We start from the raw sequence: 548,114 nt of genomic DNA, 5'->3' as shown, positions 1-548,114 counted from the left end.
ACTTAACTTTGGAAAGGCTTGGAAAGTTACTTGATGCAAGTCTTTACGTATTTCCATATGGCAATTTTTAACCTTTGAATTCAGTGGAAAGGGCTTTTTCCCAGGTGACCATGCGATTAACTCCATTAACAATGGAATTATTAAAACTGAAACCATTACCCCTTCATCTTTCCCTACATGCCCTTGTAAATAATCTCTCTCCATTAAAGTATTAAATATTAAAAAATTAAAGTATTTGTCCAGAATTAAAGTATTTGTCCAGATTTACCTTAGACTGCAAGTTACCCAAAACAACTTCCTGCCACCTGTGCCAACTTAGTACTGTCTGCTCTTTTAGAAGGCAAGTTATGCAGTCTAACAAGAAATCTTCCTTTTGTCTTGGGACTTGAAGTAATCTGTTAGTATCACTTTCACTGGGCTTGTGTATTTTTTAAAGCAATATGTATCCCATAGATCTATTTCACTTAATCTGTCAAAGCACTTCTTGGTGGAATTGAACAGAATTTTTTCTCCCTTTGTATCAGGGCCAGTATAGAGCTGGTTAGCTGGACCCAAGTCAAGGTGGGGACAAAGAAGATCCTCTGACACACAGAGGGCAGATCAAAGCACTCTCAACAAATCTGCAGATCACACTAAGCTGGATGGTGTTGTTGACACACTTGAAGAACAGGATGTCATCCAGAGAGACTTGCACAAACTCAAGTAGAGGGCACATGGGAATCTCAGGCATTTTAACAAGACCAAGTGCAAGGTCCTGCACATGCATCAGGATAACACCTGGTTTCAATCCAAACTGGGGGCTGAATAGATTGAAAATAGCCCTGCAGAGAAGGACTTGGGGGTGCTGGTGAATGAGAGACCAGACTTCAGCTGGTAATGTGAGCTCACAGTCTGGAAACCCAACCATATCCTGGGCTGCACCAAAACCAGCCTGACCAGCAGGTTGAGGGACGTGATTCTGCCTTTCTGCTCTGTTCTGGTCCCCACCTGGAGTGCTGCATCCAGCTCTGGGGTCCCCAGCACAAGAAGGCCATTGACCTTGGAGCAAGTCCAGAGGAGACCACCAAAATGATTAGGGGGATGGAGCACCTCTCCTGTGAGGAAAGGCTGAGAGAGTTTGGTTTGTTCAGCCTGGAAAAGAAAGGGCTTCAGGGTGACCTATTTGAAGATTGAGGCCTTCCAGTACCTGAAAGAAGCCTGCAAGAAAGATGGAGAGAGATTATTTACAAGGGCATGTAGGGAAAGGACAAGGGGGAATGGTTTCAGACTGAAAGAGAGTAGGTTTAGGCTAGATATTAGAGAAAAGTTCTTTACTGTGGGAGTGGTAAGGCACTGGAACAGGTTTCCCAGAGAAGTTCTGAATACTTCATCCCTGGAAGTGTTCAAGGCCAAGCTGGAAGGTGTCCCTGCCCACAGCAATTGGTTGGAACAAAATGATCTTTAAGGTGCCTTTCAATCCAAACCATTCTGTGATTCTATAATTCACTGATGGCAGCAAACAGCACCAGTGTGCTGGGGATTGCTGGAGAGGGGCATAGAGAGAGAAGCCTCGTTATTGTACATTTGAATTTATTTCCCATCCTTGCTGCATTTTTTTATTTTGCTTGATGAAAGTTTTGTCTCTTCCAGTACTTCCATATTCTATTTCAAATCACTTTGCACAGCTCAAAATATTTTTATCAGCCTTTTATGTTTGCCCGAAACTGCTTCTAATAACAATGAGAAAGTACCACAGGAGTGATTTGCACCAATGTACTACCAGCATCCCTGTCCTGCTGCTAAAGTTCAACAAATTATTTTCCCTCTTTGGCACAAGTAATTCTGATTTAAATATTTGTAATAAGCTGGAAATTTCAGGGAGTTGTGTGCTTACTCACTGAACTATGTGTCTTGCTCATTTCTTACAGAGCTTACTTCTTTACCGGGTCATTTGAAGTTCAAAGCAGTTGAAGATCTTTGCAGCATGTTCTTTAAGACATTGCTATTTTCTGTGTAAGAAAATCCTTACCAAAAGCAACTGAGAAACAACTGTTGGATGTGGAATTTGAGCAAAGTTTCTTCCAAACCATTTGAATAAAAGGGACCTTGGGACTGTCAGGGCACCAGCCTGTACCAGCATTCCTGCCACTTCCCAGTTCTCATGCAGCAAGCAGTGGGCCTGCTTAAACCATGTGCCCCCATGACTGAACTGCCACTGTGAGCAGAGGTTAGAAAAGCAAGGCAGAGTGACATGTTGGGACATCACATACACATATATTTAAAAGGGGTATATTTTCTTTTTCAGTATTTTTTATTTAATCCCCTTTGTGGGTCATCTGATGTCTGTGGCAATACAGATGGTAATGAAAAAGCCCTAAGTAATCAGAGCAGTCTGTCTTGTCACGGCCAGCTTTCTCTCTGCCCAAGCCTGCCTCTTCCCTTCTTCCTCTCAGGTGGTTTGTTTTCTTCAAAGTCCAACTGGTGTTATGAGGTACAGAATGGTGGAGTGTGGATGAGCTGGAATTGCCAGAACTGGGGTGTGAGGAAACAACTGTGTCTGGGCTAAGTAGGTGAATTTTTACAGGCTAAAGGGACCATCCTTGCACTCAGGCTGGTCCTTTCCATGTTTCTCTTCCAAAGAATGTAAGTACTAGAAACTCCCAGGGAAATGACTCTACAGACACATATATGTTCTAATTACAGGCACACACAAATATCTGTTTCAGCTGAGTACAACAGTACACATTGCAAACTAAGGTAAGACTATGTCCATTACAGAAAATTTCTGTCCAAATTATTTGCTTGTCTAAACTGTAAACTTCAAAAATAAAAATTTTTATAAGGGACAGTTCTGGACAAACTATTTGGGGGATGGGATGTTGCCACTAGCTCTAGTAAAGAATAATGTATGGAGAGTTAATTGATGCACAGCTGAAATGTACTACTTGCTCTCCAACATGTTAACTGGTGGTGGGAGACAGGAGCAGGAGTAAGAGCCTCCATCTGTGATCAAGTTACCCGTGTACTTCCAATGAACAGGTAACTAAAGATGTTCCTGAAAACAGGAAAACTGATAAATAAATTTCAATTATTTGATACTCTGGTTGTACTTGAAGTGTATATAGACTTTGTATAATGTGTGTGCATATATCACATACATGCACACAATGGTAATGTGGTACTGGTGGCCAATAAACAGCACTCAATGGTCACAAATTTTTTCTCTTCATACCTGTTGCATATTCCATTAAAATACAGTGGATTTTATATATGTATGTTTGTGCAAGTAGGTAAAATCAGATATTACCATATATGTGTAGTAATAGGGGTTTTTTTAATTCAAAGCACTGGTTACTAATTGGATTTTCAGTTCACTGACCTTGTCACATCTCTGCTGAGTTCAAGATGTTAAGAATATTTTCCAAATGGCCAAATCTCATATTTAAAATTCTAATGTATTTTACATAACATAAGAGGTTTTTAGTACCAGAAAAATTCCATTTTCTTCAGTCCAGTTTCAGGTTCCTAACCTGATTTTCTGGGCTTAATCCTCTTCCTGTTGAAATCAATAAGTACATTGTAATATAATGATTCACGTTCAAGGTTCAACCATAGAAAATTAAGGCTACATGCTGATTTTACTGCCATTGTTGAAAGATGATCTCTTAAAATGTGTAAAAGCACAATAAACTCTTTAACTCTTTCAGCCCTATTTTTTTTTCTTCAGACAGTCTAAACACTTAAAAAATGGGTCTTTCTTTTAGACCTCATGATAACAAGGAGATAAAAGCTGAGAGATGCTATCATGCTACTTAGATAGGAATATCTTTTGTGGTTTTAAATGCTCTGTAGTGGATCAGTCACTGGACAATGTGAAGCTTGATGTAAGATGCCAGGAAAACTATAGTCTATTCTGTCCACCTTTCTTAATGTTTAACTGTCATTTTTTATTTGCCACACGAAAAATAAGGATGCTTTAGAAAAATCCCAGCAGTTCCTCTTATATCCGTTGGTGAAAAGACATCCAAATTGGGATGGATTTGTTCCATTTTTGTATACAAACTGCAGTCACTCAGTTCAGTAACACTTATCTTTCCTTAACTAATGCATGTTAAGCAAGACTGAAAGGACATAAAAAGCAAGTGAAGTATATTTTATTGTTTTAACATAAAACAACGTAATTAGCACTATAGAAGTATGGGCTTTGATTTGTTTAACTCTTTGAGGACTGAGAAAAGCAGGCCTAGTCATTCTGTCTTGCTGAAATGTACTGGATGTGCTGTGAAACAAACTGTGAAAATTTGGGTTGCCCTGTTATTAAGGCACAGCCTGGCAGCATCCTCACTAAGGCCCTCTGGTTAGGAGGTGACTGCCTAGTGCTTGAAGCAGGGGTAGGCCAGCATCAGAAGGTAAATATTTCAAAATGGGCTTTGGGATATGATTCAGGCTGTCTTCAAATGGCCTTCTGGAAGTTTCAAGTGCTACTTTCTCTGCTTTGCTGCATCACACAGATGCAACAATCACGGAGATATCAGGAGGGTGAATTCTGCCTTTGGCTGCCTCACCTGTAGGGTGGGGGGCTCCCCTGCAGGGCTCTGCTCCCTGTGGAGGTGCATGTGAAGTCTCTACCACTGCTTTCCACTAGAGCTGTCTGTGAAGGTCATAAACATCCTATGCCGTGTGACTCCTTCCTGGGAATAAAAGTCAATATACATTCTATAGCTTCTGCTTCCTAAATATGAAACTGCCTGTTAATGGAATAAATGCACCTAAAGCACACACTTCAGGCTCTTTGGCATCCCAGTTGAACAACTCTTTCCTTCTTAATTCCCTAGTTTCTAGGAAAGAAAAAAAAGTCAATATCCATCTCTTTCCAATCCTTTCCCCAGAAGATTTTTTAGGAAGCAAAACCCTTTCTATTAGGTGTTCAGTCTCATTCAGGCACAGGGATTTCCTCACAGCTGCTGAAGTCTCATTTTGCTTTCTAGCTTGGAGGAAATGTTTTGTTCCTTGCTGAAGTTTTCCGATCCTGCAGGAGCATGAGGGCATTCTGTCCCTCTTTTTGCTTTTGGGGCCCTGTATGGAAACTCAGTTACCTGGAAATGGGAGCCTGTGCCAGCTGTTTGGGGAGCCCTTTATTGTACGGAAGAACAGGTAAACTGAGACTGTCACAGAATGAGAGATGTGGGGTTTTCCTACCACTCAGGCTTGTGGAAAACTGTGAAATGATCAAGGAATATTTCTAGCATGACTGTAAAGATGTATTTTCATGAGTGCTGTATCCAGAAAAGCTTAGTCTGAAAATACATGGTACAAAGTACACTATTTATTCCCTATTTATTCCAGTTCATATGTACCCATTATAGGAAACTACTTTTCTTCTTTCTTGAATCATTTGATCTACCAGGAAAGGATCAGAAAATTGCAACTCTCTCTTCCATACACCCAGGTGCTGGTTTGTATTAAATCAGTTAGGAATAGACTTGAGCTTTTTTTTGGTGGTTTTTTGATGGTTGGCTTGGTTTGGTGATTTGAGTTTTTTTGTTGCTGTTGGGGGGTTTTTGTTTGTGTTTTTTATTTGTTTGAGGATTTTTTTTGAAAAACAGTGGCTGATCCATGTTAGACCAATGAGAAGAAAAAGGCTTAAAATGGTAAAAGGCAGAATAAATTTAGCTCAGTCTTGGTCTCCTTGTAGATGTGTTCTGCTCTGGAGGTAGACGAATAGACTTGGCAGTTTTGGCAGAAGTGGTGGGTGTGTGCGCTCCAGGTCAGGAGTCACTGATGTTCCATACTTCCCAGTAAAAAGAAAACTATTACAAGGAAAATGTTAACAGGGCTGGCAGCTTCCTGTGTCTTGGACTTCTCCAAATGCCGTAGTGGAAGCAGTGATGAGACAAATTGGGAGATTTTTCTCTACCTTATATGGATACAAAGGAATACTTGTACAATTGTGGTTTGTTTTGGTTGTCTTAGTTTGAGGGAAAACCCAAAACATTCAGGTTCGTAAGTTACTACTATAGCAAAGAGCAAAGAGTAGTTTGTGCTTCCTTCTTTGACAGATAGTGATTCTGGCTTCTTTGGTGACAGTGGAAGGAAGATTGTTGCAAGGAGCTGATGTTGGTACTTTGCTTTCTGAACCAGAGCAAATTGACTTATTTTTAGACTGGTCTTGATGTGGTGTGGGCTGCCAGTACACTTCAGGAATTTGTGCTGCATAGTTTTCCCAGCAATATCTAACCTTTGACTTCTAGAAATGTAATACAATATACATCCTAGACAAAAGCATCACAGTGATAATGCCACTTGGAATCAGAGCGAAAGTTTTGGAACAAATGGAAACACTTCTTAGAAAGATGCTAGAACTTGTACTTGCAAAAGCTTTGTTGAATTATTATGTAGTGATATCCTTACTTTTATTAGACACGATTTTGAAACTATGAGTTGTATGTAAATAAATCAAAGTTGTTCCTACCAAGTATTCGGAATGGAGGAGTGGCCTAAAAACTAAATACAGGATTATTTCGATGTATAAAGTACTTGGCTCTACACAGAACAGTCAACATTGCCAAATAACATCATGCCATTGAACATGGAGGGTCATGAGTACTTTTATCAGGGCAGCTTATGATTAAGAATGGTGAAATGCACTTTGGAGGGCTTTTTTTCCATTGGTAAGAAGCTACATAGGTTTGGTTTTGTTGTTTGTTTTTTTTTTTAATGGAAACTTTTGTCTTGATAGCTGGAATCTGATTTTGAAGTCTGATGAGAATATTTCTAGTGTGCTTTCTACATGTAAAAAATATATTCCGAAACATATCCTGTATTTAGCTTTCTGTCGGTATCTACTTATGAGATTCTAGCTGTCTTTAAAAAAATCTGACTAATATGCATGGTAAGAGGGATGCCTCAAATATGAACTTATGTTCAATTTTTCAGTTTATAGATATTTTGGAAGACAATTTTGGATCAACTTGGGAGAAAGCTCTAAAAATGTCCAGAATTGCCATCAAACCAGCATTGCCAGATGGAGTCAGGACCTCTGTGTTCATGGTGCCTTCTGCCATTTTGACAGTTCCCCTGCCTGGTGCAAATTGCTTTAGTGCCTTGGAACTGCAGTGAAATGTAACACTGCACCTTGTGTCCTCAGCTACGTGATGAAGCCACGAGGTAGATGGTTAACTACCCAGGGACCGCGAACATCAGGCCTGTTAAACTTGCTGAATGGTGTCATTGCTGGAGCATCATGGCAGGTGGACAGCTGTGCTTAATGAAGCAATAGTTCTTAAAAATCATTTTGAGGAAACAGTTACTGGTCACAGTGTTTTTTAGTTTGTGGTTTTTTATTTACATTATCTCTTATGGTCCAGGTTTTTGATTCATGTGTGTTTACAAGCCTCTTAATTGACATCCAGTAACAAACAAAAAGCTGGAGAATGCATGAAATTTTCACTAAAGTCCTGTTTGGAGTTAGATTGAGAATACATTTTTTAGTTTCACAAATGTTTGCATCATTGATGTTAAAACAGAGAACTCTCTATGGCGATCCCATTAAGCTCCCTTTCTATTGTTTTAATTCTTGGTTTAGCTTCCTTACTTGTAGATAGATGTTTTGTTAAACAAGTATGTTTGTGCATATGTTAAATATGTTAACTTCTTATCTATTATGATGCTTTAAATAGAGAGAAGAACTTTGAGGGGAGTGAACCAGGGTCTCTGCTACTGAAAATGGATAGGGATATTTGCAGTCAAAGTGAAGGAATTTGGTTTAGGGAAGGAGTGAAAAGGTAGTAAGGGGATCTCAATCAGAGAGAGGCTGAACAGTTTTACATGAAGCAAATGGAAAAAGCCTCTTTACATTGAAAATGTTTGCATTAATGAAAAACATAAAAAGAGAAAAATAGAAGTCTAAAGACCTTGATTTGAAATAGCCAGAATACAGAAAAGTTTTGAAGGTCCGTATAGCTATGGGTTCATTATTACTTAGATTTGTGAAAAATTGGTAGTCTTACTGGACCTGTATCAACATCTTTGTCTTTTCCTTGACTGGTTCTTCATCGGATGCTGAACAGCAAGTAGGCAGCTGAAATGTAGTGCTTGCTGCCTACATTTAGATTTATTTCTGTAGTTGTAGTGTTGCTGGAGTGATGCCTACAAATTGAGAGATGGAAATGTTTCTTTGGATTATGATTGGCTTTAATGATGCTCCTCCAGCTCCTGTAAATTCCAAGATAAGTATGCTGAGAGCCAAGATTGATGCTTGGCATAATTAGTATGGAGATTGCTCAATAAGGGTGGTGGAAGACCTCAGAGATCTTACAGTAGCAGAATCTAAAAAGGGGAATGTGGCAAAAAGGGGCTGGAGTCCTCAGTCTCCTGTGCCACAGCTCCAAGAGGTATGCTGTCCCCTAAGGACAGGTAGCTAGTAGCAGATGTAATTCATGAAGAAAACTACAAAAGAAGTAGTCAAGGAAACCTGCTCGTGAGTGTAAAGGGATGGACCTTCCAAAAAATTACCAGAAAGAAGTGGCCAATGATATCAAAATTGTCTCTGGTACTCAGTTTATAAACACTTTCAGTAAATAAGAGGTTAATAACTCTGTTTATGGTAAGAAAAGACCCCTGCCCTAGGATACACACACTTCACTATACCCAGATAATCCCTGGAGCAAGGAGGTTTAAGGTAATTTGTGGTGCAGCTGTCCTTTCCTGGAACATGAGCAAATTCTCCTGCACATGGTCAGCTGCAAGAACAAATGTCTATAGCAAATGAAAAAACAAGATGTTCAACCGTGGCCTTCTGCACTTCCAAGAGGGGCACGTGAGCCGGGCTGTTCCTCCTGCCTGAATCAGACTCCAGAGCACGAAAGGGTTTAGTGTGCGGCTTATGGCCAAGTGGAAGCAACATGTCAGTGGTGAGGGAGGAATGCTGCTGATGGAGACCCAAATGATTGACATACAGTGGCCATAAAGTCATAGTAAATCTATTGTTTTGCCAGAAGGAAGCCGGATTAGAAAATGTATAATCATTACAATCCCTGCACTATGCAGCATCAAGTGACGGTTGCTCTCCCATTGCTGGTGTGGCTTATACTTGGCTTAATCCCAGTGAAATCTGTACTTGGGTGAAATCTTCATATGCTCTGTATTGTTCAAGCCATACTCATTCATATGTTTTAGCCAAGAAACATCTCCATGGCACTGCAGAATTTAGCTCAGTGGTTTTAAGGAGATACTTTTTCTGTTGTGTTGCTGACACCCACCACAATGCAAGTGGCAACTTTAAAAATTATGATCTGGGAATTTACTCTCAATAAAACTATATACAAAAATCTAGCTAATCAAGAGAAGAATCCAGTTCTCTGGAACAGATACCTTTTATCTACGAAGAAGTAAAAGTAAAAATAGAAAAGAATGTCATTAACAAACAGAGGCCAAACTTGCTCCTAGTCTAATCGAGCTGAAGGAAAGAGTTGCATTTCACAGAAGTCCGAGTAGCCTGAAGAAGTTTGAGGGATAAATAGTATATGCAAACACACCTTCAAAACAAAATAAAGCAATGGAGATACCCAAGCTTGCTACATCTAACACCTCTTCAGAGATGCAAAACTTCTGTATTTGCATTACATGTTGCCCTGAATGTAGTATTTTAAATCTCTGTCATTTAACTTGACTTGCAGGATGAACTGAATCTGTTTGACTTTCTTTGCACAGGATGCCCAAATGTCATACAGAGGTCTACATCTGCACAAATCACATTTCTTCCTTCCAAGCAGACACAATAGAGAGAAGCCCTCAAAGAATTTCCTATCAAATCTCTAAAGCAGTTTCAGAGGTTTTCCCAGGAGATGAATTAAAAATTTTGGTGAAATATTGTAGTAGATACAGGGTGGATATAACACAAGTCAATTCTTCTGACTGTAGTGCATGCTCTCTACGTTGTCATACAGGGCCTGATGTGACTGCTGCCATCCCACATGACCTCTTGCTGCTGTATCTGCTGAAGTTGCCTTGATGATGGGTTTATATTGTAACAGTGTCTTTTGTGAATAAACCATGGCACATTTTCTTTCTGAGTGCTGATAGCATTAGGAGGCTAGAATACGCCCCTGCATGCACTGTTGCTAAGAGAGGAGACTGCCTGTGTTATCTGTGCCCAAGAATAGGAATGGAAAGTCCATACAGGCGAGTGTTTGGGCTTTACTTTTGATGCTCAAGAACAGCTTCTTTGTTTCTAGGGAGATACAGACTTTATGAGACGATATGACATGGTTTGTCTATGAGTGTTCATAGCAGAGGCAAAAGGAACTTCCTAACTCCTTTCTGGTGTACTTTATATTCAGAGCTGAGGTAACTGTGAAATGGCATTGGCTAAGTAAAGAGTGCACCTACCTACTACTGTACTAGCTGAGGTGGGATTGGGAACGTGCTACTGGAATACAGCCTGCATCTGCTCAGAGAATGACTAAAAAAGGTTATTCAATCTTTCTTTGCTAAAAAAGGTGGAGACGTTTGATAAACCACAGACTTTAGACTAAAAAAAGTGACATATTATATATGTGGTGAAATTAGTTCATAGCTGCTTCTTAATTTTTTTTAATTTAGCAGAAACATTTTCAACTGCAGGCCAAATCTGTAATTCTCTGGTGCATGTTTATGGCTACTGTGAGCTGTGCGTAGGAGGTCTTTCTGTTTAATGTGGCAATTACTCACCCTTCACATAGGCAAGTTAGTGCTGTCACAGATCTTGTGAAGAGTGGAAATATTGGGGATAGCATTTTAAGAGTTTGGAAAATCGCTCTTTCAGTTTAGAGTGAAAAAAAAGAAATTAAACTTTTTGTTAAGGAAAGTTTTTAAACCCTTTTATTTTAGCAGAAAACTTCCCAAGTATTTGAGTTGACCTTTTTCTATTCATTCTGTCTGCATCAGTAACAATGGGAGCTCCCATATGCTTTAAAAGTAAAATTAGATATTCCTCCCTCTTAGAAAGTTAAAACAAGATATTTTTATGTGAATTAAGTTTAAGCATCTTAACCCCACTCTGTATTGTCAGATTTACCTTTTTTCCAGAAGCCTTGACTGTAAAATATCCTTGAGTTCAAATGGGAGATAGACAAGATGGAGGGTTTTGAATCAATTTTAGCAACTGTTGGGTTTTTTTCTTGGAGTGACAACATGAGCAGTGCATGACCAGTACTTCAGGAAGTGATGTATGTGTTTCAGTTTTTTGTGGGGTGGGAACATACACGTCTTGAAGATAAAGCTGCAATATCTCAGTCACTTGATTTAGGATAGAGCTTGCTTTTGCATTAAATGGTTGTGCTTCATGTATCTTCGTTCTGAAGTTCATCTTTCAGTTTTTCTTTGTTTTTCAGTCTGGCATTCATAGTTTAGGATAAGGAACTTCTCTTAATATTTACCTTGAGGGTACACAGAGCAATTCCTTTGTTTAAAATGGGTTATGTTGGATGTATACCGGCATAAGTCTGGACCTGAGCTTTTGAAGGTCACTAAACTTCTCTCCTACTCTTTGACCTCTCTTTAAAATGGAGTCAGGGTTATCTGCTCCAATAAGAAATTCCAAAACAGCAGGGGCAATTGAGATCCTTGACTGAAAGATAGAAGGAAAGAATCAGGCTTTAAATTAATTTTTCTGATAGACACAAAAGCCCTGAAATGAGTGAAATGGCAGGTAAGCAGAGAAGGGGAACTAGAAATAGCCATGATTCATCCCTGGGTTTTTACAAGCAGCTAAACACTACTGAGGGGATGCCAGGAAGGGTTAACTCAGCAGCAGCTGGCCACCAGCGCTTGGTCCTTATCTCACTGTTATCCTCTGCTATTAACTGGCCACAATTACAGACCGTATCGGTTACTGCCATCTGTTTTTTCATGAGGCGTTGGTCGGATTGCAGCCAGCAAAGGGGATTAGGGGGAGAAAGGCAGAAATGACAAAACGCCTCTGCGGCGCTGGGGCGCTGCGCTGGGGTCCCGCGTGGGGCTGGTGCCTACCACCAGCCCCGACAGCTGCGCAGAATTAAGCGGAAAGATAAACTGTGAAGGCAGTTTCAAAGCTGCTGCAAAGGAAATGCATTTCTGCCTGCAGTTGTAATGCAGGAGTTCTGCAGAGAGAATTAAAGTGAGACGTGAAGGTGGTCTGCGCTGGAGTGTGTTTTGGGTGACTTTTAGCTTCCAGTGTGGATTGTTAGTGGTGGGGTCAAAGTGCATCAGCCACAAGCAAACGGCAAAAAAAAGATGAATATTGGGTATGTTGAATAGGAGGGGAAAACAACCTCAGAGTGTTGATTGAAATACCTCTTCAACGCTTAATTTTGCAGTATAAAATTGCCATCTGGGCTCTTGCTAAAAGAAAAGGCGTGCAAATTGGAGAGCACTTGCCAGAGAGTGTGACTGGGGAGGCAGCATAATTCAGTCCTGAGGACCAATACTATAAGAAGAAATAAGACTTTTGACAAATATTAATTGAGTGACATGCTGTTTTCCTAAACTTCCCTAATGTTAGACCATCCTGCGGTAATGTGAGAAAGGAAAATTTTTCAGCATGATACCGAGGATTCAAGAATCATTATGGCTCAACAGCTGGACTTTGATTCCAAATTGTACTAAAACCAGATTAATTAAATTATTCTAAAGCATGATATACTGCCAAAATAAGGCTCTGTGGTTTTTATTATTTCTGGTAAATTAAATTAAGGTTAATACAGATTTTTATGTTGGAAAATTAATACTTAACTAATATTTAATGTACTTTCTTAATTTTTAATTAATACACGATAGTCAATATTAAAAGGATTAACATCAATAGAGGAACAAATCTAATTCTTTATGACACACAAGTCAGAGAAATAACTAGAGGTGCCCTGTACTTGGAAAGCTACTCCTTTCCCTCTATCTGTTCCTGATAAACCTGAGCAACAAATGAAGAGTGGGAAATCATATTGCTATACTTTTTGGCTTTTTCATTTTTTCAGGTCAGATGAAGCTTCCTGGATCAGGGACTGATGAGGCACTGATGCCCTTAATGTTATCTGTGCTCGAGATCTGGGGAGAGGGGAATAAGTTTTGGTTGTGGGGTTTAATTTTCCCCTGTAAATACCTACAGTTTCACTTACTATTGGAAATAAGATATACATATATGAGAAGTAAATTTAAGCTGATGTCAGTAGTGCCAGTAGCGATAACTTGAGAGGTAACTACCTTCTTGTTCTGTATTTAAGTAAGGACAGATCCCTATTTTAATACTGTGTATTAGCAAATATTGAGACTTGCCTGCCTGAAATATTTTAAACTGAAGGATGTAATAATCTTCCAGGCCTTCACATCAACTTTCCTTTTTGTTTCTTTACTAGTTCAGGTAATTGCTGAAATAATGTGTTTATTCTTATGTTGTTCAATTACATTGTTACTATTTCTATGCCCAAATGGAATGTAAAGCAGCTAAACATTCATATAAACATGTTCAGGTAGATTGAGAGTAACCTTTTACACCTTTGTGCACAAGTGAAAGTGATGTTGTTGAACTCTCTGGTCCCTTGAGACTCAAGGTTAATCTGTCAACAGAAGTCATAATGTAATGATAATATTTTCCACCTGTTGAAATCAATTTATTAATTTTAAAACTTTGTACTTTCTCTTCTTGACTAATTATGTAGAAATATTAGTATGCCATTCACTTACTAAAACGCACACAGAGGAATATTCGCACCATATGCCTTTAGCTCCTGGAATGTATGTGTCTCAGTCAGAACTCTTTCCAGCATGATTAAAAGATGTGACCAGTTATGCACAGGAAGTTATACTATGTACACAAGTGCATGTTTCAAGCTTCTATTGTATCCAAGACTGAAATTCAAACTCTTCATTGTTTTATTTTCACCTATTTGATCATTGCTCTCTTTATATGCCTCCAGCTATGCGAGAACTTGCATTCCAGAGCTACTGTACAGTGGAAATATCAAACTCATGTATGCAAGAGAACGTAACTGTGTGATTGTTCCCGGTCTGCCTGACAGTAATAAAAAAAAAAAAAGCTGTCTACTTCTTCAGTTCTTTACCAGAACTTTCACTTGGAAATGGCAGAAATGAAAAAAAATTAGTCTGTGGAATGCAATAAGCCTTTACGTAGTTGATTCAGATCTAAAAAGTACAGTGGAAAAAATTATGTTGAATAATTTGTGCTAAATGAAATTTTTCAGGAATTTAGAGATGAAAAATATCAATGACTTTTGCCTGAAACTTGTGATTCTCTCTGTTCATTTTATAAATGTGTCCTAAATGCCATGGATTTTGCTCCTGCTTAATTTATTCTTTCCTATGAAAAAACCCACTGGTTTTAACTTCTGTGGAATCTTCTACATTATACAGAGAGCTCATCCCGAAAACGTTTATATACTCACACCAGGGCAAAGATCTATTATGTAGAAATTTCTTGACCTTCGCTTTGATCCAGTAAAAATGACAACTCAGAGAGAAGAATCAGAAAATGCCAATAGTTGGTTTCAGTGCAGATTGTCAGATCTGCTTGGTTTGGGTTTTTGGAAGATGTTTGCTGTTGGAAGGACTTGGTTACGTTTGTGGTATGTTTCTGAGGGACAGGAGTGACCGCCTCGGCTGCAGCACAGCTGTCTTTGTGGGGTGTAGGAGTGGCCTTCCTTGGCAGATGATGCCCTGAAGTGTTCAGGGTTTACATGGGGTCATGTGTGGAGTGGGAGAATGGAAATCAAGTCACCACAGACTGGGTGTAGCTGTCAGGGAGCATGTTATGCGCTCCCCACAAGGGAAGAACAGGGTGGATATGAAGATCCAGCATTGCCCAGCGAATGCCTGATGATCAGGGAATAAAAAACAGCTGCTGGTCCCCATCGCAGGGAGTCAGGCTGAGCTATTGGTGCTCCCTGGCCATGGGGCAGAACTAATTAATGCCCGCGCTGCTCCGTGGGTGGTAGCGTCTCACAGTCAGGGGCTTACAGGTGGCGTGGCGGGGTGGGAATGATTTGTGAATGACTGGAGAGTTCATGGGTGAAAATGATTTGTGAGTGACTAGAGAGGTCACAGCTATCACCACTCTCCCTAACAAGATGTCTTGTAACTTCGTGTTGCAGATCCTCCAGTGACTCTGACCAGAGAGAGTGACAGCAACATGCAGTGGAAATCGATGGTGGTGAATGTCTGGTATGGTCTCATTCATTTATTATTTATCTGTTGTGTTCCATCTCCCTGGTCCTGTAGCAAGAGAGGAATAAATTTTCTTGCGGTGAAATCAAATCATGAAAGGTGCTATGGACCTGAACATACTCAGTACTGTGATAGCTCATGTGAGTGGTGTGGAGAGGTATATTTGAGGGGGTAAAAGGGGAGCTGGAATAATGTTCTTGAATTGCTTTTGCTGGGAAGGTGTGTAGGGCAGCACTGGCCACAGGTAAAACTGACATCAGCCTGGTGCAGGATCTGCGGCCTTGGAGCAGACATAAAGCTGGGTGACTGCTGCAGGTTCATGTGGGTCAGGGAGAAAACATCATTGTTAGCCAGCATCCTTCAGCTGTAAGGACAGAGCAGTACTTTCACAAATCATGGACCATGAAACAGGATCTCTCCTTGCCCCAGTGAAGATATCAGGTTACTTCTTCAGAAGATGGCATGGACTGGTATTGCACTTTGCTAGATAGACAGTGCTGAGCCTCACTCTCTCTCCCCACCTCCATAAGTGTTTAATGCCTCTTGACCACAGGGAGTCAATTCTAAAATACAGATGTATGGTTTTAGGCTGAAACCAATGGATTTATTTTCAATTTATCCAGTAGGCATGGAGGCACTCCAGACTGTGTTTTGCAGTGGTAGGCAAAAGAAATCCCATTTATTTTCCTATCCTGTCTTTTGAAACATTTTTTCATTATCCTTTAGATATTTAAAGCAATCTTTGTTTCAAAAAAGTACATTCAATTTGTTTATAAATATTACTGCATTGCTAAGGACATCAGATTGCAACATATTTAAAATCTCTCAGTACTGGAAAAATTAAGGTACACTTGTGAAACTTAATGGTAATAATATGGTGTAACAGGATAACTTTACCTTAAGTTTCTCTTTTAAAGGTCTTCTCAAATGTTTATAAATTATATTAAACAACAGAAGCAGCAGTTTGAATTCAACTGGGTTTCAAACTGAGTCTAACTCAGATTCCTTTTTAATCTTCTCTCATAATTGACTTTCCACTTAAGGAAGAAAGTTAATGTTTCTTTATCTTAATTTTTGATTTTTTTTCTCAGATACTAATACCAACCAAAATGATGAATTTATTTCATAAAACTGATCTCAGCTGGAGATGCAGAAATTATGTGGTTTGAATAAATCCCTGCTCAGGTTAGGTAATTTCTTTTGTTAGAAGATAGTTTTTCTGTTTTGTGGTGTGTTTTGCTTTGGGGTTGTTTTTTGCTATCATAGTGAGCAATGTTTGAGGTCATATGTTAATTACATTGTAATAGTAGGCAGTTTCTTCAGCAAGGAATTCAGAGCCAAATGCAGGGGTTCCAGAGGGGGACTAATTGGAGACAGTGTGGAGTCTGCCCTGGACACAGTATTTCCATGAATCTGGTTGGGCAGGTGAGTGTAAGGATGGAGTGGATGCACATGTAATTGAAGCATGTTATTCACCCCATTTTACAGCTAAGTACATAGTCGAGTTGCTATACAGAAAGAAAAGTGAATCCTTGCTGAAATAAAAGTAACTCTTAATAGTGAAGCCTGAAAAAGAAACTTTTTCAATGAGTGTTGACAACGTCAAGACTTTGAAGTATAAGTTTATCTCATCCAGAACAGAGAAGAGAGTTTAAATTAGACTAATCAAATCTAGTGCACCTTGTTCTGTGGAAAAATTAGCAACTGAAGACTTCTAATACCAAAGGGCTTAGCTAAATCAAAGCTTAACTCAAAAGAAATAAATGTTTATAAAAAAGACAAGTGCTCTTAGAACCATTGACTTTCAATAGGGCAAAAGGCTTCACTTGTATATTCCTAGTAAATATTGCTAATCAAGTAAAAGTAGGCTATGGTTTCTATTCTAGTTGCCAGTGAGGTCTTGCATTATTTTTTGTGGTAAGAGTACCTCAAATTTTGTGATTTCTCCTGTTTTCTCATGCTTATTTTCTGCCTTATGCCATATGGCTGCAGCATGGGCAACCTGTGCGTGCCTAGCACAGATCCTGATCATATAGGCTGTATTAAACATTGCTTTTGAGACTACCAGCCTCTAATAATATAGTAAATGGTATTTCTATGTTGTTTATGAGAAATTACAATATTTGTTGCCATGATGATGGTTTTTGCATGAATCAACTCACTGCATGCTCTTGGTTTGATGTGCTGGGAAGAAGCGATAATGTTAAGGAGAAGGGTAAGGAGTAATGATTTTAAACTGAAAGAGAGTACCTTCAGACTAGATATAAGGAAGATTTTTTTTTTTTTGCTGAGAGTGATGAAACACTGGAACAGGTTGCCCAGAGATGTGGTAGATGCCCCAACCCTGGAAACATTCAAGGTTGGGTTGGACGGGGCTCTAAGAACCTTATCTAATTGAAAATGTCCCTGCTTACTGCAGTAGTGTTGGGCTAGATGATCTTTAGTAGTCCCTTCCAACCAAAATGACTCTATGAGATAGCAGGTCCAGCATGCAAATGAGAAGAATTCCCTTCACATGCTTCATTCTATCTTCAAATATTTCTAGGCATTAAAGAGAAAACAGACAATGGTATGAACACAGAAACAGTTCCTAACAGCTGCCATATTTGTTAGATCCTTAAAAATCCCCTCTGTGCTTGCATACTACATGCTTCATGAAGTGCTACTTCCAGACAATGGTACAGACCAAGACATTTCTGAAGGTCTGAGCAAAATGAATGTGGCAGTGGTGCTTCTAGAGGAGGAGATGACTGAGAGGATGAAGTTTTTGCCCTGGAGCAAGGCTTCACAATGAAACCTCGTGTGTAAGGATGGGGCTGAAAAAATTCATGGCAACCTTCACCCCTTGAAGGCAAGTTACAAAACAAGAATGAGAAGTTGCTATTTTTTCTTGAATTAATTAAAACTTTGGATGGTGAAGTTTTCATTAGTCCTTCTGAACAGATCTCAAAGGCTATTGTTCCAGATTTAGCAATTCAAGGAGCAGTTAACACACAAGGGTGGGGGGGAAATGTGTGTTTGGGTTTGTGTGTTTTGTTGTAGTTTTTGATTAAAGCAGTGGCTTATCTAATTCAGCTCCTTGGCATGGTAATGTTGAATATAAGCTAAGCAGGACACGTTTAAAGCCTTTGTTATCGTTCCATTACCACAGAACTGGCAAACAACAGAGAGAGATTCTAAAATGAGTTTTTCAGTATTTCTTGGGTTTCTAGACTTTGACCTGATTTGGTCACAGTGACAAGCCTCTAGAGTCTTTCTTATTATGGAGTTGACATAGTAGATTATTTCTACCTATTATCCAGTTGCAAGCATGATATGAAACAAAACACAAGTAAAAAGCTGTCATGTAGCCTTCAGAAGGACAAGGAAATAGTTAAAGAAACCCTACCTCTTAAAGGAGATTGCACTTCCCTGTGCATTCTTGAAAAGCAGAAACTCTTAAAAGTTAATAAATGACAAAGTAAAAGCCCTGAACCAAACACAGTCCAAAAGTATTAGTGTAAGATTTAGTGGGGCCAACAGTTGCCCTTTTAAAGGATGTGTGAAGTGGAAGCATTTGCTTGCCCAGACAAGTAAAGTGCTGGGGATCTACTAGTATTAGATAAGTTGCCAGTAATACCATTATTTATAGTGTGGCACAAGCAAAGTGACTTACTCCAACAGACACTGCATAGGTGGGTAATATTTTTACACTCTGATGTTTCAGTGGCAAGTAACCAAAGAGGACTCGCATTAGTCATGGTGTACGCAGTTAAAAAACGTCCTTCATCTCTTTCCTCTATTTCATCGCTTCTATAACCAATACATTTCTGTGGATAGAGTTATAGTTTTTTCTTCTAAAGATGTCACATAACTTTCAAAGAGCCCAGTGTTCAGCTTAACAGCTGCTTTTGCTTTCTTAAAACAGGGCTTCTTCATTCATGCAAAATGTAAGGGAAGTGTGTCTGTATAGCATCTGTCAAAGCGGTCCACCGACCTCTTATTGGATAAGGTAGGTGCCACCAGTATTTAGGTATATTTTGGATCTTGTTTTATGCTTTCAAGAAGGGTTTTCTCCTTTGTGTTCTTTTTGAAGAACACCTACTCGCTGTTCCTCCATTAAGCATTGGAAGTCTGAGAATCCAAAAAAATATCACACATAGCACATGGACAAAAAAATGACCAGTTACTACTGTGCTGAAAATTTGCCATTGGAGCTGTGCACTCAGCTTTCTGCTGGCAGGATTTTTGCTTTTGCCTTTGACACTTGGATGTGGTGTGGAGGGCAAACACTGGGCATGAAAGAAATGATCTGCTTGCAGGTTCAGGCTTTGGGCACTTACAAGAGAGAAATGGGAGGAAATGGCAAGCAACGTAAAAAGTTTTAAAAACTCAGCGTAGTGTGTCACTGCCCTAAACTTGGCTTTAAGTTATGACTTGTCTGTAGTCAGTAATAGCAACACATGCTGCTATTTTCATGGGTGGGATAGCAAAATGCCTCAACTCATTACAGTAATATTTAGAAAAATCCTTTGCCATTGGTTATTGCTTGTATTTCTGCATTTCTGAATTATCTCCAAGAGGAATACAAGTTTTCAACAGAGATATTTTGGATTTGAGCAAGACAGACTGTGTTACATGTGTGTAACAACTTTTTTCACATCTTCATCTCAGTGTGCAAGTGTTTTAGCAATGTGGAGTTACAAAAGTGCTTTTGTCCTCTGCCACTGCATTTGGGAACAGGTCTCCTGACTCCCTTCAGAGTGTTGGACATCATCTAAGCTTTTCAAAAGAGGAACAAGCATCCCAGGAAGTGATGTTCCTGAATTCTGAAGTGGTTGTATAATTTTCAGGTCTCTTCTTCCAGTAGTTCACAACAGATTCTGAATGGGAGTGAAAGTCTTCTCTGTAGTGATATATGTGACCAGGTTTCCCTCTTATTCTGAATTGTACTTGAACATCCTTGCCAAATCCCTGTTGAACCATGGTGATGTTACTGCTTCTCGACGATGTGCCAAAATTTGCCTGGTATACCCTTTTTGGGGGTTTTGTATTATTATTTTTAAGATGTAGAATGTTGCCATGCAAAGATACAATTCATCAAAACAAGTTTGGCATCTTATAGCTAGGGTTGTGCTTAAGAGCAAATGTTCACCTGGTGTCTTGCTACAGTTCTGCATTTTTCAGTGAATTTCTGAAAACTTACCCAAGTGAAGGGCCTGCTCTTTCCTTCACAACTATCAAGTTACATTGACCAAGCATTCTGCTTGCAACAGGAAAGTGCAGCATATTATGCTTAGTAACATGATGAATACCAGCTCTGAAAAAAGGTTCAATTATATTTTTATATTACTTATTTACAGTGAATTAGAAATACATTTAATCAGGTATTTTAATATACTCATCAGGAAAACTAGTAGGCTAGTGTTAGCTCAGTTGGTTAAAACTTGGTTGTAACAATGCCAAGTTCATGGGTTCCATTCCCTATGTGGGCCATTGACTTAAGAGTTGGACTTGATGATCCTTGTGGGTCCCTTTCAACTCAGAATAGTCTGTGATCTGCAGAAAGACTGCTTACACTATTAAGCAAGGGTTGAGTGTACCAACAACTCATGATACAGGGAGCTAAAACTGTGTGTTAAATCAGGAAGAATGATCCAAGAAGCTGGAGAAAAGGACCAGGTGTAAAAACAAACAAACAAACAAACAAAAACCCCACAAAACCAAGCAAACAATGAAAACCCCAAAAAACCACCCAACCTGATTTTGTGCCTGCTGGGCTTGAGGTAGTGTCTTCCTAAAGCTTATGACAGAGATAAAGCACACAGGAGCTTAGGGCATACGTGCCCCTCTGGCTTTGCACCAGAGAAAAGAGGTCTTTTGGGTGTCTGGACCTTGATCACCTCCTTTTTGGCTGACTATCTCTGCCTTCAGACACACTCCACTCTGCAGACTCTGTGGAAACTCTACTGATGAAGGCGTTAAAAGTTGCTTTGGGCACTTGGGAAGCAAATCACTTTTTCCTTCTTGGTTCTGGTGTGCTTAGCCTGAACTGCTCTTGACTACACTGTCTGTGGTTTTTTTGGGGAGGGCAAAACTATTTGTGGGGAACTCAGCAAACAAAAGCTTTAAGCATTTCATGGTGCATGATTTTTCACTGCTTATGTGCAGGGATGAACATAATACAAACAACAATTAGGGATCTTATTCTTCCTTTCTCTATGTTTTTAGTGGAATTTAACTTTTCTAAATCCCTTTCTCTATGTTTTTAATGGAGTTTACCTTCTCTAGATGGAATCCTGTATGTTTTACCGTTTGACTAAAGCCACATCAGTGGAACTCCTTGATCCTAGTTTTTGTATTAGAAAGGGAAGAGCTGTTTGCCTACAGCTATTTGTGACAGTGCATTTTCTCTTTAGTGTCTTCTCTGCCTTCTATAAACTGTCTGTCAGTGCTGCCAATTGCATGTTGCTGTTGTGGGGGCTATTCTTGTACGCACAATAACAGGTCTTAGAATATCGGCAAGAAAACTCATTTCTACAACTCAGCCTTTGAGCAACAGATAAAACTGTGTGTGACTGTTGCTGTGGTAGATGTACTTTGTTTAATTTTTTTAAAGGCAAAGTGAAAGATACAGAATTTTTACTGGCTTGCAACTTGAGAAGAATTTCCAGAGTGTACTTTATAAGCCTCTGGAAGGGTTTTGCAATAGCTCCTTTTTTTTTTTTCCTTTTTTTTTTTAGGGAGCCTTAAGTATTTCAGCTATGATAGGACTGCATTTCATGCTCCTCTAGTATCAGAAAGTATTACTTAAAATAGTTCCAACCCACTGTGGACTGAGCCAGCTTGCCTTATGCTGCAGTGGACAGCAGCTCACCAGGAGAAGGGCAGTGCAAAGACATGCCTGAGCTGCTCAGGAAAAATCCACTCAAACAGCCATCTGCACATGAAAGTTAGGGATTACTCACCGGAAAGATCAGTTGTTTAACCTTTAATAACACCACTGATAGGGTCTTTGACAGTGAAAGTCTCATGCTTTCTGCTAACCTTTCCTGACTGTTTATTTCTAGCCAAAGAAGAGTGATAAGAATATGAGTTATTCATTCTAGATTTTTCCTTAAGTACTTCACAGTCATCATAGAATGGATTGAGTTGGAAGGGACCTTAAAGATAGTCTCATTCCAACCCCCATGCCATGGACAGGGACACCTTTCTCTAGATCAGGTTGCTCAGAGCCCCATTCAACCTGATCTTGAACACTTCCAGGATCGAGCATCCACAACTTCCCTGGGCAAACTGTTCCAGTGCCTCATAATACCCAAATTCTTAACCTTCACAGTAAAGAACTTCTTCCTAACATCTAATCTAAACATAGCCTGTTTCAATTTCAAACCATTCCCCCCTTGTCCTGTCACTACATGCTCTTGTAAAAAGTCCATCTCCATCTTTCCTTACTAGAATTATTTACAAATGGCAGACAAAAGGCTTTACAGGCAGATACAAAACTTGCTCTCTCTGTATCTCTAGAATTATCAGGGAAGGCTAAAGGAGCACATCCACGTTTATAAACTGAGGAAAACTCCACCACTTTGCCTCTTGCAGTAAACATAATATACAAACACTGTTAGATGTCTGCAAGATGGTCATGCATTGTGGAACAAAGTGCCTCAAGCACTGTTTGGTATTTCAATATCTTTTGGTATTGAAAAGAAAATAAATAGTCCCAGTCCAAGATAACTTTTAGGCATGGAGGAAGTTTTGGAACATTAAAGCATATGAATTTAAAAATCCTTCTTAAGAAGGATTATCATACAAACTTACTTTCTGTAGAAGTTAGATAAAGGCAGAGGTTTTGCATTTGGCAAAGGTTATACAGGCTCAGAGTAGTGTGTGGCAAACAGTTAAAAGGAACCAACCTGCTTCTACTGATTTCAACATGACCACTAGCTCAGTGTTGCACATGATGTGTCATCCATCTCTGGGTGGATATATCGTCCTCCTCAGTAGGTATTTTCCCCCTAAAATAGACACAACCCCATCTTATTGTCAAATGAAGACTGGAAAGGATGATAAGTGCTGCCCCAAATCTAATGCATTCAAGGCTGATTCAGGAGTACGGGCTGGAGCTGGGATAACACCAGGGTTTGTGGCTGGGCATGGTCAGGAGTGTGCAGGGACCTCCTGGCAGTGGCAGCTGGTGCATACCCAAGGAGTGCACAAGGACAGATATGACCATTAAAAGGAATGCAGCTATAAACCCACACTGTGAAGAAATAATTGTAGAAAGAGTGTATCTGATTTAATTATATTTACTTGGTTGGATGAAAAGGTCTTAAAAATACATAAATCTCAATACTGTTGAGAGTCTAACTGCAAATATGAATATATTCATCACTGTAGACAGCTACATCTATACTTTTTGCATATTAATGACCCAACTAAAGTTCCGGGTCTGAATATGCTACAGATTTTTTCTGCACAAATGTATAAAAGGGTTTCATTTGCTCTTACATAGAATTTAGCTAGTTTTCAATCTAACATACATGATTTTTGCTGCTGTAGTCTCTATCAAAAATGAAGGCACCATTCCTGTAGGTGCTAAAGAGGTTGTTAAGAAGAATATTATTGCAGAGGCCTTTTAGTGTCAAGGTGGTGGTTACAAATGAAAGACAACCCACTCTTTCCACCTCCCCACTAAAACCGCAGCCAAGACAATGTACTACTGATAGGTAACTTAAGAGGAGTAAACCAATTTCCTGCTTCACCTGTGCCAGTGCTGATGCCTTAGCTGCTGTGAAAGGGAGGGGAAAAATAATTTATTTAGTTTCAAATATGACTTAGGTGATGGTTTCAAATCCCTGGTTCATGGTGGAGTATTGGAGGTTTCACACTGATTTTCCATATCACACTCTTTGTGTTGTGCTCACCAAGTTTTGTTAAATAAATCTGCCTCTTGTCTTTGAGAGTCTTGAGTGAGTTTTTAATTTGATACAAAGGCTGTGAGTTCTGTGGTGGTGTTAAAGGACTTGGTTTTGGAGTATTTGGCCAAACTCAAGTAGAACTAAAATAAGAATTGTGGTGACAGAGTTGGTCTCTTAAGCACAGTGTGGCTGGCACCAAGAATACCAGCTACGACACTGTTTCTAATTCTTCACACTGCCCCTTTGACATGTAACTTTTTCTGTACCAGTCTTTGAAGATGTTAAAACAAAGCTTTGTTGTGAAGGTGACTGCACAACTACACAGAGTAGTGGTTTCAGTGTGCTGCTGGCTGGCTCGGTGAAGGGAGAAAACCTTCAAGTAATGTTTGCTGCTGTGGTTGGTGACATTATCAAATTTCCCAGTGCAAATACCTTTGAGAGGAGCAAGCCTTCAGTTTTTCTTCTTAGGATCATTTAATGAGTCATTATTTACTTTTGTCACATAGCAATGTGGGACTTGATTTCTGGGAAAAAAATGTAACTCTGCCAAGGTTGTTGCTAAACAGAAGCAGGATATTTACCATAACAAAGTTTCAGCTCATCACATGGGAAGTCTCCAGATATATATTTAATTGTGATTTCATATTTTCCACTGCATTCCTGAGGGACAGCAGCTCCTTTTTGATAAGGTTTGCTCATTAATGAATTTGAAAGCTGTTCCTTCTTGGAAAAGTAAATCCATTAACAGCACAAGAGAAGTACCCTAAAAAGTCAGGACATAAAGCTAGGAGCAATTCAGTTTGGGTTATGACATAAGGAATTTTAGCATGCTCAGATGTGCAGTTTGTGCATTGGTGCCCTCCTGCCACAGGGTGGGACACGGTGTGCTCTCAGATTGTGACTTTGGGTTTTAATTTCACTACAACCCTTTAAGCCAAGTACTTTCAAAGGTCTGTGTTGCTACTGTCCTGATGGGGTTTGGAGAGTCACGGGGAAAGAAATTTGCTTTTGCTTGCTTGAGTCTTCAGTAGTCTCTTTCCACACAGGGTGTGTTTTGTTTAGGGGTTTTGATTTCTGTTTTTTTCAAGTTGAATGACAAAGCTCATGGGCTAAGCAAGTTTATAGGCTGTTTTCCAGCTTAATGAAAGTAGGGTGGGTCACACTGTGCCCAGTCAAGCCCTGGAGTGATAGGGGCCAAACCTTCCTGTTGTCCTGGTCACACCATGCATCAGAAGAAAAGGAGACCCACCTATCATCCCAGGCAAGAGAAATTTCTAACCATAGAAGGTGTGCTTGCAGGCCTGCGATGCCAGAGCTGTAGGAGAAATAGACAAAGGAAGAAGTGATAGGTTTTCTCCAGATTAGCCTGGTTAGTTTACTACAGTGATTTAGGAAGAAGTAGGGAATGATTTTTGACACCGGGCTGGTACGTGGGGTTTGCCTCTGCACTCTTGGCCATGAACTTTGTTGGAGCTGCACAAATACAAATCAGCTATTTTGCACGGCTGCAGTGCCAGGTCCCCATCAGTCATAAAGACAGGCAGCTTCAGCAAAGCAACTGTAATTTATGCCAGTTGGGGACTTGGACAAAGTGTCACGCTAAAACACTGACAGGAGAAAGTCTCTCTGACTTTCCTTTCAAAAACTCTAATTTCAGCAGTTCTGCATCCATGTTAGGGCTGCCTCTTTCTCTTTCCCTCTCCCTCCTCTCCTGCTGGTCTTGTACATTTTTGTTTGTCCTTTGCAATTGTATCAAATTGGATCACAGCAGAGGTGTTGGGATTTGGTTTGGTTTTGTGTGTTTTATTGATGTTTGTTTGTTCAGAGTTTGTTGGTGGTGGTTGGGTTTTTTCCCCTGACTTTCTTTTCCTTTTGAATGTCTACTGCTGTGGACATATAAGAAGTTTTGGCTTGACTCCTCAGATGTGAACTGACAGTAGCCTGTTCTTGGATGCCTTTCTCTAAATCAAAATATGTAATAGATACCTTGCAGATCTTGTCAAGCAGTCAGCAATCTCGTATGTATTTCTCCCCAGTTCTCAGACTGCTTGGTTGCAAGCTGTGGGTCACCCTTGGCATCAGCTCTATTAGCCATTATCATTAGGGCTGTACAAAGGCTTACACTGAAAATATGAATCCCTTTTCGTGAAGTGAGATAGCTAAAATTTGCAAACAGAAAAGGGAAGATGGAACTTTGATTCTTGCTGTGCTTAAAGGGATGCTTCTCAGTCAAAGACTACAATTCACAAAAGTCATCATGAAATCTTGACTATTTGCCCAAACCCCGTTTTCACTCAGGAAGTTTGTGAGGAGTAGATTTAAGCTCTAATCATGCAAAGCATAGGAAAGTGTGTGAGAATACCCACCTTTTATGGCATGGCATTTGTTGGCACTATCAGCTTGGTTGTAGCAGACAAGATTAAAGGATTAGTAAGTAAGCCAGATACTGAACTGCTGCTGCTAAAGTTGTAATTTGCCAGTATATTGATTACAGAGGATTTTTAAAGCCTTCAGAACAATGTCCTGTATCCTTATTTCTATGTTAGCTTGTAACTGTATATCTTTAATAAAGTGGAGAGCTTATTTCATAGGGGCTATGAGGTGTCCTATTGCAAAGATGTAATCAGTTTGGTCCATTTCTTTAGCTGTCTATGTGGATTTGGTTATTTTTCTTTTTTTTTTTTTTTTTTGCTAGGAAGTTTGCTGTGAAGATTTCACAACATTTCACAATGTTGATACAAGTAGGGAAACCCATGCCAAAGTCTGGTCTTATACTGGGATGAGCAAACTTCAGTCTCCTTTGGAGGATGCTGGCCAGATGATACTGCCTGCCAGCCACCCAATGTCTTTCCTGGAAGACATTCCAGAACAAAACCCTAGAGCTTGTTTTCCAAATCCATGCTTAATGTATTTTTTCTCCTGTTGTCAGAATATATTGTAATGACTCTGTTTAAACAACAGAGGAATTCAGCATTTTTTTGAAAATTAGCAATATGAATGTAAGGAATTGAATGTTAAGCTCCTGACTTTTCTTTTTGTCCATGGTTGCACTCAGTAGGATGCTTTTCCACAAGACTCTCTTTCTGGGCTGGTTTTGTTCATAGCACCAAGCTGGTAGGAAATGCTCCTGATGGATTGAGGTAGTGTGAAGGTAGATTGGAGCGGGACTCAAGCAAAACAGAAATCCAGGGAAACTGCTCCATCAAGTGTCGAAAGGTAAAACTGGCACTGCAGTAGGTTAAAAATACAGGTCTTCCTTGGGCCAGAAGCAAGGTGCTCTACACGTGTCTTTTACAGATGAAACATGCAAAATCCCTACTGATCTTCACAGCGACAGATTCCGCTTCAAGCTGCATAACATTTTATGGGATGACCTTCACTTTAGTTTGATGTTTACTCCCTTAAATGTATCCACTGCAGTGGCCAGTTAAACAGTTCCAATAAAACAAAATATTTTGTATATATGCAAATCACATTCAAATGCATGCTTTAAAACTAAAGCTTTAATTACTTTCCTTTAAAATGTAACAATAAGTGTTGTAAGATTTGTAGGGAGAGGAAAGTAAGGATTCATTTAATTTTGAATTTTAGGAATGTATTTAATTATTCTGTTAACAAATGTAAAGGCTGGTCTGCATGTGCAAATGTCATTGAAATAATTTTTAGGCTAAGATATTTCAGGCTTTCTTGCTTTCACCATGGAAATCTGAATCCCCTGACCTGAACCTACAAATTGCTTATTCATTTAGTTTATCTGGATTGCTCACTGCTTAGAAAAAGTTTATCCTCTACATGAAAACATTGATTTTTATTTTTTCCCAGAATGAGTCCACTCTTACATAGGTACTTGAATCAAAAGTAGATTTTACCAAAAGTTCTTGGCTTCCAGTGCTTTCTGTTGAGAAACTATGCTGAAAAGTTATTGAAATCTTGTAAGTGAATAAAAAATTTATAAAAATCTTAGTTGAAAAGCCAACTAGGTAACACACAGGAATAATGCAATATGACCTGATTTTCATGCAAATGCAGTGCTATGAATAATTGCATTTTTGAAAAAGGAGATAAGAGCTTTTAAATGTCAAGTCTTCAAAATATCATTACTGTTTAGATTTAAAAGCCATTGCTAACAGAATTGGTTTTGGGGACTTTTTGGATGAGTGACAGAAAATATGTAAATGGTTTCTTCTAGTATTTTTACTTAAAGCCATTGAGTTTTCACCTGCTTCTGCCCCTTTTTCAGGAACTATCCAGGGACATGTTTTATCACATCCTCACTGGTACCTTCAGGAACTCAAAAACTTTGTACAATCATGGAGTCATTTAGAGTGGAAAAGACCTTAAAGATCATAGAGTACAACCGTAACTCTACAGATATATTGCCTCTCTCCCCAAATGCTGAAGAAGGCTTGGGGAGTGTATGAAAGCTAAACATTTTCTTCTAAGCCTCAGAAACAGGTGCCTAATAGTCACATTGCTGATCTGCCCAGCAGAGGTTGGAGCTGAGCAGCCCTCTGGCCATGTCCAGTAGCTGCTGCTCATCATTGCTTTGTCTTGTGGGGTAATGACAGAGCTTGGAGAAATTTGCAATTGAGGAAAGAACCTTCAATTCTGAACTTAGTTTGGATTATTTAATTTAAATATTGTAGGTTCTTAAGCTTTCTAATTGACTTAGATGCTGGAGCATGACATTTGTCTTGCCTAACATTAGACACCTACAAACTGCATCTAAGCTAGCTTATGGTCAGAGGAGAGAAAAAGCTTTTTAAGTGGGATTCAGATGGCATGTGTTAGTTGCCTGCCTTAGATGTTGCTGGGGGCCTGTCCTATGCTGAATAAAAAGCAGGAACAGATATCTCCCTCTTGTGAATATACATTAATTTGTAAAGGTACAGCTCCAGGACAGGCACTTTTGGCCATGTTGTGCTAAGAGGATGTGCTCCCTCCTCACTCTTGTATCCTATATGCAAATAATTATGAATAACATATTCTATAAATAATAGAATTTTTATGAAAATGTTGTCAAATCCAACCTTTTTTATAAATGTGAGTTAAAACCAGTGTATGAGAGCAGCCCAATATGAGAAACACTGTACATTTCTGTAGATGTTAAAAAGCCTGTGTGTTTACCAGCACAAAAAATCTTCCCTGAAATTTGAGTTATGAGAAAATAACCATTTTATAGAGAAATAAATAACAACCAACCCTCTCTTGTGTCAGAAAAGGTGTGGAGGGTAACTTTCCACCTTAGGACTGACTGATTTCAATGAGGTGCAGAAAATGTGCATTGGGTGGCTTCAAGTGCCTCCCTGAACTGTTTGGGGTTTTGTTGAATTTGCCAACATGGCTGAAAACCAACCTGAAAGAGAAAGTAGTAATTTCAGGGATACCTGTCAGCAGAGAGTAAAGAAAAGGAGGGTGACTCAGTGCAGAGTGATACTGTTTTCCATCTAAAATCCCCAAAACCTCCTCCACTACTGTGCAGTTGAACAGGTGTAACCACAAGCCTTCCCGACTCCCTTCCCCAGCCCAAGCTAATTTAGGTTTCTAAGCCTATGGAATGAGTACAACATGAGCAAGCCAAAATTTATGAAAAAATACCCATGTTAATATAGGCGGTAAAATAAATGCAAACGAAAGCTGAAGTAAAACATCTTTTATTCACATGAAAAAATAAACTTGTTAGCTCTGATAATCAATTAAAATATTATAGAATCAAGCAATCACAGATGTAGAAGCTTATCCTACTTAAAGTCATTATAAATCACATCCTTTCCTAAATCTCTCTATTCCCTCTTATTGCTTACATTATAATCCCTGTCCGGGTATCATTTTCATTGCTAAACATACTGTTTGCCAGTCAGTTTATTAAGGTTTGTCTTGTTAGTGCCAAAACAAATGCCTTTTTCAAAGATAAAAGGCAGGCTAATATTAAAATAATAACTTCACCTCTTGGCTAGCCAAGACTAATTATTGAAGAAATTGGCACATGAAATCTCTGAGGTGATAGGGAATTAGTGTGTCAATAGGAGCCTGCTTTGAAGTTGACCCACACGGTTCTTGGTGGTGTTTGGTATACCCTTTCTCTTGCAATAGGATGTGGGGAAAGAAAACCATTTGGGGTGGGAAACAGCTAACAATAAAACTCTTCTTTGTCACTGTTGTTAATTAATTAAATGCTGTAGTAAAAAAAGATGGGACACAGAGGAGGCACAAAAAGTAAAATCAGAGAAAAAAATTACAGACTTGACACTGTAGTGACAGGACAAGGGGTAATGGCTTTAAACTGAGAGTAGGTTAGATTAGATATTAGAAAGAAATTCTCTACTGTGAGGGTGGTGAGACACTGGAACAAGTTGCCCAGGAACGTTGTGGATGCCCTGTCCTGGAAGTGTTCAAGACCAGGTTGGATGGAGCTTTGAGCACCCTGGTCTAGTGGAAGCTGTCCCTGTCCATGCAACAGGGGTTGGAACGAGATGATCTTTAATGCCTCTTCCAGCCTAAGCCATTCTATGATTCTATCGTGATTGATAAGAGCAAAGAGGCTTTAAAGAGCCTGGGACACTTAAAGGAAATGTTTAACTATTGGTTTTGTACAGGATGGGTTGTTTGCTGACATCAGGCTTGCAGCAATGATGTCAGTAAAGTGGTCTGAGCGCTGAGAGTGCCAGAGGTCTGAGAAGCATTATTTGATATAGTGAGGAGTGCTGCAAGCTACTGCTACAAAAGCAAACACTTGTATTATGCCTGAAACTGTTTTCAGTTGACTTGAAGCCTGGGGGAAGCTTGAGCCTAACAGCTTAACAGCCCTACAGATTTGTATGCAAAAGCTACTATGAACAAGAAGCAGGGCTACCAAGACATGACCTAAACACAAGCCTGAGAACAAAGGTAATGTAAATGAAATGAGTTTTGTTTTTCTATGGTTTAGTTGGTGGCAGACAAACCCAGAGCCAAGGAAAGCTGACAAGGACATAATTGTGCTAGTGTTTAGTGGTCAGAGCATTGTGAGACCTAAGCTGCTAGTAAGTGGGAAGGCTTTTAAATCCTGAACACTCTGTACTATTTCAGCTTGAAATTCTCAAGTTTCCAAATGTAATATATCATCCAAATATCGACTTTATATACATAAGTGTACAAAACTTTACTGCAACAAGAACAAGGCAAGCAATGTCCCCCTCTTTGAAATAGAAATGGCTTCAGTTCATGTCAAACAGATGGTGGACCACTATGGCTGGACATGTGTAGGCATCAGAAAAAATGGAAGTCTAGACTCTAGCAGACCAAAAGATTCGGAGTAACCGTACTTGAGATAAAGAAATAGGTTGAGATGTGGTAGCATGAAGGAAACATGTAAAAGGTAAGAAAAGTAACTGTCTGTTAAGAGCAGCCAAGTGTCTTCCTATGGAATTGTGTTTAGCTTCACAAAAAATGTGAAACTGTACATTCTGTGATGTTCACAACTTCCTTTAAAGCTAGAAGAAATGATTGATGGTTCATGGATTTGGTCCTGGAATTGTAAAAGTGACTTCAGTGGTGTTATATCAGTTGATACAAGCTGGCAGTCTGGAGATGGAGAGATGGGTCTCCATAGCTCCATAAAAATCTCCAGTAGCTCAGAGAAAGACAAATATTACAAGCACAGTGGAAAGTTAATTATGGTTGAGCTTAGTGTTTGCACTTACATATCTTTTCCCCCCCCTATAAATTAAATATAAGAGTTATTATCAGATTTGAAATCTTGGGTTTGCATTATAGGACTTAGAAGCATGCATGATCCTGGACATCAGGAGGATTTTCTTCACTTAAAGGTTTGTCTGGCATTGGAATGGCCTGTTCAGAAACACAGTGGAGTCATCATCCCTGGAGGTGTTTGAGAAACTACTTACTTCCGAGGTCATGATCAGTCAAAGGTTTGACTTGATGATCTCAGAGGTCTTTTCTAACCTAGTTGATTCTGCTGTTCTGTGATCCCTGGGGTGCTTATCCCACTGTCCTAAGTCTTTCTTCTGCTTTGGAAATGTCACCCAGAAGTGATGGGGCACTCTAAACTCAGTGTAGAAGGGTGAGATCCTTATCTTTTTGAGTATTTTATGCAAACCCCTAATTTTTAGAGAAATGTGACTGGTGGGAAGAATTGTTTTCAGATTTAACATCAGATAATTGATGCAGAACTATATTTTGTGACTGCTGCTGCTGAGTTAAGACACACTAGAGTTTCCCTGACATACTCGTTAGGTATTTCTGGCAGTTCTCTTGATAAAACTGTTTTTATTAAATTCCTGGTCTCTGAATGTAACAAATTCCTATGTGAAAGTTGATGGGACTCTAACAACTCCTAACTACAACCCTGCCTTGAGGCAGTAAGTGAGCTATAAATCTTCAGCTACTTCAGGACCAAGATGAATTGGCTGTAAAGCTTTGTATGAAAAGACATCTGAAGTTAGTCCATTTTTAGTCACAGTTCTTCCTGCCTATGTGAAGCCACAAGCATCTTGGTGTTCCATGCATTTAATGGAGTCATTGGACAGTGATACTGAAAGCTGTTTCCAAAACGCTTCAGTATTAAAGTCACAGAGACACAGAATATTCTGAGCTGGAAGAGACCCATAAGGATCATAGAGTCTAACTTTTAAGTGAATGGCCCATATGGGGATCGAATAAGTCTTTCACAGAATATAAGTAGACACAACAAAGAGATAAGTGAGCTACCAGTTCTTTCTTGAAAATATTAAGAATGAGCTTGCTTACTTGAATGTCTGGAGAAATTAGAAATTAAATTTTTAACATTATCTTGACCAGAGAAGACCATGTTAAGATGGATTTAAAGTTTGGGTTACATTTTTAATGTATCTTGATTCAAATGAAGTGGTACTCTTGTGTGTGTGTGTGTGTCTAAGTATACACCTACTATGATAAGCTTTCTGCTTTTAAAATCATCACTCTGCTGTAGAGGCAAGGATGTCTGAGTTGATAACTCAGGTTGAGATGCTCATGGCAGAGAAGAGTTGGTCCAGTGATGAGCACTATGTGCTCAACATGGAAAATGCTGCTCTGACCTTTTCCTGGAATGCACGCTCTGGACAGAGAGATATTTTGACGTTTTTAATGTGATATGAAAGGATATGAATATCCTCTTGTGAAATACAATGAACCTATGTGTTTTATGTCACTCTGCTTTGAGACAGCTGGAGCTGAAAATGGGCTGTAACTATAAACCATTTGTCTTTTTTTCCAACCGTATGGAGCACAGCTATCCCTCCTCCTGTGCTTTTAGATTCATAAGAATGCCAGTCTACCTTCCCCACCTGCACTCCATAGCGACATTGAAAGGTGCAGGTAAACTGAGACACTGGTAGCTAGAATTTCTTGTGCTAATACTTTTTGGCCATGCAAAGGAAAGGAGTGTAATTACTTCTTACACCTCAAGATTTTTATGAAAATGTAAGAGCTCCTTCACGTTATTAAAAAAAAAAAAAGAAAGGGTAAGAAAAAGTAAGACCTATTTGCTCTCCCTATTGACATGCTCTAGATATAACATAAACTGTTTCATGAAAGCTTTGAGGAAAGTCTGTAGGCATTTCTGGGTCCAGTTGGTGCTGTCTGGTCCTAACAATAGTTTAACTTCTAGTAATTAACCTCTGTTGAGTGAAGATAAATTTCGATTTCTAGTAAGAGCAGTACAGTGGAGTGGTTTTGTCTTTTAAAAATCTGTTGTAACATTAGCTGATATGTAAAGGGATAAAGGGTATCCCCAGGGCAGTGAGGAGATGTGACCTAAAGAGCATGAGCATCAGGTGAAGTCGGGGGCATGGGGACCATGTTGTGGCCAGGGCTGTGGGAAGTGGGATGATGAGTAGGTTGAGGGGTCCAAGGTATACACATGCAGAGTGATGGAGTAGTTTCCTGGCTCTCATCACATCAGCACTGAAGGTTCTTTCTTTAATTTGGCCTTGATCTGCAAAGCCAGCATTGTAGAGTGTGTGTACCAACATTGCTGGTGACCAGTGGGAAGCTGCTGCAACCTTTCCAGCTGGATTTTGTGAGCTGTGAGGAGACTCAATCGCTGGTGAAGGGTATTCAACATGACTGCGCTGAATCCAAATGAGCCTCCAGCACAACAGCTATTTAAAACACTACCCAAACTCCTCCAATGAAGGGCAGGGCTCACCCATAGGCAGCATCTAATAGCCTTTAGCAGTCATTAGTGCTGTCCCCTGTGCTGCAAGCTGCCTGCAATGAGCATGTCGACATCTCTGTGATGTGCTCAGATTTCAAAGGCAGTCCTCCTAACCAGCTGCATCTCAAGAAATCGAGCAATATTTTTTCTTTTTTTTCTTTTTTTTTTCTTTCCTTTTTTTTTTTTTTGAGATACCATGCCAAGTCTTTTGAAATGAAAGCTGGGGCAAGCCTAGTGGAGATTAATGTAGGAAAAATGCTTCTGGCTTGATAAGTCACAGATGTCTCTGAGACTGTTGACAGCTTGTGATGGTTTGCAGCTTGCGAGGTCCCCCAGCCCCAGGAGCGATGTGCTGGATACATGGCTGGTGGTGTGGGACAGGGTTTGGCCCAGTTGTGGTAGTTGGGTGAAGGGTTTGAGAAGACTTGGGGGAAAACCCAATCTGCACCTACACTGTCATTGCAGAGTTTTCTTACATGCTGCAACTATTTATGCAAAAGAGTGATCTTTTCTTCAATAATGTCACTATTGGCAACTGTTTTTATAACACTGTAATGAGGAGACATAAGCTGGTGTAATTCTGTGAAAGCACAAGATGGTGGTGGAAGCTTAGTGTTGCACCAATCTTGGAAGACTGAAAAGCTGACTTATGCTGGTGGAATCATTCTTAGTGGATAGATAGAAGGTGTGCTTCTGGTAATTCTACATACTTAATAAGAACTATGCAACTTTTTTTAGATAAGACCTTCACTGAGTCCTGCTAGGTAGTACAAGTAACACTAAAGTTAGACAGAAACTTGTTGTTCACTCTTCTTTAATTTATGACCATCCTCTCATCAAACACGGTCACAGAAGAAATGCAGAGGGTGACAGAGGGACCCTCTGCACCTGTTAGGAAATGGTGTGGTCTGAGTGCTTATATAAAAATAAAACAAAGTTCATAATTTCTTGACATTGTCCACACATATAGACTACTTTTTTTATGAGATGCTGCCAATTGGACCATTTGTGCATCAAGCTCTGTTGTCTTCATGGTATCAAGGCTGAATACTTCACTGGCTTGTGGAGACAATGTACACGTGAAGTTATCCCTCTCATGCTGTCAGAGACTCTTCATGCAGAAATCTCCTGGGAGTCATCCTCTGTTTGGACTAAGGTTATTCTGAAGCTGCATTCTTGCATTCCCAGATATTGTATAGTCAGATTTATTTTAAACAGAAAATTAAATTAAATATGTTGTTAGTTTTAATTTTGAAGTGATGCTTTTTTCATCAGCTTAAAACATCTTTACATGCCCTGGTGTTTATATGCAACTTGTTTGTACCAACATTTCCACATCTGGATAACAGACTTGAATTGGTACAACCCCAGTGCCCAGCAAATCTTGGGCAAATGCAGAAAATTGCTCTGCAGAAAGTTGCTTTGCCAAAATATTTTGAAAATAATTTGAATCAAAATAGCTCTTGATTTATTTTTTTCCCTCAGAAGAACAGGAAGGATTTTATAAAATCATGATAAACACTAGGTAAGAAAGTAAATCATTAAGTAGTGACTTAAACACAAATTTACCTGTAATATGAATATATGCATGTGCTTGTAAATGAATTAGGAAACATTTAGGCCTCTCTTGTCATCTTTGGAATACTGTCTATTTCTCCTTGTGGAGCCCCTATTGCTTACCCAGGCTGGTACAATTTGCCTTGTGTGTAATCAACACCTCTTGGTACAATTCAAAGGCAACTGATATTTAGCATATATACTTTTGTTGAAAAAATTTGTACATTGATAGCTCACAAAAACTGATAAAGGTAGCTTAGGAATAACTTCCATAAATTATAGGAAAACTTTTGATAGGAAGAGTTTTATTCCCTGAATCCTCAAAAGTAGCAATAGTCTTAGGGAATTTGAAAGGAAAATCACAGAAGGGTATGGTGTGGAAGGGACCTTGAAAATCATCTATTTCCAAACCCCATGGACAGAGACACCTTCCACTAGACCAGGTTTCTCAACACCCCTTCTGACCTGGCCTTGAACATTCCAGGGATGGGGTATCCACAGCTTTTCTGTGCAACCTGTTTCAGCGCGTCACCACTCTCACAGTAAAGAATTTCTTCGTAATATCTAACCTAAACCTACTCTCTTTCAGTTTAAAAGCGTATTCTCTTGTCCTATCACAATCTGTCTATGTAAAAAGCTGAACTTCCTCTCTTTTTATAAGTTCCCTTTAAGTACTGGAAGGCCACAATGAGGTCTCCCTTGAACTGTTTGTTCTCCAGGCTGATCCTCTCTCAGCCTGTCTTCATAAGAGAGAAGCTCTAGCCCCCTAATCATCTTGGTGGCCCTTCTGTGGGCCTGGTCTAACAGGTCCACATCTTTCTTGTGCAGATGGCTCTAGAGCTGCATGCAATGTTCCAGGCAGGGTCTCACAAGAGTGGAGTAGAAGGGCAGAATCATCTCTCTTGACCTGCTGGCCATGCTGTTTTTGATATAGCCCAGGGTGCTGCTGGCTTTCTGAGCTACAAACACACACTGTTGGCTCAAGTGCCGTCCTTCTTTGACAGGCTGCTCTCAATGAGTTCTTCTCCCAGTCTGTACTGGAGTCTGAGATTGCCCCGATCCACGTGCAGCACCTTGCATTTTGCTTGTTGAACTTCAGATTCTCATGAGCCCACTCCTCAAATTTGTCCAGGTCTGCCAAGATGGCACCCCTTTCTTCTGCTGTGTCAGGTGCACTGCTCATGTCATTTGCAAATGTGCTGAGAGTACACTTGATCTCACTGTCTGTGTCACTGGTAAAGACATTGAAGAGCAATGGTCCAAAGACAGAGCCCTCAGGGACACCGCTCATCATCATCCTCCACCTGGACATAGAGCAATTAATCACAACTCTTTAGTTGCATCCATCCAGCCAATTCCTTATCCACTGAATAGTCCATCTATCAAATACATCTGACTCAAATCTGGACATAAGGATGTCATGTGGGACCATCAAAGACCTTACAGAAGTCTTGGTAGGTGTCATCAGTCCGTCTTCCCTTGTCAACTTCATCACAGAAGACCACCAGGTTGGTCAGGCACATATTTGCCTTAGTGTAGCCATGCTGTCTGTCTCAGATCATCTCCTTGTCTTCCATGTCTCAACATTTCTTTCATGAGGATCTGTTCCATGATCTTCCCAGGTCAGAGATGATGCTCACTGGTCTGAAGTTCCCTGGGTGTTTCTTTTGCCCCTTTCTAGAAATAGGAGTGATGTTTACCTTTTTTTCACTCACTGAGGAATTCTGACTACACAACTTTTCAAGTATGATAGAGAGTGGCTTGGCAACAACATCAGCCATTTCCCTCAGGACCCCAGGCTACATCTCATCTGATCCCATAGACTTGCGGCTATTCAGTTTAATTGGGTCATTTCAAACCTGCTCTTCACTTCCAGTGGGAGAGATTTTACTCCCCCAACCCCCTCCTAGAGGTTCAGGGACTTGAGAGACATGGGAAGCCTGACTGCCAGTGAAGCCTGAAGCAAGGAACTTATTGAGTACCTCTGCAATCTCCACATCTGTTGTCACCAGTTCTCCCTTCTCATATCCATCCTGTACACTCTCTTTGGCCTTTCTTTTCTGACCTATGTACTTATAAAATCCTTTTTTGTTATTCTTTGCATTCCTTGGCAAGTCCTATTCCATCTCTACCTTAGCTTTTCTGATCTTGTACCTACACATCCAAATGACTACTTCAATTACCAAAAATATTTGGGTATTTGAAAAAGAAAATTGAAAATTGTTTCATTTCAATTTCTTCATTAAATAGTTTCAAACATTTTCTTTGGGGTAGGTGACAAGGATGGAGACTGGCTATGTTATACAGCATACTATATATAAAATCAGCTTGAGCCCCTAGATCTTTACAATATTTTGTGTTCACAATTTGGAAGCAGGAGAGGAGGGTGCATAAAAAGTGCTATAGATCATGCTCATCTGATTCTCGTTGCTCATGACCACCCAAGAGACTGGTATAGCAATACTCACTCTTTAGTGCCATCTAGTACCATCATGATATTAACAAAGGAAACACTGATATCTGCATTTGCAAAGGGTGAACAGAGACAATGCTCAAGTGAGCCCCAAAGAATCACTTTTTTGTCATCTGTCCTCTTTGTGTCACATTAGTGCAAAGACATCTTCTGCTCTTGTTCAGTTTGTGGCTTCTGTGGGGCTCTCAGTAAAGTTCCCATGCATGACCATCTAAAGTCCAGTATCTTTTGGGTAGCAATTAGGCCTTCAGTATTCAGAATATTAGTTTTCTTTACCCAGAGGAATAAAAGATTAGTTTGTCCACTGTAGATTGGTGTGGGCCTCTGCAGGGAAATCCAACACTAGTGATGCAAATTCAGCTCTAGGAATTTTGTGATGTGCTCTAGGGCAAAAATGCCCCCCACTTGGGATAGGAATGTGCCTCCCTATCACCTTTATTATGTGAGTTTGTAGGGTAAGACATAAGCACAGTTAAATGAGGTTCTGAGTTTTGAGTAACGTGCATTCACTGAGTTTTCAACACACTGCTGTGCTGTAGCTGAACTGTGACTTCTAAGTAGTTCTTAGTGCCTTGAATTTTATTTTCATGCTCTTAATGGCTATGTTATTTAGATCCATTATTTTCTAAGTGGAATGGGTCTATAATCTGAAAATGTCTTAAAGCAGCAGCTATCTGAATAAAATAATTTGTGAAAATAAGATTATAGAAATGGCAGTGCTACATAAAACCCATGCAGGGATTTGGGGGGTGGGGGAGTGTGTGGTGCATGTGTTTGGGGTTTGCTTGGGTGTTTTTAAGAATAAAGGAAAATTGTAATTTATGCCTGGATAATTAGTGGCAATTTACCCCTGAAATAAACACCACTTGGAGGAACAGTCACTGAAGCCTTTCACACCTGCACAGGGTATGAAATTCCAAGCAATTAAACAATTAATGTTTGCTATTGAAAGGAAATCTATCGAGCCTTAGCAAAAAGCATATTGCAGGAGAGAAAACAAAGGTAATAAAGTAGAATATGTGATAAATGGCAAATGTACTCTTAAAGATTTTCTGACGCATCTTTTCATTCCCCAAAATGAAATATGGAATACTTTTGTGGGAAAGTGGAACCTGCAAAGATGAATTTATTGTATTACTCCTTGTGAAAGGCTTTTGCTTTTCAAGAATGGTAGGAGGGAATTGTGTGGTTTTGCTTGTTTTTTTTTTAAACTGAAAGTACGGTGCAATTTGTCTTTTGGTTTAGAATCAAACCCGAGTAATATGGAGTTAAAAGTAATCTTAAAAGTGAACAATGTGTCTGTATTCCTACTTACCTTCTATCTAAAATGAAGTCTAGAAGAGAGGATACCACACAAGTTTTTATATTAAGTATTAGTCCATTTTGTCCCAGCCTTGCTGTGTAGGTGTTCACTCTCTATTTCTTCAAAGCAAGGGGAAGACTGCAGTGTATTATCAGTCTCTTCATTTCTACACTTGTGTACTCCATGAACATCATTAGACTTTTAGTTGTGACATTGAAAAATATTTATATGTAGCTTGAGAAAGTGAATACCTGAAGAGACTTCTAGCTGACAGCTCCAAATGTCATTCCTGTTTGTGAAAATATTTTAAATATTTCTTTAGAAGAGAAAAAGAGGTAAATTGTTTAACAGGAAAAAACGCCCCTGACTTCCATTAATTAGTGTGTTCATGGTCATCTTTGTAGAGAAAAGTGAAAAAGCATTTAAGAAAATGAAAGCATCCCTGGTGCAAAGCAGGAAATGCTGCCAGCACTCCATCAGTGCTTGGTGCCATCCCTCTCCTGCCTCCCTATTTTTGGAAGGCTCTGTGGAAAGTCAGTAGGAAACATAACTCCTGGCTCCTAAGGCTAAAGCAGCCTGGATTATCATTCATGTGAAACTAAAGACGGGGTGCTAGTAGAGAGCAAATAGTTACTCCTGTTAGTATTTCCTAGATGAATGTACGCAGCTTAAATTTCAGTTGTTCTAAATTAGTTCCTGAATTAAAAAATATTTAGCTCTATTTTGTTTCCCCTTTGTCAATTATTCATTATTTCCATATAATGCTTGAAATCTAATCGCTGTTGCTGAGAAAATATTTCAGGAAATTATCTCAACAAAGAACTTTGATATAAATATTAAGAGAAGAGAATTTGGTAAGAATAAATCATATATCATACATTCATAATCATATGATTTGTTCACTTTTCATGTGCAATTGCTACATTTATATTAGGAAGCAACAAATACTAATATTGATACTTTGAGTAGAAGAGAATTTGGTAAGAATAAATCATATATCATACATTCATAATCATATGATTTGTTCACTTTTCATGTGCAATTGCTACATTTATATTAGGAAGCAACAAATACTAATATTGATACTTTGAGTAGAAGTAGCAATTGAAGGAAAAACATAGTAAACCACAAGAGAGGTGTGTTGGAAAATTCCTCATTTCCCTGATGGTTGTCTTGTATTGAGACTTTTTGTCTCCAGGCTCTGTGGTCAGACAGGGATGCAGTGGAAACAAGAGGTTGCTTCCCATATGTGTAAGCTCTGCTGGGGTTTGGTCTCAAAGAAACAAACAAGCAAACTAAAACAAACAAACAAACAAACAAACAAAAACAAACAAAACCCAAAACAAACCAGAATTGATATGTGGAGGATTGTCAGAGTGAGATACATGGAGGCTTTGACTTGGGGTTTTAGACCAGTACACCTGTGCCCAATCTACTCTTTAGCTCCAGCTCTCCAACAAGGGTGTTTTCATGAGTGCAACCGGAGCAGGGAAGGGTTTTGGCTGTCATGGCCAAGGTTGTGGTCTCCAGTGCATCCTTCATTGGGATATGTGGCTTTGGCCCTCTTGTGCCTTTCTTGAGGAAATCCTAGTACATGCCTTCTCCAAGAAAAGTTGGATTTGTGTTGTCTCTTAAATAATTTTTTAAATGCTAACTAAAATAATTAGAAGTATATTCAGAAGCTGCATTTGAAATTCTAGTCCTTAGTGAGTGGAGAAACCACCAGTTTCACCATTTGATGAATACCAAACTTCTTTTGACACCTGGTCACATGTGGCAGAGGCAGAGCAGCAGCTGGTAATGCAACCAGTAAAAGTCAAAGAGGAGGAAATGCTCTATTACAGCAACAGAGGGATATTATTAGCTCCTGCACCCTGCTAGAGATGATGCTTGGGATAATGGAATGAAGGAAGCTCTTTAGGAGGCCAGAGAAATTTCCCTGAGACTTTCATGACTGGTGTTTCCCAGTGGGAGTTGGTCTGGACCAGACTGTGCCCCACAGAGATGAAGGGCCAGAGATGCAGAGAGGTGCTGGACAATTGCATAACTGAATCCAATCCTTACAGTGTATTCTTGCTAAGAGGGATCTCTTCAGTGCAATTAAGTGTGTTGGAGAAGAGATAAAAACCTCAAGAGCTTATGCAGCTTGGAGAATTAAAACTGAAATTCTTTCTGTGGGTTGCATGACCAAATTGGGCAGGACCAAGGCGACACTTCATTTCACAGAAGGCAAAGTACAGACCTGCTGGGCAGACATTGCCAACAGCACCTGGATTGCAATACTCAGAGGATGCTATGTCAGTAACACAGGGAAAATCATCGTTCCTGTCCTATAGAGTTCTGTCATGGGAAATGTGGGACTGTCCCTCTCCTAACCTTACCATGCTCACCTTTAGAGCCTCGAGTCTTTCTTACACATCTTTCCAAGAGAAACCGCTCCAGACATCGATCACTCTGACAGTGCAACCTCCTCCTCATATCTCGCCACCCACATCAGAGAGACGAGCCATCTCTGAGCTCAGTAGGCTGGCAAAGTGTGACATGCTGTATTGTGTACAAATTTAAAATTTTACAAGTGAAAAGCGAAGAAAAATGCACATTAACAATATCTAACTTTAAAAAAACCCAAACCCAAATAAAATAACACCCCCAAGATATTCCATCCCAACTTTCTTAAAACAGAAAGAAGGGTCATTTAGAAAAGCAAATAAAGAAGAATTCAAACCCTGGAAAATGAACATTTGATACCAAATGAGGCCAGGTCTGACTCAAGATGGTTTTCTCTGCCCCTTCCCTGCACAGATTCCAGAATGAAAATCTCCTTTCTTAAGTACTGAGTTGAAACATACCTACTGCAGGAGACAGTGCTGACACTTGTGTAGTGTCATGGATACTCCCCCATGTCTGCTGAGGGCTCCTCTTGTTATACAGTGCAAGATCACACTCACTGTTTTCAAGTGGTGTATGTTATACACTTGCCTTCCCCTTTGTCTCATCCAGCTTCTCTCTGTTTTCCTTCAACATTTCTTCAAAAGAATTAAATACTTGTATCTAATTATTTTGAGTAATTTCTCTGTGCTCTATTTTTAAATATTGACACTGCATTCTTTTTTTTTTTTTTTAATCAGCTGGAAGCATATGTGAACTGGAAAACTTTTATCATTAGCAATTAATGTAGCTTCTTCTACGTTTCACATTTATGTCTACCAATGTGGATATATTAAATTTCTTGAGCTTTACTTCCATCTTACTGTTAATCATCTCATATCCCATTGCCATTATTTATATTGCCTTGATCCATCTTGCAAACTGAGATCAAGTTCTTATTTAAAGCTATACCTATATTATCCATGATCTGCCCTACCTCTATCATGTAACACTTTTTTTTTTTTTGGTTCCTTGCTCTTCTCTTATTTCTAACCAACAGCCTTGTTGCTGGTTGTTCTGAATTACAACTCTTCTGATTTGCAAAATGGCATTTGTTCAAGCTATATTAAAAATCAAAATCTCTTTTTAATAGACAGATATTTTTCATATATCCTAAACTCTTCTAAATCCATTTTTACATTTTAAAATCAGGTGAGTAAGAAAATGAGGTATGTTTTATTTATAAAAAAAACCAAACAACACCCCAAAAAACAACTGAAGAGGAAAAGTAACAGCTCCCAAACTGCAGATTGAAAATTAGCTTGTCCTTAGCAAGTGAGATGGTTTTGGCAGCAATCACACTAAACAGGGATTTTCCAATCTTGGCTGCTAACATGAGATTCCTTGTTTAGGATCACATTGCTTTTAGATTACAGAATTGGCCACAGAATAGACACACTACTCAAATGACAGATTTGTCCAACCTGTGCTGTGTTACAGGAAACAGGGCCATGTTTTGTAAACCAGAGCTAATATTTTCCATCTGTAACCAAGTACACGACTGATGAAGGACATAAAGAATATTCTGTAATGGAGAACGACTGGAAGAAGAAATCCCTATTCTTAAAAAAAAAAAAAAGGCATTTTTGTTTATTTCTCTTTGTTATGATCTTGCAGCCTGAAAATGTAACACATGAATACCCATCCCAAGGGAAGAGCCCTGTATTACAGACTGGGTTGAGAGGAGATAGATGGACCTGTTCATCAGTGCTCCCAGACTAAACCTCATGGGTCCTACTGCCCTTGGTCCCTGTATGATGTGTTGCAGAGCCCGTAAGTGGATTAGTGGTAGATGAACGTATGTCTTTGGATAGCTGTTGGGTTGTGGGCCATTTAGTGTGTTCCTTGTTCCCTTTGAACAAAAAACGAATGGTGCCAGTTTGAGATGTTTTTATGATTGTCCTTGCTTAGCAGATGTTGTTGCCTTTTCAAAATTGGTTTAGAGAGAAGGGGAGGCTCTGATTTGAAAGCAGGGTGGTCCTCTGTCAAAAATTCCTGCTGAACTCAACATGGTGTACCAAGTCTGTATGGATAGGAATTTCCATTTTCAAGGTTCATTTTAGAAGATGGGGCCAAAAGTACCAGTGTGAAAGTGAGAGCCGTGTAAAGATTGAAAGAAAAAAATATCATAATGGCTCTCAGTGGATGATAGCAAAGTGCAAAAGGGAAGATGCTCACCAAGGTGGGACTTCCAGGTTGCTGAGGCAAAGTACTCAGCAAATAATGCTGGGTTTTTGCAGAACAGATGGCCACAAAAGTTTCACAGTTATGGAAGGGGATTTCTAAGAGGACAGAATTTGGCTCTAAGTATTTTTCTGAGCTGTGGTACCTGCAGCAGTCATGGGGTTGTGTTTTAACCACAGTGTGAAAAACACTGCATGTGTAAAGGAAATATTCTTCTGCCCAGTTGTATTCAATAGCAATGACTGCACAAAGTCCATGAGTGGCTAATTTTGATGTGAGTTGGTTTTTTGGGTTTTTTCCATAAAGCCTGTCACTTCTGTAAACCACACACACTTCTACCCTAATTTCCATCTGCTCAGAGTAGCACTTGGCAGTTCTAGGACTGTGGTAGAAGTGCACAAATATTTTAAAGTGCTCCTAGAAAGTAGGTTTTATGTATAGAGAGTAGCAAATTGGTGGTGGGAAAAGCAACTCAGTTACGTATTTCAAGGCAAATAAAGTAGCAGAAGTGACTGTTTTTGTGCCAGACAGTGGACCCAGTTGTATTTTTTAATATTTATAATACATATAAATATTTATATATTTTATATATATTTATGATATATAGAAAGACAACTTATTTAACTTCTCAGTCCTTCTAAAACACAAATATACTGTCCTTGAAAGTTTACTATCAAACAAAATGGTTTTCTCATAGTGAGAAACAAACTTTTCCAAGAGAAAACAGACTGCCGTAATGTTACAGGCCCAAGGTTTAGTAAGCTATATAAGAGAAATATTGCTACCTTCTCAAATGGAAACATTATCCTGTTTTTTTTAACTTCAAAGACTCTGTTATGATACCTTAGGTAGTCAGTGTTTATTAAAATAGTGATGAAAAATTCCAGAGACTGCAATTAGAAGGTGGTTCATCAGGGAAAACGGGTGCCCACTTGAGATGACTACTGTTCCAAAATGGGAGTCTGTGCTGGTCTCACTGTAAATTAAGCCTTTGAGCAATGCTCTGGGACATATTGTGATATTTGTAACCATAATTTTAGTGAGTGAATGCTAATAATTCAAATTAATTTTAAAGAGAAAGTTTGAGGTGTCTAGTGAAAAGTATGAACACTGGTATTGTTTTAACATAATACCTTCTTCACCTTATGAAGCAATATTCATTGATGCTTAGTATTGTTTTTGCCAAGGTTAAGTGTAGAGCTCATATTTTGTTTAAGTCTGATTTGAGAAACAGAGAAGCCTCATTATTAACAGCTCACATTAATCACAGGGAGATGAGTCAGCAGAGCTGAGTATCATTTCCCATATCTTCATCCAGGAGGAATTGAAAGAGCAACACTTTGTGGCTGCAGTGTGGGGTTGAAATTAAGTTTGGAATTGGAGAGCTTGTTTGACCTAGACAACAGAGACACAGTAAAGCAAATCCTCCCAAAGTGAGACCTAAAAATGTCATGGACAATTGTCCATCTCTATTCACTGGGTCAGGGCTCAGGGCACTGTTTTTTTTCTGGTTGGTCTGGAGGGAGGCTGGCTATAAGTCTATCTCATGCCGGTTTTGGTCTTTCAATTTAAGGCCAGACATTGGCTGTCCCATGCACAGGCTTGTCTGGTAGGATGCTGCTGATTTTAAGATTAGTACCAAAGCTGGGAAACAGAGTTGTTTCAGAAAAATAGAGGTAGTTGAGCCTATGTAACTAGCAGACCCTTCAATATCTGCAGCTACAAAATAAAACATCTTTAGCTGACACATTTCTGATCATCATTTGCCAGAAATACCCATGCTGATTTTGACTAGTTCTGCAGATCCTAGCTTTGCTTATGGGTAGAATTGGAACTAAATTTACAGCTGCCAACAAAGAGGGTTTGAACATACATTTATTGCGGGAACAGTCCTGCATGGGTAGGATGAAAGCTGACACTTTCAGGAACCTGCTCCTCTTTTGAGCAGAGTTAAGGTTTTCTTAAACTGAACTAAACAGTTCTCTAAGGTTTAAGGCAGTAGTTAGTGCTAAAGTGAAGATTCCAGTTCAGGAAAGGTGAGGTTGTTCATTCAGTTCTTGGATCCTTGCATTTAAGTCAAAGTTGGATGAAGAAAAGGATCATATCCAGTGTCGGTCAGTGATAAAGCATTTTGCTAGACAGAGCCAGTCTTGCAGCTCCCACTACCAAGACCCCAGCCAGCATCTATAACTGGTTTCATACACTCATAGAATATCCTGAGTTGCAAGGGACCCACAAGGACCATCAAGTTCAATTTCTTGCAGGACACCCTAAGAATCACATCATGTGCCCTAGAGTGTTTTCAAACGGTTCCCAAACTCTGTGACGACTTCCCTGGGGAGCCTGTTCAAGTGTTCAACTACCCTTTGGATGAAGAATCTTTTCCTTATATCCAGCCTAAACCTCCCTTGACTCAGCTTTATACTGTTTCCTCCAGTCTTGTCACTGGTAATGAGAATTAATACCTCAGTGCCTGCCCCTCCACTTACCCTTGTGAGGATGTCGAAAACCACAAAGAGGTCTTCTCAGTCTCCTCTACTCCAGGCTGACACTGAGTGTCCTCAGCTGCTCCTCGTGTTTCCCCTCCAGAACCTCCAGCATTCTCATGGCCCTTTTTGGACACTCCCTAAAAAGCTTAATGTCTTTTTTATATTGTGGTGCCCAAAACTGCACACAGTACTCAAGGTGAGGCCACACCAGTGCAGAGAGTGATTCAAGAGGAAGTTACCAAAAGCTTGATCCACTGGCAACTAAGAATGGGGATTAGCAGTGGGATTGCACACTTGGTTCTGCTCTTCACCAGGTGTGTGATCGTCTAGGGAGTCATCCTGCAGCAGTGCTTGCAGGTGGGATTAATATATGGGAACAGAGGTAATTAAAGACCTTATTTTTTTCCAGTTTTTCCCATTTGGGGAAATATATTTTTCAGCCTGTGTCTAACTCACTCAGAAGCTCCTTTTGTGCATGATATATGAATCTCTGAGTACAGCTCTGACCCTTTACATTTCTTTTCAATGGTAAACTGTTATTTATAGAAAGGAGTTTGAGAGAGGCTGTGGAATTATTGGCTGTATGTTTTATAAAGCAAGCCAAATGAGGAACAAAAATAATTTGGATTCAAATTCCTGTAAGTTCAAGCTCTGAATTAACTCTGCTGCTATTCATGGGATCCATAAAAAAACCTGCATTAAAGCCTTTCAGATTTGTTCAGTTCTTTTTATCTTTCAAAAATTTGGACCTTTAAATTAATTGAATCCTGGAAAAATAAAAATTTGGTGTAGCTGGAAATTTGACAGCAGATCTAGAGAAGCTGGTACATAAACTGTTAAATTGCTGCCATGTGAGGACATAGACAGGAGGAATATATGGAGCAAAGGGGGACTGTGGTGTTACTGTTTGTGAAAAGCTGCTGTGTTTCACAAAATGTTTCTCCAGCCTGGGGTATAACCTGGGATGCCCTGGAGACATACCTGGGCACCAAGTCAGAGTCATGCAGGAACACATGGTGAGGGACTGACTTGCACTTGGCCCTGACTGTTTGCCTTTCCATTTGCACAGCAAGATAGGTCAGCCACCATGCAGGCTGCCATCTCCCTGTGGCACAACAATGAGCTCCTGAGGCTAGGAAAGTCATTATGAGGGCAGTAAGAAAAGCTGTAGCCAGATGGGATGCAAGCTGCTGAGAAAACGCTAGGAAAGCATGGGGGAAATTTTGTAATATTTGTAAATATTATTATCTGCACCAAACCTTACGTCCCCTGGTGTCGTGAAAAGCTTTGGCAGTGTTTTGCAAGGAATTACGTCTGCAGTGAAATGTGAGGAGATGAAAACTGGAAGCAATCATGCTAAACACTTGCAAGGCTTTACCCTTCCAAATGTTTCTGTTTACATGGTCCCTGTTTTGATCATCTGCTTGCTGCCAAGTATCTTCCCTGTCCTCCCTGGACTTTAGGGGAGCAGCAGACTAGTAAAGGACTGGATTTCTCTTCCTCTTCTGTTCTGCTAATACCCTGTTAGGAAGAGGAGTTAAATGTCCTGGCAAGCAGATCTGAAGTGTGTTCTGAGCTTTCCAGAGACCTAATGAGGGTCACTATGTTGTGTCCAGCAATCGCATCAGGCCTGTCAAACTAGAAATGGGAGTTTTGATGTTGCTATTATGTGAAAAAAATCAATATTCATTTCCTCTCTTCATAACCATCAAACTTGCTCAGCCCTTCATGTTATGGTGATGTGTACTCAGGTTCTTGGTGTGACTGGGCTTTCCCAGTCTATCCCCTATCCCTCAACATATTCACTGTGCAGTTGAGCAGCCTGGAACTTCATGTGTTGAACCAGAAGTTGCTGGGGTGCCATTCTTCCCCCTGGGAAACATCGTTCACACTTTCTTCACCACAGGGGATACTTCTTGAGGCTGATATTTTATATCACCACGTTTCTATGACCCTCTATGACAAGGAGAAAATTTTAGTCACTTGCCCCATTGGGTTGCAAACCTTTAGGAATACCACAACTAACAGCCCGGGTAAGTGGAAGATTAATTTCTATACCACCTGGCGGCAAGCTGTGGATTAGGCTGCTGTCCCTCGTGTGGGTTTAATGTTGGAGGAATGGAGCACTTGAGTATCCAGACAATCAGCCTCTTGTTTAAACAATGAGCTTCTTGGTCTTGTTAGCCAACGCTCTTAAATTTTCATTTTATTCTGGTATGCAGGCTTGTGTGATGTGGAGAATTGCTTCAACACAGAAAGACTGCAAACCTGTTCAATTAAAGGAAATGCTCAGATCCAGCTGTTGGAGTCCCATGAATGCCAGGACTCCTCACAGAGTTACTAAGACTGACACACTCTGCCCTTGGAAGAGATACAATGATTTGCGCCTTAATTCTCCTGAAAAAAGAGCATTTGTTGGGGAAGGATGGTTGGGGAAAAGAGGAGGAATGCAAAGCGTGGTGCTGAAAATGTCCAGTGAGACCAAGTTTTCTGCAGATAACAGTGAGGTCTCTATAGCATGAGCCTAGTAACAAGGCGCCATAAGAAACACGTACAGTACAAGCTCCCGTTACAGCTATAGAATGGTCTTGTAAATTTTGTAAATGCTTTCCTCTCATGAAGAAAGCATATGTTGTGGAGTAACTTACTTCTTTCACTTCCAAGAAATAGGCTAACAAGCGTAGCCATGGTGTGCATACACTCACTGTGGGGGTGTGACCATCCGCTGCACTGTTGGCACCTGGTTTTTCAGTTGCCTTGGTTTGGTGACATGTTTCTGCACCCCTTTGTGGGGGACATAGGTGTTGGGGTAGTCCTGGATGGTCAGCTAGATATGTCAGATATCTTTCTGCAGATCTTTTATAAAACATCTTGTATATTTTTAATGTATTTTTGGTATATCTACACATATCAATATATATATAACATATTATTATTTATCTATAAATATAGTATTATATATATTATATATAATGGGCTGTAGCAGTTTCAGTAGGTGCTGAATACACTTCAACTATAAATGCACAGCAGCTGACCTAGTGCTCAAAGAGGAGCTGAGTACCTAGGATGGGGCCAGGGAAAGGCAGACATTGGAATGGGACAAACCAGAGAAAGAAATAATGAGCCATTGACCCAGGCTATAGCTGAGTGGCAGAAGCCATCTCCACAGAGGTAAAGGAGCTAGAATTCTCACCCCAGAGCAGGGGTGGGTAACCTCTTGTTTGACACCAGGTACCACTGTATCTCTGAAAAAGCAGCTTTCCCCACTCCTGCTATCTCTTTCCTCTCAACCTCATTTTGTTCCCTGCTTTAAAAAGATACTAGGCACAGTTTCAGCTGCTGAGGTAGAAATGGGTCTCTGGTCCTCAGTGCCAGGTTAGCTGCTGCTGGTCCTTAAGGTGCACACTCATGTCATTTGTCACACAGGCTAAAAGAGAAAAAGTTGAATTTTAATTTACTAGCTGGGCTTATGAGGTGCACAGGATTGCAGTCCAGTGAGAACTGGATAATGAAGTACTTAGTTGTTAATTAGCCACTGTAAGTGTCTTTTTTAGTCAAGTAGATGCCCATCTTCACCTGTCTGTCTACTCATATATATACACACACATGTAAATATATATATGTACTCCTGTGTGGCTCTGTGTTAATATCTATAGATATATAATTTATGTACATGTTAAAAAAAATCAATAAATGCCTGACTTTCTTGCCAGGTTGACGAAGGGCTCCAGGGCTTCAAATCCCTGCAGAAGATGCAGCAGCTGTTGAGTCAAATCTTTGCAGCTTTTCTAATGTGTGATGCCTGTTTCGGGCAGCAGCTGAGCCCACAGGCTCTCTGCAAGAAATTTTGTTATAGAAATCCTCTCTGCACGTGCCTAGCAGCCCAAAACAGCCTTTTCTGGTAGATGGCGAAACAGTGGAAGACCTTTGAAGGAAATCATTACCATGTCATTTGTCTTGCTGTGAGTTATATAAAGCACCCCTTGCCCCTGCTTCATTTATTTAAGTATTTTTAAATACACATTGCTAGTACAAAATTGAAAGAGTTTCTTTGTAAATAAAAAATAAATATTTATAACACTCAGCATGATATGATGTGTATATATATGGTTTTCATTCACGTAAGTTAAAATACAAAACCAGAGAAGAGCTGTGGTCCTGCTGAAAAGGTGCTATAAATCAAGAGGTGGAACACTAGTGTTGGCTGAAAACAAGCACTTAATGCCTCCCTGCTCTGTTCCTCTGTGTTTGGGGCAACAGAACACAGGACAAATAGTGAAAAGCAGCTCTGGAGCCCAAGCCCCACTGAGTTTTTGGCTCACTGACTAGTGTATGTGTTTGCAGGACTTCTACCCCAGCAGGCTAGCACATTGACACCTCCCTTAGACAGAGTTACAAAGCCAGAGAAAATGAGAAATGTCTCTAACCATTAACCTTGCTTTGGATTTAAGTTTTTGCAGTTATGCTTCCTTGAGGATGAAAAGCAGAAGACTTGGCTCCAAGATCTTCAGTTCTGTCCCACCACACCTGAACATGTTCCAGCACACTCAGCATCACTCCTGGTCCAACGGAGGTGCTTGCATGAGAGAGCAGTCTGCCATGCCTGCACCTTCACCTTCAGGACCATGTCTGATGGGATGTGCCTTGCAATCACAGAAACTTGCTCCTATGCACTGAGGCAGTGTTAGGCCACCACCTCCTTTGACAGGGCTTCAGCTTTCTCTTCAGAGCTAGGGTTGTGCTGTGAGGGGAGGTGGGACACTCAAATAACCCTTCCAGTCTTAAACACCAGCAGGGCTGCCGGCAGAATCCTGTTGCACAGCAGCCAGACTGGCTGGCACCCCAACAGTGCACTTCATCCCCAGACAGCTGCAGCTGGCCATGACTACACCCATGCTGGGCAGGAGGGGGATACAATGTGTTGGAGCAGGCTGGAGGGCAGTGGTGGGGGGAACCTCAGTGACACCCAGGAGTGTTGCTTCTTGCACTGCACGATCCACTCACGCTGTAGCTGTGAGAGACTATCCATTGTGCATGCCCCATGTGCACACCACACTTGAGACAAAAAATCCACTCCTGCAACACATAACATCTGCTGGAGACCAAACCACTAGTGCACAGCATTATACACTACACACATGAAAAGCAGAGTAGGTGCATGCTGCAGACATAAGTTACAAACCACGCTAGCGGCACTTGGAAGAGACATGGCCTGGATGCTACTCATGCTTTTCCAGTTCAAATTTCCGAGCTACTTCCTTTTTTACACTGGTGGGATTGATAGAAAGCAAAAGCAAAGCACAGCATATCCCCCCTTAGTAGTAGAGCAGAGAAGGCAGCATTCATCATCTCCTCTCAGATGTAGTTCTTTCCTCTGCCCATCACCTTTAACTAAATGGCAAATAACTGCCTTAATATTTCTTAGACCATTTCAGCCTCTACTTTCCCAAGGCCTCAACAATATCAGGATGCGTTCAAGCCTTGCTTGAGGCAATGCTGTAGCTGGTGGTACACCAGTAAGGCATGCACAGTGCTAAATGTATAGTTGGATAGCACAGGAACAGAAGACTGTTGAAAGTTGGAGACTGACACTCATTCCCTCCTAACTATTTAATAACAGTGGTTCATTTCAATGTCCATGACCTATGTGAGTCACTCATGGCTTTGTGAATGAAGATTTTGGGAGGGGCTCTACCCACACAGGTGTATCCTTTGAGCCTGTGCAATGGATTTTTAGGTGAGGCACAGCATGCGCAGAACTGGCCCCACCCTTTAACTCCTGAGGTTCATCTGCCACGGCCGAGCAAGCTTGGAAGGTGACAGTGAAGTCCTCAGGGCTAGAACCTACAGTCCCTGGTATTCCCAGGAGATCTCCCATCCAAGTACTAACCAGGGCTAACCCTGTTTAGTTTCTGAGATTGTGAGTCACTAGTTTGAAGCCAAATAACCAAAACCAATAACAACCAAAAAAAGGTTTCATACCTTATCATTATGGTACAGCAACCATCCCTCTGCAGTGTGAACTTCAAGTTGGTTGACTTAATTCATAACTTTCTGGTCAAAGCTTCATTTTATTTGTCAAGTATATGTACACTTCCCCAAGTAAGGCATTTCATCTAAGCAAGATGGTTATTGACACATCCTCTCTCCCCTTTCAGTAGAACCAGATGCACACTCCTACACCCTCAGCAAACATTACCTCCACAGAAGCAAATCAGAGGTAGCCCGCAAGCAACTCTGATTTTGCTTCTGCTGTGCTATGCTCAGCAGATGCTCAGCTATGAAAGAGTCAGCTTGCTTCCCTGCGTAACCCAACTCCCCAGCGCCACAGCTTGAGTGTTTCAGCTGTGAGTGTGCCTTAGCAGGAATGCTTCAGGACAGTGCTCCTGGCTGCTAAGCATAGTTTTGATGGTCACACATCATCTTCCTTCTCCCTGTGGGGACATGCATGCCTAGAAGGCAGATACCTGGCTTTCTCACATAACCTCTCCTGGTGCTGTTAACAAACCAAGCCTTGAGCAAGAGCTGTATTTTTACTGATCCTGGATAGAGTGACTCACCAGGATTGCTATAGTGGAAGACTGCACCTTAAAAACAAAAACAAACAAACAAAAGAGTGCCATTAAGCACTATAAGCTGCTGCATATGCTACCTTAGCATGCAGCCCTAAACACTGCTGTGCTGTGGCTGAGGAGAACAAAATCCACTCTGTCTTTGCAACTCTGTACTGTATGTTGCCAGGTACTCTCAGAGCTGCCTCTCCCAGTCAGGCTGGACTCCTGGACTCATCACTGGACTCCTCTAAGAATGGCAGACCTGAATGCTTCCCTCCCTTTGTGCTCAGCCAGTTTCTTCCTCCAGCATTCCTTTCTGAGACCCACATTGTGAAAGATTCATGAAACCATTACATTTGCTTATCTAGAATGAGTTTCAGTTACAATACTTTTTTTAAAGTTTCAAGATAAGGTACCCATTTGTGTCTTGACAGTTAATACCTATGCAGCACCAGGGAGTACTACCATAAGATGCCACTCAAGTCCATCACAGCCATTCTGGTCCATAAAGCTTATGTTAAGACCACTGGTTTCCAAATAAGCTGTCACATTAGTTATTAGGATCATTCATCAGGTTACTCATTGTCCCATACAAGCAACTAGTCTCTTGGTTTGGGTTGTTTTAAAATGCATTGACTCAGAAACAAGTGAGTGTGCTTTCCTCCCTTCTGGAGTCCTTTGGCATCTGAGTGCCACTCACTCTGTCCACCAACAGCCATTCATCAAAAGCCACTCACTCCCAGCCTGAGGCCACCAGCAGCACAAGTACATGAGAACTCACTGGGGGAGAAGACAACAACTTTACCTGCACAATTTATGAAATCTGGATGCATTGAACAGCTCAGAATTGCCATATGAGGAGTGGTTCCACTCACTGTTATTGTGTAGTGCGAATACATCTACAACAGGCCCACTAGATTTATGTGCATCCATACCTAAACCATGCTTTCCAGCTACATGATGCACTCTATACAGCCCCTTGTGAAGTCTGTAGATAAAGCAGTTATGGACAATCTTACTTCTTGGGACATCTGTTGTATTGTTTAACCTTACTCCTTTTCTTTGGCAGTTGTATTTCATCTTTCCTTTTCCTATGATTGAGGCCAAACAGATAATTTCCTTTATCGCCCTCCTCCCCAGCCTCAGGTGTCACGTTTGCTACACCCCATTGTGGATTTGACTCCAGTGATCCAGAAGAAGGAGCAGCCTACTCCTTCTTAGTTTAACGGACAAAGGAGTAAAGCAGCAAATCCCACTGTGGAGTCAGTAATTTTTATCCTGTGACCTAGGAGACATCATTCATGTTGCAACTTAGATGATACTTCTGGAGTGAGATGTGAATTAATTACCGGAGGCTGGGCCCAGGGAAACCATTCCTGTTTGTCACTGACTCCCACCAAGACCAATGGGGGCTCTATGCAAATATCTTGAACACAGCCACATAAGACTGATCAAGTCTAAACTGACAATTGCACAGAGCATTAGACGTGCCTTTGTGCATCCTGCAGGAAGATGATGGGCATCATCCAATAAAGCCTAAGGTGCATGCAGTAGACAAGTATGCCTTTGCATACTTCACAGGTTAAATATTAAATTGTAGATTTTTAGGAAACTAGAAGGATTTCCTGCTGCTTAACATGTTTCTGTGATATTTTAATCAGTTGCTTACCTGTCACAACACAGTCTGGCTGTATTGCTCTAACCATCTAGATTAACACAGATTCTAGATTCTAGATTCTCCTTCTATGTGGCACACAATCACTTGTCCCCAACCTCAAAAACAGTGAGGCCAAAAAGAAACTGACCCATTGGCCCCATCACCATGTCAGTCATTCTCAAACAATGATGCTTATATGCCAATTCCCGCACACATATACAACCTGCCATCAGGGTTTAACATACAACTTTGTTTTTCAGAGGTTTAAAGAAGCTTTGTCAGTCACATTACAGAAGTACCGCTTACTTGGGCCCACTGCCTAAGACCACCTTTAGTCCACACAGGATGGTTAATAAAAGTGCTTTTTCAAACCTAGGAATAACTTTGGACCAGATGCCTTCACTAAAAGAAAGGTCAGAAAGACTTACTTTGCTCTTTTCGTCCCCAGTATGTAGCTACATAACATGTTCTGGAGACCGAATATTTGAAACAAGAGATAGTAATTTGTCTTTATGGGCTGCATCAAATGGTGGATTTAAAACAGTTGGAAGTATAGAGAGTAAGGGTAGGAATGAGAAAATTTGGTTTGCTTCCTTGGTAACAAAATCTACAGCACAGCAGGAGAACTGAGCATGATAATTAGGGAATTACAGCTGTTAGTCACAGAAAATATGCTGCAGTTGCAGGTCAGGGACCTAAGGTTGTGGCACAGGAAGGAAAACTGTAATTTAGAGCCTGCAAGGAACTCATTGCATGCATTAGACTTCTTGCTACTTATAGCAACTCTACACCTGTTTTCCAGGGCGGAAGTCAAACAGACAAGAACAGAGATCAGCAACAAGCCACCAAGGAAATAGAGTTTCTCAACAAGAGTCAGGAAAAGAACTATTTTCATAAGAACTATTTTTAATAAGAAATGGATATTCCACCAACTCTTGTTCATTTCCCCTGATTCTCAGTTTGCAACCTTCTTTCTGAGCAGGACAATCAAAAGTGTAAACCGTAAGATGAAGGTGATAACAAAACTTGATCCACACAATTATTCTGGGAGCAAGCAGCTTCCCTAAGAAGCACCAGTTGTTGCAAGGGATGTATAATGTGAGTCCCACTGAATTAGGATTTGTCTTGGAGACTTCTGTGTGTTAACCCAGAGCCTGTATTAATTTCCTACAAGGGGTTTCTGTTTCTGAAGGGAACTGAAGGATACAAAAGGAAATACAAGCCTCAGAATGAAAACAATACCACTTAATTTTTCCAGCCTTCACCTTAAAAATATCAAGTTCTAATCAAATGCACAAGAGCAAGCCCAACAGACACTCACAATGACATCATTAAAGCCACTCTGATCATAGTTTGCCTACAAGCCATTAAAATGAGATGACCTCTTGGTATAGTCTGTGACTAGGACACTCACCAAGAACCTTGTGTGCAGTGCTATGCCCCGTCCTCTTTTTCGGATGGGAGATGGTCCCGTCGCTAAGGACCAGGTTGTGCTATAGCTACTGCACATCAAAAACTTTTACCTGACTTCAGCTGTCCCCAAAACTGGGCACAAGGCTGTCATGACCACACACTTTCAGAGGTGGATTTTTATCTGAACAAAGATCTTATGGCACTTTCATACCCCATGTGAAGTTGTATCCAAACAGTCTCCAAAGTGACCTGAAAATGGGACTCCCATTTTAGTTGAAAAAAATGGTTTTCCCCAGACCTTCAAGGGTGTAACTTTTAATATTCTTTCAGCCAGTTAAGCAAATTCATAGAATACAGACACATTCTTACAGCACTGGTATGCCTGATGCACGGAAAAGCTAATCTATTACTCATGTACTTTACTGTAACCTTTGAAACAGCTATATCCCTATAAGAAAATCGTCATTGCCATTCCACTCAAGAGGAGAATTATTATTTACTTCACCAAATCTCCTCCACCTTTCTTCCATACTCATCATGTTTGGGTTTAGCTTTTATACAATTTTCCTTTCCAAAAATTTTAGTGTGTGGAAAAGCATTTTTCATACTTCTGTGTCCTTAAATTAAGTTGCGTCAGAAACAGACATCTGACTCCTACAGATGATGACTGGAGCATAAGGGAACTTGAGGGAACTTAAACTTGATGAGGAATAGAAGAAACGTCCACCACCAACCAAGAGCTGACAGCCTCTTTTCTTCCGACTCTCACCTGTGCTGCCTGACCACACAGCTCAGATTCAGAGGCCAATACCAGTAGACCTCAGGCCATAAGGCTCAAAGCTCTCCATAAGGCATAACAGGCTCATTCCAGTGTTAATAAACATGACTTCCACCATTTGCTTGCTGTACCAGCTAGCAGCTTCGCATCACATCTAAGCCAAACTCATTATTTCCACGGAAGAACAGCTATTAATAACTTCCTACCACCCAGTCCAGCCTGTTGACCAGTAGCCAGGCCTTTCCAGTTCTCCCTGAAGGCTGACAACATGCCATGCAGATCAACAAATTCAAACTATTTTGGACAGGAAGCTGTTTCAGTGTCCTAGACCCTCAAAGTGTCCTAAGTTAGCCTCTGTTTCAAGGTGATACCACAAGTACTCACTCACTGCTCTCCCTTGAGGGAGGTGTCACAGCAAGAACCCAGAGGTGAGCAAAGCTCCTGGGCTCTGGGGCAAAACCCTTCCCTCAGTAGTCTGTCTGGATGTCATGTTTTTGTGACCTTTTAAGCTCTGAGAACCAGTGGAAAGCACCTACCCTCAACCAAATGGATAAAATACTTTTAATACTCTTGGTGAGCTGCCCAGCCTAGAATATGTACCTCACTCAGACTCAGCTGCCAGCCAGATGGTTTATGCACTTGGAGGCTGGGGCAGTCACGCCAAATGCTTGATGGAGCTTTTCTTCTTGCCCTGTTTCTGGTTATTAACAGACTGGCAAAGGCAAGATGGCTCCCAATCCCTAGTCAGAGGACAAATTGTATTCTCTACCTTATTGAGACACAACCCTTCAGAGAAGAGGCTGCTGCCATTTGGGACAGAATTTCTTTACATTAAGAAGAAATAGTAGCCGAAATGAACTTCAGTCCTTTAGTCTTTTCACCAGAGCCACTTAACCATAATAATGTCATATTTGGTTTTAAAACCTTCCAGAAGAAGATTGTAATTTGCATTTTGGAGCCCCATGCACTGACTGGCCCAAGATGGACCTCTGCCCACTTGCTGGTATTTGTGCATTCATTTCTATAGGGGAGAAAAAGATTCACCAGGTCTTGGTGCAATGCGCCCAGTTCATCTCAGTAAAGTTTTAAGTCCAATCCTGATAATGCCAAGTCCTTAATGCCATTTTTAGAAAGCAAAATAACTAAGTATTTAAGGACAGATCCTTCCCCAAATAGACAAGAAGAGCCAATCAGCAGCTGTTTCTCTGGAAAGATTTTGCCAGCATTACAAATGCTCCAAATAGAAGCAGAAAGGCGCTACTTCTGAGCATAAATGCATGTTAGATGACACTGCCACTAAATATATCAGGTTAGTGTTAGCACAATTGGTCTGATTCCAGTCTGGTTCTGGTTCCCCTCTGATGTGGGCAGCAAGTGCATCTTAAATGGAACTGCCTCAAGATGAATTTAGTTTAATCACTGAATGTGAAGAGCAGGGGGTAGGGAAGAAGGAAAGAGAACTAATATTAAGCACGGAAACTAATAAAAAAGCTTTGGGGATATTAATAGTATGCTTAACTAATAAGATGCAGTCAAAGCTATGAAGTTTCTGGAACACCACAGCAGCTGCTACTGTGAAGTAAGAGACTAGAGTGGATCTGTGTATTTACAGCAGTTATCAAAAAGCCTGGGCATGTAATTCCACTCAGAAACCCCATCAACACAAATACATTAAAAGCAGACTGAAAAAGCTCCTGTAAACCCACTAAGCACAATAGCTAAAGTTTCCACAAGAAATAATTCATAGCTTTACAGTTGTGCTCACAGAGATGGGCTAAGACCCTCTCTGGACTGAACACAGAGCAGAAGGTCTGGCTGAGAGCAGGCTATATTGTAGGATACCAACTCTTGATTGCTTAAAAAGCCTTCTGGGACAGGAACCTGTGACATAAAGAAGTCTGTCCCATAGAAGCTGTGCTAGACAGTGACTATTTAAAAACCTTAGATCCACATTGGGGTTTGTTTGTTTGTTTGGTGTTTGTTTTTCCTTGAGTTTTGGGGCTTTTTTTGCATGCATCTGCAGACAAAGGAGATCTGTCCATGAAGAGATGAGATGAGGCATCCATTTCCTTCCAGAGCTTGAGAACAGGCCCAGTCAAAGATAAATCCCCATGGAGCAAGGGCAAAGCTCACAACACCCACCACACCAGGTGGGAACTCCTTAGGTGGGCTGATAGATGGCAGCAACTTACAGATCATGAACGGCTCTGTGTGCCTTCTGTACATATTACTCCAGCCTTGCCAAAGGCTGAATAAGGCTACCTGACTGAGAACCCTCACAAGGCATGGTATTCAGTTAACTCTGAATTACAGAAGAGGGAGGGAGAACAATTCAACATACCGTCCAGGTAGCACCCATCATTCTTGGGACACACTAGGAAAAGCTGCAACCACAAAACCAGAATAAGTGCTGTTATTGAACAGAAACACTATAGCGCTGGGCATGGAGCAGAATCCCGACATGGAATGAGTAGGTAAGCACGTAACATTAATTTACTATGGATTTGAAAGTAGATGAACATAGTCTCTACAAAAGAAGATCCTGCAGTCAAACAAACAGCATCACCAAGATCCCCTTGGACTTCTCAAGATAAACACTAGGCCTAGAGTATCTAAAACACTTGCCATGGTTAACTATTCCAGTCAGAGGTCACTGAAGGCTAAACAGCAGCCTAATGTTAGATAGCAAGATATTACAAGAGGAATAAATGCCATTTTGTTGAGGAAGCTTTAGAGAAAACTTACAGATTTGAAGACTCATTTTAAGCTTTCACCACTGGCAGGAAATAGGAGAAGTCAAGTTAATTAACTGCTGTTATGACAATTATCAAATGGAAGAGACCAGTGACTTGAAGAGAACATTGCAGTTCATAGCAAAATTCCACTATGCTTTTCATTAGGTGTGTCCAATTACTTCCAGTATAAATTAGCTAGACTGTTGAAAGCAGGTTTGCAGAAAATGAGTTTAATGTTGTTATCAAGTGGAAAAAAAAAAAAGAAAAAAAAAGAAAACAAGGAAGGATTTGTTTCCTGTGAAATAGTCACAAAAGTCTAAAGCTACTTTGGAGATCTCTCAGATCCTGCAAAATCTTTCAGACTTCCTATCTGCTTCACTGAAAAGATCCAGGACTTCAAGATAGCACTTGATGTTAACTTAGTGCAACAGTTCTAGGAATGGAAAGCAAGAACTCACTTGGGTTAGCTTTAGTAGAGCTGACTTCAAAGTGTACTTTCAGACTGCTGAGTAACTGCAGATGTAGGCAGATGGCCCACGACTATTCTACCAACTTACTCATTCAAATTGTTGCTATTAGAGTCATGCTAGCAATACTACAAATACCCAATTCCCAGTCGTGATGGGCTCAGTGGCCATTCATGTTGCAGTCTAACAAGTCAGCTTCAGCACTTTCAATTAGGCGAGAAGACAAGTAGGTAACACAGGAATGATACCATGTAACTCTACCATTGGTAGTGCGGGTTGCAGTTCTCTCTGAAAGTCTGAGCAATCCTGCTGACAAGTTTCTTCTAGAAAAACTTAATTTTCTATTGTATTGACATGCAGAAAGAAAGCCTCATCCTATTTATGATACCCACCCCCAACAAAAGCAGAGGTACATAACCCTATTAGCAACAGGCGACTTCAAAAGTAGAACACCCAAAGATGTTGTCGAAAGGGTGCTTTAACCACTTCACACGTCAAAACTGCAAAGGCAGTTTATCTGCACTTGAAAACAGAAGTAGGGAGAGTGCAAGCACAAACCCAAAACTAGAAAACTTGGAAAGGCCTGTTAACCCCAGGATAGCTCCTCCTTGGGCACCCTGAGCCTGAAAAGCACTGCCACCCAAGCCCAGTGCCTGCTTACCCCAGCCTTTCCTGCCCTCATTGACCAGAAAAGGCCAGCCCTGACCAAGGCAACTCTTGGGAGTGTTTAGCAGGATTACATACACGAGGTAACAAGAGCAGCAGCTCTCTGTTGTAAGGAGACAGGCACAGCACTGGCTTCAGGGCATACTGCTCTCCAGTGACCTGCAGGTCTCCCAGAGGCAGTTTATCCACTAAGGGTTGCCCATGGTCCAAATTTGACGATTAGCTGCCTGAGCACTATCCAGGCAAGTAGGGACTATTCTCTAGAAGCAGACCAACTGGGACCTGTTCTTTCACTGTCAGAAAGAGAAGGGGAAGGACCTACATGGAGGGCAAATGAAAGCAGAAAGCAAAGCCATCTCTAGTTCCTCTACTGCCTGCATCATCTTCTTTCTGAGGGGGATTAAGTCTGGGAAAAATTTGATTATTTGGAACAGTGCTGTGAAGCTACACTTTGCCTTTGGCAGTTGGGTGGAACCAGACTGGGTGCACAGCAGTGAAGGGTAAGCCATGCACATATGACTGAGATAGGAAGAGGCACTAATGAAACCTTCAGGGTGTTCTCAGACCACCCTGTCATTCAGTATAAGAATCACAGAGGAAACAACTCCTCCTTACCTGAGCTGGGTATTGAAAATAGTAAAGTTCCAACATTCAGTGAACACACACTTGCTCAAGCACAAGTTAGTAGTACAGAAGTAGGCTAAGTGGTTTTTATATTAGCACCCAGTTTCAACTAGAAAACATTAGATGACCAAGAAGAGACAGTCGTGTTTTACAGTGATCAAGATAGATTTTAAGAACAATTTACTATGGTACTCCTTTGTTCAAGGCAGAGTTTCACCTGAGAGGCACCAAAAAGAAGTTTTTCAGGGCAGAAAGTTTGTTCTCTAAAGTAACATCTGTTGCCAGTTATGAAAGCCACATGAATATTCTGAGCCCTTACTACAGCATACTAATAATACAGAGCTAAATGTTCTAATATCTGGAAAATTGAATATGGTAGTTGATGGCATTCTCAGAAATATGAGTGAGTGCACAGGATGCCTGCAATGAAACTCATGAAAACACTTTCAGTGATACTATCCTGACTATGCAGGAATCAGGTAACATTTCAGAGACTTTTAAAGAAATCACTTTCCACATGCATTCAAGGAAAACCCTGCTCACAATGCCAGGATCCAGATGCTGCTGCAGCAGATCAAGAGAGTCTCTGCCATTCCAAAGAAGAGAATTTCCACTGCTATTCTTTGCAACCACCACAGCAAACACCACAGTGTCTTGTGGTCACACTTGCTCAGCAAGGGCAGTGGAGGTTAACATCCTTTCATTCAAAGGCTACTACAATCCAGCCTTTCCATCCATTCAGCTTTGTAGCCTAGTTGAAGTTCAGATATGTAATTCTGGACAATAAATATTTGTTTTACTCATCAAATCATTATTCCTTTGATATATTTGCCTTCATTCACAGGTAGATTTCAGTATGGACAAAACCTGTAAGCTTTTCCCATGCTGTGTCTGGACCAGCCACAGATCAAACATCAGAATCCAATTACAGAAGGCATTAAAACTACCTAGGAAAAACAGGTCATGAATTTAAGCCCTATCTATGACAAACTTCACTTGTGGGTCAGGAACTAAAATAGGTGTTGAAAGTACAAGTAAAACAAAACAATATTCACAAGGAAATGAGCAGAATGACTAGGCAGAGAAACCAAGACAAGCAGGTCAGAAAAGTGATATTAGCAGAATAATTTGCAATATTGGGACCTCATCTACAAACACTAAAATCAGAAATTTACCCATTCTACACAGAGGTCAGATACAACATTTTCATTTACTTCCACCTAATCCCCCAAGTATCGATTGGAGTTGGACTAGATGATCGTCACATGTTCCTTCTTACTGAAATACTCTATTCTAATTCTCTTCCACCACGATGATCTCCAGACAAGGAAACCTATTCAGTGTTACAAGACTGCATAGCAGCAAAGGGCAATTTTCTTTCCTTCCAGCATTATGGGTTTTTGAGCATTTTGGTTTCCCATCACCCAGCAGGAGACTTCTAAGTGGTCACAACTGCCCCAATCTAGTAGAAAGCTACTGTATTGCTTTAAGGTCTGCACAGTATGGAAGTCGCATGAGCAGAATTGTGCATGCAAAAAAAAGTCTTAGGAATAACAGATTTGAGCATTAAAGTTCACACAAGAAACATGGGCTCAGAGACAAAGGCGCCATCAAGATGAAGTTTACTATTACACTCTCCCAGATCTGCCTCACCTGACCAAACTTGGTGACAAGCAAGAGCAGCCATTAGGCTCTAGGGAAGGCCATGTCAGGTTCAGTGTTCTCTGCACAGCTGGAGGTCTACCCCAATTGCTTTAGGAGTCTTAGACTGAAAGTACTTGAAACTTGGGGGATTTATTATTCCAAATACATACAACAGAAGTAGAGCTCAAGAAAAGATGAGACTATACAAATAGAGTAAATATTCCTAGGTTTCTGTACAGAAAGTTAACCATGATGAAACCTTAAAGGCTCTTATTACAGAGACCTGCTGTTCACTGTCCAACTCTAACCTTTTGTCTCACCATCCCTAGATGGCCAGGACTTCTTGAATAATTTTATATTCCTCTAACTTCAGAAGTATTCTCCAGACTTCCTTTCTGTACTTATCTTTTGATTCCTGTAGCATCTTTCACTTGATCATCTCATGATGAGTCAGAGAAAACAATGAAAGAAATTTCAGTCAAAGAGCAAGCAGCAATTTACTGGAACCAAGCTGAGCCTAAGTGGGAAAACCAAAGGACTTTCACTACGAAAGTGATCATACAGTCAAGTCTTGCATGCAGACCTCCTTTATATATTGCTGGGAAATGACTGCCAAAGACACAGTTGCAAGGCAGATGTGATGAGCACAAAAGCTCCATTTCCTTTTCCTGTGTACCAGGTGGTTGCAGGCCTGGGAACCCTACCTGATAGGGTTACTCTCAGGTCTCAGCTAGAGCTTGTTTTTGCCCCGATCATTGTACTCAAAATGTGTTGGTGTTTCACTCGGGGCTGACTATCACGACCTATCCACTCTAGAGGCTTGAGTCTGTGATGGAAGGAGCTTGGTTAGGAGAAAAACATGGTTGGCACGTGAGCTCAGTAGCCCTGTTTCTGGCAGGCACACAGAAAGTGGCAATTAGCTGTCCACTAGCAGTGAAGGCAGCAAACATGCTTGTTGCAGAAGCAGGTGATCAGAGTGCTAGTCTGCCCCCTTCCTCAACTCCACAGCTCCCCCCAGCTTCAAAGGGCTCACCCATGAAGACTTTACCACTTGCTCCCTCTGCACATTTTTGCCAATGAGGGAAAAGCAAGGAGACAGAGGGGCTGTTCATTTGGTATTTTTGCTAACTGCTTCCATGGTGCAGTGATATCCTAAACAATACCAACCAAGCTCTACCAGATTTTTGGAAATCTTAATTCAAGAGACCTTGCAACACCCTCGTGTGGTTAAAAAAAGGATATTGGCTCATGCCACCCACCACTGAAACAGACACCCTTAGGCTGGGACAAAGCAGCTGTATGACACCACGCAGCAACACTTCACAGCATTTTAGGGTAGAAAGCAATTAACCTTTGGCTGAATCCCCTTAGCTCCAAGCTACAAAAAGAGTGTTTGTTCTGTTTTCTTCTGTACCTCCCACCTTCCCCAAATCTGCACAGCTCTGGTGTTCTCATTAGCTCACTGCCCAGGCTGCTCTCTGGACCCTGAAATGGAGAATAACAGTTGTCATCAAATTAATGGGTTGTTTATCCAGATATTAATTTTGTTTTTTCTTGCTGCTGCTCCAGGGTAGTGGCAGCTGATTTCAATAAAATTTGGGTGAGGTTGTAGTGCTTTGTCTGTGTTCAGACAGTAAATACACTAGAGGTGAAATCTACTTGAGATCTCAGATGTACTTTAAAGCTAGTTCAGAGAGTTTGGGCAAGAACCTCTTTACAGGTCTGAAGAGAGTAACTGCTGCAGCTGAGGGAAGACATCCTTCTGCTCACTTTCATTTCTTTCCAGATCTGACTGAAATCTATTACTACTTTCTGTACTTACACAGAACCTTCATCTTCAGGTCCTAAGACAGAGCTTCCCAGGATCCAAGTCTGCCAGTGACATCATGAAAGCTTAGAAATCCCAGCAGTCAGAGGGCCCTTAGATTCTTAACTCCTGAATTAAAATCCTGTATAGTATAGGCAAAGAGTGAATGATTTAAAAAAATCTGAAGGCAGCTAAGTGAAGACTTGGGAATATAATCTGTGTCTGATGCTTCAAGTGGGATTCTCCCAGTTCACCCTGAGCACATATTTCCAACTTCATTTGCCCTATAGGCAGAGCATGGGATCATCTCAAAGGCTACTATCAATTTAAGACATGTCTGTTGAGTCCTCTCCTTGCAGGGCCTTTATTTCCATCATCTAGGCTCACTCTAGTCAACTCCCATGCCACACCAGCATGCATGTGCACCTTTATGCAGTCAGCAGAGCCCCCTGCTTCTGCTGAAGTAAAAATTGGGTTTGTGTTGTCTCAAAAAATGCATCAAACTCTCCATAGCCACATTCCAGCTCGGCATTTAAGTCAGAGTAGTTTCCAGTCAACATCAAGAAGATGTATTAAATGACCTTATGAGTCACATTCCATAGAGAAAAACAGTACAAGCAACTTTATCTTTCTAGGTGCTGCTTATCACCTTCATCCTAAAAAAGCATGTTCCTAAACAGACACAGCTTGTAACTGCACCATTTCAAGCAGTTAAAGAGACTACTTTGACCCCTTCATTTTGCTGCATGAAGTTTCCCAGAGATGCCCTGCTCTTAGCCATCAGAAATGGGTGGGAAGCTATGGCAGAGTCTGTGGTCACCTGCAGAAGAACTGAGCAAGGACAGACAGACCAGCAACAGTCTGTGAACAGCAGGAGGAGGGCACAAAGACAGCATGAACCACGGGCAACACACTTGGTGCTCTGAAAAGCACCCTCAGCAGTGGTCTTTCCAGCAGCCTTCAGGCACCACTAAGACCAGCTTGGTCATAGGACCTGCAAGCGCACACCTCTTCTAAGTAGGTGGAAGGAACGAGCCCACTGCAGTTCCTCAGCCCCAGGCCAAAACCTATTCTGCTACCTTTTGTTTCCATCATCTAAATGACATAAGACCTGACACCAGCACTTCCCAAACAAGTGCTCCCAGCTAAGGAGTGAGCCATATTTGAGACACATAGAGCTACCTGTCAGGCCTGTCAGTCACAAAATCCAGTCACAGGTGGTGGGAGTCCCTGGGCTGGGCTGTGCCTGGCCATTGCACCCCCCTTGGACTGCAAAACACCACAGGCTGTACCTGCACCACAGCAGGTGTGGTGCCCAGCCAGAACAGCAAGAGGAGTGCCATTGAACTGCTGACAGCATGTACTACCTTCCTTGGTGCTATAACAGTAGATTTGAGCATAACCTGACACCTCCCACTTCTATTGTGGATCTGGTATCATATTCAAATGAAGTGTTACATTCATCTTTTCCAAAGCCTGAAGTCCCTTTTGCCTCAGTCATCTACAGAAAAGGTTCCTTAGGTGTTCCTTCTGCAGGTAAACAAGAAGTCAGAAAATAAAATGAAGAGTCAAAACAAAGCAGTACTTTCCCTTAAGTCAGCCTCACTAGAGTGATGCAGGCAGGAAAAAAGCCTGCATTAGCAGATACTCTGTTAGTAAGCTTAAAGGGGAAGGAATCCATAAAACCTCCAGGCATTCCAGCAGGCTGGGTACCAGGGATCACTTTCACAGCTTAGGAAACAGTTTCATCTCAACCTCCACAAATTGACCTCGGCAGAACATGGAAAGTTTGCACATAACAGCCATGTCTGTGCTATGAGTAATCCAGTCCTCTAAGCTAATGTTCCATTTTGTTGGTGGAACAAAATACTAGTTATCATGTGAATGAGACATTAAAGGAAAAAAAGAACTAAACCACATTAAAATTATATTTATGACAATTTCCTAAGTCTATTTAACAAGATCCTTCTACCCATGTAATTTCACCATTTTGTGCATCTTCATGTCTTTCCCAGATAATTTTCAGTTTTACACATACTGCATTTTTCCAATACACTAAAAGCAAAGTACACATACTCAGGCTGAAACAACAAGGTACTCTGGGCATTAAATGGGGGAGGATCTTCTTCAGAAATAACCTAATATGCATTTTTTGATTACTCACAATTCAGTGAAAGAAGAGAAGGTGACTGACTACATTTACAGACAACATAGATAGCCTCATAGTAATATCCTCCTTTTGTTTTTCCATTTGTCAAGCTTATTGCACATGCTCAGAGCTAATCCCATTGATTAGCAGTTCAGGTTAGAGACCCACTGTGCACCCGAACGTGACAGGACACTATTGCCTGCTGCTGGCCAGCAGGGGAAGGAACAGCACACAGGGATAGCCAGAAGTGGGAAGTATTGCTTACACATGTGCAGTTTTATCCAGTCAGCTAGGTCAAAAAGTGAGACTACTGAACTTAGAGGTTTGTAGCTAAATTGCATTTCTGTTTTTCATTCATTTTGTATTCCAACGTAACTAGCTACATTCAGTTAAGCGTGCAAAGAGAAAATTCAGGAGTCTCATCTGTGTCCTGTAAATGTTCCAAGATGGCACATAATGCTCTGCAAATCTTACTTCAGCAAGTAATCTATGCCAATTACATGAAATTTAGGTCAGGTGCCTTACCTGTATTAGTCACCTTGTAATCACTTCAGAATCATTCTCAGATACAGCCATTTCTGGAAATAAGAACTAATGAATTTGTCCAAAAAAGCTCTAACTTGGGGAGTGGGAGCAGTGTGAAATATTTAAAAGCTAGTAAGGAGTTTGAGTCCAGTGGAAGAGAGAGGCCTGCTTTTTTAATGAGACAAGGTGCCTATTTCTAGCTCAGCTGGCCCAAGTAACATCAACTGTTATAATTTGCTTATATTTATAAGTCTGAATCTAGGGCCAGTGACAAGCTGGCTTTGCCACAGCAAGATGTTGAAGGAACCGAAAGCATGAAGGACAGATTTAAATTGTGGTATGTCTTTGAAGTTCTTAGGCCATTTGGCATTATAAGGATCTACAGACAAAAGGAGAAATAATGCATTAAGGAGTGTGGGACAGCCAAGTTCATATAGCTCCTGGCTTTGCAGATTCTCACAGAATTAAGCACATTCACATGCATTAAGGGGTGGGTGTATAACTAGACCATACATTTGGCTGCATAAATACCATGCTGATTTGTACTGGTAATATTCCTAGGCAGCCCTTCTGCCTTTTTCATACAGACACTGTAGTGTACTGAACCGTATTAAGTAGCTCATGGATAAATGCTTCCAACAGTAGCTGAAGCTTTGCTTTCCAAAACCTCATTTGCTGTGTTGTGAATTCAGAAGTGCAGGACCACCTTGCAAAGGGTGAGTGCTCTGCCTGACAAGGAATTTGGGGACACAAAGACAGGAGCTGATGTGGTGATGAGGAAGTTAAAGGCGACTGATGTTTTTCCAACATCTGAAACACACCAGGTAAGGACAAGGTCACCAGTCCTTAGGCAGCGGACACAGTCTAAAACTGTAGCACAGTTTATGCCTGACTGATGCAGATAGATGAGCAGGTTGTGCTCAGAGAGCTAAGTGGCTGAACATACCACTCTTGCTACCATCTGAGGTTCTGCAACTCTTAGGTCGATGTCGTGCAACTGCAGCTTTTCAGTATGGAAACAGGACGGCTTCCTATGATTACTCATACCTCCACATCAACAAAAGGAAAAGAATAAATGTACTCTCTTCTAGTTGGCCCTGTCCAAAAAGTGAGCACAGGCATGGATACAATCCTGAAAGCCAGGGGCCAAATAGCAGCCCATTCAGACTCTCTGCACACCAACTAGAACAAGTAGCACAGAAAGAAGATGAGCCACTCCACAGAAAAGGATGTAGAGGCAATTAACTGCTCTGGAGCAGAAAGACAAGACACAGCTCTGAGCTGGCTGCACACAGGTTCTCCACAGACCAGTCCCATAACAGTGCAGCAGACATTATGCTCTACCTTTGCTCCCTGCACACACAAAGGGGTTTTGAAGCAGCATTCCACAAGATGGGGGTGAAAGTTTATTCCCAGCTCCCATGCTGATGCTCTCAGGTCCTTCCAGTCAGTGAATCCCACTGTGTCAGGCACACACAGAACACACAGGTTTATCCAGCTCTCCCCTCCCATGTACATACATGATTTTTGCTTATTGCAAAGAGAAAGAGGGAAGCAAATTCAGAAGAAATGCACTCAGCCCAGTGTTATCTGGCAATGCTGAGTGAAAGAAGTATTAAGCAGTTAGTGCAAACTCACTGTGCAATAACTAACTGACAAACTCCTGGAAGCTCCATAAAGTGTCCTTTCATTCTTGCCTGCCCTCAGATAGGCAGGTGCAGGCAGTAACGCAGGAGTGTAAAAGGAAACTCTTAGCCCTCCAGACAGTATAGTCTCCAAAGCTGATATTATGGTCAAACAGCACAACTCATAAGCCAGCCCTTCCCTGTCTGTCATCGTTCTTGCCTTATTGTCCTGGGCTTTGCTTTGTTCACTGGGAGCAGGCATGCTCCAGTTCTCAGCCACATGCCAGTAAAAGTGCTGGCGTGCTGCCCATCCTAAGTACTGTGTAGGCAGGATGGCGCCTCCGATATTTAAAACAATATTTAATGTTTTACATCATTTTGGGCCTGTAGATTGTTTTCTAAACCCATGAAGCAACAGTGGATCAGGCATGTGGTGTGTTAATGCTGTGCAGGGAAATAATGTATGAGGGGAAGAGATTAATGGGGAGCACTTGCAATTACAGTTGGTATTAGCTATAGGATAATGCATAGCTTGGGATGATCTACTCTTCTCAGGCTCCACAGTGCCTCTAACTGTGGACTCCAAGAAAAGTACATATAGAAGGAAGCCTGCCCTAGTACCAGACAGTTTCACTTTGAAGTTTTACCAACTCAAATCTTTGAAGAAAAGCTTCTTTAGGAACTGCTTAGGGAATAGAAATGCTAAATATCAGTAGGTATATTGTTTTCAGAAAAGAGGACACAGATCTAAAGTAAAACAAGCCTCCTTCTCATGTACAAGGAAAAAAACAACATGGCAGGCAGGGAATGACAAACTCTGGTTGATGACACATACCACAGACCTCAAGATTATACTTACAAAGCATCAACGAATCATTCTTTCTGCCACTAGTGCTAAAAGTCACCTTAAGGACCCAAGCAAACATTGAAGTGTTTAAGATAGTAGTATAAAATGCAAGAGTTCAAGAATGGTATCATAAAGAAAATATTTGGCATTCATTAATAGGGGAAAGTTGGCTCAAACCACATGAGCATGTCTTACCACTGTCTTCCCAGCTATATTTGTCTGTTCAGTGATCAACTTTTTTAGGAAATTAATTTTGCAGAATTAGTGCTAAGTCCTTTTTCTTTGCCTTATATTTGTCACTCATGAGGAGACAGCAAGGAAAACTTGCTGTATAACTTCACTTTCAGAACAGAAACCTAACAACATAAAAAGAATTTGTCCAAGATGAATGGTGAGGCCCATTGACCGCAAAGTGAGGTAACATTTAAAACTCAAATATTGCAGTTCAAAAAGCCACCCATACATCTGCCTACTAACTCCTTAGTAGGTACTTAGAGCTAAAACACAAAGATGAGGAGATGACAAAAAGAGGGGCACACAAGCAGCCACCTCCAAAATCCAAGTGTCTCAGTCCCATTCAGACCCTAATACAAGTGCATGGTGTTCTAGTCATGGTGACTATCCCTGTGCTTTTCAGCAGAGTTGCTTCAACAAGATGCTGAAGATTTAGCACTGGCTATTGGGTTGCAGTCATTGACCAGAAGTGACCAAGCATGCCAAGGACACAAAGATCCAGCAGAACATAGCACACAGTCCTTCCCTGGAAGGGGACACTGGCTGCAGAGCGGCTTATCTTTGTTTTGGTACAATAAACCTTTAGAACCTGGCTTCAAAGAAAGTATAAGCAAACTTACATGCATTTAAATGCAACTTAATTCAGTTTCTTAATTACGATTTAATTTACTCAGCATTCAATTACTTGCACGATCTGACCCTAAACTCAAGTAATGTTGGGCAAGGTTTAACTAGGAGAACCTTCCCAGCAGAGTTGGGGATGTCCATCCTGCCTCAACCCTCAACCCTCTCCCTCAGTGTAAGAAATCAGAAATATTTTTAAGCTGCATATACAGGTACTGTTCACTATGGTCATTCTTGCCAGCTTTTCAACTTCATATCCTTCATTCAGTGGTCAGAACCATTTTTGGATAAAGAAGCTTGAATTCAGACCCTCTTTCCACTCTTCCAGACTCACAGGAGAGAGCAGAGCCTGAACAGTTTTGTAACTTTATTGCTAACCGTACTGGTTGTATGTAAAGAGGTAGAGATGACCACATTCCCTCCCACAGTTATCTTGGAGCTGGACATTACTTCTGAATTCTACCCTGTTAATTAAGAACAAAACAAAACAAAACAAAAAAAGCAACAAATAAACCAACCAACCAACGAACCAAGAACCCAGATTTCTTACTGTTATTTGGGGGGGATCTTTAAAATACCTGACATTGAAGCAGTGTCTTGTCCTTGGAATACATCAATGCTTTCTTCATTTTCTAAAAAGTTTGTCTGACCCCAAACGATTTTTTCTTTCCTGTACAACCATGAAACTGAAGAAAAATAACCAATTATTCACACATCTCATGTTTGCAGCAGGAGTCTGCAGAAAGGAAGTTTCCCCACATACACTTCTCAACACTGTTCCTCTTCAAAGAGTATTGCAGTCATGTTCTCTGCTTTTTTACAGTACTGCAGCAAAACACCTGTATCCTAGTAAGTGCCATTACCTTACATACAGTGCATACTTAATGGTATTTTTGCATTATTTCTCTTTGGGACTCCCCAAATGCATTTAAAACAGTTGTGCTCCACAGACATATGCGCCCTGCTATGACTCCAAGATCATTTCCTCTAAAATTTGATAGGGAGATGTGTACTACTTTGTAGTATGATCCATTTCAACTGTGTTGCAGCAAGGTAGGTAATCCTACACGGTCCTGGTTTTATAAGAATCCAGGCAATTTGAATTAATAGCATAAAAGTACAGCACTTGCCATAAACATGGAACAGTTGCTTTATTGCACTTGTCAAATGCATTCCTCTCTTTGGTCACAGTTATGGTCAAAGAATTTAACAAAAAATTAACAAGCCATTCACAATAAAAAGGAACTTAAAAAAAGTCAGAGCTGGAGAAAGCATCACATACCCTACATATTTGAACTCTTACGGTTTTTCCAGTCTGGTTCTAACTCTTAGTTCCACAAGTTTCTTATAAGCACCATCCCTAGTTCAATACAAATTCGAGTAGAAAGGAGAGATGTTCACTCTGAGAGAAGTGAGTAGATGCCGTACACAGGGTAAAGATCTGCCCTATTTGCAAAACAGAAACAGAAGCCGTAGCTATGCACAGAATGGCTGACAGCATTGCCCAGTCATTAACCCAGATGGCTCATCCTGTGCACAGCCATCTGTCCACAGCTTAGCTCTACATCGCAGGTATCCGAGGGGAGCCTGCAGGCTGCCGTGCCCACACACAGCATGGCTGGAGCAGACAAATCCTGCTGGCCCCACACCCTCACCTTGCTGCCAACCCCTCAAAGCCTGACCACCAAGCAAACACTTAAAAGTCTAAAAACATCTATTTTATAGCAGCAACCAAAGAACAACAGATCACCAAATAAATCTCTAACATGATATATAGAAAACAAACCTCTTTATTTTTAAAGGGCTACAACTGATCTGAAAAATTCATGTCTGCTACAGTGGAAGTAAAAAGCTTCACAGACCCACTATAAAACAAACAAGGTACCATTTTGATGTGGCATGGTGGTGGTGGAAAGCATAATTTTATCTGCTTTTACTGCACTGACCTCTGAACCTTTGCATTATAATTTGAGAAGCAGCTGTGTATTTAGAGTTCCAACACCCTGCTCCACTCCTGTCTGCCAGGCATGGTGAGCATCACTCTTAGTGATTAGCACAGCCACTGAGGAGGCTGCCACAGGGGAAGACCCAGTGCCCCCTGCCCGAGACAGGTGCACACCCCTGTCACATCCCAAACATGTGTCCTTTGGGCTCATTACCGCTGCTGTCATCAAAGCAGACTATCATCAACAAGTGCAACATCACACAAGGGACTGCCAGTAGTTTGAATTTAACATCTTAGTAGTGCCAGTCAAGGGCTTATTTTCTTCCAGAAACATGTCAGGAAGAGTTTAAAGATAAGGGGTCAGAGAGAAAGGTGCTGGAGGAATCTTTTTTTTTGTTTTTGAATAGAAAAATAAAATACCCTCTTAGACAAAACTAATTTGAAGTCAGCAAATAGGAGTTCTTTCCAAGTCTGCCACAGGCCTAGTCAAGAACCATTCTTTTTATGCAAAGTATAATAGTCATAATATTGCAACATCTTATGAAGCTTTTGCTGAAAATGAAAAGTTTAAGAACTAAAGTGTCCAGTACTTGACAGTCATGGGTGTATTTCAGTAAACCTGCAGGCCCAGTCATCCACATGGAGATCCTGAACGCTGCAGTTAGTTGAGAAAGGGAACCTCCATCACATTAGCATTTTGGCCCTGATCCAAGAAAGCACTTAAGCACGTGCTTAACTTTAAGCACATGAGTGCTCCCACCCACATAAAAGGACCACTTATTCACTGAAAACTAAGCATCTGCAGAAATGCTTTACTGTATCAGCTTCTTTGCTGAGTATCTTACAGGATTATACCCTATCAAGTGACTCTCTGGAAAAAAAAAACAACTACCACCTAAACAGAAGTTGACTTCAGGCAGGGTTGCCACTTGCCAAGGGCTGCCTAAGCACATGTGGCACTTGGTTATGGAGGCCCATGTCCTTCCCAGCTCTCCGAACAGCTGCACAACAGCACGGAGCCTCTCCAAGGGCAGCACACGTTCAGAGCTGCTGTCTCAGCCTTTGCCTTCTGGTTCTAAAAAATGTCATGCAGAAGCTATCTCCTCTGAGCAAAAGCTTGCCTGCTTCACTCAAGGCTGCAATGTAAAAGCACAGACCTGCCACAAGGCACTACACTGCCTAGGCAGGCTAAGAGTTGCTGCCAGTTAACATCAACAAGATGTTAGGATGAAAACAGCAACCTACTAAAGGCTGGTTTCTTTGGAACAGCCCCTAAAGACCTTAAGTTACATACAGAAGAAGGTGGTGAGGGAATAAAAGCAGCACAGGAATTAATGTATACAGGCAGAGGATAAGGCAGTAAACCCCAATTCAGCAGGCAGTGGAAAAAGCAGGCAGTGTCCTGTCTCCCACAGGCATTTTTGGAAGGTCATCACAATCACAAATGCTAACTGTGGTTCAGGCTCATACTACAGAGTAATACTCATCAATCACCATCATTAATTGAACTTAGAAAACAGCAATTACTCACAGAGATAGATTAGATATCCTTAAGTAAAGTCCATGTCCAAACACCCTCAAGCTCTTCTGGGATGAAGCTCCTCTTGCATGATGGATCTCCCTCCTTGGGAAAGAAACATAGGTGCTGAATGTCCAGCCCCAGTAGGAGTACTTGGGGAACTGGAGGCTCAGTTTTCTGTTTCACAAAAGCCTCTTGCCTTAACACTACAACTTAAATTTAAGGTTATTATGACAGTTATAGAGTGTAGAATTCAACCTACCCTGAAGTCAGCATGTAAGCAGTAATCAGCCCACTTTAACTAAAAGAAAGTGTTTCTAATTCTGCACCAAGTTGTACAACAGGCTTCCCCTGAGCAGAGAATATGAGTCATTTGTACAGCAGTCACAGGCTGGCCACCCACCACGCAGGTTTCCTACCTGCTGCTCCACACCAAGGCACACCCTGCACAGGACACCAGCACAGGCACCTGTCAGCCCCATGATTTGTGACCCATCTGACAAGGGTGGCCACAGACACTGTTTACAGCCCAGTGTCACTTTTGGCTGTGTGTGTTCCAGCTGCAGTTGTTGGGAGTATTTTCCTTACATTCCAATCAAAGGCTGCACCAACACAAACACATGAGTTTTACAAGTCATCAGCTGTGCACTGTGACAAAGGTGTGCCTGGGATGCTCCTTAACATTTCCCTTACCATGTCCAAAATTGGCATCAGCTCGTGTGAGGACTAAGATCAGGCAGGCAAGGACACTACCAGCCACAATGTTGATACCCAGTGACCAGGTGACTTTAAACAAGACTTGTTTTGGATGCACATACAAGACCGAGCCATAGTTCTTACTCAGCTTTCTATAGCGGACCAAATGCAAATCAAATTTTTTTATTACTTAATCAGTTAACAGACTACTGTGTTATCTGATGCATGAGGCATGGGATAAAGTCATTGATCAGGCTGAGGTGAGTACAACAGAAGTCAAAGTACCTTGCATCATTATTTTCTTGTGGCTCCTAGCTTCGAAGTTCTACAGGAAACAAGACAACCATTTCCACATCTGATTATTTCACTTTGAAAAAAAAAATATGCTAGGCTTGGCTATTTTCTTTCCATATGTGTCTGGTAGATATATTTATCATCATGAGATTTTTCTCCTCCTCTTCCCCCCACTTAACAACTCTTGACTTGTGTGGCCCCTCTATACCAGCATATTGTTTGTGCTTTGTGCAAGACCCGACTTTAAAGTATGACATGTTTATGTAAGAGGCATTGATGGCTAACACAGGCTTCAGCTCAGTAGGGCATTTGGGATGGTGTCAGCGAGGAATGCTCTCCCCTGATTTATGAGCATGTTATAGTTATTCAGGTGGAGTGGCAGGACCTAGCACTAAGCACCATCATACAGATCAAATGTGTTTTAAGTTCATAGATCAGGCTGAAGCACTGCCAGTCGCCACAGGGTTGTGGCAGTGGAAACTAAGCCCTCTGTTTTTAAAAAGAAAGCAGTCTTTGAAGACAAGGAACTGCCCTGCTCCTTAAGCCTTACTAACCAAAATCTCGCTCTGTTCTTATGAATTCTGTTCTGCAATTTGATGATGGCATGCGTGCAGATTCAGAGACAGATGCTTATGCTAGCCTACAAGTCTGACTTACTACACCATTCCTTTTCTAAGGCAAGTCTGATTCACTTGGCTGTTTCCAAATACATCTTTAGCTTCTTAAAGAAAGCTCTTCAACTCTTTCCCTTTTAATTTGCTTTATTTATAATAGATACAAGCTGAAGAGGTGTTCTTATGAGGCATGTGACTGAAGTGCTCTTGTGTATAAGCCCATTCACTCCACACTGTGCCACCCTACAAAAAACTAGCTTTGGAGCACCACCTGCTTCCCCATCAGCCAAACCACATCCCCAGTGTTTGCCTGCATCCTTTCCACACAAGGTGTTTATTTAACTTCTTTAGCTCTCTATGAAATAAGTTCCTCTCATTTCCTTCAGTATGAACAGCTTTGCAGTTTGCTCACATCTGTAGTTTGCACCCTTAATTAAGAGGTGTTCAACTTCATTTTTCCCTTGTGCTGTTACACCTTCGTCTGATATTATCAATTTGGCAACACAATTATGTAAACATGTTCTTATATAAAAGCCTATGCTGAATTATTATGTCTCCCATGAAGTAACATGGAGTGCTTTGTTTTGTAAGGAACAGGGGAAGAAAAGCAGGAAAACACATTCTCCTCAGTATGTCTCATACTAAAGAAATTTGACAGGCTGAGAGAGTTGGGGCTGTTCAGCCTGGAGAAGAGTGGGCTCCAAGGAGACCTCTTAGCATCTTTCAGTTCCTAAAGGTGTCTTACAAGAGAGCTGGAGAGGCACTATTGACAAGGACATGTAGTGACAAGACAAGGGGGAATGGCTTTAAAATGAAAAGGGGAAGGTTTAGATTAGATATTAGGAAGAAGTACTTCACTGTGAGGGTGGTGAGGCACTGGAACAGGTTGCCCCCAGAAGTTGTGGATGCCCCATCCCTGGACATGTTCAAGGCCAGGCTGGAAGGGTCTCTGAACAACCCTGGTCTAGTGGAAGGTGCCTCTCTTTATGGCAGGGGGGTTGGAATGAGGTGATCTTTAAGGTCCCTTCCAAGCCAGGCCATTCTGTGAAACTAAAACTCCCAGAGCTGCTGAAGTGAAACCATTTAGGATACTACTTCTTTCTACAAGAAAGGTATGTATAGAGATTTTACTCCTAAAAATCAATTTAATAATTATGTGTATTTTTTGCTGCTGTTCTCACAACACTAGTGAAGGTAACTTGGCACACATTATTTCAAGTTAGGGAGTTATTTGTCTCTACAGGGAGCACAGATGTGATATAACACATCACAGGGAAGTCTTTGATAGTTTTTGCTGTCTTGACCAATTCAAAAGTATTAGTCTCTTTCATCAAAGGAAGAAAATACACACACATTAGGGTCAATAAACAGGCTCAGAATTCAGCTTAAACCTAAAAGACCCAGTCAGAAATAGCTTGATACACAATTCTGTACATAGCATTCATATACCCTAACACGCAGCCCATGGCTTCAACCATTCCACGCAGGTTTCCAGACAAGCAGCTCCTGTTTACACAAATACAGGATGATTATCTTCCAGACAGACACTACTCCGGCAACAGAGGGAAATACTAACACAATCAAAAGCTGTCAGAAATGAACTATTTAAAACAGACTCATAATGCAAGAGAAGATCCAAATTGTGATGCATTGGAACATACCTGACTGCTTTTCTTTCTGCAAGATCTTCATCTGTTGTAGAACAGGTTTTGGAAATTACTTTTAACTTTCTTTTCACCAGCTACAAATCCAGAATAAGAAATCAGACTTCAAGAGTCAGTTGCATACATTATAAGCATAATAAAAGGTACCAGAATCTGTTACCATATTTCCTTACACTCAAAGAAACTCAAACCCACAACCCTCCAAAATAACACCCACCTCAGCCATACTGTCATTTTATCCTTCAGAAATGACCTTGCACTCATTGACTATTACTTCAAGATGAAGGCATCTTTTAAAGGCTCATTGCTGCTCTGTGAAAAACTCAACATCATGGAGATCACTTAAACTAGTGCACCTTCACTGAACATCAGTCTCCCCTAATGTGCTTACCAGAAAGCTGCCGTACCTCTCCTTTTCCCCCACCACTGTTTTCCTTGGCTGCAGCAAACCTGCTCAAGAGTCTCCCACCCAATTTGGCCAGGGATGCACTCATGTGCAGTGCTCTCATACTGCAAAAAAAACACAACTTAAGGAGCACCTCTCTCATCTGTTTGCAAAGAGCACTGAAACAAATTTCTCTTTTACAGTTATAGTGCCAGTCTTACAACTGACTGAGATATGAAACACCCAACCAGGGAATGCCTGGTTTCCAGGTGGAAAAGGTTCAGGTGAACCTAATCTGGGAGAGGAGAATAAAAGAGTAATCTGCAGCTGAGTTAACTGTAAGGAACATCCCCTGCTATGGGACAGGACTTGACTAATTGACTGTTTCTGACAGCTTTGCTCAGTGCATAATGACCATAGACAATGGAAAAGCCAACAACATAGCTTGCTGGAATTGAGGTTTTTTTGTTCTGCCTAGAACTCAGCACATGAGCTCAGAAAACATGAATCTACACAAAGTTGCTCCTCATTTTTTGAGGCAATAAAGTCAAAAGTAACAATTCTCCAGTTTTGCTACTAGTGTCCTTCGACATTGTGACCTTTTTAGAGCCAGTACTAACTGTGGTACAAACGTTATTTGAATTAGCAGTTATAAAAATATAAATAACAACAGTTATTTGACTGTGAAAATACAAGATTGACAATTACGCCAAAATATTCTACTGGGAATGAGAGATTAACTGTTAAAGGAAAATTCCCCTTTTTCCCCAACCCCAAAAGAAAAGTGTCAAGAGAGGCAAAATCCAGAAATATATTGGGTTGCAGGGTCTATCCTGCACTGATTGTGTTGGGATGAGTGAAGGCTTCCCCAGCTTCATTCTGCTTTTGTTTGATCTGCTGAGATTTGAAATGCAAATGAAAAGTCAAGCTTCAGTCCCTGCAATTGAAGTCTTCTAAATATTATTTACCAACAGAATGAAAGAGTAATCAAATATTAAAAATTAATAAGAATCTATTTTCTTGAAGAAATACAGAATTCCACTGTTACCTTAATTTTAAAGCTCTTCAGAATAGTCATGTATGGTTACACATTATTTTCCTTGAAAATTTTGTCATAATTGTAGAAGTCTGAGCTACTGGGAAGAACAACATGAACTGTTTTAGTTAGCTACTATTAAAGAAAATCCTTAAAACCAGGCAAACAATTTAACTTCAGTTATGATGACATTGCAAAATTAATATGAAAGATGGTAGTAGGTCAGATAAGCTTAAAAATTGAAAGTATTGTTAACTACACCTATTTATTGGCATTGCAATTGTTATTTCATGCCAGTGCATGCCCACAACTACTCTATGCCAGGTCAACTGCTTACAAAGTAAGCTCAATTAGAAAATTCTCCATTCACATGGAGTTCAAGGCACTATAAATTACACAGAAAAAATGCCCTCTGGAAATAGTTTCATTTATCTTTTTAATTGAGAACTATTACTGCAGTGATAGTCAATAGTACAGTCAAATTCTGAGCATCTCCACAGACAGAGATCCCACCTCCTCTCTGGGCCCCTGTTCCAAAACCTAGCATGTTCTTTGGGAATATTTTTTCCAGCACTTTCTTTGAATTGCCCTCGCTCTGACTTGGGCCTCTTGCCTGTCATCCTGTCCAAGACAAATGTGACTCTACCTTCCATGCACTCTTCCAGCAGGTTGCTGTTGACAGAGAGCGAGCACCTCTCCAGGCTGAACAAACCCAGTTCTCCACTGGTGTATCACAGGCTACGGCTTGTTACTTTGGTGGCCTATTCCAGCATGACAATGTCTTTCTTGTACAAGGGAGACCAAAACTGGATGCAATGCTTCGGATGCCATCTCTTAGGGTGCTGTGCAGAGGGGAACAACCACACTCCATGACCTGCTGCTCCTGCTAGTCACACTCAGGATGCTGCACTGAAGAAAGCTGACCTGAAACTACTCGTATGGGCAACGCTATTTGTAAAAGTCACCAGAGAAAATAAAGTCTGTACAAATCATTGTGTTTGATTATTGGGCTATGTAATTGGAGAGTTCATCTACAATATTACACGGATGTTTACATTTATTTCTAATAATTATTGGGTGTGAAAAATTAATGTTTTTTTAAATGAAATTGTGTCACCAGACCTGAGGTTCATGGAATGAAACACTCGCCTTCCCTTTCAGAAAACATAAGTAGTGATACACAATTTTTTTCTTACTATGAAAAAGAAGGAAACATGACTGCTACCTGTGTGGCACATCAGACAGCAGTCATTATCAAAATGCCCCTGGGCCACAAGGCATTTCTTGGCTAAACATTCTCAGTGTATTAGTCAGGTTACATTACACTAGCATTTAAAGAGATCTAGAAGCTGAACAATTTGGAGAGGCCTGGTGAGCTGGTTCCTCTTCCACTCACATTCACCAGCTGGTGATTTTGTGGTACACGGCCAGGGCATGTAAGCCTGGCTGGCAATCCCATTTTGGGTCCAGGCTGTGGGAAAGGAAATAAAAGTTTTCTTCTTTGATCTACTGAAATGCTTTTAGCTCCTTACAGATTTGTCATAACAACAATACACTTAAGGAATAATCTAATGCAGGCTTAAACCTGCATTCAGTACAGACAGCTAAAAATGCCTTTTTCAATTTGATATACTACACTGACATATTGGACTTTTCTGTACCTGTTTCATTCCCTTATGGTGGATGAAATTCAAAGGTATTACACAAAGTAATAGCTAGCCCCAAGTGAGGCAGTTAAACCCACAAATCTGGATGTGCAAAGAATATGATGTAGTCAAAGCTAATTAATTGTTCCATATCCATCATCATTCTGCCATTACAAAGTTCCTTTCCCTTTCTCTCAAGGGCTTTTCTCCTTCTCTTTCTATCATATCTAACTTCTTTCCACTGATGTACAAAGCTCTAAGGCTCTCTTACATTAACCTAGGCTTCTTCCCCAGGCCTACTGGCATCATTTCCATGCATTTTTGTCTCAGTTTCTTGCTGTTTTCTTCCCAAGGATATGTATCTTGAATTTAGTCCTGAATATCTGAACTGAACCAAAGTCCTCAGTACCTCCTGGACATGGCTCTGCAGATGTCTGCTGCTCCTGCTTCACTCTCTGAGTCCTGTTCTGAAGTCAGCAGAGAGAGGAGCAGGAGCTGCAACTACCTTCTCTCAGTACCTCCTCTCCTCCTGTTTCAGTGGAGGGAGCAGACTTGAGCCTTCATCATGCCCCTTCCTTTCTGAGTAGAAGCCCAGGGACACCCGCAGAGGCACCACACTAAGTGGCAGCTGGCACTGTCTGTCTCCCAGCAGCAGGGCATTAAAAACCATTAACAAAATGCTATACAGTTCCAACATGATGTCAGTAGTATTAACCTCTGTCATTCCTGTATCAGCACTCTTGAATGACTGGTTTTCCTTTTTTACCTTTAAAACTTATCTTTGAAATACTCCATAGTGTTAAAACCAACAGTGACTACTTACAATAGCTCTTATTTTCCAATTTTGAAAACAAATTCTCAGTTATCAGTAGGGACTATCTTGAGCAACAGGTGAATTTCTCTCATTCATATTTTTTTACCGAGCTTTACGAAAAATAAAGCAAAGCAAAGTCTTCATATCCTACAGACTTGTGAACATTTTTGAGAAGTGTGAAGGATTTGCCACCTATTAGAGGTGCAAGAGATTTGGGAGTTTACTGGAACTTATGACCAGATTACTCTGAACGGGGATGTTACAGCAAATTTGCTATTGCTTTCAGGAGTAAGAAATACAAGTATCTTTTCTAAATTCAAAATAGTAAATGGAGCAGAAGAAATTGTTTTTAAATAGTATATTCAAGTCTCTTACAACCTTACAGTATTTAAGTACGCATTATTTCTTAGCTCAAAACAAAATAAATGCCAACACTATAAACAGATGAGATAAAGTCTGTAGAGAGTTGGTATTATTTATTACAGTAACAAAGACAACTGGAACAAGATACAGCTTTGCATGTATTCAACCATATCTATATTCCTAGAGCACTAATAGGAAAACTCCTGCTGAATTTACCTGTGATGATTCAGGGTCAATATGCCTTAAGATGATTTGAAAGACAATGGATCTGCAAGACTGTCCTTTTCTTTTACAGATTAAGGACACATTTCCATTACTCACATACATTGCTATTTACTGGCATACTCCAAGACATGATAATGCCTAATACAAACTCAGTTTAAGTGAAGTTACATTCCCCTATCCCCAACAATAATTTAAATGTCCACTTTATCACAGTGAAATCTTTAGTTCTAGCAATTAGCTAGGGGCCACCACATAAATGTTCACATGGCAAATTAGTCCTGCCCATGTTTGTTTCTACACTCATGGCTAACAGCTATTAATAGGCACAGGGAGTGGATGTGCAAGACCAGAGTGAGAATGCTTTGTACTCCCATGCACTGTATCAGTCACACGCAGCAGCTGTTTCTCCAACTTGGGTAATGTGTGGATTTTTTTTTTTGGTAGGTTTTGGCTTTGTTGGTTTTAGGTTGGTCTCTGATTTGTGGTTTCAGGTTTTTGTTGTTTTTGTTTCTATAAACTAAAAAAGCTTTACCTCTCAAAAAAACCCAAGAAGTTCATGTGATGTAGACCTTCAACAGAAAATTGAAAGAGGTTATGGCCTATTTGCCACATTTGATTCCTGTGTGTAGAGCAGCTGGTCCCAGTGGAATAAAGGCAAGGATGAAGCCATCTTCTCTATGAATAACACAGGAACAAGGGAAACTGCTACCAAATGCAAAGGCTGCTCTATAGCAGCTCAGTACACACTATCACAAGGAGTGTTTCAGGGTGAGTGAGCTGAGAGCACAGCACAGGCACTGCAGTCATGTGGAACCAGATGACAGGAGGGAAAGGATATAACATTTGCAGTTCTCCTGCTGCAGACCTCCTGAGAAAGTGCATGCTTCAGGTTAAATCAGGTCTTAGAGACACCCTCTACCAGGCAGTGCACCAGCCAGCAGCACCTCGGTGAGAGCCAAATCTGCATCCCTGTGGAAATGGCAGAGGATTAATTAATTTAATCCCATGCCCTTCCTAAGAAAAGGGAGGAGGAGATAGTGGGGAGAAAAATTTGTACAAATGTACCAGTGTCTTCTTCCTTCTTTGACAGAGAAAAGGAGGATCAGATTCCATATGTCCATCCCTCCCCTGACCACAGCAGTTAGAAGGGGGGAGAAGGAGTTTTTGCAAAGCCTGTGCCTTTGAGGCAGCACAAGGGCAAGAGTTCAGTTTTACGACTCTTGGCCCCAACACAATTTACCATTTACAAATTAATCCTCCTCTGTTTGAGAGCACAACGCCTGCTAAAGCTCTCATGTCCACTTCTCTGATTCTCCATTGTCCACACCGACAGGGAGAAGCCGAAGACCTAATCGGTGTGTAATTCAATCGCTGTCCAGGCTGTGTCCCAGCACAATGCTCTGCTTGTAGTGCCACGGGGTAAGTCAGCCAGCTACTGTTATGCACCACAGCAGGTGTGAAGAATGTCACTTGGTCTGACTGTGTGTTGCTCCTCTGTCAAGTCCATTTCTGACACTACACATTCACTCACCACTTAGAGACTATTTTTCCCTCTGGCAGCAACCTAATTGCCAGCTCTACAGTAAAAGGGCACTTCCAGTACTTTTGACCCTGAATTAGGAATTTCTAAACAGCATAACATGGGTCTTATACAAAGTAAATCCCTCTGCTCTTCAGATCCTCAAAACATGGAGGCCTGTTAACAAGTTCTTTATCTCCTTAGTCTTAATCCAGCAATTAATAAATTATGACTTACTACACCCAAACTGCTTCACTTTGTTGTTCCTCACCAGACAAGACACTGGATGTTGCCACACACCTTTTGGGAATGATTTCAATCCTAAAGCTCCTTGGTACTTAATTATATTTTCATCAGCGAGAGACAGATGCTTCAAAAAACCTTATCCACATGCAGGTGGTTAAAAATATCTGGAAAACCAAATTAAATATGCTGCTATACTTAAATACGATTTTGGGCCACTCTGAGAATGGCATTTGGGGGGGGGGCGGGGGGGCGGTTAGCAAAAATTTACAACTCCCCAGAGAGTAGAAAGTTGCATTTTCATTATTCTTAAGTCATACCACAGTGCAAGAAAGCTGAAGTAGAGGAGCACAGAGAAAGGAGGCAGGGCAACACCTGCCACTTCCTCACCAGTGAAGCAGCGGTGGGTGTGGGTATCACCCAGATGCACTACTGGGTAGATAAGGAGGCAGTGGCAAACTACTGCTGATACACCCACAGCAGCACCAGTGAACTGTCATTTACTGGAAGTGGCAAACGTATGATAGTAACCAGGAGCATGCCAGAGGTGGTCTGCGCCTCACATAGAGACACATCACACACTTCTAGTAGTTATGTGGGATGTTTCTTTCCATGCATAACAGTGACTTGGCCAAGGGATGTCAGAACAGTATGAGCACAGAAACACCCTATTTCTAATATATCTATAGCCTTGAGAAATTAATTCATGTAGAGTTTTGGTGCTATTTCTCCAATTCCTTAATTTCCATGCAGAACCAAAACAAATAGCAGGAATGCCTGATGGAAGAACTACATTGGGACAGAAATTGTACAGGCCTGTACCAGCAGTACTTTTTCATCCAAAAGAATGAACCCTTGAAGTCAGCTGGATAACCTGACCAATCCAAGAAGTGGATAAACCAAAATGGAAACAATTTCCCTGCCACTACATAGATAAACTTAAATTAATATATTTGGCTGTGTAGAGTATTTCTCTGTAACTCTATACAAGAGTTATGGTTACCAATCTTACCTAATCCTGTAAAGGGATGAAATACATTGTCACACTTTCAAATTCTGTGAAGACAGTGAGCAGATGAAGCAAGATGATCCAGCTTCTTACCACTTGCTACAGAAAAGTTCATAATATTCATTATTCAAAATATGAATTGGACATCTGTATTTACAACATTTAACAAGTCTTGCTTAGTGCTGAAGCCAAGCTGTTCATTTCAGCCATACTCGCCCACTGTCATCATCGACGGCTGACTTCCAAACATGGCCAGACACCAGTTTTCATGGCAGGGGTCATGAAACATTCTTGCATCCTGAACCAGGATTCAGCAATGCCATGTGCCAAGCTTTATAAGCATGCAGAGTATTTGCAACTGAGCACCTGCAGAAACCCCATTTCCTGCCAAAGAGAGGCCTCCAATATTCATGTTTTTCTCCTGCTCTTAGGTCATGCTGTAATCAAATATGGTCTGAATAATCCTTTTATAGCTATACAGAGAAATGTCCTTGCTTAGTATTTACCCCACTTTATGGAAGTTCAATGAAAACTTGGTTGAGCAATCAGCAAAGACACACAGAATTAAAAGTCTGGCTGATGGGATATGACCAAAAGTATGCACACAGCATGTTCACAAAGTGGACATGGAGGTTATCAGTGAAAGTGGATGGACTCTAGTAGCTTTAACGAATATAGGTAAGAGGACAGAACTCTAAGGATTCACATTAAATCTGCTTTTAATGCTGACAATGACATATGCAGACACAGCCAAAGAGTGCACACTCATGGACAGGGAGGCCAAGGAGTGCTCTTGCCACCAGTACGTGAATAGCCAGAAAGTGCAGGACTGCACAGGAACTGCTGCTGAGTCAGTGACAACAGTGAAAGGGGAGTAAGTTGGAAGCTTGGAAGGGAATTTGGAAGGGGTTGCTTGTGATGCCAGCGATGGAAACAACCTTAAACGCCTTCTACTGTGAGATTCCCTGCTCTGCAAGGCACTCTCCCACCTCCTGCTGCAGGTCTGGGTTGCCCTTACTCTGAACTGCCTTTGTCCCTTTGAAGGCAGTGATTCCCTTACTTCAAGAAACCTTCATCCTTGTCCTGTCCCCTTCCTCTAATCCTGGTTGCTGCTGCTTTACCTCTGACATGAGCTATCTGTGCCTCCTCCTCAAACTCTGGCTGCTACCTCCCCACCATCACATCTCTATATGCCCCCAGGTCATCCTCTCATCCTCCATTTTTCTGACACTGTCTGCTGTTGCTGTTTTGTACTCCAGATTATCTCTGCTTTTGTTTTCTTCCCTCTGGCAGTGGGAAACTGTTACATGTAGAAGACCATTAGCCTGTACACTGTCCTGTGCCCAATCGCACTTTTGCCGGGCCACTCACTTAAGTTTTAAACCAGTAACCACAAATGCTGTACAACTGTGAAACACTACTAGCCCCCCATATTTCTCACACACCATCACATACCTGTATCACTCCTTCAGCTGACAATACAGGTTTGGCAGTTTAGAAATCAATCATTTGTCAAGGCCCTGCTGGTTTCTTGTGGTCCCTCAGCCTCATTTTGGGAACCATAATCCATCATGGTACTGGGCAGGTTCAGTGGATGCAGAGTGACAGTCACAATTCCCTATTTCCACAAGGAAGTGCTAGAACAACTTTTGTCTGCTGGGTATAAAAATCAGGTCTCCATGGCACAGGCCCTTTTTCTTCCTGCTGATCAGTCTTTCCTCTGGATACTTCAAGGGACCTATCCCCTACTCTTGGCCATGACAACATACATTCAAACAGCTGCTAGGGCTGGATGAACCACCTGCTCTGGCCAACAGCAGCTGGAGTTCATTTTGGGTCCAAAGGGCTGAGGCCAAGCAGGCTGACTGCATGTGCACTAATCCAGTATCATCACCAACTCCACCAACAACAGGTGTCTCTTTGAAGAGGGAGGGAAAAACTATTTGGGGAGGAATCAGAGCTTTATAAAGGACATTATGGGCCAAGTCCTCAGCTGGTACATGCACAGTTAAAGCATGTACTGTCTTGAAGTTACACAAGTAATGCTCACATATACAAGTAAAAGATTTGGCCCACTACCAGTGTGCTTCTCTTTTTAGTTTTCCTAAGGATTTTTCACCTCCTCTCTTTGCTCTCCAGTGATCTTCCATCAATAAAGAAAAGAAATTATCCTGTCCCTTGGTTCAGACCAAGCAGTCAAAAGTCACAGGTTACATATATCAGATTTAAACATCCTCCTCTGCATGGGAAACACAATCTTACTGTTGCCTGACAAGATGTGTTCCTCAGTCTTGCTTGAGTCCCAGGGTCTAGATCATGAACACACATCAACAGGAACAAAGATCATGCCATTCTGGAACAAATCAAGGTCCATTAGGAGAAGCCTTTCAGCACAGGTGTCATAAGAATTGCCATGCACTTGCTCAGGCCAGTGGTCCCTATAGGCCAGTGGTCCCTATAGGCCAGTGAATAATTTCAATATATGAACACTACACAATGACATGGGAAGAGTGCAAAAAAAAAATCCATCAGAAGCAGCTATTGGCCAAACTGAATCCAAGGATAGTTTTACTCTTATCTTATTTTGCTGGAAATTTTTTTACCACCCGATACATACAAATCTTTTTTAAGTCCCTCTTAGCGCATTTCTTAAAAAATGCCTGTATTAAAGATAGCCTCTATGTTTTCTTCTTTTTCTGAGTCCTGCCATTTAGAGCTCCAAAGGTCAGTTCTGTAAATCTGGTGTCACTCCTTGAAGTTACTCTTGTGCCTGTTCCTAGAGAACCTGGAAGCATTCTGGAGCCTGAGAATGGAGCTGGATTCACAAAGGTGACACCACAGAGCACTGCCAAGAGCAACATGAGTCAAAACAGCCTTCCCAGACTCCTGTTGATGCATTATTAGCAGAAAACATAGCCTAACTGCAAGTTGCTCATGTGAACTAGTCACATCCTTTATATCTTTGTGTTCCAAAATTTATTTTCCTGAACTGTGTATCTTTTAATTCAATAAGATTCACACTTAAGTCACTTTCCCCCTGGGACCATGTCTCAGCTGGATTATATTACAAAAAGAAGCCAAGTGGAGACAGTTGGATGAACAGGGTTGGTGGTGAGAACAGTACAGGGCAGAAAAAATTCTCCAATGCATAACAGTCCCTGGCATCTCATCCACAAGTACATACAAGTGTAAACTGTACTGCATTGACTTGACTGTTTAAATAAGTCTCCAAAAATTTCCTTTGAACACCGTAGTGCAGGCTGGAAAACGCAGTTTCCTCACCAATGACGGGATGACACACCACCACACAAGAACATCCAGTGCTAGAAATGTATTCTCACCTGCTGCAGACCCACAGATTCCCTGTGAGGCTTTAACCACAATTCCAAAGTCGGAAAACACCAAAGCATGTACAAACACACACAGAAGACAATAGTGCACACTTGTGCATCAGTTTTGTCCACACATATGCCTGAGGGAACCACAGGGCAATCACTCTGCATGTTTAACATGAGCAGTCAGGATACCTACACATTACTGCCTTTCCCAGTCAAAGCAATAAAACACTGCTAGCATGTGACAGCACAGAGCTCTCCCTAACCCTCTGAATCCTCGCTGCGGTTGCTGTCACTGGACACATTTCACACAGGCCAGCTGCACAGGATTTATTCAACCAGTTTTGGAGTATCAAAGCTAGCTTTTTTTTTTGTCTTTGCCCCAGGCAGGCACTTGCTATCCAGGATTTAAATCAGAGAACAAAATGTTCTGTGAAATCAGTAAATACTAGACATAGTAATTTCTAAATTCTAAAAAAAGATAGCAACTGGAGCGGTTTAAAAATCAAAAAGTAAAGCATTTCACTACATCACTGTGAGTCATGTCACTGTGTCCTAAAGAGCAGTAAAAGTAACTTTCCAAGATTACCAATTAATGGCGCTGACTGCCTTAAGTGATAGGAGCCAAACATGCTCTGAGTTTTATCCCACAATTTCAGTGAAATCAGGAGAATGCCCAATTCAGCAATTCAAAGATATTGAACTTGAAATTGTTTGATCCCTGCAAGTTGACACAAAAGACTTTGCCTGAGACATAGTGTCACAAGCAGACTACAATCTAACACCTGTTGTTATAAGATTTTTATAACGGATTCAAAGCCACTAAAATGGAATTAGGCAGAAAATTATAGGGAAAGAGATACCCTAGGGAATCACAAAACTTACACACTGGAAATGGCCTAAAAGAGATCCTCTGAGCAGAAAGCAATAATAAAGGCTCATTTGTGACTGGAACTAGAAGAAGAATGACTTCACTGGAATTTAGCATTGCCTTTAAGGTCTATGAGGGTTGAGTGAAATTATCCACTTCGGCTTTGCCTGATTCACCACCACTGGCTCCGTATTAATACAAAATTTGAAACAATCATTTAGCTAATGAATGTTCACATTAAAGTTTCAAATAAAAAACCTTTTGATATTTTTTTCTCAAGCAGTTTCCCTTAAACTTTGAAAGAATTCTTTTTCTAACAAAAATAGTGAAAAGGGTTCATTCATTATTTTTTTGTGACTATGAAAGCCAAAACATTTAGAATCATTTCCTCTTCACCTGCAAACATTTCACACTCCTCTCACCACATCTGTTGCTTTAATTTCTTCTCTCTCAAGCCAAGTAACAAGTGGCATCAGCCAAAGCAGCTAACTCCCAGGAGTACCTGAACTTTAGAAGCAGGTACTCCTGGTACTAGCAGGGACTCTATGAACATTGATTATCAGTAGCATACAGCAGCAAGGCACTAAGTGATTTCTGGATGGTCACCCCTTGCCCACAGTTTATTTCAGTGAATATTTAGAGTTGGAAGGGACCCACAAGGATCATCGAGTCCAACTCTTAAGTGAATGGCCCATACAGGGATTAAACCCACAGACTTTGCAAACGCAGATTTGGGAAGGGCTCTCCCCAGGTGGGTGTGCCCTTCCAGCCTGCACAGTGGATTTTTTAGGTGAGGCACAGCGTGCACAGAACTGGCCTCACCATTTAAGTCCTAAGGGTCCATTTGCCATGGCTGAGCGAGCTTGGACAGTGACAGTGAAGTTCCCGGGACTGTCTACAGCACCTGGTACTAACCGGGGCTGACCTTGCTCAGCATCTGAGATCTGACGGGATCAGATGGCAGGGAGGCATTGAACTGCCAGAGGACAGTCCCCACTGAGACTCAAACTCAGGACCTTGGGATTCAGGACCCACAACCTTGGTTTTATTAGCACCATGCTCTAACCCACTGAGCTAATAAACTTCTGCTGTTAGCCCAGATATTCTGAGTATGTGGAAATTGCACTAGTGCATGCTTACCTCAAAGAGGTAGGCCTGATATGCCCTCAAGGGACCCTGGAGCATAGAATGCAGCTACTGAAGTTTACTGCCTGGAAGGCATTACTTGCAGTCACTGATTTCAGATGGCACAGGCTGCACAGAAAAAAAAAAAAAAAAAAAAAAAGCCATTGCCTTTTTCAACATGTCAAGCCTCATTTTCTCATTTTTCCAGAAGTACAGAACCTTGCCCACAGTTGTGGAATGGAAGGTAGAATAGAAAGGCAAGGTATACAAATTATGACAGAATTTAGGCAGTTTGGCGTTTCACAACTCCCTTATGCAACACATTGCCTGAGGCAAGCCACATGTTTTCATGAATTCCACAGAACCCCTTAAATATGAGGCTTAGTGCCTTCAACCTGCAGTTAGAAACTGGACTTATGATACACCATGAAAGATTGCATGGATGAGCCTGAAGTTTGCTGGCCTATGCTTTTTTAAATGTGACTTGAAATAATAATTTCAGAATCTCAGAAGCAGATGAACTCTGACATTTATTCAAACTTACTCCTAAGCATAGCCCTTTTATGGGTAGTATCAGCCAATACCACTTGAAATTAATAGTCCACTTACAGGTGAAGTCTATTTATGAGAGCAGAAGTGGAGACTGAAGGGTTAATGTTGCTGGCCAGGCTGGAGCTTACTCAGCCAGGCTGCCAGTCCTCTGCAGGCCCCAGGCTGGGAGCATAGACAGTCCCTGGGTTCCAGCTCTCCCTACTGCCTCTGCCAAAGACAAACCATGGGCTTCCTGAGTGCTGGCAAAGACTGGGCTCCAAAAGACAAAGGTGAGCTGAGAAGCTGAGTCTGCACATCTAATGATATTGTAAATACAAGGAGAAAAGACAATTCGGTGTAAATGATTTGTCAACATTTAAAGTTGCACAGGATAGAGCAATATGTGCTTAAGAGAAATAGTGACATACAGCCTCTAGACATGAGTTAAATAATGGCCACAGTTCAGTTTGACCTGCAGCCCCAGCATTAAGAAACCTACACACATTTAGGCAGTCATACAAACATGGCCAAGTGCAACTGGACTTGAGATGAAACATGAAAGCTGAAGGTGTGAAACACAAAGCAGGTCAGAGCAGGACAACAGTCACAACCAGGAGTCTGGCAATGCAGATTGCTGAGATACAGTCACCTCTTCCAGACTTGACTGACCACACACACAGATCCCAAACCTCCTGTTGACATGGAGCTTTCTCAGTGGTCCCAAGATGGAAGAGTGGGAGCAAAGGGAGAGGACAAGTCTGCCTGACCACTGTTGTGACATGAGGTTAAAGATAAGCTTTGCTTGTATTTCAGAAATTCTTACAAGCTTGTCTCCTGTTAGCTTTAGGCATGGCATAGATATGCCAGTGGGCTATGGGCATATTCTATTTGAAGGACAGACTTCAGTCAGTACAGTTTCATATATATCACAGTGGTTTATATTATTCAGCATTTGTAAAGTTCCTTAAGGAAGAACTTCATTGCAAAAGAAAAAAAGGCAATGAGCCAACTTTTCAATATCTGTGCCATGCAGACTTGTGCCAAGGAAGCCTTTGGAAAGGAACTGCCCAAGATAAAAGTAGTATCAAAAGTGCAAAGTGTTGCATCTTTATCAGGCTTCTGATGCAAAGAGGGAAAACTCAATAAAGGCAAAAAAGACATGGCTCTTTCCAGTCATAAGAACATTCTCAAACATCTCGCTTCAAACACTGTAGTACTGGATGTTTTGCAAACAAAAATGCCAATTAGAGGAAGAAAATCTTTGACTCTAGAAAAGGAAAGCAATTGAAAACTAAGGTTTGGAGTATTTGAGGTGAGTGCCAAAAAAGACATTTAAAAAATTACTTCCAAAATTAAAGTTAATCCAAGTATTCTTCAAACAGGATTTCATTGTGGTACCTCATTTTATTAAACTGGCACTACATAGTAATTTTCAGTACCTATAACACAAAAAAATATGCATCTGTCTGCTCTGTTTGATACGAAGACAACTCTGCTTCAAAAGGTCTATGCTTTTACTTTTGGGAAATCCTTTTCTTGTATCACTAAAACATGCTGATTTCACAACACTACAACAAACTGGACCTTTCTATTTGCTCACTGACATAGAGACAAAAAGCATTTTCCAGAATGTCCACCTCACAGCCTTGTCACAACTCTGTTGCATCCCAGGGCTATCTCATGTTTTGCTGATGACTACTTTTACTGAGGGACAGTGAAAAGAAGTTATTTTGCTATGCTTACTTAAGTACTAAACTCCCAAATTTTAGGCTACTTTTTTAACTGTATGAGTCACACAGTGCAAAAAGGCAACAAAACAACTCAGAAGTCTTGCTGGCCTTTCCTCTGTGAAAAAAAAGAAAATAAAAAAGAGTGAGACTGGATAAAATGGTGAGATGAGGCACCTGTTTGAGAAGAGCAAAACAAGAAAAATGGGTTAACTCACTTCAAGTTCAATAAAGGCAATTCCAAATTCATGGGTGTTCTTATGAATAATTTTTAATTTCCTGACAGAGAGCTTTCGTTTCACTTAATTACAAAACAAAATTATGAATGAAGAAGGCTAATTCACAGGTATAGGTATCATACGTTTATTTGTTTACTACTTTTTCCTTACATAGCCTTCTGTTTCCATCTATGGGCACTGATGATGGGCACTGAATGATCACATGAGAGAAAAGTCTGGCAACATTAGAAAGACTATTTGCAAAGCACATGAAAAATCCATCACAGAAAGAAGCTAACAGATGGTAGCTGGATACAAGCAACAGTGACAACTCTTACTACCTGTGGTGAAAGAATAAACAATATCAATTTCAGATTACAAAGCACAGCCTTAAGTGTCTAGCTTTAAATGAGAGAATCAAGGTAGAAAATGACCAGAAAAAATTAAGTGGCTCAGGAGAAAGAATTACTGAGTTCCACTGACATTAACAGCCCCCTCTGCAGCACTCTGCCAAAGAATAAAAAGGAGAGGGAGTGAGAGGGGTGGGGAAGGTGTGAGTGTGTGTGTGTGTGTGTGTGTGTGTGTGTGTGTGTGTGTGTGTGTGTGTGTGTGAGAGAGAGAGTTAATTTTGCTGGAGTTTAATTGCAGTTCTGTATACTATGCTGTGGTGGTTTGGCTTCCCACTCTGTCATACACTTTCAACATATTTTAAAATTCATTGTACCAAAATCATGCCAAATAATAAAAAAAGACATCTTTCATCAAGGCATTGTGCCTGTCACCAACTCTGTTTACATATGTCACCAACCCTTTCTCCAATGACCTGCACATAACTATTTGTTCTTGCTTTCCCTTGGTCCAGATCACTCAGTGCCCAACATTAGTTCACTGGAGAAATACATAAAGTACCTCCATACTTCAGGACTTAGTGGGAATAAGGCTCTAACCCAGATGCACTTGTATCACGCTCACATACAGACAGTGTTACCCCAAGTGGGTAATAACTTCTCTGCAGCACACAGTGTGGGAGAGAGACACTAAGACTTTCCCTTCATTATAGGGCAGGTGAGAAAAAAAGCAAGCTATCTTAAAGGCAGTTTCATCTGATAGCAGGCAGCTCTGCTGTGCTGAAATGTTGTAACTAAAAAATCTGAACAAAGCAGTTGTTCCCTGGGACACAGCATTTCTTGAAAATCAAGACTTGAGATCAGAAGTTTTTTGGAAGCAATGATACTTTCCCTAGTCCAGATATAATCAGCATTTGACATCACTTCATCCTACATAGCAAGAATCCCTATATTACTTTGTAACCTATCTTTTCCATAATACATTTGATAACAACACAAATTACATGCATTTCCTTTAGTTCTACAAAGCACAAAGAAAAACAGATTGTAAGGTGTTCTCATAAAAGGAGGGGTTAAGGAATATATGGAGATTAAGGAATTTGAGAGTCAGTTTTCAGATAGGCTCCATACGTCACAGATAGCCTTAAGAAATGCCTTTGTGTCTTAGTTCTCCATCACTGTAATAGGAGAACTTCTTATTGTTTTCCAAAGGACCTAAGTCCACTAAAACAGATACAAGCCTCTATGAGCTGATACACTCAGAAATTATTGCATTGAACAACCACTTAGCAAAATACAACTACAAACTTTTCCATGGGGATGAGTTAACTTGCTTTCTACTGGAATTTCACACTTCAAATGACTGGAACTGGACAAGGAAAGGAGGTCATCAAGTATTTATTTCACTTGGGATGTCAGTGCATGCAGAGGCACCACACTTGCTCTTCTTCTTCTGAGGAATTATTCTGGAATAATAAAACAGTAGCAACTATTTTACTGGCTAAAACAAGGACAGTTAGAATGCAAAAAGCTACTGTTAGAAGGACATCATCCCAGAAAAATTCCCTAGGGCTCCAGTGAAAAAGGGGACCCTTACTGAGAATAAGGTCTTATGCTGTTCAAGTGTCTTGTCAATGTATATGTTGAAACTGAATGAAACTGAATGAATTCAGGTACTTATTTTAGCCTTGCAAACATTGCAGGTATACTTTATTCACATACAATTTTACCCAAATGCTTAAAGGAAGCAAATGCTTAAACATGGTTAGTTTTTAAGGGGAACTTCTAATTTAACTACAGCATGGAGAATCAGAATCAAAAAATGGATAATTACAGTAAACAAAGAAGGCTGAATAGCACATAAGATGGAGGCACCGAACTAGAATTACTTAAGTTTCTTATGAGCAAAGTTCTCACATTTTTACATGACTGCTCTCAGATGATGCGTGTTCTGCTCTAGGTAGTCAGGTCCAATAACAATTAAAACAGGCATTGGAATAATGATTCTGCCCTTAGCATCCTGGGGTTGTGGAGGAGTGGAATGATCTGCTAAAAAAATATTCCACAGAGCAGCACATAACATTGAGCTTACTAAACAAAGTCACAGAACAGAATATTAGCAATTTTGAAGGGTGTTGAAATTACTCATATTTCTGCTCCACTGTTTTGAATCTACTAAAGGTAAATAAATGCTCAAGCAGTAACATGCCAAGCTCCATCCATGCAGTAAAGCAATTTAAAAAGTCAGTAACCTATATTTTGAAGTTACTGTACAAATCCAGGATTATTAGTTATTAAAATACTAGAAGGTGGTTTACAATGCCTACGTAGGACCAGGTCAACATCAGCATTTTTAGTGTTAAACCAAAAAGCTAAAGAATTTACCCCTGTGGACCAGACATAGACATACCACTAAGACCCCAGGATTTCTCACAGCTTGCTCCTTTCCCTGAAGTGTATCTGCCTGTGTGCTCCCACCAGCCTCTCCAGCCTTGGTCCAGCCTCGCTGCACACTCACACACAGCAGCTGGTACTGAAGGTGCTGAACATGACTGCCTGCAAACGGGCTCAGCACTTACACTAGAAGAGTTTTACCCATGGCATTGCTGTCCCAGGTGTTAGAGAATGTATTAGAGATCAGGAGCGAAGGACAGCCACTGCGTTACACTGGTTTGAACACTGGCTCTGCACATCCTCCCACGGTGAACAGAATGAGAAGCAGAGGCTGCACCTATGCCAAGAACCAAACTGAGGGACCTACAGCATCTTCATCTGGTGGTTCCCTAAACATGTGTGTGCAACGCAGCACAGCTTTTGTCTCCTGGACACAGCTCTGCACTGGACTACGCCTAACTGTATATCATGCAGTTGGCTTGCAGCCTGCTATGAGGGGTAAGGAAAAAGGATGTGCATTTCTTAAGTTCTTCTGCTTGTAACTGTCTTCCCTGCTTTCATCTATTATCCTGCTTAAATATGAAATACATTCATTTCAGTTATGTTGCTCTGTTTAGAAAAAAATAGGAAGAAATGTTAAACACACAAGTTTATGGTTTTCTCTTCTACTTTTATGGTATCTTGAGACACCCCAAACCTGTGACACATGTACATGTGTGTGACCATAAACCATTCAAAAGAAACTGGAATATTTTACTAAGATCATTCATTGCAAGATTTGCATAATCCTTCTTTTTCCTGAAGTCAAGATTCAGTTTTATAACCAGTTCCTCAGTGCGTGTGGCACTTCAAGTGGAGCACAAGTTCATTTCATGTTGCTGTTTAGAAAAAAAACAAACAAGGAAAGAAATGTTAGACACACAAGTTTATGTTTTTCTATTTTTATGGCCATCTTAGGATATCCCAAACCTGTGACACAAGTACACATGTGATTATAAACCATATAAAATTGGAATGTTTTATTAAAAATATTCCTCGCAAGATTTGCATAATCCTTGTTTCCCGAAGTCATTCACTGATGTTTCTGTTGGCAGGAAAGTCAAGATTCAGTGTTTTATAACCGGTTCCTCAGTGCAAGTATGCAAGTTCAAGTGTTCAAGTGCACACACACCTGTACTTTACAATTAAGGTAAGTGCTTTATGTCGATCATTAACTAGTTAGGATATTCACAAACGGGCCGTGCAGCGACACGGGGTGCCAGCACCTGCCCCGCGCCTCTCCCGCCCCGGCGCGCGCAGGAAATGGCAGCGCCCGCCCGGTTCCCCCCCACCCCCACCCCGCGCCCGCATCCGCATCCTCCTCCTCCCCCGGCGAGGGCGGTGTGCGCCGGCAGCGCGGCGAGGTGTGTCCCAGGTGCCCGGGCTATATCAGGCGGCGCGGCGGGGCGGCCCGGTGGTCCCATGGCGGCGCCGGCCATGGCCGAGCCGCGCTCGAAGCGGCCCCGCGTCACGCTGCCCGCCTGCCCCGCGCACCGCCCGCTGCCCGCCAGCCGCGTCCGCCACGGCTTCCCCGCCGCCGTGGAGGAGGCGCTCTGCGGCGTCACCGGCGCCCAGCTGGAGCTGCACTACTGCCTGCAGGCGCTGGTAAGGCGGCGGGGGGCGGCCGAGGGCGCGGGGAGGAAGGTCTCGGAGCCGGGCAGGGACGGCAGAGCGGTGTCCGTGCCCTGACCCCAGGGCATGTGGGGGATCGCCGTGCCCCCGACCCTGCGGACAGCAGCGCTCCGGCCAGAGCCGAGCCTGCCCCCTCCCCGACACGGCAAAAACAACAATTAAAAAGCTGGGACACGCCGGCGATGAAACAAGCGCTCGTGTATTTTCGGTAATTCGGGGGAGAGTTTTGGCTGTGAAAAGAGGGACAGGAACAGGGAATCCTAACAGCTTTGGAGTGTAACTGTTGAGTGGGGTTTTTTACCGAACTTTTTACAAAACATAGTTGTGCGTGGTTAACTGGAGTTGGTCAATGTCACTGCTGCCTTAGGGTTTTTTGCTTCACAGGCATGAACTTTGCATATGACATAAAAAGAGTTTCTCTGATACTATGTAACATGCATGCGAAAATAGCATGTGACAACCTAAGAAATGTTAACACAGCCATTAAAATAAAAAGATCAAAATTATGAATGGCATACCTTCTGATGCCAAGCATCCATTGGAAAGCAACACAAACTATATTGAATATATCCCCAAGATCCTTCAATTGAGCTTGGTGTCAAGTATTAGTTCAATAAAAATTTAAGAATGCAGTAAAACCTTTACCTGTTGAGCCTGTGGATGAAAAAAATCTAGTGATTGGCAGAAGGATGGGATGGGAAAAGCTCAATTAATTATTTAGGATATTCACATTTCTAGATTTGATTTATCCACAGTCAATTTCTAATGATTGACATAAAAGGTTTACCTTATCAGTTAAGCAGATGTGTTAACTTGTGCTCCACTTGAAGTGCCACACACTTGCAGTGAGGAACTGGTTATAAAACACCGAATCTTGACTTTCCTGTCAACAGAAACATCAGTGAATGACTTCAGAAAAGAAGGATTATGCAAATCTTGCAATGAATGATCTTAGTAAAATATTCCAGTTTCTCTTGAATGGTTTATGGCCACACACGTGTACACGTGTCACAGGTTTGGGGTGTCTCAAGATACCATAAAAGTAGAAGAGAAAACCATAAACTTGTGTGTTTAACATTTCTTCCATTTTTTTCTAAACAGAGCAACATAACTGAAATGAATGTATATTTAAGCAGGATAATAGATGAAAGCAGGGAAGACAGTTACAAGCAGAAGAACTTAAGAAATGCACATCCTTTTTCCTTACCCCTCATAGCAGGCTGCAAGCCAACTGCATGATATACAGTTAGGCGTAGTCCAGTGCAGAGCTGTGTCCAGGAGACAAAAGCTGTGCTGCGTTGCACACACATGTTTAGGGAACCACCAGATGAAGATGCTGTAGGTCCCTCAGTTTGGTTCTTGCATAGTTGCAGCTGCTGCTTCTCATTCTGTTCACCGTGGGAGGATGTGCAGTGGTTCCAGTGTAGAGCCAGTGTTCAAACCAGTGTAACGTGGTGGTTGTCCTTCGCTCCTTGTCTCTAATACCTGGGACAGCAATGCCATGGATAAAACTCTTCCAGTGTAAGAACTGATAGATCTGTTAGCATAGTTAAATATGGCAATGGTTAAAGTTGTTTTTTTCCCATACAGAACAGAATGAGGTCTGCAGTGGGTTTAGGGTTGTAATACTTCTCAAATCATACAATCACCCAGGTCAGAAAGGACCTCAAAGGTCATCTAGTTTCATCCCCTGTGCCATGGCCAGGGACACTTTCTACTAGACCAGATTGCTCAGAGCTCCAGTTTGACCTTGGACCCTTCAGGGTTGGGGCATCCATAGCTTTCCTGGGCACTCAGTTCCAGTGTCTCACCACCTTCACAGTAAAGAATTTCTTCCTAATATGTAATCTAAAGCTGCCCTTTTTCAGTTTGAAGCCATTTCCTCTTGTCCTGTCACTACCTGCTCTCTCCATCTTTCCTGTAGGCCCCTTCAGGCACCGGAGGCCCACAATTAGGTCACCCTGAAGCCTTCTCTTCTCCAGGCTGAACAATTCCAGTTCTCTCAGCCTTTTGTCATAGGAGAGGTGCTCCCTCCTTTTAGTCACCTTGATGGCCCTCTTCTGGACTTGCTCCAACAGGTTGACATGCCTTCCTAGGCCTGAGTTACATACAGTGAAGGTGTATACAGAATAGTTCAGTACTGGTATTTGTTATCTTGGAATAACATCCATAATGAAGCTGATAAATAGATATGAAGTGATGCTTGTTCTCTTTTTGGTATTTGGCTCATCTTTCTCATACCTTTGAAAGCCAACTATTGCCTGAAATGCTGACCGGCAGGGATAAATTTTATGCTCCCTGAGCTGGGAGTATGTTTAAAAAACAAACAAAAAACTTAGACAAAACACAATTACGAAATGCACACCTGCTAACCAGTCATAAATAAAATATTCTGAGGATAACTGACAGCTACAGAGAGTAACATCAGTACTACAGTTGCCTGTTCAGTATTAAAGGACAGGCATTCTAGTAGAAGTATAGAGATTTTTCATTTTAGGCCATAACTACTTCCTTCATCTATTGTAGAAATTTTCATGAAGGTCTCCAAAGTGATTGTGCTTTGTGAACAGCTTCCACTGGAAGGGTCTCACAAGTTCTGATAAAGTCATATTCTGCTGCAAGTGAGTCCAGTCTCCAGCAAATCTTAACACTTATGTTTTGTGTGCTTAGGGTCAATATTTTGAGCAGTCGCATGTGGCTCTACCAAATATTTCAAAGTTCTTCCTACATCAAGCTCTGGAAGAGAGAAAAGCTGCAGAGGCATTGATGAAGTATCAGCAAGAAAGAGGAGGTCATTACTGTTGTAAAACTATCCAGGTGAGTAGTAGATACCAAGCTTTCAAGCAGCTACAATCCATTTACACCTTACTGAATTATGGTGTTGGTACTTCAGATCTCTGCATTCATCCATTATGAGATTTCCGGATATAGTTTACCTGACAGCGTACGTGGTTTTATTCTTGCTTGTGATGCCTAGAAACTGTCACACATACAGTTCTAACTCGACATTGTTGCTTTTTATCCCAAAAGAATATGAACAGTGTTCCCCTTCTCTTTCACTCAGCTGGACAGTGCTGCTTCCAGTGTGCTGTAGTGGATTATAAGACTCCTTAAACTGTGCTGAAACAGCCCACTTGTCTCCTTCACACTGAAACTGAGTAGAAGCCTAGACATGATTAGTACCTATGAAAGATGGTAAGGAAGGAGGTAGGAGAAACATCCAGCTTGGGGCAGTAGTTGATTTGCTCAAGCACAGCTCATGACATAATTTGAACTACAGATCTAACTTGGGCTTGCACAGGTGCAAAGGAATAACTCAAAGTTTTCAGGGAAAACTATAACCCTCCTCATTTGTTTAAGATCAAGGGGCTGATTCTCCTCTACCAAGTTAGTTTTCTGTAAATAGTTAATAAAAATGCTCTTCTTTGGCCCATTGTAGCAGTTGATAAGCTGTAGAAAGTAAGAAGGCCCTTGTGAAAATCTTTCTAAATACTTATTTTGAATCAGGGAAGACCTTAGGGTGAGCTTTCAGTACTTAAAGGGGTCTACAGAAAAGATAGAGGGACTCTCTATTAGGGAATGCAGTGATAAAATGGGGGATAAAAATTTTTAACTGAAAGAAGGTGGATTTAGATTAGATATTAGGAAAAACCTTTTTACTGTGAGGGTGGTGAGGCACTGGAACAAGTTGCCCAAAGTAGTGGTGGATGCTCCATTGCTGAGAGTGTTCAAGGCCAGGTTGGATGGGGCTTTGAGCAGCCTGGCCTAGTGAAAGGTGTTCCTGCCCATGACAGGGGATTGGAACGAGATGATTTTTAAGGTGCTTTCCAACCCCAGCCATTCTCCGATTGGGTTTCCTGGTGTAAGAATGCTCCTTAGGCATTGCTGGTGCTATCTAAATCCATTCCTTGAAAAAGTGCTTAAGTCCTGCCACTTGTGTGTGTTTACAGCCGTGGCACTCTGCAAAAAACAACAGATGCTCCAAACTAGAAGGAATTGTTTCATAACCCTAGTATAACTTGTTTGGAGCACTAGATTAAGTTGCAGGAAACCATTGATGAATACAGGAAGATCAGCTGTTCTGAATAAATATAATTCTGTCTTTGTTTTTAGAAACCAAACTGTGATTATGCAGTCGGTCTGATGAAAGCCCTGGAATTAGCAATGGTACAGTGGAAAACTATGCTACGATACTTTGAAGAGCTTTATGCCCTAAGTATTGAAAATGCAGACCCTCACAGTGCAAGCACTATGAAGAAGCAATTTATTGGACCCAAAGTCCAGAAGATCAAGCTAATGGGAGATCTGCTGACCAATGCTCGCAGGCTTGACTGTTCCCAAGATGGCAGAAATAGTCTTGGGGATTACTTTATGGACCGGTTGCAGAAAGAGTTCAGAACAAGCATAGAACCAGAGTGTAGTGATCACTGCAGCCCCTGCCCACCTCTGCAGCAGTGTACAGGAGCTGCAGAAGGTCTGAAGAGACCCCAGAGAGAATCCTCCCAGCACAGAAATGGCATAGGGCCAATATATGCAACTATACACTGTACTACGATGCTGCCACAGTGTAACAATGGGACAGGAGCAAAAGTGAAGCAGGGCAGGGAGGGCCTTTAACGCTATGGCTGCTACAGGGCAGCTCCTAAGGCAAACCTGTACAGAAGGTGGAGTTGGGACCAGAACTCAGGAGACATGATGCTGTATCACTCCTCCTGCTTTACCCCCTGTCCCCTCATCCTCTGTTGAGTCACAGCTCAAAATCTAGCCTATAACATTATTTAGTTTAAATGATGGCAAGGTTGTCAGTTACCTAGATTGTCAGCACTAGTCACACTTATCTATGCAATTCTGCCTAGAAGCCAAAAGCTTTAAGCTTCTTTTCTGTTTTAAATGATCAAGAGTAGTTAGTGCAAATTATTTTTAACAGCATATATAATTTTTATTAAAAAAACCCAAACCACTGTACCTTTAATACAAGAAAACTTTTATGTGGCAGAAAATCCAAATATTTAGTTTTATAATAAATATTTTACATTACTAACAAGTATAGTAACATAATTAAATGCTTTTAAAATGTTTTAAACCAAGGTTTTCTTACTTCTATTGTAGTAACAATTTAAATAAGTAGTCAAATTAATTTACTTACCCGCTATTTCTAGTGGAATATTTCTTCAGGATGAAGGATGCAAACATTTCCTCAACAGTGGGAATAAGAAAACATGCTGGTTTTCTCTACAGTTACGTGCCTAGTTGGCTTTTCTCATTGTCAGAAAGCAGATGAGAGATAAATTAGGAACTCTTATTAGATGAGGTCTTTACAGATTCTACTGCATATTTTGCAAGTGGCACTGAAGACAATAGCTCTAGAGCTCTGTCCAGACTTAACTGAGCATAGTTGCTTTAATTATAATACAGACCCCTGTTTCAGCTAGCTCAGTTACAGTATTACAATGGTGCTCCTGCTAATTCTTGTATTCCCTATTTGGTCCCAAGTAGAAGCATAAGATCCTAGTGAAAATGCAGCACACTTAACCAGAATTGTCTCAGAGAGAGTGGCCACTCATTAGTTTTGCCTTTCAAGTGGGACATTGTATTAGCCAGCTTAAAGTTCAGAAGTGTCCAGATTCCTTTCCTTCATTTCCTACAGGAGTGCCTCTCTTTCCATACCCTGGCTCCCAGAGTCATCTAAGAGCAACTGGCTAGATAGCTGCCTGCAGCTAGGGGTTTGGGAGGTTTTGGCATTATACACAACATCTTTTATGCAATTGGGGTTTGACTCACTGAAAGATTCTCTCACACTGATATGTAATACTGTAAGTGATACTCCTATTATGCTTGAAAAATAAATTCAGTTCAATGTTGCAAGTAGTTCTTTGCATCTCCATTTTATTCCTCAATTCACCACCTAGGCATGCTGGCATTCTCAAAGAGATTTTGTGTATGTATACAAAACTGCACCAGTATTTTTATTCATCTAAGAAAGCTGGCTAGAAAAGTATGCTACAGAGTGAAAATAAATGCCACAAAACTTGATTACTACAAAACCACTGCACAATGAAAAATTTTCAGTAAACTCTGCTGTTTATATACAGCTGCAGTTAAGTACCAATTTCTGCAAAACCCACCTGTTTTCTGTTGGTGATGTAACATGGAGCAGACAGTTACAAGGTAAATGCTTTCCCAGTCCTTCTGTTAATGTAATTCAACCTTGAGGGCTGGGGGAACACACACAACCACTTTAAAATGATTTCTGTATTGATCTATAAAATTACTGCAATGTGCCAAAAGAATGGCTCGAAGGACTTTTAGCAACATGCTAGATTTGCCTATATTGAGATGGCTTCTCTCTAATACAGCAGCAGTTTAAAAGATACTTCCATCTGGGCTAGATTCCATCCCATCCTCATGCTGAGTATACCTTATTCAGCAATTAGTTCCACTGACTGCAGCTCAACATGAATAAAGAGCAATGGAATCTGTCCCTCTCAGTATTACAATACAGTTTGCTAAGTGTGAACAGAGAAAAGCTACTAACTGATTTATAAACTAGGGCCATATAAAACCCCTTCAAATGCTACTGCTAATGTTTGACCTACTTTTACAACAACCCTCTCTGTTAAGAGTTGGTGACCTTCTGAAACACAGGTACAGCCTCCTCCATGGTTTCCAGCACTTGAGACTGTTTTTACTTTAAGCGAATTCTAATCTAGAAACCCAACATTTAAATTTTTCAAAGCAAGACTTACTTGCCTCTCACTTTTCTGTGAAATACTGCCATGTCTCTCAGACTTCTCATCTTCTAGCCAAATGTATCCACAGATTCTTAGAATGTAGGTCTTTCTCCTTCTTTCAAAAACAAGTTCTGGGCCCTCTGCCTGAAAAGACAATTCTGTTAATTTTAGATAAATTCACAATCAGCTGTTTTCCCGGCCTCTATCATCTGAAAAACAAAAGAGAAATCAATCAGTTACTGTAGATAATAAGCTCTTCTTGTCCACATTCTGCTTCTGCTGAGAGGGCACATGTGCTTGAGAATATGGTCTCAGATGCGTTAACAATACCTACCTGTTGTGTTTAGGGTGAGTCTGTCCATGCTTCTCAGCATAAGTACAATCTGCCTCTGACTTCCCAGCTTCCTTTTAAATCACATACTGAAAAAGTGGAGATGAAGAATGAATATGGAAGAGGTATAAGGGCAACATTGCTTACAGAAATTTTATAAATTATCCTCTGCTGAATGCTTGTTCATATGCACTTTTAGTATCTGTATTTCCAAAGCAGTGCCCAAACCATCCAAACACACAATCTAAGGCAGCTCTGAATAGCTAGAGCAGCACCAGTACCCTAAACACAGCATCCAAACTGGAATCTCTGGAGAGACCTAATCTTTACAAATATTACAAGTTACAGCCACAGAGGCTTCCAAAGAGGTTTAACAATGGAATACTTGGAATGCTTGCCATAAGCTCTAGTTATGTTTGCTGACTCTCAGTGAGGAATGCACTTAAAGTCTCCAAGTGGAGATCATACTGTCCTTCATCTTCTCCACTATGGCCACATAAAATTGAGAAGAGCCTTTTTTCTTTGCAAGGACTGGGTTTTTTTTTAGGCCCCACTGTACAAGGCAACATCTTTCTTGAGAAACCTGTCTTTGGGAATAATACTGGAAAGTGGATGTCAGTTCCAGTGGCAGCAGCAGGGAATCACAGAATTATTAGGGTTGAAGGGACCTCTGGAGCTCATCTCATCCAGCCCCAGAGGAAGGTGTCCTCAAGGGCACCTTTACTTGTAGATCACTGCACAGAATTCACCGTCTGGTCATGGCCTTCTCTCGACCTTTGCACTTGGGTAAATTCATGCACTTTAGCACATTCATGGACAAATACTGGTGAACTCCTCATTGTGCTTGTCAAAGTCCCACCATTTGTTACCAGACTGCTCAAGGAAACCACTAAGTGCTCAAGTCCCAGAGTAGCTTTTCCTGGGCTCACACATAAGCTAGAAATGTTCAGTGTCAGAATAGGCTGCACTACTGACTAAATATTAGGTAAAATTACCTTTTCCACAAATTAAACCAATGGTCTGAAAAGATTTTAAGTGTCTGGAGTGCCCTCACCAAGCTTTGATATCCCAATTTACATGTTCAGTTGTTACAATATGTTACAGGATACAATTATTTCTCATTTATACTTCCTTTGCATTACTGTATATCTTGAACTACTTTGAATACAAATTATTTTTGCTTTATTAACTGTTCAATAAAGATTTAAAAATAAATCCGTTTATTCTTTCTGGATCAAAGAACCTCTGTAATAACAGTGAAGTGTTTCCACAAGTTTGCCACTCTGCTCTCAGAAACAGCTGGGAGATACATTTCTAAGTGTGTAAGGGTGGTCAATAGCTGATCTCCTGGGGACATATCGCTTTTCAGCACTGGATACAGTGAAAGAACGAATTTGTACAGAGTCCAAAACATAGTTTTATCTTTAAATAAAACTTTTACCTTTAGGAGATAATGATAGAAGGTGACTCAATTCTTATCTTTGTCTGTATTTGAAGATGTTTAAGTGAGTAGCAAATGGGGACTGCAGATGAGGAATTTTTGCAAAAAACCAAATCATATAACAACAAAAAGAATCCACCATCTTGACAGCCCCTCTGAGAAGTCAGGGACACAGGGACCATTGATGGATGTCTTTTACCTTCTCAGATTCTGTCAGTCAGCCCCTTGCCCCGCTGAAGACAGAGTTTTGTTATTGATTTTGAAAGAGTTGATATTTCACCAATATTTATAATGGCAGAACAGATTAATTTTAGCTTGTGGTACATTAAAAATAAGCATAACTTTTAATCATGAAGTCAATGAAATCATACAGTTGAATTAACTAAGTGCCTCTGAAAAGAACCTAATATCCCATCTCAAGTGATATTTCAAGAACAGTGTAAAAACTCTAGCACCCTTGAGAGGCACTACCAAACCCCATCCTATTTCTCTAAGCTCCAAACTCTGCCACTGCTAGAAATAAATCCTTAATACACAAGCAATCCAGCTGCAGTGTAACCACTGCAAAACGCCACTGCACGGGGTGGACTCCACCTCTTCAAAGGCTTCAGAACAAAGGTGAACAGAGATTCGAGCTGAAACAGGAACCTGAAATGCAAATTCACACGGGGACACCCGATTCCCGAGGGAAAGGCTGGCGCACCCCACGGCTCCCGGGCACGCGGCCTTTCCCGATGGGAAAATCCGACACCGCCCCCTACAGGCGGCCCGGGCGCAGCGACACCGGGCGGCACCGCCGTGCGGGTCCAGTGGCCGCGACCCGCAGCTCCCGCACGTTCCCGGGTTTCCGCCGTGTCCCACTGCCCCAGGGGCCGCACGGCGTTCCTGGCCCTGGTACCGCCCGCTCTCGCGAACGTCCCCGCAGTAGTTACCCTTGTGGCCGCAGAGCCGCGGCCGGCGTGGAGAGACCTGTCCCGGCGCTGGAGGATTCTCCCCTGGGAGAAACCAGTGGAGCCGCTCCCGGTGTGCGCCCCGCCAGGACGTGCGGGGACAGCGGTGCTCGGCGCTGTGCCCCCGGGCAGGCGGCCGGCGCTCTCGGCACCTCCGGGCATCGGCACCTCCGGGCATCGGCGCGCCCCGCTACCCCTGCCGCGCCGACACCGCGGGCTGCTTACAGCGCAAACAAATTGTGGGGAAAGAGCCCTCCGCGTAGCCGAGCGCCCGGGGCTGCCGGGCTTGGGGATGCCCCAGTGCCCGCGGGACACCGCGCCCCCCCGCCCCTGCCGCCCCCGCCCCGACCCGCCCGGCCGCGCCCCCCGACCCGCCCCGCCGCGCCGGGGGGCTCAGCCATAAATACGGCCCCGAGCGGCGCTCCCGGACCGGCGCGACTGGGGAGGGGGTCGGGGCGGCACACAGCGCTGGTGGCCTCGCCTGGGAGAGGCTGCGAGGGTGTCTGCTCCGCGCACCCGCCCGGCCACAGACCCACCCGGGCAAAGTCCCCTCCCTTCTAAGCCCCTCGCTCTCCTCTCTGGCCCAGCCACTGTCGCCTCCACTGCTCCCATGGACTTACTGGGGCCTATGGAGATGACGGAGGGCTCCCTCTGCTCCTTCACAACTGCTGATGACTTCTACGATGACCCGTGCTTCAACACGTCGGACATGCACTTCTTCGAGGACCTAGACCCCCGGCTGGTGCACGTGGGGGGTCTGCTGAAGCCCGAGGAGCACCCACACCACCATGGGCATCACCACGGGCACGAGGAGGAGCATGTCAGGGCACCCAGTGGGCACCACCAGGCTGGCCGCTGCCTGCTGTGGGCGTGCAAGGCATGCAAGAGGAAGACCACCAATGCTGACCGCCGCAAGGCCGCCACCATGAGGGAGCGGCGGCGGCTCAGCAAAGTCAACGAGGCCTTCGAGACCCTCAAGCGCTGCACCTCCACCAACCCCAACCAGCGCCTGCCTAAGGTGGAGATCCTGCGCAATGCCATCCGCTACATCGAGAGCTTGCAGGCCCTGTTGCGGGAGCAGGAGGACACTTACTACCCTGTGCTGGAGCATTACAGTGGGGAATCAGATGCCTCCAGCCCTCGCTCCAGCTGCTCCGACGGCATGGTGAGTGCCCCGGGGAGGACTCCCTGCCACCAAGGTGCCCTGAATGCTGTCGGTCCAAACCCGAGCAGGGCGAGTCGTCTCTTCCTGTCCTTCCTATAGCAGTTGACTTCTGTACCTCCCTAGGCAGAAGACAAAGTCCTTTCTTGTGCCTTGAACTCCCATAGCAAAGGGAGGTGGGGTCCCCACATTCCAGGATCTCAGGGAAAGAAGAAAAATCTCTTACACACTGTTTTTCCTGGGATGAGAAGTTAAGCAGGTCCTCCTGTATCCTGGGACTTTGGGAAGCTGCCAGGGATGGGTACCTGGGGGCATGGTGAGGTCTGAGCCCTGTGCTCCTGTAGCTCCTGAGGCAGCTCTTGTTTCCATCTTCTGCTGTATCATTAGCTTTAAGTCCTCTAAGAATTCAAAGCAAAGAGGAAGGGCTCTCTTGGACATAGTAGTTATATGGGAATTTTGTTTTCTGCCATTCAGCGGGATAGAAGGAGGAGAGTCTAAGCAACAATTGTTTGTCTTGACCTGTAAAGAAAAATGTCCTCTATCCTCTCATTTCATCCCCACTGTAGACATTTACCAGCAATAGGAGGGAGAATCCAGGCTTTCAGTGCTGTTTGTACATTATGGGGATGGGAGAAGAAGGGTGGGGGCAGAGAGGGTATCTCATCACACCTTTTGACTGGGACTATAAGTTCAGACTCTGGACAGAGTTTGGGGTGTGGGACATGGTGACTGGAGTGCAGGACAGTTGTCTGGATGGGATATCAACAGCATTTTAAAACTGGAGATTGTTTTCTGTGCCTTGGTGTAAATAATAATTACTGAGTTGAATATCTATGATTATGACATAGTCGACAGACTGGAGAAAAGATTTACACAAGTGATCCCTCTTCAAAATACAGCCTTTTTTAATAGAAAGACCAATTTCATTGTGGATTAAAGTATTGGGAACAAATATATTGGTCAATGTTTTGCAGCTTTTTCTGTACAAAATAGAAATGGGGAAAGAAACTAAAGGAAATACAAAAGGGGAAAGGTAGACAGAACCTTTTTAAGAGGCACCCATGTTTCAAAAAATCTTCAAAAACTAATTAGAAAACTCATTCCCCTTTCAGTCTCCCTGTTGTAAACTGAAAATACATGTAGGGCTGTATCTGAGCAGAATTCTGAAAAGCCTCATATCAGCTGTAAAGCTGCAGCATTTGATGCAGTAGTGGTAACTTACCTGTGGAACCCCTGGTGCCACATAAAGGATTCTGGGGTGCATCCCCTTCTAGCCAAGTCATGTTTTTCCTCATTTTAAGAAATGACAACTTGATGGCATTTCAGCCCGGACTGGAATAATGGCCAGACTAGAGCTTGAAATATGAAATTAGATGGCTACTGGGATTTCTGTAAGTGCAGTGGCCTCACTCAGATTTCTCTCCTTTCCAGATGGAGTACAGCGGGCCTCCTTGCAGCTCTCGCCGAAGAAACAGCTATGACAGCAGCTACTATACAGAATCACCAAATGGTGAGTACGTGCCATAATGGCCGTGTGGAACACGGAGATGGAGGTAGGCAGCGCAGCAAATTGCCCTGTGCCTGCTCTGTCTCCAGCTGGGCTGAAAGAGGAACCTGCCTTCCCAGCCAGCAAGCTGTTGCTGCTAGTAGAGGCATTGAATTTCCTCTACATGTATTTGCAAATACAAGAATATATTGTAGCTGCATTTCCTATTTTGCAAATATAACATTTGGATAAAAGTATATTCCTCTCTGCAACTAAGTTTCTGTGCTTAACCATGTTTTGCATGAAGACTATTCTTACTTTATCTGTCATTGATCCAAACTGGAAAAACTGATGATTGATTTCAAATCTTCTCTTCCTCTTCTATGGACTAAGTGAAGCCATGGATCCTCCCTGCGCCCAGGGCAGCACAGTGTCTTTAGGCCTCTCTTCCATTTTGCCATGACAGTCTCTGTTTTCTGATAATTGGTGTCCTTCACCAAAATTATTTTTTGTCTGAATCTTCACATGCTTGCAAATGTGTAACTGCTTACTGATGTTAAAGTACCCTCTGGATAATCTGAGCACCATTTTGTCTGTTTCTTAGATCCAAAGCATGGGAAGAGTTCTGTTGTTTCCAGTCTTGATTGCCTCTCAAGCATTGTAGAGAGGATTTCCACAGATAATTCCACATGTCCTATACTGCCTCCAGTGGAAACTGTTGCTGAAGGGAGTCCCTGTTCCCCTCCCGAAGGAGCGAGTCTGAATGATAGCGGAACCCAAATTCCTTCCCCCACCAACTGCAACCCACTTCCCCAGGATAACAGCAGCAGCAACCCCATCTACCAAGTGCTGTAAGGGCTGGTCCAGCTGGACTGCACTGAAAACAAGTTGCTCCATTTGGCCATGCTTGAGACCTGCCTTCTAAGATTGAAAAGACTTCTTAAGACTTGTTCCAGTTTTAAAATATCACTGAAAATTCCTTCAAATATATAACTTTTCAAACCTGTATCACTTCAAAATACATAGAGTTATTTATTGGTTGTTAAAGTTATTTAATATGTCTAGAGGTAAAATTGTATACTATGAAATGGCCAATGTTTGATCTGGGCTGTGGGGAATAGTAACATGGCTCTTGAATGTGGAGGAAAATAGAAATCTACAACAGTAATGGCATGACAGACCCTTCCTATTACTCCTGTTCTGGCCAAAATAAGGTTGTGGACCATTTTTTTAAAAAACTTTTTGTATAATTGTAAATAAGAGTTGCTTTGCAAAAAAAAAAAAAAGGGGGGGGGGAGGGACAAGAGAAGAAGAAAGAAGAAACAAAAGCAAAAATTAAAATAAAAAGGGGAAAAATTTAAAAATATTTAATATTGCTTGGTTTGTTGTGTCAGACTTTAACTTTATATATTTATACGATGTGGTTGCCAAGAATGTTTTCAGCAGTATTCTAAATAAAGACTCTTATTTATAAAATCTGTGGTGCTATCTTGACTTTCATTAGGGCTTCTAGAATTACTAGTGGTATTAGATTGCAGCCTTGGCAGGAAGAAGATACAGGCTCTGATTCAGCAAAGAAATCCAGAACATGCTTCAGTTGCACTACCTTCAACTACTTTGCATAAATATGTTGCTGAAAAGGAATGTACTTTCTCCCTATTCTATCTTGGTGATTTCTAAACCAAGACCTGTGCAACACAGGTCATTATTAAAGGGACAGTAAATAAGCATGTTTCTCCTCCTGCCCCCAAAATTTACAATTATATTATAGACATGTATTACAACAAATTATATTACATTTATAATATATTATTCAACTATATTGATCTTACAAAAATGTGTTGAATTGAGGGATCACAAAAAATTAAAATCTCCAAATTCCAGTGCAGCTACTGAAACTTAGTCATACAACAGTATCTCACAAGACCAAGTGCTACATTTTTTGATGAATGTTCACATTTTTCATTCAAGTTCTAATTTTCAAGTGTTTATACCACATTCATGTATTCTCAGGTATTAGAAACTAATTGCAAACTTTTGTCATTAAGTTCAAGTTATAGATCACAGCTTTTCTCAAGTTCATGTTGGAATTTAGGCCAAAGATAGGCAGTTTTAATTTGGATTTGAACTTTATGCATCTCTGGCAACACTACTGCAGAGATTTACTTCTTGTTTGGAGCCTCTCTAAAAATAACCAGTGGGCTGCGTTTCATTCCGTATGTATGTGTAACCTTGAAAGCTTTCCATGGAACCAATGTTAAACCCTGAGCAGGTTGTCATTGGCAAGAAACCATCAGGTCACTTCCGTGCATCTGGATAAGAATATCCAGCATCTACAACCAGTGTGAAACAACCTGTTTCTTACCACATCCTTTAATTTATGGCTTTTGTATAAACATAACAGTAAAATAAAAACCAAATCCACACTGAAAACCAATCTAGATGTCGTCATAAGCTCAAATACTTTGATGACAGATTAGTCATTGTATTCTCTGTTAGATGACTATTCAAGGGGGAATTTGTGCAGCTCTTACCTTTTAAACAGGAGAAAGAGAGAACAGCTAATTCCAGGGAATGTCTCTGACCACTTTAACCACATATGGCCTTGAAGATCAATGTTCTGAGGAGAGGAGCAAGCTTTCCTGTGTTGAGCAGAGCAGTACAGTTTCTTCTCCTTTTTGGGGCAGAGTCGTGCTCAAAGGTTGGTGATTTTCCCTGTCCCACAGCCACAGGGAAGTTAGCAGCCATGGGGATTCCTTCCACATCCAGGCACTTGTGATGATGGGTGAGGTGCAGGACCATTCTGTAGAGCAGGCCAAGGTTCCATGGATCGGAGGGGATTCCAAGGCAGGACTGCCTCCTCAGCATCTTCAAAGTCCAACTTCATAAAGGTCTGCCATTGATTTCACTCCAGTCCGTAAACACTCAGCTTACTACTTTCATTTTTTATTAAAAATAAAAATCAAATGAACTTGAGAATGTGTTATATTAATTCATACTAACATGAAACAGGAGGGTCTGAACTAAGGTCACAAAAATGGCCCAGGTTAGTTGGATGCCTGTATCACAAACTTACAAACACTAAAAAGAGACAGTTGCCTCACAAATCAGTGCCTTGCATCACCAATAATAAAATTTTCCTTGCCTTCAGCAAACACTTGATCAGGCCCACAATGCAATAGATCAAACAATGCTTTTGTGAAATATTAAAGATCTTATCATTCCCGTATAATTTGAGGCTAATAAAAATGTCAATTTTACTGTCATTAAATGGCAACCAAAAATATTTTGCCAGCTCAAGAAGTACAGAGGATCTATGCTTACTGGCAGCACACAGTTCATGCCTGCCTTGCCACAGCACCCCACTTTTGTGGGGCACAGCAGGATGTACCTGGCTGTGCATGGCAGAGCAGGCACAGGGCACAACAATGTACACGCAGTTCTATGTGAAGTCATGTATATTGCATTTCACTGATTTATTTTAGCCACCCAAGTTTCCACATGCTGATTTTAATGTTACAACAGAGAACAGGCATTTAGCGCATCCCAAAATAGAAAGATAGATGATGAAGAAAAAATACTCATAGATTTCCTATGCAGAGCCCACCCTTCTCCCACTGATGTCAGTGAGACAAGTCCACTGGAGTAAGGCTAAAGGGCATCAGTGCTAATAACCAGATGTTTAGGCTACAGATATATATATATTTTTTGGACTTAAATAAGAAAAACTGTTCCCTATACAGTTTCTTCCTGTTTATTTCTGAGGTAACATATTTAAAACAAATGCCTGGAGCTTCTCTACTCCCCTGTGCATCAAGAGGACAGCATGTTACTGATGGAAGTATATCCCAGTCTATGAGTAAATATTTTGAAGCTAGCAATATTTGATTCAGAACTTTAGTTTAGTTCTGACAGACCTGAAAAGCAAATGTAAGACTGATCCAAAATTTACAAACTGGTTCTTAAACTGGGCTCTTGAAAACGTACTTAAGCATTTAGGGCTGATCCTACAAGATGAAGTCCAGACTGCCTTGGTTCTACAAAAGCACTATAGCATCAGCTACAAAAACACAACAATAGTCCGAAATCCTCAGTTTATACCACACAGGTTCAATACTCTGCAGGACAGAGAATCTAAAGAAAGACCATCTGATTTTAAAAGATACGAATCCCATAGATTGTATGGACATACAAAGCCTGGGACAAACTGGGGGTGACAGCAAACCAAATCATTCCTTACCCTGAGCTGCCTTGGCAGAACAGCATAGAGCCCGTCTGAATGGGGGTTTTGGAGGCCTTTGTGAAAGATAATAGAATTATCTGATGTTTCCTATGGAACACTACTGCCAAAGGGAAAGTCATCCTGATACAAACAGTTAAAAAACAGTAGCTGTCTTTAAACATAACTGTAAGTGTGTATTTTCAGAATGATTTGATTTGGTAACTTAAGAAAGTGCTGCATGACAAACCTTGTATTACTGGTTTATCTTATTCAAACTATTGCTATGGAAAAAGTCAAGAGGAATACATTTATACTTCAATTATATATGCTAAATGGTCTGATTTTAGATTTTATCAGGTCATTTGCATGTAGGAGAATGAAGATGATCCTTTTTCTACTTTATTTCACAACAAAGTGCAATAAAGTTGCTGGCTTTTCAAATAGCAACGTTAAACACCATTTCCCGTATTACCACTGAAGCTGCTACAGAAATTTTTCACATGCTGAACATTCAATTTTAGGTAAAAGATAAATGAACTATTCCTGATATTTTTTCTTTTTAAAAGTATTTTACCATCTCTATCCAAAAATGTTAAAGAAATAATAAGTTGGTGTTTGCTTTGTACCATATGCTGCCCTTCTAAAATGACTTGTCTTTTTCAGCTTAAGAAAAAGACCTTACAAAACGCTCTGAATGCGGAAGGAAAAACAGTTTTTCTTTTACATCTTGTATGTTGCAGACATATTTTAAAGGTTCAAATTCTGCAAAGGGCAAAAACTGCTCATTTTACTCATGAAACCAGTATTATCATCTTCAGAAAAGGAAAAAATTTACCTCAAATTCCATAAATTTTAATGAGAAGACACTGATATTTCTTTTTTGTTTAAAAAAATTTGAATTATTTCCCTGAAATCAGTAGCAAAACTTCCAAGTTCAGTAGGATTAATTTAAAACTACTGCGCATAATACTGTCTGGAGTAGTGTTCACGTAGCAGTGCAAAGCCACGACAAACTCCTTGCTGTGCCCCTTTCCTCATGCTCTGGCACTGACCTGTCTGTATCACAAGGCGTTCAGACACGCAGACCCCCCTGAGCACAACCTTCTGAACACACTGCCTGGCTTTAGTGCTCACCTGATCTTGAAAATACAAACCAGAAACTATCTCCATTACAGCACTGAAAGCCTACAACAGTTCCAAAATATGTGGCTGACAGGGAGCCTGTGATAGCAGGAGATGGTATGAAGGTCATTGCACACAACTTGCATGTGGCAATCTTGGCTTCACAAGCAGTAGATAAAATGGTTTTTGTACAGTCAGAGGGCAGATCTCTGACAACGTGTCCTAGAATTCATCCTGTGAGGCATATCCAAGTACCTCATTAGGCACTATTTACTAATGCTTCTAATCCCACTCTCCCTCAGTCTTTCAAACCACTGGTTTTCCAATAAAACTGTTGAACAGTCATGGACTTCCTCTCCCTTGATCAATGCAGCATGCTCCTTTCTCAACAGGTTTGTTGCACAACTGGGAATGTCATTGAGACCTTTCACTATTTGAGATTTCAGGGCTAATGAGGGAGAGAATGGTCTCTAGCATAATACAGAAGAGCCTCCAGATAGTCCTTTCCCTCTCAGGTCCCATCAGGAATTAGGAACATGTCTGGCATAGAGCCACTTGAGCCAGTAGAAGCAATGCAGAAATTTCCCTGTGGACCCAGGAATCTACTTATTGCATGCACAGACACTTTTGAATAAAGACTTTAACATTGTAAGTTAATGGTGAAAACTGACCTATTCTGTAATCACTGGATTATAGAAACCCTCATGATTTGCCCAATAATACAGTCAGCATAGCACTGTACTCACATTTTCTTTCTAAAACATTAATAACTTTTATCTTCTACAAGCATCTTAACATCAAAATGGGTGCTATTTTATATAATACTTCATCATTAACCTCATATTTATCAACAGGGTGACAAATACTGCAAGTATTTATAAAAAAATTACTAAAAGCTCTGACAGACAATAACCCAGAAGACTGAGGGAAGTTTTGATTTTGGTTGGAGTGGTTTTGTTTCTTTTGTTTGCAGTCAGATTCACTCAGCGCTCTGTGTCTCAGCACAGTTACCCAGTGCTGCATGTCCATGGCAGTAAAAGGGGGTCTCCCAGTCTCCACAATCCTCCCCAACCCACCTGAATTGACATTGAACCTTTTTTGGTTCAAGAGCCACATCTGCTGGGCAAGATGTAAACTGCATTTCTCCCTGAAATCATCACTTGGTGAATTTCATGTTCTGTCATCTTTCTATAATGCAAAATTTGTTGGTGCAGAAACAGCACGAATATTTATAGTCTTCAGCTGCACCCAGAGCCCCGTACAATAGGAAAATCAGGAGAAATATATTGGAAAAGCCAAACTCTTCCCTAATAAGCACCTTCTACAGAGAGAAAAAAAAACGTAGGAATAGTATAGTTGGATTTTTTTTTAATACTGCACAATTTTGGGGGTAACACTCTGTTTTATTTTGTTTTAAGTAAAAAAGAAAGACAAAAGGGAGAGAGGAAATGGAAGGTATTTGGAGGTGTTATATGGCCTTTGCTGTGAGCAATGGTCCTGGGGGAGGCAGTTTGCTTACCAGGAGGCAGGTGTGGCAGATGTACAGGAAGAGGAGATGACAGTGAGACCATGATGCAACTCTCTGGTGACCAAGTCCCTCAGCAGGTCACAAATCACGGCTAACACATGGAGAGAGGTGATTGTCCCACGCTGCTCTGGTGCGACACCACCTGGAGTGCTGCATCCAGCTCTGGGGTCCCCGGCACAGGATAAACCTTGACCAGTTGGAGTGAGTCCAGAGGAGGGTCATCAAGATGATTAGAGGGATGGATGGGGCTCTGACCAACCTGGTCTAGTGAAAGGTGTCGCTGCCCATGGCAGAGGGATTGGAACTATATGATCTTTTAAGGTCCTTTCCAACCCCAACCATTCTATGATTAATTTTAACTCACATCTAGCACACAAATATAGAATAGCAAAGAGCCCTCCCATTTGGAAAGATCATTTGAAGCCATGCAAGGGAAAGGTAAGCAAGTGTAGAGGGGACTACATAAAGATCATCTACCTTATGCTTTGGCCATATAACATTCCTTTCTTTCACATTGATACTTTACTTCTGAATACTAAACCAAATAAAGAAATACCTTTCTGCTACGAATGTCTTTACTTTTTTATGCCACCTGTGGGTTTCCTGAGGCTGGAGCCAACACAATCCATGTGCCTGTGGTACTAAGAGGTACTTGTGATTGCTGCTCCTTGCTGCAGTGTAAAAGGGAAGTACATTACAAACTAGCAGTGTGTAGGCCCTCTAGGCCACCGGAGGGCAGCATTTCCACGAAAAAGAGGCCTAGGACATCTTTAGCGCATTTTCATTTTTCCTAAACTTTCATATCTAATTCTTCCTCAATTCAGGTACAGAGTATCATTGCACACCAAGACAACTGAAGTTAAGCCAAATTCCTACCCAGTGTAAATTCATCAGTCTTATTGGCAGTTGACACAGTATTGGTACCCTTATATGTTGGAATTATCACAGTAAGCCCAAACTCGTGGTTTGAGTATGGATGCTCAAAAATGCACTTTTATGTGAAAACCCACGGGCTTTTTGTGTCTATATGGCAAGGTATTCCTATGTGTTGCCTAAAGGTTGCTGGGATGAAGACTGTCATTCAGAAAAGCATTCATAAGCCAGCTTGTAAAGGGAGACCTGTTCTTCAAACGGCATGTGAAGCTCTCATTACAGATCTAATACCATAGAAATACAAATGTATCCAGGGTGGTACAAGAGTCACACATGTTCCTCTGTCTGGAACAGGCCATACTTACATCTCTTTGTTCCTTTTGCAAAGGAAGCATGGTATGTGCTAGGCACATATGCCCTACACTCTGAAAGGCTGTCCTCTACAGAACTACAGCTTCAAACAGCTTGCAGTTGAAAGCCAGCTGCATAAAAAGTAGTCCCAAACACGCTTTTCAAAAGCTTCTCAAATGCCAGTTACATTAAGCAGTATGAAAAAAAGCAACAAAGTAATGTGCCTAATTAACAAAGCTAGAGATAGAGCCAGCCATTTAGTTTGAAGTACTTCCAAGAGAGATGTTAAACGCAATGGTCAGCGCAACTCTGGAAGAAATAAATTAACATGCTGGGTTAATACTTCAAGCTCTGTGGGAGTAAAAAGTGTGTGTGGTGAGGGGAAACAAAGGTAAAAATATCACAGGGTGCTGTTTTGTTTGTTTGATTGCCAAGGACACTTTAGCTTTTGCCATTTATTATCCTTTATGGTATGATAGAAATTATGCAAGAAGACATAAAAGTATCAGCATTGCATCACTAGATTTCCTAAATTTATCTTTTTCCCACCTGTTAATTCTTAGCTCAAGGTCAAGAGAAACAACCATCTCAAATGAAGGAATTATGAAGCAAGACACGTTCACGAAAAATACATTAGTGGTGTTCTTTTATCTTTAGTACTATCCACAACCACAGCTTAAAAGATTCCTCTCGCCGTAGGACTTCTCTGGGCAATAAGCTCTGGTGGCTTGTTCAGAGAATACACTGTATGTGTCTTTTTTACCACAATGGTGTTTTCTTTCTAGTCCTTATAGCTAAGAACTGACTGATTTTAAATCTTACATACATGTGATTGGGTAAGCTCAGGCCATCACAAACTCTCAAGTTCCAGCAAGTAGCGTGGCTTGAATCCATTCCAGCACTCATCTGTTGGCAGCTGTTTCCATCTGCTCTTTCTTGAACCATTCTGTTCAGTCCCTAGGGAAGTGCAGAAAGATTGTCACGCAATGAACTTGCTTGTTGTGAGTTGGCTGCTCATGTTTTACCCGAATCTGTCATTTCACCTCGTCTGCTCTCTGGCCTTTTTTTGCCGTAAGAATTCTAAGTTCTGCTGTGGATCAAAGGAAAAAAAATCCCAAACAACAGAAAAGCTATTCCTCAGATGTGGATGACAAAATGTTATTCCTTCTTTTAAGAACAAATAATTATTATTAAAAAGAGACACAGAAAAGATTGATCAGATCACTTAATCCTCACAGCTGTTAGGTACATAGTGATGCCTGCAGGTATGTTTTGTAGCTAAACACATCTGACCTATCTTCGCTTTGTGATAAGGGCAGACATATGCCCTTCAAGCACTCCATGACCATTATCCATGGCCTTTTTTTTGTTTGTTTCTGTGATAAAACACAAAGTGTAGAAAGAGAAAAAAAAATTACATTTTCTAATTTAGACACCAGTGGTTGTGTTTCCAGACTTGCAGCTGAGCCTTCAGGAATGATTGACTGAGTAAATATCTGTGGACATAAGGTTCCTCTATTAATTTATCCTATTGCTATTTACGTACTTGTTAGCTTGATATCTACAGACGAACCTTAATTGGCCAGAATGAAGCAAAACATCCTTTTTTTTTTCTTCCAAACTACCTGAAAGTACATATCTAAATATAAGCAGCATTCTGCATATCCTACTCAGTCAGACTGGGTGGACAGAAATACTCAATATGACAGGAGTACAACATAACTTGGAAACAAAGCTGAAGAAGGTTTCATTAGTAACCCAAATACACTCATCTGGATTTTGCCCTAACTCAAAGTATACTTGTGGATATATAGGCGAAAACACCTCCTAAGGGCTGTATAAGCATACACTCATGAAAACTGATAGTAATTTCATTAACTTCCCACATCACCTTGTCTGTGGTGCATTGTCCTTCAGAGCATACACCCCTCTGCTTGGATTATGCAGTGGTCAAACTGGGCCACAGAAACACCATTGTAGTACTTTTGCATGAAGACCTTTCCATATAATGAAGAGTTCTTCAGGGTTTGGCATAATAAAGCAAATAAGAAGTACCACTGCCCACATCTTGAATTATTACAGCACATGCAATCTTTTTCTCCACGTTTTTAATGGGCAGGATGACTATAGCTGGAGAACAATTTTAAAAGAAACTGTAGACATCTACTTTTATTATAGTTGAAAAGTTTCAAAGATAAAAAAAAGGCTTTTATTGTGGATTTAAGAACTGGATGCCACTTTCTCCTCATTCCTTCATGGAAAAGCCAGTAAACACGCTATTGTGGGCTCTCTTATGGTATGAGAATCCATCCTAGAAGAACAGAAAGGTCCAATTCTGCATAAGAGCAGAGCATAACTGAAGGAAGACCCACTTCTGAGTTCTTGTTGGCCAACTCTGAATATCTTCTCCCACTGTGATCTTTCTCTGCTCACTCATTATTCCCTAATCCCTTCTACTGCCAGTTTACCTAGAGGCAAAGACTAGAACTGCACAATGTGACAGAATCCACAAATGAATCAGACTGAATCAGTCAACAATGACTAAAATGCAGTGTCATAGGTACAAACTTAAGCTAAACCATTTAAATACAAACCTACTGCAAATTTTATATGCTACTTGGAATCCCAGCCACAATCTGGAGGCCTGGTACAACCCTTCTGCACTGAGATTCCTACAGAAGGCTTTCCCAAGTCCTGAAAACTCCGGATAGAGCATGCCCTGCTTCCTGGAGCACAGAGACCATTCGTTACAGTAAATCCCAAAAAGGAAAGGCTGAGGACTAGCTAATAGAGGCTACCCCTTTGCTATTTGCTTTGATCTAGCTCTCAACACCTCATTTAACTGGAACAAAAGGCTGCTGCCAATGCTGAGCCACAGATCTAGGCATGAGACAGGATCAGGAAACCTGGATTCCCAGCAGTTGGCCCAAGATTTGTGACAGAAGGTGGATTTTGCTTTCCATTCACTCACACTTATATTGTACAAATCCTGGTTATTGACAAAAGAAATGCAGCAGATTTCATCCTTAGTGCCTGTTATTTAACTAGCATCACTAGAACTATTATACTTTATATCTCTTCATATGCAGCACACAAATAATTACTTCAATAGGATTAAATTTCACATTTCATGGGATGGCTGCGTAAGTATTTACAAAGCTGAAGAACAGCAAAGACATCTCAGAGTTATTGATTCATGTCAAATATTGAGAAGCTGGGTTAATCAAGAGATTTAAGGAATGCTTTAAACCTTTGAGTCAGCATTGTTAAGATTTATTTAAACTACTCTTACCTTTCAACATCTAAAGTTTTACAAATCGTTTATAACAATAAAGATTTACAGACCATTTTCCCATCTGCTTGTCTGAGAACATTTCAGTTACTATTGTGAACTCAGAGTAGGCTGAAGAAGTAATAACAGCTGTGAAAAGTGAATCATTCCACAAATATAAAGTTCTCATTTCAGTTAAAAAACAAAAACAGAAGAAAGAAATGTTCTAATTATTTTGATGTATTAGAGAAATTGTCAGGTGATGGGCAAGCACATACATTGTATAAAATGGAGCATGTTCTATATTCCTCAGTCAGAAACAGATCCTAATTTTTCTTTTTTTTTTTTGGTGGTTAAATGAAAAATATACACTTTCAAGAAAAGACTAGCACCTCCTGTTCTGTATTCTGTATATAGTAGATGTGAAATACATATGTCTGTATCTATGTGTTTGTGTCTGTTGTTATGTTCATGTACCTGCAAATTGGCTGAGCTTTTAAAAACATAGTAGCAGCATTAGCAGAGGTTGGGGGTTTTTTTCAGAAAAAGCTGCCTAGACCAGTCTAAAGCAGTCAGGGACCTTTTAGGACTCCCCAAACCATATCATCTAATATGATAAATCCCTTTCTGCAATTCTAGTCATAGTATGTGATAGGAGTCAAATAGTTCAGACCTATGTGTATTCTTTTAGAAATGTAGATCTGAGCCCTCAGGATGACTGCTCTCAGCTCATAGTAACACATGTTTACCAGCTTCTATGAGCATGTTTTTGTTACGAACTGACATGAAATTTCCAACTCTGTAAGCTGAATTTGCCTGATCACCAGCTGCTTTTTTTGCTGGATCACACCTAGATCGGCAGAACAAGGCAAGAGACAAACCTATACCCTTCCTAAAATTCTGCTTTGTAACAAAGAGGCACATTGGCCAAGCTGTATGCCTAATTTCAGATACTTAAAGCAGATTTTGCTGTGATTTAGACCCATGGTTTCTTGAGGAACAATTATTTCTGTTTGGTGAATGCCTCACCAAAGACAAATCCTGACACTTCTACTACAGTCTTGACTAGAGGATGTGCTCCAAGAGAACCGCGGTGCCTGACCCATTCCAGCTACATGCTGGATTCAAGCAGGTGCTGGGGGTGCGACAGAAAACTCAACAGTTGTTTGCAGTGCTTATTGCCCTTTTTGCCAGGAAGGAGCAGTCTTCCCTTTCTCTACAAGAAAAAAACAGTTTGGAGACACCCATAGTCCTTTAGCAAGCAGCAGAACACTCCTTCCACCACCTTCCCTTGCTCATGTGCACCATCTCCATCTTGTATCTGCTCAGTTCTGTCTCCCACAAATTTTCAGCAAAACCAAATGGATTCAGGTAGGAGTTTCTCTTAGTTAATGGAGTGTGTAAAGACCAATGGTGATCTCTAACATGTCACAATATTACTTCCATTTTTTTCCAGAGCAACTTGCATTTACCTCACAGTTTGATATGCACTTTCTGAAGGATCCCAAAGGAATTTGCTAATCAAGAAAAACCTTCACTCACAAATGCCAGCCCAGCACAAGTGGCTGAAAAATAAATGCAACTCAGCAGGCAGAGAACAGTAAATACTTCTCAGCTCAAAGCAAAGCCAAGCAACAGTTGAAAAACATGAATGAAAATTAGGTACATATTCAAGCAAAACTGAGGTAATTAAGAATGACAAAATCTAGATATAAAAGTACAGGAACTAGCATTTAGTCATAACTTCTGCTGCTCTGGTTACTGTCTTTAAAAGCATCATGACTTCTTTGGGCTACAGAGCTCTTCAGACATGCAGCATCTCTATGACTCCCTCAGTCAACAACAAGCACCAACCCACAATTTCCTCCTCCATTCTCTTTCATTCTATGGAAGGCTTTCAACCAATGACAATTCTAAAGGCTAAATGTAACCTTTCATGAAAGTAATATCATCTATACAATTGCAGTTGCTTTATTTCAAAATTATTTTCAAGGTCAAAGAGAGTACATTGCATGCTGAAGTGCATCAGAGCTTTCCATTTGAAGACCTCAAACTAAATGATTTACAATGATCAATGTTAATAGACAGAGCAATTCACAGCATGATGTAATCTAAAAGTGATAAAGACCTGCACAAAAATACTGTTGAGTTGTCATGAGTTTAATGCAAGAGAGCACAGGCTGAATTACAGCCCTGGCTGCCTTTTGTTTTGAGCTTATAATTATAAAGCTTCCTCCAGCTTTAAAGCATTTTGAATGTGTTCTTCACTTACATTCATAGTTGTGCACAAAGTCACAGCTTCTCTCAACACCCCTTTTCCCTCTTCATATTGTTACTACTTGTCAACATTTTTCTTTGAAGATAAACTGATAAACTCAGAGCTAGGCTTACATTTCAATAGTGAGAGCTTTGTTAGCCGTCACCATTGTTGGTCTCCTCCTTGGGAACCTCAGTGAAGGAAGAGGCTAAAGAGGTGTATAGAATCAGGTCCTCTTGATACACTAGTAGAGCATCAAAGCATAAAGCTCCTTATGTGCTTTTCTGTGTGTATACAATTTTGTCAATCCAGCATCTTCTGTAAGTGGTAAAAATGTCTTCATACAAAAATAAAAATAATTTTAAAATATAGTTAAAATTTCACTTCAAATTTATCAGTTACTAAGTTTAGGAATATTAGGGAATATATGCTCAGTCATTTCCCACATTGAGAAGAAAGCTCCTTTAGAGTTAGACAAAAATCACTGCAGTTCTCAGCTAAAGCAGTAAGTAGAGAACAGAGAGATTAACAAGAGTGAACCCGTATTAGCTGCTTTTTCATTTGTAGACAGAATTTAGACAATCTGCCTTTCACTGTATATGATTACCCTGCAGATATTGAAGTATAGGGCAGCAAAGGTGATCGCAGTACACCAGATACAGAGGTGAAAGAAGGACTTAGTCTTCCTGTGTCATCAGAATACAGGAGACAGTAAGGTGACCTAACACAAGTGATAAAATTAGTAAGGGGACTCCCTCTCTTTTTCTGCTACACAGTGGTTTAAAACCCAAAATTTATCTATGACTTAAAGATATTCTTCCACTGTCACCATTAAAAACGTTGATTTATAAGAACAGCTAAGGTTGTAAGCAGGCCAAATGACTAAGGACTGCTCAAAGAGCATATATACTCTCCTGGGTAGTAGTTGTACAGCTTACTTTCCGCACTTACGCCAGGTTTTGCTCAGACCCAGATCAACAAAGATGATCATCAAAATCTCTCACCAGTTATTAGAATGAACTCAGGAAACAAAATGCATTTCCAAGGCTAATGGCTTTTAATGCATTTTTAAAAATTCTGACACCACCACCTGCTGCTGCTACACTAGAATCCTTTTTCAAACAGACTGTGAACTATTGGGATAACCTACCAACTCCATGCCTCCTATAGAGATTTCCCAGCACTATTAAATCTGGCTTAGGTCTTTTTAACATGTAAAACTTAGTAAGGTTAATTACTAAGTTAAATTAAAATGACAGGCAGTATCACAGTAAAACTAGTTAATCCCTGGACTTGCACATCCACCTTCACGTTAAGTCCTCCTTGAAGATGTCAAATATAAACCAGATGTTTTAAGATTTAAAGATGTCAAATATAAACCAGAATAAAAAGCAATTGTAATATTGTTATTTTTCAGTGGGACGAGGAGAACAGAAATGCCACTGTACAGTTTGGGATTGACCAAAATTCTATGGAAATTTTCTGTCTGCAAATTAGATCTTGGAAAATTAGTTGATTTGTTTTGTCCATCATAGTCCAAACATTTCTAATCATAGAAAATTATTTTTTAAAATTAAACTAGAACTTTATGTAACTACATGGCAAGCTTAAAGCAACACTTTGCTAGACTGTATTAAAACTTTCATTTCATGCAAACCAACAACCACCTATGTGATGGTATCAGCTATCACTAATCAAATAAATGCAAACCCTGCTATAATCTACCACGCAAAGCAAAGCCTTTGTGTCTTAATATGCAGTTATTTTGTGCCATGATCCTTATTAAATAATTATTTTCTAAACTCTCCCTCTCAAGGCTCAATATAAGCCTCAAATGTGATGTTATCTTTCTTTTTCCACATCAAAATAAACTTCATATTCTAATTTATATTTCTACTGAAAGACCTTCCATTTCAGTAGCTAACTTGCTCCAGATCTCACAAGCTCCCACTTGCCCATGAATCTGATCTGGGGCCCTCAACCATGTCCTGTGAAATATCCAACTCTTCTGTCTCTACAAACACTCCTTTTTCAATTACAGTTTTAGTACCTTCAAAGAAACCCTTGCATGTCACTTAAGCATGGCCTCCTCACCTGAGTCCACAAAAACTACCTTTAAACAAGCTTTCTAGTTTTTAACATATACTTCCAGATGACTTCTAAAATCCTGTACCACTCTCCTTTAGTTCCTCAGATATCCCTTTCATGCCCACAGTCACGTTAGTTCCTAACACAGAAATTTCTGAAGAGGAATCATTTATGGGTCCGTAAGGTAACATGGAAGGCAGGAGCTACCATGCTGGGAAAGAGCCTCTAGAGTTGGGATGTGACCAGAAGGACTCACTAGCCTAGGATTAAGAGGCCCTTAACTTCTTTCCTGGGTTATGTGCCTTCCTCAGCCTTCATAACTCAGAACCTACTCTACAGTGCTTTTCCATTGATCCTTAGATCTAATATTCTTAATAGTAGTGACTTACTATGATTACAAAATAATTTTCATATGTATTATTTCTGTCAGTGAGTCAAAACCCTCCTTTCCTTTCTTAAGGACAGGCTTGGGTTCACAGGCCTGCCCTCTTCTTCGCCTGTGCCCTTTGGCTGGCAGCTCTCAAGGACTTTAGAAAGCATTTCTGTACTTGTGATTCTCATATTCTCCCTCTGTCATCAACCTTTCTGCCTCTGTTCAGTCCCAATTCTCAAGTGGCTGTCTGGCATCTCTTCCTGGAGATTTTGTCATCAGTTTTTGCTAGCCAGAATGCAGAGTTGCCTTGGTTTAGCCTCGCTTTCCCTTTTCACTTTCAAAGCTGCTGACACCAGGAACATACTCCAATTCCTACTGTCTTCTGTTCCTTTTCCCAAGAGTCATGTGCAAATAGCACTAGGTCCCAGGCCTTCCTTCTAACCCACCAGCTTCAAGACCAGTCTGTTACCATTTCCACAGACAAATCTGCTGTTTAGACCACTTTGGAACTTCCTACCACAGCTAATGCAAAGTTTTCTTCTCTGCATCCCAAACACGTAACACTTCTTTGCAACTCAGAGAAGCTGTGGGTGGCCAAACACCTCCTCTCACAAACCTGACCACACCACTTGCTCCTTGACAGCCTTCCACTTGTTCCTCACCTGCTGTTCCTACATCAAAGCTCAATCTATCTGCATTCCCCTAGTCTACACTCTTCTGTTAAGCATCGTGTTGTTCCTATAACACCTGCTCTCCAGCACCATTCCCTAACCATGTACTCTTCAATCATATCTTTCTCTGCCCTATCCAGTCATCATGACGTGACCTCCCATGATCAATCCACAATGGGTCAGCTCTCCATGCTCTCCCGTAAGCCCATTCCTCCTGAGATGCTGACAGCAAATAAAACAAAACACAGAATGTGTCTACATACCTCTGTTATTTCCCTTCCACACAACCATATTCCTGCTACTCTTCCCAAAGTAGGAACTGAATTTTTTTTGAAAACTTTCCTTGGCATTGTGAATGAATGAGAACAAAAAAGAATAAACTACACAAACCCAAGCCACAACTTCTTACCAACACAGGTGTTAGGAAAGAAATAAGTGAACAGTAGGAAAAACAGAAGAAAAGATGGAGAAGTGGAACAGGTGTGTAGGACCATGTAAAAGCGCGACATGACAACCCTGCTCTTAATGTGAGAAATTTATGCCTGCGGAGATCTTCAGTTTTGCCTTTCGGCGAGTCCAGGTCACGCAGGACAAGCACAGCCATGACTCACTTCAGTGCTGCTTGAGAGGGTTGCTCAGAGCCGAGCGCGGGGCTGCGCCGGGCACCCACCGCCTCCCGAAGAGGACCCCGCAGTGGGGACTTCCCTCTGCGGGCGATGCGAGAGGTGAGCGGGGGGGAAGAGGCGCTCTCCTTCCAACCCTGTGTACCGTAGCAGACATCCTTGTGCCGGCAGCCGTGGGGAAGCACAGGACGCGGTGGCCGAGGGGCGGCGGGGCCGGGGGGGGGGCGCGGCCGGCGCTAGGACCCGGGCAGGAGCAGCGCCTGCGCGGCGGTGCCCGGCGGGTTGCACCGAGCTCGGCGGCAGCAGCGGCGGCGGCGGCAGCAGGAGGAGAGGCGGGAGGAGCAGCGGCAGCGCCGCGGGTCCCGCCGCCCGCACCGGCAGCGCTCGACCCGGGCCGGCCGGGCGCAGGGGCGGAGGCGGCGCGGCGGGAGCGCGGCGCTGTCCCTTCAGCACCGGCGGCGCCCCAGCCCCGCAGCGCCGGGAGGGGCGCGGGCACAGCCCCGCCGACCCCGCGGGGGCTGCAGCCAGCACCAGCGCTCTACAGCCCCGCGCACCTGTGGGCAGCGCCGCGATTTTCCGCCCCCCACCCCCCTTTTTTCTCTCTGTTTTTTTTTTTTTTGATAGCCTGTGCTTTTGGCCACGTCCAACCAGGGAAGGGCCCTCCCCCTCCGGCACCGCAGCGCCCGCGCTCCCGGAGCATGGCCCCCCCTGCCCCTGCCCCTCCGCCGCGGCTGCAGCTGCCGCGGACCCCGAGCGTCTGACTCCAGACGGAGGCGGCGCAGCGCCGGGAGCCACCGCCACCGGCAGCGCCTCGGAGCGGCCCCGGGGGAGCGGGGCTGGCCGGAGCCCCTCGCCCCCGCGGGCCCGGAGCGGGGCTCGGGTTAGGCACCGACTGCCGCCCAGCAGCCTTACGGGCTTGCTGCCTGCCGTGCTTGCTTGGATGAGTCTGCGACATGCCTAATAAGAGACGAGATGGGCCAGGGCGACGAGAGCGACCGCATTGTGATCAACGTGGGAGGGACTAGGCACCAGACTTACCGCAGCACCCTGCGCACCCTGCCCGGCACGCGGCTGGCCTGGATCGCTGAGCCCGATGCCCACAGCCACTTCGACTATGACCCCCGCACGGATGAGTTTTTCTTTGACCGGCACCCGGGCGTCTTCGCCCACATCCTGAATTACTACCGCACTGGCAAGCTGCACTGCCCCGCCGACGTGTGCGGGCCCCTGTATGAGGAGGAGCTGGCCTTCTGGGGCATCGATGAGACCGATGTGGAGCCCTGCTGTTGGATGACCTACCGGCAGCACCGCGACGCTGAAGAGGCTCTGGACAGCTTTGGTGGGGCGCCCCTGGATAGCAGTGCTGAGGACGGAGACATAGATGGCACCGGAGACTCTGGTGATGGTGAAGATGAGCTGGAGATGACAAAACGCCTAGCACTTAGTGACTCCCCAGATGGCAGGTCTGGGGGCTTCTGGAGACGGTGGCAGCCCCGCATCTGGGCACTCTTTGAGGATCCCTACTCCTCCAGATATGCAAGGGTAAGCTATGCCATCAGCACCCTCATCAAAACACTCGAACCTCCCTGCAGTCCCACTTCCTTCCAGCATCATCAGGTTTATCTCCACTGTCAGAGCAGAGCAGCCATCCATGTGTGTGGCCATACAAAAGTCATGCAGGGGCTACAGGGCTGTAACCCACGCTCTCAAGCAGGCCTCATGTATGGAGCATGAGTGGACACCAAGGCATGAGTTTGTGTACTCATATGTGGGCTTCCAGAGACCCTTATTTTCTAACAGGCTCCTAAAACTTCACAGCTTGGGTCAGGGTCCCATTCATGGGCCAGGGAGATCTCCATTGTACCAGGTAATTTCCCTCTATGCATAGATTTTTACAGTCAGTCATGCCCCAGTAAAGAGAGACGCCTTGTCCAGCTCTCTTTTGAGGGCTCTCTTCCCTTTACGAGACGGAGAAATGATCATGGGAGCAGGCAGTCCCTGGAGGACATGGTGATTTGGAGAGTTTCTCAGCCTGGACTGGAAAGGAAGTCTGTTCCTTCTCTTTTCTCATACATACCAAGTTAAATATTTATGATCTTTCTTCTCTGAGAATGGATAATGCAGTTGCCCATTTAGCTCCTCACTCTGTCTTTTTCCCTTGTGGAAAATGCAAAAGTATTAATCAGAGGAGAAGGTTTCATTGATGTTGAAGGAACACACTGTTTGACAGGTTTCTTGCTTGGTACTGAAGGACAACTCCTCCCCGCGTGGTCCCTGCAGTTGTTTTGGAAAAAGGATGCACACTGGTGCAGTTCACAGCATAGCTGTGGATAAAGGTGGTCTCTAACAGTCAGCCGACTCCTTTAAGTAGGCACCGTTCGTGCTATGAAATACGAGGGTAATTACATTATTGAAGGCCTGATTCTGCTCCTGAAATCAAAAGTAATGAAAACATTTACTTTAGGAAAAAGCAGCAGAATTAACCTCAAGATACCCATACTGATTAAGCAGGAAAACAGATGAAGGATAGTGCCTTCACAAAGACATTGCTATGCATAGGTTTTATTCCTCTCTTAAATGTACCTTTGTTACAGCTTAATTGTTGCCAGCCCTCAGTAGGGATGATTGGTGCTTTGCTGAGGAAGAATGATCCATGTTTCTAAGGAGGATCAAAGAAGTGAGACCAGATTAGGGAGAAAATTGGATGGATGGAGAAAAGAGAAGTGGAAATGCAGTGAGCTGGTCATGTATGAATGGGTGATGGAATAGCAGCTCCTGGAGACTTTCGGTCTGAGCAGAGATCTCCAGCAGGGAGATGCCAGGTATGCAAACTGAATGAATGGGGAAAGCTGGAGCAGAGCCTGGAGTTACATCTTGCTGCATTTCTAAAGATTCTTGTTTGTATACCCTTTGGAGACTTCCTCCCTGAACAAAGGAGCTCATATTTTAAATGAATTTCTTTAAATAGCATAGGGGATAAAGGAATAATAAAATATTTACCAGAATATGAAAAGATGTTGTGTTGAACTGCAGCTTTCAAATCCCTGATTTCTGACAAAGGAACATGGAAACAGAGAGGGGAAGGCTTGGTTTCCATTAATCAAGTGTTAGCAGGCATTGGTTTGAATAGTAGATCTCTCTAGTACACAGGAATCTGTTGGTAAAACACATTTCAAGTCAAAGCAGCGTGCTTGTCCAAGATTTTGTGAAGTGGTTCAAAAGCCAGAGGGATAATGTTGTCCCAGTGAAAAGGACACAGAGGCTAAAACACCCTTCTGCCTGGAGGCATTATGATATTTAGTGGAAGGACAAAAATCTGTAACCAATATTAAGAGGTTTTGTGATGCACAAACTGAAATTCTAGGAGGATATAGAGTCCATTTTCTAATTCTCTAAGGTACTTTCATTTAGCAGTAGGTGTTTTTAAAAGTGATTTGGGTTTTTTTCTGTTTGTTTTTTTTTTGCAGTGGATTATATACCACTTATTCACAATCACCTGTTAGAATTCAAGTCCTGATTTACCTCTAATTTGTTCTTTCCTTAAAGAATTGTTAAGCTAGATAAATATGAATTTGGGCAAGGTGTACACTGAATATTTTGTGGGTTAAATATGATTAGCTTGTATCTATGGAGACAGAGGCCGTATGGATTAATATTTTGCATGAAGGAAGATGGCTTTCATCATCAACACATGCACACACTGTCCATTAAGAAGACATTGTAAGACACTTAACATTTTCTAATAAAGCCATACGTTATAGTTATGGATGTTAAAAGAGATGGGAGTTTGATTTATTCTCCCGTAACCTAACACAGACATTGCAAAAAAACCTCAAGCTCACAATAGCTAATTTACAGTAAACAATTGATAGCGTCATTAACAAGTGAATGGTATACTAAAGCAATTATTATTAGAGTCAGGCGACAAATCTGCTGTTACCTCTCTTTTAATTATGTATGCTACTTTCAATTACAAACTGTATTTCAGTGTATTTCTAAATTCACATTGCCATTTTGTCAAAAAAAAATCACAAACATTTCTCTTCTTAAGGGGAACTGAGACCTGTACTAAGGATGGTTGTTATATATGTTTGGTGTTTAGTTATGGCACCAAAATGCATGTCAAAATAACATCTTAATGTAAGCACCAGTTTACATAACCATTATATTGTTACACTTGGGCAAGTAAAAGGAATACAGTCTCTGAACATTAAGATTTAATGAAAACCTGCATATCAGTATAAAGCAAGATTCCTCTGGTCTCTTACCTGGTATGCTAAGTCAGTGAATGTTTAGGAACTGTCTATGAACAGCTCAGCATTTACTCAAATCTAGCCGTTCTTGGAGGATTTTGATGGGCACTGCTTGCAAATACAAGTATATTTGACTGTTTTGCCTCACCTGCACCTGACTCATACTAAATTACATCTGATCTCATTGTAGACAGCCAGGGAAGACTGGAAGTGCACTTGTGTATGTCAGGCAAAATCAGCTAACTCGGCAAATTTTGTTTATTTCGAAACTGACTTTGATAAAGCAAAGCTCCCAGTCACTAATCTTTTGTGTTTAGGTGCAACATAGTCCCAGTTTCTTGTTAAAACAATAGTGGCTGATTTTAATTAAATTCTAGTTTTCTATACACTAATTTTTAACTAATGTACTTCTTTCTAAAAAGATGAAACACTTCCAAAAATTGCATCATCACCTATATCTGTAATAAAAAAGGTAGTTTGTTTCAAATCACAGATTACTTTAGTAATATAAACAGGTAGTGTACTTCTCCTAAACTTAAAGAATCCACACTTGGATAGAGGCAAACTCTGGGACTTGGAGGTCTGAACAGAGTAACAGACAAGGTGATGGAAAAGATCTGATTTGCAGAGATACTGGGAGTGTATGTAGATAGACAACATCCAGGAGGATTGTCAAAAGCATCTGGTCAGGCAGCTAAATATCACTACATATCAATGGATATTGTGCCCCTAAATTGGCGAGACATTTCTTTAAAGCTCATTAGAACTGTCTTTTTTGCATTATCAGACAACTTCGTGTATATATTTTTCATAAGTAGGTTCAAAGGGGGAAATAGGGTCCCAAAGAAAGCTACAGAGGTACTCTAAAGCAGCATATCTGAGAGTTCCTGCCCTCTGCACTTACTAGACTTCATAAGTTCTCAGTACACAAATGTGTGAAAAATACTTTTCTTGGCATCCTTTCTCCTTTATATTTATGTCTGGTCATGCTATTCTTCCACTAGTGAAGCTCCCACTGACTTCCTGGGGAGCTTGGCAGGCAGGTATCTAACATATTTGTCCCCCTTCCTCCTCCTCCTCCCCAGCAGGATAAGGTTGTGTTTGTGTTAATTCATATTCCTCGCGTTACTCAGTGTTTGGGAATGAGGAGCTTTCAGCTGAGATTCTGTGCTAGTGCTCAGATTGAAATTGGACAGTGAAACTTCATTAATGGCCCCATAGGAAAGCTTTTGTAGTCCTTCCAAATGAAAATGTTTACTGTTTTTAAATAAAAGCTGGTGGGGGTCCTATGGAAAGTCCTCAATAGCTTGACTTGCTATCCTGGCATATGCTATACCGCTTTGATCTGTAAGAGGAAAGGCAAAACTCACTCACCCTTCCCTCATTTTCCCTTCACATGCTGCAGAAAAATCTGCTTTCCTCAGTGGGTGATTTTTGAAGGACAAGTTTCTGACATTGAGAAGGAGACAGGAAAAAGGACAGTGGTAAAGATATGAGAAAAAGGTGTTTTCCATGGGTTTCTTCCAGCCTTCTTTTATACATTCAAGAGCATTTCAACCTTGCTATGTTCATTTAAACTGAATTTTCTCTCTATAAACTACAACCCATAGGTATGAGAATGTTTATGGGATCCTAGTTCCTGAATAACCATACTATCTTGAGGATTAGAGGCTGGGGCAATTCTGCTGATTCTTTACCACTACCCAGTACAACTAAGCTCAGGAACTGAGACAAGTATCACCTTCACAAGGGGAGCTTACTCCACAACTGTCTGATGCAGGACACACTTCACACGGGAGCATTCCACAGACAGTGGTCTGGGGGCTCCCACTGAGCATAAGCAGAGAGGAAAAGGATGAGACCTGCCCCATACGCCCTCCTCTGCCCCCAGGACCCCACTCCTCAGGGACAGATTGCATCCAAGGCGCCCTGGTGGAGCTGCTCTCCCACCTTGGGCCTTTCTGGAAGGTCTCTCCTGCAGAGGCATATCTAATCCTGCACTGAAGCTGGCTGCAGGAATTCTCACCATATACTTTGACAATTAACGAGGCAGCCTAATTTTAACTGCATGCTGCATTACAGCTCTGGAAAAATGAGCCTCTTTCCACATTAAATGAAGTTTCCCTTGCACTTGTAGTATAATGGAATTACAGACATCTATTAACTATCATTCCATCATTCATTATTAATACAGTTCCTAAAATTCCATTTTATTCCTATTTTTTTTGACTGCAAATCCTTACATAACCCATTAGTGAGCATGGTAGTCTTCCCTGCATCCTGACTAAAGAAGCCTTTTCAGTGCCAGTTAGTAAGTGCTCACTGCTCACACCAAGTTCCCCATTCAGTTCCTATCAAATTGGTCACAGCGGGGGCAGGCACACAATAGATCCTGGGAATTGTCCCTCTGACTTCAGAAGTAATACATTTTTAGACCAACACACACACAAAAAACAAAATACAAAAATATCAAACCAGCCATGCAGAATCATGACTTCACCAGTTTGAGTTAATCAGAAACACCTAGGAAGATATGATGTCTGCCCAGAACATCTTAAAATCTCTTTGAAGTCACAGTCTCACAGGCAGATGAGAGGGATGATGTTATCCACCTGACAAATCCATGGCTGCCTAGTACAGACCTGGCAGTTTTAATTCAAGAACTTTTTTTTAACCCATTTGCTTATTTCAAATTTTATTTCTATTATTCTAAAATCTTAAAAAAGAACAGCGTCTGTTGCCATTTTAATTTAAATTTTTTTAATCTTACTTAATTTTAATGTTTCTAGGTTACAAAATTTACTTGATTTAGCCAAGGCTGTGATTGTATGGATCATACCATCATATGCATGCACATATATATGCCTTCCTAACACTGCCACCTCCTACGATGCTGAGTGGGATTTCCATATGAGGAAGGACTTCAAAATTAAACCATCCCAAAATATTTCGGCAAATGTAACTGTGGTGCCACTGAAATCGATATGAATTTAGTGACTGGGTTCAGAATCATATTTGGTCCCTTCTATCTTTAATCCATCCCTATGTGCCTTCAATTATTTTCTTTGCCCTTCTCCTGACATTTGCTATTTTGGTTAGGGTAAAAAAAGGCAACAAAATACTGGTATTCTCTGTTGGCATATCAGGAAACAAAGGATAAAAAGATCCATGGATCATTTATAACATTTCAGTTGTAGAACTGCTCACAAAAATATGATATATTACGCTATAACTAGGAAAACTATTTTTCCTTCTTGTTTTTCCCTTCTGTTGTGCAGTCTAGTATTTAAAGTATTCATCCTTTTTATTTGTAAAAATACGTGACTGGTCCATGTATATTTATAGTAGTACTTTAGGAAAGTCTGTACATATTGCCTTTTAACATAAGGAGAGATGTTAGCAAATCAGCAACAGAGGGCCCAGCCTTACTGTTACTGAAACTCAGTGCCAAAATTGCCACCAACTTCAAGGATAGAATTGAATTTTCCTGCAGTATGGTTCAGGATAACAAATTAATTGCAGTGTACTGCTTTTTTAATAGATGCATTTCATATTTCCCTTCCAAAGCATTGAAATGCAATAGATCTTAGCAATTTATAAGGAGCACACACATTCAAATATATATTTTCATAATCTTTTAAAGACATGAACATCTTTAGCACACTGCATCAAAACACAGAACTCTAATATTGACAAAGCTCATCATGATCTTGCTGGTATTTTTTACTGCAAAGGGCTATAGAATACATCCCATCAAGCCACATGACTTCAATTAATGTTCAACTAAATCATATCCAAGTGCTGTGTTTCATAATAAAAAGGGTAAGCAGGGGTATTCAAATTGAAAAATCGGTCCCTAATTAATAATCAAGTGCATAATTCTTTCTTGTGCAAATACAGATGGCAAAACTGAGTTTCCATTTTGTATAGGCTTGATTTAATGAAATTTCTGTGCATTCTTGGGAGATAAGACTAATAAAACAGCCATTTTGAGATCTTTGCAATTGTCTTACAATTAGCTTCTCAGTTACTATATGCTGTATTTGATCTGAGGAGAGAACAGTTTTGAAGGCTGACTTGGCTTTCTCTGCTGAATATTGCATTACATAAATATGTGATTCACTCCAAATGGTACACAGAAGTGTTAGCATCGGATGAAATCAGAGAAATCTATGAATCTATGGAGAACCACCCCCTCCCCCAGGAATATAAACTAAATGCTGTAATTTCTAGAATAGTTTTTACATCTCTCTCCTGTGTTCTGTAAGTACCCAGATTTTGCTATCTTCACTCCCACTCCTGTAGCAATAGCTTACTCCAGGAATATCCTCATTTCCTGCAGACTGAGAACAAGGTACCACCCAGCATGAGTAAAGGTGAAAGGACCAGGACCTAATTGATTTTCATTTCTTTCAGATAAGATTTATAAGATATAACAGGGGTGCTAATAAATCATGCTATAAAAATTATGAATAAATCTCAGTCCAAGGGCTTTTGCAGTGATTGCTTATGATGTAAGACCTTTAATGACAGTAAGTTAAAATTGCATTGTAATGGCCTTTTGTAAATGCAATAAATCTCGGGTTTCAGTGCACTGCAGACAGCCAGCAATGTGTGTGCTGCACATGAGCTTCCAACACAGGCACACACCGCTGGCACACACTTACGTAATTATGTTGATACTTCAGGAGCAGCAGTAAATCTCAGCACTGCTAGATTTGAGAAAATCTTGGGACAAGACCACTGTGGTGTTGTGACTACATGAAATGGCTTAAAATATCATACTGACTTTTTACTTGAAACCCTGGGAAAGAATGTGCCTTTTAAGAAGCAATTATATGGATTATTTGGGTTTAAATAATAAAGACAAAATGTATTGCTACTGAGTCTTGTAATTTTCAGTTAAAACGTACATTTTCTTCTGCACAACCACACTGAATCTACCTTCTTTAAAATAATTAAAAATGTACACGGAAATACAACAGTGTAATAGCTGCTTGTTTCCACTGAACCAGAATTCCTATTCCTGCCCACCTTTGCCCTCAAAAAGCACATTCTCAAATACAGAAAGGTCTGGTCAGTTCTGGTCCCTTATAATTTGAAATATATCAGAAATTTAGCTGCAGATTTCACTTTGCAAATTCATTCCAATAACCCTGTTCTATTTTTCAGTTCAGCCAGCTTTTTTATTTATCCAATTATTAATTAAATGAAAACCTTCAGTCAGAACGCTTCAAATTTGATAACAGACTTCAAAACAAAATGAATAGGGAGAACTCTCTAAAATGCTGAGCACCTACAACCTCCAGTGGAAGGGAGGTCATGTCTTATGGCAGAAAAGGATGTGGGCAGGAAGTTAAGATACTCAGTAAAATCCCACCCCCCACTGCCCCAGCCATCACTGATTTTAGCCAGATGCAGCCAGACCTATATCAGGTAAAATTTTTCAGGACAAGGACAATTGTGTAATTGCTACAACACGCAATGCAAAAGGGCTTACCTTTACAGCAGCCTTTGATCCCTACTCTAAAAACATGACAACATAATATCAGCCACATTGTGCTATTCCTGTTTCTTTTTTTAGCATGGATCTCCCCATCACTTCTAGTGTGGAGTTCTGCAAGAAATCTAGTGACAGTACGTCTTAGCACTTCTTGGGAACGTGTCCTGCATAATGCAGAACTGATTTTAACTCAGGGTTTTTCAGTAAAGCCCTTGTAAGGACAAACCAGGAACAACCTAACCATGCTAGAATGGCTCAAACAATATCTGAGGCAATTGCTGTGGGGCGGTGTTTGGTTTTCTGGTTTTGGGGCAGTAACAGATCAACTTAGATCTGAGTTTGACTTAAGCAATATTGAAGAAATTGAGTATTTTGTTGTTTAGTGCTCAGCTAGTAGGAGTTCACTGTCTATCCTATCAAGAAGTCCCTAAGGCACTAGTGATTTTATTAGAAGACCTAATGTAAATTTCAAAACTGTATAGATTACTTGAAATGTTAGTTATGTCTAAGCAGCAGGAAATCAATAGTGCAAAAGTGCATTCACTGTTCTAAAGAAAGTATCTTTTCAAGAACCTGCTCTACTAAGCAAAGAAGCTCAGTTTTCATTGTGTCAGTGGCATGGACTAAGGGCAAATTAAAAGTTTGAAATTCAGTAACAATTCTATAGCGTCTTCCACTCCAAACCACAAATTCATCTTCATATGCTTACTGTGATCATCTATAGCAACTCCTAAACTGCACATTTACTGTTCTCAAAGGATGACTTGGCGAGGGCAGCAGCGTACACTTTTTTCTTACTAGGTGATTTTTAACATTCATTCAGAACAGTTCATACATGTCCTCAAGACATATACACAGACCTACAAATATGTTCTATGAATTTTACTGTGTTTGAAATAATACAAGACATTTAATCTTAGCATGCCATTTTCGAAAATGGAAAACAATTCTCAGGTTACTTACTTTGCATTTTTTCCTCTCTCCCTTACTGTATGTTCATTATAGTAACTAGCACAATAGGGTTTAGAGGTGTCACAGAAATTAAAACCCTACTGTGCTAGTTATTGTAATAAACATATAAAACCAGCAAGTTGATGGCATCTAAGGGAAGACTTTACTACACTATGCTCAGATATAGTGTTTCCCAAACCAACCTGGACTGGAGCAGAAGATCACCAAAAGCTATGATTTTTCAAAAGGTGCAGTATGTTTAGGAGCTGTGACGTCCAGTGCACAGACAGCAGGGCTTCTCCACCACCATCTTCTCCATCCTGTGTCATAGGCATTGAGCAGTCACTTTCTACATCTTCACTTCTGAGGGCAGAGTCATGAAATGGTGTCACTACATGAGTTCAAAATTACAATTCCCAAAACACGAACCCTGCAGATGTAATTTTTTTAAATGCATATTAAAATTTCCCAGTGCTTGTGGTGTTGTTTCTGCCCAGAACTGCCTCAGTACTGTTGGCAACTACCTTACAACAAAGCCTTGTTAATGCTCATAATTTTTCTTCAATAACAGGAAAAGTCCTTTAAAGGTTCTTGTCAAATACACACTGAATCTAAGCTACTTTCAAAAACATGCTCAAACGAAAACAGGAGATACTTGTAGCATGAAACAGTGCCCTGGACACAATAATCCAGTGGCTATAGAGTTTCTTTGCTTAGAATGGGAAATTTCAAGTTTAATGTTTTCCTACAACTGCAGAATTTCAAGTTTTTATCTGTCTCTGCTCAAGAGACTTCCCCCCTTCAGACAGCTGCATAATCTAGGCAGTTAGTGAAGTGGATTCAGTTTGCACAGCAGGAGGAATTTACAAACCAATACACTGGTTAAATGGCAAAGCAGAATTTCCCAATAATGTGGAAGTAAGAAGCTTTTCCTGTGTGGTAATTCTGGACCACTAAATTTAGCAAGATTAGTAGCAGAAAAGAGATACACAATCCAACATTGTCAGAGACAATGTAATGTTAGTGCATGACAACTGGTCCTTTATTTTCAATTACTCAGTAGTTGAAAGCCAGTTCCTATTAGGAAATAACCATATGTCATCCTCATGCAGTTGAGTCCAGGGTGAGCCATGTACAGTGATTTAAGGATCTCTGTGCAGCCCCTATGGAAAACGAATGGACAAAATGCCCTGAAAAGTATGAGCTGATATGCAGAAGTAGATGATATGCAGAATTAGAACTTCTTCACCTCAGAGTCTGAGCAGTTCTGCCATCCTGCAAAGGGAACTCCCAAGACAGTGTGAGGACACATCACATAATTTGTTTTGAAAAGACCTACGTTTCCCAGGGCTATCAATCTGTCACCCCTCAGTCGTGCCATGTAAAAAGAAGCATTCTTAAAATCTCTGAAGGCTGCCTTTTCATCAGTATTTTAACATAAATACTCTTTTAATTTAAATGGAAATTGATCACTTACATTTTATTACTTTTTAATAAAAATGTGTTATCACCATTAAAGGAAAGTGATCTCAATTAAACTACTGGCAGAATAAATTTAACCTGGAAAAGCACAAGAACAAATCTTTGCTAAATTAAAGCCTTTTACAGCACATATACTTTAGTTCTGGTATTAACCAACACAGAAGTGATCAATAGACATTCTAGAGACTACATTCACTGCCTTCATGATACACATAAAACTAGTTCAAAATCTTACTGGAAACTGTGAAGGGTATATTGTTAAATATCCCTCTCTGCTGTAATTTACCTTATATAGGAGACTTGCCAGGGGCTCTAATGAAGCAGAGACGGTTTTGCAGTTTCACCATCTGTTATCAAATCTACTTCTGCTATAACAGAAACACAATTTTGGTGGAATTTAGAAGTGATAAACATTAAAAAAATATTTTCTTTCATTGTTTAAATAGCTTTGCTGTGTAGTACAAAGAACAAAACTTTTGGACAATAATAAAGATTTCAAGACTGATTTAATTAAAAAAGAGATGTAGCAAAAGAATAGTGATAGAGTTGATCTACATAACCCCAGGACAAATAAAAAAGAAATCACGTTATTCCACAACCTTCACATTTAGAGTTTAATTTAGGATATCACATCCTATTTTTATATCCTACAGAAAAGGAAAAAAAGACAAAAAATCAACAAACCCCACACATTTGAAACATGAACGTCTGAAAATTTAAAAAATGTTACATCTACACTACATAATATATGACTATAGAACCAAATTGTAGAATACTTAGGAATTGAATCCTCTTAACCCTCTTTCCATCCTAAGCAAGGCCCTTCAGGGTAAAAACTCCAAAGAACACTACAGTTTAGCTTCACTTTTGTGCAATGGACTAAAAATGAATACTTAATATTTATGTGAATCATTGTCAGTGTCAAGTAAGATGAAGCTTATAAAAATAGATCCAAATCTGGGAATGAGTTTTAAGACTCAGTGGGTAAATGCCTCTTTACGTACAGTATTATTTATAGAAATTTTTTAATCTGTTCTGTCATCTTGTCTCTTAAATTATTAGAAAGGAAGAAAGAAGGAACCACAGCAAATGTAGATTAAAGACGAGTCTTTCTGGAAACTGTGGCAGGAATATGAACAAAAGCCAAGAAGTTTAAAACTTGTATTCCCAGTCCCCTTGCTTTCTGTATGTTCTGCACGAAAAAAGTACCAGCCTATTTTGCAATTAAATACGTACTTTTTAAATTTTAAGAATGGTGTTTTCAAGCTTCTTGTGTTGGGCATTCAAAAGACCTGGTGTCGCATCTGCAAACAGCTAATCACAAGCCAGTTTCAGGCATTGGGCTGAGTTTCAGGCATGGTCCCATGAAGCGTTGGACATCCTGCAGTACCCAAAGTCCCCTTTAGATATAAGTGTTGAGCTCACGAAGAAGGCCTCAACAGAAATTTCAGCATCAGATCCTAGTTTTCATAGCTCCCTTAGAAGTCAACGGCAGCTGCAGATGGTCTCTTCAAATTGATACCCAAAGATCCTAAGTATTAAAACTAAAAATGTCAGCTGTAGCTTTGTGCATCTATTTGTCACCATCTGATAAGGAAACTGCCAGTACTAATATCTCCCTGCGTCAACAAGGCCCTGTGAGTCTCGACCATTTACGAAAATACTTAATGAACTTCTACAAAAAGAACAATATATAACAAAAATATTATTATAATTTGAAATAAGTATTCAATATTGAAAGGTAAAATACTCAAGACAATTAGGATGAAGGTCACCTTGTAAGAAAATTCAAAAGAAGGGAACACAACCACAAAACTGCTGGCTTCTTGTAAACAGCAGGGGGAAATTGTTTCACATGTAGGAATCTGGGAAGGTCATCCTTATTTTCATTCTGCAAGCAGGTGGAGAACTCTCCTTTGAAGCAATTAAAGCCATTTCTTCCTTTATATGGAGACTTCCATTATGCAGCTTCTATCAGACAGGAATTAAAACGGGATAAAGCAGGCAGCTACTCTGTTCGCTGGATGTATATAGTTACGGAATACTGCATACGGAAACCATGTATCCATAGGGGATTTTTTGACCATTCAAGTATCGTCTTTATAAGAACCAGCGTGAAGTGCTTTTTGTACTCTTCATCCACGTAGGATTTCAAAGTAACTGTATGTCTGCTGAGAACAGCACAGAGAGCTGCTCTTTGATATGAAGGCATTTCTTGCAAATACAGTCTTATCTTGCTCTTGACTTCAGCAGCAAGCTCTAATTCAGACCAGTGAGAAATTATAGCTAATATTTTTGTCCTAATTGTACTAAATCTGTTTCAGAAGTGAGATATATGTGTTTATAGGTGCACGCATTGTGGTAAGTTTTAAGCAGAGATCCTAGACATGAATGTTAGAAACAAAGGTGCATTTTTTTTATTGTGATAAGAATATCTGAGCATATTTGTTCATCCCAGTAGTCAACCACGTTTTATTTAGCAATCTCAGTCTAACAGATGCAATTTCCACTTATGATAACTGTGGGCACTTCATTAATTTCAGCAACTGAACAACTCATAGTAGAAATACTTTCCTGTGACATCCCTTGCTCTTCACTTTGACAACTGCGGTGGGGGGGGGGGGGAGGATTTCTACTATGAGCTTGTACATGACTGTCCAGATACAGCAATAGTCTAGTGCAAAAACCTTCTTACAATAGCAGTAATATACACAGATGAAAAAGAATTCAGAAATACATCTAGAAATTATGTGTGAAAACTACATTCACAAGCCTCGCACCAAATTTATTGAGAGATCACAAGCTGTATTTTGAGAGGAATGTCAATATACACTTAGATACAAATGGAAAAAATACTTTCTAATTTACTATCTGTGCTGCATATGGTACTAGCTGTAATCTAGAAAAATTTCAGGATAACATGAAGCTCTCAAGCTGCATAATTCCTGCTAGAACTCGCTGCAGTCCTGCTATTAAAATGCCCGCAGGCCACAAAAATGCTCTTAAGCCAACTCAGTAGCCCAAATTATGAGTTATTCTAGTTAACAAAACTCACCACAGGCTTGGCAGCTTAGGGGAGAGTACTTTTTGTTTAATTAAATACATTTGCCTTCATCAAAATGCTGAATGGTCACTCATGGTTTTCAATCTCCTGCTGTGCTGAGGCAATGGTTTTACTTTTTTAAACACACTCACAGAAAGATATGAGCCAAAAGTAAGTCACCATGCATGTCACCAGCCCCTCTAACACTTATTGCACAGGCTTAGTTGTCTTTCAAATCCAGATACTCATGAAGGTGGCAAGGAAGGGAAAAGATCAATGAAGTGATCTGTCTGGGTTTTTGTGTTTTTGGAGGCTTTGCAGATGATGTTCAGGAAGCCTTCTCACAATACACAGTCTTTTTGGCTAAGAAACAGGTTTCAGAGTATCAATAGTATTGTATGTATTCCACAGTTTCAGATCTAAAGCTAGAAAAATAAATGTGGATACATTTTGGCAAGAAAAGATTTGTTTTCCTCCCATTTCTCCCTCTCCTCTAAAGTAACATTTATTCCAAATTTCTCCCTTCATGAGAAAACATCCAACATTTTCCCCCTGCCTGGTAAAATTTTCTCTTTCTCCCCTCACACTGACTCAATAAAGAGAAAATGAAAATGATAACCAGAGAATGAAAAGAAACCAGCAAAGTTTAAGAGGGAATGATCAGGAGATAAAAAGGAAACAACTTTCCGCACAATATTGTGCTGAAATGTTTGGATAAGCAAAAAAGCCTTGCCAGTTTGAAGTCTCAAGGACAAATATGACAAACTTTATAGAATGTTTTCAGGGAAAAAATAATCTCTTTTGATTTTTTTCCCAGACTGCACTTACAATTTCCATTGAGCTATTTAAAAATACACACCGTCTGCTTGCAGTCCTTTTGCTTCTGTGAGGTGAGGGGGTTTTGTTTGTTTTTAAATTAGTTGAGAATAAAAACAAGTTTCCATATAGATCAGAAAAAAATTTCTTCTAATGATTCTCAACTTGGTATTCTGTTTTTTAGCCCTTTCTGGACACGAAACCATTTTACCTTTTAGAAACATCAGGACCACCTTTTCTGTCTGATGGTTCCTCTTTCACGTAGAGGCAGTGGCACCAAGTTGGGGTTTAAGATGAAACTTTAATTGTTGTTAAATAACTGCTCTCCTGCTCACAGAGCATGGAATGCTGTGCAGGGAAGGATCTGCAATCATCACCAAGCATAAGAAGGACACTGTCCTAATGTGGAATTGCAGAAAACGGTAATTGCAATGTAAGCAATGAGGAAGAAAATGCCTGTTAGTAGGATGTATCTCCTAGAAATAGGAGATGGAAGGAAGCTTCAGAGCTAGAAAAGCAAATCACTGTAGGGAGAGGGAAGTCTCATCCCTCAATGTTCACTGGATGTTGAGGAGCAAGTAGGATTAGGATTCTGGAAAGGGAAGATAGAATGACAAATCATCAGCTTACTTCTAGAGAAACAAGACTGTCAAGGGTTTGAAAAGTCAGACTGTGGCCACTTAAACCAAATCCTTTTCCAGCAAGCTGAGAACAACCTAGTCAGAATGATTCAAATGAGTTAGCAATGTGCACTGCCTTCTGCATGAGAGCCCAGGAAGAAGGGAATTTGCAGTAAGAGATTTTGTGGTCAAAAGAGCACATTTTGCTGTTGCAAGCTTGCCAAAGAATTAAAAAAAAAAAAAAGGTTAGGCTCCACAGTGAAAAGCTTCATATCTTGTCACCAGTGCTGACACTGGAAAAGGCTTTGCTGCAAGGACATGTGGGGATTTTGAACAGTGTGTTCTGATGCACTTGTTTTTTTCTGTGGCCTGTGAAGGTCAAACACCTTGATGGCTGGCACAAGAGCTGGGCACTAAGAAAAAAAACAGAAGAGAGAGAAAGAGGCCAAGTTCATCTCTTTAAGAGCTCTAGAGCAGAAACTTTGGCCTTACAACCTGGCCAAACCAACTTCTCCTCTTAAGAGTCCTGCACAAGAATTATTCTCTTCACCACATACAGAGACTTTGCAGCTGTGATCCAAGATTAAATGAAATTTCAGAAAAAAACCCAACTGGCTTAAATATATAGGGCACTTGTGGAAGTGTGAGAGCATGCCATAGGCTCTTGCTCTGTCAGACTAAAAGATGCCATACTAATATCAGCAGCAGTCCACGTAGGTATTGTTCCGAGGGTGATTCTCACTCACCATTTTGCCCTTGTTTGATTGCATTATTTTAAAAAAAAAAGAGGTGTAGAATAAATGACCAGTGTTTAATTGAGAATATTTTCTGTCTGATGAAAAGATGTGGCTTTTTAATGCATTCTGTTCACTGAGGGCTCCAATGTGAGTATATGTGCAAGATTCATTGCCAGATACAGTGAGGAAGCTGAAGCAACAGGGAGATAAGGCAGCAGGCAGAAGTGTTATGATCTTATGTGGGAAACCCAGAAACACCCTAACTCTTCTGACTTCAAATGTGACCGCTGGCAAACCACAGCTACTTGGTAGTGATTTATTATCAGGATAATAGAAGTATTTATGTGGGTATTGTGAAGACAATTATGGAGACTAACAGCTGCAGAGAAATTTGGAGATAAATTAGAGATACTGAATGAATTTACAGTATCATGTTTGCTCTACGCAGGTGAAGTGAGGACACCTCAACACAGAAAGAACTAAAGTTTTCTCAAAATAAGTCAGAGAGATCAGAAGGCAATCTTACCTTTGCTTCATTCTGATTATTCAGCATTCCTCAGTAAGATTGACAGGAAATGAGACAACAAGCTTTCGTGGATCAGGAAAGAAAAATCTAATAACATGTAATACTGCATTTACAAAACAACAGTTAGAAATTCACAAAATTATTTTTACTCCTTCAGACAAAAAATTAATACAAGACACGCCAACCAGAATGTGCCTAAGGGATTATTTACAGATATAATTAATAACTTCGAATTAAATAATTAAAAAATTTAAACATATATCTCCTCAAATAGACATTTTAAAACAAAAACATACACAATTAAAGCACTAACAGACTTAACTATAACTTGTATTTTAACTGGCCCCAGTTTGCAGCAATCTCCAAAATCCAGAAAATAGTTTAAGTAATTAACTCATCCCCATAATCTGTATATTCTGACTAGAGGTTTTGAACTGAAGGAACAAGTTGTATATCAGCGCTGAAGTGCCAATAGAATGAACCCTTGATTTTCATCTTGGCTGTTGTCAGAAAACACGTTGCCTTCCCAGAACAGGCAGACTTAGCATGAGCTGAGAGCTGTGTCTAGCAAAGCGAGTTTCCTCCAAGAAGACCAACACTCTACAGAATAAGATGCCAGAGCAGATGCTGTATGTGCTGAAGCCTGACATACGCTGAAGCTCCTTGAGAAACCACACAAAGGCAGAAAGCATTGTGGGAGCAGTCACCTTTTTCTCAGCCAGATTGGCTCTGTTTCCTGGATCATCCTTATACTACAAGACCTCTGACACAAAGGCACCAGGCAGATATTGAAGATGAGCTAATTGCTTCCCAAGGAAACATTCAGCCAGAAGTGGCAGAGATATTACAGATCAGGACGGGAGGCAGAGAAGTCAGGAGAGTCATGGCAGAATGACACTTCTATCACTGGCAGCGTGTTGGGACAGGGAGTAGCCTAGTTATTCCCACGCAGACTCAAGGAGCAAGGCAGATAAAGCAGTTGCACATCTGCTTTGTAGATGTCAATCTCTCTGAAAATACCCTTTGACTAAGATGCAGACCACAGAGTGAGCTGGAGATACAAGAACACCACAAGACTGACTCACTAGTGCCTCTTTCCACTGTAATAGTCTAGTAATTCTTGCTCTGTATAAACAAAGTGGCTAGGTGCCTTGGGCATTGCCCAGTGGCCATTATGTTCCTCCAAAAAGTGTACTGCTTTTGAAGGATTAATTTGAGCTCATATTTACCATGGACTTTTTTTTTTTTGGCATATAGAGATGGCCTGAAATTGCTTATATCCTTATTGTATAATTCAGGAGATTCTAAGTGTCAAATTTGTCCTCTCTGTTTTTGTTTTTTTCCTTGAGTAGATCCTGAAGGGATTTTCAAGTTGAAGAACAAGGAAAAGCTGCTAGAATTTTAACAAAACTAAACAAAAACCCAAGCCATCCCTTTTCTTCCTAAATGATCACTGATTATAATTAATGTGAAGTTAATCAAAACTCAAACCCCAAAAAAAGGTCAAAAAGTAATTATATTAGAAATATGTTCCCCAGTCAATTGTCTGCTTTTGAGGCTTTAGCAGTGTTGTAATTTCAGTACTTATGCAAGCACCATAGAATTTTCTAGGTCTGAATCTTACTTCAGAAGCAGAAACTTCTCACCAACCATCCCCTTCCCGTCCAATCCCAAGAACTTTTTTCTCATGGAGGTGGGGTGGGGGGGAAGGAATGAGCTTCCTTCACACTCTCAGCCCCCTCAGATGCCACCACTGCATCACAGAAGAAGTTATCACACACCTTCCTGCTCACTGCAGATCCAATCAAGGACACTTGGAATCATGCGGGTGACACTGCCTCATAGCCCACAGCCCTTGCAGATAGAAATCCTCCAGGGAAATCAGGTTATGGCAGATTTCATATCACGCAAGGTTAACAGCATATGTATCCCTGTCCTTTTAGCACAGGCTGGAAGAAATGGTATTTGCTAAAGCTTCACAGCCAAAAAGCGTACTTGAAAAATACACGCTGTAGTCAGATGTCTGTTTGTACATTTATGACTTGGCAGATAGACTTGCACATCAGGTACACATTTGATGGTTAATTTTGAGCCCTAATGCAGCAGAGCAGTCTTCTACCTGGCTAGTGTCTATCCTTTTCAAAAGGCAAAGGAGTGCATAAATTATGCTTAAAAAGAGGTAGGCATTTTCCACCCACAGTGTGGAGTCACTGTAGGTGGATTATTATCCAGGAATACCAGAGGCAAGAAGTCTGTGATTTAACCCATTCTTTGTAGTCTCCTTGACTGCTACTGTTTTTACTGCCAACAGTCTGAAATTATCCATACGATAGAATTTTTAGGTAGTTCAGCAGCACAGCAGCCTCATTTTAGACAGCCAGCAGGAGTTAAAGCTCTAATGAAAGAATCTGACTCTGAAATAATACCAGGTAAGCCCTGCAGTAGCATCCAGTTGTCTCTGCTGATGTTGGCTACTATGAGGTTGTTCCAGTTTATTCCCTCACCAGACCCTGCACTACGAATGTCATGTATTAGTAAAATAGGATGAACTCTAAACCACCTTACAGATGAGCAGCAGGATTTCTAAACCTATTTCCTCTGCAGCATCTTTATTACTGGGAAAATAGAAAGCAATAGCTTTCACACTGCAAACTGAGGCATTTGTATGTCAGGACACAGGCATGACCTTTAGCTAATACAAATAGGCATAGAGATGCTCAGCTGAACACAGCTACCTGCACTTACTCCAGCTGAGAATCTTATCTTCAACACTGAGCTTGTGAATTGTGATGAAGAAAAAATACCCAGGATCAGAGCTGAGCATCCTTAAATTCCAGTAACTCGCCTACAAATTGCTGAGAGTGAGCATCTTCAGAAATAGGAACTATAGGAATAGCCAAAAAAGAGGATGATTTCTAAGTGTATGAGTTTTAGATTATCTTATGTGTCTCTCTTCTACATTTAATATTTATGCAAAGAAAATAATATTTTGCTTCAAGTATTCGTTCAATTTTCTCACAAAATCTGCGATCTGAGGCAGAAAAACATACCATATTTTTCTTAAGTTACTCAAAAGAAATCATTAACAAAAAATAAGAAAGAAATCCTACCTCCTGCTGCTTAAAAAAAATCACCAAACTTACCATTGTAGAAAGGTCTAAACAGGTCAAAAGCAGTAATACTAAATCCAGGAGTATCTCTGCTGTTTAGTTCCGATGGATGCTGCTCTAAAACTAGAGATTCCTCTCCCTGAGAAGGGTAGCAAAGGGTCAGCATTTTCTGGGCAGATTGGCATCTATTATACCATCTTGGTCTTTTTCCCTGCATACACATTCTTGTACACTAGAAAAATGTGCAAATGTCTTAGACTCACTGAGTGCCACTAAGGTGCAGGCAGGGACATGGACTTGTCCCCATTGCCTCCTGACCACATACAGGGAGGAGGCCAAGAGCTGCTGGCCAGTGCAGCCTCCAAGAGAAAGAACAGGAAAGGTGATCCAGACCCACCTTTTGAGAGAAGAGATATTTGCTATGAAAAGAAAAGCTGTACCATGTTAGTCGACTTAGGTGTTCATGCCTGAGGATACAAAAGAGAGAGGAAATCCCTTAAAGAAGAAAGAGAAGTACAGCAACACTTCACTCTTGACAGCAATATAGCACCTGCCCTTCCCACCTTCCTCCTTGCCATCCTCTGCAGATGCTTCCCTCAGTGACTTGGCCATACTTGCTTGCAAGGTGCTGGGTTTAAAACTACTGCCAATACACTGAAATTCTTTTTTCTATTCTGCACCATGGGGACATTGGGCGGAATTTCCATCAGACATGTCATACTCCATAACAAAGAATACTAAAAGTACCAGAACTCCTTCACCTTCTTTCAGCAGCCTGTGCATGGGTTTGCCTAAGGGTCCCATTTTAAATTGCAAACATGTGGGATCCCTTCACACTCATGTTTTCTTATAGCAATACTTCAGTTAATTAGTTGAGCTTGGCCATCACACATTAAAGTTCAGGCTCCTTGCTAAACAGAAACGTAGACAGTTGCTTTCTGACTGCTTTAAACTCGAGGCAGGTCTCTTAAACAGAGGACTGCTCAGCTCTTTTCTTGGAGTTCTCTAGTTGTGTTTTGCTTGATAGTTGACCCCCGTACTTACTGGTATAGCTAATCTGAAATTCTTATCCGTGATCTTGTCAGGGCTGAAATTTTTATTTTGCAACTATTTCCACTTTCCACCCACAAAACAAAAAAACAAACAAACAAAAAAGTGTGAATATAAGGGAAAAAACCCTATATTTTCCCAATCTTTTGTAACACAAGTTGTAGGGAATAATTTTAAGGTAACATAGGAATTAAGACCATCATCAGCATAAATCTAGATTCTGTTCCAAGATGGCCAAATGCTGCTGCTCAGGAACAGACAGAATTCCAAAAATAACATTTCTAAAATGAAAAATTCACACAAAATTCCCACAATCTCCCCCAAAATTATTTTGAAAGCATACTACATCCTTTGTTACTGTATCATCCTGAATGTTATTTAGTGTTTTCTTGGAGGAACACTCGAGGCTCCAGTACAGAACAAGGCCATATCTCATTCACGTAGGAAAACTGAGATGGTTTTCAATGATAATTAATATGAGCAAAAAGAACCTCACTTTATACAGATACATACGTCCACATATAAATTTAAACTCTGAGAAATATTTCCTTATTTTCTACAAATTTGGAGTCCAGCTGGAGACAGAAAAGACATCTTGCTACTGAAAATAGAAGAGATCCTGTCCCAGAATTAACCTCTGGGATTGTAAATCATTACATTTTTAAATGTAGAAAAGTTGCTGTGGTTTTTTAATAAGTTTTCATACTCTTCTTGATCCCTGAAAATATGAACCGATAGCAATCTGTTTTATAGGTGTGACTTATGAATAATTAAATAATCCCTACATATTTGTGAATACTGCCGGAGCATTCATAAAATAGTTTCTAACATACTCCAGAGACAGCCATATGCAACAAGGCCTTTGGCCTCCTGTATCAGAATCCACCAATTCACCCCGTTTTCCCTTGCATATTCCTCAGGTTGTGCCCCCTCTGTGAGAAAAGAGTAACATCAGTGGAAACAAGAATTTAAATGCTATCTCTCAATATCTGTAGCTTTTTCTCAGCAGAATAATTTCCTACCATAAGAAGACAGAAACTAAGGCATTATGTTAGCACCCATGCATCCAATTTTAAATCCCATGCTACTCCAACACATTAAAATCAGTTTTCCCAAGGAGAAGGATACTTTCCCCAAGGATGGCTCATGTTGGATCTCATCGGCTTTCACATCTCTTAGCTGACCATTTTTTAATAATACCATAATTATTACTTTTTAAAATCAGCTTTGGTCAAGAACCACCACAAAGAAAAGCAGACTGAGAAGCTACTAATTTGGGAAACTGAAACAGAAGGAGTTTGAACTTGCTAAGGCATCTGATGAATTCAGGCACGTGCAGCAATGTACTACACTATTTGTACAGAGGAATTAGATGCCACATTGCTTATACAGTGCACGCAGATATTGTGACTTTCTCAGGAGACTGACTTGACACAGCCCTCATTTGCACATCCTCTGTTAAGGGAAGCAAATGAGGAAGTGTATCTTTAGGTTTTTATGTGACTGGAGCAGGACACATTGGTGACTGCAATACTGGGAGATCCAGCACGGCAGCCTGGATGTTATCCTTCTAATTTCAGTATCTAATCTCTCTAGACAGTTACCATCTGACACTCACCGGTGTGCTCCATCTTAGCTGATAGTGAAATCATTTAATACAAGTGGGTAGCGAGGTAGGTGACAAGCTGATTGATGGCAATATCTTCATTTAGAGCTATACAACACCACCAGACAGAGGTCTAGAGCAGCTCAGGAGTTCTGCCTAAATTTGTTGGTGTCCATGCAAGTTTATCGTGCCCAAGTGTGGCTTATGCAGTCTACTAAATCATTTTCCTGGAAAGAACTTGAGCTACCTCAAGCCCATTTCTTAAAGCAGAGAGTGTCACCATCTTACAGGATACTCAGCAGCGAGATTACAGTGAGAATCATCATTTCTCCCTCTTGACAGTGAGAATCTGCTTTTCCACTACCTTACACTAACCAAAAGGAATACTGGCTCCTTGAATCTACCTCAGCTTCAGCCATGACCAGCAAAGCTGGTGCTGTCTTTAACAACAAGCACATACAGGCGCCAGCACTGCTCGTGTTCAGGGTCACAACTCTGTACTGCACATCACATGAGTGGGAATCAGACAGACCCTTTGAACCAAATCCAATGTCCACTATTTGCTACAAATAGATGAGGGAAATCAGCCAAGCACCAACAGCACAGATGAAAATGCAGCGGTATTCCTGCATGTAGAGTGGTTCCTGCATATTCATACACATAATTAAAGCATGGGAAAACCTTTGTCTCCCTATTTCTTCTGTTTCTATTTCTGCTTGGAGAGCCCAGAAGGGTAGTCTGGATCCTACAGGAAATGACATAAAAAGTACGATCTTGATGAATCTCCCCTCAAAGTCTAAAAACAGGGAGGGTCATGTAAAGGGAAAAAGTGGCTGTACAGAGTTTAGAGAGCAGGAAGGTCTGTTCCTTTCCTTTCTTAAGGGTCTTGAGCATGTTGGGTAAATAATCTGCGTCTACTTCTCTCCATTTCTTCCCCAGCTGCTTCTTGGGAAAGCAATGGCAAAAGAGCTCCTGTCCACCCTTATGTTACCATGGAGACACAACTAACTACAACCTCTGCAGCTGCGAATTCCCTCAAGTCCAATGAGTTTTTAGTCTGTAGTCAACTTTTTGTTCTGCCTTAAGGAAAAAGATTAGGGCAAATAGGCTGTTTTTCACCTCCACCAGAACTCTCAAGGCAGCCGAGTCCAAACAGTATCAAACTCACTGTTCAGACCTGTAAATGATCTTCTGAATGCATCTTTATCTAGGTCCTGTGGGAAAAAAATTCTAAATATATTTCTCTTAATTCACTAAAGAATAGTAGAGATAGTGGCTAATTCTGCCCAAAATTCTTCCATGTTCCATTCAAGGTCTACATCATGAGGCTGTTTCCAATCCAACAGCAGCATGAATATGAGCTTTCAGTAAAATCTGCATTGCCCAAGGTGTTCAAATGGGCATAACAAAGAGCATTTCCCTATGAAAGGCTGAATTTACATTATTTTCATGAGACTGACACACACCAGTGTTTTACACCCTTTGAACAGCAGGGATAGGATGAAGAGAATTTTTATGCTAGCGATTGTCTTTCTTAATGAAGGAGCTTTGTCTCTCCCAGTACCATGTGTTGTTGCAGTTTCTGTGGTAACAACTGATTACACAAAGAAAGAAGTGGCCTACAGAAGTCAGTGTAAATTGCTGGGATGTAAACAACAGCTACCTTGGGGTCTGTTTTACATGTACTTTTTCTGACTCAGTTTATGTAAAGTAATTGTTAATGTCTACAATATTTATTACTTGTATTTTGGAAGCCATTGAGTAAATGTTCTATATGCTATACTTTGTATGCCATAGTTTGCCGATACATAAAGGCAGCTTCTAATTTAGGCTAAAACCCATTTGATTTTTGTCCACATAGACAAAATTCATTCTGTAGTCCACCTAAAAAATCAGGTGTGAACTCCCTTAATGAAAATCACAAAACAGAAAACATAAAATTATACAAATATACACATATATACAAACAAACCAAAGCAAATAGAAGATTACATAGTATGAAAGAAAAGACCAGGTAAAGCTTTTTTCTATTCTGTTTTCATGGAAGAAAGTTGTTGTGTGTTAATCTCAGGGCAAAGCATTTCAAGTGACTGAAATGAAGCAAGAAAAAGGTCCAGGCTTAATAGTTTTCATTTTAAAAAGCAGTTCATATTCAGAGTTAAGGTTTCAGTAATCATATGTAAAACCTTTAAAATAACTCAGGAAAATGCCTTCAGAAATCAAGACTGCAATGGCTGGTGCCATTTCTTTCACTACCCACATCTACTCACACCCTACTTCTCTAGAAACACATTCTCAAAATGGAAGCATCTTCTCAAGCACCAAGTTGTGTTTCTGGTTTACTGAATTCCCACAGAGTACTGAAGTTTCATTGAGTAGAAAGTAAGGCACCCAGACAAATTTGTTTAGTCATGAAAGTAACAGAAGAATGGAAGACAAGTTGCAAGAATGGAAACTCCTGAACTAGTTTTCTACCAGCTTCTCACAATCCACATATGTTTTATGAAATGTGTTTGTGTTGACTAGGATACAGGACTAGGTCCTTAAAAAAAATGGGGCACAGTCATTCATTTCCCTCAGTCCAGATCTGAAGAACGCTCCTTAACACAAAGGTTTCAGGCCACCATAATCACATCATTCTCAACTAAATTACTTTCTTATCTGAAGGGTAAAAGCAATACCAAATATTCCATAGCAATATGTGACATATACCAATCACTTTGCAGCCCAAATCCTACTGCAATCAACAGCAGATTTATACTAGCAGAAGCAAGATGGAGCTATTTCTGGAAGTCGTTTGATGTACTGGTTACATAGCTGAAAATAAACAGCCCCAGAACGATATATTGTGCTTGCAACCCCCAGTTGTTCTGCTGTTAGATTTGACCATGGCAAAGCTGATTGCACTTGGCTGTGGTACCCATGAGCCAGCTCATCCTGGAACACTCACATTCAGCAGAGCTACAGCTGCATTTCCAGCTGTTACAGCACAATCTTTAATATTATATTACTTCAGCTTTTGAGTGGAGGTGGACCTCGAGTTGCTCCCCACAGGGGAGTTCTCCTGGGCAGTGCTGCTCTTTGGCTTTTAGCATTTCCTTTCCCAACAGGCAAGAGCTGTTCCCGTCATGTCCTGGCTGTTAGTCATTGCTCTCCAGCATCACATCAGGCTGTCACACCAGGACAGCTACAAAGCTGCAGGCATATTGAGTCAGCATGGCTTCACAGTGATGGGGTGGCCCTGGAAAGGCAGACGGATGCCCTTCCCCTCCTGGTACAACAGCTGCTCTGATGGGGACAGCCTTGGGTTACCCAGAGCAGCTCTCACACCAGAGGCTCCAAGACTGCCCAGTATAATCGCATAGGCAAGAAGAAAAAAGCCAAATCCCAAAGGCCACACTAAAGATGTCCCCCATGGATTAGCTTTGTTTTAATCGATTAAAATGACACATCTGCCATGTGTCAACAGAGCCTTCATTTCTCCTCGCTGTAGCTTCTCCATTGCTCAGTACTATCACATGATCTCAGTCAGTTCAGATGGTCAAATCTGGATGCAGTCCACTTTCAGTTTGGACCTGTTCCTACCCAGGATTTTTAGATAACCCCCTTTCTGAAGGCAACTGGGATCCAATCCATGTCCTTGGAAAAGGGTGGTTAGCAGCTTGTCTATCCAGAGGTCTGATTCTGAATGAAGAATTGAGTGCTCAGTTCAGGCACCCATTTCCATGACATGTTATTATGTAGTGGATGCTGAAAGGCAACACTTAAGGCACCTGATGGATACCAAAGGAGAGTTTTAAACCATTCTATAAGTACTCTAAGCTTAACTTTCCTAAATGTAAGCAATAAAGAATTATTTCAAGAGGAATTGGTACCTAAATTAACAAATCCCATTACAGATTTTTCCTTTATGAGAAAGTATCCCTTGCTATTTTTTTTAATTGAAGTACAACTTCACAAGCTGATATTTTCTAAACAAAGATATGAACATTCATTATTTTACAAATGGCTACCTCTGATTCTACTGAAATTAACAGCTGTTAAAAAAATTAATGTAATTTGCAGGTTAACTACAAATTTGCTAATTATTTAGCCAGTATTTCACTTTGTCAAGAGAAACACCACTCCCTGTTTTTTCCCAGTTACAAGGGAAATATATCTCATTGCTTGAGTACATAAACCATCACCTACCCTTTGATTTAGGAGATAAATGTTTTTTAAATTATGATTGGCTAATATTTATCTTAGAATTAAAACAGTGATATTATCTATTCCATTCCTCTGACTTTAATAATCAGACCACTAGCCCAGTGCAAGCAGAAAGGAGAAGCAACGTATGTGCAAAGCAATCAAACATGATACTAATTAATATTTCAAGATGCCCTGCGCTTAAACATTTCCCCAGATATTAATTACAATGCCCTTGGAGATTGGCAAGCATTTCATGATTGACTGAAATGGGAAGAGAACCTCACCTGTTTTCTGTTCTCCATACTTAACCAAACAATTCATCTGGTATTGACAGATGCGTGAGACAGCAGGACTTTTATGCTGCACTGATGCTAAATACAGCAATTGGCAGCATTGTCTCTGGACAAATGAATTTAGGCCATCAGAGAAAGTGTTCCGTAACTACTTCTGACAAGAAGAATTATTTTTTAATTATTTTCCCCAGGATTTTAAAACCTGTCCTAATATAAATTTGTGTGTGTCTAAACTGAATGATAAGCTGGTGTCAATGCTTACTTATGGCCCTGTCAAAATCCCTTAGCAGTCTAACTTCCTTAAAACGTAGATGTTCTTCACAGTTTCCTGTCATGTTCATAACATCCCCAAAGTCTTTCAGCTGGTCTCCCCTCCTTCATATGATCAGAGTACTGTAAGGAAGAAAGGTCCACAGACCTGTGCTGTCTCAAGTACCATAATCTGTTTAGCTGACCATCCATTTCTCATATGCTCAGAAAGTCACCACCAGAAAAGGAGATTGCTTCAGGCTGCTGCTGACCACACCCCATCCTGGAGCAATGTCAGGGCACACTGGACATCTCACATTCTTATGGGCAGATCAATAATAAACAAACACCTCAGGTGTACTAGAGACATGCAATCTACGTTTTCTGCCTGTGTGGATGGACACTGATCATGGCACAGTCTTACCCTGTGCTTCTGGCTTAGGCAACTAATTCTTTCTGAGAACAAAGAACAGTGCATTAATGACCAAGGTTTCCCGTTTCTGTTTATATGGGAGGGTTCTGCCTACAAACAAGCCTTGGATGCCAAGGGATCTATATAAAGAAACTGGCCTTACTGAATAGATCCTACAATATGGCATGCAAAACAAAGCCAACCAAATAAGAGCAACAAAGATGTAGATTTATGATCCAAATGAAGAAGCCAAGAGTACTTGTGGAGATTCCCATAGCAAAAGAAGAGGGAATGAGTGAGAACACAAAGTACTACAAAAACTGTCAGTTATTTAAGGCTGAACTGGTAAAAATGAATTGGAAACTTTCCAAAGAATGCCTTCTTGCTTTATTATTTATAATGACAACTGCTTTGTATAAACTACCTTACACAATTGTTTTTGCCTTCACCCTGATTTATCTTACTTTCCTTGACAGATTCTGCCAGAACGGTTTAAATAATAATTTGATGAGCTACATGCAGATTTTCCCGTCTACCCTCCACCCTCACACGCACACAACCCAGCAGTCTCACTTCAAGCAGCTTAGGGATCCACCTTGCAGTTTCTCTACATAAGAGATGTTGCCTTGCTTTTAGAAGAAGAGGTTTGACTTGCTTGAATGTCATCCAGGGACACAAGAAAATAAGGGGAAAAAAATACATTACCACTATGATGCTTAAAGACAATTTGTCTCCTTAGGGATACTCTGCATTCCCTTTGCATATTCTCTGCTTCATCTACAAGCAGAGCTTTCAGAGACACCAGAAGAAGAGCCAGACAGGAAGAATAGGACTGAGAAATGGAAAACTGGTAAAACAAAGGTTTCTTTGCTTTTGGACCACATTGTCCAGTTGAGGAAAAAAATAGATTTCATAGACTCATTTGTTAATGTTTTCTAAAATGCTTTGCAGTGTTTGAAAAATATTAAAAACCAAAGAGACTGAGAAGGAATACAAAGATATATAAATTCAATTGAAATATTAGTGTGAACTCTGTCTGGAATCAGAAACTGGAAAAGTAAATATACAGAAGAGGATACAAATGACAGAAGCTGCAGGAGCTGATGGCAAAGAATGGTGTGGAACAGCTGAGACTTCAGTCCATTTTAGGACAAGAAGAACAAGCATAGCCATAGACTTTGCTGAACAGGTTACAGTAAGACATGAGACAATCTGCAATATGCCAGATATAAGAAAAGACCATAAGTGAATTTGTTTGTTATTTTGCTGCAGTTGACAGTAATAGGAAACCACAAGCTTGTTCTTTCAAACAGGGTGGGCACAAAAGGGCATGCCTGAATGTTACATGCAACTTTTTCAGTTTTCTGTTGAAGTCACACATGCTTGCGCTCCCAATTAACTGAACTGAATTGGTTGGTCAGGGTTTTAATTTGCCCAGAGAATAACTCCCAGGCTAGGCGTGTGATTTTTGGGGTTTGGTTTGTTTTTCTTTCTAATACACTTTGAATTCAGATTTTCTAGGATGAAAGGTGGTAAAAGAGATGCCAGATCTTGATGTGGCACTAACTCAAGTAGGACAACAATAGGACTCTTGTATACACCACTGTTAACTAAAGTCACTCAAACTTAAGAGTTAGCTGCTTGACTGTTAACTTGTGTGGTCCTTTACCACAGAAAGCTTTCTTCCCTGTGTCCCCTCTGTGAAGCCAAGGCTTGCAAACACCTGTAAAGCTCATCCAACCAAAGGCTAAGAGCTTTAAGTATACTCGAGACCACAGCACACTTGAAAGGTCGTTATTTATCACCCTTCATAAAACAGGGAGCAATTAATTTTTAATGGAAAAATTAAGTCAATACATCAAGGGGGTTTTTTCTGACATGCCACAGCTTTATGAACTGCTGGGAGAAAATGAGGTAGCCTGTAGCGAAGCAGGAAACCTTTTATTACTGTGAGGAGAATACTAACAGGTCTCTCTTGTGTTGTGGTATGGAAAGTGCAACACAGTCAGATACTACAGCAACATTTAAAAATCACATAGCTCAAATATTTCCCTTTCTCATGCAACCTGATTTCCTTCCTCCCAAATATTTGCACCAAGAGTTCATTTTCCCTCCTGCTCACCCTCTCACTGATAAAAATAATGCTAGTAAAAACACTGCACAAAACCAAAATGGAAAAACAGCTAACAAATATAAAGCAGCCAGAATGAACCAGGCTGGTTTAATCTCATTTGGATTTAATAAGGTTTGGGTTTTTTTAACAATTACTCTACTTCCTTTGGAAAAAGCAAAACCAGAGAGAAGCAGTGCAACCATGCTGCTTCTAAGAAGTCATTAATTTACAAAAATCTCCTTTGAATAATGTGAGAGGAAGAGACGTGAAGTCTCTGCCCTCTTAGGACATTCCTTTCTAGACCGAGTGCTTTCAGAGGGATGCTAACCTGGAACATAGCCACAGTCCTCAGGCCTCGAAGTCATTAATGCCTCCAGAGGCATTAATGACTCTCCAGAAAGACTGTGTTTGTATCAGCTTCACTTCAGATAGCCCCTGCAACTCACTGGGGGTACAGGGAGAGGAGAAGGAAAATCCTTTTGTGTATTGGGATATCACAGCTGTTGTTGCTGAGGGACTGCCTGATGCAGAGGTTGGCACTTACCCAGCACATGCTCACTGAAGGAGACGGACCGTCAAATGTTCCACAAATGCTGGAGATACTCCAAACTCTGGATACTCCCCCAAGACAATGTGAAAACCACATTCCTACAAAATGGAAATCACATCCCTGATTCCTCTTGGCTGGGCAAGGAAGGAAATACTGCACACAGAGTAAGGTAGTTTTCTTAGGTGCTCTTGCAACATCTCCAAAATCTTCTGTCTCCTCAGAAGAAGTACTTATTGCTGGGACAGTTTGGAAAAAACATGATAATATATTTTCTAACCACAAGGATAAAAAAGATGCAGAACTTAAATTAATTCTCACAAGGATCACAGCAGCAACAAAACATTTCTTAGTCCTGCATGTGTTGCAGAGAAGATCTAAATTGGTGGCTGTGCTAACTGGACTTAGGTTTGACTATTTTGCCATAGATACCATAGAACATTTTTTTTTCAGAAGTTGCTTTGGGAAGGGGCAAAATCCTGAAAATATATTAGTGATGATTTTTGACACAAAAGGAAAGGAAATTAATTAGGAGCAAGACTTCCCTTCATTTAAATCTAACAGGAAGTAATGTTTCGGGAATAAAAAAGTAGAAAGCAATTCCACTGCCACCAGCATATTGTCTTTATTTTACAATTGTCACTCTGCAGTATTACATGGATCCTCTGAATACTTAAAGCAGGTGGAAAGACAGGTAGGCAGACAAATACAGAGTGAGTACTAATGGTGTTGGCTGGACCAGCTGGGTATGAACCATGACTGAAAATGCATTTCACAGTGTTTTAAGCAAACTCTACGGTCTCAGCCCTTCTGTAGTGACTGGAATTTGGAGTTAATGGATCTGAGTATGTTCTCACACCACTATTACCATGGTCACTACATTAATTTTAGATTATTGCCTTACTGATTTACAGTGAGTCCCAAGAGATCAAAACCAAACCACTGATCTCCCTGCTACCTCCCTTTTTATATCTTACTGCCGGAGAATCTATAACAGCTAGTCAGATATAGCTCTTCCATAATTCTACTAAATTCTACCTGAAAGCTCTAATGTAACATTCAATACAGTAAACAAGACCAAATTTCAAGTTCTAAAGAGATTATTCCAAGCTTAGTATAAATCACTGTGGAAAAAAAAGTCTGCACCCAACAGTAGGGGTTTACAGGCCACTTAATGACTTATCTGTACTCTCTCTTTCATTCTAATGAAATAACTGAAGCTCTCTGACCCTATGAAATGTCTTCAGTACCAACAGATCATTATTAAAGATACATAACTCTGATGTTACAAAAAACCCAACCCTATGTCCCTTATCTTGCAGTCCTAAAACTAACTTCAGTTTAATGTAGTCCATAAGCATCACAAAATATTGAAAGTCTGCCAACATCCATAGGAAGATTAGTGCTAATTGGTGGTGATCTTTGAAAAGAAATCCATTCAGAAATGTTCAAAGAAAAATATAAACTGACGACTTAGCACTAAGACATGGGAAATATCTTTGCTAAGCAGTTGCACTAATTAGAGAGAGGAGAACAAAAAAATTATGACCCCAATCTAGCAAAGGGCTCAAATAACTTAAACCTATATGCACTGGGCATCCAAGTTATTCACTCTTCAGAATTAAAGATGTAGCTCTTGCTTAGCTGGACTAGGGACCAGAAATAAGAGAACACATCTCTCCCTTTCCTCTTGAAAACAGCTCTTTGGAATCAGCCTTCATTTTTGAAGTTCTCAGTTTTCCCACTTTTAGACCCATAGTAAAAAACATTATGCCTGGTACTTGCTGGCATGGATGGCCCAGGTTCCAAGTGCAGCATGGCATGGCCTTGCAAACTCTTGGCTTCTGACTCCTCCCTCGCAAAAGCTGAGTGGTTCAAGACATCAGCCTATCCCTCACCCTCACTGGCAGTCAAACAAAACTTTGAAGTCTTCTAGCCCAGCTCTGGAAGGAGCACACCTCATCTAGTGTGGAGTATATGTCCTCCCACCTGCACCCCTCAGCTGGGTCTGCCCAACTGTGCCCATCTGCCTTGGCAGTCTCACAGGAATCCAGCCTATTTCCTGTAATCCTCTTGTCTTACATCTAACCTTTTTTTTTCTAGCTTCTTCAAGATTTGACTGTTCTTGGGCACCATTACATCAGCTAAAGGGCAAAGGGATGGGCCCCTTCTCCCAATAAAGACACAGTGACAGGCCTTGACTAAGATTTTCTGATCCCAGTAAGAAGGGAAGATACTCAACAGTTTTGAAAAACTGGTCCATTCTCAACACGATACCAGTTTGTGTCCCAAAGAGCCCTAAAAGCCAAATTAAAGGAAATGTTCCCTAAAGTGGCATCCTATTCTGCACTCTTGACTTTAAAGGAAGATGTTCAGGATCCTATAGTTCACTGTATCCCTTTGTCATCTCGTAGTTAAGGGAGGATTTTTTCCCACTATGTTAATTTTATCAACTATTTTTCCCCTTTCAGAAGGCAGGTTTCACTGAAGTCAATGACAGCACTCAGTGATTTGAAGCTGGGTCAGTATTGCAATTCACCTCTTGTCTTGGAATTAATTTCTAAATTAACACAAGGAATGTGTAAGGATTACATGATGGTGTGGCTCCTTTATAACATTGTGAAAATTCTATGCCAGCGTTAGGCCTGAAACTCTGGTTGTGCCCTGGTAAATATTTCCATTCAAAATGCACACTTCATTCTCATCTCTATCACAGAACCATGGCCACCACCACTTATCTGCTTATTTTTAAGCACACAAATATTGGTGTTCTTGGGTGTGCCTACAAGAAGATTCAATGTACTGTAACACTGTAAAAATCACTGAAATGCAGTAACATTGTTGCACATTTATTGCTTTCAACCAACTATAAAAACTAAAATGTAGGCTCTGTTTCCCTGCAATGGTTTTGGGAGAAAGCCAATCCTCACTCCACAAAGTGTTATTTGCAAAATGCTCCTACCTTGCCAAACCAATAGATGTAAACCTTTTTAAACAGTGTATAGGATATCATAAAACAGTCTTTGAATGACTCTAGATCTCCATTCTTTCCCTTTGGAGTCATACAAGTGCTATTTAAACATGATACATGTTTTAATACATTATCATTACTTCACATCTTTAGTCAATTAGTTCCCAAGCACAACCAAAGTGATCCCTTTCACTTAGCATTAAGGACTTGGAGACAAGGCTGTTACAAAGAAAGAACTACCTTAAGAATAGCCCAAGATTTTCTAGATACCCCCAAGGAGAGATTAGGTGAGGAGTGAGGTCTACAAGTCAATTAAACCACTTGAAATCCACAACATTACATTAATTCTAACATTCTATTACTGTGCATGAACTGGATTGGCCCAAGCAATCCTCTTTTCCTTATGAGGCATTTTTACTTCATCACTTTAATCAAAAGAAAGAAAAAGGAAGAAAACCTCAAGTCCAAATGATTTAACTTTTAAAGAAACTTGACATTTAGTTCCAAATTCAAATCCATAACCAATATAATCTTGCTTCCAGGTCCCACATTTAAAGCTGCAAGGAAGCACACCTACTTTCATTGAAGAATCTGAGATTTATGCTTATTTATGCAAAGCCCTCACACACAAAACAAAGCTGGCAGGATTTTAATTTCTGTCATATTCCAGTCACAAAAAGTCCTTCCACCCTGATCAGTACTGAGACCTACTTTGAACCCAATTGGGACTGTAAAATTAACAAAAGTGTCTGGTAGGAAAAAACCTGCTATTCTAAAGGTAAGAAAAACCCCATTCAATTTCAAAAAGATTAGGAGAAACATCAGTAACATCTTCTGGCTTTCAGAAAGAATACTCTTCCTGCTTGAAATCCATTCACTTGGCAGACAAGAATTGCCTAGATGAAGTTCTCTACTGCATAAACTTTACATTTTTATTCTCTTTTAATTACTTTGATTTAGACAAAATGAAGTCACTTAAGGCCTGGCAGAAAATAACCCAATTAATATTTCCCCTCTCATCAAGTCAAAAGATTAATTATGCATTCTAATAAAGGCTTAAGGATTTGTTTCTAACAGCTGCTGACCATTTTCATCTTAAACCAAGGCTGCCTTTAAATATATGCTTAACTTAATTGCCTAAAATATCCTTTCAGAGTAAATACTTCTATTGATAGTCCTAAGAAACAAAGTTAAAAAAAAGGAGATAAAATTATCTAACTGAATAACTTAATAAGGCAGGCAATAATTCATGTTTCTCAATACATTATAGTAAAAAACCCTACAAAATCAGCAAATTAACATGGCTTGTGTTGCTACCTAGAGTAAAATAAATTAGTTGGTGTAAATTAGGGTAACAACAGCCCAATCAATGCCAGAAAGTATTGATAAAGATATAAGCAAAAGGCCTAGATAAATTAAAATGCAAAAAAGTCTCAATTGTATAACCATCAGTTAGCGAGACTGACACTTTGTTTAATCTTAATGGCAGCTACGTGTCAGTCACAAAATTATATGCAGTCTTCCTTCTAATTTCAACAGAATGGGCAAGACAAGCATATCATGTCCTGCTCAGCAAAGAATTCAGAGACTGTATTCCAAGTCCAGAGATTAAATACTCTTATATGCTTTTACAAAAGAATTAACTGGTTAAAAATAAAAATACCAAACAAAAACAACCAAAAAAAACCCAAAACAAAACAAAAAACCGAAACAAAAACAAACAAACAAAAAAAAACAAAGACCCAAACACCAATACCCAAAAAAAACAACACAAACCCCTCAACGCCCGGCAAATGTAGTTTTGCATGAGCTTTTGGTAGGTTGGTAGCAGGTGTAATACTGACTGTGACTGCCTTCAAGTCTCTTCAGCAAATTGTTTAGAAGTGATCCAAATCAGAATTAAGGGGCATTTTCATTTTTGTCCTTTGATTTCAATGCTACAAAACAAGGATAACAAATCCCTGTAACTTCACCATTATTAGAGAAGCTAAGGCTTTTAAACACTTCAAATATTAGAAAATTTTGGTGTATTTAAGCGATGGCAAGACTTTACCAGTGCAGTTCTGTGGCATCCTTAGCCAAGTATGAGAAGGCAGCAGTCTCACAGTGCTATAAGCAACACCACAATAAGGTGTCCTCTGCCTCTTCCTGTCCCCCCAGATAAAGACAGCAAAAACCTTGTGTGTTTTTAAGAAAAAAAATAAGGAAAGCAGAAACAAGATTATCAGCTGTGTCATTTCACAGAGTTGTTGGTCTGATTTAACTGCCTTCAGGAATTGATATGAACGTTCATGAAATCAAGGGCAGTCTTTAAGCCAAGCATTATGATAGCTCTGCTCAGGCATGTGCATTGGTGACAGTTATTTCCAGGAAGAATGCTGCACCTTTGTTTGCTGAAGGTATCTGAAAAAGATCTACTCCTAGAAAGCATGACACAGTGAACACTCAAAACAAAACAACACCCCACCCCCCCAAAAAAAAAACCAACAAAAACCCCCTATGCAAAAAAAGACCCCAAAAGACAACCAAGCCACTTAAACCCCCAACTAGAAGCCTCAACTTCTATTTTCAGTTTTCAAGTTGAGAAATAGCTGGTTATTGCTCAGAGAGGTCTTGGTAGGAGCCCAGGATTATCTAATAACTGCTCATTACAAGCTCCAGTACAGCTAATACCTTGATAAAGCCAGAAAAAAAACAAAGCGGCTTGGAATTTGATTTTCAAACCCTGCCAATGTAATTAAACAAAAGCCATTATTCAAGAAATATTTTGTAGTTTCTCGATCTGGCCTTGTGCTCTCAGTGTTTGCGATGCATTTCTTTTTAATTAGTAAGAAAACAGATTTTCTTCCTCACTCTCCTACTCTAGATTAACAACTCACTGCGGTTCAACGTGGCATGAGCTAAAACAAGGCTCTTAGTTTATGCCCTGGTATTTCCATTTGGTAAGAAGCCACTGCTGTTGGGTCATTACTTGTTTCTTCATTGTGTTCCAAATACTGCTCATGGGATACAACCTAAATGGAAAACAGCAGGAGCCTGAGATATAATAGTGGAAGTTCACATCAACACAAAGGGAAAAAAGCATTCTGCACTGCTCTTGGTAGTTGTTCTTTGAGGATCATAAAACTGATAGGAACCCTTTTGGTTTATGCTAAGGCAATATACCATCCACTGCTCTTAGCAATAGCTGAAGATCTGTTAAAATTCTTCAGGAGAGTGTTACCAGAGAAGAGTTTCTGTCAGAAAGCTCAGCTCCAGTGTGGAACTGCTGAAATTCAGCAGGATTCAGATATGAAGGCTTAACTTAGGACCCATATGAAAAGCAGGTGGGGGTCACAATATCCAGATTTCCCTTTCCTAATGATCTAATTGGAAATAATGGCAAATCAGACTTGGCATCTCCACATCCATCTCTAACTAGAAAAGTTTTCACATGGATAAAATTATTCTGTCACATGACTGGATGTGATCTAAACTACTTTCTTGGGTTATAGAAAATGAAATATGTGTAGGAAAGGAAAATCATCTGAATTCACTGAAGTGACTGAGTCTGGGCTGAGTTCCAGTCTCATTAAAATCTGAAAATCATGTTGGCAGAGACACATCAGCAATAGAGACATTCCTCCCTACTCTCCTCATCTTGACATTCACCTATGAGGGGAAGGACAAGTGTCAGTATTGCCCCACATAAAAACTTAGTGAGAAGGACAGTACAAATAAGTTGGCATAACAATTTGTAATCGATGGTCAAAGAAAGCAGCAGCAAGTAGCTCTTCTGCAGGGGTATGTAGACAAAAAGTTGCATTGACATGGTGATTTGCTATTCTGGAACCACAATGAATGCAGCTTCAGCCTTTTAGAAACTGGGGGTAGGAGCTGAGTTCTGGTGGGTTTTGTTGTTTTGGTTTTTTTGTTTTGCTTTTGTTGTGGGTTTTTTTTGGTATTTTTTTTTCATTTAGTGAAGTAGAATACAGTGGGGGAACTTGGTCAGAGTGTGACTTTGTGGAAAACACGGGGCTCTAAGGAGGCTTTGTTTCTCAGCTCTGCTCAGGGAGATGCAGCCCCCCAGCCTCTGTGCTATTTCAAAATAATAGTATTTATAGCATGGAGGACATTCACCCCCCCATTTTTATGATAATAAATGAACTTTGAATTAATGTGATCAAGCAATCAATAGCTACGTTTCCCACCACAAATGCCACCAATCTTAAAAGACAATTGCTTCCTTCGTGCCCTACACTGAGAAAAGGTATCAGCATAAGAAAGTTGGATATGTTTTGTGCTGTTCTTATCATTGCTCCTCTCTGAGTCAAGGTTTCTGTTGAATTAGAGCTAGTGATTTCTGAGAGAGAGATCAATGCTACTGTGACTTGTCTGGTTGAGAAGTTGCTATGGAATATCATCATTTCAAAGAATGTAATACAATTACTATTGCTATCCTAATTCACTTTCTTATGACGCAGATTTGTAATGGAGAAGTGCTTTTGATAATTGATTCTTAACTAATGTCAAGGAAAAACTCGTTTGCTTTGTCCTTCAAGCAGCTCCTCCTTTCATCTAACATTCAGAGCTATTCTCCAACTGGAAACAATTCTTTATAAAAAAATAAAATTAAGATGTCAAAAACAGTTTCTGATACAAGTGAAAAGATCCTTTGAAAGACGATCCTTACAGATTGTCTGTGCTCTACCCTGAACAGAGCACTTGTCATTAATAACATCATAAACTTGCAGCTGAAATTAGAAGCAGTTTTAACATGCAAAAGGAATCCATAGATCAAACACTACAAAGGAGAAGAACATAATGTAGCTTTCAAACAGATGTAGATGAAATTGACAGGGGAAAGGTTATCTTGGGTTAGAAACACAAACTGAGGGGAAGAAAGATCAGGCCACACAGCTCCTGGGTTTTTTGTTTCTTTATTTACCTAGGCCTTAAGTGATTCTTTTCATTTAGATACTTCCACTGTGACTTTCCTGTCCTCTAAAATGCTAGTGTAAAAGGAGAGGAGAGCGGGAGAGGGGAGAGCATTAGTTGTATAAATGCAATCTTTGATAAAACTCAATATATGTAAAATTATTCAGCTGAAATTTCAAAATTGTTTTCAAACATTTAAATAAGTGATTAGAACCTGTGAGCTTAATAAGAGATTTTGAACCATTTTTACTAGAGGGAGTATACAGCCTGGTTGAAACTCATTGGCAGGGTTGAGATTAGAGAAACAACCTGTCTTTGGAACAGGGGAGCTAGTAAAAATCACTGGTTTGTCAACAACATTTGGCTTTAATCTTCCTTAGGGAAAAGAGAAATGTCTGAGTGCTATTCTCAGTCTGCTCTCCAGATCAGATAAATTTCTAAATTGTGCTGCAATTTCTACCTTTAAGGTCTTAGAAATTATACCCCCAATTCTCATTTTCTCCAGAGATATCTCTCATGGGAACTACAAAACTTTGGCCTAAAAGTTCCAAAGTGCTCTTTTCATTCTGGAGTGGAACTTTTACCATGTTACAGGATCTTGATACCACCAAACCCCCAAACACTCTCCATGTTGTCAAGATTTGCCTTTGACTAATCCTATAATCAAGAAGCAGCTTTAGCAGTTGGAGGGTGGGAACCCATCTTGATCCACACCAATTGCAAAATTTTTCCATGCAGAAAAGCAAGAACAGGGGCTAGAGCATCAAGGTGGAAAAGAACAGTAAGGCGAGAAACAGTTATAAACTTACACAAGGGGAAAAAAAAAAAGGCAAGACTTATAGGGGAAATAGATACATTCTCTATTCCTGTAAAATGGCTTAAATCCTGAATTTACAGCAACACTTCTGCAGCTCAACTTCTGCGTTGTTAGCTCCATAAGAAAGCTGAAACTGCTATACTTGCGTGACATTAATGGAACTTCTAACCCAGTAAAATGCAGCTATTTCTGAGGATTTTAGGAGGCACACTTTACTGGGAAGCTGTGGAATATATTGCACACTTTTAAGTTTAACACTGGGTTTTAACTGAATTTCCTTGATGCCAGCTGAGTGAGTCAAATTCATTCGCAATGCCTTGTGCAATATTCACTTTGTAGCTCAAGCTGGGAACAAAGAGCCAAACAAAGCAGAGACAAGTGAAAAAATGGTGTACAATTAATGAATAACTGCAAATTAAAAGTAACATTAAAATACTACAGAAATAACTGTACAGCTCTTTTTAATAAAACTTGCTCACTAATTACCCACTTCTCCAAAGTTTTCAATGGTATCTTTTTTCCTGAACAGCTGTACAGAATCTCACCCTCCCCCTATTTGCAGGCTGGTTGTTGGCTATGTCGTAACTCATGGCAGCAAACCCACTTGCCATGTGCCAACAGCTGTGGTTTGTGTGCTGCCATGGCCAGTCCATCTGCCATCAACCCATGCCAGTACAAAGGGCATCATTATACAGCATGGAGTAAAAAGCCAGAGGAAGGAAATACCTCTGGCAGCAAAACATTCCTGCTTTCAGTGCTCCTCTTTGCTTCCTCCTTTTCTTCTGTCCTCAGTTCTCCATCTGCTCTCCAGGGGTGCTATGGCAAACACCAGTAAAATGAACACAGTGCAACATAAGGGAAATTACCATCAAAAAGGTATTCTTGGATCATTTCTACTCTTGGCCTGAGAGAGGAAGGTGAAGAGATGTATCATTAGTCCACTGCTTGATGTCTAAATGAAGGTACACTGCAAGAAACATGGGGGTTGTTGATGCAAGTCCTAAACTACAAAAATCGGAAGAAGGGAAGGTTTACCAAAGCTGGAACACAGCAATTTTTCTCTGCCCCAGACTGAGAGAGACAGGGTACTAATATGGATTACATCAACTCATGGAACAGCTTGGTTAAAGAAGGGCTGTTATGTTATGTGGCAGACAGCACAAGCTCTCTAAGTAGACTGCACAACCAAGAGTCAAACAAAACACCAACAGAATTCCCACCAAGAACTGAACTACCATATAAGGTCTTATTAATTTTGAACAGATTAGAAGTACTAGACTTCAACTGTTTGTTTAAGAGACAATTAAAATATTTCAACAGGATAGAAATTTTCAGGGGTAATTCATGGGGCAATAAAAATCAGGTTTTCCACCAGAATATGCAAAATTAATTAACTGAGCTGTAATTCCATGGAAAATTCCTGAATGTTGCCACTCAGGCTGGAACAATAGACAGAAATCCTCCACTGCTTCCACTACTGAGCTCCTGCCAACAACATTTTGTGCATGGGGGTACAGGAAGCAAGGGTCCTTGTCAAACTCTGCCTTCCACTTTCCAGGGCTGTCTCCAGGGCTCAGAGGTAGAGAGCCAAATCTTTCTTCCCCTCTCCCATGTCACACCTCAGTATAGGACTGGGGAGCAGGAAATGGAAAGAAATTGTCATCTGGCTCTCAGCTGACTGTCCTGAGCAACAACAAATCCCTACTTCTAAGTCTGCTAATCCATATTCTCCCTACCAAAAATACTATTTTTACTTCTTCGTTAGTAGGACTGAGTCAACAGACAATGCATTCTCTTGTTAAGAAAGGCGTGACAAATGTAATTTCACCTTTATGTTGCAGATTGCCTCATTTCATGAAACCAGCTTTGTTTTTAAGCTAACTGAAATGAAACATCAACATTCCCCTTGGAAACCAAGCCTCCTTTGCCATTGTGGGAGTGGAGCAAATAGGGATTGAGATACAAGCTTAAAGCGTCACAAATCACTTCAGTACCTGGCAGTTAAGATATCTGGAGCTGAGGTCAATAGAGCATGGCCAGCTGAAAATTGAAAAACTAGAAAACTATTGCAGTTTACAATGATTAAGCATCTGACTCATTGATTCCAGTTCTTTTCCTCTCACTAATGGAAAGTCATAAGTGTCTTACGAAAACAAAGATAGGCATGCAAGCATAACTGAAGAAATGGGCCCCTAGTTTTTGGTAAATACCAATTCCTTCTTCTCTACATGCATTGGTTAAGGTACTGCAAGTTGGCAGTCACGAAATGAACTCTTTCTGCAGTTACAGCTGGATAAATTCAATGCTTGGGATGAATTGGCCTCAAGCAAAATTTTTTAAAAAATACTTCCTTGCTAAGTGATCTCAGGAGACATGTCTCTATAAAAAAAGTTAAAGGGAAGCTGCTAACTTGCACAGAATGGGCTCAACAATTTGAAAATAATTAATTTTGTCTTAAATCTTACAGGCACACTTACATAACAGACAGTAAGGAAAGAATTTTAATTCTCACTGTGTTGCTTTGAAAGTGCACTCTGTCTTCCAGAGACTGAACTTCACAGTCAGCCTTGAGCTCCAGTTCATTCAGTTTGGAGCTTGTCTCTATAAGGTGCTCCGTTTTGGAACTGCTGAGAGAGGGAACAGTCATTTCCCACGGAAAAAGACCTCATGGTAGCTTTCCCAGGGCAGCCCTCCTGCAGTCACAGCCACGCAAGTCTGCCCTTAGAAGCTCCTGCAGCATGAAGTGAGATCTACAGCAGGCTTCCTATGTAGACAGAGAACTGGCATCACATGCACTCTCACTCTCCTCCACACAGAAAAGCAGTGGGACAGCTAGTGCAGCAAACAGCTCCAACAGCTCCATGCCAGCACATGGCTTCCTTTTGCCAACTGAATTCCCAGATGGCCATTAGCACCCAGATATTTGACTTGTATACTTTCAACGTATACAGAGAGCCATGTCTGCACTCAGGCCAGATCCCTACAGGGAAACTGCAACCATACAATGATCACTTCGGCTCCTCCATCAGATTTGTTCAGATGTAGAGAAAACTTAAGAATTTTCAGTCCTTAATTACAGTGGATAAACATATGCCATGTCCATTCCATCTGAAGAAAAAACTCAGTTGGGGATGTATTTTTATACATACACATGTATATGTATGTATACACATGCATACTTTTTATGTATTTTTATACTTATGTATGTTGTACATGGTTTTTATATTTATTAAATAAGGATTCTCAGTTGAGATAATCCAGAGTAGGTTTAGAGATACTCTGAATTATGGCAAACAAATTCTTGCAGATAAAGGCTTTAGGATAAAATGTGGCAGAGTAGAGACAGGCATTCTGCTTTGTCTCCAGTTTAGCCAGAAGTAAAAGAAAATTATGTGGAAGCAATTCAGAAGAAAACACTGCTTTAATAGTAAAGGCTAGAGATTAAGCACACTATAAACTATAAATTCTCTGCATGTTCTTTCAGCACCTACTGTGCTACTTGTAGTCACTCTGTCTATTTAGGACAAAGCTCTCCCTGAAGAATTCACCCTAAAGTAAATAGAGTTATTTCAAGAATTAACATAAACTGCTGGAGGTATATCACACTTCAAGAGAATTGCAATTTTGCCTCAGGTATGAATCAGAGAGACAAAGCCAAGGGCAGAAACAGGATGGGCTGAAAAGGGACTGACCACTGAGCAGGTAGGATACCAAAAACATTATATGGAGAAGTTTCTCCAAAGCTTCATCTCTGGGGCTCCTGGACTGAGCATCAGTACAAGTGGATGTCTAGGGCTCAAAGTGAGATAGAGACAAATCTGAAAGCTGATTTTAGAAAGGGGGCTGCCAACCCTGCTATTAAATATTGGATTTAGTTAAGATAACTTGAATGGAAGGATAAAAAAGTGCATACTCCCTCTTTGGGCATTCCAGAAATAAACCTGAAGAAAGGAAATGGAGATGATTTGATCTAGAAGCAGAGCTGAGGAAATTCATGTACTCTTCCTGGATTTGGGGGAGTGAAGAAAAATGGCCTGTTATATTAATAAGGAAAGGCAGGTAACCGAAGGACTTAGAGAATCACACCTACTCACCTGTAAGGAAGGGCAATTTCATACTAAAGCAGGAACTAAACACAATTGTTGTTGACCTTCATAAGAGCTGGAAATAGAATAAGTCAAGTGGATCTGATTGTAGCCTTACAATCTATATAGAGAAGCCAATTTTTCTTTGAATAACTTGCTTATATTTAGGACCCTAAATCTGTATTTGGAAACCTAAGGAACTGACCTGGTTTTCTGAAGTGTTCAGCACTTGGTGAATGAGTGGAAACATTTAAGTGGCTTCTGTAGGAACTGCTGGATTCCAGAGCTTTGGATGGGGAAAAAGAAATCAAAAATTTTATTCCATTTCTTAATTTTGGGCTTACAAATCTAAGACTTGCATTTTCAGAATTCATCACACTGCAGCAATGTCTGGTTTTGCTTTAGCTAGTGTACTGCTAGAACTACTAAGTGTGTGTATTTTTAAAAAGCTTTCAGACTCTTTCACTATGATTTAAATAAGGATATATAACACAGAGTAAACACAGACCCACTTTGCTGCCATGCTAGTTTGAAATCGAATAAAATAATCCTTACAGCTAAGGAAAGCTGTATGAAAAAAAACCATGGCAAAGCCATATGAAAACCAGGAGCAAACTACAATTGGAAATGCTCACGTAATATAAAAGGTAAATTTCTAGTATCTCAATTGAGGAAAAAAATAACTCTAGCAATTTACTAAAAGTGGAGGCCTACATTTCCCTGAAAATGGCCTTTCCTCAGCAGATGCTATACTTTTTTGAGGTCATTCTCTTTAGTATCTTCAAAGGGCATCGGTATCAGTCTCCCTTCCACTCCAAAATTTTCTCATATCCACTCAAAGCCAAAAGACTGTGTAAACCTACTTGGAAAAGAGATTGCATAAACCTATGGCCTAATCAATCCATATCAAAACACAAGGACACATCATGAATTGCTGCTGTAGTATTTCCTCTAATGGCATGATAGCATAAAAATCTCAGAGTTCACTCTACGCAATATTCACAAGTACAAATATTTTTTAAGTGTTACTGCCTTTCTTTAGAAGTTCTGAAAATTGGGAGAAGAAAAACATATATTCTCACTGCATTCTTATCTTTACTTCACCATGACCATTTCAAAGTGTCAGTGTAATTCATATTTTAATTAAGATTTGGGTGGAACCCCAACAAGAAATTCTGAATACGGTCCTCTCTGCTTTCCTTTCTTAAAAGCACACACTCTAAATTAGGCACCTTTCTGCAGAGATATATTTTACAGTCTATTGTACTTTTCATAATATAAAATCCTCATACACACAAGATACAATTCTCATCAGTCATGAAGCAAAACTCATTTTAAAAAAAGACAACTGAAGTCTTATTTTTCTCAATGCATAAATGCATAGAACAAGAAAAATGTTAGGACTGACTTTCAGCATAGAAATATCTACAGGCCCCAGAAGCAATGCTGGCAACCCTTTATGAGGCTCTGCACAAATACCACCTGGAGGTGGTCATTACCAGCAGTCACTCCATTTGTAAACAGACAGACAAAAGGCAAAAAGTAAAGCAGAATAGAAATGGCCCATCAGATGAGACCACGAGGAATTAAACAGAACCCCCAGTCACCCTTTCGGCAACACCAGCAATTTTTAACAGGCCAGATTTAGCTCCCAAATATGTTTGTGTCCTTTTTCAAATTCCCTATTGACCATGGATTGCCACTATGCCCAAGCAAACAATTTTCCAGACTCTTCTATAATTCAGTGGCATATGGATAGCGAATTTAGGCTCTCTGCTGTCTGAAAGCTTTTCTGTCACTCTGGAGCTGAACTTCAAGGCAAGATTTTCAAAGCACTGCAAAGTATATAATCACTTTGTTATTTTCAGTGGAAAGCACATGAATCAAAGCATGAGACCCCTCAAATAGCTCAGGACAGGCTTTCCTTCTAATCCTGACCAATGCTTATTTGTACAGAGTCTTTGAGAAAACTTGTTAAACCCAAATCTATACCAGATTTACTGTTCATAAAAATGTGCATAAAAAAGATGACTTGTAAAAATAATAAATTTTTTTTATTTAGTCAACACAGTTTCCTCTTAAAACAGCACTAGAAGAAATACACGATCATGGTATGTTCAGATCAGTTGTTATAAGACCAGTTGTTCACAGAGCACTAGAACAAAAACACACTTTCTAGGGCAAGTGATATCCCAAACACACAAAGCTGCCTGGACATCACAATTATCTTGCAACTGTAAAGCTGCTTAAGAGTGTGATACTTCCAGTATTATAATCTTCAGGCAGTGTAAAGCAGGGATTTAATAGAAAAGCTGGCTATTAATAAACTTTACAGTCTTAAGACAGACACCAAGTTTTCCAGCTGGAACTGAAAGTTTTTTCCCTGGGAACCATTCAACTCATATTTCAGCAGTGACTGCAGTTTATACAAGCAGGCAAATACTAAACAGGCCCACACTAGTGCTTCCTGCTCCTCACAGCAGAGGAGAGCTCTCCAGCAGTCCCACAGAGAGCAAAATGCCTTGTCCATCCCTAAAACTGGTGCAGAAGTGAGCACTCCTTAGCAGACCACATTGACTCTCAGGGGCTGATGCATCTCCAAATGTCAAAACACTAGAGGAGAGCCTTGAAAGAAAGGGAAGGAACCATAAATTCCTTGATTTAAAGGTGTTTCCTAATGCCATCCCATCAAAGTATGATACAGCTCAAACCAGTTCTGTCTCCAGGATTAACAGAATGTGCTGCAGAAAAGAAGTGGTCTTGTGGAAGACACTAAGTCACACACTCAAAGCCCAAAGGAAATGCATCAGAAATAGCCTGCTGCTTACAGAGCCTATGCAGTACTGATTTGCCCACTGAAACATAGCACAATTTCCTATTAAATTATTGACTGATCTAGAGAGGAAGTAGATTTTGCTGTTCAAAGATGCAAAAGCTAAATGACAACACTGCTTAACTGCAGAAACAAAAGCATTAGAGTCCACACAGCAATGCCCATAGATAACCATCTTTCGTTCCATCTCTCATACAAAATACAAAGTCAAAGGTATGGAAATAACCACCTTATAATCAGAAACTCAGCAAAACAATAATGATCCAGGTTTCAAGTGTCAGCTGCCTGTAATTGTCCTTCATATTGTATAACTATTTCCAACTATTTCTGAGCTCAAGACTGCAGCTTTCAGTACAGAAAGAGGACCAGCATGATTTCCAGAGACAAAGTTCCCCACAGCTGGTAACAAGCCATAGAGCTTAATATTCTCTACAATGCAAAGGGTACTTTGTGGTGCTTAAAATGGTTCATTAAGTCACAGTGTTTCAGACTGAATGTCTGAATCAAAGAGAACTTCTCTCAGGCAAAAATTCCATGGGATTAAGATCTGCCTGACTGAAGCAACAGCCTTGCTTCTCTCTTGGTAGCACAGAATTCTGGTGTAAGGAGAACAAGGTATCACACACAGTAATTTCCTCCTAAAGAGACTCCAATACCATGAAAGAGAAGTCGCAAAATAGGCAGTCAAGTTCTGTTTTCTGCTGGGGTGTGTCTGCTCAGCTAGTCCTTTAGGGTACAAATATGATTGGCAAAGTCTATGGAGGAACAGCTGACAACAAGACATTACTCAGGGGAATGTACAGATGTTACAAACATGCTTTATTCCCAAATTAACTTTTTATTAGCAAACATTTGATGGTCTCAGGTCTGCCTTAGAACAACAGTCTGCTCTTGAATACTCATCAGGAAAATGTTACCTATTAGTTCAGGTAATTTGATCTTGGAAGATGCACATATAATATTAACTGAAACCAATGGGCAGAGGAGAAAAGAAAACAGTATTTAGCCACGTACTCAGCACCACTAATTGCTTCTCCCTTGCTTACTACCACTGATCGCAGTCATTTACTGCACAAGGTATTGTGCCCTGGATGGTTCAGATATATAATTATGGCAATAAAGCCATTTGATGAAATCATGAAGGCAACTTTCCTGCCAGATTTAGCATTCACTTTTGATCCCAAGGTTTAGGTTTTTCTATACTGATCTTCCATATGCATTGCACTGTCTTCCGGGACATTTGGTCAGACTCTCATCTGATGTAAGTGAACCTGGCAGCACTGTGGGGAAGGGAATGATTTCCTTTTCCACCAGCTGAGTGTCTGGCACATACTTTCTTCTAATTAGTATTCATCTTTAGGTCTGTTGAATTTATGGGAGGGAATTAGCTGTCCATGGAAGTCCTAATTCTTTAGAAGCTCAATTCCTGTTGTAGTCTGCAACTCTCACTGAGAGCACCTTAATTATTAACAAAAAAGGAATTATTATATCAATTGCCCTCACTAAACTGACACTCATTATACAAACTAATATTGATCTAAACACATTTGTGGTGCCCTTCACCATCTCACCTCACACAGTTTAACACCTAAAGGAAAAAAAAAAGCAAAACATTTTGACATCATACTCAAATGTGCATATATTTTAGGTGACTCAGTTTGAGTAACAGAGGTGCCACACATGTTTTGGTCCTGTTGATTCCAGGTAGAGTCATCAGCACTTCCGAACAAACATGGTTATGCAAACAGCTCTCTAGACTGTACCAACCGGAAAATGTTACATGCACCAAACATGACACATGAAAACTCACATTAAGAGGAAAAAGTTGAACATAATCCTCCAAGAAAATAGAGATCTAGATAGCATATGGGGTTAGATAATCCTCTGCACATATAGGTGCTAAGTTACTGTGTGATGGCTCAAAGGAGTTTATCAAGCTAGATGTATGGCTTCCTCCACGCAGGAAAGGGAAAGAAATTGTTAAGAAATCACTGAGATTCTTCTCAATTATGGTTTTACACTCCGGAGGTCTAAACAAATTGCCAAAGTAGTAACAGAGTAGTAGAAATGATGCCTCAAAACATTTCTGAATGAAAACAGAAACATCTAAATAAAACATAACTTCTGCATAATCCAGTAATTTCCAGGTCCTAGAAAATCCCAATCAAATTTGGAGAAAATCTTTATTTCATTTACCAAAAGAAATTTGTGGTGAAATTATGGCAACTTGGTAAACGGAAAAGTAAACAGTTCTGTAAAGATTTAGAATGTTTTCTAAAAGCACTGAAATAATGGAAGAGTCAAAGTCCAGTTATTAGAGAGTGATAGACCTCTAATCCCACAGATGTTCAGAGAAATATCGCCTCATCTTTAAATTACTCTTGGATTACTGAGTCACTTAGGCACATTTTCAAACCAGATAAACACACGCAAAATACTGTAAACTTTCAAAATCACAGCGGGAAACTGTTCATGAATGAATAAGAACTACAGAAACACTCAGAAATTCTGATTGCTCTCTCCCACCTCCTGTCAACATTGTCATGTAGTACCTGATCTACAAAAATATTCTGCATTTTCATTCTTTATTCCATAGGCCATTTATTTATCTTCCTAGGGAAATACTTGTCTTAACTTTAATTTCTTTTAAATCAATATTTTCCCTGCATTATCTTTTTCAATTTCTTTTCTCATTTTTCTCCTTTTAGCTCCTCCCATTGGAAGAAAATTAATTTCAAAGTCCAATGAGAAGGTCAGGCCTTGTATAACTTGGATGACTTGCACAGGTACCAAGCACAAGCACTGACTCCAATAAACTGGTCAGAGTCAACAGAGGTGGAATTGCTACCAGTTTCTTGAGGCTTGGTACTAGATTGTAGACACTCAGCTGTGACTTTGCTCTCTTTCCCTTTCCCAACATTTTATCTACTGTCAAATTTGGACAAGACCTTTATTTCCAATTATCCTTCCAAAGGAAGCCACTGAGTCAACAGGGTACAAATTTTAAAAGGAAGTTCCACCGAATGAACTGCCAACATAATTTCCAGCACTAAGGCCCACCTACATATAATTAAAGAATCTTTATTTTATATAAGAGTGGTTTAGAGGCCAACCAGACTTTCAAAATGACAGATTTGCAGCTCAGTGCTGAAAGCAAAATAGCACTAATTTTCAAACTCTGAAAAAAATTCACTTGCTTTCAGTCAAGGAGCTCAAGATACATGCAACGTAAGTCCCACCCCTATGCCAAACCTCAGATGCATCTTTAATCTTGGATACAATCACATACAGCTTCACATAAAAAAGAGAGGCTGTAATTTAAATGCACATACACTATTACAAAATACTAAGTCTGTGAAAAAAGTTGGAAGGTAGTAGCTTCCATCAAGGATGACCTTCATAAAAATCATGCAGAAAAACTGCAGTGATTTGTGTGAACTTTTCTTCTGTGTATGACAACTGAACTCCAATGTATACTTCTTCTGGGAGAAATAATTGCTGCACCTTATAGTTACAACTAATTTAAGGATTTTCATTCTGGGTATCTCCAAATAGAGTGCTGTATAGTTTTACACTGAAAAAATCAAGTGCTGTGCTTTTATAAACATAGTTCCAGGCGTGGCAAAGCTCCTGTCCTGGTACAGGATGCTGATCTGATCCAACAGCCCTGCTGAGGCAGGGTCACCTAAAGCCAGTTCCCCAGGAACAACCTGGGGAACAACTTTTGAGTATCTCCAAGGTGGGAGACTCCACAGCCTCTATCAGCAACCTGATCCAGTACTCAGTAACCCTCTCAGTAGAGAAGCCTTTCCTGATGTACAAGGGAAAGCTCTTCTGTGTTCCAGTGTGTGCCCATTTCCTTTTGTCCTGTCACTGTGCACCATTGTCAAGAGCCTGGCTCCATCTTTTTTGTATCCTCCCTTCAGTTATTCATGTACAATAATAACATTCTCCTCAAGTCTTCTCTTAGCAAGGCTACACAGTCCCAGTTCTCTCAGCCTTTACTCACATTAGAGAGACCTATTCCCTTAATCACTTTTCAGATGAGACATGCCTCAACATAACATTTCCTTTTATTTTCTTTTTTTTTTCCCTCCCAGTAAAGCTACTTAAAAAGCTCACCTGAACTACCTAAGCATTTAATTCAAAATGACAGCAGAATATTTCCTCGAAATGATATGTAGCCTGCACTACTTCAGGGATGGCAAAGAAAACAAATTCTCCAGAAAATAGTTCCTTCAAAGAACTGTATAATAAATAATCACATTTTGCATCTGTTTGTTCCTACATACACACACACTCACACTTAAAAGAAAACTTTTAAGCAGAAGTTATATGCAATTTTTTAAATCTATGTTTTGGATATTTGCAATTAAACTGTGAGGATGTATATTTTCATCAGAGAAAAATTATTTTAATAGCCATAATCAACACAATCAAATATAATCAGTCTGTCAAGATAATAACATTTTAGAATCATTTAAAATAATTTTCTACCTTGCCAGCTCACATCTATATGAAGATAATTACACACAGAAAAGATATGCATCTTTTAAGGTTCCTACCTCTGTTTCAATACTGAGTTATGTGATCTATTTTCACTTGTGTTCTTCTGTATCTTCACCTCCCTCTCCCACTCCATTTTAACTTTGAGAGTTGTATTCTTGGTGTTTTCCTCCACTTCCTGTGTTTTTCTCCTTTTCATGGAAATCTATACCTTTATGCAAATGATTCGGATAATACATGGAAATTTCCCATGAATCTTAAGCACCATAAACCTCATAAAAAGTGACAGAAACAAGTTTGGTCCCCATTATTTTAGATTTCCCCCAAAATTTGTCCACCAGCATTCCCCATTTATCTCCAGCCATGCCCAAGACATATTTTGCTGTGTTGGCCAACTGTCATCATTGTAGCAGACAAAGGACACAGGGCCACAGGTGTCACAAACAAAACTAATTTTACTAATCTACAGGTAACATGCTCAAAAAAAAAGGAGGAGAAGAATACTTCAATCTACAAGTTACTCACTATATATTCTAAATCTCTCTCATGGTCACTTTTCATAGGTGTATGACAGTGTCCATATACTCTCCCACAACTTCTAATTGGGTGTTACAGTCTCTAGATGTAAATTTAGTTTCATGAGAAATTGTCAGCACACATTCCATTCTTACACCTTGCTCCTTTCTCAGTTTATCTTATGTTGTTCTAGCTACTTTACTAGTTTTCTCAGTCTATCATCTCTTGCTGCTACAGCTATTCAGAGAGACCGTATTTCATCCAGATCCAATCGCAGTCTCAATCCCCACAGCCAACTTATCTTTTTTGATTTTATTCCAAACACCCCTCCAGTGCTCTTACTCTGAATCTGTTACAATATGGATATCTTCTCCTACTTCCAGCCCTTCATCTCCTCAGTCTCCCACTGAATTCTGCTCCTCTGTCCTGCTGTCACTCACTGCACTCTTTTAGTCTTGATTCTAATTTCCTCAAGAAGTCCTTTTCTACTGCTTCAGTCCCCTTACTCCTGCCATGCACATAAGGCTGCCTTTGTTTTCCACTGGGAAGTAGCAATACTAAATTCAAGCTTACTTTTCTCAAGTCTCTTATTTTGAGCCTGTTTACACTCTGCAGAGGCTTTCCTGGCTGTGGTTCAGACTTTTGCCTGTCCTCAGTTCCTACTAAGCTACTCATCTTCACTCCTGACAGTCCATAAGTCTTTATTTCCTACCTTTGCCTTACTCTTCCTTTTTTTTCTTTAATTAGAACAGCGCTTATATTTCCTAGGTCAAGAAGCACTCCCTCTTTCTTCTTCAAACCATTTTTTAGAAGATGCTCTCAGAAACCTTTCCTTTGCTTTTTAACATAAAGAGTGCTCTTAAAGGCAAAATATTCCAAGGAGGCACAATTTCTTATCACCTCACATACACAGGGCATTTCCCAGACTCAGATAAGTTTGCATGAACAGATGGTTTTTCTTAGCAAAAATGGAACTCTAAAGTTCATTTTTAGCAGTGTGCTGGAACCCCTCTACGTCAGGACAGAATCCTGGTTGCTCCTGTTGCCAAAAATCTATGTTTTACACTCCTTTCTTTAATAACATGGTTAATTTATGATGATCCTAGTATAGCTTATAAAATAGTGATTTAATTATCTGTGTACAAAAATTATCAGTGTACAGTGATCGCTGAAGAAGAAAGACTAAGACATGACAAAAGACAAGATACATTTCCACCTCCTTGGAACAATTAGATTTACTTCAGGAACAAAATATGGCGCTTAATCTTCAGGCCAGCAGTGTATCTGAGTACTCAGTAGCTTTCCTAACAGAAAGCTAAGGAGAAAAAGCCACTTGCTCTCATTTAAATGGTTGTGATTTCTGAAGAAAGCGAAGTAGGGTGATTTATAACCTGCAGGAAGCTGGTCAGACATCTTCACTGCGGGCTGCAGATACTCAGCAAAATATGGAGCTGTTTGCCTCACCTTCTAAAGAAAACAATTCTATTCAAAACCAATAGATGCAAAGCCATGGTGAGGCAGTTTCACACTAAGATCACAAGCACTATAGAAAAGGGAAGAGAGGAAGAAGGCAAGAGTATTCCAAGACTATGCTGAAGACCACTGTAGTTGTTCTTCAGGGTAACACCACCATGTTTGTGACTTACCTGTTGGATCTCCTTCTTATGGACATATAATTTCATTAAACTGTTAGACTTACAGAAAAGTCACAGGTCACTCTCAGACCCATATTGTGCTATCCTTTTTTATTTAAAAAAAAAACCCAAAACAACACAGATTTCGTAGAAGCAGTTCAAGAAACATAGACAGTTTCACTGGGACATTTGTTATTGTTATAACAACCTTTTTTCCTAGGCATTCAATATGCAAAAACCCCTTAAAATGCTTGCAAACACTAACATATATTGACTATTATTGATTCTCCCTTAAAGTGAATGGGAAGAGTATCACAGAAACTGTCTGGATATAAAAACTGATGACAGCAGTTTTAAGTTCTGGCTTTAGTTCTCTTTTTGCTAGGAGTGTTCCTTATGAAATCCCATTGCCAAGAGCAAACCTTGCAAGAGCATTGTACTAAAAGCTCAAAATATTGAAAGCTAGAAAGGTCTGACTGTGATTTTGAGGGCTGTTGCAAATGCATCATGGAAGTGTAGCAAAAAGCTTCAGATGTAAAAAACTTCTCAGTATGTAAATCACTTTCATCTATAGCTCCTTGCCTGCAACCTCCTCCTTTGCCATCAACCCTGTTTATGACATGAACCTGTTCCTCTGCCAACATGACTTTATTGCAATTACCTGATACATTTATTACAGTGTCTTCTCCAGACAGATAATCAATGCAGTTATAACTACAGCAAGATATAGTGAGATATGGACTGTCTGGAGTTTAAGGTCTGGTTAGGTCTGTCAAAAAGTATGAAAAACAAAAGTAGTATGAATCACATTTTACCAGTAAGTACTGAAAAAGACCAAGACACTGACAGAAAAATTTTGTTGCAGAACTTTGGAAAAGCTTTTCCATCATTGGAGTCTTGGCCCAGCACTTTGACTCCGTGTATTTCCTTCATTAGAGGCTTTTGTGAGGAGGAGGGAGGCATGGAAGAGGATATTTTGCATTGCTTCTTGGCCTCTAAACTAAGGTAATTTACAACAGCATTACCCTTAATCAGTTTTTCAGGATTTTTTTTTATTTAGTTGTTTGGTTTTTTCTTATTTGTTTGGGGTCCTTTTTTAAGAGAAACAAAAACTAAGGAGAAAGTATTACAGCACTCAAGGACACTCAAACTTATGTAGTGGCCAGTCATTGCCCAAAGAGTTCCTTTGAACAGGACAGAACAGTAACAGACTGGGCTGTATTCTTTGTAAAATAATTCTGTTTCATGTGTAGGAAGGGATGAAGAGATTTATTATTTTAAAGCCACAGGGATCTGGGCACCTCAGACATTTTTCAAACTCAAGACAACCTCAGCAAGTAGCAGAGATTCACATTCCACACGTGGTCACATTTGGAAAGTATCTTTGTTTCTAAGGTTTTAGAAGCAGATGTGCTGACAGAAATATAAATACATCTCTACCTACTTTGAGAAAGCAAGATCTTCTCCTTATGAGTACAAAACCAAGCATCAAAAAAATCTGTCTTTACTTCCCCTTCATTCATTTCGGTTGAGTTCCAGTGTTTAAAAAACAGCTTCTGGAAACAGCACTTTCCTTGTGCCTCAGTTTCTTCCTTGAGCCAAGTAATTACAGGAAGAAGGGTGAGGTATGGCCTAAGTTTGTTTCCATGTTTAAAGAACTCATTTCCATTATTCTAGGGATGTTGATGACCAAGGTCATTGCAGTCATCCTGAAGACAAAACAAGTAATTAACTTTCTCTCCTCAGCCAGGCCAAATGGCTTGACATAAATAACTTGTCAAAGCACAGCCTACCTCTAAGTATATTAGCAGTGACATCCATGTAAGGACTTAGAAATATATTCTGAGCCATAAGATTTAAACCTGCCAGTTAAGATGAAAATTATCAATACTAGCTTGAATTCTTAATATTGCTCTAGAATACAAGACAGCAATCATCTATAATTTGAAAGTTACGTGTTTATTTTCAAGCTCATTCTCTGGTGTCACCTAGACTGCCCAGGGTAGCACCTGGCTTCTAATTAGACATTTTGGCATGGCCAGCACCAGTTTTACATTACATGTTCTGAAACGTTTAGCAGAGTATTAACTAGGTGTTGAAAGCCAGGTACAATCACAGCAGTACTAAACCTCATATTGTGCAGCAGTACTTTCTCAAAGCAGGTGCGAGGCAGGAAAGTCTTTCTGGGAACAGAGAGGAAAAGCAATGCTGTGATCAGCAGACCCACGGGACTGGCATAAAAAAAACAGAGGGAACCCAAGAAAGCGTAAGGAAGGAAAGATGATGACAAATACAGGGTAAGATATGCTGACCACTATATATTATCAAAGTCCAAAATTGTACAATAAAAAGAGGCTGCAGCGAGGAACAATCATTTCCATCCTACTCACTGGACATTGCAAAAATAGGAAAGCTCAAGCCAGGATGAGATTTTACCAGAAGTCTTCATTGTACTGAATCAGATCATCAGCCAGCATAAGTCAATGCAATAGAGCTTCACTCACACACGCCAAACCACCACAAATAATGGACTCCCTTCACACTCCACCTCCAGCTTAGACTATGAACTGCTCAAATCCATTTCAAAATCTTTGCTCTCTGAGCAATTTCATTATGAAGGTGCACTAGTGTCAATTAGAGATGCTCCATGACTCCATCAATATTAAAATTGCCATCTAAGACAGCTTAAAAATTAGGGAACCTGACTAAGAACAATAACTTTGGTCAGAAAAGGAGTAAATGTTGAATTTCATGTATTTAGTTTTATAGCAAAAGAACCATCCTAATTTTCTGTGTGAGTAACATGCTTTTCAGTAAAACCTTCAACGTATGTTTCAATTTTTAAAAAGCTAAAAAAACCCATGCTTTCTAAAGTTAAAAAAGAGCTTAGAATTTTCAAAATGGAACCTGCTTTATAAGAAAACCAACCTATTCTTGGTTTAACACTCTAGAACATATCTGTGCATTTATTAAAATCATGATGTTAGACACCCCATTGCCAGAGAGGATGGCTTCACAATATGAATCATGAATTTAAAGCAGCACTAAAATGTAGTTATATCTAGAAATACTTGCACTGGTCTCTAATTTGCATACTGAAGTACAATGTTTCTGCCTTATTAACAGCAAAGACATTTTGGCCAAAAGCTGCAAAATTTCTTAGATGTGTATGCCCAGCATGACAAAGCAAGGCGAAGCTGGAATTTTTGAAAGTACCATACATATTCTTCTCTCAGTTGGGTACCTCATCCTGCTGTATGTAAAATCCAGTTCACAGGTCTTGGTCTTATACCACAGCAGTTTTATAAATAGGTTTCTACTTCATTTTGTTGGAAGTGGAAGGGGCTGTGTCCAACACTACTCGTCAATTTTCAATGAAGCCTCTATGGTTGGCAACAATGTCTTTTGAAGAGAAAAATTAAGGTTTGGGCCCTTAGCTCTAATGTGTCTTTATTAAAGTTTTATTACACCAGACTTATTTTTTCTTATAAAAATAGTGTCTGTGCTTGCTTGGGAGCTGAGAATGCAAAAGGATAGCTAAACATTTAAGTCCTTGGATTGCCTGAGCAGACATTGGTTTTTGGAAAGCAACCGAATGTTCATAGTACCCTGCAAGAGTTTTAGGCAACTGAATATGAAAATCTGCTCCTAAAATGAAACAGATCAATAATTTTGTGAAAAGAGTTACTATAAATACTGGAAAGAAGAAGAGTCTAAGTCCAAAATGTGTGCAGTAGATAAGCAATTGCTGAGTTCTGCCCTTTATCAATCTAAGGAAGCTTTTAATAGTGAGATGGAATATCAGAGGAGATTAGGTAGAAGAGAGATAAAACTTGAAGCTAATTAGAAATCATGCTTCACATCATTCTTCTAGTAAGAGCTGTTTTGAAATATTGCTATACGGATGATCCCATTGCAATACTGACTTTTGAAAGCCTTCCAAATCCTGTAAAATGTATTAATCTCGGACATTCATATGAATAGCACAGACAAACGAAAGCAATTACTTTCTCCTCTTTGTTCTGATTCTTTGTTATCTTGGTTTGATGTGGCTAGCCTATGCCAAAAATCTGTGATAATTCTATTATTTGGTTTAAGATTTATTTATTTTAAATTATATGAGCTCTTTTGGGACTTCAGCCAATGGAAAATTGAAGACAACTGAACAATTTTCTACATAGGAAGCAAATATAACTTTCTTCCTTCAATCATCCTTCAGGAACCCCGGATTTGGAGGTCTTTGTTAAGCTAGTTGTTGGAGTAAACAAATAATGGGATGGGAAAGTAAAGGGGGAAAAGATGTTTTTCTGAAGCAATGCAAAAATCTGCTACCATAGGCAATTGTACAAAATTCAGAGGAGAAGGAGAAAATGCTACATATTATAATTAGGATAGGTTCATAGAAGTGGGCAGGAGAACTGCAGCAGAGCCTGGCTGCAGAATTCCTGAGCCAATCTAGAGGATATCCCACCTGCTTAATTTTTTCTTACATTGATTAAACATAACAAAGAAGAAAGAGATTCTTCTTTCTATCCTGCAGATGCAACACAAACAGTAGCAATGTTTGGATGTGGGGGGGTAGAAGGGGAGTGTCACCACAGACAGCTTCTGCTGCTCTATAGCAGGAGAATGCTCTCAGATTATAAAACCACAGCCAACATCAGGCTGCTTGACAACTCACACTCCTACAGCTCTGCTAAAGCTTATAGGGGATGCTTGAAATCCCAAGGATCCCTGCTAATGTAACTCTGTTCCCTAAGGATATTAGCAAGCTCTGCCATGCCATCCCATCAGGGCTGAGGAGGAGACAGAAATTAAGCCCCGCTTCCCAGTGACAAGGACATGCAGGCTGTCCTGGAGGCTTCTAACCTGAGATCTGAGTTTGGCTTCCCATACCATAGCAACGAGACCTCTCTTTCCTTTTGGGAAGCACCCAGAAAAGTCTGGGAAAGGTCACTGGCTATATTTTGAAATAATAGAAACAAGAACCAATTCCTAATAGGCAAAAGTGTAAGGAGTTGAGAAAAAAGGACTGCAATAAAAAAGAACCTAGGAGTTGTCACAGGAAAAGCAAGCTCTGAGTTAGCTGTCAGAGGTCTCAGAACCTAAAGGCTCCTGACTCTTGCTCCTTATTTTCTTCTTCCTTCTAAAGCAGATGCATTGACCTGGCTGTAATTTGGAGGCTAATTTTTTTTTCTCTCAACATACAATTTATTAAGAAAGAGGAAGAAAAGGGACAAAATGTTTTGTTTCAAAAGCCTTCTGCCTCAATTCTCCTTGAGAAAGCCAACATGCCTGAGAGATTACTGTCATCACAGTTACATGGACTAGTACTTCATGAATACAAATAAATCAGTGACCTGAAGCCACACTTGCTCAGCAGAGTCCCAAGCCTTGCTGCCAGTTTTTAAAACAGAAAGACTCGATCCAAAAGCCCAAATGGCTTTGGATCATACCCTAAGCCTGCAGCATACTTCTGTCCCTGGCACTTTGAAACGACATGTGAGAGGCAAGGCTTCCAACTGCCCTGGATCAAAACTCAAACAAATGGCAGAAAGGGAAGGGGCAGTCCAGGACAGGAAAATCTGACAGATGCGAGCCAGTTGGGAGTGCTATTCTCCATGGACACAGCCAAGAGGACAGGAAAGGAGGAGGCATGAGCAGGGAGGAAAGGGAGAGTGCATGCAGGCATAAAAAATAAATAGTTGTCTCACATATTGTGTACAAGGCTTAAAGAGAAATGTTTGCTGCTGACAGGGGTTTTATGGAGGTTTTTTGTTGTGGCTTCCCCCCCCCCCCCCCCCCCTTTTAATGCATGCATCACATTACTCCAAAGTGACAACTCGAGTTAACCATTCTGCCAGAGCAGCAACCCTGCAGGTCCCCTTCTGTGTATTCGGCTTGCCTGGGCACCCTTACACTTCCTTTGTGACAGCTCTGGAGACCTTAGGACATGCTCCTTCTCTAATGCATGCACAAACTCCAAGTGATGCTGATCGTCAGCTACCCAGGCAAGTCAAGTTTCCCCCACACCCTCCTTTTTTTTCCTGTATGTGTGTCCACAGCAGGTATCCTTTATGGGAAATTGGATCCCGTGTTGCTAAGTCACTCAGTCTTTCACTACATGCTGGAGAGGACGTCTGATGTTTCTGTTTTATGGTGCTATTCCCGGCCCAGTTTTCTCACAGAACCTTTAGAAAATAACATCCAGGAAGTAGCTGTTCATAGTCTGCCACAGAAGGCAAGAGCAGATATAGAGGAATGAAATGCATGACTGGATCCTCACATTAGATTCCAGTTTTCCATTATTTCAAAACACCTGAATGCATCTATTTGCATTTTGCAAAAGAGTCAGATTTTGCAAGGAATCCTCAAAAATCACATGCCCTATCCCATTTACCTGTGAGGAGTGCCGGGTTCCTAATCCATTTAGATTCACTTACAAAAACCCCAGCTAACACCCTCCAATCTTTTAATCTATTTCTAGGGCTGTCATCACCTGTAAATTTGGACAAAACGAGAATTTTCTGAATGACTCATCCCTAACAACAGGGAGCAACAAAAACTCAGCTTCCATTGCAAGAGAAAAGCTAAGAGTACCCCCTAGTGTTCTGGATGCAACCTGAAAGTTTGGCCAGAATCTGAAACCAGAGACAAGCTCATTTGGGAATAGCCTTGAGTTGCTTGGCATCCCTCTGGAAAAAGACACTTGTTTCAGTGTGGCTATCTGAACGTGCCTCCAAAGCATCATGTTGCCACAGCCTGGTGTGTCACCACTGGCAAGCAGTGTAATTAACAACCATCTTTATGACTTAAATATACTCAAGCGGATTGACACCAATGAAGCCTTCTTTGCACTTGCAATGGGTTAAGGGTGCTCCCAGTCACCTAGAACTGCTCAGATGATATGCAAAAGTCACTAAGGTTTTGGTAACTCAACAGCTTTTAATGCTCTTTGGATCTCCTGTGAGAGTCGTGTGTCTTAATTAATCTGTCAAGTGCTTCAATATCCACAGAGAGAAGGTGCAGTATAACGCAAGAAAAGGTTATTTATAACTCTCCCTCCTTTCTGCACACAAAGCCATATTACCTTACATTAAATCCTATTTTAATGACAGCAAAGTTTAAAAAAATAGTGCAACTTCTGTTAACTGAATCCATTCCAGAAACCTGTTTCTTGCCCTGCCAGGTCAGGAGACCAGCAGATTCTGCCATTAACCTCCTGCTGGGGGAGCACAGCAAATGTTTTTATTTTTCTGGGCTTCTCTTTCGACTCATCTCTCTAGAGATGTTTTTTCTGTCAGAGTGTAACACCATGTGCATTTACTAAGTAGTAGTAATTATTTTGTCAATAACAAAAATCTGCTGTTAATCATGACAACGGTCTTAATATACTTTGCCTTCCTTGCTTTTCTGGAATAACAACTACTGGAAGGCAACTTTAATTTAATTTAAATCCAGGGAGATCACGTGTGGAGTGCAGTACCCAGCAGTATGCAGATAACATTCTTGAGCAGCCTGGCCAATACAGTACTCACAGTAGCCCATCCATCAAAACTTAAGTTATAGCAGATGATGCAAATTTAATGATTAACTATAAAAGCTTAAAATTCAGCTAGTAGCAGCAGCTTACAGGGGGAGGAGGGGGTCATCATGAAAGCCTGTCACCTAAACTTCATCTTACACTGAAAAAGTATCTTCCTGGAGAAAGGCAAGCACATTAATAATGCAGCAGTGCCAGCTGAGGGAAACGGCTGGTTTGTAAAAGCAATTCTGACTGTAAGGGTCCAGGAAATGGAATCTCAACAGGATAAGCCACACTTACAAGCTCCTGCTAAGGCAGCTCCTTTAGCAAGCCAGAAAATAACTTAGAAACAGGTCACAGTTTGCACTTTGGCAGCACATTTAATACACACTGAAAGTGCCCAGTCTGGAGGGAAATACACTGTAATTATAGAGACAGTGTAAACTCACGCAGGCCTGGCCACCAAACGCCCCCTGTGAGTCCTTCAGAGCTTCTCGTTATGCATGCCATGACTTTAGCACAGAGCTGAGTGGTTTTATTCTGGACCCTGTAAGGCACACATTCAGCACTTGCGGTGATTTTTGTGATTTCTGATTTCTGGGATGTTTACTTTTTCCAAGAGATCGCTTTGCAATTTTTTGTGACTTTAATTGGTCCAAAATGCTTTGCTATTAAGTTATCTGGTTGCCTGTACTTGGACTCTGTGGTGTTAAAACCAGCAACCGAAATTATATACAAGGCTGTCTGAAGCAACAGAAGATGAGCTGGATACTCTTGGTTTTTCTTTAATCCAGGGTTCAGTGTTGCCCCTAACCTGCTCCCTTTTCCTGGTCTGTCACATAAAGTAACAGGTGTTACCCAGCAATCTCAGAAGTAAATTGTAAGGATGAGTTTGTCAACACTCAAATCCACACAAAGTGTTTTGAGCATAGGAAGCAGTAAAATGCTGAGCAGCTTCACTGCTGCAATACCTAATCGGACCCCTACAATGTCTTGCTATTCTATAGAGATGCAGTCAAGATGAAAGCGCTACTGTTTTGTTGTTTGTCTGATGAGTTTTTTTAAATACAACACACGGCTCCACAGTACATAAATGGTCTGCGGAGGGTGCTCCCCATTAAAGTCAAACACAGGAAAGTGAGGAGGAAGGGAAAAATCAATACAGACAGAGAAGATCTCTCTCCAGATTTAACAGGTGGCAATGTTGTTACTGTAGATTTCTGTGGAAAGCTGGATAATTTTTTCATTACTCCACTATTTTGTGAGCTTAATTCCCATTTTAACTGACCTATTCCCAGCTTTAATATATGTGAAGAGGGTTGGGTGGTTTGTATCATTGCACATGCTCTAGTTTAGCAGCACAGAACAGCTCTTCAAGGAATAATGCAAGGGTGCTGCATGGGCCTCCAGGTGCACATACCACGGTGCTTGAATGTGTATGTCACTGTTCTGAATTACACAGCCCCGAGCAAAACACAATCCAGCCACGGGGTTTTTTCCTGTTGGGAAGCTGAAATGAGAACAAACAAGAGACTCACATAAAAAGGTAATTCACCTTTTCTAGCCATAATAAAAACAAACAAACAAATGGAATATGTCCCATCACTTATTTACACTCCAATTCCCTTGTGTATGCCCACTGCTCCAGAGAACATTCACAGATAGCCCACCCTTCTCTGCTGCTATCCCACCACACAACGCACAGAAAGCACCACTTCAATTCCACACTGAGCCCCTCTGGCTCTCAGTGACTCCCATGCCAAACTCCACACTGCTGGAAATTCTGCTGTGGCTTCAAGGAACATAAAGGAAAGAATAAACAAAGTCGCACAACAATTTATCCAGTGCAGAACTTCTCAGATCACTGTGTGACTTTAGTTTGCTGTGACAATATCTGCAAATATGCAGGATGCTGGGAGGAGGGGGATGGTGTCAGGCAGAAGGCATTTGAAATGCAAAGTTGTGGATCAGAGGTGGTTGGTTGAACCTCTGTGTTGAGAGATGGAGTTCAGGAGGTCTGAGGACTTCTGAAGGATTGCTGCTTCCATTGTCAAATATTCACTTTTGTGCACAGAATTGCAGCAGATCTAGTACCATTTCAATGACCCATCCTCTCCACACCATCACCAATTCCAATTTAACATGTATCAACAAGGGTACTGCAGGCTGGGAAAACACAGGACTTCTCCAGGTAACAACTAGGAGGGTTGACTTACCTCAGACTCAGGGGAAGATCAGTGAGGATTGCTCTGCTGATGCTTCATTAATGAAAAGGGACATATGAGATCAGGAAAAGCTGTTAAGCTTAGATATTTCTCCAAGTTTATCAAAATGATTGGTACACAGACAAAACATTAACTATGAAGTTTCAGCCTTCTGATATCTGCTGTCAAATGCCCTAGTTTGGCTAGTGTAAAGCCAATGCTAGCTGTAACCTAATAAAGAAAAAGCCTTGGACTTGACATGCATAACGAAAACCTGAATGACACTATAAACCTGCTGTTGTGGCATTTGGCCACTCAAGGATATTATAGTTCAGCATAAAATGAAGGACAAGAGAGGAAGATACAGGTATCTTTTTTTCACAGACCTGCAAACACCTGACGTATTTTGAAGAAGAAGCCAACAATGCCAATTAGCTATATGAATTGTGAAGTGGGAATTGGTCAGCTAGTATTGCATATGTATCTTTGCTTTAACTCTGCCTTCCTCTTCCCCTGCAAAAAAAAAAAAAAAATCAGTAACTGCCAACTTTGTGCCTCCTTCCCACCAGGAACTGGCTGCTTTCCTCCATCACTGGCATTACCCAGCCCTGAGTGTGCCCAGGAATTGCATTGCCTGCCTCACTGATGGTATTTCTTGGCAGTCACTCATAAATATGGGACATCATGTTCTGCCGTCATGAGACCCACAGCACATGAGCCAGGAATCTAGTTTAAAAGGATAAATATTCCCTGACCATGAAGGGCCCATATTTCTGGCTGTATGAATTTGACTGCACATTCCCTGGCAAAATAAGAAAGTGGACAGGGAATGAAACCAGGACTTATATGATATTCCAGTTCTCAGGCCTGGTAAAACCAAATATTTGACACCTACTCTTCAGAAGCAAGTAAACTAACCAAGCTGCTAAGTTTGGATAGGAGTTTAGAAGGATTCCTCTGTAGTCTTTTCTACCCTGCCAAAAAGAATGACAATTGGCAACCACTAGTTCTGCTCTCATGAATTTCCATTTCAACAGATAAATGTGGGGTCTCCAGAGGTCCCTGCCACACTTGCAGATGCAAGAGCTTTGTCTTTATTGCTGAGTACAGGTTTAACCCAGATGAATTGCTCATGTTTTCACTCATCACCAGCGTGTCCCCAATGCATTATACAAAGCTGTATCTCCATCTCCCCAGCAAAAGTGATCTCATTTTTGGGATCACTTCAACAGCTGCTTCAAAATGTAGTTAATCGATTACTCGTAAAAAGGATAAATTGTCCATGCACTGCAAACTAAATATCAAGCACATCATAAGAAACGGAGTAAAGGAAAAGCTATAGACTGAGGGTTTATGAGTGAGTCTGGCTCAATAATGAAAGGTTCGCAACTGTTCTAATGATTGCAAACAGCTTTGGACAGATCACACAGTTCGCTGCTCCACAGACATCATCAGAAGTTGAATTTTCTTCCCACTGAAACAAGCCACAAATTATCTATCCATTTCAAAAGCAGCATGATTGCAGTCTAGATAGATGTTTTCTCTGAAAAGGGGGAAATATGACAGGAATAATAGTCTTGCAGCTAAAGCACTGAACTCCAAGGACTTGCATGTCATTCCTGAGTCTTCGAGATATTTCTTATTTCACTTGGGCAAGTCACTTCAGAGTAAAGCCATCTTCCCTAGGATGTGACTAAAAAAATATGTACTAATGAACAGCAAAAGTCATTTAATACTTGGGTTTCTTAATCTTTCATGTGAATAGGAATAAACTGACCACAAAAGAAAGCATTCCTTAAATTGTTTTTGTATGCATCTAATCACATAGTCCTGTGCAATCAGCAGACAAACTCCATGCTGTTTTTATTTTGGCCACTTTAGAAGGAACACCAGGTTTCCCAGGTTAAAAATAAGAAAGCATGCACACTGCTTTGTAAATATAACCCTCTATGACAAAGAAGTCTATTATAAATGTCTTGATGCTCAAGTTAAAAGGACAGCCTGACAAGAAAATTGTGACCATCCAGTTTGCAGTCTTTAGCAATTTCCAAAAGTTCTATTCTACAGAGCAGGAAAACTTGCTTTTTTCCAGAATAAAGCCAGTGAGCAGACTTGCAAACATAACACATGCACTTACAGTTTGTCCTTGCCCTCCCACCAGTCTTGCCACTCATTTTTAACTACTTGGAAATTTATTTCCTATGGGGCTAAATTACCTTGTGTTGTGATATTCCTGTTATCTTACCACCTCCTTTGTCACCATAATTTGGTCTGATATGGACATCAGAAAGATAAAACATAAAAATACATAATTTTAAGGCCACAGTTGAGAGTTGTGCCCTGAAGGTGGCCTTAAACATGAAGTGCATTCCTGAATTCTGCTAGTTGTGGGATCATAATGAGAATTAAAAAAACAATTATGGCTTGACCCATTTCACTGGACAACTCTCCGCTTTCAAATAAGTTACAAGCCTACATACGAAATTATGAAATTAAGCCTGTATCTTTTGCCAGTATCACTAGTTCTTTAAATAATGAGTCAAGGAAAAATAAGGCAGCAAGCCCTAACCTTTTTTTAGAGATACGACATCCTTGGAGGTGCATAAGGGTGTTCTTGTTCTAATTTAAACCAGTATGAAATAGACTACAGAACTTCATTTTCTGAACGACCCTAGACTCAAAACATGTCTAACAAGCTACTAAAGACTGACGTTTGCATTTTCTTTCACTGTTCCATTAAGCTGTACCATTAATGCAGCAAATGAATAGAGGCGTCATAAGCCACAGTGCTCCACTATTTGGAAGCTGGCTGGCTCCTGACCCATTTACTAGTTCTATCTTAACAGAATTTTCCAAGAAACAGACTTTAATGAATCGTGTTTAGTCATGCCTGAATGATCACTGACATTGCAGCTTAAAAGCAATACCTGCTCACAAGGGACATTTTTGCCATATCTACATTCCACACTACGTTCTAGATTGTATTTATTTGTTTCCTAGAAACACATACACTTCACTAGTGAACACATACAATTTCATCTCTGCTACACAGTCCTCTCCATTCACAACTGGGGAATTAATGCTAGTCTATCTCTTTGTAAATCATTTTGAGATATGCTTATGGGAAAAGCTGTTTAACACAAAAATATTAATCTCTGCCACTGATTTCTAGGGACAAAGGAGCAGAACAATGTCTTTTTCTCCTCCCCTCCAACTAACTGCCATTTTCCCCTGTAAATTAGGTGAAAAACCTAGAAGTAGTCAAGTACAAAATATTATTAGTTGAAACTGAAAGCACAGTTCCACAATTTGACTCAACACTGTAGAAATAAGTTTCACTGGACCGAGGTTCATGTGAGCAGGTCAGAACCTACCTAATAGTGGGCAAGATGAGAGACAAAGTAATCAGCCTCAGTTATATAACTCAATACGTAATACTGTGGAACTTTCAGATACAGGGTCTCAAGCTGGGCTTTTATTCAGGAATCCCACTGCCTCATTACACTTTGCTCCAGGCACAGAACCCAACAGCAAGAGTGTCACCTACAATGCCAGCAGGACAAGGGTCTAGAAGCATCAAACCCAGCAGAGCTCCTTCAACTACATATACTGCCAATACGGCCTTACAACTGTAAAACTGATCTCCAGAGAAGAACACAATGCCAGAACCTAACACTGGTCTACAAATCATTCAGGAATTCTTTGTTTTCCTCACTAATGCATTGTATTCCAACCCCAAAGAGTTTCTTTAACTTAGTGTAGTTTGGTTGCATTTGGTGTTCTTTGTACACAATCGTACCCCTAATCGTGCACATTTTTTTCTTTTCATTAGAGCAACAAAACCCATCATAATGGTCAAAAGAAGTCACTAGCTTCTGACAGGCAACCTCACACATCTGGTCATTTCTAACTTTACCTTGCTGATTTTAGGGAAAAGAAATATGACAGATTTTCCTCTTTTAGACTTAACTGAAAGCTCTGCAAACATCTTTCCTGATCAAGGTGCATAAGAATATAGATTTGCCTAACTAATTTTAATGGAAAAATGAAAATAAAACAAGGAAACAAATAAGGTTGGGTATCCAAAACAAGCAAAATTATCATGCTAATGAATCTCGAGATCTCCATCATTCTGGAAAGGAAAATCACATCTCATGACACTTTCACCTTGTGTTCAATGCACAGGACTTAGTGTACTATGAGCATATACTATTTGGAAGATATATGTTATCAAAGAAAATGTGCCAGGATAGGGAGAAATCTCACTCAGATCCTTATTGTTCCAAGGAAAAAGTTAAAAAAAAAAGACTAAGGAGCAGAGGATAGATTTTAGAAAAAAATTTTTTCAAAGCCTAACTCAGTTCAGCTACCTGCTTTTCCTTTCAGTCTTACTCCTGTTGCTCCCAAGTAGTATTTAGCTGTTGCCAAGCAGCAGAGACCTAATCAGTGCAATGTCATGTTTCCTTGTTTTCATCTGTTGCTTCCCACTTACATGCACCCTGCTCCCCAACTTAGTTGTACAGGATGAATTCCCAGAATAAAGGGAAAGTGACTTCAAGAAACAAGAGAATTGAAAGCATAGTTTTGTACTCTACCTATAGAAATACCACCTCCCTCAAAGCACTTGCTCATACTGGTAAAAATCAGCCTGTAAGCTTTGGACATAGAACACCCTAAGATTAGCTCAGTTGGTTAAAACTTGGTTGCATAATGCCAAGGTCATGAGTTCAATCCCCTATGTGGGCCATTGACTTAAGAGTTGGACTCGATGATCCTTGTGGGTCCCTTCCAACTCAGAATAGTCTGTGAACACATATTAACATCTCTAGCCAAGCAGCTAGCAAGCTTCAGCTATGCTGCCAACCTACCCCCACACCAGCCAGCCGAAATGCAGCAGGTATTCCCACAGGAGATACGGTCACTGCAGTACTGGTGAAGCTCCTGTTGAGGGCAGTTTAGAGAATTTAGTATTTGTGCTGCAGTGCACATCCAAAAAAAAAAAAAAAAGCTGTAGGAAAAACTTAACAGCTTCTGTGAGTTCATTTGCTAGGATAAGAGACGCCTCATTTGAAAGCTACCCACAGTAAAACATTTAGGCACACCACCTTTTGTTTGTTCTGTATTTCTCTGCCTCCTCACAATAGTAATCTTTTTCCAAGTGCTGGAGACCAAAAAACTTCTGTCTTCCAAGCTACAAACTGGCCTTGCATCAGCGCTCTTTTTCAAAGCCCTATGTCCCTACATGTCCCTAATAGCTTAAGGAGAACTTACCCCTTTCTCAGAAGAGCACATCAAGTAAGGGGGTATTCCAGCTCTCACAGCCACCATTCTTCACCATTAGCCAAAACACTTTAGTTCTCCACATTGTTTTCTACCTCCAGAACTTTTGCTGAATGATAGAAGGTTATGATAAACCAGAGGCTTTATCTGAATTTCTGCTTACAAGATCGTGGCTCAAGAGTAAGACCAACAGCTATTGATAACTTAGAAAACTCCACAGTTAGGAAATCCATTGTGTCCATTGTGAAAGCAGACTCCAGCATTGCCTTTCAGCAGGAGATCAGCAGTGAGCCTCTCTCTTCTATAACTGCTGACATACCACCTTCCCCTACATGAGGGGTTTTTTGAAAAATACAAAGGCAGGTGTAACAAAATAATGCTTCTCTGCTTCCCCATCTTTGACCCAATGGCCTTCTATTTTAGCTCTAGCCGTAATGGCCATGTCACATCCAGGGCCCCCCGTCCATGGGGTTAATGAAACCAGGCCACTCTCCAAACATCTTCTGAGGGAAGTTCAGCCACATGGCTACCATTAAACCTATGTGAGAGCTGGGAGGAGAAACTCTTGTCAGTGTTGAAAATATTTAATCCCAGAGAGCCAGAGATTCAAGTCCGCTTATAAGAGCATGACACTGTAATAAATGCATTGCATTATGCTGCTTGCATTTGTGAGCAACTGAGTCAGTCTAGATATCTTTTCTGTTCAGGCACCTCAACTATCTTGATACAGTTCTCTGTCTGGCAGGCAAGGGGAGGGCTGAGTAAGTGCAGTGTATCTGTCAGTTGCAGCAGACAAGAACATCTTGTACTTGAGCTGCTTGTTGAGTAGGTTTGAAAGGCAGACAAACTGGCAGACTAATTAGATTTTTTTTTAACTGTGGTATTGAGAAGTCAAATCCTTATAACTTGCCATCAATTTAAACAGGTCTAGCATGATACCTAATTATCCCCATCAATAAGAACAATAACATTTAAGGTTTAATATGCAAAACAAAACATTTTAGTCTAAACTGAGTTTTGAGAAGATCTGAGCATTCCCCATCCTTAGTTTTTAGGTAATTATCACTAAATCCAAAAGATACTTCTGCAGGCTAGAACAACTGAAACTAAGATGACTTAATATACCCATCTCTGCTAAGCAACTGACTAAAGAGGCAAAAAAGTAGTTTGCAACAGTCTGAAGGGCACTTTGACCAAGGAGGAAAAGGTCAAGCAAAACAAAGCAACATTTAAATAGGAATAATGGAATGAAAGCGTGACAAGGTTAAATAAATAAGTAAATAAACATAAGTTATTCCATTCTAGAATCCTTTATAATACCCTGAATAACCCTGGAAGGGCCTCCCAGTTGCAATACAATGTACAAAAATACGCCTTTTAGCATTTCTCACTTCCAAGATTTGTAAGAATGATGTCACATCTGATATTCTAAAAACCTAGGGATTAAACAGCACTGTTAACTCTGATTTGCTCATCTTTAATACTCATGGGAGCTGTGTATGCATGTGAAGAACTAACAGGATTTTCTGAGCAAGTAGCAAGGAGAATGACTCATACTAATGGTCATTACAGTCGAACACAGAGAACACCGTAACATCAGGCTCATGAGCAAGCATATATTGTTCAGGGAAAATAAGCACTTTAAGAATCCAATGGCTGTGTTAAATCCCGTGACATCTGCCTAAGTCTCTACCAGCTTTTAAAGGCAGCTTCTTAACCTTGCCAATCTTACAGCATTGTTGACACCCCTACTCAAACAGATCCGAGAGAACTTTCTACAACTCAGCTTTTGAGTAACTCAGAATCGGTTTCAAACTGCAAGCTGTGCACAACTATTGAAAAATCCTGGCTATAGACACAATAAATAAATGCAGCAGGCACTGCATATTTCTGAAGAGCTAGATTTTGCTCCCCTCCCAGTGATTTGCCTGCCACACGCCTCTGAATGAGTCATCTGTGTAGGGGAAACACCACCGAATTAGCAGATTGGGAATGGCAGCTCATACAGAGTTGAGCAGAGTGTCACAGCTATGCTCCTTCCAGATCCAAGCTCTCTGCACCTTGGACTGCATGGCCCATCCATACAGCCTCCTTCCAGTGTCAGGCAGCGCAGTCTCAGCACAGTGCTCCAACCGGACAAAAAAGCATTCTCCTACAAGGGTCTGCTTTTCCTTGGGCACACAAGGCAGTGGCAAAGGGGGGCACACAGACAAGGAGGAGGACAACAAAGGCACATAGTGCTGGTGCTCCCACCCAAGAGGCAGGTCCTGGCCTTCATGGACATCCATACCAGGACATGAGTGTAAACCTATCACATAGCTTACACTGAATTATACAATCTTTAATTGTTCATTCACAAGCAGAGGCTACCACAAATTACTAGTGAAAACAATCTAATAAAGGGAAATCCTGAATAAACATGACCAGGCTTTGGGGCCAAGAAATAAAGCATATTATCCCAGGAATAAAAGTTACTGAGCTATAAAAAGTAACAGGTCCGCTACTAGTATTAGAAAAGACAAAACTAGGAATACTCTTGTTTACATAAGTTGCAGCTGATCTTATTTGGTAAGACTGTAAGTGTCCTAATTTGGTTTTAAAAGTAAAATCAATTGTAAATTTATTTAGACCAATTTACCTGCCTGCCTGTTGTACATCACTAGGCTTGTATTGATTGTTTGAGAACTCATTCCAAATTGTATTGATTTAATTCATTAGCAAATTTTTAGCAAAGCATATTTTGTATTTTCAGTGCAGAAGTGCATAAAGCTCCATTTAGAAGCTGCAGGACTGGAGCAGGGGTGGGATGGAAGGGAGGAGACTAAAGGTGGTCCAATGAATAAGATTTACAACCAGCAGTAACATGAATCATCTGTTTCAGCTAGAACCACCATTTTCTAAACAATAAATGAGAAAAACTAGGAGTGGAAAAAGCCTAGATACGTTGATGGGGGGGAAAAAAACAGTTGGTGAAGTAAGAATACGGTGAATAATTCATAAATAGTAGTGTATTGGTGGTTTTAACAGACATTTTGATTTATAGATTTAAGTGCCTAAAATAGCTCAACAATTTATAAATAATCTCAAAATCAACAGATCATGAGTAGATTTGTCTGGCTTTACAGCAAGGCAGTCGAGCTGCATTTGTTACCTTGGCAACTGAAGGTACCTCAGTTACCATGGCTACAGCTCCTCTAAAATATGGTTGGAAATTCCTCCCTCCCCAACTTTTGGGACTATTTTGAAAAGGAATTTAAAAAATAAAATAAAATCCTAGTATTTTGTTAACACTTGCATTGAGACAAAAGGTCTGCAAAATGCAAATTCTCAACCCACAAGGTCAGGATAAGCTAATTTTTTCTGTTGCAAATCTTTAACTGACTGAGAGACTGTTATGAAGAACTTGGATCTGGGAATCCTTGGATCTGGGAATCCATAACCTTGGATTATGAAGAGCTTCATCATCACATACTCAGCACAACACTTCACATCAAAACCCGCTCTGCTGCTCACTGGAAGAAGTGGTACAGAAATGGACTCTTACCACTCTATGTATCAAAGTTCCCCACAGCCAGGCAGCTGCCTGGATTGCTTAATGAGACTTGGGAAAAAAAGTCAGTAATCCTGGATTCTTCTTTCTGAGCCAAATGAGGTGGCAGCAGTGAGTGCATTTACCTTCCTCAACTCCAGTCACACCCGAGATGAGTTTCCTATACAGTCCAGAAAGGACAGCTTTATGGAGGAAACCACTTACTGCCCTCAAATCAGTGTCCTCTGAATTATCCTGAGGTTACAGGGGCATTTATGTTACTAAGCTGCAAGTAGTCTGTTTAGGGAAGTGGCTTGCACCAAATTCATCAAGATGAGAAAAGGTTTTTCCGGCTTTCCAGATAATTGTGCACCTTAATCTGAAGCGCAGGGTGTTCAAGGAAGAGGTCACAATGGGAAGCTGTCTCTTTCAGCTCATTGAGATTATACTGTGAGTTAAATATAAAACACATCAAGCTCTGATTGAGAAATAAATAATGTTTGGGGTTTTTTAAATAAGCACAAACTGATGTTGTCACCTTTTAATTCCCAACTAGCTCTATTGTTTAAAAACACCTTTAACCTTTCCTGCCTGGGAGACCGTTTCTTGTGCTCTCCTACACCATTTATTTGCACATAGTTCATGCACTAAGCAGGCTTATGGCAGCACATTATTGCCAGAAATCACTCAAGAATTAGAAGTGGAGTGAGTGAAAAGAATCCTTCCAAGGTGAATACTATTTTTCATCCCCGTTATCTAACAGAACATATGTCCTGCCTTTCTTCTCTGCTCTCCAATTTCATCCCCAGGCCCTTCTTCCCCATCTCACTGTTTTCTGTAGCTGGCTGTATTCACCTTACTATCCACAAGTCTATGAATGCCTTTTTCAACCAAGTCAGCATTATGGACCACTCCTTATTTTCAAAGGCCTTATTTCTGAATAGACTTTGAGAAGTAACCATTTTCAGAAGGTCTTCTTTAAGCCCGAAGGGCATGCTGCAGAAAGGATGTGGCACAGGAAAGAAAATACAGTTTATCCAGATATTCTCAGACAAAAATTGTATTCTTGAAATCAATGCACATCTGATGGCCGTTCATTTCACTCAGTTACCCTTTATTTTTTATGCAGTTTTGTGCCTATTATTTGTATACCTGCTAAGGAAGATTTCCAGAATTGATTAGTGATTTCTGGTGATTCACAGTTAATAAGTCTCCAAACCAAAATCTCATTAAGGGGCAGATTTTAATAAACCAGCAGTCTGATAATGTTAAAATATCTGATAAGAAATCTTAGTGTTGAGGACTTCAGAGTTTCATGACGAAGTATTGAAGATACCAGAAAGGGCAGTGGAAACGTTTTCACCCTTGTCTAACCCAGAAGTTCTGGGGGACTTATCTTGGCCAACAGAGACTGTACACTAACAACAGCCCAGTACTCTGAATTTCACAGTTTATCCATCCCTATGAAGGTTTGGATATTAAGACACAGGTTTTGAACCATATTCCCTAATTATATCCCAATCTAAGATCTCAATACTGGTAGTTGTGTAGTCTAAGCTAAAAGAATGTACTTGAGAAATACAAGCTCTAACCTTTGAGCCTCACTATCCCCTTGTCTACGGGATAGAAGTAGTACCTACTTGTTTAGCCTTACAAAACAGTTGCAGAGATTGATACATATATAAACATTTCAACAGCTCTTCTAAGGTATAGAATTCTATACTGTTAAATGCTATGCAATAGTTTAGGTTCTTTGTACTGCAGATGCATAACATGCATCTTTGTAGATGCATAATATTCAAAGCTATTTCAAATGAAAGATATTTCCTTTAAGTTGGAGGTTAGAATTCAGAAACTGAGCTGGTTCTTCAACCATAGTTCACATTGTACCTGACATGTGCTTGAATAAACCTAAGAAATGAAAGTGCACCACAAACGACACAGACAGAATACAGCAAGCAATAATAAAAGAGGATCCTATTATCCCACAAGATGTTGAGCACACTGCAGGACATACACTAAACACAGTTGCATAATAACGCTAACAAACCTCTTAAAATACTGTAAGTTCCTTTCTTCTTATGCAAAAAACAAACGTTCTCTAGGTTCAGGTTATGACTTACCTTGTGATCCTTTCCTAATACTTCCATCTTTCTTTTAACCTTGACTTTATAAGAGGTTGGGTTTAGAAGTGTTTTCTTGTTGATTATGCAATACACCTCCCAGTAAGTCATTAAAAGGGCTCTCCCCAAGCCTTTTGTAACCCTGACTAGAAGGGGTTGACAGAGGGAGGTTCTTAGTGCATGTCTCCAGCACCAAATGAGATATTGAATCTCACAGTAGCCACCTGCAAAGGGCTGTTGGGAGCTGTTCCGACAATTCCAACCAATCAGCCCTGCAGCAATACACCTGGAAATCCTCTCTCTATGAGAGTTCCACAGCTGCTTACACTTGAGGTGGCTTATGGGAGGAGTGGTCACTACATGTAACCAATAGCAGGTTTAGCAGCATGGTGGTATATGTGCCTATATGATGGCTATAATTTAGCCTTAAAACCATAACGGTGAGGACAAATGTTTTTTCATTGCTCTCCTCCATATAAGCAGAGGTTTTGCGTATCTGTAGGTATGTACAAATGTAGCTAGACTTGGTACAGAGAATATACACAATGAGAAAAAATATTTCAGGAGGAAGAAAGGATGATATAACCCTCTCATTTAAACCAGAATAGTGCTATCAGCAAGTGGGTGAAAATGTGCACTAACTGTCCTGTACTACATACCATGGTGGGTGCTCCTGTAATGGCCGGTGCCCTCATGAGTTTGGGTTGTAGCTTTCAAAGAATCACAGACTATTCTGAGTTGGAAGGGACTCACACAAGGATCATCGAGTCCAGCTCTTAAGTCAGTGGCCCACATAGGGGATTGAACCCATGACCTTGGCATTATTACAACCAAGTTTTAACCAACTGAGCTAATCTCAGCTTGTCCTATCTTTTTGTGGAATTTTCTGTGGTCAGTTTGCCTTGTAATGACTGAAAGTCCTAGACAGGCCCATGATCAGAGGTACCTTCAGGGACAAAAGAAGAACTAACCAGAGTTTCTGTGCAAAGTTCTATGTGATTTCTTTTACATAGGCAAAATCAAACTCTGGAAGGTGTCTTTGAAATGTAAAGTGGTGACTAAGTTTAAAGGAGTTACTAAAGCATCCTAGAGAATAGGATCCCTAACTAGTGTTATCAAGCTCCACAGCAAATGGATGTTTTCCTTGTTTTCACACACGGGAGCTATAATTTCTTCAGTCAAAAATATAGACAGCATTGAAAGAGTTTAAGGAGACACCCTAAGATACTTACCACAAAGGTGCTCACTACTGAGAAAAAAATAGCTTTCCATAAATATATGTACTTGCCCAGAAAACAGCAGAATCTCACCACAAAGAAAATGGGCCATTTCCCAGGAGATGTAAGAAGAAAAGAATTATCAGAGAAGTGAAGTGCATGACCACCTGAGCAGGAGCACAAGTGACCACCTTATGATTCCAGTTGCTTACTGCTGACACATTTAAGAGAGAAGCCATAAAGACACAGGAATAAATATTTTCATCTTCAGAAAGACAGTAGAAGTGATTTTGGAAAAAGAGGGTGATGAAATACCAGATAATGCCACCATAGCCCCTTCATTCACTGGTATGCTAATTTTGGAAACACAGCAGAGAAGGGATCTGTGGGTAGGAGACTATACAATTATACATCTTGTACCTGTGAACAAGTGAAGCAGAACTCCATAAAGGGAAATTATTAGCATTAAAAGCTGAGGCAAGAATTTGTGCTGCAGAGGGCTTGTGTTTGGTTTTTGGAACAGGAATCAGTGGATCTTGTGCAGCAGTACCACACAGTAGATCAGCCTGCATTCAGACAGTAGAAGCAAACCTCCTGCCCATGGCATGGTTACTCTACAGAGCAAAACACCTGGAAGTCCACACTACGGTAGGGCATGTGATCCTTTTGGCTGGCTATGAAGTCTGGCCTCCTGTTAAAGCCTCCTTGCAGAGATTGGTGCCCCCAGCATGATGCCTCTCTGCCTGGGAGAGGCAGTCCTGGCACACCTGGAAGACAGGACAGGGTTGGTGGCTCGCAGAAGAAAAGGCAACACAGGACGAGAGTCAAGGGCTAGGAAAAATCCTTTGTCTCCCTGCTTATGAGGAGAAAAGACTTGGAAATAATGCTGTGCAAAGAGCTACAGGGGGGATTTGAGGCTGCAGAAATGCTATGACACTGAGGCTATTATTGTAAGGCATCTGATCCCAAAAGCAGCCTCTATCTTCCTCTGGGTGGCAAGTTACTCCCATTCAGGAGGCAGCCACTCTGTCACATTAAATGAATTTTGAAACTCTTCAGCTGCTTGTGAGTCTAGCACTGGGAAAGAATTACCATGAGTATATGGATTACCATTCCTGGATCAAGAGATCCTGTGTTGTAAGCAGCATAACACCTTACTGAGAACTTGGCTCTTGAAAAAACTCACTGAGTCCAACACCCTCAATCTTTTTGGTCTGAGTCAACAGAGTCATAGAATCTAAAACTTCTTCCTTATATCTAAATCTAAATCAACCCTCTTTTAGTTCAAACCCATTACCTCTTTTGCAATTGCAATTGCTCAAGCATCTGTCCCCATCTTTCTTATATGACAAAGGCTATTTTGGAAGTTGACTAAAAAGCTACCAACACAGTTTAATAAGTTATTTGCCACTAATTTGGATATCTAAAATGGCTCACAGCCAGTGAAAATCTAGTACTGACAAAGAGTGCTGTCAGTGGAAATTTTGTATGCTCCCATCCTGTGCATTATTCTTGCACTAATTAAGCTGTGCAATAGACTGCCTAACTAGGGAATAAAAACATTCTTTGCTTTTCAAAATAATTTCTCATTTGTTTAAAGTTGTTGAAGTTTCGTAATGTTTTATAATAGTTATAAACTATTTGGATATAATTTCATATTGATATTTGATATTTAGGTCAAAGAGATCTCAATAGTCTGCAACATATATAGGCCATCTAGGATCTTAGGAAGGCTTTTGTGCTATGTGCTGCACAATGGTAGAGAAGAACAGCATCCATAAAGCTTTAAAAGCACAAACTGGTAGCTATGGCTTAAACTAATCAAACAGTATGGGAGGAAAAGTGTCTACAACACACTGCTAGTCATAACCTGGAAAACAAAAAAGTTAATGAAGAAAAAATGATTTCCCTTAATAATGTGAAATTATCTAAAATGAAGCAGTCATTGAAATACCCAGGGCATAGTTTTAGCCACCTTGTTAAGAACTCTGGCTTTTCAGGGACTACATCATCTGTGACATCCATCCACATAAACTGCAGTGAAAACAGGAAATCCTGGGCTCAACATTTACTGGCACCAAAGGGATTCCAGGGCTCCCAGTTTTTCACAGTGATGAGTTATTTTGAGTGCCTCAGTTCTTAGGCACTCAGCTCAGCTGTCAGAGGGTAAACATTCAGCTGCTCCCAGAATTTAAAGCTTTTTGGAACATCTCCCACGGAATCAGAAACTGAGGTGTCAAAATCCATGGTCAAACATGAAGTAAGTTGGTCTGTAACTCCAAAGAGGAATTACTTTTGCTATAATATTCCTCTGGGAGAGAAACTGGATTAAGGACTCCACCATCACAGGCACTGCAGACCCAAACTGCTCACCTCTGGGGGCTGATCTTCCCTTTTGTCCTATGAAGGAGCTGCTAGGATCCTATTCCCTGACACACCTCAACAGCTATACCTGTCTGAAGCTGGTTATGTAGCAAGCCTACCCACATTTGAAACTACTAAGGATTTGAGAAATACTTATTTTAATTTGTCTTGAAGCAGAAGCATTACTGTCTTAATACAAACATGATCTGGAACACACTCCAAGTATCTTGGCTTAAAAAACATATGGATGAAAACCAGCCTTGTATATTAGGTTAGGGAGTTCTACATTCAAGACACAGCCTTCCTGTGTTCCAGATGTTTCCTTATGGAGTTTTGCACTCAATACTTCCACACATTGGAGGGTTTCCTCTTCCAAAAACAAAAGATGAACAAGCAGGGAATAAGGTTGCTGGAGACACACCAAGCACCCTCTGCCTCCTTCATAAATGTAACAATTTCATTCCTCAGAGGCTGGTGTGGAGCTGAGGTTGGTAAATCAAACCTTACAGCAGGTGGACTTTGAATGGCTGCAGAAATTTGTCTCCTGCTCTGTGAAGGGCTTCTAGCACCAGTCTTTAAAAGGTTTGAGAGAGGCTATACACTATATAAGCATAATCATGTAAATTAAGCCACCTTTGGGCAAGTCACAGTGCAGAAGCTGTAACAAGAAGGGAAAAAAGCAGACTGGCAGCAAGTTAGAGAGGATGGAAGTGTGATTTTCTCAGGAGATAAAATAGCATCCAGGACAAAGGTGGTGAGGTGAGATCCTGAAAATCAACACATGACACTACACCCAGTCATTGCTACAAAACTCTCCTTTTCAGTTTAGAACAGAAACTGCAGAGTCTAAAAAATGTTATCTATGGTCTAACAGAAAAAGACTGAAAACCATAGCATTAATGGGCAATTGAAGTTCCCTGGTTTAATTTGTCAAGTGTTAATTTATGTTCTGCGTTTGAGATATTACATGAATTCATAAATTTCTCAGTTTCTTTGATTCTAGAGCATTTGACAAAACTGACATCATAAAAGCATGTGGCATCATCTGCAAATGGGATTAATAGTTATATAGAGTTTATGCAGTAAAAGCATGAGCATATGAAAACAGGAGTCTAGGGCTCATGGAACATTTGAATGTTTAGTGATTGTTAGCTTATAAGAGAAGGAAAACATCTTCAAATTTCTAAATGTTCAGCTGTCTGTGATGGATATGACCAAAGAGAGCAAGCTTAAGATGTTACAAAGATTATTTAGGTTAGCTATTAGTAACCGAAAATACAGATAAAATATGAAGAAGTACTGGGATAAATTTCCTGTAGAATTTCTAGCATACTCACCATTGGAGGTCCTTCACAACAGTCTTTCAGGAGCAAGCAGAGACTGTGCTTTGGGACAGGGAAATGACATTTTGGAGGTCCCTACCAAATGTTCATTTCTGCAGTCCCTCAAAGAGATGGAAGGTTAACTGTCACACTTACAGCTCCTATACATTGTCATATACCTGCAGTTTTGAGGGTTTTTTTGACTCAGGAATCTACGTATGTTGAGAATTTCCCACTGAGATTTTCTGAGCAATACGAAATATTTCTTAGTCCCACCATACTGTCTCCCTATAGTTCTTACTACCAGACTAGGGAGCAGCAAGGAAGGTTGCAAAACAAATTCACTTCTCTTCTGTGTCAGTGTTCCTATTAAATCACAAGACTGAATCTGGCATAGATGAAACTGAAAAATTTGCCTGCAACCTACAACCAACCATTCCAGCCTTTTCTTGGTGACCACCTGGCTGGCCATGTGGCCACAGTTCTGTACATACCGCAGTTCTGATGCAGTCTTGCTTATCCCAGTAACTTGTCAAAGCACACGGCTGCCTGCTAGGACTAACATTTGAGAGATCAGCTTCTAATTTATTTATTGCGATGTCAACACCGAATAACTTAAGCGTATTTTCCACAGATGACTGCACATTTTTTTAACACGCTGTTTCATGTCTGCGTGCCACTGAGCATTCCAAGATTTTTTTGCAAGCTGTCATGTATTTTTTGGCATTACATAATCATTTTATCCATAAGCTGCTAGTGGACTTTTTATCTGACTCCAGACCAAGCTCTCTCTATCTGCAAGCCTCCTTCTTCCATTTGTCTCAGCTACGAAACATGAATTTCAATAATCTTGCAAGTGAACCAGCATGTTTGCTGATGTGAGGTTATCACTTGTCTTATCTTCTCACTGAAAAGACCTTGGTAGTAACATCTGATTATGCTTTCATATACTTAAATCACGTCTGCAAAAGAAGAACTGGATTTTTTACCCGTTGCAAATAATTTCATCTTCCTAATCATTACTCAAAAGATCTCAAAATATATTCCATTAGGATTCTTAATGAAATATTGCAGACGTTGTTTTCTGACAGAGTCCTGCCTTTTGCTCACTTCCACAGTATTATCTCATTGTTACTATCATGTGCCTACATTTAGTCATCTGATCAGTCATACAGATTCAGTATTACTTTCAAAAATCCAGCAGAATTACTTGTACAGTAAAAATGAGTCATTTGTTTGAATCAGCGTCCATCTCTCTATACAAACGGCTGGAAAATCAGTCTTGACATAAACCAGCTTTCATTTAACCCATGCTTTGGCTGAGTTTCAGCAAGATTTATCTCTTTAAATATTTTAGTGATACATGGACTAAATTAAATTAATTTTAAATTATGAGTGGTTAAAGTACTGTTTGCAGATTAAAATGAAAACTAGGCAAGGCTTTGTGATTCAAGTAACAGATAAGCAAATGTCATTTTCTTGTAGGTGTAAGATCTTTCAATAGTTTTCACCTAGCAAATGAACTATTGTAAAAGAAAGTTGGTAAAGTATTTGAAGAGATACCTTGTTAATGAAAATCATGAGACTTTATGCGGGTCTAGCAAAATGCACAGGTCTGTGGGTGTGTTTGAATTACTGATGCTTTGTAGAAAACCAACTCATGTGTTGACAGCAGTGATGTGAAACTCTTCTAACTTATTCCTGCAAATATTTAGCAGTTAACAGACTTAGTGAAAAATTACTAGACTTGGGATTTTTTTATTATTCTGCCCACCCACACCTCCAGTCCTCTCCCACTCACCCAAAACAAACAAACAACAAAACCCCAAAACAAGCTAACCCCAGCACAGTGGATCTCACTAGAGTCGCAACATACTTTTCTGGAAGCTCCACAGCACTAATAGCTCCACCATTTCTCCTTCAGAGACAAAGTTGTGTGGTGAGATGTATGTTCTCATCTCCCATTTCAGTCTTGGCAAGCCCTGGGTTTGCCTATGAGAGAAGCAGCGAACCTCCTGCTGCTCAGAGGCCCTGCTCATACAGACTGAGATGACAACTGCTGAGCTCCTGTTCATTGCTGGTTCAACAGGACCAGGAGGGTTATCCTGTAGTGATTTAAATATTTTGGTCATCAAAACCTAAACTCACTCGAATAGATCAGTAGGAAGAGAGGGTGCCATTTATATAGAAAATCTTCTGATGCTTCAGCAGAGGTAGTTTAATCAAAATGCCACCTTCCTCTGGTTTTTCTCCAGAGGTTCAGGAAAGGGTAGAATTTCCTGTATTTCCCTGTAAAAGGATAGGTAGTAAAAATCACTTTTTAAAATATTTCTGATAGCAGCTGGAAAGAGAAAGACTGGCAAACCTTCTGTGAGTGTGATGTATTTCTTTTCTCCCATCTAGCTTGAGTCAAGACTGTTAAATGACTCTGAGCAGTAACAAAGGAGGAGAGCACACACCTGTGGTGTGCAGTTGCTACTAACTCACTCAGAATGTGTGATCTGCAATGAATTATGAATAGCATGTCATGTAGACCTCTGTTTCCTAGAAAATGAACTCTGAAGTTACTGAAACTTGACTTCCAAAAGCCCTGCTGCTTCCAATGCCACCACCCACTTTTCTTGTTTGTCTGTGGTCCAAGAGTGCTGTCTCTCTTAGCAAAGACTCAGCCAAGGTCTCCCTTCCCAGGTTCCCACTCCAGACACACATTGATCTGGATAGTGAGCAGACGTAAATTGGCACATAGTCTCAAGCCCCAAAGAATTTACTATCTCAATTAAATAATAAAAAAATAGGCAAAGAATGTTGCAAAAGATGCAGACACACATGCTTGAAGACTGTGTCGATGGTGGAGGTTGGAAAAGAGCCTCAGTATCTGACTTCTGTCCCAGTACTTTCATCACCAGCCTTCACTGCCCATCTGCACTGAAGTCTGGATATTCCAGGCACCATATGAATGAATTGTAGCAGATTACACAGTGTATCTGTTTAAAACCAAGCACTAGAAAGTTTCTTATCTCCAAGACCAGAACTATCTCAGAAATGCAAGGTAAAGTACTGTTTTAAAAACTGATTCCCAGAGGTAAACAGCAAAACGTTTGTTTTTAATGCTTTTGGTCCAATTCTCAGACCTTTTTTCTAAGTGAACATATCTTTCTAATCCTCACTTATTTGCTTTTTAAGGCCATTGGACTTTTGTTTTCCTTCCAGACTAAGTGGATAGATGCTGGCTAATTATTCATGAGTGGCTACATCTGATTCCATTACCTTGCTCTTTTTACAGTTATGCAAAGCTGATGTGAAATATTACTATTCTGAATTAATTGGTACTTCATATTCCCACTGCACTGACAAAAGTGGCTGAGTTAGACATAGGGCAGGGGAGAAATAGGGAGAAGCAGGTACTTTGAAAGATAGATAGATAGATAGATAGATAGATAGATAGATAGATAGATAGATACATACATACATACATACATACATACATACATACATACATACATACATCCTTACATACATACATACATACATACACAGATTTAATCAGAGCCAATATAAATTAGGTTATGAAATTCTCCACTTAGGGACATGACATCTTTTAGAGTCTTTAAAAATAAACTTATTAAAATATATCCACTATTAACAGAAATTATGCAGAATTTCTTCTCTCTCCAGAATGAAGACATTTTAATGTAAACTACATTGTAATCAAAATCTCCTTTCCATTCCTTCAAAATCTCATCTCTGCCTTCTCTTATGGCCTCTGCAGTTTTGGACGACCAGATTTTTCTTTGTTGGTAGCAGAGCCAGAAAAAAAAAGCGATTGCAGCAGCATTTCTAGTGAAATAGAAATCATTCACATGTCCAAGAAGATAAAAGAACTTTGATCACTTCAAGCACTTTAGCTAGGTCTTTTCTTTAATTATATAAAATTTTAGATGCCATTACATAACTCAATTGCACATAATATCACTTCCTAAAATCCTCACTCCTTTCCCCCAATCCATTCAGAACCTGGGAAGAAGAGAAATTCTGCTGTAACATGTAAGTAGAAACAAGTTTAAGAACCACTAAATTATACAAGAGGAATCCATTGGTTTGATTAGTTTTCATACCATTATTAGTGAAATAAAAAGAGACAGATGTATTTATAATGACAGTAGACTTATGTGAGTCTCATAATCTTCACTAGATTTTATCAGCTAAGCCCATCTCTGGATCTGACGAGTTCTCATATTAGGCATGACAGATGATCTCTGTTGGCCTCTGATGGTGGGCCAGAGAAAACTCTTTTTTTTTTTTGTGCCTTTGGCAAGAATTAATTCTTGTCTACCTAGAAAAGCATATTTGTTGATTTTTGTGCTATTAGACTTTGCTTACAGTTTGCTAAATCTCATATCAGATAATTAATAAAGAAAAATATTCAGAAGAAAAAAGGAATGGGGGCAATATGAACTGGGGATCACCAATATAAATCTACACCAATGATATATTAGACATTCATTTACAGTAAACTGCTAGATTTCTGTGTCCCAAGCAGCTGCTGGTGATAAATTTTATCAGAGATGGGTGTCAGTAAATGAATCATCAGTCCTGATTCTTAGGCATTTCTGCACTTCTTTGGATCAGCCAAGAGATTGGAGAACTGTAATGGGACCTTTATTAAAAGGCCACTCTCCACAGTCTTCTCCTTTCAGCCTGTGCAGTCATTCTTCTAAAACCAAAACCAAGAGCCTTTCAGTATTGAAGCATGGGATGATTAAGCAGCATTTATTCTTCCAAAATAGTACATAGGTTTTAGGAGTAGATAGTAATTAAACAGAGACAAATAAATTGGAGAAGAAATACAGTCATTTTTCCTATCAATACCATTACTCAGACATAATTTTTTGAAATCTTGAAAGCAGACTCACACTTTCAAAGCTGCAAAGCATACAAGAACATACCCATTCCTGGGAAAGGGCTCTGAATGTTGTTATATACCAAAGGAAGCAAAGGTTTCACATTCACTTAGGAGGTGCTTCCTGCTCTGCTGAACTGGGGACTAAAAGCTCTCAATCTCCCTCTGAAGCCAAGGTGTGCATACACAAGGGCTAACAAGAGATCATGGATGTGATGTTCTCTGCTGATAACACTGCCAAGAACTTTGCCTTGTCAGAACTGGTTATTTGTTCCCTTTAATACAGCAAAACATCACGTTTCAAGATACTTGTTGTGCAAGGTCAGCCTGAAGGTTGTCCTAAGCAGGGAAAACTCGCTCAGGAGATATATTCAGATACACCAAGAGGAGGATTGCATTTTTAGTCAGCATAAAGAAAGGGGCCATCTTACAGATCCCTTACAATACAAAATGGTTTTATTCCCTTCTCTGCTTCTCATGTGTGTGTTACCTGACTTAACAAAGTGTCAGCATTTCCTTCTTCAGGTTAAATTCTCAGGGTGTTTTTTTTAAATCTGTGACAGTGGTTCCGATCTCTTTGACAACAAAGCTGTGTTTGAAAAGCAGAAGAGTCTGTTTGCTTCTGTATCCTTCCAAGCCTATTTGCTCTTACTGGCCTAACACTGGCACAGACTGCCCAGGAAGGCCGTGGGATCTCCAGCCTTTGAAACACGCAAACCTGGACCAGGCAAGAGCAACCTCACCCAAATTTGAAGTTGTACCAAATGACGCCCAGAGGGCCCTTCCAAACTAAATGGTTTTGTGATTTTATTCTTTTCCAGTTTCTCTGTATTCTATTAAATGGTTCGCCTCAAACTGTGACAAATCCATGCTTTTGACTTTGTGGGCTAATGTAGAAGGTCAAGTGTAATTCTGCACTAGGTCTACCCAGGAAAGCAGATGGAACTTCTTGATTGCAGGAGAGCTTAGGCAACTTGAAGCATAGGTTATTTTTATCAGGTCTGTTCCTTTGCCAGCAATTTTATTTAGATTATTGCACTGCATTCACTGGCAACAAAAAATTAGAAGAAACTAGTTCTTTATAACCCCTCTTTTGGCTGCACTGCTGGAAAAGGGACATTATGAATAACAGGACACTAGAAGAATACTTGAATAATATTTTAATTATCACAGTTGCTCATGCTTGTATAGATAGTGAAATATATGACATCTCTTGTCAAGGTGACACACAATACAAACAAAAAGGTAACAGTTTCAGGGAGTGAAATGGAAAGAGGTATTACCACTACAGTACACAAAAAGAGACTTAGATATATGCAAATTACTTGATTAAAGAGGATTGAGCAGATGAGTTGTGGTCACAAGACTTGTGAATTTTGTCCTGATTGTACCAACTGTACCTCTCAATTATTGTGGAATACAACCAAGAGATATCCTTTAGGCTGAGGAAAGACTGAGAAAAGCTAAGAAAGCTGGAATTGTTCAGCTTGGAGAAGAGAAGGCTCCAGACACTTTACTGTGGGCTGTCAATAAGGAAGCTTATAAGAAAGATGGGAACAGACTGTTTAGTAGTGCCCACTGTAATAGGACCAAAGGTAATGGTTTTAAGCTGAAAGAGGGAAGATTCATACTAGATGTGAGGAAGAGGGTTTTTTGCAATGAAGGTGGTGAAACACATGAACAGGTTGCCCAGAGAGGTGGAAGATGCCCCATCCTTGGAAACATTCAAGGCCAGGTTGGATGGGGCTCTGAGCAACCTGGTCTAGTTGAAGATGGTCCTGCTTATGGCGGTGGGGTTGAACTAGATCACCTTTAAAGGTTTCTTCCAATACAAGCCATGCTATGATTCTCTAAATCTGAACTGAAAAAGAAGAGGCAAATGCTCATAAGATAAATACTCACTCACTTTGGGGGCTGCTACCACCTTCACTGTAACATCATGAACCAAATTATAATCCAGCATCCTTAAAAATATGATTCATCTAGTTCTGGTACAAGTCTTACAATGTAATGAGAATCTTCTCAAGAAAACCATGCCTGAAAAAGCCAATAGATCTGTCTGCTTTGAGATCAGCTGATAGGCTTACCTTAAACCTCTTTCTTACCTTCTCTGTCCCCTACTCCCAAAAGATTTGGAGAAGGGAACAGAGAACAGAGGTGCCTACTTTAGGAGAGCTCAGTTTGACATGTGACTGTTCTCAACCTGTCCCTGGGATTTGGCAAGAAAGTCTGATGATGGCAAATGGGATTCTACTCCTTGCTGTAGAGCCCACCTGAGACTCCTCCTAGTATTTACTAGCAATCTTGCTGAGATCTGAAATACCATAACTGTCACTAAGCTGGTAGCAGGAGGCAGCCACCATACCACTGACACAATGGTGGGAAACGCCTTGCACGGCAATTGTCCCAGAAACTGTACTCTGTCTTTAAGACAAGGAAGTAAAAGAAGTTTAGGAAGGTAGAATTTCAATATGTCCTCAACCTTAAATCCCACAGAAAGCTCTGAGATGTGAATGCTTGCTTCAATTTACACTCACACTAAGGCGCTATCTGTATAGGGAGTGATTTTAAGCATGAACTTATATAATTCTCTCCCTCACAGTTTGAATGTCTTTGCAGGTGAGACTTGGCATTGTAACCCCACAGGCTTGGCCTTATTTTTAGTTTTAGTACAGCCCTTGTCTTCCCCTGATGTTTCAGAATCAAAGCCCTACTATTTAACATTTCTCTCATATCTTTCTTTCCACAGTATGTGGCATTTGCCTCCTTGTTCTTCATTCTGGTCTCCATCACCACCTTCTGCCTCGAGACCCACGAGAGATTTAACCCCATTGTGAACAAGACAGAAACTGAATTCATCGGGAATGACACCCAGGTGCGGCACTACAGGGAAGCAGAGACTGAAGCCTTTCTCACCTACATCGAAGGTGTCTGTGTGGTCTGGTTTACGTTTGAGTTCTTGATGAGAGTCACTTTCTGCCCAAACAAGGTGGAATTTATCAAAAACTCTTTGAACATCATTGACTTTGTGGCCATACTGCCTTTCTATCTAGAGGTTGGACTCAGTGGCCTGTCTTCCAAAGCTGCTAAGGATGTCCTGGGCTTCCTCCGTGTAGTCCGTTTTGTGCGAATCCTGCGAATTTTCAAGCTGACCCGCCACTTCGTTGGGTTGCGGGTCTTGGGACACACCCTCCGTGCCAGCACAAATGAATTCTTGCTGCTCATCATATTTTTGGCATTGGGCGTCTTAATCTTTGCCACGATGATCTATTATGCCGAGAGAATAGGTGCTAAACCAAATGACCCTAGTGCCAGTGAACACACACACTTTAAAAATATCCCCATCGGCTTTTGGTGGGCTGTTGTCACCATGACGACCCTGGGCTACGGAGACATGTATCCTCAGACTTGGTCAGGCATGCTGGTGGGGGCCCTCTGTGCTCTCGCTGGTGTGCTGACCATTGCCATGCCTGTCCCTGTCATTGTGAACAATTTCGGAATGTATTACTCCTTAGCTATGGCTAAGCAGAAGCTACCAAAGAAAAAAAAGAAGCATATCCCGAGGCCACCCCAGCTGGGATCCCCCAATTATTGTAAATCTGTCGTAAACTCTCCACATCACAGTACTCAGAGCGACACTTGTCCACTGGCCCAAGAAGAAATTTTAGAAATTAACAGAGCAGGTAGGAAACCTCTTAGAGGAATGTCCATCTGACCGTTAACCTTCATCCCGTGTAGTGATTTAAGATTCAGCCAGACTGCTTTCTTAGAGCAATGGGTAGCACATTTATCCATTCTAGTCCCACCATCACACAATGAATAATATGTGTGAAGTCTAGGTTGCAGGGACAAATGGTACAGTGGAGGCTGATCAGCAAAACTAAGGATGAGAGCACGCTCTAGAAGCCCAAACTTTGGTCCTGGTTAAGGGCATACAAGTCTCAAGATATTTTGAAAAGCTGTTACATCTAGTGGAAGAATTTTGAGAGTTCTACAGCTATGTTGCTTGACTGTGTAATGCATCTCAGAGGCTTCTGAGAGCTGAATGCTTCATAGAGCAGAGTAGGAGCCAAGTACTCAGCAATTAAAGAGTTTTCTGACAAAACACGGCTGGAATTCAAAACAGCCAGATGCTTTCTCATTTGTTCCCATTTGGGATCTTTCAGCTGTTTTAAATGGCAGATATTGTACATCTCATTACAGAAACTAGGTGCCTAGTAAGTTGAAGGGACAACCATACCATCATGCATATTCATGAGACAATCCCGTCTCTTTCTGATGATTAACTGCAAAGTAGAACAACAGCTCAAATTCTTGACACTAAGGCAAAATGACTCACTCTGAGACAAGACTAGATGTAAGGATGTTTTTTCCATGGCATGCAAATCAATCTATTCTATAATATTCCACTAGAATTTAGCATTTAGAACTATGAAGAGTTTTGAACCACATTTGTTAAAACACGCTCCTTTTGCAAGTATGGGTTGATGAGTTACAGCTCTTTCAACCTTCTAGCAGCAAGAGACAACTGGAAAAGGTCTGACTGGTCATTGCTGGCTGGTTTGGCCTAAACAGTGATCGTCTCATGATAAGATATTCTTATTTTTAATTATACAGATTCATGTTAGCAATAGGTGAAACCAGAGCAAAATTAACCATACTAATTCTACTGGGAGGGGGGAGGGAAATGGAAAAAATACTAGTCACCATGGAATATATTATAATATCCCATGGCTAGTGGTTAATTATGGGAATATCTCAGTTTTATGAGACTCCTCCTATAGCACACAAAATTATGGGGCTCCAATTTGATTCTTTAAACCCCATAATCTACCTCTACCCATGGAATATCACTATTTATTCTATGGAGTAATTTGAAAGTAGATAACCATGTTGAAAACAAAGCTAACTTCATTTTTGGAAGATGTTCCAGCCACGTAGACATTCTTCAGCCTATTCAGAGTATCCCCTGTGTTGTATTAGATGGGTCAGATCGCCAGCCAAGTGATCTTAACTGACATGTAGTTCAAAAGAGGTATTTTGAAAGAGTTAGCATATACCTATGATGGTCTTGTGTTATCATTTTTTTTGCTTTGAAGAAAATTTTAATTTGTTACTCATTGTGAGTGAGGTATTCTCTTGTCATCTCATAGCCATGCATGTTGATGTCATTGTGAGAAGCACAAAGAAAGTGAGACTTTCCTTTGTGTGTAACCACCAATGCCAATGCTGATTTTGGAGGGGAAGAGCTGGTGGGAATCTTTCTCTTCTCTTCTCTTTTCTTTTGGTATTCCTTTTCTCTTTTGTGCAACTATGTAAAATCCATTCAGATGGTAAATAGCTTTCATTTTGTTTTTGTTAAAGGCTATTCCATTGCAACAGGCCAATCACAATTCACGTGACTGATAGACTGTACCAATTGCATCGTTGGTGTGTAAGTGATGGTTTTATCATCCATTTGCCTCAGGTTGCAAACGCTTATCACAAAACACGTTCAAGCAGCAAACTTCCACATAAGTCGATGTCTTTGTGGCATCACGTATGAAGAGGGAAAGAGGACACAACACTATAGCATGTCTCCTACTGTGAGCAATATGCCAGCTACCCAATTGTAGTGTGCAAGAGATGCCAGACTCCGGAGTATTTTAGCAGTCAGCTACAGAGTGACTCTGCTCAGAAATCCCTTACTTTATAAAGTTCTTTCCATTACCCATCCTGGTCCTCTCTGGGAACTAGAGGACTAAGAACTCTATGAGTTCACTGCAACTCCACACTGGTATCCTGAGAATTCTGTAATTCTGGTTTAATGTGGAACTGTTTTGCCACCATTAGTGCTCTAAAATCAGCTGTTACCACAATATCCATGAAGTATTGATAGTAACAGCAACTTGTCTATTTCTGCAATAATTAAGAGAGACTATTTTTATATACATATACAAGTATATATATTTTAAGAAGTAATGAAGCACACTTATACTTCGGCTAACAAAATAGTTACACTGTAGCTGGAGTTGTTTCTGGTAATTATTATGCACCACTAGCAGCAAAAAATACTGCCTGCATCTTTCAGCTTCCTAATAGGAAAAGATCAGGAGAGAAGTGAAGTAAGTAAGATCAGAACCAATCTGTTAAAACAAGATCTGCATTGCCTTGGATGTTGAGTTTCATTTCTGTGATACGAAGCATTCATAGACACTGACTTGTTCCTGAAACCATCACCTGCACATTATATGAAAACAGAGACTTGCAAGCAGTGAATGTTTCCCATACTGTAAAATATCTGGATTGGTTAATAGCACCTAACTGTAAGCAACCAGTTAATTTGCACTGAAAACACAGAACAGGTGCCTAACATTTCTAAAATAATGCCTGTGTTGTCCAAGATATTTCTTGTAATTTTTAACTGTAAAGCCTCAGTATGACAGTGTCTAGGTCACATAAGATCATATGATTAGTATCTACTTAAAAAAAAAGTCATGTAAGATCATGTGATTAGTATCTACTTAAAAAAAAAAGCCTGCTTAGCTGCACAGGTGTAAGGCACATCCCATGAAGTTATTAATTCCATATATTATTTTTGGTGGAGTGATAAAACACTCACAAAAGAGGGACAAGTACAAAGTAGTTCCACATAAGACTATCCTTCAGTAGCCCTCTAATGCACCGAGTCAGCAGTTCACATCTGTTCTCAGTCCATGCATGCAGGGCCAAGGGGCCTCAGCAGCGAGCTCTGCACAACCACAGCAGTGCCTCCTCCTAGGCTAAGGAGCACTTTCCTGGCACAGACACACAAACAGCAAAATTGTGCCTACAGGCTGCACAGCTGCTGCCAACAATGCTGCCATTTGCAGGCAAAGCAAAGATGCTTTGAATTTAAATTCTGGTAGGTTTGAATTAATTATTTTTATTGTTCCCAACACTCTCAGTAGCTCAGTCCTGGGCTAATCTACAGCTGGCAGGAGAGTGTCTTTAATTAACAGCACTTGATTTTAATTTGACATAAAGGATCTCAGAATTTCTTTCTACCATACCTCCCCTTCCTGCAGCAATCCTTCCTGCTTTGCATCCCATCTGATCCCACCAATGGGTGGCTGAGAAAGCTGCAGAAGGGAGGAAAGGTGCAGAGCTCCTGCTGCAGGCCTTCATAAGCAGCACTAAGAAAGTAGAGATTTCCTCTATACAAAACATTGTCATCAAGGCAGTTTCTATGCCCATAATTCTTAAGATACTGCTTATATGGTGCCTGGAAAAACTAAGTCTGTTACAAAGGAGCAGATTTCTCCCAACCAACCTGACTAAAACTTCTTGTCCTGGGGATACCTCAGACTACAGAGGACGTGTCCCCTCCCTTAACACAGACACACCAAGTTCTAGCATCTCCATGTCAAACTATTCATTTTGTCATGTTGCAGTGTTGTTTACGGGCCCTGTTCAAGATCAGGGCTTCATTTTGGCAGCACTTTATACTTGTCAATTACTACACTGCAATCAAATACCCAACAGGCCAAGTAGACAGCAAAGAGAAAATGGAAGTATTCTCCAGTATTGTCATTTTACACTGGGCTTAATATACCTGACCAAAATTACTTGAAAGGTCTGTGGCAAGGCCACTTGTTGAATATAACCAAAAAAGCATCAGTCTGCTATGCTGGGTATATTTTATCTAAATGCTTCTGAGTTTTCTAAACTGTCAGTATCATAATAGAAGAAAAACAAATCCAAACAAACAAACAAAACCAAACCAATAAACAAAAAACCCCACCCAACCTCCCCAAAAACCCAGCAAAATTTGCTTCAAATAGAAGCAAGACAGAAAAATATAGTTTCAAATTCTCAAACTTGGCTGATTTCTGGCCCAAACTCCACACTGTCCTACAGGAATAAGTAATTTAATTCAGTACATAGTGAAATATATTAAGGTGCAATGCTGTAAGACAACCTCAAAACATGCAAAACAAATATTGAAAGTACTCAGTTTTGTTTTAAAAGTGTTGCTCAGCTCCTCAGTCACTCTACTGTGAGTTGTGTGCTTATGTACTTACCTGCAGGATAGGTTAACTGCAGGTTACATTTTAAAGTCATTGGATGAAGCAGTGAATGTCATTTTCCAACACTGTAAAAGAAATTTAGAATATGAATGGAATTTATAACTTCATTTGATGCCTACAGTACTGTCTGGTGCCACAGAGCAATGGTTTTAAGAATACATCCATATACGCAAGCACAGGTGATTGGTTATTTGGGGTTTGTTCAGAGATCTATCCCAACCTTTTATTCTTTGCATGTATATATATTTACAACACCAGCACACATTGTTTATATAGACTTTAATATGGTCAAAATAACATTTTCTCACCTCCCTGATCCCCTCTGCATGCAGCTTCACTTGAGCTATGCTCCAAGGATTTTGTATCTGCATACAAATAGATTGTGCAGCCTCTTTCACAGTCCATTATTCATTGCATAACTGCAAAATATGAGAAAAAATTACCAGGATTCAGGCACCTAAGAGGAGAGGGAAAATGTCTGTCATTACTAATACAGACTTTAGCTTCAGAAAAACAATCTGTGGTTGTTTTACTTTGTCTGCCCCAAGCCCAATTTTCAATAACCCACTCCTAGACTATCCCTATGTCTGAATAGTAAAAGTAATCCAAGTCTATCACTGACAGAGGTAAAATACATAGTTGCAGTGACTCCAGTGTACTCCATGGGCAGATGAACTGGAACAAGCTGGAATGTTAGGAACCTATTATTTCAATGCAATTTCCTGAGAGAGAGCTGATCTCCTTTTAAAGAAATAGTGTGGAATTACCCATTCCAGCTTATCACTCATGGTTTCTGAAGGAGCTGCTCTTTTCTCAGGGCTTCATTTTTTCATCCCTTCTGTCACTATAACCTAAATAACCTGTATTTCTTGTGCAACACACCGGTTCTAACGTCAGAAGTATGCTTGAACACTGTAATTCTAGTGCCAGTGCTCAGTGGGAGCTGGGAACTCTTGGCAGTTCTTATCAGAGGCCCATTATGCTGCCTAACATTTCCCTGTCATTTACGAACCTCAGTGGCTTTTATAGATAGCAAAGAATTGTTAAAGCCTTAGGTATGTAGTCACTGTGGTGGTCCTCCAAGCCACAGGGAAGCAAATCCTCTGATCAAATGTCTTTGAACATGATAAAAAACCTCATCTAATTTTAGTGTCATGAAACCTTTGACCCTCTTGTAAGATGAACAGTAGACAGCAAGGTAACTGCTAAGAGTTTAGGTCTGTTTCAGCTCAAAAACCTCTGATGTTTAAATGTGTTGGACATAAAAAATACAAAAAAGGCAGTGGAAAAGGTAATAGGGAGATGTTTTTTCTTTCCTCACTATACTTAGCCTTCCTAACCTTTAAAAATCCAAAACGTCTCAGTCCAAAATAGTGAACAAGGCAATGATCACATCTTGATATCACTGATGATGGAGTCCTTGGGATCTAACGGAGAAATTGTTAATAGCTCAAAATAAAAGGAATAACTCTCAGTTCCTTTCATCTAACTTAAGTTACATTTGCCTGAGGTCCTCCTTATATTGGAAGAAGAATCAGGCAGGCTCGGAGCTGCCTGATTCACTAATTCACTCATTTATGATCTGAATTGTCCTATGGGGGTATCTTTCTCCACAGGAGATCGCAGGTGACTGCAGCTCTAACTCAACATCCTCAGTTAAGTGCCTACAGTGATGTGGAAGCACTTGGATCTACTTCTTGCCCCCTGCACCATGTGGCACTTCTGCAATCTCATAGCTGTGGGTCACATGCAAAGCAGACTTTACAACTAACGTAACACTTTGTTGTGCAATTATTCATCTGTCATTTCCTGTAGAGATACAACTGGTGGGTGTCATTTGTACTACGGTGCTTGTTTTCCTTAGGGTTTGAGTAAAAAATAACATCCTCTATACCAAGTACTTTGAAAGCAAAAAGGAGGAGTTATGAATTCAAGGACAGTGATTTGTGTTTCCTGCTTTTCTCTAGCACTGAGACATAAAAAAAAAAAGAAATTAGAAAAACTCCCCACACAGACCCTGTGGGCCAGAGCCAGGGCTGAGTGTGTGTAGGGACAGGACTGCACTAAGCTTATAAACAATTGCTGAACTAAATAATAAAATTTAGGACTTTTCATGCCTTAATAACTTAATGAGCATGAGGCACTTTTAGTCATGGGAAAACATAGATACAAGCACTTCAGCCAAATAAGGCCAACCTATGCCAATTCTTCAGCATAAAGCAGATGTAAATATGGTAAATCCTTTTTCTCAAGCATATGCCTGCCACTGCAGCTCCCATGCCATCCAGTGTAGAATGAATTCCTGGAACACAAAAGAGGTACTCTTGGCATCTATTCCTTCTATACGATTGGTATTTGCAGGACAGATACAAGAAAAGGCACCTATGTGCAACAAGTACATCACTTCTGCAGTAAAATTAAACAGATTAACTGCTTACCTGTTACTACTTGCCAGGGGCAAAAAGGTGTAGGGTGTAGGGTATGAGGTCCCAGTTCTGTGCCCGGTCCACTTAGTTATATCCCTCTTAGACTGTACTTGCTGGAAATTTTCTTCAAGCCATTTGGCTACTTGCTTATCTGTTTATAAGCACAAAGCCAAAATAACAAGCCATGTGCCATTCCTGCTGTCATTGTTCTTTGTGCTCATCCATATTCCATGTCTCAGACACCTTCCATACTGTACAGATCATCATACCTTATTCCTCAGAGCAGTAATATAAAATTTTTACATGACTCACCTGACTGCATTTTTCTGCAACCTGTACCTGACTCAGTGACCCTCTGCACTCTACAACATGGTAGCGAGACTCCCAGAAGTTCAAGATAGGTATAAGTGAAACCCCAGAAGGGCCAGGATAAAACTAGGAATGATCTTCCAGAGCTCTTTGCAATGCATCGTTTCCAGGAGCAACAGTTTTCAGCGCCGCATTAAGCACATATCCTATAATGCCTGTAACAGCAAGATACACTGGATCTACTTTACTAGAGCTCCTATATTTCTCTAGTAGTACCAATAGATAGGCAGCCAACATATTGTCACCTCACTTCAAGAAGTAGTACCTCTTAAAGGGGATAATCTCTGGGAGTGATGTTACTATGTTGGCCAAGTTAGTACTGGGAGAGACGGTCACCACCGTCACTGGAGTGCCTTTCCTGGGGGACACGACTTCCTGGAGGGACCCAGGTCAACACGGTGGTGAGTAACTATTGAAGAGGTAGGTTGGGATGGAAGGATTCTTTGTTCTTCATGTAGCATACTAAATTCTGCTCTCATGCCAATGTAAAGTCCATCCATGTGATAACTACCCAGAAGAGCTTCATAGTAACTTTCAAAATATGCAGTAATTTATAAAAATCAGGAAACTAATAAAGATACCTAGATAAAGGTATTAATTTTAATGGCCTTAGAATATTGGGGTAACTAAAACTGAGTTGTTATATAGGAATCTTAATTCTTTTACATGTTCTTCACATTTTCTCTCTTTTTTCTCTTTCTCTCTTTCACTCTGTTTGTTAACATTTACTTGTTATTACTGTACGTTGCTTGCGACTTGTGTATGTTACAGACTGTCACATTTTATTCTGTGAAGTTTTTCTCCAATTCCCATCAACCTGATCTCCATGTTGGGCATCCGAGGAGATTACAATACAGTTCTTTAATGCAAACGAACAAGGAATGTCACAGACTATAGGTAACTTCACTGAGGTTGTGACACAAAACCTGATACGAGGTATTAATGCAAAGAGTAAGTACTTGGTATGAAAATAGAGTTACTTAGTTAAATTACTTTCTTTTTTTCAGATAGTCTGCATGAGAAAAATTGATTTTCATTACTCTCCAGTAGAAAAAAACTCTCAAACCTACCAATTCAGGATTTTTGTCACTGCCATTTTGAAAACCAGTGGTGCCCATGCCAATACATCATTGCTCATTTTCAAAGACTTAAACCCACATATTCTATGCTGTTCTTCTCTATGCTGTACTTCCTTTCCTACAATCCAAGTCATAATTTCATCATTTCATCATCCTTTGTCTGTGGTTTAATATATCTTCTCCATATTTCTTTTTCTAATTTAATATAGTTATATCCCTTTCACTCTCAGGACATGATTTAACAGCAACAAAAATGAACCCCTACCCATGGGATTCACATTTCTTAATCCTGCATGAGGCTCTGGAGCCTATAAAAATTGATTTCTGTAGCCAAAGATGGTCTGGCACAGAAATATAATTTTTGCTTTGCTGACTGATGTCCTGAGCAAAGCATTTGGTTTACAACCTCTCCCATTTGCTCCCAAATCTATGTTAAAATAACAATAAAAAATAGCTGATAGATATTGATCATTTTCTAGAGAGACATCGTGGAGTTTATTGCTTATTCTTAATTGTCAGAAAAGTCTGTATTAACTCAGAAATCACTATAGCCATGTACCAATTCAAGAAAAGCATATTTTTCTCAGTGTGAAGTTCCTTTACTAGCTGATTCGCTGCTATGCTCTGACCCTTTCTTAGTCAGTGAAGAAGCACAGCAGAGTTTAGGTGGAGTCTAACACAAAAAAATAGAGTGACTTAAATTAATGCAATTGATGAGTAGCCAATATTAATGGACAGCAAACACTGTCAAGGAAGATGACAGAAGTGAAATTTGAATTAAAGAGACTCAAGAGGACTGGAAATTTAACAGTAAATATTCCCTTTCCAAGGAACATCTTGGTGAGAAATCATTGAATCATAGAGTCATTTAGGTTGGAAAAGACCTTTAAGATCCCCCAGTCTAATCATTAACCTAGCACAGTCAAGTCCACCATTAAACCATGGCTCTAAGTGCCACATCTACATGACTTTTAAATATCCCAGGGATGGAGATTCAACTACTTCCCTGGGCAGCCTGTTCAATATTAGACAACCCTTTCACTGAAGAAGTGTTTCCCAGTATCTAATCTAAACCTCTGCTGTCACAAATTGTGGCCATTTCCTTGAGTTCTGTCACTTGTTACCTGTCTACAACCTCGTACCAAGTGCTTTTAGAGAGCAACAAGGTCACCCCTGAGCCTCCTTTTCTCCAGACTAAACATCCCCAGTTCCCTCAGCCGCTCCTCATCAGACTTGTGCTCCAGACTCTTTCCCAGCTCTGTTGCCCTTCTCTGGACTTGCTCCAGCATCTCAGTATCTTTCTTGTTATGAGGTGCCCAGAACTGGATACAGGACTCAAGGTGTGGCCTCGCTAGTGCTGAGTACAGTGGGATGATCACTGCCCTGGTCCTGCTGGCCACACTCTTCCTGATACAGGCCAGGATGTCATTGGTCTTGGCCACCTGGGCTCACTGCTGGCTCATGTTCAGTCAGCTGTCAAACAGCATGCGCAAGTCCTTTTCTGCTAGGCAGCTTTCCATCCACTCTTCCCTCAGCCTGTAGTACTGCCTGGGGTTGTTGTGACCCAACAGCAGGACCCAGCAGACCTTGTTGAACCTCATCCAACTGGCCTTGGCCCATCAATCTGGCCTGTTCAGATCCCTCTGTAGAGCCTTCCTACCCTCCAGCAGATCAGCACTCCAAATTGATATTGCCTGCAAACTGACTGAGGATGCCCTTGATCCCTCATCTGATCATTGATAAAGATACTGAACAGGATTGACCCCAATACTGAACCCTGAAGAAACACCACTGGTGACCAGCCACCAACTGGATTTAACTCCATTAACCACCACTCTCTGGGCCCAGCCATTCAGCCTGATTTTTACCAAGAAAAGAATGCATCTGTCCAAGTCATAAGCAGTCAATTTCTCTAGGAGAACACTGTGGAAAACCTCTCCCCTATCCACTTAGTCATCTTGTCACAGAAGGAGATGAGGTTGGTCAAGCAGGATCTGCCCTCCCTAAACCCGTGCTGGCTGGGCCTGATCCCCTGGTTGTCCTGCATGTGCCATATAATAGCACCCAAGATGATCTGCTCCATGACCTTCCCGGGCACTGAGGTCAGGCTGACAGGGTTGTAGTTCCCCAGATCTTTCTTCCAGCTAGTCTTGTAGCTGAACATCACATTTGCCAACCTCCAGTGAGCCAGGACTGATGATAAATGATGGAAAGTGGCTCAGTGAGTACTTCCACAAGCTTCCTCAGTACCCTTGACTGGGTCCCACCCAGCTCCATAGACCTGTGTGTGTCTAAGTGGCATAGCAGGTCACTGACCATTTGCCCTTGGATTATGGGGCTTCATTCTGCTCCCTGTCTTCCAGCTCAGCAGACTGGTACCCAGAGAATAACTGGTCTTACTGTTAAAGACTGTGGCAAAGAAGGCATTATGTAGCTCAGCCTTTTTCTCATCTTTTTTCACTATATTTGTCCCCACAGCCAATAAAGTATAGAGAGTTTCCTTAGCTCTCCTTTGTTGCTAATGTATTTATGGAAACCTTTTTTACTGTCTTTTATGGCACTGGCCAGATTAAGTTCTAGTTGGCCTTAGGCTCTTCTATTTTATTCCCTGCATAATCTCATGACATCTCTGTTCTCCTGAGTTGCCTGCCCCTTCTTGCAATGGTAATAAACTCCCTTTTTTTTTCCCAAGTTCCAGCCAAAGCTCTCTGTTCAGCCAGGCTGGGCTTCTTTCACTGGCTCGTCTTTTGGCACATGGGGACAGCCTACTCCTGCATCTTTAGGACTTCCTTCTTGACTTCTTTGCCCTTCAAGTCTACCTCCTAAGGGACTCTGTCAACCAGTCTCCCAAACAGGCCAAAGTCTGGCCCCATAAGTCCAAGGCAGCACCAAGGCAGCACCAAGTTCTGCTGACACCCCTCCTTGGTCTCTGAGAACCAAAAAGTATATAATTTAACGATGACTATGCCCAAGATGGCCTCCTGCCATCACATCACCCACAAGCTGTTCTCTGTTCATAAACAACAGATCCAGTGGGGTATCTTCCCCAGCTTGCTGACTAGGAAGGTGAAACCTAGGGATAAAGTCAATGGGTATTTTCAGATGACAAGCTGCACTTAACTCCTCCACAAATCAAAGTAAATATCTTTGAATACTTGGATTCATACTCTTTACTTCATCATAATCACTTGCTTAGCACAAGAAGTATCAGGCAAAAGTGATGCTTCAAAATTAGGATGGAAAAAGGAATGTAAAATCTTTGCACATTTTTTGAATAAAAGCAGATGAAAAATCTGTGGTCCAGCAGCTTCACTGCCACTCTTCTTCCCACTTCCAGCTAATAGGCTTGTAGCTAAGAGGAGCTAGAGCACAGCAGTTCTCCATGCTCACTTTAGCTGTGACACCTCTGTTCCTGTACCTTTCTGACAGTAGCCCTAGAGCCAGGGCTTCATACAAAGAAGAGTTTCCCATTGCCAGCATAATATGTCACAGCTAATGTTTGCCACAGTACCAGTTCTTTTACTGAAAAACAGAAGAGCAATTAACTCAGTGGACAACACACCAATTCTTTCTTCAGGGTTCCAGTTGGATTAAAGGTCTCTGCTGTTAGGGGCCTCATGGAAATCCTTCTTCATAGGACACTTCAGGAAGCTACTGTGTATGTTAGGGTTAGCAACAGGTTTAAAATGAGCAAATAAAAATGACACTCAAGTTCTCATTGAGAACGAAAGAACACTCTCAATTGACCAGGAGTGGGACGAGGCATAGACAGTAATCCTAAATTTGGGGTCTTATATATAGGACTATAAGAGGATGGTTGAGATCCAGAAAAGCTGTAGATTAATTTTCAGTTATACATGGAGTGGTGGTGTGGAATGTAACTTTACTCAGACAAGGTTTCCCCAGTAACAAGATCTTCATCTTTCAAGCAACTTCCTTTCTCAGTTCTGGCCCTGCTTTGCACTCAACTGCTCCTGCCTCCTTCCTGCCTGTCAACCCCTTCTCTTGTAACAGGGCTGTAGAGTCTTGAAGTCACCCAAACCTTTGCAGAATGGCAAATGGCTGCTCAGGCAAGTTGTAGGTACTCAAGCTGTGTCCTTGTCTCTCTCTGCCCTTCTGGAGGAGATTGTCAGTGACCTCATGTGACCAAAAAAACAGCACTATGTCTCTTAATTGCTGTTTCTGATCTAGGACTGAGAAGGCCCCATCTTCTTTAGCACAATGTGAAAGATCTGTCCATGTAGTCAGATATTTACTCAGGGGTAACTAACTATACATAGGTACATGCTATGAATTGTGTTTCTCTCAGCTCTGTTTTAGTCAAAGTGGTTATAACCTAAAGAAGTTTCTATGAGGACTGGAAAAGGCACTGGATTTCCAATGGCGTAAACACAGAAAATGGTCCACCCTGAGACTGCCTTTCGGCTCATTCAGTTTGTGGGTTAAGTGACCACTGCACAGGTCTGTAGACACATGGAGCTAACGAGGTGGAGAGATTAAGGGGGCACAGTTACATCAAGAAAAAGTGGTGTGGATGAATTGTGGTCATTCCTGGCCAACACGTAATTTCTGAAGATATCTAAAATAAGAAGGGACACCAGGAACTTGTTTCTTGGCAGCTATTGGAGAGCAGCGGTGTTATGGGAAGAGGACTGGGGTGACTTCTCCAATGCAGGAACCATTTCAGTACCAGTGCCGCATTTCCAAGCATAGATTGAGGTCAATAAATGTATCATTGATAGTCTGAACATAAGATGCATTTCCAATAACTGGAGATTCAGTGTCAGACTCTGGCTTATAATCAAAACCAGCACCACTGGTAAAGCCACTATGACAGTTTGCAACCATTGGCTGTGGCAAAAGAGATGAGCCATGCAGGAGCAGTACATGGGCAGTCTCTACTGTGCTTCTCCACAATTAGCAGAGTATACTAATGCAAAATCCAGCAGTTCCCCTGTTTGCTTGGAAACACCCAAAACATTTGGGTGTGGAGATGGATGAGATAGGAAAAAAACAAGCAGAAATCACATAAACAAACTACTTACCTGGGAAATATGCTGAATACTTTTCTTTAGCCTCTCAGACAAATCTTCACAGGAGAATGTTTAAAGTTGGTGCCGTTACATAGCAGTAGGCAAGTCATTTCACTGTATGCTAGTTTTACCTATCTGTAAAACAGAGATGATAGTATTGACTTTTCTTCATGGAACAGAAGCTAAACAACAAAAAATGCTGTACAAGCCTAATTCAGATTCAGCTAGCAGGGATGGAAAGGCTCATGTGAATTTGATAGGCCAGAATCAAGCCTTAGAATTTTCATGTACCTAGAAATAGTTGTTATTAGTATAACCAGACTGGTAGTCACCAGACAGCAACTGTTGCAGAAGTTTTGTTTCATCTGGAGTACTCTCAAACACAAGATCAGTCTTGGAAAAAGCAAACATGCAAATGAAAACTTGAGAAATCAACCTAAAATACCATCATTTCATTCCATCTTTATATCTTATTCCTAAATTGTTCAGCATGTAGATCTGCTAAGGAAAACTATGAGAATTTCTAACTCGATTGATGACATCAGAGATGTTTTCTTTATTCCCATGACAGACTAATCACATAGTAAGTACCAAGTGATTGTTGAGTCCTGCCTCCAGAGAATTAGGTGTTGCAGCCAGTGGTTCTGAACAAAACTATTCTACTTAACAAAACTATTTTACTTAGTTATATTCACCAGCAACTGATGCAGTCTTCTGTGCTGGTAATTTCTCTGCTTCCTAAATATTTAGCTAAATTGTCGCTGTGGATTAGCATTGCTATCCAGAATGTGAACCCAAAGGCATGGCCCATGCACATAATGTTCAAGGGATATTAGTAGAATAGTTCAGTAATTTATCCACATCTCCAGCTAGTCTGTTCTCTACCTCTTGAGCAGAAATAAAATAACAAGGCTGTTCATCAGTGTGAAGGAACCCTGAGGGGGCTGCAAGTTCCAGCTCAAGTTGCTAGGGATTTGTAATGCAATTTAAGAAATTAATTCAGAGAAGGTTAATATTCTTGCCATTTAAGAACAACAGAGCCTGCAAGCTGCTTCCAAAAGGATCAACAGTTGTTACCAATGAGCAGCCTGACCCATAACCTCTCTGCTTGGAGATGTTTTGTGCTCCTGAAACGGACCAATTCCCACTCCATCACTAACAATTTAGTTTGCAACTCTGAGCTCAGGAGTAGCAGTGAGTGTCTCAGAGATTTCAGTGTAGAGCTCTGCTGACACAGCTGCCTCCTTCATTTCAGGATTAGAGTCATCAGCTTGTAGTAGAGGCTTATGAAGCAGCCCAGTTCTTTGTTCATCCCCAAGAGGACTGCAGCTCTCCCCAAACATAGTTAAGTGATCTTTAAATCAACAGCTCAGTACCTGCAATGTCATGGTTACTATGGCAGCCATGCCAAGTTTTTGTGCAGAGTGGCACTAAATAGCAGTGAGTATTACGAACAGAAAGGAATTGCAAGTCAGAGGAACCTTAAAGCTTTAGAACCCTATTGAAATTAGCACCCACAAGTATTAAAATGCACCTATAGCTTTTGCCATTTTTAAAAAATGTGTTGAGAGATCTAATTATTTCTTTGCTCACTAAATATTACTACCCCTATCTCTGGGGAAATAACTGCCTGATTCTTCTGCAAAGAGAAAAAAAGAGACAGAGGTGATAAAAGACTGTTTATGTTGTGACAAGCCAGTGACATTTAAATAGAAGAAAAACAAAGGCATAGAATGCAATTACTGGTGCATGATAGGTATGTCTTATACATGTGTGTGTTTGTGTGTTTGTGTGTGTGTGTGTGTGTGTGTGTGTGTGCGCATAGAAACAAATATAACTTGAAAACTCTTTTGCCTTGTACTTATCTGTGTTGTTCATCAGAGGATCAGAGTCATCTCTCCAAACCCTACCTAATGTATTATTTTTTCTTTTGAGTTTGTTTTATTACTTGGCTTCAAAATAATTGAAAAATAAATGACAGTATTATGTAGCACTCAGAAAAAGCTAGTATGTGAATCTAGAAGAGGGACTGAAGTTAAGTCTATCTATTGAGTTTGTCTTTTCTTAAAGACTTGCAGGATCACCCATTGCCTTACCGTGTCTAGGTAATAAGCATTGTGCAACTGAGGTATAGGATGTTGTTAGTACCACTCAGTTAACATTTGTGGAGCTTCAGAAAGCGCATATTGACTGTTTTTTCCTCCCTTCAACCAAAATACTCATATTGAGCTGTGCCATATTTCGAGTATATTCTCAATACACTAATTTGCACTTTAAAACTCTAAAACAAATACTACACTAAATAGCACTTTAAATTGTTTTATAAATGTAAAACCAGTCACACAGAGAAAGCATATGATTCTCAGTCTATCCTCATGGGAATGTGTGTAGCAAAATGGGCAAATTTGAGAGCCTATTTTCATTATTTACAGCCAAGAGTAAATTTTGCTCTCTTTCATTTCCAAATTTGTGGCCTGCTGTAGTGTTTTCTGTATGTAGTGTCCTGTGTTGGCATTGCAAATACTGTATGTGTGTCAGAGGAGAACATCAGAAAATGGATTGTTTTTTTCAAATCCACGTTCTGCTGTTGTATTTCCATACGCAACATACTCTGTGTGTCTAAAATGTGTACAGCCATTCTGCATGACTGATACTGGAAATGCTATAGGAGCATCTTGGTTCATTTTGGGAAGGGGAAGAGCAGGAATTTCCCCCTCAGTGATATTGCACATGGGTATAAATCAGCACAAATAGAATATGCTCAAATACTAAAACACAACTCACAGTCCACTGCCTCTCCAGAGCTCTGAGTGACAGCAGGCTCCACGACAAACAGGTCATTCATGCACCATCTGACGTCATGCAAAAACATAATCTGATTTCTAACCGCGGTCTTCTGCTCGCAGGACTAGGAACCAATGCACGCCTGTTTCTGAAAGTGCCCCTCTGTGCCGATGTACAGGTGGCTGCTGTTACACCTAACGTGATCATGTTTTGTTTCTCCTCCCACTTAACAGAATTTATTTTATTTTGGTGCAGTGCACATGAACGCAGTGTCTAGGACAGATGTGCTACCTTTTATAGTGTCACTATAGACGTCTTTAGCTGTGAACCCTTAATTTGCAGCTGGAACTCTAATAAACAGTGCATAGTGTTTCAATAGCCTTCTGCTTATATGTTTGAAGATTCGAAACTGAATGGTGAGGTGGCCAAGGCGGCGCTGGCAAACGAAGACTGTCCCCACATAGACCAGGCTATTACGCCTGATGAGGGCCTGCCCTTTACCCGCTCTGGCACTCGGGAGAGATATGGACCCTGCTTCCTCTTATCAACCGGGGAATATCCCTGCCCGCCTGATGGAGGAATAAGAAAGGGTATGTAGCTGGGGTCCTGTAACCACGTAGTTAGCAACCGTTTTAAATAAGTAAGAGAAAGTCAGCTGTAGCTGTAGCACGTGATAGTGCGCTTGCTGTAGAGATGCACGTTTGGGCTGGAAACCACCACCTGATGTCTGCATTTGGAGTTTCTAACCTATTTCTTTCAGAAAGATAAGCCTGAGGAGCTGTAACTACCCCTTGCAGCTGTGCTAGGCAGTTGTCTTCCACCCCAGCTGGTGCAGTAAGCTTTAGTGGAGGATGCTCGACTATGTCCTTAAATTAGCCCATCCTCTAAGGAGATACCAATTAACATTTCATAGCAGTGAAGGTTTGTGACATGTAAAGTTCCCAGATCTTACCAAACTCTGAGGAGCACAGACTTGGAGGTGGTAGACAGAAGAGATAAATCACAAAAGCAAAACATTTTCAAGAAATATGAAATGATTATTCAGCTACTTTTACAGAGCACTAAAACAAATTATTTGGATATTCATAGCTGCTTAGCTCAACAGAGAAAGAAAAGCATGAACATCTGTTGGCACAGGTGTCTTACAATCGGAAAATAATCCATCTAAAGTACTTCCATAAATAAATCATTATTAGTTAGTTTCTCAGACTTCTGACAGATACGAATATCTCAGAAGTAATTTCATTTTAGTTTGCTAATGGTCAGAGTAATCTATTTAGCAACAAAAGTCAAATCTTGTGAAAAAAAATTCCCTTCTTAAAAATAGGCTGTTTTATTTAAATAATTTAATGTGAGGAAACCATACAAGCTAAAATTAGTTACACCTATATGCATCAAAGTTGATAAGGAATGGGAAAACTGGAAAAGAAATCTCTCTCTTCAAATCAGTGTTTACCACTGGTGTACTGTATATAGCATACAATATAGTCAATATTTTAAAACTGCAAAGATTGTATGATGTAACCATACACTGAGTATGGAGTATGGAATTCCCATGTGCCATTGTATGATGGGCAATAGTTATAGTAAATGCCAGTCAAAGATAGTGTATGTATTTATAAGTTTAAAGCTTATCATCAACAGATATAGTAGGACCACAAGACTTTCATATGAAAGTATATCCTCTAAAATTTACCTTTGTAGCAAAGCATTTTACTTGATTCTGTATTGGATAAGCATTGGCCGTGTTCATTCAGCCTGGGCGAGTTCAGGTGGTTCCAGTGGATCAGGGGAACACTCCAAATGGCACATCCTTTGGGATGGGGAATGTATGGTTTTCACGATGCACTGCAACCGCCTCTCATTACTGAATGAAACAGAGGCTGGTTGGCTAAAGAGTAATATACGTCAGCATATTGTTGGCCTGTTTGAAACATGTTGAGAGCATCTTAATTGTTGTTCCAACAGAATTTCATCCATAGTTTGTGCAACTCTCTGTACACTTGCTGAGCTGTTTACGTGCATGTCTGAAAAAGAAGGGGGTGGGGGAGGGAGGGAAAGGGAATGCATGCAATTTTGTTTTCTTTTTCCCTTTTTTTTTTTAAGCTGAGAACAAAGGAGTAGTATCTCTATAGCAACTAAATAAATTCTATGCTGCCTTTTCCCCCTCCTGCCCCCAAAGATACCAGAAACCTTAATTTTGCCTGAGGTCAAAATGCATGAAGTGGAAGGGAGAGGTATGCATGAGTGTACAATGGAGACATAGGAAAATCCCTCCCACTGATTCTTTTTTTTTTCAGGGTAAAACCATGTTGCTTCCTGTAGGATCAATTACATAGCCTCACCATCCTTTAGAAATGATTTTTTTTAATGTCTATATTTTAAACTTGTTCTGTATTTCAACGGCCTTCTGAGTCATGTTGCAAGTGATACTACTCTTGGCATGTCCATGCATGCAGATGCTATTGAACTGGCTACAATGTTGACCTCATTCTTAGTCCATTCTGTCATTGATCCAATGCTGTACTTTGCATTTTTCTTTTAAATGAAGGTTACGAAATGTCACGGAGCCTTAACAGCATAGCTGGCATAAGTGGAAAAGCGATAGGATTATCCTCAGTCTCTGCGCCCTACAGCTCTCCTAGTCCAGTGAGACGTTCTTGGTCTCCCATCCCATCTATTTTGTAGCATGGATCAGTAGCAGAGAATGGTCTAAAAAGCTTTATTTTCAATTAGCCTATGCTATGTTGCATTTAGTCCTGGTGACTAAGTCTGAAGATGCAATGTCTCACAGTAGCACCTGCTGGAAACGGTGTTACTACTACTGATGCTAGGTGACAACACTCCTAAATAGCACTCAGATGACATAGGCAGGCACTGGCGTAGTACTGGTGGGCCATACATGCTGCATGGTATCAGTACATAGGATGAAGGGTAGATGCACCAGATTCCTTCCTGGTGCATCCTGCTAGTATATGCTTATTGTGGCTAATGGTGGATCTACTGGCTCTGTATGGAATGGGTTAGGCATTTGGTCAATGCTGAAACTTGCCAACGATGGAAGATTTTGCTTTTCTCAGGATATTTTTGAGCCATAGGAACCCTGCAGGAGTTTGAGCAAACAAGCACAGTAGGATGAAACTTTGCATGGGCACCTATTTTAAGCTGAAAGCAATACTCAGACACACTGTAGAGAGGTCTCAGTCTGGCTGACTGCATGGAAAAAAAAATCCTGTTGAAGAAGAATATGGCTGCCTCTGCATGTAGCTATTTCACCTTTTCCTCCTTCCTTTAAAACTAAGATGCCGAGCTTGATGTGAAAAGCACAGGGAAGAAGCTCAAGTACTGATTGTATTCTTTACATGCAGATCTTTGCAAAGAAAGTCCAGTCATTGCTAAATATATGCCAACAGAGGCAGTCAGAGTGACCTGACAAGGCAAGATGGAGATGAACATTGATGGCTAATTAACATCTGTGTGGAACTGTGCAGGCATAGAAGACCTTCTCATTTGGACAAAAGCTAACTCGCTCCATGCAGGTTTTGTGGATGATTCTTCGTGGTTCTGGAGTTGTACTAGAGATGCAGGCTTTTTCTACGGCCAAAATGTAACAAAACTGTAGAAGATCTTTTTTTTTAAATCTATTTTTTTGTTTCATAGCATGAATTGCATGAAGACAAAAATGAAAACAAAACAAAAAAAAAGCAACATACACACAAGAAACACTGCAAATGTATGACTAAGGAGAAAAAAAAAGCAAAGTTATATATTTTCTCTCAAAGCTCTTTACTTTTACATACATTGTTGTAGCCAAAATGTAAAACATTATGAAACTGTACATTTCTTTGCTATGGATCGCTTCTTTTTGTATACGAGATACAGAGTAATGGTTTTAAAAAGTGCAATCGGGCAGTCATCGGTCATATTGACCACGCCTTCACAGTTCATCACACCAACATGGAAATCAAGAACTTTTAATCCAACTAGAAGTGTATAAAAATAAGAAAAACTTTTTCCTGTCTGTTTTTGTTGGCATGCTTGTGACACATGGGACCTTCCTTCCGACCTGACAGTAACAGCTGGTTAATTTTCCAGCTCTGGTTATGTTGTATTTTATTGATGTATAGATCCAACGTAAAGACCCTTCATAAATTGTTCATATTAAGTAATCGGTATGAATTTTAAACAAAAGAGGTGTTATTTTAAAACTGGGACTTAATAGTAAAAAATCAGGAAAATACTCAAGTATAAATGGTCTCAAAGTTTAAGAAACAAGACAACAGCATTGTATGCAATTTAGTACTGAGTAAATGCATGCACAATGTTATGCAAATCAATTCTAGCATGAAAATAAATTTTGTATCATGGTTTCAGTGCCTGCTGTATAGTGTAAAGGGGAATCCTTTTCTGAAGCAATCAGGGGTTTCCAGAGACTTGCTTCTAAAATCTTGAATAAATACAGTGTTCTCAACAGAAATGTAGGAGAAAAGCTTGGTATTGGTTTGGTTCTACAGTGCTAATTTTGGTTAGTAGATAATAAATGAAGCCTGCAAACACTTGATACAACCGATGTCTAAAGAATTCGCACCATTAGTAATTTTACAAGGGAAGATTAAAAAACCCTATAATTATCTAGGTATCTCCCTTTTCCCTCCCCAACAATAATAAATGTTTGTCTTTTTATCTGATTAAATGAATTCAGTTTTTCTTACTTCTTTGGGCCCCGTCCTTCACTTGTTCTCCATTGAGCCACAACAGTTCACCTGACATGAAACCAAAAGAAATCCAGATGTCTGAGTCGCACTTGATTTGCCACACAAAACATGCACCAATAAGAACTGAGAAACAGTGGGATTAAATTTCATTTTAGATGCTACAAATGACAGCTATGGACTATGTGTCAACAGCATTCTGGTTGCTTGAGCATTTTTGGTAAAGTACTTCCATAAAGGAAGGATACACAACTTTATCCTCACATGAGGAACTTCAGAAGAGCTGGCAACCTTCAAGGCAAGCCATGGCATCTGTGACTGCTGATGAGAATGGAAATGTAAAGGAATAGTATCCCTACAGTCTGGAGCAAGTAGAGATTAAACCCAAAAAAACCCAGAAGAAACGCTCATGGCTCTGGTAAGTGCTAAATTATAAAGAAAAAACCAACTGCAGCTGGACCTTATCTTCACAAAACTATACTCCAAAAGGAAAAACAAGGAAGACCTCAAGGTGTGTTTTAGGAATAGAAGAAAGGCTGAGAATCTGAAGTTGTACATAATTAGAACAGTCCTTTTTAGTCCTTGAAATAGCATTATGCACTTGATTTCTACTTTCTTGATTTCTATTTTCTCCCAAGAAATATTTTTCTCACACTGTTTCTATGCTGTCATTCTCAAAAGATGAATTTCTTACCTCCAGAGATAAGATCCAGATTCATCCTGGATTTGCCTAATGAATGACTTTTTCTCTTATATTGTATTAAGAATCCAGAAATAGATTTATTTCCCCCATTTTTTATTTAACACTAACCCAAGGGCCCACTGTGAAGGTGGCTCAAGTTCTCCATTACCATAAGGAATAGTAACAATTCAGTCCTGTAAATCCCATGAAGGTCTTCAACTTCTACTGTACTTTGCCTATATGTGAGCCTTAGCTAATAACTGTGAGTCTGTGCTGCTTTTTACATTTACCAGTCCTGTTTTCATTTAGGTCCTCTCTGCTCATTCTGATTTGAGGTAACTGTGTCTTTTGGATGATTTTTATAAACCTTTCACAAACAGAACAGCATCTCTGTCCTTCCAGAGATGCCCTAAAGCTTAATGTTCGCCTGACCACAGAGTTCCCTTGTACAACAGTGGCAGCTCTGACAACACAGGGAAAGAAGCAGACAAGAAAACTGAAAAATCTCAGAGGCTGTTGCATTGAATTCTGACACTAAACCCTAAGAGAAATTTGCCACATCATTCCAACTGCAGTTAAGGAGCTTTTGCTGGGGTATTATTAAAATATTCATTCCTTCAGTCCTGCTCCCTCCCCCTACAGGACATACATATCTTTACTAAAGCATTAAAACCATATATGTGGGTAGATTCTGACTACAGGCTTTCAATAAGGCCACCAACTACTTTGCACTGTAAGAACAGAAGTACTTTCTGCAGTTCTGTTACACTCTGCCTGTTTCCTGTTAGAAATGAAAATCTGTGTTTCCTCCTCTGTAAACTCAGTTTTCGGCACTGAACTCCCAGTTATAAGACCCAATGTTTGTCCTTCATCTGAACACACTGGCAATTAGTGGCTTATTACTTGCTAACATTAAAGGCACAGGTCAACCACACCTTCTACACATACAGCTTTTCCTCTGACTGCATGAGGACTCATTTTTTCTAGACCAACATGATGTGTCTCCACAATCACAATTTCAGACAGCATAAATTTCTGAGAAGAGGTTTCTGTTCTCTCAATCCAACAAAAAAATATCTAGCTAATACTGCTGTGATAACAGTCAGCACAGCAGTCATTAATCTGGATAAAGTGATTTTTCACATAAATTGCCTTCTCTCTCCTTAAAGTTTCAGGGCCAAAAAGAAAATACTTCACTGAAACAAATGGCTGCTAGGACAAATGAGCAGACAAATACAGAAAAGGCCAAGCATGGCTAAGACAAGGGCATTCAGAAAGGAAATGAGCACAGAGCTGCTTACAAAAAAGATGTCCTGAATAAATAACAAGTGCAGTTATTACCCTGCCAGTTTGCATATCCATTTCATAGTTTCAAAACAAGGCAGCCTGCCTGTCTGCTTTCCATATGTATATACTAGAAAGAAGTTTGTCTCTGAGCTCACACACAAACTACCTTCTTTTCATGAAAACATGCTTAAATTATGCAGGCTATTTTTACGTCACTCGCTTACTGGAGTTTGGGCATAAAATATCTGTCTGTTCAGAAGTCCCAAAGCCTCTGCATTCATCTAGGACTGCAGCTGCCTCATTTTTCTCTTAGGGAAATATGAATGTTTATTTGCAATCAAGAACAATATTTGAATTCATATTGAACTTCAAGTTAGAAAACAGATCCAGAACTGCATCTTTTGACTTCATCTGATAAAGCAAAAGCTTTAAAAACTAAGCAGATTCACATGCCCCCCATGGAAAGATGTATTCCCTGGCTCAAGCTGGCAAAGTCAGGTTTTCAACCCTCAGCATTCACTTGAACATTTAAAAAACTTTATGCAAATACAGAGATCCAAACATGTCTGGGTACCAAATATTAGGAGCCTGTGCTCCAAGGCTTCCATTGTTTTTCCTGCTGCACATGAAGCTCAGGTAGGGGACTCCTTAGGCAGCAAAAGGCAAAGTTCTGCAGTTGTATTAGTTCAGCTGTCACTCTAAGGTACCCGCACAGCTTCTAGATCCCGAAGGGCTTAGCAGGGACAACGCAGTCTGTGCAAAGGCTGCTGACTGTGAGTCACACCAGCACAACAGGAGACATGGCTTAAGCCCAAGCAAAGCAGCTCAGCAGGAGCCACACTTTGCCACAGTGGTGTCAGCGCAAGTGGGTGACTGGAGAAGAGGCGGCAGTAGCAGAAGTGGGAAATGAGAAGGACACAGGATGGGTTTGGAAAATGGGTTATGCAAGTAGGAGTGATGGAAACAGCACTGAGTAGTGAGGTGGAAAGAAAAGCATGGAAAGAGAGAGTGGCAAAAAAACCCCATCAAGGACCACTAGCCTAGAAGGTAGAACCTTGGCCTGGGACTCAAGAAACAGGAATTTTATTCTTGCTGGGTTACCTTGGTTGGGGCAATTCAATTATTTGTGCCTCAGCTTCTGTTTCTATGACATTTCCCTCTAAAGTGTTCTGATGTCAAAAGAGGAAAAGTAGTATTTGAGAAGGAAGAGTTATTATAATTTATCTGCTCAGAATTAAGAAACCAGAAGAGAGAAGCATCTCTCCATTATTTAAAAGATGCCAGGTTTCCTTGTCTTCAGAAGAGCACAATGCCACTATAGGAATCCCTTTTCTTCTGTACTTTAAAGCAGAGAATTATTATGGAAAATTAAGCACCCACACAGTTAAAATGACAGAGCATTTTCATTACTGATTGGTAACTCCTCTGCTGCCCTAATTTAGGTACCACATGTCTTCATGCATTCAAATCAGTAAAAACAAAACAAAAGCTAAACTCACTTGACATTTGCAGCCAAAAACTGAAGTCATGTCAGAACATTAAAAATCTTCCAATTCTTGGCCTCGCTTCTACATTAAAAAAAAAAAAAAAGAAGTAAAATCACAGACTTACAGCAAAGAGTTCACATACACTTAAAAAACTATGATGACCAGGGAGTATCTGAATAATATTGAATTGAAATTCAGCATTTTCAAATTACAAACACTTGCTCCCAAAACCTGCAGACAGAATCCCTCCCCACCAAAGACTGCATAGTAGCTGAATAACAAGGTGGCCCACAGGCAGAGAAACCTGGAAACAGAGAATAAAGATGGAAATTAATTGAGAGAGAGGCTGGCCAACATGGGAACTGGACTTAGACTTGACCCCCTCTCAATCTGCAAAGGCTTATCTGAAAATGAAATGTCACACAACAAAAATGCCTGAGGAAATTTTGCAAAATGTCACCCTTGCATTTTCTCACCACCACCCCCCCCCCCCGCCGCCAGTTTTTTTTAAGGAATAATTACTTTGTTGCTCTTGTTTCCAACCAAGCTAAAAAATGTGTTTTCCCAATACTCTAAATTTATGCATCCTCACTCTCCCACAAGGAAACATGTGGTTCATCCAGGCGGTGATTCAAATACAGAGACTATTTTCACTGCTGCATATTTTCAGTTACATACTCTATCTCGATGTTCTACAGAGGCACTAATGAGTAAAAACTGTCTCTGCATTAAAAACAGGTGAATGCTGAGACAACAGATGGATGAACCTGAATGAAATGCACAAAAGCTCAAGAATATGCCTGACTTCAGTCCTTCAACAAGACACAATGGCTTTACACGTGCAGTTTCTCCAAATTCACTTCAAAGGCACATATGACAAAGACCTCCATTCAGTTATATTCATCCAACAGAAAGCCATTTCCATAAAACCAAAACATTTTAATTCAAGGCTACTAAATAATTCTTTCTAACATGGAGTAAAATATGTAGAATCAGTATTTATCCAGAAATAATAGAATAAAAGCTAAAAGAATAAAGCATGTACTACTTTTTTTTGCATATGTATCAAGATATCAATATGTCAAAAGTTAAAATGCACAGTTATTTATGTGTCAGCTAGAGTTTTCAGCAAATTTGGTGTCAGAACCACTATCCCAATGTGTGCATTTTGAAGTGCAATCAAAACTACACAAGATGATTCTCTAGCCCAGACTGCATCCATTCCAAGCCTTTGGGAAGCAAGACTTGTATCTTCCATTTCAGTATTTTCTTCCCCTTTACACAACTTTCAGCTGCTCTGAACTTATAAGCTGATAGTAAATAGCACAAGCATGACTCAAATAGTGATGAAAAATTCTGGAATCCTTTTCAAAAAAATCGCTAAAATAAAAATCACAAGATTTACTGAGAGAACACAGGGGACTTTTTGGTGAAAACATAACATCACAATTTCAGTGACAAAGATCTGTCATCATCCTGATTTCTAACACAGGGGGAAAGGAACTGGAAGTCCCAAAATTACTTAAGTCTTGCTTAAATCAGATCCAGAGTTCATGAAACTAAACAGAAAAAAATAGTAAGTATTTGATTAAGTGCTGGACTACATCACAGCCCTGATCAAAAACTTTCAGAGACTGGCAGGTGAGGACAGATGTTGCTGTTCCAACTGAGCAGAACTGGAAATTTCAAGATATGCTCTGAATGAGGACACCCTTCCCCGCCCCCCCCCCCCCCCCAAAAAAAAAAGGTCAATAACTCACATTATTATTAATAAACAGTGGAAGAGCAGGAACAAGAACATCCAAGAAATGGAATAGCTTGTCTCTCATGTCACTCCCACCACACTGGCAGGCTGGAATGCTGCTACACATGTGAAATTATTTTGTCTTCAGGATCTGTATCTTGACTCTGTCTTTCCCCTCCTTTTCCCTATGTTTTACCTGACTATGTCAGGCTTTCTATTGACATTCATTTAAATATTTTTGCATGGTCACCTTCCTTCTGTACATTCAAACTGATCTCCTTCATCCATTTTCCATCCTCATCCTCAAGTCTTATGACTCAAAACATGCCATATAAGGCATTCCTGCCCCTCCAATTTCTCTGTGTTCAAAACATGTAGCTGAGCAAAAGCTCCTGTCACTCATGCAGAAGTGACCTTTATGGCAGTTGCAGAGGGCAAGAACTAGTCAGACACCAGAGGACTGACAACATGCAGATGAAGAAGCAAAGTCAGTGCCATAAAAAAAGTGGTGACTGGGCAAACCACAAGAAGAGCAGGACTCCATTTTTCTTTCAAATGAACACAGATTGAATACAGGGTCCACCATTCTCAGCATAAAAGCATCAAGTCTCTCAGGCAAATAACAGCAGTGACCATCAAGTAGCCCAAACAAGTCCTCCAAGAGACAAAAACTTCTGACACAACATGCACATCATCCTACTGACATTCTTTAAAATGGAACAGGAGGGTCTTGCACAGGTGCACATGGAGGTTGCATAAGTAACATCCATAGATCTCCCAGGACTTCGAACAGAAGGGATCAGAATAATGTGCTTCTCCCCACTCCAGCCCAAGAGACTGAAAGTTCTCTGGACTGAAGGTCAACAGTTCACAACTTCTCCCTCATGAATGTCAGCTCACTGGCAGGTTTGTCTTCAGAAAATCTGAGGGAAGAGCAGCTGTGCAGACACTTGCTTACCTTGTTCCAGTGTCTTTTTATAAAATATATATTACAAACCTTGTCAGTTTATTTGCATCTGAACCTGAATGCAGAATACTTACATAAAAGGCTTGCTTTGTTTATCACAAAAGAGCTGCTTAAAGAACTCTGTATGAACTGCAGAAGCATGGGCTCAGCACACTGGCTCTGTATTTTGCCTTGCAGAGACAGACCTTCTCCATCAGGACATCAGCAGGCAGCAGTCATAAGCTCTGAACACCAGGAAGGAAGGGGGGTTTTTTCCACTTGATTAGGAGCCTTTCACTGCGTGCTCCCTTCCTTACAGAGAAAGCCTTAACTGATCTTGTACAGTGTTTTATTCTGCAAACAAAGCTACTGACATAGTAAACAGGGCATTCACTTCTGAAAGAAAAAGCAACAGCATGGTTTTGACATTCAACGATGTACCTTCTGCAATGAATTCCATTCACTCTTCGTATTACAGCACTGTCTAGAAGTCCTGACCAACAACCAAGCATTCAGTACAGCAAGACAAGTCATTACTTCCCAAAGTTTTCAATTTCCATAGGCACAACAAATGAAAGAAAACACAGTTCTTGCCTTTCAAAGATGAAGATGAGATGCAGATCAGGCAAGGAACAAACTTGTGCATTCCTTCCTTCCTTCCTTACCTTATCACCCCAAATCACTCTTTGTTTTACAAAAGTGTGTCATGTTATAGGTGTAAAAAATTGAAAAACATTTCAAAAAACAATTCACATTTATTTGTTACATAATTTATTGGACTCCTGAAATGAGCAGCAGAAACAGTCGGAATATGTCCAGTCCAGTAAGGCACACATATTAGCTGTGATTGATGAAGGAACAGAATTACTTAGAGAACATGATTAAGAAACAAAAGAACATATTTATTTGGTACACAGATTTTGAAGGAAAGTAAACTCCAGACAGGACTGCCAAAAAACCATGAGAAACTGCTCAGTGCATGTAATAGAGAGGCTCTGGTATCCTGAAAATGGCGTTGAGGACAGTCAATAAAGAGCAGCTTACATGAGTAAAAGTGCAAAAGGTTACAGCTCAGAACAATATATTGCCATGAAGAATCACAACCAAAACGTTAAGGGTTTAAAAGGGTTAAAAAACCACCTTCAATAGAAATCTCAATTCTACACTTTTTGCAGAGGACTCATTTGATTATTCTTCCTGATTCTTTTGGTATCTGTAATAGTTAAAATCCACTTCATAGTCTGTTCAAGTTTCTCATCCATTAAATAAAAAAATAAAATATCTTTCAAAATGAGGCCATGAACTGTAACTGCTTTAGAATTAAGGGTGAAAACCCCTGTGCAGCCCATATTATCACCTTAATTCCTTCCCCCCATGTGTAAGCTGACACATCATTAGAAAGTCTTCCTGTCCTATTTCCTAAGAGCTTTTATCTGAGTAGTTTGTAATTCTGCAAGGCTTCTTCCCTGGCAAGCCTGCTTTAAAAATGAAACCACTGTTTAGCAACAGTAGGTCTCATTAAAAGGTGCATTTACCACCCAGTAGAATTCATTATATTTAGAACTAGAAATACATTGAGTGCCACAGCAAATGTAAGTACTGTGGGTGGTAAACATCCAGTTTAATGGCATCCGATGTGTTTGAGTGAAAAAAACAGTTTTATAAATAGCTTCCAAAATTTTGCTCAACATAGGCAGCTAATCATATACAAAGATATTTTATTTTACACTTTTTCATTTCTCCCACCAAAACAAGTGTTAGGTCTACATTCTCTGTCAAGCACTCACCTGGAACAATTACTGTGGGGATGCCAGGAACAGTAATTCAGCTGGGCTGTGAAACAGAAGTGAGAACTAACCTGAAACCATCAGTATTCTGGTCTGCCTTTTAGGCTGGAGAACTTGTAAAATCTTTCTGGTTAGATTTTGATGTCTCCCTATTCAAAAGGAGCTGGAAACACAGGAGCTATACCTGATCAAGTTGGCCTCAACAGCTACAACTGACTTATGCCCTTTCATAAGAACTTTTTGATTGTTTCCAAGAGCTCTGAGAAGTTTTTCTTCCCTAAGCAGTAGCTTCAGAAACTCCAGGTTTGGTTTGCAAGTTAATGATAATTCACACAGGTTTGCATCCCTGTAAATCTATAATAAACTGAAGCCTGGCACTGAACATAATCCATCAGAAGTATTGCTCCTTTCACAGTTTAATCAAGATAAAGTTAGTTCGAAAGGACCTCATTTTCCCCTTTCACCAGCCTTCTAAATGAGCTTCTTTTTAAAAATCCTGATCTTCTGTTTAAAATGTGTGTATGCATCTATTTATGTTCACTGGCATTTCATTGTGACACAAATGATTTTCCTGAGCTGCTGGGAGCTCACAACTCCAGGAGAAATTGGCAGGTGCAACATATCCTTATGGTGACATAAAGATATAATAACAAAAGACCTCCTTCTCAGACTGAATTTATACACCAGTGATAAGTGGATAAGCAGTTGGTTTCTTCTCAGAAGAACAAGAAGTAGTAAATCTGTCTTCAGTTGTATTGCACCAAGGCAAAATGTTTGTAATTCTATCTGTGGGTAAGAAAGTCTATTCCTGTGACAAGAACCCAAGAAAAAAAATTATTTTAAAATATTATAGTTTTCTATGCATAGTCATTCCTTTCAGACTTAGGAAAAACCCCTGCACTTTTCAATTACTGTGTTAACCATGGACAATTCTCTTGCAGCTCTTCTGAGCTACACAACCCAAAGATGTCCACCCACATCCACAGTGTTATGATTCCAGGTGTGCTGAGTCTAATGCTGAGTTTGACAAAGAGCCATGGAGTGTCCTGCCCCACATCCAATTAATTTTGCATAACCAAGAGCTTTGACTGGCTTCGGGACACGAATATTTGCTTCTGTGCCGTCACCACACATTCCATGTTCATTCCATCCCCAAGAGAAGCACTGGCCACCTAAAAGAGGGGACAGAAAACAAAGAATAAAGACCACCGAAACACAACAGCGTTGGTTAGTTTCGAGGAGCAGATTTGTCAATCTGTCCTACTTACATTCTAAAAAATCTTGCTAAGGTAGGGAAAAATGTTCTGGTTCTCTTGAAAATGTAAATAAACCCAAATGTATTATTCTCCATCCTGTTCCATATTGTTAACAAAATAAGAGAAATTAAAATAACTAAGACACTTGAAAATCCCTTAGGAAATACATGGTTCGGTATTTTTGCAGAGCCCACAGAAATCTCTCTGCATTTTAAGAACCCTCCCTGAGATGATGTAGAATGCCTGTCTTTCAAGTTCCCTCTAGTAAGCAAAAGTATCATAAATCAAGCAGAGTGACTTTAATCATTCACAGCATGATCTGTAGAGCTGGGGAACACAGAGTCACAGAGCAGCCAAATTAAATTTAATTCCTATTTCAAGTTCACGTGTCACCTTTTTCCTTTAAATACAAGTCTTCGACAGCTTGCCTTACTCTTAATCACCCTACCTCTTCTACTTGTTTTGACATAATTTCACTACTTTTATTATTCTTATTTTCCCTTATTATTATTTATATTTGTAACATCGACGCATTTACATCCCATGTATTATTATTACCCATAGTAGTCTTTCTTGAAGTACAATATGCAAATTTTGTTCTATAAATGGCTGGCATAATAAAAAATCCAGCAAAACCCCCTTATTCTGAACTACATTTCTTCCTTATTTTCTCTTCTTTATTTGGCTGCCAGAGACTGTGCCTGTAACTTTCTGTAATAAAAAAAGAAAGCCACCCTGCCATATAATCATGTTTCTGATGCCACTGGTATTTTTGAAAAACAGTAGGTATTAACAGCATGAAGTATCATTCTGGATTCCAGATAATGAGAAGAAAAGTGCTGAAATTCAAAAATCCAATCCCAGGCATAATTTTACTTTTCAGAATTCAGAAAGAGATTATTGCAGAGCTAGCAGAACCATCTTTCCTGAAAATCCTGTAACATTTCACTGTCTTCTGCTCTCTTTACATTATTAGTATATTGAAGTTCTTCTCTTCTGTAATTAACTGTAAACATTACTGAAGTCAGATGTAATAAACAATGCCATTTCATTTTCCTGACAACCTTTGAGGTAATGAAATACAACAAAACACCACTAGAACATCACACAGTAGCCTAGACACATCCCACCTAATACAGCAGCTCTGTTATTCTTATCTCAGAAGTCAGCAGATGTTCCCATGACTGGGCATGCACAATATATATCCCAAATGCTCATACATGTGCTGCTGAAAAACACCAACAATTGAATGTGCAACATATATCATTTAAACGTCAACAGAACATCCTAAAGGTTAATAGGATTTTTTTTGTAAGGTTGCAGGTAAAAATATTCATGTAAATGTTAAAAAGCAGGACAAAGACACCCAAAACCCACACTGGAGACATATCACAAACCAATTATTCAAGGAAGCTGCACCTAAAAAAGTCATTTTTTGCACAGTTATTATGTGAATCCTGCAGAATAAGACCACTTAAGAGTAAGGAAACTTCCAATGAAAAGGAAATATAACATGCCCTTGCATTAAAAAGATGACTTTGATACACTTCTTGTTACTAGACTACTAGCAATGAGTACAATAACTTATATGCTTCTATAGAGACTCACCACATCTGACTAAAGGACTTTTTATTTCTTTTTTCATCCTGTCCCATCAGGACAAGAGAGAGGAAACTGGAAAGTTTCTGATCACTTTGTATTACAAACTGCTCAGTGGAACATTAATAGTATAATAAATATTCAAAGAAACAGTGCAGTAGGATACTAACCTCTCAGATTGATAAATACATCTAGTGAAACATCTGTTAAAAACATTATAGAAACATTTGCAAGCTAGGAAACCTCCAGACAAGAACATCTCCCCCTAAAATAAGAATCATGGAGTCTTTTCCAGCCTGTACTTCTCCAAGAATGTAGAAAGGCCACCAAAAAAGATTTTTCTACATGATTCCAGTGAGCTCCAAGGTTATTGAAATGGGATGACAGTGAACACTAGCAAAAGAAAAATAGGAAGTAACTAGGATTTAGGTATGAATGGTCTTATTCAAAAATACCTCATACATCTATGGAGAGCAAGGCAGAAATCTGAAGAGATGCAAGGGCAGCTGACAGATACAGAATGGCAGGCCACAAAAATGTTTTTCATCGCCGTCAAGTCAGAATGAGGCAAGCTAAAAGATAGAGACTTTTTATTGTAAAACTGAAAGGTGTGTAGTGTTCTTCACCTGCATGTAGAAGATTTAGCCAAAAATTTGTCCATAAAAATAGCCAGATTCTTGATTTGTGTCAGAGAAAACAGAATTTCCAGAAAACATATCAAGTCTATTTTTTGGCAATAACATATTAACAAAACTGGGAGGAAGGCTGGGCAAAATGGCAGCAGTGGAAGTGGCCAGAAGGGAACAAGCAGCTATATGAAACAGAAGTCAAAGTCAATGAAGATGGAAGGTAACAAACATTTATTTAAAAATTACATAGAAGGAATATCTACAGAGTTAAAGAAAGACCCTAAGGAGATCTAACAGCTAGTCTCTGGACAACAGACACAACTTCATGTCAATTCTTTTTCCTTCACCCACATTCTGCCCCTTTTGTTTGTCCTTATTTTTTTTTTTTTTGGTGGAGGGATACAAGGTTTTTTGTTTTGTTGATTTGGCTTTTTTTGTCATCGTTGTTGGGTTTTTGTTTTGGCTTTTTGTTTGCTTTGTTTTGTTTTCTTTTTGGTTGCTTCTATTCCCAGTTTATTGCTGATAAAAACCTCAACATAGACCCAGCAGCCCTACATGCCTTCACAAGAAAATTCAATTTCTATGTCTGTGCCAGACCTTCCCAGGATGAAAGACCATTAGAATGATGTGTATTAATACAGCTACAAATTGCTTCTAACAAAATTTAGCACAAGCACTGCAGCATGTTCTGAAACAAAGTGGTTTGTGTTTGGTGAGATGAGGTAAGGTTGCTTTGTGTCACTGGTTAAGTGAAACTGTGTAAGACATCACGTTCACCTTTTCCCTTTTAAAACATAAATACTCAAAGCACAAATGAAAACCACAGAACTCACATGGCAACACAGCATGATCCTAAGGGAATTTCAGTGCACTCACAGTCACAGTAATCAAAGTTTAGACCAATGCTATCCAGGATTTTTCCCCAAACACTAAATATGAAAAAACCTGGAGAGAAAAAAGTCCTCAACAAAGCTGTTTTGGTCAAACAATACAAGAAGGGGCTACTGCCCTTCTTCTGTCTGCAATAATTATCCAGGCTTTTTTCAAGGTAACTGAAGTGACAACGGCAATCAACAAGCTGATTAAACCAGAGAAAAGTATTTCTAGGTAAAATAAAGCTGTGTCATATTGGACAGGATTCTGGAGAGAGGATTCAGGGTTGCTCCTCACTGCTCAGTACTTTGTTCTTCAGATGGAAGAATCAAGCTTAGCAAATAAGAAACTCCGAGTGAGATTCACTGCACTTGACTTCAGCTACCTAAAAATCAAGCAGCTTAGCTATAGATCATTGTCCTCTAGTTTTCCTCAAGAACCAATGGAGACATCCACATCTCTCCAACAGGCAATTCATCTTACCACTCAAACACTGGTGTTAAAATCAAATCTATCTCACTTCAGTGACTACAAAGAGAGACCAAGTGATTGTCCTAGCCCAGACATACCAGTTTTATGCAGCTGAAGACAGGTTATGTTAAATCACATCCTTACAATCAGGCAAAGCAAGGAAAACTGGAAACAAGGTAGCTGTAAATATCACTGCAGTCTAGCTTGAGGCTACAAACAGTCTGTTTCTGAACCAGCCTGTGCCCTGGAGGCTTATCTCTGGAATCTTTTATTTAAAAGCTTCTCTTTTCTGTTTCTCTTCTGCTCTTTCAACCACACAGAATATGGCCTTAAAGACAAGCCAAAGATCTTGAAGCCAAGCTATTCAAGACAGAGCTTCACATTTTAGGGATCTCTTAAAATGTCTTCGTACAGCACTATTATATTGGCTCTCTGCAAGACTTCACAGTATCTCAAATTATTATTTCTCTTTAAATTACTGCTACTCTACAGATGGTTATAGATGAAGTTACAGTAGGCAGGAGATCAGCTCAGCTCAAGTCAAAAGACTTTAAACAGCATCAGGGCTGGACCACAGACAAAATTCAGGTGTCTCAGCCATCCTCCCTTGACTGAAAGCATACAAAACCTCACAAGGAACAATGCAGCACTACACAGAAGGAGATATAAGACTATCCTTCTTCCAGGGAATCGTAACACAAATTTTCCTGTTTTTTCAGGCCATCTGGTGGTTCAGGGTGTCATATAAAACAACAGGAAAGATACATCCCTCTAAACTTCTGTAGTTTTGATAGCAACAGTTCTGTCATTAGTGCAAAAGAGCTGAATGGCTCACTGCACAAATTAATATATATTCCTTTGAAAGTACCATTCCACATTATATCAACTAAGCTACAGTTTAGGTTACCTCTCAGGCTAGTTTATGATGGATTTTATTTTTTCCTTCTCAGTTATGCATTGTCATTTTGAAGCCAAAAACCAAGGAAGAAATTTACAAAACTATACCCTATGATTTAAAAATGAGACTTGCAACTAGAGATTTCTTGGGCCACTGCACCTTTTATAGTTTCTGTGCTGAAACTGAAGCCCTGTAGGATGGAGATGGTTCTTTGCCATGTGTAGGTAGCAAGGAGAGAAATGTACTGCAAGAATTATCTGTTCACATTTCTGTTTCCACGGCAAAACACAAACAGTACTATGTATAATGCTCACAGGGGCTGCACAAGGTTTTACTTTTGATTTTACTCAAATATGTCAATTCCTTCCCAACAGGAAAGCATCTCCAGCTCAACACAGAACAAAACCTGGGCTCACGACTTTGTGCAAGACTGAACGTAACTGGTCCACTGACAATACATGAGGATTATATCATACATGAAGCAGCTGCAGTGCAGAGAGGATTAAGCATTAAAGATGCTTTTTTTTACACCTGTAGAAGACAAGAAAATCTTTAAATTCTGCTTGCTTAAGTACAGGACAAAAACTCCCGACAAATTAGTTCATGGAGGGATTAGTCTTGAGGCTGTGAATGTGGAACTGATGTCTGTCCCATCAGAATATCAGGCATGGCAGAGAGTGACATTCATTCAGAACTTACATCCCTGCCTCTCACTGTTACAAGGCATTAAATGTGTGACAGTGCTTTAACTTTGTGTGATCAGAACTAGACAATCACGATCTCATCACAGAGCCAGAGACTGCAGTCTCATGATCCCCTGTATGACATGAAATGGAACATACAGAAAACACCTTATACTAAGTACTTAGTATGGGGTCATCCACGCAAAGCAGTATGTCAGGGCACATCTAGAACACTGCAAGTTCTTCAAGTGTCCCATGGAACCCCATGGTGCCACTGCCCTTTGTGCCCATGTATTCTGGGTATTAAAGCATTATTATTTTGAATTTACATGCACTTTAAACTGACGTAAATGATTATACAAAGAAAAGGAGGGGACAACTGTGATTCACCTACCTACAATGTTACATCCAAGACCTGGAACTGATGGCCATCCTCAGCACAAACCTAGGAAATGCAGAAACAGGAGAACCCCCTCAAACTGCATTCCAGTACTACATGTAGCTTTCAAAGCAGTAAACAAACCATAGAGCAGGACAAAGTACAGTCAGCAAGATGAGCAGCAGCATGCAGGTGAAATGGCACTTCTTCCTACTTCGCCGTCTGAAGTCAGAAACAAGAGACCCCACTGAGCTTTCAGGAAGGAACTCTCTCCTCGAGAAAGAACAGCTAGGTTGGGAAAGGCTACTTTGGAAATGCTTTGGTGCTTAACATGTTTCATGTTTACAGAGAGAGTAATCAGGCATTGGAATGGCCTGCCCAGAGAGGTGGTGTATTCACCATCCCTGGAGATTTTTAAATGCAGATTGGACATGGCACTGAGTGCCATGATCTAGTAAATGGACTGGAGTTGGACCAAGGGTTGGACTTTATGATCTCGGAGGTCTTTTCCAACCCAATTGATTCTATGATTCTATAAGGCAACCCTTTGTAGAACCAGCCTATTTAGAAGAACGAGCTTTAAAGCAATCACACAGACCAGGCTATAGATGACTGTCAGTCCTTGACAGGTTACAAAAAATACTTATGATATAACAGAAGCTAAAAGGATATTCCATATGGTCACGTTTACCTACAATTTCTTATCTGACTGCTATTCTCTTCCCCAGAAGGGCTGTTTGCACTGAACAAAAGTGAGCATTCTGGGGTTTATCTTTGAAGGTGTCCTTTTCTGCAGAATACAATTCTATAACTCAGAACCAAGAACTGAAATGTGTAAACCTTCCACATGGTCATGTTATGTAAAATAGCTTTGTGTTTAAATGGGCTTTAGTTTGAAATTTTCCCCTTTTCATTGTCCCTTAGCAATTGCAAGGCTGCATTTTGGTCAGGTTTCAAGACACATGATATGAATGTGCATTACTGTTGAGTGAAGTCTAAAAAAACTACTTATTGATATTAAACAAGTGAGAGCTTTTTCCCTCCCATGCTTAAGTAATCTGAGATGAATTCCAGCAGCCATAAGCTAAAGTGTTAGAAATGCAAGCAGAAAAATCAAGGAAATAAGTGGTCACTGAGTTTCTCAGTTTACACCTTACTGATTGAACAGCAGACTTTCTCACAGCTACGCAAACGTTGCCACAGAACAAAAGTAGTTGCAGCTCAACAGTGACATTATTAGGATGCCTTATTTTGCAAAGTTCCAAGTTGTAATCTTAGCATATCAGAATGGCTCGGATGATGGCTCCCCTGCAAGTGTCACAGTGCAGTTGTAACAGTGACAGCACTGTAGGACATGTGTGCCCAAGAGCTTTAAAATACCTAGCTTGATAAAACCTATAGCATAGCTGTAGTCCAAGAGAGTTCAGGATGAACTTACCCTCCTTTCTGGGCAAGATTTGTGGATTGCAAGTTTCCTCTGTGCTGCAACTGTTGTACTTGAGTTAACCCACTTGTATCTGGTTCAAGTGTGCCTATACCACACTGTACTGTAGTGCAAGTGCACATCTAATAAAACTCCTATAGGTCATGTGCCTTGTCTGTCTGTCTCTGTTTGTGCCTTTGGTTACAGGGACTCCTATATTCCCCACTGTTTGGAGTCTAAAATGGGCTAAGTATAGACCTACTAAGATACACCAAGTGTTGGGTCATTTAAGCAGCTAGGAAAAGAGTAAAAAGAGAACACCTTGGTTACATCCCTGTGTTAACACTGATGCCACTTAGAGCCACCATTCTCCTCTATCTCATAGAACATAGTTCTGTGAACTACTGAATCCCTTTCAAAGAAGAAATTAGAGATATAGTTGACATAGCAGTGACAAAAGATGAAAGCAAGGGAAAAAAATCTCATGATTCAGACTTCAAACACAAACCTTAAGGAGGTTTGCTTCAAATGTGTGCACCAAAGGCAAGGCACATTTGCTCAGAAGGGCCGATGAAACAGTGCTTTTACCTGAGGTTGGCTGTGCAGAGCTGGGCTGGTGTGACTTTTCAATCACAAGTGAAACAGTAGCTGAATACTGAAGAAAAATAAATTAAAAAAAAAAAACAACCCAAACAAAAAACACCCCAAACCCCCCACAACAAAACCCCAAACAAACTGTGAAGTATTAACCCCAGGAACTGCACCCTCAGTCCTATCTACATGGCTAAGCCATTTCTCTGATTTCTGTAAAGCAGAACCCAAGTGATCTAGCTCTTCCTATTTCTTAAGAGTATGGAAAAGATCAGGGACTTTAGCCATATCATCCTGTCAAGAAACTTACTCAAAGTAATGAGCCAAGCAACGTGTACCAGGTAGGATCCACAAATTTTATTTCCCTTCCCAGCTAACCATAGCTAGGAAGACCAGGATTATAGGAATAACAACTCTGTTCTTTTAACTGTACTTTCAGAGCAAGTTTTTATATTTTACTAAGTGTTCTGGAAAAAGTAAGCAAATGGTCAATACTGGCTATAAAAGAAACAGTGCCAGAATAGGCTTTAATCCATAAGACTTGAAAATGGTCAGGAAGAGAATCAGAGCAGACAGCTTCACAAGAAGTTCCTATAAGGCAGGATTGGATCTGTTTCTCCAAACATCAGTTCAAAATCATACATGACTGTTGAGTGAGGTTTGGAGGAATTGCTTGTTGATATTAAGCAAAGGACTACTTCTGCAATCACTATCTGCCAAAAGCAAAGGCTAGTTTTCTAGAAATAGTTTTTGACATACTTCCCTTCTGGTGCAGAACAGAGATTCCAGGCAACATGTAAGGTCCAGCTTGCTGATTTTTACCTTTTTATATCTGTACAGACAAATTTTACTCTCTTCTCCTTTACTTTTATTCACTGAACTGTTTAATCACAAACCCATAACTGTTGATGAAAAAAAAAAGCTGTTGAATTTCAGTACCAACCTGGCAAAACCTGAGCATTTCAAGAAATACACAAGGCTAGAAAGACTCCAGCCCTCGAGTAGCACTGAGTACACACAGGTATGCAAACATCTTTTACAAAGCCAGGACAGTTCACCGGGAAGTAACACTGCTGCAACACAGCTTCTTCACGTTTCTACCTTCAGCCTTCTCTGTGGGTCAGGTGTTTATATACTTACTTTTCACAGTACTCTTGCCCAATCTTCCCTAGAAGTGCACAAGACTAGGAAAGAGATGCTGGCAGAATTCAGGATGCCACTGGGTGCCAAGTGATACCATTTGAGTTGTTCTGATTATGAAAGGCAAACAACATCTCTGCCATGTAAGGTTCAAGCTAGGTACATTTTGGGGACATCTCACCACTTTGCCTACATCAGTATAAGATGCACCTAAATTCTGATTTTGGGTTAGCTCCTGAAGTAGAGGAGAGCTATAGTGAAAACAGCATTCATACATCAGGTGCAGAGATCTGAGGTTGGAAAATAAAATCTCTTTGGCACAGTGACAGAAGAACAGCTGATGGGCAGAGGGATTCAGAGGCACCATGCCAGCTCCAGAAGGTCAGAGACCAGAATGGACAATGCAAGCTGGGTCCCTGAGATGTCGCTTGGCACTATCCCATCTGATCCTCTGCATAACCTCAGGGAGAAGAGGAAACTAGCTGGAAGGAAGACAGGAATATCTGACACCATTTTGGAAGGACTATATCTGCCAGAGACCTGGGATAACAAAGTATTCTTCGGAATAAAGAAGGCAAAAAAACCATCTCTATCTCTGAAAGAATATCTGTCCAAATTAAGAATTCAAGAGTTTTGTTCTCGTCACTTTGGAGGAAGCAGAAATACTGGAAATATGGGGTTTCCATGCATTGACCTCACTGTTCTTTTGGGTGTCCATACAGAAAGCCAGTTTCTTCCATTTTATAGTTGGCACTAGACTAAATACAGAGCAGGAAGAGCTACAGAAAGCAACCTAGGAGAAAAGAATCACCTAAAATCTAAGGCCACATTTGGCCCTATGACAAACATTTATCATTATTCTGAAGAAAAAGTAATAGCGTAAAAAGCTTTTAAGTTACGGACAGTATTACTGAGAAAACAATGTAAAAGACTAAAACCAAATCAGCTCAAACTTCCAGTAAAGCAGCAAGCTTCAGTATGCAGTGAGAAAAGCAGTACATGTCATGCATGTATGTCCACAGGCTAACTATGTAACACACAAAGAGATGAACACTATACAAAGTAGTTCTCACTAACCTGCAATATGATTATGAGAGAAGCTGAATTTATTCTTTACACCACTGGAAAGGAAACCAACCAAATATGAAGATCACAAAGTCAGACAATGTTGAGACGATTTCTTAAATAACTTTTAAAGGGTTTTTCTCTGGTTTAGTGATAACTTAAAGCCTGCTGAATACCAATCATGCAAATATTTCCTGTACAGTAAAGCCAAGAGACCTTTATTCTTCAAGCACACTTACTAAGACAACTGTCTCTATTCATGAGTGAACTGAAATGCCATTGTATTGATTCTGAACACTTCTTAAATCTACTCAGGAACAGACAAAGCAAAAATAAGAATTTTAATTGTCCAATCAAGTTTGCAGAAGTGATTTATGTTCTCAACTCATTCATAGCCTTAAAAATGTTACAATTCCCTAAATAAGAGCCCTACACAGACATACAGACGTGTACTACAGAAAACATGTATCCTGCATACAACTATAGATCTTGCAGAGGCAAACAGAGGTAGATGGAGTAGCCAGCACCTTAGCTCTTGCTGGAGAGAGTTAAGTCTCTGCTGGAACTCCTCACACACGTACATATGCATGCACACAGCCATCCTTCACAGAGGAACCTAAATCATTTCATATTCAAGTGACCGACAGGCATTTTCAGAGTGCGGTTCATCACATCCAAGGCAAATACCTGAAGTCAAAAGAATCTTTTGACCACACTTTTATCCATTGCTTCCTCTCCGCTGCCAACAGGTACCTGACTGGCTCAGACAGAGTTTTAAGTTAAAGCAGATGGACCTTGCCCCAGTGCAGCCCAACCTCCTTTAGAAACTTGTCAGAAGACAGTGAGCCTTCTGAAAAATCAAATACTTCACAGGCAAAAAAACAGAAACACACCAACATTTTAATTACCCCCCCCCAAACTTTAAACAATTTTGAACATACTGATGTAAACTAATCTTCCAAAATGTCTTCTGTGCACAGACAACTCAAAATGTTGTGCAGTCAACAAAACCTTCTAGAGCAAGATGATGAGCTCTGCATTAGGTGCCACTTCAGTAAGCACCATGTTCTATCTTCACAGTTTTACTGCATCTTTGGTATCCAGTTCATACAAATATACAGGAAAGGGACTTAGTAAGTTTATTCAGTTACCTGACGGATTAAGTTTGTTACCGATTTCTGCATGAGAATGCCTATTACTATGCAGGAAAAACTTTACACTTGAGTAATTTCTTAGGAAATAGAAATTATTTTTATGTCTAAGTAGTAGCTATTGTTTAGAATATTTTTAATCACTGGGTTGAAATATGGCTCAAATAATTTCAATTGCTCTGATTTTCAACACCTTCTCTCCTAGCCAATGTGTCTTGCTGAAAGGTTGTTCCTGGAACTGTTTACATTCAGCATGAAAGATTATCCTTTTTGGAAATTTCTTAGGAGATGCTTCTAATGAATTAGTCTATAGTCCCCACACCACTTTATTTAATTCCCTTTTTTCTGTAGATTAGGTGTTGTGGGTTTTTTGGTTTGGCTGGGAGGTTTAATTTGCTTTAGAAAGGCTCCCAAAGCTCTTGCAGGCAGAAATACCTCTTACTCTCTCTGCAAGAGATGCTTTTTGGACACTTTTGCAACTGTGAAATTTTTTTGTATCTCTAGGGGACAATTAAACAATGACAACATTGTATTCATCCCAAAGCATAATTCTGTTTGTGAGGATTTCATTTGACTAACGCGATACTGACCACAACTTTTCATCTGCAAGGCAATGTAAGTCAGGTTCAGCCTCATGTCAGCATACACCAGCTTGACCCGAGCCTCAGGAGGTGCAAAAATTACTTAGCTGGCAATGTGATTAGGTAACCAGGCTGACTACATGGGTTGATTCAAAGCTGCTTCTCCAACTGGTAATCAGGAAAGGTCTTAACAGGATTTATGAAGAGAAGGCAAGCCTTGATGGGAATGGCAAGGGGACCAGTTGCTTATCCTTGAAACAAGAAAAGAAGCCATGAGGAAAACAGACTGACTGCAGCTGAAAGCAAAACTCTCAGTCATGACTAATTCCTTCATTTCCAGCTATCGGTTTCTGTTACTAAGGCTTTGCTCCTTTCAGCCATGTGACTCTAAATTTTCATTATAGAGGAAGAATTACCCTGCACAAAGCAAAAATATAATCCTCCTTCCTGAGCTCTGAAGGGATCTGGTCAGACCTTCCCTCTGACAAATGGCAGAAACCATCACAAGAAGCAGCAGACAGCAGGGGACTAAACCTCTGAGTGCTGCCTGCATTACTGACTAAAGGCAACTCACTGACTGCTCTTTCTATATTTTCCCACCTCATTTTGACTACTTTCACTATTTTATATTGTTATGTCTTTAGGCCAGGGGTCATCTTTCACCACCTCCTCTGCTACATGGTCTGACCTTGCCTCAAGCCCATGGGTGTTATGTAGTGAAAACAAATAATGAAAAAACTCTAAAAATCTCTGTTTTATTTAATCATCCATGGGATTAGATTCAAACTGCTTTGTTAATCTGGAACTGAAGAAAAAAGTGAATAAAAACTCAGCAGTGAAGGTGTTATTGGGCCCTAGAATCTTGGTTCCTCTATGTATTTAGAATATACTTGAAAAATGAACATTCAAATTTGTCATAGGATAAGACATCATGCACTTTCTTAACTGTCCTTTCTCACATGGTGACTGGTGTGAAATAAACCCATACCACTTTATTCAGTCATTAAAAAACTCAAGGAATGGAATCATGAAGGTAAAGGCCTGCTTTACAGAGTGATTACATAGGAAAATGCTCCTCAGTGCTTTTGATTCCCCATCTACAGACCAGGAACATTTGTCTTTCCCAGGGAAGTTTTTAAAATTCTACAGTTTACAGCAGTAATTCATATGAAATCCTTAAATTAATGGCCATACAGAAAAGAGAACAGAAAAGAATACATAGTGAAAGCCGAATTCAGATAAGTAGGTTCAGTACACAGAAGCCATGCTAAAAGCCATTTTAGGGCTCCTGAATGCATATGAGATCTGTCGAGACAAAAAGCCTGAGTCAGCGTTGATTTCACCGTTTGTGCTGTACAGACCCTGAGGATTAAGTTAAACACTGAATTCCAGAGTCAGGAGAACAGCAGCATTCTGTGAGAGTGACATTTGTGCCTCCACAGAGGGCTGCAACTCAGAGGGCTTTAAAAGGGAACTGAGTCCCTCTTTTCCTGAAGCAAAGATAATCTACGAACCAAGATTACTTTTAATTCATTTTGGTATGTATTTCTTATCTTCCATTTTCTGTGTCCAGCACCTTTTCTCCCATAAAAAGATATTTTTTGTGCTTTTTCCATGCTGTCCTCATCCATACAGCATTTCTGCAGACCTTTGCATGAAGACAGCATTAGCTGCAAGGATATTGGTGCAACAGAGAATTTTCTCTGTACCTGCACAGCAGTAGTGTCTCTTTCAATCTTTCTCTGCCAATTAGGGATTTGAGGGGATTGCAGGTGGTTTACTTTCTGTGCAGGAGGCTCAGAGCTGCACCCTGTAACTATAGCGACAACTACTGTGAAAGCTCTTGATTTTTACTGACATGCCTCACATCACCTCACTGGAAAAATTTATACAAATAGAGAAACAGAAAATTTAACATCCTAAAGGCCAAAGGAAAGTATTGTGGTGATCTGCATTTTTATACATTGCTTAAATACTTCCCCATGGTAATGTGCTTCTTTTACTGTATAGTGGTAACATTAAAATAGCATTTTAAAACTCAGTTTAAATAGTAATTTAAGCCTCCACAATGCCAAAACAGAACATACACGTGCAATTCACTCAGAAAACACTGTAGCACATTGCTGTATTTGACAAAGATTCATCATTGGAAAACTACATAAATGAAAAGAATAAGGTGCACACATTTTTTCTTAGAGAGTAACAAACATTTGCATAGGGATATACTGAATTATTCATCTCTTGCAGACAAGACGAAAGATGCATCTTTCTAAAGAATATCCAAAGGATACACTTTGAAAAGGATTTTCCCATGTTCACAGCAGCTGAGAACTGTGAAAATGACACTGAGAAGCTCTGTCCCAGTGCTTGAATTCTATGACTTGATAGATAAGTTTGACATTCCAAATCCAGTAAAACAGATTCAAGCTCAGAGAAAAATATGAATATGCTGCAGTCTAAAGTGGCCTCAAGTATCCTGGAAAGTTACCAAATCACTTATGTTGAGCTTGAAAATGCCACCTCTAAATGTGCTTCTAAGGCCATGATCCATAGTGCTGGAAAATTGATCCTTGCTAATGGCCACCATTTATAGCCTTAACCTTTAATACATTACTTCGATTCTCTCCAACAGCTAAGACAATATGAATCAAAAAATTTCCAAAGATTTTAACAATTACCACCAGACTCAGAACAATACCTGCAAAACCCTTGACCTTATTGACAAAATGGACTTGCATGGTCACAGGAATTGCCAGTTCTGCAGTCAAGGAATCAGACCAAAATACTTTACCCCTGTTGCCAGTTATTTCTCATTTTCAGCCCTGCTGCCATAACTTATTTCTCTAAGAAGGCACAATAATCACAATCACTTTTTTTTTATTCTAATCATCATGCAAAATAAAAATTTTTAATAGCAGGGATTAGGGAAAACTACTCAGCTGTCAATATAGCTCTTCTGAATCTAATACTCTTGCAGTACACAATGCAATCTAGGCTGCCTGGAAAGGATGAAAATGATGTGTTGCTATGGAAACAGGAAGGCACATGTTTAGGTTGCTCATCCCTTAAGAGCTGCCCCATCAATATTTTTAAAGTCCGCTAATAAAATTTTAATCAAATATTACAGCAAAATGAATTTCACCTCCTGTTGGACACCAGAATCTTGGTTCAAACACTGTCAAGCTCTTTTAATGTTCCTTGCATCCAACTACGCCCTACAACATTAAGAATGAATTTATGCACAAACAGAATGTCAACATGCACTTTTCCAGTTCAGCTACTTAAAATTATTATTCCACAACAGATACTAGCTTTAAAAATTTTGTGCATGTAGGAATGTGCTTTTTAATTTATTAATTGATGTGCCATACTGTCCCTTCAAAAAAACCATACCATCTCAACAAATCAAGCCTTCAGCTATTACTGGCTTAAGGCCATCAGCCAGGGATATGCCCATTGAGAATGCGACAATTAGGCCAGTATTGGTGTAATCACTCACCAGATCCCCTAAACATCTGCCATTTCCTAGAAATTACAGTTCTCATCTTACCATGACATACCTGCAGACAGATCTTTCAAAACACTGGGGCTCACAAAGTAAAAATGCATTTCCAGACACCAAAGACAAAACAGGCCGAGTTATTTGCTGGCAAAACTCCTCTCGTTTCACTATTATCATAGCAGTGAATCTCACTCCAAACACAGTCATTAGTTATCTGTACAGTTAACTATGTCAGTACACTTATTTGTTGTAACACTGGGAAATCAATAAGCAAGACTTGGTGGATGCTATTACCAATATATTACCTTACCCTCTACAAATAACTAAGTACAATGGTAAGAGTATCAGAGTATGGTAATAAACGGTTAACAAGTTTTGTATTTTGGATCACAAAACAGTAAAGCAAAGCTGAAAAGACAAGAAATCCATACTATGAACAAACAGGGACACTCTTTTTTAAGGCACTTGTGGTTTAACTCGGCAGGCAGCAAAACACCACAGAGCCATTCCCTCACTGCCCCCCAGTGGGATGGGAGAGTGCATTGGTAAAGGTAAAATTCCCAGGTTGAGAAACGGACGGTTCAATAGGACAGAAATGGAAGGAAAAATAATAATGATAAAGGAATACACAAAAACAAGTGATTAACAATGCAACTGCTGAGCACCCACCAACTGAAGCCCAGCCAGTCCCTGAGCAGCAGCAGCTCCCTCCCAAGTTTTTTGTTCCGCACGATGCCATATAGTCTGGAATATCCTTCTGGCCAGTTCGGGTCAGCTGTCCTGGCTGTGTCCCCTCCCAGCTCCTTGTGCCCACCCCCAGCCTACTCACAACAACTACATCATCAGTGTGTTATCAATATTATTCTCATCCAAAATCCAAAACACAGCACTGTACCAACTACTAGGAAGAAAACCGACTGTCCCAGCTGAAGCCAGGACAGCAGTCACACATTATAAATGATAAACTTAAAATTTTGATTAATTTCCGTTAATGTATATGATATTTCTCTGTTTCAATATTCCTGAGAGGAGGACTTCAGTGGTCCATTTAGACAGGAAGGAAACCAAATCCCACATCTACCAATCATGAATCTTTACTACATTGAGATCTTGAACTAGAATATTGGAAGTGCCAATGTCAGAAGAGATATAAGTGACAACAGGAACAATACGTCCTCTAAAGAGGACGTACTTATCTGGTTTCAGCTTCAAAGGTATAGAGTAGGGGTGATTTTCCACACTGCTCCCAGAACACACCAGCACTTTCAAGAATATGTCAGCCCCTCTTTCCACTGCTATATTTAGGATTGAAGTTTTCTAGAAAAACCCTGACACTAATCTCCCGATCAACTCTACCAAGATTTTTAAGGTGTCAGTTATTTTTAAAATAAGCTTGAAATACACTGATTTCCTCCAACAACACTCCCATTTCCTTTTCCTGACTTTGCAATTAATATGAAGACATAATAATTGCAGGCACAGCCCTCCTCCAAACCAGGATCCCACTGTGTAGGCATTACGCAGTAGCTATATTTTTTCTTCCCCTAAGGTATCCACTATGATATTTTAAAAGATTTATTTGCTTACAGCTAAACAGATGATCTTTGCTTACATTACAAAACTCCTGTCATACAACACCAGCATTATTTAACCTCCTTCTCTTAGAAGACATACCAGGGACAGCAGGTCAGGACAGTCACACACTGTCTGGAAAGCCTCACACAAAGTACATGCATACTATTCCTTTTCCAACCACACAAAAATAATCTAAAAACAATCATTATCTAGTTTTATCAGCAGGACAATTTACAACCAAATCTCTGAGTAGTCTGCTAAATAAAGATCTTCCTTTATCCCTTCAGCAACACAGTTCCCCTTGGCTCAGAAGGTCAATAGGACAGTGTTTCATTCCTGTTCCTTTTTAAGAGCTTGGCTGCTGCCTGGGCATCTGCACTGGCTACCAAACTATTTCCAAATGTCCTTCCATGCAGGCATCTCTCTCGTGAGCATCAGGCACAGTAAGGAATCACAAAATATATGCTTCAGAGGCAACAGCATTAGCCCTGGCTTTCAGCAGAAAACTCAGGAGATAAACAGCATATGGAAAATGGAGAATGACACAGTGACGTTTGGACTACAGTGCCCCAGCCTCCCCTCCTCAGGGAGGCTTTCTTTTAGTCATGATACTTCAGATAATTCACATGATTTTTACTGCCTAAAAGCTAGTGTGTGGTATACTACTCTTTTTTCCACATCTGTATTTTAAACCCAACTTATTGATCAGAAGATTCATGGATCTCAGGCAAAAAACAGCCTCAGCATATGGAATAATTTAGTCGTAACCTCTGGAATCATCTGCCCTGTGCATAAGAGCTTACCACTACACTATTCCTGTGCCCTGAAATTTCTGCACTGCTGTGTTACAGTTTGCACCAGGCACAGCATGCAGAGAGACTGCTGGACTGAGGCAGCTTAACAAGTTTGCTCATCTCAACCAGATTTCCCATTTTTCCAAACTTGAAAGATCTTACATTTGCTCCACTAGCACTTCTCTCCAGACAACAATCCTCATTCTTTGCTGAGAAACATAACGTGACTCTGCAAAAAAATCCTATGCACTAGCCCAGTCCCAGATTGTGTAATTTTCAAAAAGGATTGGGTTTTCAACTTTCTTTTTTAATTTAAAAAGCAGATATGAAGCTAATTTCTGCAGACGGAGTAAGATGTACCACGTGAATGAGGCAGATTGGCTTTCTCATTGGACACTGAAAGGTTGCTATGATTCAGACATTATATTTTAATATTTAAATTTCCACAAGCTGTAGATATGCTGATATAAGAACAAACGTCAGAAGGCTGATCTATTCTGAGATCCATCTCAGAAAAAGGTCGACAACACACTGTGAAATCAGGTTCTGTTTCTGTCTATTGGAATTTGACAGATTTCAGTCACTTGAGTAAGAAAGAATTGCCAAAGAGGAATCCAACAATATGGTGCAGCTTTCAAGCCACCCTGAGGAGACACTATATTGTCATTTCCTTTGTCCTTAGTGGAAGATGTAAAAAATAGTAAATTGCTTTATTTATATCCATTGGGCCCCTTGGTCCTCATTTTTATGCTCAAAGTAATCTTTTTACACAGATTCACATTTATTTACTGCTTGAGTTTTGCAATAGCACCATACCACTTAACTCCACCCATGAAATTTACTCTGCAGTGCTATTTTTGCCTTCTCTAAAATTTGACAGACCTGTCAAATGGAGATTTGACAAGCTCTCTCTAGCTCAGGGCATCAGAACCACAAGGTCACAAAGTGTTTGGGTTTGGTTTGGGGGTGGTTGTTTTTCCTTTCTTTCTTAGTGAAAGAACCTTTATGCTGATTCCAGTCTTAAATACTGCATCCTGAACAGTGCGACGACTGGGGAAAAAAAGATCCACAGTGTCAGCCACTTACATGTGTTCTCACGTAGTCACCATCTGTTTGGTAGTCCCAGAAGTCAGCAGCTCGTATCGCAAAAAGCACTGTCATATTAAACACCCTGCTGACACAGAGACCACGGAGTGAGGGACCGAGCTTGCTCAGCCATCAGGTTATGGCCTCAAAATGTACTAGCAAAGAACCACTAAATGATAGCCCTTCAAGGTCTTTTCATTCTTTTCCTTTCCCCAACTACATCAGGCTTCCCACTGATGAAGCTTCTGCAGCTCACCGTGTATAAATTTGCTAAACAACTGCAGTTTTACAAACTTGCAACTCCACAAATGTCTTTTATGTTTACAAGGATGAGTTTATGTTGAAAGAAAGCAAAAAAAATGTCAAAACAAAGGTTACAAAGCTTACAGTCTTGTCAAAATAAGTCATTTGCCCTTCATTCAATACAGTGACTAATGGTTAAGTCAGTTAAACAGGACTAGAAAAACACTTTGAATGGCCAGAAGGATTGTCTCTTGGGCTCCTATGGAGGAACAATCCAAAACTCTGCTGTATGGTGGGATGCGGTTTGCTTTCCCCAGCTTAACTGGCCTCTGTAATGTGTGTGGGGAAGCTCTGGCCTTGGCATCCTGGCCATTCCCAAGGGTTTAAACAACACAGCGAGTCCTTCATGACCATATTGCTTAAGCTCTGATGCTAAGAGAAAAAAAAATCTCTGATGCCCAACCTGCCAGTACATGATCACAATATATTCAGTCCCAGAGAAGGACTTCGGACTGTCAGTGCAAAACACAGTAACAAAAATTTCTGTCACCTCAAACAAAAGGAACAAGCTTAAAGAGGTAGCCTCCACATATGCACATAATATACAAAACATATACATATAGGTTTAAATCAAAAAATGGATATAATGAAACATTATTCCTTGGTATAGCATCTTATTTACCATTAAAAAAACCCTACAAGTTCTTTACATCTGTGTTATTTGTGAGATTTTAGGCTTAATCTTATTGTGTCAATTTGTTTCCCAGGACCAAGAGGTCCTGCCAACCTCCAGCTTCATGCTTGGGTTGATCTTGCCAGCGGAGATGATGATGTAGCATTTACATTGCATAATTCACTTCAGCAGATAAGCAGATTTCTGTTTTTAGAGAAATATACCAATTATTTTTATTCCACGTATACATATGCATTTTTTCTAAGTCTAGTTCTGGAACACTTAAATCTGCTCATAAATGCAGAATGAAAATTTTCTTAGGCATGCAGTTCCTTTTCTAGCAACTACTATTTGACAGCTGAACTGTGAAGTCTTACTCTTCCCTTCTCCCTTTCCAGCCTTGTAGAAAAAAAACTCGTAGAGGACTCTTCTCATGGAGGTATAACTGAATCTGTTTCAGTATAAAGAACCTTGTTTCCCAAAAAAGTAGCCCAGCAACAGAAGTGTTGGCATGGAGACATATGTAGAGAATCCTGGAAAAGCCTCCAACATTTTCTGCCAACTTTTACATTTTGCTCACTGAGGTCTCAGCTCCCAAGACAACCACGGTAGCAGACACCTCATGCAGCCCCAATCTACTGTGACCTAAAGGTCATATCAGAACAGTGCTAACACTAGTTCTCTTTAGGCAGTATCAAAAGGAATCCTGACAGGAATACCAGACACTGTCCTGCCCCATGTTCCCAATATCCTGTTATTCAATACATTGAAAATGTCAAAAGCTGATAATTAGTAACTGAGAATCCACAGCAAGAAAGTCACTGCATTTCACACTGACACAAGGCCTGGATCACCAGGGGGCTAAGACCATGTGGAACCCACCACAGGAACAGTCTCATGTTTCTCCAGAGAGCAGTCCAGCGACACAAGACCTGCCACTGCCTCAAGCACTGACCTGCCCTGCACACATTGCTGCCTTCTTCTAACTAAGGTAAATCCTGCCTTGTTCTTCAAACTGCTTTCAGGGCTACACGAAGAGCACAAAGACACATAATCAAAGACTGCCAAATCCAAAGGTGATGAGACAACCCAAGGGAAGGCAGACAACCATGGGCACTGCAGGATTAGGGACAGAGAAGCGTCACAATTACATCTCCCTGGCTGGAGACAGACACACACAGGACTGGCTTTGAGCAAGAGGAAGTTTAACAATGTAGTACCAGCTCAGAGCAGCAGCAGGAGATGAGCAGGCTTCCTTCACACTGCAGGGGATCAGAGATAATTCAGAAAACTGAAATTCAATTTAATGCAGTAAATTAAAGGGAAACCAAGAGAAAAATTTGGGTCAATCTGGTGTGCACATGGCATTCTCATTGATGAATAAGTAGAAAACAAGATTTTTACATTTCAGAGGTCTCCAAAAATGAGCAGCACCCAGAAGCTCAGCAGATGGCCTTGAAAAAATGGCCTTTTCACTTCAGAGCCCCACTGGGAGCTGAGCCCTTTCAAAATAACTGGAACAGTCTCTAGATAGCAAGCAACTACCAGCAAAGGAGATGAATTTGCTTTCACAGCATTTCCTCTGGTTCATTCCAATTTTTCCCTGCTCATTTGTGTATTTTCAGTTAAAATACCGTTCTTATTTTCCTAACTGGTCTTGCAATTAGCAGCAGGGGAGGAAAAGACCAGAAACAAAAGCACTCAGTAACAGAGCCTCATAAATGCATCCTAATCTGCAGCTCCAGGGCTCTGACATAGCAGCACTGAGCAAGCCTGTTGCTTCCCCTTGATATTCCAAGGACAGTGGGGTACACGGGGCTGTGCATTTGTATTCCCTGCCATTGCCTTGGCCTTTCTTCTCACTCCCCCAAGCACAGACATCATCTCATCATTGGAGAGACAACCTGTGCACTGCCTGGGCACTGAGCCCAAGGTGAAGGAAACAACACGCAACAAAGCTACATGAACAACAGAACATGTACAGCTCTTGACATGCCTGACTGTCAAGACATACATTCTCTTTCTTGCACTAAGGACTCACCAGCAGATGTATAATGTTACTGCAATCTCCAGAAACACCCTTTGTCTCTGCTGTATGTGTAGAACCAGAGTCCAGGCTCATTTACTTTAAAGAAAAAAAGAAAATATGTATTGGTAGAAAAATATTTTCCTGTACCTACTGCAAATCTGGTATCTCCCACTGACCACAAATACAGAAGGGAAAGCATCTGCGAGAGAGAAGATAAGGCTTTTCTAACAGTCTAATTTTCATTTGGAGGTGAAGGGAGCCCTTGTTGAGAAAAAAGGCAGAGATAAAAATCAGAGATGGTGAAAGCGCATTCATAAAGGGCAAGAGAGAAGGGGGGGAGGAAATCAATCACAAGTACAGACAAGATCAAACAGCAGCATACCAGGAACAGCCATACTTCCATGGGAAAAAAAACTGCAGGATGAAGAGGCAGCACAGCACCATGCTGTGAGGAGTGCTGCTCTCTGCACCCACTGCATAGGAGAGAGTTGTTCTTTCTCCATAGCAACAAGATACTTAAAAGGCAATCTGGAGACTGAAGACCAGCTCAAAACCAAAACAACATGTATCGATTTATTATCTCTATTTTAAGCTTCATCTGGAAAGTACACAGGACAGCATTTGTTTAGCCTGAGGAAGCATCTTCATGGAAAGCTCTCTCCTCCCATTATACCTCCCTGTCTCAGAAGCAACCCTCTGTGTGAAGCAAACTGTGGCACTTACACATGCCTTGCTCTTAGGTAATGCCAAATACATTAGACACAAACACAGCCCAAGGTGCTCATAGCTGAAGCCTATCCACTGCTGCCTTTTGCAGGGACTGCAGGGAGGCATTGCTATCTCCAAATTCTTCTTACAGTACTCTGGGGGAGGAGTGGGGCAAGGGGAGTCATAGCTTTTTGCTGCAAAAAACCCACATAAAATAACAGTAATAGTAACCTTAATAAGAAACAAAAAAACCTTATTCTTTAGTTGTTACTAGCTCAAGTCACTGTTTGCAAGGGCTCAGGATATGCTCATATCCTGTCCTTGAATTCTGCCTATACCTGCTTGGAAACAGCTCTGCTCAGGTACCTGAATGACTTCAATAAAGCCATTATGCTGACTGCATTGGCAGAGCTCTGGTAACATTACAGACCTCATCTCCTCCTCAAAGGCACCGATGGAGTCTGCACAGCACATTCTAGAATGCATCAGGATTATTTAAGAGGCTCATCAAGTTTTGGGTGAATGGACTGTACTGAAAAACTGCAGAGCAGCTATGGTTTTAGTCCTGGCCTTCACTTAGCTTAGCTGCTGAGATTAGCTTCCTCCACTCTCTTCCTACAAAGAACAAGCATGCAGCATCATCAGAGTCATCTAGAACAAACACAGCTCAACACAACACAGAGCAGCACTGTCTGTACTCAGCTCCAAGTGCTTTACAAATAGCTGGACAGACAGGGACAGTGCAAACAAGGCCACTCTGGTGCAGTCAGTGTCCCTAGGGTAAGATGCCACTACCGGCTGCTGAGGACAGGGCAGTGCAGAGAGGTAAAGTGTTTACACAGCACCTAAGCAGGGAGATTTTTGTCCAGTGGAAAAACAAAAACATGCTGAGGGTTTGGAAACACAAGACAAAACTCCTAACTGGCACTGAGTACTGAAGAACTGGTGGGAACTGGGTATGAGGTGGCAAACAGTAAATGTAGAAAGTTGTTAATTATGTACAAGGATAATAAAAATGTGGTCCAGTGTCCCCATTTTGTTTGCTCTGAAGTTTCCTTCACCGCAAAATGTTACTTTGTTTGAACGACCATATAACATTAAGGAGGAAAGAAAATCCTGGTTTACAAATACAGACATATTTCTAGTGTCTGCCATGAAAGCCATCGTTTGAATTTCATATTAGTATTAAACATAGTTCTAGTTTAGATTCACTCATGAGTCATAAGTTTTTTTAAAAAAGAAGAGTACTGTACTCAGCAACTTTGCCTTGGCTCAGCACTATTATCTTACAGACTTCATCTGTACATCTGCTAAATCAAGAACTCCTGAAAAAAAATCCAATTCACATACACTAAACATCCATCTGTCTAACCATTTCTTCTACAGCTGAAGTATTTGAGTGAATATTTTGAATGTAAAACAGACGTTTTCAATTGGCCAGTACTTAACCACTGTATTTATTATGGGTCTTGGTTTTTCATTTCCTTATGCATCATTTTATTCAAGAATAAAATATTAATTCTTAAGCTACTGATTCAATTTACTATTACTTTTGAAAAAACTTACTTTATCTTACTACAAAATATTTCTAAAAGAGCTTCATGGAAAGGGTAAGAGTAATATTCATCTGCATAGATTATGAAGTAGAAAGAAAAGCATGAATCAGCTTCTCCTCATAAAAACACATTTCCTAACCAAAGTCTGTACTCTATACAATTAGTTACAAGTACGGAAATATTTCTTTTAATAAGTGGTTTCAAAGGTTGCCAGGAGCAAATCTCTGTGGAATGCATACAAAGTTGTTCTGATTTTTTCCTGCGTAGGTTACCTTACTGAACTCAAAATGGAGGAGTTTTTTAGGAGCTTAGGGATCAACACAGCTAAAATATATGGCACTTTTTCTTTTTTTTTTCCCTGACAACCAAAGTGGAAAATAACAATATTTAGGAGTCTTCAGCTCAGAGCTTACAGTAGCTCCAGAAAAGCACAGTTTCCCATGCAGCCAAGTTTTACCCCAGTTATGGAAAATTCTCTTGCACCAGAGAGAAGAGATGTTCACCCTGGCCCACATTCCTGTGTTCTAAAGCACTCTCCTACACCCAAACAGGTACAAAGACAACATTAACCCCTCCAATCCACTTACAAAATGCTGTGAGACTGCAATGCAGAGAGCAGCAGGCAATCCCACAGAGTTGCCCTGGAAGGGGCTGTCAGCAGCCAGCAGTTCCTGTGCACAGCCAGTTCCACATCTGCTACATCCACAGTATTACAGCTCAAAGGGGACAGGGACATCCATGGCAGGGCACTCTCCTCACCAGATGGGGTAGTCAGAGGATGCTGTCCCTGGGTGCTCCTGGGCCAGAGCACTGCATCCACAAGGAACACAGCTCATTACACATTGAAGTCGTGGTCAAATCTTGGACTATATTCTTGATAAAGAGAGTCTGCAAGACTCTTCAGAATGCTCACCTCTGCCTTGTGAGGTTTCAGCCTCAGCCAGCCCCATGTCTCTCCCACCAATGCTCCAGGCCGGTGGTCTCACTCTGCCCAGACATGGCATTTTGCAGTGTGCCCTCTCAAGGCTGTCACCTCCACCCGGGTATCCAGCACAGAACAAAAAAAAAATCACAAGGCACAGGCTGTAAATCACAAGGGCTTAGTTGTTCCATCTTAGGAAGTTAATTATTCTGATGATATTATCTTAATTAAATGGCAGCTAATCTAAGTTTATATTTAAGCCTGAAATGTGAATATATTTTAAAAACTCTTGATGATAGCAAATCTGAAGAGACAGGGGAAGGAAAGGAAAAATACCAGAGAAGGGTTGGTTGAATTTGACAAGCAACCATATTTTTAAATACAGGCAATTATAGCTCAGGTGTTTCCTCTTTTAGGGTTGTGCAGGTGAATCAGATTTTTAAGGGAGAAATGGGAGGGTCTCAAAAAAACATTTCAAAGCAGACAAGCAAAATACAAAAGATAAAATTGATGGTAGGAGAAAAAAACCCCAACCTGTCAAGTTAGAGTTTAGCAGAGAATCTTTGAAAAGTCCTGCTGTTTGCATAGTTATTTACACTTTTCTGGCTCACTGAAAACAGTGGCTGTCTTGTAAAAAATTTACAGCAATCTAGCAAGGTGCCAAGGCATACAGGCCAGCAGCTACTTGAGAGAGCTAGTGGACAATGATAACCTTTCCAAAGAAGAAATAAAAAAAACAAATGGCTAGGCATTTCAGAAATTACTTGTTTCTTCAAGGGCAAGGGAAATTTAACATGGCCAGCACAAATAAAACCTGAAATCCAGGAATTATAGCTGTAAGGGCATAGAGAGGACTCTACTAAATGCTGATACCAACATCTCAGCATCAGAACAGTGAGAGACACTAGATGTCCTGGTCCTGCAACTTCACCCACCTTACCAACAGCTGGGATCCTCTATGGGATTCTGGAGCACAAACCTGAACTCTGAGGACTTCCACAAAAAAAGGGGGGGGGGGGGGGAGAAGGGAAAAAAGAAAGAGAAAAAAAGAAGAAAAGGAAATAAAGAGACAAAAACACAGGAAGGAAAGGCACTGACAGTGTTTGGGCATCTCTTTTGTCATCCTATACTTCATCCTGACCGCTTTTAAAACCCTGGTATGGGGCATACCAGGACAGCTTTCCTGCCTTGCCTACTCATTAGACAGCATCTGAAACATGAGCTCTGCCCTGTGACCTTTATGCTGCACAGCAGGTAACAAGACCGGATGGGAACACATTTTTCCCTGCCTTGCAGTGGAAGCCTGGGCCACATTCCTATGTCCCACCTCTAAGTAGCACTGCTCTGGAGAGAGCACACAATCAAGGCTGGCTGAAAAAGTAACACAATCTGCTCATTGACCCTGAACTCCACACCACAACACACTCCCACTCCCAGGTCTCACGCTGCCCTCTCAGCAGCCAGCATGCAGGAGGAGAAAGGATTTCCATACTCCCTCATCACCGTTCCCATTTGTTTTCTGCCCATATCCATTAAAATCAGAGATCTGTCCTTTATATCTGAACAATTTAGCCGAAGTGATTATCATAAAATATTATGGTAAGGTGTGGAAACACACAACCATACTGCCCTTTTCCTGGCAGGCTGATTTCTACCTGAACACCTATGTTTTGCAACCAACATGCTGAACTTTGATTCCACTCTTACAGGCAGAGGCAGATGGGCTGTTCATGGTCTGCTTTCTGTCTGAGCAGAGCAGGGAAGACCCCATACCCTCACATGCCTATTAGTAATCTGCACTAAGAGTTTTACAAGGTCACATCCTGCATCACTCTAAATTGAATTCCACCTTTCCAATCAGAGAAGTAAATGAACCTATAACCTTTGCAGGCAATTATATCTACTGGCCTTGCTAACTTTGGTGATTTCTCCAATACTTGAATCACATGAATTTAGTAATTACTTCTGTTGGCCTTTGTTCTACCATGAGCTTGAGACAGTGAGTTTCACTTTCAATGTGTGTCAGAATCAGTTATCAAAAAAGAAGTCTCTTTTTAAGAGATTGAACAAAACCAATCATGCCCCTGCTTTTCCTTTTTTTTGCAGTACAGAAAAACCTTTACAAAACTAAGATCTGGCTTCTGTGACCTCCATACTCATTGATCCTTTTGTCGATCTTGTTTTCTAGCTTCCTTATTCTCATTTTAGACAAGTCTCACTTTGCCTTCTGATATTAAGGAATGTAAGTATTTCTTTACATATAAAGATGACTTCAAGTGGAAAATTTGATCCTTGAATGTAGACAAAAAGTAATTCTGCCATACTCCAAATATCTTATCTACTCACAGCTGTACATACACACAGCACCATAATGAGACCCACAGACAGTGGGCAAGGTAACAAGGGACATATTTTTGCCTTGGTACAAACTGGTTTGAATCTAAGCTAGAAAAAGTTAGACTTCACACTGAAGTACCCAAAGAAGTGCACTTAACTTTTATACAAACCTGCAACCAAATCTGGCAACTAAGGGTTTGCAAAAACAAGTATAATTCCAAAATGAAAACCAGAAAAGGGAGATTAAAATCATGAATGTGCTCACTTTATGGGCCATGTAAAATATTACCTTACCATTAAATACACCAATTACACTCGCCCATGAAATTTAAAGAAACAGTAAAGAAGGAAAGCTGTTTTCCTCCAGGTTTATCATACTAGTAAGCAAGCCACACTGGGAGTGGAAAACACACAATTTATAAAATAGAAGGACAAACCCCTATCTTCACCAGCATCTTTGAAAACAGAAATACCATAACTAAACATAGGAAAGGGAACTACAATGCAGGATGCTACAAATGCTTAATAAATAAGTCCATCTCTGTGAGGAGGTGTGATGGTTCAGTGATCTCTATGTGCATGCAGAGCTACAACATGTGTTGACCCCCATGTGAGAATGAAAGACAGTACACAAACAAATGCCTAAGTTGCATTTGGAATTAGATACAGCCAGGATCAAGTAAGCATTTACAAAAGTATTAAGTTATTCTTTGTGAGACTCATTAAAGGCTTACAGCTTTATGGCAGGCCCCTCCTGCCCTCTGAAATCAAGTATCTTCATTGCCCAATACTAACTCTTGTAACCAAAAACTGAGGGATCCCCAGAACTGATAAACTCTTCTTGCAACAACGACCTGATGAAAGAATAAAGCAAGCCAAATGCAGCTTGTAAATAGGGAGCTACTCGTAATGTCAGTGCTATTATTATTTTGTTTTCTTGTTACTCTCATCCAATCAAAGACATTATCTTCAATTAAAGAGGCATATTTGGTCTTGGAGATACAGTGACATTCTGTCATTTTAGGTAATGACTTGAGATCTAAAAAAAGCTTAAAGGTTCCTCTAGGAGCTTGCACTGGGTTCTTGGCCCATTAACTTGCTGTATGAACATGATGGAAGCTGTCCAAGAAGATGCAGTACAACAAGGGAGAAAAGGCAAGTCCCAATCAAATGGTGCTGATCAATATACTGTGGCCATGAATGTCCCAAGAGGCTGTGTGTAAGAGTAAGAAATGCTGCTAAGTTTCAGATCAAGATTGGTTGGAAAATGAAGTGATAAAGCTGAAATATTTAGGTTCACTTGGCGAGACTGAGTGCAATTACCAAGCAGACACTCACTGTTAATGCTCTGCAAGCGTTAATTTGGGATATTTCATTATTATCATTCAGAGCTGTATCTCAGACATTGAGATTTCTCAATTCAAATACATGTTGCTTATTTCAGCTGACCTGAAGGCTATTCTCATCTCCCCCTCCTTTCTCCTCCATACACTTGCAGGAGAGAGTGAAAGGCAATGCCGTGTTTAATCTTCATCATCTGTTTTTTAATTGCTGTTGGCAGTAACTATTCCATTTGATCATGCTGATTGCATAGTGGAGGGATTGGTTCCTGTTTGTAAGTAAGGTATTTGTCTGTTCTGACTCTTGAGTGGCATCTGTAGTGCTCCCAAACAAAACTGTTAGTACTGGCTGGTTGCTCCTAACTCATGTGCAGTGCCCTGAACATGTTGACAGGATTCTTCATGAAAATTGCACAGGAACCTATAAGCTAGGCATTTGAAAGTGTGCTACAGCTCCAGTTCAAAGATCAAAAGCATGTGAGAGGTCAGAACTTTGACTGTTACCACACTGGAGATGCAACACAATAATGAATATTTGAAGTACAAACTGAGTATAGAATGAATGGTCTTCCACACTGGGAACATGACATTGTTTGGCCTACTTAAAGTTTGCAAACAAATTTCTTACATGTCTGTAAGGATGCAGACACTCACACAACTGGTCACCAAGAGGAGACTGTTTATTAGTAGAGTCTCATTTTTCATGGTATACTTTTGGTCTTGGCACCCTACAATTTTAATAATTAAAAATCTAAGGTAATTTTAGGTAATAATCTCAGCTTCTGCCTTTCTGCAACCCTTTGGTCTTCCTATCACTCCACATAAACTCCTGAATGAAGGAAGCTCTGCCCTGAGCTTTGGGAACACAAGATCAGAGCTGTCACCATTCTGGACTCACCACCGAGCACCACTGGCTGCAGTCCAGCCCTCCTGGAGCAGTCAGCATGTGGCTTGTGTGTTCCTATCTGTCTACAGGAGAGAGAGATCCTTGTGTGTGCCATTTCCCTGGAGAGAAGTCCAGTAACATCAGCATAAAACTATCACAGCATGTGGCTTGCCCAGGAACTTCAACAAAGGAAAAAAAAAAGAGTAGAAGAAATAGGAGTTCTTTCTAAAGTGTATCACTCAAAACATCAAGCAGGAGATTTCTGGGTTTTTCCTGAGTTTTTAAAAAAGGGTGCCAACTTAGTTTGGAGTACAAGAAAACAGTTCATAGCAAAAACTTCAATTTAAAAAAAAAACAACAAACAAAACATGATAAATCTGACTTACCTCCCACAAACACAAAGCAAACTGTCATTAACTTACCCCTCTATGCACAAAAATTGAAGTTAAGCCCAGTCTCTCTCTCCTTTTTTCACACAGGATTAGGTGGTAAGTTATCCATAAACAATCCAAAAGAACTCCAAAACTATTCCTTATATGGCAGACATTTTTGAAGGCTCCACTGATTCTGGCACTTGTGAAGAGAATCTGTCCCATTTTTCCATACCATCTTTTTCCTTACAGTACTCTGACTTTGAGGGGGTGCAGCTCTCCTCACATCATAACAAACCTTGGAAATCAAGGCATTATGCCAAGGCCTACAACTTCACCAGTTCTGCAGTTTCCCTAGTATGATGATATCAAGAGAAAAAAAAAGCCTCATAACCAGTTCAAAATCACAGACAGCTTCCAACTGAAAAAACACTAAATAACAAACTGACATCAAACCTTACTCAACAGGAGGCAACTGCATGTAGTGACCTGCTGCAGTTGCAGTGAAGAAGAGGAAATAACTTCTGCTATCCTTAGTGCTGACTCACCTCATTCTGACTGCATGATACAATATCCTTAAAGATGCTCAAGTTTCTAGAGATATCCCTAATACAGTCAAGTGCCTCACTGCACAAATACATTGCCTAGAACTGAGACAACTATCTGTGTTCTTGAGTCCTTAACAAGGTGGCTGATACCCTTCAGGGTGTCAAGACACCTATTAGGAGAAGAGGGGAAAATAATATGCATTAAACAGGGCTTGTTGTTGCTATAAGGGCAGGAGAGATCATACCAAGACTGAGCTACAGGTAATGATGGATTTGTCCAACTTGCTCACCTTCTGTCTCCCCTAGACTGAAAGCCATGTTCTCTTGATAATACCCTTCTTCACCAGCAACCAAAGACTTCTCAGCAAATAAACAGCCAGAGGTCTTGGTAACAGAAGCAGCAGCTGTGGAACAGGAGGGACATCCACCCCTTGCTGCCATGTTCCAGCACTGCTCCAAGCCAGAGGCATCAATTTGTAAGGAAGATCTCAGCTCAGGTTATACAGAGGAAAGACAGTCAGGAACAGCACAGGATTCATCTATAATGAAGCCAAATGAATACTAAAACCAACAACAACAAAAACCCCACAACGCAGATCTCACGAATTTGACCCCTCTTTATAATATGTGCATGCATGTATCTGTGTTTTAGGTTATATGCACACACAGAGATACAGTCATAAACAGGCTAAATATGTTCCCCAAAAGAAGATTTTACATTTTCAGCCTGAACCTTCTCAGCCAAAACAGAGCAATTTTCATGATCTTCAAGGCCAACTGCTAGGCTCATCTGCTGAAACTAACTTTCCATGATAAGTTTATTTGCTGGGAGGACATTACTGCTTTGACTCAAACTTACCCTGATTAGCCCTATGCCAGTGAGAGTCATTCCTGTGTTTGTTCAAATTAGTATGCCTCCTAAATTACAGAATGAAGGTCATTTAACAGATCCTGGAGCGGAATGAGCTCTGGACAAAAATAGGATGGCACTGCCACTGTATTTATCAGGCAGGTTCAGATCAGTTTCATCCTTCATGTCTTTACTGTATTTTGCTATCTAAATACATGATCACCATGGTAAAGCTTATTTAATCTACCCGAAAAAAATTACAAATATTACAAATCACCAGATGACTTTAAAAACAAAGCAATATACAAACCTCACCTTTTCCACTACAGAGTTTATTCTTCTGCATAATAAACTATCCACAGATATATACACAGCAATAATCATATTTCACTAGAGAGTTCTCTCTACAGTCAGTACCCACAGAGTGACTGACAGAGGACCATTATTTAAATTTTGGACAGCAGGTGTAAATGAGAGTTTGACATTACAGAGATGGATCAGTAGGGTAACAGTAGAGAAAAAATAAGCCATGTAAGAGGGATCACAAGAGATCAGTAATTACGACTTGCTGGTATTGAATGGGACCAAGCCAGCTAACAGAAAAAAAAAATGCTTCCTACCCAGGCTCTGCTCATCACATCCATATGTTTACAAGAGGGTAAGAGTCACCTCATTTACCTTCTTTCTTCACAAGACCTTTTTTTGTATTACATAGTCAGAGATTATTCTCACAGAAAACACATGAAGTGTCAGAGCCCACAGGCAAGAATAGATTTGTTAAAATATCACAGTAGCCTTTCCTGCCACAAAGTCAACTTGGGGATTCACCCACCCCATCTGCTACACAATTACAGGATCAGGGGTCAGCATTAAGCCAAAGCTGAGGGGCAGAGAAGGGATGACATAGTCCTCACTCTGTAATCGTTAACAGCTCTGCCTTCTACTTGCAGACACAAAACCTGAAGGTGTGGGCTAAGAAAGAAAAGGAAGAACATGAGAGTTTCCCTTCTCACTTTTAGAAGAAGACTTTAGAATGAAATTAATTCCTAATAGCTATAACCAACCTCACTGTTCTTATGGATCCTGAGTCCATACAGAGACTGCTGCCCTCTAGCTAGAAAGGCCATCAAGGCCACTGAGGTTCTGCTGAGCAGCCTTCCAGGAGAGGCACCATACCCTGGAACATTATCCTCAGCTGCAGACAACAGTGGTATTATATTCTCCTTGAAGTGCTGCTTCTCCATGCAGCTAAAAGCATAAAGATCCTTGAAGAGAGGAGTGTTTGCAGACCATACTGTTTGCAAGCTGTCCAGGAAATGAGTCTTTCCTATAAAAAACAGTGTTCAAACTACAAGCCAAGATGTTCAGGATCTCTCCTAAGTAATTTGATCTCTTACAAATATTAACTATCCTTACCTCTCACTGATCTGTATATCCAGACCTCTCATTTTAGAAGTGTAGTTACAAGAGTGTTTGAATGTTGAGTGTTTTATATGCATTTAAAATGTTTCAGAAACAAGTCTCTGCCTCATTCTTCATCATTTAATTAAAATAGATGCTTTCTAGTTCCATACCACTCTTCTGAAAAACATAACATAGAACGTGGCATATATTGCAATAAGAAGAAATCTTCTGGTGTTCAAGCAATGAGCACATGCAGACAGAACCTAAGGTATTACAGCCTAAGTGAATTTTTCTGCAGTTTGTAAAACCATAGTATGAAAAATATGTACATAAAAGGGGAGGGTTGAGCTTCCCTAACATTTTCATGTATTTAATTTTGGACGATAAGAACATCCCTAGGAAAAGCTCATCCAGTAATGAAATCTGAAATGAAAAATGACCACCCAGAAGTAAAAGTAGTCATACACAATTAATGAATTCATTCAGTCAGCCAATAAATCAAACAGCAAACCAGACTCTCTTAATCATGCAAAGAAACACTTTCCAGTGCTTCTTATATTGTACTTTGCTCAAGGCCTACATTACCAATTCGTTGTTTTTAATTCTGAAACATTTACAATATAATGTTATTTTAAATTTAAGTGTCATTCAAGTATACTGTTTAAGAACATATTTTTCTTTCCAGGCTTCTAATTCTCAATGAAATTTCTATGTGAAGATTTACTTTACGGGTTTAAAAAGCCTGTGAGTATTCAGCAAGTTATTAGTGCATAGATAACTTTAACTTTCCAGAAAAGGCCCTAGCTCTTCCCTTTTTGGGTCAAACTTTATATAAACAGACATGCAGAAAGTTATCACTGCCTGAAGCTTTCACACTTTCCTTCCATCAGGGACTCGAGGGAATTACCACTGGGTTACAGAGAAGAATATCTTCATAAAGTTTTGTGAAAGACATATTGAAAATTCTCACTTACTATTCAGTTTTCTGTGCAACAATGGACTAAATTAACAGTAACTCTAGAAAAGCTCAAAGCAAGAGACTATTGAGAAAAGAAACAGCAACTTGACTGAAGCCTGAAAAACCAAGTCAAACTTCCTTTGCCTTTCAGTCACATGTGTCTCTCCCCAGAGCTCATCTAGTATCCCCTACAGTTCTCTTTCTCCAGTTTTCACCAAAAAATTAGGAACATCGAGATAATGCTTAGTGCTTCTGCTGAATTTTGCAAATTCATGCTTCAATGTGCTACATGTGCTTTCCACAGAAACCCGTCATTGAATTTATGTAAAAGAGGCAAAACCCAAGACTGTTCTCCTACTAAGAGTGGATTCTCTTCAAGCCTTAAATGATGCTCCCACTCAAAACTTTTGAAATCTCAAGGGCCACTGAAGGACAAAGCCCTGACACATTCTGGTGTTCTCGATTCTACCACACTCCTTCATGCTGAAATCACATTTATTGGTTTTCTTTTTTCCCTTTGGATACAACTTCCACACATCTGTGACCTAAACTAGCACCAACTGAGCACAAAGGACTGTGCTGATTCTCCAGGCTTTTTCCAACAGCAGGGCATAGATAGTGCCAATTTCTACTGCCAGCTTGGTAATAAAAGGTCACACAAACTCGTCTCTTCCAGATTTCCACTTATCTCAAGGAGGGCAGTGAGGACAGACCCAACAAGGTGACTCATGATCAAAACTCTACCTCCAATTACAATTAGTGCAGCTAGGATTCCTGTGTGAACTTATTAATTGAAGTCCCTGCACAGTAAGATCTTTAATTTTACATAAATCCTTTCAAGTCACCTCCAAACCTGGGAATAAAACCAATTTTCCTCCTCCCAAACAGTTTTAACAATAGCCAAGATCTGCCCTGCATGCAGCAAAATGCACATATACTCTCAGTTGTAACTGATACTCCATTTCTGAGCCAAATTTTAAAAAGGTAGTTTCCACCTGCATGCATACACTGCTGCCATCAAATCTTTAGTCCACATTTACCCCACATTTATCAGTGCTGCCAGCACCTACAAACCCAAACAGGAACACGGACCACATTAGGCCCTGTACAAGTACTGGAAAATAAATGCATGCTCTCTGCCCACAAATATGAACAAAGGGGATATACACATACCTGAGCATAAAATCATGTGTATCAGGTACACTCAGGGATATGCGAATCTGAACACCAAGTGAGCAAAAACGTGTAAATGAAACACAGCACACTAGTACTTCTTTGAAAATCCTGCCTGACATGGATTTTTGCCTGAAGATATACATAGAGATTTTGAAACAAAACAGGTAAGTCAACAGGCCCACAACAAAGGGTTAGCTAGAGACAAATTAATCTCCAGAAGATTAAATAGCAGCAGGGCAACTTCACATCCACTGGACAAACCCCTGATGCTTATCAGTTAAGATGAAACACAAAAATAACTTCTCCCCTTTCTAAGTTAAACCTCTCCTGGGAGGATGGTGAACAACAGCTTGGAGTGCTGTGCCTGGATGCTACTAGCTCTATTTGGCCCTGCAGATCTGCAGGCAGTAGACAGGAGTGATGGAAGAGTCCAGTAAAGGACACAGTACTGCTTCTGCATGAAAAAAAAAAGGCCCTAACATCCTCAACTTATCTGGCCCTGCACAAGAACAGTGGGAACTAAAAGTGATGAAATAGAAAAGGGCTGGGTGGGGGAGGAGAGAAACTTCCAACAGTGATTATTTGATTAAACACTTTATACTAAGCAAGTCAGAAAGCTTGCTATGGCAGTGGAATTTGTCCTATATATTGCCCCAGCAATGGCTGCACCTTTGCAGACACTCTGCTCTCCACGTAATGAGACAGTGACCTGCCCTTAACAGGGGCTGTTGTGCTCCAAAATGTCTCAAATATAAGCAAATCCACCTGCATCTGTCTTGCAGTTTATCACACAATTTCTTCACTCAGGCACAGCAAAAAACAAGTTATAAGGGTCCTCTCAGGACACTGCTACTTTGCTGGGAGGACACAGTCTGCTGTCTCTTGAAGCCACACAGTGCTGGTCACCTGTTTCTTATACAAGCTGCCTCCTTTAGGCAATACACCTAGGAGTGACATGCAACACCAGAAACACTTATTTGCAGGCATTGCTTTGCCTTGTGAAGCGTCAGAGCCTAAAGGAAGAACAGAGACACATTTTGTACCTTCCAGCTAGCATATTAATTTTGTAGGCCCTGTCACGCTAGTAGCAGTGCTCAGAATCCATTTCTTCTGCCACACAGTGGGGCTGTGCTTCCTCCCTCTTCCACCAATCCATTCCCCTGTGACCATACTACAGCGGAGAGATTAAGTGCAGCGGCATCCCAGTACACACAGACAGCCCCCACACGAGAGCTGAAAAAGCAGCAAATACAGGAGAGGTAGGGGGACAAAAATTATCTGTGACTTGATCTAAAACTCAGAGATGGTTTTTATTCCTGACAGTCCTCCTGAACTACTAGTGGTAACGCTAGCAGATATCATCCTTTCTGTGCCTCAATGCACAAATACATGTGTGTGCATATAAAGTAAGAAGAAAAAAAGACTGTTGAAGTCTGAACTGTCTTTGGACATACCTCGTGTGAAAATCCTGTCTTCCACCTCTGGATTACAAACACATTGTCCAAGTAAATTTTGGAGGGAAGTCTTTGAGCTGAAAGAGGTCTGGAATTTTCAGTGTGATGACAAAAGTCTTATTTTTTCACTCCCAGCTTTTTCGGCTGTAAATACATCTAGAATACAGAAAGCCAAGATTTTTCCCTTTGATCAGCACACCCCAAACCACATGGCTCCTTTTGTAACCCTCCAGGCCAAGCTCAATCCAGAAATTTCCCACAAAAACCTTACTTTGGAAAGATTAAAGTTTAGAGATGATGAATATATATCTTTTCCCCTGAAGCTCTAATGGAGATCATGTATCATCATATCCATTTTTCAAAAGAGGAACACATGATGGAGGTTACTTGCCTCATGCCAACTAAAATACTAGTGACAGCAGCAGGAGCAGGATCGTCTTCTCCTGTATCTCAGCCTTAGTGGTTATCCAACTGTTAACTTTTTTTATAACAACCATTTTAAAGATCCACATAATTCCACTGCACAACCCGCAATGGCAGCAAGGAGGAAGGGAAAGCAGGGAGCAGCTGGCTGCACAGCTGGTACCCAGCCTGGGTCAACCCACCACATCAGGTTAGCCTGGTTTGCAGGCAGGTATGTCAGGATTAAAGAAAAACAGAAAAAACCCACCTCTGTCAAGAAGTTCCATTTACATTGAGCACAAAAAGCCCACTGCATTGGCCACTTGTGTTTCCCATATACAGGAACCACAAGGCCAAGGAGACTTCAAATGTAAAGCTCTACTTATACCTGTCTATAAGGCAGAAGGAAGCTGGAGTAACTCATAATCTGAAGAGACATGGAGCATTGCCACAGAATCACTGGTGACTTTCCCACCAGACCTTATACTGTCATACTGTCAGATACTGCAGTTCACGTCTCCCCGCCAGGCTCACGCCCCCACAATAAGCATAAAATAAATGCTGGAGCAAAGCACTGCAACACACTGCACACAAACAGACCAGGGATACCTACACTAAACATGATTTCACAGTACAGAAAGGAAGCCATCTTTCCAGCTTAGCATTTTGGTAAAAAGTGATTCTTGGCTTAGTCATGCTGAGAAAACACAAGAAAATAAATAAAAGCACAAGTTTTCAAAAATTAATTAAAATAAATTAGTTCCTATTAGACAGCAAGAGTTTCCCTCTAAATGTAAAACCTGTATTAAATGCTAATAACAAAAGAATGGGCCCAGTTAACTTTTGAGTGCAAGTTTTCCCCTTTAAGGAACAGAGCATAGTACACCAGCTACTGGACAGGCCAGTAATCTATAGGGTTACTGAAGATGGGGAGGCTGAACTGCAGTATTCCAAACTCCTGAGAAACTTGAGTATTTGCAGATTTCTCCCCTTGCATACCTAATAAATAAGCTCTTGGCTCAGTGTGCTCTGCTCACCTGAGCTGGCTCACACATGTTCAGTGAACAGGCTGCAAACTGCAATGAAGTTCCAGCTCCCACAATGAGTAGGGTGGACAAAAAACACCACATGATTGAGTTTATATTGAATGATATTGTGAGCTTTCTTTTGAAAAGCCAAGTTAACAAGAAAAAAAAAACATTGGCCTTTTCTGTAGATCGGAAAGTGCAGAAGGGTGTATTCTTACTAGAAGATGTCCCTTAGAAGCACATTTAATTGTACCAGTTATGGAACATGATCAAAAGCCCCATCAAGTTTCTTAGAGTCTTGATGAGAATATCTCCTCTGTATTGATCCCACTGGAAGCCTTTTTTTTTCCAGTGGCTCTTTATTGATTATCTGAGATATGCAGTGCTTATTTGCAATACAGAAACTCATCTTCTCTGTAGAAAAGTAGAGATGTTGGAAATGTGATTGACTTAGCAATTTATCACAACTAGCTTCCAATCTTAAAAAAATAAAAGGCCTAAGGACAGTCTGAGTTCATAGCTTTTATACCAGTAATCAACATTTAGCTTACTTTCCTTATAAATATCGTATCAAAGTGATATTATCCATGGAATTTAAGCACTATAAAAACCCTGCTAGATGGTATTTCATCATAATTCTAACTAGACAGGTCAGAAAATTAAACACATTTTACTAGAAGGGGATATAAAATAAGAGAAACTTTAAGGCCCTCTCTCCCCCATGCCATACAACCATATCTGTGCATCACAGCACAGCGTAGGGCAGGAATGGACAAATGAGCACCAGCACAGTCATGTACATTCACACAACATTAAGCAGCCCTGGAGGAAATATCCGCTTAGTTCCAAAGCAGGAGAACTGGGCATCCCAATGCATCTCACCAGGGCTCATTAGGGCTCATTAACTCCTGGAGATAGCTTCAGAAACAGCCTGAGCATCCCACAATTGTACTTCTAACATAGTGCGACACACTGATACATATTCAGCTACAGCCAGGAGTGGAGATCGCTTGCTTCCTGCTACAGATTCTTTTTCCAGGATGAAAAAAGAGCTTTAGAGCCAAAGCCACTGCTTTTCTGCTGTTTATATGGCATGAACACACACTGCTCCATGACCAGTGCTTATAGGGACTTTGCCACACTGGTAATTAACAACAGGATAGTTTATAATGGCACAAACTGGCAAGAGGCATTTTTCAAGTTTGCTCTGGAATATAATTTCAAAGAAACCAAAGGAGTGTGAAAATGCAAAGGTCAAGTAACATAATACTAAAAAGAGACTTGGACTGCTCTGTGTCATAAGAACTGGCTGAACGGATCCTTTGTAAGCTTTCTTCAAGATCCCAAAGACTCAAAGGAACAGAATAAAGCCATGCTTCGTCTTTGCCATCCTGAGAGGAAGATGCTAGCACTCATCTGCATTCATCACTGAGAAAGCAAACTTATAACAGACAAGCTAAAAAAGCACATAACAACACCTAATAGAGTAGAAAGGAAAAAGACCTGTTCCCTAATTGGTTTTGCCTTCCATGAACCCTTAAGCAAAGTAATTACTTACATTCTTTCTTCACTAAAATAAAACTTAGTACTTTTGCTATGACTGCTTCACAATAAAAAAATTCTAACACTAATCACATGACAGCACTGAATCTCAATTCCCCCATCACAGATCTTCAACACTGGAGAACAAAAACATGCCCCATAAGTGAATGGGAAGACTATTCATTTATCAGTCTGCACTACCACATCCCCTGACCTATTTTATTACTAAAAATAGTCCCTCTTAGGTCACTGCTGCAAATTGAATTCTGCTGCTTCATTGCCCACTGCAATCTCACATAACTGCATGCTGCCTACACACAAAACACTAAGTAGGTTAACTTATTCACTGCCAGGGATGCAGCCAGTCTTTTCATGAGGATAAAAAGAAACAAATAATTTTGCCTAAAATGAGTGAAATGTTTCTTGCAATGCACCTTAAGTCCAAACCAAATTATTTCTTTATTATTTATGCATCATGAATGTGAACACTTGGCTTCCAATTTGCCCATATTTACAATATGTTTTTCAATATTATCCTTGCAAAATATGTTTTTGAAGGCATTCAGTGTTACAAGTGATACCACAGCAGTTCTAATGACCTCTATGGGCACAACACCTAACAGGAACAATGGACAAGTCTTTCTCGTTTAGCCCCCTCACTCAGGAGGGAATCACAGACTATTCTGAGTTGGAAGGGACCCACAGGGATCGAGTCCAACTCTTAAGTCAATGACCACATAGGGGATTGAACCCATGACCATGGCATTATTACAACCAAGCTTTAACCAACTGAGCTAATCTCAGGGTCAGTCTAGATGTTTCAAGTTCAAAAGACAACACCTTGTTTCAGAAGGCCAAGACCTGGTATTTGTAATTCACAATTCAAAGCACCTCAGGATTATCATACCATGAAGCAAGCTGGCAAATTTAGACCTAAAAGCCACAAGACTAGTTGAAAGTGAGAGGAAGAGGAAGGCATGAATTTGACAAAGCAAGAACTTACTAAGAACTCCTAAGCAGGAAACCGAAAGGTGTTATTGATCACTTCATGCTTAACAGTGAACGGACATTCAGAATACGCTATGTCCTTGCTATTTAATTTGAGCTAGAAAGAATATGATCAGCATAAGCATATTTCGAATCATAGAATCATAGAATCGATTGGGTTGGAAAAGACCTCCAAGATCATCGAGTCCAACCCTTGGTCCAACTCTAGTTCATTTACTAGATCATGGCACCCAGCGCCACGTCCAATCTGTGTTTAAAAATCTCTAGGGATGGTGAATCCACCACCTCTCTGGGCAGCCCATTCCAATGCCTGATTACTCTCTCTGTAAAGAATTTTTTTCTGATATCCAACTTACATTTCCCCTGGCAGAGCTTAAGCCCGTGCCCCCTTGTCCTATTGCTGAGTGCCTGGGAGAAGACACCAGCCCCCACCTGGCTAGAACTTCCCTTCAGGTAGTTATAGACAGTGATGAGGTCACCTCTGAGCCTCCTCTTCTCCAGGCTAAACACCCCCAGCTCCCTCAGCCTCTCCCCATAGCACTTGTGCTCCAGTCCCTTCACCAGCCTTGTTGCTCTTCTCTGGACCCACTCCAGCACCTCAATATCCTTTCTGAACTGAGGGGCCCAAAACTGAACACAGTACTCACGGTGTGGCCTCACCAATGCAGAGTACAGGGGAAGGATCACTTCCCTGGTCCTGCTGGTCACGCTATTTTTGATACAGGACTATTTCCCTGGGCTATCACTGCATCTTCATTTCATTGCTTCAATAGCTTCCCAATCTTAAACAAACACACCCAAATCCCAAAGAAAGACCAAAGACAACTGACTCCATGTCAGTCTTTTGCTTAAATCACTGCAAATTCTTTTGGGAATTTCTTACTATGCAGCTGACACACAGAGCCAAACCATTCAAATGATTCATGTCCTCATTAACCTAACTTCATTGTTATTTAGTTATAAAACCAAATTTCTCACTTCCTGCTAGTCTAAGAATAACATCTGCCAAATCTGGGCTTTCTTGACAGAGGGAAAAAATGTCTTCACTCTCAGCTCTTCCAGAATTTCAGCCACTGTCACTTATTGAGACACTGGAGGCACTGTAGGTCACAACCTGAGTGAAAAATCCATGACCTTCCCAGCTGATAAAGATGAGCCCAAATATATCACTACAGGGGGAACCATACAGTCTCTTATCAAGGATACATGAAGTGTGCTGACAGAAGGAAGAGAGAACTGGCCTTGCCAGCCAAGGTGCAATTTCCCATTCACTGAAGTCATATAACATACATTGCAAATCAGCCTGACTGTGTGTTTCTGATCATCCTGAGCTCCAGATTTGCAACATCTTGCTAGGGCTTGACTACAGATTTAGAAAAAAAAAAAAAACATCCAAACCACCAACAACAACCCAAAACAAAAAACCAAAACAAAACAAAAACCAAACCAAAACAAAACAAAAACTCCCCATCACTTTCTTATTTCTAGCCAGTAGGTGAAGGGATGAAGGTAAAGTTGGACTGTTGATATGTATTTTTCAAAGGTATGTTACCCACTTCAGTATCATCAAGTCACAGGGCACAACTGACACACAAGAGTTGCCTGGCATATGCGGACAGTTGTTATTTTCTGAAAGGTCTGCTCATTACCTGAATGTGAAAGAGATGGGTATTAAGTTCCTTACATAATGAAGACATGCAGGCCTCTTTATTTCTTACCAGATAAAGCATGCTTCACAGTTTTAGACTGCATAACTAATGAGTCCTCTCAAGAGGATGTCCTTTTAGACCTTAGCTTCTCCAGGATGTTACAGCATTAACTGCCTTTTCATTTCTTAGGAGATCAAGAAAGCATTATGTAGGAAAACTTTTAATGCAGTCACTGCACTTCAAAGACATATTACTTCATCCTCTTTTTGAGCTCTTCCAGTAATACTTCTGCTTAATAACACCTTCCTCTATTAGAAATCCTGTTTATATGTGTATGTCTACACTGATTCTATATTGAGACATGATCAAAATAATCCAAGGTCATATGACAGATTATTCAGTAGGTCAGGTAACTAGCAGGAATACCAGCTAAATTAGTATTAGCAAGATAATTAACAATAGTTCTGAAGCTATGATGCTTAATAGAAGTGAAAATAAACTACTTGTGGCACTTTTCTACAATCATCACATATGAAACAGAGATCATTCGCATAGGTATTTAACTACCCAATTAACACTATGGTCACAAGTGGTAAAGTTTTTGAACCCTCCTCACTACAGCTAATATCACACTTTAAAAGTCAAAACTTCGTCTAAGTTTGCAAACCAACTTGCCAAAACAAAAAACGCAATGATATTTATGAAGCTTAAAAATCTTCCAAGACCTAGATAAACTGTACTTTATAGATCATTAAGATATTGTCTATACAGCTTTCTGAGTGCCTGGATCCACTAAGGTGAACTGAAAACACACATGCACTATTGCTACTGAATTTCTGGGGAAAGAGTAGGAAATATGCATTTTGAGTTAAAGGCCAAAGATAAAAATGAAACTAAACAAGATTTTTCAAAATATGTTTTAGTGTCAAACCACAGCATTTACTAGTTAAAACTAACCAGGTCACCATTTAGGTTTAGTTCTGCATATCACTATCTTGTGACTGTTGGAAGCTGTAAAATCAAGTATTTTGTGTTTCGGCATCTAAGAAAACTTAGGACTGTTACCAATGACCTATTAAGACCACACCACTCAGTAGCACTAATTAAAGGCACTGCCATATCTTAACTTCTGCCATAGTAAACTGTAAATTACAGGAATATTGACACAAAGACAAAAGAGGCACTTTGAAGCCTGAACAAGGTTTAAGTCAGTAAGTAATTTTAACACTCACTCTCCACAGTGCCTTCCATGCCTGGTCACTTTTGCAAGTGGTGGGCACCTAAGTTCACTTGCTTGAATGCCCACATCAAACCAGGTCCAGGTCTCTGCAGCACTTGCGTATTCTGCAGTTTGATTTTCAACTCTGATTTGTGAAGCCAGTTTTGAAACAAGGGTCAAGGCTGGGACGAACCGAAGCTGATTCTCACAGACAAAAGGTCACAGTACCTTCTCTTCCAGGAAAGGAAATTGTTGAGGCTGAGGACCGTGGAACTTGCACTGCTCACAATATGCAGGACAGTGCACGTATATGAGTGTCAACTCATATACACAGTTGGAGAGAAAAACAATTAGCTGTGATCTCGCATTCCATTTTGAACAACTGCAAACAAATGCTAAATCAGCAGGATACCTCCTTCTGCTCTCAGTGTTTTACCTCACGCTCTCTCTCTTTTTCCAGAAGTGCTACTTCAGTGAAGAGACCCCTTGGAAACACTCACATTTCCTAACACCTCTGAACATACTGGTAAAGTAGCCATGTGATATAGGTGCCAAATCATCAGCTGCAAATCTGCCTCATTTGCCTTAGTCTCCAGCAGCTGCAAAATTAAAAATAGCTGTGATAGGCAAACCACAACTGAAGATGAAAACGTTGTTCATTTATTTCAGGCTCATAATGCCACCACTGTTGACATGTTTGGGCTCTGAAAGAAGCACTAATGAGGAAATGGACAAAATTATTAAGGCAGAACAAGGAACATTCTAAAATAGAAACAGGAAAATTACTCTCCTTTGAAATTTGTATGGAAAATTTGACTAGCCACGACAAAATTATATGCTTATCTGGCTCTTTAGGATGAATTTCTTGTTAACTACAAGCAGAGCAATCATTTAAAGTAGTATTTTCAGCTCTTAAAATGGATTCTCACTCTGACCAAATGAGACTATTTATTTCATCAGGTATCAGAATTATATGCCATCATTGCCTTCTCACAACTTGAGAAAGACATGGTCAGTAAGGAATGAAATAATACTACTGTAAAATTTACTCTCCAGCTTTTGGCCGCTTCCAGGAAAACCGCAACATTTACAGGATACTTTCAGTTCTCAGAAAGGGAGTCTTCTGCAAGAATGAGAAATTACATTTCACCAAGTGTAGCAGCAGTATTACCTAGGTACCATGTGTGTTTTTGCTGTTATGTCATCTACAAAACCATTGAAATATTAATTCTCATTTTGTGAGCAAAATGCAGGGTGGGGAGGGTGCACAAAGACTGCTGTGGAATTCACTTGCTTCATTCACAAAACAGCAGTAGTTGCTACATACTTAAGTGTTTCAAGAGAGCCATTTGGGAAGGAGAAGGTGTTCTTTTCATTAGGTAAATCCCTCTGCAGTACTCACATATTTGTGAGATCTTCTCTATTACTAGGTAACCCAAGGTCAGATCTGCCTCTTAGGGCTGCAAGCCAGGTTTCTTAAATCCTCAGCATGGTAAAGAGCCATCAGCGCAACTGAAATCTCCAAATCATTTCTGAGCTACAGCTTTCCACCACTGTGCCACAGGGAACAGATATGTCTGAAAGGACCAGGGTCAGTGCAAGGCTACCTGACATCCAGGAGCAGGAAAACTGCCAACTTTTAATTATCTGTGTCCAACCATGAAAGGCATCTCTGGAGGCCTTTGGAAAACATACTTTTAAAATACACAGGATTAAATGCTGCTAAACAGAAAAGCATCAGGCATAGTTGAAGGTTATCTACACCCTCACAGATGCATTTAATGATCTTAAGAGGCATTACACCATGGCAGCAGCCACTGGCAATGTACCCCTTCAAATGGGATCCCTGCCTGGTCTGTAAAGAGCCCAGGGACAGATGTGGCTATGGACGGTGGAGGGGAAATTCTCCCCCTGCCCTGCAGCCAGTGATGGTAGACCTCAGGGCTGCATCTGGGAGGCCATGCCCTAAATATGAAACTAAACTGGTTTTCTGGACATTGCTACATCCAAGGATAACCTAGAACTGGTTCTTGGACCACAGCTCAACACAGATGATTAAATAAAAACATGACACTCAATCCTTTTTTTCAGTCACTTCTGAGAGAGTGTTCTTTTCAGTTTCATCATTGTACCTAATTGCATTTGGAGAGCAGATACACTTCTAAAACAGGTCAGAATTAAGCTACTAATTTACTATGCATTCAGAGTTGAAGGAGAACATTGGTTGAAGATCAGAAGTCCTATAAAACACTAGACTTTTGGTCTAGTCTATGTCACTCGTTTGTTAATTACATTTGGGCATTGCTGCCCCAGAAACAAGAAGCTAAGTAATAATGAATTTTAAGAGCTTTATGGAGAATAACCAAGATTTGCACACACTGCCTAAGTGCTCATATAAATGTTCCTCATTCTCAGGATTATAAAATGCAAGCTAGCAGCCTGGCTATGTCATTTCAGCTCTTTATCTTGAATCAGGCAAAGACACACAAAGAATTTGCCTCTTGGAAATTACATATCCCACTTCTCCATCCAAAAGAAAGTTCTGAGTTTTCAACTATCACACTTACACAAAGTTTTTGTATGTTTAGACACAAAGCCACTATATTTCCCTCTTCTTGGTCATTCTTTATGATGCCTGTTTCAACCTCCTGTGATTAAAGATAGAGGGCTGAGCAAATTTGGCAGGAGCATTCTCAGTGGAGGAATGTCTTGCTTGTTTATCAGGAAAGTGAAGCACTCTCTGTGCTTTTTACAAACCTGTTTCCTCCTTCTCGTTTGTTGCAGCTGTTCTGAACCAACCAGTGATGAAGATGGAGGATTTGCGCATTCTGGAGACTGGAGCCTTGTACTTATTTACAGACCACTGCTCCCTTTGTGCACTGCAGCTTGCGGTACTCTGAAGGAACATTCACTGCTCTGAATTATTACAGACTCCATCTTTTTCTGTTGAGCATTGATTTGCACAAGGCAGAGTTGTTCCAGTTTAATAAACATGAAGAACAGCAGCACCAATGCCTGACAGGAAAGCCAGGCCTACCCTTAAGATGACTTTGTTTTATCAAAACAATAACACATCTAAATACTGTATGCAAAGTGCCAGTCTAAGACAAAAGAGAAACCAGAAATCCTGAACAGCAAGAGATGCTGAGCTTTCAGAAGGCATCCAAATCAATGTTGATACAAAACTGAAGCAGTTTTGGAAAAAAATACATAAGGACACTGAAAAGAAGACACTAAATTCACAAGGGTCAGACTAGATGAGTTTTAAAGGAATGCCTGATTACTACTACCCTCACAAAAATATTAGAGAAATTAATTACTTAGCATTGAGATCAAAGGCTCAGCTATACGTTTAGTGAAATTATTAAACGGGCCATCTTATACCCTCTGTAAAAGCATTTATCAGAACCTCAGACTGTTCTTGTGCCCTGCAGAGATATCTGTTCCCCCTCTGTTCAGAAGTGATCCATCTTACTGTAACTCATCTGTCAGTACATGGTTGCATACAAACAGCAGTATCAACTTCCCTGTCACTTCTGTGTCACTCCCACTGTCCAAAATACACAGAATAATGCACCTGAAATTTTCAACAGTGAATGACAGTGACAAATCTTGGAAGATCATCAAATTCAGCTAACACTCAAGACTTTTTGGTCAGCAAGGTGGGTGTGGTAGTTTTGCACTGAGGAGATTACAGAGCATAGGAAGGTGGAAGTTATTTAGCAGTTACCTTGGAACCCCACATCAAGAAAGGCCTTGGGAATCCCTCTTTGAGCACCCCTCAGATTATTCTTAAAAATGCAATAGGCCTGAAACATAGAAAAGCTATTTTATCCCCTCCTTAAAAGGAAGGATTCTACAAATTGGTAAAATCTCAGAACCAGATGCAGAAATACTTAGAATATTTTCAATTATATTCTAGACTAGCAGCCTAACCTTTTATTGAAAGGAGAATTAACATTATTTTAAGTATTAATATTTAACATTATTGTAATACAAAGAGAGAAAAGCCAAAGTTATTGCACTGTAGTCCTGCAATGAAAGAGACAAATGACATCTAAATTTACTCCTGTATGACTGTTTTCACATCTTTGAGTCACATCAAAGAGTATGTAAATGGTCCACAAATCTGGGTCAGTACATTATGTGTATCTGCAAAACAACCCAGTTGCTTCCTCTAAGGGTTAAAGTACTAAATGCCTGTGTCTGCCTGGCTCTGACATTAGAATTTACAACTATATGTTAAAGAGGCTGCAATCCATGTAGCAAGTAAGAAGAAATTGAGAAATACTACCATATAAACATCCTGCATCACCAGAATATGAAAACGGTAAAAATTTGAAAAGGAATACCCAAAGACAGCGATCGATCTGATACACCATAATGAGCCTGATCAGCATCCACTGTGGTGCCTTACAATGTCAGGACGCTGGGCCCCCAAAGATCTCTGTGTACAAAAACAGAATCAAAATAACTCTAAATATCTTGGCTGAAATCACTCAAATTCCATCCAAGTGTCACATATCTCATTGATCAGAAACATTCCAGAGTAGTAAGATGACACAGGTTCACTAGTTCAGAAAGAGAGCAGAGCCTTAAAGATATACATACAGTTCCAAAATGATGGCAGCTAACTACATTAGAAGTGAATGAAGTTAATTTCCACAGAAACTTACTTCTCACAGTTCCATGGGGGCTTTCTGGATATTGTTCATTCTAGGGACAGCCTAACAGCTCAACTCCAGCTCTTCTGAGCCATGGAGCAGCTTCAAAAATAAAATACATTTTAAAAAGCCAAGACAGATGGATCATTGCACCATGCAATCCAAACTTAACTTTTCCATTGCATACTAACATACCACATGGTTTGCTCCTGTTTGTCAGCAATTTCCTTCAGCATAGTTTCTCTTTATGTAGGGACTGGGTATGTACCTGTTAGACCTGCCTCAAGCTGAGGAGGGAAAAAATAATTAGATGGAAGCAACTTCTGCTTAGCATTTGCTTACTTAAATTAATGGAACAAAATTATTTTTTTAACTTATGCATATAGAAATGCCTTTCATTTTTTCACATCATATACAGAATATCAAACGGAGGTGTGTTATACTATAGAGGGCATTTATTCACCAAGTTACAGCTTTGCAGTACTGCAGCATCATCAACATTTTACTGTCTTGGCCAGGCAATTCAGCAACTTAAAACATGATCCAAACCTGACTTTAAGCTTTATTCTTCTAGCCAACACTAATGCAGCTTAGCAGAGTATTTTACAGTGCTATATAACAGACTTGGAAATCACCTCATCATGGGATAAAATACTTGTTTTGTGCCTTGAACTTTTTTATGGAGCCATGAGAAGACAAGTCATCCCACTGGATAAAGCAGAGAAACGGGACTTCAAACAAGTTGTATCTACCTATTTCTCACCTATAGAGTCCCTTTCATACCTATCACACACTTTCATAAGGAGATCACGAAATTCTGACTTATAATTTTTGCTTAGGCTTCCGGGTTGAGAGAAGCACATATCCTAAGACTTTACGCTGGACAGTAGGATAAGCTTTCAGCCAGTCAAGGAATGAGGATTTAGAAAACCCTGTTAAGAGAGGAAATGAAAGCCATCAAATTCAAAGCCACATGGACCTCAACAAATGTGTGATGAGTTGCAGTGCCCAAAGCAGCAGGGAGTGGTGACTCAAGCAGGACCTCACAATTTTAGTTCCCTTGGGCATTCAGCACTCTCAGTTGTGGAGTCTGCAGGATCAGCACCTTCAGCAAACAAAGCCCTGTTGATTTCTGCTGCCCTTGCCCCAAAGAGCCAAGCGAATTCCAGCTTTAAAGAATAGCCACATTTACTATCATTATTTTGTAGGTGACTGCACAGCCGTACTTTGATATATTAAGCCCAAGTATCAAAAACAGTCCTGCTGTTCTTCAATCCTTAACTCTCCTCGGCAGAGATCATCAGTTGTGGACATAGCCTTCCTAAAGGGTGAAAATAGGCATATTGGTTTCTAATCAAGACAATTACCAGGTTTGAGCTCCAGCCCTGGCCACTTAAATGAATGCACAAAGTCCCTGTAACAATACATGTTTATTGTTCTTAGGCTTTAGCTGTTCACACTGAATTTGCAAGTCAGCATCAGGTAGAAGTAACCACAAGACCTTTGCAAACAGGAACAATTCTCAAAGTTAGAAAGCAATAGCTTCCACAAAGCATAAGAAAGCTAATAACTGGAAACATACAGGAAATATGCAGTCTCTGAAGCGAGATATTTCAAAATGAGGTACATTTTGTACTTCAGTAGACTTACAGAGCATCCATTACAATTATGATACTTCACTGGTAGCTACCCTAATTACCGAGAGAGCTAAAAACCACCAACCCCACTCTCGTTCGATTTCTGGCATTTAATTTGCTTGCTGGGTAAACTCTTTGCTTAATAGGTATTTATGTTACTTTCCTTGCAGAGAACATGTTGCCATGGAGCACTGATCACAGGCACTAGTAAGTGATTCTGCCTTTCTGAACTGCACAGCCTTCACCTGAGGGACTGTATCATACTATGTGTCAGCCTTAACCAGATACACAGGGGAAAACTAGAACAGTTATTGTATTTGTTTTGATTTTAGTGAATGGTCTCATCCAGAAGCTGCTCTTAAAAGTCTTCCCCATTTTTCACTGGCACTTTGCTTTGACAGAATGGAGTTTCCTTTCCATAGAGTGAGAAAGTGGCAGATGGGAGAAGGAGGAGGATCCAAGCAGACAGAGAAGTATTGCACAAGACACATGTTGAACTTGTCAACAGAACAAGATTTCTTTACTACAGTGCTTAAAAAAATTCAAGTGTCTGCTTCTTTATTCAACAAATCTACAAGAGCTATACAATAGCATCCAGGCTTTTTTTATTTTATGATGCCCAGAATTTACCTAGGAAGAATCTTGCCTTGCAGTTAGCTTGATCAACAGTGTAGTAGTGAGACTGAAGGAATCTGAGTGACATTTGAGTGACAGCAAACCGTCATACCACTCCTGCTATAAATGGCAAGCAACACAAGGTCTGGGTGTATGCAGAATACACTTGGATTCTGCCTCCTTTCATTAGGAGGTGGAAAAATGAGTGTCAGGGCCAAAAAAAATAGCTTAAAAATAGGGTGAGTAGTCTTAGAACAGCAAGGATATCAAATCTTGATACTTAGAACATTTTTTATCTTTTGGGCCTGTAGAAAATATTCACCTGAGTGACAAGTTATGACTGGCCATATGCTCCCAAAAACAAGCAGCACAGACCAACAACCTTGCCCCTGTTTCCAATCTGGCACAGGAAGTCTTGCAGGTGGCTTTCTTCCTCTCTGGCATTTCTCTGTGGGAGAGGAATAGAACTGCATTACCAGGATTAAAGGAAGACTCCAGGTTAAATAAACATTTTGAAAAGTTACCTCTGGTATGAAACCTTTCATTACCCACCAATAAGTTCTGTAGCAGAGGAGACTAAAGGCATATTCAGTGACCATAAATCAGATAGTGAGAGGCCTGTCCAACAACTCAGGGCAGAGCACAAAGACTAGTGAGACTTTTCCCCTCCCCTATGCAGAAGTAACACAAATAAAGTACTTCTTTTCTTGCCTAAGCAAACATCTGCTTCTAGGAAAAGGCCAGAATCACCCATGCAAAGGGTCCGCATCATAGAGAACCACTGAGTGCTAAAAATTTGTGATACGTAACACATTGTCCTTCATGTTCAGTGTGAAGCATACATTAACATGATGAACTCGTATGTAACTGGTACTTCTGAAATAATCCCATTTGGGGGCCTCAGTTATAGAACTTCCCTTGAAGTAAAGGTCACAGATTTGATCTACTATATTGTATCAGCAGGAAACAGTAACAAATTATGAACTACTATCAAAACTAGGATACAATTTAGTTTACAAGGGTTTCAAGTAGGCATTTATTAAATCAATATCACGGAAAAATACATATGTTGGCAAATGTAACAGCTCCCACGATTCTGTTAATACAACGAAATTCAGCAGGCAACACTGGAAAACAGTCCTTACCCCTTGAGCATACATACATCTTTCATCACTGGCACATCACACCAAGTGTCCCATGTGCTCATTTAGAAGCACAATGTGTGCAGGACTTTAAAAGATACACATTTAATCTCATTCAATTTTAAAAGACCTTCAAATGTTCAGAACTAAAAAACACAACAACAAAAAATTGACAAAAATCTCAAAACCCAAAAAAACCCCCAACCCAAACAAAAATGTACAAGAAAAAGCACACAAGAGGAAAAAAATCGGGAGGTGGGGGGAAGAAAGTTTGAAAGTCAAAGCAAACATACCTTTCAAGACAAGTGAGCTCCCTACTCAGAATTATACGGATTAGTGTGGCTTGTCATCCTGCCTATTCTCTCAGATGTCTCAACTCAGCAAGATAGCAGCTGGTGTCACTCAAAATCAAAGGCATTAGGAAAGCCAACCTCCAGTTTAATATCTTAGACATTAACAGCAAATCTGCTTATTTGTTCAGTCTCTTGGCAACTCAGATTTATCACCACCAAGGTCATGACAGATTAAATAATTTTAAAAGTTAATATCAAAATGCTTAAAGGAGGGCAAGTGGAGACGACTAATGATGTATCCTGACAGAAAAATTTTCCCATGTTTGGCTGAACTGTTGTGAGCATCATCCACAAGATAAAAAAAGAAAACTCATCAAGTTCAGAATCCTTTCTATTCAAAATTCTTAACTGACAGAAATTCTTTTCTACTGAGAAAAATGGAAACCAAAATCTTCTAGCCATGTATGTCCTTTACTCATCATAAAAGGATTGTGTCTTGCATTACTGAGAGTGTCATTGGCAGTGGCATTCTGGAGTATTCAGAACAGCCTGATTTCCTTTCACAAGGTAAGAGGAGACCTGTAAACAGCTTATAGATTTTTAAGTCACTTGCACTGAAGGTCACATAACATCAAAACAGAGAATCTGCTAAATTTTGCAAAATTCCACAGAGGAACCCAGGTCTGGGAGGGCCAAAGGAAGGGCCATAAAGAACATTGGAGGTCACTCTCACAGCTGCGATAAGCACCAGAAATTTCACTGTGATACAGGACCTCATGAGCTGGTCAAAGATATTTGAAAACAAGGTGTACAAAAGAGCAAATGTGATGGTCAGGCTCCCTGGGTGTAACCTCACACAGAACAGCCCACATAAAAAACAAACAGCAAGTGAGTATTACTGATGTGACAGAACAGTTAAAACTGGATTTCATGTGCTCTTTATTGGCCGATTTGCAAGTTTTATCTCTTCCACCTATGGCCCTGGGCTCGTGCTCCCCACCATAACCACTCCACAATAACCTAGTAATTTGTTCCAATACAAGGCTACAGAGCAGGGATATAATAGGATATTAAATCTGCACAAAAGGGAGAGAGAAGAGAGCTAAACCTATAACATGAATTCCTGGCATCATGTCAAGGTCTTCCTAGACAACATTTAATTTAGCAAATCAGTGCAAGAATATATACAAACAAAGTTTATGCCAGAATCAATACATCATATACTATCTTCTCAAAGTAATTAATCCATTAAATTTGTAGAAGGAAGGAGTATGTAGGCCAGAGCTAAGCTAGAGAAAATGTCACTATCTTGATGCCTAAGAATTTAATGTATTTTGGTGGATTTGAAGTCACATAAGTTCTTCTGAACTGCTCAAATTCTAAGTGCACAAGTTTGGGTGCTATTCTCAGGCTCAGCCAAGGCCACGGTGTTTGTGAGAAGCCACCTGCAGATAACAGAAGACAAAACATCAGAATAGGGACCCAACTGCCCCCACCACCACCACCCCCGCCCATGGATAGGGGAGCACTTCGACAGACCTCTATGGGTGGGCTCTCAGGGAAAATGCAAATAGTGATTGGATATTAATATTGGGTATAAAAGTTGTGAGCTTCCTGGTCTGAGGGTCAGAACCCTTGAGTTTGAACTTCAGAAGCTTTTAATAAAGTTAACCTGTATATCTTACTCCATTTACCTGTTTCCAGCATGTCTCTGTTCACAGGAGTATGGGAACTGGAGGCAACAATCTCATCTGAAAAATCTACCAGGAAGGACTCAACATACTGCTTTTTTAAATCAGTACAGTCTGGAGTGGGGCAGGAGGCTGTTGCTGTTTGTGGTGGTTGTTTCTTTGTGTTTAAAAACACTGATAGGTGTGCTACCATCTTTAGCAAGTTTAGAGCTATCATGATCAAAGTCACAGGTAATACAGGCATTTTGCTCCTGAAAAACGGATGGGCACCAAGACCATTATATGTAGTAGCAGTCTCTCACTTCATTCAGTTTCCTGCTAAGAACAGTTATGTTTAAAACTGTGCCATAAACAAGTATAATATGCTTGACCTGATTCCTGCTTGATTTACTTGATCACTGTGTGTATATTAACCCTTCTTACTGCTCCACAAGAAATGTTAAACATGTTGTCCTAAATGTCTCTTAAAATCCTGCTCATATAGTTTCCAGTCCTTCTCACTTTCTCACTGTTCAAACAAGCCCAACAATCTAAAAATAAAATGATGTGAAGACATTTTACAGAAATAATAGAAGTCCCAGTTTAGCCTGGTTGCTCCTCAGAGACTCTGCAAAAAGCACAGAAAAAAGCACAATAGTGAAATGAGTCTCAAAAGCATTTTTTATTTTAATTACTTTGGTACCTCCCTTCCATAAAGAAGCACTTGAGTGAAACAAGTTCAAAAAGCAAGGACAAGTAAAGGATAATTTTTACAAATATGCCAACTTTTAATCTCTGGTTTGACTTTTGTCCCCTGATATTTTTTTTAAATGCTTATCTCTCTAAAGCCAATGATTTCTAATAAAATGCTTTCTTTTTACCCTGGAAGTTCACTCCAGGCTTGCAAGCTTGAATGGCTTCTACTTTGTTATTAGTAAGTAAAATAACCTTGATTGTCAGCTACAATTTCCATTACCTTGAAGTCCAAAGTCATAAAGTGGGAAAAGAGAATCTGCCCTTATGAGAAAAGTAGAGAAACAATTCCCCATCCCTTGATTTACAAAGCTTCAAGAAGTCTGTTTTGATGTGTGCATTTAGTCCTGTGCAATTACAGCCATACTAAGTATATGTGTGTTGTCCCACAAGTGTCCCTGTTTCATCAACAGCCTTGCAGTATTATATGTATCCCTACAACACCATCTCTCAGACCTATGTCACTGTCAGCATCCCTGCCTTCAGCCTTGGTTTTTACAGGATTTTTGTGACCTTCATTAAAAGAGAACAGTAAAACCATGTGACCAAAATGTATTGTAGAATCTAAAACCTGCACAAAGATGACTTTGAAATGTATATTTGTGAAAAAAAGCAACCCATGGTCAAGCCAATCTCAAAAGTACAAAAAATTCCTACTTCACATGTTTTAATTAAGCAAAACGCTACCTAGAGTAATTAACACAGTGTTAGTAAGAGGCACACAAAAATCTAAGAAGAAAACAGCTTCAGAAATTATTATAGCACGTAACTAAGCCAGGTCACAGACACTTTACTGTGCACTGACAGCAAAATTTCTTAGTGCTCCATAAAGGATCTGGATAGTGACTACACTCAAACAAGTAGGTGTCAACCCAAGGTTCTATAACAAGATATTTCCTCCTGGAGAGCTACAAACCCCATAGCACTGTCAGGGCACTCCTCACACCAGCTTTCTAAATATAAACCACCTTTCCCTCCTGTCAGCCACTTAACTGCCAAACTTCTACTCAGTGATACACTTAGAAGTGTTGAGGTCATTGCATGTAGAGAACCCAGAATTACCAGCACAGCTTACTTCAGCACTGCTCAGTACGATGGTACTGAAGCCTTAATTTGTTACCCTTCCAAGTGCTTTCAGCTGCTTTGCTGGCCTTGTGCTTTTACTTGGGTGAGCATCTCTCCTCCATGCTCTGGATGACTCCCTGAAGCCCAACATTTGTCCTTCCTTTTATTTCATTTTATAGCTAACAAATGCTCCATCTCTCTTTGGTGAGCATGAATGCCTATTTTTGTTACTTCTGCTTGCTTCCTTGAAAATTCAGATAAATATGCTTTAGATATATTAAATATATTTTTCTTCTGCTTTAAAGTAATTGCTCTGCTTAGAGTCTGCGAGTAAACAAATACACGAAAATCTAATTTGTTGTCTAAATACTTAGTATCCATCCAGTGAACCCTCTGACAAAGGACTGCATGCATTTGTACTGCAGCACCCACGCTTAAGAGTGTTCCCTAATTTTCTAAAACCAGATGGAATGACTTTTCACCAATACCTGCATAGAAGGGCTCTCTACTCATTCTACTTCCAGCAAAATTCTTGCTTGGTGGCACTTGCTGGTTGCTTGCTGGCTTCCTATGACAATTATCTCTAACTGCCACTCACAGTTCCAGCTGGATGGTTTTAGCTGTCACCAGAGGTTAACACTGCACATTTGCCTCTTCCCCATCTTTGGAGGGTTCTTGACGCAGCAGATTTATCCCTGCAGATGGGACAGTGTCTCGCAGGAAACAGAATGACAGCGCACAAGAGCTCAACTCCAGACAAATTCTAAGCTGACACCACAGTGATACGTAAAGTTCAATTAAAAATTTTGCAAGAATTATGAAATTTTTATATAGAAAAATAACAGCTTTTATCTTCAGAGCCTAAACAGCTCTGTATTTGGTAACAGCAGGAAACCACACTGTAAACAATATGACAAGCACTGCATTATTACCTGTTTATATGCTAAATGATATAAATTAAGATAGAGACACACATACTAAGACTAATTATATTTCAAAATTGCCTCTCTGAGGGGAAGTGATTGCAACAGTTGTAATGCAGTATTTAAAAAAAATCAGATCCCATTAATCTATGCAGTTCTAAAACACATTAAGAAGCAGTTTTTATTCCAAAGATTTCACCATCAACGAGGAACACAGAGATAAGCTGAAAAAAAAGCCTTCTGGAGAATCAAGTCACCCAAAACATGCATCAATACAGTGACAAAACCTGGAAGAGAAGGGAGCTGTACAACTTAAGTCACAGAAGATGCAGTTCAGACAGATCTTATCCTAAACTCTGGAGTTTCTTTCTAGGGAGTCAATGCAATCCCATTTTTTTCCTATGGATCTAATTAGCTGTTCACAGCAAAATATCCATATTTCCTATAGCCAGCAGCTACTGGCTTCAGACAATTCGCTTGATACAAAGCTGGTTTTAGTCCCATCAGACAGTTTTTCCAAATGCTCAAATTAGCATTTCCTCGTTTCTCTCCTGATCACCTTACATCTACAAATTCAAGAGATAGTTGGCAGCTTGGCTTTTCATTAGCCCTTGGAAAAGAAACTCTAAGAGATCAGAGGATCAGAGTTTTTGAGTATAACTTACTGAAAACAACAAAAACCAGACATTTCAAACTCCTTTTTTGCTTCCATCTTACCAGAGGAACAATTAGTTTGCCCAGAGCATGAAACAGCCTACAGAAAAGAAACACAAAGTGAGAAGACATTTGAGTGCCGCTGTTAGGGCTCACTGTATCTAAACAGGACAGGAAAACTGTGATGTCAGATCTGTATCCCGTTATGTAGAAAGCACTCAGACAGGTGCTCAGGTAAAGATGTGAACAAGGCTGCTTTCCTACAACGAATATAACCAAAGCACCTTGTAGCCTGAAGAGCTATTTTAACAGTCAAAAAAGAGACATTAAGAGCTAAATTACATACAAAATGGCTCTGCCAGAGAATAAATTTAGAAGGCCAACATATAACCCACATGAAAATGACAACAGTGATGGTTACTCGAAGTCCTGCCAGGTGCCCTTTAATAAGCAGAGAATGTGATTAGTGCTACAATGCAAAGAGACAGCATGCTGCAACATGACTCCATGCTGGTCTGCCAGGAAACCTTTACAATAGAGACTCTGGCTGCACTGGGATTTTTCATGCATAATAAATAAAGCAACAGACTAGCAGATTCAAGCTCCTTGCTGAACACCAGTGCCCTCCACTGTGTATGCTGAAGATTCCTCCAAATACTACAGCAATAGAGAGAATTTATGATTTTTCTCTTCATGACAGACTGCTGAGTCCCCCGGGGACCAAATGTCAGACACATGACTACATCTGCCGGCTTCGTAGGGCTGCTGCGAACATCTAAATAATACTGTCAGCATAATGCAGAGATCCGTCCATCAGCCTGCACAGCCTCCTCTCCCCATTGGTGCTCACTCTGCCATAGAAATACATCTTTCATAAGCTGTTACAGTACTTCCTCGACTGATGCTTTATACAATGATTCAGTTGGAATCATGGAACTTTACTAAGACAGTGTAACTCATTAATTAAGAGGTAGTGGCTCCCACATAGGAACCCTTCAGCTTCCTTATTACAAAATGTGGAAGCAAAGTGTTTGGGATGCCATTAACACCAGCGTCATTTCAGGATGTGTATCACCAGCTCCCTAAGTTTTGATCACTTTGACCACATTTGTTTTCCAGCTCCTAACTGGTATGTCCTACCAGCATAATATAAAAAGCAAATTTTAACATATCACAGAGTAACAACTCTTTTACTGCCTCTCTTAACAATATTACACACTTTAATTCTGACCATTTGAGGCATGATCTGCCATTGGAGTGGAGGGATGTTTTATCCTAATTACCTCTACAAATTTATCATTACTGTTTACTCTCCAACTGGATGAATTCCAGCTTCAGAAGGATGTGAATGCCCATGTCATGATACCTACAGCTGTAGTTGCACAACAGCCAGAGAGAAGACAGAATCTTGAGGCTTGTTCTAAAATACATCCAAAAAAAAGGCAATGGGAGACAAAACTAACTCTCTTCTGGTAGGGCCTATGATTTAGCAGAAAAGTTGAGAAGCTATTTTAAAACTGCATTGAATAATTTGAAACGGGGCTCAAAGTGATCAGCCAGGACCTTGTCTCCTCATATGTCACTCGTGCTTCCATGTGCAAAACACACTTATGGTTGCGTGGTCACCTTGGCATTTGAGGTTAGTTAATTAACAATAATTAACAGTGTCCTGTCCACTACCACTACTTATGTGAAAACATCAGTGCTAAGTAGGCAACTTGAAAAGAAAAAAAAAAACAAAGGAGACAGAGAAAAGTACCAAATGAGTAACTGCACAACAACAATAATCACAAAGCCCTGTTTCTTCTTGTGAACACAGCTGCTCCACCATCACCTGCACTGGCAGTGCCTCTGTGGTGTGGGACACTACACAGAGGTATCCAAGTGACGTCTCACTGAAGAACCTTTTAAATCTTCTACGCAAGAAAATAACATAGCCCTGAAATGAAGTCAGAATTCTCTATGCCTATGAAAATGCAAGGAAAAGCCATTTGCACTATCTAAAGTAACCACATGTCCAAACACTTATCCTCTTGAAAACACCATACCAGGAAATGTTAACTTGAAAGATCCATGTCTCTCTCTTCCAAACACACAAATTTCCCTTTGAAGTCTGCTTTAAAGTTGGACTTCAACTAAAACTGATTAGCTTTCAAAACTGTTTCTAAAACCATCACTTTTCCCTACACATCCTCCATTATTTTTTGTTTAGAAGATTTTTGTTGATTTATGCAGGTTGAGAAAATTACAAACAGCAAAAGGGATATTATGCATTGCAAAGGTTTGGAGTAGCCAGACTACAGAATTGTGATCCTTGTAATTTTTTTTATTTTTTAATTACTTCAAAAAGGCTTTAATAAATGTTTAGGTTTCATTTTAATTAACATAAAACATTCACATTTGGAGGTTCTTCAAGGCATTCTGTCTTGTGCCCTGTGTTTGAAGCACAGCCAAGACACTGTTGCACATTATAGCATATCTACCCCTGCATAGTTAATACTCCTTGATTATAATACTGCTTGACTATTTAAGTTGTAGCAACACATGAGGTGAATGTGGTACGCTAAGTGCCCTCTTAAAAGATAACTACTCTCTTTTTCAAAAAAAGGAGGATCAAAACCTTAGTTGGGAGAGAGTACAAACCTGTTAAGAGCCTTCTCCATAAACATCATTTTTAAACACATGCATTTAAGGGTAAAAATCAAACCTCTTTACTTCTTCAGTGTTGAAAACACCACAAAATCACAAACCTGGAAAAGCTCAACTTTGTCAGTGATTTAGTTCCACTGTGTATTGCAGTCATTGAAAGATCCTGTCTTAGTATCACAAATTCAGCACTAATATTGCAGTACCACACTCAGACAGAAAAGCAACCCTTGACATACTCTGTAAGTCCACACACAGTTTTCAGTGCTGGAAGGTGCTTTTCTGATATGAGATGTTATACAACTCTTATTAAATATCCTTTTTTTCAGTCAAAAACAGGCTGGCTCCCATGGTGATTAATCCTTGATTGATGTAAAAGTGCAAGTCTTTTCTTACGAGGCAGGGATTTTTGTTCTCATGTGAAAAGTCACACAAACACGGAAAGTTTTACAGTACTTACAAATTTTAGAATTAGTATCACAGGACAACCCCAAACCAAAATAAAAATGTGTTTTCACCAGGGGCTAGAAGTAAAGATGTTTAGACTTTCTCATGTATAATAACAACTTTTAACTCATTGAGTTTAGAAAAGTAGGTATATTTTGAGACAACCCACATCTCATTCTCCTTTATATCTAATATTTACCTGATGATCAAACAAAAACTGAAATTCTACCAATTTAGCCATAAAAAAAGAGGAAGTGCCATCACAATGAAGAAGACAGACAAATTTTGCACTGACTTCATTAGAGGAAAGCAAGAAAAGAGAATTCAAATAACTGAATCATATACATAACACAGATGCAGACTATATAAAGTAACGTGAAAAAAATCTCTTTGCTAGGCCTACAAATCAAATAGCTTGTATTACCAGCAAGATGATCAGAATACCACTTCAGTATTTGTTGAATGTATCATAAATCCAGCCTCTGTATCTTAAAAATGCTTCTATTTTAAAGATGATGTTTAAAAAAAAAGCATAAGCACATTTGTATATCAGTCAGAAGTAGCGGCTTGAGGATTATATTGTTAAAGGCTTTACAGTTTACCTTTCATATCAAATTTGAGTTATTTCAGTTTAAAAGTAAATCATTCAAACATTTAAGAAAAACATTGAGCTAAATAAACCCTGCTTGAACAATAAGTTATTAGAAAATTGCATAATCAAGTAGAAACACTCATGGAAATCCATGAGATATCTTTAAGGGCTGTAACAGCTGACAGCTTTGAACTAAGAGTGACCAGTGATCAGAGAAATGATCATAGAATGTTCTAAAAAGTCAACCTTTTAAAAGCGTATGTAAAAATTAATTTCAGGGATAAATTGTTCCATAGTTCTTTAGCTCAAAAAATTTGCAACATCACATTTCTATTGTCCTTAAAATAAAATTGACTAGCTGCCAGCACTGGTAATTTCCCCATTGAATTCAATGAGCGTAGCACACAGCTCAGATAGGCATATGATGTTCTTTACATATGCAAAGTTCTTCGTTTATTGTAACTTTCTTCTAGAATTTCTTTCTCCTATCCATTTTTTGAGCGATTTCTGCCTTGAAGGCAGAAAGCTTAAAAGGACATAAGGATAGAGAAGGTTGTTCAAACTCAATGCTCTGCTTTCATGCACACTGGAGGAATCTGCCAGCAGCACACTTTTACTTCACCAATTCAGCAAGAAACAAGATTGCTCTTCAGTCGACATTCAGAAGCAGCAGCCTGACAATTAATACAGGCATGTGACGCTAAACAAACAGGGAGAAGGCCAAGGGAAAATCTTCTTAAATCCAGCTATAAACTACATAGAACTTAACAAGTTTGCTACCAGGTATAATAATTGGAGAATTATTACACAGAATGCCACTTAACAAAACCCTAAAAAAGTAGAGCATGGAATGCAGGCTAGATACCATAGAGCTGCTTACTCTACATCTGTCATACTACAATTTTTTAAAATTAAGGAAATTCTTTACTTAACATCTCAACACATTAGTCATAGCAAACAAAACTATTTGTGTGGATAGAGTGCTGGACTGAAACTTGGATGACTGTTTCATTTCCAGCTTTGATTAGCACAGAATTCCTTTCTTCATCTGCCTTGCCCCGACCATTAACGGGGATAATTATGTTGACCACCTTTTTAAAATACTTAAAAATCTACAGTTAGGGATTTTCTTAAACAAGTGATTATAAATCATAGCAATTGTGTATCAAACTTCAGTTATCAACTCATCACATGAAAGCAAGAACCTGATTGTTCCTGGAATTAGTACACAAATTCAATTTCTCCACCGGCATTAGCTTCCTAGTACTTTCATCATTATTACAACAGCTGCATTAAACTAAAATGCACTAAAAAACTTGACTACCACTGACTGACACTTTGAAGATTTTCCAAGCTTTGAGCCACAAAGGGCCCAGGATTCTTTTTGTCACTGCAAATTTCCATATTAATAGTTTCAATCTCATTAAACAAAGATGCTTTTGACCAGCTTCAAGCCTAGATGCTATTCTGAATCTGCAGCTTGGATTGTTGCAATAGCTCCAAGCTAAAACAGGTTCTAGCACTTTGCAAATGTATTTTGCTGTTACATTCACCAACCCCTCTCTTCTTAGAGGGGATGGTCTGGAAGGACAGATTTTCATCATCACCACCTCCATATTTACTTTACTTTCCTCTTTTCAGTTGCACACAATGCCCCTAATCACTCAGTATGTTTGATGTGCACATACTTCTTTCATCTTGTGCTACTAAAAATGAAAAAAAGGTGAGAGGATTTGTTATAAAATTAAGCTACTTACCAACTACTGCCAGATTATGCTCTGAGCCACACGCAATCTGAAAAAGAAATATGAATGACTAAACGAGAACCTGCTTACCAGTAGGAAAACCAGCCACAGTTATGACAGGAAATTAAAAATTAATCTGAAACAAACAACTACAGTTTGTAGGATGCAAAATCAAGGTTGAAGAGCTCTCACTCAGATGAAATTTCATTTGCAACCTCACGTGGGGGCTCAGTGGCAGGAGGAGTATTTCTTGGTTTTGTTAATAAAGAGGCAATTTCTTTTCCAAATGCAGTCAGCACTGACATTTCAATCCTCTGAAGCAAGACTGGTCACAATTCTGCAAAAACATCACACTCTTGACAGCACCCACTGGATCCAACAAGAGGCATAGAGCAAAAACACATTAAGCCTTTGCAAGCTAAGAGACATACAGGAACAGCTGGAAATCAGAAGGGCAATGAAGATCTCCATTTATCTTATCTACATTGTTTTTCCAGATCTCTCTGTAGAACTGCCCTAAGTACACAGGCTTAGTGTCCTAAACCTGAAGTGATACGATCCCTATGGTCATTTGTCTAGAATGGAGAGAAAGTGCCATTGAACTCAATTCTTCTATTAGTTCATTAATTATGGAAATCAGTTATTAATTCCTTTCCAAAGCAAACTCATAGTGGGTTTTTCTTCCTTTGCAGCTGCTGTCTGATGTTTAAACTGCTCACTGAGCTTTCTAAGTTCTTCACAGATGATGGTAATACAAGCACTGAGAGTATCTCACAGTCCTACTGCAAGGGCTTGTCTTTTCCATTGAATTCTTCTGCAGCGTCACTGCTGGCATCATTGTCTTATGCAGTACAGATCACTTTACACTAGGTTACTCTGCTGAGTGTCTTCAAGTTTTAATTTGAATAAAAGCAATCCCCTCAAAATCTTGTACTGGTTCGCACCTACTTGCCTATTACACCTACTACTAAGCTGGAGAAAACCAATAAGCACATTCTTCTTGAAATACATTTAAAATGGTAAAATATAAAACAGGAGTATATGCTTAATTATATTAAAAAATAGAAATCCATACCATTAAAATTTTGTTTGGTTTTGAGCATGCATAACTTTACAGTTTTTACAGCCAGAGAAACAGCTATAATCACCTCAATGTCTGCAGAACATAAACACTCAGAAGTTAATAAAACAGACCTTGTACTCAGCTTACTGTGCTTGAGTATTTATTGGAGAAGAGACACCCTAAGACTAACACACAAACTAGTTTGAGCACTTGTGTTACAAATGAACACCTCTATCACTACTGCTCACAATGTACCCACATCACAATTCTGACATGGAAACATCTGGGCAATGCCATCCCCACACAAGACAACAAGGAAAACAAAAAATACTCTTTAGGATAGGGGCACTTAGTCAGCACATTAAAGAATTTGGAAAAATGGGAAAAATAATTCCAATCACAGCACACTCTAGCATGGCCTCATCTTCAGAAAAATCAAGACAGAGCAGCAGGAAAAGCAATGCAATACAAGAGCACTAGCAGGATTGCAAAAAGTCTTTTATCCCACAATATTGCAGACAGGAAAAACTTTAACTCCTGACTGTTAAAATGTATAAATCCTCACCATATCCCACATCACTATCCTCACCACAAGACAGAGCCCTACACATGAGCTGGGCTGGATCCTAATGCCTATTCACTGGCTAATGCTCCCACCTGTGCTTCTCAGGCTTAAAAGCTGATGCCATGGAAACAAGACCCACACATGGAAACACACGAAAAGGCTTTCTAGCAAGAAAGAAAAATGCTCATCTTCACCAAGTGCTGAAAATTGGATGTACTGAAGCTGCTGCTAATAAAATAAATAAATTATATCTGAAGAGTGAATAATCCTATCTTGGCTACTTCCCTAGGAAATACGCTAACATAGGCACAGATTCAAAAGCATCAGCACAAAAGAACTGCTCAGGCTGGCAGCTGACGCTGCCAGGACCTGCTCCAGGAACATGATGTTAAAAAAAAAAAGCCCCATACAAACAAAGTGTCTTATTTAGATTGTAAAATACACTCCCTAACAAAGAAGTATTTTCTTCCTACATCTAACAGCAGCAGGTTCAGAGCTGCAAACCAGATAAAAGAATGCTCTATTCATGCAGCTGTTATTCTGCTCACATTCAGAGCCACCAACTAGCCAGCTATCAGGTTGTAAAGGAGTGAGTCCAGTCCAGGAACTGCTGTATTATACAGACTAAGTAGTGCTGAGGAGTTGCCCCCATGGCAGCCACTCATGGCTAATGCACTGTGCAGACACACTTGCTACAGCTCTGGGGCTGACAGGGTACAAACTACGGCAAAGCACCAACGACTAGTGCTGCCTCACCCCTTTGGGGTGGGCAAAAGCCACCTCAGTGGAAGTGCCAGCTTTGCTAACAATGATTGAAGTCAAACAAAATCAGTAGCTGCTGAAGGCAGTGCCCTGGGTTCGCCTTTGACAGCCCAGAGGAAGGAGAGCACATGTCGTGTACCAGCAATCATTCTGTGCTCCAAAGAAGAACTTGCTAGATTGAGAGCATAAGGTTCACCACACCTGCTATCACAGGGTGTCACCACCTGACAACACAGACTGACTTTGAAGGAACCCCCAGATAAAAACAACACCCTTGGAGGACTCTAAAGTTAGCTTTCTGGAACACCTTATTCACCATCCATGCTGCTTATTACAGGCTACACTGCTGACCCACAGGATTCCTGCTGGCAAGCGCACCTCTGACTCGGGAGCTCAGAAAGGACCACACCACAGAGGTGAAGCAAGGTTGCCACTGCTTAATGAACAGTGCTGCCCTGCAGGTATTTCATGACATCTTTCTTGCAGTAAGTTTTAGAATGTGACACTCCTTTTTTGCCATGATTCCCCACAATAAACAACAATCAGTCAAGAATGATTGATTTGCTGATACAAATATAGACCAGCCAGAGAACAGAATTGCTGAACAGATGCTTTATGCTTACATTGGATGTAATAAGCTCTGCAGTCACTGCAGGTCACTGGGAGAAGTCTGACACTTATTGCAGCAACCATAATTTTCTGGCTACTTCTCTTCTGTCCCCATCTCCAACATGCTGCAGAGAAATTAAACTCCAACAGACATCCACATGCTTCCAGTGGATAAGTACATTCAGGTCTACTTATAAACACACAATAATGCTTTCTAATTGGGCAATAATTATACATCATGTTTTAATTGAAAAAAATCACTAATCTTAAAGACAAATTAGAGAGACTGCTATTGATTGAAGCATTCTGTGAGCTTAAGAAACGTGACCCCCTACAGAGAAACAATTCATACTAAAGTTCTCTGGAGGGAAATCTCAGAAGAGTTCTGAAGGATACTGTGATCTGTATATAAACAATCTCAAAGCATTTGACAAATGTCTGTAAGGATGTTAAAGAATGCTTAGGGACCATTTTACATAGAACTTACTTACCTTATTTTCTGTGCTCTTTCAACCATACATGACTTGTTTGTTTTTTCCCTTAAATTGTGTGCTTGCAAGCTGTTTTCTACCTAGCAATGGTTGTGGTTCAGATCCATCCATCCATTCAGATTTAACACTTGTGGTGTAAGCAGCCAAGGGACCAGCATTTTATTAATCATAAATAGTATGATAAATCGCATAATCACAGACATAAGCTGCCTGGATGGTGAGGAAAGACCTTAGCACAGCAACCACGAACTCTGGGCAAAACACCAACATCCTTCTGCAGCCTGCCTTTATACTTATGGTCCAGTCCTAACAAAAATTAATTGACTGAATGAAAAATCAGTGGGTTACTCAAAATACAGAAAATATTTCACTTAAGATTAAAATATTTTTCTATCTTAGAAATACTATATGAAGTAATAAAATAATAACATTGCATATATTATATATAAATGTTCCCATATATACATAAAAGAAAATACATGTATGCATATTAGGAAGAGAAGGTTATCTAATAAGGATGATGTTCATCAGGGAAAGAGGTTCAGAGGAGAGGTAAATACAGAACACTTCCATCTTCTATCTGGGATAGAGATCTTTCTGAAGAACACCTACCCCTCCTTTTGCTACCCATAGTCCTACGAGGTAAGACAGTACTGTTCTCACCTTTGGAGACAGCAAACAAACATATACAGGATAAAACTCATGTGGATATTTAGACATACAGTCTCCTACTGATTTCAAAATGTAATTAAAAGACAAAAATACCTTTTGACCCCTAAGGGACTTGAGAGCACTATAACAAAACAAGTCTGACAAAACATATAAAAATCCAAATTTCAAGCTAGTACCGTGACCACAAAGCTATTCTTTCTTTTCTTTATGTACTCACAGGGCTCTGACTGAGGATCTGTTGTGCAACCCATCAGGAAAAAGCCGGAGCTAGAACTGCAATAAAAATCAGCCCCACACTGAATCAAAGGGGGACAGTACAGGGAGGGGGGTCCAAAGGAGAGGCACAGGGAGCTGGACTCACGATTAGGATTGCGGAATGAAAAATACCAAGCATCCAAACATCAGGGTGCTTAGCAAGAACAAAAGGACCTCAATGCCATTTATTTTTGTTTCACTGCCCTATGACTGCATGTTAACTCTCTTCAATGCAATTATTTTCCCAAACATGAAAGGCTGTGGAGGCTTCCAGCACTTCTTAGACATGAAACCATGATGTACAAAAAAGATTTTTAAGGATGAATGAAGATAGGACGTTTAAGTTGCATCCAGATTCTAGTCACTACTACTTCTAACTTGCTAACTGCACCAAAGTATGGCTCTTTTTGAGGGGAGAGGGGTCAGGGGGCAAGGGAAGAAAACCTTTAAAAGAGTGAAGACATAAGTACTTTTATCCAGGACTTTAGTCATGATATCTCATATCTTTTGATAAATTTCACTGCAAGGAAATTGCCAGGGCCAGAAGATAGCAAATTTTATTCATTCTGAGATCAGAGTCCTAATGGAAGGAGATGAGGTGACCCAGCGACTGCAGATCAAAACTTATATAAGACAGGGAAATCTTCTGTGCCAGAGCTGTTCTTCCATGCCCTTGATTAAATGTATTGTAAAAACAATTTGTATTATTTGACATACTCAGTCTGACTACATTTGTAAGTAGAATTCTATTGATGTGAAAAAATAAAGGAATCTAATTGGCAAAGCTGTCCTGCTTCCAATGATCCTTTACTAGGAAGTCTGTGTTCCTCTTCTGGATCATTTGACTCCTGATTGATAAGAAAGCAACTTGCTAACCTAGTCATATTCCTTGGTGAGCACAAGGCTAAGTTCAGTTTAATGCAAAACATGTTCCTAGCTATTGGCTGTAGCAGGTGAAAAGTAAGAGGCCCAGTGTCCCTACAGATCACAAGACATTTTCCACTTTTCATCAATCTAATAACCTTTTACTTAAGGCAAGTGTTTTTTGGCATTGTGTGATTGGCTTTTTAGTTTGTATATAATTTTACTTTCCACTACAAGAAAACTCACAACAGAATTTAAACTGAAGCCTGTGCATGAGGGCCTGGAGGAAAACATTCCTCCTCAAGACACACCTGACGAAAAGCTTAATGTGCCATATAAGTGGACCTCAGCAAGCATGGAGGAATAGAAGCAGCATTAAGACATTGCCAGGACACAGTGATTTAAAAAAAAAAGATTTTATAGCTCTCTACAGCTTTTAGAGTTACGATTTATGCCCTCCCTGCCTGAAACTAATTCCAAGCCTGAGTCACTTGTAGCACAAGACACAAAATGCTTTTTCCCCATCCAGCATTTCCCTTGTTTCTTCACCCACCGTTTCGCAGTCCCATCTCCCATGACTCAATTTCCTGCCCTGCCAATTGTCTTACAGTCACCAAGAAGCCAGGTGGCCAACCCCAAGAGCCTGCCTTTACACTCTCCATGCCGTAAGTGGCACATATATATATGTCTCTACACACATTCCCTCTCTATGACGCCAACCACACATGAGAAACTGCTCTGCTATCCACTGACTCACTGAACATCACACTTCAGGAACAGCTTCTTGTGGCTAACAGGGTGCAGTTGCACTTCTGTGATTCAGTTGGTGCAGCCTGGGTCTCAAGTGCTTTAAAGGATGGAAACACTTTTAAGTCCAAAGGAAAAAAAAACAACACCATCACCACCACTCCAACCCCCCCAAAAAACCTCCCTCCCAACCAACAAAAACAACCAATTAAAAAAAACTCTCACAAACAAGCAAAAAAACCCCCCAACCAGTCAAAACAAAACAATATACCAAATACCAAAAACTAATTAATTTTTTACTATCATGTTGGAAATGCCACAGCCTCAAAAGAGATCAGGCACAAAACAACAGGAGGAAAGAAAATCTAGTTGTTCAAGCAGTCAGCATTTTCATGGAAGGTTTACATCACAGCAAACCACATGCACCACTAAGTCTCCTTGAAGGCAAGTGTGGTAACACTGAAAGACTGGTCACACTGTGGTCACATTATAAAAATGAAGTGTGTACTGTTTGTCTCAAATTGAGGATGGATGGATTGAGATGTCCAAGATGCCAACACAAAGTAAGATCTATGTCCACCAACAAAAAACCCTTCATCTTCAGATGACTCCAGGACAATACAAAAGTTGCTGAGATCTCAGTAATAACACTCTGTGGTATTAGATATTAGTAGAATGACAAGAATGTAGCCAAGATAAGTGAGACAAAAATCTTTACAAGTCAGCAAGGTCAGCTGGCTCTTCTCCATTGCCTGAAGATTTTCCAATTAGTTCTTGTATCCTTCTTCAGACAGTTGCCTTTCTTGGTGTTAAGAAAGCATTAGCATCTTTTATTCCAGAAAACTCAAGCTCTGCCACTTTTACATATCCCTCAGCCTCACTAGTGTGTCAAAATCTTCCATTTTTGTAATCCAGACCTCAGCCCCAAAGCAATTTTTGTCTATCCTTTCATCATTTTGAAAATGAATCAAATCATGGTCATTGAATTCCAGTTTCTTTCCTGTAACAAGATCTCCATTCAGTCTTTATTTATTTTGTGAAAATTAAGACTAAAGTACCCCTCCTGATTGGTAAGGAAATCATTCATCACAGCAGCCCTAAATGTTAATGTGCACATACTCCTAAACCTATGACTGTGCAGCACAAATCCCACAAGGCCAAAATCCTCACTAACATTACAGGCATCCCTATACACTCAAATGTGAACTAGACAAATGTGGTCTTCAGCAGATGCACAGCTTTGCTCCAGGGAACTTCTTCACCATTTTTGTCAAAATTACTTTGATTTAGAATGTTTCATGCACAATTCCCAGCTCCTCAGTCTCAGTGCCTCTCTCTCCTAAGCTGAATGAAAGGCATTAAGATGAATGCCTTTCAATCTATTTAGGTTTGCTTTGGGGACTACAACTAGTTTGCTCTTTATTTGAGGCCCCAAACATCACTTTGAGAGAAGAAAAGAAACAAACCAAAACCACAAAAGAACAACATTTCAAAATGTTTTTATACACTGATTTGACTGTACCATAAACATACCATCCTTATGATCAGATTATTCTGATGTTTTCAGGTCAAGATTTGTAGCTTGTAGCATGCAAAAAACCCCACTTGGTATCCTGTCTTTTCTTTCTATGGTATTGTACATGCAACAGCAAAAAGACAGAAGTTCACCATAGCATATAAATGTCATTGTATATCTGAATGTGCTAATTTCTATAACTCTGAAATTAATGAAATGATTCTGTTAAACAATGATTGCAGACAAACATTTTGTCTAAGTACATATCATTATTGATCATTTTTATAGGCTCTCCCCAGGAGCTCAGCTCTCCCGTAACCTTGCTGTTACTGCAAGTGATGTTGCTACAGTTCTCCATAACAAACATACTGCAGTGAACTCGGGATACACAGCCTGCAAGATTACACAATAACAAAAAACCTTGGTTTTTTTAGACTCAAAAGAAAAACAGCACTTCTTACAAAGTTCATACCCTCAAACAACTGACAGTCAGGGTATTCTAATTGGATGCTGCGAAGAGGCAGACAGTGTCCCCAGAAGACCCACTTAGAGGATGTAAGTGCTGGCAGCGTGGCTGGGGCCATCCTGCCTCAAGACAGCAGCCACCAGTTCATTAGTCCTGTCCAGCCGTGCTGCCCAGAGGGAACCAGCCCCATGGATGTCAGGTCTGACTTTGCTGACCCTTCACAACCCTTCTTTTTCGAGCATGCAGGGGTTTTTTGAACCTCCTTATAGTATTTTCTTCTTCTACATGCTTTTCACCCACACAGCCCTTCATTAAAAATTGCATCCAAAACACCCAACAGTAGTATCAAAAAATACTACCAATGATGTCATTATGCAATAATTCTCTTATTTTACAGTGCAGAGGCTTTTTTACTTCTTCCAGCAATAACCCCAAATTCATGATAGAATTTTAAACATCTCAGTTCTTCAACTCCCAACACTGGGATGTGGGAAGACTAATTTTCAAAGAAATTACTAAATGTTCATGGAAGCTCTCATGCAGAATTGGATTAAATGTTCATTTCTCTGCTAGCCCTGCTGACCTTTGTGCATACTGCTGCTTGCATAAACTGGCAGTACATAAATACAGTGTCACTGAGGAAAATAAAAAAAAAACTACATAATTTCCAAAACAATTTATGTTAATTGAAAGGAATAAGCAGGTTATTCACAGTACAGAACCACTACTGTGTAATATCATTAGAAGTGTCCCTCATTTGACCCAATGCCTTTGGGAAATACTATTTGATATAACTATCAGCAAGAATGCAAATCTCCCCCGATTTCCAGCACGACACTCATTGACGTCTCCCTCCCCCACATAAGTGCATGTAAAAATAAAAATGTTCTCAACTTACCTCATAGTCAAAAAACTCCACTAGCACATTAAGAACTTCTCCTAAAATATGACAAAATAAACAACAGAGGAAAACAAAAACATTTTTCATACACTAACTACCTCAATGAGAGAACATAATTTTTTGGTTCATTTACTTTCCATAAGAGCTGCAGGCATGCAGCTTCCATACTCTTGTACAAAAACATCCAGACATGAATTTTGCTGACTGTCTGCTCCTTTACCTCTCCAAATAAATGGTGCTTATGCCTTTAGGGTACCATGTAACTCTGCTCTTCAGTGTTGGATTCCCTGTTTCTTTAGCACTTACTAACAGCACAGCTCCCTGCAGCGAGCTAGCTGGAAATAAATAAAATGTAAACTTGCTAAGAGTCCAATGGAAAAATGAATAGAAAAGCTCTCCTGAATAAACAGGGATATTATTTGCAAGGACTCAAATAAGAGACTGAGTCTTAATGCTAGACACAAATGAAGAATTAGGAAAAAAACTCCATGTCCAAAGTGACTGAACACAGCCGATAAAAAGGCATTTTTATTGAACAGCTGAATTATAGAATGATAGAATCATTTAGATTGGAAAATATGTTTAAGAACATTGAGACCAACCATTAAGCCACCACTTCCAATAGGAACACATTCTATTACACATCTAGAAAGTCACTGTGAAATATACTCATCAGAAATCCCTTCACAATACCTGTTTTCCTTTCAATTTATAAAATATTACTTTAATATGTGCTTTTTAAATTCCAGCTTCATCTGATATAAACACCTATGCCACTAGATCAAGTACATTCTGAACAATAGTTTTAATATCTTATTAAAGTAGCAGCATTTTTGCAGCAGATGAAAAGTACTACAGGTCATTTTAAAGTCAGTAGTTCACTAGACTGCGCCACTAATTACGAAACATACGCACCCTGAGTGCATTTGTAATTGGGCATGGCATCCCTCTTCAGCCAGAAATTGAGAGGCAGCACTTCTCCCTATTTCAGAACCTTCCAGACATCTGGTGAACTCATTTAACCTATATCAAAACAGGCAGCCCAAGCTAAGAATAACAACAATAAGGAAACCCCTTTCTGGATATTCTAGAACCTGATTCAACTGAAGTGTCACTGCACAACAGCTAAAACCCACCTCATCTGCCTTGATTTCTCATTCAATCAATTTCAGAAGTGCTTTACTCTCACAAAAAGGGTCACTGTATATGAAAGAGTAAGAACTACTGCTCAAGAGCTCTGTGAAGAAAGTGAATTGTATGCCCTCCTTCCTATATACGACGCTTACACATTGGCAAATTCCATGAGTGTTGGAGTCTCTTAGTAGCCACAGTTTTTGCCATTCTGACTTGAACACTCTGGCTCTCTTCCAAGTCCACTGATACACACAGACCTTAATACCTTTGCCCAGCCTCTCCCATATCCACTCTAAACAAAAGCTACATCCTTGTCATGGAGGTGGCATCTGCACAGCATGGCTGCTATTACAATTTCAAATAACAATGGGAACTGAAGCATATCACTTGCAATTACTCCAAATGCACTTAACCTCTGCAGACAGGAAGAAAAAAAAAGATCAATATCTGATTTTCCAATTATTTTGATATATTGCATTATCAGCTTCTGTAGCAGATTTCACCTCAAAAATATCTGAATTGTTCCAGAGGACAAAGGAGCGCTTCCTTCCTAACTACTTGGCCAAAAAAAAGCCTGGATTAACAGTTTTAAGCAACTTGCCAATTCAACCTAGTGCTGAAACACTGTGGTATTTAGTGGATAGGGGAGAACTGAGTTAGCCATGATACCTTTAGAACCATACAACCTGAAAAATATTTGCATTAATTAGCTCACTCTTATTCTGAATGTTCCATCAACCTGTGAGGGAATTCCTGTTACGATTTATGTCTTTTTGAATTACTACATCTTTCATAGAATCATAGAATTGACTGGGTTGGAAAAGACCTCCAAGATCATCAAGTCCAACCCTTGGTCCAACTCCAGTCCATTTACTAGACCATGGCACTCAGTGCCATATTTGCATATGGCATGCAACCACTCATTACAAAATGCCTGGAAAACTTTTTTTCTTAAGAACTTGCATCTCTTCAGGTGCTCAAAGAGTATTTCACAGGACTACTGCTAGAGATGGAAGCAATCCATTGCCAAGCTCAGAGGATCAAAATATTCTGTAATTCAACCACTGAACACCATTTGGCACACAGATCTGATGATTCTGGCCACTCATTCATTGATGAATTCTTCACATCACTTGTGTGAGGTGAAGCAAAGCATTTGCAAATGTCATACAAACTTCTTTTTCTGGACTACTTTTCCTTTTCTCATTCATTCTCTCCTTTCACCTCTGCAGTCTTCTACTTTCTTTTCCTTCTGGGTGCACATACAGGAATTCTCACATAAAGGACATGCTACATTGCTTGGTTAGCATTGCAATCCACAAGTAAAAGAATTACTGAGCTAAGTTTGTGGGCGGGGGGGGCCTAATAAATGAGCAAATAGTGTGTATATATATTTAAGATCTCTTGTAAGTGAAAACAAGACAGTAAAAAAATATTCTGCAGATTTTCCTGGTTGACTTCACTCTGTACTCTGCAAGGGTAAAACAATCTCCTAAAACTGAAGGGAACAAGGACTGAAAGTATCTCTTTTCCCCTCCTGCCTTGGAAAATTATCAGGCTTGTTTAAATTACACATATATTGTTACCCTATTTTTCCCTTCCTTACCCCTCAACTCCTCATCGAAGAGCAACCAATCTTGTACGCAAGAGCAAAAAGACTACTACTGTTAATGTACCCATACAGAGGAACACATTTAGCATATCCTTAAATTTATCATTATTAGGAACATATATAAGCCCATACTTAGAAGCTAAGTTTCTATTTATACCTTCCTGAGAACAGAAGGCCCTGCTAATTTTTAAAAAAACAGAAGTAAGAAAAAGAGAAAAACTGTGTTGCACCTTTAAAAAGAATAAATTTAGTATAAGACTATGATCAACAGAATGCAAAAATTTTGCTTCTTAAAATAATTTTGAAAAGAATGCTTTTTCACATGCTTTCTTACACAGGCTCCCTCTTGACTAAAAGGAGGTAGGAACCATCAAAGTCTAAATTGTTCGTGAGACCGCCTGAAGAAAAAAGGTTCTTTCAGGTCAGCATGAAGAGTAATAACATTCACCTCAGCCTCAGCAATTAAGAAAATTGTCTCCATCTCTACAGGCATCAGTCTCTTGAAAACTGAAGGAACAATGTATTCAACACAAACATGAATGAAATGTTGACCAGACAGAAAAAGAGACTAAAAATATACTTGGATAACAAGAGGCTCTTTTGGAGAGGGGAGAATGAGTAGCTAGGCAATGCATTAAAATGATTTCCCTGACTTCCATTCAGATACTGTCCAAGCACAGCTTCATTGTTTGGCATGTCACTCGCATCTCCTCACGTCACCTCCATTCTCTCACTCGGATAACCTACCGATAAAAATATACAAAGCCCTATTCTAGGATTCAGCAGTATTAACCCAATAGCCAGCAGCAAAAACTGGAGCTTTTTTGATTCATAAAGAACTTTTAAAGCCCTTTTGAACTACAGAGCAGAAGGAGGGTGAAAGCTTACATCAAACTGAGGCATAGGACTCTTTCAGGTTCACTTACAAAGCAGGACGTGTTTATTATCCATGGTGAGAGGGGCTTGCCAGCCTACTGCATCCTGCATGTTCCTACAGGAAGACAGTGCAACTGAGGAAAGGGAATGATGAGTCGGAAATTCATTTCATCAGCCTAATACATTTTAGATTAATTACAGAAAATTATTTCCCACTTCACTTCCACATCAATGGCTTTTTCTGCTTCTCAAGCCTCTTCAATGCACAATATTGGCTCCCTTCAGTCATCTGCCACTAAAATACAGCCAGCACAGAGTAGGACTGCACATATACCTAACTGTTCTGCAGAATATATATGAGGAAAGAAAAAAAGAATTATCCATGTGAAGCTCCAGAAGATGATTGTGGTTGATGGAACCCCCTCAAGCATCCCCTCAAAGTAGCAGAAACTGCACCATCAAGCATATGGGGCTATCATCATTATTTTGCTTTAAGGAAATGCTGACATTTTATGGTTAGAAATCAGGAATAGCCAGCTCACTGCCCAGAGAGCATGAATTAGGGCTCCTGTCTTTTCAGCCCACCTTCCTGGCATCCCTTATGTGCTCCTTTCCACTCCTCCACTTTGCAGCACACATCTTCTCCATCTTCTTCCACTACTCATCCTGTTGCCTCACTGCCACAGACAAAAGGCTCTTCTACCTCTGCAGAGCAAGAAACGGGACATACCCTACCCTACTATTGTGCTGCTGCCTGCCTCTGCTAATCATCCTGCATTATTGCTATGGAGCAACACAGAGACTGAGCTGCAGCAAGACATCAGTGGTCCTTCCATTTTCAGCATGGTTCTGTCTTATTAGGCAATATGCCTAAGGTAGTAGCAAACTAAAAGGAAAATAGGAAGGATGAATCTGATAAGGCAGGCCTTATCAGCCTTTGGTGCTGTTAAACCTACAGAAATGGGAGAAGGGAGGCACTTGTAAAGACAATGCTTTTCCACACTGCAGTATCTCAGAGCCAGACTGCCGAGCACACACAGCACACACAATAGACACAGTTGTCCTGGCAACAGCATCACAAGGAAATTTTTCAGTAAAATTTCTTGCTTTTTACCAAGGTTACTTTCAGATTACCACTTAGCACACAAATCTGTATGGATCAGACAACATCTTGCATCTGTCTTGAACCTGTCTGAAGGAAAAGATGTGCCACACCACAGGGAAGAACAAGGCACTCTACAAATACAGCAGGGAACTGGGCTCTTAAGCCCCAAACACACCATCTGACAGCAACAGCTTGCAAGCTAATATATTGTCACCTCACAACAGACGAAAAGTGTGATCAGTTGTAATCGAATGTGCTTTAATCTTTCATTTGTTTTCTTAAAAATTACCCGCTCTACATAAAGATCTACTGCATGTTTCTGCAACAAGAGACTGAAGTTTCTAATACTGATCACCACCTCAAAAAAAATTCCCAAGAAGAAAAAGAATAAAAGCAGGAAACATCCAAGCTGCCCATTTTTATACATACTTTCATCCTTCCACTAATGCTGTTAAAAGGAAGTGAAAGTATACGGTGCAGCTTGTGTCTTGAGACAAAGTTGGTCACAAAAAAGACCACTTGAACAATTTGCAAGGTTAACTACACCAGTTTCACTTGGTCCCCCTAGTTTTTTAGACAAACATAAACACATCAGTCTTTTCCCCCTGAGATGCAAGAATTTTTTCCTCACACAAACATTTAAGCTGTGATCAACTGTCACTCCCAAAAAATAAAGAATAAGGACTTGTTCAAAACATGAAACAAACACCACTTGAGGAAACACCTCCTCAGCAGCTCTTTCTGTTTAAAGGAGGAACAAGTTTTAAACTTTGGCATTTTCAAGTTTTTGGCATGCAATCTCTTGACTGGAAAGCTGCAAAAGTAACCCTCCCATCATCAAATGGCAAGACAGAACTGTTTTGCAACTTGCTCGCAGGATACAAGCATTCAGTGAGGCTTGAAGTTGCCAAAGAATCAAAACTAATCAAATTAAATAGGACTGTTTCTAAATTTATGTCTTGCTATCTCTATAGATAACGGTGTGTTCTTGAAATACATCCTTATGACAAACAATAGATAATTTCAGCATCAAATGTGTATCTATAGTTCCACCCAAAGAGCTGTCACAGCGTAACAGAGAGCTTCATTAGAGAAGTCATTTCAGGCTTCACTAGAAAACAGGCAGTTCAGAAACTGCCTGCATGTTAGCTCTGATGAGTTGTAGAAAACCTTCAGATTTTTTGGCCCTCTGATAATAAAGGATATTGCACAATAGATTTTAAATCTATTAAAGGATAAGACAAAAAAAGCTACTGCAATAATTTAAACAGGGATAAGCTGAGTCCTCCACCATATCAAGTCATGACTGGGTATCCGTATTGGGTTTCTGTGGCTAGGTTTTGGTGGCAGGGAGGTGGCTTCTGTGAGAAGCTCCTAGAAGTTTCCCCTATGTCCAGCAGAGTCAATGCCAATTGGCTCCAGGAGGGATATGCCACTGGCCAATGCCAAGTCAATCAGGAATGACAGTAACACCTCTTTGATAACATATTTAAGAAGAGAAAAAATCTTAATAGGCAGGTGAAAATTGCAGCCCGAGAAGAGCAGAGTGAAAACATTTGAACAACTCTGCAGACACCCAGGGCAGTGAAGAAGAAGGGTAAGGAGGTGTTTCAGGCAGTGGAGCCAAAGTTCCCTTGCAGCCCATGGTCCAGCCCATGGTGGAGTGGTTGTGTCCCTGCAGCCCATGGAGGACCACAGGGGTGCAGAGATCCACCTGCAACCCATGGAGGAGCCCATGCCAGAGCAGGTGGATGCCCAAGAGAGGGCTGTGACCCCATGGGAGGCCCATGCTGGAGTAGGGTCCTGGCAGTGACCTGATGACCCATTGGGAAAGGAGCCCACACTGGAGCAGGTTTTCCTGGTAGGACCTGTGGCCCTCTAAGACACACATTGGAGTAGCCCGTGCCTAAAGCACTGCATCCTGTGGAAAAGTGATCCACAATGCAGCCAGTTCATGAAGAACTGTTGCCCCTGGGATGGAGTCATGCTGGACAAGTTCATGAAGGATTGTCTCCCATGGTAAGGACCCCACAAGGAACAAAGGAAGGACTCTCTCTGCAGCAGCAGCAGAAACAACAGCTGACCATAACCCCCATTCCATGTCTCCCTGCACCGCTGAGGGGGGAAGTTGCAAAGCTGGAAAGGAGAGGGGGGGGGAGGTGTTTCTAAGATTTATTTTACTTCCCATTCTCCTGCTCTGATTCTGTTAGTAATAAATTCAATTATATCCCCATTTTGAGTCTGTTTTACTCATGACAGGGACCAGCAAGTGATCTCTCCCAGCCTTTATCTCAACTCATGAACCCTTTGTTATATTTTCTCTCTGTCCAGCTGCAGAGGGAAGTCAGAGCAGATTTATGGGTACCTGGCGTCCAGCCAGGGTCAACCAACTACAGTATCCTAATGGAGAGGCCATCATTTTAAAAAAAATTATTCCAGTTGAAGGGATAATTTGGGTAAAGTCTCCAGGTAGAAGTAAGAAAGTATGACTATATAATTACAGTTGTCCCTGTGCTTTTAAAAACAGCAGCATGGTAGAATCAAATCTCAGAAGCAACACTAAAAAAAGGACACTGCCTTAAGAAGTCTCTACGTCTCTTTGGAAGGGGCTTTCTGGGGAATTCAGGCAATAACTATTTTTCTTTAAAGAGATGTAGGTTTTTGCTTTTCCTGCTGTCCTTCGAAGTGAGTTCTGCAAGGGATTCCCAGCCTTCATAGATGCATAACAAAAATCATTCAAGACTCTCCTGGAGTAAATCAGACAGGTATCCACACATTGTAAAGATAACTTCTCATTTCTTGGGATGCTACAAATTAAAGGAGCAGAACATCATGCAAAAGGGGAGGATATTGTCCCAGAAATCACCTGGGACTGCAGTTCAAAGAACTGAGTCCCTCCAGTCCCAGATCAGCCAGTGCCCAACATTAGCTCGGGCAAGCCAAGGGAGTTGATGCCTCCACACCGTGGCTATGGAATGCCAGCAGCACTACCTAAGCACTTCCATCCAAGACATTTGGACAATGTCACAGCAATCACCCATACAGATCAGAAGTAATTAATTCCTAAACATTCAAAGAACCAAAAACTTATGTGTTCAGCCATAAGAGAGGGACAGAGATATTATAAGGTTTAAGGCTCATTCATTACCCTTTAAGAATACAAAGCCTGTTTTCAAAACTGCCAATGGATTTATCAAGGCCTTACAATTCACTTAGTTCCCAGTCTACATCAAGGGCAGAACCTCCCAAATCCCTCCTTCCAAAGTGCCTTCTCATGATCACCACCTTCCCCCACTTCACAAGCTACTCCCAACTCAAAATTTTCCACCCAGGAAAAGACAAAACCAACCAAACCCTACCCATCAGCTATTGAACAAATTTTAAATCAGCGATTTGCAATATCAAAAACTGAAACATGGTTATTAATAATGATTTTTAAAGCTATTGTTTCCACTTCTTTGCTCATCTGACCATTTCTGTGCATCACCAAAAACGAGCTCAGTATGAAATCAAAGTTTCAGGATAGCAAAAAGTACCAGAGGAAATTGCTGTTAAGGATGCTGAACACAACTAAATAATAAGCTTGGTTTGTTCCTGTTGCTGTTTTTAAAATCACAGGCACTGAATTTTGCATTACTATGGTGATGCCAAAGGGGGTTTTGATTTTTTGATTTTTTCATTTTTATAGATTTTAGAAGTACTTGTAACTGTAGTAAAAAAGCAACTACAGTATGCTAACATTTCTAGCAGCCTAAATTCATTGTTTATACATCCTAACCTCTGCCATTATCAGTAGCTCAAATTCCTTTAGTTATTTAGTCTTGTTTAGACTCTCCTCAAGGTAAAGAGCTGAAGACTATCATAAAGGCCTGCAGAATGAAACATAAACACAGGGCAGAGTGACCCAGAAATCAAAACACTGGAAAACCTCCAAGAGCCCTTTGTGTGCTGCAGAAGAAGAGTGCTGATGAAGACAGAGGGTCTCACCGACCCCAGACTCAATTCCTGGGGGGTGGAACAGGGGTGGGACCGGGGCTGGACCAAGAGATGTGTAAAGTAATGATTGGATGGATCATATTATAAAAGCCATGGAAACTAGAGCTTCGGGGGTACGTGCATGTCATCATGTATTCCTGTGGGCTGTAGGCCTGATATTAAAGGAATTTAGGTTTTTTTATCTTATCCCATACTAAACTTGGCTCAGAGTCCTGCTTTGCTGGGGTCTGTCATGACATCAATGGAAAAAAAAAATCTACCCCTTACAACAGAAGACATCTTCAATAAATAAAACTGGAAGGAGACAAAGCAAAAACTATGTAGGCAGACACTAGCTCAGCAGGGGTGAGAGAAAAGGAAGAAGGCAGACTTTTTGTTATGTATGTCGGGGAGCATGAGAAACACGTAAGTGAAATTTGGGAGAAGAGGTCAAAAAAATCTCATATCATTAACATAGCTGCAGAAGAAACTCCATTTGAAAGTACAACTGTTGTGACTTCCAATTATAAGAACAGGAATTGCCTTATCTTATTTCAAAAACAGTAGAATATTAACACTAAATGCAGAAACATGAAACCAGGGATTTGCATATTAGGTTATCAACTGCACTTAAACCTGAGTATATTAAAAATTCTTTTCTTCTGAGAGAAAAGAACAACTAGCTTGATTCTCCCATTCTCCTCACTGAACTTCTTGCTAAGGTCTGGAAGTCTTTTGCCTCTAGCAAAATAAGACAGTGTTCCTCATCACTCAAACACATCCTAAACACAAAATATAAGGAAGAGAAATGTTAGCTTATAACAGAAGTCTGCCACTCCTACTCACATATTTATAGCATCAGAGTTGAGTATAAGCATTGTAGAATTTAAAATAACGATAAGGATATTAAGGATTCTGAAGACAAGTAATCATAAGCAGTAGCATAAGAGGCACAAGGAAAAATGTGGTCTAACAGTGCAACTATCCCACTGTGAAAGTCACCTACACATTAATAAAGCATCCAAGTGAAATGATGATCAAGTACTGATGATACAGCTCAATACAGCAGTTTTGAAAAGCTCCCACCCAAAACCAGCAGAGAAAGAGCTGTACATTAGTTATGGGAGAAATTCCAAGCCCCTATGGCCTGAAATTAAGAATTACATTAGAATTTCTAATTGGCCATACAACTTCCCAAACAGACTGTTTTAGTTGCAAGGTCAGAAACACTAAATACAGAACATCTGAAGGACTGGGAACACCATCAGCTCTACCAGTAACTAAAGTTAAATTATTTTAGGATATTCTTGGCCAACACAGTGTTATGTTAATTGTTCTTATGACAAGTTTCTGCTGAGAGCAAGGGTTTGCATCTCTGAATTCAAACTTAGAAGAGCTTCTTGAGGAAATTCTTGTTTTTAATATTAATTTTTTAGGTTTTTCATTGGTAGTCTTTAAAGACAATGGCTAGCAAATTGATACTTATTTTTTAAAAGATGTAAAAATAAGTAAATTTTGTGAAACATCCCATCTTTTACTACAATAAGGAAAGCAAGGGACAAAACTGCATAATCCAACTTGCAAGCCCAATTGCAAACTAAAAGCCAATTGCAAACTCAGAAATTAAGCAGAGAAATTTCCAATATCAGACATTAAAGATATTATTTTATTTTTTCCTAAGATCAAATGAACCTGAAAATTTAGTTCCATAGGCAAATCCCTCAGGAATTCCTTTTGAAAGAATATTGAGAGCACTTCTCTCAGCCATTAGCAAGGTGTATCCACACATTCACTCTTACGTTCACATGTGCACTACAAAATCTGTGTCACCCCAGTCCCATCCAGACATCACACCTTGTAAACTAGACTTTTCACAAGTGCTGGCAGCAGGGCCTCAGAAGACCCTGATGCAGTGACAGAGTCATGTCATGCAGCCTCACCTTCAGCTCAGGAAGAACATCCTTGTTGCAGGTTGCCAAAAGAAAAGCCAGAGAATATGTCAGCCTCTCTCCTTAAGGAAAAGTTGAACAGGACAAACACACTGGTCAACTCTATGGCAAGCCTGAAGGGGCTAATTAAAAAAAAAAAGCCACAAAAATCCTTGCATTTCCTCAAAAGATGCAGAGTTCTGAAGAACCTCTCTACAGGTCCACCTGCAGTGTTGCCAAAGTATTTAGTCATTCCAGAGGGAGCGCCAAAGATTTCATAATTTTTTTAAATGAGATCCGATTAAAATTTAACACAGTTAAATAACATATCTAGGAGCTTAAATACTCTACTTCTAAAAATGATGGCAAGTGGAAATTGCAAGACAAGCAGAATCTCTAAAACAGTGGAGTATAATTTAAACTTTGGGCCACTACCTGCAGATTTCTATCCAGACTGCCACAAGACATCGCACAAGTGTGAAGGCGTTTGGGTGCCTTTCATTGTAACAGACCTGGTTTAAAACAAAACTTCTGTTCAAAACAGGTTGACCTAAAAGAGTTCTACCCCAGAGAGCCATGCAGCCCTTCAGAACAATCTCAGCAGATGGGAGAGATGGGCACAGCAGAAAGGCCTGAAATTCAACACAGGCAAATGCATGGTCCTGAACCTGCGGAAGAATAACACCAGGCACCAGTACAGCCTGGGAGCCAAATGGCTGGAAAGCAGCTCTGTGAAGAAGGCTCTGGGCGTCCTGATGGACAACAAGCTGCCCATGAGCCAGCAGTATCCTCTTGTGGGCAAGAAGGCCAAGAGTATCCTGGGCTGCATTAGGAAGAGCTTGCCAGGTCCCTCTCCTCAGCCCTGGTGAGGGCTCACCTGTAGTACTGTGTCCAGTTCTAAGCTCCTTAGTAGGAGACAGACATGGAGCTCCTGGAGCAAGTCCAACAGCTGACAGGCTATGGAGTGGACTGGAGCACCTCACTCAGGAAAAAAGGCTGAGGGAGCTGGGCCTATCTAGCTTCAGGAAGAGATCACTGAGAGGGGACCTCATCAATGTCTATCAGTATGTTAAGGGACAGTGTCATGAGGATGGAGCCAGGCTCTTCTTGCTGGTGCCAAGCAATAGGACAAGGGGTAAAAGTTAAAAACTGGTACACAGGAACTTCAACCTAAATATGAGGAAGAACTTCTTTACTGTTCAAGTGACTGAGTGCTGGAAGAGGCTGCACAGAGAGGTTGTGGAGTCTCTTTCTCTGGAGGTATTCAAAAGCTGTCTGAACACAATGCTGATTAATGTGCTCTAGAGGTTGGACTAGATCTCCAGTGGTGCTTTCCAACCTCAACCACGCTGTGGTTCTGTGACCAAGCTAGCATTTGTATTCAGAAAAACACTGCTCAGGAGAAACTTGACTTAACAGTTGACACAACTGCAGGCCTGGAACAAGGAGGCACAAGCAGTCCAAGCCCAGAGAGTGAGCAAAGACCACATACAGTTTCACCTTCTCCTTTGGTTGTCATATTAACTCCATATTCACAGTTAAAAAAAAACAAAAGAACTAAGACGAAAAGCCTTGATAGCTTAGCAACACCTTTACTTCGTATTTAGACATAGCACATAAGGCACTATGTGATCTTGTCCACAGCCTGTGGTACATGCTGTAAATTGTCTTCTTAGGAGCTGAAGTAAATTCCCTTTGCAGTGAAATCCAGGGAATGCTGTCATTGCTACTGTTAGCACATATTTGCTTACCCCTCTGTGCTTATTGCTCACGGTTTCAAGGCCTGTGAGCTGGAACAGCTTACAGCACTAAATAAATGCAGAATCAGATAGGTTAGAATAATCTGTTTAATGCAATATGTGAAGGCAGGGCAGAATGTGAACTCTGAGATGTTCAATGAATTCCCAGAGCAGCTGATTCTGAAAAGCAGCAGTGACACAGAGTACTGCCCATTTCAGTAGCCTGCATTGGGAAATCCATAGGATTTATCTGCAATAACCACAGTAGGGAAGAAAGTTCTTTTTGTTTTGATTACTTTGCTGAATTATCACAGTAAAATTGCTCCCAGGTTTAAACATAAAACTAATGCTGCTAACATCCATGAATTTTAATATATTCAGTTCCCTAAACTGTCTATGCCACTGTCTTAGTCTGAGGCATTTATTCTCCTGTCTTTGAAATGTTATTAATGTTATCATTCACTTATTGCACAGTCTGGAAATTACAATGCTGAGGATGACTCTTTTTTCAAGTATCCAAGTTGCTTACAAACCAAAGCCTTGCTTTCAAAGGCATTTTTTCTGTATCACTCTATGTGCATCACAAAACAAAACAGAAGACTCTTCAGTGGTCTGAGCACTCCACACAACTGATTTCCCTACAATTACAATGGAAAAGAGTTACTTGCAAAATAGTCAGTCTGCCCTGTCCTCATGCTGTACCAGTGTAAATATTATGTTCTGTGTAAAAATTCAAGCCACAATTCATGACAGCAGATTGAAGACACGTGATCATGCCCTCTGCATTGCCCTGCTTTTCTTAGCATGGAATGGCTGTAAATGTCCCATGTCCCACTCTCGTCATGTCTCCAAGATCACAGAATCACAGAGTATTCTGAGTTGGAAGGGACTCGCAAGGATCGTTGAGTCCAACTCTTAATCCAAAGCTTAAAACAAATAGGGTGGCACAAATTAAGCTACTTACTTTCTCCTTCAGTTTTTATTTTAACCTATTCTGTGGCAATCCTTCTGCATAAGTGAACAAGTGTTTGAATTTACCTCATTTATCAATGCAGTGGAAGCTTCAGTGGAAACTGAGAACACAAGAACCTTGCAAGGCTTTGGCACCAAAAGTCTGAAGGCCTCTGAACCAAATCTTCTTCCTTTTCCTGGATTAATAACGGATTCATACCCCAAAAGATTCCTAAAAAAGGTTCCCTTTTAGTATGGAACTTTCCCAAACGAAAAACAGAGAACTACCTTTCTATGTTTCTTTCCTACTTTTAGGTCTCAAATTTTAAGTAAATCCCAAGTAAATCGCAGGAATAAAACAAAACAAGGTATTCCTTTACACATAAAAGAAGTATGATCAAAAGTACTATGTCTAAGATAAAAATTCCTGTATTTTTTTTAGGCAATTAATGTCCCCTATCTTAGATCTCCTCTTACAGTCAGGACATAGATAAGCATATAGTATACTAAAAGACTTATAAAAGGGACACAGCAATTAAGCTCCACAATGACATAGGCAGGCAGCAGAGGAAACAAGAACTTCAAAATTATCTTTTTTTGGTTTCTTACACCATTTCCTCTTACACTTGAGCAAAAATTCTTATAGTGGCTCTTTGGGGATTTTTCTTCTTTTCCCTTTCTCCTGTGTTTATCAATCGTTCTATGTAGTTTCCAATTCTCAAGTAATTTTGGCATGTCCCACTGGTTGCTTAGAGATGCTTCCATTTTTACTGCTCCTTTTCTGTTTGTTTTGTAACTTCATTCTGAATGTCACATCCAGCAAGACTAGATTTGCAAGTGAAGCAAGATACACTCAGAAAAGCCTTTTTAAACAACCATCCCAAGGTGCACAGAGAAGCATACTACATATGCCTTTTTCTCTCCTACATCTGAAAAGTGTAGGAAAGAGTCCTTAGCAACATTTAGCACTGTCTCACACCACACAGCAAGCATGTCTCTGACAGTCTGTCTTATAGGACAGGAGAGGATGTTTTTGACCTCTGGTGGAGGAAGAATGGTTTCATGGACATTGTTGTGCAAAGGAAGAAAAAGTAAAATGAGCACTGCTAAAAACACCCTGCAAACCAAGTGTGTACAGTAGGTGAGAGGAGACGATAAAAGCAGCAGCATCACTAGCTCCCAGACATTCCCACTGTCCTAACCACTTCCTCAGCCTGTCTGCTCTGCTATGTTTTGTAAGACAGTGCCATGCTGTGGACACTCTGCTCCGCCGCCGCTGCACTCTGCAGTCTCTGCAGGTACAGTAGGCCTGTTTCCTGACCCACTTTCCTCACCAATCTCTATTTAGCTCTACGCTAGTGATGCTCCTGGCATGACAATCAGATACTGCAGCCTGCAGTGCAGTTCGTTACAACACATTCGCAAGCTCCAAGTAAATTCAGTGGAAAAGTACTGTATCAACGAAGCCTAATTAAACTGATGTCATTTTCATAGACTTACGTCAAACGTAACCACAACAAAAAAAAAACGTTCAAGAGATTTAAAATATGCCTTTTTATTTTAAATGTATTAAATCTGCTGGGCATAAAGTAAATCCAAAAGATCTTTTCTACTCAAGGGCTCCAAAAGGAAAAAGCTATTAGAACAAGTACCTCTTCTCTGGATTACCTAATCAATCTTATAACTTGTGCCACTTAATACCTGCCGTAATTCCTTCCACTGACATTTATTTTTAACTAGAAGACTCCACAGCTTAATGTCTAGTAAAACTATACACTTAATCTCACTACAGCTATTAGTTATCTTCTTACACGCACTAGAACCAAATTCCTCCTTCAAACACAGCCATTTGCAATTAACTTCAGACTTCGCTTGCACTCGCAATTAACTTCAGAATTTACTTCCACATACATGTGTGAGGGTAAAATCTGTTCTGGAACATTCACAATTATGCCAGACAGCTAGGACTGTTCTGGGTTCAAAGTTAGGGTCTTACTATGTGAATACCTCCGAGATCAAGAAATTGGAGTTTGGTCATAGTCCATTTATCTGCAAAAAAAATAGCCCTAGGTATCCCCCTTCCTTTATAGGGAAATACTGTAACAAATGGCCATAACCTGGGCCTCAGTTAAAAAACCCAATTGCCAAGCCCATAGATTGTACAGTATTTATTCACTATAATATATCTCTACTTCCTTCTAGGGCACTGAATTTAACTGTAGAGTTCTGCAGTGAATGCAATGCAGGCACACCATATGCACATGAAGTATTGTTGCTAATATTTTGCAGGTGGAAGTCACTAAAATATGAAACATCTAAGGGTCTTATCAACTCTCTCTTTGGAAAGACACTGTTTCTCTTCAGTGGAATATTTTTGGACTTACAAAACTCAGGTCTATATCAAAAACAAGTTTTAACAGTTATTCAGAAGCACTACAGCAAAGTATTTCAAATTATCTAAGAGCAGGAACACTGAATTTGAAACACTAAAAACAGTACAAATTTATGCTTAGCATTAATGATAAATAAAAGCAGCAGCAGAAAATTAAGTATGGCAACATACACACTGGGGCAATGAGTGTCTTGCAGGTGTGGATCATTTATAAACGATATTATATATGGGAGGGAACATGAGGAACAATTATTTACAAAGCAGTCCCAGCATACAGTAGGAACAACCATAAATTGAATTGTTTGCAGGAATTTATTCATGTGCAATATGACCAGTTTTGCTGAGGAGCAAGAACTATTACTAAAAAGTTCTTGCAGCTTGGCAGATGCCACACACAGTGATGGGGGTTTTTTTGCATTTGCACTACCATAATCACACTAATTTACTGAATAAATTCAAGATTCCCAAAACCGGACACCAAAGTGCTTATGTAAAATCTCAGCAGCAAGAAGGCTAATTATCCATTAAGTGGGGTGATACCAGCCAACAGCAAGAGAAAACAAAATTAAACATCCACCAGAATGTGCCATTCATCCAAATTTCATACCACAGGCACCTATAAATATATGAGTCATTATTGTAATGTACAAGGTAATTATATTTCATCACTTATTACCTTGACCCAAGGAGGACCTCTCATCTTCACATGGAAAATGCAATCCAGACTTGCATTTTTATGACTAAGGATCCCTGCAAGAAGCACAGCTTACATAAAGTGGCACGCTTAGACTACCAGCTCTGTAGACACAGAAGAAACTCAACATCAAAAAACTACGTAGAGTTTACCTTTTACCCACCAGTGACCTACACCAACACAAAGCACCCAACCTCTTGCATTAGAATCCCCATCCATGGGCTGGTTAACATGCTCTTCACGTAACCCAAGTATATCACATTTAAACCCAAGACAAGCAGACAGAATTCAAACAGGACTCTTCAGGAAGGACACAGGACAGTTGTTAGTGGCAGATCTACCATAACTCACACGCACCTGGAAAACAAAGAAGGTATTTAGAGGTACACAGCTTCTTTGTTCCTACTTATGGATGAGATCAACAACACCACTAGGAGATTATTTTGCTGCCTTGTTATTTATTGAAGATAAAAATCACACTCAGGGCAGTCCCAGGGCAAGGAGTCTAGCAAAGCAGAGATCCTCCTGACAGCTTTCCTTAGGACTAAATTTTACATGTCATTCAATTTTAGCTTACCAAGCTATGGATCACAAAACTAAACCCAGTCCCTTGCAAGTCACTTCTCTAACCTCATGTCTGCTCAATTCAAGTAGAGAATACATACTGAGGCCTAGGACTTTAGGAAGAGTAAATAAATTACTCTACTGGATCAGCCCATTCCAGTGCTAGGCATTTCACAGGCACATAAGAGAAACCTTCACTAGACAGACACTAACATACAAAGTCTGTTTTTAGGGTCCATAAAAGTTTATATTCTTTCAAAAGGCCATAGAGATTTTCGTTTGCTTTTTCCATGTGAACTTAGAAATTCTCAATATTGGCATCCAAACATCCACTGAGCCCTGCTATGATATATTTTCTTCTCCAAAGCATTTGTTATTGTTTTTAAAACAAAAGCTCTCTAGGAATCCAAGGCTCTAATCTGAATTGTTACTGCTTGAACATCTGCTAAAAAAATTCTGTAAAAGTAGAACAGATTCTGGTTTACACAGAAAACTACATAAGTAATAAACACCTAGCAAATCAAGAAAGCACTTTAGGGGATATAATTTAAAGATAAAATCATTACATTGCTTCTTAGTCCCAGAGTATGGAGTCAGAGTAAGAGAAAAACCACAAAATAAACATTGGTTTTGATGGTTACTTTCAGTGTTACTGGGCTTAGGAGGCTGACTCTTGGTTGATTTGCAAATCTACACATGCCCATGAGAGTGGGATCTCAAGATCATTTAACGTTATGTCAGATTTCCAGTTCTTGGCAGAAGAGTTGTTTTCCCCCATGAATCAGAAACTGTCCATCACACTACAATCTGCTAAGTGAAAAACCCACTTCATCAGCGTAAACTAAATGCATGTATGTCTACATCACAGAGTTGTTTTTGGTTTCTCTCTATATAGCCCACATGTGAGGATTGTCACTTGCACAGACAAGCATATACATACTTCTGAAAGCCAATCACACAACAAAGTGACTTATCTCACCTTTTGCAGTCTTATACTGCTTTGATAAGGCAGCACATCATCTGCCTTGTGAGACTTTAAATGTTACGGTAAAGGCCACAAATCCTATTTTACTGCTTTCTCCCCATCAGTGGGCAACTCCAGAACCGATCCCACTGTGTCAACTACAGAACAGCTCTGACTGTGCCTGCTGCTGAAGAGCGAACTACATTTTCATTGTCAGATAATGCTTACCAGCAAATGCATTCTAAACACCCATCAGCAAGGAAAACAAGAGCAAATACATTACATTTGAACCATCTCCCTGAAACATGCTCCAGAATTTTAACAGCTCTCTATAATACAGATAATACTTCTAAAAAATGATAGCAAATTAGATGAATGCTGCCCCGGTAAACTGAACTTATTCTCAGAAATACTCTGACAAGCAAATCATGTGGTTTGGAAATGTATTACATAAAAGCATGTACTAACTGGTTTTATTCTTTCTGTCTGTCTCTCCCTGATGTATGAGAGATTGCAGTATTCTTGTATGGCATCATTGTGCTAATATTAAATAACAACAGATTTGCTGGCTCAAAAATGCCATTTTTTAAAGTAGGAAGGGGAAAAAACTACTATGATCATAAATTCACTGTAACTCACAGTGTAGACTCCTAACAAAATTATAACTTGATCCGCTGGATGAACCAGTCCAGGAGAATGTCTGTATCTTCACTGTGTCATCTGCTTGAATTATATGCCTGGGGCATTGGACAATTTACCCAAATATCATAAAACCTGCACCTCATGGATACAGATTCACAATTTGAGACTAAACATAAATTCACTCAGTAAACTGGTTTTGTTTCTGGCAGCATTAATTTGCACAGGAACTGAAGATAATTGAATACAGAACAGCCAAGTTAGCAAACTGCAGCAATACTGTTGAAGGCAAAGCTTTTTTTTTTAATGCAAACATGTATTTTATTATTAACTGCGTAAGGGTGATCTATGTTTACACAGCTCAGAGCTAGATTTAAAACCAATTTTAACAGCCAATTGTTTCAACGTGCATGTAAACAAACATACTGCATTTCTTCATTAGCTAGAATTTGCTGCAGTCTGTCAGCCATCTGTACTGTCTTGCATTCTGTTCTCTATTCAGAGCACCACTATCAAATGTTGGTGATATAGTATTGCTCTCTTTGGAGACATCATGACTACACTATGAATAGTTCAGAGACATAAACCACTATTTCTAACAGTTGTCTTAATATCTGCTTTCTCAGAATGCATTAGGTTGTTCTATTTCTCATCCAATTTTGGTTCTCTGTATCTTTTTTTGTGGATACGAGAAAAAGAAATTTTATTTCAGATTTCTCAGAGGTGCAGAGCAAAAACTGGAGCCCAAGAACAACTTTATTCAACTTCTGCACTCCCTAAATCCTGGATGCAGAGGCCAAACCCCAGAACATAACCCTGCAAATATCTGCAGTGCAGTCACAGAGGTGGCTGCATAGTGCACAAGAGCCAGGCTGTCGTTAAACCAACTAGTTTGGGTGCTGGACCCAGTCACAGCGCAGGCCTGCACAGACAGAAGCAGGCTGACCCACGCTACCCTGAGCAAACACTGAAATCACACCCCAACCAAACCCAGCCTGGAAACTTGCATTGTGTTGGTGCAGCTCTGTACTGAAGCCTTGCAGAGCCCTGGCTCACTTCCAGATAGATCAAATACCTGCACATCCCTGGCTCTGGCGGTACAGACTAAGTAGTGCCACTTTTCCCCACCCTTTTCCCAGAGTCACAGTGCATGTAGACATACCCTAGAGCAGCCTTACATTCCCCTGAGCTTTGCACATCACGGGTTTTCCGGATGGCAGCACTGACCTCCATATCCCAGACCCCTGGGGCTGTCAGGAGTCTCCCAGAAGCCAGTGCTGGCACCACCAGTTTCTTCCAGCCTTGAGTCAGACCCAGGGCTACCAGGATGCTTTAAACTGCTCCAGCTCTCTCAGGCAATTCCAAGGGGACTTCAGCACAGCTGAGGACACCATCCAGACAGTTTAGCGACTGACTGAGCAGTGTGCACTAGTTTCAAACTTCAGAGGACAGGTGATAGCATCTTTAGAACACAGCTCAAAAATCCAAGCACCTAATATGGGGCTTTTGTAGGCTGCCAAGTCATCCTCTCTTTCAGGAAGTGAGGAAAACTGACGGCGAGACAGGAAAGCTCACACACATCTTAAACTCCAGTTTTCTCTCCTAGGGACAGCAGAAACCTACAATGTGGCCTGTATAACCAATACCATTTGACAAGTAATACAAACACCAACCACAAAGTTACTTGATATCCCTGTTAGTTTTTTGAAGCAAAAGCTGCCTATTCAAATACTGCTTTTTAGTTCACCCAGTGGATGAGTTTAAAACATCTCAAGAAGAACCTAATACTCTGCCTTCAATTCATTTCCCAAATTTACATCACACTTCTGATTTCAGAACTGCAGTGCTATAAAATCATTCTCCTACAATCAAACAAATCTGCAGCCCTCCAGGAACAGACTCAAAGCATATTTGTGCAACACAACAGAGCTGTCCCTGATCAGGAGTGTCAGAATTCTGAAAGCTGACTTCAGGGGTAAAATCACTTAGCAAGAGGTGAATGTGCCTTATTTTTACAGCTCTGTTCCAGTTTCACGTCTCAGTTTTGGACTGAAGAGAGTGGGGTGAAACACTGTTTATTTTTATTACCCTGTCAGCCATATACAATAGAGAGCAGGACTCACTGACAGTCAAACTTCAAGAGTGAAAGCTTGTTATCCAGTACTCCCTGACAAAAACAGATACTTAACCTGTAACTCAGCAGAAAAGTTCTGCAGATTTCTAAAGGAATCCCTCTGGATAAGTTGGAGGGGTTTTTAAGAACCATAGCTTCTAATAAATCTGTCACTGGAAATCTTTGCTTTTTCCCAGCTTGTGGGTCTTTTTCAGGAACAGCAGCAACAAAAATGCCTCGTGCCCAGATTATTTTCAGCAAAAATTTTTGTGTAGAATTAAACAAGCCAAGTTTCAGGCATGAAAGCCAGCTGCCAGAGAGGCTTGCAGCCACAGCAGGTTCCTGCAGAGCTGCAGTACCACTGTTCCAACATGAGGAAAATTAACTCAGACATGCAAACATTTAGGAGGACAGGATACAAAACAGTTTTTTCAACAGGGTTTCTTTTTTTTTTCCCCTTCAATGTCTACATTTATCAGGCAGTAGGTTCAAAGCAGGGCTGGGAAGATAAGAAAATACAGATCTGTTTCCTTCAGGTCTGTTCTCTTCTCTGCCTGGAAAAATGAAAAAATGCAACACCAATGTCAAAATTTTCCAGTTCTATTTTGGCACATCATCTCTCAAAACCAGCCTAATCTAAAAATTTCAAGCATGTTTAACTCAAGAGCCCTTGACAACATCTAATACACAGGCTATTTATCATAAATCGAGGAGCTTATTTTTGGACTTCACCTTGAAACAGCAAAGAACGACTGTTTTGTCAGTACCACAGAAGTTTATAAATCCTACCAAATATATTGATATTATGTGTTTTAATGGTACTTTACATATACTGCAGAGATATCCACAACTCTGCAAAGTTCACTCAGCATTAGAGATGTGTATACTTCAAACTCAATAAGAAATCAAGGTCATGTTGCGAGCCCCTATGACTTGTCTTCTCTACATGAACAATTATTGGATTTAGCACTTCTAAGTAACTAGTGCAATTTCTAATGTACTTTTAACATATCAAAAAACCCCAAAAACTTTATTTTTAATATTTCCCCTTTGCCCATTCCACAATTCTTCGACACAATGATACCACTAACTGCCTTAATCCTCTGGAGCTTCAATAACTATAGTGAATTGTAAGAAATGAGACTTCCTTTGTAGTACTAGATTTTATGCATGAAAAGACACTATTTTGCATTTTACCACTTACCCCAAACCTGTGCATTGCTGTTATAAAGAAATTCAAATTCATAGGTATCATGAGGAATTACAGGTTCAATAGCAAGCTGCATTCATAACAATCCCTTTTACACTGCCTTTGCCTCTTAATTACATCAAACCTTTTCAAGCACTTCAAAAAATCTCAGTACACTGTGGCACCCTTTTAATGCCTTCAACTAAACGAATAAGGCTTGGACTGTCCACACGTGGAAGTTGTGCTGACCCTGCTATGTCACTCCAGGAAATCCTTCCATAAAGCAGGTTCCCAAGTCAAAACCACAGGATGGTATCTTCAATAGCAGTGAGCCACCTACGTCAAGACTTTGCCACTTGCTCTACACACACAGCAGAACCTTCTTCTCCTGGTTCATGTTTCTGCCAAAACACATTTGCAGAAGGTACCCAAGTGCCCCCACGAAAGTGTTTTACTTGCCATGACAAACTATCAAGCACTCTTCCATTCCTTATCCCATTCTGCAGGCAGAAACTACAGGGAAGTAAATATCAGCTAAACACCATGCACTAAGCCTTGAAAAGTCAAGGCAGCTCCTAACAAAAGACTGCTGCTTTAGGTCACTGGTAAATATGGAGCTCTTCAAACCCCAGTGATCCATCATGCCAAAACCACACCCATAAGCAACATGGTTTATAAGAACAGCAGCATCACTGCTCTTGCAAAGAACTGAAAAGGTTCCTTGCAGCCTTCTTGTAGATTTCAAGTAAAAATAAAATCTTGGGCTCTATGCTGTTTTTCCACAAAATTGATTGTGAGGCCTTTAATTCAAATCCAATGTAGAAAGTCCAGGCATATGTAGAAAATAAATAAATGAAAAACAAAAGCTTTATTTTCAGCACGGTTATTTGTGGAACAAGCTGACTTAACGTCTCAAGAGTAATTGAGGTGAAAAAGCTGGCTTTGTGTTTAAAGGTTCACATAGCACTCTGAGAAAGAATAAAAATAAAGGTAACTTCTTCAGACAAGCAAAGATCCTTAAAAAGAACTGCAGACAGCATACATGATTCTAGATGACTAATACTGCAACTCAGAAGAAACACTCAAATAAAAGATTCTCATGAATCAGGACAGTCTTTTCCAAGAAATAATTTAATGATAACAAAGTCACATCTGTGTCACCTCTAAACAACTCTGTCTCCTTTTCTGTTTACCCTTGCAGAAGAACACAACATTGCAGACATTGGGGCTTTTAATTTTCTGAAGAGCAGAGTCTGTTTTGAGTGGACTAATTTCAATAGCCTATCTGTCACACAGATTGTGCATCCATTACTACTCAAAAGAAAACAGATGACATTGAGAAGGGCATAGAATTAAACTTATTCTTATAAATTTAACTGTCAGTGTAAACCAACACGACTTAATTTTATATGACCAAAGAGCAATTTATGGCAGAAAATGGCACATAACCAGACAAAATGAAGAACAAACCCTGTAAATCAAAGTGATCATTTTAAGCCTCCAGATCAAGGGCTCTGATTTTCAGTGTATTGATAGCTAAACTGCAGAGTAGCTTCTCAACACATTTTCTGCTTTGCAAACTTTGGAGTACAAGGAAAATAAGAACAAAGAGGAGAGAACAGCTAGTTTTAGTGCTTCTAGGCTAAAACAAAATAACAACAAAGAACCACTGAACCATGAAGCAGTTTTTTCCAAGCTGGTATTTCAGTTAGTCTTTTTTTCCCCAAGCCAGTGCTGGAAAGAAGATGCCAGCTTCTACCCTATCAGAGTAATACAAGCACCTTATTCTATCCAGAGGGACACACTGAGAGCTCTGAACTGCTTGCATAATGATTCTATACATTTTGCTGCACCCAAAACATGTATTATAGCTCACAGGAAAAAACAGAATTATTTTTCTTCTCCCTCACTGATTGTCCCTATTAAGAAGTATCACCCCTGTAAACTGAACTTGATACGAGTTTTGCCGATTACATTTTAACAAATAATCTGAAAACTCATCCCTCTGACAATTTATTACATCACTGGACTGAAGCTTCATAATTCTGAATTTCTAGCATGTGTGGAAACAGTTTTGAGGAGAAAAACAAGATCTTAGGATCAAAGGATTATTCAGGCTCAAGGGGACCTCAGGAGGTTTCTAGTTCAACCTCTTGCTCCCAGCCAAATCAGCCACGAGACCTGACCACATCACATTGGCTTTATCCAGGTAAGTCTTTTTCCACTCCAGAAGGCTCAAATGGTACAACCTCCCCAGTCAGCCTGCTCCTCTGCTTGACTGTCCTCATGGTGAAAAAGGTTTTCCTTACACTAAGTCCAAACCTCATGTTTTTATTTCTGTCCTTTGTTTCTCAAACTTTATCTTCTTGTAGGTACTGGCAGGCTGCTACTATGTGCCATTGAAACTTTCTCTTCTCCTATCTATCAATGTCAGTTAACAGTATGCAATGTACCAAGATAGTTACCTCCTTAACAAAAACCCCAGACTTTCAGGTCTGAAAACAAATACATGGTCTTCAAAGAAACTGTAATCACCTCATATGAACATATTTTTGAACTCTTGATTTTTCTGAAGTGAGTTCCCTTTTCTGCAAGTATTTACTCAGAACAACCCATCTTACACTTCCAGCATCATCAATACTACTCAAGGGCTGAACAAGTCTCCTACAATTTAAGGATGAATAGGTTGGTTTTAGTCACTGTTTCAAAATACAGCAAACGGAGAACAGAGTGTAAATATGGAAGTTTCTCTGCCAAATGGCCAATGATTAATAAATTTAGGCAACCAAACAGAAAACTAGAACAGGAAATGCTGTGCCGCCTTCAAACACAGCAGCTGCAGCAGCATTAAAACATACTGGGTTAAGTTCACAATATTGCTGTTAAAGTTCACTCTTCTCTAAGGAGCTCCATGCTGTTACTTCACAAACCTTCACAAGAATAAATTATGCTTTCCCTGCATTAAAGACACATTAACATGACATAGGATATGGAAAATTCAAAATTCAAATACTTACTGAATCCCATAGATCAGAAAATAAATCTGTATTAGACGAAGAAGAGGGTTACATTAACTAAAATAAAGCTCTCTGAAATAATTAAGTGATTTTTCAGCCACTGTGATAACACACATTCCAATGGCTTAGATATCAGTGAAAGAGTCATTTAGACACAATTTCACTTTTAGTCATTTACTGGAACTCATAACCTTCTGGCCCAATTCCAGCAGATTTCTCAAATTCAATATAAAAAACTTCAAGTCAGTCTGAGCAGCCACTAAAAACCTACACCATGCCACGTGAACTGTAAGCTGCTACAGGACAGACATGGCAATACAGCAGCACATTGTGAACCTGTCTGCACTTTTCAGTGCTCTTCAATCACATTAAAAAAAAAAACTGGCAACAAACATTTACTTCTCTCACCATTTCACTGACAATGTTATTAGCCAATTCATTTGTCTCCCTAAAAAAGAAAGTCAGTATGCTTATTCTTGCTCATAAATAAATGTTTAATTTCTTAAAAACATTTCCACAGAGCTAAAATCTGTTATACTTAATCATCTCCAGCTTCATCTTACTTCTCAAATCAATAGGCCTAATTAAGCATTCTCTGCGTAGCTGAATGTAAAACTGAATGTTTGTCAAATGACAACTAGAATATTATTATACAAAAACATTTTAGAAATCCAGCTGAATCTACAACAGTATTGTGAAGCTAAATTTGAAGCTAGATTAAAACAGAGAATTTTTTAATAAACAACATGAAGCTGCAATCTTACTATTTCACTTAGGTATTAAAACCTGAAGTGTTAGGTTTTCAGGATTTCAATTTTTTTAAAACTGACCACAATTATCGCAAGACTTTCAAGGAAAGTTTGCCTTAACACACATGCTCAGCTTCTCACAGATGATCACTGTCATCACTGCCCCAAATGAATCAGAGATATATACCTTTTATATCATTAGCTTTACTGACAGCCCCCAGAAACTGAACAATCTTATGGTTTTATAACATGGTGGACAACTCCACTGGATACTACTGAGCTCCACTGCCTTGTGTGCACCTGTCTACATCAACACTGGACTTGAACCAGAAAGTCCTGCTGCATTTCACGTCTCCTGTCAAGAGTACAATGAAGCCAAGCTGTCTGCAAACAAATACTAACAGATTCCATACAGGAGACAAGAGTTATACTATATATAGGAATGCTTGCTGGTTTTTACCCCTGCCTTTTATGCTATTTAACCATATGGGTTCTACCCCTCTTTCTTTTGCAGCTGTTTTCTTCAGATAAGCTATGAACTATGCTGCTGTTCCAAGCCAGCTCACCTGCAAAGGTTGTTTGAGAACCCTGCCCCCTGGGACATGACTCAGAGCACAAGGCAGGTACATAATGATTTCTGATTTTAGCAAGGCAATGAGACAAGAGCAGCAGGACGGACAGTACTTTGCAACTTCTAGATGGGAAGGTGCAATTGCGCTTACTGCACAGTTGGCTAACTAAATAATTTTGTAGAGTCATTTAAAACCACTGGTGCATTCCTTCTGCACCCCCAGGAGTATGCAGTTTTTATTATGATGGGCAGTGTGCTGGTCTTCAGGTCTTCACATATGTCCATCTACTATTGGCAGGTTTGAAGCGTCTTACAGAGACAGAAAAATAGGAGAGAAACATTTGAGGGTTTTTCTACATGTAGCACTTGTTATGCTTTGAGAAAGAGATGCAGAACACACTATTGACCACTAAGTCTTTTATTCATTTCAGCAACTCTGGTAGCAGAATCTGCCGGGGGCAGAATGGGGGAAATGTACATTGCCAGGGGAAGAAAAAGGTTATTTAAAGATCATGCAGGTCAGCTCTAAAACTCAGCTGAAAAGTTTGACACTGATCCAGAGGAAATAAAGTGCTACTGTATCTCACCTCAAGGTACTGCCCTTAGCTGAAAAAAAATCATGAGTAAATAGCCATATCTTCAGATTTCTACAGTATAGAAGTTCCTTCTTTCCAAAAGCAGCAGGATGCATAGTACACAGATAAAACATGTCCTTGAGATAGTGACTGGCAGGCCTGAATGCCATCCCCCAGAAGGTCCAAACTCACCGTAGACCTTGAAGAGCTTTCAAATGCCAAGGACACCCACTAATAGCTAACTGAACTTCAGAGAAAGTCTTTTCTCCAACAAATAATGCACTGAAGTACCGAAAAGTTTATGGCCGAACACACATTTTAAAAATAGGTTAAAAAGCTGTCTTTGCAGACCATCTCTCACAGGTGCAGGTCCAGCACCATGACAAATGTGAGCAGTGTGACAGGCTTGTTTAGGTGTGCAGCTCTGGCTTCCCAGCAGGCACACCAGATGGCTCTCAGTAGGTCTACACAACAACAACTCTCTTGGGCAAGAGAGCAAGGGAAAGAAACAGAGGAAAAAACACAGCAGCAAAATACCTCTGGAGGAAGCTTAGGCTAAAGCATGTGCAATGATTACAGTCCTGCATGAGAGATCTTTGTTAAGTAAATTACGAGTCAAAGCAAATTACTTGAACTGTTGGGAGGTGCAACTGGACAAATGTAATAACGATGGGCTTTCCAATACCAGTTCTCTAAAATCAAAGTAATCCCCTTCAGTTATACCTAGGTATATGTAAATTACATGTGACAACTCAACACCTGCATTTTTACTACTTCTGACATTTGTCTTACCACAAATTTAATTAAAAATTACTAAGTAAATGACATTAAAATAACCTCATTGAAGAGCAAAACTAGAATTCATAAATTCATTTTTTCCAGCTCAAACATAAAACTAATTTAGCATCACCATTACAAGTGTTTTCATGTTTTTGATTCCTTTCTTCCCCTGAATATCAGCCAACATATAGCACTGAATACAACAGAAAATAAGAAAGATGGAATCCAAGTATGAGTACTATTTGGCATATTAAATGTATAAGCATACAATACAAGGGCATTACAATTAATCACGTTTATCTAACATGAACAAAAGGATTTTGGACTTTGGTCCTGATTCCTCAAACTACAAAAATAGAGCACTTAGCCCCATAATTAGAAAAGATAAGAAAGCAAAATGTTTCTCTTTCAGCCACAGGGGACTCAAAGAGAAAGCACATACTGCCTCACTGCATGGGAAGAGATGTTTCTGAAGCATGCCACCTGTTGCCAAAAAGATAATCAACAGCAGTAGAATTCGAAAACCCTGTAGTAACACAGGTTATCAAACAGAAGTTGTCAGTAATAAAGAATAGCGGAGAGAGCACAGGCAGAAAAAATAGGGTAAAAGAGCAACCTGGAATATGTTTAGTTTCAGCAGTGGTACATCAGTAGTCCCTCACATACTTAGCATTACTAAATCTGAAATCCTCAGCTAAAATGACGTTACTAGAATTCTCTCTGGCATGGCACGCTGAGCACAAACTCAACGTAAGTGAATAAATGCTCCTTTCTCACTGGCTTTCTGCCAATCTGTCTGCAAACAAGAGGTCTTCACACACAAAAGCAGTTGTCCTTGAAGACCCTGAATATTGTCAGTGCACTCCAAACTTACTTGGCCACAAGACACTGCAGGTATCTCCCTGTATCACGCAGAAAGCAAAACAGGATACTGAATACTCTGTCCTCTTTTGTTGAAGAGATGGGGATGTGACACATTATCTCTCAAAAGTGAAAGACACTAAAACCACATCAAATCCTGTTTCATATTTCTGAACAGCTTGTCAGCTAAGTTAAAACATTTGTATCTTAAGGTTATTGAATATCATCACTGTAATTCACAAATACCATCTTAATCTTTCTAAGTAAAAAGACACAAGCATTTTGCTTTTCATGCCCTCCAAGCAGTCTGCATTTCAAACTTGCTGTGGCAAGGAATACCAGAGACAGCAGATTAATCCTGTAAGGCTTAATGCAAACCACTGAACGAAAAGAGAGCCTTCTATTACTCTGTTCCAAGTATTTTCTCTTTCTCTGAAGCTGTAAATCTCAATACTATGTTTTGTTTAGGAGATTTAGGTCTAACATGTAAAGTGAACAAAAAAAAATCCAGAGAAAATTGAACCATATAAATACATTTCTACAAGCCTCTACATTTTCTGAGCCTCAACTCTGTGTGACAGAGGTCCTGGATACAAATATTGAGCAGAATCTGCAGTATCAAACAGGAAGAAGACATAGAAATATGCAGTAAAACTTAAGAAGTGACTCACATCACAGATTTCCCTTTCCTCATTTGTTTAAGGTTACTTGACATAATAACCATGAAATAATATTTTGCATTCTTTTAAAAAAGAATTAAGAATCAAATCACAACAGGTGCCATGAAACAGCAAGATTGTGAATTTCTGTTTTCTGAAGACTGACAACATCCCCTCCCACCACAACCTGTGAGTTGCATTCCCAATGAAAACATTAAGACTCACTGTGAAGCAAGAAAAAAAAAAATCAATCTCTGTGTTCTAAAGAAACTGGTATACAGGTTCAAAGTAATCCTTTCAAACATGGTAAATTTAAATTTTCAAAAGACAAGCTGACACCCACTAGCTCAAGATAAGATCACTGGTAACATGCTCTCAAATACCCAGATTTCCAACACTGGTAAGAACTGTTTTAAAAATGTTCTCCCTGTCCAACAATCCACTCAAGAAGATGAAACAAAGGGTGGGATCAAATAGAGACTTCAGACTTGACTCAGTTCTTCATACAAGTGCTCAAGACAGACCACTTAAGGTGAAAAGACTTCCTTTTGCCAACTTCTCTAAATGTGAGATGTTGATAAAGATTTTCCTCACAAATCCACTGCAGAATCCCTTATATGAACTTGTATACTGTATTAAGCAAGGTACTGTAAGAGTAAACAATGGTAACAGCGCCTGAAATATGTATTTGAACAAGCCGCCAGCAGTCAACATGGAAGTTCCTGTAATGCTTTCCAGACTTCAGGGAACACTTCCACCACTTCTGCCTCTGCACAGGCCCCACAGCACCTTCTCTATGACTATATGCTAAACTGCAAATTGGACCAGACTTTTAAGATGATTTTGCAGAACTTTAATATACAGCCACCACAGATGAAGAATCAAGATGATACCTCTGTTCCCCAGAAAACACATTCATTACCCTTGTATTTCTCACATACTGTGTTTTCAAGGTGCTCTGATGGCATGAAAGCAATTACAGAGTGCTGCTCACCAGTCTGAGGTGCTTGAACTTACCACCACAAGTAAAACAGCTGATCCCAAAGTATTGCTTTCCCACAGAGAAAAGGCTAATGGCAGGAATTCTATATAAGCTGCCAATAATGCCACAAACATTGCTTGAGTTCAGCAGGCTGGTATGCAGCCAGGTGAAAAACTTTTGCTCACGTGCTATCACAGCAGCCTCAAAGATCTAATTCACTAAGCAAACTGGGAAGGCATCAGTGACACAAACCACAGGAGAGCCATCACCCCACCTGGTCTTCAGTGAGGAAGAAATACATTTAAGACAGGAATTTTAAATAGCCACATAATTAAAAACTTTCTAATGCTTTCTATCTCACTTCCTGTCCTTATTTTCACACAAGATTCTGAAAAAGTCTTCTAACTGTTCTCCCAAAAGTTGCAAAGTTGGGTTATTTTATAATTGTAAATCAACTATTGTCTAAATGTTACAGAGTTATTTAATCCAAAAGGAGGTGCCCCTTTTTCACTTTAACTGCATTACCACAGCAAGTAATGCACCTTTAGAAAGATCGGGATGCCTTTATCTTTTCTCTGCTGTGGTTAAATCCTAAAAAAGGAGCAGTAGCAGATCAAGACGTCAAAAAACCCCAAAAATCAATTCATTGTTTTCTATTTCTGGCATTTATTTTTGTGTATTTAAGTCATAAGCTCTTTCTCAAAAGTACCAAAGAAAAAGGGTTTTCCTCTATCCAGACATGAGGGGAAAAAAAGAAAAAACTCACACCACAAAAGCATGAGAAATCAAAACAGGGGGCCAGAGAAGGCAACAGAAGGGAGTAAGATTCAAGAAGTAAAAATCTTATCCTATGCTTGCATCTGTAAGGAGAACAAAGAACTGACAAACACAAAGTATGACATCTTGGCATATACAAAAGCAATAAAGGAATTGCATAGTTAGATACACCTGCAATATGCCTTGTCATAGCAATTAATCAAACATTAGACACCATATCATCATTGTCTACATTGAAATTGCTGAGATCTGTTAGACAAACTTTGCTAAATAGCTTCATCCTTCTTCTCACAGTAATCTCTTGTGAAGTCCAGGCAGAGGCTGGCTTATTATTATTATTATTATTATTATTATTATTATTATTATTATTATTATTATTATTATTATTATTATTATATTTCTGTAGAAATAAACCAAGGTCTCTGACTGCCAAGGCTTTAAATAGGTTCAAATTTTCAAAATCAACTAATAGTGGAGGCTGCAGGAAAACCTTGGCAACTTAAAGCTGGACAGAAGAGATTTACATTGAAGCAATTACCAGTAAGAAACCCAGTTATTTAATACTCTTTAACACTTAAGAGCATAACATCATGCCGAACAATGTTCTGGAAAAACAAACCATTCCTAAGAACTCCTTACTGCATCCTGATGTACTTGTTACCAAGGAAGGGACTGAGGGATTGTTTACATCACCTTTACACCTGGGGAAGGAGGAATGAGAAAAACGGGAGCTGAAGCTGCAAAGTGTACAAGGTGGTCGTTTTGGAACCATGCCTGGAAGGAACTATCAATTTTTTTCTGAAAGTGAAATAAAAAAATTTCTTTAAAAGGTTTTTATTTGCTTTCTCTATGATAAAAAACTGCAAGGCATCAACATGAGCATAGGTTTTTGAAATCTCTGCTGGCATCTGATTACACACAAAATCCACTGAATTTATAGAGACCTCAGCAATCAACTGCCAGGAGACTAAGAATAAACCCTTAGGCAGGTTTTAAAACAAGAGACAGTTTAGCATTTTTGTTCTCAAAGGATTAGATGCATCACTTTTACTTTTTCTTCCCTTCCCCCTTCTCCTTTGACAAACACGTTCTGTTGGTTGTATGCTGGAGAAAAGGCACAGGCTATACTGGACCATATAAAAAACAGAGTGCAGAAGTTTCTGCTTTTGACAACCTCAGGAAATCAGCCAACAGGCAAAGGAGATGAGCCACCAGGTGGAAGGACACACAGGTACCTGTCACTCAGCAGGCAACCCAGTAAAACAGTCTTGGAAACCTGCTGTGTGCCATGGCATAGCAACAACTTCAGCAACACAGCAGAAACACAAGTTTCTCTTTTCTGAATCTTCCATTGAACAATAGCCTACGATAACTTACAACATAAGCACAGAGGCCAGAGAGACTGGGAAGGCCCACAGCTTAAACAACTCATTGATAAGTGAAAGCTGGAAACATCAGACAAATGAAAACAAACACCATCACCGGTGCAAAAGTATGAGCATAACCCAAGTTCAAATCACATCCAAAATCCCCAAATTAGAAGCAGAGAGAAGCGGTCTGTGTGCTGGCACTTGCCTTGGTGAGTTTATGGCTCTGCAATGACAAATGAGTTTGAAATGACCAATGTTACAACACAATAAACAGGCAGCATTGGCACCGCTAGGAGCCCTCCCATCTCCTTCACCTGTACCACTGCCCAGTAATCCAGTATATTCTCTACCTGCTTAGTGTATCCTACCTCTTAAGGGGTAACTTTTCAGAATTAACACTCTTCTTAAGAAAAGGAGACAGAAAAGCAATGAACAACTAATGAAGTCACTTTTACTAATACAAAAAACCAAACCACTAACGAGAGTTCCATCAAATTCCTATGAGGATAACTTAAATGATGTATTTCTCTTTGACCATTTTTCACTAAGATTCCACTGTTACAGAACCTGCCCATGAGATCCATCAACACAACTAAAACAGGAAAGATAAGTAAAGTTTACACCAGAAGTTTCTTGACCTCAAGTTTTGGGGTCAGCCAGGTAAAAAATAATTACTATAACCTCAAATCATTTTGGCATTATTTTCCCATCCATAGAAGGAGGTATGGATGAAATTTCTTTACAGAGAACGCTGTGAATTGATAGCTTTGTTCCAGTTCACTACAGTTTCTTATTGATTTTCTCTCGTTTTAGCCTGCATTGATTTGTTAATCCCTTCTCTGTAACAGCTCTAATGACAAATTGAGAATGAAAAACTACATGCTTTAGGGCCTTTTCCACCAACCTCTTGCTTCAAACCATATTTTCACTTGGATTTGGAATATGTCTATACACATACCCTGGGTTAGATCTGATTCACCTTAAACTAGGTAGGGTGCATTTTACATTGAAACCTCTCTGTTTAGGCTCCTCATGGATAAACAAGGCAAGTAAAATCACATCAGTGACACAAAACTGGATTTTTGCACTCACAGTTGACACCTTGCAAGGTTGCTGTTCACAGAGACTTTGTCTTAAAACAAAGTAAATCTTTTTAAGTAATTTTCCAGTGCTCCCCATGGTTAATTAGCAGGCATTAACTACATCATGCATGTGAATGGCACTACTGAACATTCATGGCATTTGTTGGTGCAAAGAAATCCTTCAGAGGAGCAATGAGCTGGATCTCAGGTTGTCTCTGAGCTCAAAGTTGCAGTCATGATGCACTGCTACTAGAACAATCTATGAAGAGAGATGGGACCCAGGCAGTACTTTCAATTTAACGAATATACTGTGAGCGTATGGAGATCAGAGAGTTACAACAAGGCAACATAGATTAGTAATTTTGCTGCTAATAGTCTCATTAAATACAGCTGCCAGCTTGGTCTTATCGTTAGGACCTCACTACTAACAACTGATGCGTGTCTGCAAGAAGCCACGGCTACTGCTGCAAATAGTCTCTTTTCATCTTCCTAATACTATCAAAGATCTGCAAGTGAGGTATTCATTTGGAATTCTATCTGCAAGACATCATCAAATGGTAAATTAATTTATGATTTATGAAGATTAAGGCTTGCCCACACTCACATTTGTAACACCTGTCATCACATGCTGGGTGGGTCTCCACCTTCTGACTTCATCCAATGTTAGTCCTGTCCTACACCACCCCATCTGCCAGCAAATCAACCCTTTCCCATCTCCCATACAGATTACAAAGCAGCATTACCTCTGGCTGCCACTTCAGTGCTCCAGTACAATCCCAGCAGAGCAGATTTGGTCATTTTAAACCAACCACCATCTGCAAAAGTGATGATTTGAAAAACTCCAGTCTGTACTGCCACAGCACACACTCTCTGGCATGCAAAGGCAGTGCAAGAGTTCTACTTTAGCATTCATTCGGTGTGACTTTGATTTCCCATCTCCCTTCCTGCAATGCCAGCTGCAGAGAAATTGGTATTGGTGACAGGAAGCACAGTGCTGGGAACCAGTATCATCTCCTCTTTGCTTTCCAAAAGAGTTGGGGAGCTAGGCTTAAAACACACTGCTGTTCTTAACTTCCAGAAATGACTCTGCTATGAAAGTTAAATATCTCTCTACCCAGGCCATTAGATATTCTTGACAAAACCACAGCCATGTCTTAATGGGATTAAGAAAAGTACAGAATAAGTGGGATGTGACCTAGCCAAAAAGTTGCATTTGGATTTCAGCAGTTTGGTACCACTCTCAATTTCCTGCTAGAAGAACACAGAACCAACTGACCTAAGAAATAAATCCTGTTTCCTCTTTTCCTGTGACACAACTGTAAACTCTCAATGTTCTTGCAGCATTGCCAAGATTAGAGTTACTCTCCTGCGCAGGGCATGCAGAGCACACAAACACACCTAATCAAACACAGACTCGCTGTATTTTATATTCAGACTGTAGTTTCAATCTTTTGATACATCCTGTTTGGTTTTTATCTCCCTAATAATAATTTCAACAATTTGTTCTCTTATTTTCATCCTTAATTGCAACTTGTCATTTGCACAGTGAGTTGTATGCAGCACCCACTTCTCCATGACCTTTATTTTCCATTATTGTCACTTAAAATGAATTGATAAGACAAGAACTCAATACAAGAATATTAAAGGGACCATTACAATTTTCCTCATTGCATCCCTAAAACAGTATAACAAAAATCAATCAAGGAAAATTCAACAATGCCATTTCTCAAAGGTCAGGGATCAAGATTAACTTGTAAAAGACACCAATTTATGATTTTTAAAAGAAACAAAAAAAAGGCAACCCACCACAATACACACTAACATACTACTTGCTTACCAAGTGAGAAACTTCACATCACTTGAAATTTTTTGCCTCCTTCCCTACCACCCAAACTCATTGCATCCGTTACTACACATATATTCTCAAACTCTTAGCAGTAAAATCTTGTTTAGGAAAGTGCAACTTCTTGTTTCTCTCCCACAAAAATATAAACCTCTAGTTCTGAACATTCAAAACAGAGAAACTTACAGCAGCCAGTCAAACAACTAAGTATTCAAAATCCACAAACAGAGCATAGAGATGTCATATTATCAGGCTATTTCATTTAATAACTTTTAAAGTCTCAACTACAGCTTTACTTACAAAAAGGCCTCTGACAATTCTCCCTGTGAGGTAAAAAAATTACAAAAAGTTGGTTTTTTTAAACCCAAAGGTTTCATTTTCAATATTATTGTGACTACATGTTAAGGTAATAATTATGCTTATACGTTAACCTATCAGTTATATAATTAACAATTAATTGTTATCATAGCAGTTATTTTAGATTTTTCTTGTAGGCAGCTGCTTAATATTTTGCAACACTACAACTGCACTGAAAATAACAGCAATAAACTCTCACTGCAAAGAGCCACAAATGTGGGCCTTCATAATGACATTCCCTGAAAAAAGGAACATACAGCAGATCCAAAGCAATCTGTATTGCACGGGATGAACATATACACCAAGATGAGCATACACATTGGAAGTATGGATCACAGCAGGATCAGGATAAACACTGTAGGCACAGGCTGCCACAAGTCTATCAGTTATTTTCATTCCCTGACACAACTGGTCCTTACATCCACCACTAAGCTTCAAGTTGAGTGATGGTTATTTTTCAATTTCCTAACTGAAATTTCAGAGATCCCTCCTCAGAAAACCGTGATCTAGCACAGCTTGCTTTAAGTAGAAAAAGGGTCTGATGAAAAATATGGCTCCATGTGAAGCCACGCACATCCAAAACAACTAGAGCCCTTCCTTCCATCCAGTTTAGCAAGAAACACTCAGCACTGCACAGAGACCTCTCACTTGTTTAGTGCTGCAGCAAATGTTTGCTGCAATGTGAATGACATGCTGAACATACCACGAACAGAAGAATGGTAGTTATTACAGCCAAAAATATCAAACAGACTGGAAAAGCATTTTGACAAGAAGGAAACATTAAACTAGGTCTTTGTAACATCTGCTAAATACAGACTCATCATATTTCGGGCCATTTGTATTTAATTGTCCTTTCATCTGAAGTGCTGTGGATGTGAATGCGCATCAGGCGGCAGATGAGTCAGATGTTCTGAAGAGGTCCAATCAAGGACACCCTGCAACACAAGAGCACTGCATGCATAATGCCTCACATAGCTTCTTTTCAGTGCCTTGGCCTATTCCAGGGTGGTTATGCACCAAAGCACCGAGAAGAAAATAGTAAATAGACCTGCAGTTGCAAAATGCAAGATCTTTAAACAGGACACAAGAAGACTCCACACAGTCTTTTAAAGCTGCCAGGAAAACATAATAGGTGGATAATTACCTAAAACTCAGGCTTTTTTCTTCTTTTGTTTCAGTTTAAAGAAAAAGTACTCATCTTTCTCAAGGTCAATGTTTTCAAATGGGTTTGTCAGATGAAGTCAAACTCACAGTGGAATAGGTCACTCATAACACTTAAAAATAAGGTTTTGAAGTGGCAGACACAGATATTATAACAATTTCAGTTCAAGGAAAGGAGAATTCCTGGCCTTTGGTGGAGAAAGTAAGTAAGTCATGAGCATGGAGACAAGGAGTAACATGGGAGGTTATATTTACTGCACTGTCCTTCAGGTAAACTAGTGTGTCTTTTATACTGTCCTCTAATCTTTAGATTAGTTTCTCCACTTTGGCTTTAACAATATTAACTGAAGTGCAGAAGCAATCAGCAGACCACAGCTTTGCCAAAAATTCAGTTGAGTCATTAGAAGTGATTTATAAAAGCAGACCATGGATAAAAACCATTAGTTGTAATCCTCAACTGTTCAACTGTCTCTCTGCATTAAATACAAAAATTGGAACTGCTAATTCAAGGTAAACATGGAAAAGAACTCATTTCTCTATGCAACTTTTAATTCAGGTATCAAATCAAACCCCATCTCCACTTGACAGCAAATGGAAAAAGGGGTAACATGTTCACAAAAACAGCCCATTCTACATAGCCTACATACTGCAATTCAGTGCATTTTCAAGTATAAATTCTAGCTTTGGCATTATTTTGTAATCTTAAAGTGAAACTATTTAGGCTTCTACGATCTGTTTTTTTCATTTTCTCATCAACACAGCTCCTCCTAGGGTACAGATGATGCTCTTAAATCATCCTCATGCTGTTATCTCTGCAAAGAATGATGTCTGCTCCACAACACTGCCGTCGCTAATCACTCAAATCAGGTCTCTCACAGGTCTATAAGGAGGAACAGCGCTGAGGGCAGCAAAATAAAGATGAGACTGTTGTTTCTTTCTTTTCAAAGAATGTATCTGAATTCATCCCTTCCCTTTCACGGATCATTCATCCTGCCAAGCTAAGTTCCCCTGTGCAAAAGCTACAGCTGCCTTGGCTTTGTATTGTTCAAGAAATGACAGAACTATGTACATGAGACACTGCACAACGCACAGATGTGTGAAACAGATTCCAAAATGGAGCTGTCTATAGATAACTAATGACAAAAAGTAGGGATACCCATGTCAAAATGAGTAAGAAAGCTGCCTGAGACCGAGTGGAGTCAACAATGACTAAACAAATTATTGATTAGTGCAGCATCATGGGCTCTGAAGCTCCAGTTGACATCTAAGAGTGCATACATCCACAGAACACTGATGATGGGAAAGAGAAGAAGCTAACTCTTCTAACTAAAGACTTGCCGTGGGAGACTATAGGGAGGCAGAGATGCAGTACCTACACTGCAGCTGAAGCTGTTATCCTGTACTTGCTCCATGAATTTTGACAGCCAGCTACCCCACAGGGAGATGCACACCTTTTGACTGGACGTCTGCCCAGATGGAACCTGCACATTGTCTGCCAACAGATGAATTGCCATAACACAGAAACACAGAATGAGTCAGGACAGAAGGGACCACAGCAGGTTATATCGTCTAGCATCCCTGTCCAAGCAGGGTCATCCTAGAGGACACTGCACAGGATTGCATCCAGCACCTTCTGAAATATCTCCAGTGAGGGAGACTCCATAGGCTCTTCAGGAAACTTGTTCCAGTGCATGGTGACCTCCACAGTAAAGAACTTCTTCCTCACACCCACATGAAACTTCCTGTGCATCAGTTTCTGCCTGTTGCCTCTTATCATATTGCTTGGAACCACAGATGGAGCCTAGCTCCACCCCCTTGACACCCACTCTACAGATACTCACAGACATTTACGTGGTCACCTCTCAGATGTCTCTTCTTGAGAACAAGCCCAGCTCTCTCAGCCTGTCCTTGTAAAAGAGACTCTCCAGTCTCATCATCATCTTTGTCACCCTCCACTGGACCTGCTCCAGCAGCTCCATGTCTCTTGTACTGAAGAGCCCAGAACTGGACACTGCACTTCAAATGCAGCTGCACTGGGGCTGAGTACAGGATAACCTCCCTTAATCTGCTGGCAATGCTCTTCCTAATGCAACTCACATGCTGCCTCTCAGACACTAAAAGGACAAGAAAATGGTTTGCAAGCAGTGTAGGCTGCATGTTGTGTCAGACTACAGCAAACAACTTGAGTTTACTTTCTGATCATCTTTATGCTTGAGGATAAATCATTTTGTATCAAATTAGCCTTACAAAAAGAAAACATCCAAAGCCACTCAAGGATGTTATAAGGTAGAGAAATATTCATGATAGGCTCATACAGTCTAAGCTAAAGCTGTGGCATTATTATTTATAGGCTGGAGAAGGGCCATTGGCTAAAACATTACAAAGGGCTTCACAGAAGAGTGTGAGTTGGAAGTGACATTTAAAGGTCATATAGTCCAAAACTCCTATAATAAACAGAGGTATCTTCACACAGATCAAGTTGCTCAGAGCCCTGTCCAATCTGACCTTGAATGATTCCAGCTATGGGGCATCTACCAACTCCCCTGGGCAACCTCTTTCACCACCATCATCATAAAAAACGTATTCCTTACACTTAGTCTAAACCTACCCTCTTTTAGTTTAAAACCATTATCCTTTGTCCTATGGCTATAGACCCTACTAAAAAGTCTGTCCTCATCTTTCTTCTAAGATCCCTTTAGGTATGGAAGCTGCTACAAGTTCATCCCAGAGCCTTCTCTTCAGGATGAACCACCCCAACTCTCCCAGCCTGTCTTCATAGGAGAGCACTCCTCTGTCCTCATTCCAACAGGTCCATCTCCTTCTTATGCTGAAGGCCTCAGCACTGGACACAGCACTCCAGGTGGGCTGTTAGGAGAGCAGAACAGACAGGCAACCTGCTGGGCATGCTGCTTTTGATGCAGCCCAGGATGGCATTGGCTTCCTGGGCTAAAAGTGCACATGGCCAGCAACTGCCAAGCTTCTCATCCAGCAATGGCCCCAAATCCATATCCTCAGGGCTGGTCTCTATCCATTCTCCACCCAGCCTCTGTTTGTGCTTGGATTGCCCCAACCCACATGCAGGACCTTGCACTTGGTCTTGAACTTCATGAGGTTCACACAAGCCCACTTCCCCAGGCTGTCAAGGTCCCTCTGGATGCATCCGTTCCCTCCAGTGTGTTGACCACACCACACATGGTCTCATTGGCAAGTTTGCTGAGAGTGCACTTGATCTCACTGTCCCTATCACCGACAAAAAGTGCTGGTCCCAATACCAACCCCTGGGGAACACCACTCCTCAATGATCTCCAGTTTGACATCAAGCCATTGACCTCAACTCTTTGACTGTGAAGATCCAGGCAAATTCTTATCTACTGAGTAGTCCACCCATCAAATCCATGTCTCTCCAGTTTATAGACAGGATGTTGTGCAGGATAGTGTCAAGTGCTTTACACAAGTCCAGGTAGATCACAACAGTTGCTCTTCCTTCATCCACCAACACTAACCCCACCATAAAAGGCTACCAAATTTGTCACGCACAATTTGCCCTGGTGAAGCCATGTTGGCTGACACCAATCACCTTCTTGTTTTCCACATGTCCTAGCATAGTTTCTAGAAGGACTTGCTCCATGATCTTGCCAGGCACAGAGGTGAGACTGACCAGTCTGTAGTTCCCCAGGTCTTCCTTGTTTCCCTTTTCAAAAGATAGGGGTTATGTTTCCATTTTTCCCATCAGTGGAACTTCACTGGACTGCCATGAATTCTCAAGTACTATGAACAGTGGTTTATCCAATTCCTCTGCCAGGTCCTTCAGGACCCACAGATCTGTTGCATCCAGTCCCATGGAATCACACACCTTCAGGTCCCTTAAATGGTCTCAAACCTGGTCTTCTCTTACAGCAGGCAATGCTTCATTCTCCTATCCCTGCCTTACCCTTCTGCAACTTGGCTGTGTGGCTGGAGCACTTTTGGTTGGTTTTAACTCTTCAGCCTTTTTGAGAACAAGGCTGTTCTTTAGAAGCTTCACAGGTTTTATTTAATCCCTTGACTAAAGAAAATGCCCTGGATGACTATACTCTTTCAGTGTGGCACCTGAATAGATCATTAATCCAATACTAAGCCAACAAGGCTGCACTAACAACAAAGTCCACCTTCTGCCACCTGTTCTCCCATCTCTGCTTTCCTTCTTCATTTATCCTACAACTCAAACTGTAGATTTATCAAGCAGCATAATAGATCAAGAGTAAGCATATTGGGCAGAAGTCCTGGATCAGCCAGGAACCACATATCACAATCACACCCCAACTTTTTGTTCCTACCTGCACAGTACTGGGAATTTCCACCCTTCTCAGCTGCAATAAAAGCCAGGAGAACTGTTTATATGGTTGTGCAAGCCTCTCCCACGAATCAGAGGGATCACCAGTTGTGATTTGTAGGGCACTGGGTTTGGGAGTTTCAGGCAAAAGAAGTGCTGCAACAGGGCAGTCCCACCTCATCTGTCAGGCTGCACTGCAGGTCCAACTGTCTCCTGCACACACTGATATCAGAGAACTCGGCATCTTTACCTAAGAGTAATTCTGATTCCACCAAGGAAAAATCAGTTTCTGAATGCAAAGTCCTTTTAAAAGATTTGAAATAATTGAATCATATTAATTCCTGAGCTTAGAGGAACAGCAACAAGGGCTTGTGCTGCAGCATTTGAAAGGGTTCTATTAGAAAATTGTTCTCATTATTTGAATGCACAAAAAAAAAAAGGGGGGGGGGAAGGTGGTGTGATGACAATTTTCTTCTTTACCTGAGATGCTCCATTTAGGCAAGGCACTGAAACAGGGATGTTACACAACAGCTCCAAGCATTGTTCAGATGTTGCACACAACTCCTGCCCATCAGGAACCACTGCATGCCTTCCAAGTTGTCCATAGTCCGCTCTGCCCCAGGTAAATACCTTGCCAGTTTCTAAACAAAAAACACAATTCAAGATTACTTATTCACTAAGTTTCTGGAACATGTTGATACCAATTCAAAACTGAAATTTCTTAATGCATTTTATCTACAGCTTCAAAAGCCTAGTGAAAAGTTACTTCTGGGAGGAGAATTAAAAAAAAAAACAAAACAAAACATTAAAAACTAGCTCAAGCTATTATGATATACTTCTATCTAGCTACTCATAATTCATTAACTTGTTTTCTAGCAGAATAGCATCTGTATTGTGGCCTGGGCTACAAATAAAACCATGTCAGTAAAGCTACATAACCTGAATAATCTGAATACAATCTATTCAATTTGGTTTTACAAAGGACATATTTTAGGGTCACAGAAGCACACACAAACCAGTTTATTCTGACATGTAAAAGATTATGGAAAAGATATTTCTTTCCTGTTCCCAGTCTTTGCCATTGTATTTAACACAGTTGCTACTTTCCCAATAGAAGTTACCTTCTGTCACTACTGTTGTTGAGTAACAGCCCTCAGGACAGCAGCTGGTGAGTCAGGAATACCACCACACCTGTCATTAAGCATTGGAAATGCACCGGCTTGTTTTCACAGGAATCACACGCTGGCCAAGGAAACATAACTTCAAATGAAATCAACAGTACATGGCTCACCTTTCTCTCCATGTATTATATCAGGTTCACTACTGCAGGAGTGACATCAAAATGCCATTCTCTAGTATGGATAACATCTATAAAGCAATGCTTTTTACCTCTGGTTCCCAGAATGGAAAAAAAATCATACTAAGTGACAGCTTTATTTTCTTATTGAAGTAACTAGATCTCAGCAGGTAAGTCATGAAAAGCTGCCCCTTCTGGGCTTCCAATTAAAAAAGTTATATACACACAGCATAAATTAAAGTTATCAACTCGGTTTTAACCAGAAGCAGCAATCCACATTCCAGCCCAGGAAGGAACCTGCAATGACCTTGAGTTACATACACACTTCAGCAAAGCCTCAAACTGCTCTCCAGAGTTAAATTCAAGTCATCAAGTTTATAAGCCAAACGACATGGGTTTGGGCAAAATACACCCACTCAAGCAAGTCTGCTTAAACACAGACACTTCTCCCTGTCAGCCAGTACATACTTACTCCACAGCGGGGACTGGTCACACCACCCAAAGACAAAACTGAGGTGTTTCTAAACAGATGCCATAACACAGATCTTCAGAAATCTGAACACCTCCCTTTTCCTTTGGGTGCTGTTAAACTGTGTTGAAAGGGACACAGGTGGGCACTGCTCATTTGTGGAGTTTAAGGTGATAATGTATTTTGTAAATAAACTAGAAACCTCAGTTCATATACATGAGAAGTATATGCATTTTCCTAACAAATCTGATTGCAGTGGTATCTTCTACTTCAATTATTGCAAGTTTTTCAGATGCATTCTCTCATTTCACTGTTAATGCTTCTGAAATAATTAAGTGATAAATTTAGTTGTCCTTTCCTCTCAAGGGCAGAAAAAATTTCTTCCTTTGCAGCTTCCTAGCAATTCAGGGAAAAGCTGAAAATAGTCATATAGTACTTTCAATAAAAGTGAGGTCTCAGAGTAGCTACATTTTGTTAGGTTAAAGGATTAAATTAGGTTTCATTAAGAAAACTGCTAGCATGCCTTACAGAGACTAGGAATACAGTTTGAGGTTTAAAAAACATGCTTCTTCTGAAGGCAGTATATTTACAATTTATATAGATCTCTGCTGAAAACATCTGTGGCTGCAAAAATGTTGCAAATTCCTACATCAGCACGTACATAGCAAATTTAAAGGCAGACTAAGCTTCAGGCTTTTACATCAGAGCAGGTTACTGCACCTATCAGAACCCTATTAGTGGACTGGGAAAGGATAGGCAGACTGCTCTATTTTATATCAACTACACGAACGGAAACTGAATTTCAAGAAATCTAAAGCCAGAAAGAATTTTTGTAATATCTAATTAGATTATTAATATACTACAGGCTCTCAAGCCCTACCTAGACATTGCTGTACTGACCCCAAGCACCACAGTTGAATTAAAGCATTTCAGCTCTCAGAAGCCAAAAGTATCAAGTGCCATAGGCAAAAACATCAGCAACAGGCTTCTGGAAAGGCCAGCAATGTATGGATAATCAATACAGACCCAGCTCCTCACACACAGTCTCTAACACCATCCTTTACAGAGGCAGTAAAGATTTCTCTCCACTCTACCTTTTGGGGGAAAAAATTCTTTCCCCAGACAAATCTGGTTCTCTAACTGGACCCAGACACAAACAAAAAACACCAGCCACTCACATAAAAGAAATCATCTTTTGCATCACCACATCAGGCCTCCAGTGGAACTGAAGTCTGCAAGCATACATGAAGGGCTAAAACAGCAGTAATGCTTAGCCACAACAAAACACCTTCCATCCACAAATTTTCTTTCCTTCTACTGGACAAGCAAGTGAAGAACTACTTACACATGCAAAACCAAACAGGACCTTCAGAAGAATGTAAACTGTTTCTGATTACAAACACAAATCATTGCAATTAATTTTTTTCCTTTTTGCAGCTATAGGAAAAATGAGTTTCAGGTGGTTGTTAGTAGGCAAAAATGGAGAACATCCATTAAAAAAATTTAAACCCAGATAAATTAATTTTTGCTTTCAGGAAGAATTTCTTGATTGCCTGGAGATTAGGTAAGGAACCAGTTTCTTTTCAGTGCTCACCAATTCAGTTTTCACTTCTTACTGAGAGATATTCCTTCCCCAGACTTATTGCTGTTTGGCAAGCACTTCCCCTCCCATGCATAGTCTCCTGCTAATAGTCTATTGTTTGCATTTTTCAGCCAAAAACATCTGCTTAGGGATCTTTTACAAAAAAAACAGAAGGAAGTAAATAAATCTGTGAGAGAAAGTAACAGAAGCTGATTTCGATGTGCCTTCTTTCTGAAATTCTGATTATACGTTCAGCAAACAAACCAAAAAAAGAGTCTCAAGTGGAAATTTCAGGCTGAGGCAAACACCAATGCATGGAAAATTCCGCCAAAGGTTAAAGTCTTGTCAAAATCCTAAGCAAAAGAAAGCACTGAGCTATGACAGAAAGCATTAAGCAATTGTAATGAGAGGTATTGCTACTGTGCTGCTTATAATATAGATGGTATTTTAAAATGTTCTAAGAATATTTAAGAAAAAGACATTAGTCATACAGAGTAAGGAGGTTGCAGGATGAATTACTTAAGAATGAAAGGTGATATAACAAGGACTGTTGGCCTAGTATTAGACTAGAACAGATTTTAATTAGAAGCCAAGAAAACACACACAGTGATGAGTCAACTGGACTGAGTACACCAGCCATGGAACTAGCTGAGGCATCAGGAAAAAAAACAGGAAAAGGTATTTCATACCAGATCCTATACAGTAAGAGGGCACACAAAAGGCAGGCGTTATTTCTACAACATGTGTCAAAGAAAGAAGCATATAACATTAGAAAGCTTTTCCAGTTCTTCTAAGATACTAACAATGCTTCCTAAGACCTGGATCTTGTCATGTTCTGAGCACAGAGGCTCCAATTCCAAAAGGCACTTCAGCTCCTCTACTGTGAACATCCACATTATCCCAGATGATTTAATTGCAACTGTTCATTTCTTCAGCAGCAAATGCTACATGAAAGGCCAGAGCATTCTAAATACTATTGGGAATTAAGGAGTAATAGACATAATTCATGCATCCTGTGTCATTCCAGTGTACAACCTGAATGAACCATACAGTACAGCATTCAGAAAGCTAGAAAAGGACAAGGAGAGAAGATTTTTAAGGAACTTCCTGACATCTCCTTCAGTAAACAGTACATACAACAGTATTTTACGCTGTTTGAGATTCTATACAATCATACAGATCTAGTTTTCTCATGCACTTTGAGCTGTAAACACAGCATTTTGCATCAGTGTACACACAGCAGCAAATCATCCAAAACACACGCTCATGTCTCTCACAGAACACAGACAAAGGTACATTCGTATTCAACTGCTTGAAGCACTGCACTAGCAAACCACTATCAGAAAGGTCCTTCTGCATTTTGTTCACATCATCCTTCTGTCCAAAGCACAGACATTTTAGAATGGTCTCAAAATTACAAGTTCACAGCCTTCAGAATATTGCAAATCCAGCAACATGGCATAAAGCACTTCTAGTTGCTTCCTGCCTGAAACTTTAACTCTTTCTGTGGAGTTTCATACTACTGCTGAGGCTGTAGAGCATGTCATTTTTCCATTTTAGCACTTTCTTACTCAATCTGCTCAGCCACATAAGTATTTGGAGAGAAGTAACAATCAAAATAAGTATTTTAGTTTTAAAAATAGGTTGGTTTCTCAGTAAAACATAGCAGACAAATAGGCACATTAAAATTTACTTATTTTCACTAGATTAAGATTTATCTTATTATCAAATTTCCTGTTTTAAGATAATATCATGATTGCACTAGTGTTATCTCCTTGAAGTCTCTATTTAGTATCCAGGAAAGCTTTGAACTATCCTTCATAAATACTACATGAAAGAGTTCATCTAGGCTATCTCAATTCACGGTTGCTTTAACGATTACTTTTCAAATGAACTCTGGATATTCACAGTGAATATTTAATTTCAGACTTCAAATATGAAATTCTATATAAAATCCCGAATACCTCCTTTCACATGAAAATTCACAAGGGCAGGCATTTGAAATTGACATTTAGAGGCTGCCTCTTGCATGGTCCCTGACCCACACAAAGTAACACTTCTCCCACATGTACAGATCTTTGCTGTCCTTCAGGAAAGTCACTAATGTCCTTCAGTCATTCTGAGAAACTTTCTCATCTACCTAGAAACAGCCTTTGAGCACTGCAACTTTACAGAAAAACATTCATCTACCCACCCTTAATTCCTTCTTGGCTGAAGACAGCTTTGGTTCAGTATCTGGAAACCAGCCATCACTAGCATACCTGCATTCTGACACCTGTATTTGTGCATGGTTTCAGTACAAAGCAGGATTATATGTTCTGACAAAGGTTTAAATGGCCCCTTAATGCTCTTACCCTGAACTTCAGTGTACCAGAGCTGTCCACATTTCTTCACACATCTTGTTTCTATGACCTCCTTCCAGACTTCTGCAACTTCACATAATAGGGCACATTCCTGACTTTTTTTTCCATATTCATTCATAACAGCTATTAAAAAATGTATCACTAAAACACAAATCTATGCACAGTATTGCGGTCATGCCTCGTCAGGGAAGTTCAAACAAGGCAGCAAAAGCATTTCAGGGATGACAGCAACAGAAAACTAGAGATATTTCAATTGCCACTTTCAGCCTTCTGCAGTCACAGGCTGCAATACACACCTGTTTCAGAATATCTCACAGAGCATCCACACAACATGCTGCAGTTCACAAGGGTTTCTAAGCACTCTGTAAATAAGTTTAAACCTTCCAAAAAAAGGCCACAAGTGTCACAGGAAGAGAACCGTAAGGGCATCACCTTTTGCAATAGCCATAGATTTATCAGTTAAAACTTCTTTACTCTTCAAGTGGGCCTAAAATTTCTGCCATTCTGAGCTACATCAGATGCCCCCAAATCTAGTGATGAATTTAACTACAGGCATGTGGGCAAGACAAATCAAGAAGGGAAAAAAGAAAATGGGGGTGTAAGGTGATGAAGTCCATGCAATGATGAAACAAAGGTGAGGAAGGGGGCTGGGGGCAAAGATAGAATTTAAAGCACCTATCAGACTTTGCATTCATCCTGCAAGATGAGAAAATTCCCTTCTTATTTCCTTCCACTCATGATTAGAGTCATGACTGCCTCACCAGCTGTGCCTCTGGCTCATTTCAAATTCAAACTACGATACATATCTCTACTTTTAGACTTTTAATAGCAATGCCTTAAAATGCAGATTGCTGGCTAAATTTAGTTACATGATTAAAAACAAATCTAACTCATCTCTAACCAGCAAACAGAACTGCTGCATTCAAGGTTCAATAGAGGACTTAACTCTTCATCTAAAAACAAAGTCCTAACACGAAGAAGAAAAAAAAAAGAAAAAATCAAAGCACAATTTGGTGATGCCTCCAAAAAAGCAGGATGCATAAAACATTAACCAGCAATGGAAACTATCTGCAAATGCATCATAGTATACCACAGAGTTTTTGTTCTGTACTTCTGCAACTAAATTCTGCACTATGCTACTACAGCAGTATGAGTCACACACTTGAACTGACATCCTATATTTATAGCTCCATGCCCTTCTGCACTGTTATATGCTTTCTTCCATATAGGCCTCTCTAACCTGGAATCTCCTTCCTTCTGCAGCTCAGCATCTCTCAGAAAACTGAATAGGTATTTCTTTCTAAGCACTTATTCAATTCTTTCTGGACACCATTTTGGAAAAGCAACACCCTTAATTATTAAAATATAAGGCATGTGCTTTTACGTGCTCACAATTACTTTCTTGTGTCTGATTTCCTACTCTCTTGTCTGTAAACAGACTGCTTAGAAGTTTATCCCCTTTGAGGCAAAGGTTCGGGTCTTGTTTCCTTGGACTTAACACTGTAAAGTGCTACAGAAAACCTTATTCAGAGATTACAAGTTGCAATATATACATGTTTTCTAAATCATTTTATGAAAAGCATTACCTATGCTTACTCCCAAGATTCAACACTGCAAACATTTGTGAATCTGCCTAATTTGGAGTATACAAGCAATCCTGCTACTCTCAACATCCCACTGCCATCTGAGCCAAGCCAAGAAGGAACAGGCATCTGTCTATAAGAGATAAACAAAGTGAAGGTAATTAAGTTCCCAGTGCTAATATTTACCTTGTCAAAAGCCTCCAGGGCATGCTGTGGAAAGGCAGACACAGAAATAGCAAAAGAAATGCTCTGGAATGGCAGTCTGAAGAACTGGGCTTTTTCCACTGTCATCCACAAGATGTATTCCAAAGAACAAATAATCAGAGACCATTTGCACTAGAGATTTCACTAGATAACAAGCCTCAGACACTCATAATTCTCAAGAGTCACAATGCCGACAAAGAAATAGAAAGCATTATAACAATAAAGTGTTAGGTGGCCATTCCTGGGATTTGCTAAGTGTCTTTAACTTTCGCAAGTCGCTCCAGAAGCAGTCGAGCTCTACACCCAATGGAGTTCAACCTTAACTATGTGCTGTTTTTAAGAAATAAAGAACAAAGAACAGAACAGTATCACAAACCCAACAATGGCACCTCCAGAGCCTCCCAGGAGATAATCCCCCTTTTTCAGAGTCAGAACCATTAGAACACCAAACACAATTGACTAAGACAGAGTGGGCTGTTCGCCTCAAATAATGAGCAGTGTTCTCACTGACAGGAGGAACAAAACAGTCTCAAAGAGGATGGGAAGAAAAATTCATGCCCTTTGAAGTCAAGAGATGAATAATGAGCAATAAGGTGACATATTCCCTCTGGAATATCACCCCCATTTCTCCCTCTACCCCCAAGAAAGTTTAAGGGTGGAGGAAGCACGGGGAATAAAAACAACACAAAATTCCATGTTTAACTGTGTATGGGCAAGATGCTTAACATCAAGAAAACTGCAGGGACAGAGTGGTCAACGGTGTAAATACTTGCATAATTGTGGAAGTATCCAAATACCATTTATGCCCTGAAAAAAATTTCATCATATACAACAGCATGCTATCCACCCAGAAGAGTTCCCTTTTTGTTCCAGCTCAGACCTCTAACTCGTTAGAATTCACATATGAAGAGACTGACTGTGAGATGTTTTCAGCATTTCAGAGTTACAGGCACAAAGCATGAGGCAAGTCTAAAAATCTAGAAGCATCTTAGAAATGTTATTAAATAATGCAATAAAAGTCCACCCTGTAAAAAAAAATCTGAAATTCCCTACCAAAAGGGAATTATACCAGTCAGATTTACTTCTCATGTCTACCCAATGAAGCAGTAACTGTCCATAACAACCTCTGTATAGCTGTATCATCTGTATGTGCTTGCAGTGCCAGTACATTTATGTTTAAGGATTACTTATGTATGTATATGAAGAGGTCTGTAAGTATTGATGTTGCCTGTTAATTAATAAGAGGGGGTTAGGTCTGAAAGTGAGAGGGGGAAGAACCAAGAGAACTTTTCTCCTTAAGAGTAAGGAGGAAACACCAATGAAGCTCCTGCTTTTTCCAAGACCTTCTTTTCCCTGACATTAAAATGGATATCAATCAAAAGAAGCAGTATCCTCCTATTCATGTTTCACAGAATACAAGACAGGACAGCTTCTAAAGAAACCATGAATTTTCTCTAGCTCTAAAACCTGGTCAGGTTTTGATGAACTTTGCTTCAGCACGGCTCTGGTGAATTACAGGAATTTTAAATAACTACCCTAGATTTTTAAATTGGACACATCAACACTTCATTACATTTCAACTATCAGCATCTGCCTGTGTGCATGCCCATGGTGTTTTGGGTTTGTTTTGTGTTGTTTGCTCTATTTATCTCTAGCAAGGTGAGCAAGCAAGAGGAGACAAACACAAAAGGATTTAACAGCCTCCTCTCTACTGCGTGACTTGTCAGGATGATTCTTCAACCCAGATGCACTTCTAGTAATCCACACTGCCACCCTTATACTGTGCCCATAGCCTGACCTTCACTTCGGATGTTTTCTTGTCTATTTTCTCTTAAATTAACTGTTTTGGCTCTATGTGCCTGTGACCCTAGCAGGCACAAGCCTAAAAGAAAGCATTTGTGTACAGGCAAACTCTTACCAATCAATCATCAGCCATTAAAACACCCAGAACTCAAGACAAGAAATGCCAAAATGATTTTTGGTTTGCTTTCTATTTTGGGGTGGAAAGGACAAGTAGGAAGACACACATACTCCTAAGGGTGTTTCTGTATTTATATTTTGATCAGCTTTATAAATGCAATTTTTTAGAAATTCTAGAAAAAAAGATTTCCAACATTTATGATAAAAATATCTTAGTCAAACTGACACAAAACACTGTCCCTGAATAGATCTTTGACTTCACAATGTTGTTTAGAATTTTTCTTCTACTTAAATGATACCAAGTACAAGGGAGAATGAGTCATCTCAGGAAATCCCACTCCTCCTAGGGTTTCTCTTCTGCATGAATCAGATAGTATTACCTTCTTATCATCCAGGTCTTTGTCCCCAAAAATTAAACTATTGTGATTATTTTTATTCTTATTACATACTGTGGGCCTCACAATACCAGACAGAGAAGAAAGCAGAACTGAACCCCATAAGCAATTAAATCCAGCAGAACACCCCAAAAACCTATGGTGCACCCTAAACAACACAGAGAACAATTCCCCTTCACCTGCAGAGCTCAATCTCAGCTCTGTGGGATCCACACAAGATACATGTAGCTACACTGAAAGACAGTGAATCCTAAATAGGAACTAGAAAAACAGAGAGACTGCAGCCTGAGTTTCAACTACCATATGACAAACTGGGCTTGAAATAGCTTCTTCTCTTCCTATATAAGACTTTAAAAAACAACACAGGTGTGCAAAAAAGCTTGCAAACTCCCCTTCAAATTTTCCTTGGGGCACAAACGATCTTTTTGTTCATCAGGGTGATTGAGATTGAGCCTCACTTACCAACAGGAGCTGGCTGCACAGCCACTGAAGGCCAGCTCTGGATCACGCCCCTCTGAGCAGACAGATCCAGTGTCTGACAGCTGTTCCCATTCCCTGGACTTCAAGGTTGTTGGTTTGGCCCTCTTTGGGCTTTTGGTTGCAAGTCTCTCAAGGTAGCTGGTTATCCTGGGTGTTAGTGCCCTCACAGTCTGCACTTCCATGCATATAGTTAACAAAGAAAATTAGTATCCAAAATATATTGATGAAGTAAAAACAGATCTGGAGATCAACACCAACATAATCCAAAGTTAAACAAAATCAGTATACACTCCTACTATACAGAGGAAAAAATATTTATAAGTCAAGTGATATTTTTGCATGGACTATAATATTAACAATCATCCATCTTTAGGGAAATCAAGTCACAGAGCAGCATAGGGGAAAAAAAAGAAAGAAAACTGATTTTGCTTAAGAAACACAAGAAATGTTAAAGGATATCAGTTGCTAACCACACTTGTATACGTACTATGATAAAACAGAGATGTCATGGTCAGTCCTGGCATTTTCAGAGCACTCAAAAATCCTGTCAAAATCAGTTGAATGCTTACAAATAGAAACAAAAAACCTCCATGTACCAGAAAATACCCTATTGCACATACTTTCTAAGACAGGGATACAACTTCATGTTACAATTATCACAGAGCCATTTGTAGCACTAAAACAACATACACTTTATGTAACAAATACATGTGGCCAACTGAAATTTTTCAGCACAGACTTGTGTTAGATCATTCTATGGCTCCTCACAACTGGAATAACTTAAAGAACAAAAGCTGCCAGTCTAGCTACCAAATAAAAGAAGTGGATACACTGTCCTGGCAGATCTCATTATACTTCTCAAGTATGAGAGAAGGGGAAAAGAGCTGTTCTACAATACTACTACAGATCTGGTAATCAAAATTCCTGTATCCTATAGCATCTTACCTCAAATCATTATTTGAAAAGTGCTTCAAGGTAACCACGAAAAGAACAAGCCAGATAGACTTTGCATCTTTCCCCCATTTATTTTTAGTTCCTTAACACAAAAGTCCCCAAAAGTACTGTTTTTCAGACGCATTCAACTGCCACTAAGTTCTTAAAAAGCACATTACCTATGTTCAAATAGTGAGATTCATTAGTGAGCCTTAAGCCTGAATAATTAATTACTGAAACATGAAATGTCATTTAAAGATTATGAAAACAAGTATTTAATGGCCTTAAAATGTTACTGGGGTTAAGTAAGATCAATGCATGTACATGCATAGATTGTGCATACAGAAAGCTTCTTTCAGAAGTTAAGCTTAGCAATGCTTAGCTTAGTAAATGTTTAGCTTTAAACGAAGTCATCTGAAAATGCAGTAGACACTTCTCTTGTATACATGTCCAGAGACCCACAAAACTAAGAGGGCACAGTAAATACATGTTGAGTTTGGCAATCGGTTGCCATACAGATTAGTTCCATTATCGTGTAATGATTGCTTTCAGCTTCCAAATTCTTATTCTACACAAAGTGAGTTCAAAGCACTTCTACTTTCTCCCTCACTGTGGACTCAAACTGTTTGTCTGAGACCATGTTGTACCTACTTTGCACAACTGCAGAATTTCTGAAGTGCACATTCACAGCAGAACGAGATTGCAGATATTGTCCATACATCGTAACCAGGAAAATACTTTGTTTTTCAATTGGAATGGGAGAGAACAGGCAACCTGTATTGACTGTAGTAGTGTCAGACAAATAATTACCTTTTTATGATCAGGTAAACTGGTCTTCTTTAAGGCAGTTAAATGCCTCCCTGACATCTGATCCCGTCAGATCTCAGAAGCTAAGCAGGGTCAGCCCTGGATTAGTACTTAGATGGGAGACCTCCTGGGAAATGCCGGGTGCTGTAGGTTCTAGTCCTGAGGACTTCACTGTCACTGTCCAAGCTCGCTCGGTCGTGGCAGATGAACCTCAGTACTTAAATGGTGGGGCCAGTTCTGCGCACGCTGAGCCTCACCTAAAATCCACTGCGCAGGCTGGAAGGGCACACCCACATGGGGACAGCCCTTCCCAAATCTTCGTTCGCGAAGCCGAGCCACACACACACACACACAAACTGGTCTTCAAATATCTAGGGATTAGGGGTTTCCCTTTTAGATCTTCTACTCTTTCATAAATTCAACTTAATCTACACTTCTCAGCTTGTTCTTCTTGGTATCCTTCACAGCTTAATACTGATCCTCTATTGCCACTGAGGTGCCATTAGAACTTTCTTACCCAGAACCTTCCAATCTTCCACATACTTAAGTATCTGATCTTGTTTATTATGTTTGCTAAATATATGGCTAGCCAGAAACTGCAACAGCCCAACCACAGAAACCAAAGAAAACAAACAAAAAGGAGTATAAAAAAAATTAGACAAAGTAATGAATATCTTATATCACATATTAATGACCTGAACAAAACCTATACCACATCCACATTTAATAGGTTCATTTTTCCTGAAAGCTTTTTAAAGATCAAAGTTCTGTCAAGTTAGGACAGCCACTCACGTTACTTAGGTCCACAACAATCATTATTTCCAACAGCAAAAGAGAGGATATGACATCAAAGAAAAAAAGAAAAATAGAAAAGAAACACAACAGAAGAAAAAAAAAGGAGACAAATTCAATGTAAAATCCAACATAATACAGTCCCTCTTTCCACATATGTGGTCTAAAGCACCAGAATATCATGCAGAACATCATGCTGACTTGAGTAATTTTCCAAACTCCTCCAATTAGGAAGTACTTAGTAAAAGACATCAGGACAAGACTAAGCAAGCATTAATCACAGAATCATTAAGGTTGGAAAAAACTTCTAAGATCATCAAGTCCAGCTGTCAACCCAACACCATCACCATGCTGACCACTAACCTATGTCCTCACGTGCCATATGCACATTTTTTCAACATTTCCAAGGATGGTGACTGCACCACTACGCCGGGCAGTCCATCCCAAGGACAGAACAAACCTTCCCATGAAGTCATAGCCAGAAGAAGCTGGGCAGACTAGTCTTATGCTCTGTATCTTCCCCTTCTCCTGTGGGAGAGGCATTCTCTAGGCTGCTCCACACATAAGAGGAGCAGAAAAGATCTGAAAAAATTTTGATCGCTGTTTTACTCCTGTTTCACAGTTCTTGCTAAAAACACTCACAAGCTAAATTTAAGAAAAATCTATTTAAATCCTACTCTTCCCAGACCAACTGAACCTCCATTTGCCAATATACCAACCACATAGCTGACAAGGGAAATTTCAAATAAATAACTAGGTAAGTTTCTTTCTCCCTAATGCCAATCACTGATGTTTCTATTTTACACTGAGTACCTCCAATCAAAATTATTGACAGTTTAGCATCTTCCTGACACCTCTCTCTTCAACACAAATGATGTATGACATGCACAGGTATTTACTGTCCAGCTGGAGAAGCAAAAGAGGGACGGTGACCAAAGAAACAACTCAATTACTCAAAAGATGTTGCTACCAAGCCTCTCTGACAAATCTTTGCATATGAACAACCCAAACACTTGATACTAACCTTGCAGAATGTACCTTCAGTTCAAATTGAACCCAAACTCCTGCTCAGGAATGAAACCACTGAATTAATTTCTTCAAGACTTTTACCAAAGTCATGTAAAACTAACTCCCAGCAGGAAGCAGCAGGAATAGGAGTGCAGAATCACAAAGCAACATACAGACACACACACACTCTTAACTTTGTAAGAGCCAAGGAATGATGTCAGCCCAAGAAGCCAGAAACACATCAGTATCTTCTAGATATTTACAGCTATCTAGAACACAATTTAAAAATAATTACTGTGAAAGTTGAAATACCAATGAGATGAATGTGTGATGGAAAAAGGAGACAAGCTTTAAGACAATACAGAAAACACAGCGATTTCCATACACATCTAGAATCTTTAATCTTGTTACTGGACACTACATTTCCCACAGTTCCCACCTTTCATTTCTGAATTTTTGTTCCCAGGCTTGTGCATCTTTGTCTCACCTTGCCATCCTCTACCCTTCATAATCAAATGCAAGATGTTCAAGACAGGCCCCTAAGTTTTAAAAGTTAGCCCCCAGGCAACTGGACAAAGGCTTTGCTTTCTTAAGCACTCATTTTGCAGGTTCTGCTTGGAAGGAGTTCAGGGTTCCTATCAATTTGCAGGTTCTGATGTACTTAATTTCTAGAACTTCACCTGCTTTCCCAAAATCAAGCATCCTAACATATGAAACACGGTTACCTCACATGGTTTTAAACTGTTTGGCTACAATGTTGAAAAAGAAACAAGCATTAAAATATATATACACACAAATTTGTATTTGCTGCCATAGGGAGCTGCTGAACAAATCAAGGCAGAGTATGTCTGCTTTCCAGAAGAAGGCTTCATCAGAGCCTGGATTCAAGAGCAAAACGGAAAGGACCTCTAGTGGGCTGAGGCTGCACTGCTCGGGTGCCAGAGATACGTCCTTCCCCTTCACCTCCCTGCAGCCACACAGCTTGCCAGCAAAGCTCAATAGCTTTACCTTGTGACTGGTATCAGGGCAGACACGTAGAAGTGCAACTATAGCAGTAAGCCTCCTTTTCAGAACAGATAATTAAAAACATTCTCTCAGTCTGCTCCCAGTGTTTGGAGGGACACATTGTCATTTGCTTCAGAAAAAAATCAGGAGATGGATTCTACTTCATTGTGGAGGTCACTAACATATCAGACTGTTTCAAAGTGGTTTTATGTGGCCTAAATGACATGATGACGTCAAGGGATATTCAAAGACACACAAATTCAGATGCATATTTGGGATGAGGATTCAAAATATTACTCAAACTATGTCACAGCATTTTGTTCTTCTAAGACTTTTTAGCTGTAGGCAGTTTTGCACAGGCAGCAGAAATACCATTTTAACTCCATTTCTGAGGTAACTCCTTCTGAGTGAAAGAGCTTAGAATTCTTTATCTGAGCTTAAACGAAGCATAATTTCATTTGACACTATGTGAAATATAGATTAGTGAATGTATTCAGGAGAATATACTGATAATACAATAGGCCAGACTAAGGAAGGTTACTTATCAGGCATCCCAGTTAAAAAGAAAATAACTTGTTTTGAATGGAAGTTGATGATTCACCTCTAAGTCCTTAAAATACCTCTCTTGTTATATTTAGGTTTGCCTTCAAGTCAGATGGGTTCTATCATTTCCCAAAGTAGACTAATTTACATCTTCAGCGTTACAGGCCACAACTTGGCTCTCTTTTAAATGATCTCAGCAATAACCTCTCTTTCAGCAGTTACTCTCAAAGTGTTTGTATTAACTTGAGAAGGACCACAAGTTAAAGTTGACTTTGTGAAACAGAGCAATGCAAGACAGCTGCTTGTTATTATGCAGAAATAATAACACCTACACTGCAGTGGTGCTCCTTGTGCCATTAAGCAAAGTGCTGGAAAGGAAGCAAACCACTTTACAGAGCCCTTGTCTGAAGAGAGTAATACTTGTACTTGGAGTCCAAGGCCAGAAGAATGCACCTGGTCTGCCTTCATACGGAGCAGTAACAGTACTGCCCCATCACTACTGAAAAGCGTGACTGAGAATCACTTGATGCAAGCATTCACACAGAAAGTAATAACTAAACCAAAGATATTAACAAGTTCATATCTTATCATCAGAGACCTGATCAAAAGAGCAAACAGGGCCACTCAAACTCCATCCTTACGGACCAACCATCATCAACTAGGACCACTGCAATTAGCAGAGTAATACAACTTATTTTGAAAGAGTACCAGTGATGCCACAAAGTCTAATTGTACTTCTCTTCTTTGCAGGAACCACTAATCAAAGCAGGGAAAAAAGCAGTTGTCTGCCTTGAAGGATTCTGAGAGTTTCTTTACAGTAAGAGTATGTACAGTAATAGTCCCAAAAGATACCTCTGTGATAAAAAGAATGAAGAATTGGACCTGATGAGAATCAGGCAAGGGTTTAAAAAGGATTTAAAACACAACATTCTGTGAAAACTTTCCTTAGTATCTTTAAGTCAAGCAATTACTTTCTCAGGAATCAATGTCTTAAATCTGAACTGCTTTATGATAGAAACAACAGCAAAGAAAGAGTTGATCAAACTCTGATGAGAAATGACAGAAAACAGGACTCTCAAAACTGTTGCTGAATGACGTAGAACATAAGATATAAAAGAGATGTAGGTATTAAAGTGATTTCAGGTGCAATTAAAATCCCTTGTAAAGACAGAATGGGGAAGAAATTAAATGAAGTTGTGTGTTTTGCTTTATGTTACAGTACAAAATTTTGCCAACAGCGTGGAAGGAAAACAAAGCAAATCTTAAAACAGGCCAGTTAACATGAGGGAAAGCTTAATACAGAAGAGGAAAATATTTATGTTGTGCTCTTTCTTTTCTGATAACAAAGTTAGTAACTTGCCTGGCACGTTAAAACACTTTGAAAGTGTCAAACCACTGCAGCCATGAAACTGCCCACCATTCCTCCAGATGGTTGCTTTTAAACATCACTGACTCATTTCTTTTCACTGTTCCATTAATTCTGCAGTCAAGCACAGCTCACCTAGCAGATCAAGATCAAAGTGTCATTTTGAGATGGCAGAATTTGTGAATTTATGCATGAACAGTGTCCAGATTTCACCCACCCAGTTTCTGCCTGTGTCTTTTTAGTGAGAAGAGTTTTCAGTTACTGTAAAGACAGCTGCAATTACGAGTTTTTTATTATTACTACAATGACCAGAATTAACATTCTGGAAAAAAAATTCAAACAGAACTCTTGAATATTTGTAATGGCCTCTTAAAATTCAACTATCTTCTGTGGAAAACACAACACTAGGATTCAGATACAGCAACATAAATGTTAAACTATTAAATTTTGCATCATGGTGAGATTAATTAGAATAAAAAACTTACTCATTTGCTCATGCAGCAAAATGCGTATACAAGGCAATGGCTTTCCAAAGTATGTTCCTATCTTCCACAATGAACAGAGAAGCATCCCTGCCTTCCATTTTTCCCTGTCCAAAAATCCCTCTATTTTGCTTCTTTTACACTAACTGCAGAACTCTCCAGAGTAAAGTGAGCAGGAACTGCTTATTATCAGTAGTCTCTAAAGCAGAGTGTCTGCAGCCCTGGATATGTATAAGACAATAAGACAAGAGGGCAAGAAGGAAATTATACATAAATATATTTATTAATAAATTATGAATGGTTTGAATTAATAAAGTAATAATTTAAGTAGTGCTTATTTTATCTCATCCATTGCAAAATTTCTATTGTGCATGTTTTATAGTTTGCATAACACATTACAGCAATATATGGCTACAATTTACAAATAAATAAGTATAAATATACTAGGGGCTGCATGCTCAAAAAAACCTGTACTAATCAGTAACAGTTGGAAGTCACTGGTTTGACTTTAGCACCAGGAAACTGAAGTAGCATTTCCTCCTTTGCTAGAAGGAGGTAAAAATACTGGAGGAGGAACTGCATGCAGGAAGGAGTTTTCAACTGGGCTGCATTTTTCAGTTATTTAGCTGCAAATTTAATGCAGCAAATGATTTTTCAGAAACAGTTAACTGCTTAGCTCACACTGTATCTAGTAATAGAATAACCCTCGGATTCCCATGAGATTCAGATTGGCATCTAGAGGCTGCCAAAGGCCATTCAAAATCTTATTCCAGAGGATTTTAGGTTCAGATCCATTGCTCTTCAAAGATATTTAAAATTCTAAATACATAAAACACAGGTTCAGCAATAACTTATGCCACTGCATCACTTGGCTGGGTTTCCAATGCAGGTGTAAAAAGTCAGCCTATTTTTATTTAAATTCCTTTCAAACATTCAAAAATATCCCCACTAGCCACTCCATACAGGTTTTTTTTTGTTTTTTGTAAAAAAACTGAAATACTCCATGTCCATAATGGTCACAGGTAAGTATCAACTATGTGAAACAATGGAATTCATAGGACTGTGGGGAAGTTTTACTTGGTGGGTATTAAGAAACAGTGAAGCAAGTAAACCATTTTGACAAGACTCTCCTTAAAAATTAGGTTATCCTGAACAATACCTTTTTTCTACCATTTCTGTTTCAGTGAGAATGACAGTAAGCATTTTATTCAAGAACTACAAATTTTGAGATAAATTCCTTTACTCTACCTGAAAAGTTTCCAAGCAGCATGTAGCATTGATTACACTTTGAAATTTTCAGTATAGCATCTTCTAAAGATCAGAGTTCAGACATTTCTTTTAAATAGCTAAGAGAGCAGCCAGAGTAATGCACATCTTTTACATGACATTTCTCTCACATACTTTGATGTCAAACAATGAATACTAGGAAACTGAAAACAACCAATTTGTTTTTCTCCTCATGCATCACTTCCCTCCAAATTCTAGTGCAAAGACTTCACAGTATACAGCAATTAAAACAGAAATTTTTCTCACAGTGCAAGGGACATTACTGTGCAACCATTTCAGGATTTGCAGCACCAATTTAACAGAACACTTAACCCTTCCTGACCTTTGGTACACAAGAACTCCATTTAAATAAAACTACTCATGCTGAAGGCTAAGCAGTCCTTGAAACCAGTGCCCATAATCACAGAATCCAGAAAACATCAGTAACACATGTGGCCCCTTATGCAGTTTTCCTAACAAACAGGTTGTATCCTGACAGTTCAACAGGCTCTTCAGTCTTCAAGGTGACTCATTCTTGCTCTTCATTTACTCACCTGGCAGTTTATAGGAGGTAAAAGCAAAAATGCACACCTGCTAACCCTGCTAATACAGCTGTTTCTTTTGCTCTATGGAAGACCACCTGCTTGTTAGCCTGAACTATCACACCACACTGCAACAGGAGAAGCAAATAGCCTATCACATATGAACACCACAGAACAGTTGCAAGATGTCTGTCTTACCTTTCCATCTCATCTAACTTTCTCTCCTGCCTTTGCGTTTCACAACAGAGCAACCCTACAAATGATGAGCTTCATCAGATGAACCATCCCTTTACACATGAATATCACTGTTCATATAACCTTCCTCTTATCTCTTCTTAGGAAACAATCTAATCCTACACGTGTGGCAAGCTTTCACACTACCCTCACTGGAAAGGTTCCCCGGAAGGTACAGCTTCCACATTCAATCTTATTTCATCTTTGGGGAATGCTCTTCAAGTCTAATGATGCCTCTTTGTAACCTGTCTTTTCCAAACATTTTCTGAGTTTGACCACAAATACACACACAAGTCAGGTAATTTTAGTTTATTGATTTTCTTCTGAACACATTATTTTACTTGTCCTTAAAACCCTACTAAAAGATCAGCCACACAAAAAAGCCAGGCTCATTCTTCACACACACAAAGTTTAGTACAGTGCTGCAAATCCATGTAATGAGATCATGTCTTCTCACTTAGGATGGTAGAAACAGAGGGTTCCCGGCTATGCTTGTTCTTCAGATTCTCAGCTAACATTCAGAGAACCTGGGAACAGTATATATCTATGCCCCCACACCTTTCAGACAGACACTTGCTCAAGATTATGTTCCCCTCTCCCTAATTCCTGTTCCCCAAGAGCTTTGCTCATATATTCCTGCCAAATATAGTCACTTACCTCAGAAGCTGCAGCTAATATTTTCCTGTTTTTCTATTTTGTGAAGCAAGTTTTCCACCAAATTCTTTTCACTACAAAGGTGTTACAACTCACCCAGCAGAAGCATCTTTAGAAGCTTATATATATTCTGGCTTATCAGCAACCTGATGATGCAGAGTGGCTGCATCTCTCTAGTGTGTACAGGCGGATGCTGCAGTATTTATAGAGATGCTAGGCAGGCCCCAGCATCCATCCCATCTTCAGGACAGAAGCCAAAGGATGTCTGTCCTCATAATTTTTTATGAGAAAATTGCTGCTCCAGTGAAACTGCAAAACTCTACATCCAGCCATTACCAGCAAGAAAGAACAATGTTTGCCTGCAACAAAGACAATTGACTGTTTTGGTGCCATATGTTACTGCTTTTTAGATATCCTACCTGTTTGTGCCACCAAGTGGGTCCAGCCACTCCAAACTGCTCCAATCTTCTCATGTGAGAAAAACTGAATCTCAATCTTCTTGGCTTCAGCAAGAAAGATCTCTTTGCTCACTAACTGCCCATGTTTGTTGCTGCCCCAGACATACAAGTGTCCTTCATCTACAATAGAGAAGTAAAATTTGTTGAAAGCTATATACATACACCACCACCAGATACAGGCTTTGTCTCAATGCAGTGATGCTGAGGAAGGAATGCATCATTCAATTTGTGTTTTCATTGTATACTTTTTCCTACCCTTCTTTACCACAGGCACACACACTGTAACTAGGATATCAGAAATATCTGCAAGAGCCTTAGCACAGACTGTTTTCTGAGGGCTACACGGTCACCCTGAAGAAACCAGAGCTTTCAGGTCAAACTGCCTAGGCTTCATCACTGTAGGCGTCTCAAAGATGACTTAAAGATGTTTATAACAAAGACTATTTCTTATTTAAAAACGAACCACAGTAGTCAACATTTCTGAGGGGGAAAAAAAAATCAAAGCATTTTGGAGACACTCACTGAGCAGTGTCTCTCAGTCCACTCTGTCCTTGCAGACCAGCTTTTATCTACACTCTAAAGCTTTGATTCAGTCCAGCAACTTCCTGGATTGCAGCAAATAATTTAACTCCCCTCCAACACAGGGGACTCTTCAAAGCCTGGCTGGCTGTTCCTGCTCTGCTGTAGTCTCCCAGCCCCTCTACAAGAGCTAGACTCTAGCTCTGCTCATAACAATTCTGCCTTCTTCATCTTGAACAAATTCAGTAAATCCTCCAGAGTAGGGACAGTCTAATGCTCATCTCACATTGCATAGTCACTTCCTAAAGGAATTGGACATGCAGCTACACAACTAAAGCAGGCACCACCCATCACAAGGCAAAATTAAAATATTATCATGCCTCAAAACAATGTCAGACAACTAGTGAGAGACTTCTGTCAGTAATCACTTGTCTTCCCCACCTCTTTTTCAGAACAAGCATTTGCACAAGTGCACATTCCAGGACTCCAACCACAGGGATAATTCTCTTTACAGAAACACTCACAATACTTTATAGCAACACAAGCTGGAGCTTCTCACAGCCTAAGAAAGAATGCACACTAACACAAAGACAGATGAGTCTTTCTGCAGATATTTCTTATCACTAGTTCTGCCTTTTCAGCCCCAAACCATTCCTCCCAGGTTCTAGGCCTCCATAGTAAAAAAACCCACAATTCAGAAAAAGCACTTCAGCGAACAGGAGCTGTGTCAGGCATCTCTGAAGTCCTCTGCCAGTCTGCACAAGCTGAAAGCACAAAAAATAAATCTTGCAAACAAGAAGTACGTTATCATGGGCCCAGAAAGACTGGAAGCCATACAGTTTCCAACATGGAATTGTTTAGGGCACACATTCACAACACTTAAAGCTTCAGGAAGTCTCAGGTCAGCACTGAACTCTTTACAACCAGCATGGCCAAAGTAAATCGTTCAGAGGGAAAAGGAAAAAAAAAAGTGGGACTTAGGCTACAATATATTTAATGATCTCAGTTTTGTAACAGTTACTAGAAAGAATAAGCCAGGAGAATTCCACTACACTGCTGTTGGTGAAAAATAGGCAAGGAGTGAGAGTGGGAGGAGAAGCCAGTACTTGTCAAGTTACACACTACTGACAGTCATCTGTCATGAAGGACTTCCCATGTTCCTCACTAAAACAGCACAACTGAAATGAAAAGGAAAATCAAGTCAAGCAATTGTGTCATTCGAATTCTCGCCTAAAAGTGGTAACTTGCTTCCCATCATGAAGTACATACACCTTCTGGAGAGAAAGAAAAAAAAGGGGTGATGGAAACAACTTGTTTCAAAAAAGAAAAACATCATGACCATTCATGTTCCACAACTAACACACACTGCCTCTGTCAACTCCTTTTCTTCTTCAAAAGGTGCATTTCCTCTATCCTGAGGATGTCACATACTCAACCCTTATCTCATGTCCTGAGTAGATTCTAACAAAAACTCAGAAACTAAGACTTAGCACTAGAGTCTCACTACTGGAGGGTTTAGGCCACTTTGGATACAAGTAGACTCTACCATTCTTTTTCCAAAGGAACACCAATCACATTTGCAACAATCCACTTCAACAGTTGTGTCCCAAACCTGCCTGACTGCAGGTGTTTGGTATCCTACCAGCAGATGATTCATGGAGCAGAGCCAAAGAAAATTGCACCACAGTGCAAGACATTCCTGGAAAAAAATGACCATTTAAATACTATACTTTGCAGTAGTATCTGTACTATATCCAGTATCTTTAAAATATGAAGTATTTTAAGTAATAACTATCTTGCAGGAGGACAAAGGGCAGCAACAGCATCACATTATAAAAGTCTGGCACGCACTTTGTCAATCTTGGTCCCCCTGCTGCCAAATAGGTCACTCTCTTAAATAGAAAGCAAAATCATGAACGAATAATCTGTTCACACTAAATACAGAGTGCTAATTATCTAAAGTAGAATTTATTTGTTCTTACAGTTCTTTGCTAATCAGGCATACACTTTGCATCTTAGAATTGAATATAATTTACATCTTGGAACATCTCCATACAACTAAATCTCTACAGATCTGCATAAGTGAATACTCCAGTGCTCCTTTAATCATGACAGAGGTACCAGATGGCTGCAGATTTGCTAAGAATTTTTTCCTATGAAGTTTGGCAAAGATTTGTCTTCGTAAGGTTCAGTATATTTTACACACTCCAAAACTGTAAGATTACAGCATGAAAAGCTATTCTGTTTCCCCTTCTCCCAATCTGTCAAAATTAAAAAAAAACTTTATTAGACTTACATTTCTGGATATTTAATACTCTAGCATGGGAGCACTGCCTAAAGATCAAAGAACAAATGACAGACATTATGGAAGTGCCTAATTAAAGCAACTTCCTACTCTTTAAATAAGCTTTGTGTTCTTACATCACCTCACACAGATCTGCTCACTGTTACAGCAGAGCCCCCTAAGGCAGCTTCAGACCATCTTACATCCCTGCACAGCACTGCCCCATGCAGAAGCATTAGCTCACATTGCTATGGATATCCTGCTTCTGCTGTGTTTCTGGGGACAACCACCCAGCACACCCTTTCTCCATGGGCAAAGGGTTGCACTGGTTCCAGGAGTCAACTATGCAGTCACCCATCCTGCTGCAGCACCAGAGACTCCCCCAACTACATGAACAAATCCTTTCAGAGTTCCTAAACACTAAGTAAAGAGCCCAGACCCTTAATTACATAAGAGCTAACTCGCACCTGACCCCCCAGAAAATACACACAAAATTCAGAGAATTCAAAACATGAATATCACTCTTAAAAAACAGAAAAGTTCTCAGAATCCAAAACTACTACAAAATAATTAACCAGCACTAACTAGGACAGATCAAATTTCAATAGTTTAACCAAAACTGACAACCATTTCAAAAGCAGAGAAACCTTTATCAGTTGAGATGAGGACTTTCACTTCTGTACCTGTGAGGGACACCGAATGGTAAGAGCCTGCAGCAACTGTCTTCACTTTCACATCTTCCAGGCCTAAAGAAAAATTAGTTTGATAAAATTTGTACAGCAGGTATCATTCAACATAGACATGCACACCATTTGTAACAGGATGATGATGAATTTTGTAATAAAAACCTCTGCTTTTGGGCCACAGACATTGCAAGACTCATTGTCACTTTCCCCCATAGATTATGACCATTCTAACCTTCCGGCACTCTTCTACATTTTTATAATATCAAGTGGCTTTGTAAAAAAGGATGGTACTTATCACTCTCATTATATTTCTGGTTGATCTACCCTTACAAAGGAAGCAGATTCCTGGATTACCTGTCACTTCACAAGGTTCCTTTGCTGTCAAGAACAAGGGGAGGGTTTTTGCCTGGTTTGCACACTTTGCCCGAGATGCCATGCCAGTTCCCCACTGGAGCACCAAACCGCTGTCTTAAACACAGACAAAAGAGATCAGAACACATCAATCACCAACAAAATCATTTAATTCATTAACCAAAGGTACCTTCAAATCATTTTCACTGATTCAAATTACACTTTAAAAGACATTTATGTCAAATACCCTACAGATGACCATGGTGAAGTCAAAAAGCAACAAATAGTTGTATTCTCATCATAGAGGTAAGAAAACTAAGAAGGTACTAAGCAACCTGACTTAGCTCTGAGGGCTGTTTTAGAACCTTACTGAGGACTCAGTAACAGAAGTCCCATCATTGCAGTACCCCAGGAATAAATACAAAGTTCACTGCACTTTCTCTTCCCCTTCCTCCTCTTGATGGAGTGCAGTCCAGCACAACTAAATGAAGTCAGTTGTCTCCTCCTCAGGAGGAACCCAGCCTAGCTCTGAATCAAGATGGTCACTGAATGAAGAGCTCAAGGAAGGTTAGTTCCCGCTGTTCATACAAGCGCCAGAGATTCCACTGCTCTCCCAAGCATCTACTTTGCGTCTTTAGCTCCACTATCTGGAATTTATACTAACGTTCATGCAAAACTAAATCAAAGAGAAGATATAGTTTGTTGTTTATCAATTTTAACACAGCCATGCCAATTGGAAGGCTTTGATTTCCACAGTTACACCATAAACTCAAAGTCTCTAATAACAGCAGGAGAAATATTTAGTCCTTATGACCCTCCCGAGCATACATATAGCAGACAGTGTAAAAGAGAGTCAGGAATAGATTTTTGAAGGTATCTGAATGAAATTGAGTAGGTCCTTTACCTCCCTCCCCAGCAAAAGAAAGGTTACATTCTTGTGACTTTTCCAGGTGTCAATTTCAATTACATTAATTTTAAAAAGACAAATTTTATGTGCAGTTCCATTTTGGAACATCTTGCACAAACTTAAATTATTTTGCACATTATAATGAATTCAAAACTCAAGAAGATATTTTGACTGACCAGAAATCTTTTCTCCTGACAAAAACTCCTTCCATGTTTTGTTTCAGAACAGGAGAAAAGAAATCAGTAAGTTTTTCACCCACCTGAAAACTAGCTTGTTAATATACTATCACCAAGTTCTTGGAGAACTGTTCTTCACCACCATTTTCCAGGAAGATATTTCTAGTATGTTTACAATTCCTGGTTATTTGTTTCAAAATCTTACAGTATATGACTTTCAGGTGTATTTTCCCTGTGATATTTAAAATACACAGCAACTAAAATAAATTTCATTTTCTTTCCCTCCCTCTCTCTCTTCTCTCCAAGCTGTTAAAACTCCATTTAATTTGTTACTGAAAAGGTATTAAAACTATGACATATTTACCTGTAGCAGCAAGGGCATGTCTCAGTCCTGCAGCAACATTCACCACCTTCTCTTTGAGAGACTACTCAAATAAAAGAAAAACATATTTTAGTTGGATTTTTACATTTAGTGCCTCTAGAAACAAAATAGGCCAAACAGAAGTGGAATGCAATGAAAATAGTTTTCACAAGCCCAGTCTGCATGTCACAATGCATACTTTGTATCACAAAGAAAGCAAATTTTGGCCAATAATAACTAGTGTGAACACCTTCAGTCTCACCAAGTTCTGCAACCACTAACAATACCACTGATAGTACCATCCACACCACTGAAGGTGGTTCTCTATGATCCCACAAAAGAAAACTAGAAAGCTTATTTTTATCTAACTGTTTCTACAGCCAAGAAATAATGCTACAGTCTTCATTCTGGGGGAAGAAATTCTGAGTTATATACTCAAAAAAAACTAACACTCACTTCAAAAACAGAACTGATGCACAAGAGCAATAGATTGAAAAAATGGCATAGCTAAGTTTGTTGAATTCCATCATGCAATTTGTCTTTTTTCAGTGGTGGATTACTGTGGGTTTGGTTTGAACTATTAAGCACAAACCTCCAACAAAGTACAGTGAAGGCATAAACTCCTCATATAGCAAGTATCTCACAAAGTTGAGGCACATGTTCAGTTGGAGAAAATTCACACCATTTCACTACTTTTAGTATCACTTCACATCATCTGAGCAGACATTCTGCAGATGTTGAAATATTACAACCCCTAGTGAAAGAAAAAACCTCCTGTTAGAAGAGGGTAACTTCTTCATATAACAAGAAAAGCAGCCTTAGGCTTTTCATTTCTGGCTCAATGACCATCTTGCTTACTGAAACAGAAAGGCTCTATAAAAAATAGTTGAAGTGTCTGGCTTAAAGTGCACTGAGGTGAGATAACCTCTCTAAGTTGCTAGAAGCAATATAAAGCACAATCCCTTTTAAATCTTTACCTCAATCTTTTGTGGAATCAAGCACGGACCTGAAATTTGAGGAACTCCCAATTGTCCAAAAGAGTTTGACCCACAGGACAGAACTAGGCCAGATCCTGAAAAAAAGAAGTGTTAAGAGCCAGACTAGTGAATCTATGAGTAAAAGCAAAGCACTGTAACATTGTCACCATCAAAATAACATAGCCAAGTAGCTCAAAAACTGACCTAACAAGTCCTGTTCAAAAGCTCTTGAGGCCATAGGCTTCAGGTCTTAGGCACCATGATCACTAAAGGTCTGAAGTTCACTGGGATACATGGAGTAATTCAGCTTGCAAGGCAAGCAGCTTAAAACCAGTAAGTGCCAGAACACAGAATGGTTTGGGTTGGCAGCAACCTTAAATATCATCTCGTTTCAACCCTCCTGCCATGGGTAGGGACACCTTTCACTAGACCAAGTGCTCAGAGCTATATCCAGCCTGGCCTTGAACACTTCCAGAGAAAGGGAATAAACGTCTACTCTGAGCAACATGTTCCACTGCCTCACCACCTTCACAATGAAGAGATTCTTCCTAATAACTAATCTAAACCTGCCCTTTTTCAGTTTAAAGCCATTAGCCCTTGTCCTGTCACTAGATTCCCTTGTAAAAAGCTGCAGCTTTCTTGTAGCCCACTTTAGGTACTGAAAGGCTGCAATAAGGTCACCCCAGAGCCTTGTGTTCTCCAGGTTGAACAGTCCCAACTCCCTCAGCCTCTTCTCATAGAAGAGGTGCTCCAGCCCTCCGATCACCTCAATGACCCTCTTCTGGACTCATTCCTGACCCCGCAAAGCTGGATACAGCACTCCAGGTGGGGTCTCACCAAAACAGAATACAGGGGCATAATCACCTTCCTTGACCTGATGGCCACACTGCTTTGGATGCAGCCCAGATTACAACTGCCTTTCTGGGCTGTCAGCTCACATTGCTGCCTCATGTCCACCCTTTCATCCACCAGCACCCCCAAGTCCTTCTCGGCAGGGCTGCTTTCAATCCCTTCATCCCCCAGCCTGTATTGAGACCAAGGGTCACCCTTGCACTTGGCTTTGTTGAATTTCATGAGGTTCCCATGGGCCTCTTCTTAAACTTGTCACAGCCCCTCATAGCACACAAGCAATAGCAATGTGGAACCTTCAGCATCTTCTCTACATCGAGATATTTCCTCAGCTCTTAGACAGACAGATTTACCTACTAATATGATTGTAAAATCCCAGCCACACGCAACTTGTTTTACACAGAAGTCAGACAGGGCAGTGCACAAAGTAAAGTGCAGCACATCCTCTGTGTGATTCAGTCCCAACTGCCCATCTTTGTTATGGCCACATACAAAGAGTTGTCCCCAACCTGGAAGAAAAAAAAACAAAACAAATTGTGTTCCACTTCACAGACTAAGACAAGAAACATACATCTATGAGATCTAGTGACAAACAAGGACAGTGATTGTGTGCAACTTTAGGCACTGCATTCAAGCAAAAAGTAACAGAAACAGGTGAATAACTACAGCTATGGAGATCTGGGTTTGTCAAGGGAGACACTCCATATGGTAAGACAAGCATCTCTTACAGTAAAACACATGATGAACGTTTGTAATCACATTCACACCTGTCTGTATTCCTTCTCTCCCATAATTAGCTGTGGCACACTGCAGAACCTTTCAAGGACCTGAAGGTATCTTCTGCTTCTTACTTTAATACTTATCAAGACTGAATAACCTCTCACTTCACTCCTCCATCCCACTCCCCTGCCCTAATATAGAAACTGGCTTCTTTGTATGAAAAGATGTTATATGAAGCTGAAGAAATAGACATCACTCAGAAACAAAGTAACCACATCACATATGGAAAACCAAATTTCCCCAGTTTCCCCAAAATACCGAGTTAATTGGCAGGGGGGAACATGTTTTGCAACTAAGGATTCGTACTTGCTCAGAAACAGCAGCCACAGAGAGGTGGCACCACGAAACCAGCAGGGAAACAAAAAAAGCAGGATTAGAAGCCATACATTCCATGCAAAAGCAATGTTTTCACCAGTGATAACTGCGGAATGTCCCCCTCCTCCAGCAATGCTTGCAATGTCTTGACATTTGCAGGAAACATCTTTCAGTGCCTGAGGGACCAGCACATCCTCTTTATGACCAAGACCAAGTTGTCCATAGCTGTTTGCACCCTTCAAATGCATATAGAAAAATCACACAATTTTTTTAGAAGTTAAGAAAAAAGGCACACATCTGCTCCTAAGAACAATCAAGATTACTGGGCATATGTCACAGTCTGACCTGCCAGTATTTGCTCCCAAAAATCCCCTAATAGGTCAATCCTTATTCTTACTGTGGTCACAAGATTCCCAGAATTACAGGCCAGGCCCTTGCTGTCATTAAGGGTGTCCTTGCAAACCCAGTATTTTATGAAACATTCTGGAATATAACCTGTTAAGACCTCAACTGTGGGCTATCAGATACTAATGAAGAAAGCCTCACTTTTGGGATGGCTACCACATGTTTAATTTTAATGATTCCCACTTATCATTAAGATCTTATTCATGACACTGCTTTCGGGCAGTCCAACTCTAAAATGAGATCAGAAAGACATACTACCTCATTCTGGAATGTAAACAAATCAGAAACACCACCCATTAAATAAGTCTTTTAACTTAAAGTGATCCAAATGAAAATATACCTGTTATAACTAGCCTAAATTTATAGGTACAAAATTATAGCTACTAATTCCACCATGGAAAGCAACAATTGACAACATAGTAATGAGTCAGGGAATGTTTTAATCAATTAAATTTATGTCCAACAGCTGGAACAGCAACCTTCACTCACCAAAGGGGATACCATAGCCTTTTCAGCCCACACACTGCAGTAACCACCCTCCACACCCACAGTGCTCCCAGCTGGTGATTCACAAGAGAGACCTTCCCCACTTCACCTGTGCTCCCCCTGACCATCTGCCCTCCATTTACCTCTCACCCCCCCAAAAGATGCAGAACCTGGCAAATGTTAAAAGGACACATTTAAGAATAAATATTTTGCAGGCACAGAAACACTTCAGACAAGAGCATCAGGCTGCTCGCCCCAGCCTACAGGTGGGTGAGATGTCAGATTCGAGCTCAGCAGGCACACAGAGTTGCTGTCTCGCGGTCACTACTATAGTGTCAGTTTCGGAGCGTGTTACTCCTTAACAGACGCACTTCTTTAGAGAAGGCTCCCACCGCAGCCTAAAACCCGCAATGAATTTTCAAGCCTTCAGCAACAGGCGAGCTGAGATAGGGTGCAGAAAACAAGCAGGAGCCTGAGGAACCGGGACCCACATGGTGTCTACCGGCGCTGACAGCACACCAGCCGCCACTCGCCCTGCCAGACCGACGGGCTGGCACAGAACACGGCCACGGCGGGGCAGACCGAGGGGACAAGGGAGAGGTGCCCCTCCAGTGGCTCCCTGACCCGCTGTGCTCATCGGGTGAAACCGCAGCGTTGCTTCCCCTCGGGGAGCGGACCCCTCGGACCCCTTTCCCCGGGCAGCGGAGCGCGGCGCGGGCCACCGACAGCGTTCCAGGTCCCGCCGCCGAGCCCGCAGCATCCCGGGGCGCGCGCGAGCATCCCGCCCTCCCCAGGCCGCGGGACAGAAGGAATTCTTGGCTCCCCCGGCTCTTCCCGAGCGCCCGCTCACCCAGGCGAGCAGCTCCGCATCCATGGGACCGGCGGCTCCCGGCTCTTCCCGCCGCCGCAGGCCGGGCAGGAAGGGGCGGGCCGGGGGCGGGGAATATCCGAACCACGCCCTGGAAGACGAAGCCTGAGCCGGGAGAGATCGCCTTGTGTTTATTGCTACGGTGACGAAATAAAGGTCGTTTTGCCTCTAATAATTACCAGCAAGTCGTTTATTTCGTTCACATTTGAAGCCTCCACAACAGTTTAAAATATTTAAGTTATTCCTGTTCTGTGTAGACAGGGGGTTTGGATGGGTGAAGCCAAACGTACGCGTTGTTAATGCCGTGGAAATGCGTCTTTTCTGTGTTACTTTTAGCAGTTTACTGTTTTTCTTTACTTTTTTTATACACAAGTGTAAATAAAGATACAACTGCTGCTTTTACAAAGTATTTGAAAGTAGGTGCTAATTTAACAAGTGTAATAGTTGAAATGTATACATACTTCAGACAGGGTTTGAAGTAACAACATAATTCAACAACATAATAATCCTAATGTTGTTAAAACTGCACCTGAATATTAACTATTACCACAGTAGCAGACAAAGCAGATCCTCCTCTACTGCTCACTTAATAAGGTTTCTTCTTTAGAAAAAGTTCCCAAAAACTATTTTTAAATGAAGTGCAATATAAGCCATAAATGCTGTAGACCATAATTCTACATTTTAAATATTCTTTTAAAAAAGTTATAGTGGATTAATAGCCACAGAAAAAAACAATCTAGACTTAATTTAAACTGTGAATCTACTTGGAAAAGTTGGGCCAACTATTGCTTATGGAGCAGTTGTGACTTACTAGAAAGCATATGAAACTCAAGCTAATTTTCAAGCACAGATGTTCATGAAAGTTCTTTCAAGTTCTTAAAATCCTGGACTAGCATCTTCAGTGTATTTAGGATTTCAGTTCATTTTTCCAGCACAGTTTCTGGATTTCCTGATAAGATCTACCTATGAAAAACCAGTGCCCAGCTATTAACTACACCCTGCACATCACAGATGCCCCATTCACAGGTATCACATCCCGTCCATTTCCTCAGCAAGGTCAGCACACACAGCAGCCAGCGCAGCTCTGCACAGCTGTGCAGGAGGATGCTTGAAACTATACGGGCCTGAAATCAGGCAAGTTTGCTACTGTGAAATACAGGCAATTCATCAGGACACCACTTCCCACCACTTGCAAAATGCTCTTTGGAATTACATATACCTTACACTACAAGGTAGTTTACTGCATTCATAGCCACAGAATTCCTATTAAATGCTTGGGTCTTTGAGTTATATTTTGATTGACAGGGAATGAAGGTGTTCAGGCCAAGTAAAGAAGAAACCAAACATACTTTTGTGGAATTTATGCTAGTCAATAAAGTGACTGAGCAATCAGGAGGATATTTTTACAAAAAAGGAAACTGAACTATAAACCTTGGCTGTTATTTTAAGCTTTGGTGTTCTATTTCATATGTTGAATATTAAATTTTAATTTGGAAATGGTTCTAGTCTGTGCTGAGGCAGTACACTTGATGGCTTACTATACTTTTGCTAAATTAATTAAATCAGGGAAAACGCAAATGTTATCTTTGTAAGGAAAGGTCTTCCCTCAGGTGCAATATCAAAGACAGCAATTCAAATCCTGACTCTTACCCAATAGCACATCTCTTAAAATAAACACAATTAGGAACTCAAGCAACAGCTGTATCTCTGCCTTATACTAGAAGCATGCCAAACAGCACATTTGCAATTCTTTGGGGGCAAGGATAATCCCTCTGAAAGGAAGATTTGACCCTTCCATTTTATTATGTTGAACCTCTAGCTTTTGTGTCCTGGTATGTGCATTGTAACCATTCCAGTTCTCAACTTAGTGGGACAGACTTAGAAGCACTGCTTACCACAGCTTCTATGCTATCAAGTCATCAGTGCTATAAATTCGGACTGATTGGGGTCAGAAAGGGGCATCTCCCTAAGCTGAATATTATTGCCTCATAAGCCACCTTCTGCAGCATCTGATCCCAGCCCTGATTCAAAGACCACACTTTTAGTCCAGGTCTAGCAATTTCTCTATTCCCCAGCCAGCTTCTAAAAGGCAACTCTGAACCATTTCTATCAGATGAATAGAGAAATACATTATGTAAACGACTTTACAGAGAGAAACAAGATGACATTGTTATTCTTATGAGACATTCACTCTTCCATTTGTAAAAGAGTGAGTTTGCATACAACACATTATATGCCTATGAAATAAATCAGTGGGGGAAAGAAAAGAATTGGTTTGCACCACACTGCTGACAGGGTGTTAAACTTCCAGCTGCTTGCCCATCTTGCTGAGGGCATCGCTGACAATGTCCAGCTCATGACGTAGCTCATTCACCACGCTGGCAATGCTTTTTGTGTCTTTCAGGATCTGCACGCTCTGAGTATATGGATTGTACTTCAGGCCAAATGGACGCTTGATGGTTTTTGCAAACTCTCTGTAGAAGTAAAAGGAAAAAAAGAGGTCATTACAAAAAAAAAAAGACAAATGCATTCTCTGTATGCAGTCAATATCAATAAGCTCTTCTCAAAACTACTTTAAAATAGTTCTTCATGTCTTCCACCCAGCACATGGAAGACAAAGCAAATACCAACCTCAGCTTTCCAATCCCATGAAAAATAATTACAAAACTGTGATAAGAATAGAAGCGTTTGGTGCTGCTATGGAGAGATGTATGAAGTGAAACCTGCTTTTATAAAACAGGTGAAAAAAATCCGTACCTCATCTTTTCCTTTGCTTCCTCAAAACTTTCAGAAACAAAGTAAACCTCCTGAAAAGTTGTAATGAGACATTCTTGCTTGCAGGTGACTTTTGGATCAAAAGGCTTGACTTTGGCACTGTCAGAGAGCGAGTGCTGATCATGTGTTATAATGGGTCAGAGGAACATCACCATCCAAAGAATCCATGAGACGACGGCATGTAGTAAAGTGAATAAAAAAGATTGAGATGGTATTTAGTGCATTGCATCTTGAAATTTTTATCTGCAGATAAACAGTGATTAAAGATTAACAAACTGAATTACTCTGAATGGTTATATTCTGCTAGTCTGGGTCAAAAAAGGGATTCCACAGATGAGACACTCATGCGTAAACAAGAGCAGTATTTCCAGAACCTGGTTAAGTCAACAAAGCTTTAATCTAAAAAGTGCTTAGACCCTAATCTTAGGAAGTACCAGTCACCTACTGCTTTCTGCAAAAGACAGGGATGATGCTCAGCATATATCCGAAAGTAATAACTACTGTCCATAATTATTGCCACAGTGAATTTTCTTAAAGCCAAGTAGGTATTTAAGAATTTCAAAAGAATTTTAGAATTATACTTCATAAAAAGCAGGGCAAAACAGTGACAATAATAATCAGGTACAAAGAAAAAAAAGGTAAATAAGCAATAGACATTCTTACCTTGAGCTCACTAATCGAAGAGAGCAACCCAGCCCCATAAACTCGTAGTTGTCCCTCTTGCTTGCACAAGCCAAACTCTACAGTGAAAAAGTAGCACTGAAACAGAGAAGGAAGTAAAATAATTCAGGCTCCATCAAAGATGCTGTGGTGAACTAGAGGTGAGCATTTCTATTTGTAGGTAGCATCAAATAGTTGCAAATATCAGACAGTCATCCCTAAGTTATCCTTCTCAGATATTTAAAGAGGGAAGCCAGAATGGAACAGGGTAACAAACCACAATATTATGTGTTTCTCATAAGAAAGGTGGATGTTATAGATCACCCAGCAAGGCTAGAAGCTGCTAATGTCAGTGGGAACAGTGAGATGTAAATCTGTTTTGAGAAATATTGACATGAAATGACAGCCTCAGCTTAAAAGATACACTGGATAGAGAGGATCTCCAAGTGAGTGACAACAGCCCACTACAGTTTGTTTCTCATTTCCTTAGTAACATGTAAAATTAAAAATTTTCAGTTTGCTGGATTTCAGGATTTCTGCAGGTATATGGGAACACTATTTTCATAAATGGCTTAATTCTGCTCCCACTGAAGGTAGTAGAAAATTTACCACTAACTACTCAGAGGAAAACAAATTAGCAAACCAGTTCTTTCATAACTGGCATCAGTTATTTTTTATCTGAATATAATTTTAATCTCAAGACATTTTTGCCAGAAATTGATGTCCAGAAAATAAGATAATTTATATTACTTTTTTATTGACTGAAGACTATCTAATGCTAGCACTCACCATATTTAATACCATATCATTTCAAGTTTTTTTACACATCAAAGAAATAGATTACTTTTAAAATCAATGAATCATGTTCCTAGAAGTAAGAAAATTTTTGTTTGGAAGAAATATACCAGAGAATTTCAGTCTGGAAAAAGTGAAGAAAAATACTGGTTATATTAACTTCAAAGTATATTTTTTTCCTAGCATGGGAAGTTTTTATATGTTCCAAAAGGAGGGACAGTGAAACACATAGATCTAGGAGCTGTTGTGACTAATGTTAACAAGGAAGCTCCAAATTTACTCAACAGAGTGGGATCAACCTAGTAAAGCACAAAGCTTCTGACGGAATCACCAGGCACTCAAACACTCACTGTTGCCAGTTTTTGGACAGCCTCGTCTGAGGCCCCAAGTGATGCAAGACCAATTTCCTGGGAGAACTGAGCAAAACTGGGTTCAGCCAAAAGAGGGACATGGCCTAGGAGTTCATGGCAGGTATCACTGGAAAAAGAAACAAAACAAGAAATCCCATGATTTGTCTTTGTGGCAAAGTGAAAAAGCACCACTAAACAGATACAATGTCTTCCATTAAATTTTAATATCCAAAAGACAGAAAAATGTCACTCAGGTTTATCTGAAAGCAACTGAGCAGGTCATACCAACTGTCTCTAAGTACCTAACTTCAGATTTTCAAATAAAGTTGTCTAAAATTAAGATCTGAGCTCCACATTTATGAGGCAACTGAATATTAAACTAACTGCACACAATGACATCAGTAAGAGTTCTCCAATAACAGTTGTACTTTTGAAAGTCCTGTACTTATAAAGGCAGTACTTGAACATGCTAAAACTCCACTACATTCAGTGAAGACAGTCTTCAGCACCTTAAAAATAAGTTTTATGATCGTGTTCTTTGAACAGCTGTTAAGTAACTTGGCTTTGGACAGCAACAATCAAAACTTTCTCAAATATTACCACAAGACTGAATGACTCACGGCTCTGGTGTATAGAGAGGGTCTGAGCTGTGTCTAACATATTGAGTGCAGTGAAAAACTCTGAATGCTAATCCTGCCAAGAAGTCTCTGGGTGACAGATATCCAGCAACAGGGCGAATGGTGAAACCTGTACGCTCTGAAAATGGACAGAGAAACCGCACATTAGTTTCATGTAAAATGCACAATGTTTTCAGCTTTCCTGCTGTAACTAGAGTGAAAGCCACAGCACTACCTTGGCTCAAAAGCATGTGAGAAAATCAGACACAATTAGAAAAATTAGGCATAAGCTTGAGAATGATCAACATTTATTAAAAATGTACCTACCTCTATGTCAGGGGATTTCCTATGAGTCCTTGCCTAGAGTCAACAATACAGCTTGGTATCTCTTTAGTCAAGCCTAACCTCTTCACAGGTAGCACTGTCCCTCAAATGTCACTGTTCTTACATGTTCAAGACACAATACATTAAAACACAGATGGCCAAAAGGCTTCTTAAAGGACCAGAACAAATACAAGCAAAGTGACCAAGGACATTTTCTTGTGCCAACAAAGTAGTGTGAGCCTTACTTTTTTCATGTGAGAAATACAGCACAGTTACCTTTCAGGAAGCGGGACACATCTTCCAGCTGGGGGATGTTGTCTTCCCTGTACCCACAGTATTTGGTTAGCAAGGGTAAGTTTTTAAGGTACTCTCTGCACGCATGAGTTGGGTAAAGGTTGTTAAGCTCTCGGTACACAGTCCCCCAGGTCTTGATCTCCTCCTCAGTGAATTCAATCTTGGGAATTGGGTCACCACTACAAGAAGAAGAGGAAGAAATGACATTCCTCAGTAAATGCTTAATAACAGGTGACTCATTTACCTACTATTACTACTTAGCACTTATATGACTGTGACACCTGGCCAGGGTACATTAAACACTGTCAAAGACACAGTGAGATCTGGTGGTCTATGCCCTATGCTTTTAGTCTAAGGGCTTGCTCTTTTTTCCACCTAAACCAGTTGTCAGAAATCTTTGCATTAATCTCACTGGAGCCTGAAAGCTTTGGTTCTCTAAGCAGTTTCTTAGGTGTTCAATGCTGAAAGTAAGACTTAAAGTACTTGCATAACCTCTTTACAGCTTCAGGAGCTGAGAACGCATCCTTTTCGCTGTTGAACTTCCAAGTCTACAGTTACTTTCCACTCCCCTTTTGATTTATTTTAGAAAAAGAAAATTCCCTAAACTAACAACACATTGCATGAAAGCAGTTAAATATACACATCAGGTAAAAATCACACTTCTATGCAGAAGAGACAAGCACCTGTCTGAACATATTAATTGTACAGCCTCTCCTATTCAGTCCTCAGGACCTTGATTAAAATGGATTATAGCAATGGCGGTGTTACACTGAGCTTCCACTGCCAGCCAGGCAACCAGCATGGCAAATTCTTTCCCAAGGGAATCTCTGTCAATGACACATTAACAGTAATCAGCTCTGTGCTGTAGTAACCAGTTGCATTAACATACAACGCAATAGAGCTCTAAATACCCACCATTTCTAGGTCAATTTCAATTGAGGAACTTGACACATTAATTCGATCAAGCAAAATCAACATGAAAATCACTTTTAGAAAGAATTTGCAGCACTGAGTTATGAAACTCTTACTGCTTTAAGAGCTCCTCCCCCAAGCAGCATCTCTAAAGACAGAAGCTCTTCGAATTTCTTTTCACAGAAATCTTCTTATCTGCACATCACATGCACTAGTTCAAACCAGGAAAGCAAATTCAAGTATTAACATTTGCCCAGAGAGCTTACACTCCATGGTCAGTGGGCTGTATTGGGATTTGCCTCCCTTCCCTCTCCTCAATCTGCCCTAGTCAGGTCAGTAAGTCCTGGCACAGGCAGCTGTGCCATTTGCGTTGTCTTTCCTCCTCCATTGTTGCACCCATTTCCAGGAAAGTGAGGAAGGACTGCAGAGTCCAAATGCATCACTGCTGCAGATGCCATAATGGCAAAGCAACACAGCGTCAGACTGACCAGAGCTGCAAGATGCCTAAATGTACCTTTTCATCTTGTCTTACATCTCCCTTCATTTTAGCCCTTTGGCTCTGATTCCTGAGCCAAATATGTCTCAGCCTGATCTGAGCCCAGGGATAGTGAGCTCCTCACTCTGCTATTATTTCAAAGCACACAGAAGGCTTATGCCGGATGAATTTGAGCTTACTGTTTGTAGTTCATAGCCAGGTCTGCAAAATACTTTCGCCTCTTGCGATAGACATTGTCTTTGAAACCCTGGTAGGGAAAAGGAGGAAAACAAAGTTAAATAAGTTTTCCAAGCTGTAATAAATAAATTAATTTAAAACAAGACACTTGAAATTTCTTCCATTGGGAAATATAAAACTATGCTGTGTAAGAATGAGAGGACAGGAACCTCATAGCTGTAGTCTGAAATGTTTGATAACTGTGAACTAAGCAAATACTCTGAAGTAAGAATGAGCTGTTTTATGCATGCAACTATATATTCAGCAAACAAGAATTCATTGTAGTCACATCAGTATTTACACAAACTTTGTCACTTGCTCAATTATTCTAAATAACAGAACAAATTTCCCATTTGCACTGCCCAAATGCTGATTTGGTTGCTCCAGTAAGGAAGAAAGAAAGAGAAGGAACCAAGCCTGCCTCAAAATAGCTTCCTTTTATTTTTGTTCTTTTTTAATTTGTATGCAACTACTCGGGGCCCAGACCTGGAGTTCTCATACAAGCCTTGCAGAAAGGCACAGCAGCTGAATTCAGTCTTCCCTGAACTAAAGAAGAGACATGAAATCCCCAAGAGGGACCACTGAGGGACAGGAGAGGTTAGAGGAAAAGCTGCAATTGTTTCAAGTTGGCTCCACAAAGTATTTTTTTCAGATTGGGTGTAGGGAGGAAAAAGTACTTACTGGATGGTCAGCATCCAAATCAGACCCATACATCAGCACTCGGTTTGCACACTTATCCAAATCTGAGATCTTCTTCGGAAACCAGGGAACATTCTCCATGTCTAGGGAACGCATGGAATCCACAAAGTTATTAAAAATGCCAAGCCGAGGGAGGAAACGCTACTTTCAAGTATGGCTACGGCGGTTACAGCTAAATCTATAAATTCAAAGGGCATGAATAAGACAAGGGAGTCCTCTGCCTATCTGGCACCAGCCTACAGCTCACACTTCCTCCTCGGTCACTGCCACAGTCTGCCTACAGAGCACAGCCAGCTTCAAAGCCTCGATGAAGGAAATGGTTAATGTGTATTTTCTCTGGCCCTTAAGTGTTGTTAGAAGGTCTCCATGCGTGCACTGCTGGGAATCTCATAGTGCACAAAGTGTGTGTGAAGGAGTACAGAAGTAATTTGCCTGTGTTCCCTAGGCAGATGGGAGCACATTGGGGTCCTCCCATCCTGCTTTACTAACCATAAGAAATAGAGGTTTCTCCATGATTATGTAGCTCAGAAGCATTCAACTCTACCTTTTGAGGGGTTTGTGGGGAAAGAGGAATAGGAGGCCCTGCAGCCTTAGAGAAGTGCATCATTACAGTTTTGCTACCAACTACTGTGGGGTTATTTTTAGCCTAAGAGGGTTTTTTTGCCAAGCTTTTAGCACAGCAGTTAATACACTTTTTCTGCCTCAACACTCTTTAGTTTATTTTAGAAGGTCAGGGCACTGTTTAGATTGAATTTCCCCTTACTTAGGGCTAAAGTAAGCCATTTTATCCAACAGTAGATCTCTTCTTCACAAGCACAATGGTTAAGAAATACATGGGACCCACTTCCTGCTGCCCTGAACTTTGGGCATCTCTTTAACTAGAAGTAAAGGTAAATGAGATGTGAAGCATCCTAAGGGTAAAAGGCACCTCTTTCACACTTATGTTGAAAAGTGGTTAAAAACATAAGGAAATCAAGAACTACATGAGGAAATTGCAGAATCCATCTTCTACTCTCATCAGCATCTGAACTGAACTGGGATCTGTCAGTAGTACACCTCTGTCATTCAGACTTTGCCTGCAGGCCAGCCTCCATTGACCTGCATGGATGCAGGGCTCTCACTGATGCCAGCTGGGCCGTGCTGAGGAGCACAGACAGCAGATGCACAATCTGCAGCAGCCTGAAGCAGCCCATGGTCCCAGGTGACACCAGCCAGTGCAGCGCTGCTCATGTCACCAGACCACACTCACTCACAACAGAGACATGCACCTGGTAACAAGTGACTGAAGACACTGAAGATTTCAACACCATACACAGATTTCAAACCAACACAGTCAGAAGTGCATTTTCATCAGAAATGCCATTTGTACTTACCATCTTCCTGGACATTGAAATGGTCTGCTGGGCTCACAGAGACAATATTGACGTGGGATTTCAGGAGCTGGAAGATCTCATTCAGTTGTTCCCTGTTACTGTCACAGTCCACAAAGATCTCAAACTCAGAATTTCGTCTCTTGGACTTTCGTGACTCAATGTGTACCAGATTGACATGCTTCTCCTGTTTTGTGAGAAGTTATGTTTTCAAACAGATAGGGTAAAAAACTAAAATTTATTTTTCAAATTAATATTTTACTGCCATGGACCATTCACCACCTTTATGAAGTTATTTTAGTTAACTGGATCTCTTCATAGCAGTTTGCTTATTGGAGGTGGGAGAATGATTTGATTTTCTGTTCAGAAGAAAATGAAAGAGAACCTATGTTCCTTCAGTTTTATTTACATTCAGGAAGCACACAGACTGGGTCAGGAAGTTTAAATTTATAGACCTTTTTCTTTCATCCCTCCCATAGGAAGCTGATTAGGAACTGGGTCTGGGAAAATTCACCAAAATGGTGATCAAGTCACCATATAATTATCTCACAAACAAGCAGTAGTTTTCAGGGCATAAATTTCACTTCTCTTTTATTTGAAAAATTATTTAATTCTATGTTTTATCTTAGGAACACCGAGAAAACCCCAGTCTAAGACATGCAGGACCACAGGACAGAGCATGGTGGCGCTGCTGCACATGTTCCTTACACAGTACCTGCCCAGCAGCCGTGCAATTGCAGTTCATCTGCCACCCACAATCTGGCTACGCAGGGTGACAAGGGCACTGGACTCAACACAGCACAGGTCAGCACCCCAAACACCTCCCTGCCATCAGTAGGAGCTTCAGACCCAGCAAAAATGAATGCCAATCCTCTTTTCACGAGGGGAAAGGAAAAACCTTTCTCTGTATTTACACCGTGTAGGTGACGATTTTTGTGAAGATTTTTAGCCAACCATCATCTAATTTCTTAGGAATAAAATTGCCTTTGTGGGTAATTTTGTGTGCAAAGTGGAAGCCAGATTAAGAATTATTTCCCTAGAAAATGGATGTAAATAATTCTAGTGTGTTCCAAAACTATCCTTACAATTTAAAATACAGAGCTACTGTAGCAATATGATTATAACATACATACCTGAAAAAGTTTTAATGCTTTTACAAGCCCTCCAACTTCATTCTTCAAGGAAAAAATGATGGCTGTCCTTCCTCTTTCAGATGCATAGTCTTCATTCTCTTTATTATCTTCAATCATCATGTAAGTTGACTTATTTAACTAAATTCAGACAAGAAGGTTTTTTGAACAGGAAGTGGTGCAAAAAGTGTGAATTTTTACATTTCAGGTTGTTTTGGGGTAATTCTGTGCTTTGACTGATCAACAACAAAAGTATGAATTGAATCATTACACAGGAACAGGCATAAACTTAGGGACACATAGAAACTCTGAGAGCTGAGAATGAAATACTGGGATTTCTTTTTTTTCAGTTGAATGGTTTTATAGACATCTTTAGTCATTCCCTAGGATGCAGAAATGTTTTCAATGTGTAGCATATAACTAGCACTGGTAGTGTGAGGAAGTGGAACTGTAAGATGTCAACAGAAATAGTATGTTGAACAAACACTCGTTAGCAAGTTCAATGAACACTAATAAAGGGAATAATCCAAATCCCGCAGGACATAGGTAGGAAAAGATAGATCAGGATTCAGTAGGTCAGAACTGAAAAATCCTTGCCTTACATAACTGTAAAGCACTGTTTACAAAGAATGAGGAGATGAATCTAAGGAGATCTAACCAGAATCTGTTGACTATAGACACTATCCCACTCTGATCAGCCACAACCAATCTACTCCATCTGCCAGGTTCCCTAATTCCTATGTCAAATCCTTGGCATAATCACCCAAATGGCACACTAAAAATTCAAGCATCAAACACTGTTGGACTATGTGGTTTTGTACCTTACACTCTTGACTGTGTTGAAAAAGTGGATATCACAGACCATATCCTTAGCTACATGTAGCCAAGCCATAAAGAGAGATAATATTGAAACAATTAAGAATGTGGAAAATGCAAAGTAAAGAAAAAATACAAGGCTCAGAAGCAGAGACTGTGTCCCATATGTCTTCAAACCTTGCAAAAATAGAAAGAAAAAAGGTGAGTTTTCTGAATTAGTCAGCAAGAAAGAAGATGAACAATGAAGGCACACTATCACTATTTGGAATTATTTTTTGATCTGACACAGCTTTTAAAGATATGACTATCTGGAGACATTTTCAGAAATGGAAAGAGATAAACAAAAACACAATCAAAACACACCAGTTCCACTGACTTTCTTCTACAGTCTCTCCAACTTTAACCTCTTCAAAATGGATAATGCTGAAAAGCTAAATGTTTCTATTTATAACTCAGTGGCTTGAAAATAAAACCCCACAGATTTTACCTATTTTCTCTCAAAATGTTCTCATTTACTTTTCAGATTAAGGAGACAGTCTGCCTCACAAAACAATGAAATTAGTTTCATCTTAAATTGAGTGGTTAACAATGAGGCAGATATTTGATGCTGTTGCAAAAAGGTTTCAAGCAGGTTACTAAATGTGAGCTCTCTGGGGTGCCAAGGTGGTGTCCCATGGAAGAGGTCCAAGCCCATTGATGCTAATGAAAATACCTGGATTTCTGACTGGCTCTCCACCAATAATGAGTTGTTGCTACATGATGAGCCTGAACAGTGTCAGACCTTCACTGTTTCTGATCCAGCAAAGTCAGCGATATCCATCACCTGGAGTCCAGATATCATATTCTCTGCTGAAAGTGTGTGACAGGGCCCAATCCAGCTTAGGCTGAGCAGCTTGCAGGTTTCACAGTTTGCTTCAGTGTCAGATCACAATCACAAGAGCCAGGAACAGGCACTGAGCAAAGGTACTTTCAAGCAGAAAATAAAAAGCTACAAACTCCACAATTCCATATAGGTTTTTGGTTGTTTTCTCATATGCAGAAGGCCAAATGTGAGCCAAATCCTATTCAGGTGATACTGCTGTAGAAGAAACTGGATACAAGGAAGTCTCCATTACAAATAGAGTTAGATGGTGGTCTTTTAAAGCAATAACTGTTGTGCTGCTTTATATGTATGACTAATATGCAGCATGTTGGCTTGAACCCATATTCAAGACCATTGACTGAAGACCAGATCAGCTTATGAGATTTGGCACAGTTGCATGCAATGTTATAAGGTGCACAACTAGGATAGATTACCCGCATCCAAGAGTAATGTTCTTATTTTGTATTTTGCTGCTGCAACTAACTGTGTCTAGGATCAGGAGATAACATTTATAAAGTTATGCGTTTAAGAGACCAATGAAGAAAATACAACAAAATGCAGTATGTTCTTATGTTAAGTTCTAGAAATTACTTCTAACTTGCGAATTAGAGGTTTCAGAAGAGAAATTCAGATGCCTACAATGCCAAATGCTCACCACTTACTTCTTTAACCCTACACCAATGCTAATCTTTCACTTTCAATTGAAAACTGAACTGAAGACAGGTCTTCATTCACGCAGAAACCATTTGGGTGCAAGGTAACCAGAGAAAATGGTAATGCAAAACAATTCCTCTCTTCCAGTGATTGCACCTTCACTTTCATTTTATTTTGCGTTAGTAACTAAGCTATAATAAAATGTGACACTTCTCCTTTGAGTGGTAACACATTCCAAGCTCTTTGGAGGGTCAGAGGGAATTAATATTGCATTGATCTTTTTATTAATGATGCAAATCATCAACTGATTTTCCATCAACTTGACTCGGTCTGGATGAAAATACACAAAAACAGGGATATTTTAAAACCTTAATTTAGATCAATAACTAGATGTTGTGCAGTTAAAGATGGCTCTTTTTGAAGCCCATAGCAATTACCTTCCCTTTCTCCTCCCCCCCGCCAATCTATCTATTCTCTGCGAGATAGATATTTGAAGGTGCCTACTTTGTGATTTAATTCTTTATATTACTGGATGACCAGTATTTAAAATTAGCCAAACATATTAATCTAAAGGAAATTACATTTTGGAGCCGTAAATTGAAGGGAAAAAAAACCCCTCGTTTTAGAAGATGTATTTGATACAGATTGACATTAATCATGCTTGATAAAAAGTCTCAACAGGCATTTTATGTCCTTCTCTCTAAGTAGCTGCGTACTTTGTCATTGTCCTTTTGGCACACCTCTTAGTAGGAAAGGGTGAAGAAGATACGATGTTACGAGTGACCACAATTAGATGTCACATTACAGGTACATTTTCCAGCCACACCAAAGGTCTTCTTTAGATTTAGTTCTCAGACACCAAACCAAAAGCTGTGCTGAACATGTTATTTGGCTTCCAAATATCCAAGGGGTACTTTTATGAAACTTTACTCCGCTAAAGTCAGTTCTTGTTTTCACAAGGAATTTTATGGACTGTATCAGCTGCAAAGTATCAGTACCTGCAGCCAACACATGAGCACCGATTTTATCTGATCTTCCCTGTTGCACTGAGCATATTCCCACTGTAACGTGAAATAACCCAGGAGTGAATTTTTCTGGGCTATATCACACCCTCTGACTCCTAAGCAACGACGCACCAGAAGTTACTTTTGTTCTACCTTAATTTCATGTGCTCGCGTTTGTATTTTACTACCTTTTCCCTCACTTCTCACCAGAAACAGCAACATAGCTAGTCCCATCCCAATCCCAGCGGCACTGAACGCTCACACCGATACCGGAGGAGCCGCATCCCAGGGCAATTAACCGCTCTCCAATTAACCGGGATCAGGAAGCTCCCCTTTCCCCCAGATCCCCGCTCCGAGAACCGCGACTTCAGAGGAGCCTCACTTTCCCCGCAAAGCCAGGACCGGCCATACTCGCAGGGCGGCCCCCCGCGCCGATCCCGCTCCCCTCACCTGTCCGGCGGGATCCCGGCTCGGCGCCGCGTCCAGGGATCCGCCGTGGCGGGGCGCGGGGTGCATGGCCGGGCGGTCACGGGGCAGCGCCCGGACCGGCCGGATTTATGGAGGTGCGAGAGCCGCCCCTGGCCGGGGGAGGGATGGAGGGAGGGAGGAAGGAAGGCGGGGGCAGGCGCTGCCCGTCCTATCTGGAGAAGGGGCTCGGTGGACGCTGTTTATTCAGACAGTTTGCAGAGCAGCGATGCTCAGATGCAGCCGCCGCCCACCCACCATCTCTGCACCCCGGAAAAACCCGCGCAAGAAGAGGCGCTTTCCCTCCTAAGTTACACCTTCTTGGTCCCCATACAAGGTCATTTAAGAGTGGACACGGAAGACTGACTTTTTATGGGTAACTGTGTGGGGGTTTGCAGTTAACACCGGTTTGCACCCCAGGGGGCTGAAGGGAGCGAGCGTTTTATTGGAGAGGACATGTCTTCCTCCATCCTGTCCACACAGCCCCTTCCAGACAATGGTCTGCTCACCATAAAGTGTTCTTTATGTTGCCTCTGGGAAAGGGAAGGCAAACTGCATCAGAAATGTGAAGGGGTGAGGGCTGGGCCCATAGCAGAAGGGCTCTAACCAAAGTTATCTCCAAGGTGAGAGCTCAGCTATGGGGACAGCAGTGAGAGACTCCCCTAAATGCTTGACAGCACATAGTACAGGTGTAGTCTCAAAGGGAAGCACGGTGGGTAGAGGTATTGAGCTCTGCACTAAAAACTAACAGTGCATTTTCTGCTGTTAAAATAAATTGCAGCATATTATTTCTTTTTCTCAAAACCTCCCAGACATACAGGAAGAATAACTACATTACTATTAGTAGGAAACTATATTTTCATGTAATATATGTTATCATTTGTTTTCTGCATACATCTGTTTATATTTTAAAAATCATGTTGTTTAAACTCCAGTGATCCCAGTCTTCACTGTCTTCTCTCCAGTCAGACTTGGGATTTGTGGACCACAGTGGGAGAAGGCAAAACGTTTCCCAGGAATATAATCTCTTGGAGGCTTTAAGACTCTGGAGGAGGAGATATTGATTATTTTTGTGGGGCATGGGGCTGTCCAAAAACAAGGACTCTGATCTTATTTTACATTCCTTTCAAAACTACCTTCCAAAGAAATACTCAAAACCAGCAGCAACTAGTTCTACCCTAAGACACGGAAGTTCTCCGGAGTTTTTTTCTTAATTGCCTAAAATATTGGAACCTTGATTCCAGCTAGATCTCTTATACACTGGTGTGTAAATAGACTGATAAAGCCAATATGCAGGCAAACACCTAAATCAGGCAGGCAGAGTCACACCTGCACCAGCATCTCCAATGATGTCAGTGTCTTCCTTCTTCCCAGAACACATTAAACTTCGAACAATCCTCTTTCTAAGAGGACAAAGGGTGACTAGCTCTGCTCTTCAGACACAGCACAAAATTAAGGAAAGTGGCTGTAAGTGATGACATAGCTGGAAAAGCCATTTTTTTCCCATTTGCTAATCAAATGTATTTTGTGACCAGATACTTCCATGTTCCATTCATAAAGGCATTATTTATTCATATATGCCTTAGCCCTAAAACCGACATTTCACTTCCTTCCTGCAGAATATATCTCCCCATCAAACAAGCTGACTCAAAAAGCAAACAATTTGTAGGATCTTTCCCAGAATCCTAAGTGTATGAGAGACTGATATTAATGATAAATCTGTAAACATGTAAATCTCTAAGACATTTATAATAGAATATGACTAATATGTCAATTTTCCATAGCTCAAATGCAGCAATAATAAGAACTAACGTGTTACTGTGCATATAATTTTTTCTAATTACTCACCATGTAGCCCTCTAGAAACTTTTCCATTGCAGGTGAACATATTTAGTTGGAAATCTGTGCTACTTTCTGAGAGTAGCCAAGATGAAATATCTGTGCTTTCTTTTCTGTCAAAATGTTGTGTTCATCCTTGATAAAATGTGAAAGAAAACACAAAATACAATTCTCAGTCACATTTCCTCAGGTGTCAGAAGACAGCTAAGTTCAGGTCAATTTAACTGTGAATGAAGGAGTTTTTTTGAATTCTTTTTTTACTTTTACTCAGATCTGTCTTTCAAAGAGTATAAGCTTTCACAAGACACATTGGGAAAGTCAGTTTATTCTTGGTGTATACATATGGGTTATTCTAGTTTTAAGGGACGCCGTTGTCCTCTGCTACAGGTCAGGACAGTGAAGATGCTCAAGATAAAACCAGTCACCCAAGCGCTTTGAGAACCCACTTTGGATCCTCTCCCCCAGGGGACAGCAGAAGCTGTGGTGTGGTCAGCATCTATGGGTTCCTGAAGACACAAAGCACAGGACAGTCCAAGGGGCCACATCAAGACACAAATGATGAGGCTGAGCTCAGCACATGAGCTTCACAGCACATGAGCCATGGAGAGGATATAAACTGAGCTGCCAGCTATGCCAAAGTTAAGGGCACTTCCTACCTCAGAGGGCCCAGTCTGATAAACAGACTGGAGTGACCCTGCCTCCCATCCTCACCCTGTCATTTCCAATTTGAGCAGGAGCTTTCTGGGACACTGGACATCCCTCTCCTCGTACCTAACCCTGCAGAGCCCAAGGGCAGCTTGGCCTAGAACTGATGAAACAATGTGAACAGGTCAGTAACGGTCAGGTAAATTTAACCTAATATGAAATTAATTAGTTACATAAGGAGATAACTAGGGTGCCCAGAGTTTTGGGGAGCAGATTGAAGCTGATTCACTGGTTTAGTAAAAAGTGCTTGTTCACCACAGCCAATGCCCCACAGTCTAAAAGGGCAGAACCACAAAGCATGAACAGACTCGATTAGAGCCTGTTTTCACTGGGTGCTTGCTGGAGCCTGCTCTGCTCCTCTCTGCACAGTTTTCAGCTCCTGGGAATCTGTGGATGGTTTTATAGGAGAATTACTTAGAAGTTTTTTTACAAAAGCTGAACCATCACAGTTCTAGGGTTACAGGGCTTCAGAAAACCATCACCCTGTCACAAGCACTGCTGCTGGTTTGGGTTTTCACAGATGGTGGGACATTTCTACGTTTTCACAAAAGCTGGTAGCATATCCAACCATTTAAGCCTGGTGGCTTGGGCCCTCACCACAGGAGAGAGCAATATGGCATAACAAAACTGCTGGCCGTCAGCTATGGAGCACAAAGCAAATAGGACAGCAACATGCTGGAATAACAGGAGTTTATCCTGCTGAACTCAGGAGGAGGTGGCACAAGCAAACACTGCCCCAGAAAAGGTATGATTTGTGCCTGAATTGGTCTGCAGGAGCACTGAGGCAGAGAGAGGCCAGAAGTTTACAGTGGGATATCAGAAGTCTACACAGACCCTGAGATGTGAAGGAACTGTGAAGGACAGAGACAACTCTGGCATTGACACCACAGGGAAACAGGCCTTCCCTTATCTCATGGAAGATAGAGCAATACAGTGATTAATTTTTCCTTAAAGGAGATTTCTCACATATAGCCTCTCATACAGACAAAACCCTTCAGATGGATAATCAGTACCTGAGGATCGAGCTCAGGTTTGACCCTGCTCAAAAGTGGGTCAAGCTGATCACACGTTTTGCAGGACAGGGCTTTGCCATGTGCAGCTGCCACAAAACCTGTCACATTGGCACAGAGCAACCATGGCAGCACTCACCATGAAGGCTACAAGAGTGACTTTCAATTACTTTATTCCCTCATAATTCTTCATTAAATGAATTCTCCTCTTCTAAGCAGCATTCAGATCCAAGTGAGAGAGTAGTGTCAGACTAAAGTCCTGTGTTTTCTGGGTCCTTTGCTTGAGTATCTCCAGGGACATCAAGTGACTTGGGAAGAGGCCACAACTCACTTCCTCCATCCCCGCTGCTAACTTGGAGGTGACTCTTCTCCTCAAGTTCTTGGTGAGTTTCTATTTTGTTCTTCAAAGTAGGAACTTGGCAGCAGAGTTCACAATCAGACAGTAGTTCTGACACTTGGGGGTACACATTTGTAGATAATTGATCTGGGAATGTTTAGACTGAAAAGTAAAAACAAACTTATACCTCCAGATCTTCCCCTCCCTAGAGAGTCATGCAGTAAAGGGACCACATTTTGCTGTCTGTGAAACCTTCTTCCCCCCCTCTCCACTTCCTCTCACTCTGAGATTTGCTCTCTGTGGGTCAAACACGTATGGACTCAACTAACCTGGCACATCTTTCAAGACACAGCACAAGTCTTGTATTCACCAGCACTGAGGAAGCTGGTCTGGGGCGGTGGCGGGGGGGGGGGGAGGGAGGAAGGAAGTATCAGTGCTGTACAGGGGCACCACTGAGGGGGAGACAGAGTGAGGGGGATTTTGTTCAACTGTTGAGGCAAGAACCATGGAAGGGCAGATTGGGAATGATCTGTAAGGATAGTAATCTGCTGCTGAAAGATAAGATTATCTACCTGAATGCAGCAAGACTGAAGGACTGAAGGAGAGAATCAGTCAGCCCTAAAGTCTTCTCAATCCCATCAAGGTCATCAGTGGGAATTACCTCTTCTCCCCATGTGGTAGGAGAAAGTGCTCTAATCTCCAGTAAGGCAATTTCACATCATCACTTCTGGGGTATAAACCTCCTCGGCCATCCTTTGGACTTCATGTGGCTCAGCCATCTGCCTTTCCAACCAGGAGTGTTTTGCCTGAGGCAAAGTGGCCACTTGAAGCTTTTCCAGAAAAAGGTATGAAGTGTTAAATCCCTGAACAAAACAGATTTAATACAACTTAACACCAAGGCTGCTCTAATCATAATTACTTTCTCCAGAATTACTGCAAATTCTAATCACAGTTCTCTGCCTTTCTGTTAATTAACTGCTGCAGACAAGTCATGCCTTTAAGAATAACATGGCACTTAAGCAAGCACTATGAAAGTTGCAGGGCAGAATGAAGATGAACATCACACAGCCCTCTGAAACAGTTTGTTTTCCAGTTTGGGTGTTACAGATCTTTCTTGTATTCTGACTGCATTTTATTGATGCCCCAAAAACTGCTGGTCTGAAAATCTGACTCATTTTCTTCTACTGATTTTTAATATTTATAAAGCATTTATTGTAAGAACACCTAAGCAGCATGCACATCCATTCAATTTCTAATCTTCATTCTCCCAACCTTGAGTTCTCCCCTTAAAAGGAGGTAACCTATCATTGTGGCTTAGATGATTTACCTAAATGCTGGGAATTAAAAAGCTCCAAATCCAAAGATTTTCAAATTTTCTAAGAAATATATGGATCTGAAATCCCTGGCTTTCTAAAGAGAATACTTCCATTTGTTCCCTTCTATGAACCACAGTTCTTCCAACAAACACTTCTCAGAGCAATTCACCTGTCCTTTCACCAGTGTGAGGCTACCACAGTGTCACACACTGAACTGGGAGTAATCACCAAGAAATGTCTGGAACTCTTCATGCAAAAACTCAGCCCCTGAGAAGGGGACCACATCCCCGTGAGAGTGGTTTAGCAATCACTTAACTCTTCAGGCTACTGAATAGTTGTTGAATAATAAAGCACTTAATTCATAGGCAGTTAATGGGCAACAAAAGAAAAAGGGGAATTTAAATTACACAACGATTTAAAACGTTTACAAATATCTTTTTCAATAAAAAGTGCAAGAACCAATGAGGCAAATTACCCACTCAGTGTGACTCAGCCAGCTGTAGTATCAATAGCCTTTAAGCAGCTTTTTTTGAAAAGCCAGAGCTGCTGTGTAAATCTACCAAAGCACATACAGCCAACAGACCATTCACTGTTTGTATATTTGCTTTGGACTGTTTAAAGAAGTAATATTAGCCCTTTCATCTGAGGCAGGAAATATTTTTCATTTCATAAAAGCTAAATAAAGTCACGAGTGACATGAGTTACTTGCTGCTCTGAGCAAATAAGGAGTAGTTTTTTCTAACATCACATTTGCAAGCTTTCCACAAAAGCTTAGCTGGCATGCTGCTGCAACAAGGGAGAAACCAAATTCTAATTTGTTTACACTATTGAAGATGATGCCACAAACTTAATATCAACAAGCTACATTTCAAATAACACTGTTGCCTGACTGGGAACCATAGTCCTGAAAGAGCTCTTTAATTACTCTGGAATTAGTGGGTACAGAAGTGCCAGTTACAACTTTCTTTTTCATTATCTGCTCAGTGTTGGCCAAGTCACCTCAAGTTAAACCTGCAGGAAGTAACAGAGCTCTGGTCCTCCACCAGTCGGCAAAGATTCCCTCTGTTACCAGAGCAAACAGAATTTAGTCCAGTCAGAACCATCAACTAGGGGTGGGGAAAGCCGCGTGGAAAGCTGGACCAACTGATTTACATGCTGTCTGGAAATACAGTGCAGCCTAGACAGGACAAGGAAATAATACACTTCCATCAGCACTACCTAAGTCTTACAAATACTACCCTGCTCATGTTGCAGCCTGATCCTGCCCTCCTGGGATATGGTTAAATGCCTACCTAGTGGGTAAAGCAGAAGGGTTATGCATCCACATCTCTCCTGCAGAATTTTGCGGTGCTGCTCACAGTTGCTGGTGTGATGGTGGTAGCCAGGCAGGTGGGCAGCACCACTGGACCCAGGCAAGGGGAGCAGCGGAGGCCCAGGAATGGCCCAGATGCAGCCAACAGATCTCCAGACAAGTCCATAGTGGCAAGCAGGTCTGATGCTGAGCAGGGAAGTCACATCAGCAAGCTGGGATCAGCAAGAGACGTGACCAAGCACAGCTTACCTGCTGTGTAGCTCAGGCAAGGGTGAAGTGGGGGCTCACAGCTGCTTTCACAGACAGCAGTGTGAGCTGAGGTCACCTGTCTGCACCACATTAGCACTGACCATCATCCTCCAGAGCCCTGGCAAGGGGAGGGAGGCAGAGAAGTTGCTTGGTGCTGAGGGCTCTGGCACCAGGTGCAGAGCACAAAATGCCTCATCTGAGTATGAAAGGCTAAGCATCGAAAAAGAGAACAGTGTGTGAGAGCCTTAGGCAACCTCAACCACCAGCACTGAAAACAGGCATTGATAGCACTCAGGGATTCCTTCTGACTGGCTCCTGATGCTACTCCATCCCTTAAGCACAAAGTGTGGTAGAAGTGGACTCCATTCATTGAGGAACCAACCTGGCAGCATATTTATACTGCATTATAATTTTTCTTTAAAAACTTCAGGAATTATCCAGTTCTTTCTCATCACAGACAAACAGAAAGCAAAATAGTCAAATGTATAAATAAGCCTGCTGATGAGAGCAGTCACTGAGTGTTTGTTAACCTCAGCCTGTTGGCCTAATTACTAGAACAGCAGCATATTGTGTATTCAAAGTGAGGTGGAAGAGTGAACAAAGGAGAAAGCTTTGTACTTGCTAATGATATGAGTAAGCAGAGCTCAGAAAGCAATTCAGCCGACTTTGATCCACTCCGAAAAGAGACCGAGAGCTCTTCAGGTACTTCTGACAACACAGCCTCGCCATCAGTGTGTGCTAGTAACCAAGCCTCTATCATATTCATCTTCAGTTAGGAAGTTTATCCAACATTAGATATGTTGAATGTAAGAAGCAGAAAGACTGTATTCAGTATATTTCATACATCTTACACATAGCCAGGCCAAGGGGAATCAAGAGCTGACTCTAAGGTCCAGTCACAGAAGACATTGGGTCTGTTCAGCCTGGAGAAGAGGAGACTGAGGGGAGACCTCATTGTAGTCACAACTTCCTCCTGAGGGGAAGAGTTCAGACAGTAAACTCTTCTTTGTGGTGACCAGTGGCAAGACCCAAGGAAATGGCCTGAGTTGTGTCAGGGGAAGTTTAGGTCATGTATTAGAAAAAGGGCCTTCACCCAGAGGGTGGTTGGGCACTGAACAGGCTCCCAAGGGAAGTGGTCCCAGCACCAAGCCTGACAGAGTTCAAAAAGCATTTGGATGAGACTCTCAGGCACATGGTGTGACTCTTGGGTAGGGTCCTGTGAAGGGCCAGGAGATGGGACTCCATGATCCTTGTGGGTCACTTCCACTTGGCATATTCTGTGATTCTGTGGGTCTGCCTGTTACAGGAGGGTTTTGGTGCCTGTTACACCTCCACACTGTAAACCATCAGCCTTTCTGAAACAGAAGACATGGCCAGATTTTTCATTCCTAGTCAATCTGTTATGTTCTTTCAGGGTTTCAAAATGAAATGAGCTCAGAGGATTGTTCTCAGTCCACAGAGCTCAGACATCTCCCCATCCACTGAAATCCTGGTGTTCATACAGCAAAACAGATGACTGAAGGCAGCCTCTGGTCTAGGCACTGACCACTGGCCAGCATGAACAACAAAGCAAATCACAGTCACTTTCTGCTGTAAGGATGAAAACCAGCAATGGAAACCCATCAATTCACAGCAGCAACTTGAAACACACTGGCAATTGTAAAACATCCAGCCTTGGGGCTGTGAAACACATCATCATTTCCAAGACTGGCAAAAGCTATTCATCTCACTGTGTTCTCATGACAGACGGTTTTTTCCCCTCTGAGTTTCTTTTATCTTATTAGATTTCAGCTCCCATTATAGGCAGGACAATTTTGCATTGGGGCGAAATTAATTAGTTTGCATCAAAGAAAGGCTCCTTGAAACATAACACTAATGAGTTTCATCTGCCTGATCAGAGGCCTTTGCTTTTAGGAGCCCTTAGTACAAAATTTTATTTCAGAGAAATAAAACATTATAAGAATATTTAAGGCTAAAATCATTAGCTAAACAGTAACCAGGATCATGGATAAAAGATTAGGGTGGTAAACTGAGAGCAGACATACAACTGAGAAGAGGATGTAAGTGTAGATCAGAACAGGCTAATGAAGATTTGTCAAAGATTTGTTTGTGCAAGCAGAGTTCCATACAATTTATAATACATTTAGTGAACTAACACTCTGCCTCCCATATATTCACAATGCTTTCAGGGACTAAGTAGAAAAAAGTTTGGGGGAAAAGAAAGTATTAAGTTTTAGAAAGAAAAGATGGGAAGTTCATGCTGGATGACTCAAACTAATTTTTAATATCTGACAAACTAGCTGGATAAATTATTTGCTTATTTTTAGATCTGTTTTCAGTCAAGAATAAATTATGCTTAATCAGCTTTGGTTTGATGGATGTAAGAATTGCTCCAGAAGACAAAAAGGATTAAATAAAGGGAGTATTTCTCACTCTTATTAAGCTTCCTCACTTCACCCACTTTCTCTTATCCCATTAGTACAAAAAATTAAAAAACCAGAGTCTAGAATTAATTTCCTGAAAGACAAGTGCAATTTCACCTGAAAAATTATGTGGTACAAGTATTTATCAGAGATTTGCTGTTAAATTTGGCACAGCACACCATAAGTGACATCTGCACAGCCCCATGCTAGGTCATTTGTGAATGACAAACACATGACATAAGCACATGTAGTAGAATATAAGGGAACTGTCTTTCCCACGATTACATCTCCCTTCACAAACCTCTCCATCACAGACACTAGAAATGAAGATGTAGCGTTAGGAGAGGGCAGGGTTAGGGTTACAGCTCCATTTAAGAGGAGGCAGAAAGCCCACATTTAGACAAGGATGTGCTTTTACACAATCTCTCCATCTGTGGCCAGGCAAAGAAACCACTGTACATTTGTGACTGTGCTCTCAAAACCAAACAGGCAGAGAGTGAGCAGTACAGCTGAACAGGCTGGTGAAAAACAACGCAGATCTGCTGCAGAATCACATTGCAAGGCACTGAGGGGTTATGCAGCTTAAGGCAGTTACATACAAAAAGCCTTTGGATAAACGGAGAACTGAATTCAAAACTCTTTCACCTCTTTCCTCTGCTTTGATAAGGTTTCAACTTAAACATTTCCACTTTTTGTCAAAATTATCTTGACCTGCAACAGAGAACACTGAACCCTTGGCATCTTTATCCTTTTGCCAACCTAACACAGGAATTTAAATTTAAAAAAACATATTTCAAACTCCCATGTGTCCTCTTCTTCTGATGCCATGCACAAACTGCACCTGTACATAATCTTTCTTCTGCCAGCCTTCTGCATCATCAACAACAAAGAGAACTGCACCTGCTATTCATAAGCTTTTTGTTATCTTGAGGAAGAAGCAAAAGGGCCCAGAGCATGTGTGAGAAGGAAAAACCTTTGTTTAATTTAATTACGTTTACTTCTTTCAAGTCTAAGTAAACTCAGGGATGAGCAGAACAACTGGTTAATTAAATCATCATAGCAGTTCCCTAACCCTGGATGAGCAACCACATCATGCTGTGTCGCACTCAGCAGGTTCTTCCAAAAAGCATGTTCAACCTTTACACTGTGGACCTAAAATAAGCCCACCTCACAGAGGGTACTGCAGTATAAGAACTCTTCTAATGCAAAATGACAGCTGTGGAGTAGCACTGTGATTATTTTCAATACTTCCATCTTGAGGGCTGACTCCAGATCCATTGGTGAAAGTAACTGATGACAACGCAATAAAAGATCTGGTTCTTATCCTTAAGCTCATCACTGAGAGCACTGGTCAAGAGGAAAGCAAAAGCACATATGCACAGATGCTATCCTGCCACACTGCTGGATGCTGTCCTTATCCTTATCCACCTGCTCTGGTGTCCAGAAAGGCTGGAGAAGCAGGAAAGCAGCAAGAAGTTTGCCTCTTGGGGCTACACCTGGCTGATCTTGCTGGGTTTGACCACTGTACCTGTCACCTGGACAACTCCAACTCCATGCCAGTATCCTTTGCATCTATCTCCCCCCGCTACCATTTAGGAGTTGTGAGAACTCCTCCAAGAGAAAGAGAAGGACAAATCTTCCCTTCATTTGGGCTTCTGCACGTGAACAGCTCACATTGCTCAGGGCCAATACATTTAGGTCCCTTGAAGACTTTCCTTGGATTTATGTAATTTGTCAGCTCATAGGCAATTCCCTGTATTTCTTTTTGTCTCCTCATAAATATCCTCCATCTAAAGAGCTCAAAAAGGCAGACTCTTCCCTTGCTCTTCCATGTTTTCTCCATTCATTTTCCCTTTCCTCTTATTCCAAACTTTTCTGTCCACTACTCCTCCTATTCAGCCATTCTAATGGCTTCATCCCAAATGACCAGATGGAGTTACTGTGTATTTTTGTTTATTCCCATCCAAGGTGAAGTGTTTCTCCTTCTTTTCTACTCTCTGAACTCATTAAATCAAAATCTTTAATCAGACTGGCATAAACTCAAAATGTCTTCCCATGGTTCCTGTGCCCAGCCTTCCCACCTGACTAATAAGGAAACTGATGCACAGTTTGTGCACTACAGTTTTTAATGAAAAATAAAACCTTCTGACATCACTGGCTAATTATAATACAACATCATGGCTGTATTTCAGGCCAGGATTAAACTGTGCCTGTATTTTCCTGTGTGGGTCAATATCCGCCTATTGACAGAAGATAGGGTGACAGGTCTACAACTGGAGACCAGGAAATTATTTTTCTGATTTCATTAGAGTAATTGACAAAAGCGTTTCCTTTCTATGTAAGGTTAACAGATGGCTTGTTAAAGTTACTTCTTTAAACAGAGATGTCACAAAAAATGATACGCATGACAACAAAAATAATATTGATACAAGCTCATTGCAAAATTAAAATGAAGTTTGCATAACCTAAAGCACAGAATAATTAACTGCCACCATTGCAACACATTTGCTTTTCTGAGATTTTCTTGAAAACTGGATGCAGGGACATAAAATGGAGGAATGCCAACATGGGATTTAAGTTACCAGAGGCACAAACATGAACTTGGTTACTGTGCCTACTTCACACGTACAAAGAAACTACCATGGATGTAGAAGCAGGTTGCATCAGGGCTTGAGTATTAATCCCAGTAGTAACAAAGTATATTAATCACACAGAATTTTTAATTTTGGATAAAAATGTTGTAATACAAAATGACTGAAGTAAAATTCAAGACTGTAGATTCCTCCTCACGCCAACAGCTGTTACAGACCTAGCAGGATTTAGTTTTCCAGGCAGGCATCAAGCAGGTCCCTTCCCCTTGTACCCAACTAGTTACCAGGCCAGGAGTACACTGCAGTCTGCTCTGCTCATCCCACACCAATGTGCAGTACAAGCATCAACCCTGCAGGACTCTGCTTTCACAGCTCACCTCTGGCAGGTTCAAGTGGAGCAAGTGGAGCTCTCCCAACACCTGAAACTGCTTCACCTCAATCATGCTTTGGCTCCCCAAGATTCACCTTACCCTACCAGCAAAAAACAAGGGGAGGGGGTGGGCAAATTTAAGAAAAAAAGAAAAGCCAGCAATACTAGTTTACTCACCTGTGGCTTTTAGGACCTCACAGTCACCTTAAACATGTCTCATTTCCATAAGAGCAGAAAAAACTTCACAGGATATTCAGCTTTGAAAATAGAAAACTTAATCAATGGTAGACCTTTGATAGGTGAAGCACATTAGCTATTCCACCTGGAGAGATCTAGAATGCTAACATAGTTACTTGTATTTAATACCTTTCTCCTTCAATGTAACACTATTTATCTTCTTTGTTGTAATTCTTCCAGGTTTCCCCCTGTTTTCTTTGTCCAGTATGCCTTCTTCACTTCTTTTTCTTCTCTAGTATTACTGCCTTGTTTCTCTTCAAAACATCCTACCACTGCTGCCTTCCCAAGAATGCTCTTTTGTACTCGTCTTTGTATAAATATCAGCTCTCAGACTTCAGAGACTTCATTAAGACATGCAGCTAACTGCCAGTGACCCAGGAGAAAGAAAGAAAATGGAACCCCAGTGGGTTTTTCCCTGGATTCATTCATTTTCTTCACAGTAACAATTCAGAAGCAAACCTGTTCTCTTACCAGTCTTGGTATTATATTTTTTTGGAAAAGAGATAAATAATTGAATCAGGGAGGCAAATAAACAGATGGATAGAAGCAGTATCTCCCATTGCAAAACCTCTGTTGACAGCTATTGGAAATAACCTGGTTTGTTTTAGCAGCCTGGTGATGTCAGGTTCACTCAGCTCACGCCTTGTCAGCTCTGACTGAGGGGCTTCACTCACTGCAGGGCTGACAGGAAGAAAAGCACAGCCCCTCGCTGCTTCTGCTTGCCTTCACATGAAGGATTTTTGAGAAATTGTATAATATTACAGCAGACTGGTCCTTGCCCCAGGTGTAGCTGCTTCTTCCTTTCTCACTGACTGTGGCAGAGCACATGAAATTCATCATCCTCTCCAACAAAATGAACAGCAAGCATTATAAAGGAAAAAAACATTTGAGGAGAAAATAAAGGACAGGCGAAGGAACTGCTGTGACCAAGAGATTCTGCTTGAGGGAAAAAAAGGCAAAATCTTCAATAAAAAATATAAGAGATACTGCTGTTTTTGTAACCCCCAGTAGCAGCCAAAATAAGGGTAGTGGAAGAGATTTTCAAAGCAAACAAAACCACATTAATACATCCATACGTTTTAATGCACTATAATAAACTAGGAAGATACTTCATTTACAAATAAGGATTGTATTTTGTTCTTTTGCATTCAGCTTAGTTTCAGTGAAAGGTGGTTATAATAGGTCATTCATAGCAACACATAATCTTACAGAAAAATGAACCACCATGGCAGTTACCAAAAATATGAACTAAAAAAGTAGTGACAGAAGATTAAGAGAGTGGAGTGATGTAGATATGGAGAAGAGCAGAAAAGAACTTTCCAGTGTATCAGGTTTCCCGGTTTAGTTTGCCAGAAAGGACAGGTTTGCAGTATGAGTATCAAGAGCAGCAACCATCTCCTTGCACTGCCAAGGGAGCAGATGAAGCATTCTAACATCATTGTTTTTTTTCCTCCCAAACAAAATTTATTTGTTTTTATGGTGTTTTGTCCCACCAAGAAATGTGGGATAAAGATGTCAAATGTACATAAAAGGCAAGGTGAAAGAACTCTTTGAATTAAATTCTTAGATAGATCTATGAAACTTAATTTAAAATAAGGCCTTCCAGTTTGCTTTTTGCCTGTTTTCCAGACAATAGTCATGCCACAAGTCATGTCCAGCTCTGTCCAAGATGACTGAGTTCTTGCTACTTTAGTTCAATGCTTCAGATACCCACTTTTGTTCAGAGCTCTGCACAAAGCAGTGACAAGTACTTCTTTTTCTCCAAAGAAGGAAGTTACAGAGTTAACCAGATTTTGGTCTGGAAGGAAGCTGCTCACCTGCTCGTAGATAGATATCCATTCACGTGGCCCAGAGAGGTCTGGCTCGCCAGTCAGTGTCAAAGCACAGCTACGAGAGAGAATCCAAAGAACAAACCCAAAAACCAAGCACCTCCCCAACCCTCCCTGAGTCCCCCAAAAATCCCAACCCCACCAACAAGACAGACACACAACGGTCATGAAGCACAGGCTGAGGGAGATCCCTGCTGGCAGGATTATGAAATACATGTGCACCATTTCCAAACATCATCCATCTGCTCCTACAAATAGTTTCACCCCCTTCTGATTGCCAAAAACTCAGCACAGTTACCTTGCATTTGCCTTGGCACCAGCCTCTTGCTCCCAAGGGCAGTGCTGACCCTTCCACACAGCACCCAGTGCAGAAGTGCAGCTGCTTCTTGGGACAAAGGGGGAATTCCATCTCCATTTCACCATGTTTATCAAGGATAAAAATTCCCAGCATACTTGAATTACCATTCTGCTGGAGCAAGGCTGGCAGACCAATCCTACAGATTCTTGAGTTGCAGATAAGCAGGAGGACGGGACCCACCTGGTTTCCCACATGACATCAGTCATTTTTTCTACCACATGCAAAGCATCAGATAACAATAATTATATTGGGGGAATAATGTATGTCATCTCATTGCAATTAGTGATATTACATTTAACAATTCATGTTAACAACACTGGATGTTAGTGCATTGAATCAGGAACAAAACAGAACAACAGATCTTGTCTCAGCTTTTTTGTGTATTACATTACACAGCTGCTGCAAAATTTCAACTGCAATGAATTTCAAGAGATGCAAAACAGAAATAATTCTTCACTATGTTGGACAATCATAAAGACACTCACCTACACCTGGGGATAAACTAAGCGAAAAAAATGTTAACTACTGGATGAGACACAAATTAACCTCCATACATAAAAGTGACTATGGAAAGAAAGCACTGGAGTGTTAAAATAAATATCCAGTTACTGTCAACATATTTTACAGGACACAGATATTATGAAGAAGTTCAATTTTCCTTTTACAATTAACACACTGAGAGTAACAGGCATTTCCAGTGGCTCAGAAAACAAATACAACTGACACTAGAATGAAGGAAAGCATACAGGGGGGTTTTAAAAAAAGAAACTTTATTACAAATCTGTAGGTTTAAGAAAATAACCAAAAACTGTCAAAGTAGTATGAAAAATGCTGTCATCTGATTCACAGCCACCAGTTTTCTCCAACAAACACAGCATACAAAAACTGATAGAAACCATGGCAATTCTTTTTAGCAACACAAGTCAGATATTTATGTAATGCCAAATCCTCTGCTGACAGCTAAGATGCTGCTGGCAGCCCAGGGGAATGATTAAATTCCACTAGTTTTGAAAACTGGAAGTTGGGATGAAAGGGTTATATACATATACACATACTGTATCATACCACATGTCCAGGTAAGTCAGGTCAAACAAATCATGGCCCAGCACAATACTTCAAGTCTGTAAAAACCTGGAGAGCTGGGGAATGTGTGTATATGGCATTAAGTTATTCTCTAGGTTCTGGTTCCCACTTTAACATCTTAGACCTAATAAAGACCAATTGTTTTCCATTCTCATTTACAGAAATAGTGAAGCTGATGTGCTGCTGTACTGTCTTTTCAGACTCAGAAAATTTTAGCTGCACTGCACGCAGGCACGGGATCTAAAAATGCAATGCAGTTAAAACATCATATAATTAAAACTGGGATTTTTAGAAGATTGTAGACTGAATTTCCTGCATGTGACCTAACACCTTGAGCTCTCCTGAAAAACATGGCATTTCTTATGTCATTCAATTTATACAATAAATGAATGAGGAAAGAACCAATATATGTGACATTCCTAAACCGAAGCACAGACTACTGTAAAAAACCAGAAAGTCTGCAAATATGCCAGTCTGCAAGTAATCCAAACCTGTCCTAAAACTCTTAACTCTCAACTGGCTGCAATGGCTGGAAGCTGCAGCAGAGACCATTGGTAAAAATATTCTGAAATCCTTTGAATTACACAGAACTGAGACGCCACAGCTCAGACTTGCAGTGACGAAGAAGAGGCTTCAGTGGAAGAAGTGTGAAGATTTTAAAGGAGCAGGATGAAACATTTCTATTACAATACCTGCTCAAGGTATTGATATGATCTAAAAAAACCCAAAAACACCTCTGTATAATTTAACTCTGTTTTTATCAGGTGTTTGAAGGGGATTTTCTATTGAGCAGTCCTCCTTTCTCCAACAGCAGCTTGAAGAAACTAGCACCATGTTACAAAAGTACGCAGTGCATTTCATTCATTTTGCTGTTTCAAGTTGAAAAGCACAGAATTGAGAGTTACTCAAAGAAAACTACTCTGTAGTAGAGCAATTAAAAAGAATCAACAGTCTCGCATTACCAGAGCAAACAGGATGGAAGATGCAGAACTGAATTTACAGCAATTTACTTCCCCATGCAGACCAGATTAACTCTAGGTCAATCAGGGCTACCTGGAACATTTCTTAAAAGCCACCTGCTGGTAAAGAAGTTGCCTCATTCTCTGCATTTACAAAAAACTTGATTTCTGGAACACCATAATGAAACAGTCAAAAGTCTTCATTCCAAAGAAGGAAGTATTTCATGTACATCCTTAGGTGGAACCTTCAGGCTTGGGAAACGTTTTTCTAGATTGTCAGCAAGTGTCTGGTCAGCCTCACGCAGGACTTCAAGGAAACTCTCCACCTGGAAGTAACAAATACACACACAAAAAGAAAAAAAAAGGAACAACAATTTGCATGGAACACAGAATCCTTATATTGGTACAGGGGGTCCTTCTATTTCTGGACCTTCCCAGCAAGAGCAGCCAGCAGCAGCCACTGCAAGGAATAATGAAAAATGCTCCACAAGTAGCTACCTTCCTCATAAACCCCACAATTACAGTCAGCCTATATTCTGAAATGTTACCACCACCCTCAAAATCTTACTATTGTTTAAAAGTACACAAAAAAAATCTCCCTATGAAAAATATTTAGAATAATTCTTCTACAAAAATGTACAGGACAAATTTTCAGCCAGCATAAATTTTCAGCTAGACATCCATTCATTTCAGCACAGTTTGACCTTTGCATCAGCTGATGATCTTGGCAACACTTTGGCTGAAGTAAGACAGAAGAGACACAGGGGTAGGACTGTCTGGAATTAGAATGGTGTGCTACCTGCGCCTGAGCAACTCTGTCCTACCTGTACCGCAGATTTGGAAAGGTCTTGTCACCCAAGCAGTATTTTTACAGCTGTCACAGACCTTGTCATATACTCACCGACGCGAAATACAGAGGTAAGAGGTTCTGAAATGCACAGGAACATGTCTGTTCATTCAAATGTCCCTGGTGCAGTCCTTCTAATGTATTTTCCTGGAAAATACAATGAGAAATACAAGTAGCATGTCATAAGCAGTTGTCAGAACAAACTCAAAACTGTGCACAGTATCTACAGTATGTGCTTCATTCTTAAAATTGCGTAAAACAAACAGAACTTACAGTTCTCAGAGAAAGCCAGATGTAGATGATATGAAAGCTCACACATCACAAGTCTCTTAACCTGAATGCTTCCATAATAAGAAATGTCCAGCCGAGAAGGTGAGTTTGATAGTATTTCCTTCTCTTAAAATAAATTGACTTTCACTCAAAAGAAATGGAAAAATACACCTGAAACATTTATCATACAGAATCTTGGCCCTGAAGGCACACACCTCAGAGAACCCATGTCCCTGCCCTCTCACACACTTGTTGCTATTCACCTTCTAATTGATTTCTAAGGAATTCCCAGTACACAACTGCACTTGCAAAGAAAAATGTCTACATTAACGTCTTTTTTCTTATCTAGCCTGCAGAAATCCCTCTTAGAATTTTGTTTATTCTTACCTTGGTTAGTTCTTGAAGCATATTTGAAAGCAATTCACAGCAAATATCCTTCAAAATTTTTAAATGGAAATCTTCCTCATTTATTTCAGTCCTTCCAGTCTCTTCTTGCTCAGACTCCTTGGAGTTATCAACAGCTCTCTTCCCACAGCCCTCCATGTATTGTAAGATACGAATCAAGCTCCCAATCAGAGGCATATCTTGATATAAAGGAACAAGAAAATTGAACTGTAACACTAAAATTTCTTTCCCATCCTTTCAAGGAATTAGAATTTTGAAACATGGCACTAGATTTTACACAAAAGCTATAGGAATGTATGTTCTGACAGTACTGTCTTTTGTTACTCAAAGATCATTTTACAGAAGCAAGTGGAAATGTAGTAAAAAACCCTAACCATTTTTCGTAATCTGTATCTATATCTAAACTAATCTGTGTCTATAAAAACTATATGCCAGTGGTAAGGAACATGAGAAGGAAAATGTCTTTAGTAGTAACAAAGTGAGGGTAATATGTTAAATTTACATCCAGATAATCTTATCTGACAAGCCAAACTGACACAATGTCTTTCTGCTGCAAATGACCCTCACTCGCATTTCCAAGATAGGCCTTTAATTCTAAAGACTTATCCATGAATTGAAAAGTAACAAGGAATAGATGAAGCCAAGTAAGTGCAGAATCTCCCCACATTAAAAAAAAAAGAAAAAAAAGAAAAAATTTACTGTCAAATCCTCATATTTTAGCGAAGATGAATTCTGTGATTTTCATTAATTTACCAAAGGGAGAAGACTGAGCAGGATCTGTAGTTTCTGGTTCTGTAACTCTTCAGAGACATCCAGAAACTGAACTTTGGGTTAAGTGTGATTTTCAGTCACCAGTAAAGAGTCTTACTGTATTCAAATATGTCACTGAACTGAACCATCTTTCACCCCACATAAAGTCACTTGTGAATATAACTTTAAAAGAACAAAAAAAAACCACAGAAAAGCACAACTTGCTTTTCCTCATCCTGGTGTATTCTTGCTCTGTCTGTGAAGCAAACATTGCAGACAGCACGGACAAAATAGAGGCCAATACAGTCTTCTGCTCCTGCACAATGATCGGTGGATCATCTGGCTGGCAAAGTTCCTGGCAAACGAGGTCATAAAGCAAACTCCAAGTCTCTTTTCCTCCATCAGGAGCCTGCACTTGAGAAACAAAAAAGAGAACCCACCAAACCAACAAATTTAATCTTTCTATGTGAATTATTTCTCTCCCCATTAAATATCTGATGATCCAGAAGTTATGGCCCCCCTCAGTCCCACCACAGGTAGCAAGTCAAGTGTCTTACCAATAGCCTGGATACCCTCATCCACCGTGGTCAGGAGCTGCAGGATATGCATATAAACATCAAGTCCTTCCGGGTTATCTGATCTACACAGAACAAACGAAAAACAAACACACATTAAAGAGCCAGTTACTGAGTTTGCGTGTCTTGGACACAGACAACCCTATCAGCAATCACTGCCATTCTCTTTGTTAACAAACTAGCTAATTTATTTCAAATTTTAAGTACAGGAAAACAAATTCTAGTGATCTCTCAAACTGTATTGTTCCCACTAAAGCCTTACAAGGTTATAAGGAACCTCCCCAGCCATGAAACTCAAAAGAAATCTCACATACCGGACTTGCTTGGCTGCTTCAAGTATACAAGGCACAATCTTAAAATCTGGAAGTTCTTCAGGGGAATCATCTACAGATGGTCCCACAGACTGGCAAGTGCCATTTTTAATCCAGTTTAACATTAGCTCTTCATCAAGATCAAAGAGTTTGTCCACCACTTCACCCACTTTTACCAGCAAGTCAACTGTACAAGAGAGAATGTATAAATTTCAACAAGAGTAAAAATGAAGAGCAAAAATTAGCTCACAAAATGTTAATATATACAAGTATTCAGAGTAAATTCAGTACTGAAATATATTCATTTTCTTCATGACTTACTATGGGTTGCTATGTTTAATTCCTTTATATGATATAAACCAGGTAAAGAGCCTGATAAATAGGGATGGTTGGAAAGCCCATTGACATCTTCAACCTTGTCTTGCCATATGTGAAGAAGTAATATTGTTCTGCAAAGAGACTTCACATTCCTGAAAAGTCCTAACTTCTGCTTCTGAAGTAAAACTTTCCAAGATTTATCCCTAGATATGCAGTTTGATGCTAATATTCCACCTGCCAATGTGCATTTTACTTATGTAGATCTGTGATTTTAACTGGATGGAGCAGGATTAAAAATAAAAAAATTGAAAAAGATAAATTATTAGGATTCCTTGACAAATCGTAACTGCTGTTACAATTGCGCTGGATGTGAAACATAACTGCTATTCAAAGTATTTGCATTTTTAGGTGCTGGGTATGGTTTTTAATAAATTAGTTCTAACAGGGATTTGCACACTACTGACTGCATACCCAAAGCCTGTGCATTTTTCAGCTGCCATTCAGAGTAACTGAATCACTCCTCCAGTTCAAGTATGGCAGTTTTTAAAATGGTAAATATATATATCTGATTTGAAAAAAAGTAATTAAATGAGGTCTTGTTTCAAGGCTCAAAAATTACATAACTCTATTGCTGATCAAGGACTGTCCTTTCCTTTCTTGTGTCAAGTAACAATTTCTTCTATCACACTTATTTTGATTCCCCACAGAGCTTTCTTCTTCCTCTATGCCTTCTTTTTAGATTGGTTTTATATATATTTATAAACCTGCAAAGGCAGGAAAAGTTTGTTTTGGTTTCCTTTAAATTCATGAGGTTTCCGTTATTTTCAAGAAATTCTCCCAACTGAAAATATTTGTCTTTGAATTTGCAAACTTCAGTTCTCGTTTTTCTTCTGCAAACTCCCACTAATTCCCAACTTGTTTTGGCAACTTACCGTTTGTAGAGCTGGACATGATAAAGCAAACACAGTCATACACGGAAGGGTTTTCTCGGATTCTCTCAACCCAGACATTGGCCACCTCAGGCTGGGACAGGCAAGTTAACAGCAACCTAGACAGGAATTCCCCATTTAACAAATTAGAAGCCAATTCAGTTCATTTTCGTTGTACAAGTGTAAATCCAAAATAATGACAATGATGTGACAGAAACCAGAATCTAGATCACAGCAAACTGATTCCAGGACAATGCAGAAACAAGAAAAGATGAGAGGATGAGAGGATAATAAAACAGTGAACCCCCTTGTCAGTTTTCTTCCCAGGCCTCAGAACATAGCACAACTACACTAATGATGCATTAGTTTCTGAGATGTCCTACCTGCTTGTTTCCAGAAGAGTTGGGGAGTCTGAATCACACAAACGCTGCAATAGCACTTGGCTTTAAGGAGAAAATGCAAGCAAAAAAAGTTAACAAAATCTATCCTTGTTTAAAAAATAGGTATAAAAAGGTTATTTCATAGCTGCAGCCATATTCTGAGATTAACAACAGTTTTTCCTAATTATGCATGCATTTTCAGTGTTTCAAGATTGCCAAGCTTAGAAATTAAAGATGCAAGAATTTGACTGGTGATTAAAAAAGAAATAAAATAGTGGTCTGTATCCTTCTTTCCTTCAGTGACACTTCCCGCACAAAAAGGGTCAGCCAAAACAGTGTGAAGGAAGATAAGGCATAGCAGACAATCATAGATCTTTGTATAACATATATGAAGCACATACACACTTACCCAAGATTCTCATCTTTACTAATGGACATGCATATGTCCTGGAAACATGCCATATTTCCTAATATTCCCACACAGATTTCCTGAAAAGTCAAAACACAGTATAATGAGGCAGCTGCAATGTAGTTCACAATTTCACTTCCACAGCAGTAAGACAAAAGTAAGAGAAATTCAAAGATGGTGGTAGCACCTGTTGGATAACATGTTTAAGAAAGGGAAAAAGCTGCAGCATGACAGCAACTGCAGATGAAGGGAGGAGTGAAAATATGTGAGAGAAACAGCCCTGCAGGCACTGAGGTTAGTGCAGAAGCAGGAGGAGATGTTCCAGGTGCCAGAGTAGAGATTCCCCTGCTGCCCATGGTGGGTCAGTTGTGCCCCTGCAGCCCATGGAGGTCTGTGGGGATGCAGAGATCCACCTGCAGCCTGTGGAGGATGCCACAATGGAGCACGTGGATGCTTGAAGGAGGCTGTGACCCCACAGGAAGTCTGTGCTAGAGCAGGATCCTGACAGAACCTGAGGACCTACAGAGAGGAACCCATGATGGAGCAGGATTGCTGGCAGGACTTGTGACGCTGTGGGGGACCCACACAGGAGCAGTTTGTGAAGAACTGTAGCCTGTGCGAATGACTGACATTGGAGAAGTTCATACAGAACTGTCACCCATGGGAGGGACACCACGCTGGAGCAGGGGAAGAGAGTGAGGAGTCCTGCCCCTAAGGAGAAAGGAGCAGCAGACACAATGTGTGATGAACTGACTGCAAACCACATTCCCTGTTTCCCTATGCTACCCAAGGGAAGAGGGAGAGAATCAGGAATGAAGTTGAGGCTTGGAAGAAGGAAGAGGTGGGGGAAAGGTGTTTTTGAAATTCGTTTTTATTTCTCATTATTCTGCTCTGATTTGATTAGTAAAAAATTGATTTCCCCAGTCTGAGTCTGTTTTGCCCATGATAGTCCCTGCTACGTGATCTCTCCCCATCCTTATCTCCACCCATGAGCCTTACATTATATTTTCTCCCCTATCCCTGTCCAGTTAAGGAGGGGGAGTGACAGAGCAGCTTTGGTAGGCACCTGGCATCCAGTCAGGGTTAACCCACCACGCCCTTTCAGGTCTGACTAAACAAATTCATGACCATTTCTGTTGAGTAATCATAAAACAAGTCATGAGAAAAAAAGGCCAGACTACTGGTTTTTATAACAGATCTTATAACAAGGTTCGATGAACTCAGTCCCTCATCAGTTTACACAGGTAAGGATACGTGAGCAGATGTGTATCAGCTTCAGGGTCACTGAAATACTTACTGATTAGACCACATTAAAAACACAGTGAAAAAGCATTTTAAAATTTGATTTGCCTGGTTCCAGTAATACATTCAAACATGCAAAGGGAGAAGAAGGGAGATAAGTCTAAGTGCATATACAGAGCTACTACTATTGCTTTTTGACAGCCCATACTTACAGTAAGGCGAGGGCATTTTGACTTTGCAAAAACTCCCATGAATATATCAGGGGCATTGAACTCCTGAAGAAATAATGCAACATCCTGTGGAAAAAGTGAATGGAGCAGTAGATAGACCTCTACAATTTCCAAAAGCAAAATCAAACCCTTTCTCATAGCACAAGGACTGGATCAAAGAGATTACAAACTCGCTACACAAAAAACTGTTATTTGCCAACAGTGAATACTAATAATCCTTGCTTTTCAATGAGAGAAGATCAGCAAGCCCCTCTGATGATTCAGGATGCCAGCGACTTGCTGTACAATGAGCTCAAAAGTCACATTTGCAAGAAATGTTTCTTTTGCTCCCTATCCCAACAGAGACACTAAGTCAGAATTCAGTAAACATCATGTTTTCAGGCATGACATCACCCTAACTTACAAAAAGAAACACGTGGAGGGGTTGCGTTTAGCACCTGATCAGACCATCCAAAGAGGAAATCTCCTCCTCATTTTACCACATTAAAACACAAAATAAGTTCTCTATCTGGGAGCAGTTCCATGCTTATTTAAAAAATCTGAACAAGCCAGCAAATAAAATAACAATACTTTAAAAACATATATATACATGTATCTTACTTGAGAATTTGTTCCAGCATTTGAGAATGTTGAGAAAAATACAAAGAAGCTGTGTTAGGTCGCCACTGCAAGTCTGTAGCTAAACTTTCCGAGGCTGTTTATCTGCCAGAGCAAACTGTGCTTAGCAGGAGGGCGCATTACAATTGCTAAATAAGCCTATTTAGAGAGCGGACCGAGCCTGGCTGACTCTCTGCCTTCTCCCACGTCCCGGAGGCTTCTGACGGAACACTCGGGGCAGAACATCACTCCTACCTCGTCCATCGACATGTCCCACACCTTGCAGATGTCATTCTCCATCTCCTCGTCCAGCTCCGTGCGGGCTCCGTGGGGGCTGGCGGCAGGATCGGGCTCCGCGGGGGCGATGACCTGGGACACGTCGGGGTGTGGGGGTGAGGGGAACACGGCACGGTGTGACCCCCCTGCACCCTTCGGAAGACGCTGTGTCCCCAGGTGTGCCCAGGGCGTGTCTCCGGGTGTGACCCCCGGTGTGCCCCCGGCCCCAGGAACGATCGCGCCGCACCCGCCCGGCGCTGACCGACACCGGCTCCCTCCCTCCCGGCGCCCCCGCACCTCGATGAGGCGGGTGAGGACGCTGAAGAGCCAGTGCTTGCTGTACACTGTGTTCCCCACCGCGTCCCCCTCCTCCTCCTCCGCATCGCTGCACGGCGGCGACGGATTGCGGTCCATGGCGGCCACTCAGCCGCGCGGGCACAGCGAGGCGGCGGCGCGGCCGGAGCGGCGCCCGCGGCCCCACAGCGCCCCCTGCTGCCCGGCGGCCGCTGCCTCCCCCACCCCGCACCGTGCCGGGACCGTGCGGGCATCGAGCCTGGGCTGTACCGGAACCGTGCCGGGACCGGGCCTGGGCTGTGCCAGGATCGTGCCGGGACTGCGCCATGATCACGCCTGGACCGTAGCGGAATCGCGCCATGATCGCGCCAGGACCGTAGCGGAATCGCGCCAGGACACGCCTGCCCAAGACGCCCACCCCTTGGTAGCTCCCGCAATGCCCTGACACCGTCCCGGGAGGATGGACGCTCGCAGACACGGGACTATTTTCAGGAGGATGTTTTTATTCGGCTGTACAGCAGGAGGCGTGGCAGGAGCAGAATGGGCAGCGCTAGTACTTGCGGGGCAGCCCCTTGGGGCGGTAGCGGTTCGGGTCCCCGCCGCGCCGGCCCCACTCGTTCGCCTCCTGGTCCGCACGGGTGTCCTCGGCGCCTCTGCCGCTCACGCTGCTCTGCCATCCCTCCCGAGCGTCACTGCGGGGAACGAGAAAGGCCACCTGAACCGATCGCATTTGACTCAGCCTCGTGCAGATCTCCTCACTCATGCAAAGCAAGCTTGTCCTCCGCGCTTCTCAAGGTGAGATGCAAGCACATACTCATCCTTGTCTGAGTGCCTGCATGGAACCCATAACTGGTACGTTGGGAAACGAACTAGCAAGGAAAGAGAGTTCCTTGTGATATGACCAGAAATGCAGAGGAAGGAGTCTGCCTTCTAGAAAGGACAAGAAAGGCTCACGTTCACGTGGGACGAGAGGCACCATTCCTATAGAGACAGGCTGTCCAGACAGCAACTGCAGCCCCTCCCCTCTGCTGTCCTTCTGGGTCAAAAGTGGAGTACAAGTAAAAAAGGACTTCACTCACTCCAACTGGAATGCCTGGATCCCTAGTAACTCACTGTTAACAAGGCAAACACACTCGTTACCTGATCACTCTTGCTGCCCAGGCACCACCAGGTCCTCTCCGGGCAGCGTCATAATTGCCACGAGCATGGAAGTATTTGTCAGCCCCTTTAAAATTTGCCTCACGCATGTCCCGATATGCTCTGAACATATCCCATGATCCTGCAGAAAGGGGAAAAACAGAAGTGATGTTCACTTTAAAAAGTCACACCAGAAATGGTTTAGTACCATTTCAGCCAGAAGTAGAGGCCCAAGGAGCAGTAACACAGTGAGACACTTCAGCCTTTCACACAGAGCTCTGCCCATAGAAAGCATCTGTGGGGGCTGATCAAAGCCCTCTTCCAGCAGCAGAAACCAGCTTGGATGTCCCAGCTCTACAGGCTGCCTCCATTGGTAACATGTGCTTGGGGATGGGGTTCCTGAGAGAAGGGCTCATGGTAAGAGCAGCTTACCTCCCACTGCATCCCGAACAAATTGTCCAGCTCTGCGCAGTCCAAATCCGTCAGCACTTACACACAGGGCAACGGAGAGCAACAGCAGGCACACACAGAGCCTCATGGTTCCCAGCCCAAGTCTGACACGGAGCTGTGAGACAATCAGAGATGAGCAGTTCTGAAGTACCTTTGAGAGATTGCTGGCATAGCATCCACCACACCCACAGCTGTGCCAGGGCAGCTGCCCAGGGCCTCCTTCTACCTCTGCAAGGAGTGGCGCCACAACAGAGGCAGATGCACATGAGTAATATGCATTCTAGCATTCCCTGCAGCTCCTGTCAGGCCCAACATGCTAAAGCATTAGTCCTGTTCTCAGGTACCAGCTCAAAACACTGCATATACCTCAAAAATTCAGAATGTCACTCACCACTGCAGAAAGGCAAAGCCAACGCAGATGGAGATTGTGTTCATGTGCTCTCAGAGAGGGTATTTATAAGCAATTCAAACCCCTCAAAAGAGGAAACTTTAAAGGACACACATGGCTGGGAATTCCCCACCACTCCTCTACTTTAAACACAGAAATCATTACTGGAAGCCTGCCCTTGTCCTTACTGAAAGTTCATCATTCCTGTTACACAATTTTTTAGACAGTATGTACTGCTTCTTCAGCTGTCCATGGGACTATTTGCTCCTCATAACAAGTGGACTGAGAAACTGCCTTGAAGACTGAAGTGTTCTGTGTGCTTGAAGTGTTACCCTGCACTCAAGGGTGATGCTTTTCTTTGGCCCTTATGCTGGACAGAGCTCGCAGGGGAAGGTGCCTGATTGTCTGCATGCAAAGCAAAGGGTCAGGTCTGTGTCTGTTCACAAGCAACAGTCAGCTGTGTTACCAGAAGGGCTGCAGGAACTGCAAAGTGAAATTCCCATGTATGCTGAGATGACCAGATGAATCTGAGAGCTAATGGAATGGAAAACGTGAAGTGTTGCTCTTAACTGCCTTGCAAAGCAAACCACATACACCTATGTCCCTGCTGATAATGCGCTAAGATAGCACACACACCCCCACCCCCTAAAGAGGGTCTGAATGGTTCATCCTGCCTAGCTTGCTCTCAGACCCTTCTCAAGGGACTTCCAGCCATCCTGCTGCAACAGCGGCTCTGTGGGGCTCAGGCAGGCTTAAACTAAGGAGAGTTTTTTATGCAGCAGTAAACATTTTACCTAAGGGGAAGTTCAGATCCATACAGCAACAACTCAGCTAGATTTTAAGATTTATATATTAACTGTCAAGCTCTATTGGTATGGTTCACAGTTTGAATATTCACTGTGCTCTCCCTGCTCAGGAGCCTGCTTGTTTCCCTTGGTTAACAACTGACACAACCTTTTCCCCTGCAGAAAGCTCCTAATTTGAGTGCACTTGCATTGCAGAGAGTCTCCCTAGTATGTGGTCTCACACATGATTTAACAAGCCTAAGAGAGCATTTTACATTCTCCTCAGAAGACTTAGAGGTAGTTGCCCTGTTCACAACTCTGTCACTTTCAACAATTTGCTGCTGGAGCTGCAGAGCAGAGGCATGAAAGAGGTTCAGTAAAACTAATAAAGTGCCAACAGGTAACTCCTTGGGCATCGCTGGACTTCAGCCAAGAGTTTAACTTTAAGAGGTGACATTTTCCACAGACAGGTCTGGAGCAGCAGGACAGATTCTCTGCAGTACTCTGTATCTCTGAATGGAACAATGTGCAATGAGAATCCAAGCCCTAACACAACGGACAAGGGAACCTTGCAAAAAACAGGAGACAGACATATATTTTGTTTCCTGCCACCCATGAACCCACTACTTCCCAGTGTAACAACAGCTCAGTTACTGCAGGGACTGTGTTTTGCTGCAACTCTGTTCACACCCCAGTTGCAATCTATGTCACAACCTATGTCACAATTTATGTCCTTACAGTACATGGCAGCTCAAATTCCTTTTCTGCTGGCTACAAATGGTCGTCTGTCACCTTTTCAGTTTAAAAAAATAAAACAAAAATCCCTGGAAAATGACTCCTGTAAATTGGGGTACAGGCATGTGCCATTTTCCTCTGCGACCTAGAACAGAGCACTGCCTTCAAAACTGACTTAAGGAACTTTTCCCTACAAGAGCTCAGGCATTTTGGACAATAGAGGATATTTCTGAATCTTATGCTGTGTTTCACATTCTCTCCAAACCAACATTTTCTGCAAAGAGCGAAACATGAGAATAATTACCAGAAGGTAGGTGCTGGAGGGGATCTTTAGAACATCTCAGAGTGTATCCCCTGGACTTGCCTCTGACAAGGAAAACAGCAGTGACAACAATGCTGGAGCTCCCTATGGTAACCAGCATAACGTTACAGCTTTGTACTTAGCAGGGAACAGCCTGAACTCTGCCTTCCCATATGCCCTTGGCCTGCACTCCAGGTCACAACCCTTTGCTCACAGAAGCAAGCTGCAGCCAAAACTGCTGCTTGCACAACAGAAGCAGAAAAAGCTGCCTCTGAGCACAGAGAAGGGGTTGAATGGAGCATTTATTTCCAGCCTAGCAAAAAAACTTTGGCTGCATATGCACAATGGGAAAACACCACATCAAAGGGTGCCTTGAGACCATTTCCTGGGTTTGTACATTCTGCTGTAATCAAGACAAAAAGCAACCCCATACTGGTTGTCCTTTAATTCCAAATACATACAAATGCAAGCTACATTTCACAAACATTCCAGAATTTTGCAATCTAAGAAAGTTAGATTGAGAAAAGGGATGAGGTGAATTCCCAGCTCAGGCATGACAATAACTGCAGTTATTTCTTATTTTGGGAAGGAACAGCACATTATTTAAGTTGACATGCGCAATAATTCACTTCAGAAGTTTTACCATGCTTCTGTGTAGAATATTTACTAGCATCGGCCTCAGGGTTTATAGACATATAGAACTACAAACTTGGCTCGTTTCAAGAAGAAGATTGAAAATGCAGATATTTACCTGAAATAAAATTTCTCTGTAGATTTTGATGATTATTCTAATAATGAATAATGTTTGAGGAGGTATGATGCTTTTTTCTTTAAAAAAAAAGAAAGCACACCATTGCCATAGTTTCTATTTAAAGCTGCTCCAGGCAAAGCCCCCTTTATTCATCTCTGCTTTTCAAGGGTCTCTTCCATCAGCAGTCACCCACAAAAACCAAAGATGAGGTGCAGCTCATCTGCCCCAGCAGGGACTGGCTTGAGCCATCAGTGGCATGTGCTCAGCTGCCTGACAGCACAGCTTTAGGATGAGGGCCTTGCTCTGCGCAACTACAACTTCTGAACAGACCATTTCATTTCACAGTCCCTTCACCTTACTCATATGAAATGATAACAAACTGATCCACAATAGGAAACAGTGATTTTCCAACTATTTTTCAGAGTAAACTTTTACTCTTTATTGACAGTCAAGTTAGTTGAAATCACCAACACAAGCTGACTTCAGACAAAATTTGAAAAAACACTTCCCATTATGTTACCTATATGACCACACTGACACAAAAAAAGGCTCTAAAAAGTTATGATTTATTAAAAGAAGCAAACAAAAAACACCAACTCTCACTCCAAGTGTATAAAACTCCCACAGACATAAGCAAGAGACTGATGTGTACACAAAATAGAAGCAGCAAATAAAATGGAACCATTATGTATGGAGATAAGCCAGGTACATTCTTGGACAGCCAGGAATTCCTCTAAGGCAGGCACCAGGAGCACTCAGCTACAGCTGTACCACATCATACACTGTATGAACCAAGTTAGGTAAACAACAGCCACAGAAGTAGCAGCACCTCACCTGTCAGGAAGAGAACAGGCACCAACAGCACCTGGTAGGTGTCTGGCTTCCATTCCAAACCTTACTGTAAGAGCAGTGAGTGCTTCTGATGGCACAGATCCTTCTATTTCCAATGTCAGAATCTATACCCCAAAAGATTTAAGGTTTTCTTATTGAGAAATAGTTCTGTATTGGCTTTTCCACAAGCAACACTATTAATGGATGAAAGCCTGCCACTAATTGTCTCCCTGTAACTGTGCTTTTTCTAGTGAAGTAATCAACCCTCCACACTGAAGTCTTCTTGGCATCAAAATGAAATAATCAGACTGCATCTCTCAAAAGGCTGAAAGCTGTATTACTAAGTCATATTTTGATGAAAAGCATTAGGAAGATGCTTTATAAAATATTTTCAAGTAATTACAAAACAAAATTCTAAATTTGAGTAAAATTTAGTTCCAATGAATGCATTAATTTTTTGCTAAAATGACATTGGTGAAAACCAAACACTGACCAGACACCATTGGACTTCTGCTAAAAATGTGGGTTGGATAGTGAAAAGGGTCAAAAGTAGAAGCCTAAAAGGACACTTATTCAAAGATGTATTAAATGCAAAGTGCTGGTACAAGGCATAGCTCTGTAAATGAGATATAAAACCCAAGGGATTAATCTTCATATTTTACCAGACATGTAAAAAGTTTTCTTGACAGCATCCATCTAAAAATACTCATCTAAACCATCAGCTTTTAAAGATATTATTAAAAGAAAACATGCAGTCCTCTCACTTTCCAAAATGTCAGAATTAATTGGATAAGCAAAGTTGACCTGGACCTCAATAAAACCTTTTGACACTGTTTCCCGCAGGGTTCTCCTTAAGAAATTGGCTACTCATGGTTTGGACAGGTGCACTGCTCACTGGACAAAAAACTGGCTGCATGGTTGGGCCCAGAGAGTGGTTGGAAACAGTTAAATCCAGTCCCAAATGGTGTTCCCCAGGGGTCAATACTTAAGCCAGTGCTGTTAAATGTCCTTATCAATGATCTGGATGAGGGGAGCAAGGGCAGCCTCAGTCACTTTGCAGACAACAAGAAGTTGTGTGGGAGTGTTGATCAGTTGGAGAGCAGGAAGGCTCTGCAGAGGGATCTGGACAGGCTGGATTGATGGGCTGAGGCCAAGTGGATGAGGTTCAACAAGGCCAAGTGTTAGATCCTGCCCTTGGGTCATAACAAACTCAAGTGGCACTACAGGCTGGGGGCAGAGTGGCTGGAAAGCTGCCTGGCAGCAAAGGACCTGAGAGTGCTGAACATGAGCCAGCAGTGTACCCAGGTGGCCAAGAAAGCCATGGCATCCAGGATTGTAAACAGGAATAGTGTGGCCAGCAGGACTGGGGAAATTATTGTCCCCCTGTACTTGGCACTGTTGAGGTCAGACCTCAAGTCCTGTGTTCAGTTCTGGGCTCCTCACTGCAAGAAAGATATTAAGGAACTGGAGCGAGTCCAGAGAAAGGCAATGGAACTGATGGATTTGAAGCACAAGTCATCTGAGGAGCAAACTGAGGGAGCTGGGAGTGTTTAGTCTGGAGAAAAGGACCCTCAGGGGAGACCTATCACTCTCCAAAACTACCTGAACCGAGATTATAGCTAGATGGGTCTAAGTTTCTTTTTCTTAAGTAAAAAGTGACTGGACAAGAAGAAATGGCCTCAAGTTGCTCCAGGAGAGGTTCTGTTTGGATAGTAGAAAACATTTCTTCAGCCAAAGGGTTGTCAAGCACTGGAACAGGTTGCCCAGGGAAGCAGCTGAGTAACCATCCCTGTGGAGGCATTTAAAAGTCGTAAGATGTGGCACTTACGGACATGGTCTGGTGGTGGACTTGGCAGTGTTAGGCTAACAGTTGGACCTGCAGGGTCTTCTCCAACTTAAATGACTCTAATTCCACTGTCCTGAGGTTTGTTGGAATATCACAACTGACATCTACAGTCATATTGCACAAACACATACAGGCAATATAGAAATATCGTATTTGTAGTTTAACAGTCAGCTCGTTTAACAAGTTCTTCTGTTCATCAGCATTTTTAACCATTAATCCACTACTCATAAATATTTCCCTCCCATTTTAAGACTTGGCTCAATTAATGTATTTCAAATAGACAAGATCTGTTTGTATAATTTAAGAGGGGGAAAAGCCCAAAGGGTACCATAACAAATCACTTCTACAGCAACAGTAAAGGTCAGTGCAATTTACAGGAAAGTTAAATATGGGCTTAGATATTTACCAAAAATGGTTTCTCATGTTTGCAAACAATGAAACAAAAAAATTTTATATACCATAATTTAATTAGGGGCTCATATCCCTGAACGCTTAAGTCATAGACTCAGAAAATATATTCAGGAATTTTCATCTTGGAAATCTTTGAGCTTAATTTCAAGATAAATACTGGATTGTTTTACTTGAAGTTCTACAGTTCAAAATTCATCTCCAAAGGAATAAAGAACTGTCAACAGTTCCCAGTCAGATACCTGCCAGATGGAGACTGGCTCAGTATAACTGAACTTTTAGACAGGAGTTCGTTTCTTTAAGGGCCTGTGAAGTTTAAGAGGCACTTTAATTTACAATCATTACAGTAAAAAATGTTCCCAGAGTTTTCCAAGTTGTTTTCTATGCTTGCTGAGACCACAAAAACCGGTCACACCTTTCCAACATGGACTGAATCAGCGCTCTGCAATTAAAGCAAAGGAGGGAAAAAAGGTCAAATAGTAAAAAAGCTAACGACAGAAAGAATAACAAGAGTTTGGGGTTGTTTTTTAAGGAAAAGTTGGTAGAAAAAATGTGACTGCATTTCACAAGTAGCATCCTGACATCACCATGCACACCTTCTCTGGGAAGGGATGGGTGAGATCATGTGTGCAGGACTCAGCAGGACAAATCTCCTTCAGTGAATCTACTTTATATACATCTTTAACGTATGATTTCCTCTTTCCTTATTTTCAATTTTAAAATGCCTATACTGCAAAACACATAGTTCTTAAATAACAGGAAAGCTTTCAGCTGAGTCTAAAATACAAGGTGAAAATGTGAAGCACTTGATCTTGTTAACTGAAAAGAAAGTTTAAAGCACAGAGGAGATCCAAAACAAATAGTGTGGATCTTCTGTTGACACATCTCTTACCTCTGCCTCTTCTCAGCAACTCTCAGTATCTCACACACATCAGTAAATCTCTCAGACAATTCTGCTGTCAAGCCACACTCCTGCAAGAGAGGCAAGGCACGGTTTGGGCCGATGGCCCTGGCCAGCAACAGAGCCACATTTTCCACAGTGATGCAGTCTGGGCAGCTCAGGCCACCATTGCTGACAGCACTCCCATTCTGCGGGCTGTGGTGGTGCAAGGCTGTGCTGTGATTTTGTGCAAGATGCAGAAGAAACTTCCATTCTTCTATGGTCTCTGGAATGCAACCTAAATGTAAAATGGATTTATATTATTGTAAACCAAGGATTACTCTAAGCCTACTATTTTAACTATATCTGTACATAGAAGGGGAAGGGGGCTTTTTATTCTGTTTTACTCTGTTAAGATTTAAGAAAACCAAGGATTATCAACAAGCCAATTGTGCACAGAAGTGTACTGCTCTGACTGACTCAGTGTAAAGATTTTGTGGTGAACACATAAAGCTTCACCATAGTTCAGTGTTTACAGCTTCGGATTAAGTCAAGAGGCAAAGTTTTGCCCATCTTAGGGCTACAGAGAATTTTCTTCTAGGTTCTGCCTTATGATACAATGCTTTGCTCACCCTAACTTTGGGTGTGTGCATGTGTAGTGGGGGAGTTTTGTGCAGTGCAAGAAGGCTTGCTGTCCCTCGATTTACAACACCAAGACTAGCTATTACTCCCAAATGATAAACAACCTTACATTTCTGAAATTTTAAGCATTTTCTAGCACAACTGATTTCACAGAGCACAGTGTGAAGTTCCAGGAGTGTAATGTCCATTTATGGACGTTTCAAATAAGATGCACTACAGTTAGGGCTACCAAAACACTTCAAAAAATACAGGTTCAACTCAGCCTTGGGCAAATCACTATACACAGGCAGTTCCTATATTACAGAAGTATGTTTACACAGCTTAAGAATCACTAACCATCTTCTCCATTCAACAGGCTCAAATCATCCAAATGAGCAATATTAGTAAAGGCTTCTATTCTTCTATCCAGCTCCAAACAGAGAAAAAGATATCCAGGCCAGAATCTTGAATAAGAGAGTAAAGATTTTCAGGAATCAAATACTCAATTTAAATTAAAGTCAGGAACAATTACATGCTCATTTAAATACCAGTAAAGACAGAAGCAACTAAATTTCTTGAATGTCAAAAATAGAGCTGGGACATGGGGAATACTTCTCAACCAGAAGGGGTATTTAGTATATTAAATTGGACACTCAGTATTTATCCTCGAAAAAGGAAAGTTTTTTAAATAAATCCTGTCCAATTAAGAAGCAAATGGGTAATTTTCATGTGTGTCTTTTTGGGGTCAGAATACCAACTAACCAAGCATCATTACCAAGTTTTCACCTTACCCATGTGATTTACAGATGTGAGCCATCTTCTCTTTTGTAACAAAATCAGCTGGGAGTTTAATCAAAAGCAGAATAAACTGGCTGTAGCCCCAGATAAACAAATGAGATCGTGGCCTAGAAGATGAGAAATTCAGTTTTCAAGCATTATTGACTTTCTTCAGAACATTATGGCATGTATATGAAAAGAGAGGAGGAAAATTGAATGAAACAATGTGTGCGGTTTCAGTAGAGCAGTCACTGATAAGCATTACAGATAGAAGTTATTCAACCCTTTGGTTGTTGCTACTGAAATCTGCAACATGCTCCAAGGAGCCAGTGACATCCACTGTCATACAAAGTTTAAGAGAAAAGACTGTAAACTTATTGAAGCTTTCTGCTGCACTCAGGACCTTACGTGAAATCTATTTTACCTGGGATTCCCTTCTGCATCCACAGTATCTGCTCTTTGTGGAGCATCATGAGAAACTGCCAAGCACAACCAATCCAACCGTTGAGATTCAGGCTGCAGAAGAGATCTAAGGAGAGATGGCCTAGAAAACAAAGCACACAGAAGAAAAATCCTACCAGTTTTAAATACACCAGATATGGAGAATAAGAGATTGTGTACAGAAAAACAACAAAAAGAAGATGTAAAATGAAACACAGAAAGGCATAAAATAGTTCTACAAACTAAGGGGACCACAGAAGAACCACCAAGTTTGGTTTCTTTTTTAAATGCTGTCTAACTTGAACTGTAGACAGGAACAAAAAAAAGTCAGTTCCTTTAAAAGTATTATTTAGGAAACCCCTTCTAAAACCAGAATCTAATCTAACAAACCCTCCAGTCTGAGACCAACTAAAACTGGCAAATTAATTGGAACTTAATGCTAAACACCAAGCAGGCAGATACAGAAACACTTAAAAAACTGCCAATAGCAAAAAAAAAAACCACTCAATTCCGTTGTGAAGAGAGTAGACAAATGAAAAAGATTCCAGATTCCCTTTACCTTTTATCCTCCGGCATTGATTTCACCAGACTATCTAAATATGCTAAGAAATTAGCTGGATCATTCCTGCAAAGCTGTTTAATATCAGAAGGCAAAAGAGAGGGGTAGAACTTGATCAAGGGCCGAAGAGCTGTTTCTCCAAATTTTTCATAAAGCCTGAAGAGAGAGGATAAAAACTACTTTCAGTACCAAACAGCAAAATTATCATTTTTCCAAGGTGTTTTGCAAGTTCAAGAAACTACTGAAAGGTGATCTCTCTAAGAGATTCCCAGAAATCCTCATGAAATGTTAAGAGAACCAATTCCTGATTGCAAGTTAACAACTCTGAAGAAGAGAAAAAGAGGATTCGGGCACAAACCTTTGAGCATGTATCAATAACAGTGGGCTGTCATCCCATGGCCCCAGGTCATGCAGCAGCTTCAGTATTTTCAACATCTCTTCACCCTCCATTGCTAAAGCCACTGGACTGTGACAAGTTAGTTCTGAAATCACAGCACAAGCTACTAGATAAGGGCAAGTGGTTTTTCTCTTAACACACCCCCCCCGTTGTCGTTATGCTGAATAACAGCTATCATTGCTTTCATGCAACTCTCCAGCTAACAGTAGTAAAAAGTGAGCAGATTCTACTTGGTCATTCATAGAATCAACATCACTAATCTGCACTTACAACAAATTACTGTTATAAAGTAACTTGGTAATTCTTGATACAATTAAGGCATGGAATAATACTCCTGCTGTATTTTCCTCTTCTTTAGACTTCTCAGGAGGTAATTTTTCTCTCATGTGAAAAAAACAGCCTGCAGCAGGAGTATGGCTTGCTGAATACAATGCAGATCTGCATATATTCTCATATGCTCTCATATATTCAATATACATGCAATATATATATTCTCATATATTACAATTTGATTCTATTAATAAAAACTGCAGCTTGAACACTGACTTAATAGAACACAGAATTCAACACGAACCTCGACCCTGATGAAATGCAGGTATTACTTTACAGGCACAAGTGCAGCCCAACTAAGGACAAACTGGGAATGCATACTTCACTTCTATGGCTCTCAGAGTCCAAACAGTGAAGAGACACCCAAACACCAACATACCAACCTGTTGGTTGTTTAAATACTCCCTGTTGGAGCCAAATCAATGTTAAGACTTTAATGTGCTCTTAAAAGAAATGTGTAAGGCATAAGCAGAATGCAGAGAACAGAAATGTTCTGGTTTCCAAGATAATCATGAAGCTTTGGTTCAGTAAGATTAATGAGGCATTAAAAAGATCAGAAAGTATTTCTGTGGAACAAGAAGTCCAAAGTGATCACAAGCCACTCATTTGCACGAAAACATCCTCTCCATTTAGTTTTGTTGTACATTAACCACATTCCTCCACAAACTGAATCCTCCAACACAAAATGCTGAAGCTCCTCCCCTCACCTCTGCTTTGTTCCTAGAGACATATGATACTAATTAAGATGTTTTTGCTGTTTGAGGCAGGTATATTTGTTTGTAACTAGATCTAGGCCATGATCACTACAGTGTTCAATCAACAAGGAGGCAGCAGTTTTTCCTAAATTAGTCTTTCAGGAAAAAAACAATGAACCAAACAACCCAAAAATGGAACAAACACTCCCACACTACACAAATTTGAGTGTCTTCATGTTTTTTAGCTTTTTTTTTTCCTCCCAAACAGTCTTACTTTCAGATTAAGAAGTAATACAATTTTCATTAGTTACCTTTCAATCCTGCGATGTACGTTTCCCATACATGAGGACTGGTTGTGTATGTGGTTATAATACACTGCTTTACTCTTTTTAAATCCAAAAGAAAGAAGTAGCTTCGCATAAACCTACAAGCCCAGGTCCACGGAGCTGCCAGTGGCAGACTTCCATCAGAGCTCTCCTCAGCCTCACCACTTCCACAAGAAAAGACACGCAGCTCAAAACACAGCGTTGTCAACTCCACAAGATCTTTCTGAACACCTGGTTCTATGACACATGGAGGAGACACTTGAAAACTGCAGTCTGAAGGTCCCCTCAGATCAGTACTATTTTTGCATATGGTTTTGCTTGGACAAGTTTCATCAGTATTTTCCTTTTCAATGCAGCCTTCCAAAACACTACTCTGTTCCTTGCCTGCTGGGTCTCCCTTAGCTGGATCCAGTCGCAGGTTTTCCTCCAGGACTGCCCTCTGTTCTTCAGCATACACAGCCTTGCTTTTCTTAGGAGATAACGCAGAATGCTCTTTGCTGCTGAATTTTTCTTGTAGATAGAAAAGCCATTCCTGCAGAACCCTTCTCATACTCTGAGGTTCTAATAAAACCAAGGGATCCTGGAGTTTGGCTCTGCAGCATAAAAAAAGAAGTTTTCTACATTTAACAGTTGTAAGATGCCATGAGTGAAGTATACAGGCTATGTGCAACCCCAAGTACACTCTTACACCTAGTGTCAGTTGTTTTGTGATTTTGAGTGCATTAAACAGAATTTAGGCTACTTAGCACTGTCTTCATTTGATCTCAGCACGTTTTGAGTTCCTCAAGACTTCTTTCAGAATGGATTTTTGTTTGTTGGGTGGTTTTCATTTTTTTAAACTGTGCTTATCATTAGGACAAAAGGATAATGCTAGATTACCTAAATAAGCTTGTAGGGGGTTTTGCTTGGTTTTAAACAGAGGAATCAAATCATTCACCAAGTAAGATCCTTTCAGGTTATGTTAATAGACACTTAGAGCATTCATGTAATGAATGAAAAACCCCAGAATTTAAAAAAAACAGTAATTTTTTCCTACCAAAGCCTAATATATCTATAATCTAAAATGTTTCCCTGCTTACAGAGCTTCTGCTGTTGCAGCCTTGAGATCTCTCAGACGGTCCTCTTCAGGAAGCTGGCAGCTCTGTGGTTCTAACCTAGAAAAACACAATCATTTCAGTCTTATCTGAAGTATTATCTTTAATAATTTGAGGATTTCCTCACAGATTTCCTCAATCATATTAATTCCTTTATTAAATACAAAGCTTTAATTTCTAAAGAAGGAAGAGCTCAACAGAAATTATACATAAATTGGGCATGAAGAACAACAGGTAACACAATTTTTGTGGCCTTCTATACTGGCTTCAACTACAGTAAATTTCTGCAAGTACTGAATGAAAACCAGTACCATAACACTACAGGAAAGTCAATCCAAAATGGTTCATTAGCACTGAAATATGAAATAACTTAGCTCTGTATTAAAAAGAAATCAACACCAAATAAACAAAACCCATACATACCAAAAGTGAAATATGTTTTTAGGGAGCTAAAAATGCTTACTTGTCACTCAAGGACAGAAAATGAACTGTTGGACTCATGTCCATAACTATAACAAGCATCACAGATGTATGATACAAGAATTGCTGAACAGACTACACTCATGTCCTTCAGCCATTGCAGCACTGTGCAGACTGCATGACCCAACACCCACCAGTGTTCACTGCCTCATCAACGTCTAAGAGAAGTGTCTGGGAGAACCACTGAAACCCACTGTAATTAATTATGCCAGTAATGAATGCAGCTAGAAAAATCTAATGCTGAGTTCCTCATTGTGCTTGAAACAGGAGTTTTTCCTTAGGTTGCTCTCCTAAGGACATTCAGCAAAAGCAACTGCTAAGAAAATGTGATTTTGCACTCACTCTTTCTCCTCCTGGGGAGATGGCACCAGGTTAACAGTCAACTCTGACAGCTGCTCGTCATCCTTGGCTTCTTGCCTCCCTCTACCATCAGGACTTATATGAAGTGTGCCAATCTTCTCCGTAGTTTTGCGTACAAAGCTGGAAACACTAGGAATCAGAAGTTCAAACATTTAAAATTGGAAGGTCAAAAGTGAACAAACCAAGCACTTCCTTTTCATGCAAATCATCACTTCAGAAAAGTTTATAATCTGAAGAACACTCAAAAAAAGGACAAGAACAGTGACAACTAACAGGAATAAAATGCACTAAGAACCTGGTCAAAATCTGTATTTTAGTGATTATCTATACTTTCAGCACTGAAGTATTCAGTTCTTGGTATTTTTTCTGGTGGAGAAACCGGACCATGTACTAACATTAGCATACAGATTTTGACATGTATTTGTATGCAAATAAACACAGAGTGACTGCACTGCATTATAAAGCTTATAAACAGAAAGCACCATTAGAAAATTATGTCCCTCTTAGTGGTAAGAAATCATTTTACAACGCTTCAAATCAATTCTTCAAATTACAAGGCTCATAAAAAATGTCCTTTACACATCATCAGGTCCTGTCCCTGTTATTTTATTGAAGAGAAAGCTCAGTGAACATACCAGAACCCAATTACTTCTACCACTGCCATAAAGAGAACGATGTCATCAAGATTTAAACAGAAAAATTAGAGTTTTCTGCTTTCTGGTCCACAACCAGTTTAAGAACAGAAGGGAAAAAAAAAAGGCATCTTTTACTATTACAAGGTAAAACAAAAGTTGAAAGTTGCTGCAGAACACAGAAAAGATTCAAATGCAGCATGGCAAACGGACTTTAATGTATAGAACAATTAAAGGTAAACTTTCAAAAATTAACTGTAAATATGGTAATATTTTATTTAATTATAAATTGAATGCAGTGAATACTTGAAAACTTAGCTCTCATTATTAGTACAAAAACACTTATTACTAGTGAAGTCCTAAAAACCACTTATGGTTTGGAAAGAATTCAAAACACTGCTTGTATTTGTGATAGTCATTCTGAAATCCTCACACTGTTGGTATCAGCTACGATTTTTTTGTTGCAGAACACAATTCACATACCAAGTAATCAAGGGAGGACTGTGCATTTTTTCAGACCATCACTATGGGCCAGAGACATTCTAGCTAAGTAATTAACATACAGCACTTTAATCAAAATTATGTATTCAACGTTATGTCCTTTATATTTGTACACACATCCCCATTTTTTAAAGCAAGTTTTAAACTAGAAGATGGATTTCATTATAAAATGGACACTACCACATTTACTTGTACCAGGTATAAGCTACTATTATTACATAAATGTTTGGCGCATTGATTAGATTCACTGAGAGTGTGTGGGGAAATGACAGACTACTTTGTAAGTGTGTTTTAGCAATATCTATCTGCTTTGAATATTTTAATGTTTGCCCCCAAGCAACACGGGAAGCCTTCACTCATTATTCAGAAATCTCAGTTGCAGGAAAGCAAGTTTCCTTTGAATACAATCCACAGCCACAGTTTACAGGATAATGTTAAACATTCTCAGATATTTCATTATTAACTGCTTAAAAACTGAGGTTGAAATCTTGGCTCCACTGAAGTCAACAGGAGCTCTTTGTATCTTCATTAGAGCCAAGATGCAAGATTTAAACTGCCTGGCAAACCCGACTGCATGTCCCAGTTCAGGTGTTACATGTTTGCACAACAGAACATGAACTAAACCACACAGTGCTACAAATTCAGAGGACAGAAAAGGGAAAGATGTAATGGATGAGTGAACCTGCTGCATGCTTTACCTTTCTTTGACAGCTTGGACGAGAGGAGATGGGGAACGAAATGACAAAGGAATACTGAATGGGAGAAATGTCTCATTCCGGTCAGTCTCAACCACCACTGATGCATGAGATACGTTGTCTGACAAATGGAATGGAAATAAAAAGTCATGAAACAGTGGCTTGGCAAAAAATGGAACAATGAAATGAACTGCAAGTCACTAATTCATTAATGGATAATCCGCATGCAGTACTTTTCTACTTAGTATTACAAAATGTGGGGAGCCAGGTTTCAAGGACCATTTTACTACTGACTTTAAACCTACTAAGTCTGATTTATTAAAAGTGTTTTGGCTTTGTAACAAGGCAAATGATGATCAACAACTGTACAAAAACTGTCTTCCAAAAGTAGACTTACAGTCCACTTAAGGGACAAAATCTTACATTTATACACCCAGGAGAATTAAGTATTGTGGCATACATCAATTTCACCTTGCATGATTTCCAAAATCTAAGTCACATATGAACAGAGAGACACACATAAGCCATGGTTGAGATATAAATCACCCTCTTATTTGAATGGACGTACAAAAATGTAAGTGAGCCCACAGCTCTCTGGCTTTTGATAAGAATCGAGGAAATACAGAATCACTGACTATTTCCTTTTCACTCTTGTATCACTAACAGCCTCTACAATGTGTTTTAATAGGTTCCTGGTATAAACATACACTGTATCTTTAAGTGATGTAAATAAGAAAAATGGTAATTTCAAGCAAGGATGAAACTGCATTTTGCAGCAGTCAGCAGTAACCTCGGTGCAGAGATGAGAAGATGCTATGCTGTCACAGAAATTCTACCATCAGAATCCAGTCCCTCTCAACAATGCCTAAAGGTCAAAACTGATTTTACAACTGCTTGTAAATAAGGCTGCTTTTGTTCTTTATGCAGACTAGAAACCTAAAAACTTATGACATCTTACGTCAATGCCAACACAGAAACACTAAGTCCATTTCTCTGAAATACCAACTCAAGTACACGTGCCTCAGTAAGCATCCAGGACTTCTCTATTTGGAAATAATCTACAAATTTGTTATCTCTTGTGGACACGTAGAATTTTTCTATCTTCTGACATTTGAAAACTAAGTCCCTTCATTTTCGAGTTTTAATATTGGAAATGATGATACACTTCCAGGTTTTCTCATTTGTTTGCCTGCTGATTTACGTAAAGAGGCACATGTAAACAGAAGTGCTACAAACTGTACAGCTTAGGCAGCAGGACATCACTACTGACAACTAGGGAAATAAATGCCAATTTCTATACTCTCCCTCCCCCACCTGTGTATTTTCCTCACAAAGCACCCAAATTCTCTCCATCCTCCACTGGCACCCACTCTGCAAAATCCTGTCTACCGTATGTGGAACTAAGCCAGCTCTTTATCATTCCAGGTTTCTGCATCCCACTCAGTCCCAACCAGGGCAGAGAAGGAGAACTCTAGCTTTAGTCCAGTGACAGACATTTGTCAGGAAATGAAAAAGTTCCCCAGATGGCCTAAATGTTAGTTATTAACAATTCTATCACCCCTACACTAATGCTTACACATGTAAGAGATGATCCCCTGCAAACAAGTTAAGAACACTTATCAGAAGCCTATTGCTTTCTCTGAAGAAATACAAAGCCAGAGCCAAGACTAAGACATTCTGTCCTGGAAAAAATATTATAGAAGAATATTGGCAGCAAACAAATCTTTTTTGAGGCTCTATTAACACTGGCATAGACATCTGAAAGAACCTTAGCACTAATGTTTGATTACACATGGAAGGGGGAGGATGTTGAAGTCAAGTTCTACCTTGGTAAAAGACCTCTGGACCTTTTGTTTTGTTTCTCTGTTTTGTTTGCTTTGGAGCCAGCTTTTTGGCCCTGTGTTTCAAGAGGATTTTGACTGGAAGGTGGGGTGACTGTGTTCCCCCTTTGGTCAAATTAGAGGACTTAACAATGAGAAACTTGATACTGGAAAACAAGAGCACAGTTAACCCAATTGAATTCCTACAGAATAAATAAAAATCACATCCAAACCCTGTATTTTTACTAAGAAACATTACCAAGGTCTACTTGCTCATCTTCCTGGTGTGCAGGAAATTCTTTAAGTCTCTCATCTTCTGAGAAGGTTTGACTGTGGAGAGAACATGAATCTTCATCTGACTGACTGCCTCTTCGACTGATAACACGGTATATTCCAGAGTCCAAGACACTGAAGCTTTCCTGTTAGGTGAGGCAGAGGAGTTAAGACATTGTGTGAGTTGTACTTTCTTGCTAACAACCTGCAGGGAACTCAACCAACCATACCCATACAAATAACATCACAGCACTTCATAATTCCCTGTCTGGAAAACTCCTATCTAAGAGCGCATTTTTACAGATCCAGAGTGAAAAAGGACACAGATGCCAATGAGTGTGCAGTTCAGTGACTTGAAAAAGATGTGTATGCTGCAATTGCTTTTAGGAAAGCAGCCTGTGGAACAACTGATGTGCTCAGTACAAGGCAAAAGCCATCTCAACCTTAGCCCTGCAGCCAAGATTGTCACTTCACCCCTCTCTGTTCCTGGGTACACAAGAGCCTGTGTTCTTTTTGCTGGCTAGCCAGACCCAGACAGTGCAGATACAGACCCTGCAAAACTATTTAGTTCTAGGACACTCACACATTCTTCTGCTCATGGTGAGTCTACATACTTTACTTTCTCATCAGCTGATGAAAAAATACCACATCAAAATGGTATTTACATTACTTGGCTTTTTAAACTTTACTTTTTAAACATTGTTAAAGTGAGATCAGCAACTGACACTCTACCAACTGTGAAATACTTCCCCTTTCTTGAAAAGCTGCTGGGAAGCCAAGACAGTACAAAGCAGCTGTATGTGTAAAAGAATATTAGCAATACGCTGTGTAAAAGAGTATTAGAAATATCCTTTGACTGTTTTCCTTAGAGTTTTCTGCTTAAGCTTCATACAATGAGCCTAGTTTCAATAAGGCTAAGATAGTTCTGAGCATTCAGACATTGAGTTTTCACCACATAAAACTTCAGTTACAACCAAGATGATCTTTACAGAGGCGTGTTAAGACACTAAACTCAGCTGTGGAAAAACCCCTCTTCGTATCAATCTTTCTTTCTATCTCAACCATTACCCTCAAAATAATATGGAAAAGTGGTAGAGGCCTGAGAGCTTACAAGGAGTTGTATTTCATACCTCTTCACCCCACCTAATTTTAGCAAGTAACGTTATAAGCTGTAGTAGAGACGGTAAAAATTAAAGCCTCATCTTCAAAGGGAGAAACGAGGTGATTTTAAGCCATAAGGATAAAACCTGAGATAACATTTTTAGCCCTATCAATACACATACATGAGATGAAATACTGCTCCTTCTACTGCTGCATGCAGAATCTAGAGGTTCCAATTTGGAAATCAGTTCTTCCAGCTGCGTAATGAGATCTTGCTGGGTTGTGGCATCCAGCTGAGACTTCAAGTGCTCCAGCTTGTCTAGAGGCAAATTTTTTCTTGCCTAGAAGCAAACAGTGAAACAGAAGCATCATTATTTGTAATGCACATGTGAAAAGCACAAGTTGCCATATATGCAGGCCAATTTTCATCCTAAAAGTATATGTTTAGACGACTTTTTAAAAACAACAAAATGAATCTCAGTAACCTATGCAACTTAATAGAAGGGGAACAGGAAAGACAGGAAAGTTGCACTGCACATTTATAAAGACATGTCTACTTACTCTGCAAGAAATAACTGTATTTTGGAAGAGACAACAGACCCTGGCAGCAAGGGTCCAGAACCCTCTTCTCATCAGACGCTCCACGCAGCGGTCGGCCAGCAGAAGGGAGAAGTGCACAACTTTTCCATTTGTGTGGAGACAGAACAACTCACTCTTGTAAACTGCAATATCCTGAATATCTGCAAAGCCAGATGTACAGAAACATCTAAAGGACTGAAATGGTTAGTAAACATTCCTTTCTGTTCCTGAAAGAAGGTGAAAGCATATTTTTTATCTGATGATTTGGAAATTAGTACAAAAGCCTAATACATCATAGCATGAGTGGCATGGGGAAAACAAACAGTGAGGAGTGCTGACAAGGCATCCAAAATATCAAAACTTTCCAGAGATGCAATTCTAGAAAACTTTCAAAAAGTACACTAAAATTACCAAAAAGTTTCCTTTTGTTCTGAGGGTAGATGAAAAACTAAAGACTGATAAAGTGAAAAATACATACTTGTTAGCTGTGAAACATAAGGAAAACATTCCCTGGTATAAAAAACCCTTGAGCAGTTTTCAAATGCAATAGTTATGCTGTATGCAAACACTCCATGACAAGGAATTGGAGACTTAACACCAAAATGAAGGGAGAGAAAGGGAAGTAAAAGACTGACTGGCTACTGTAGGACTGTGCTTATAACCATACACACAAATGTTGGTGACAGGTCACTTATTTGCCAAATAAATATATTCCCTGGATGAAATTTAGACAGATGTTAACAGAAAATAGGTTTTAGGCTTTTAACAGCCAGATTATCCTTCATAGGACATCTGACAATGAATCTAGATAAAGGTAAGGGTGGAAAGGATTCCGGAAGTTAATCACCTGTGTTTTAAAAGTCACTTTACATCATGTTTCGTTTCTCAACAAGCATGTTCTCAGAAACATGGAGGGAGAGGTTGGTTGGAGGAGGCAGGGAAAGGGTTAATATTCAAGTATACACCTGAGACAACAAGGAGAGTTTTCTGATAAATGTTCTGCAATCCAGCCACAGGAATTGAGCTTGACAAGGCTCTATATTTTAGGCAAGGACTTCAGAAGTGACCACTGTAACAGAGAGTATTACAAAGAAAAGTTTCACAAAGTTTACCTTTAACTTCACTCCAGAGTAGGACTTGAACACTTTGGGGAAGAAAAATATAAATGCCTCTTTCTGTCCAGGTCACCACACAATGCTCACTGCAAGCAAAGCAGATGTTAATGCAGAACAGTCAATTGGGGTAAAATAAAAACATAAAATCTGCAGGGATGGCATTGGCTTAAGTACAACGAGCAAAAAGTGTGACAGTTGTTTAACACAATACTTGGAAAATTCTTACACAAGAAGTTGAAGCTGGCAATATAAATTAAGAGAATATAAAATTTTTAAAAGTCTGTTTATCAAGAGGAAGCTATGCTGTCAATACTCACGTCAAATACAGCAGCTTGGGGAAAGATAAAGATTGTGGAGAGCAGCTGGAACCAGTATAATGAGGATCCTGCCTGGAAAGTAAAATTATTATCTATTACAAACATAACTACAATAACATCACTTTCTTTGTACAGTGTTCTTAACCCTGTAAATACATGGCTGGCTTAAATAAATATACTCTTACGACAGCAGCATTCATTGTGATCATACAAAAACATCTGCAGAATCAAGGTTTTGGCATTTTTGGTAACTATTGGCTTCAGTTATTAGAGAAGAATGTATTAAGATGGCAAGCAGGATTAACATTTGACTGCAGTAGTAGTTTCTTTCATCTCCTCAGCATTAATGCAGTTCTTTCCAGCTTGTCTGGAAATCCCAAACAAGTTTATTCATGATAACACTCATGTATCTACCTGAGAGTAACAACAGGGAGAGGTGGTGACGAGAGCAACTGCTTGAACTGATGTGTGCTTTGCACTTCCCCATCAAAGTTCACCTCCCACATCCTTGAGCCAGGACGAGCACAATATATTAATGACTGCTGATTCCCACTGTTTTTTCCAACAGGGAAGAAACATGCTCCAAATTCTCCATCTCTCTCTTTATTACCAATTTTCCAAAACTTCTCTCTAGTGGAAAAACAACATACTTGTTAAAGCAGCATTAAAAAAGGTTCTAATTAATTTTATGTTTTTCTTGAAGAGTGAAAATACTAAGTCCCAGTTGCAGAATTGCTTTGGTGCTTAAAAAATATCTGTAATGAATATTATAAAGTTTGCATGAAGTTTATACAGGACAGGGTACAGAAATATCCAGTAGTTTAAATGAATGCTTAGACTGCAAAGGTGGGTTTTTTTCAGCAGAACCAGTCAGTCAACCTGGTGATGGAAAGGTGATGGTGCAAATGTTCCCAGAAACCACTTCCAACTACAGGAAAGGTAAGATAATTATTATCAATAGTTAGCATGAATCTGTGAAGGGGAAATCATGCTAACAGCCCTGTACAGCAGAATGACTGCCTTGACAGATGAGAGGGAGAACAGTGGATGTTGTTTATCTTGCATTCACTAAGGCACTGCCCCTGCCAACATCTCCACAGACACACTGAGGGAGCACAGGCTCCGTAATTAGCCATCAGGGAATGAGAAGTTCTGTCATGGGGAAGGAATAACCCTAGGCACCAGCACAGCTGGCTGGAAAGCAGCTTGGTAGAGAAAGGCCTGGTGGTCCTGGGGAACAATGAGCTGTCCAAAGGAGATGATCTTTCTCCTCTTCTCAGCACTGGTGAAACACATCTGGAGCACTGGGTCCAGTTCCAGGGTCTCCAGTACAAGAGAGACAGCAATGTACTGCAGAAAGCCCAGCAATGGGCCACAGAGTCAACTAAGGGATTGCAGTACCTGCCTTGTAAGAGGCTGATCAGACTGGAACAGAGGAGGCTTGGGAGGAACTCTTCTATTTCACATGTATAAATACCTGATGGGGGAGCAAAGAAGACAGAGCCAGATTGCTCCGAGTGGTGCCCAGTTAATGAACAAGAGGCAACAGGCAAAAATAGAAATCCAGGAAATCCCATTTCAACATAAGAGAAAGGTCAGTTATTTGTGAGGGTGGTGAAACACTGGTAAATGTTGCCAAGAAAGCTTGTGGAGTCTCAATTCTTGAAGATGCTCAAAACCTAAGCGGATACAGTCCCACAAAATCCACCCTACCTGACTCTGCTTTGATCCAGAAAATTTGACTAGATAATTTCCAGATGTCATTTCAGAAAGTGTGTGTGACTCTGTAAAGTCCAGTATTTCACAAATAAAATATAACTTGCCTCTCGGTATCACACAAATAAGTGCGGGTAAGTGAAGATATGAGCAGTCTTCCATCCAAATAATCAAGCTGAACAACCCGAGAATCTACTGTGGTTATAATCTGAACAGGAAACATCACAAAAGTAGCAGCAGCCTACAGTTGAAAGAAAAAAAGAAAGAAAACATACTGGTCTTCAGTTCAAAGTAAATACTATTTCATTAAGTTAAAATTGCAGAATTCAGAAAAGAACCATGTATGTTATGAATACACAGCATAAGACAAGAGCAATTCCTTTCTTCTCTATCCTTTACAAAATGAGGTTTCTATACCCAGAGGCACAAAAGTCTAAATCCTCCTTTTTCCAAAACCATTACTGAAGATTTACGAAAAAAAGAATGTATCTCTGCAGCATCCTGACATTTCTTGATAGTCTTTTTTCCTGTAACAGGAAGAGAGGTTTTTATTCTTGCTATTCTAGGCTTTGTGCTGTTTTTCCAATTCTCCCCACACATATTTCAAGCCAGCAAACAGTTTTATGGAAGCAGACCTGAGGGCTTAATTGATACAAAAAAAACAACTTCTATTGTATTAGGTTGTTTACACAAACTCTCTTCTCTATGATCCTGCAGCAAATTACTCCAACAGTATCATACAAGTGTCTCAGTTTGTATGGGCAGCAAATAGTCTCAAATAGGCTTCTTACCAGTAAGAAACTACTGGGAACTGCACTCGATTTTTCTAGAAGCCATTCACCATTTCTGTCATCTTAAAGTTGTTTTTCGTGTTAGAAATGTGACAAAGTGCATTACATGAGAGATCCAACAGTCCCATTCCTCTAACAGGCATGAGCAGACACATTTCTGTGGGCCTTGCCTTTCTGTTCTCTCCCCTTCTCTCTTTTCACAGCTCATTTTTTCCCTCTTCCTGTAAATACAACGAATGGTCTTACTACTTTTAAGTCAGTTTTCCATGAAAATCTTCCATGAGGGCTAGAAAGGACCTGGAGTAGTGCAACTATTTGCAGGTTCTGTTTCTTTTTACAGACTAAAAGGAGACAGAAGAGACCCAGTAGTGGTCAAACCTAAAGAACGCACAAGGAGTAGAAATGAGGCTGCTGTTGTTAAGGTGTGTGCCCTCTGCACCAAACGTAATGGGTGTAGGCTCCATGTCCATCTAACATTTATTTTATCTAATTCATGTTTAAGAATGAGAGTATCTAGAAAGAGCCAAGCAAACTCAGAGTTTGAGACTGCCCTTTCTCAGACCAACAGCTGAGTTGAGGACAAAAACAAACAGGTAAACCTACAGCTGGACTCAGAAACACCAAGACCTTTAGCATACTTGTAAATTCCAAGAACTAGCAGCTAATCCAGTTTTTAAATCTGAATATTTGAAAGCATTTTCATGTTACATTACTAAAATAGACAGAAGGAGCATGGGGGAAATTCATGGGTCAGGCTTTCTACTGTTGTCTCAAGAGACTAGTTCTTCATCCCAATAATTAAAGCAACCAGAGCTTCCATCAGCTGGCAAATCCTGCTGTGTTCTACTGTATTAAAATAAACAAAAAGATTCTGCACATCACCCCCTGCGGATTAATCTCAATTAAAGTAGGCAACATTTTACCTTCCCTTGTTTTGATGTGTTAATCTTGATGGCTGATACTTTTCCCACATGATCTCCTACAAAAACTCGAAGGGCAGCTGTATCCCAACACAGAGCTGTGACTTTTCTGCCCTTGTGCTCAGAGGAAACATAAATCCGTTCTGGTTTCCCACGACGTTCCTGATTCAGCTCCCAGACTACTACAAGACCTTGGCTACAACAATTTAAAAAGAAAATACAATTTGAGAGTAAGTCCTCCAATTTTTTATCAGTGATAAAGATGCATTTTTCCAAAGAAACAGAAAACCTAAGTGAAGCAGCTGGTTCTGTCTGAAGCTGCACGCTTCCAGGAAATGTCCTTCATTGCACTAGAATGCATCAGCAGCTTTGGAGAGCTACTCTCACATTTATAAGAATTGCCAGGAAAAATATTTAAGTTTAAATGGATTTTAAGCAATATAAGTGTCATTAACTACAAATCTCACTCTGCCAAGTTAATGAAGATGCTTCTTTTGATGCTGAAAGGTCTCAGAGAGACATTTACCATCATTACTTGACATGCATGAGCTCTCCCACAGATGTTCTGTTACATATTAAATACCTATTCTGGAACAATTACTCCAGAAAAAAAATATTAAATAAACTGTCTGTGCAGAGAATCATTCTGTAGGGCCCTCTACCAGTTAATTCCTTGCTCCCCTCCAAGTTCTCAGCACCCATCCAAGCCTGAAACTTAGAAGCTACTTAGAAGTATTTATCCAGCACTCAGGTTTGTAAGTACATCACTCACCTGGTGGCAACAGCAATATAGTCTTCATCATGCAAACAGCAAGCCACCCGGGAAATGGCACCTTCCTGAAAGCAAGTATGGAAGTAAGTGCAAGTAAAGTTGCTCCTATGTTGCATTTACCACAGTGCAATTTAATTATCTTTAAGACGTAAACTAAAACCATGTCAGCAGATGCTACCAGTCTGTCATGATGTACTTGGGGATTTTTGTTTGGGTTTTGTTTGCAAACACTGAGCTTACTCCAAAAGGATGTAGCTGACAACATGAGAACATCAAGAGCTCTGTAGTGCATTCTCTGATTTGGAAAACACAGAAATCAGTCTCCTCTCCTTGCACCTTTTGAAGTTGTTTTGCCAGAGCTCAGTGAGATGCTCCCAACCCTAAAAAAAATGGCTGCATTCAATGGCTGTTACACTGGAAGCAGCAGTGGCTCCTGGAAACAACAATCCCTGTTTCGTGACCTCTTCCAGCAAAAGCAAGCCAGCCTACCTTTTCTTATGCCTGTATCTCACGTTTTGGACATGAAAACATTGCAAGTTATCTGCACATGAGTTGTTCTAGTTTCATATTCGAAGTTTTCTTCAAATTATTAAGTATTCAGGCGACTAAGTAAGAACTTGAAAAAACAAGTGTCTTAAGTAATTTCATTCACACCTCATGAAATCTCTTACACCATACGCTCCAGGGATACACTCCAGAACCATAACCTATTTTAAACAAGGCAGTCCAAAACGTCACCTTATCTGGACAATTCAGCAAGCTGAAGATTCCTGTTGACTTAAATATTAACTTGAAATAATGTATTTTTCCCAGCCCCATTTTCATAAATTTTTGTTTAGCATTCTTTACTCTTACCTTATGAGTCAGAAAGAGTCTTTGCTTCCAACCATCTTTCTGGATAAGGTTCAGTCCTCCTCCTGAACTGCCCAGAGCCAGCCATCTCTTTGACACGTCTATACATGTGCACTGAAGGAATAAAAACCATAATGCACAACCTGGCTGCTCGTAAGTGCTAATCACAGCATTATTATTTTTGTAAAGGCTTCCTTGTTTGCCAGCTGTGTGCACCACTCCTGAAACACTGGCAGCAAAGATGTTAGAGTAGCACACTCTGCAGTTGGAACAAACAGTGTAAGGCAGCAGCCCTGTCAGGCTGTGTTACGTACCCCACAGCTGCATCAGAAAACACACACAGAGTAACAGGATTCCTTGTCCTCACTCCTTCCTCTTCTAAAAGTGATCCCTCCCACAAGGTAGCATGCACACACCCAAAAAAGAGTGAGATGAATCCTGTGGCTTAAGCAAATAATTAACCAAATAATGTCATTATTTGAATTAAAAAAACATAAAATCAACACACACCACAAACTCACCTTCAGACGACTGGAATCCAGCCTGAGTGCAGAAAGCAATGGATCCAAACATTCTAACTCAGCCAACACATGGTTGTAAGAGTCTGGAATTACTGGCACAGAGGCCATTGACACACACGACTAGTGCTACTCACTCATGGGTAGTTACAGCATCAGCTTTTAGCTCTACCTGCCAAAAATAAAGTTCTTTATTAGTTCACTTTTTAGTATTGTATCTGGTTTTCTACACTTAAAAGACCAACTGAACACCTTCCCACTCAAAAAGCATCAAGTTTCAGTTTGCCAAGAAGGCACAAGGAATGGAAAATTAGGCCCCTGCTTCGTTTATGAGAAGGTTTCATTGATTTCTGAACTTATACTATCGGATACCAACTTTCAACATACTTAAAATTGCAGTTGCATTGACATCCACAAGTGAAATAACTTCCAACTATGGAAAAAGCTTTGTTTCAGAGAAAAATGGGCTTCCCCTTACAGCATCCCTCCCTGATTTGAAACTTCCTCAAGGAAAACATTTAGCATGGCATTTTACACCTACATCACCTTCTCCCTCAAAACTAAATTTAAGGAGTATTACCCTCAACCGATACCAAATTTAGAATTACCTGCATCTGTACATTTGTATACAACTATAAAGTATTCTCTCCAGGGCACCTCTTTTCCAGCATACAGGATAGACAACAGAGAGTGAAAACCAATGAACCAAGTATCTATTAAAGTTGTAACCTTACACACTTTTTCTAAATAGCACATCCTTTAAAAGAACCTCTTGTTGAGTTTAAACTTTAGAGCTGTACGTTGCTTAACAAACCTCCAAACTTGTTAGTCTGCCTAGTCTGACTTTAAGTCATGTTTAGTGGGCAATCCCATAAATTATCTCCCTCCCAGAAAAGCCATCGTGTAACCTCACATTTCCCTTACAAGAAAAGTGAGCATTCTCACAGGAACTAGGAAAAGGGAAGAGACACATTTAGCCAGAGAAAACGAAAGTTACTTCTTCAGAATTCTCAAAACGTCATACAAAGCCTTAATGTTCCCTTTTCCCTGCCCTGTTCTTCCCCCACCCCGCGGGGGAAGAGGAGCGGCTGCGATCGTGGGACAGGGACTGGGGCTGAGCCCGACGCTGCCTCACCTCCGCTCGCCACACAGAGCGGGGCGAAGCATCGCAGAAGCCCAGGGGAACCGCAGGGCAAGGGCGAGAGCAGAGCCCCGATGGGGGGCGCGGCACAGACCCCTTCGCCCGCGGGGACGCTCAGCCAGGAAGCACGGCTGAATCCCGGCTGGGCCCCTCCCGGGATACCCTCTCTCCCTCACCGCTCTCCCGGTCCCTCTCCCGGTGCCGCCTCCGGAATCCGCGGTCACGTGACGAGAGTGGGCGAGGAGGAGAAGGAGGAGAAGGAGGAGAAGGAGGAGAAGGCGGAGGAGGAGGAGGGGGGAGGAGGAGGAGGAGGAGGAGGAGGAGGAGGAGGAGGAGGAAGCCGCGTCACGCGCGCGTCCGCCCCTTCCCCTCGGGCCACGTGACGCCGTGACGCGCGTGCCGCCCCCGCCCTCCCTCCCGCGGCGCGGGCCGGGGCCGAGGGGACGCCCCTCCCCCGCAGCGCGGCGGCGGCGCGGCCGACCCGGGAGCGGAGCAGAACGGGCCGACGGGGCCGATGGACGGGGACGAGCGGGGCCCACGGACCGCGGGAACGGGTGACGGCGGGGACCGGGCCGGGGCCGGGCGCAGCGGGGAGGGAGAGGAATGGCGGTGTTGCCGCTTTACCGCCGCGTCACTGCCCCCTCCGCCATCATGGCGGCGGGGGAGCGGCCGCCACGTGACCGGGGCGGGGGGCGGGAGGGGCACGCGCACCACGTGACCGCCCGGGCCTCGCGGTGACGGCGCCGCTCCCGCGTCACGTGGCGCGCAGGCCCCGCCCCCGGCGCCCCGCGGCCCGTTCCGGTCACGTGCCCGCCCCGCCCGCCCCATGGCCCCGGCGGCGGCCGCGGCCCGACCCCCGTAGTGCCGCTCCCGCCCGGAGCAGCCCCGCCACCGCCCGCACGGTAAGAGTCGCCCGCGCGGGGGACGGGGAGGGCCGGCCCCAGGGCCCGATGCGCTTCCTGGCCGCGCTGCCCCGGCTCCGGCAGGTCCGTCCCCGGGGGCGTCGGGGCCGCGGCGGCCTTTGGCCTCCCGCGCTTCCTCGCTGCCCGGCGAACGTGCGACGGGGCCGGGGCTGCCTTGAGGGGAGAGACGAGACGGACGGCGGTACCGCCAGTGTGCGTCCCCCGGGGCCGGGGTGGCGGCGGGGAGGTCGCAGCGCTGCGCCAGCGGCACCGCAGTCCCATGGCTGGCCCCGCTGTTCGGCCCCGGGGGCGGACAAAGAGCTGTCCTGGCAGCGCCTCTCCCCCAGGCTGCCGGGGCACCGGCGGACAGGCAGGTCCCGCTGGGGCCGTGCGGGTGCCCTGGGGCTCGTTTCGCCTCAGACTGACATCCCTCCCGGTGCATGGGGATGCAGATCGGGGAAGGCCGGCCCGGTTCTTCACGTGGGTTCAGGACCACAGATCCCCCCACGCCATGACCGGGACAGGCGGCATTGCTGGCATGTCCCTGTCCAGCTGAGCCAGGTCCCTCTGACGGGGCCCTGCTGTCCCTCGGGTGCTGCTGAGCTGCTCCCCGCCCCACATGGAGGTCCCTGGGGTGTCCCCAGGCGAGGCTGGATCCATCCCCGTGCCTGGCTGGGTCACTGGCACAGATACCTCGTGATTCTGCTGCTCCACGAGAGGAGCAGAAGCCCAGCAGCAAGGCCTGCATCAGATCTGTCAGCTGGCCTGCCAGCCGGTGCCCACCCTGACCAAGTTAGGATTATTAAAATGTGTAAACATTTCCTTTATTTCTGCTCAGAACTCGACAAAACCACATGGGCAGAGACTGCAGTGAAATGCTGGTAATGGAGAGCATTGAGAACAGGTGTTGTAAGGAACAGAGATGAGGTACCTAGTCTTAAAACAGTGGGTAGGAAGAGTCACTGTCATAGAGGAAGGATGGTTGTTGGAATTTGACTGTATTTCCAGAAGCTGTGTTCGCTCCCACAGAGCTAAGAGGGGTGGGGTTGGAGGTGGGTAAGCAAACAGAACCTTTTTTTGCTCTGTGCCAACACTGAAGCTTCCTGATAGACCTTGCCAATTGTAAACTGCAGCTGCAATTAACATTTTCAAAATAGGCTTGATGACAAGTCATACCTGGGGGGTTAGGGCTGCTGATTGATCTGAGTGCTTTTAAAACTATTGACCATCAGTTCAAAAACTCTGCTGCTGGAGAATTTAAACTGTCTCATCTTCCTGTTCTGGAAGATACTTTAACCAGAGAAAGGTCTGTCTTCCCAGATCTGTAGCTGAAGAACTTTAATGCTGCAGCAGATTAAAATTTTCACCTAAAGCTGTAAAATACCAGCATTTCTCTGCATGCATGTTGCAGTCCTTGCCCCTCTGAGCAGCAGTGTCATCATCCGCAGTACTGATTCCTGGAAACTTCAGCTGTTAAATGCAGAGGTTGAGATTTGGGCAGGCACAAGTAGAGCATTGATGGCACTCACCCTGTTGGATAGCAAGCCTTATGTGTCCAAAAAAAAAAGGAAAATGAGTTTTGCACTGTGTGTGCTTAGCGAGGATGTCGCCTTCCCCATAGGAGACCATCCTCATGCAAGATTTCTATTTTAGAATATTCTCTGTACTTCTTCTAACAAGAAGCCATTTTGTTTTCATTAATGACAGACGGTAACCTTCTTAAATCCTGCTTATTAATAGGATATTTTTATTCTTTCTGATGTACTGTTCAAAAGACAGCTTAGGGTTTTCTCCATTTTGGGTAATGCTTACTGTGCTCGTGAGTTGTATCATCCCACTGCCACTGCAGGAAAAAGGAAGCACAGCAATGACTGAAAGAACAGCAGTGAGCCAGTGTGCTCACCTTCCAGAAGGTGGAATGAGCCACTTGTGGGATAATTGTGTGTTCACAGATTGCACACTGCAGGGTACTGTTCTAGAATGGCTGTAAAGGAGAAGCTGGTAGCTGCTGATCCTTTGCTTCTGTAGTTGAAAGACTGATTGTAGGTGTGTGAAATGGCATGGTAGAAAAGCATCAGAATGAGCCTAACTCTGGAAATGGTTTCCTTTTTCTTGCCATTCAGTACAGGTTTAATTCCTTTGCATTCTGTGGATTTCCTGTGCATTCTACGCTGCATTGGATAATAATGACCTTAAAGGACTGCAAAGTAACAAAAGGAGAAAAATGTCAAAATCCCTAGTCTTGCATATGTTGAGGTTTCCAGTTTCTTAAAATCTGTGGCCAGCTGCCTTTTTCCAGTAAGGATAAGGTGCTAATGAGAGACTGCAGACCTGCAATAGGAAACTACATAAAATGGTTGTGTGAATAGCACTGAAAGGGAATAATGCTGCTGGGGAGGCTGTAATGGATAATGCTCCAGAATGGTCCTGCAATCATGCCATGCAGTTTTCTTTGAGAAGGAGCACTGCTCTGAATGTGGCACAGCGTGTTCTAGGGCCTTCTGCAGTGGTGCTGATATGAAACCCCACATTTATCTCAGCATCACTGAACTTTTTTGCCAAAGCTTTGGATGGTTGAAATGATGAAGGAGCGAAGCTTAAGTGCAGAGCCCTTTTGCCATGAAGTCTTTCCATGTAGTGTTTTACTTAACTCATTTGGACTTGGGCTTGTAAGACTTACACTAGTGTCCAGATTGTCAAGAGTAAAATATCCTATCTTGCTGCTGCAATTTTTTTTTAAGAAAAAAAGAAGCATGTGAATTTAAATGATTCGAATTATCATTTGTGATACCTACTAGTAGTGTGATAGCTGATGCAGGTTACAATCTCAAGTTTGATGTGGGCCCCAACAAATACTACAAGTATTCTAAAGCACATGAAATAGGCATATCAGTGTTGGAAAATACTATTTTGCATATCAGTAATAAAGTTTGTGATACACAAAACACAGCAATTGGACATACTAAACATTTTCAGCAAACTTACATTTTTGACAGGTGTACAGCAGTGTGTTGACAGAGTGCAGTAATGCTTGCAGTGTCCTTAATCTCTGGAGAAATTTAAGGCTTTAGGGTTAACCTGTAGAGCGACGTTATAGTGAGAACAATGCAGCAAATACTAAAAGGTTTGTTGGTCAGACTGGTGAGAAATTATAATTTTGTTGTAGTGTGTATAACATGAGTCCCTCAGGCCTTGGGGGAGAGGAACAGGAAACTAGCCAAATGTACAAACATTGGTGAAACCTTGGGCAAAACCCACCACAACAGGAACAGCAGTGTCACTGGGCTACCTTACCTTTAGCACAACAAACTGAAAATCCGTGATTTTTCACACCCCTTGTGTCTTTCCCTATTTTGAAATGACTTAGCATCTGCTCTTGACACTGTAGAAGCAAATTGCTGCCAATGCCAGAAATTATTTGGAATTTATGAATTTGCTTAACTTCAGTATTCTTCTGAACTTGAAAAGCCAGTAAAGGAACACTAAAACAGGAAAATTTAGTTATCTGTTTAAATGTAAGATTTGCTGATCTTTTATAGGAGCAGAAGCAGTAGCAGCATATAATTAGGTGAATTATTTAGGTAGCTGGGTGTATTTTGGTTAAATAAATCTGCTGATTGTACTGACAGAGGGGAGTGTGTTTATCTGAAATGTTTCCAAAATTTGCACGCATGAACAAGTAAATGTGGGCTGTTAATACTTCAGTATAGATAGGAGTAGTGAAAGAGTTACAGCAAAAATAGTTATAACTAATCAGCTCAACTGTATGTTTTTAATAGCTCTTTACAGCCACAATGGCAACATCATCTGAAGAAGTGTTACTGATTGTAAAGAAGGTACGTCAGAAGAAGCAGGATGGAGCTCTGTACCTCATGGCTGAACGGATAGCATGGGCACCTGAAGGCAAAGACCGCTTCACAGTCAGCCATATGTATGCAGACATAAAATGTGAGTGAACTCTTCTCCTGTTCCAGCTTCAGTAAGCAGGATTTCAACAAATATTTAAATATAACCCAAAGTTCTTTTTCCATATAACACTAGGTATAGATAAGTGAGGAAGGTTGCGAGGGGCTGGAGCTTTCACCAGGCTACTCTGTGTAGCAGCAGAGATCAGCACTGTGGTGAAGTATCACCAGTTTAAGGATGCTACTGCAGAACTTCTACAGTCTTCAGATATTTAACTTATGCTGCATTTACTATTAATGTTTGATAAACTTCTATGATAAATTGAACAGAAAAATAATCTGTGCCATATGCTTGTGGAGTGATGAGTGGGAGGAGGGCTGAGGAAGTGTATAGGATTTTCAGAGTCTTAACACAGAAACTATCTGGCATGTCATCTGTTAAACTCAGCATCTAAAGCTGTTTCAATTTCCTTATAAAATGAACTCCTGTTTTATTTTCATCCAGCAGACCATAGCTTCAGAAGTGTCAGCTTCTGTAGTTTGGCCTAGCTGGTAACATTCTGAATAAGCATTTGCTGTTGCAATAGCAGAGTACTTGCAAGTCAAAACTAAACAGTAAATGTCTATAGCATGCTGCCTTTCTGGCTGCAGTTAGTGCTCATATTTCATGTGCTGTAATGCCAAAGAAGGAAAAAAAAGTAAGTTGTGTGCGTCACTTGGTAATGGTTTAGTGATTATTGCAGTTTAAAGTCACATAGAAGTACTGCAACATGATCAAAAGTGTGTGATGAATCAGAACTAAGATTCTATTTTCTTAAATATGAATGTAATAAGGAGTTAAAAAACCCTGTTCACCTAAAATATTCAACTTTGTGAAGATTTTATTTAGCTATGAACTTACACTTTAGCAGCTTGTGTTTTAAATACATACACATATGGGCATTGAAGTATTTTTAACAGATGAAAGATGCTCTTTTTATTATCTAAAATAAAAAGGTGAGATGTATATGTAAATTTGTAATAGAGAGGATGATTTAGTATTGACATCTGGTTTCTGTCTCCTACTTGCACTGGAGAAGGGGATAATATTGAGTTAGGTCAGTGCCCTTTGCAGTGCTATACTGAAGTCAGGATAGCCCAGCAGTCTGTAAGAGTAGCTGCTCCCTCTGGTTATGAGGATGGAAGCAGGAATCAGGTTTTTCTTATGAGTCATGGGGGTGTAGTAGTACCTTGGAGGCACTGGTGATCATCTTGGGGTTAATGGCTGACTCTGCTTACCTCGCCACTGGAAACTGGGATCCAGGTGTGCTGCTACCCACCCTGTCTCTGCTTTCCTACCGCTGTCCTGCGGGAGTTGGTCCAAGTGGAAAAATGAAAGGGGGTACTTTTCTGTTCCTTGGTTCAGCTTGCTTCACAAACACTAACAGTCATACAAGAAAGACTGCAGGAAGAAGTGGAAAGGGGGAATGAGGTTGTCAGCTTTCAGCAGCAGCCTGGATTGACTCCAGGTTAACATGGCCGGGTGATGAAAATTGCATTTGCAGCATTTTTCTAATGGAGAACTGTGGGGAATGCAAAGGTGAATCAGGGCTCCTGGGCAGGAGCTGAAGGATACTGAGCCACAGGCTTCTGGTGTCCGTGTCTTGTATTTTAGAGGGAACAAGGTGCAGGGTTCAAACTAATTCAAGGGGAACACTGACTGTTCCATTTTCATGGCTGGTATTTCACACACAGGGTAATGGTATTTAATTGGATGATGAGGGTAACTGCTTATTAGCAAATACTCTAGGGAAGACGGAAGCTTACTGTTTGTCTCTCTGCAATCTAGGCCAGAAAATCAGTCCAGAAGGCAAAGCTAAAATTCAGCTTCAGCTGGTATTGCATGCAGGGGACACAACCAATTTCCACTTCTCCAATGAGAGCACAGCAGTGAAAGAGCGAGATGCGGTAAAGGATCTTCTTCAACAACTGTTGCCCAAGTTCAAAAGGAAAGCTAATAAAGAACTCGAGGAGAAGAACAGGTAAAGGAGCCTAAAAGTTTGTTGGGTTTTTGTTAGCTAACTGTTTCGTATTTCTGTTTAACAGTGGTTGTTATTTCAACATGAGTGATAGAGCATTTGTTTCCCTAGTGAAAATCTCCCTGCTTCAAATTTAGAGGCAGTTCCTTGGACTTGTGTACCTGTCACATGTTGAGACTACACTCGTGTTCTTAGTGACATGTTCTTGAGGTATATATGCAGCCAGTCTGCTTGCTTGCTTGCTTGCTTTCTCATGGCTGTGAGATGAGAGCACCCTTTTGGCAGTTGCTGTCTTTAGTCTTCTTGAATAAGTATGTATCAGTTAGAACAGCTGCTTGAAAGATACTTTTTTTTTCCTTTTCCAGAAGTTTTCTGGAACTTTTGTGATTTTTTTTTTCTCCCTTTATAACCTTTTCCCTCTCAAATCTTCTTTTCTGGTGTTTTATAGACTACTGAATTGTGACGTATTTTCATGTCTCTCACTGGCGATGTCAAAGTTTGTTATTTGGCATACAGGATGTTTATTCTAAAAATAAGAAGACATTGAGGAGACATTCAGGACCTAAGTCCTTTTCCCAAAAGGGCTTTTAAGATGAATTTCCGTTCCTTTAAACTGTTTGTGTTAAACCAGTCCTTGTGACTATGGAGGTCCCTTCTCTGTAACTCCCCTGAGTTTCACCTCATTCTAGTGTCTGCTGTGAATCCTGTATCTACAAGCTTCCATTTCAAAGCTAGAATAGTCTTTAGAACTTACATAAGTTAAAGCTAGATCTTTCAAAACATGGGGGCATTGCCTCATGGGGCAGATTGGATCTTTAAAAGATTGCCCAGCAGAAGGGCCAGAGTCCTGGTGCTGGAGCCATGACGCATGCAGGACCAACTGGATCCAGTACTGCAGCAGCCACTAGGGTCTGCAGCAGAGCAGCCTGCTCTGGTACTATTCCCATAATTTTTTCTTTATGCTATGTGCCTCATTTCTAACAGTACTAGTACTGAGAACACAGGCAGTCTTAGCTCCAAATCTTTGTGTCCTTAAATGGAGTTTTACAGTATCACACCATGCAGCATCAGGAGCTTTTCTAGTTACTGAAAAGTCAGAATCTCTGCTCATACTCAGCCAAAGTGTGTTCTCTTGAGGATTAGAAGTCCAAGTCTAGTGGTGGGGCTTCATAAGCTTAGTTTGCAACAGATAAGGCAAAAAAGTTTCCACCTGGAAGTATAGTACATCCAGATCCTCTGCAGCACTTCCTTCATTTGTTGATACATGGGAGTTGGGTACATACCAAAATTCCAAGATGTAATGAAGTAATGAGAATAACAGACTGCTTTCTGCTGCACTAATTTGTAAGAATTGCCACTGATCCATATTTGTACCAAGAACAACTGGAGAAACCTTGGTGGTTAAAACAAAATAAGGATGTCCTGCCACAGAGCTTTCACTTCCACCTCATCCTACTTCATCCTTAAAACAGCTAGACTTTCATTCTGTCTAGATTGCAGTTTGTCTGTATTCTTCCCTAGACCCTGTACTATGTATTCATAGGATTCCTGGTTTTTGGTTTGCAATTGATCAAGACCCTGAGGTACATAGTAAAGATTGGTGAGGTTATTGGCTGATTCCCTGAAAATAGCCCAGAGAGTTTCAAATAAGGTACACAGCTGTATGAAAATCTGCTTAAATGTGAGTTTACTGAAGATTCAGGTGCATATACAGTCTTTGCATTTTGGGTAGTAAGGGTGATACTTGATATTGGGATGATAACTTTTATAAACATTGCTCCCTGGTGGAAGTAGTGACACTGAATGTTTCTGTAGCACTTGTGCTGTGTGTGATAGTTAAGTGATGAAGATCCTACTGTCACCACAGAAACGTAAGTGAACAAAACTTGGCTTAACGTGTGTTTTAAGGTTTCTTATCCCATGCATGTTTTGTAATCTATACTCTTGCACTAGAACAGTCATCTGTAAGTACTGACTTTTAAGATCTTAAACCAAGAACTGGACAGTGCTGAAATCTCCTTTCCCCTCACCTCCATTGTACTTCTATTATGAAAGATAAAGAAAATTCATTGTACGGAAGATCAAGAAAATTCATTGTGTTTTACAGGTCAGGAGACTCCAGTCCTGGATATGTAGACACAAGAGCATCAGGATATTTTAGGGCAAAACTTTAATACCATATTAACTTTTTCTTAGGCATTACTATTTTCTAGCATTCAGTGCTATTCCTTAAACATTTTTCCAGTCCTTTCTTAAGTCTTTTGAGACAAATAACTGCTATTGAGGTTGGTTGTTTACGCAGTCTTGTTAAGAAATGCACAGCATTTTGAAAGAGAAGTTGGTTTCTGTTCCTTTTGTGAACTCTTGATAGTTATGGAAATACTAGTGGTTCATTCTGCAGCGTTTAAATTCTATTCAATACATTCTTTTACCAGAATGCTGCAAGAAGATCCTGTTTTGTTTCAGCTCTATAAAGACCTTGTTGTGAGCCAAGTAATCAGTGCTGAAGAATTCTGGGCCAACCGTTTAAGCCTGAATGCAGGGGATAATTCTGCAGCACCTAGTAAGCAGGATGTGGGCATCTCTGCAGCATTCCTGGTATGTTGAACCTCTAACTTAAAGGATTTTATAGCAAACAGATTTGGGAAAGTGAGAGTTCTGCTCATGTACTTTATTCCCATATACTTTAGTGTTGTTCTTTCCTGTTTCCTCAGCCTCATATCTCTCTACATAATAGGCTATTGCAAGTGTAAAGGAGAAAAAAGTGTAGAAGTTTTGTACAAACCTCCAACCTCAAAATTTTGTCAGTTTAAGATGCCCAATTTGAACTTCAAATTGCCAGTGGGCAGATGTTGTTTGTAGAATGGGAGTAATGGTGAATATACAGTCACTAGATTACAGTGTATTAGCTCAATAAATTAGAAAGTGTATTTGCAGCAGCAGTGACATGCATAAATGAACCTTTCTGCACAAGGGCTTTATTCCCTCCCCAATTTTTTAAACCAGTACATGCTTTCAGCTACTTGAAGAACCACTTGTATATCTGAAAGCTCATTTTCTCTCTTCTTTCCCTAACTTTCAGTTATTTTACCCATTTGTAGAAGCCATGCTTCAGTAATCCCAATGCAGTTTAAAAATAATCTAGGAACAACTTCAGGCTCCTCACACAGAGACATGTTTGTGCTTCTGCAACACATCGCATTGATACGACTCTTTAGCTGGAATCCCATTTCCAGCTCTGTAATGCACACAGTGAGTTTGGGAGGGAAAGAGGAGGTAAAAGTTGTTTTATAATTCAGCTGCTGTACAAACACCTGTGTTTTCCCTCCTGGAAATACCTGAATCAGTTGCCAAATGAATTTGATGGCTCTAATTTCCTGTCTCCCATTTTTCTTACAGATTAACATGAATAATAATAAGAATAATTTTTTAAAAATCACAACCAAAAATTTTAAAAACCACCAAACCTTCAAAACTGAAGCTCTCTTAAAACAACTGGTTGGTTTTATGTTCTCTGCATTTCTGAAGAAGAAAACTTCAGATATTTGTGTGTCCTGGTCCAGGTTAAAGTAACTACCTGCCTCTGCTCAGAATGAGCGTTTCCCTAGGAAGAAGAGGATACAAAAACTAGACTTTAGGTGCACAGGAACAGGAGGAAAAAGCAGCAGCACATGCAACCATGTACTTTTCTTGTTACAGAGAACTGGATGGAGCGCTTGGCTTGCTCCAGAACTTCCTAAAGAGATCATTGAGATCTCAGTTGAAAGCTCTGACTGAGGCTAACCCTCATTTTTAAATGCAATATTATTTATCAGTTACATTAAGATGCTAGTAGTGTGTAAGGAAATAAGGTTTAAGACCCTTAAACCCTTTTCTGTCACTTCATTATTGTCACTGATTATTCAATAGCTGAATTGCTGAGTAAACAATAAAAGATGAGGAATATACAGTAAACATACCTCTTTTTACTTTGAAACAAAGATATATTAAATTAAGCACACCTTCTTTTGACTGATGGAATGCTCTTTGCTTTCTAAAGACTGCAATTTGCTTGTTGAATAGTCCCTTAAGTGTCAAGTATAATAATTAATGCCTGCCCCTTCATTTATCATTCTAAAATACCTATTACAATCAAATACGTTATGGATTATTTGAGGAACAAGATTATTTTATCTGCAGCAGAGCTTGCTTGCCAAATGCCAAGTTTTTGCAGTTATAGAGGGCATCCAGACATGACTCTTTTCTCCCTGTGTGCTTTTCCTTAGGCTGATGTACGGCCTCAGACTGATGGCTGCAATGGTCTGAGGTACAATTTGACTTCAGATATTATTGAATCCATATTTCGAACATACCCGGCAGGTAAGAACAATACCAAACACGTGCATTTAGAAATTGGCTTTTTTACTGTCTTACTGTGGAAAGACTAAATGTTAATCTGAGCCTGAAGTGTAAGGGCCCATATTGTCAGTCTTCTGGATGATTTTCCCTGCCTCATTAGAGGGATGGGAAGAAGCATACTCATATGTTTCTGGAAATTACTAGAACTCTGGCAAATCAGACTTGCTGTGTGTGGGCAATTCAGCAGTGTTCATGTCACTGTTACCTGCATTTCCTTTCAAAGCATCAGCAAGCAGTGCAGGGCATGAAGGACTACCTGTTTGCTCGTGCTTAACTACTGCAGTCCCTTCCATTTAATGGGCATGAATGGAGGCAGGGATGGCCAGAGAGCAAGGACACCAGCAAGGAAATTCAACATAAAATGCTATATTAAGATTTGTGGAAGAGTTTGTAATCATTCTTGGTTTTGTTCACAGTAAAAATGAAATATGCAGAAAATGTTCCACATAACATGACTGAGAGGGAATTCTGGACACGATTTTTTCAGTCTCATTATTTTCATCGGGACAGGCTCAATACAGGCTCAAAAGACCTCTTTGCAGAATGTGCCAAACTGGACGAGAAAGGTAAGCTGTTTGTTTCTGCAGTGGCTGCCATAGTCATAGAGCACAGCACTGGAAAGGTGTGTTTAGTAAACCTATCAAAGCAGAGGGCAGTAGTTTTCTTGTGTTCAAAAGCATCTTGTTTGATGAACCAGGAAACAAAGGCACAGATTGTCATTATAAGTTAGCTACAGCTTTGCTATTCTGAGAATTTTCACAGTGAGAGCATTTCTTGAAACAAATTAGCTTTTGGAAAGTGGCAACACTAGAAATAAGCTTTAGTGCAAATTATGCAACAGTGAAGTCAGTGGGAGGTTCCATAATATGCCATCCTAGTAGACTGATTATGCTGTGCCATTCAGTTACTATGGAATAATTGTACATAGGGTTTGTTTTGTTGTATGTGCATAATTTACAAAAGCCTTTCTTATAGATGGGGTTTTAGTAAACAAGATCCATATTTGTCCAGATTTTCCACAGAAATTGCCATCCCTGTTCTCTGTCAGTCTTTTTAATGTGAAATCCTAAAATATTATCTGGCTTAAATTTTTAGTGAACTTTTGAGATCCGTTTGTGGTGATACAGAAACGTGGAGAGTTGGGATCACTTCACACCATTCCTTAATATGTATTCTAGCTAATGAAAGCATTCTATTAGTAAGGCAAAACCCCTCACCTATTACCAGACATAGGTCTTTCTACCTAGGCAGGCCAGCCAAACAGTTCCAAAATTAGAATAAACATAATTGAGGCTTCCCAGTTCCCACTACTATAACTGCATCTCAGTTTATTTTTTTAATCAAACAGTATTCAGTGATGTGTAGAAGTTGGTGAAAACTGGGCTAATTAGTAGGAGGCTCTCTTAACAGTAACTTCTCACAATTATTCCTTATTTTACATAAACCTTGAAAAGGGTTTAAAGTTTTAGCCACAGTGTTTCTTGGTCCTTTGCAGTACCTTTGTCGTCTCCTTTTAAATATTAAGTATAATCTGATAATCCCACAAGTATTTTTATTCATTTAGATACGTTTTTTTTTGTTTGTTTCACACAGAGTTAAAAGCAATGGTATCTCAAGGAGTGAAAAATCCTCTGATAGATTTAACGGCTTTGGAAGATAAATCATTAGATGAAGTAAGTAGCTGGGGAAATAAACAAAAAACCCAAAAGAAAACCACACCCTCTCCTCAGTTTCATTTAAGGAGTAGGTGGGTCCTTCTTTTAAAATAACTCCAAATGCTAGTTCTAAGTCAAATCATCTATTAGGCAGTTGCAATGGTTGGGTAGTCAACATCTCTGCTGTTCTGTTTGTAAAGAAGTGTACGCTGTGCCCATGGGCGCGTATGCCTCACCTCTGCCTTGGTCTGCAGGCTGTAAATGCAGAATTATTCTTCCACTTGGCTTTTTTGTCTAAAGTCTGCCCTTTGTTTTTTTCCTATGTTTTAGAAGCTGTGGCAATGTACAGAAGAGTCGCACAAAACAGGGAGAAGTCTTTTGATTTGTTGCCACTTTGAACATTGCTATTTTATTTGGCCTAATGTTAAGGACACTTTATACAGTTTTCTTTGTTTAGCTTTAAATATTGTTTTTTTCTAAAAATATGAGTAACTTGAACTATTACCTGCCTCCAAGTACAAGTTAAAACAATTGATTTCAGTGGTGTACCACAATGTGAGATAACTTAAAGATCCACTCTTCTGCAGTTGATTTAACTGAAACTATTGAGTTGTAATTAATAACATTGCTGCATTTCTAAGTTTTTTAGTTGTTTTTTTTCTTTCTCACTTTTTTTTTGTGAGAGTTGTTCAAAGCTAACACTCTGAAACCGTGAGTTCAGGATAGGTGTGTTTGAAGTGCTCTGCAAACTGCCCTAGTTTGCTTTTGAGGCAGGTTAACTGTGAGCCTGAAACTACCCATGGGGTGAAGCAAGTTGCCTTCAGCCACCTGGTAACTGGGGAACTCTGCCAACATTAAGGCTTGAGCTTTTTTGAATTCTAGTGGTATCACATCCTCCTGACAGGTGTCATTTAGCCTGTGGGCTGCTGGTGTCCCACTAGATGTTGAAAATAGGTCAGTAAAACAATTGCTAGCTCTTTCTTGCCATCAGTGCCTGTGTTTTGTATGGGTGATCCTTACTTTTTTTAAGCTAGTTCTGTTTTTACTTATAACAAATCATGGTCTTAAAAAATTACCTGTTCAAGACTTTTCTTTCTGACACCTCTGAGTTGCCAGGCATTAGCAGAACAAAATGGTCCCTGGAGACTTTTCAAAGTACGTAAAGTGATGGTGGGGCAAAGGTAGGGAAATGATGCTTCAGATGGTGATGCAGTATCACTGAGGGGAGTGCAGAGGAGTGGCATGCAGATGTCCTGCCTCAAGGGAAGACAGAATTGTCCGTCTGCACTGGGGGCAGGAGGTAATTAATGTTGTTTCCTTTGTAGGGCTATGGTGTTGCTTCTGTGGCCTCTACATCAAATGCCTCAAAGTCTGCTAGAGAAAGTAGCAATGCTGCCATCATAAAACGCTTTAATCATCATAGTGCCATGGTCCTTGCAGCTGGCCTCAGGAAACAGTAAGTTTCAGTGTTGTGTAAAAGATTTTTTTTGTAGCAAATTTTAAGGAATTTTCTAAACAAAATTATGGCTTCTATTATTTTTATTTTATTTTATTTTAATTTTTATCAATTAATTATTTTGCTCTAGAAACAAAAATACCTTTAGGTTCCATTTTACTTTACAGAAGTTTTTCAGAGCTGTTTGAAATTACAAATTCTATTTTTAGCTGAACTGTCATATAAAGCAGATTAAAAAGGAAAGAATGTTTCCCCCTTAAATCGCTAGTCCTGGTGAAGGCTGCACAAGTAGTGTTCTGTTTGCTGTGTGGAGGTGAGGGCTGGTGCAGGAAGTTCCTATTGCCTGTCAGGAGCGGGTCTGCTGGGTCTTCCTGTATTAGGGTGCAGGGGATGTAAGTAAATGAGGAAGCAGAAGAACAGTGTGAGACAGGTGGGATCAGATTAAAGGTTCCTCTGGTGCAGTACCCTGCCCCTGACCAAAAACGTGTCAGGTGGTTACATATATTTACAGTGAACTTAACAAATTAAACTTCTTAACAGAGGCATGAGATGGGTTTGATGTGGTCTGTTCTGCAGCTGGTTTATGGACAACCAGCAAGGCATTACTTCTCTACCCGAATCCTACAGACCTTAATTGTGAGAGCTCTTAGTTAAATACTTCAGTCTGGTAGCAGGGCTCCCTCATGTTGTTTTTTTATCTTGCACAAGTGGAACACTGGACCTTAAACAATCTCTTCTGGGCAATGTGTGTTTCTGTTTCTCAGTTCCAGAAAGGGACAAAAGAATGGCTCTCCTTCTGGAACACAGTAGTATCTCAGGACTCCCAGAGCTCTGCTAATACCTGGTTGCATAAGTGCGTATGCAAAGTGTTTCTGATTTAGCCATGATTTTGCTGTGTCCCACATGCACTAACTGGCATGATGCTGCTGTTTCTGAGGAGAGGGACAAGCATCTTCCCCTGCTGTTGAATTTCCCCTGTGACAAATAGGGTTAATTTGAGGAGTTGGATCCTTCTGCCTACATCAACTGCTAGAAATGAACATATAAGGGGGCAAAAAGTTGACATACAATATGTGAACAGGTATATAAAGTTTTTGAAACATGTATTTACTTTGTCTTTAGCTTGTATCTTAAGTTTCCTGTGAGGTGAATTCTTCTTAATGCTGTTTCTCTATTTTAAGAGAAGCACAAAATGACCATTACAGTGAGACCAGCAGTACGGATGGAAACTCCAGGGATTCAGATTTCTTTCAGCCACCACTGAAAAAGGTATAAAGTTAGTTGATGTCATTCTAATTGAATGAAACTGGAGGCTCTGTGTCTCAAAAGATTAACTTCTTTAGCCTTGTTTAGAAGCATGTAGAGTAAGAACCTGACAGCCTGTAAGAAGCCTTGTACCTCTGTTAGTAAAAATAAATAAATTACACCTTAAAGTATTGCTCCGTTTATCTTTTCAGTAGTGCACAATGAAAGTAAAAAATTCCAACATGCTTCTGATTGGACCCAGAAATCTGGTTATTTCCATTTGCTGCAGTTCTATTTTTGGCCTGCTCCCTTGTTTTTCCAAATGCCTGAAAACTTCTAGAGAACATCCATCAGAAAGGGATATTGGTGTTCAAGTACCAATATTAACCTATGAAACATGTTTTTTATAGAGGGGATGATTAAACTGGCACGTGGCAGCCTTCATCCAAAAGTCAGAAGCTGAAGTGAGGTGGAACGGAAAGAGCAGTGATGCCTGGTGTAATGAAATGGAAGGCAACAGCCTGACTTACACTAACCATAGCAGCTCACACAGTGGAAGGGAGTACTGTAATTGCTACAAAACTTCCTGGAGTTGACAGCCTAAACAGAAAATGCCAGAGGGACTCAAAACTTTGCTGTGTTGTGAGAAAATGTAGAATACATGTGTTGTTAAATGTTGGGGTAGTCAACAGCTTTGACTTTCCCCAAAAGCTGCAGTTTTTACTGGGCACAAAATGAGCCACCAGGACTAGAATAGATGTGATGAAAAGGGAAGTGAAAAAGTAGCGAGAGAGTAGGAGACTTCAAAAATAGTTTACTCATTCTACAAAATCAGGTATCACTGTGCTGTTACCTCTCACCATTAATGCTCCATCCTGCCATCACCGGGTAGCTCAGACAATTACTGTGGTTCTAGTCTTACGCTCTTGTAAATCATTACAATTTCTGCTAATTTGGAGTTCAGTGGGCTTAAATACCATGAATTACCTGTATAGCAGAACACTTTTTGGAAGTGACAGGAACTGACAAGTTTTGGCCACAATCTGCAGAGAATCAGCAGTGCCAAGATATCCAAATGGCACGATCTAAATAATATTGGGTTCCCTCTGGAGAGTAGACAGGATTCATTCCACACTTTGGTTTTCTTTAAGGTTTTTAGTAACCCTTCTGCTCAAACTCGGTGGACTAGAAGAAAGCACTAGATGTATGGAATTCTGTCTCTATTAGTAATGTGTATAATTATTTGGCTTGTTTTAGATGAAACTGCAGGAAGCCATTGAATATGAAGATTTATCAAAGAATAATGGCGTTAAAACTATTGCACTAAACTTAAAGAAGTCTGATAGGTGAGTTAAAATATGTACAGTTATTTCAGCATAGTCAGTCTAGCTGGTCTGTCATCACAGCCTGCACAGAACCAGCTGATTTAGTCTCTGCTGTACCACACTCACGCATTTTTAGGCTGAGTTTAGAAACCTAATGTAAGCTCTTGCATAAACCAGTTTCCAAGTAGTTCCCTTTCAAATCTATATTTTCTTTTCACGGAGCAGTTGGAAGGGACCTCTTGAGATCATGTAGTCCAACCCCTGGCTAAATTACATCTTGCTTTTCAGAGTGTTGAGTCTCTATAAGCCTCCCCAGGTGGCTTTGACATGTAATTTCAGTGAAAGTCTAACAGACCTCCATTTACAGTTCAGCACTTTGTTGCCGCTTTCAGTGCAAAAATGTATGTGTTACGTGTGAAAATATATACGATTCCAAAGAAAATCCATTCCCAGGCAAAAAAGTGCAATTGGGGTAGTTTGGATTGCTCACTAGGCCAGGATTTTTCCAGTAGTAGTCCTCTTGTTTTCTAGACTTTTGAGTCTGAGAACCATAGAGATAACTTCTTCAGAAAAGGAGTAATACTACAGAAAAGTGAACAGTTCCAAATGTGCACCTAACTTCATTTAGCTCAGTTTTAGTCAAAAATTACGTGAATTGCTCTAATGATATTCCCAGAATTAGGTAGCGCGGGTGGATTTTCATTAGCAGGATGATCACAAATTTAACAATGGAAGCTCTTGCTTTGCTGCAATACCATCCCTAAGTCAGTGTCTTTCTATGTGGCAATGTATTGTTCTGTGTAAATAAATAAGGTTTAAGTACTAGTGTCAACAGTTACAAAGCATCTAAAAGCAGAAACATTAGAAGAACTGTCCACTGAGTTTGGCCTCTTGCTTTACAAACACTCTTCATAACACTTTTTCCTTTTCTCACCACACAGGTATTATCATGGTCCAACTCCAATTCAATCACAGCAATATGCAACCAGTCAGGATATAATTAATTCTTTTAATAGTATTAGACAAGAAATGGAAGCATATGTACCTAAACTAACTCAGGTATGGAATAATACTAAAAAAATTCCCTTTGACATTAGCATCTTGCTTTCTGTATAGCTTTGTGTCTCATGTTTACTGCAATTTTAATTTTTCAGGGTAGACTTAAATAATCTCCAGTAGTTTTATGTTACCTGATTCAGTTTACAGCTTTAGGTGATACCACTTGAGCTACTGTGTTTAAGATCTACAGAATAGGAAACGGAGTCATTGCTTATGCTTGTATTCTACTGTTCCTGCTTTCTTTTAAGGAAGTGGCAGAGGTATGAGGTAGTAAAGCAGGAGAGTCGTGCACAGGCCAGTATACTGAACCGCCTTCTGAAGTTTAGGGTGAGATGGTCTTGGAAGATTTACTAAGCAGGTTTCTAACTGTACCGGCCGGTCTTTTGCTCCTAAATGCCCTTGGTAGGCTGTTGATCTCACCATGGGTTGCACAGAAACTCTGTCCTGGCACCTGGAGGGCAGCACAGCCCTGTGGCCAATCTTCCCAGCCAGGATCTGAACTTCCTCCATTAGTAAAGCAGCCACAACTGCTGATGTATCACACTTCTGTGTAGCAGTTCTCTGTCTTATCTCAAAGTAGCTGCACAGCTGCTTCAAGTGCTAGGCAAAGAAAAGTTTGGGTTTTTTCTGTAACTAACTGGGGAATTTTCACTGCAAACGAGCTCTAGCACATAAAGGCACTGTGACTGATTCTGGAGAAGAATAGACTCTTCACCTGGACTTCAAGTGTATCTGTGCAACCAATTTTGGCCATTTGGGTACACATAAAACCTATTCTAAAAAGATTTTGTTGGAAAATGTGAACTGAAATATTTCTTCCCGCTCCCTCCAGGTTCTTTCAAGTGGTGATGCTGCCAGCACTATTGCAGTCCTGTCACCTGGAGGAGCACTTATGCAGGGTGGAACACAGCAAGCCATAAACCGTAAGGATTTAGGATGTCTAATAATGTACAGTATCTTACTGCATTGCACAGCAGTAGCTGCGTTGCTGTTTCATCTCTCCCTTAGAATATGTTACAGTGATAAAGGAAATTATGGAAATGTGTAGCTGGAGTAGTAGTGGGTTACAGCACCAAAAGAAAAGCAACAACCCAGCCACACCATGAGGGTGGTGCTGGCTACACCGGTGCTGAGGCAAGTGAATGAGAAGAAAACTTTACAGAGCAAGTAATAAAGGATTCCCTTCATAGATACTAAGTCCTCTTACAGACACTGGGTTTTATTTGTTCAGCATTTCTTTTCTGATTTTTGTTTCAGGATTATAGAAAACACAGGCATACTCTGAAAGCTCTAAGGAAGCAAGGTCTAGATAATTGTCTGAAACTATTTTTTTTGCAACCTGCATTTAAGATCCACAGCTTGCTGTGAAAAAAGGCAACTTGCATACTGCAAGGGCAAATCAGTCAATCGCCCCTTCTCACACCTCCATTCAACCATGCCTTTTCCTGAGGTCACATTCCTGCCAGTTTGAGTTCCTGTCTCTGTAGTCTAACATCAGATGAATCCCTGGTCTCAGGATTTATAATAGTTTTCCAGTTTGTCTTGTGGTCTGAAGAGCAACAGAAACGCAATCAGACAGCTGAAAAAGCAAGTATTGAGTTCTTCATGGTACTGAAAGAAAAGGACTCAGCAAGCAGTGGTGAGGCTTTCTTGCCCATTCCAGTTGACATTCTGGCTGCTACACTTCACTTTGAGCCTGACCACCACCTCATTTTAAGTCATCCTGGAGTTTGCAATTCACTGTTCTGTTCACTGTGCTCCTCATCTTCAGTGACTGCTTGTCCTTTTTGTTTGCATTTTTATGAACCCTGTTGCCCCTTATTCTTTAAGAGTACAGTTCCTTTTCCTGTCTGGATTTTTCATCTTTCACGTGCTGTGACCTTATTCTCATTGCCAATGTAAGACAGAGAGGAAAATTTGTGGTATCTGCCACATGGTACTTCGCACTGTGCTGTGAGCACAAGGTACTGGTCCCAGAAGTACTGCCATGCTCTTAGAACAATACAATATACTACTACTAATCCGGGATTAAGTTAGGTGTCCATTCTTTGCCTGGCAAGGATCTGCCTGTGTTTATATACAAGCTTCCAAGTATAGAGCTGTAAATAGTCCCTGAACCTGATCTAATAACTGCAAGTAGTCCTGATGTAAGAGCTGCTCCCAGCCAACCTTTCTGTGATTCTAGTGGGAATGTATCTTGCTGACCTCTTTGATTAGCCTAATTCTCATTTTTCATATAATAGTTTTAGTGATGTGACAAAACCTTTTTCCTGTTGCAGAGATGGTGCCAAATGACATTCAGTCTGAACTAAAACACTTGTATGTGGCAGTAGGGGAACTGCTACGACACTTCTGGTCTTGCTTCCCTGTCAACACGCCATTCCTAGAAGAAAAGGTAAGGCAGAGATTCGTAGTGTGGCCCTGGGTATGATGCATCCAGATCAGGGTTTAGAATGAGTGTCATTATTGAAGTATAGAACTAATATACGTGCCTTGAATCAGTACAGCACTTACTCATCCCTAGAACTGAAGATCACACAACAACATAAAACACGAAGTTTTTCAACAGTTCTGCTGGTGCTATTAGTTAAAATCATCCTTGTTCCTGCCTCCCTGTTAGCTCCCTTTGGGAGCAGTTGCTGTAAGCCAGTGTCAACAGGCTGCTCAGCTCTGTTGCAGTTACTGCAGGGTTCTCATTCCAGTTTAAAACACAGAAACTAAAGCCCCCTTCCCCAACTCAAGAAATAACCTCTGCAGTGACAGTTACAAGCAAGTTTTCCTTATTCTTCTGCCCACTTTAAAAATCACTGTCATACCTTCAGAACACACACTGCTTTTCAGAATTGAGGTGCTGGTAAGAAGAGATGCCTGTCTACTGCCAGGCATATATGTCTGTATTTTTCTGTTGCTATTCTCTCTTTTGACCTCACATAGAAAACAAAGATAAAAATTTGCATTCACTTATGTTTGTATGTCTGCTGCAAAACATGGCCTGAAAATCCATGGTACAGTCTTCACTTGAAGCAGAAAAGGATGTCCTTATGAATAGCTGTTTTTAGTGTTTACTGATGAAGAAATAAGGATCAGAGTGGCACACTGCACTTGGGTCATACTGCACCTGCCTCAAAAATAAATACCCACTTGCGAACTGTTAGAGGCTGATACTTGAATAACTTTCCTTTCTTAAACTGCTCATACTTGAATTAGCTCCGCAAATTAGTTACAAGGTGTTTTGTTGGAAAACAGTTTGTTCAAGGAAATGAAACTTATGTGTTGTTATACTAATGATAGATTATAATACTGGTTTCTGTCTTTCTTAGGTTGTGAAAATGAGGAGCAACTTGGAAAGATTTCAGGTTACAAAGCTCTGCCCATTCCAAGAAAAGATTCGGAGACAGTATTTAAGCACAAATGTAAGGCAAAAGTACTGTTTAATTATGTGGGTGCATATTGATAATTTCAGTCTTTACTATCAGAGGGTGGTAAATTTTTTACTTGTTATTCTAGGGCTAGGGCATTTTAAGTTTTTTAAGTAGGAAATGGGCAGAGGGAAATCGGGTACACAGTTAAGCGTGTTGTCTCTCCCTGTCTAACTTGCTGAGTGATGCCAGCAACTGTCAAGGACTGTAATATGAAATTACCCAATTGAGACAACAGAAAGAGGAAGTCATGTTTCATTTTTCACTTCCACCATGAAGTAGGACTTGAGCAACTTCAGACTGTCTGCCACCATGTCAAACGTGAACTGGTTGCAGACTAAATAAGGGAACAGACAGCACACTCAAGTGTCACTTCCCTGTGACCATCTCACCTTAGCAACTCTCTGCACTGCTTTCTCTATGGTTATGTTGTAATAGAGCCTTAACGTCTCCTCTGTTGTACCTCTGATTTTAGTGACATTATTCACGGTGAATGAAAGGAAGAATCCAATTGATTATCAAAGGGAGGAGAGGGGATCTGTTTTTCCAGTACCTGGGACAATTTTTCTTCCTCTTAATGTTTCAGTTGGTGGGTCATATAGAAGAGATGCTGCAGACGGCCTACAACAAGTTCCACACGTGGCAGTCCCGGCGCATGCTGAAGAAGACGTGAAGGCGCACGCTGTACAGGTCTGAGAGCAAAGCCTGCAATAGGGTAGGAGTACAGCCTAGGTATGTGCAGACCTTAGAGTTCTTGCAGCAAGACCTGCAAGCTGTGGACTTCTGGAAACGATGCTAAGTGAACTTGCACATTTTTGAAAAAGAACTGAAAGAAAAAACTTGAAAACTAGGGAAAAAAACAAGGAAGAACCAAAACAGAAGAGCTGAGGCGCAAAAATATTTAAAAGACACTGTTTACTGCAGTTACTCAGGAACTGCTTTTGATTTGCATAAAGAGCTGCATTCAGAAATAAAAAATTTAAAGAGGGTGTATTAATAAAATTTGTTTTTCTGTCTAATTTTTTTTTAAGAAGTGTATGGCACAGGGTAGATCTGAAAAGTTTTTCGTCACTGGATTCTGACATTTTATTGAATTCTGTTTGTACTTTCTGCAACAGTTTAACAACGATATTTTAAAACATAGCTAGACTGTTTTTGCTTCATCTGGGAGAGTGTAGCTGTCAGAAGACAAGCTCCTGCCATATGTTTCCCCACCAACTGGAAGCAAGAGGCATTGCACTGAAAGCTGTTCATGATCTGGGGTCCCTAAAGGTACAAGGGGGCAAACTTGCCTGAAGTCTTGGATTTTTATGCAGAATATTTTCAGCCATCAGTTTTGCATGTTTTCCTTTGAGTGCAAATGTGTGCTACTGCAGTCCTTTTTTGTTTATGGTGGCATTTGTTCTGAGGAGAGAATGCATTTTTAAAAATGAAGTTAAATAAAGTTTTTTACAAAAGATGTAATTTATTTTCAATTCGTAGGCAACTTTTATTTCTTCTCCTGAATCTGTTTTCCTGCATTCTTCCCTTTTGACTATTACACTGTTTTTGGCGAATTGATAATCATTGCTAAGAGAAAAATGTGTTATCACAATGTCCATAGATATTGGGAATCTGTGCCATACTGCAAATAGAATCAGTTCACAGTTTCAGACTAACTTGTCTTGCATTAAATGTGACTTAAATGCAAAGTAATCCCCTTTTTAGAATATATGCAGTTTAATGCCATCCTTGTATTTTTTTGTCATCTTGACTATAATAAGCCCAGTATGGGCTCCTGAACTGTTTTACTGAAGACTAAACATGACTGTTAAAAATACATCTACTACAAAGACAAATCAGTGACAATATGTATTCAAAGCAAGCACAGCAGTGTTCAGTACAGCAGAAGAAATTTCCATTAGCCTGCATGATGGCTTAATACTGTGTTTTGGTATGGTGCTGAAACATGGTAGTATGATGTTGGGTGGATAATTCTTGCAAATTCCTACAGAAGAAAAGATGCATTGGTGAAGCCAAGTCGGTGCTTGTTCTGTGCTGCTGCTCCATTTATGCAAAAGGGTTTTTTCTTTCACTGGTGCGTGGAAGTCAGCAGCTTCTTTTTATTTTTTTTTTCTTTCAGATTTTTGTATTATGCTATAATATTTTGGTAAAGTTGAATTTCAGTTAAATGCCATTGTCTGCACCAAAGTTCTGTTAGGAAAGGTGTGCGTATTGTTCAGCCCAGTTCCCCATCTGCCTTTCCAGATTGATGCATGATCCTTGCTCTGTGGTGTTGATGTGGTTCTGCTACAAGAAATGACTGGGCTCAACACAAGATGCCCCTCATTTTTGACAGGGTGAAAATGTCACTAGGAATAAACAGATATATGTACGGCATTTTGGGGATGAGGTGCACATCTTCTCAAGAGTTACCTCTTGTGATAACTAAACTGTTTCTCTAAAATTTAGGCTTAGGGTACGGCTTTATTAAGCCAAATCCTCTTTTACGTGCAGGCAGCTCCAGAAAGAAAGGGTAGTTTGTTCTTCCCTGACTCACAGCATTTGGTCTAGGATTCTGTGGCCAACTTCCAACTCTTGTGAAAGCTAACACACTTTTCATCATATCAGAGGTCTAGGGTCAAGAAAACATGTCTGATTTCAATTCTAACTGTGCCTGAAGCTATGAACAATGCATTTAAGTATTAGACTGCACTGAGACTTCACATAGAAGAGTTTTGAACACAGAACTAATTCACCTTTAATCGGAATCAGTATCTAGTGTTCCTGGAGAGGCTGGGCAAAATGGCTAGCACAGTGGAAAAGTTTCAGTGCATCACAAGAACATTTTACAGTCCAAAGGACTGCTGTTTATCACCATTTCATGGATGGTGTTGCAATAGCTTTAAGTTATTATAGTGATATCAGGCTATCAAAATGTACCTTAATTAACAGAACTAGGGGGAAAGAGGACTATGATACTAAATTCAACAGTTTTGCCTAAAGACTGTACAGGCAAGGCTGCTATGCACTTCATACTGCTTTTCAGGTATTGTGGCAATAAGGCACAGGCCCCTCCTCAAGGAAAGGGAGGTAAACTGAATATTCTGTCTACATTGTGTTCCCCTTTTGTGTAGCATGGTCCAAAACACAGATTCATTCCTTGAGTTTTGAAACTGAGTCATCGTGCATTTTATTACTATTGGAATCTTTATACTGACTTGTATTTTTAATGAGAATTCATAAGACTTGTATCATTGGCATTGATCTAAGATTTGTAGAATAAACCCTACTGAATTCTAAAGTGAAGTCTTCTCTAATGCTTAGGCTGTGTTTTTTGATGTTGAATTAAATCCCAAACAGGCACCATTCAGATCTAAATTGAGAAAATGGTGAGTAACTAGCTCAGCTGTCCCTTCATGATGATAGAAGAGCTCAGGAACAAAAGGGTTATGTTACAACTACTGTCAGTTGTTTCATTTTTAAGCATTGAGAATTTGGTTGGTTCAGGAGAGCTGTACAGGAGCTTTGTCAGTCATTTTAACCCAAGGTTCACAAGTAATGGAGAAAGGATAAGTTAAAGCAGATCTTGGGCCTGCTTATTTGTAGCCTGTGAATTTCAGCAGGTGAAGATACTTAGATGCCCCACAAAAAAGCCTGGCCTAGTTATCTCTCAAGAGCTCTGCCCCGGTCAAGGATAGGAGGCAGCAGTCTTTCACTACAGCCACTCCTGCAAGTAGTTTCTTACATGCTTACAGAGTAGCTCTCTCACCTATGATCTGCAGCTTCTTAATGTGATAAACCTCTGGCCAAGGCCCTGTTGTCCTTCCCCAGATGGCTGACTTTTCTCAGCATCCCCTTATTTAAGATGCCTTTTTTTTTTTTTACAGCTACAGCTGTTTTCCGGTAACTACACTGTAACTACATCCTTACAACTTCTATCATGAGATATTATTAGCTAGAAAGCTTTCTTTGCCCTTGCCAAAACTCCTATCAAACAGCTGCTTTATCCAGAAAGTCACTTGTGTGAGCTGGGAAGGTGACAAGAAAGCTTAAGACACAATTTTCCATTATCCATCCCATTTCCCTGTCTTAAGGGAAGAGCCTACTGAAGCATCTCTGCAGCTTTGGAGCCTTTGTATTGCAAGACAGTTTCGGAATGTGAGCCATGACATTCTGAACTTGCTTCCATGCTCTCCCTTGCCCTGCAGCAAGAGATGGAGCTTGATCCAAACAGAACACAGTACCTTTGGTTTGAATAGCGATCAGACATCACAGGGATCTAACACTGAGCCCACATAAACCCTCTTAGCCAGGGACAGGTGTGCTCCTGTAGCAGAGCTCCAAAGCCTGGGGAACCACTAAATTACCTAACCCGATCTTCCACATCTTTTTCAGGAAACTGCATTTTCCCTCAGCTCTCTGAACACATCTTCCCAAAAGATGGCCTGCCCTTATCCCTAACACTGAGAGCAAGGGAATTTGTTACCATCCTAAATGGAGGGTACCATATCAGGGCTCCTTTGGGCTGGAAGGGGCCAGACCCAAAGGTTGTTAGTATGGCTGACTTGGCTGAAGGAGGAGTTTGGTCAAGGGCACTGTGCCTGCCAGAGGCCACATATCAGAGCCCAGCACCTTCCTGTGCCCAGCCCTGGGCAGTGGGCCCTGTGGGCACCCCGGTGCACTTACCCAGGGAGCTCCCTATGCTTCCCTCCAGCCCACATGGTGCCAGTTCGCCTTTGTTCTGCTCTCCAGGCACCTTTAGGATCACAGCCTGATGGCAGAGTGCCACCACAGTGATGTGAAAGGGGCCTTCAGGAATGCAGCTGAGGCTGGGGCTCCTTGCTGGCAGTTTCCCAACCCACATGCCCTCAGCTACTATATTTCCCCCACAATGAACAGTACCATCCCCTCCAAAACCTGGCAGTCCCCTGGTCTTCCTCCCCCAATAAAAGTCCACACACCCATCATCATGAAAAAGCCAAACTACTGCAGTGTTCAGGTGTCAACATAACCCAAGGAAAAAGCTGTCCTGGACTCTAGACCTGTCCTCCCTGCGTGCTAAGATCCTGTTGCTTTATTATTTCACCCACAACTCTCACAAACCACAAGTCAAATCTGAACCTTTGAAAGGCAGCCTTCACCCCCCACCCCACTGCACACACTCATAAACCTGGACACGGTTTTGTTCCCCAGTGTCACCATCCACACAGCCTCCTACTCCATCCCCTTCCAACCCCAGTTCACTCACAGACACATCATGACAAACCATCACTTTATTAGAACTACTTCACGCAGCAGGAGCAGCCGACATCCCCCACTTCCTTGTACCACCCTTCCTGAGCAAGTTCCTGCCCTTAGTGTTCATCCACAGGACTCCCCATCACCTCTTTGGCACAACAGTGTCTTCACCACTCTTGGACGCCCTGCCCTGGCACCTCATAGCCTGGGAATCCCAGATCCCCTCTGTATAACCATCCCAGGACTCGGCTGCCAGCGCAATCTATGTGCACCCACAACTGTGCATTTCATCCCCTAAGCCCTAAGGGAAGGTGGTGTCCTGCTCTTTGCAGCAGTCTCATCCTCTTCTTACTCTACCACTACCTGTCTGCATCAGCTCAACAGGACCTCAACTGCAAGTTCCAGAGAAAAGAAGGAAGCATTGGACCATACCCAAGCTTAAGCTTCTGTTAAAAAGACAAGATGCAAACACTTTGAGAAATGGCCGGAGGTGACCAGACATTCTGGGGCAGGGACTGCCTCTCTCCAGGTACTGCACAGGGAGCATTGGCCTCAAATGGGACTTTCAGCCTGTCACATGAATCATGGCAGCATGTTCACTTCCTCTCTGACCTCACCTGCAGCCTCTCCACCTACAGCTGACAGGCTGATCCAGATAAAACAGCGTTGATAATAAATTTATTTGACATATCACATGTTCCCCCTGATCATAATTGACAACTCAGATGCAACAGCCCCACGGTAGCCATTTCCTCATAAGCACTCCCCCCATTTCTACCTTTGCCCTTCTCTGGAGATAGTGTGTTACAGAAATAAATGTCGAGTTTTAAAGCCATGTGCTTCCTAAGTGACAACCCCTGAGCACAGGCACGGCTCCCCAGGCTGTACCTGCGTAGGTACCACACTCTCCTCTGCTTCTGGCCACGAGCTGATCATGAAGGGAAAGAGCAGCAGTGAGGGACAGGAGGAATGCTGGCATCATGCTAGTTGACTCTGCCAGGTGTGACTCAGCAGGGCAAAGACTGCCCAGCTGGAACCAGGCAGATATCACCACTAGTCAGCACCAAACCATCCTGTTCTGCACAAACAGGCCACACAAAGCAGGTCGGTATGAAAAACGCTTCTCAGCAGCACAGCATGGGCACCTGGGAGCCCTCGGCAAGCTCTGTGTGGAGATGTTATATCACCAAAAGGAGAATGCTTTCCTCTACCTCACAGACCTGTGGAGCTCAGAAAATTACACCCTCACAGGCTTTCTGCCTTCCTCACCCTTTAGGCAAACAAACGGCTCCAGAAAACCTGGCTTCTGTAGACAGGGTTCCTGCCATGATTCCAAAGCAACAGGAATTTCAGGAGTATACTGTTCAGATGAGCATGATACCTAACACAATATTGCTAATTGAATACAAGGAACCAGCTGACTGCTTGGAAATGGTGGAATTCAGATGACTGAGATCTCATTAATAATTTCAGGAGTCACAGCAAAGGCCAGCTACCAAACTATGAGTGCCCAATGAAGACCACCCATAAGGAATAAGCTCACTCAAACTCCCAAGCTCGTCTGTCTCACTAGCACCTCTTCCATCTAAGGAAAAGGGGATTGTGAGCATAGGTACCCTTTTCGGAAGAATTTGTAATGGGAAGCTAGAACTCATTTTCACCTAGGAAGCCTTTCCTGCCTAAGACGACTTTTCTCATAAATTGCTGATGTTTTTCTTTCTCTTCTCCTTTGCATACCAGAGAAAAAACAGTATCTCTCCAGTATGAGGAGAGATACTACAGGCCGTGCTAGCAATGAGCCTGGGGGAGGGAGGCCAGAGCTGATGATAAAGCCTGGGAATGAAAAGATGTTTTTGCCTTTTCTCAGGCCCTGTGGTCAGGAAACACATTTTGCTTCATAAGATTGTTAGTGTTCTTGCCTTCAAATAAACCTTTTGAATTCTTTCCACTGCTGTGGCATTTTGGGGGATACCTGTATAGGGATCTTCAGGTTTTTCTGTATGGGACAGATGTGGACAGCAAGGGGGCAGTTGTGGGGAAAGAGAGCAATGCCTCAAAGAAAGGGACAGGAAAGAAATAGCTCAGCTGGACTCCAAAAGCACTTTGAGCAGGGATCCTGCCATAATTTAGAATTTAGAGTGGTCAAAAACACATTGGGAGCTACGGAAAATTCAGGAGAGATCAGATATTCTCTCCAGCCTAACTCCAGGCTAACTCCATCAAAATGCCACTTTGCCTACATCAAAACCTGTTACTAGCTCCTAAACTATCCTGTGCTGTTTTACAGCAGACAGTGGAGTGTTTCTTTAGGAACCTCAGTTTTGGACAGGGATCCCGAGTGCTGCAGCAATGCAACAGCCTTTCTCTATCACCTGCCACTCCCTTGGCCACAGCTCCCAAACTAGTCATAACAAAAGCAAACATATACAACAGTCCAAAGCTGAACAGGAGGGTTGCTAATAGATTTTGGGATAACACTCAGGTGATAACCACTACTTTATGCTGAGCAAATACCACCACTCTACCACAGTAAACCAGAACAAGAATCACTGTCAGAACTGTGAACTGGCCCTATTCAGCTGAAGTATTCAGGAGCTCTGTTCAGGGGGTTAGGATCCATTTCTTCCCAGGGGTATCATTTTTCCCTGGGAGGCAGGAAATCCCTCCTCTTCATCATGCTTCCTCACAGTAAGTCCTTCATGTCACAAATTCTAGACCTCACATCACAAGACTGACAACCCCTTATAGTTTTAGAAAAGGGGATGATCCCAAGTCACAGCCAGGCCAACATATTCCCATCCAGAAAGCAGTCAGAGATGGCCAGCAGTTTCATTGGTGCTGATGTCTCTCCCATGAGGAGAGACTCCAACAGCAGGTTCAAAGCCTTACTCCCCAACCACACCACTGACAGCCTGACTTGGTGCCAAGCACCCTCATAGCAAAGCACATTGTGGGCAGAAAACAAACAATCCCCTGAAAAACAGTGTTCATTCCCTTACCAGCTCTAAATTCACCAGTGCTAGCCATTACCAGCCCTGCTTGGATAAGTACTATGGCAGACACCTAAGTAGGGACAACTAGTTCTTACTGTGCTCTACCAGCAAAGGGAAACAGCTGCTTTGCTACTGCTCTGCTCCCCTTCTTGCCTCTCTTTCGCCCCTACCCTGCAGAAGCAGCTGCCTTTTGCGGGACTGAGATGGAAACACAGCCTCAGGACTACCAGCTCTGGAGGAACCATGAGACTGGACAACTGCCTTGGCAGCATGGCTGGCAGAGCCTGGCCTTGATCCCTAATCCCCATCCCCATTTAGTGTGAGCAGCCTGGTTTGAGGCCATTTTCCCACACAGACTTGCACAGGACCCCTCCCCAAGAACTTCCTGTCATGCCCAAGATGTATGAGAGCCAGGACAAACCATTGCCAGCCCTCAGGCCCCTGTCTTGATGTACAAAGCCTAGGAGTAGACACGGATGAGACAGTGAGTTTCCCTGTAATCTGGGATGGAAGCAGAAGAGACCTAAAGGCACAGCCCAGTCCATGGGGGTCAGTAGCTGTTTCACTACATTTTCAGGCAAACCAGAGGAAACCCTCTCAGTGCACAGAGCTACTTCTCATGAAGTTCACATCACACCATCCAAGCACTAAACCACCATGCAGCTGTTTGCTGTACCCAACTGCAGAATGACACAGGCTTATGAAGCACCGTCCTACATTCAGAGAGTGGATTCCTAAGGGAGACAGGCATGCAGGCAGGAAGAGTACACAACACTGACTTGGCATGCAATCCCTGGCTGCATCCCCACAGGGTGCAGCAGGAGTTCTGCGGCACAGACACTCAAACAGCTCCCACTCCTGGGGGAAACACAGGCAGTGAGGTGCGGCAGCACATGACTGCAACTTTTGCAGCCTGTTACCAGTTTTGGCTCAGCTCCACCAGGGGTGGTGGGGTGCTCTCCTCCTGACACAGGCTGCAACTGGCATTAGGCAGTCAGAACCAGGTCCCTGCCAGCAAGCGTGAGGGCTCTAATTTGTCCTCCTGCTCAGAAATATCTTTGTCCACAGAAGCATTTACTGTGTGTCAACAGCAGTAAACCTGCCTGTGCCCAGGAAATCTTCCACTGGAAGTACCAGGTAGAGGAAGATGCATGTTGCAATACAGTGTCTGATTTCCTGCCAACTTGGTTCAATCCATGGTTAAACCGTGGCTCCCAGAAAAGGAAGCACATCCTGATTCATGTCTAAGTCAGACTACCCAAAGCTTTTTCCACCACAGGAAAACCTGGACATGAGAAGAAAAAAGCTCACAAAAATGAGCAGAAGCAGTTCTGTTTCTGTCCTAGTCAGACTCCAGTTTAATTCTCCAGGACACAGCACAGCCTTGCCCAGAAACCCTACACTCAAATGTTGGCACTTCGTGCTCTGCCCCTGCAAGAATGCCTCTCCCCTCCAGCACTGACTCACAGCCCATGGTTCTCTTTATGCAACACCGCTCCATTTCCTGCATAGCTGGCGCCAGCAAGAGCTGCGGCCACATCAGTGCCCAGGCTGGAGACAGCCTGCAAGGAAGGCACCGCTGCTGCTCCTGCACTTGCACTTCTGCCTCAGTTCAAGATACATTATTTCATTATTGCTGTCCCCCAAACATCCCCTTGCCCTTTTAAATAATAAATATCGAGCTCTCCGAAATCAGAATCCGATGCTATAATTAGACACCCCCAAAGCACACATTGCTCTGTTACACAACACAGCTCAGAGCTCCTGGGTGAAGCTACATTTGCATTTTATTCACATCACGAACACACTCTTAAAGCAAAATCTCTTGAGTGTTCTTGGTTGCTTAGCTTTGGTTCAGATGACGAGGCAGTTTGAGAGAATGTACACAGGATTTCCCTGGTCTGAAACTAAATGAGAGGCGAAGTCTGGTCACTAGTGGGTGTCAGTCCACAGGATTAGACTAGAGTTAGCCAGAAGTAAAACCTCCAGCACACTTACAAAATGGATATCAGGACCTTGGTACCAACTGTTCGCCAATATGCAACCCCCTTTATTGCACACAGGTTGTTGGTTGTTACTGCAAACACAGCTGTTCACAGTTCCATGCAAACCTCAGTGCCAGGCACTACTGCCAGAACAAGAAATGTCTTTAATTCACTTAAATTATAAGCTCAAAACAAAAATCAGGCTCAAGGCTTCACAGCTCAGCCACATTTCTGCTTTCTCTTCCCAGCAGCAGCAGGGCAAGCTCCTGCCTGAATTTGATCCTACAGTTGCACCAGGAAGCACTGGACTAGCTGTGACAACTCACACTAATACACTGGATAAATAGTTCACATTAGTCACTTTCAGCTGACTAACACAGTGATAGCCTTGTCCTGTTTAAAGGACTAGGTGTGAGGGATTGCCTTGCTGCAGCAGTGCATGCCTTGCTGGAGCCCTACAGATGCTGGTAATGCAAGAGCCATATGGCACCTCCAGAGAGCAGCGCTGTGAAGCAGAGCCACAAGGCCACAAGCTCCGTGTGCAGATTCCCCACGTATCCAGTACAATTTATAACCAAGTATTTTGCACATCTAACTCCTGCTGGAATAAAATTCTTACTGGATATTTTAAAATCCAACCCCTGGGGCCATCCCTGCTGACATTGTTCGGTAAGGGGATAGCTGGGTAGCACAGGGTCCAAACCTTGCCAACTGCACACCTGACCTGAACATCTGTTTTGGAATCCCTGTCTGCCAAACATCAGCACGAGGAAAAAAACCAACCAGGATCAACATCTAAGTTATGTCATTTCCCAAGGTCACCATCAACTGTTAAGAATATTTATATAATCAAAAGGCAGTACTGGAGGTCAAAGACAGCCGTTCAGATGGCCCTAGTCAGCATCAAACTTTCTTAAAGAAAAAGAAGAGGATTACCTAATTCGGCTTAAAAGAGAGAGCATTCTCCCAAACCCAAGTTTCCTGCATTATCTGTAAGATGTGATCTGAATAATTCAAAACTTCACTGGATCTAGGTCACTGACAGATGTTTGTTTTTCAGCAAGATGTCCCAGAGGAATTGACTATTTTTTAAAAAAAATTGTTCTTGACTTCCAGCATCATACATAGGGATACCCAATAGCAGAGAGAGTGGATGAGATGAAAAGCAGGAAAGATACTGATAAAGTCTAACTTCAGCTTGTCAAAGTTGGACTCCTCCTCACTTTCAGGGAAGATAAAACCATGGCTGCAGCAGAGTCGTGCCTGTGACTGCTGGAGGTCCACAAGTTAATTGCAAGAGATGTGCAAGAAGACTCAGGCAAAGCAAGCTTCCCTTTGCAAGGGTCCACACACACGTCTCCAGAGGTTTCCAAACCACAATGGTTGAAAACCCACCTAAGGAGAGACTAATTTCAGCTCCTCCAGAGGATGAATCCATGCAATGACTTCTCTCAGTTGACTATGGAAGGAAGCCTAGTGGAAGTGCTACATGGACAGTAACCTTTCTGAGCATCTCCCAGGCCAGCCCTCAGGCTCTTTAGGTGTACACAATTCACAGAAGAATTGCAAAGGCAAGTCTTTAACCCTGAAGTACTTTTTATGTGTCTTCAGCAGTCCAGAGTCCACTGGGTGACCTTACTTCTAGGTATGATAGTTTTTTCCTCTCCTTTATTTGCATGTAATAATAGCAAGGTACACGAAGTCAGGAAATGGGATCAGGACAAAGTTCAAACTAATTTTCCTGTTAGAGGCCTTGCACAACCATTTTTACAGAAGGCCTTTAATGACATCTTTAGTCCAGTTACCAGGTTGAGATTACAAGCATTTTCAGGTAACTTGGGCAGGTCACCAATATTTTCTGAAAAAGGAGTTTTGGTTTTCATATTTATTTGTCAAAAGGAGATAGCAGTGATTATGCTCATTTCAGAGAAACTAGAAGGTGCTATATTCTCTCTCAAAAGGACACAAATCATGTGAAAAGCGACTTGTCTCCACTTGACCTACAGATAGTTTCTCAAAGCTGCTTTATCACAAGCAAGCTACTTGCATCCTAAGTACTAGAAATGCAGCAAACTAATATGTTGGCCAATATTAAGCATCTAGCAACTTTATCATGCACCTACATTCAAGATTTCATAAGAAATAAAGAGCTTATCACTCTGCTTAAGGTTTCCAGACAGATTAAGTCAATCTTGGGACAATAAACTTCAGAGAAACTGTGCAACAGCTTTAAAAGGTTGTATTTAGAGGAAGTACTGGCTGCCCAGACATGAAGTATCCAACTTGCAAGAATCTAATCTCTGCAAAATATATGAAACTGGACATACAAACTGAGATCTTAATAAATGTTACATTTAAAAATGCTAACATTTTATTCCTCCCTCTCCAAATTCCATGTCATATTTTAGCAGAACAGCATGGGAAAAGATGACAGATTTTAGATTAGAATCACCCTACTTTTATTAGTCAAGGAGCTCCAGCCTTTTGGATCTCACAAAGAACTCTATGGGCCAAATTCATGTCATGCTGTCATATCAATGTTCGTAAAGATTTTTTTTAGTGCCCTGACTTCAATGGGCATTTTGTACCAATACTTTCTGCAAAATCAGACCTTCAATGCATTAGACACCTGATGCCTTAAGTGGTTAGAAACATCGCTGTTTGAGGTCAGAAGTCAGTATAGCCACTGACCCTATCAAACTCATTATCACCAAGATAATAATTTCTTAATCGTTAAACTTCCTATTTCTTTCTCATTTAAAACCAGATCACAGGAGCAGAGTTCTGAACTTTGGAGTGTTGATTTTTTTCTTTTAATCTATTTAACAACCTATACTCTTTGGATGCCTCCCCCACCGGTCCTGTAAATACCTTGTGACTTGATTGCTGGGCACGCTATGAGCCATATATTTGTAACATGCAGTTCCCTGAAACATACAGCCATGTCCACCTGCTCCAGCAGAAGCCAAACAATGGACCCACTGTTTCAGCCTTGCCTCCTGACTCACCTTCTCAGAGCAGATTTTTCGCTCTCTACTTCCTTTCAGTGACACTACATCTGAATAACTGCTTAAAGCTCCACTTTCTAGAGTCCTGGGACTTTGTTAACAAACAAACAGCTCCTCACTTGTAAAAAATGAGCTTGGAAATGGGAATTCAGGTTTTGGAAGCCATAAGGACAATTAGAAGTACACCAGATTGTAAATTTAGAATTTTTAAAGAAAGTCATGTCACTGAGAGTCTAATGGTGGGGAAGCAGGGGGAGAAAAGGACATGTAGGCATTTATTTGTGTGTGCATATATATATATATATATACATATATGCTGTATCAGAGAAGTGTAGAAAAAGCCTCCTGTTAACCTGCAAACAATTTATGATAGGTGCTCTTTGGATCATGCTGTTACAGATTCCTCTGTGTTTGGGTGAGCCTCCAGGCTGCCTCATTGTGCACCATCCTCCTCCTCCTCCCTGCAGAAACCCAGCAGCTTCCCATGAGCCAGCCCAGCCCTGCAGCTCTGGCACTGCCAACCATCTGTTCCAGCAGTCCTCCCACACACAGCCTGGCGAGGCAGACTCCTGCCTAGTGCAGATCTGATCCAAAGCAGCTCATCACGCACCTCAGAGCTCTCCCCTCCCTCCCTCCCTCCCTCACATTCAACTGTCACTGCTGTGGGACAGAAAGCGCTGTGACCATCCCCTCCCTCCTACTGCACTGAAACCAAACAGCAGATCTGGGGAGCAACTCGGTCATCCTGCTGCCCACCGCTGCAAAGGACTGCACAGAGGATGCCAAGCAAAGCTGCTGCAATGGACTCACAGAGATGAACAACCCCCCCATGGCAGCGTGCTGTGTTGGGGCATTGTCAAGCTCTGGACACCGGCCACCGCACACACTTGCCAGAGGGCACTGTGCAGTGGGAACAAGGCAGCCAGGATCCCCACATGACTTGAAGACACTTGCAAGGCCTGTCTCTGCCACAACGCAAGGCTTGCTATGCCTTGCTTCTTTCACAGTTCTCATCTGCCAAGGACTGGTTTCTGGAGGTTCATTTCCTGCCTGTGTTCATTCTTGTGGAGTCTGTGGCCACCCACTTAGCACTGCTCTGTGCTGGGGAACATGTGAAATCATGTAGCAGCTCCAGGATTTACTGGCTCAGGTCTGCATTTGCTGATGCTTATGCTTTTGGAACACTCTTAAAGCATTCACCTGGTTTTGAGAAATGTTTCTGAACTGTGCTGTTAAAGAGGGGTGCTAAAACCCTCTTCTAATATAATTCTCTCAAAGAAATAGTGCATTACAATCTGATCAAAGAAGCCAGCACACAAGGCTGAATTAGGCATTGTGGCTTGGTACTTCCTGGCACAAGTGAAATGCAAGCATTGTCTGACATTCAGTTGATCCTCCTGAGCCAGGATCAGAGGGTTAGAGAAGCTGAACTACATATAAACTCTCTGAAGCTTTGTCATTTAGTGTAGAAAGGTTTGATTTTAAGCATTTGCATAAATTCACTTTAAAGCACAGAATGCAGTCCCAGTCCTGCAGATCTACATCCTTACAAATTTGCCATGCTTCCAAAATCACACAAGTCACTGCATTTAATTCATCAAGACTCACCCTATTTTACTAAGACTGAGCAGACCCTGACCTCAGAACAAGCAATTTTGCACATTTTAGGAACAGTTTCAGCTGTAAACTTTGGGTTTAGACACTGGCCACAGAAGAGCTTTTGACCTCAATCTCCCAGTCAGGTATTGCCCATTATGATTGGAGATAAGCGCATTTCCAAGGAATGCATCCATATGAAGAGCCACCCTAATCTCTGCACACTCAGAGCTAAACTCCAGGACCACCAGACTGAAAGGAAACTTCTACCAGCCCAGAGATCAGTGGTGTTGTCTCTGTTGATGCTGGCTCCCTGCTTGTCATCGCTATATTTGGCTTTGGTGGGTCTGTCTGTGGAAGCCACATGCCCACAGGGATGAGTGCAGCAAGGATGAAAGGCTGTGTGACTGCACAGAAGCAGGCAGCACACGCTGCTCTGTGTGTGTGCATGTGTGTGTGTGTGTGCGTGTGTGTGCCCAGAATTAACCACTGCACTTCGGGCAGCGTGTGTTCCTCCAGAGACATCAGCTACTCCCTCTCTGGGGATTGTAGCTGAAATGGACTGTTGGATGGGTGTTTGGGGAAGGAGCTGTTGCCCACAGATATTACCTCAATGCCTTCAGGTTGAATGCAGACAGACAGGCTCCCCTTCACTGTACTTTGGCACATGGCCTGGGATGAGAGACCATGCATGCCAGCGAGTGTGACAGGTCACAGAGACATGCCACAGACTGAAGGCACCCTGCTGGGATCTCGGGAATGCTGCCAAAGTGAAGCTTTCATGTTTGAAGCATCCTCTACCAGCTCTTGATTTCTGCATGCCCTTGTCCTCCTTCCCTTCCATTTGTAGCAACACTGAATTCTGCATGCTCCCTGAGAGAAATAGGGCAAACATAACCTGATTAACCAGAGGATTGGGGCAGGAAGGGGCGGGGGAGGGAGATTAATACACAGAGAAACACAGAGCCTTTCCCTCTCACGTTAGCTCTTGCCTATTCAATAATTAAAGTGTTCCACGGTGACTCTGACTTTGGGATTTGCTGTAAAAGCTTCTCGTAAACTCTGTCTCAGCATGTAGATATCAGACCAAAGAGAACATTCAGTCTGACAAGCTGAAATTTCTTTCAGACCCCAGGGTCAGTCAGAAGCTTAAAATCCCTTGGATGTGAGCCTATGGTTCCATTTTAAAACATAAGGGTCCCTCTGGCTATTGTTCACCTATTGAACCGACTGAATCCAGCCTTTATTTGGCTAGTCTGCCTTTGAAGCATGGCTTACAAGTCAATGCATGCTTTCTCTGTTTCATATATGGAAAAGTCTCCAAGGCTGGCAGAAGTTTGTACAGGCTCCTATGAAATAGGAACATGTTACACAGGCTCTGGCTGCCCTCCAAGCCCATTTTGATATTCTATTTTCTTTCTGTCCATTCTTTCTTGCTTACCATAATGTATGTAGATGTTCCAGGACAGAAATGCAAAGCTTTCCACATGCAAAAAAGACACCTTCCCTGACCTTCCAAGGAGCTATTTTTGGCTGCTCTTATACACCTAAGAACTCTTACAAGGATCATGTGTTTAACAGACTGACGCTCAGGAACTTTTGCCTAAGCAATATGAAACGTTGCAGAGAATATTTTCTAATTTCTTTTAATTCTCTCTATAACCTAACACACTACTGACTCCAAATCTCCAGATGTTGTTGCAAAGGATCATATTTTAGAAGTGGATGCAAGCCTGAGGTTATCACCTGTGGAACGTATGTTCAACATTACAGTTAGACATACAAACAGAATAATGACATATCCTTAATTCAGATTTTTCTGAAATTCATTAAGTACCCTCAGCCTTCAACTGCCTTCACTTTTCAAGACCAAACCTGGAAAGAGAAATACTAATTAGCTCCAGGAAGTTTCAGAGTAAAACATATTTCTGTTCCTTATTGTGCCCCTAGGGATGCACAGACAGTTAATGAGATTAAAAATGAAGGGACACTGGGTTAGCAGCCAAACACATGCATAGAATGATAGTCCATAAAAAAAGCAACAGACACAGCTTCTACCAGAACATGTGAATATACCACATCATATCCCAACAGTCAGGGACATGAGTTCTGGTCTGAGCCAGCTCAAAGGCTCCTTGTGTGGTAAGGAGTTAATGCTGACCCAGGGAACAGCACACCCCTGCTGCCACTCCAAACACAGAGAGTAAAAGATAAAGCAGGCTGGTATTTTTTCACTTCTGACTTCCCAGTGTTGCATGTCAAAGACCTTCAAACAAACTTACAATGAATCCTACACAGGCTATAGAATGTATAAAGTAGAAATGTTGTACAACAAGCAAAAGGCATATAGAGAATATGTGGGGGGTGAACTGTGCAGGAGACCCAGCCTGCACAAATCCAGCTCTCATGCACATGCACACACACACAGAATACATGACACTATCTCCCAGCATCTCACATTTTCATCATATTGGCATCTTTTAAAGGGTTCTTGCACTGAGATATTGCCTCCTAAGACCAGAACTGCATAAGGTCTAGGAATACAACAGAATCAGGATAAAGCCATGAGAAAAAAAAAAAGAGGTTGGAGGTGGCCAGTGAGAAATGGCATACCTTGCATTTACCACCCAGGACATAGGCATGCTGCTCCTCTTATTAGGCCCAAGTTAGAGAATCACCAGATTCTGCAAGTTATCAGGATTTCCCCCATAGGAGCTAAAAGTCAGATGCTTCTTCCCTTTGGTAACATCCACCTCCTCAAACAAGACTCACCACAGTTTGAAAAACAATAAGGTCATGCCCTGCAAATGTTTGCTAAACATTCATGCAATTTCATCCAAATACAGGAATAGAGGGACAGTCTGAAACTCCAACATTAGCATAGCACTGTGAAAACAATTAATTGGCAGTCCATAGGCAAGAAGCAACTTTTCATTTTCTGTTTAAAACTTGAGTATAAATAAAACCCCCTGAATTAATTGATGGAGAAAAGGTTCAGTATTAGTGTAATGTTCTTGGAAAACACAGTATATCAAACACCATATTTGGCAATCAGTTTGCTTTACTCTGCTTCCACTTTCACTTCCCTGGTTTGTTTTGCCTCTTTGGCTGACAAGCTCTTTGCTGCAGTGAGTTGCTGTGTACCTGTATGATGCCTGTGCTGTGAAGCTCTGCTCCTGGCAGAGATGTTCAGCTTAATATCTGCTTGAAGTTTAAAAATGATCTTACTATAGCTGCATAATGAAGCTAAGTCAAAAGACTATCACATGGTACCAATGGAGGCTGCACCTCTCTCCAGCCTTATTTTCCTTTGGAATTGCTGTCATAGTTCAGACCCTTGGTACTGAGTCATGGTGCAGCATACCACATTTCAATTAAAACACACAGGCACTTAAAAGTGGAAGAAAATTAAGACCACAAAAAATCTTTCTTGAAAAGGATTAGAAATCAATTCTTCTTCCTGCCAAGGCACACTTTGAACCTACATGTGATAGCAGGGCTCACATCTAGCTTTGCTGTGAGTAGGATGAGGTGGCCAGCATCAACCTGCAAGCTTGGGAAATATTCAGGATGGGCCACTGAATGCCCACAGTGACCAACTAACCTAGAGCTACAGCACACAGAGGTGTAAATCCCCTACAATACAAGCTATGAGAGCTTGTCACTGAGAAAATGGTGTGTGTCTTTCTTTGCCTAGCTATCTTCTGCTTATAAAATAAACAGACCAGAATTAAAAACCTTAGGGAGCAGAACTTTTGATGAGCTTAGGCAACAGCTTTCTGCTGAGGGAAACTCCATGTCCACTCCAGCAGTATGCTCTGCTGGCAGTACACAGGATATAAAGGGTATTCAAAAACTGCCTGGAAACCTCTCAGGACAGTACCTACCTTTCACAGTCTTGTCCTCTACCAAGGACTTGGTGTTCACCCTCAGAACTGCCAACAACCACCACCCCAAAAAACAAAGGTCTAAAAGAGTTGAGGTCTGTAACACAAGCTGAAATCACCCCTCAGGACTCCTGCCTTAGGGCTAAAACAGCCCAGCTGCAGCTCTATTTTAGAGAGGTCAGGAGTGGCCCAAGTGTCAGAACTCAAATGAAAGCAAAGCAGATGGTTGCACTTCCATTCTATTGCTGCATTTGTTGAACTGTAAATTAAACCTCATCTTCCCTCTCCAAGGAAGGGATAATAATTTATTATATAGTCATCTGTAGGCATGCACATTTTCTGTATTCACTGGGCACTATCAAACACCAACACGTGGAACAGACTATGAAGCTGTTGTGGTATCCAGATTTTAAAAGGACACTGCAAAGCCAAAAAGTGATTTTCTCCATCTTTGGTCTTCCCATTGCACTCCAGGCACAGAACTGGGTTTATTCACTGGAACCCACAAAGAGCTACAGAAACCAAACTGTACATTGCAAGCTCCAGAAAATGTCAGGAGCTGTAAAATTGTGCTTCATAGCACTGGTATCTTCAGTTAAAGTTTGAAAATAGGTATCCTGTGTGTTGAAGCATGATCTCCATGAAAACACAGACCCAACTGTTGTCACTGTCTAGGACTTCCTTGAGCCTGCAACTTTGTGCTGTTGAAGTGAGAGTTTCCTTTTACAGAGTTCCAACAGTGACACTCTTATCTCCAAAATAAAGAGATAAATCAACGAATTCACATCTTTCTTATGCACTGTTTCTGTTGAGCAGGCAGGGCATGAAGTTCCTCCACCAAGTCTGTGTGTCTGCAATGTTGAGATGTACTCTCAGCTTTCTTCAGTGGTTTGTATGGCCCAGCAACTTCTTAATCACAGGATGATGACTTTCAAGCAATGTAACTTGGAATTTTGATTCATAGTGTTGTAGTTTGGGATTATTATGTAAATTCTCTCCCCTGCCACTTAACTGCCCAGGCCAGCGGTTAACAAAAGAAGCAGTTAACTGTTGATCGCTGGGGTGGGGGCAGGTTTGTCTCTTTTGGGTTTCTTTTGGATATTCTCCCCAGTCTTGGCTCGGCGGAACGGGGGAGTGGGGGCTCGAAGGAGGCAGGCTGCCCTGCTGGTTACTGCTGGGGTTTTCCGGGCTGTCTTGGTGCTGCCTACCTCGGACTACTTTTCGTGCCGCGCTGCTGCTGCTGCCTGCCTTGGATTTGCTGCTGGTTGCTCGTATCTTTCTGCTTCTTGGACGGGGAACACAGGGGGAAGAGACTGAGTCCATCTGAAAGCCCACTGCTCGTTTGTCTCGCTGGAGAGGGACTGAAACTCACTCTGCAGCCAGCCGGGCTGTGACATGAACACTTAAGTATAACCTTTTTCTCACGGAGGAAAACCTGCTGGGTTTTGTTGTTGTTTTGGTTTTTTTTTCTTTCTCTTGTGGTGTTGGGGGAGTGGGTTGCACTAGTCTGTTTACATATATATATATATATATATATATATATATATATATATATATATCAGTTATCCTTCTTGTATTAAAATTCCTTTTCTTAAATTTGATAAAGAGTGGTGTGATTATCGTGGAGGAGGCCCCTCCCCTGCTTGTGGGTAAAACATTTTGGTTTTTTCCCCTCAAACCGAGACAATAGAAAGGAAGGTTTGGATAGCGATTTTCGGATGGGAGAGAATTATAATCTGCTATCACATGGGAGCATCCACAGATATGTATGGTCTGAAATGCTGGAAAAATGTCTCCCTCCAAACAGGAGGCAGCATTGTGCCATTAAGTGTACTGTGTCCCAAAAGGCCTGAATCAGTAAAAACTTGCCTTTGCAGTACTCTGTAGCTTTTTAGCCTGAGCTAACCAGCTTCTTTGCATGTGTTGTGCTGTGAACAGATCCTCGTGGAATCAAAACTGACAGCTGCAGAATGAATATGAATATTAAAATAAAGTACAAGAGGATCTGCTCTAAATGGAATGCAGGGCCCTTGTGCTGCTGAACCTGCCTGCCTCTTGGACTGGCAAGTAGCAGTGGAAGCAGTTCACAGGACTCCTCTCATATCACTTCAGCTCCCTACTGTAATTTATAGAAAGTGTCCACTTCCTGCAGCCTGCCAGGTGCTCAAGAACAAGTTGGATGACAATGACAGTAACAGTAATAGTTCTGCTGCTGCCAGTTCAGAAGGCAGCAGCAAGGGTGCATTAATGACTTACATTCCTCCAGTCAACAGGAGGCGGGGGCTGAGCTGGCTGAGGTATCAGCCCCGTCCATGGGAGTGCCTTTCCATCGCTCTCTGAGCGCGTGATTTAGCTGAGCATCCCATTTCCTGCAGTTCCTAAGTAAATAAGTAAGATTTCAGAATTGCTTCAAGGAAATGTGTTTGGCTTGGAATCCTGCACTGTGACTCATGCTTTCACAAGTAAATTCATTTCCTTAGAGAAGCAAGACAAAATTCATATTCTACTTAGTTCAGCTACCTAGAGTGTTAATTTATGAAGCCATTGCAAAAAATACAGTTTCATCTAGCTTTATACTGAATGCATAATCCACTGCAGCTGTACTTGCAAACACAGCCTTTAAGGGGAAAGGAAAAACTTGGAAGTTCTGGGTACTGAAACATGTCAGCTAGAAACCAGTTTGCAATCAAAAACATACAACTGACAAAAGGGCTTTGTGGAAGCCTTAAGCACGTTTAAAAATAGGTTGTAGAAATACATAATCATAAACACTAGGAAATGAGAATTGCATCACCTAGCCCCTCCCCCTCCCCACAATGACAGTGCAAAGAAAATGAGGGTGTGAAACAGGAAAAGTTCCAGATCTTTATTACACCAGCATCCTTACCACAACATATGAATGGAAGAAGACAAGGAGAGGGATCCAGAGGTGTACAGACCATGGCTAACCAGTTATGTGCAGAGATGCTTGTTAGTGCAAGCCAAGGTGAAACTCATCCTTTGGCTTTTAGTTTTCTTAGAGATCAGTTCAAATGATTTGATGTGGCTATACTGGCCAAACTGGAAGATCACAAAATATGGATTTTTATGGAGCATGAACCAAAATCCTGTATCTTACCCTGATAAGTATTTTGAAATTGCAAGAATTCTGGCTCTGGGAAGTTTTCTGATGTTGACAATTTAGCAGAGAACACCAAACTTTGGTGCCAAATTCCATTTTAGGGTCTGGGCCTCTCTGGTTTAGGAAAAGATCCTCCATTATTTTCACGTTGCTTTATGAAGCTGAAATATTTCATAATTAACAAATTTCTGCAGTACCACCATCAGGTTGGTAGATAAAAATACCCTCCACATTTTACAAAGGCTTTGTTTTTAACTCTTAGACTAAAAATATAAATGTTTCCACATTCAGGACCTTCTGTTGCTTTATTTTTCATGTTTTAACTGTGAAAGCCAACATGGAAAAGAGGGCAAGCAGGCTGAGGAAGGGCCAAGCTTCCCCGGGGAGACACAGTCATATTTCTGGCATTCCCATCACTCTATCAACACCACCTGCTACTGTGATAAAAGGCAGCAGCGGAAAATGAACAGGAAGAATCAAAAAGAGAAAAGTCAGCCTCATCCCTAGAATCAAAGTTAATCACTTAAAGGAAATCAAAACAGACCTGGCCTCCATCTTCCAAGTGCAAGAAAAATGCCTTTAATTTGCTCACCTCATTCTGTTTGTGTTGTTCTGAGCCTCCTCTGATTGAAGCTCTCTGAGGCAGAAAATCAGTGTCAATCATGCCAGATGACTGCTTTCCTCTGGAGCATCTCCTGCCGATAAAAAGATCACAGAGGCTGCATGGAGACAATTTGGCTGAGCCACCCTCTCAGTTCCATAACCCAGGTGAATTAACACTGGTATATAAAAAGCTGACATTATTTTTTAACCAAAAGAAAGGCTTCGGATCTGGTTATCATCATAGAAGACAAGCTGGGAGCCAGATGGTTTTGAAACATTCTGGGTGCTTGTTTTGGCCTACTCTACCTCTGTTATCTGAATAGACACCAGACTGATAAGGACAACCTGATGTCTTATATTACAGATAACAGAGATTCAGTCTTGTTTCTGTTCTTAGTAATGAGAAACACAAGCACAAGCAAGTGAAGATGTTTTTGGAACTTATGCCCTGAAAACCACATCCAATTTTATTTTGTCTGAGCCACAGGATAAGAAGAACCTTACAATACCAAGATTCTCTTAGAAGTCCTGATCTCACTGTGAGTCACAAAATACCACTTGGGTTATATTACTTACACATTTTTAAATGCTTATTAATTTATCCAGCCAGTCTTATTTAAGGAGTTTCTTATCTTACATTTAAACTCTTCAGAAGTAAAAAATTTTACAGTGAAAAAAATTTTTTTTAATCTTCCTTTATGTCAGATGTTTATTTTCTGTCTGACCAGCTCTCTGTTATCCAAATTCTGGATGAGATGTTCAGTCCCATTCATATAGAGCCACTCTAAATACAGATTCTTGGGATGCAGAAAAAAGTTTCCTAATCCATCCTTGAGGCTTCTGATAGAACAAGATGCTCAGGGAACCCAGAATAATGCAGAATGACAGAACTATGTTTCCTTTTATCCTGCATTCATGCAGCTGTAGGCCTACTCAGCACAGTTTCTTTCCTTAGTGCCAGTCTCCTCTGACACGGCACATCTCACAGGCATCACTCCTTCCTCCAGCAGCAGCAAGGAACAAAGCACATCTAGTTCAGCAGCTGATAGGCCATTCTATTTAACCTCCTTTGGTGGAAGTGCTGGTCTTTATAAAAAGAAGAATTTTGTACTTTTCTGGCTTGTTTCATGAAAATTTCCTTTTTCTATGTTTCAAGAATTTTCAGATGTTTCATCTCCTGTGTTTCTTGTTTCTTTTATTTTGCCAGTGGACGGTCAAATAAATGATGAGGCTTTGGGCTACATTCCAGTCAGATCACCCCAGCAGAAGGAAATTGTTACTGAGATGGTCTGTGACTGGGAGTGCCATAGCAAGATAAGCACCTCAAAAGGAACTCAGTACATTCTAGGAGCTGAGAAGAGAGATTGCCAAAAATCAGCTAGAGTTAAAATTCCCAAAGGAAACTCAGACAAAATCAAACACCAGAGAGGCACCATAACTACAAGAAATTAAAAAGAAAAAAGGAAGGAAAAGGATCACTGTAAAACAAGAATGGGAAAACAAAAGTAACCCAGCTACTCACACAAGATTCAATGACTGCTTCCCTGATTTTCAGTAAGGATGAACACGTTAATCCATGGGCTAAAGACAGGAGGCCCAAGAGAAGGCAAAAATGGGTACAAGATAATAAATGAACACATGCAGATGACAAGTAAAACTCAAGGAGTCTGCTGTGTTCCAGCTGGGGGAACCAGGCATTCTCAGTCCCAGAATTCTGACATACAGTGAATCACAGATCCAGGTGCAAACATTTTAAGTCTGCCTACCTGAAAGCATCCCCACAGTCCCAAAGAACAGCAAGTATTAAGAAGTGAGCTATGCTGGGAGCAGTTTGGGTCTGTGCTTTTGATGTCTGTGCAGTTCTTCAGGAAAACTTACAATGGAAAATTTAACTATAAATGTGACATTTGATGAATAAAGGGATAAAAGCATGGGTTTACTAAAACCCAGCTTTGTGGGAAGACCCACAAAATAGAATAGTATAGTATGAAAATGAAACTTCAGGCATTCAGGAAGTGGGTTTTTTTTTCTTTTTGCTGGAGCCATGATAAGAAAAGGAGGACTTAGGAAGCAGCCATGGGGTGATAGGGAGCTGACAGCGTGGCATGACTGTGAAAAAGACAAGTGTGAGTCCGGTCATGGAATTTCCAGTAACTTCAGGAAAAGGCTAATGTTGTGTTTGTGGCATCGCTGTGTAAAACACTCCGTGCAGCAGCCTCTCTCAGGAGGAAAAGCATTCCAGCTGAGAGTCTCCCAGGAAGTACGTCCCGATGACCAGCACAAAGCTTGTATCGTGCAGGGCTGAAAAGGGCTGGTTTATGTAACCTAACACAACAAATGAGTGGGAATTGGCTGTATAAATACATGGAAAGGGGAAGTAAACAAAACCCGCATACATTTATTGATTAAGCTGGAAATCAGAAGCAGGTTTCCAGTCACCTGACAAAAAGCTCCACACGGAGCGGTGGCCATAAACCCCTGGAGAGAAACACAGGGCTGGCTGGCGCTGCCCGGGCGGGGAACGAGGGCAGGAACGCACTGAATGCCCCTCGGCTCTCCAGAGCCAGAGAGCTTGCTTTCATTCATCCCGGCTAATAATACAGAGAGGTGAAGCTTCCTCGCCGACAGCCCTGAGACGAGCCCCGAGGGCAGGCGCGACCGCTCCCTCATCACCGCCCGGCCCGGCCCCCTCCCTGCGCCCGCCCCGCTCACTTCCCCCCTCTCCTCCCCTCCACTTCCCCGCTCCTTCCCACTACTCCTTCCCCCTCCTCTCCCTCCACCCCGACGTGTCGGCGGGCACGTCCCCACCGCCACAACCCGCCCACCTCACGTCAGCCGCCCGGCCGCTATTTAGGGCGGCGGCCGCGCCCGCCCCCGCCTTGCAGCCACAGCCGTGCTCGGTTGAAGACGCTCGGTAAGTGCCATCGTCGGGACAGGTCGCGACGGGTGCGGGAATGCGGGATGCAGGCGGTGTTGTACCCCCGTCTGAGATGGGATCGGGACCAGCCTTGGAGTTGAGCCCAGCCGGCGTGATTTCCACTCGCAACCCCCCAGCACCCCTCTCTCCATCCCCTTGAGTCTCCCTGGATTAACTTGCTTCCCTTAATCGGTGTGTGTGCCCCGGGGGGTGACACAGAAAAACGACGTAAGAATGCGCTCAGGGCATAATATTCCACCTACTACTCCCCCAACTTGCTTCTTTCAGGGGATCGGCACTCTAGAAAGCAAATATTTTTGAGTACTAAGTGTACCAGCAGTGCTTGAGTGGGTGCCTTTCGTTAGCCCTGCACATGAAAGGACTAATAGTGCCAAGAGAGGACGGGGCACGTGGTGAGTGTGCGGTACAGCGGCCACACTTCGGGAGGCTCCTGCAAGTGAAGACTGACGTAACTTGGTGGATTTTTCTAAATATGGGCACTGCTGGCTTCCTGTCCCTTCCCTCGGCCCAAAACGCACAGTTCTCACCTGCTCTAAACGAGCTGCCGCCTGCTCAGCACTGACCTGAGAGTCGTGTTGTGTCTGTACTCGCATCCATCTGTGCGTCCGCTCCTCCCCATGGCTCTTCAGGCTGCTCCCAGTGGAGCACCATGTCCTGGCAAAGCACGGTGCCGGGATTGCAGGGAGCCTGCCGTCCTCATTGTGGCATTTCGGCGCACCCGTGGCTGTCAGAACCCATACAACCAGGTGGCTGTGGTTGCGGGAGGGGAGAGATGGTGACACCAGCCATCTTAATTCAAAACCGTGCAGTTTCACTTTAAACCAAATGCTGTCCTTCAGAAGGGCTTGCCTAAGTGTTGCACAACTTCAGCTCTGGCAAGGCTTCAGGGCACAGAATACCAGTTTTTCAAGACGGTGAGAACAGAGAGAGCCAGATCATCCTGTGCTTAGAAGTACTAAAATGGCCTCCTGTACCAAAATGTAATATGGATGGTCATTTAGAACATTCTGCTGGAGTGCCACCAGCTATTTAATTGATGGACCTCGGGCTGTGTTTGAGGGAAAGCTATAGCAAGTTTAATGAGAGGATTTCCATCAGTAATTCATTTTTGCAATAGTTTTGTGACATACAGGCAGTGTTGCCAGATGTTTTAGGCATGTGTTTTATACCTGTTATCATCCTGGAACAAAGTCTGTCTTGCTTGATAAAAATATTCTGGTGTCAGTAAAAGCTGTAAAGCTTGGAGAAATAATGTGTTGCTTTCCTTTCAGCAGTGCACCATGTCTCTCAAGGATCAGCTCATCCACGCTCTCCACAAAGAGGAGCACAGTCATGCTGAAAATAAGATTAGCGTGGTTGGTGTGGGTGCAGTTGGAATGGCCTGTGCTATCAGCATCCTGATGAAGGTAAATGCCAAGCTTGGATGAAGCAGCAGAAGATCCTGAGGTCACAAAATAGTCTCCCTTGTTATACTAAGCACACAAGATGAACTTCTGGTTATACATTGCTTTGTTTGGGCCTGAAGTGAGGCAACAGATTGTTGAGAGAGAACAAATAACTGCAGTTCTTGGAAATCAAGTTTACCACAGTATCAGACAGAATGTACTTTCTGTATCATTTTAAGAGCTGCATATACCCTTGAGGGACTTCCACCCTCCCTTTGAAGTAGGAGTTCTCTAACACTCCCAACATACAGAGAGATTAAGACCTGAGGAGTCATTTTATCTTAAACAGAGTGGACAGTGGAATAATTCTTTGTAGTGTGGTCTGGAAGAATTGGTCATCAATGCTCTAAATGATTTGTCCTCCGTATTCCATTATCATATTGAAAATGCTGTGGTTAACACCAGGCTTGCTTTTCTTAACTGTCAAATAGGTTGCTTCTGAACCACTATTAAATTATTCTTCATTATTGTCCTGCTGAATTGTACAACTATTTCACACAGAACGTGGTTATGAAATGTACGAAACTAACTCAAGAAAGTGGATATTCTGGGAGACTAATTTAAGGACTCTGGGAAGAAGGAAAGTGTTTGGGGCAAAACAGTTGTGCAAAATTGCTGAAGTAGATCACAGCTTTTAAAATAATTGTAATTTCACAGTTTACAAATTGGGGGCTTTGCTCAAAGAGGCAGTAAACTTAGCATTTAATCTTGGTATTTTGCAGGACTTGGCTGATGAACTTGCCCTTGTTGATGTTGTGGAAGACAAGCTCAGAGGAGAGATGCTAGATCTCCAGCATGGCAGCCTCTTCCTTAAAACACCAAAGATTGTCTCTGGCAAAGGCAAGTAGTTGACTCTAATGTGCTCATTATTTCCAAATGGAGATGGTCACTTCAGGTCTCTCACTGGTCATCCAAGCTTGTTACCCTTTTAGGAGGAAAGCTCATAGAAATAGTACTCACTGACATTGTTTCAAATACCACATTAGTCAGTCCAGCTAGGAATTACCTTCCAGGATTCACCACTCGGTACAGAAAGATGAAAGTACTTCTGCACCTTTGAGAACTTTATTTCACAGCCAGTTAACCCGTGAACACATTAGTCCTTACTTGATGGCTACAAATACCAGATGGTTTTACGTTTAGTGGCAGCCTTGAGTAGGGCAAAGGTTTAACCCGCTTTATTTACTGTGTAACATGCTGTGCAGCTACAGTTGCCCACAGGTAGTATAAGGGCAGAACCTTCTTTCTCTTCTACACAGCCCTTGCACTGAATGCTATCCTAGCATCTATCCCTATTCCCATCTGTCCCTGAGAAGCATGGAATATCACTGCCTGCATCTGCATGGTAAAATGTTGATGTACCCCAAGTTTGCCACTTGTGCCTATTAAACTTTCTGTAGAGGCAAAGTCAAGGGTGAAAATTACCAGGAGAACTACTGCACCTTCAAACTTGAGAATTTTAGATCTCAGTACGAAAAGGAACCAGTAACTTACATTTCTAAACTGCATAGAAAGAGGTTATATTTGACACTGGCTTTTTTTTAATCTGCAGATTACAGCGTGACTGCACACTCCAAGCTGGTCATTGTCACTGCTGGTGCCCGTCAGCAGGAAGGGGAGAGCCGCCTTAACTTGGTCCAGCGTAACGTGAATATCTTCAAATTCATCATTCCCAATGTTGTTAAATACAGTCCTAACTGCAAGCTGCTTATTGTCTCAAACCCAGGTTTGTCTTGTGCTGCCTTAAGAGGATTTGGCTTAGAGAATGGTGTTTCTTCAGTAATGTGGCATTAGTGTACGAACATGACCAGCACAGGCTTTTAGAAAATAGTTAGGCTGGGGAAGAGAATGCTCCAGGGAGACCTTGGAGCACCTTACAGCACCTAAAGGGGGTCTGAAAGAGAGATGGACTTTCTACAAGGGCATGTAGTGATAGGACAGGGGTAATGGCTTTAACTGATAGATTTTGATTAGATATATGGAAGAAGTTCTTTATTATGAAGGTGATGAGACATGGGAACAGATGGCCCGGAGAAATTGATGAATGCCCCATCCTTGGAAGTGTTCAAGGCTAGCTTGGGAAGGGGCTTTGAGGAACCTGGTCTAGTGTACCTCCCAGCGGCAGGGGGTTGGAACTCTAGATCATCTTTAATGTTCCTTCCAACTCAGATTATTCTATGATATCCACATAGCAAAAAGTGTAATCTTCCCTCTATGGTCAGCAGTCTGGTCTGAGGACAAAAAGTTTCCTGTAACTTGGGTTTTCAATCCGAGTGATCCTTAGCATAGGACACCATAAGGGGCACTGATGCTTGCATGCATAGCATAAAGACAGAGTTGAGAGGCTGTTTTTAATAAAAACAGTCATTATATTATTTAAAACAGTGATATGTTGGCCCACTGCAGAGTCTGGCCACAGGAATTGCTCTATGCTCTTTTTCATGCATCTAGCCTGCAGATGAAATATATGAATAGAAGATAGCATTCTACTTATCAAATTGCTCATGAGTGGCACTTATCTCCCCTGTTGTGCTTACAGTGGATATTTTGACCTATGTGGCCTGGAAGATCAGTGGCTTTCCTAAACACCGTGTCATTGGTAGTGGCTGCAATCTGGACTCTGCCCGTTTCCGCCACCTCATGGGAGAAAGGCTGGGCATCCATCCTCTGAGCTGCCATGGATGGATTGTTGGAGAGCATGGAGATTCCAGTGGTAAGAATGAAATCTTTCTGATACTTTGTTTGCCAGAAACATCTCTAAAAGCTACAGCAAAACTGTTCAAAAACCTTGTAGCACCTTAAAAATGGAAGTCTTGCTTTAAGTCTTCTGCTGCATAGAGTAACCCTAGATGATCTATATTTGACCTGAGTGACTCTGCTTGGAAAAGGTCATTACAGTAACCTGACCTGGCTAAACATTTCCAGGCTAAGTTGTTCCCGTGACTTACCAAAAAAAAACCTCAGAAGCAACAAGAGGGTAAAGTTCTCTGCAAGAGACTCCAAAAGATCTCCACTAGACCTACTGGTAGTCACTCAGTTGCCTGTGCTGGCATCTCTTAATTACTATATATAGGGACTGAAGTGCAGAGCCAAGTCTGGAGGACCGGAGAAAGAGCAACTTTATCGTTGCTTAACCTGTACTTTTCCAAGCAGCACTGGAGCATTACTGTCTGCGTCCTGGCACTCAGGAGAAAGCATTTAGAATAAGTTCTTGAGAAGACTTTGCAAAATACAGAGTTACTGTCATTTTTACTTTGTTGTCCAGGTGTTTCGCTTTAATTGGGATGTATTCAAACCTTGTGATATCATATATACATGTTTATGTGCTCCTACATCCTCAGCCTGCAATTAGATTGGCCTTATAGCTCACACTACATATAAAGTCATGACTAGATGGTGATGTGTTGCAGATTAATTTAGCTAGATCTTATGTTAACTGTTACTTTAAGAAGGACAAAACTAAATGTTCGTGTGATAATAATATATATGTAACTCTCAGTACCTGTTTGGAGTGGAGTGAATGTTGCTGGCGTCTCCCTGAAGGCTCTTCATCCAGAATTGGGAACTGATGGAGACAAGGAACATTGGAAGGAGGTCCATAAGCAGGTCGTGGACAGGTAAATACTGCTTTAGCTTTTTTTTATTCCAACATGAGAACAAATCATGAAGAGCTGTAACATCTCTGAACTGCAGTACCCAGATCTGGTTTCATAAATACCAGAGTAGCCCAAAACAAATGTCAGGATGCAAACATAATAGAACTTGAAATAGTATTTTAAGGTGTAATGTAGATTTGGCAGAGTTAAGTTTTCACGATGAGTAAACTTTAAAGTAGGGAAGTGCTTTAACTTCCAGGCTTCCATTATAACTGTGGGGTGCAGTGTAAAACAGAAATAGAATTACCCACTGCTGAGTTTATTTCAGTCCTGTCAGCAAATTAGTCAAGCTTCTGATACCTCCAGATTGCTTAAGACGCCTCCAAAAGCCCTTCTTACAAGCTTTAAGCATTTCAGTTGATGTTACTTGTTTTGTAATGAGTGTTTTCTGTCTTTGCAGTGCCTATGAGGTGATCAAACTGAAGGGGTACACATCATGGGCTATTGGCCTTTCTGTGGGAGATCTAGCTGAAAGTATTATGAAGAATTTGAGAAGAGTGCACCCAATCTCTACAATTGTTAAGGTGAGCAGCCCCTTTTTGTTAACCTGTCTTATCTTACTGAGAACTAAAAACCTGGGGAATTTCAAAGAACACTGATCACTTTCTAGTTTAGTTTCAGCTAAATCTAGTTGAGTTTTCCTGATAGGGTATCTTGTGAAATATGCAGACATACACTAATTCCAGCCTATTAATCCTTACCTACTTTTCAGGGCTTACATGGAATAAAAGAAGATGTCTTCCTAAGTGTTCCTTGTGTACTGGGCAGTAATGGCATCACTGATGTAGTAAAGATGATCCTAAAACCTGAGGAAGAGGACAAATTAAGGAAGAGTGCAGATACACTCTGGGCAATCCAGAAGGAACTACAGTTTTAAATCTGCTCAAGCAGTTCTTTGGCGCTTTGCAGTTTAATGGGTTTAGTGGTTTGTCTTACGTTGCACTTTTTCAAGTAAGTCAAATCTTCCAGTGTTACGTATCTCGACTAGAACACACAAGAAGCTCAGATCTGAACAAATGAGTTTCCTGAAGATAGCACTAGGAAACTATTGTACGGTTTTCCCTGCTCACAGACACCCATGTTCTTAGAGCTAGATAACCCAGTTAGTCTTGTTCAGTGAAGTGGTATGACAGAAATCCAGCATTCAAAGCAGCACTGCCTGAAAAACCCTCTGCCTTTTCCTCATCTTGTTTCATGTTGGTTCAGAAGAATGAGTAACTAATTCCTACACAGTGTGAAACCAAAGACTATTTTCTTGCAGTTAAGGGATTGTCAAGCCAATTGACCAACCTTCTCTGCTAGGTGAATAGCTTAAATACTTCACTGTTGATAGGTCCAAGTGTATTTTCCTAACACTGCTTTGGAATTTTTGTGGATACTTTTTTTTAGAGAACCTTATTTTTGTGTACTATATCAGTTTTGTTGTAAGTTCTGTCTCCTGAGCATGTTTAAAAAATGTTAAGGTTTCTATGTGCAACAAGACAGTAACTGTCCAACTGTAGTACCAGCTCCACCACCAAATAAACCACAAACTGTTATTTCTGTCTCCTTGTTTTTCTTTATAGGGCTTGGTTTCCAAAACATAACACTGCTTGCACCCATCTAAGTCAACCAATGCTATTTTTCAAGTCACACTAACAAAAACAGCACTTGTGTAACAATATGGGCAGCTAGTCTGTTGTAGGCTCCAGATATTTATGTAGTGAACTTTCTAACAGCCTCAAGGTAGGAATAAAAAAACAGTAATAGAAGTATTTATTTAAGATGGAAATCAAGTTTAATGCAAAGAAACAGGCTTGATTGGTATGATGTTTGGGGAGTAGAGAAGTAATACAACAAAGGAAGTAATGCATGGAAGGAAGAAATCTCTCTGATTAACTACTTGACATCCACAAAAAGTCAGCTTGCTGCTTACCATAAAAAAGCATCTCTGGAATAGCAGCCATGCATAGAAACATTGAACAAAGTTACTCTTCCAGGCTCATAGTTAGAACAGAACTAATCCCCTTATCTGTCACTAATATTTCAAAACACCTCATGACAGTGAGAAGGGAAAAGCCATGGCACCTCACTGAGAGTAGATTTTTACTATGTACTGCAGCTGTTGCTACTTCTCTAAAGAAAGTATTTTACAGTAAAAGCTAAAAGTGTGAAGCAGCTTTGTTAACAAGCTGTAGCCACTGCAGTGCTTTTTCTAACATCCAAGTGACCAAAATAGCATCAAACATGACTATTCACAATCACTTTTGCTATGTAGATGACAGGAAGATGATTTGAAGCTCTTTTCAAAGCTTTCAGAAAAGATCCCCAGGACTTCATCTAGTAAAAGCTGTAAACCTTACCAAAAATCCAACCTCTTCAGACCCAAAGGTAACATGAAAAGCCGTAAGACAAAGGTTGGTTACTGTACTGAGACCAAGAAACTTAGGTGTTCAGGACAGCTTTGCTGAGGCAGCCTGCAAAAGGCAGGGGAGGACTGCAGGATGCTGCTGATAGAAGACAAGAGTGCCACCATAAATCCCTACAGCACTCCTGGTTGGGAGGTGTTTTGTACCAAGTGCTCTCTTTTGCAGCCAGTGGTGTGTTACACCACCAGACGTGTCACTGAGCTCTGCCCCAGCTCACCCTGCCAGGACACGATCCTGTGGTACTCCAGTGTGTTCCTGGCCTGGCAGGCAGCATAACACCAAATGCAGCAGCAGTGTTGTCTATTGCCTCACGTTTTCTAGTGGAGAAACCCAATACACCATAAGGTGTGCTCCACTAGGGCCATAAACTGATGGTAGAACAGGAAAGTCAGTATTGTATCTGTTACTGAGCTCATTTAAGAAAAGTGTCCTTGGATGGCAGCAGCTACTTGAAACAACAGGGCCTTGAAATTCTGATTGTTCAGTTTTCACTGGTTATACTAAATGTGGATTTGTCCTGTTTGGGACTACTGAAACATCTTCCCAATCCCAGAAGTGAAAGTATGGTTAAGCTGCCATTGCATAAGCCAGGCCTGGTTTTGTAAAGAAAGCCCATCATACACACTTATGTAGAGGAAGAAAATATGCAACAAGTTTTATTCAGCGTTAAGTCCACCAGCACAAAGATTACAGGAGATAGAAAGTGCATTAATAAAAGCTAGTCTTTACCAAAAAGAAAATATATTATTGATTCAAAATATCTTACACTTGAATGATGTAATAACTTATTCTGGGCACCTACTGATTAAGAGAAATATCAAGAAAATGGCTGCTTCATAAGGAAATCTACCTTCCCAGGTAAGTCTGAGAATTTAGTAGAGATCACTGAGTCCAGCTGTCTTCCTTGCTTTCTGCATTAGTGCTCTCAGCTGGAACTGCTTGCGAGACAGGAGACGTACATGCTGCAGAAAAAAAGAGCAAGAATACCTGGCTATTGAAAAAGAAAAGTTTTGATATAAACTTAATTATATTGCAATACAAATTTTCAAAGCCTAACAGATTCCATGATCCAAACAGGATCTTTTTCTGGAAACATTAAATGCATTATTCTGTTCAATGGCATTTTTTTGGCTTAAAATGACTGGCAGGTGGCTACCAAATGCAATTACTACAGTATGTTTTTTGTGATTTTAATTAGTAACTGCACATACATTCTTATCAAAGTAGTAGTATGTACTCCAAGGTGAAATCAGACTAATGCACTTCCCATGGGACAGAGAACAGTTCTTCTGACAGTACATAAATAGGAACTAGCAAGCCGTAGAAACAGGAAATATGTCTCTCTGTAGTACTAGCACTGTACACTGGCTGTTAGAAGCAAAGCCTAAGAGATAACTTGGGGGGAATCTCAATGGGTAGAGAAAGGACGGACTGGTCATTCTTGCTACCCAGTGGCCCCTGTACAGATTAATTTTCCAGATCCAATGGCAACATTCATTACTGACATACACATTTTGTGTTGTTTTATTCCATGTGAAAAGGTGTTTTTATTCTTTTCAAAATAACAATAGATCTATTGCATGTGCCATCACCATGCAGGCAAGTTCAAAATAAGGGAAAGTTTGTACATCAGACATTAAGAACTTCCAGCATTAAAGAGGGCAAAGAAAGGGAACAAACTGTCTAAGAAGGTCTCTGTCAGAGATGCAAAACTAGCTGGGTGTTTTTGGTTTTTTTTCCTGGGATTCTAAAACTTCACCAGCAGCCTCAACAGAGGGATCCATAGACTGCAAGTGAAAAGCTGTCTAAATATTCTAATCACCCTCAGAGTTAGTTTCTCCAGCTTTAGGATGCAAGCCCCACAGAAAGCTTATGTTGCCAGTTGCACCTGCCTAATGATAAAATACTTTATATCTACAATGCTTAGAAAATTGGTCTTTTATACAAATTCTGAAATTCCTTTTTAAAACTTGTGCTTCAACATGTAAATATTCATGTTCCTACACAATCATGTTCAGTGAAGAAATCACAAACATTAATAAGCTGAACAAAAGAGTTTAAAGTAAATGCATTTAAAATGCACATCTTAAAAACATGCCAAAAAATATACCTTTAAAAAGACATCCAGATCTATCACTCCACGTCTTAGTGCTTCCCCAAGGTAGAAGATGGTGTCTTCAATTGCATTTTCCTCTGCATATAAGTTCAGGATCTGCTTGTAAAGTGGTGCTGTAGGAATAATAACTTCATCTATGTCATTATTTTCCGACTGACTTTCCATTTTCTCTAAGGCAGAACTGAGCTCCTCATCCTTCTTTTTGAGAAGTTCAATGTTCTTGTCAACTTCAGCCTGAAAATAATTAAGATGTTTATTTACTTCTTAGGTCTCATGTCTTCTTCTGATACCACTGTCTAGATGAAAGGTTTTTAGACATATTAGTTGATTCTTTACTTCCTTGCTTATGTCTATTATGATTCTTACAAAAGAAAGAGCTATCAATGTATAGATTTCAGATTCTTTCCTTTTAAAAAAGTAACATCTGGTGTAGATAGTCAGTTCATTACCAATTTATAACTGTAGAGAAGGCATGCTAACAGTCTGTAAGTAATTTCAAGTTGCCACATAATGAAAGACAACCATTTAAATTAGCTAAAGATAATAAAAGCAAAGCCAAAGTAATTTTCTTTGGAATGTACCTTTTCAAGTAAGGTCTCATACCAGTTTGTTGAGCACTGATCAAACAAACACATAACTGTACTGCTGGGACATAAAAAATGCTGGCTTTACCCACTAATGGGGACTATATTTTAGCTGCATCTGTGTAAGATGTACCTCCTTTTGTTACTCTTGAATTTAACTCCTGATGTTCCTGATGTCCCAGTGGAACAGACCACACACCACTGTGCTTCTCCTCATATCACTCAAAACTATGCAGACTGTTAACCATATTGCACTCTTTCTGTTCCCACTGTCTCTTTTTCCAGACTGTAGTCCTAGTACACTTAGTCATGTTCTATACGGAAGCTGTCTGATACTGCTGGGTCATTCTCCTTGCCTTTGCATCAAACATCTGCAGTTCTATTATGTCCTTTCCTTCCAAGGCAGGAAAGACTAGAATTACACACTACGTTTAAAGTGGGCACATCACAGATTCATCTGGTGACATAACAGTATCCCCTGTTCTCCAGTCCTGATTAATAATTTCTAATTATTTTTAAACCATATCTGAACACTGAGCTCGTTTCAGAAACTGCTCATCAATCCCAAAATTTTACTCCCAAGCAGCAATGGAAGGAGCAGATGGACTAAGCAGAAGATGACTTAATAAAAACATTCAGGAATTTGTGAGCATACTGTGAGTAGGAGAGTCTTCTGGGAAAGGAAAAGTCGGCAGGTTATAAAAGGAGGCTGTGACCAAAATAAGTATCCTCTGTACTAAGACACTGACATGTTCTCCAGTGCTGCTGTTACATATTATTATCAAGAAACTGAGACACAAGTATGAAATAATCTCACACCACTAACAGCCTTCAGAGGAAAAATAGGCAAAAATGATACGGTTCCTCTCTTACTGAGCAGCGACATTTGTAAAATACATGCAGGACACTGCAAGTTTTGGTCACAATTTCTGATCTGCTTCAGTCTGAGCACATGCACCCCAACTGTGAAGGAGAAAAAACACAATGCACTGAAAATGTTGCTATTTCTATCGTGCTTAATAACTAATTAATTACATGCTTCTGTTCACTACTAGAAACACTCAGGTATGGAGCAGTGGTTCATCTCAGCTTACCACTTCTTGATCCAGGCGTGTTACCATCTCTTCCAGTTTCTGGTGCCCTTTCTTCAGGTCCTCTTCTGTCCGTTTCAAGGCGTTGAGTTCAGCTTGTGCACGATCCATTTCTTCTTTCATCCGCCATCTCAGTTTGTCACTTACTGCCGAAATAAGGGAAGCTCGAATGGTGTCCTCACTGATGGTTCCATCTCTGCTACCTCCTGCCCAAGAAAATTTCACAGGCATGAGATTAACTCTGTGCTGCAGTGGCTTCAGTATAAAGCCAGTTGGAATAAGAAGTGGCCAACTTGCTGTTACACTTCAGCAATGTGAGACAGTAAAATAAACTCCTTTTCCCAATAGTTTTCAGAAATAGTGAAGAAACCACAGTGAGATAGCATACATTCAAGTAAAACCAACTAAATTTAAGAGCATACATCCACTCATGCACTTTACTATTCCCATATTCACAATGTTTCTTTAATTTAAAAATGGGCTGGCCATTTCCCTGGAAGTATATAAATGTTATTAGTCTGAGTTCTTCTAAAGAAGAATAAGAGTTAATGGATACAATTAATGTAACAGCTGGATTGAGACAGTGACTTTGCCTATCTATAACTGCTTTAGTTTTCTGTTTGTTTAAGATTACCTGGTGTGGTAAGAACTTTAAACTAGGAAAGACAGAGGGAGAGACCACTCAGGCAGCTCAAATGGGGATATTTCCAGGAAGGGCATGCAGCCCCGAAAGTGATTATGGGGTATCCTCTTGCACCCTTCCTGGGAAACAGACATCCTTGAATACCTCAGTGAAGGACCTATACCCCAACACAGGCAGTGTGGGAAACAAACAGGAGGATTTGCAGATCTGTGTGCAGTTGCAAGGCTTTGGTCCCACTGTGATTGCAGAGACATGGTGGGATAGCTTGGATGATTGGAATGTTATCGGGAAGGGCTGTGTGCTTTTTAGGAAAGACAGGACAGGAAGGCAAGGTGGTGGAGTTACCCTTTATGTAGGAGAAAACATGGAATGTATGGAGCTCTGTATCTGGGAGGATGGTGACTTGAGGGTTTATGGATTAAGATTAAAGGGCAGACTAGGCAAAGGTTACACAGCTGAGGAGGAAGTAGATGAGGCCTTTCATGGACAGCAGCCTCACAGTCCCAGGCCTTGGTTCTCATGGGAAACTTTAACCACCCTGACACCTGCTGGAGGGACAAGAGAGAATCAGAGTCAGGAGGATCATGGAGAGCCTTGAGATAGTGATGGTGGAGCAGCCAACAAGGAAAGGTGTACTGCTGGACCTTATTTATCTAACGAGGATGGTCTAGTTGGAGAAGTGAAGGTTGGGGCAGTCTTGGCTACAGTAATCATGAGATCACAGAATTCAGTATCTTGCAATGAGCAAAATCACAGCGCTGGACTTCAGGAGAGCTAACTTTGACCTCAATTCAAAGACTGGTATTTTTAGAGTAAATCACACTAAGATAAATAGTGATGAATATGATGAATATATTTTTGAATGTGTTATTGACAGTACTCTAACTAAATTACTATTAGCTAGAAATCAGATTACAATAATTTCACTAGTTATTAAAAAAAAGGGTGGGCTTTTTAGTGACATTTCATCATTACAGTATTCTTGGGGTAGGTTGGATATCTTCCTGAGAATCAGCAACAATCCAAAACCATTTAAAAATCTTAACTCTGCTTTTAGAAACAAGTATCTGAAAGATTAAAAATTTTCTGTTAAGATATTAACATAATTTTAAAAAATTGTTATTTGTAGTGTCTTGGTATTGTTATACTAACAAATACAAACTGCTGTTGACAGGGCTGCACATCTCTGAATCCTTAAAACGTCCTGAGGATTTTTTGGACTTCTGCCAACAAAACGAGACTGCACAAATTTGTATCTTTTCCCTACTCTTTTCACTCTGCTCCTGTCCAAAAAGCCTACATCAGGTCAGACATGGAAAAATAAAGCTATGCAAATGGATGACAGGAACTACAGGAAAATGGACATTGTGCTTTCTAATCCACCAAAGCCTTCTAAAATTAAGAACGCATACAGATTTTGATCAGGACTTACATGAGCACTTCACTTAGAAGTTACACCAGAATATGTGTAATTTTTTTAAAAATTAAGCTAATTATTATTGAAAAAGAAAGAGACTGAACTATTAATCAAATGGTGCAAAGATAGCCTTAGGAAAGTATGAATGTCCCAACACCTGATCTGATTTACAGTTATAGCCTAAAAAATTCACCTTGTCAACAAGACAATTTGCAGTATTTTGTTAACTATTAGAACCAACAACAGAAGTTGTCAAAAAGCACCATACTCACAAACCCAGGAATCCACCACTGCTGCCTCTTATGAAAAGGAGAAACAACAGCACTTTCTATGCTGAGGACCAAGTCAGTGAAACTATCTGGGACAGGAGTTTAGGACTTCCTGTTTAAGGCAGACAATTGTTCCAAATCAAAAAAGCCTGATTTCCCTTCAGAAAACAGCATCAGCATGATTTCAGCTACTGTTTACTTTACATAATGAATTACTCTCTAACACAAAGACAGAATCAGCCAGAACCAACATCAACAGAACTGATGTTTACTTCCTTTTTCCCTGATACCCCTCACTCAGGGAGATTTTATACAAGGCTCACTTTAACAGTGTAGGACAGAAAAAATAAAATCACAATACACCTAACACAATGAAAGTTCACACAGAAATGCCAACAGATAGGAAAGAGGTCTTTGAACACATAAAGCATTATTTTATATAGCTCAATTAGATTTTATGTATCTTCTTAAAGAGCATGAACCCGTAGCATTTTATGCCACTTCCATAATTAGCCCAGCTTGGGAAAGATTTTATGGCACATGGTCTTTAAATCCACAGAGCACTGAAACCTTTACCCTTTACAAGGCAGAGTCTGGTTTCAGAAGTGACCTTACAGAATTATCAAACTAGTAACTGCATCAGAAAGGTAAGTAACGGCAGATGATTGAACAGAAAAAAAAAGGCCTATAGGACTAATTGAAAAACCAGCAATTACTGAAAACTTAAGCTACTTGGATGGAGCACTTCCATTCAAGTCAAACTAAGCTCACTATAGGAGACACCACCACCCAGACAAAACTCTGAAGTTGTAGCACCTGATGTGCTCCTAAATAAACTATTGCAATGAACCACAGACAAACAAAGTGTACAGGAAATAAACATTTTCAGTTGAAAGGAAAAAAACCCTGTATTGTCAAAAAACCCCAACAAAATACACACAACAAAACCCCTCACAGTATTGTAAATAAAATGGATGATTAAAGAGACATGTTTACCTTTCATATGGCACAAGACATAAACCACATATAACAGGTGTAAGACTTTTACTCAAATGAATCAGTCTAATGTTAATTTGCCACTATGAATTCTGGCATTACAACATGGTATCAGATGATCTAACTCAGCACTTGAAGAGCCTTCTATCTCTGGCAGATACTCCACCTCTGTTCGTCTTCAGTGGGGATGAAAACAAGGGAAAGAAACTAAACAGAACATACTTATATTTTAAATTAACTCTACTACATTAAAGCAAAACTGGATTTGCTTGGGAAAGAGTGCAGAAAGCCAGTGTTCCCTGGAAAGGTTACCAGCTCCCTACAGGAGAGCCAGTGGAGACCATTCATTCCCAAGGACCCAAGTGCAGCCCCCACAACACTGAGCACTGTTCGAGGCCCTTGTGTGGGACAGCAGCTTTCTTGCAGTGTGTGTGGCAGACACACATCACCTCAGAGGGGAGGGGACCACCGAAGCAGGCAAGAAATTTCAAGAAGACTGTTTTTAACTCAGAAGGCTGAAAGAACTTGGACATGATGGGATCAGGAATAAGAAGAATACAACATAAAGGCTACGTTTGTTTTCAAATTGTGTCATAACAGAACTCCTCAAATATTTTAATAAGAGAACAGTAGTGCCAAGCAGTGAACTTGCTTTGTACCTATCTGAAGGAAAATCTCAAAATACACTGGGCTCTGGAGAGAAGAGACATTCTGTGATTCTAACCCAGGCCATTCCACAAATGTGCAAGAGACTACAAGGGACTGATAATGTGAACATCACAAGAGATTCTACATCATCCCCATTTAACTGTGCCAAAAGTATCATCAACCAACTGGAAAGTTACTGCACCAACTTCCTACTTAACTGGATGATATTTATCACTGATTCCCAATCTCCTACACACACACTAAAAGTGAGGTGCAGAATGGAAACAAAGCCTGATTATTTTGTCAGCAAAGGGCTACAGAGCAGCAGACAGGGAAAAGACACAATATCCCAGAGCCTGCTGCTGAAGGGAAGAAAGGAGGACATGACAAGTAGGAACCAATAAGAAGCAACAGGGAAGAGGCTGGAGAAGAAACTCAGTAAAAAGGAATCGCATTCCAAATGCAGTGGAAACCTCTGCTTTAGACAGTTATTACTTTTGGAGTAAAGTAAGTATAAATAAAGAGCAAATGAAGTGAGTCCAGTAGATGTTTCAATGATGACAGAAGTATTTTTCTAAACCACAAACAGAGCAATGCAGACAATCAAAAGTCACCTACAGTTAAAGGTGAGAAAAAAACATGTAGTTATAGTTACATCCAGTGTTCCTCAAAATATTCATAGAGCACACACACAATGCATTGCACAAACCTAAGAATGTACTAAATTCCTGACTGAATAACATATAAGGAAAAAGACGTAAGATGTATTTCATTCTTCATTTGAATGACTTTCTGAATTAAAGATCAATACTTTGAAAGTTCAGAATAAGAACACATTCCTTTTCCATTTTATTTCTTTACCTATCAGTTATAGAGGGAAGCTTCACTTCAGAGAAATCCTTTCCAAAGTACTCACCAACAGTGGTCAGAGGAGGCGGAGAAGGGTAGTATTGAACACTAGTGGTTGCTGGAAATGGAACACCACCTGGATAAGGATAGCTTGGGAAGCTGCTTTGACAAAGAAAGATATGTCAGTATGACATCACCATCATCATGGCCAGGCTTCCTGAATGAAGATTTGGGAAGGGCTCTCCCCACGTGGGTGTGTCCTTCCAGTCTGTGCAGTGGATTTATTAGGTGAGGCACAGCGTGTGTGAAACTGGCCCCACCCTTTAACTCCTCAGGTTCATCTGCCACGGCTGAGCGAGCTTGGACTATGACAGTGAAGTCCTCGGGACTAGAACCTACAGCCCCCGGTATTCCCAGGAGGTCTCCCATCCAAGTACTGACCAGGGCTGACCCTGCTGAGCTTCCGAGATCTGACGGAATCACATGTCAGGGTGGCATTTAACTGTCAGGAAAACATCATCCACATATATTATGTCACCATGCTAAACGCTTGTTTATAAAATAAAATGTTTAAATTGTAGACCAAGTTGTACTTTTTCTCTTTTTCCGTCCCCACCAACATCTTTCACAATTTATATTTCTGATATGATTTGATGCCATTTTTTCAGAAACTTTATCTGGTTATTGGAGTTACATTAGAACAAATTAGAAATGCAGTTTCCTAATCTTGCTAAATGAAACCCCAGAAGTATTCACAAGAAATTATTCTAGCTACAAACTCACAAACAGCAATCTGAATTTAAGAATTTTTAATATAAGAATAGTTAACATGATGAATGCTGAACTGCCGTCCTTACAGGGGTTTAAAATTTTTATTAAGAAAAAAAGCCAAAACGGAAACAACAACAACAACAAACCAAAAAAACCCCAAAAACCAACCCAACCAACCAACCAAAAAGTAATATTAATATACGACAGTAACTCCTTATATACTCCTAATACAAAATCAGGACATAAGGACATTAATAATAAAAACAATTAAATATGATGTACAAAAACGTAGGCACACACTAGGAGGCAGTAAACAACATCTCACTATTTACTAGGAACCGCAGGTCTTCTGGAAAAGCTTTATTCCAATCTATTATATAATACACTTAGAGAAAAAAGTCTTGGTTTATTTTAATAAAAAGCTTTTAAACTAATTTTGTGTCCTTCCAATTCTCTTAGAGTGCCCTGAATTCAGTCCATATTTATGCTGGAGTCAAAGTTTGTATTAACTTAGCAATGTTTTGGTCCAATTTTGAGATGCTAATTACCCAAAACAAGATTGGCATTTTTAATAAAATCCCCCAATTTGTAGAGGCTCAGTTCTTTCTATGTCATGTAAACATATCAACCTTATACAAACTGATGTGATATACTAGTGAAGCAAGATCACACTTGGGAATTATGTAATAATTTTCAAAATATATTTATCACCCAAGTATACTGTGTTTGAAATAACACTTAGAAAACTAAACTTTTCTCCAGCTTTATTTTGGCTATTGATGAGAATTCAGCCTTCATTTTAAAAAACTTCACTACCACGAAAAATTATACAACAAATATGTCGTAAGAAAACATAACTCAGACTAGATACTATTTAGTGAAACTCTCTATCACATAAATGTTTGGTGTTGGTTTAAAGGGGCTCTTACCTCGGGTTTGGAGTGTTTGATGGTGGATAGGGAGATATTCCACCGGGAATTCCCGGCACATAGGAAGCTAAATAAAACAAGGATTTTGTATATTTTAACATTTCAGAAGTTTAATACATATCATGATATATTAAGCTGCAGGATATATTAAGCACAGGAACGTGTCCAGGTGGGTTTTGAACATCTCCAGAGAGAGAGAATCCATGACATCTCTGAACAGCCTGTTCCAATGCTCTGCCACCCTCAATGTAAACTAGTTCTTCCTCATATATAAATATAACCTTATGGCTATATTGATTTTTTTCTTAATCATTACTTTAAACTAACCACTGCATGCAAAAAATGGATGTAAATGTAAAAATGCGCAACAAGTTGGTGTAACAAGTAAAATGCGGATACATAAAAAAAGAATGTCCAGATAATGAACTTAAAAAAAGGGGATGGTGTTAAAACTGACACATCTGAGGAACTTTATAATATAATAGCTGAAAAAAGAAAACAACCTTTCTAATGCAGCCAGTGTTTGTTACTCACTAAATAGTAAGTGCATAATTTTAGTATCTTCAGAGTATCTCGACTTCGCAACAGCTGATTAATTGTTTAACAATTCAACCATGTTCTTATGCAGTAATTTCTGCTATTTAGAAGTTATACTTTAAAAATTTGTTATCAGCACATATAAATGTCTAAGGCTTCCACAGTCTTTGCAATTTTAAATTTCTACTTGAAAAGCTGACATAAATTATGTTTTGGACATATTTATTCCATATTTCTAGCAATTTTAGCAATATTACATCAAATAGCTTTTTTTTTGTAAGAGCCAACCTATTTTCACCCTTGAGTGCTTTCATATGATCAAAATTTTTGTAAAAGGCCTTAATTTCTTCCTAAACAATGTATGTAGAACTTGAAAAAACACAAATCTAAATGTCTGTAAAATAAGGAAAGTCAGATTACACTAGTAAAACTATTAACAACTTTAACAATTTTAAAACCCTGGATCATTTCTACTAAAATTACTTCAGCAATGAAGTTATTCGTAGTACTTGAGCTCAATTCAATTCAAAATAGTAATTCAAAGTACTTCAGCTTTGAGTGACTACAAGAGTAATCAAGTGTGTTTCGTTTGATGGTCTGTCCTTAAGGCACAAGTCACAGTCTCTACTACAACTACACTGACACCCACTGTTCTGGAAAATCAGGACAATACAACCACCTAGTGATCTTACAGGCAGGCTGGTGCAGGACAAGCAAAAAAGCTCCAAACACTTGCCTTTATCCAACTATTCCTAATGGTCCCATTTATGTTTGCTACCCCTTTTCTCATGGGTTAGGAGGCTAAGACCTTGTAAAAAATGGTTTCTGCTGGAAATAGCAATAAGTAGCACTTCAGCATTCAGATACAACACGGTGATCAAGTAAAAGCCATATTTCAATAGAAAAAGTATAGAGTCTTAAAAGTATGCAAAAATAAATAGCCCTACATAAAGCTACTCTACCATTAAACTAATGTAGAACTGTTACAATATCATTAAAGAATCTCCAGCTAATCTGCTCCCTCTCCCATCCTGCCCCATCTTTAGCTTGAGCAGGTCTGCTCTACCCAACACAGTCTCCTCTTCCAAGAATTTCTAGGGTTTTCTGTTCCCCCCTTCCCCTTTTTGCACCACTCACCTATCCCAAGCTTTCAAAATAAGATGCCTTCAGGAATTTAAATAAATACAGGATTTAAAAAGTCTTGAGAATTTTTGCAAGGAAATAAGAACGGGTAGCAAGTCAGAGCACCAAATCAACAGAGAAGAATAAAAACAAATCACAAGGCAGGGTGTTTTTTATATTCAGCCAACATTTTTTAAAGAACAAAAATAAACCCCACAAACCAGGAGCATGGACATAGGAAACACATTCAATAAGCATGCTTTAGCTTATGAAATCAATGGTTGCAGCAAACATAACAGATGGACTTGTATTATCAGAATAAATAAAATTAAAATACAGTTATCTGAATAATCTCTTTTAAAGTCTATTTTGGAACATTGACAGGATTCTGCTTGTTTAGAGAAGCTTGGGGGCTGTTTGTGTGTGTGTTCTGGTTTTGGTTATTTTGTTTTCATACAAACTTGATTTTTCCCTTCCAAAAGCCAAAAAAACACACACATTCTTAGACTCACAGAATCTTTCAGGTTTGGAAAAGACCTTTAAAATCACTGAGTCCAACATGGGCAAGTACAGCACAGATGAATTCATTAGCCAGCAATACAGACAGTCATTCTACTGTCAAATGCAGAATTTGTTGAAAAAATATGCAGGGCAACAGTCACTGTGGAATATTAATGATTATTTGCAGAAATTAGTAGTCATGAGCACTTACTGGTGGGTGGGCCTGTTGCCTGGTATGGTGGGTAGCTCGAAGAAGCAGTGGGCCGAGAAAAGACAGGAGGTTCCTCTCCAAACACCACAATCATGACCTGAATCAGCTCTAGCAAGTCTGACTGGGGCTGTGAGGGAAAGCAAATCACAAGGTGTTAATTTTTCCAAAAGAATTTAACTGACTAGAGCAACAACAGGACACCATCAGCTCTCAAAAGCATTCATTTTATGTGTGGGTTTAAATTCTTTTAAAAAATATTTATGTGCCTATTTATCCTCCTTTCTGGACTTTTTTACAGTTACCAACTAAACCCAGCCAGACGGTATTTGAAATAGTGTAGCCAAATACAGCTGCAGCCACCTTTACACCCAGAATCCACCGGGTAATAGCACAGTTCCTTGTCAATTGCAGGACAATAAGTGACTGAAGGTGACTGTCCAATGATGGATTATAAAAATATTTTAAAAATTTAAATCCACTCTCCAACATAAAAAAGTACAGATCACTAAGTTCTCAGACAATTCAATTTCATATACCATGGCTTATTCTCGGGTTCAGAATGTCTCAATGGAAAAAACATTCTGACCACTAAGGAGTGGCACAAACTTTAAATATAGCTAAACTAGGCTTCTCTGTTTGTGACTACACTTAATATAGGCATGATTTCATTTTGCCAAAATAAGAACAAGCATCACGAGTGCAGTAATATCCCATTTTCCAATTTTCTCAGCTCTATAATCCACTTACTTATATTTTTACCAACTTCTCAAACTGAAAGAATTCTGTACCACTGGTACCCTTGGATGATCTTCTTGCATGTGCAAGACTTGCATCCCAATCTGGGCAGCCTTTTTCCACTATCACCACTAAGTGCTGACCCAGCTCCCATCCTTAATAAATTTATCCTGTTAACCATTTTTACAGAACTATGCATCCTGTACCATTCTTCTAACTTTGACAGCACAGGTTATCTTCTTTACAAGTCCACGTTTTGGTTACAACTTCTGTGAGGCCTGCACTACGCCATGTCTCTATTCACTGGAAAAGCAAATATATCCATATACTGGAAGCTTGAGAAATGACTACATAAAGTCCAAATGCTTGTGCAAGCCCATTTCAGTCACAGAGATTAAAATCAGCACAAAAATGTTTTAACAGAATTTATAATTTCCCTGTGTAAATATTCATATCTCACATGTCTCACAACGGTATCCTGCCACAGGAGGACACCTTATGCTGCACTGTTTAAACCCACAAACTGCAACTAAAGATGCAACTACATTAAATTAACTAGGATACAGAATGCAACATCCTGAACTTTAAGATATTACAAGTAATAAGCAGCTGTTTTCATTTAAAAACAGTTTAAGATCTCAAAAAAAAAGGATTATGTTTTTTGTTTAAAATTACACAACTACCAGAACCAAGCAATTTGAGAACTTCCAGTTCCCTATACTTACATATTTCCACTCATGCAGATAAGGAAGGTATATCTTTCCATTTGCATCAACGTGCTTCCCAGTTTTTATTGTCATAGAGCTAGTGGGTTTAACAAAACAAATTGGGGGGTTGAAAGGGTAGGTGTCCAGCAGCCACAGGCAAATGGGGATATTGTATGTGTTACCTAGAAAAGATATTTTGAAAGATTTTAAAAGTTATTCCAACTCTCAACTGTCTTCTTGTATCCAGATTCATAAAAAACTCCTAAGTCCTGTAAACTCAACCACACTGTTAGAAGCTGAAGTCAAACCCTACTAATAACTTGCAATAAATAGCTGACACTATGGCCACCAACTCAATATTTTCAGAACAAGTTAACTTTGATATAAAACTATCATTTACCACTAATACATTATCTCATTTGTTCAATGCAACATTACTAGATCCTAATCTGAATTATTGTTAGCTGCAGCAATAAATAGTTCGCATTACAGATCATTCAATTGACAAGCTTGAAAAATGTGCAGTACTGAAAGAAAAAAGATGTTACAGAACTGTACAAGACTGAAGAAGCAATGCTCAACATTCAAATTTTATCCTGGAGCAAAAACAGGAAACAATTTCTTTAAAATATTTTACTTTGGACAAGTAAAGGATTTCAAGAAAATAGTGATCACCAAAATAGTGAAGTTGAACCTGGACAAATCTAAATAATTTTTCATGTAATTTGGGAAAATAGGGGGAATGAATAATTATAATAAATGGATACCTCTGTAAGGCACAGGAATGGTTCCACTGAGGCTCATCAACTCCCTAGACGAACCATCGTTAAAAACTGAAAAGGGAACAAACAAACAGTATTTTTAAAACAAACATATTTACTACATTAATTTCTACTCAGGTTACACCTAATATATTTATTGGCATAAGTTTTCAAAGTTACATGCATATAAATATAAAATCAGCTTGAAAGGTTCTCCTTTTACACATTTATGGACTAGCAAATCACTGTCTACAGTCAGGTAGCTGCTTCTGAATAACACATTTCTCAGAAATGAATCACCAATTATTGTCAAACTACCTTCACTGCAAATAAAAGCATTTCCTCATTCAGAGAGCAAGTAAAACATGTTGGAACCTTACAAACTGCAAATCATGCAAATTGCTGCAAAGATAATCTGAACTCAAACTTCCCGTTTAAAAAACAGCTGTCACCTGAGGATTATAAAGTATTTCTTATGCTATAAACAGATCAGTAAGAGTACTGAAAATTACTGGGCCACAGGCATTTATTATAGAGTCAGTACAGGTAATTTAACTAAACAATAACACACTGAAGAGGAAGAAATAAGTAGCACTTGACTTACCGCCAAATCTTAGTTCACAAACTGCACAAGAACCCTGACCTACATTTACTGAGTCACTGTATTTAGTCTTCTCATACTTTTAATCCAATACATTATTTTGGCTGAATAAATCAGCTTCTGCGGAGAAACTTTTTGTCTTACTAATTTCCCCTCGAAGTTTCTAGTCACACTTTAAACATAGCTCACTGAGTACAATTGTTGTGGTGCTAAAGTCCTGCAAAGGCTGGTAGATTGAGCTGAGACTTAAAAGAGGGTATATATTTCATTATTAATATGAACCTGAAAGCTGTCTCAACAGCAATGTAAACACTTTCTTGTTTTTGATGTCACTGCTACAAATAATATGGATTATCTGCAAGTGATTCTGTGCTTACCATCTCTCAGGCAGCTTAGAAAGCATTAGGTAACACAAATGGCTACAGCTCAAAGCTATTTGGAATTCTGATCACCACCCTTAGGCAAGCTTGTGCGGCTATTCCAGCCACAGTCCTTTTACTCCTTTTGTTTCTCCAGTCACTGCACGAACTTCCACTTCTGTGACAGCTGCGGGCTTGTAGCTGTTCAAGTTAAAATTTATATTTTACCTGTCCATGTCCCTTCTTAGTATTTCTCAGTCCAGATTTACAATTTAAAAAGCAGAAGATTTTAAAATCTCTGATAATGTATTTGTGATATAAATTAACTCACAGAGGAATCCCACAGGTGACAGTTAAAAAGGGCGATCATAAGGGGTTGACCTCAGCAGCTACACTGGCTCACTTTTGCTGTGAAACCACGCCCTTAATGGAGCTAATCCTAGACACCATCTTCATTTAACACACTTAAATTTAAATTTACTTGAGCCCTTAAAATAGCTAACAAACAGTGGCTGTCATCAGTAACTTACTTTACAAAACCCTTGTGACAATTTTCTATATACTTGACTATGTTTTCTGCATACTCCTAAGGACTGACACAATTATTTTTAATGAAGCATTTGCTCACTGATTTACAGTACTTTCTAAACAGATTTCTAAAATTATGTTTATATGGCAGCACAGCTGAATTTGTAAGATATCAGCAATCTCAGGACACAAACAGATATGACCTCACTGAGCGATTAAAAGCTAAGCTGTGAAAAATGCATCACTTTTTGGCACATTGCATAGACTAAGTAATATATAAGGGTTATTTTAGAAAATAACTGTGTTTCTAAAGAGGTATTGATGTCAAAGACCAAGAAGAGAATCTCAAATTACGTCTTCTGGTTTTAATCTCCTTCCCCCCCAAAAAAACCCTGCCAAATATATCTAAACCATAAAAAATTCAGTAACAAATATTTTCTCATGCACACACTAACCATATGAATCCATGACAGGTTTGAGGTCCTTGTACTGAGTAATAACACTGGTTGTCTCCTGTATAGTTAGGTCTCTATACTTATACTGAAAAACAAAAGAGAAAGAAATTACTTCAGACAATAAATTTTCAGTGTAATTTAATTTAATTTTATTTTACCCAATAGACTGCATCTATGAGAGCTTACACTGATACATATAGACATCCTTCTCCACTCCTAGTTTGGAATAGATAAGAATTTATTTGCCCATTAACTGAACGCTATTATTGCCATTGTCATTATTAACTTGTCACTGTCATTATTGTTGCTGTCATTATTAACTGAACACTGCCTATATAACTTCTCATTATTAACTGAACACTGCCTGTATAACTTACCAAACTTTAACAAAGTGTTAAGATGGTTTTAGTCTTAAATAACAGTCCATGCATCCAGTGATATGGGAAAAGCTACTGCATTTTCTTTCATGTCCTACAATAAGCATGATCTGAGAGATATGTGCGTATCTTGAGAAAAAAGAAAAATAAGGCATCTCCAAACAAATACAGTGATGTTTTGAACATTCCTGATAAACAGCTATCTAGGATCTGAACCTCACAGGTATCTTTCATAGCACTTTTCAAAGCAACATAGCAATTATTCACCATTGGTTAGTATTTTCATGTATTTTATTGGCTAGAAAACAGATAAATTAAAGCACAATATTATCAGTAATAATACTGGTTTCACCCCCTTCCTTTATAGGAGCAGGGAGTAGCTCACAGCACAGACGACCTGTAAACCACAGATACACCCACAGATACACCACCACAGAATGTACCATTTTCAGAACAGACAGCAAAGGAGAAGTCCCTGGGCAACAGGGAGCTGGTCCACCACATGGTGCAGCTCTTTAGCCTTATGGCTATTCCTCCTGATAAATACTATTAAGAAAATAAGCCAGCAATGTGGTGGTCCCTTGACAATGTTTTTATTGCAATATAATTTTAAAATTGCAATCTTCACGTCTTAAAGAACACAGACATCCCCTTGGGAAGACAAAGGGGCTGGCACAACGAAATGTCTCACATCCAAAGCTCTCAAATGTCAACAACATCTGAACAAATTAATTCAGACATTATCCAAGATAATCTATAGTGCCACAGCTAAAGGTCACTTTGGCTTTGACAAACATTCATGAGTTGTGAAGCTTAGAAATTATCTCTTCTTCCTATTATATTCAGAGATCGACAAGGATGCTCCTCCTGGGCATGACAACTCGTATTTACTGAACAAAGATGAACACATCACACCATTTCCCATAATGCCACCTCGAGCCCACAAAAAGCACCAGCACGTTGAGCAATGTTGCAATTTATCTGCCCAAAAAAATGACCAGGGGCAAAACAGCCACACAGTCTGCCTGCAAAACACTGGTCTGTGGGAGAGAAAGCAATCCCTGCAGCACAGATGCCGGTGTGTGCAGGGAGGCACCAGCATGCAGGTCAATCAGGCCCTTGGTGTTGCTTTGATGGGAGGGCTGCAGCAGGGCACCTCAGCCTCCTTTGGAAAGTGGGTGCAGGATTGGGAGCGTGCAGGAGGGCCTTGACAGGGCAGAGACAACTCTGCTAGCATTTGAGTTCATCGCTCCCTCCTTCCCCAACAGCTGGCAGAAGTGAGAACAGGCATTGCTGGAAAATGGAGACAGGTCTGTGAAATCTCATGTTTGTCAGCCAGAGACTGGCAGGACATACCCACAGCACTGAATGTGTCACCACAGTACAAATGAGAGCTTGTCAACAGGTACTTTTAAAAGAAAGGTCTTTTCATAGGAACAAACCTTATGGTGCAAGACATAGCTGCAAAAAGATTGGCATAATCACTATTAAAAAGAGAACTGGGTTACACTGACAGAAGCTCATAACAAGCACAAGGCTAATGGAATCATACAGTGGTTTGGACTGTAAGGGACTTTAAAGGTCATCTCATTCCAATGCCCCTGCTGTGGGCAGGGACACCTTCCACTAGGTCAGGTTGCTCACAGCTCCATGCAACCTGGCCTTGAACACTTCCAGGGATGGGGCATCTACAACTTCTCTGGGCAACCTGTTCCAGTGCCTCACCACTCACTCACAGTAAAGAAGAATGCAGTCAGGTCTTCACTTCTGGCACAAGAATCTCAAGTTAGTTGAGTCAAGGAATCAATAAAACAACACATGCCTGCTCAGCAGGCACTCTAGGAGTCTGGTACACCATGACTGATAAACCTCAAATTTATCTGCCTGGGGTACTTTCAGAAATTAGGCTGAACACCTGAACATTAAATATTTTCATATGTCTGTTAAAACTAAGAAAAATAGTATTGTTGCAAACAGTTTTCACACAGATTATGATAATTACTCAGTATAGAGACATTTGTAAGATTTCAGCTACTGCTACCAGCAAAATTAAGTGCTACATCAGTTATTAATTTCTGTACTTAGATCCATTTCCAAGAAACGTAAAAATCCTCTTGCAAAATGTAAGGTCCTAGTCATTCCTACAAAGGTAACTAAAACTGATTAATTTGAACTCCAGCATTCTAGGCATTTTTTTCCTAGTCCATTCTCAATAGTAAATGCATCCCCATTGTTTTATGTACCAGAAAACAGATCACAGAAGGATGATGCTTTTCAAGATCAGACAGGAGGTAAATACCTGAAGTTAAATTAAATGCTTACACTCACCAAAAACTAGGGGTCTTTTGTTACTAAGTCCTTTGTTATCTCACACACTAAACTATTAAATATGGAAAATACCATTGAACTCTCCTCTGTAGAACAGAAAGCATAATTATTTCAGAAAAATAAATATAAGCTAGTGAAACAGCATCTTCACTGTTTATCAGCTTTAGAACACACTGCACTTTGAACTGATCTATAGAAAGTTAGATGGGAGCATAAAATGGGCAAGTGTAGGGGAATGAGGCCATTGGTCTACCTCAAATTCTGTTTCTTCCATGGCATAGCAACAATTTAGGAAAGACAGGTGCATACAAACACATACATGATCTCATTTGCTGACACTGACTAAGCATTCATCACTCGTTTTCAAGCTGATGAAAAAATCTGCTTATGAGTCCATGCAGGTGAAACTCCTTTCAATAATGTTTCTTCGGTTTTGATCAGATTCCAAACTATTGTATTTAATTTTAGACGGTGCAAATAAAATCACTAAACGTTGCTAAAAAATCTCCCCAAACAAACCTGTAATGCCCTCCAAGTGTTCAGTCTTAGTTTGTTATCATTTCAAGCTGCTGGACAAAGACATTTTTCACCTGAAGAGCGGTACATAAGGCTCTGTACGATTCACGATGTGATTAAGCATTTGCCTTTCAAGAGATTCTCTTGTTTCCTTAAACAAGGGCGCTAACAAAACCCACCCATCCCAGCGAATGATGCTGACCCTGCCTCCCCCTCCACGGGCGAGCACAAGGGAGGCTGCACAGCCCACCAGCCCGCACGGGGCTCCGACCCGGGCCGGCGCCTGGCCGAGTCCCAGCCCAGCACTGCAGTCTGGCAGGGCTATTCCGGCACCGGAGCGCCATTCCTGCCTTAAAACCCCATCCACAGTCCCTCGGTGCCTGGGCCCCGCTCCCCCCGCCCAGCCCCTCGCCCAGCCTGCCCGGCCGCGGCAGCACCTTGGTCAGCATCTTCTTGAGCTGGCTCTCGGACACCGCCATGGCGGCCGCCGCTCTGCGCCGCTCCCGGTGCCGCTCCCGGTGCCGCTCCCGGCGCCGCCGCCCGACCCTACATAAACACAGGAAGCGGCCGCGCGCCCGCTTCCGGCCGCGGCGCGGCTTCCGCGCGTCACGGGGCGGGCCCGGCGCGGCCTCCGGGGCAGGCCCGGCGCGGCCTCCGGGGCAGCGGTACCCACAGAGGGCGCAAGCACCGCTGGCAGCGCGGCTTGTTGTCAAAGAGCCTCTCTGGGAGTTCATTTCCCCCGATAAAGCAACGTGCCATTTCCCCCCGCGCGACGGAGCTGCGGTCCCTTGGTTACTGAGCAAAGAACACGACACAAAATCAGGAGCATCAGTCTCCAAAACATACCTGTAAGAGTTGGCAGGTTTTTAAGATTAAAATTATTTTTAAAACCCCAAACTAAATGAACAACACCTTCACTATTTGCATGAAAATAAATTCTTAGCAAAGGAGAAACACCACCTAGAAGAACAATGTAAAAACCTTGATTTCATAGTGTTTTTTAAAAAAGGGGAAAACCTCCACACCCAAAAGTGTAGCCATTGCTTTTGCTGCTTTTTAAAAATAGAGCAGCAAATTTGGTTACTTCCAGCCATCACTACTTTTGTCCCATCACTGACCACCGCAATGAAGGAAATTAGATTAATCCATCAAAAAGGAAAGCAAAGAGGGGTGTAGCCTCTGTTTCTGGAGGGTGTGTTTTGTAGTATGGCAGTGGCAAAAAACATAACAAATACAGCATCATTACAGCAGGTAGCAAAACTTAAGACACACTAAATCTTAGTGGTTGGAGAGAAACTTAACTTGTGGCAGAGTATTAATATAAAGGAAATGAAAGAATGTCACTTTCCTTGTCTTTAAATAGGATTTATTAAATATAAAATTGTGAAATTTCTTAAGGAAAACAGAAAATAAAGTCTCTTGGGGTAGACAGAGCAAAATGCAGTGTGAGGTATTTCCCGTCCTGGAGTTCCACTGAGAGGATGAAATGAGGCAGGAGAATGCTTTCAATTCCTTTGACCTGCACATTATTTTCAGTTTATATGACAGACATGGTCCACTTCAAGATTCAGTAGCAGGGGCTCAATGGCAAAGCAAGTGGCATTTCCCATAAATTGTTGTAGAACTTATTCCAGCTGCTACTCTATTTTCTGTTGCAAACAAAATTGATTTTATCGAGGGTGTACATGTACAGTACATAAATTTTCATTTGTCATAATTACATGAAATGGTTATAGCAATTAGACAACATACAGAAAACAGGAAAGTACATCAATAACAGTTGATTTGTTTAATATAATCAAAATCTGTATTCTTTTGACAAGCCAAAAATTTTGCATAAATTTAAGTTTAATCATAGCTATTTAAACAGTCATTGTCTTGTGAGCCACACTGAAAATATCAGAAACAGGGTTTTTTATGCACAGAATGAAAAGGCCTGTTGATTTGCAGCTTATTAAATAAGTATCATTCACTGTTTATTAGCAGAATTTATACAAATATGCCCCTAAATAAAAGAGGAACTGTTTGCAACAGGGACTATTTTTTGTACTAAAGAGCTCAAAACAAGCTTCAGGTGCTATAATATTACACAAAATGAAAGAAACCAAATATCACTGTGTAAGATATAAGGGCATACTGAATGTGCATCTTTTCCACACTGAGCTCAATGTTCTGTAAATTTGAATTTTATATCTGTATAAAAAAAGTTCATTACGTTTTAGGTTTGCAAAATGAGAATTTACTTTAGTCAATTCAGAAGAAAAGGAAGCTGGTGTATGGGAAACCAAACTGGGAAACACAGATTTAAAGACTTGGGAAAGTTCTAAGTAGAAAAATCTTTTGATCTTTGAAGTTTTGTTGGTCTGTCAACATCATTCATAAATTTGGCTGCCTTTTCTAAAATAGCTGGCTAAGCCATAAAAATAAATAATACAGGTTCTGTCAAAAGGTTACTTTAATCATGGATACTGAACCAACACTAATATGAGAATGGAAAGCTTTGTTAGGAATATATTTATAATCTCACAGTTTTCCTTTTCACAGCAGCCAAAGTATTTGTTACTGGGAAGGGTATTCAACAGACCACTCTGCCTTGGAGAGGCCATAACCAAACCAGGCAAAAGATGTGTTGATTCACGTCTGCTTTCTGGCTGTCCCAGAGGAGCAGGTTTAGATTTATGCTCTGCAGCCATCTGAGGCTGCAGTGAAAAAAACCCAGATAGTGTTTTCCTTCAAAGACTAGTAAGAAATGAAACTTTTCTCCAAGCAAATTTGAAGGCTCATTCTGTCCTCACCATTTACTGACCCTTCCTTTCAAAGCTCTTTGTATTTGCACTCCATTCTTGCATTGTCTAAACATATCCCAGTGAAGCAGGACTGGTTCACAGGAGCTAAAAGTAATGTCTTATTTGCATTATTTTTTTGCATGACAAAGTCTTGATCAGCAGACGTTTAAAATGATCACATGGCTCCTTGAATTCACCTAGCAAAAAAAAAAAAAAAGACTATCAGTGATGGAAACTAACTTATTTTTCCAGTACCCTTAGAAATTTAGTCTTGTAAAATACACTGGATTCAACACCTATTTAGTCTCTTTTCACTGATAATCAAATAGGCATGCAAACTACCTTCCTAAAATTATGCCTTATTGCAAATGTTTTAATGTTTATACAAGACTTGACTGTACAAGTTAAAATAACTAAGTACTCAGGTATTCCTCTTGTGTTTGCATTGCTTCCCTAATGTTTCTGACAAATAGAACCTTTCTTAAACCAATGCTTATTTCTTTCAAATACTGGTAGACAGCTGTCATGTACCCACTTGAGTTTCTGCATAGTTAATCTCCTGTGTATGTATATTATTCTTCTAAACATTCTTCAAAAGTCAAATAACAGCAGTTCCCTTTTCTGCTGTGTTTGGCAGTGTTTTCTTGTGCCTGAGACTGAATGTAGTGTTCTCTGTCTAAGCAGAGTCAGAGGCTGAGAGAGGTATCGCTGTCATGGAGAGACAGGAGCTGAAGGAGGGATGCTTCCTCCCAGCTCTTTGAGAAGGGATAGCTCACATAGGAAAACAGAGGAGACTAACAAGACTGGTATGATTTTGTCTTCACTCACCAGAGGGAATTAGCACTTCAACCCTAGAATAGACAATTATGGACCCTTTTGTGGAACTGGTCAGTACATTAAGCTATGATATTCTCAGAAGAGGCTAATGACAATAGTTCTGCTCCTTTCCTTAGTCCTAGCAGTGAGAGCATTCAGCAGGCCTTCCTGCAACAGCCTGAATTTCACATCCCCCATTATAGTCCCCTGAAGACAATGTATAGGCAGTAGCTCTGTTCCTATATCCTTATGGAATCTAATGCTTGGAGTTACATGCAACTAGAGCATGAGTATGTAAATCTTGTAAGAATAGATCTTAATTTTCTGGAAGGAAAAAGTAGACATTCTTTAATTACTTTTGCTTGCTTTTCTTCACTTTAAATTTTCTACAAATGGTGAATTGCATATATGTGAATGTTATCCTTAGAAAATCATTGTTTGAATCATAGAAGCAGGGTTATGGCTGTTTTTTAAATATTCTCTCTTTAGGATGGAGAAAAATGTTACTCTGACTCAAAACTTGTCAATTTTATTGTGTTTCACATTTATCTAAAAGAGAAATTCTTGTTACACTGTAGGTTCAGGTACAAGAACTGAAAACCTGTGACTGCAATTTGTGAGGTAGAAGTAGAATTTAAAACTCTGAAAACAGAAGGAAAAGACAGACAGAGGAGTCTCAAGATGAGGCAAAATAATTGCTAAAAATTGATAGGTAAGTCTAACAGAAAATCAAAAAAATAATCTCATTCAAATGTGCCTAAGTGTATCGGTGGGTTTTGGTTGTTTTACTACTAAGAATAATAATTGTATAAATAGGTACCTTAATGACTGAATTAATATGGGGAGAATTAATGCCAGGTAGATTGAATATTGTGTACAAACATGTTTTCTTATCTGACACATGAAGTACAAGCTTTCCAAAACAGCAAATGTCCTTTAAACATGTCTGTTCAGCATCTGACTGGTGGCTCACTGGACTGGGCTTACCTGAATTAAGTAAATAATAACAGCAAACAGAAAACAAGGTGCAAAAAAAGTTTGCTAAGGTAGAATGAAACTGAAGTAGCACAGAGTGTTGTGATGACCATGATGAGTGAAGGGATTGTTACCATTACAAAAGCAACACATAGCAGAACTGTACTCATCAATGTGCCAGAAGCTATCATCACATAATAACTTTGCAGCACAACCCAGCCTGTGCTAAGCCTGTTGGGTTCTCTCAGAGCCTGAGTGTCCTGTCCAAAAGGGGTGTCCTGGTTCCCTCTGGAAGCTACAGAGGCTCATGCTCTAACTGCACCATGGTGCCTGGCTTTGTTTTTCCTTAATTTCAAAATACTTTTGCCAGTAATTTGTTGGGTTTGATTTGGGTTTTTTGTTTGTTTCTTAAAAGAAAAATAGAAAATAGGAGAAGTGGTCAAATATGGAGTGTGCTTGGAGAATCATTAGTTCCCTGTTTGGTGCTTCAAAGTGCTTTCTGTGGCATTAATCAAAGACATTGTTTTTAAGAAAGTGGTAAAGAGTCTGTAATTTTATGTAGGATATTAAGATAATTGCTTTCTATAGATGCTTGCATTTTAGGTCAATTCACTGTTTGAAAAGCTGTGATGGACTTTAGTGTCAGTTTTTTCAGCTACAACATTTTAAAACTCAAAAATCCCCTTTTTGCAGGTCAGTGTAGATGCACTAAATAAAAATCTGCCTATTTCCTTTCACACTTCATCTTTTCTTCCTTGATCATTTCTGTAATCTCTATCACTTCAGCTGTCTATGCCTCCACTTCGAGCATTAACCTTGATGTTTTGTCATATATGTCTCCTATGGCCTTTGCTCTCTCCTGTTCACTCCCTTAATTTCTTTCGCTAACCACAGTAGTGGTTTTCTTCTTTTATAGGCTATTTATTTCCTAGTATTATGTTCTTTCCTTGGACTTGCATTTAATTAAAGCTGTACTGTCAACTTTAAAATCACATTTCCATCTGAAAATGTAGTCTCTTCTCTATGGTTATATGAAGCCCTTGAGATGACTCCAGCTAAAAGGCAGAGCAGATTGAGGGGGTGTGGGGAGTGTGCCTTCCCTTCTTTCATTTAGCTTAACTGGTGTAACATTCCAGCATTATTTTAGTGTCTGGCATTTCTGCTGGTTTAGGCAGACCTGCCACTGGCTGTTTGCAGGAGGAGAGAAAGAACCCTTCTGTCCTCCCCTCATTTCCCCTGCAGCCCCCCAGGAACATGTGAGTCAAGTTCTAGTCAGTACTGAATGAATTAAGCTGTATTACAGTGCTGCTTTAAAGGAAAATTAAACTCAAGACCTCTTGCTTCCCCAGCTGTTAGGGAAGAACCAGGACGAGTATGGGCAGTTCCAGGAATTTAAAACCATTCCCACTTATCCTACTCTGGGCCTGCCCTTTGCCTACTCTTGCCAGTCTGGTCTTTAAAGCCTCTGTGAAATGACTTTTAAATTAAATTATTAGAGATGTATAGGGTACTAGCCTAATTTCCTTAATTTTATATTTCTTTCTGATCCTTTTTCAGTGAAAAGTGCCATTGGGCCTTTGGAATGAATGCTGGCAGAGGAATGGTCCTGCCAAAGTATTTGTTTTGGGAAAGCAGGAGCACAAACATGGAAAAGAATAAAATGGATGTGATATATAAAAACTGGATGGATACCCTGTGTGTCATGAGGGGAGAGGCAGGTGACGCGTGTTGCTGAGAGGTTTGTGAGGGTCAGTGAGGAGGAGGTGGGTGTCCTGGGTATCACTGGGGGGCACTGCATGTCCCCTGTGTCCCTGACGAGAAGGCAGGTGTCCTGGGTGTCTCTGGGGGGGAGTAGGGTGCCCTGGGGGGTAAGCAGGTGTCTCCTGTACCCCTGAGGGACACAGGGGGCACAGGTGCTCTGAATGATCACCGAGGGACCATGAGGGTGCCCTGAGGGAGGCGGGGCGGGCGTTTCCCGCCGCTCCCCTCAGCCGAGGTGTCCCCTCCCTCCCGCCGTCCGTGAGGCGGGCACAGGCGAGAGGCTGTTTGAGTAACTCCGATAAAAAGTTCTGGAGTCGCCCTGAGGCACATTTTTGGCTGTTCGAGTGGTAAGGAGTGTAGAGCTGCGACAACAGAGGGCAGCAGCGTGTTTCTGTGGAGATTCTGAGGGAAAAGATTATTAACTTGGGCTTGGTGAGGTAACTCATAGGGGACAGTTCCATACAGGTAAAGCTGAGGGAACTTTGAAAGGATAGCCGGGGGATGTTTCTAGGGAAAATGCGAGGTGAAGTGTCATAGATTGAATGAAGATCTTGGAAAGAAAAGCTGAGCAGGGGATTTTGGGGGGATGAAACAAGATGTGACCTGAGTGTCGCTGTGGGGCTTGGAGGATCACTGTGAAGGAGGTTGGTGTCCTCTGTTTGAATGAAGATCTTGGAAAGAAAAGCTGAGCAGGGGATTTGGGGGGGATGAAACAGGATGTGACCTGAGTGTCGCTGTGGGGCTTGGGAGGATCACTGTGAAGGAGGTTGGTGTCCTCTGTGTCGCTGAGGGGGCAGGCAGGTGCTGCATGTGTCCCTGAGGATCTTTGAGTGGAAAAAGGGTGCCCTGGGGGTAAGCAGGTGTCTCCTGTATCCCTGAGGAGCTGCGAGGGGCACAGGTGCCCTGAATGATCACCCAGGGGCCATGAGGGTGCCCTGAGGGAGGCGGGGCGGGCGTTTCCCACCGCTCCCCTCAGCCGGGGTGTCCCCTCCCTCCCGCCGTCCGTGAGGCGGGCACAGGCGACAGGCTGTTTGAACAGCTCCGATAAAATGTTTTGGAGTCGCCCTGAGGCAGATTCTTGGCTGCTAGAGAGGTACTGGGTGTAGAGCTGAGGCATCAGAGGGCAGCAGCATGTTTCTGTGGAGATTGTGAGGGTAAAGCTTATTGTACTCAGGCTTCCTGAGGTCACTTGTAGGGGATAGGGTCTCACAGAGGTAAAGATGAGGGAATTTCAAAAGGATAGCCAGGGAATTTTTGGAGACAAAATGGGAGGTCGAGTGTCACAGACTGAATGAAGATCTTGGAGAGTTACTCTTTCTTTATAGGGAACATTTTGGAGGTGTGGCTCGGCTTCACAATGAAGATTTGGGAAGGGCTGTCCCCATGTGGGTGGGCCCTTCCAGCCTACGCAGTGGATTTTAGGTGAGGCTCCGTGTATTTTGGAGGTAAAAAATAAGATAACCTATGGGGGACAAAATGAATATTTTGGAATGAATTCTGAAGTAATGTTAGAGACAGAATGAACAAATTGGAGGAATGTTAGCATAGGGTCATCATGTTTGAGGATAAAATGAGAAGTATTTTAAGGCAGACATTGGTAGCAGGGATCTCTAAAGTAGCAAGATGTTTAGAGTATGAGAAAAAATGAAGGTTTAAGTATGCTATGCTAAATTAGCATTCTAGATTTGTACAGTTGTTTTCATTGTAGAAGATAAAACTGCATGCAGGGTGAAGGACAAGGATTTCTGTGAAGGAAAATCATGATGATAGTGAATGACACTGTAAATCAAAGATAAAGTTTTACATTATTTACAGTTATGAAGACACAGTTTAACAAAATACCATGGAAATAATTTTTCTGTAAAAGGTGAAAAAGGAAGGTAAGAAGTACTTCATACTAAGTTGAGCAAAACAATTTTTCAGAAGTGAAAGGGCAAGAAAGTTGGAAAGTGAGAAAACAAAGAGAATGCAGTTAAAAAAAATAATTGATGTAGGTTAAAAACAGAATGCATAATGAAAAGAAGTACTAATAAAAGAGTCAGTCCTTCTACAGAGTAGAAGTTAAAAGTCAGACCTCAGTTGTAAAAGGATGCTCCTTTCATTGGCAGAAACGGTCCACCAAACCAGAGGAGAAATGAGTAGGACATGAAGGCAAGACTTAAGAAGAAGAGCAGCAGCTTCGACCTCAAGAGAGGGCACAACCAAGGCCCTCTGGGCAAAGCAAAGAAACCTCCCTGGCATTGCCGGGACAGGGATGCACGTAAGAGCACGGCGGGTACCTTCAGGGTGCCCCCGCTGGCTTTGCCTTGAGAGAGCGCCTGTAAGCAGAGCTGGGTCTCTGCTTTGGTGTTTTTGGCCTTTTGCCATAGTGCTCTTTTGGCTGCTCGGAGAGAGGGGTAACCCTGTAAGGAGGCTGAGAGTCCCCTTCTCCACACCTGAGGGGGCCGTGGAGCTCTCCTGACCCCCAGCCCACCCTGTAGGCAGGGCAGGGCAGGGCTTTTTCACTTGGCACCTTTGTGCCTGCTGGCGACTGCTGGCCAGTGTGACCCCCTGTAGCTTCGGGGTGTGTCACAGCCTCTGTTCCTTGGCCAGCCATGAAGTCCCTCAGCATGGTGAGGCCCTTGTGGCTTCTCCGCAGCCCAGGGGCGGGTCTGAGGCCGTCCTCTCCTGCTGGGCAGTGCGGATGTCTCCACACAGGTTGGCACACAGAGCTTGCTCCCTCTCCTGAGCCGTTGCCCCTTTGTGTCTTTGTTGGTGTGAGTGAGCGAGTGAGCTTGTGCTTTGATCCCTGTAGAGATTGAGGCAGTGTAGGCTTAGGCTTCCCAGGAGAGAAAGAGGGGCTCTGTGCAACAACTGGGAAGGTGCCCTCTAAGGCCCCAAGCGGAGACACGGCCCGATCTCGTCCCTTCACTCTGAGGAGGCAGCGAAGCCACTTGGTGGTGGTGTGGGTAGCATGGACCCACCTGTAGCCAGGGCCCAGGTCTGTGGCTGTGCCGCACGGCTGCCTGTCCTGCTGGTGATGTGCCAGCATGTTCCCGCCCTGTCCTCGGGACTGGGGCCCTGTCCCCCTGGCCTTAGGCCGTAAGGAGGGCATTGTTGGGGGTGCTAGTGCCCAGAAGAGCTGGAGTGTGACCGTATGCCAACCAAGCTCCTAAAGCAGCATTTAGAAACAATGAGGGAGGTTTCTAGTGAGTTCTCCATGCTGGAGTTTCCACAGAGCTGCGTGAGCTTCTCTCCCAGACTGTCTCCTAATGAGTGCCAAGAGCCAAGAATGACCCAAGCATCAGGCTACAACTTGCAATCAAAAACCAGAGGCCAGTGTCACTTGAGTTCAGGTAAGACATTCTTGCACATTACCCTCCTCACTTTGGCTACCGAAAGTGAGCTTTTCAAAGAAGAAATTACAGTATGGTGCAGTATTAATTAGTTTCCTCAAGTGCTTTCTCATTTTTGGTTTAAAGTAACAAAACTTCCTGTTTTATATAGAAATCCATATAATACATAGCAACCTCTTCTGTCTTGCAAATCTCCGACTTCTGTGAGTAGACACAGCGGGTTGCCTTGTACTTCCTCACAGTTTCAGCTGCTGCTGAAGGTCATGAATTGACCCTGCGCTGCTTTGCAGTTTCTCTTGCACTAGTGGGTCTTCTTCTAGTTTGACTATTTCAATCACTCCACTGGTTCCAAGAATACATGGGAGACTTAAGAACACTTCACTGTTTATATTGCAACATCCCTGAAACAACATAGAAAGAACACTGTCACACAGTTACTCACATCTGCTGTCTGAAGCATGCAACTACAGAAAAAAACTTGATTATTTTAATTAAGCAAGGGCATTTCATCATATGCCATCTGGAGAGGTCAAAATTCAGTTATTTTAGATACTGTACAAATAGGTTAGTGTATAAAAACTGCAAAATATTAAGATAAAGATAAAAATTTGTGAACCATGCTACATTTGGAGTTTTCCAAGGTAGATGTATCATATCTCTGTAACACAGGCAAAGTTTACACTACTAATCCCAATTCCTTAGGTACAACAAACAGGGACACTTAATAGTACAGTATCATAGTTCTTTTAAGAGTGAAAAAAGGAAATTTTAAAAATGCAGTCAAAGAATGCTACCTGGGAAAGATTTTTGAAATATTGATACCAAATTGATTTTATGAGAGAATTCATCAAACTTATATCCCTATAATTCAATTTTACACTGTAGAATTGTGTTTATTTTTGTATCTGTATGGGAAATTTTAAACTGGAGAGTAACTACATAATGTAAAAGACTTGTCACTCTCCTGTATCTGTATTTAGTTTATAAACTTTTAAAAACTTTACGCGAAATATAATTGTGAAATTACGTATATATTTGTACTCAAGAATATGCAGCCAGCTCAACATCCCTGCACTGGGCCATGCCAATCACCCTTTTGAAGGCTCGAAATTGAAGGGAGAAGTACATGTTTCTACACAGGTTTTCTTATCATATGAAATGACTTTATTTAGAATTATAGACTGAACTTTGTTTAAAGCTTATCATAAGAGGCTTCATCAAAGCATTAACTATAGCTTTATAGCCTTCTCCTCTAATTAAAAGCATCATGAAGTCAACAGTCAGGTGTTTCAAAACTAGTAAAAAAAATACTAGCAGAAAATGCATTCTATACGTGCATAAAAGACACCGATCTCTTCTGGCTCCTAAAAAAATCTACAAGCACTCAGGAACTACAATTCACACATTTCTTTCATTTGCCAAATCCAGCTACTGCAAGGGTGCTTCTGGACTTGTATTTTTGGGAGAATAATCCATTTTTAGTATTGCTTTCAGATTAAAGCAATAATGTGAGTTTTGCTCATTTTTGGACTAGAATTGAAAGCTGTTGTTGGAAGAAAGTAACAGCAGTAGCATATCGTCAGAACACTGAGGGAGACACCTGTGCTGCTAAAATTAATGGTCACATCCAATGTAAGTAATACAATGACAATGCCAACCAAAAGATATTAACAATGCATTTACCTTTGCCAGAGTGGATATAGAATGAACCTTTCTTTTATCTTTCAGAATGCTATCAGTCAAATCAGCAACTGAGAGTCCAACAGACCAAGATCGCTGACCTTTTCCCTTTAGAACTTCCATAGCTCTATATATAAACCAGGAAAAGAAGAAAACCATGATGGATTAGATTTTAATTATTCATATTTTAGTTTATATGTAAGTCTAAAAGACAGATTGAGTGCACCATATCAGGTATAGTACACTATAAAAATATGATTTTCTGTTTTGGAAAACAACAGAATGGAATAAAGAATTACTTTTAAAATGTCTTTACAGTACATTTTACCCCCAGTAGTAACAATTTTCTTTTCTGTGAAGAGGTGTAACTAATATGTGGCTAATTAAATTAAATTCACCCAAAGTTGTGCTTTGTTCTGAAGGAAATGCTTCCAACACAAGCTCTGAGAAAAGTGTGCCAGAAAGCTTGTCTCTGCTTGTATGTTCAAAAACAAAACACCAAAAACCAAACTGGCAGCTCTGATATTCTCCTGGATATTCTGGTGTCTTCTCATTGGATCACCATGGCAACAATGATATTAAGAACTCCAGAAAAACTGTGACCACATACACATATAAAAAAAAGAGTAGCAAATCTGCTATAAACTCTGTGTGAACATTTTACAGCAAACATCCCACACTTCATAAAGAGCTGAAGAAAAAACTGCAAACATCAATTACCTAAGCATGAAGAAAAAGGAAGGCTTATAATGGCATTACCTGTTAGCCACCTTTTCCCTTGAGTTACAAGCAGCCATTCCTTCCATTTGATCTGCAACTATATTATCACTGGTCCACGATGGTACTAAATAGAAACAACCAATGCTTAAATGCACATCTGAACAGTGACAAGGTGTGGAGAAGAAAAATAAAAATTCAGGCTTTCTAAACTTTCCTTCCCTGGCACCAGCCCAAATGTAGATGACAACTTTTTAATGTTTCATGGACTGATGAAATAAACTCTACAGTAGCACCTGGCTAGAGACACTTGCTTAAAGATGCTTGAAGTAATGAGCAATGATTCTTATAGTAGCAGTAACCTACCATACATTACAGTCCATTTCCTTCCTCTTTCAGTATCTCTAACCTCTATTCTTACTGTATTGTTATATATTTAAAAAATCATGGTAGTGGTTGGGGCTGAGTTTTTTTGCTTTTGTTTTTGTTTGTTTTTATTTTGACAAATGTCAAGTACTTTTGCTGCCGCTCCAGCTCTACAGACTTTGGTACACACCAAAATTGTCTTACCTAGAATCATTATTATGAAAATCTACCACTCTTCTTATTGTTTTATACTTCATTATTTTTCTCAAATATTCTTTCATTATTCAATTACTTAAGCAGCACTGCCAGGACATTATCTGCTCATAGTCATAATAAAGTATCACTTTACCTTTGTCTTCCCCTTGTTCACCAACAACCCAGGCATCTTTTGCCAGCATTTCTACTTTCAAAAGGTTTGTCAGTATGTACTGAAATCTCTCCGAATCAAGGTTGGCACCTACTCCAATTACTCTGCTTTTGGGAAATGTGCTCAGCTTCCACGACACATATGTCATTATTTCAACTAAAGGTGAAAGAAAAGTATGTTGGTAATGAAGGACCACTCAAAATTCAACACAACTACAAACTCTGAATCACAATTACAAAAAACTCTGGGCTAAGTTGTTTACTTTAGAAATGGCATAAGCATGTAAGAACATACTGGTAGCTTATTTCAACCTAAAATACCAAGCCAGGTGGGGAGGAGGTAAAGAAAATTCACAGCCTAAGTAAAGTTTTAAGAGTCAAGTGAAACTTCAGAATGAGTCACCATGGTTCCCTCTACCACAAGTCTCACAGGCTTGTACATTTCATTCAGCCAGTGTTTTATCTATTTTCATTTGGCAAGCACCCTCTGCTCCATCGCCACAGCTCTCAAAGATTCATTTGAGAAATAGTCAATGGCTGTCTTCAATGTGTTTACAGGACAGAGGATCACACTTACTTCTTTCTCTTTTAAGTGGCAATTTTGCTTTGTCTTAGTTCACTGTATCACTGACCCAACAGATTTAAATCTTCCACCAAAATATAGCTCCAATATTTACTACGAACACCATACTTTGTGTATTGTATATACTTGTATATGCTTTGTCTGTGAATGTGATCATATGGCATGTAACATACATACATCTGTCCTTCCTGCATAGGAGAAATGTGTACGAAAAACTCACAACAGACAAGACAACAGACAATGGATGCTAATCTTGTAGATACTGTCAGGTTGAAACTACATGCAGAAACATACAGAAATACATACCTTTTATACAAAACAAAGTATACTATTTTCTTTTATCTTGGTAACAGTAAAGAAAAAACTCTCAAAGACAGTGTCCTGCTCAAAGCTGAAAAGGAAAACATCTTTCAGAGTAGCAAGAAGTTTTGACTAAGTGGGTGTATTCAACAGTAACATATTTTTAAAACAGGCCAAAGAAAAAGCCAGGTAAGGGACAGAACACTATGCAAAGTACCAGCATACCTGGATGAGAAGCCACAAGGATAACAGCATTCTGACTGTAGTGTGATATTGCTGGAATAATTCCTTTGAACAAATCCACATTGCTTTGTATGACATCCAGGTAAGTCTGAGCATTCCCCAGAGAATTAACTGTAAGTACCACAACTTTTGAATCAGCAGAAGCAGAAAAATCTGAAAATACAAAGAAAACATGTCTTAAAATTTATGTCATTCTATTGAGTCTTGGATGCAGAACAAAGAGCTGTTCTAAAGGCTGAAGTGCAGCATCCAGCTTAATTAGGGATTCTTCACCTTCTGTCCCCTCCCATCCCCCCGTGTGGAATGTGGGGCACTTCCACAACACCTGTATGACACAGCTCTCCCACAGAACAACTTTGCTGTTCTACAGTTGCCAAACACAGAAGACAGATTGCAGTTTGTCCAAGGCTACAGAGCAGAGAACAGAAAAAAATCTGGGTAAGTGTTGACAGACAAACTTTTCCAAGTTTTCTTGACAAGAGAGAAAAAATACATCCATGCAAAGACTCCTCCTTTTTGATCTTACACCTCAACTAAAGACATGTACACAACTGTAAAAAGCCCTCCAAAAGTCTGTTTATTAACTCAAGTAAAAAACACATATTTATTAGCCTAACGAAACACACAATCATGTTTGTTGCAGGAATTTGTAAGTCAAAGCTGCCTTGAGTGGTTAACTCCAAACATCTGAGTACCACACAGGTCATCAGCTTGGACAGAGAAACAAGGAGATTTCACTGTTGCTGGAACCAGCAGAAGCCAAAGCAGAGGCCTAATGCACTGACAAAGTGGAAGCATACTAAGCAGGATGTAATTAATACCAGCTTGCCCTAAATGTAGGTACAAGCATACTAAAATAACAGGTATAAGCATTCTGTAATACTGTCACAGTACTAAGAGCATAGCCAGCAACAACATACAAGCTTTTAGTACCACAGCTAAATGTAAACATGTAACAGGCAACCACAAAGGCATAAACAGATTTGTGGTACAGTTGCACAACCAGGGTTCAGGAAAAAAGTGTGCCAGCAGTAAAACCTGAAAGATAAGATCAAAGAATGTACAGCAGGAAGTGCCAGGTACAGAATAAGCAACAAAGATGCCTAGTGGAAGCAGAAAAATCTCTGTCCCCAAAGTAAGATAAATTACAACAGAAGCACATGAAAGCCCCCTCATTTCCACTTGCAGAGGGTGGAAGGAACAGAAAAACATGATACACGAGAAAGGAAGAATGAGGAAGTTGCTCATTTCAGTTGCAGCTTCCTCTGTGGAAGAGTTTCCAAGCTGCACTGCCTCAACCTATGCAATCAAGACCAAAGACTGCAGCCATTATCACTACGGAGACACAGCATGACTGTGTTGAGTTGTATGTTCATAGCTAACTGAGGACAAGATTATTAAGAACTCATTGTTTGAATATGCAGTGATAGTGATTAAGAACTATTGGCATGTTTAATGAACACCAAGCTAAGAAAGCAGCACTTTGAAACATACCTTTATTTAACAGCCTTTTTAACACTGATTTCACATCTCTCTTTAATTTCCTAACATACATATATTTTTCCCCCCTTCCTTCCCTCTCTCTGCCTATTACACTAAAAAAAAGTACCAGCTTGGCTTCTCTGTATTTATGCATGAGTCCAATTTCAGCATTAGGCTCTTAAACAGGAAGTACAGACTCATATACCTCTACCTCTATAAACAATGAAAAAAGCCTGAAATAAAAGCTTTGAAGCTTTGCTAAACTTTCTCTTCCCAATTTTACCCTGGAGGGACAGAGGAAAGCAAGAAGCTTTAAAAAAGACAGTCTATATGCTTCAGTATCTCCCCAGGTGTCCTACTCTCAATAAAACAAGCACAAGCACACACAGTGCAGCACTTGCTGCCATTCCAGAACAACATCCAATACCTTTGCTGATGGCCACATTTGGCAGAGCAAAGATCTCCAAGTCCATGGTCCCTCCTTTTGACGCGCCTTCAGAAAGATCCAAAAGAATGACCTTGTCTGCAACACCCTGTATGAATTAAAAATAACACTGATCAACAATAGAACAGAGTAAAACTTGTGGGAGTGAGGAATAAAAACCAAAATTCCTCCAATTTCAGTGTTCGTTGTACTGTGTACAAAACAAACGAAACTACTGCCAAATCACTAGAAAAAGAATTAGTTTAGGGAGTCTAACTGGAAAATAACACTGCAAAACAAACAATTAAACCACAAAACTATCTCTGGTAAGTCATAAGTGTTGATGTTACTGTTGTCTCTAACATAAACCCACAATGAAGTACAGATTATCTACACATTCTCCTTTTCCAGGGGACTAGGAGATCCCACTTGCAAGAGGCCACCACTCAGGTAAGAACCCTTTAACTAGAATTTTCAAAGGAAGCAAATTCCATATTCAATCCTTTGAATTAAAACAAGCTGAGAAACCAGGGCAGAAACTAACACTTCTGCCTGTCTGTAAGTTAACTGAAGAGGGAAATGACATAAGCAGCTGTTAAAACTGCTGAGGTATTTCTTAGTGTCAGACACTAAGAACTAGATTGGAAGCCCCTCAATTAATCAGGTCTGTTGCTATTTTTGATTATTATGTACCTTTGCTGCAACTGCTAGCACACATGCAATGCCAAGATCTCCAGCTCCAACAACAGTAATTTTGTTAAAACATCCTTCATTTTTGTCAGCAATTTTACTCCTTGATTTCATATCAGTTTCTCCTACAATTAAAAGAACCAAAAATTTAGATGCTGACCTAAATAGTGGTCAAGCCTGGCAACAGAAAATTCATCACAAACTGCAAGGTGTAAAACACAAATATTCCTCTTCAGATAGGAATGTTTTTTCATTAAGTAGAAATATATGAACATAGCAATAACAAGAAGCTAGACACTAATACCCTACGAACAACACTCTTTTTGCTACTGTTACAGATGTGAATAAATACCACAGTCATTAAATTTGTAAAAGATTTCATATTTTGAAAATCATGCAAAATGGAATTTGATTAAAGTAGAACAATCTGGGGTTGTTTAGCCAATGCTGCTGGCAACACAATGATTCTCATTCTGAGTATAATGCAGAGAGATTTGTAACAGAAACATTAAGATGTTTTTTAGAAATGTATACCATGTGCATACCACATTTGTGCTCACAATTACCAGAAATGTACACAAGTACCAGAAGAAACAGCAGAAAAGGGTTAAAGCAAAAGGTTTGCACGTGCTGTCACAGATCACCATCCATGATCTCACTAAATGAAGGAAGAAGAAAAGACTAACCTGAAGAAAATATATTAGGATGAAGAATAACAGGACTGGAGCCACAAAATACTCAGGTAAGAAAAACATTAGAACTGTGACATTCTGGAATTTCACCCAAGACTTAAAATGGGTGAGATGAAGTAATGAGGCAAAATACCAAATAGCACTCACTCCTGAAGAGCGTATAAAAGACAAGTCCAAAATCACCACTGAATGAGAAGAACCCAAGACATGGACTCAACAGCCAGCGCTGCTTGTGCTCAGGTGGGTCTCAGGGCTTGCGACTGTGGGTGTGAGAGTGTGAATGAATGAGATCTGAGAGAATTCATGACTACAATTGGGTAAAATCAACTTGTTCAGAAAAAAATCGTATCTCCCTTCCACAAAATCTCACACTGAGTTTTCCTGCAGTAATTTTCGAAAAAATTAATAGTACCAAGTCTACAGTATTTTTCAGTAGGCTTAAATGGAAACACCCAAAATGAGCTGCTTACTAAATAAAGAGAATCTGAGCTCTCTGTTCAAACAGATACTTTAGACTATACAGAGAAACCCCAAAATTCTGTGGGCAGGCAAACACCAAAAATTCAGATATTAAAAACATGTGATCTTCTTTGTGGTATCAAGTAGTAACAATAAATGAACATTAAAAACAAATATATGGAAACATCCACACCTTCTGTAATCTTTGCAATGTAGGAGAGAAGTTCTGATTGCCTGGCTGCATCAGATGATGACAGTGAATACAAAGGGAGCTCTTCCTCAAATTTTGCAATCATTTCCTTGATTAATCCAGTGACAGTTGATTTAGGCTGAAATAAGAAATACAGAAGACAAAATGGCTGACTAGCTATTTCATATAGTGATACCAGCTGTGAACTTCCACAGTTCTACACAATTTAATCAAATTATAAATATCGACACCCATAACATTTACATAAACATTTAAGGGAAAGAAAAGCAGCACTTTTTGAAAAGATACTTTCTGAACAGGAGTATGGACTAAAAGAAATTTAACAAAAATAATTCCAAAATTGAAATTACCAGTGCAACTAGTTTCTGAAGGCATCCATGAACATATGGGAGCCTTTGACATAGACAAATCCAGTATTATAAAAGGGACAAGTCCTAGCTAAAAGAAAGTTAGTTCAGCCTTCTCAGATGAGCCTAACTGTACACAGTTCTGGCAATTCAGTCCTTCCTCAGCCAAAACACACAGTGAAGTCATTACAAGTTCTCATAGCAATGTCTGTATCAATGAAGTAAAACACAGCCCATCCATTTCAGAAAACTAGAATTCATTAAATCATTTTTACTGGCCTGGCAGTCATATTAAGTGAATAATTTAACACAGTGCCTAGAACCATATTGCAACAGCAGTGGCTCTAGAATCTCTGCGCTTTTTCAGGGTTCTGCCAAAGGAGACATGCACAAAAGGTAGAATCTTCCACTGAACTTTCCTAGGGATGCTCAGCTGGTCTAGCATTATTATTCACTATTCACAACAATAGAGTATCATGAGACTTACACAGCTTTAAACGATCTCAGTCTCTTCTTTGTTCAGCTTTAAATAATTTTCCCTAATACCACTTAAAACTTCCTTTACGATTGCTTCAACCTGCCTAAAAGCTGTAATTTCAAGAGACATAATTTTGCTTCTCTGCATAACCACTGAATATTTAAACTTACCAAAAAAATGCAGAAAACAAAAAGGCCTAAACCTACTCACTCCACTCCACAGATCTCCGTATGATACCATGCAGTATTCCCAAGTACTTCCCTCCCGTCAGCCACTCCACTGCTTACATGGCTCCAGTTCTGCAGGTAGGGCAAATAAATCCTGCCATGTGCATCAACGTGCTTTCCCACTGAAATGCCCATGTTTGCAGTTGGCTTCAAGAAGCAAATGGGGGGAGCAAAGGGATGAGAATCCAGAATCCACAGCTGAATAGGTATGTTATAGGAATTACCTGTTTAACACAAAATAAAAGCCATTACCAATTTCTGCACTGGGAAGAGGCACTAAAAACCAGTCATGTGCATGATGTGATTGATTCACACTTCATAATAGCAAATTAAAAAAGCCTGAGAGATAACTTTCCAGATTCACAATGAGTATTAATGTTACTTAGGCTAATTAATAAAACTAGACTTGTCTGGATCAACTTGAAATGCTACTGATTGTGTCTTTTTTAATATAAAGCTTTGTTGTTTTGCTTCCCAGGGTCCTGTATCAGCCAATGTGTCCTTTTTTCCCAGCAAAGAAATCGCTTACAGGTACCATTTCATATTTATTTTAGTACTTACCAACTAGTGCAAAGAGGCATCTATTAAGACCTTTACCTCAGTTTCAAAGATCTTAAGTTAAAAATGTAAAATTACCTATTGGTTATTTTTGGACACTGCCTATACAAGCACGGGGCTTGTATATACAGAGTTCACATCATCTCCATTAGAACCAGAGAGTTTGCCTACACGGTCTCAAACTACATGATTTTTTAATACTTAACTTACCTATTTAATTAATATTTTTTAACTTCAGCACCTGTTTTTGCAGAAGTGGCTTTGGTCAATTCATGCAAAATCTTTTCTAGACCACTTACAAGAAGTTGCACTACTGTTAAGAGGCAGCATCCAACACATTGTACAATTAAGATTCATAACTGGCAAGAAAATTTGATTTATCTTACCATATTTCACTGGAACAGTACCACTAAAATTCAGGAGGTCCTTCTGGGATCCATCTTTGAAGGCTGAAATTAAAAATGTGATTTTAAAAAATAATAAATCCTTTCAAGTCTGCGATGGCAATCCCATCCACAACTACCAATATACAATACTGATTTTTCTTTAAAAATCAACTACACTGCTGCTCAAAGAGCCAAGACTAGAATGCTACAAAGGTCCCACCTCCCCTTTTAAGTATTTCCTTAATGAAATCTTAATGGGAATTGCATTGGTACAAATAGGCACATCGTTAGTCTGAAAATTCCTTGTTCT

The 548,114-nt window shown here is 40.5% G+C and overlaps 12 protein-coding genes across 29 annotated transcripts in view; 5 read left to right on the top strand and 7 right to left on the bottom strand.

Moving 5' to 3' along the window:
* Positions 1–96,929: 96,929 nt before the first annotated feature.
* On the top strand, positions 96,930–105,487 carry LOC139673707 (ferritin light chain-like). Its single transcript, XM_071559501.1, has 3 exons — positions 96,930–97,194; positions 99,892–100,038; positions 101,335–105,487. Exons 1-3 carry the CDS (start codon positions 97,012–97,014, stop codon positions 101,836–101,838), a joined length of 834 nt encoding a protein of 277 aa, XP_071415602.1. The 5' UTR covers positions 96,930–97,011; the 3' UTR covers positions 101,839–105,487.
* A 1,797-nt stretch (positions 105,488–107,284) lies between these two features.
* On the top strand, positions 107,285–110,235 carry MYOD1 (myogenic differentiation 1). The gene is made up of 3 exons (XM_071559500.1): positions 107,285–107,839; positions 109,268–109,346; positions 109,927–110,235. Exons 1-3 carry the CDS (start codon positions 107,285–107,287, stop codon positions 110,175–110,177), a joined length of 885 nt encoding a protein of 294 aa, XP_071415601.1. The 3' UTR covers positions 110,178–110,235.
* A 16,769-nt stretch (positions 110,236–127,004) lies between these two features.
* On the top strand, positions 127,005–251,706 carry KCNC1 (potassium voltage-gated channel subfamily C member 1). Of its 7 annotated transcripts, none has more exons than XM_071558863.1 (4): positions 127,007–128,243; positions 213,696–214,629; positions 231,087–231,275; positions 249,431–251,706. In XM_071558863.1, exons 1-4 carry the CDS (start codon positions 127,674–127,676, stop codon positions 249,610–249,612), a joined length of 1,875 nt encoding a protein of 624 aa, XP_071414964.1. In that variant the 5' UTR covers positions 127,007–127,673; the 3' UTR covers positions 249,613–251,706. The 7 variants fall into 7 exon arrangements, with proteins under 7 accessions (XP_071414967.1, XP_071414964.1, XP_071414969.1 ...); XM_071558865.1 differs by lacking the exon at positions 249,431–251,706 and adding an exon at positions 234,054–235,055 and having other exon boundaries at positions 127,009–128,243; XM_071558864.1 differs by lacking the exon at positions 249,431–251,706 and adding an exon at positions 233,237–235,055 and having other exon boundaries at positions 127,009–128,243.
* On the bottom strand, positions 242,311–386,447 carry SERGEF (secretion regulating guanine nucleotide exchange factor). 7 transcript variants are annotated; one of them, XM_071558874.1, is made up of 12 exons: positions 386,387–386,447; positions 384,743–384,881; positions 383,904–384,059; positions 382,702–382,796; positions 381,728–381,788; positions 380,284–380,397; positions 379,927–379,989; positions 376,402–376,560; positions 356,538–356,698; positions 306,188–306,224; positions 300,809–300,845; positions 300,084–300,378 (listed from the first exon to the last, which is right to left on the bottom strand). In XM_071558874.1, exons 1-11 carry the CDS (start codon positions 386,408–386,410, stop codon positions 300,820–300,822), a joined length of 1,035 nt encoding a protein of 344 aa, XP_071414975.1. In that variant the 5' UTR covers positions 386,411–386,447; the 3' UTR covers positions 300,084–300,378; positions 300,809–300,819. The 7 variants fall into 7 exon arrangements, with proteins under 7 accessions (XP_071414971.1, XP_071414973.1, XP_071414978.1 ...); XM_071558870.1 differs by lacking the exons at positions 300,084–300,378; positions 300,809–300,845 and adding an exon at positions 242,311–244,502; XM_071558871.1 differs by lacking the exons at positions 300,084–300,378; positions 300,809–300,845 and adding an exon at positions 295,283–297,125.
* A 129-nt stretch (positions 386,448–386,576) lies between these two features.
* TPH1 (tryptophan hydroxylase 1) lies at positions 386,577–400,932 on the bottom strand. The gene is made up of 11 exons (XM_071558862.1): positions 400,829–400,932; positions 397,046–397,183; positions 395,916–396,099; positions 394,525–394,625; positions 393,807–393,874; positions 392,202–392,398; positions 391,605–391,740; positions 390,985–391,111; positions 389,843–389,938; positions 389,162–389,295; positions 386,577–388,878 (listed from the first exon to the last, which is right to left on the bottom strand). The coding sequence occupies exons 1-11, from the start codon at positions 400,892–400,894 to the stop codon at positions 388,704–388,706; spliced, it is 1,422 nt and encodes a 473-aa protein (XP_071414963.1). The 5' UTR covers positions 400,895–400,932; the 3' UTR covers positions 386,577–388,703.
* Positions 400,933–416,172: 15,240 nt separating this feature from the next.
* Positions 416,173–425,458, bottom strand: SAAL1 (serum amyloid A like 1). Its single transcript, XM_071558860.1, has 12 exons — positions 425,298–425,458; positions 424,980–425,093; positions 424,110–424,193; positions 422,656–422,735; positions 422,250–422,309; positions 421,870–421,985; positions 420,623–420,806; positions 420,291–420,373; positions 419,959–420,147; positions 418,966–419,162; positions 418,363–418,455; positions 416,173–417,787 (listed from the first exon to the last, which is right to left on the bottom strand). The coding sequence occupies exons 1-12, from the start codon at positions 425,412–425,414 to the stop codon at positions 417,662–417,664; spliced, it is 1,443 nt and encodes a 480-aa protein (XP_071414961.1). The 5' UTR covers positions 425,415–425,458; the 3' UTR covers positions 416,173–417,661.
* Positions 425,459–425,777: 319 nt separating this feature from the next.
* On the bottom strand, positions 425,778–427,382 carry LOC139673344 (serum amyloid A protein-like). Its single transcript, XM_071558858.1, has 4 exons — positions 427,273–427,382; positions 426,864–426,996; positions 426,435–426,573; positions 425,778–425,986 (listed from the first exon to the last, which is right to left on the bottom strand). Exons 2-4 carry the CDS (start codon positions 426,967–426,969, stop codon positions 425,845–425,847), a joined length of 387 nt encoding a protein of 128 aa, XP_071414959.1. The 5' UTR covers positions 426,970–426,996; positions 427,273–427,382; the 3' UTR covers positions 425,778–425,844.
* A 3,004-nt stretch (positions 427,383–430,386) lies between these two features.
* Positions 430,387–453,922, bottom strand: HPS5 (HPS5 biogenesis of lysosomal organelles complex 2 subunit 2). Its single transcript, XM_071558859.1, has 23 exons — positions 453,806–453,922; positions 452,492–452,660; positions 451,974–452,084; positions 451,119–451,183; positions 450,350–450,542; positions 448,739–448,876; positions 447,334–447,545; positions 446,920–446,991; positions 446,600–446,688; positions 445,470–445,648; positions 445,091–445,249; positions 443,794–443,953; positions 441,718–441,835; positions 439,869–440,015; positions 439,032–439,106; positions 437,938–438,545; positions 436,563–436,686; positions 436,205–436,360; positions 435,629–435,748; positions 435,219–435,332; positions 434,785–434,891; positions 433,819–434,104; positions 430,387–433,368 (listed from the first exon to the last, which is right to left on the bottom strand). Exons 2-23 carry the CDS (start codon positions 452,597–452,599, stop codon positions 433,308–433,310), a joined length of 3,402 nt encoding a protein of 1,133 aa, XP_071414960.1. The 5' UTR covers positions 452,600–452,660; positions 453,806–453,922; the 3' UTR covers positions 430,387–433,307.
* Positions 453,923–454,031: 109 nt separating this feature from the next.
* Positions 454,032–476,470, top strand: GTF2H1 (general transcription factor IIH subunit 1). Of its 2 annotated transcripts, none has more exons than XM_071558857.1 (15): positions 454,032–454,183; positions 458,311–458,479; positions 460,265–460,457; positions 462,890–463,052; positions 464,720–464,813; positions 465,269–465,418; positions 466,446–466,525; positions 467,833–467,963; positions 469,145–469,232; positions 470,466–470,554; positions 471,475–471,592; positions 472,425–472,515; positions 473,872–473,987; positions 474,913–475,005; positions 475,598–476,470. In XM_071558857.1, exons 2-15 carry the CDS (start codon positions 458,326–458,328, stop codon positions 475,682–475,684), a joined length of 1,647 nt encoding a protein of 548 aa, XP_071414958.1. In that variant the 5' UTR covers positions 454,032–454,183; positions 458,311–458,325; the 3' UTR covers positions 475,685–476,470. The 2 variants fall into 2 exon arrangements, with proteins under 2 accessions (XP_071414958.1, XP_071414957.1); XM_071558856.1 differs by having other exon boundaries at positions 454,032–454,531.
* Positions 476,471–500,229: 23,759 nt separating this feature from the next.
* LOC139673341 (L-lactate dehydrogenase A chain) lies at positions 500,230–507,001 on the top strand. 2 transcript variants are annotated; one of them, XM_071558854.1, is made up of 8 exons: positions 500,230–500,338; positions 501,634–501,768; positions 502,530–502,647; positions 503,360–503,533; positions 504,347–504,520; positions 505,307–505,424; positions 505,864–505,987; positions 506,176–507,001. In XM_071558854.1, the coding sequence occupies exons 2-8, from the start codon at positions 501,643–501,645 to the stop codon at positions 506,338–506,340; spliced, it is 999 nt and encodes a 332-aa protein (XP_071414955.1). In that variant the 5' UTR covers positions 500,230–500,338; positions 501,634–501,642; the 3' UTR covers positions 506,341–507,001. The 2 variants fall into 2 exon arrangements, with proteins under 2 accessions (XP_071414955.1, XP_071414956.1); XM_071558855.1 differs by having other exon boundaries at positions 500,233–500,338; positions 501,637–501,768.
* A 1,495-nt stretch (positions 507,002–508,496) lies between these two features.
* On the bottom strand, positions 508,497–528,500 carry TSG101 (tumor susceptibility 101). 2 transcript variants are annotated; one of them, XM_071558852.1, is made up of 10 exons: positions 528,360–528,500; positions 524,702–524,786; positions 522,765–522,830; positions 522,016–522,179; positions 520,556–520,682; positions 518,185–518,251; positions 516,552–516,646; positions 511,666–511,868; positions 509,982–510,221; positions 508,497–508,833 (listed from the first exon to the last, which is right to left on the bottom strand). In XM_071558852.1, the coding sequence occupies exons 1-10, from the start codon at positions 528,399–528,401 to the stop codon at positions 508,744–508,746; spliced, it is 1,179 nt and encodes a 392-aa protein (XP_071414953.1). In that variant the 5' UTR covers positions 528,402–528,500; the 3' UTR covers positions 508,497–508,743. The 2 variants fall into 2 exon arrangements, with proteins under 2 accessions (XP_071414953.1, XP_071414954.1); XM_071558853.1 differs by having other exon boundaries at positions 516,552–516,643.
* Positions 528,501–537,585: 9,085 nt separating this feature from the next.
* UEVLD (UEV and lactate/malate dehyrogenase domains) overlaps positions 537,586–548,114 on the bottom strand; it is a 12,668-nt gene continuing 2,139 nt past the window's right edge. For 2 of the 3 annotated variants that reach the window (XM_071558849.1, XM_071558850.1), the window contains exons 3-12: positions 547,805–547,867; positions 546,921–547,084; positions 545,791–545,926; positions 544,450–544,571; positions 543,760–543,865; positions 541,833–542,003; positions 540,708–540,881; positions 540,035–540,119; positions 539,279–539,402; positions 537,586–537,996 (exon numbers count right to left, since the gene is read on the bottom strand). In XM_071558849.1, coding sequence (XP_071414950.1) covers positions 537,832–537,996; positions 539,279–539,402; positions 540,035–540,119; positions 540,708–540,881; positions 541,833–542,003; positions 543,760–543,865; positions 544,450–544,571; positions 545,791–545,926; positions 546,921–547,084; positions 547,805–547,867 — 1,310 coding nt within the window. In that variant the 3' untranslated portion in view covers positions 537,586–537,831. Of the gene's footprint in view, positions 537,997–539,278; positions 539,403–540,034; positions 540,120–540,707; positions 540,882–541,613; positions 541,699–541,832; positions 542,004–543,759; positions 543,866–544,449; positions 544,572–545,790; positions 545,927–546,920; positions 547,085–547,804; positions 547,868–548,114 lie in introns of those variants that run through there. The other variant, XM_071558851.1, reaches the window with a different exon arrangement.

This window comes from Pithys albifrons, chromosome 6 (assembly GCF_047495875.1).
Source record: "Pithys albifrons albifrons isolate INPA30051 chromosome 6, PitAlb_v1, whole genome shotgun sequence".
Classification (NCBI taxonomy): domain Eukaryota; kingdom Metazoa; phylum Chordata; class Aves; order Passeriformes; family Thamnophilidae; genus Pithys; species Pithys albifrons.
The sequence above is the reverse complement of the archived record's forward strand: the minus strand, read 5'-3'. Positions and strand labels throughout refer to the sequence as shown.

What these genes read in the sequence shown, in the direction of transcription:
- LOC139673707 (XM_071559501.1), top strand. Translation starts at nt 97,012, where the DNA reads ATGGCGGCGCCGGCCATGGCCGAGCCGCGCTCGAAGCGGCCCCGCGTC. An exon ending in ACTACTGCCTGCAGGCGCTG is followed by an intron (nt 97,195 to 99,891) that starts GTAAGGCGGCGG and finishes TTGTGTGCTTAG; the next exon opens with GGTCAATATTTTGAGCAGTC. An exon ending in ACTGTTGTAAAACTATCCAG is followed by an intron (nt 100,039 to 101,334) that starts GTGAGTAGTAGA and finishes CTTTGTTTTTAG; the next exon opens with AAACCAAACTGTGATTATGC.
- MYOD1 (XM_071559500.1), top strand. Translation starts at nt 107,285, where the DNA reads ATGGACTTACTGGGGCCTATGGAGATGACGGAGGGCTCCCTCTGCTCC. An exon ending in CCAGCTGCTCCGACGGCATG is followed by an intron (nt 107,840 to 109,267) that starts GTGAGTGCCCCG and finishes TCTCCTTTCCAG; the next exon opens with ATGGAGTACAGCGGGCCTCC. An exon ending in CTATACAGAATCACCAAATG is followed by an intron (nt 109,347 to 109,926) that starts GTGAGTACGTGC and finishes TCTGTTTCTTAG; the next exon opens with ATCCAAAGCATGGGAAGAGT.
- KCNC1 (XM_071558863.1), top strand. Translation starts at nt 127,674, where the DNA reads ATGGGCCAGGGCGACGAGAGCGACCGCATTGTGATCAACGTGGGAGGG. An exon ending in ACTCCTCCAGATATGCAAGG is followed by an intron (nt 128,244 to 213,695) that starts GTAAGCTATGCC and finishes TTCTTTCCACAG; the next exon opens with TATGTGGCATTTGCCTCCTT. An exon ending in TTTAGAAATTAACAGAGCAG is followed by an intron (nt 214,630 to 231,086) that starts GTAGGAAACCTC and finishes ATATGTTTGAAG; the next exon opens with ATTCGAAACTGAATGGTGAG.
- SERGEF (XM_071558870.1), bottom strand. Translation starts at nt 386,410, where the DNA reads ATGGATGCGGAGCTGCTCGCCTGG. An exon ending in ACATGCCCTTGCTGCTACAG is followed by an intron (nt 380,398 to 381,727) that starts GTAAATATGTCA and finishes TCTGTGTTTAAG; the next exon opens with ACAGCGGTTTGGTGCTCCAG. An exon ending in CCATTCGGTGTCCCTCACAG is followed by an intron (nt 376,561 to 379,926) that starts GTACAGAAGTGA and finishes TCTCTATTGTAG; the next exon opens with ATGAAGGACACTTGTATGTC.
- TPH1 (XM_071558862.1), bottom strand. Translation starts at nt 400,894, where the DNA reads ATGCACCCCGCGCCCCGCCACGGCGGATCCCTGGACGCGGCGCCGAGC. An exon ending in TTTCAATGTCCAGGAAGATG is followed by an intron (nt 394,626 to 395,915) that starts GTAAGTACAAAT and finishes TGCGTTCCCTAG; the next exon opens with ACATGGAGAATGTTCCCTGG. An exon ending in TGTGTCCCGCTTCCTGAAAG is followed by an intron (nt 391,741 to 392,201) that starts GTAACTGTGCTG and finishes GTCCATTTTCAG; the next exon opens with AGCGTACAGGTTTCACCATT.
- SAAL1 (XM_071558860.1), bottom strand. Translation starts at nt 425,414, where the DNA reads ATGGACCGCAATCCGTCGCCGCCGTGCAGCGATGCGGAGGAGGAGGAG. An exon ending in AGTAAAGATGAGAATCTTGG is followed by an intron (nt 422,310 to 422,655) that starts GTAAGTGTGTAT and finishes TTCTCCTTAAAG; the next exon opens with CCAAGTGCTATTGCAGCGTT. An exon ending in ATACACCAGGATGAGGAAAA is followed by an intron (nt 419,163 to 419,958) that starts GCAAGTTGTGCT and finishes CTTTATATCAAG; the next exon opens with ATATGCCTCTGATTGGGAGC.
- LOC139673344 (XM_071558858.1), bottom strand. Translation starts at nt 426,969, where the DNA reads ATGAGGCTCTGTGTGTGCCTGCTGTTGCTCTCCGTTGCCCTGTGTGTA. An exon ending in TGTTCGGGATGCAGTGGGAG is followed by an intron (nt 426,574 to 426,863) that starts GTAAGCTGCTCT and finishes CCCTTTCTGCAG; the next exon opens with GATCATGGGATATGTTCAGA. An exon ending in TGGGCAGCAAGAGTGATCAG is followed by an intron (nt 425,987 to 426,434) that starts GTAACGAGTGTG and finishes CGTTCCCCGCAG; the next exon opens with TGACGCTCGGGAGGGATGGC.
- HPS5 (XM_071558859.1), bottom strand. Translation starts at nt 452,599, where the DNA reads ATGGCCTCTGTGCCAGTAATTCCAGACTCTTACAACCATGTGTTGGCT. An exon ending in GGAGCAGTATTTCATCTCAT is followed by an intron (nt 443,954 to 445,090) that starts GTATGTGTATTG and finishes CTCACCTAACAG; the next exon opens with GAAAGCTTCAGTGTCTTGGA. An exon ending in GTTGCTGAGAAGAGGCAGAG is followed by an intron (nt 433,369 to 433,818) that starts GTAAGAGATGTG and finishes CTTTAATTGCAG; the next exon opens with AGCGCTGATTCAGTCCATGT.
- GTF2H1 (XM_071558857.1), top strand. Translation starts at nt 458,326, where the DNA reads ATGGCAACATCATCTGAAGAAGTGTTACTGATTGTAAAGAAGGTACGT. An exon ending in TTCAGCCACCACTGAAAAAG is followed by an intron (nt 469,233 to 470,465) that starts GTATAAAGTTAG and finishes GGCTTGTTTTAG; the next exon opens with ATGAAACTGCAGGAAGCCAT. An exon ending in ATGTACCTAAACTAACTCAG is followed by an intron (nt 471,593 to 472,424) that starts GTATGGAATAAT and finishes CGCTCCCTCCAG; the next exon opens with GTTCTTTCAAGTGGTGATGC.
- LOC139673341 (XM_071558854.1), top strand. Translation starts at nt 501,643, where the DNA reads ATGTCTCTCAAGGATCAGCTCATCCACGCTCTCCACAAAGAGGAGCAC. An exon ending in CTATCAGCATCCTGATGAAG is followed by an intron (nt 501,769 to 502,529) that starts GTAAATGCCAAG and finishes GGTATTTTGCAG; the next exon opens with GACTTGGCTGATGAACTTGC. An exon ending in GCTTATTGTCTCAAACCCAG is followed by an intron (nt 503,534 to 504,346) that starts GTTTGTCTTGTG and finishes TTGTGCTTACAG; the next exon opens with TGGATATTTTGACCTATGTG.
- TSG101 (XM_071558852.1), bottom strand. Translation starts at nt 528,401, where the DNA reads ATGGCGGTGTCCGAGAGCCAGCTCAAGAAGATGCTGACCAAG. An exon ending in CATTCCTGTGCCTTACAGAG is followed by an intron (nt 522,180 to 522,764) that starts GTATCCATTTAT and finishes TATCTTTTCTAG; the next exon opens with GTAACACATACAATATCCCC. An exon ending in GGCAACAGGCCCACCCACCA is followed by an intron (nt 518,252 to 520,555) that starts GTAAGTGCTCAT and finishes TGTTTTATTTAG; the next exon opens with CTTCCTATGTGCCGGGAATT.